At 55.7% G+C, this 531459-nt stretch overlaps 189 protein-coding genes across 194 annotated transcripts in view; 101 read left to right on the forward strand and 88 right to left on the reverse strand.

The window, feature by feature from the left end:
• Positions 1 to 56, forward strand: part of KRP23_4396 (Serine-threonine kinase receptor-associated protein) — a gene marked incomplete at both ends in the record, with an annotated part of 1085 nt that extends 1029 nt beyond the window's left edge. Inside the window, one exon of the mRNA XM_067889349.1 lies at positions 1 to 56. This exon is cut by the window's left edge and continues 280 nt beyond it. Within this exon, the coding sequence (XP_067748516.1) occupies positions 1 to 56 (56 nt within the window).
• A 910-nt stretch (positions 57 to 966) lies between these two features.
• Positions 967 to 1371, reverse strand: KRP23_4397 (uncharacterized protein; the record flags this gene model as incomplete). Its single annotated transcript, XM_067889350.1, has 1 exon — positions 967 to 1371. One exon carries the CDS (start codon positions 1369 to 1371, stop codon positions 967 to 969), a length of 405 nt encoding a protein of 134 aa, XP_067748517.1.
• Positions 1372 to 1446: 75 nt separating this feature from the next.
• On the reverse strand, positions 1447 to 6842 carry KRP23_4398 (Chaperone protein DnaJ; the record flags this gene model as incomplete). 2 transcript variants are annotated; one of them, XM_067889352.1, is made up of 2 exons in its annotated part: positions 1447 to 5765; positions 5849 to 6842. In XM_067889352.1, 2 exons carry the CDS (start codon positions 6840 to 6842, stop codon positions 1447 to 1449), a joined length of 5313 nt encoding a protein of 1770 aa, XP_067748519.1. The 2 variants fall into 2 exon arrangements, with proteins under 2 accessions (XP_067748519.1, XP_067748518.1); XM_067889351.1 differs by lacking the exon at positions 5849 to 6842 and having other exon boundaries at positions 1447 to 4470.
• A 190-nt stretch (positions 6843 to 7032) lies between these two features.
• On the forward strand, positions 7033 to 8382 carry KRP23_4399 (Diphosphomevalonate decarboxylase; the record flags this gene model as incomplete). Its single annotated transcript, XM_067889353.1, has 1 exon — positions 7033 to 8382. One exon carries the CDS (start codon positions 7033 to 7035, stop codon positions 8380 to 8382), a length of 1350 nt encoding a protein of 449 aa, XP_067748520.1.
• Positions 8383 to 8463: 81 nt separating this feature from the next.
• On the reverse strand, positions 8464 to 8937 carry KRP23_4400 (uncharacterized protein; the record flags this gene model as incomplete). Its single annotated transcript, XM_067889354.1, has 1 exon — positions 8464 to 8937. The coding sequence occupies one exon, from the start codon at positions 8935 to 8937 to the stop codon at positions 8464 to 8466; it is 474 nt and encodes a 157-aa protein (XP_067748521.1).
• Positions 8938 to 10364: 1427 nt separating this feature from the next.
• Positions 10365 to 10805, forward strand: KRP23_4401 (uncharacterized protein; the record flags this gene model as incomplete). Its single annotated transcript, XM_067889355.1, has 1 exon — positions 10365 to 10805. The coding sequence occupies one exon, from the start codon at positions 10365 to 10367 to the stop codon at positions 10803 to 10805; it is 441 nt and encodes a 146-aa protein (XP_067748522.1).
• Positions 10806 to 12233: 1428 nt separating this feature from the next.
• Positions 12234 to 12977, forward strand: KRP23_4402 (uncharacterized protein; the record flags this gene model as incomplete). The annotated part of the gene is made up of 3 exons (XM_067889357.1): positions 12234 to 12370; positions 12472 to 12862; positions 12936 to 12977. 3 exons carry the CDS (start codon positions 12234 to 12236, stop codon positions 12975 to 12977), a joined length of 570 nt encoding a protein of 189 aa, XP_067748523.1.
• A 14837-nt stretch (positions 12978 to 27814) lies between these two features.
• KRP23_4403 (Serine/threonine-protein kinase Chk1) lies at positions 27815 to 28654 on the reverse strand (the record flags this gene model as incomplete). The annotated part of the gene is made up of 1 exon (XM_067889358.1): positions 27815 to 28654. One exon carries the CDS (start codon positions 28652 to 28654, stop codon positions 27815 to 27817), a length of 840 nt encoding a protein of 279 aa, XP_067748524.1.
• Positions 28655 to 33025: 4371 nt separating this feature from the next.
• On the forward strand, positions 33026 to 33865 carry KRP23_4404 (Serine/threonine-protein kinase Chk1; the record flags this gene model as incomplete). Its single annotated transcript, XM_067889359.1, has 1 exon — positions 33026 to 33865. One exon carries the CDS (start codon positions 33026 to 33028, stop codon positions 33863 to 33865), a length of 840 nt encoding a protein of 279 aa, XP_067748525.1.
• Positions 33866 to 36109: 2244 nt separating this feature from the next.
• On the forward strand, positions 36110 to 37910 carry KRP23_4405 (Cobalt/magnesium transport protein CorA; the record flags this gene model as incomplete). Its single annotated transcript, XM_067889360.1, has 2 exons — positions 36110 to 36488; positions 36556 to 37910. 2 exons carry the CDS (start codon positions 36110 to 36112, stop codon positions 37908 to 37910), a joined length of 1734 nt encoding a protein of 577 aa, XP_067748526.1.
• A 1033-nt stretch (positions 37911 to 38943) lies between these two features.
• On the forward strand, positions 38944 to 40518 carry KRP23_4406 (uncharacterized protein; the record flags this gene model as incomplete). The annotated part of the gene is made up of 1 exon (XM_067889361.1): positions 38944 to 40518. The coding sequence occupies one exon, from the start codon at positions 38944 to 38946 to the stop codon at positions 40516 to 40518; it is 1575 nt and encodes a 524-aa protein (XP_067748527.1).
• Positions 40519 to 40612: 94 nt separating this feature from the next.
• Positions 40613 to 41575, forward strand: KRP23_4407 (uncharacterized protein; the record flags this gene model as incomplete). The annotated part of the gene is made up of 1 exon (XM_067889362.1): positions 40613 to 41575. The coding sequence occupies one exon, from the start codon at positions 40613 to 40615 to the stop codon at positions 41573 to 41575; it is 963 nt and encodes a 320-aa protein (XP_067748528.1).
• Positions 41576 to 41634: 59 nt separating this feature from the next.
• KRP23_4408 (Heat shock 70 kDa protein 17) lies at positions 41635 to 44289 on the reverse strand (the record flags this gene model as incomplete). The annotated part of the gene is made up of 1 exon (XM_067889363.1): positions 41635 to 44289. The coding sequence occupies one exon, from the start codon at positions 44287 to 44289 to the stop codon at positions 41635 to 41637; it is 2655 nt and encodes an 884-aa protein (XP_067748529.1).
• A 183-nt stretch (positions 44290 to 44472) lies between these two features.
• KRP23_4409 (uncharacterized protein) lies at positions 44473 to 45597 on the reverse strand (the record flags this gene model as incomplete). Its single annotated transcript, XM_067889364.1, has 1 exon — positions 44473 to 45597. The coding sequence occupies one exon, from the start codon at positions 45595 to 45597 to the stop codon at positions 44473 to 44475; it is 1125 nt and encodes a 374-aa protein (XP_067748530.1).
• A 1420-nt stretch (positions 45598 to 47017) lies between these two features.
• On the reverse strand, positions 47018 to 49264 carry KRP23_4410 (Protein DA1-related 1; the record flags this gene model as incomplete). Its single annotated transcript, XM_067889365.1, has 10 exons — positions 47018 to 47263; positions 47326 to 47457; positions 47522 to 47719; positions 47797 to 47859; positions 47947 to 48039; positions 48104 to 48181; positions 48275 to 48335; positions 48424 to 48576; positions 48666 to 49079; positions 49149 to 49264. The coding sequence occupies 10 exons, from the start codon at positions 49262 to 49264 to the stop codon at positions 47018 to 47020; spliced, it is 1554 nt and encodes a 517-aa protein (XP_067748531.1).
• Positions 49265 to 49414: 150 nt separating this feature from the next.
• On the forward strand, positions 49415 to 50205 carry KRP23_4411 (Heat shock factor-binding protein 1; the record flags this gene model as incomplete). The annotated part of the gene is made up of 6 exons (XM_067889366.1): positions 49415 to 49417; positions 49552 to 49644; positions 49724 to 49747; positions 49831 to 49873; positions 49995 to 50056; positions 50122 to 50205. 6 exons carry the CDS (start codon positions 49415 to 49417, stop codon positions 50203 to 50205), a joined length of 309 nt encoding a protein of 102 aa, XP_067748532.1.
• Positions 50206 to 50453: 248 nt separating this feature from the next.
• Positions 50454 to 52409, reverse strand: KRP23_4412 (Chaperone protein DnaK; the record flags this gene model as incomplete). The annotated part of the gene is made up of 1 exon (XM_067889368.1): positions 50454 to 52409. One exon carries the CDS (start codon positions 52407 to 52409, stop codon positions 50454 to 50456), a length of 1956 nt encoding a protein of 651 aa, XP_067748533.1.
• Positions 52410 to 53029: 620 nt separating this feature from the next.
• Positions 53030 to 53421, forward strand: KRP23_4413 (uncharacterized protein; the record flags this gene model as incomplete). Its single annotated transcript, XM_067889369.1, has 2 exons — positions 53030 to 53228; positions 53327 to 53421. The coding sequence occupies 2 exons, from the start codon at positions 53030 to 53032 to the stop codon at positions 53419 to 53421; spliced, it is 294 nt and encodes a 97-aa protein (XP_067748534.1).
• A 224-nt stretch (positions 53422 to 53645) lies between these two features.
• KRP23_4414 (DNA methyltransferase 1-associated protein 1) lies at positions 53646 to 55430 on the forward strand (the record flags this gene model as incomplete). The annotated part of the gene is made up of 4 exons (XM_067889370.1): positions 53646 to 54184; positions 54243 to 55096; positions 55160 to 55237; positions 55324 to 55430. The coding sequence occupies 4 exons, from the start codon at positions 53646 to 53648 to the stop codon at positions 55428 to 55430; spliced, it is 1578 nt and encodes a 525-aa protein (XP_067748535.1).
• Positions 55431 to 55893: 463 nt separating this feature from the next.
• KRP23_4415 (Polyadenylate-binding protein 2) lies at positions 55894 to 56559 on the reverse strand (the record flags this gene model as incomplete). The annotated part of the gene is made up of 1 exon (XM_067889371.1): positions 55894 to 56559. One exon carries the CDS (start codon positions 56557 to 56559, stop codon positions 55894 to 55896), a length of 666 nt encoding a protein of 221 aa, XP_067748536.1.
• A 150-nt stretch (positions 56560 to 56709) lies between these two features.
• On the forward strand, positions 56710 to 58132 carry KRP23_4416 (Nuclear-interacting partner of ALK; the record flags this gene model as incomplete). Its single annotated transcript, XM_067889372.1, has 4 exons — positions 56710 to 57044; positions 57114 to 57264; positions 57336 to 57920; positions 58004 to 58132. 4 exons carry the CDS (start codon positions 56710 to 56712, stop codon positions 58130 to 58132), a joined length of 1200 nt encoding a protein of 399 aa, XP_067748537.1.
• Positions 58133 to 58454: 322 nt separating this feature from the next.
• KRP23_4417 (NADPH-dependent alkenal/one oxidoreductase, chloroplastic) lies at positions 58455 to 59510 on the reverse strand (the record flags this gene model as incomplete). The annotated part of the gene is made up of 1 exon (XM_067889373.1): positions 58455 to 59510. One exon carries the CDS (start codon positions 59508 to 59510, stop codon positions 58455 to 58457), a length of 1056 nt encoding a protein of 351 aa, XP_067748538.1.
• A 349-nt stretch (positions 59511 to 59859) lies between these two features.
• KRP23_4418 (Beta-glucosidase 4) lies at positions 59860 to 61287 on the reverse strand (the record flags this gene model as incomplete). The annotated part of the gene is made up of 1 exon (XM_067889374.1): positions 59860 to 61287. One exon carries the CDS (start codon positions 61285 to 61287, stop codon positions 59860 to 59862), a length of 1428 nt encoding a protein of 475 aa, XP_067748539.1.
• Positions 61288 to 61681: 394 nt separating this feature from the next.
• Positions 61682 to 63109, reverse strand: KRP23_4419 (Beta-glucosidase 4; the record flags this gene model as incomplete). Its single annotated transcript, XM_067889375.1, has 1 exon — positions 61682 to 63109. One exon carries the CDS (start codon positions 63107 to 63109, stop codon positions 61682 to 61684), a length of 1428 nt encoding a protein of 475 aa, XP_067748540.1.
• Positions 63110 to 66191: 3082 nt separating this feature from the next.
• Positions 66192 to 67061, reverse strand: KRP23_4420 (Crinkler effector protein 1; the record flags this gene model as incomplete). Its single annotated transcript, XM_067895814.1, has 1 exon — positions 66192 to 67061. The coding sequence occupies one exon, from the start codon at positions 67059 to 67061 to the stop codon at positions 66192 to 66194; it is 870 nt and encodes a 289-aa protein (XP_067748541.1).
• Positions 67062 to 67824: 763 nt separating this feature from the next.
• Positions 67825 to 69207, reverse strand: KRP23_4421 (uncharacterized protein; the record flags this gene model as incomplete). Its single annotated transcript, XM_067889376.1, has 3 exons — positions 67825 to 67950; positions 68009 to 68791; positions 68866 to 69207. The coding sequence occupies 3 exons, from the start codon at positions 69205 to 69207 to the stop codon at positions 67825 to 67827; spliced, it is 1251 nt and encodes a 416-aa protein (XP_067748542.1).
• Positions 69208 to 69427: 220 nt separating this feature from the next.
• KRP23_4422 (60S ribosomal protein L4-1) lies at positions 69428 to 70591 on the forward strand (the record flags this gene model as incomplete). The annotated part of the gene is made up of 1 exon (XM_067889377.1): positions 69428 to 70591. The coding sequence occupies one exon, from the start codon at positions 69428 to 69430 to the stop codon at positions 70589 to 70591; it is 1164 nt and encodes a 387-aa protein (XP_067748543.1).
• A 2076-nt stretch (positions 70592 to 72667) lies between these two features.
• Positions 72668 to 73090, reverse strand: KRP23_4423 (uncharacterized protein; the record flags this gene model as incomplete). The annotated part of the gene is made up of 1 exon (XM_067889379.1): positions 72668 to 73090. One exon carries the CDS (start codon positions 73088 to 73090, stop codon positions 72668 to 72670), a length of 423 nt encoding a protein of 140 aa, XP_067748544.1.
• Positions 73091 to 75281: 2191 nt separating this feature from the next.
• On the forward strand, positions 75282 to 75704 carry KRP23_4424 (uncharacterized protein; the record flags this gene model as incomplete). Its single annotated transcript, XM_067889380.1, has 1 exon — positions 75282 to 75704. The coding sequence occupies one exon, from the start codon at positions 75282 to 75284 to the stop codon at positions 75702 to 75704; it is 423 nt and encodes a 140-aa protein (XP_067748545.1).
• Positions 75705 to 76261: 557 nt separating this feature from the next.
• Positions 76262 to 76803, reverse strand: KRP23_4425 (uncharacterized protein; the record flags this gene model as incomplete). The annotated part of the gene is made up of 3 exons (XM_067889381.1): positions 76262 to 76325; positions 76396 to 76686; positions 76748 to 76803. The coding sequence occupies 3 exons, from the start codon at positions 76801 to 76803 to the stop codon at positions 76262 to 76264; spliced, it is 411 nt and encodes a 136-aa protein (XP_067748546.1).
• A 2242-nt stretch (positions 76804 to 79045) lies between these two features.
• KRP23_4426 (Mitochondrial import inner membrane translocase subunit Tim21) lies at positions 79046 to 79954 on the forward strand (the record flags this gene model as incomplete). Its single annotated transcript, XM_067889382.1, has 4 exons — positions 79046 to 79186; positions 79266 to 79426; positions 79490 to 79550; positions 79625 to 79954. The coding sequence occupies 4 exons, from the start codon at positions 79046 to 79048 to the stop codon at positions 79952 to 79954; spliced, it is 693 nt and encodes a 230-aa protein (XP_067748547.1).
• Positions 79955 to 80204: 250 nt separating this feature from the next.
• Positions 80205 to 81635, reverse strand: KRP23_4427 (Interferon-related developmental regulator 1; the record flags this gene model as incomplete). The annotated part of the gene is made up of 1 exon (XM_067889383.1): positions 80205 to 81635. The coding sequence occupies one exon, from the start codon at positions 81633 to 81635 to the stop codon at positions 80205 to 80207; it is 1431 nt and encodes a 476-aa protein (XP_067748548.1).
• A 139-nt stretch (positions 81636 to 81774) lies between these two features.
• On the forward strand, positions 81775 to 82758 carry KRP23_4428 (Replication factor C subunit 2; the record flags this gene model as incomplete). The annotated part of the gene is made up of 1 exon (XM_067889384.1): positions 81775 to 82758. The coding sequence occupies one exon, from the start codon at positions 81775 to 81777 to the stop codon at positions 82756 to 82758; it is 984 nt and encodes a 327-aa protein (XP_067748549.1).
• A 68-nt stretch (positions 82759 to 82826) lies between these two features.
• KRP23_4429 (UPF0602 protein C4orf47-like protein) lies at positions 82827 to 83840 on the reverse strand (the record flags this gene model as incomplete). The annotated part of the gene is made up of 1 exon (XM_067889385.1): positions 82827 to 83840. The coding sequence occupies one exon, from the start codon at positions 83838 to 83840 to the stop codon at positions 82827 to 82829; it is 1014 nt and encodes a 337-aa protein (XP_067748550.1).
• Positions 83841 to 84008: 168 nt separating this feature from the next.
• Positions 84009 to 85463, reverse strand: KRP23_4430 (Beta-glucosidase 7; the record flags this gene model as incomplete). The annotated part of the gene is made up of 1 exon (XM_067889386.1): positions 84009 to 85463. One exon carries the CDS (start codon positions 85461 to 85463, stop codon positions 84009 to 84011), a length of 1455 nt encoding a protein of 484 aa, XP_067748551.1.
• Positions 85464 to 86386: 923 nt separating this feature from the next.
• KRP23_4431 (uncharacterized protein) lies at positions 86387 to 87283 on the reverse strand (the record flags this gene model as incomplete). The annotated part of the gene is made up of 1 exon (XM_067889387.1): positions 86387 to 87283. One exon carries the CDS (start codon positions 87281 to 87283, stop codon positions 86387 to 86389), a length of 897 nt encoding a protein of 298 aa, XP_067748552.1.
• Positions 87284 to 87459: 176 nt separating this feature from the next.
• KRP23_4432 (uncharacterized protein) lies at positions 87460 to 88404 on the reverse strand (the record flags this gene model as incomplete). Its single annotated transcript, XM_067889388.1, has 1 exon — positions 87460 to 88404. The coding sequence occupies one exon, from the start codon at positions 88402 to 88404 to the stop codon at positions 87460 to 87462; it is 945 nt and encodes a 314-aa protein (XP_067748553.1).
• A 147-nt stretch (positions 88405 to 88551) lies between these two features.
• On the forward strand, positions 88552 to 88818 carry KRP23_4433 (uncharacterized protein; the record flags this gene model as incomplete). The annotated part of the gene is made up of 1 exon (XM_067889390.1): positions 88552 to 88818. The coding sequence occupies one exon, from the start codon at positions 88552 to 88554 to the stop codon at positions 88816 to 88818; it is 267 nt and encodes an 88-aa protein (XP_067748554.1).
• Positions 88819 to 88950: 132 nt separating this feature from the next.
• On the reverse strand, positions 88951 to 89496 carry KRP23_4434 (Vesicle transport protein SFT2B; the record flags this gene model as incomplete). The annotated part of the gene is made up of 1 exon (XM_067889391.1): positions 88951 to 89496. The coding sequence occupies one exon, from the start codon at positions 89494 to 89496 to the stop codon at positions 88951 to 88953; it is 546 nt and encodes a 181-aa protein (XP_067748555.1).
• Positions 89497 to 89649: 153 nt separating this feature from the next.
• KRP23_4435 (Nuclear pore complex protein Nup160) lies at positions 89650 to 94513 on the forward strand (the record flags this gene model as incomplete). Its single annotated transcript, XM_067889392.1, has 2 exons — positions 89650 to 89779; positions 89847 to 94513. 2 exons carry the CDS (start codon positions 89650 to 89652, stop codon positions 94511 to 94513), a joined length of 4797 nt encoding a protein of 1598 aa, XP_067748556.1.
• A 163-nt stretch (positions 94514 to 94676) lies between these two features.
• Positions 94677 to 97535, reverse strand: KRP23_4436 (CCAAT/enhancer-binding protein zeta; the record flags this gene model as incomplete). The annotated part of the gene is made up of 1 exon (XM_067889393.1): positions 94677 to 97535. One exon carries the CDS (start codon positions 97533 to 97535, stop codon positions 94677 to 94679), a length of 2859 nt encoding a protein of 952 aa, XP_067748557.1.
• A 335-nt stretch (positions 97536 to 97870) lies between these two features.
• Positions 97871 to 98749, forward strand: KRP23_4437 (uncharacterized protein; the record flags this gene model as incomplete). Its single annotated transcript, XM_067889394.1, has 1 exon — positions 97871 to 98749. One exon carries the CDS (start codon positions 97871 to 97873, stop codon positions 98747 to 98749), a length of 879 nt encoding a protein of 292 aa, XP_067748558.1.
• Positions 98750 to 99177: 428 nt separating this feature from the next.
• KRP23_4438 (uncharacterized protein) lies at positions 99178 to 99514 on the forward strand (the record flags this gene model as incomplete). Its single annotated transcript, XM_067889395.1, has 2 exons — positions 99178 to 99321; positions 99383 to 99514. The coding sequence occupies 2 exons, from the start codon at positions 99178 to 99180 to the stop codon at positions 99512 to 99514; spliced, it is 276 nt and encodes a 91-aa protein (XP_067748559.1).
• Positions 99515 to 99788: 274 nt separating this feature from the next.
• On the reverse strand, positions 99789 to 101084 carry KRP23_4439 (Acetate kinase; the record flags this gene model as incomplete). The annotated part of the gene is made up of 1 exon (XM_067889396.1): positions 99789 to 101084. The coding sequence occupies one exon, from the start codon at positions 101082 to 101084 to the stop codon at positions 99789 to 99791; it is 1296 nt and encodes a 431-aa protein (XP_067748560.1).
• Positions 101085 to 102481: 1397 nt separating this feature from the next.
• On the reverse strand, positions 102482 to 105094 carry KRP23_4440 (uncharacterized protein; the record flags this gene model as incomplete). Its single annotated transcript, XM_067889397.1, has 2 exons — positions 102482 to 103819; positions 103889 to 105094. The coding sequence occupies 2 exons, from the start codon at positions 105092 to 105094 to the stop codon at positions 102482 to 102484; spliced, it is 2544 nt and encodes an 847-aa protein (XP_067748561.1).
• A 159-nt stretch (positions 105095 to 105253) lies between these two features.
• On the reverse strand, positions 105254 to 106210 carry KRP23_4441 (uncharacterized protein; the record flags this gene model as incomplete). Its single annotated transcript, XM_067889398.1, has 1 exon — positions 105254 to 106210. The coding sequence occupies one exon, from the start codon at positions 106208 to 106210 to the stop codon at positions 105254 to 105256; it is 957 nt and encodes a 318-aa protein (XP_067748562.1).
• Positions 106211 to 106335: 125 nt separating this feature from the next.
• On the forward strand, positions 106336 to 107689 carry KRP23_4442 (Peptide chain release factor 1; the record flags this gene model as incomplete). Its single annotated transcript, XM_067889399.1, has 2 exons — positions 106336 to 106562; positions 106663 to 107689. 2 exons carry the CDS (start codon positions 106336 to 106338, stop codon positions 107687 to 107689), a joined length of 1254 nt encoding a protein of 417 aa, XP_067748563.1.
• Positions 107690 to 108021: 332 nt separating this feature from the next.
• On the reverse strand, positions 108022 to 108687 carry KRP23_4443 (uncharacterized protein; the record flags this gene model as incomplete). The annotated part of the gene is made up of 1 exon (XM_067889401.1): positions 108022 to 108687. One exon carries the CDS (start codon positions 108685 to 108687, stop codon positions 108022 to 108024), a length of 666 nt encoding a protein of 221 aa, XP_067748564.1.
• Positions 108688 to 110047: 1360 nt separating this feature from the next.
• On the forward strand, positions 110048 to 111429 carry KRP23_4444 (uncharacterized protein; the record flags this gene model as incomplete). Its single annotated transcript, XM_067889402.1, has 3 exons — positions 110048 to 110539; positions 110625 to 111038; positions 111109 to 111429. The coding sequence occupies 3 exons, from the start codon at positions 110048 to 110050 to the stop codon at positions 111427 to 111429; spliced, it is 1227 nt and encodes a 408-aa protein (XP_067748565.1).
• A 9-nt stretch (positions 111430 to 111438) lies between these two features.
• Positions 111439 to 115491, reverse strand: KRP23_4445 (Coiled-coil domain-containing protein 87; the record flags this gene model as incomplete). The annotated part of the gene is made up of 1 exon (XM_067889403.1): positions 111439 to 115491. The coding sequence occupies one exon, from the start codon at positions 115489 to 115491 to the stop codon at positions 111439 to 111441; it is 4053 nt and encodes a 1350-aa protein (XP_067748566.1).
• Positions 115492 to 115720: 229 nt separating this feature from the next.
• Positions 115721 to 117556, forward strand: KRP23_4446 (uncharacterized protein; the record flags this gene model as incomplete). The annotated part of the gene is made up of 2 exons (XM_067889404.1): positions 115721 to 116608; positions 117071 to 117556. The coding sequence occupies 2 exons, from the start codon at positions 115721 to 115723 to the stop codon at positions 117554 to 117556; spliced, it is 1374 nt and encodes a 457-aa protein (XP_067748567.1).
• A 264-nt stretch (positions 117557 to 117820) lies between these two features.
• On the forward strand, positions 117821 to 119566 carry KRP23_4447 (uncharacterized protein; the record flags this gene model as incomplete). Its single annotated transcript, XM_067889405.1, has 2 exons — positions 117821 to 118759; positions 119321 to 119566. 2 exons carry the CDS (start codon positions 117821 to 117823, stop codon positions 119564 to 119566), a joined length of 1185 nt encoding a protein of 394 aa, XP_067748568.1.
• A 5582-nt stretch (positions 119567 to 125148) lies between these two features.
• KRP23_4448 (uncharacterized protein) lies at positions 125149 to 125664 on the forward strand (the record flags this gene model as incomplete). The annotated part of the gene is made up of 1 exon (XM_067889406.1): positions 125149 to 125664. The coding sequence occupies one exon, from the start codon at positions 125149 to 125151 to the stop codon at positions 125662 to 125664; it is 516 nt and encodes a 171-aa protein (XP_067748569.1).
• Positions 125665 to 125979: 315 nt separating this feature from the next.
• KRP23_4449 (uncharacterized protein) lies at positions 125980 to 127641 on the reverse strand (the record flags this gene model as incomplete). The annotated part of the gene is made up of 2 exons (XM_067889407.1): positions 125980 to 126336; positions 126766 to 127641. The coding sequence occupies 2 exons, from the start codon at positions 127639 to 127641 to the stop codon at positions 125980 to 125982; spliced, it is 1233 nt and encodes a 410-aa protein (XP_067748570.1).
• A 6644-nt stretch (positions 127642 to 134285) lies between these two features.
• On the forward strand, positions 134286 to 135767 carry KRP23_4450 (uncharacterized protein; the record flags this gene model as incomplete). Its single annotated transcript, XM_067889408.1, has 2 exons — positions 134286 to 134580; positions 135556 to 135767. The coding sequence occupies 2 exons, from the start codon at positions 134286 to 134288 to the stop codon at positions 135765 to 135767; spliced, it is 507 nt and encodes a 168-aa protein (XP_067748571.1).
• A 3825-nt stretch (positions 135768 to 139592) lies between these two features.
• KRP23_4451 (uncharacterized protein) lies at positions 139593 to 139940 on the forward strand (the record flags this gene model as incomplete). Its single annotated transcript, XM_067889409.1, has 1 exon — positions 139593 to 139940. The coding sequence occupies one exon, from the start codon at positions 139593 to 139595 to the stop codon at positions 139938 to 139940; it is 348 nt and encodes a 115-aa protein (XP_067748572.1).
• Positions 139941 to 140167: 227 nt separating this feature from the next.
• KRP23_4452 (uncharacterized protein) lies at positions 140168 to 141958 on the forward strand (the record flags this gene model as incomplete). The annotated part of the gene is made up of 2 exons (XM_067889410.1): positions 140168 to 140374; positions 141335 to 141958. 2 exons carry the CDS (start codon positions 140168 to 140170, stop codon positions 141956 to 141958), a joined length of 831 nt encoding a protein of 276 aa, XP_067748573.1.
• A 44-nt stretch (positions 141959 to 142002) lies between these two features.
• KRP23_4453 (uncharacterized protein) lies at positions 142003 to 142476 on the reverse strand (the record flags this gene model as incomplete). The annotated part of the gene is made up of 1 exon (XM_067889412.1): positions 142003 to 142476. The coding sequence occupies one exon, from the start codon at positions 142474 to 142476 to the stop codon at positions 142003 to 142005; it is 474 nt and encodes a 157-aa protein (XP_067748574.1).
• A 2106-nt stretch (positions 142477 to 144582) lies between these two features.
• Positions 144583 to 146418, reverse strand: KRP23_4454 (uncharacterized protein; the record flags this gene model as incomplete). The annotated part of the gene is made up of 2 exons (XM_067889413.1): positions 144583 to 145046; positions 146064 to 146418. 2 exons carry the CDS (start codon positions 146416 to 146418, stop codon positions 144583 to 144585), a joined length of 819 nt encoding a protein of 272 aa, XP_067748575.1.
• A 159-nt stretch (positions 146419 to 146577) lies between these two features.
• KRP23_4455 (uncharacterized protein) lies at positions 146578 to 147057 on the reverse strand (the record flags this gene model as incomplete). The annotated part of the gene is made up of 1 exon (XM_067889414.1): positions 146578 to 147057. One exon carries the CDS (start codon positions 147055 to 147057, stop codon positions 146578 to 146580), a length of 480 nt encoding a protein of 159 aa, XP_067748576.1.
• A 13030-nt stretch (positions 147058 to 160087) lies between these two features.
• Positions 160088 to 163372, forward strand: KRP23_4456 (Serine protease/ABC transporter B family protein tagD; the record flags this gene model as incomplete). The annotated part of the gene is made up of 1 exon (XM_067889415.1): positions 160088 to 163372. One exon carries the CDS (start codon positions 160088 to 160090, stop codon positions 163370 to 163372), a length of 3285 nt encoding a protein of 1094 aa, XP_067748577.1.
• A 1671-nt stretch (positions 163373 to 165043) lies between these two features.
• Positions 165044 to 165460, forward strand: KRP23_4457 (uncharacterized protein; the record flags this gene model as incomplete). Its single annotated transcript, XM_067889416.1, has 1 exon — positions 165044 to 165460. One exon carries the CDS (start codon positions 165044 to 165046, stop codon positions 165458 to 165460), a length of 417 nt encoding a protein of 138 aa, XP_067748578.1.
• A 615-nt stretch (positions 165461 to 166075) lies between these two features.
• Positions 166076 to 168316, forward strand: KRP23_4458 (uncharacterized protein; the record flags this gene model as incomplete). The annotated part of the gene is made up of 2 exons (XM_067889417.1): positions 166076 to 166912; positions 167873 to 168316. 2 exons carry the CDS (start codon positions 166076 to 166078, stop codon positions 168314 to 168316), a joined length of 1281 nt encoding a protein of 426 aa, XP_067748579.1.
• A 259-nt stretch (positions 168317 to 168575) lies between these two features.
• Positions 168576 to 170534, forward strand: KRP23_4459 (uncharacterized protein; the record flags this gene model as incomplete). The annotated part of the gene is made up of 2 exons (XM_067889418.1): positions 168576 to 168992; positions 169977 to 170534. 2 exons carry the CDS (start codon positions 168576 to 168578, stop codon positions 170532 to 170534), a joined length of 975 nt encoding a protein of 324 aa, XP_067748580.1.
• Positions 170535 to 170843: 309 nt separating this feature from the next.
• Positions 170844 to 172857, forward strand: KRP23_4460 (uncharacterized protein; the record flags this gene model as incomplete). The annotated part of the gene is made up of 2 exons (XM_067889419.1): positions 170844 to 171368; positions 172363 to 172857. The coding sequence occupies 2 exons, from the start codon at positions 170844 to 170846 to the stop codon at positions 172855 to 172857; spliced, it is 1020 nt and encodes a 339-aa protein (XP_067748581.1).
• A 410-nt stretch (positions 172858 to 173267) lies between these two features.
• Positions 173268 to 174365, reverse strand: KRP23_4461 (uncharacterized protein; the record flags this gene model as incomplete). The annotated part of the gene is made up of 1 exon (XM_067889420.1): positions 173268 to 174365. The coding sequence occupies one exon, from the start codon at positions 174363 to 174365 to the stop codon at positions 173268 to 173270; it is 1098 nt and encodes a 365-aa protein (XP_067748582.1).
• A 155-nt stretch (positions 174366 to 174520) lies between these two features.
• On the reverse strand, positions 174521 to 177166 carry KRP23_4462 (uncharacterized protein; the record flags this gene model as incomplete). The annotated part of the gene is made up of 2 exons (XM_067889421.1): positions 174521 to 175030; positions 175982 to 177166. 2 exons carry the CDS (start codon positions 177164 to 177166, stop codon positions 174521 to 174523), a joined length of 1695 nt encoding a protein of 564 aa, XP_067748583.1.
• A 633-nt stretch (positions 177167 to 177799) lies between these two features.
• KRP23_4463 (uncharacterized protein) lies at positions 177800 to 178921 on the forward strand (the record flags this gene model as incomplete). The annotated part of the gene is made up of 2 exons (XM_067889423.1): positions 177800 to 177896; positions 178203 to 178921. The coding sequence occupies 2 exons, from the start codon at positions 177800 to 177802 to the stop codon at positions 178919 to 178921; spliced, it is 816 nt and encodes a 271-aa protein (XP_067748584.1).
• A 1851-nt stretch (positions 178922 to 180772) lies between these two features.
• Positions 180773 to 181822, reverse strand: KRP23_4464 (uncharacterized protein; the record flags this gene model as incomplete). Its single annotated transcript, XM_067889424.1, has 1 exon — positions 180773 to 181822. The coding sequence occupies one exon, from the start codon at positions 181820 to 181822 to the stop codon at positions 180773 to 180775; it is 1050 nt and encodes a 349-aa protein (XP_067748585.1).
• A 209-nt stretch (positions 181823 to 182031) lies between these two features.
• Positions 182032 to 183285, reverse strand: KRP23_4465 (uncharacterized protein; the record flags this gene model as incomplete). Its single annotated transcript, XM_067889425.1, has 1 exon — positions 182032 to 183285. The coding sequence occupies one exon, from the start codon at positions 183283 to 183285 to the stop codon at positions 182032 to 182034; it is 1254 nt and encodes a 417-aa protein (XP_067748586.1).
• A 432-nt stretch (positions 183286 to 183717) lies between these two features.
• Positions 183718 to 185850, forward strand: KRP23_4466 (putative serine/threonine-protein kinase/receptor R826; the record flags this gene model as incomplete). The annotated part of the gene is made up of 3 exons (XM_067889426.1): positions 183718 to 185382; positions 185463 to 185575; positions 185643 to 185850. 3 exons carry the CDS (start codon positions 183718 to 183720, stop codon positions 185848 to 185850), a joined length of 1986 nt encoding a protein of 661 aa, XP_067748587.1.
• Positions 185851 to 185977: 127 nt separating this feature from the next.
• On the reverse strand, positions 185978 to 187009 carry KRP23_4467 (uncharacterized protein; the record flags this gene model as incomplete). The annotated part of the gene is made up of 1 exon (XM_067889427.1): positions 185978 to 187009. One exon carries the CDS (start codon positions 187007 to 187009, stop codon positions 185978 to 185980), a length of 1032 nt encoding a protein of 343 aa, XP_067748588.1.
• A 654-nt stretch (positions 187010 to 187663) lies between these two features.
• On the reverse strand, positions 187664 to 188764 carry KRP23_4468 (uncharacterized protein; the record flags this gene model as incomplete). Its single annotated transcript, XM_067889428.1, has 1 exon — positions 187664 to 188764. One exon carries the CDS (start codon positions 188762 to 188764, stop codon positions 187664 to 187666), a length of 1101 nt encoding a protein of 366 aa, XP_067748589.1.
• Positions 188765 to 189433: 669 nt separating this feature from the next.
• KRP23_4469 (Protein kinase 3) lies at positions 189434 to 190669 on the reverse strand (the record flags this gene model as incomplete). The annotated part of the gene is made up of 1 exon (XM_067889429.1): positions 189434 to 190669. The coding sequence occupies one exon, from the start codon at positions 190667 to 190669 to the stop codon at positions 189434 to 189436; it is 1236 nt and encodes a 411-aa protein (XP_067748590.1).
• Positions 190670 to 191065: 396 nt separating this feature from the next.
• On the forward strand, positions 191066 to 192244 carry KRP23_4470 (uncharacterized protein; the record flags this gene model as incomplete). The annotated part of the gene is made up of 1 exon (XM_067889430.1): positions 191066 to 192244. One exon carries the CDS (start codon positions 191066 to 191068, stop codon positions 192242 to 192244), a length of 1179 nt encoding a protein of 392 aa, XP_067748591.1.
• A 1038-nt stretch (positions 192245 to 193282) lies between these two features.
• KRP23_4471 (uncharacterized protein) lies at positions 193283 to 194452 on the forward strand (the record flags this gene model as incomplete). Its single annotated transcript, XM_067889431.1, has 1 exon — positions 193283 to 194452. The coding sequence occupies one exon, from the start codon at positions 193283 to 193285 to the stop codon at positions 194450 to 194452; it is 1170 nt and encodes a 389-aa protein (XP_067748592.1).
• A 212-nt stretch (positions 194453 to 194664) lies between these two features.
• KRP23_4472 (uncharacterized protein) lies at positions 194665 to 195735 on the forward strand (the record flags this gene model as incomplete). Its single annotated transcript, XM_067889432.1, has 1 exon — positions 194665 to 195735. The coding sequence occupies one exon, from the start codon at positions 194665 to 194667 to the stop codon at positions 195733 to 195735; it is 1071 nt and encodes a 356-aa protein (XP_067748593.1).
• Positions 195736 to 196136: 401 nt separating this feature from the next.
• Positions 196137 to 197339, forward strand: KRP23_4473 (uncharacterized protein; the record flags this gene model as incomplete). Its single annotated transcript, XM_067889434.1, has 1 exon — positions 196137 to 197339. The coding sequence occupies one exon, from the start codon at positions 196137 to 196139 to the stop codon at positions 197337 to 197339; it is 1203 nt and encodes a 400-aa protein (XP_067748594.1).
• A 107-nt stretch (positions 197340 to 197446) lies between these two features.
• KRP23_4474 (uncharacterized protein) lies at positions 197447 to 198826 on the reverse strand (the record flags this gene model as incomplete). Its single annotated transcript, XM_067889435.1, has 1 exon — positions 197447 to 198826. The coding sequence occupies one exon, from the start codon at positions 198824 to 198826 to the stop codon at positions 197447 to 197449; it is 1380 nt and encodes a 459-aa protein (XP_067748595.1).
• Positions 198827 to 199963: 1137 nt separating this feature from the next.
• Positions 199964 to 201283, reverse strand: KRP23_4475 (uncharacterized protein; the record flags this gene model as incomplete). The annotated part of the gene is made up of 1 exon (XM_067889436.1): positions 199964 to 201283. The coding sequence occupies one exon, from the start codon at positions 201281 to 201283 to the stop codon at positions 199964 to 199966; it is 1320 nt and encodes a 439-aa protein (XP_067748596.1).
• A 2613-nt stretch (positions 201284 to 203896) lies between these two features.
• Positions 203897 to 205018, reverse strand: KRP23_4476 (uncharacterized protein; the record flags this gene model as incomplete). The annotated part of the gene is made up of 2 exons (XM_067889437.1): positions 203897 to 204615; positions 204922 to 205018. The coding sequence occupies 2 exons, from the start codon at positions 205016 to 205018 to the stop codon at positions 203897 to 203899; spliced, it is 816 nt and encodes a 271-aa protein (XP_067748597.1).
• Positions 205019 to 214242: 9224 nt separating this feature from the next.
• KRP23_4477 (uncharacterized protein) lies at positions 214243 to 215619 on the forward strand (the record flags this gene model as incomplete). Its single annotated transcript, XM_067889438.1, has 1 exon — positions 214243 to 215619. The coding sequence occupies one exon, from the start codon at positions 214243 to 214245 to the stop codon at positions 215617 to 215619; it is 1377 nt and encodes a 458-aa protein (XP_067748598.1).
• Positions 215620 to 217566: 1947 nt separating this feature from the next.
• Positions 217567 to 218865, forward strand: KRP23_4478 (uncharacterized protein; the record flags this gene model as incomplete). The annotated part of the gene is made up of 1 exon (XM_067889439.1): positions 217567 to 218865. The coding sequence occupies one exon, from the start codon at positions 217567 to 217569 to the stop codon at positions 218863 to 218865; it is 1299 nt and encodes a 432-aa protein (XP_067748599.1).
• Positions 218866 to 218959: 94 nt separating this feature from the next.
• On the reverse strand, positions 218960 to 220717 carry KRP23_4479 (uncharacterized protein; the record flags this gene model as incomplete). The annotated part of the gene is made up of 3 exons (XM_067889440.1): positions 218960 to 219204; positions 219271 to 219341; positions 220296 to 220717. 3 exons carry the CDS (start codon positions 220715 to 220717, stop codon positions 218960 to 218962), a joined length of 738 nt encoding a protein of 245 aa, XP_067748600.1.
• Positions 220718 to 221629: 912 nt separating this feature from the next.
• Positions 221630 to 223543, reverse strand: KRP23_4480 (uncharacterized protein; the record flags this gene model as incomplete). The annotated part of the gene is made up of 1 exon (XM_067889441.1): positions 221630 to 223543. One exon carries the CDS (start codon positions 223541 to 223543, stop codon positions 221630 to 221632), a length of 1914 nt encoding a protein of 637 aa, XP_067748601.1.
• Positions 223544 to 225128: 1585 nt separating this feature from the next.
• On the forward strand, positions 225129 to 226272 carry KRP23_4481 (Enoyl-CoA delta isomerase 2; the record flags this gene model as incomplete). The annotated part of the gene is made up of 2 exons (XM_067889442.1): positions 225129 to 225463; positions 225522 to 226272. 2 exons carry the CDS (start codon positions 225129 to 225131, stop codon positions 226270 to 226272), a joined length of 1086 nt encoding a protein of 361 aa, XP_067748602.1.
• Positions 226273 to 226449: 177 nt separating this feature from the next.
• On the reverse strand, positions 226450 to 228337 carry KRP23_4482 (Metallophosphoesterase domain-containing protein 1; the record flags this gene model as incomplete). Its single annotated transcript, XM_067889443.1, has 3 exons — positions 226450 to 227872; positions 227938 to 228022; positions 228085 to 228337. The coding sequence occupies 3 exons, from the start codon at positions 228335 to 228337 to the stop codon at positions 226450 to 226452; spliced, it is 1761 nt and encodes a 586-aa protein (XP_067748603.1).
• A 123-nt stretch (positions 228338 to 228460) lies between these two features.
• KRP23_4483 (uncharacterized protein) lies at positions 228461 to 229255 on the forward strand (the record flags this gene model as incomplete). The annotated part of the gene is made up of 1 exon (XM_067889445.1): positions 228461 to 229255. The coding sequence occupies one exon, from the start codon at positions 228461 to 228463 to the stop codon at positions 229253 to 229255; it is 795 nt and encodes a 264-aa protein (XP_067748604.1).
• Positions 229256 to 229306: 51 nt separating this feature from the next.
• Positions 229307 to 229888, reverse strand: KRP23_4484 (uncharacterized protein; the record flags this gene model as incomplete). The annotated part of the gene is made up of 1 exon (XM_067889446.1): positions 229307 to 229888. One exon carries the CDS (start codon positions 229886 to 229888, stop codon positions 229307 to 229309), a length of 582 nt encoding a protein of 193 aa, XP_067748605.1.
• A 181-nt stretch (positions 229889 to 230069) lies between these two features.
• On the forward strand, positions 230070 to 231530 carry KRP23_4485 (Calcium/calmodulin-dependent protein kinase type IV; the record flags this gene model as incomplete). Its single annotated transcript, XM_067889447.1, has 4 exons — positions 230070 to 230323; positions 230408 to 230722; positions 230786 to 231332; positions 231444 to 231530. The coding sequence occupies 4 exons, from the start codon at positions 230070 to 230072 to the stop codon at positions 231528 to 231530; spliced, it is 1203 nt and encodes a 400-aa protein (XP_067748606.1).
• A 2601-nt stretch (positions 231531 to 234131) lies between these two features.
• KRP23_4486 (uncharacterized protein) lies at positions 234132 to 234653 on the forward strand (the record flags this gene model as incomplete). The annotated part of the gene is made up of 1 exon (XM_067895851.1): positions 234132 to 234653. One exon carries the CDS (start codon positions 234132 to 234134, stop codon positions 234651 to 234653), a length of 522 nt encoding a protein of 173 aa, XP_067748607.1.
• A 3541-nt stretch (positions 234654 to 238194) lies between these two features.
• KRP23_4487 (uncharacterized protein) lies at positions 238195 to 239487 on the reverse strand (the record flags this gene model as incomplete). The annotated part of the gene is made up of 3 exons (XM_067889448.1): positions 238195 to 238229; positions 238306 to 238896; positions 238986 to 239487. The coding sequence occupies 3 exons, from the start codon at positions 239485 to 239487 to the stop codon at positions 238195 to 238197; spliced, it is 1128 nt and encodes a 375-aa protein (XP_067748608.1).
• A 230-nt stretch (positions 239488 to 239717) lies between these two features.
• On the forward strand, positions 239718 to 240149 carry KRP23_4488 (uncharacterized protein; the record flags this gene model as incomplete). Its single annotated transcript, XM_067889449.1, has 1 exon — positions 239718 to 240149. One exon carries the CDS (start codon positions 239718 to 239720, stop codon positions 240147 to 240149), a length of 432 nt encoding a protein of 143 aa, XP_067748609.1.
• A 9462-nt stretch (positions 240150 to 249611) lies between these two features.
• On the reverse strand, positions 249612 to 250028 carry KRP23_4489 (uncharacterized protein; the record flags this gene model as incomplete). The annotated part of the gene is made up of 1 exon (XM_067889450.1): positions 249612 to 250028. The coding sequence occupies one exon, from the start codon at positions 250026 to 250028 to the stop codon at positions 249612 to 249614; it is 417 nt and encodes a 138-aa protein (XP_067748610.1).
• Positions 250029 to 251905: 1877 nt separating this feature from the next.
• KRP23_4490 (Neutral amino acid transporter B(0)) lies at positions 251906 to 253888 on the reverse strand (the record flags this gene model as incomplete). The annotated part of the gene is made up of 1 exon (XM_067889451.1): positions 251906 to 253888. One exon carries the CDS (start codon positions 253886 to 253888, stop codon positions 251906 to 251908), a length of 1983 nt encoding a protein of 660 aa, XP_067748611.1.
• A 970-nt stretch (positions 253889 to 254858) lies between these two features.
• Positions 254859 to 255239, forward strand: KRP23_4491 (uncharacterized protein; the record flags this gene model as incomplete). The annotated part of the gene is made up of 1 exon (XM_067889452.1): positions 254859 to 255239. One exon carries the CDS (start codon positions 254859 to 254861, stop codon positions 255237 to 255239), a length of 381 nt encoding a protein of 126 aa, XP_067748612.1.
• Positions 255240 to 256004: 765 nt separating this feature from the next.
• On the forward strand, positions 256005 to 257365 carry KRP23_4492 (Protein EARLY FLOWERING 5; the record flags this gene model as incomplete). The annotated part of the gene is made up of 4 exons (XM_067889453.1): positions 256005 to 256253; positions 256326 to 256379; positions 256448 to 256498; positions 256562 to 257365. 4 exons carry the CDS (start codon positions 256005 to 256007, stop codon positions 257363 to 257365), a joined length of 1158 nt encoding a protein of 385 aa, XP_067748613.1.
• Positions 257366 to 257429: 64 nt separating this feature from the next.
• Positions 257430 to 260196, forward strand: KRP23_4493 (DNA helicase MCM9; the record flags this gene model as incomplete). Its single annotated transcript, XM_067889454.1, has 3 exons — positions 257430 to 257897; positions 257961 to 258068; positions 258139 to 260196. The coding sequence occupies 3 exons, from the start codon at positions 257430 to 257432 to the stop codon at positions 260194 to 260196; spliced, it is 2634 nt and encodes an 877-aa protein (XP_067748614.1).
• A 91-nt stretch (positions 260197 to 260287) lies between these two features.
• Positions 260288 to 261032, reverse strand: KRP23_4494 (RNA polymerase II subunit A C-terminal domain phosphatase ssu72; the record flags this gene model as incomplete). Its single annotated transcript, XM_067889457.1, has 3 exons — positions 260288 to 260389; positions 260450 to 260738; positions 260806 to 261032. The coding sequence occupies 3 exons, from the start codon at positions 261030 to 261032 to the stop codon at positions 260288 to 260290; spliced, it is 618 nt and encodes a 205-aa protein (XP_067748615.1).
• A 2219-nt stretch (positions 261033 to 263251) lies between these two features.
• KRP23_4495 (putative WRKY transcription factor 19) lies at positions 263252 to 264645 on the forward strand (the record flags this gene model as incomplete). Its single annotated transcript, XM_067889458.1, has 5 exons — positions 263252 to 263585; positions 263679 to 263929; positions 264074 to 264143; positions 264231 to 264380; positions 264461 to 264645. 5 exons carry the CDS (start codon positions 263252 to 263254, stop codon positions 264643 to 264645), a joined length of 990 nt encoding a protein of 329 aa, XP_067748616.1.
• Positions 264646 to 267042: 2397 nt separating this feature from the next.
• Positions 267043 to 267396, reverse strand: KRP23_4496 (uncharacterized protein; the record flags this gene model as incomplete). The annotated part of the gene is made up of 1 exon (XM_067889459.1): positions 267043 to 267396. The coding sequence occupies one exon, from the start codon at positions 267394 to 267396 to the stop codon at positions 267043 to 267045; it is 354 nt and encodes a 117-aa protein (XP_067748617.1).
• A 10233-nt stretch (positions 267397 to 277629) lies between these two features.
• KRP23_4497 (uncharacterized protein) lies at positions 277630 to 278057 on the forward strand (the record flags this gene model as incomplete). Its single annotated transcript, XM_067889460.1, has 2 exons — positions 277630 to 277693; positions 277768 to 278057. The coding sequence occupies 2 exons, from the start codon at positions 277630 to 277632 to the stop codon at positions 278055 to 278057; spliced, it is 354 nt and encodes a 117-aa protein (XP_067748618.1).
• Positions 278058 to 279213: 1156 nt separating this feature from the next.
• Positions 279214 to 280077, reverse strand: KRP23_4498 (uncharacterized protein; the record flags this gene model as incomplete). The annotated part of the gene is made up of 1 exon (XM_067889461.1): positions 279214 to 280077. One exon carries the CDS (start codon positions 280075 to 280077, stop codon positions 279214 to 279216), a length of 864 nt encoding a protein of 287 aa, XP_067748619.1.
• Positions 280078 to 280845: 768 nt separating this feature from the next.
• On the reverse strand, positions 280846 to 281843 carry KRP23_4499 (uncharacterized protein; the record flags this gene model as incomplete). Its single annotated transcript, XM_067889462.1, has 2 exons — positions 280846 to 281225; positions 281489 to 281843. The coding sequence occupies 2 exons, from the start codon at positions 281841 to 281843 to the stop codon at positions 280846 to 280848; spliced, it is 735 nt and encodes a 244-aa protein (XP_067748620.1).
• Positions 281844 to 282455: 612 nt separating this feature from the next.
• On the reverse strand, positions 282456 to 283457 carry KRP23_4500 (uncharacterized protein; the record flags this gene model as incomplete). Its single annotated transcript, XM_067889463.1, has 1 exon — positions 282456 to 283457. One exon carries the CDS (start codon positions 283455 to 283457, stop codon positions 282456 to 282458), a length of 1002 nt encoding a protein of 333 aa, XP_067748621.1.
• A 482-nt stretch (positions 283458 to 283939) lies between these two features.
• KRP23_4501 (uncharacterized protein) lies at positions 283940 to 284920 on the reverse strand (the record flags this gene model as incomplete). The annotated part of the gene is made up of 1 exon (XM_067889464.1): positions 283940 to 284920. One exon carries the CDS (start codon positions 284918 to 284920, stop codon positions 283940 to 283942), a length of 981 nt encoding a protein of 326 aa, XP_067748622.1.
• A 4161-nt stretch (positions 284921 to 289081) lies between these two features.
• On the forward strand, positions 289082 to 290026 carry KRP23_4502 (uncharacterized protein; the record flags this gene model as incomplete). The annotated part of the gene is made up of 3 exons (XM_067889465.1): positions 289082 to 289384; positions 289458 to 289662; positions 289737 to 290026. 3 exons carry the CDS (start codon positions 289082 to 289084, stop codon positions 290024 to 290026), a joined length of 798 nt encoding a protein of 265 aa, XP_067748623.1.
• Positions 290027 to 291008: 982 nt separating this feature from the next.
• Positions 291009 to 291404, forward strand: KRP23_4503 (uncharacterized protein; the record flags this gene model as incomplete). Its single annotated transcript, XM_067889466.1, has 1 exon — positions 291009 to 291404. The coding sequence occupies one exon, from the start codon at positions 291009 to 291011 to the stop codon at positions 291402 to 291404; it is 396 nt and encodes a 131-aa protein (XP_067748624.1).
• Positions 291405 to 291785: 381 nt separating this feature from the next.
• KRP23_4504 (uncharacterized protein) lies at positions 291786 to 292325 on the forward strand (the record flags this gene model as incomplete). Its single annotated transcript, XM_067889468.1, has 1 exon — positions 291786 to 292325. One exon carries the CDS (start codon positions 291786 to 291788, stop codon positions 292323 to 292325), a length of 540 nt encoding a protein of 179 aa, XP_067748625.1.
• A 323-nt stretch (positions 292326 to 292648) lies between these two features.
• Positions 292649 to 294136, reverse strand: KRP23_4505 (Sucrose transport protein SUT5; the record flags this gene model as incomplete). The annotated part of the gene is made up of 1 exon (XM_067889469.1): positions 292649 to 294136. One exon carries the CDS (start codon positions 294134 to 294136, stop codon positions 292649 to 292651), a length of 1488 nt encoding a protein of 495 aa, XP_067748626.1.
• Positions 294137 to 295296: 1160 nt separating this feature from the next.
• Positions 295297 to 296880, reverse strand: KRP23_4506 (uncharacterized protein; the record flags this gene model as incomplete). Its single annotated transcript, XM_067889470.1, has 1 exon — positions 295297 to 296880. One exon carries the CDS (start codon positions 296878 to 296880, stop codon positions 295297 to 295299), a length of 1584 nt encoding a protein of 527 aa, XP_067748627.1.
• Positions 296881 to 298900: 2020 nt separating this feature from the next.
• On the forward strand, positions 298901 to 301756 carry KRP23_4507 (Nuclear fragile X mental retardation-interacting protein 1; the record flags this gene model as incomplete). The annotated part of the gene is made up of 1 exon (XM_067889471.1): positions 298901 to 301756. One exon carries the CDS (start codon positions 298901 to 298903, stop codon positions 301754 to 301756), a length of 2856 nt encoding a protein of 951 aa, XP_067748628.1.
• A 165-nt stretch (positions 301757 to 301921) lies between these two features.
• KRP23_4508 (AP-2 complex subunit sigma) lies at positions 301922 to 302508 on the reverse strand (the record flags this gene model as incomplete). Its single annotated transcript, XM_067889472.1, has 3 exons — positions 301922 to 302023; positions 302099 to 302425; positions 302506 to 302508. The coding sequence occupies 3 exons, from the start codon at positions 302506 to 302508 to the stop codon at positions 301922 to 301924; spliced, it is 432 nt and encodes a 143-aa protein (XP_067748629.1).
• An 8449-nt stretch (positions 302509 to 310957) lies between these two features.
• On the forward strand, positions 310958 to 314380 carry KRP23_4509 (Coatomer subunit beta'-2; the record flags this gene model as incomplete). Its single annotated transcript, XM_067889473.1, has 2 exons — positions 310958 to 310960; positions 311084 to 314380. The coding sequence occupies 2 exons, from the start codon at positions 310958 to 310960 to the stop codon at positions 314378 to 314380; spliced, it is 3300 nt and encodes a 1099-aa protein (XP_067748630.1).
• A 594-nt stretch (positions 314381 to 314974) lies between these two features.
• KRP23_4510 (uncharacterized protein) lies at positions 314975 to 315780 on the reverse strand (the record flags this gene model as incomplete). The annotated part of the gene is made up of 4 exons (XM_067889474.1): positions 314975 to 314991; positions 315082 to 315263; positions 315347 to 315430; positions 315518 to 315780. 4 exons carry the CDS (start codon positions 315778 to 315780, stop codon positions 314975 to 314977), a joined length of 546 nt encoding a protein of 181 aa, XP_067748631.1.
• A 1743-nt stretch (positions 315781 to 317523) lies between these two features.
• On the forward strand, positions 317524 to 317937 carry KRP23_4511 (uncharacterized protein; the record flags this gene model as incomplete). The annotated part of the gene is made up of 1 exon (XM_067895853.1): positions 317524 to 317937. The coding sequence occupies one exon, from the start codon at positions 317524 to 317526 to the stop codon at positions 317935 to 317937; it is 414 nt and encodes a 137-aa protein (XP_067748632.1).
• A 1442-nt stretch (positions 317938 to 319379) lies between these two features.
• Positions 319380 to 321398, forward strand: KRP23_4512 (uncharacterized protein; the record flags this gene model as incomplete). Its single annotated transcript, XM_067889475.1, has 1 exon — positions 319380 to 321398. The coding sequence occupies one exon, from the start codon at positions 319380 to 319382 to the stop codon at positions 321396 to 321398; it is 2019 nt and encodes a 672-aa protein (XP_067748633.1).
• A 143-nt stretch (positions 321399 to 321541) lies between these two features.
• KRP23_4513 (uncharacterized protein) lies at positions 321542 to 322018 on the reverse strand (the record flags this gene model as incomplete). The annotated part of the gene is made up of 1 exon (XM_067889476.1): positions 321542 to 322018. One exon carries the CDS (start codon positions 322016 to 322018, stop codon positions 321542 to 321544), a length of 477 nt encoding a protein of 158 aa, XP_067748634.1.
• Positions 322019 to 322040: 22 nt separating this feature from the next.
• Positions 322041 to 322385, reverse strand: KRP23_4514 (uncharacterized protein; the record flags this gene model as incomplete). Its single annotated transcript, XM_067889477.1, has 1 exon — positions 322041 to 322385. The coding sequence occupies one exon, from the start codon at positions 322383 to 322385 to the stop codon at positions 322041 to 322043; it is 345 nt and encodes a 114-aa protein (XP_067748635.1).
• A 985-nt stretch (positions 322386 to 323370) lies between these two features.
• On the forward strand, positions 323371 to 325179 carry KRP23_4515 (Manganese lipoxygenase; the record flags this gene model as incomplete). Its single annotated transcript, XM_067889479.1, has 1 exon — positions 323371 to 325179. The coding sequence occupies one exon, from the start codon at positions 323371 to 323373 to the stop codon at positions 325177 to 325179; it is 1809 nt and encodes a 602-aa protein (XP_067748636.1).
• Positions 325180 to 325332: 153 nt separating this feature from the next.
• KRP23_4516 (uncharacterized protein) lies at positions 325333 to 328897 on the reverse strand (the record flags this gene model as incomplete). Its single annotated transcript, XM_067889480.1, has 3 exons — positions 325333 to 328230; positions 328415 to 328653; positions 328729 to 328897. 3 exons carry the CDS (start codon positions 328895 to 328897, stop codon positions 325333 to 325335), a joined length of 3306 nt encoding a protein of 1101 aa, XP_067748637.1.
• Positions 328898 to 329882: 985 nt separating this feature from the next.
• Positions 329883 to 333338, reverse strand: KRP23_4517 (Toll-like receptor 10; the record flags this gene model as incomplete). Its single annotated transcript, XM_067889481.1, has 6 exons — positions 329883 to 332274; positions 332338 to 332406; positions 332477 to 332614; positions 332674 to 332886; positions 332948 to 333013; positions 333079 to 333338. The coding sequence occupies 6 exons, from the start codon at positions 333336 to 333338 to the stop codon at positions 329883 to 329885; spliced, it is 3138 nt and encodes a 1045-aa protein (XP_067748638.1).
• A 1111-nt stretch (positions 333339 to 334449) lies between these two features.
• KRP23_4518 (uncharacterized protein) lies at positions 334450 to 334869 on the forward strand (the record flags this gene model as incomplete). Its single annotated transcript, XM_067889482.1, has 1 exon — positions 334450 to 334869. One exon carries the CDS (start codon positions 334450 to 334452, stop codon positions 334867 to 334869), a length of 420 nt encoding a protein of 139 aa, XP_067748639.1.
• A 2026-nt stretch (positions 334870 to 336895) lies between these two features.
• On the forward strand, positions 336896 to 338334 carry KRP23_4519 (Prolyl 4-hydroxylase 1; the record flags this gene model as incomplete). Its single annotated transcript, XM_067889483.1, has 3 exons — positions 336896 to 337203; positions 337280 to 337554; positions 337634 to 338334. The coding sequence occupies 3 exons, from the start codon at positions 336896 to 336898 to the stop codon at positions 338332 to 338334; spliced, it is 1284 nt and encodes a 427-aa protein (XP_067748640.1).
• An 80-nt stretch (positions 338335 to 338414) lies between these two features.
• On the reverse strand, positions 338415 to 339479 carry KRP23_4520 (uncharacterized protein; the record flags this gene model as incomplete). The annotated part of the gene is made up of 1 exon (XM_067889484.1): positions 338415 to 339479. The coding sequence occupies one exon, from the start codon at positions 339477 to 339479 to the stop codon at positions 338415 to 338417; it is 1065 nt and encodes a 354-aa protein (XP_067748641.1).
• Positions 339480 to 339769: 290 nt separating this feature from the next.
• Positions 339770 to 341518, reverse strand: KRP23_4521 (Cathepsin E; the record flags this gene model as incomplete). The annotated part of the gene is made up of 1 exon (XM_067889485.1): positions 339770 to 341518. One exon carries the CDS (start codon positions 341516 to 341518, stop codon positions 339770 to 339772), a length of 1749 nt encoding a protein of 582 aa, XP_067748642.1.
• An 857-nt stretch (positions 341519 to 342375) lies between these two features.
• On the reverse strand, positions 342376 to 344634 carry KRP23_4522 (uncharacterized protein; the record flags this gene model as incomplete). Of its 2 annotated transcripts, XM_067889487.1 has the most annotated exons (2): positions 343736 to 343757; positions 343820 to 344634. In XM_067889487.1, 2 exons carry the CDS (start codon positions 344632 to 344634, stop codon positions 343736 to 343738), a joined length of 837 nt encoding a protein of 278 aa, XP_067748644.1. The 2 variants fall into 2 exon arrangements, with proteins under 2 accessions (XP_067748643.1, XP_067748644.1); XM_067889486.1 differs by having other exon boundaries at positions 342376 to 344634.
• A 1809-nt stretch (positions 344635 to 346443) lies between these two features.
• KRP23_4523 (Staphylocoagulase) lies at positions 346444 to 349923 on the forward strand (the record flags this gene model as incomplete). Its single annotated transcript, XM_067889488.1, has 2 exons — positions 346444 to 348508; positions 348698 to 349923. 2 exons carry the CDS (start codon positions 346444 to 346446, stop codon positions 349921 to 349923), a joined length of 3291 nt encoding a protein of 1096 aa, XP_067748645.1.
• A 335-nt stretch (positions 349924 to 350258) lies between these two features.
• On the forward strand, positions 350259 to 350837 carry KRP23_4524 (uncharacterized protein; the record flags this gene model as incomplete). Its single annotated transcript, XM_067889489.1, has 1 exon — positions 350259 to 350837. One exon carries the CDS (start codon positions 350259 to 350261, stop codon positions 350835 to 350837), a length of 579 nt encoding a protein of 192 aa, XP_067748646.1.
• A 76-nt stretch (positions 350838 to 350913) lies between these two features.
• On the forward strand, positions 350914 to 352371 carry KRP23_4525 (uncharacterized protein; the record flags this gene model as incomplete). The annotated part of the gene is made up of 2 exons (XM_067889491.1): positions 350914 to 351211; positions 352211 to 352371. The coding sequence occupies 2 exons, from the start codon at positions 350914 to 350916 to the stop codon at positions 352369 to 352371; spliced, it is 459 nt and encodes a 152-aa protein (XP_067748647.1).
• Positions 352372 to 354816: 2445 nt separating this feature from the next.
• On the reverse strand, positions 354817 to 356409 carry KRP23_4526 (Fumonisin B1 esterase; the record flags this gene model as incomplete). Its single annotated transcript, XM_067889492.1, has 1 exon — positions 354817 to 356409. One exon carries the CDS (start codon positions 356407 to 356409, stop codon positions 354817 to 354819), a length of 1593 nt encoding a protein of 530 aa, XP_067748648.1.
• A 1455-nt stretch (positions 356410 to 357864) lies between these two features.
• On the forward strand, positions 357865 to 358507 carry KRP23_4527 (uncharacterized protein; the record flags this gene model as incomplete). The annotated part of the gene is made up of 2 exons (XM_067889493.1): positions 357865 to 358267; positions 358329 to 358507. The coding sequence occupies 2 exons, from the start codon at positions 357865 to 357867 to the stop codon at positions 358505 to 358507; spliced, it is 582 nt and encodes a 193-aa protein (XP_067748649.1).
• Positions 358508 to 360151: 1644 nt separating this feature from the next.
• On the forward strand, positions 360152 to 362500 carry KRP23_4528 (uncharacterized protein; the record flags this gene model as incomplete). The annotated part of the gene is made up of 1 exon (XM_067889494.1): positions 360152 to 362500. The coding sequence occupies one exon, from the start codon at positions 360152 to 360154 to the stop codon at positions 362498 to 362500; it is 2349 nt and encodes a 782-aa protein (XP_067748650.1).
• A 136-nt stretch (positions 362501 to 362636) lies between these two features.
• KRP23_4529 (uncharacterized protein) lies at positions 362637 to 365006 on the reverse strand (the record flags this gene model as incomplete). Its single annotated transcript, XM_067889495.1, has 1 exon — positions 362637 to 365006. The coding sequence occupies one exon, from the start codon at positions 365004 to 365006 to the stop codon at positions 362637 to 362639; it is 2370 nt and encodes a 789-aa protein (XP_067748651.1).
• Positions 365007 to 366162: 1156 nt separating this feature from the next.
• Positions 366163 to 368352, forward strand: KRP23_4530 (uncharacterized protein; the record flags this gene model as incomplete). The annotated part of the gene is made up of 1 exon (XM_067889496.1): positions 366163 to 368352. The coding sequence occupies one exon, from the start codon at positions 366163 to 366165 to the stop codon at positions 368350 to 368352; it is 2190 nt and encodes a 729-aa protein (XP_067748652.1).
• A 42-nt stretch (positions 368353 to 368394) lies between these two features.
• Positions 368395 to 368745, forward strand: KRP23_4531 (uncharacterized protein; the record flags this gene model as incomplete). Its single annotated transcript, XM_067889497.1, has 1 exon — positions 368395 to 368745. One exon carries the CDS (start codon positions 368395 to 368397, stop codon positions 368743 to 368745), a length of 351 nt encoding a protein of 116 aa, XP_067748653.1.
• An 88-nt stretch (positions 368746 to 368833) lies between these two features.
• KRP23_4532 (putative D-xylulose reductase A) lies at positions 368834 to 369975 on the reverse strand (the record flags this gene model as incomplete). Its single annotated transcript, XM_067889498.1, has 2 exons — positions 368834 to 369889; positions 369964 to 369975. 2 exons carry the CDS (start codon positions 369973 to 369975, stop codon positions 368834 to 368836), a joined length of 1068 nt encoding a protein of 355 aa, XP_067748654.1.
• Positions 369976 to 371301: 1326 nt separating this feature from the next.
• KRP23_4533 (Bidirectional sugar transporter SWEET12) lies at positions 371302 to 372000 on the forward strand (the record flags this gene model as incomplete). Its single annotated transcript, XM_067889499.1, has 1 exon — positions 371302 to 372000. One exon carries the CDS (start codon positions 371302 to 371304, stop codon positions 371998 to 372000), a length of 699 nt encoding a protein of 232 aa, XP_067748655.1.
• A 448-nt stretch (positions 372001 to 372448) lies between these two features.
• KRP23_4534 (uncharacterized protein) lies at positions 372449 to 374641 on the forward strand (the record flags this gene model as incomplete). The annotated part of the gene is made up of 1 exon (XM_067889500.1): positions 372449 to 374641. The coding sequence occupies one exon, from the start codon at positions 372449 to 372451 to the stop codon at positions 374639 to 374641; it is 2193 nt and encodes a 730-aa protein (XP_067748656.1).
• Positions 374642 to 375127: 486 nt separating this feature from the next.
• KRP23_4535 (Glycerol-3-phosphate dehydrogenase [NAD(+)], cytoplasmic) lies at positions 375128 to 375415 on the reverse strand (the record flags this gene model as incomplete). Its single annotated transcript, XM_067889502.1, has 1 exon — positions 375128 to 375415. The coding sequence occupies one exon, from the start codon at positions 375413 to 375415 to the stop codon at positions 375128 to 375130; it is 288 nt and encodes a 95-aa protein (XP_067748657.1).
• Positions 375416 to 375520: 105 nt separating this feature from the next.
• KRP23_4536 (Glycerol-3-phosphate dehydrogenase 1-like protein) lies at positions 375521 to 375893 on the reverse strand (the record flags this gene model as incomplete). The annotated part of the gene is made up of 2 exons (XM_067889503.1): positions 375521 to 375724; positions 375825 to 375893. The coding sequence occupies 2 exons, from the start codon at positions 375891 to 375893 to the stop codon at positions 375521 to 375523; spliced, it is 273 nt and encodes a 90-aa protein (XP_067748658.1).
• Positions 375894 to 376850: 957 nt separating this feature from the next.
• On the forward strand, positions 376851 to 377992 carry KRP23_4537 (putative D-xylulose reductase A; the record flags this gene model as incomplete). Its single annotated transcript, XM_067889504.1, has 2 exons — positions 376851 to 376862; positions 376937 to 377992. The coding sequence occupies 2 exons, from the start codon at positions 376851 to 376853 to the stop codon at positions 377990 to 377992; spliced, it is 1068 nt and encodes a 355-aa protein (XP_067748659.1).
• An 88-nt stretch (positions 377993 to 378080) lies between these two features.
• Positions 378081 to 380930, reverse strand: KRP23_4538 (PHD finger-containing protein; the record flags this gene model as incomplete). Its single annotated transcript, XM_067889505.1, has 1 exon — positions 378081 to 380930. The coding sequence occupies one exon, from the start codon at positions 380928 to 380930 to the stop codon at positions 378081 to 378083; it is 2850 nt and encodes a 949-aa protein (XP_067748660.1).
• A 132-nt stretch (positions 380931 to 381062) lies between these two features.
• KRP23_4539 (Arginine--tRNA ligase, chloroplastic/mitochondrial) lies at positions 381063 to 382979 on the forward strand (the record flags this gene model as incomplete). The annotated part of the gene is made up of 1 exon (XM_067889506.1): positions 381063 to 382979. The coding sequence occupies one exon, from the start codon at positions 381063 to 381065 to the stop codon at positions 382977 to 382979; it is 1917 nt and encodes a 638-aa protein (XP_067748661.1).
• A 2554-nt stretch (positions 382980 to 385533) lies between these two features.
• KRP23_4540 (Bidirectional sugar transporter SWEET14) lies at positions 385534 to 387733 on the forward strand (the record flags this gene model as incomplete). Its single annotated transcript, XM_067889507.1, has 3 exons — positions 385534 to 385536; positions 386016 to 386242; positions 387313 to 387733. 3 exons carry the CDS (start codon positions 385534 to 385536, stop codon positions 387731 to 387733), a joined length of 651 nt encoding a protein of 216 aa, XP_067748662.1.
• Positions 387734 to 388083: 350 nt separating this feature from the next.
• KRP23_4541 (Serine/threonine-protein phosphatase 6 regulatory ankyrin repeat subunit B) lies at positions 388084 to 390330 on the reverse strand (the record flags this gene model as incomplete). 2 transcript variants are annotated; one of them, XM_067889508.1, is made up of 11 exons in its annotated part: positions 388084 to 388170; positions 388239 to 388343; positions 388422 to 388520; positions 388593 to 388709; positions 388783 to 389094; positions 389174 to 389275; positions 389375 to 389572; positions 389654 to 389767; positions 389844 to 389951; positions 390035 to 390139; positions 390211 to 390330. In XM_067889508.1, 11 exons carry the CDS (start codon positions 390328 to 390330, stop codon positions 388084 to 388086), a joined length of 1467 nt encoding a protein of 488 aa, XP_067748663.1. The 2 variants fall into 2 exon arrangements, with proteins under 2 accessions (XP_067748663.1, XP_067748664.1); XM_067889509.1 differs by having other exon boundaries at positions 388239 to 388346.
• Positions 390331 to 392324: 1994 nt separating this feature from the next.
• Positions 392325 to 394569, forward strand: KRP23_4542 (Serine/threonine-protein phosphatase 6 regulatory ankyrin repeat subunit B; the record flags this gene model as incomplete). Of its 2 annotated transcripts, none has more annotated exons than XM_067889511.1 (11): positions 392325 to 392444; positions 392516 to 392620; positions 392704 to 392811; positions 392888 to 393001; positions 393083 to 393280; positions 393380 to 393481; positions 393561 to 393872; positions 393946 to 394062; positions 394135 to 394233; positions 394307 to 394414; positions 394483 to 394569. In XM_067889511.1, the coding sequence occupies 11 exons, from the start codon at positions 392325 to 392327 to the stop codon at positions 394567 to 394569; spliced, it is 1470 nt and encodes a 489-aa protein (XP_067748666.1). The 2 variants fall into 2 exon arrangements, with proteins under 2 accessions (XP_067748666.1, XP_067748665.1); XM_067889510.1 differs by having other exon boundaries at positions 394310 to 394414.
• A 350-nt stretch (positions 394570 to 394919) lies between these two features.
• KRP23_4543 (Bidirectional sugar transporter SWEET14) lies at positions 394920 to 396655 on the reverse strand (the record flags this gene model as incomplete). Its single annotated transcript, XM_067889512.1, has 2 exons — positions 394920 to 395340; positions 396411 to 396655. 2 exons carry the CDS (start codon positions 396653 to 396655, stop codon positions 394920 to 394922), a joined length of 666 nt encoding a protein of 221 aa, XP_067748667.1.
• A 1937-nt stretch (positions 396656 to 398592) lies between these two features.
• KRP23_4544 (Bidirectional sugar transporter SWEET17) lies at positions 398593 to 399150 on the forward strand (the record flags this gene model as incomplete). The annotated part of the gene is made up of 1 exon (XM_067889513.1): positions 398593 to 399150. One exon carries the CDS (start codon positions 398593 to 398595, stop codon positions 399148 to 399150), a length of 558 nt encoding a protein of 185 aa, XP_067748668.1.
• A 3807-nt stretch (positions 399151 to 402957) lies between these two features.
• KRP23_4545 (uncharacterized protein) lies at positions 402958 to 403275 on the forward strand (the record flags this gene model as incomplete). The annotated part of the gene is made up of 1 exon (XM_067889515.1): positions 402958 to 403275. One exon carries the CDS (start codon positions 402958 to 402960, stop codon positions 403273 to 403275), a length of 318 nt encoding a protein of 105 aa, XP_067748669.1.
• A 298-nt stretch (positions 403276 to 403573) lies between these two features.
• Positions 403574 to 406371, reverse strand: KRP23_4546 (the record flags this gene model as incomplete). Of its 2 annotated transcripts, none has more annotated exons than XM_067889516.1 (2): positions 403574 to 405301; positions 405385 to 406371. In XM_067889516.1, 2 exons carry the CDS (start codon positions 406369 to 406371, stop codon positions 403574 to 403576), a joined length of 2715 nt encoding a protein of 904 aa, XP_067748670.1. The 2 variants fall into 2 exon arrangements, with proteins under 2 accessions (XP_067748670.1, XP_067748671.1); XM_067889517.1 differs by having other exon boundaries at positions 404487 to 404489; positions 404575 to 406371.
• An 871-nt stretch (positions 406372 to 407242) lies between these two features.
• KRP23_4547 (Mucin-1) lies at positions 407243 to 408982 on the reverse strand (the record flags this gene model as incomplete). The annotated part of the gene is made up of 1 exon (XM_067889518.1): positions 407243 to 408982. The coding sequence occupies one exon, from the start codon at positions 408980 to 408982 to the stop codon at positions 407243 to 407245; it is 1740 nt and encodes a 579-aa protein (XP_067748672.1).
• A 790-nt stretch (positions 408983 to 409772) lies between these two features.
• On the forward strand, positions 409773 to 411071 carry KRP23_4548 (Pepsin A; the record flags this gene model as incomplete). The annotated part of the gene is made up of 1 exon (XM_067889519.1): positions 409773 to 411071. The coding sequence occupies one exon, from the start codon at positions 409773 to 409775 to the stop codon at positions 411069 to 411071; it is 1299 nt and encodes a 432-aa protein (XP_067748673.1).
• Positions 411072 to 411201: 130 nt separating this feature from the next.
• Positions 411202 to 413043, reverse strand: KRP23_4549 (uncharacterized protein; the record flags this gene model as incomplete). Its single annotated transcript, XM_067889520.1, has 1 exon — positions 411202 to 413043. One exon carries the CDS (start codon positions 413041 to 413043, stop codon positions 411202 to 411204), a length of 1842 nt encoding a protein of 613 aa, XP_067748674.1.
• Positions 413044 to 413188: 145 nt separating this feature from the next.
• Positions 413189 to 413945, forward strand: KRP23_4550 (U2 small nuclear ribonucleoprotein B''; the record flags this gene model as incomplete). Its single annotated transcript, XM_067889521.1, has 2 exons — positions 413189 to 413734; positions 413802 to 413945. 2 exons carry the CDS (start codon positions 413189 to 413191, stop codon positions 413943 to 413945), a joined length of 690 nt encoding a protein of 229 aa, XP_067748675.1.
• Positions 413946 to 414144: 199 nt separating this feature from the next.
• On the forward strand, positions 414145 to 416151 carry KRP23_4551 (putative glutamine--tRNA ligase; the record flags this gene model as incomplete). The annotated part of the gene is made up of 1 exon (XM_067889522.1): positions 414145 to 416151. The coding sequence occupies one exon, from the start codon at positions 414145 to 414147 to the stop codon at positions 416149 to 416151; it is 2007 nt and encodes a 668-aa protein (XP_067748676.1).
• A 143-nt stretch (positions 416152 to 416294) lies between these two features.
• On the forward strand, positions 416295 to 416795 carry KRP23_4552 (uncharacterized protein; the record flags this gene model as incomplete). The annotated part of the gene is made up of 1 exon (XM_067889523.1): positions 416295 to 416795. One exon carries the CDS (start codon positions 416295 to 416297, stop codon positions 416793 to 416795), a length of 501 nt encoding a protein of 166 aa, XP_067748677.1.
• Positions 416796 to 417193: 398 nt separating this feature from the next.
• KRP23_4553 (50S ribosomal protein L34) lies at positions 417194 to 417737 on the forward strand (the record flags this gene model as incomplete). Its single annotated transcript, XM_067889524.1, has 3 exons — positions 417194 to 417344; positions 417406 to 417519; positions 417589 to 417737. 3 exons carry the CDS (start codon positions 417194 to 417196, stop codon positions 417735 to 417737), a joined length of 414 nt encoding a protein of 137 aa, XP_067748678.1.
• Positions 417738 to 417928: 191 nt separating this feature from the next.
• Positions 417929 to 418628, reverse strand: KRP23_4554 (uncharacterized protein; the record flags this gene model as incomplete). Its single annotated transcript, XM_067889525.1, has 2 exons — positions 417929 to 418435; positions 418494 to 418628. The coding sequence occupies 2 exons, from the start codon at positions 418626 to 418628 to the stop codon at positions 417929 to 417931; spliced, it is 642 nt and encodes a 213-aa protein (XP_067748679.1).
• Positions 418629 to 421356: 2728 nt separating this feature from the next.
• Positions 421357 to 423064, forward strand: KRP23_4555 (Endoglucanase E1; the record flags this gene model as incomplete). Its single annotated transcript, XM_067889527.1, has 2 exons — positions 421357 to 421500; positions 421580 to 423064. The coding sequence occupies 2 exons, from the start codon at positions 421357 to 421359 to the stop codon at positions 423062 to 423064; spliced, it is 1629 nt and encodes a 542-aa protein (XP_067748680.1).
• Positions 423065 to 423314: 250 nt separating this feature from the next.
• KRP23_4556 (uncharacterized protein) lies at positions 423315 to 424879 on the reverse strand (the record flags this gene model as incomplete). Its single annotated transcript, XM_067889528.1, has 3 exons — positions 423315 to 424431; positions 424492 to 424771; positions 424834 to 424879. 3 exons carry the CDS (start codon positions 424877 to 424879, stop codon positions 423315 to 423317), a joined length of 1443 nt encoding a protein of 480 aa, XP_067748681.1.
• A 3618-nt stretch (positions 424880 to 428497) lies between these two features.
• Positions 428498 to 429193, forward strand: KRP23_4557 (Zinc finger protein 410; the record flags this gene model as incomplete). The annotated part of the gene is made up of 1 exon (XM_067889529.1): positions 428498 to 429193. The coding sequence occupies one exon, from the start codon at positions 428498 to 428500 to the stop codon at positions 429191 to 429193; it is 696 nt and encodes a 231-aa protein (XP_067748682.1).
• A 431-nt stretch (positions 429194 to 429624) lies between these two features.
• On the reverse strand, positions 429625 to 431908 carry KRP23_4558 (uncharacterized protein; the record flags this gene model as incomplete). The annotated part of the gene is made up of 2 exons (XM_067889530.1): positions 429625 to 430005; positions 430076 to 431908. The coding sequence occupies 2 exons, from the start codon at positions 431906 to 431908 to the stop codon at positions 429625 to 429627; spliced, it is 2214 nt and encodes a 737-aa protein (XP_067748683.1).
• Positions 431909 to 434734: 2826 nt separating this feature from the next.
• KRP23_4559 (Ras and Rab interactor 3) lies at positions 434735 to 437467 on the reverse strand (the record flags this gene model as incomplete). Its single annotated transcript, XM_067889531.1, has 1 exon — positions 434735 to 437467. One exon carries the CDS (start codon positions 437465 to 437467, stop codon positions 434735 to 434737), a length of 2733 nt encoding a protein of 910 aa, XP_067748684.1.
• A 156-nt stretch (positions 437468 to 437623) lies between these two features.
• Positions 437624 to 438685, forward strand: KRP23_4560 (uncharacterized protein; the record flags this gene model as incomplete). The annotated part of the gene is made up of 1 exon (XM_067889532.1): positions 437624 to 438685. One exon carries the CDS (start codon positions 437624 to 437626, stop codon positions 438683 to 438685), a length of 1062 nt encoding a protein of 353 aa, XP_067748685.1.
• Positions 438686 to 438862: 177 nt separating this feature from the next.
• Positions 438863 to 441184, reverse strand: KRP23_4561 (uncharacterized protein; the record flags this gene model as incomplete). Its single annotated transcript, XM_067889533.1, has 1 exon — positions 438863 to 441184. One exon carries the CDS (start codon positions 441182 to 441184, stop codon positions 438863 to 438865), a length of 2322 nt encoding a protein of 773 aa, XP_067748686.1.
• A 560-nt stretch (positions 441185 to 441744) lies between these two features.
• On the reverse strand, positions 441745 to 445410 carry KRP23_4562 (Condensin complex subunit 3; the record flags this gene model as incomplete). Its single annotated transcript, XM_067889534.1, has 4 exons — positions 441745 to 443912; positions 443997 to 444664; positions 444733 to 444900; positions 444962 to 445410. 4 exons carry the CDS (start codon positions 445408 to 445410, stop codon positions 441745 to 441747), a joined length of 3453 nt encoding a protein of 1150 aa, XP_067748687.1.
• Positions 445411 to 445577: 167 nt separating this feature from the next.
• Positions 445578 to 449621, forward strand: KRP23_4563 (TBC1 domain family member 12; the record flags this gene model as incomplete). Its single annotated transcript, XM_067889535.1, has 1 exon — positions 445578 to 449621. The coding sequence occupies one exon, from the start codon at positions 445578 to 445580 to the stop codon at positions 449619 to 449621; it is 4044 nt and encodes a 1347-aa protein (XP_067748688.1).
• A 2403-nt stretch (positions 449622 to 452024) lies between these two features.
• On the forward strand, positions 452025 to 453152 carry KRP23_4564 (putative WRKY transcription factor 19; the record flags this gene model as incomplete). The annotated part of the gene is made up of 1 exon (XM_067889536.1): positions 452025 to 453152. One exon carries the CDS (start codon positions 452025 to 452027, stop codon positions 453150 to 453152), a length of 1128 nt encoding a protein of 375 aa, XP_067748689.1.
• A 1921-nt stretch (positions 453153 to 455073) lies between these two features.
• On the forward strand, positions 455074 to 456077 carry KRP23_4565 (E3 ubiquitin-protein ligase CHIP; the record flags this gene model as incomplete). Its single annotated transcript, XM_067889538.1, has 3 exons — positions 455074 to 455175; positions 455261 to 455847; positions 455918 to 456077. 3 exons carry the CDS (start codon positions 455074 to 455076, stop codon positions 456075 to 456077), a joined length of 849 nt encoding a protein of 282 aa, XP_067748690.1.
• A 520-nt stretch (positions 456078 to 456597) lies between these two features.
• KRP23_4566 (Acid phosphatase PHO1) lies at positions 456598 to 458037 on the reverse strand (the record flags this gene model as incomplete). The annotated part of the gene is made up of 2 exons (XM_067889539.1): positions 456598 to 457779; positions 457855 to 458037. 2 exons carry the CDS (start codon positions 458035 to 458037, stop codon positions 456598 to 456600), a joined length of 1365 nt encoding a protein of 454 aa, XP_067748691.1.
• A 611-nt stretch (positions 458038 to 458648) lies between these two features.
• On the forward strand, positions 458649 to 460386 carry KRP23_4567 (Protein GPR107; the record flags this gene model as incomplete). Its single annotated transcript, XM_067889540.1, has 4 exons — positions 458649 to 458867; positions 458939 to 459099; positions 459156 to 459288; positions 459367 to 460386. The coding sequence occupies 4 exons, from the start codon at positions 458649 to 458651 to the stop codon at positions 460384 to 460386; spliced, it is 1533 nt and encodes a 510-aa protein (XP_067748692.1).
• Positions 460387 to 460498: 112 nt separating this feature from the next.
• Positions 460499 to 461169, reverse strand: KRP23_4568 (uncharacterized protein; the record flags this gene model as incomplete). Its single annotated transcript, XM_067889541.1, has 2 exons — positions 460499 to 460591; positions 460660 to 461169. The coding sequence occupies 2 exons, from the start codon at positions 461167 to 461169 to the stop codon at positions 460499 to 460501; spliced, it is 603 nt and encodes a 200-aa protein (XP_067748693.1).
• An 839-nt stretch (positions 461170 to 462008) lies between these two features.
• On the forward strand, positions 462009 to 462817 carry KRP23_4569 (Bidirectional sugar transporter SWEET12; the record flags this gene model as incomplete). Its single annotated transcript, XM_067889542.1, has 2 exons — positions 462009 to 462139; positions 462199 to 462817. The coding sequence occupies 2 exons, from the start codon at positions 462009 to 462011 to the stop codon at positions 462815 to 462817; spliced, it is 750 nt and encodes a 249-aa protein (XP_067748694.1).
• Positions 462818 to 465073: 2256 nt separating this feature from the next.
• KRP23_4570 (Bidirectional sugar transporter SWEET15) lies at positions 465074 to 465979 on the forward strand (the record flags this gene model as incomplete). Its single annotated transcript, XM_067889543.1, has 2 exons — positions 465074 to 465234; positions 465301 to 465979. The coding sequence occupies 2 exons, from the start codon at positions 465074 to 465076 to the stop codon at positions 465977 to 465979; spliced, it is 840 nt and encodes a 279-aa protein (XP_067748695.1).
• A 333-nt stretch (positions 465980 to 466312) lies between these two features.
• KRP23_4571 (uncharacterized protein) lies at positions 466313 to 467188 on the forward strand (the record flags this gene model as incomplete). The annotated part of the gene is made up of 3 exons (XM_067889544.1): positions 466313 to 466479; positions 466549 to 466594; positions 467000 to 467188. The coding sequence occupies 3 exons, from the start codon at positions 466313 to 466315 to the stop codon at positions 467186 to 467188; spliced, it is 402 nt and encodes a 133-aa protein (XP_067748696.1).
• A 201-nt stretch (positions 467189 to 467389) lies between these two features.
• Positions 467390 to 468221, forward strand: KRP23_4572 (Bidirectional sugar transporter SWEET5; the record flags this gene model as incomplete). The annotated part of the gene is made up of 2 exons (XM_067889545.1): positions 467390 to 467556; positions 467624 to 468221. 2 exons carry the CDS (start codon positions 467390 to 467392, stop codon positions 468219 to 468221), a joined length of 765 nt encoding a protein of 254 aa, XP_067748697.1.
• Positions 468222 to 469087: 866 nt separating this feature from the next.
• KRP23_4573 (Bidirectional sugar transporter SWEET11) lies at positions 469088 to 469915 on the forward strand (the record flags this gene model as incomplete). The annotated part of the gene is made up of 1 exon (XM_067889546.1): positions 469088 to 469915. The coding sequence occupies one exon, from the start codon at positions 469088 to 469090 to the stop codon at positions 469913 to 469915; it is 828 nt and encodes a 275-aa protein (XP_067748698.1).
• A 186-nt stretch (positions 469916 to 470101) lies between these two features.
• On the forward strand, positions 470102 to 470902 carry KRP23_4574 (Sugar transporter SWEET1; the record flags this gene model as incomplete). Its single annotated transcript, XM_067889547.1, has 1 exon — positions 470102 to 470902. The coding sequence occupies one exon, from the start codon at positions 470102 to 470104 to the stop codon at positions 470900 to 470902; it is 801 nt and encodes a 266-aa protein (XP_067748699.1).
• A 754-nt stretch (positions 470903 to 471656) lies between these two features.
• Positions 471657 to 472466, forward strand: KRP23_4575 (Sugar transporter SWEET1; the record flags this gene model as incomplete). Its single annotated transcript, XM_067889549.1, has 1 exon — positions 471657 to 472466. The coding sequence occupies one exon, from the start codon at positions 471657 to 471659 to the stop codon at positions 472464 to 472466; it is 810 nt and encodes a 269-aa protein (XP_067748700.1).
• A 288-nt stretch (positions 472467 to 472754) lies between these two features.
• On the forward strand, positions 472755 to 473564 carry KRP23_4576 (Bidirectional sugar transporter SWEET3b; the record flags this gene model as incomplete). Its single annotated transcript, XM_067889550.1, has 1 exon — positions 472755 to 473564. The coding sequence occupies one exon, from the start codon at positions 472755 to 472757 to the stop codon at positions 473562 to 473564; it is 810 nt and encodes a 269-aa protein (XP_067748701.1).
• Positions 473565 to 474206: 642 nt separating this feature from the next.
• KRP23_4577 (uncharacterized protein) lies at positions 474207 to 474569 on the forward strand (the record flags this gene model as incomplete). The annotated part of the gene is made up of 1 exon (XM_067889551.1): positions 474207 to 474569. One exon carries the CDS (start codon positions 474207 to 474209, stop codon positions 474567 to 474569), a length of 363 nt encoding a protein of 120 aa, XP_067748702.1.
• A 157-nt stretch (positions 474570 to 474726) lies between these two features.
• KRP23_4578 (Bidirectional sugar transporter SWEET8) lies at positions 474727 to 475512 on the forward strand (the record flags this gene model as incomplete). The annotated part of the gene is made up of 1 exon (XM_067889552.1): positions 474727 to 475512. The coding sequence occupies one exon, from the start codon at positions 474727 to 474729 to the stop codon at positions 475510 to 475512; it is 786 nt and encodes a 261-aa protein (XP_067748703.1).
• A 329-nt stretch (positions 475513 to 475841) lies between these two features.
• KRP23_4579 (Bidirectional sugar transporter SWEET7b) lies at positions 475842 to 476731 on the forward strand (the record flags this gene model as incomplete). Its single annotated transcript, XM_067889553.1, has 2 exons — positions 475842 to 476002; positions 476083 to 476731. 2 exons carry the CDS (start codon positions 475842 to 475844, stop codon positions 476729 to 476731), a joined length of 810 nt encoding a protein of 269 aa, XP_067748704.1.
• Positions 476732 to 476863: 132 nt separating this feature from the next.
• Positions 476864 to 477274, reverse strand: KRP23_4580 (Bidirectional sugar transporter SWEET3b; the record flags this gene model as incomplete). The annotated part of the gene is made up of 1 exon (XM_067889554.1): positions 476864 to 477274. One exon carries the CDS (start codon positions 477272 to 477274, stop codon positions 476864 to 476866), a length of 411 nt encoding a protein of 136 aa, XP_067748705.1.
• Positions 477275 to 477993: 719 nt separating this feature from the next.
• On the reverse strand, positions 477994 to 478434 carry KRP23_4581 (uncharacterized protein; the record flags this gene model as incomplete). Its single annotated transcript, XM_067889555.1, has 1 exon — positions 477994 to 478434. One exon carries the CDS (start codon positions 478432 to 478434, stop codon positions 477994 to 477996), a length of 441 nt encoding a protein of 146 aa, XP_067748706.1.
• A 10597-nt stretch (positions 478435 to 489031) lies between these two features.
• On the forward strand, positions 489032 to 489304 carry KRP23_4582 (uncharacterized protein; the record flags this gene model as incomplete). The annotated part of the gene is made up of 1 exon (XM_067895854.1): positions 489032 to 489304. One exon carries the CDS (start codon positions 489032 to 489034, stop codon positions 489302 to 489304), a length of 273 nt encoding a protein of 90 aa, XP_067748707.1.
• Positions 489305 to 520329: 31025 nt separating this feature from the next.
• KRP23_4583 (uncharacterized protein) lies at positions 520330 to 520740 on the reverse strand (the record flags this gene model as incomplete). Its single annotated transcript, XM_067889556.1, has 1 exon — positions 520330 to 520740. One exon carries the CDS (start codon positions 520738 to 520740, stop codon positions 520330 to 520332), a length of 411 nt encoding a protein of 136 aa, XP_067748708.1.
• Positions 520741 to 521628: 888 nt separating this feature from the next.
• On the forward strand, positions 521629 to 522027 carry KRP23_4584 (uncharacterized protein; the record flags this gene model as incomplete). Its single annotated transcript, XM_067889557.1, has 1 exon — positions 521629 to 522027. One exon carries the CDS (start codon positions 521629 to 521631, stop codon positions 522025 to 522027), a length of 399 nt encoding a protein of 132 aa, XP_067748709.1.
• Positions 522028 to 531459: the final 9432 nt, after the last annotated feature.

Raw genomic sequence — 531459 nt, forward strand, 5'->3', positions numbered from 1 at the left:
ATTCCAAGTCGGCCGCTGCGACTTCCGTCGCGGATACGGCCAGTTCTACGAGTTGAAAAGCCACGCCGACGTCTGGTACTGCGCGCTCGTGCGACTACAGCCGGAGCCAGATCGTGAACGGAAGCGACTTAGAGAAGGATGGCAGCAGCAGTAACGAATGCGACCAGAAAAATAAAGTGTGAAAATGACTTCGACATGCTGCGTTAGTCCTCTGGTGGTTTGCCTGTATCTCGCCAAGCTGTTGTCTGCTGCTTTTTCTTGCTGTGCTTTGAGGAGTTCTATAATATAGTTTTTTAAGAAGACCTAACGCTCAAACTCGGTAATGATGCCGAAGATCTTGTCACAGTCCTGTTGATTTTCGTATCAATTTGCAGCAACGATGTCCAGCATCACAAAGTTCTCAGCTTGGACTCCGTCAAAGTGACCTCAACGAGTATGATCTTGCATTCTCCACGCTCGATCACGGAATCTGCAACTCCCGCCACTCGCACAGACTCTGGCACTTCACATGGCGAAGTACTGCGAGGACGGACTTCTCCGCTCCTTTGGTGCGCCGATGTCGAAAATGATTGAACATCAATTCTTGAAAATGCCTGTCGGGTCTTTCGCCGTTGTAAAATCCCTTGGCATTTCCCCACGACAGCGAGCTGCACGGAACAGCTCCACATGCTCCATTGGCATCAACGTCGTCACCGGCGTAGCTCTGAAGTTATTATCCCGTGGGTATTTAAGCGACCTCTTGAACGCCCATACGTGACGTCCTTAGCCTTTGGGAGTGCTTTAGAGATGAGAACAACAGGCAATCAACTACCACAAAACACGACCAGAAGAGTGAAAACTGCGAACAAGGCGACAGGTAGACGTGCATGATATGAATGGGCACGTGGCGGAATCACATTTCGGCAATAATGTCCAGCAGCATCCTAGCTCCTCCAGCTCCTCATTCTTCCTCCAACGACGTCGCGTCTACCGCTGCTGGTACCACTGGATTATGTCGTGCAGCTCGATGAAGCCCGTGTTGTCCGGGTCCAGCTCCATCACGAGGTCTTCCAATAGCTCAGCAGGGCTGCCATCCTCGTATCCGTCCATCCCGAGGTCTTCTCCTAGGAACTTGCCGAGGTCCTTCGCCTCCATGCGGCCTTGGCCGTCCACATCGTAGCTCTCGAACAGTTGCCGCATACGACGGATCTGGTTCTCCGCAGCCTTGCGTTGCGACGCCTGGGCCGCCTTGTCCTGGAACCACTGCTGCGAGAACGCCAGCAAGTCGGTGGGGCTCTCTCGGATCACGGCCTTCGTCCAGTCCTTCAGTACGTGCGGGAGGTCCGGCGGCACCGCAATCTGCTCAGCCGAGAAGATGCGATTCACATCCATGTCGTCGCTGTCTTGAGTCTGCCTCCTAAAACCTGGAATGGCATGAAACGACCGTCCATTGATGCCTCTTCACGCCTACCCGAGCCCGTTCATAGCGTCCGCGTCTCCCAGCAGAATTTTGTACGAGTGCGTAGCTGCCACGAACGCATCCACGCGTTTACCAGCTCCGACGTTCCTGCCGGTTTGGGCGACGGTGGACTCCAGCGAGGCCGAAGTGTCGGACGCTTTGTCGGGGTGAAGCTTGAGCGCAAGCTTACGGTATTGGCGCTTGATCTGCTGAGTAGAGGCGTCTCGCGGTAGTCCCAGCACGCCGTGGAAGTCACGGCGCTCCCACATCATGCGGATCCGCTCTGGTTGCCACAACTGTTCGCCGTCCAGACAACCTGACCCAGCCGCCAGCGCCGGGCTTTTCGCGAATACCGAGCGAACCAGCTTCATGCGAACGCGAGCGGCTCGGAATAAATCTTCCTGCTCATTCTTGTCGGACGGCGCCGGACGCCACGTGCGACACTGCGCATGCTGATCCATCGGGCCAAAGCCGAAGGCGCCTTCGATACCGTAGTCGAACGTCGGCAGTGGACCGCGAGCGCCATGCGCTGTGCGCGTCTGGAACGGAGGTGGTCCACCATGTGCTTGGTCTGCGGTGGGCATTCCTTCTTCATCTTCAGACGTCGATAGGTTGGGGCCACGGCGCTGAGCTGCCACGGGGTTGATCTTAAAGCGTCGTTCTCTCCGTTGTGGCGCCGACGGAGCTGCGCCTCTCAAAGCCGCGTTCAATGATGCTATAAACCCTGACGAATCTGTGGAGTTGGGATCTGCTGTGACCGTGCCACCAGCGCGAGGCAGCGTTGTTGAATTTGTCAATAGACACGGGCAGTGGTCTTCGCAGCAATGACACTGCTGGCAGAAGAACTGCATCCCACACTGGTGTCCGTGATTCCCTGCTGACGCGTTGCTCGCCCACTTGCAGGCCTCCTTGGACTCGATCAGATCCAGCATGTGTGCCATCGATTTTTGCACAGCCGAAAGACGTGAGGAGCAGCACATCCGGCAGCCACAACTTACACACACGCAATGAAGGCAGCAGCCAGAGCAACCCGTACAACGGCGACGCACGTCCCGACACCCAGAGCACCCCATGCGCAGTGGTGAGGTCCCATCGGAGCGCTGGCTGCGGCTACTGCCCATACTTCGCACTGACATCGCTCTCGACGAAGAGGTTCTTGAACCAGACGACCGCGTAATGGGCAACAACAGGGCGGCATTCGTGGCTGCAAGCGCCTTGGCAACGCGAATCGACTCGCTTCGCCGATTCCTGTGGCCTGGGATGCTCTTTGACGAATGCGAAGACGTTTTCTTGGAGGGATGCGAGTGCCGACGATCCGATGAAGACCTGGTAGCTCTGTCCCCTTTAGCAGGTGTAGAGTCGCGCTTCTCAGCTCGAGTCGATTTCGCAGCAGGGCGTGGGTTCCTCGGGGCGGGTTTCTGCGCTGTAGTCGTGACTGAGTCCTCCGTTCCCTCCATCCCCAAGAATTTCCCCAGTGCTTGCATACAAGAAGCAGCAAGCCCTTTGCATTCTTCGACGAGTGCCTTTTGGTCGGCATTCAAAGACGTTGAGCGTAGCGTTACACCAGACCCATTCTTGCTGCCTCCACTGATGTCCCGCAGCAGTTGGTCCTTCGCCAACGTGATTTCATGTCGAAGCTTCTTCATCTCAACTACGTCCGGGGCGTCCTTCTCAGGATCGAACACACCGGTCCAGTCAATTGCCATGGCAGTCGCATGGCCGACATTCTCCGAGGTGGGTTCACCTTGCGGCTGCGTTTCTGTCGTGTCGACTGCAGCCTTATCTTCTCCCTCCAGGTCCGAGTCACCCTCCTGCACCCGCGGAGACGCAAATTCTTGATACTTTGTGTAGTACCGCGCCCACTGGTGCTTTACGAGCTTCTTCTGGATCGCTACTTGCTTAGCCAGCTCACGTTTCAAAGTATTGGAATGCTTCACATGTGCGCGCCACGGCCCAGCGTGGCCCAGCTCGTCCATCAAATCTCGCGTAATTGCTAATGATCCTTCTAGCTGAGTGCGCGCTTTTTCGACCTTCAGCGGCGTCATGATGCATTTCCTCGCTTCCTCTCTAGTGAATGGCCTGTTTTGCACCTCGTCACGCATGCTCGCAGGGGTCAGGCGAAGCAGCGCAGTCACCTCCTCCTCGCGTGGCATCGGTCCACGGTTCGAGTCTCGCGATCCGGTGCTGTGTTTCGACGTTCCGGATGCGCGGGCACGAGTGTTGTATCCACTGTCAAGTGCTTCCTCTTCACCCTGATCAAGTGGGAATTCCTCCAATCGCTCGGAGTCCGCGAAGTCGTCCTTGCTTGAGTACAAAAGCGCCTCGCTGTGCCAAATGTACAAAGCGTCTTGAAGGCACGTAAATTTGTCGTATGACCTATCGTCCATTTCATCCACGTCATCGGGATCAAACCACGCACATGAGTTCTCGGCGAAGAGTATCCACCACTTGTGCAACTGAAGCTTCGTGTTTTCCACAATCACATTGGTCGTCACAGACTTCAAGCGATTAACGTGCTGGACAATGCGTTGTCGACGTACACTAACGTGATTAACGTTATCCTTGTGGTTGGCAGGACGCTTTTCTTTCAGGGTGACCGCCAGTTCTTTCATACCAGCATCCAAGTCGCGCATACGCGCTGTCAGCCTCACTAGCAAAGTCCGTAAAAAGTAGCTACTGCTGGGGTGCATGTGCTGCACCGCCGTTTGTGCAGCAGCAGCCACACCACTGATTGGGGTTTCACATGGATCGACCTCGCGCAGATATTCAGGTACATCCTCCTTGCCTTTCCATTGCAGCACGTGATTGACGACCTCGGGGCACTGTTCAATAGTTTCGCGTACGAGTGAGATGGGCAGAGAGTCAAATAGGCTGGACTCGATGGCAGAGGACCGGATAGGACGCAAAATATATGTGAACAGATCGGACTGCAGTGTACCCTCATCCAAAAGGTCATCATGTGGGGTGCTGGTGTGGGCTGCATCTCGTTTACTTCCAACAAGATGCCTAGCTAGATAGTGCTTCCCCAGCATGTGCGCCACCAAGGCTATCGAGTGTAACATCACAATTTTGTCTTGCACCTCGCTCCACTCTTTGTGCCTTGACGACTCAAAAACGCCCAATTCGGCAGCGAGCGTCGCCACCGTACCCACAGTGGAAGAGGGAAGAGGAGGCGCTAAGTTTCCGAGTGCACGCAAGCGTTCGGCACATAGCACAAGTCCTTTTCCAAAGTCAGCGCGCTCCAACAGGTAGCGATACAAAATCTGGAGATCGTGAGCTGTGAGAAGCCACCTCTCGGTATCGAGAGTGCACGAGGAGCTATTGGCCGCCAGGGTCTCTAGATAGAAATATTGACGCTCCCCTGCCAGAAAGCGAAGTAGCTTACAATCCGTTTCCGATGAATAATCCTGGATCAAATTGAGATCGCGTGTCAGACCAGGGATCTCCCACGTCGAGCGGAACGATTCACGACGAGGATTACTCTTTTCCTCAGATCCACCATCGTTATCCATATCCATGGGGACGTCAGCTACATTTCCATCATCATTTGTCATATCCATACTAACATCCACTTCTTCGCTTTGAAAGTCAAAAGTGTCAGCTGTATTGTCGCCAGGCTCTGCATCATGTTGCACACTTGCGTTTTCCACAGGTGGAGGCTCTACTGAGCCCGAAGTGATCCACTTCCCAAAAGCTCGGGATCTTTTCATCAAACGGATCAAATCATCATCCTCTGCCGAACGACTTTCCGTCAGCTGAAGCCCGGGCAACCTCGACTTATTGGCATGTGCGAACGCAGCCTTATAAGCATGAGCGCGCAAATTAGGAGCAAGTACGCGGCTAGCCGGCGGTGGGCATGCATCACACGCGGTACTAAGGTGCTCAATCTCCAGGAGGCGCTGTTTTTTCGAGCTTGGTGACGATATCGATAATGCTGAGGTCATCGCGCTACACTGCTGCTTCACAACAAGTTCAGCAACCTTTTTGCGGTGCGCCATCTCCTCGTACGTGCGACGCAAGCGAAAATACTTGTCACGCTCCAGTAGCTGCTGAGCACGAGCGCGTGTGGCCGCGGCTTTCAAGCGCCGAGAGATCATTGCGGTACGCGCCAGTCGTATCCGAAATGCCTCTCTCTCATCGCGTAGATGTCGTTCCTCTTCTGCTCTTACTGCTGCCTCAGCTGCAACAGCTTCTCTGTCCTGTATGTGTCCTCCCTCATCGGTTTTAGCAGCAAGGCGGGACGATTGATGGGATTGGCTGTCGTCTACGTCACTACTTCTCCCACGTTTTGACGCAGCACTTGTGGTATTACTTCCCTCACGACGGCCTACAAAATGCATCACCAGAACATGCAGTGCACACTAGAAGTTAGAGAGGATTGGTCAAGAAATGTTCGTTCCGCCAACTTACGTTTGGGATGCCGCTGCTGTTGTTGTGTTGTCGCCTCCTCTCGTGTGGCACTCCGACTCCGGCTTCTCGCGTTTGTCGTCGGCTGTTCGCTAACTTGTTGTGTTGGTGTCTCCGTAATTTCCACCTGCTGTGTCCGCGTCGGCGTCTGCCGCTCGTCCACCGAATGCCGCTCTGACTCCTCCTCGTGCTGCACCTCCTCACTATTCGCCGCCGCAGTGCCAGCATCGACCTCCACCGACACTTCCTGTACGCCATTCTCTCTCTGTTCCCTCTCCATTTCCAGTTGCACCTGTTCGCAGCTTTTCCCGCTGCGCTCATACTTGCGGAGTTGCTGCTCTGTGCTTTCCACCACCGCCTGCAGCAGCTGCACGCCGTCGTCCACCCTCTTGGCCGTCGTGGCCGAGATCATGAAGGCCATAGAGAACGCACCCGCCTTCTCTTGAACGTTGCCAGCCCCTCCTTCCTGCGACGGTGTCTTGCGGTAGCTGATGCTGCATCGCGCGCGCGACATGATGTTGTTGAGCTTGCCGCCGTTCACGCCGATCACGTGCGGCGCGAGGCGCTGCGGGTCCATTGACGTGCGCACTTGCACCATGCGGCCGACGGGCTTCTTGCCGTTGATGACCATACTCACGGACGGCGTGACGCTGGCTGCCGCGCTCTTGGCGGCCGCGGACTCGCGCGGATTGGGGCTGGGACTGCGGCGCGCGACCGTCGTGGGAACCGCGGGCGCAGTGGCTGCTGTAGACGACACCGCGCGCTCATTTCTGGCTGCGGTGCCACGTTTCTTGCCGTTGGACGCGCCCGCGCCGGCCACACGCTTGCGCGACGCCTTTTTGCGGCTGTTGGAGGTGCCAGAGGACGCGGATCCCGCGCCCGAGACTGCAGCAGATCGGCGCGTGGAAGAACTAGCTGCCGCGGTGGCTGCGGCGGCCGGCGCGCTCGCACGGGCTTCGCGTACGCCCAGCGACGCGCCGACAGAGATGACGCCCATGACGCTTGGAAGTGTCGGTCTGGTGAGAAATGTATGGAGATGACAATTCGTATCTATAAGGGAATCTACAGTATATATCGTGTCGGTCGTTGCGGTGGTACCTCCGCGTACGTGGCGTCCTCGATCATTTGTGCTTCAGCTGTGGACTACGCAAGTGTATCTGATATCTAGTCGCCGATCTTTCCATACCATGAAGGTCGCGACGTGCTCAGCGCCCACGAACATTGCGGTGATCAAGTACTGGGGCAAGGATGACGTGGCGCTCAACACGCCCGTGAACTCGTCTGTGAGCGTCACGCTGCACCAGGACCAGCTGCGCACCAAGACGTCGGTGGCTGGGGGCGTGACTCTGCAGCGGACGCGGCTGTGGCTCAATGGTCAAGAGCAGCCCATCAACAAGCGCGTGGCTACTGTGCTGCGCGAGATGCAGCAATGGGGGCGTCGCGTCCACGGAGAGAGGGCGCCGCAGACGCAGCATTTGCACATCGTGTCCACCAACTCGTTCCCGACGGCTGCGGGGCTCGCGTCCTCCGCTGCGGGCTACGCGTGTCTCGTGGCGGCGTTGGCCGAGTTCTATGGACTCTCAAAGACCGACGAGGAGTTCCCTGGCCAGTTGTCGGCTATTGCGCGTCAAGGCTCTGGATCCGCCTGTAGGAGCTTGGACGGAGGCTTCGTGGCCTGGCAGAAGGGAGAACGACCTGATGGACAAGACTCCATCGCTGTTCAGGTTGCGAACAATCTGCACTGGCCGGGTCTGTGCGCCGTGGTGTGTGTGGTGAACGACGCCCAGAAAGACACGAGTAGTACGACCGGCATGCAGACCACCAAGGCCACAAGTCCGCTATTGACCTACCGCGCCGAACACTTAGTGCCGGAACGGATGAAGACCATGGAGAGGGCGATCCTCGCTCGGGACTTCAAGGCGTTCGGCACGCTCACCATGCAAGACAGCAACCAGTTTCATGCCACGTGTCTCGACACGACGCCTCCGATCTTCTACCTGAACGACATTTCTCGTCAGATCATCCGTCTCGTGCACCGCTACAACGAGCAGGCTGGTTGTGTGCAAGCTGCATACACCTTCGATGCCGGTCCGAACGCGGTGCTGTTCGTCGAGGAGCAGCACGTGCAGGAACTTGCATCGCTTGTGTACCACTGCTTCCCCACGTCGTCGGAGATGGTCATCGAGTCGTCGATACTCCTCGATCGTACTCCGTCTAATGCACTTCTTACCAGGATGGAGGCGAAGCCCGACATCGGCAAAGCTTTCCAGCTGCCGCACATCCCCGACAGCGTGAAGATGATGTACGTATCTCGCGTTGGCGGCGGCACTCGTGTGCTATCAGCAGACGAAGCGCTGGTCGATGCAGCTACAGGAAAGCCCCTGCCGTACCAAAAGGACTTCTCGACCTCTGCTGAAGCACGCGCCTGCCCGCTCTTCAAACCCAGCTTCTGGCTGCCGGAGGGGCCTGCTCTGCGTTATTTTGCCACTGCCGTCACAGCCGCCGCAGTGACCAGCGCCTTGATGCTTCGCAAGTAAATTTCAGTCCTCACTTCATTTCAAAATACAGCGCGCCAACATGGGACCAGGTATAGAAGGATTTCCAGCAATAAATCTCTGTTACGTCGACTTGTCCTTTAGTCCCAGCTGCTTCTGCACCAGGGCCACGAGCTCGTCGTCCGTCAGATTGGCAGCTGCCGCCCACGGGGGCGAGCGCAGCTTCACCTGCTGCATGCTCTGCATGATGGTCCGTCGTTTGTCCTCCTCCAGCCCCCCAACGTCCTTCTGTTGGGTGGACGCTTCTTGCTTCTTTGTCTCGCTTTGTGGACGTTCTTCAGCATCCTTTTCACGGTTTACAGCGTCCTCGTTGTCCGCAGTCATCTCGTCATCACTGTTGCAAGGGGACGAAGGCAGCAGTGCGTAGCTCTCGAACCCTCCGACCGCTGCGCCCTCCTCGTCGTCGCTTTCGCTGCCGGCAGATTCCGCGTCGCTTGTGGGTTGAGAGGAGCACGCAGAGGCTGCGATTGTTCTTGTCTGAGCCAGGACGACCGCGTACTCGGCCTCCAGGGCCGCCAGGGGGTCGGCTTGCTCCATTTTTGCTTGACGTATATCCTCAAGTAAAATACATTCTTTTGTTTACGTAAGTTATATATGGGGTATTCCGTCAAAACGTCGTGCTAACATGGCTGATGGGAAATCGCAGGACGTTGCAGTGGAAGTGAAGGCAATCCGCGACGCATGCATCTCTAACGAGACTCGAAAAAAGTACACTGGCAGCATCAAGAACATCAAGAAGTGGATAAGAGGCGCGTATGCGCTGACACTGGCTGACGACGACACAACAACGTTTTTTGGCAAGATGACGAGCTTAATATGAACGAGTTCACACTGTAGTTGGACAGCGAGTCACCGGCTCAGGAACGGCCTGGACGAGCAGCGGCTGGCGGAGACGGTTACGATTGACTTGACGAGTGACTAGTGGGCGAAGGAACGGTGGCGGAAAATGGCGACGAGGGCGAGTCGGTGGCAGCGGCAAGACAGTAAGCTCCGGGCACCGATTGCCCGAGGTATCGGGTAGCTTGAAGTTGCTGAATGGCGACGATAGAAGATCGCGAGGAGGGCGACATGGGACGAATATCGACGGAGTAGTATGGACGGCGGCGAGACGACGGCGAGATGAGTGGCGTGCGGCCAGGAGGCCAGGGGACAGCACCCGAATTGAGCAACAATAGAAGGAGGGGGCAGCTCTATAGTTAGATCTAGTCTAGAGACTTCGAGGATATGAGGGGCACCGAGGGCGCGGTCTGCGGCTCGACCCGCAGTCAAGATTTGGCAGCGAAGTGCTAAGTTGAGACTAACACGAGTAGTAAGCGACAGACGAGGTAGTTGGTCTGAAGACGAAGCCAGACCGACGCAAAATACGTAAGGTAAGCTGAGCAGCCAGGGAGAGTACGGGGACGGCTGAGTCAGTAGGCTGAAGAGGACCGCGGAGAAAGACCGTGGGGGCTGCGGTGCCTATTGATGGCGCCTTGGCCGAGGGGCGCATGCGCGAAGGCACCGTGCAGTCTAGTGGCTCGCGCGGGGCGTCGTCCATGTGTCCGTTGCACATTTCATACGGGATTGGCGGAGAGCAAACCGTGGTTTTCCCGAACCGCGGTCGCCAAACCGCTCTCTCCTCGACGTTCCTACCCCAAGATACCTCAAGGGTTGAGGGCCAGATTAGGCTGGTGACAACGCTCAGCCTCGCTCCTGGACAGTTACCCAGTGTTTTCTAGCGTCTGTAGGCTGAACCTCGTGAATTGACAGTGAAAGTTTGTCGAACCTAACCGGGGAGATAAATACATGGTGGTCATGACAAGCGCATTCCGGGCAGAACCAACGAGGGGTTTCTGCGGGCTTGGCGTTGTGACAACCCAACGAAGGGGGTTTGGGCGGCAAGGCCGTACCGCAGCAAAATTAAAAGGGACGAACAATGACTGACGAGGCGGTCTTTTGTGTACGGTTACAGAATGACGGAAGCTATGAGAACCCGTAGCTCGACGCGTACGGCGTCGAGCGAAAGAACGGCTCCAGTAGCGGCTGAAGCAGCGAAGAGACAAGCAACGTTGACGCTGGAGACGGACGATGATGGCACGATGATGCTAGACTCGGCAGAGATCGGCAGCTCATCAGGCCAGACGCCATTAGCAGCTATGACGGTGACGTCATTAGCGGATGACGGGCACGACGGCTACGGCGGTGGGGCCGCAGGCGGAAATGGAGATGCACCACGAGGTCAGGACACGACTGGTGGAGGTGGTAGTGGGCCACGCGATGGCTGGACGCCGGACAGCGGCAGAGGCGCTGACGCGGCAGGACGAGGCACGGAGGCACCGGGCGCTGGAAATGCCGGGGGACTTGGCAGTGCAGGTAGAGGTCGGTTCCCTCCCGTCCAGGCGCCGAATGTTGAAGAACGACGCTAGCGAGAGCCAGCACGGCAGATCGTCGTGTGGGAGAAAGCGAAGTCGCTGAAGCTCACGAAGTTTAAGGGGCTGGATGACAACATGCCCGTGTCGATGTGGATTAAGACGGTCCGGGCAGAAGTTCGCCGGCAGGCCGTGACGCGAGGCATCGCTTGGGAAGACAAGCAGCTGTACCATGAAGTGGCGGCACACTTCGAGGGCGAGGCGCAACGCTGGTTCGCGACGGTGATGGAGACTGTCCCCGAATCCGAAGAGAACATCGGAACGCTAGCGACGATGCTACGCGCGAAGTACATGACGCGGCGCACAGGGCCGGAGCTGGTGGATATGTTGAACAGCAGACGCCAGATGCGAGGCGAGCGGCTCGTCGAATACGCTCAGAGCTTGCGGGAAATAGCGGAGCAAGGTGACGTCGGGGAAGACTGGTTGGTGAGCGCCTTCCTGAAGGGCATGAGCAGCGTTGGCGGTGCGACGCACGTACGCGCTAACAGGCCGAGAACGCTGGACGACGCCGTCAACCTGGCCACGCCGATCATCGGGAAATACGGTGAAGGTTACGGGTTTGGACTTAACGATGTCATGGCAGCCTGGGACAAGCGCGAAGCCACGAGCGAGCGCGGGCCTCTGGCGGCGACCACGGCGACGATGGTTGACCAGGAGCAGTCTGGACTCGGCAGCAACTTGGGAACTGTGGTCTCGGGCCATGGACCAGTATGGGGCACATCAGAGAAGCCCCCTAGATACGATACTGAGGGGCGCCCGGTCAGAAACGGAAAGACCGGTATGAGTGAGTGGTGGAAGGCGATACCGCCAGGGTACCGGTTAGTACCGACGAGCGACGGTGCAGGAAGTTCGAAAATTCAAACGGCCGGAACTGGCCATAACCCAACAGGCGGTTGGCGGAGCAAGCGCTAAAGCGGGAATGACCAGTACGCGCGGCGCGGCGGCAAGGCTCTCAAGGTGGAAGCACACGACGGGGGTCACGGATACGGCGGCGACACGAATGCGCATGACCCGGCGTACGCGACGCGAGAAGGGCGGCTGCGTCGGCACCAAGAGTACATGGCGAGACGAGTGTCGAAGTCGTCTTATCGGTCCCGGCCAGGCGAGGTCTGCTTCTGGTGCGGCAAGGATGGCCCCTATTCGCGTGACTATGAAGCACGCAAGACGGATCTGGCGGTCACTAACGGCCAGAACGCAACGGCGTCGGAGAAAGGAGCGGGAAACGGGCAGCGAGCGTAGGGGCTCCGGCCCTACTGCTCGCGAGTCCTGATCCGGGCCGGTGCAAGGTGCGCGAGGACGAGCATCGTCACTCGCAGAAAAGGGGTACGCACGACGAGAGGAGTAGACGCCGACGTGCAGAACGACCCAAGAGGAAAGGGCGACGGAAGGCACGCTTTCAGCAGCGTGCAGAGTGGCAAACTGGGGATGGCGGCGCACACGAGGAACGTGCGAGGGGCCAACAAGAAGATGATGTACGCGGGACTGGGGATGGCGCGTTGCGACGAGCGACAGTATCGGCCAGCGGTACGCGTGAAGATGGAGGACCAGTGGCGCCCAAGCGGGTGCGGTTCGAAGAAGCGGCAGCGTCGAGCAGGGATACGCCGACAAAGCGAGACTCATGGGTCACAAAGGACCTCGCGACGGTAAATGAGGTGTGTCCTAGCAAAGCCGGCCACGCGACGGTAAAGGGGTCTGTCGAGGGTGCCGTGGAGAAGAAGTTATCGAAGGCACTGGCAGAATACGAGGGCTCGTCGACCGACGAAGCGACACCGGAGGAATTGAGCGCGGCTGTGGTAGAAGAGCTGTCGAGGCGTGACATGACGATGGCCAAGACACTACTAGTAAAATCCAGAAGGGTCAAGGCTGAAGCTACACTGGTGAAGGAGCGTGAACGATGGCGACGCAAGCGCCAGAAGCGCCTCGACGATGCGCAGGAGCGACGAGAACGACGCAAGGAGCGTGAAGAACTCGCTACTGCCATGGCGAGCGACGGAACGATGAGCACAGTGATGTCAATGAGTGGGAAAGGCGGCCACGCGGAGACATCGAACACGGTCGGCGAGCATGCGGGGATGCCAGAGCCGAGCATGGAGTTCCGAGACGCTCTCATGTGGGGCGCGCGGGCAGGACGTGCTCCGAACGAGACTGACGCGCAGCAGGGGGTACTGAAGGACGGTTATCTGAAGCTGGTGCGAGCTGAGGCTGGTCGGCAGGAAGACTGTGAGGCTGCGGCTGGCGGAGGCGACGTCGCTACTGAGAAGGGGGTCGCTCACCAGCTAGTGATGGCTGCTGCAGGCCTTGATGCGACTGGAAAGAGTGATTGGACGGACGCAGGCGGATCGACGTTGCAGAAGCCGAGGACGCGCCGGCGCTATGAGAAGAGAATGCGCAAGGCGAAGGCGAAGGAGCGTCGGGAAGTCCGAGCGACGCTGGGCAGGTCCATGAATATGGAAGAGGCGTATTACGCGCTCGAGGAGCTCCACCGGCAGAAGGAGACTCCGAGAGTATTGACGCCCCAGGAAGCGAAAGTAATTGGGTTTGTGCCGCCAAGCGCAACGGCAGTCCTGCAAGGACGAGGAAGGCGGCGACGAGTCAAGCGCTACCAATATCACAGTGGAGGCGTATACGCGCTTCCGGAAGTACAGCAGATCGGTGAAGAGGGTGCGCTGATGCGGGTGGCCAAGATGAGGGCAGTGCAAGCTCCTGTTGTGGACACACTACCTACGGTCAGAGTGAATGTGCGCGGCGAGGAGAAGTCGATCAAGCTCGACACAGGGGCCCAGTATAGTGTGACCGGAGAGTCTTGGATGGCGTGGGGCAGACGGCTAGAGGCCCGCCCGCCTGTCGACTACGTGGAAGGCTTCACGGGGGCCGTGTCGAAGGTGCTAGGAGTGTGGCGGTTCCGGTTCACTACGCAGTACGACCAAGTGATGACGGTCGATGCACTGATTGTTGAAGGCACTACAGAGGAGTTCCTGCTCGGAGAAGAATGGATGCTCAAGAATGGGGTAAAGATAGACTTCGTGGCGTGCGAGATGAAATGGTACGAAGCTGAAACGAAAAGGTAGTGCCGTTCGTGTGCTCACGCAACGGGCAACATGATGATCGGCCAGTGCGAGTGAGGTTGGTGCAGCGCGCACGAGTGCTGACGCAGACCTGCAGGAACGTGGAGTTAGCAGTGGCCGCGCCAGAAGGCATCGTCGGCATGTTCATGCCCGGCGAAATGGTGAGTAAACGCGTTCTGCTGGCACCGACATTGACCAAGGTGCAGGGCGGTAAAGTGACGGTGCCTATCTTGAACTTGGTGGGAATCTCCACAAAGCTACCAACTCGCGAAGCATTGGGCACGTGGACGCCCACCGGAGAAGACTGGGAAGTAATGGACTTGACTAGCGAATTGACACCGGAGTGGGTGCAGGCGTGGTTGAATGAGGTGTACGCAGAAGAAGAGCCGTTGGTGAACGAGAACGACTTAACGATGGGGGACATGAGTCCGGATAGCAAGGCGCTACTCCTGCGGTTGCTGCGGTGCTTTCCGAGATTGCTGGAACCGTGTACAGGGTGCCCGCCGATGACGACCTTGGACGTGGAGCATGCGATCCACACGGGCGAAGAGCCGCCCATCAAGGTGCGTCCACGTCGACACGCACACAGCGAACAACAAGTTATTGATGGAGAAGTCGCGAAAATGCTACAAGGCGGAGTTATTGAAAAGGGCAGTGGGGCCTGGGGCTTCCCCGTGGTGCTCGTCAAGAAGTAGGATGGGTCAGTGAGGTTTTGTATTGATTATAGAATGCTCAACGCGATCATCAAACGTGACGTCTACCCCATACCAAGGATAGACGACACGCTGGATCACTTACATGGCGCTCGGCGGTTCACGAGTCTCGACCTACATGCGGGATATTGGCAGGTGCCCGTGGTGAAGGAAGACCGAGATAAGACGGCCTTCGTTACGCGGCAGGGGTTGTTTCGTTTCGTCAGGATGCCGTTTGGCTTGGCAAATGCTCCGGGGACATTCCAGAGGATGATGGACGCAGTGCTACGGGGTTTGACGTGGCAGACGTGCCTCGTGTACCTGGACGACGTAATAGTGTTCACGAAGGGGGACATGGCGCGCCACGTGGTAGAGTTAGCCATGGTTCTCGAGCGACTTGACCAGGCGGGGCTGTCGCTTAAGGCGAGTAAGTGTTCTTTCGCAGCAGAGAAGTTAGAGTACCTGGGCCATGAACTGGATGAAAACGGTGTGCAACCGATGACGAGTATAGTGGAAAGCGTACGTGCCTTTCCGACGCCACGCGATACGACCGAAGTGAAGAGGTTTGTGCACATGGCAGGCTATTATCGGCGATTTGTAGCGAGGTTTGCCAGTGTGGCGGCGCCACTTACGAAGTTGCTCAGGAAGGGTGTTGTCTGGCAATGGACGGAGTTGGAGCAGGAAGCTTTTGAGAAGTTGAAGAAGGCGCTGACGGAGCGACCAATCCTGGCATATCCGGATTTCACGAAGCCGTTCCGCCTGGTGACGGACGCCTCACAGATGGGCCTTGGGGCGACACTGACACAAGACCAAGGGCAAGGAGAGCAACCCGTGGCATATGCATCTAAAGTGAACTCCGATACGGTGGCCAGGTACTGCATCACTGATCTAGAGTGTGCGGCAGTTGTATGGGCTGTGAAACTGTTTCGGCCATACTTGTACGGAAGGAAGTTTGAGCTGGTGACGGATCATACGGCCTTGAAATGGCTGATGACTTCTAAGGATCTGACGGGGCGATTGCATCGGTGGGCGTTGCAGCTCCAAGAGTATGATTTCGGAGTAGTCTACCGGCCTGGGTCGACCAACGTGGTGGCCGACGCGTTGTCAAGGGCGCCCGTACACGCGGTGATCGGACGAGAGCCCGAGGGTGGCCTGGCCGGCGGCGAAGGGCAGCTGACGGACGCAGAAATCGCTGAGCACCAGGCCAGCGACAAGACAGTACGGAAGCTCAGACAAGAAGGACGACACGGCAGAAAGGCGATTGAGGTACAAGATGGACTAGTGTACATTCGCGAAAGTGACGGCAGCAGGCGCGTGGTGCTTCCGGCAGTGTTGTGGGCGAAAGTTTTGAGAGAGAATCACGATTCCATCTTCGCGGGTCATCTGCGAACACCACAAACGTACGCGCGTATCGCAGCGAACTACTGGTGGCCAGATATGCGAGCCCACGTGAGGAAATGGGTGCAGGCATGCAGGGACTGTGGCACAAGGAAGACCCAAGCGAAGGAGGTGATCCCTCCACTACGTAGTCAAGGAATTGGAAATGCAGGATATCGGTGGGCACTCGACGTTGCGGGGCCACTGCCAGTAACGGAGAACGGCAGTCGTTATGTGGTTGCAGCCGTTGACTACGCTACGAGATACGCCGTGGTAGCGGCGGTGCCAAGCCACACGGCCAAGGATATTGCCAGGTTCATTGCGGAAAAGCTAGTGTTGATCTACGGGCCGATGCGGGAGATCGTAATGGATGGAGCCCCGGAGTTGAATGGAGCCGTCGTGGACGAGCTAGTGCGGTTATTTCAGGCGAAGCAATTGACGCCGGTGCCGTACAGACCGGCGTTGCTGGGGCTCGTTGAACGATTCCACCGGACGTGGAAGGACATGGTAGCGATGTACGTCTCGGAGACGCAAAACGATTGGGACAAGTGGATTCCGTGTGCAGCATACGCATACAATGGCGCTCGGCACTCGGGCACAGGATACAGTCCGAACGAGTTAATGATGGGAAGGCGACTGCGGCCCCGAACGAACTACTCAGGGCCAGCGGAATAACGCAGGTCGGCGTGTTTGCGGACTACCATCGGGCGCTGGTAGCGCAAATGGCACGGGCGACGGAGGTAGCTCAGACGGCTTTATTGAAGGATCAGAGGCGTAGGGCGAAGTATTACGACAGGCAGGTGCGGCGGCATAGTGAATTCGCCGTCGGTGACCGAGTGTGGGTACTGAAGCCACCCCGAGGTAAGGGTATCACGAAGTTGGCCCACCAGTGGGTTGGACCAGCCCGTATCGCGGAAGACGCGGGTTTCGACAATTGGAGGGTGGTGCGCGAAGATAACGGCGAGGAGTCCGTGGTGCATTGCAGCTTCATCGTGTCAGGGAGTTGCACAGAGGACTCGCTCGGTAGCGTGGCCGACAGGATAATTCGAGAATTGGCTGAGGAAGAGGAGGCGACAGAGGAGGCCCACGTCAATGAGAAAGACGACGTCCGCCAAGACGAGGGCGTGGTGGCATCCACGGAAGATAGTGCGAGCCCAGAGACCGGGGTGAGTTCCACAGTAGGGCGTACGGTTGAAACGAGTGGAGAAACTGTTGGAATCACGCCACCAGCGCAAAGTCAGCCAGAAATAGCAGTCGGAGATGAGGCGCGAGATGGCGAGAGGCAGCCACCACTGCCACTTCAGCGAAGGAAGCGAAGAACGCCTAATTCAGCAACGGCGGATGAGGTTATCCGGAAGCAACAACGGCGTGCTGAAGCTGACGCCTCTCGAGAAGCGCGTGCTGCGAGACGGCGTTCCCAGCGCGACTACGCAGCCTCCGAGGCGAAGGGAGACGTGGGTGCAGACAGCGATAGTGGGGTTCGTGGCAGTCCGTATGCCAAGGAATGCGAGCGAGGCGCGGCGGTTGAACGGCGAACACACGATGGAGACTACCATACCGGACGAAGTGGTGACGGTGGAACTACAACGAGACAGCACGTTGACGGAGGTGGTGGAGGCAGTCAAGGCGGCATTGCTGCACGAAGCGGAGTTGGCAGTGCCGGGGGCGAAACGGGCGAAGTACACGGGGAGTCTAGCGCGAACAGGACGGCGACAGCTGAGATGCTACGAGGCCAAGGACGACCAAGGCGACCGGACCCAATGCCGCAACTCCTGCAAGTGGCGACGGCTGGCTACATCGTTGAGCGGGCACGCCGACGCGCGCGGAATCGAGCAGGGCGCTATGTCATCGAGCACGAAGTCGAGTACGGCACGGCACCAGGACGACCGACGAACCTAAGATGGCTCACAGCAACGGAGTTCGAGAAGCTGCTCGACGCGGGAAAGATCGAGGACGATCTCAATGCCGGGGATGGCGTGTAGTTGGACAGCGAGTCACCGGCTCAGGAACGGCCTGGACGAGCAGCGGCTGGCGGAGACGGTTACGATTGACTTGACGAGTGACTAGTGGGCGAAGGAACGGTGGCGGAAAATGGCGACGAGGGCGAGTCGGTGGCAGCGGCAAGACAGTAAGCTCCGGGCACCGATTGCCCGAGGTATCGGGTAGCTTGAAGTTGCTGAATGGCGACGATAGAAGATCGCGAGGAGGGCGACATGGGACGAATATCGACGGAGTAGTATGGACGGCGGCGAGACGACGGCGAGATGAGTGGCGTGCGGCCAGGAGGCCAGGGGACAGCACCCGAATTGAGCAACAATAGAAGGAGGGGGCAGCTCTATAGTTAGATCTAGTCTAGAGACTTCGAGGATATGAGGGGCACCGAGGGCGCGGTCTGCGGCTCGACCCGCAGTCAAGATTTGGCAGCGAAGTGCTAAGTTGAGACTAACACGAGTAGTAAGCGACAGACGAGGTAGTTGGTCTGAAGACGAAGCCAGACCGACGCAAAATACGTAAGGTAAGCTGAGCAGCCAGGGAGAGTACGGGGACGGCTGAGTCAGTAGGCTGAAGAGGACCGCGGAGAAAGACCGTGGGGGCTGCGGTGCCTATTGATGGCGCCTTGGCCGAGGGGCGCATGCGCGAAGGCACCGTGCAGTCTAGTGGCTCGCGCGGGGCGTCGTCCATGTGTCCGTTGCACATTTCATACGGGATTGGCGGAGAGCAAACCGTGGTTTTCCCGAACCGCGGTCGCCAAACCGCTCTCTCCTCGACGTTCCTACCCCAAGATACCTCAAGGGTTGAGGGCCAGATTAGGCTGGTGACAACGCTCAGCCTCGCTCCTGGACAGTTACCCAGTGTTTTCTAGCGTCTGTAGGCTGAACCTCGTGAATTGACAGTGAAAGTTTGTCGAACCTAACCGGGGAGATAACTACAACACCATCGATATTTGTGGAGTTTTTAGCCTTCAAATGCAAAACGACTAAGACAGCAACCCTGAGTGGATATCGCAGCGCGATAAAGGCACTTTACCGCTTGAAAAAGCTAGCACTGCCAAGCTTCCAAAAGACTTTGAATTTCCTAGTATCGATCTTCTTGGTGCGTGGTTATTGAGGTGGTTCGGTGATGCCAGACGTGGCTATCCTCCGTTGAAAAAGCTATTTCTTCTGACGACCTAGACACACCAAGAAGAAGGCAACACTGCCTGAGTGGTCTATCATGATGAGGCACATCAGCAACGCAGCCGAGGCGCAAACAAACGAGCCGCTACCTGAAATCCGCGACAAAGCTCACGCTATAGAGCTGTTTAACATCGGATTCGAGACACTGCAGTTAAAACCGAGCAAACGTAAGCGCAGAACGAGCCAACTCAAACTTACCACAGCGCTGAGGTTAATCCAGCAAGGCGAAGGCATATGCCGCACGCGCTCGATTCCGTGTAAGTGGCGAAAGCGTCAAGGTTCCGCGGGAAGTAGTGTGGCTTTGGGTTTTGGAGCCGAACTGTCAAGGTCCGACGGACGTTGCACCTATCAGTGAAAGGCGACAGGGTGTCTTGACTGGCTGGTCTCATTTCCCGCGCTATAGTGACCTAGGAACAATAGTGACCGAGGTCTCGGCTGGGTCTAATAAAACCCCGGCCGAGGTTAAAAGCCTCATTTGTACACATCTGGTATCGTACCCTCGGCTGTGTAGAGCCTGTAATGGGGCCACACTGGCCTACACCTTTGCCGAGCAAAAGAACTTGTGAAAGGGGGAGACCCATTGTTCTTCGGTGTGATTCACACTGGTCACCTTAAGTACAAGTACGTACTTCACACGAGTTGGTGTGTGGTACTCGGCAGCACGTTAAGTACGATGGTGTACATAACACTAGGTACGGAGTCGGACTTACCGTAACGGATCAAATGGGGACCACCCATTTGGAAGATCGTCAGTTTAGACAGGAGTTCAGTATGCAGATAGTTTACAGTAGTTAGAACCTTACAAGTGAGATTAATACAGACAGTTTAACTCTAACCTGGAAGTTCGCAAGTCGTTTGGTACTCGGTACCCGGAAACGACTGGAAGTCAAACTTACAACAGAGACGCCAGGCGTCTGTTGTGGTTAGCGCGTTAACGCTTCCTCTAAGGCTAAGGTGCGTGTGACCCCCGTCACAGAGCCGGCTATACGATTTCCCATAGAGATCTGTTTACAATTGATATTTGTAAATTGATACATGTGTAGGACTAGCTAAATGATGACCTACAGAGGCTCTCAGAGCTGTAGGTAAAGATAAATAAATCAGCAGTCTTCCCCCCAAGCCACCAAGGGTCAATTCCGTCTTCAGTAAATCTAGCTAGCTAGTCTTAGAGTCTGGATACGCTCGGCTGCGTGGGATGCCTGTCAGCGAACTTGAGGTACATTGAGCCGAGAGTTTGTTGCTGGTCAGTCTAAGAGATACATGTAGGAGTGGCCGAGAGTTAGGGACGACGGAGAGTGTCGGTCCCTATATATTGGAGGAACCCGAGTGTTCCCGAGTGTATTCCACTATTACCCTCGGCAAACCCGTATTAGGTGTGACTGCCGGTACCCTTTCTTCTGAGGGACTGCGGAGGTTCGCGCGAAAGCGCAATACTGCACTCTAGCCCTCGCTCGTGGCTAGTAGTGCAGGTTTTAAGGTTGACCGAACTCAACCTTGGTATACAGAGGTGCTTGCAACCAACCCGGTGTAAGGGATCGTTCCTGGTCTTCAGGTGTTGATCCAACGTTCGCTAATCTTTCGCAAGAATTTGAATTTGAAGTGAGGTACATTAGTGTCAATTAACTAACAAAAGCTAACGCCACCTAATGCCCATTCTCAGCCGATGCCAATAGTGCTATCTGCGAGTCGTCATCCTCCATCGCCGTCCAGTTGCCTGCAGCAAGGAGGGTCCCCCTAAAGGTTACACCGTTCCCGCTACGGTCACCGAGGTGTCCGATTTTTCATGAGTCTGAAGCCATTGCTTCACGTCCTCCTGCATGAGACCTGTGATACCCGCCCAGCGAGTTCCTGCCCCTGGCATTTCCGCCGCGTTCCACTCCAAGTTGTGGTCAGTCGCCTTTGCCATTGGTGCCAGCTCTTGGGCTGTTCTGTTCTGCTCACGTAGTTGGGTTGACCAACTGAGGACCTCCGCCGTGTCTGCCGCCCGCCGAGTCTTCCAATAGTCGCCCTTGAGGTGTATGGCCCTCGGTGGTGTCCTTGATGTCAACCGTCGCAGGACGTCTGCGTTGTCCCCCCTGACATGGATCGACGCCCACCTGTAGGCGCGGCATCTGCGCAGTCCGCGTAAGAGCCCCAGTCGGACCGCTCGATAGGACGTCATTCGCCCGCCTCCATACGTGGCGCTACTCGCGTACTGGAGGACGTATGCGCCCGTAGCCGGGTACACCTTCACCACTAGCGTGCCGCTGCAGCATCTTGTGGCATCGTCGCCCTTGATCCCCGCTGTCGCTACTAGGAAGCAGTGACCCTGTCGCGGCAAACGGCCGTCTTGTCCGGTCCACTCGTTCCCAAGCACCGCACAGATAGCCTCGCATATCTTGTTACTGATGGGCAGCGGTATCGCGGCCTCGAAATCTCTTGTCACGTCCCTATGACCATTGCGGATCCTAGTCGTCAGGCTTGCGGTGTGGTGCGCTTCTGAAACATCGTTATGATTGTCAAAATGCGCAATCCTCCACCTCCACACCGCCAGAAAGTACAGTGCTGCCCCCAGAGTCCAGCAGTTGGCCACCATCCTCTCCACTGTGGCACCAATCGCCTCCCCCAGCTCATCATTCAGGTCCGCTATGATCGCCCCCGTTGCCGTCACTAAGCCTCGTGGTAACATAGGGAGCTCCAGCCCAAAGATGGCCTTCTCATACGTCTCCTGTTTCAGCCCTGCAGATTCCCATCTAGTCACCAGTATCTGCCTCAGCTTCGTCGCCGCTGGGCATTCCCAAAAAATATGGTACAGGTCTACCTTTCCACCTCGTGCACACCCGGCGTGTGGGCAGTATAGTCCCGTCGTGACCGGGTTGTAGGCCGAGACGGCGTTTAGTTTGACCCTCAGGAGCAGCTGCTCTCCCCAAGGGTTCAGCCCCACCACTCGTCTGATTCTTGTCCACGTCAGCGCCTCGAGTCCTTTAACCACTTCATCGTTCAGCAGCTTCCATCGCCCCTGGCGTGCGTCTCGAAGCTGTCGTCCTTTGGTCACGTTCGCCGCCCCAATGAGAGACTTGTACGTCCTCCTCGATGTCTTCCATTGCCGACGGTCCGCCCAGAGGCATACCATCCGAGCCAGCCTTGGGTGCGGATGTACATTGCTGATCAACACCTTGGTACCCACCTCCTGGCGCATGGCCGTGACCAGCTCTGTATGAGAGTGTATCTCCGCCGCCCCGTGGTGCTCCTGTCCTTCCCGTGACCTCTGAATGAGCCGTCGATCTGAAGTAAGCTGCCTCCGGACTGGCACATGTCCCTCGGCCTTGGTCTGGTATCTAATCGTGCCGCAGTGGTCCCCCGGGTGCATGAGCTGTGGATAATTCAAAACTATCAGCTGCATGAGGTACTCGACCTGGTGTTGGGTCCCAGAGGTAACCGTGGCGAGAAGGACAGTAACAAGCAAGCCTCCTGCCTTCTTCCACTTCCAGTGGACCACCTCCTTCAGTTGTCGTCCGCGAACGCAGAGTTTTCTGAGGCGCGTGTTGGAGTTGCTTCAACCTCCGGAAAACAGCACACGCAGTTACCCTCGACACCAGTCGCGACAAACTTTTCCCAGAAAGCTTGCGCTCGAAGGACTGCACGAAGGCAAAACCACGCACAGATACGACAGCACAGGTTCACTACACAATATATACGAGGATAACAGCGTCCGCTTACGATCTTGTCCAAAGACCACAGACTACCGGTAACACGAGCACTCTAGTGCTGCCAGCTCCTGCCAGTTTGTAGCTAATATTAGCCAATAGGAGCGCGCCCGTGAATCGTCGCCATGCGGGACTTACGTTTTCCCAAGTCAATACTTTTCTTATTACTTACCTAACCCTTGCTTTTCGTAAGTCAACATGAACGGTTCTAGCGTCCTAGAAAGGCATCAAGGCCGGATGATCAGCCACGTCACCCACCGTCAAACGAGTCGCAGGGTTGACCGTTAGCATCCTAACGAGCAGGTGCACCGTCGCGAGGGACACAAGACCGCCCATGCGCCACGACTCGAGAATCCGACCGACACCGAATTTCATGAGCGCGACAAACTCTTTCTCCTCCTCTGACGCGAGCGGCGTGAGCGGTGAACCGGTCAGCATCACAAACAAGATGATACCAAGCGACCACACGTCGGCAGCCAAAGGATCGTAGGGGACCCCCGCGACGACTTCAGGCGCCATGTAGTAGGCCTTTCCCACGCGCTCGTGGCAGACGCGAGCAGCGTTGGTGCTCAACCCGAAGTCGCAGATCTTGGCGGTGCCAAAAGGACGACCACCAGCGCCGCCATTACGGCTCAGCAGCACGTTTTCGAGAGATAGGTCCCGATGCGCGATGCCGTTGTCGTGCAGCAGGTGCACGCCTCGAACGATCTGCGAGAAGAGCGGTAGAGCCTGGATCTCGGGCAGGCGGCTGTGTGGTAGGCGCTCCAGTGTCTGCCACAGGTCGCCGCCTTCGCAGTACTCCATGACCACAAACCACGAATCGTCCTGCTGGAAATGCTGGTAGGTTTGCAGCACGTTATCGTGCGGTCCCAGCATGAGAAGCGTATCGAGTGTACGGCGTTCGTCCCATGGGCTGTCGAGCACGAGGCCGTGGGCGAGCGCTTGTCTGGCGAGGTCGAGGCGGACTTGTTTCACCGCGACGAGTTGGTTGTCGTTCTGCAGGTCGCGGCAAATCCAGATGTCGCCGAACAGCGTGGCGTGAAGCTGCGCTTGGATCACAAACTGGCTGCGAATCACGATTTGGGCTGCCATGAGTGCCGCGCAGTGGTTGACTGGTTATAGTCGTGCGTCCTACCTCGGGGATGGCGAAGTGGCCGGTAGGCTTCGTTTGAGGAGGGCTTGTTCTTCTGCGGTATCTTCGTAGAAAGTCTAGGGTCGTTGCGGACCCACGCACAAACTCCAGCAGTGCGTGGGGTCAACGGTGGACAAGGGGTTTGGATCGGTGAAGCACGACGCATCCGTGCACGACCATCTCCGCCCACTAAGACTCGATTAACAGAGGTATCCATAGTGCTGGTTGGTTGTCCTCCTGGTAAAAGTGTTCGACCAAGTGCGAGCGCAATAGGCCACCACCCGGGCATATCGGAACTCGTTCACACGCCTCATCGACCTCACCCGTAACGCGGCCCCGACGCGTGGACCCGCGGCCATCACAGCGGCGGCACTTATTAATATCATCGCCTTCGAGGCTGCTCACAGATATGCGTCGGCAACGGCCACGACATACGGATCGCACAGGTGGAACGCATCCTTCCGCACTGGTCGCTTCAGGTACAAGTGAGCTGAGCATCGATGTATTCCGGCAAACTTTCCGCATTAATCTGTTCCATCGCCCACTATGGAGAAGATCTGCTCGACGGCTCAAGCTGCTGCGCACAGACCTGGTGGCGACTCGCCGAGACCCCTGCAGGCTCACGGGTAACCCAGCACCAAGACGCCAAATGACAACATACGATTAAAATTAAGATTAGCGGATATGGCAGAGGATACAATTATTGCACAAACTGAACCATGGCCTGACACTAGCTTCAGTGCAGTAGTAGCGGATGAGAGAGCACTTCAGACGTGGTCAGGCGCTGGCTCGGGTCACGCTTGAGTAGGGCCGACACGAGAACGCACACCGCCTCGGAAATAAACGAGGACATCTTCCACGCATCGACAACGCGGCGGACACCCAGCCGCAGGAAGTCATCAAAGTCGTTTTCGTTCTCGGACGCGCATTGCACCAGCGGCGACCCCGTGAGCATGATGAATAGTGCAATACCTAGAGACCACATGTCGGCGCACATGGGTGAGTATTGTTGGCCCTCCACCACCTCGGGGGCCATGTAGTACGCCTTGCCCACCACCTCGAAGCACGTGCGATCTGCGTCGGTTGCGAGGCCAAAGTCCGAGATCTTACACACGCCGCCACGCAGTAGCACGTTCTCCAGCGACACATCTCGGTGTGCGATGCCGTTCGTGTGCAGGAAGTGGAGGCCGAGTGTCACCTCGCGAAAGAGACGCAATGCTTCTTGCTCCGGCACTCGGCCGTTCGGCGAGCGCTGAACTCGGTCCCAGAGGTCTCCCTCGGAGCAATGTTCCATGACGACGAACCACGACTCGTTGTGCAGGAAATCTTGCCGGAAGTGCACGATGTGTGGGTGTGGCGGCAGCGCCAGCAGTTTGGTGATGGCTCGTCGCTCCTGCCACGGGTTGTCGGCGTTTGGGTGTGCCTCGAGCAGTCCCGCGGCTAGCTCGAGCGAGACCTGTTTGATGGCCACGAGCTCGTTGTTGTTGTGCGTGTCCTCGCAGGCGCACACGGCGCCGTAGAGGGCGTCGCCAATCTTGTGCTTGAGGCGGTAGCGCTGACGGATCATGACTTTCTTGATAGATGAGCAGTTTTGAACGCTTTGAACGACACCTCTGGACGGTGCCGCGCCAAATGGAGAATGAGCAGAGCGCAATTCTACGGGCCTGCGATAAAAACTGCGCCAGCAAAGTTCAGCGGGAGGGTTTTACTTGACGCCTCGAGAATAAAATTTCTAGTGACGCCGCCGTGAGTCATGCGAGAAGGCAAGGCCACTTGATTGTTGCTGCTTTAAAGCAGCTCGTGTCGGCAACGTTCAGATCGCTACCAGGCTTGGTCTCTATCCTGAAAGAGAGCTTGGCGGACACGTCTAGTGCTGTCCTCAAAGGAGAGTACCGTTTGTAAATCGTCAAAAGCATGCGATTGTGTAAAATGGCGGGACGCTGTAGACATTCGATTGTGCTCCACTTTATGGAGCGTGAGGCTCTCCGTGGCCACCGCTGAGATCGCCAGACGTACCCATGAGGCCGACCGCTGACAATCCCGATGCCAGTGGCAATGCCTAGAGTGGATGATAACCACTGCCCCCTATCGCTATGCCACCAAGCTACGGCCGACTCGAGTGTAGCCGGCATGCAGCTATAATAGGACAGTGCTCGGTGTCATTGCCGCCCAGTCATGCTTCCTCTTGAATTTCCTCTTGAAGAGCATCGACGTGTCGCGCAACATAGCAACTTCAACATCTTGCGTTGCTCGATTAGAAAGATTTTGTAGACGCACAGTTCGGCGCTCGAGGAACGCTAGTTGCTGGCGCCGGCGTCCGTTGTTCAGCATTGCAGCCTCGATTGTCTAGCAGTTCTTGGTTGCCTGGAGCGCAGTCTGGCTGCGATCTCGTCTTGTTGTGCGCTGATCGAATACTCGGTGTTCGGCAGGTTGTATTTTAGGCAAGCTCGGTTAAACGGAGTTACACCGACCGCGCTTGGAGTCCCCAACGGGACCAAAGACGGTCGCTCTTGCTTATTGAACGAGTGTGCTGCTGTGTGTGTGTAAAGCCGGAATGTGAGTCCAGGTATTCCTTTACCTGGGGGAACTGGGTAAGCAAGGCAGAGTCTGAGCTCCAGCTGTACTTGGTTTCGCTTTCGGATTGAGCAATGGAGGAGGCTGGGTTCTGGTGCTTCTTTTCATTTCATGAAACGCAGCTCCACTCGGGGGTTGAACAAGTCGTAGCGTTTAGCCAGACCCAAGGAGAGAGTGCTCGCCGTCGACAGACATCTCTTCTTGAGGCAAAACGGTAACGAAGGTGGCCTCCAAGTCGTCCGCCTTCGAATTGGTGACAAAAGCTTCGGACGACTCGGTCTTGAACTCTCTGGTGCCGCCGTATCGCTGGGCTAGTTTGGTAGGCGAGAGGTGGAGGCGAGAGCGAGTTGCTTGGTGCCTAGCAGCTGCTAGTAGACTGCTAGCTGAACCAGCAGTTTACCAGACGAGGCATGAAAACAGCAGACGAAGATCGTTGACGGATCCAAGCAAGAGTTTCGGTCGTTGGCTCTGGTCTGCTTTCCTTCAGTTTGATGCTGCTCGGGGTTTGCCAGCCAGCCGCGAGCACGAGCAAAAGCTCAGGCACGACCTTGGTCACAAAGCCTGCTATGACTTCGAAAGGAAAGACAGCGGCAGCGAATGCGAGAGAAGCATCAACTCGAGCGTTGGTGTCAGCTCGCACAGCTCATTCCGTTGGTAATACCAGCTTGGTATTGAATATCGAGGCAGGCATCAATCCAGCGCGCTCTATGCTGGTAATACTTTTGTGGGGGTTTGGCGCTGGTCGTTGTGGCCTGGAAGGAGACCTGCCTGTTGGCAGGCCTCCACTGTGGTGAGAGATTTCTACCGGACAGCAGCTTGCTGTACTGCTACTGCAGGGAGAGATGGGTGCATTTTTGCCAAAGCAGGCGCTGTATGAATAGGTCTGCGAGCAACCAAGCCAGATGCGACTCGGGCTCAGCCCAACGGCAGGTGATGCAGGCGAATGGTTCCGAAGGGTTTGCCGCGAACCTCAGCAAGCGTTTGTCTTCGTCACCTGCCACCAAGTCTTAGCCGGTTACTCGCGTCACATGCTGCTACATGTATATATATCCACTCGAGTTGCCGCATCAGCCTGTCGACAGTTTCAGTGCGCGGCGCAGCTCGTGCGAAACCCTTTTGTGATGGCCGTGATTGACAGCGTCGCTGTTGAAGTCCTTGCCGATGCACAGCTAGCTATGAGTACTGTGTCAATCCTTATACTGTATCACCATTATTGCGCGCACTGCGTGCTACTTACAACTTTATATACGACTCCGTCCGTCGTGTTCCTAACGCACTATGACTCCATCTAGTTGGGTACATGTCTACACTGCCGTGGGCTCCATCTCCAGGAGCTCCACCAGCCCCTCCGCTGTGGGTCTTCGCTCTGGGCTCACATTCAGCAGCTTGTCCAGCAGCGCGACCGTGGGGCGTGAGATCACGTCCGAGAGCCCCCATGAGTCGACGACCTTGGCCACGCCCAGCTCGCAGAAGGCGCAGAAGGCCTTGTTGCCTCTGGACGCGTTGGACGTGAGCGGCGAGCCCGTGAGCATGATGAAGAGCATGATGCCGAGCGACCACATGTCGGCAGCCAGCGCGTCGTACGGCTGCTGGTCCACGACCTCGGGCGCCATGTAGTAGGCCTTGCCCACGGCCTCGCCTTTGCCTCGCTGCGGCGCGTCCGTGCTGAGCCCAAAGTCTCCGATTTTGCACACGCCGCGGCAGTAGAAGACGTTCTCGAGCGACAGGTCGCGGTGCGCGATGCCATGCGCGTGCAGGAAGCGCAGGCCGCGCGCACACTGGCGGAAGAGCTGCAGCGCGTCCAACTCGGACAGGCGGTTCTTGGGCGCGCGCTCCAGCAGGTCCCACAGGTCGCCGCCCGGGCAGAAGTCCATGATGACGCACCACGTGTCCTGGCCCTGCAGGAACTCGCCGCGGAAGCGCACCACGTTGGCGTGCGGCGGCAGCGCCATGAGGCGCGACACCACGCGGTGCTCGCTCCAGGGGTTGTCCATGTTGGGGTTGCGGCGCAGGGCCGCCACGGCGCGCGCGAGCGAGACCTGTTTGATGGCCACGAGCTCGTCGCCGTCCTCGTAGAGCGCCACGGGTCCGTACAGCGCGTCGCTGAGCGGGCGGCGCAGGCGGAAGCGGTCGGCGAAGAGCATCGTCGTGGCGTGAGGGGAGTTGAGTTGAGTGGCTTGCGTCTGCGACGGCCGATTCGGTTGTGGGCGTTCGTGGCCGCGGCGCGCAACTTCTCGCGGCGGGTTTTTAACTGGGCAGACGGCGCGCGTCCCTAATAACGGCGCAGGAATTGCTATTGCACGCGCCGGAAGGAAATGGCGCGGCAGACGCGCCGGCGCTGCGGCAACGTTGGCTGCTTCGGCAACTTAAGGTCAGACTTCGCGTGATGACTCCAGCAATAGCCGCGCGCTTTTCGGCTGCAAACCTCAGCAAACTGCTCAGCAGTAGGACCAGTGAAGCTTGGTCTCCGGATCTGCCGCCGCCTGCTGCAGAGTGTTAATGCGCCTCATACTCGACGGCGGCGGCTGAAATTCCCGGGCCTGACCAAGCGGCGCACTTCACGGACGTGGGACAATGCTTACAATTCGACTCCGAAGCATTCCGAACGAATGGGAGACGGTGGACAGCCATGGACGTAAGCGCACTTACGAACGGGGCCGGCACTTGCTGAACCCGGGCCTGGAAGTATGGCTGGGACGTTAGTAACCGAGCAAGCCTTGATGGCGGCCAAAACTGAAGCTCGGCCCAGGGAACGCCTGCTGATTCTGCTGATTCTGCTGCAGCTCTATCCATGTCGTACGAGTCGCCGCCACACATCGTGCAGCCACACTACGTCGATTTGATTCTACGTTGGAAGCCCGAACGGCGAACTCGCTGTGCGCTGTCTCCGAGGCTGCCTTTTTGTCACCGGAAACGACTGCCCAGGGAGTCAGGGAGCTCGATCATGGTATCGACCCACGCTGCTGCAGTCCGCTGCTGGACGCGCTTCTAGCACTAACGCCCTTGCCTGAAGTATGCTAACACTGCGCCCGGCCGCCAAAGCGCACGCCCAGCGTTTGTTTGGCGACTGCAATCGAATTGAGACCCTGCTTGACATGATGAACAGCCAGTTTTTTTGCTTCAAGACCCTGATGAACGGCCTTTTTTTGCCACGCTTGATAGAGCTTCAACGACTGATTCCTTCGATCTTTTCTCAGCGTGTGGCATGGCTCGAACAATACCGGTAAGCGCCGCCTGCTTATGTTGCCCGATGCGATCGCTCAACATAGCACGAGTCGCTACACTGTACAAAATTACGTGGTCTTTCTAGTCGAGCGACATACGATGCTTCAATTTGAAGCCCTTATGTTGCTCAACTTACCAAATCGTCTGGTTGAAAACGCCCAAGGATGTGCCACATGTACCAGCAGTGCTCGAATGGAAAGTGTGTGTACATTAGTAAAATGTCACGGGTCCATGCCATTGGGGCTGCAGGAGAGAGCGGGGTGTATTCAAGTTACCGACCTTGCGCTGACATTAGCTCTGTTTGCGGACTGTAGTTGGTCATTGCAAGCAGAAATATTTGTAATGGTGATAGGATCATGTATACTGTATGCTATAAAATGCGATGAATCCCACGAGCCAGAGGACTCCTCGATAAAATAGTCAAAAGTGCCAGCGAGAAAAGGAACATCTTCAGGAAAGCTTATATCCTGGTATTCCTTTCATTTGAAAGTTTTCAAAACCCAGCAGTGCTACTGAAGCAATGGATGAGCGAGTACTTCAGACGTGTTCAGGCGCCGACTCGGGTCACGCTTTAGTAGGGCCGACACGAGAACGCACACCGCCTCAGAAATAAACGAGGACATCTTCCACGCATCGACAACGCGGCGGACACCCAGCCGCAGGAAGTCATCAAAGTCGTTTTCGTTCTCGGACGCGCATTGCACCAGCGGCGACCCCGTGAGCATGATGAATAGTGCAATACCTAGAGACCACATATCGGCGCACATGGGTGAGTATTGTTGGCCCTCCACCACCTCGGGGGCCATGTAGTACGCCTTGCCCACCACCTCGAAGCACGTGCGATCTGCGTCGGTTGCGAGGCCAAAGTCCGAGATCTTACACACGCCGCCACGCAGTAGCACGTTCTCCAGCGACACATCTCGGTGTGCGATGCCGTTCGTGTGCAGGAAGTGGAGGCCGAGTGTCACCTCGCGAAAGAGACGCAATGCTTCTTGCTCCGGCACTCGGCCGTTCGGCGAGCGCTGAACTCGGTCCCAGAGGTCTCCCTCGGAGCAATGTTCCATGACGACGAACCACGACTCGTTGTGCAGGAAATCTTGCCGGAAGTGCACGATGTGTGGGTGTGGCGGCAGCGCCAGCAGTTTGGTGATGGCTCGTCGCTCCTGCCACGGGTTGTCGGCGTTTGGGTGTGCCTCGAGCAGTCCCGCGGCTAGCTCGAGCGAGACCTGTTTGATGGCCACGAGCTCGTTGTTGTTGTGCGTGTCCTCGCAGGCGCACACGGCGCCGTAGAGGGCGTCGCCAATCTTGTGCTTGAGGCGGTAGCGCTGACGGATCATGACTTTCTTGATAGATGAGCAGTTTTGAACGCTTTGAACGACACCTCTGGACGGTGCCGCGCCAAATTGAAAATGAATGAGACTCTGCCTCGGCAGCATACATGCATCATGGCGGGGCTAAGGATGCTCGGAAGGTCTGCACTTTGGGCGATAACAGCTCTGAAATCTCTTCAGTCAGGACGACTTGATTGTTTAAGCTCTACAACGAATAGTGCTGACAAGTTTGCTGGTGTTAAAGTATGCATCTCCGACGTACTCTTTGTCATAGTACTACTGAAGTACTCAAGTAGTACTAGGGATTTGTATCCCGTGCAATATAGACCAGTCAAGGTACGACAGATAAGGGGTTATTATCACCGCCGAGAGCTTCCAGTCCTCACTTCTCAACTTCTCATCTTCCCCTCCAATACACAAGCCATCTTCCAGGCCGGCTTCCTCCTCAAGAACCCTCTCTTACTTTACTCTTCGCACTATCCTCCGCTGTCCTAATCCTCTGCAAATCATTATTTTAACAGCTGGAAAAGCTTCATGGTCCTGCGTTGACCACTGCCTGGTACACCGACCACTGCAAACAGAGCTAATGTCAGCGCAAGGTCGGTAACTTGAATACACCCCGCTCTCTCCTGCAGCCCCAATGGCATGGACCCGTGACATTTTACTAATGTACACACACTTTCCATTCGAGCACTGCTGGTACATGTGGCACATCCTTGGGCGTTTTCAACCAGACGATTTGGTAAGTTGAGCAACATAAGGGCTTCAAATTGAAGCATCGTATGTCGCTCGACTAGAAAGACCACGTAATTTTGTACAGTGTAGCGACTCGTGCTTTGTTGAGCGATCGCATCGGGCAACATAAGCAGGCGGCGCTTACCGGTATTGTTCGAGCCATGCCACACGCTGAGAAAAGATCGAAGGAATCAGTCGTTGAAGCTCTATCAAGCGTGGCAAAAAAAGGCCGTTCATCAGGGTCTTGAAGCAAAAAAACTGGCTGTTCATCATGTCAAGCAGGGTCTCAATTCGATTGCAGTCGCCAAACAAACGCTGGGCGTGCGCTTTGGCGGCCGGGCGCAGTGTTAGCATACTTCAGGCAAGGGCGTTAGTGCTAGAAGCGCGTCCAGCAGCGGACTGCAGCAGCGTGGGTCGATACCATGATCGAGCTCCCTGACTCCCTGGGCAGTCGTTTCCGGTGACAAAAAGGCAGCCTCGGAGACAGCGCACAGCGAGTTCGCCGTTCGGGCTTCCAACGTAGAATCAAATCGACGTAGTGTGGCTGCACGATGTGTGGCGGCGACTCGTACGACATGGATAGAGCTGCAGCAGAATCAGCAGAATCAGCAGGCGTTCCCTGGGCCGAGCTTCAGTTTTGGCCGCCATCAAGGCTTGCTCGGTTACTAACGTCCCAGCCATACTTCCAGGCCCGGGTTCAGCAAGTGCCGGCCCCGTTCGTAAGTGCGCTTACGTCCATGGCTGTCCACCGTCTCCCATTCGTTCGGAATGCTTCGGAGTCGAATTGTAAGCATTGTCCCACGTCCGTGAAGTGCGCCGCTTGGTCAGGCCCGGGAATTTCAGCCGCCGCCGTCGAGTATGAGGCGCATTAACACTCTGCAGCAGGCGGCGGCAGATCCGGAGACCAAGCTTCACTGGTCCTACTGCTGAGCAGTTTGCTGAGGTTTGCAGCCGAAAAGCGCGCGGCTATTGCTGGAGTCATCACGCGAAGTCTGACCTTAAGTTGCCGAAGCAGCCAACGTTGCCGCAGCGCCGGCGCGTCTGCCGCGCCATTTCCTTCCGGCGCGTGCAATAGCAATTCCTGCGCCGTTATTAGGGACGCGCGCCGTCTGCCCAGTTAAAAACCCGCCGCGAGAAGTTGCGCGCCGCGGCCACGAACGCCCACAACCGAATCGGCCGTCGCAGACGCAAGCCACTCAACTCAACTCCCCTCACGCCACGACGATGCTCTTCGCCGACCGCTTCCGCCTGCGCCGCCCGCTCAGCGACGCGCTGTACGGACCCGTGGCGCTCTACGAGGACGGCGACGAGCTCGTGGCCATCAAACAGGTCTCGCTCGCGCGCGCCGTGGCGGCCCTGCGCCGCAACCCCAACATGGACAACCCCTGGAGCGAGCACCGCGTGGTGTCGCGCCTCATGGCGCTGCCGCCGCACGCCAACGTGGTGCGCTTCCGCGGCGAGTTCCTGCAGGGCCAGGACACGTGGTGCGTCATCATGGACTTCTGCCCGGGCGGCGACCTGTGGGACCTGCTGGAGCGCGCGCCCAAGAACCGCCTGTCCGAGTTGGACGCGCTGCAGCTCTTCCGCCAGTGTGCGCGCGGCCTGCGCTTCCTGCACGCGCATGGCATCGCGCACCGCGACCTGTCGCTCGAGAACGTCTTCTACTGCCGCGGCGTGTGCAAAATCGGAGACTTTGGGCTCAGCACGGACGCGCCGCAGCGAGGCAAAGGCGAGGCCGTGGGCAAGGCCTACTACATGGCGCCCGAGGTCGTGGACCAGCAGCCGTACGACGCGCTGGCTGCCGACATGTGGTCGCTCGGCATCATGCTCTTCATCATGCTCACGGGCTCGCCGCTCACGTCCAACGCGTCCAGAGGCAACAAGGCCTTCTGCGCCTTCTGCGAGCTGGGCGTGGCCAAGGTCGTCGACTCATGGGGGCTCTCGGACGTGATCTCACGCCCCACGGTCGCGCTGCTGGACAAGCTGCTGAATGTGGGCCCAGAGCGAAGACCCACAGCGGAGGGGCTGGTGGAGCTCCTGGAGATGGAGCCCACGGCAGTGTAGACATGTACCCAACTAGATGGAGTCATAGTGCGTTAGGAACACGACGGACGGAGTCGTATATAAAGTTGTAAGTAGCACGCAGTGCGCGCAATAATGGTGATACAGTATAAGGATTGACACAGTACTCATAGCTAGCTGTGCATCGGCAAGGACTTCAACAGCGACGCTGTCAATCACGGCCATCACAAAAGGGTTTCGCACGAGCTGCGCCGCGCACTGAAACTGTCGACAGGCTGATGCGGCAACTCGAGTGGATATATATACATGTAGCAGCATGTGACGCGAGTAACCGGCTAAGACTTGGTGGCAGGTGACGAAGACAAACGCTTGCTGAGGTTCGCGGCAAACCCTTCGGAACCATTCGCCTGCATCACCTGCCGTTGGGCTGAGCCCGAGTCGCATCTGGCTTGGTTGCTCGCAGACCTATTCATACAGCGCCTGCTTTGGCAAAAATGCACCCATCTCTCCCTGCAGTAGCAGTACAGCAAGCTGCTGTCCGGTAGAAATCTCTCACCACAGTGGAGGCCTGCCAACAGGCAGGTCTCCTTCCAGGCCACAACGACCAGCGCCAAACCCCCACAAAAGTATTACCAGCATAGAGCGCGCTGGATTGATGCCTGCCTCGATATTCAATACCAAGCTGGTATTACCAACGGAATGAGCTGTGCGAGCTGACACCAACGCTCGAGTTGATGCTTCTCTCGCATTCGCTGCCGCTGTCTTTCCTTTCGAAGTCATAGCAGGCTTTGTGACCAAGGTCGTGCCTGAGCTTTTGCTCGTGCTCGCGGCTGGCTGGCAAACCCCGAGCAGCATCAAACTGAAGGAAAGCAGACCAGAGCCAACGACCGAAACTCTTGCTTGGATCCGTCAACGATCTTCGTCTGCTGTTTTCATGCCTCGTCTGGTAAACTGCTGGTTCAGCTAGCAGTCTACTAGCAGCTGCTAGGCACCAAGCAACTCGCTCTCGCCTCCACCTCTCGCCTACCAAACTAGCCCAGCGATACGGCGGCACCAGAGAGTTCAAGACCGAGTCGTCCGAAGCTTTTGTCACCAATTCGAAGGCGGACGACTTGGAGGCCACCTTCGTTACCGTTTTGCCTCAAGAAGAGATGTCTGTCGACGGCGAGCACTCTCTCCTTGGGTCTGGCTAAACGCTACGACTTGTTCAACCCCCGAGTGGAGCTGCGTTTCATGAAATGAAAAGAAGCACCAGAACCCAGCCTCCTCCATTGCTCAATCCGAAAGCGAAACCAAGTACAGCTGGAGCTCAGACTCTGCCTTGCTTACCCAGTTCCCCCAGGTAAAGGAATACCTGGACTCACATTCCGGCTTTACACACACACAGCAGCACACTCGTTCAATAAGCAAGAGCGACCGTCTTTGGTCCCGTTGGGGACTCCAAGCGCGGTCGGTGTAACTCCGTTTAACCGAGCTTGCCTAAAATACAACCTGCCGAACACCGAGTATTCGATCAGCGCACAACAAGACGAGATCGCAGCCAGACTGCGCTCCAGGCAACCAAGAACTGCTAGACAATCGAGGCTGCAATGCTGAACAACGGACGCCGGCGCCAGCAACTAGCGTTCCTCGAGCGCCGAACTGTGCGTCTACAAAATCTTTCTAATCGAGCAACGCAAGATGTTGAAGTTGCTATGTTGCGCGACACGTCGATGCTCTTCAAGAGGAAATTCAAGAGGAAGCATGACTGGGCGGCAATGACACCGAGCACTGTCCTATTATAGCTGCATGCCGGCTACACTCGAGTCGGCCGTAGCTTGGTGGCATAGCGATAGGGGGCAGTGGTTATCATCCACTCTAGGCATTGCCACTGGCATCGGGATTGTCAGCGGTCGACCTCATGGGTACGTCTGGCGATCTCAGCGGTGGCCACGGAGAGCCTCGCGCTACCTTTCTACAGCGCCTCTCCATTTACACTTCCACACACGGAAGGGCACAAGTTTTTAGCGAGGTATAAATGTTTACCAAAGGAGACTGTGTTGTACGTGTCCATCAACACGAAGCTCTCTTCCGGAGAGCGTACTGCCGCGCTCGTGCCCGCCTGGTAGCGATCTCGAATTTGCCGACACGAGTTGCTGCAGAGCACCAACAGTCTACACCGCACCAAAGTGCTAGGAAAAATGAGCAGCAAAATGTGGCTCCATCGACGGCTTTGGTTCACGCTGACAAATTGTGCGTATCTGCTAGTCTGAAAAAGTCATTATTGTCATTGAAGATACTGGGTTGATGCTGCTGCTCCGCCGCGCGTGCGTGCGCTCCCCCGCTGTCTCCGCGCGCCTCTTTCATCACTCCTTGTCCTCTTTCCATTCGCTCTCCCCCCTCCCCGTGCGGACGCAACGATCGCTCTCCACTCGCCCCTTTGCAGCCTTCGGAACATGTCGCTCGCTCACCTCGTTGACGCCCGAGAAGCCGAACCCTGAGCTGCCGACGCTGCACGGCATGAACCTGCTGAGCCTCGTATCCCGCGCGCGAGACTCGCACCCTTTGGACTGGTCAGAAGGCGCGGGCGTCGCGGAGGAGACGAACCAATTGGACCTCATGGACCCACACTACGACCTCACAAACGCCAAGCTCACCAAGCTCTTCTCACTCTTCCAGCCTAATGGTGAGACGGTTTGCAGTGCTTTCCTGCTAGTTTCGACACTAATTTTCAAGTTTTGCTGCGGTGACAGGGGCCGGGATGGTGTCGTACGACGGCTTCCGACGGGGGCTGCAGGCCATGGGCATCTCCTGCGAGGACGAGGAGCAATTCAAGGCCTTCATCGGACAAGTGGACGACGACAAGAGCGGCGGCATCACGTACGAGGAGTTTCTGTACGCTATCCAGGAGATTAAACTGGCGCAGCTCTTCAGTCCCGAGTTCGTGAGGGCGCTGAGTCGGGAGTACGCCAAGATGTACGGCGGAGTTGCGCCCGTGGCGAGCTTGGGCTCGATCGAGTACTCGCCCGACCGGATCCGAAGCGCATACCCGATCGAAGGAGTGGAGAAGTTCATGTACTCGAGACGTCCGAATTGGGCCAGTGTCCGGTGGATCAACGCGGAAGGAACGGACCCGCTGATGATGCGGCGGTTGGCTGTGCGCTACCGTCTGCATCCGCTTGCGGTGGAGGACACGCTGGATGCGGATCTCGAGCGGCCCAAATACGAGCACTACGATGAACACTCGTCTCTGGTCCTTCAAACGGTTCACGCCCGTGATTTGAAAAAAGCGCTGGAGTACCAGAGCATGTATCGCGCGTCGTTGTATGTCCGAGACAACGGCGTGTCGCCTTTTGAGAGCATGGGGAAGGCGGAGCTGGAAAGCAGGCTTGATGAACTCGCCATGGGGCGCATCATGGCACCGCCTGAACAGCTCAGTCTGTATATCATGGACAATGTCGTCATCAGTGTTCAGGAATCGCCGAGTACCTTGTGGCCGACACTGAAGCAGCGGCTAGACACCTCGTACTCGAAGGTTCGGCAGAGCGGCACTGCGTTCCTGGTTTATTCGATCGTGGACGTGTGTGTAGACGAACTATCGCCTATTGCACACACGTTTGGGGCCAAGGTAGCGATGCTGTCTCGCCTCCTCCGTCACGACCCACGAAACTTTGACGTCGACCGCCTCGCGAAGTGCTCGAAGGAAATCAAGGGGCTCAAGCTGTTGTGCAAACCACTGCGCGAAATGACCACGCAGCTCATGGAATCTGACGACTTTGAGGGCGAGACACTGAGGTATTTTCGTGACGTTCAGGACCACGTGACGGTCGTCGATGAGACTTGCGATCGCCTCCTGGACCGCTGCCGCAGCCTAGTAGACGACTTTCACAACGCCCGACATGCCCAGCAGAGTGAAGTGAGCTACACGCTGACACTCGTGGCCACCGTGTTCCTTCCGGCGCAGTTCCTCACTGGCCTCTATGGTATGAATTTCGTGAACATGCCTGAGCTGCAGTACGAGCACGGGTACATGATCTGGTGGGGTGTCGTGTCGACCATCGCTACCGGGACCATTTCGTACTTCAAGTTCTACAAGAAGTGGATCTAATAGATCGAGTAAGCGCGCGCCATCCATTTATCTACAACCGATTGGACGAGTGCGTAATTGAACGTTTGAAATGGAGACAAGTGCTTTCGTGGAAAAGCTGAGCTCTCTGAGCGGCCATCCATTTCGATGCAAATGTGCTGTTCCTGACTATTGCTTGTTCTTGAAGATGACCAGGGGGCCGCCTCGGGGGCGAATCTGTCGGTAGGCCTACGACTATCATCGGTTGATCAAAGTGTGTTTTGTATGCCTAGGGCATGCACGAGGGCCACTTTAGGCTTCAGTCGAGTCTCGGAGGCAATCACTCTGCTGAACTTACTACTGAGTCAGATAGTACTGCAGGCTAAGTCTCTACCTGCTCGTGCCAGGACAGGCAAAGCACTTTGCCATGAATATTCGCTGGACACTTCAGCTGCAAGCGTGAGTCCTGATATCGGCTCATGAGTTGGCGGCAAAGCATCCACAGAGACAACAGATTACTTCCGCCGTCGAATGTGTAACATCAAGCGCGCTCCACGACCTCAGCTTCACCGCAATTCCGTCCAACGAAGACCTTTGGGCGCCGCTTGTGCCTCAAGAATGTTAGCGCGCGTTACGTTACTCCTTCAGCTCGACTGAACTCGACACATTGAAGCGTGTGGCCAAGGCTGTTTTTCACCAAATTCAAGACTGCGTTTAGCGCTGGAAGATCGGAGATCATACCTCGTTGCGTGCCCCAACTCCTGTGGGAAGGTGCAGGTAATGTCGGCCTCAAAACTGCAAGTGGTCTCTGCGCTAACTGCTACCACGACTGGCCGTTCTCGGCGGTTATTACCGAATTCGCCACCTTGACGACAGAGAGAACCGCACGATGCCGTTGCCCGACTTCCGGGTACGATCGACGAGTCGATTTGCTTCTGTTGGTCCTAGCGGGCTGAATAGCGCGATTCGAAGCGTTGCATCGGGGCCGATTTCCAGCAGCAAATATTTGCATCGGCTTCATAGCAGCAAGGCATCGACGACCAGTCGGGAGAGCAGAAGAGTGGTGCGCAAAGCAATGGTATGCGCTGGAAGTCTTCGTGTGCGCACGTGCAAGCTACTCTGGAAGTCAGCGGCACTGCAGCTGATGGTCACCACCACTACCAGCTTAAGCGAGGACGAGTCGCACTTCGACGACTGTGAAGATGACTCGGACGAGTCGGGAGAAGATGATGACATCGAGAAGCTAACCACGATGGCTCGGCCTAACAAGACGCACCACTACTCGCTGGTATGTTGTCACCGGTCGCTAATGGGCCATGCACGCCGAGAACGAATCGAGTTAGACGACCCTCGCGATCCGGTTGAGTTCGTTTGGGGCGAAGATGGCTTGCTGAGCACCCGATTCGAGTTCAGCATCTTCTACGGCAGTGTTCGGGCGGCTGGACGGCGCCGGACCCTCACTTGCCGCGCGAGAGATGCCAAGGAGTATCTGCAATGGACGGAGGCTCTCCGCACGGCAATGGAGTGTCAAGGCAAGAACAAGGGCGATATGAAGCTTAACAGGTCCACCCACGCTCGCACGGTAGCATCATCCAAGGCTGCCTCGAACTCTGGGTCTTTTTTTGACGCGGATGTTGTCGAAGAACAGCAACAACTTCTGCAGCAGCAGCAGCGAGTCGAGCAAGACTCAGCGTGGAAAAGGATAGCAAAGACCCCCACTTCTCCTACAGCAGCAACAGCATCCGCAGCCATCGCACCTCCAAAAGTCGAGATCGCAGAGGAGTCGGCACTCAAGCCTATTCCAGCTGACATCGCTGCGGGGTATGGAGTTGGTCGTAGGCGACAAGCCAGCGCTGTGGTGATCCCACCATCGCGCCCAGTAGGCACTCGCCTTCAACGCCGAAAGCCATCAGTGCCTGCATCAGGTGTGATGCGACCAAGCGGTATCGCTCCCTTGCGTCGCAGCAGTATCACTTCCAAATCTACTGCTAGCGGGATCCAAAACGTGACAGTTGAGCAGGTCAAGCCGGATCGCCCGATAGTGACCGTATTTCGACCCGTTCCAGCAGGCCAGCGACGCCGAAGGACCAGCAGTGCAGCCAGACGTCTCAGCTCCACACGAACGCGAAAGATCAGTCTCTCAGACGGTCGTATCGATACCATATCAGGCGCGTGGAGGCCACACATTCCCGACACCAACGGCAGCTCCAAGAGAGGTCGACCACGTGTGTCTCCAACGTCCGAGCCGGAGGAGAAGCGTCCGCGTATGCCGAGCTCCCCGCTCGCATTGGTTCCAGTTCTCGGAGCGCTGCCGATGTTGCAGTCTCCGTCGTCCCTCGTGGACTCGCCGTTCGACTTCATCGACGCACCGACCATCGACAGCCCGCGCACGACTGAGTTGGTCAGCTCGCTCGTGAAAATCGCCAAGCAGCGACAGAAGCTGCTAAAGTCTCGTCCGAGCAGCTACCGGTACGGGCCCCCGCTGCTGGCGCGCCAGTCCGAGGAGGACGCGTGGGTCATGTCGCGCCGCACCTCCCGCCTCAACCTGGACATGTGCGACGTGGAGGAGGCCACGTCCACACGCTCCAACAGGCATAAGAACGGACAGTCCTGGGCGGCGTACCTGAAGGCGATGGAGTGCGAATTGTAGTGCAGCCGTGTTCAGTAAATTATTGTCTTCAACATCTTGGACAAAATTCCGTATTCTGTTTAATTATGTCGCGACACTTATTTCGAGAAAAAAGATGAAGCTCAACGTGTACGTCGCGGCCAGCGGCGGTGCCGCTCGTCGGATCTGCTGGTACGAGGGCACGTCGGACGCACAGGTGGAGAAGGCTATCCGCATGCAGCTGCGTCTGCCTCGAGATGCTCAGTTCCTGCTTAGCGACGTGGACGGAGACGTGGTACCCGTGTCCTCCACGATGCCCAACGGTCAGCACTACACGCTGGCACTGCACGAAGAGGACGAAGAAGTCGAAGTGGGCACGTCTGTGGACGTGTCGCCCGATATGAATACACTGGTCACGTCAGAGGTGACGTCGCCATTGATAACGCCGAGACCAGTGACGCCAGCGTCCAAGCGAAGGAGACTCGAAGCAGGCAGCACTAGCAGTACAGCATCCCCCGTGACTGAGGCGGAGGAGGCTGGTACACCTCCAACTATGGCTATTACCGTTGTCAGACACCCATCTTCGCCGCCACAACGATTTGCTACTGTCATTGCGCAGTTTGTCGACACGTTCACGCGGCCGATTGCCAACGATGACAACGTCAACTTCATCCCGAACGCAGGTCGCTTTGCGCTCTACTCGCTCTATAGCGAGTTGGTGCGAGACACGAGGTTCCACCCGAAGCGGGAAGATGTTTTCTACAAAATGACGTCCATGCACGGCAAAGTGGACCGACAACGAGTGAATCGCTACTATCGGTGCCCGGCGCAGAGCGGCGAAGGAGATGAGTTTGTGCAGTGTAAACCGCAGGGTAAAGGCGTCTTGCTACGACGATATCGCAAGGTGGAAAGCTTCGAGGAGCTCGAGGACGTGGTCAAGTCGGCGCCGTTCGTGGCGTGGCTGCAGCTGGACCCGACGGATGTGGTGGCGCTGTACGTGCGCTTCGTTGATGGCTTCACACCGATCCCCAAGAGCGGCTACCTAGCGCAGGACAAGACAAGTGATGCTATCGTACAGAACGACGCGTTCATAGCGTAAGGGGTGCAAGGCATACGTTTCTTTAGTTTGATAAGTCCTTGCGACTGCGTGTGTTTTTTCTACAATTCGTCCTTCTCGTCGACAGGCTTCTCCTCCTCTTCAGTCTCCTTCTCGGCCTCGGCCTTCTCGCTGTCGGCTTCCTTAGAGGTCTCTTCCTCGGTATTGGATCCGTCCTTCTCGGTGTCGTTCTTGTCGGTCTTCTCCGGCTGCGGCTTCGGTCGCTTCGCGAGGATGGCGACGAACTTCTTGACACCCTGAACCTTCTTGGCAACATCCGTAGATGCAACCACGGGCTTCTCGTGTTTGGGCGCGGCCTTTTGCGACTCCGCCGACTCTGTCAACCACGCCTCCAGCTCGTCGAGCTTCTCAGCGACGTCACTGCGCTCCTCTTCCGTCACCTGCGGCTTGCTCGTGCTCCATTCGTTCATGAGCTCGCGCGTGCTAAAGGCGTACTCCTGGGCAGTGTTGATAGCGATAGGCAGTTCCTTCATCTCCGCCACGCGGAAGAGGATGGCACTGAGGTCTGAGTCCAGTGTGTCCATCTTCTTCTTGTACTCAGCAGCATCCACCTTTTCGCCGTCCTCGTACAGCCACTCCTCAGTCTCCTCCAGCTTTGACTGGAGAGATTCGACCTGCTCCGGCACTGTCACCTGCTTAATCTGGCTTTCCTGAGCGGACAGAGCGTCATGCGCCTTGTAAATGAAGGTCTCGAGACTGTTCTTGGCCTCCAAGTTAGCACTGCGCTTGTTGTCGGCCTTTTCCATCTCGGTCAGCATGCGCATCGAATCCTTCTTGATCGTTTCACTCATAGGCAGCACACTCATGCCCTCTTCGGGTTCGTGCGTCTCGTATGCACGCACCACTGTCAGCTTCTCGCGGTGCGTCTTCGTCTGCATCTCCTTTCTGGTCTCCTTCACGGGCTTTTCTTCCTCCTCGACCTCCTCGTCGCCAGCCTTGCTGCTGTCAGCACTGCCGTCTTCCTTCTTAGACTTCTTGCTCTTCTTCTCCTTTTTCACTTCCACCTCGACTTCGACCTCCTCTTCCAGCGTAGCCTCAGCCTTGGCAATCTGAGCAATACCGTTGCTGTCCAGCTCGAATGAAAGAGTGACCTTAGGCTCGCCAAGGTTCTTGTCCGCCATGCGGGCGACAAACTTCTCGACACCAGTAATGTTGAACTTGCCAATCTGCACGCTCACGCCGGCGGGCAGCATCGACGGCTTGTCGTAGCGGAATGTGCAAGACACATCGTTCGAGTGCGAGAAAGACACTGACTTGCGCAGACCGAGACGGTGCGACTCTGAGAAGAGCGCCGCACGCTTCATCCACTGCTTCGTCTCCACCTCGTCGTCGTTGTTGTCGTTATCCTTGGGCTCGGAAGCAGACAAATCCACAAGACGCACGCCAACCGGGTACGACGCGATGTCAGTCATGCCCACCTGGCGAACACGGAACGAGTTGCTCAGGTTGGCGGCACGGAACGCGGCACCAAGAGCCATAGCTTCGTCACCGTTCAGGTGCACGCTCAAGTCCTTGCCTTCGAAAAACTCCGAGAGCTGCTGCTGGATCCTAGGCATACGCACGCCGCCACCAATCAGCTCGATTTCATCAATGTCAGCGACCGTCAGGCCAGCCTTCTCCAGAGCCACCTCCACAGGCTTGATAGTACGCTCGAACAGGTCAGCCGAGAGCTCCTCGAGCTTGGAACGCGTCATGGACGTGAAAAAGTCAATGTCGTTGTACAGACTCTGCATGACCACGGGGATCTCCTCGTTGGCAGACAGCACCGTCTTGGTCTTTTTGGCCTGTGCACGAATCTTTGCCATCGGGCGGGCCACCTTGCGGATATCCTCTCCGATCTTCTCACTGAACTCGGTAGCCAAGTATTCCGCAAGACGCAAGTCGAACTTGGCGCCTCCGAGCGACTCATCCCAGGCGTTGCTGATCGTCTCGAACGTCGAGATGGTCTTGTTCTTCTTGAACCCGTCCGGCACCACCTGACTGGAAAATTCGGCGATACTCACCTGCAGCGACGTGGATCCCAAGTTATAGAACAGAATCTTCTTGGGCTTGTCCTCCGGGTCGTAACTCGCGTGCACAGCCAGCTGCAGTGCCGCGGCCGTGTTCTCGTTAATCAGCGAGAGCACGCGCACGCCTGAGATCTCCGCCGCATCCAGCAGCGCCTGACGCTGCGCCTGGGAGAAGAACGTGGGCACTGTGAGCACCCAGTCTTTCACAGGCGCCTCCGCGAACGTGTTTGTGATCTGTCTCGCGTGGGCAAACACCATGGCCACGAGCTCCTCTGCCTGGAAAGCCTGGTCCTTCCCGTGCTTGAGGGAGATAGTCCCTCCGCGCGACGCGTTCTGCACGAGATCGTACGGAAAATGCTCCTCGTCCAGCAGCGCTGAGACCTGCGGGTCGCTCAGCGTCGTGCCCAGCAGCCTGCGGATCTGCGAGTAGGCCGTCTGCGGCCTGCGCACGCCCACGGTAGCAGCGTCCGCGCCGTAGAGGCGCTCGTCGCCGTCAAAAGCCACCATCGTCTCGGTCTTGCGCTTGCTGTGCACGTTCGTGACGATCTCGAAGGGCGTGCCTGGCTTGACGAGCGCGATCTTGAAGAACTCGCCGCCGAAGTCCACGCCGGCCACGATGGCCTCCACCATGGAGGCGGCCAGCAGCCCAGAGGCCAGCAGCGCGAGCAGCATGCGAACGGTCTTCATGTCTGCACGCAAGAGTGATGGTCTTGTGTCCTCTCGACGCGGAATGCGGAATGGATACCGGTCGGACGGCCAAAGGGCAATGAACGACACGTGGCTGCAGGGAAATACTGAAAGCAAGTGACCATATTTTGACCAATGAAGAGAACGCATTTTGGATTTGCTGACGTGGCGGGATGGCTACATTTATGTCACTGCAAGTTGCCTTTTTTGGTGCAGCAACGCGTCGAGGACGGAGGCCTGCGCGTGCAGCTCCGCGCCGTGGAGGGCACGGACGCGACGTAGCTCATTGCGAAGTTGACGGAGTTGGTCTTGGAGTTCAGGACACTTGGTGCAGACTGGGGTGTAGATAGGAGACTCTGGCTCGGTGGTTTTGGCTGAAGCGACGCAATGGCTGTAGCATTTGCTCTTTTGATTGCCATCTTCGTCGTCGCTGCTGTCGCTTAGATGCAGCAGTAGCTCGATAGGGATTTGCTGCTCCAGTCGTCGACGTCGGGTTGGAATTGTTGCAGGACGTACCATCCGACGCCTCTTCTCTTCTTGGAGCGTGCGCAGCTTGGCCTTGCACGCAGCCACGTCGTTACGAAGCGTGGCTTCGGTGCGGTGTGCTTTGCGCAGTAGAGATTCGAGTGTCCGCACTTCATTCACGCGTCGCTGGATAGTATCATTTGCAGATGACATCTCGTGCTTGTAGTGCTTGAGCTGATCCTCCATCTTCGCGACGGAGGAGTCTGCTGCTCGCCGCTTCTTGGTCGCCTTCTCCGCTCTCTCTTTTGCGTTACGCAGTTCTTTCCTCTCTTTAACTTTCCACTCAGCTTCAAGTTTGTTGTTTTCGCGCTCGAAGCGTTGCAACGCACTTGTCATCCGGCTTTTCCATTCTAACTTCTCGTACCCGTGTGTGGTTTTGAGCTCGTTCATGTCGGACTCCATTTTGATCGCCTTCTCACTTTGCTGCTGTAATGCTGCCACTTTGCGCCTCAGTTGCTGTGTGCACTCTCGCAGTTGCTGGGTCAGCTTGCTGTTTTGAGCTTCTAGAGCCAGGTTTCGCGTTTGAAGCACATGTGATCGAGCTTTGAGTTGCGTCAAGACCATCTGCGTTTGTACCGATTGCGCTTGAGTTTCATCGACCTGCGACGTTTCCTCTAGTAGCTCAGCCTGTAGTCGTGGTAGCTTGGCGGCATACAACTCGTTCTCGGTCTTCAGTTTAGCCATTTCGGTGTTAGCACGTTGCAGATCAGCAGTTGCCACCGAGAGCTGATTCTTCAACCGAGCATTTCGTTGTGACAGTTTTTTATTGTCAGTCTCAGTCATCGATAGCTGCAGCTTGAACGAGCGAGCAGTATTTGCCAGTGCACTGTGAGCTGCATCAAGTTGGGATTGGAGGACTGCGAGTCGTGAAGCGGGGCTCCTTCCGTTTTGTTGTTTTCTTCGCTCCCGGCCTGACTTTTGAACATCCACTGAGGTATTTAACAGCGACACAACTTGAGTACTTTGGCATTGTGTGGTTGGCGATGGCTCCCTTTCATAGACAACAGGAAATAGCGACGCGACTGTGTACCCCGGGATACTAGCTGGAGTTTTCAAGAGACCAGGAGATGGAGTCTTGACAATGTCAGTCTGCCGCTCCTGACTCTGGCGTGGGGATAGTTTGGCAGATGTGTCTACACACTCGAGTGGTGTGGTAATTGCTTCTGTAGCGAGTGGCCTGGGCTCGGAGGACACACGGGTCAGTTGATCGAGTTCTGTGTGTATTGGTGTTTGTGCTAAAAACCGCGCCGAACTCTGCTCGGTATCTTCGTTGGAATTATCGATTGCCGTTTGCTTATCTGCTTGGTAGTCGGGGCTTGATGCGCAATCGTGATCAATGTTGTGTTCATTGTCATGCATGGGCTCTTTTTCATCCACGCTGTCTTGCTGAGCAACAGGCTCAGATGTCCTAGGACTCTCGCATCGCGGTATTGCCGCTGGGAGCTGATTCATCACGACACCTTCTCCTCTATTGGCATTATTCTCGCTTTCTGAAACTTCGTCACCGCTCCTGCAAAATGGAGCAGCTCTTTGCCCCGCAAGGACAGAATCGTTGGCTTCAACAAGCGCCGAAATATCCTCTTGGTGGTCAGGCTCCTGGTCTTCAAGTTCATCAACTATTTGCATCGGCTGTATCATGGAACTCTCGACTCCTTCATTCGAGTCAAATCCGCCATCTTCGCTTTGGTCCGTCTCGCTGCCTAAATGGTCATCTCCGTCATAGTTTTCTGGTGGCAAAGGTGATCTGACGTACGACGAATTCATGGACAATGACGGCAAGTCCATTGATTGCTCGACTTCGAAGCCTTGGTCTTCAGGTCCGCTTTCGAACAGGTCGGCCCCATCGTCGTCGCTCAATGCTCGCTCATCGTCGCTCATTTTTCACCGGTGGGGTGCGTGAAAAGCAATGAAGTTCGCAGCGATGCGCATATCAATAGAGCAGGGGGTGCTCGTTACGACAGCTTCTCATGGGTATTTTGCTTGTCGCTCACGCGCACGTCAAGCTATATTTGTTATGGCGTGCCGAGCCCTTGGTCATCAAGCAAATTGTAATCAATGTCGATCGTGCACTCATAATTTCAAAACGACACCATAAAGAGTTGGAAGTGCAATCGTGTTTTGTTATCCATGATGGGACTTAGAGTTTCGCTCGAAGAGGCTTCTATCGTTGGATACAGTTCTCTCGACATCAAGTACTCGCAGACTATGGAAATGACGCGTGGTGCCGAATTGCGTCAAACATCACCTGCAGCGAGTTGACTCGCTTGTAGGCTTCGTACGCTTCGCGGAAGCCGTCGCCATACACCGGGGATACGTCATTCTTGAGCTGTTGCGTGTAAAACTTTCGCAGCTGTCCCTGATACGTGCGCTTCTTGGAGTCTTTGCGCTCCATCATGTGCTTGTACTTCAAAAACAAGTAACTCATCAACTGGCACATACCTTCTTCGACCTGCACGCAAGCAAATTCAATGTCAGACAGCGGAGAGTGCACCACAGAGAAGCATGCCATACTTTGGAAGGGATATTGTCAGGGAAGTTGTCACTGAGCTTGATGAAAGCATGGGTGGCTTCATGAGCCAGAACTGAAGCTGTAAGGTCGCGCGGAAGTCCATGGAGCACCAAGATGGCGTTCACCGAGCGAGTCTGGACATGAGACAAATAATTAGTCACGAGGTCAACTACAAAAGATCATCGCACTGCAGTACACCTTTTGGATGGAGGCCACGCGAGGAACGGCATGCTTGCCATTGCGAACCATATGCTGAATTTGGGAGACCTCTGATAGGCAAAGACCACGAGTCACGTGGCCCTTCACGGGCTTGTTTCCATTCATCAACGTGTCAGTTTTCTTGTGAGCATTGCATTGCTCGTTTAGCACGGGTGATTCCACGAGATAAACGGGAATCTGGGAAGTAGACGCCATGATATGCGTCAGTACAAACACACATAGCCGCCAGGTGTGAAGTCTTAAAGCCGACGAACCTCAGGAAGGTTGATGCCGATGCCACTCATGTACTCCCACACCTCCTTTACCACACCCTTGGCCTGTATCGCACAGTCGTAACGGTATTTTTTTATCAGACCACCGAAAACAAAAATCGTCAATAGATTTCTGTCTTCGCCATTAAATACCTCATTCGAATCGAGCACCAGGTACTGGCAGCAATCATGGCAGACCTTTCGTCCATCACTGAGGCTGTGGAATTGTCGTCCTGGAATAGTTGGCTGTTGCGCAGGACCGAGTGTCAATATACGTGACTGCACTTCACGAACAACAACTCGTACGAACCTCAACACGCTGGCAACTGCAGCAGCGGTCACAATTTTCATGCTCCGCGCAATATTTCAGGTCCCAAAAAGGCATCACCTGCATATGAAAAATCAAAATGACGACTCAGCAAATCGGAACTTCTCGGGCCAGCCAAGCTACATCTTCGAAAGAAAGCAACGAATCTCGCACCTTATAGCTGATTTTTTGCGTACCCGGCTGATACGGAATGAAGTCTTCGCATACATCGCATCTGTCATTTCCGGAGATCGCGCGTGTCAGAACCAAAACGGACAAGTATCTCTCTCATCAGGACAATGCACGAATTGAAAGCTGCCTACCGCGGATGGTAGAGTTGCTTGTAGCACTCGTGGTGGTAGTACTCGCCGTCCTTCACCTGGAACTTGCTCGTCGCAAACTTTCCCTGGCATGCAGCACAACGGAAGCAGTCCGGGTGGTACGCCTTGCCATTCACATTGACACGTCCTCCAAATCTACATTCACGAAAAACCAATGTAAGCTCTCAAACAACCTCCAGGACAAAAACTTACGACCACCAAAATTCAATCCAAGGACAACTGACTTGATCTCTTTGTTGCAACCTGGGCACTGCATGATACGGATCTCATTGCAAGCTTCACAGGTCGGGGACGCATCATTTGCGTTGAAAAATGTGCAGGTGGGGCAGTTCCACCCCGCACCATTGGCAGATCCATTACTGCTGGCTTTAACGTTGGCCTTGCTGCTGCGGTTCTCGCTTTCCACCGGCTGGTCACCGTTAGAGACTCTAGTCGTTGTCGTGGCCGGCTTCCCGCCGCCCGACATTGTCGTCGTCGTTGTCGTCTTGGTGGTTGTCTTGGGCTTGGGTGTACATTCTGGATGGTAGTTGCCGCCGTTCACCACCTGGAAGCGACTGGGCAGCGGACGCTTGCAGCCCGTGCAGCAGAAGCAGTCAGGATGGTAGGTCTTGCCATTCACATTGAGGCGCTTGCCATATCTGCAGCAATAAGGTATCAATTCACCCATTAGATGATGAGAAATGCACAAGAGACAGAGGGCAACGCACTTGATCTCGCCCTTGCACGTGGGGCACTGCAGCACGCGGATGGCATTGCAGGCCCCGCAATTGGCGGCCGAGTCGTTGGCGTTATGGAGCGTGCATTGCACGCAAGTCCAGCCCATAGCGACGAAGCTTCTTCCGAGCTGTGGCGAATTCGGAACTGACCTTGGCTGATTTGCCTGAACTTCACAGTGGGATCAGATCTGAGACGTTCTTGATGTGCATGCGCCACACCACATTTCCAGAGTGCAATCGACAAGATCGAGCAGAAAATGGTGCGTCTTCCGGCGGCTCGCACGCAGCAACCACGGCCTCCTACGAGGCTGCAGGGGCTTCAAACGGGTGGTGGTGATATTGAGGTGTTCTTACGCGTTAATTTCTACGTATAAACTGAAATTTGGCCGCATAGAGCTCCTCGGACGCATCCAAGAACGCCAACGCCAGCTCCGCGTCCAGCGCCCCTGCTGGCGGCCCCACGGACGCTCAGGATCTCACGGTTTTCGTACGTGTCTGGCTCACTATGACTGTTATGTATTGCATTGTTGCTGAGTTCTTGCGCTGTGACGGCGTTGCTGCAACAGGTCCAAAGTCTGCTGGAGCAAATGGTACGTGGCCAATAGGCTGCAGTCTTCATATTGGATTGGAGCTGTACGCAGGCGTGCTGATATTTTTATTGTATTTTGTGCAGCAATCTCGGTTTGCGCAGATGTCAGACGCCATCATCGGAAGAAATATCCTTTTCAATTTTGTTGATCACCTGCATGTTGCTCTATATGAGCTGGCAAATGGGATTTTGTGTTGGGTTTCCTTGACCGTTTTGGTGTGCGATTTGCTGCTGTGGCGGAAGTGCACTCGATGAAATGGGCTCGCGCATCGATGAGCTCGAGAAGTCCATCTCAGACCTCATGGAGCAGGTGAGAGAATGGCGGCAAATTGGTACTGCTGGAAGGTCTCACCTGCTTGTTGCTCTTGTCGACAGACGAACGAAGACGGCAGCGACAAGAACCAGCAGCCGGCTGCGAGCGAGCCATCTTCAGCCAAGGACAAGGGCGAGAGCGTTTGATTCCGACGTCGACCAAGCTATCAACGCAAGTTTCCTATGCTAAGCAAGACACGCATTTGAAATTGCTTTGCATCTTCATTTCTCGTTGCAAACAGTAAATTACTTGTCGGCATCTTCCTACATGTGTCCATCTAATAGAGAAATCAAGACGAAAGCAGCAAAATACTAAGGCCAATGAGGACACACGCCGTCGTCTAAAGGTCGCTTGCCATCCGTCCGGCTAGCTGCGCTCGCTCTGGGACAGACGCTTAATCCTTCTTGTCCTTGAACTCGGCGTCGTGCACGTTCTCGTCCTTGTTGTCGTCGCTGGCAGCGCCCTCGCCCTGCTGCGACTTGTAGACGGCCTCGCCGATCTTCATGGACATCTTCTGCACCTCCTCCAGAGCGGCCTTGATCTCCTCCGTGTTGTCGGTCTCCGACTTGGTCCGCAGGTCAGCCAGAGCGGCCTTGACCTTCTCGAGGGTCTCGGCGTCGATCTTGTCCTCGTGCTCCTTCAGGGTCTTCTCCGTCGTGTACAGGGTCGAGTCGGCGTCGTTCTTGGCCTCGATCAGCTCCTTGCGCTCCAGGTCAGCGGCGGCGTTGGCCTCAGCGTCGGCAACCATCTTCTCGATCTCCGACTCCGACAGACCGCCACTCGACTGGATCACAATGTTCTGCTCCTTGCCCGTGGCCTTGTCGCGGGCGCCCACGTTCACGATTCCGTTGGCGTCAATGTCGAAGCTCACCTCAATCTGAGGCACGCCACGCGGGGCAGGCGGGATGCCCACCAGGTCGAAGTTGCCCAGCAGCTTGTTGTCAGTAGCCATCTCACGCTCGCCCTGCAGCACCTTGATGCCCACCTGCGTCTGCGAGTCAGCAGCCGTCGAGAACACCTGCGACTTCTTCGTGGGGATCGTCGTGTTACGCGGGATCAGCTTGGTGAACACACCGCCCAGGGTCTCAATACCCAGGGACAGCGGGGTCACATCCAGCAGCAGAATGTCCTTCACGTCACCGCGCAGCACACCACCCTGGATGGCAGCGCCCATGGCCACGACCTCATCGGGGTTGACACCCTTCGAGGGCTTCTTGCCGAAGAACTCCTCCACGGTCGTCTGCACCTTGGGCATACGCGACATACCGCCAACAAGGATGACCTCGTTGATCTCACTCTTGTCCAGGCCAGCGTCCTTGACGCACTTCTTGCACGGGCCCATGGTGCGCTCGATCAGCTTGCCGACCAGCTGCTCGAAGGTGGCGCGCGTGATCTTCATGTTCAAGTGCTTGGGGCCGGTGGCGTCGGCCGTGATGAAGGGCAGGCTGATGTCAGTCTGGGCCAGACCGTCGAGCTCGCGCTTGGCCTTCTCCGCGGCCTCACGCAGACGCTGCATGGCGAGGTTGTCGCCCGACAGGTCGATGCTGGACTCCTTCTTGAACTCGTCCACGAGGTAACGCAGGAGCTCCTCGTCGAAGTCCTCGCCGCCGAGCAGCGTGTCGCCGTTGGTGGACTTGACCTCGAACACGCCGCCCGAGATCTCCAGGATCGACACATCGAAGGTACCGCCACCCAGGTCGAAGACGGCGATGACCTTGCCGTCGGCCTTGTCCATGCCGTAGGCCAGGGCAGCGGCCGTGGGCTCATTGATGATACGGAGCACGTCCAGACCGGCGATCTTGCCGGCGTCCTTGGTGGCCTGACGCTGCGAGTCGTTGAAGTAGGCCGGCACGGTGACGACGGCCTGGGTGATGGGCTTGCCCAGGAAGCCGTCGGCGGTCTCCTTCATCTTGGTGAGTACCATGGAGCCGATCTGCGAGGGCGAGTACTTCTTGCCCTTGGCCTCGACCCACGCGTCCTTGCCGTTGTTGCCCTTGACGATCTTGTACGAGACCACCTTGGACACCTCCTGCGTCTCCTTGTCCTCGAACTTGCGGCCAATCAGGCGCTTGACGGCGTAGAACGTGTTCTCCGGGTTCGTCACGGCCTGGCGCTTAGCGGGCATACCCACGAGGCGCTCGTCGTTGTCCAGAATGGCCACGACCGACGGCGTCGTGCGCGCGCCCTCTGAGTTCTCGATCACACGCGCGGCTTTGCCCTCCATGACGGCCACGCACGAGTTGGTCGTGCCCAGGTCGATGCCGATGACCTCGGAGCCGGCGGCGGCCGAGAACATGCGCTTGGCAGCCGCCGTGGGGGCGGGAGAGCGGGCGGCGGCGAGACGCAACATGGCTGTGCTAGGCGGGGTCTGCGGCGATCGAACTGCGGGGAAATGCGCAAATTCAGGATTGAAGCCCCGTCAAACCCTTGTCAGAGGCCCTCGTGAGCCACTCGCTGCTGGACCACACGTACTTGCACTTGAAATCTGCGCTACCGTGGCGCATCGTAATCTTTGCTATTTGGAAATCATTCTAGAACTCCGGTTAATGGAAGTATAGAGGTACTGATGGTAGTGAAGGTTCAAGTCTATATGCAACACAGTAGTTTATCGGGTATTACAGCCCAAGTACTTTGATGGGTATGGCGGACTTTTTCTTGTGGACGGTCTGTCCGATCTCACCGGAAACCAAGGCTCCCAATGTTCGAGAACCGGCAAAGGGTGGAGGAGGCCGTAAGCATGATGGTGTCTTTCGGCGATGCAAGGCAGAGAAGGCGGCGTGGGAATCGCTATCGAGCAAGATACGAAGCGGCGATGACCCATTTCCGGGCGTTTAACCTTTTTTGGATCCTTCCAGAAGGTCAACGAAGGAATGTTGATCATTCGCATTTAAAGCGGATGTCACGGTACAATCAAAACTGCGTCAGCGCACTCGGGCCAAGCAAGGAGCGCTCAAAGACACGGCGAAGTCGATGGTGTCGCTGTTCAACAAGAAGAAGGACGGAAGGACGCTGCGCCCGCGCGTGCGACGTACTACGCCTCTGATGGACGTGGGTCTCGCGGTCGTCCTGGGCGCCGTCACGGGCGTCTACATCTTCAAGGACACGCTGCAGCGCTGGCAGGTCACCGAAGGGGAGTACGTGGCCGCCGAGGTCAGCAAGGCCACACAAGGTGCGCAGAATTCCCAGGCTTCCAGCACGCAAGACGAAGCTGGACATTAGAGCGGCCAGATTGCGAACTGCAGGTAGGAAACGCACTGTGTCATCCAGTTCAGCTGTTGGTGGAGGAGTGGCGGGCAGCTTCGCTACGACTCATGAGGCAAGCGATTGCACTGAGTGTGCTGGGAGTATCGAAGCCAGGCTAAGCATAAATGTATTGGAGATTGGCAGGGCAATGGCGCTCGAATGTGCCGGTGCTTCGCAGTCATGGCAAGTTGCCATTGCATTGGCAACCACATGCATTCATACGAGTTGGGTTCCGTACACAACTATGGTGTATCATACACCACCTCCCACGCTACTAGAAATAAGCCACTTTTGTCCAATCAACCCGCTGCATGCTATAAGAAGCCTGGAAGGTGCGGACGACATGAGCGACGTGGCGCAGATCCTGGGGCTCGCGGGGCCCAAGTCCGGCACGAATGGGGCGGCGGCGAGTGACCTGGGCCAGCTGAAGCCTTCGGGCGTTAAACAGAGCGGCGGGAGCGGCGCCAGCAAGCAGAAGAAGCTCACGGGCATGCAGCGCGAGGTGCTGGAGCTGCTGGAGAGCAACCACCGCGCCAGCCACGCGCTGTACCAGGGATTCGGCAAGACGAGCCTCAAGCAGAAGTGGCAGGAGCGCCAGAAATCGCCGGCTGTCAAGTGGCTGCGCAAGTCCTTCCGAAATCCTGCGCGTGCGGCGCTGGTGGGCGAGAGCGGGGACGAGGGACTAGTGCTCTCGCATTGGGGGAAGGCCCACCTGGAGCAACCTGACTACGTGTTCGCCAGGTTTAATGTCCAGAGTGACACGACTAGCTACACGGACGAGGAGTTTGAGGCGATACTGGCCCACCACCTCGACCCGATGATGAAGTGGACCAAGGAGGAGACGGATCTGCTGCTGAAGCTGTGCCAACGCTTGGACCTGCGGTGAGATGGTGTTCCTAGTGTGGTTATTGAGTATTTTCTTACATGTTTTGCTGCGTAGATGGGTTGTGGTCTCGGACAAGTTCAACTCGAACCCGATTGCGAAAAGCGCGCCGAGGTCTATGGAGGATATTAAGTACCGCTACTACGAGGTGACTCGACTACTAGCTGAGTACAGAGACAAAAAGACAAGAGGTGCATTGGAGAATACCCCAGCTACCTCCGGATCAGCAGCGAGTACTCCCAGTGATACCGCTATGCTTCCTGCAGGGGAGGCTACGCCCACTCCAGCAGGAGCAATGCCTCCATCTGCTGGTGTCGCTGTTAAGGTCGAGCCTGGCGCTGCAACCAGTGCTCCATCAACGCCGGTTCCTTCCGGTCCTGCTGCCTCTACGTCGGAGCGGCACTACAGATTTAACATCGCATACGAAAAGCAGCGCAAGAGACAATTGGACCTCACGTTCTCTCGAACGGTTGAAGAAGAAAACGAGATTCGCCGCCTCAACGACGAGCTGCGTGGTGTGGAACAGCAGCTCAAGAAAGTGGCTGTCAGAGTGGATTCCAAGAAGAGGAAGGAGCTTGCAGATGTGCCGTACGAGATCAAACGGCCGTTGCCTACAGGTGTGATCTTGCGAAGTTCGTTGCTGGCACTTCCTCAGCAGAAGCACGCGCTGAGTGCGAAGCTGTTGAAAAAGTTGCAGCTTCTGCTAGACGAGATGGGTGTGCCAGCGCGTCCTATGCCTACAAAGCCTGTGTGCGAAACATTCGATCAGCTGCGCCAGGACGCGGTGGGGCTGCTTTCGCTGCGGAAACACCTCAAAAGTAAACAAAACGAAGTCCAGGCACTACGCGAGCGTTATCATGCACTTACTGGCAAGGAGTACAAGCCGATCACGACCCCTGTCACGCTATCCGGTAAGATTGGTTTTAATTCGTTTTTCGATCCGCGCCATGCTAATGTATTACCTGTTCATGCAGAACGACCGGGTGATGCAGCTGTAGCTGATAACTCAGCGGCTTCTGCTGCGAACCACACGCAGAACACCATCAGCAAGGGTGCGTTCAGTGCTCGATTCCTTGATTGGTATGTTCGAATTTGGTAGACTAATCCGCTTATCTCGACTACATTTACGTAATTGCAGGCAAGACGCCAAAGCACTCGGAAAAAGCGATTCGCGCAGCCAAACGACGCAGTAGTAGCGGTCACCCAGCTCTTCCTGCCAAGCGCAACAAGAAAGTGCCGCATTAACTTTCAATTTGCAAAAAATGCTGCTCCAATCATTGTTGTCCTCGCTTCTGCATGTACAGTACCATTATGAACACTTTTAACAACCTGCCCCAATCTATCTAATGTACATGGCAAAACCCACTACTCGCTGTCTGCTGTCACGGACAACGTCGATGCCCATGGATGGGGGTGGGAGACCTCTTTTGACTTTTTTTTCATGTTTTTTTTTTTTTCCTTTGGGGTAATTCCTCCTCTTTTATCTTTTCATGAGCACTCGCTCTTGCTCATGTTCACCCCATCCTACCTGTAGTTCTTGCTGTCGGCAGCAGCACAACGAGGATTTAGCCCCCTCCCCGCTTCGTCTTCCCCACTCTCTTCAATCTATCATCCTTGCGTTCCCACTCAGCAGCGAAGTGGTCACACGGAGGGGTTGTGCTCGAAAAGCAGACAGCGAGCCCGTTGTCTCTGACACGACTGTACCAGGCTAGAAGTACGGATGGAAACCGCGTCCCCGGCCTCCACGGAATCCGCCACGGGGCGGGCCACGGCCTCGGCCTCTTCCCCTTCCACGGCCGCGTCCTCCCCGTCCCCCACGGGTCATGTTGAAGCCGCGCACGTTCTGTCGCTTGGGCGTGACCTTGAGCTGACGGCCGCGGAACATGGTGTCGTTCAGCAGGAGCGCGCTCTCCACGGCGTCGCGGGACGCGAACTCGATGTACGCGTAGCCCTTGGGCTGGCCTGTGAACTTGTCGCACAGGATCGTGACGCGGTTGATGGTGCCGCACGACTGGAAGAGCGCCTGGAGCTCCTCGGGCGTGCTGCCGTAGTCCACCTGGCCAATGTAGATGGATGTGTCGTCCATCGACGAGGGCTGCGCACCGGCCGCCGCTCCACCGCCCATCTCGTTGAGTGTCGTGGCCGTGTTCTTGCCCATCTGGGACTCCACCTCCGACTGCATCTCGCTGAGCTTGGCGGCCTCCTCCTCCATCTCCTTCACACGTCGCTTCATGTCCTCGATCTCGGCGTCCACGGCCTCCGCAGACTCCTCCGGGACATCGGGGGCAGCCTCGCCCTTGGGGGCCTCCGCCCCACCCGCGAGACTCGCCGCCTCTGCCTCCAGCTTACTCACGTCCACCGCTTCGTCCGCCATCTCAACTTGTCTTGCTATTTGTATGTGGACACGATCGTAAACTGCCATAAAACTGTCACATCAAATGTACACAATATACTCATCTATAGGCATATTCACGGTATGCTGTATATAAGGAGGTATGTGTACATAATGCTCACTCACTATACGATGCCGGCGCTGGGGTCGCAGATGGAGGCGCTGCTAGCCGCTTGGGACGACGCCACGGCGCCCCTAGACGCGCGAGTTAGGGAGGATCCGCTGCTGTTCGCATCGCAGTTGGAGATCACCGCGTCGTCTCGCGTCAAGAGGCTGACAGGGCTTGAATCCGACGAATCCGACGAGTCTGCGGACGTCTGTCACCCCTGGGACCACGCAGAGTTCCTGGCTCGCGTCAGCAGCTTCTCCATCGCCTCGTGGTTCGCCAAACTAGATGCGATTAGCGCATTTGAGTGCGCTCGTCACGGGTGGAAGAACTCAGCGCCAGATCAACTGCATTGCAACTGGTAAAGAGTCTGAAGAAAGGGAGGCGCAGGCTGCTGGCTGCTGACACTGTTGCTTGTGCTTTGCTGCAGTTGCAAACAGTTTCTGTGCTTCAAGATCGACGATAGGTTGAGTGGAGCAGGAGCATTGAAAGTGGCCGAGACGTTCGCTGGGCAGCTGGTCACGGGCCACACACAGCTCTGTCCGTGGCGGGGCAACCCGTCGCCGGAAGCTTTCACGACGGTGAGGATGGTGGGCTTGAGAGAAGGCACGCAGGCGTCTGATTTATTGTTGCTGTTGTGTGTTGGCTGCAGCTCCCTATTGCGACAAAGCGCCAGGTGTACGAGTCGTTTATGGATCGGCTGCAGGACGAGGTGACACGAATGTACGAGGACGCTGACTTCCAGAAACGTTTGAGCAGTCTAAAAGTTGCAGACAGAGTGACTGCTAAGATACTGCAAGAAGCAGGTGACAGTGCGGATTCAGTACTCCTACTGAATACTGCAAAGGTGGCGTCGAAGCTATTGGCAAGGTGCTCTCAACCTGCAGATTCATCAGTGAGCTCTGAGGCGCTCGTCAACGCAGCGTTCCTGGCTGTGTGTGGGTGGCAATTTGATGAAAAAGGTTCTGACCAAGTAAACATGATGTGGTGCGGGTCCTGCAATCGACGGTGGCAAGTGGTCCAGGAGTCTACCAGCAAGTGCGGCGACGAACAAAGCGAACCCCCCGCGAAGCGCCGAAAGGTTGATGCTGTGCGGGCTGTTGACCTGCTTTCACAGCACCGACACTTCTGTCCGTGGGTTGCCGGACGCAGCTCTACTGGTGTTGATGACTACGGTGAGACTGATCCTAAGCTGTGGGAATTTGTCAAGCTGCCGGGGTGGAAGCAGTACGCTCAGGTAAGAAGAATTGCTACTGTTCGATAGCGTGAGTATGCATGTCCATGTATCTGACTAACGTGCAAACTCTTAATCGTTAATAGGCACTGGCTCTCCTTGGTAACCCGGAGCAGCAAGCGATCGTAGCTGTGGGCTCTAGCGATGCCGTAGGCAATAGAGCGAGCGATCCAGTGCAAGCCCTGGAATCTATACGGGCTGTGCTAGGAATTTAACGCCGTTGAGAAACCAATTTCAGGTTTGTTTATCTTCTTTCCCTGTGTTCATCTTCTGGCAACTGTTGCATCGAACTGCTAACAAAGATTCGTCTCGTCGCCTTACTTTTGCTGCAGGGATTATGTGTGTATTAGTACGGTAATTTGCTCTGGATTAATCAAAGCGAAGAGGGAGTTGATTTAAGTTGTGTTATGAATGCAGTCCTAGCTGCTGGCGACTGCCTCGAGTGACGTGGGACGTTGGGCGGTTGTCGGAGCTGTCCAGCTTGGTAGAAAGCGCGGACTCGCAACATTTCTTGCGGCTTGCAGCTCCTTGGGCTCCCTATTCCTCATTGTCAAGCACCTTCAGCACGACCTTACCACGAGCATGGTTCGACTTCTGCACCTTCAACGCGTCCAGCAACTTCTCGAAGGCATGGATCGAATCGATCGGCACCACGAGCTGGCCACTTTCGAACAGCGCAGTGAGTGCTGCCATGCGCTCCGAAGTGGGCTGAGTGGCTACATCTGGAAGTCGAGTGGCTCCGATTGGAGATTCAATGATCTCCGGGTTCCTCGCCCCGGTTTGCAGTGTAACGTAGCGGCCCGTGTTAGGCTTGAGCACCTTCTGGGCACCTTCATTCCATGCTTGAGGCTCCGAGACGCAGTCGCAAATCAAATCGATCGAGTGCGCTTCGACCACATCGGACCATTTTTCGGCCGTGTAGTCAAGTGTCTGATCAGCACCCAGAGACTTCACTAGCTCGAAATTGCGAGAGCTGGTTGTCGCAATCACAGCCGAGGCACCACCAATTTTGGCGAGCTGGACAGCAAAGACGCCGGTGCCGCCACTTCCACCAAGTACAAGAACGCGCTCTCCGGGTTGAAGTTTACCAGTCTCCACAACAGCGTTGTAGCTTGTCTGTGCTGCGATAGACGCACCTGCTGCCTCCGCGAAGCTCAACTTCGTGGGTTTCACAGCAAGGTACTTGGCCTCGATGTTGACGAACTCGGCAAACGTTCCACAGCCACCGACGTAGTTCGCAAAGCCCCCGCTGCCTCCGAAGGGTGCCTGGCCGTACACAGCGTCACCGACACGGAGGCTTTCGACCTCAGCGCCGATTCCTACAACGGTACCAGACACGTCAAAGCCAATGCGGAACGGGTGCTCAGCGGACGGCGAGGTGGGCAGGAACGTTTTACCGAACTCCACAAACTTCCAGTCGACGGGGTTTACTCCAGCGCTGTGCACACGCACGCACACCTCCGAGGGGTTCAGTGGAAGCTGCTGCGTTGTGCCAAGCTTGATCACTTCTAGCGACTCGCCGTACTCCTCGAATTGGTAAGCGCGGAAAGTGTCGGGAAGACTCGAGTCGGTCGTTGTCGGGTTGGAGGCCATGGTCAGAGTGGAGGTGGTGGTGATTCAGAGCAAATTGAAATGTGAGCAGTGCGAAAGCAGCCCTCGAATCATTCGACCGAGGTACATGCATTGTTATTCACGTAAGCTTACTCCTTGCCATCAACAAGCCGCAATTTACTTTCGATAAACAGCAACTTCGACATCGCGCCGTCAACAAACACAATATAATCAATGATCACGACGAAAATCAGCTCACATGTTATCCGTAATCTTGGCACCTCCACATGCGCAGCCCACTCGAAACTCGCACCACACAACACACGTAAAACGACAGGATTGCTACGTTTCCTTGGTTTGGATTGAAAATACAGCACCATGGCCGACTGCTTTAGACGGTGAATCCGTTGTTCTCGATGGCCTGCTTGTACCAGTACGACGACTTCTTCGGCACGCGCTCTTGCGTCTTGTAGTCCACCCAGACCATTCCGAAACGGATGCCGTAGCCCATAGACCACTCGTAGTTGTCGAAGAAGGACCACGCAAAGTATCCACGCACATCGGCCCCCTCAGTGATAGCCTCGTGGACGTTCGCAATGTACTGACGGTAGCAGTCTTCTCGCTGAGTGTCCTGCTGCGCCTCCTCCTTGGTCACATCGGGCCAGGCCGAGCCGTTCTCGGTGATGTAAATGCCGTTCTTCGGGTGATACTTCTCGTGAATGTACACACAGAGCTTTTTCAGTCCCCACGGCGTGACGTAGTTCCACGGGGCTCCGGTTTGCACCCAGGACGGGTCATGGTATCCCGTGACACCCTCGTCGGCCTCCAGACCACCGGTGTTATCATTCGGAGGCGGAATACCTGCCTCGAACTCGGGCGACGGCTTGACGAAGTTCGAGCTGTAGTTGTTGAGACCAAAGAAGTCGGAGCTGCCCTTCAGCAGCTTCTTCTGCTCCTCAGTGAACTTCGGTAGGCGATCACCGCAGCGGTCCTTCATGATCTGCGGGTAGTCGCCGTAGTACACGGGCTCCGCAAACCACCCGAAGCTCCACGCCATGGCGCGCTCCGCCGCCGCAATGTTCTTCTTCTCTTGCTCCGGGTCGTCCGTAGGCCCAGGCTCCTTCCACTCGGCACTGAGGGTAATTCCAATTTGACCGCCTTGCGTCTCCTGGAACTCCTTGCGGTACACCTCCACCGCGCGAGCGTGCGCCAGCAGCATGTTGTGACCAGCAAGGTACGGCTCAAAGTGCTTGTTGTGCTTGCGTCCGGGAGCCAGCATACCCGTGCCAAAACCCATGTAGTTGGCCACCCACGGCTCGTTCATCGTGATCCAGTTCTTGACCCGGTCGCCGAACTTCTCGAAGCACACACGCGCGTACTGGGCAAAATGGTCGTGGATCTGCTCGCCGAGGAACCCGTCGAACTCGGTCTGCAGCGCCAACGGGAGGTCCCAATGGTACAGCGTCGCCATGGGCTCAATTCCGTTGGCCAACAGCTCGTTAATGAGGTTGTTGTAGAACTGCACACCCTCCTCGTTCACTTGGCCCACACCGGCCGGAATGATGCGCGGCCAGGCAATGGAGAAGCGATAGGCCTTGAGTCCCATGCTCTTCATGAGTTGCACGTCCTCCTTGTAGCGGTGGTAATGGTCGATGGCCACATCTCCGGTGTCGCCGTTCACGGTCTTGCCAGGAGTGTGCGAGAACGCGTCCCAGATACTTGCACCGCGGCCGCCTTCGTTCACGGCGCCTTCGACTTGGTACGAGGCCGTGGCGGCGCCCCACAGGAATCCATCAGGGAATCGGATCTCCTTGGTCATGGCGAGTCGATGTATGCAGTACTGGTGAATTTGACTAATGAGCTTTTCCTGGGCGCTGACGTCACTGATCGTTGTCAAGGTGGTCGCACCACCAATGCCATCTCTGCTGCAGAGAATACTAAAGCTACAAGATAACGAAGGGGGGTCACGCCTAATGTGAACTGGGGCACAATCTTGGATGCATTTTCAGCGTGGTTGAAGCATTTCATGCAGCTGTTGAAGTTTGCTCCGTTACGTCAATTGCGTAAATGGCGGCTAGGTATCATCTTCCTTAGTTTGCATGGGGAGGTACAGAGGGATAGGGAGCTTTCCCGCTCCTACGCTAGAAATCCGAACCTTGGGCTCGATCTCGTCCTGCTTCTCAATCCCGACATGTACTTGCCCATCGGTCTATCTAGGCAGTAAAACCGTTGTTGCGCACGACATCACCGTACCAAAGAGCCGACTTCTTGGGCGTGCGCTCCATAGTCTCGTAGTTGACCCAGTGCAGCCCAAAGCGCTTGGTGTAGCCCTCAGCCCACTCGTAGTTGTCAACGAAGGACCAAGCGAAGTATCCGCGAACATCCGCGCCTTCCGCGATAGCATTGTGCAGACCCGCGAGGTACTCCTTGTAGAAATCCACTCGGAAGTCGTCGTTCTGCGCCTCCTCCTTGGTGCGGTCGGGCCACGCGCACCCGTTCTCCGTGACCAGGATGCCGGTCGGCACTTGGTAGCGCTTCTGGATCCAGACCAGCAACTTCTGGAACCCCCAGCCGACGGCGTTCCAGCCCATGTCCGTGCGTCTCCAGGAATCATCCGACGTTAGCTTCGTGCCTTCATCTGGGCCATAGCCGCCGGTGTTGTCGTCCGGCGGCGGGATCTTGGCCTCGTACTCGGGCGATGGCTCCACGTAGTTGGTTCCGTAGTGGTTGAGTCCGAAGAAGTCGGAGCTGCCCTTCAGCAGCCTCTTCTCCTCTTCAGTGAACTTGGGCAGCCGAAGCCCGCAGCGGTCCTTCATCACTTGCGGGTAGTCGCCCTTGTACACCGGGTCGGCGAACCAGCCTAGGGCAAAGAGCAGCGCGCGCTCGGCAGCCTCCTCATTCTTCTTCTTCTGCACGGGATCGCTCGTCCGAGCGGGCTCACGCCAGTCGCAATTGAGCGTGATGCCAATCCGACCCTTCTGCACAGCCTGGAACTCATTACGGTACGCCTCCACCGCGTGCGCGTGGGCCAGCAGCAAGTTGTGGGCCGAAAGGTACACCTCCGTCTGCGGCTTGCACTTGCGTCCCGGGGCGTGAATGCCAATGCCGTAGCCCAAGAAAGCCGAGCACCACGGCTCATTCAGCGTTAACCAGTTCTTCACGCGGTCTCCGAAGCGCTGGAAACACACGCGCGCGTACTGCGTGAAGGCGTCTTGGATAAACTTGCCGCCCAACCAGCCGTCGTACTCGGTCTGCAGTGCCAACGGGAGGTCCCAATGGTACAGCGTCACGAGCGGCGTGATGTCGTTGGCCAGCAGCTCGTTGATGAGGTTGTTGTAGAACTGGACGCCCTCCTCGTTCACCTTGCCAACTCCAGCAGGGATGATACGCGGCCAGGCGATGGAGAGACGATAAGCATTGAGCCCCATCTTCTTCATGAGCTGGACGTCCTCCTTGTAGCGGTGGAAATGGTCCACCGCCTTCGCTCCGGTGTCCCCGTTCACGATCTTGCCGGGCGTGCGAGAGAAGGCGTCCCAGATGCAGTCGCCGCGCCCGCCTTCGTTCACGGCGCCCTCCACTTGGTACGAGGCCGTGGCCGTGCCCCACATGAAACCTTCGGGGAATTTTAGCTCCTTGGACATGGTGCTTGCAATAGGGTGGAGTGTCTTGGATCGAGCAGAAGCAGGAATGAGACTTTGGTATCTTCGGGCTTGAAGCGATAGCATCTTATCCGCTACGATTGGGCGATCGGGAGCACATGCGCAGGTTTGACAGTTGAACGCTTTTCTACCAAATTACTATATTATATCACTATTAGTGACTTTTAAGCTTTAAAAGCTACTAGTATACTAGTACTAGTAGTTTCTCACAGATAGAGAGCGAAAGCAGTAGTACTTTGATAGTTGCTATTACTAGTCGACCACAGAAAAGCGCGAGACCCGTTAAATGTGATTCTGGCTGCCGGTGCTGCCAGCCTCCATCCGCTGGATCTTCTTCCAGTTGTGCTTCAACACAACCTGCATCTCAGCGCGATGATTGTCGGTACGCGTGCGCAGGCTGCTCATGAAAATCCCGCCAGTTGAGAAGACGCGCTTTTAAAACGCGTTGGAAGGATCTCGCCCCAACCAAACGCACGCAAGTGTAGTGATAGACGAAAATAGTGCGGTACCAGACTCGCGGAAATAGCGCAATAGCGGTGCTCGCTGCATATAGAACTTCCCTTTGCGTCCTGCACCGCGCAGGCTGCGCGACGAAGTGCTCGTTCGTGCGACCATTGCCTGCGAATGTCGTGCTGTGCATCAAGTACACGCTCAACGCAAGCCTTCTTGATTTATAGACGTAGTTTAGCCCTGCAGGGCCCGTCTTCAGTGCCATGGAACCAGAAAATGCGTTGTCCAAAAGAGGAGATCGCCAGTTTCGCGCTCGATTCCTTTCTAATAATCAGATAGTATTGAATATTACTATTTGTACCGGTATGAAAATAATATCTACTATACAAGTAGCAGTTTCCGTCCCGCGCCGATATACTAGCTCCTATAGTATTTCTCTATTACATAGTACCAAAGTAGTATCATTTGCTCAAACTACTGTCAATCCCTGGTGACGCTATGAATCTGCAGATCTCGACCCCCGACGCGCTCCATCGTTTGGAATGAGCAATACGCTGGGTAGCAAGCTGCGCGCAGCGCTACAACCACCTACAATCCCTGCACACGAGTAGTGGGTCGCAGTTTTATTTTCGTTTTTTCTTATGATAATTTAACAAGGAGAATAGGTCTAGGCGTTTATATTGAACAGGGGGTGTCACAAAAGACGCGACTGCTCGACCAGCTGAGGGAACGTTTGTCGCTTCAGCAGCAAGTTCGAATCATCTCAACCAGCGAGAGCTCTAAGAGTGGAATTAACACGGACCCATTTCAACAAATCTACCTACAATCGAGTTAAAAAAAATATCATTCAATTAGCTAATCAACTCATCGATAGAGGAACGGAGCGTTGGTGCCTTCTCAGTTGCAAACTTGGAACAAACGTAGCCACAGCAAATATGGTTCGTCTATAGCAAAAACTTGTTTTACTGACCTACCCTTGTACTTACCAAAATTAAGCAGATACGATTCGTCATCGGATCCATTTGCGAACTTGCACGCAAAGAATTTAACAATTTCAGAATCAGAATCACCAATCAGCATTTTCTGAATGTGAAACCAGCGGCAGTAGTCGGGATCCTTTTTGAATACATCCTGGATAGTGAAGCCTTTGTGCTTGTCGAACGAAAGAGTTGTTAACATGATATCTATATAGTTATCAAAGACAATAAATCAACTTTTCAATTAAATCCATTTTTTCTCTTAAGCTGTGCTATAATCTAGAACCTCTCCAGTTTGTCTATCGAAGCTTAGTTCCTGATCACTAATTACAAGGACGATCAAATTGACTCCCTGGCAACCAGCATTGACTCCCTGGCAACCAGCATTGACTCCCTGGGTCTGGATCGATTGCGGTACATCATGCTCGGTCAGGCGACTATTGTCTGTCACGAGGACACGGTCAACCTTGTAGTCAGATGACACGTGCGTCTTCAGTCTATCGATAGAAACCTTATATTACTTAACTACAAGTTCGCGGTTTCTAGGATGGGAAATATTGCTTACGTATACCATCTTACCAGTTCTACCACAAACCTTGACTCGGTAGCTACTCCCCCATTTGATAGTTTGGATATGTAATCTCTTTCGTCCTTCAAACTCGTAGGCAAAAACATTCTTTCTATATATTATCGGTTTATATTTTTCCTTGTGGGGTCGTCATTATATTATTGACTTTTCGTCCAGGATCGTCTTTATATTTTAGTCCTATAAAAAATACTCTGAAATTAATTAATTCAGGTATCTGGCGTATGGCTTGTTGGAGGTTTTAAGCAGTTATAATATCCAATAAAAGTGGTTGGAATTGAAAAGGAGGCAAAAACGTTTGCAAACAAGTATCTTGAGTTGGTATACTATAGTTTAGCGAGGTGGCTCACGAAAGGGTTAAGCGTGGTGTTATCAGTGCCAGTCATTGGGTATATTGGACTCGACTTTTTATCTGAGAATTTTTTTATTTAATTAATTAAGTTCGTTTTTGGCTAAAAAATAAATAAAGTCACCTTACTTGGTTCAACGTCCTGGAGTTGACAAGTGCCACTGCGACTGTGGTGCGCGTTCTGTTGATCTCTCCATTCTTAGTTTCACCTTAAGCGACGGTAGCTTGACTTTCTTGTTGTCACGTTTGAGGGGATTACTCTAGATGCTCTTAGGTGCGATGGTTGAGCGGACGGAAGGCAATCTCTTGATACCCTTAGATGCCATGATTAAAAGGAGATGAGTGCATGGAAGATATAGAAAATAAACGAAAGGAATGAACATGTTCTCAACAATTGCAACACTTGGATGATCATATGGAAGATATTTATTGCTCATTCGAGCATCCTGTAAATCTTCCCGACGATTTCTTTCAATCCTTCAAACGACGGTATGGTATTGATGGTACGAAGAGAATGCTCATGCTTTCGGACCTTCATGTCTTCTTATGATCAAGAACCTTCACTCGATAAAATTGGTCACGATGCCATACGCCACAGTAGGATCTTTTACATCAGCCAGCGCTTCCAGCCCCGTCACATTCTGAACCACTCCTTGCAGTATATCTTCACGTTTTGCTTGGACAATTGAGATTCTCTTGGTGTCACGCTTGAGCACGAACTCGAATCGACCTTTTAGGAGCACATTCTTCCCAACCACGTCTTCTTCGACTAATAGGGACGTTCCCGAGCATACGACTGACTGTCTCAAGGATCGGGGCGATAAAAAACAATCTCTTGGCTTCATTCCCATCGGAGATTTGTCCATAGAGGTCCCGCAATTCAACAATACGAGCGAGGAGTAGCTCGATGTCAGCATCAGGAATATCGCTTGGTTGAAGGTCGTAAGAATCGTCGAAGTTGTAAATAGGTTTGATATCTTCCCAACAAAGACTCGAATAGCCCACAGTCTTGTCGATATCGTGTTTTTTCCGCTTTTTGTTTGTGTGCTTGACGTCCCCACTCGTCGTCTTCTGGTTCGCCTCTTGATTCTTCTGACGAATCATTGCATTGATCGCAGCCCATCGTTTGAAACGTTCGGGGTGACGGTGTATTGTAGTTGGTGGCAAAGAGGGTCCCACGCCGAGAGCCATGGCTGGGAAGCGATTGTTTTCTTGCTTCGGAACCTCCACCAGCACGTTTACAGGGCCTTTTCCTTCTACTTCTTTTTCTTCACCCACTCCGCCGACATCATTATCCGACAATCCCACACACCGTAGCCTCGCTTGCACCGCATCCAACAGCTTCAGGCCAGTGGTGTCACTTACGCCTTGCTTGACCTCTTCCTCCGTCAGCCACGCACCACGGCCCTCGCCCTTCTTCGCCAGGAAGAGCTGCAGTCCATCCGCCGGAAACTGATACATCTCCTTCTCCTTGATTGCCTTCTTCAAGTGGCCTACCGACTTTTTATCGTCGATGTCGACAGGGAACGCTCTTCCGGCGACACCAACGACGACACAGTAGAGAGTGACCATCTTTCCTCGAGGCGGCGGATTCTGGAATGATGAAGAAGGGAGGGAGAATTTCTGGGCGTATTTAAGCGGAAATGAAGGCAATGGTGATTCCTTGCGGAACAGCAATAACCTGCCGGAGTAATGCACTGAGAGGCATGGTTTTTCCCTCTAGAATGAAGCCCTCTTTGCATGCAATCCCAATGCTACTTTGTGTGGTGCTTGGAGATGTGGAGGAGACCGCCTTCGCACCAGATGCTACTCAGCGGTGACGTTGTCACTTTCAACAGGTGGTGTTCAGGAAGCTCTAAACCTCCTCTCGTTGGTACGTAACTTACGGTAAGTAAAAATAACTGCCGGCGTAGTACTATTATTATAATACTACTTGGCACCGAAGATATCCCACCGCTGCTCTCATTCCAGTGCCTGCACTGGTTTACAATCGCTGACTTGTGTTTTGATTAGGATGCTACAATTGTGTCGCTGCACAAATGGCAATCGCGTGTGTGCTATGACATCACCGATGCGTAGAAGTATCTCTGCCTTCCCCTGAGCTAACGATAAAGGGCTTGCCAACTTTTATGACGCGGAGCTACATGTACAACTGAAATTGTTTGCATCTGATTCTGTGCGACGGACTATTCATCGCCTCATGCCTCGTGTCGCGTGTACGACTGCATTCTCGCTGCATACCTCTCTAACCTCGCCACTGGTAGACGCTGGGCTACCAGTGTCAGCTCTTGTAGTGCGCCACCGTAAGACGAAGTGACCATGCGTAGGTTGCCCTTCAGGCACCGCCGTCGCCGAGAATCAAGCGTAGGAAACGACTCGAGTACGCCAGGTAACCAATTGAGCTGTATGGCTCGCAGATCACCATGCTCTGGGACTTGCCGCGCTCCGTGGTGCAATGCCACTGCGTAGAAGTAAAGACTGGATCGCCTTGCAAAGGGTGCATCGTTCGTACCTCGTACCTCGAGCCACACATAGCCTGGGTCGCTCGGCAGAGCAACCTTGATGCTGCGTCCAAAGCTGCTGTCAGCTCGGCACGTGGCAACCTCGAACTTTTCAACCCCAGTACGCTGTGTCAGTCGATTTGGCACGGTATCTCTGAGTTCGTCGCCCAAGGTTCCATCCTCACCTCTATCTGGCCGCTCAACTGTAATATACCCCGGTGCACAGCAACCAGCAACAAAATCCCCCGCCATGGACCGAAACGCGATTGAAATGTTGCATAGTTCACGCTGCGCTGGCTCTGGCAGCGAACGAATTGGCCTGAGCGAGTGGAAATGCAGTTGAAGAAGCTCTTGCATGTGAATCGAGATCGCAGCTTGCTTCACCAAGTAGTAGTCCGTCTGTGCATCGGTACCCGAAGGCACGTCCAATTCCAGAACTGCACTGCCATCTTGTGAGCACAGGTCGAACCGACCTCGACGGCTTCCGATGCTTGCGGCCGCCAGCATTCGCTTCTCCGGCAACGTGGGCGTCTTCCACTCCCCGAACTCCTTCAGATACGAGTAACGGCGGAGAACCAATCCGCCCCCATCGCCACTCTCATTATCCTCAGCATCACTGCCAGACTGCAGCAGCTTGATACTCACCATTGTGTAGATCCGACGGTTCCTCTGCACCACATTCGTGAGCATCGGCCGCCTCTTTGCAGCGTCGTCGACGTCACCTACAAAGCGAGCAGTGACGCCGTCCTTATGCACACTTGGCAGCTCCACAGGTTGCAACGTCACCGATCCATCAGCCACCTACACAGCATATACACACCAACAGCTTTTAGCCACAATGTTCCAGTGATCCCACGTCGCAGATATCAGCGTACCTGGCCTCTCTCCGTCCAAATGGACACCACACGGGGCGGCACTCGCGGGTCACTCGACCGCGGGATGTTTCGTGTCTCTAGCTCTTGGTAATATGCTTGAAACTCCACCCGGAGACGAGAGAAACACAGCGAAGCCAGTGCCAGTCGAGCGCGTGCCGTGTGGAAGCTGTGGACGAGCTTGCGGACGCTCGTGCAGCTGCGTTTTTCCACTTGCAGCAGCCGTGTGAGACTTACAGCATCCAGGAACGCCAGCACACAGGTGAACATTTCCATGCCGGCTGGAAGCGTCTCCATCGCGCGCCATAGCGTCGGCACGCCGGAACTCGCCATCCTCGCCGTCATTCTCAATATCCACCATCAAGTCACTCAAGTGGATCCATTTAGTCACTCTTATGAAAATATCAATCCCCGTGTGAGTGCCTCCAATCCCCGTGTGAGTGCCCGTCCTCAACGACTGGCTCCGCTGCGTTCGCTCCCTCGGCCAGCAACATCAGGGGCCTCAGTATTGGAATTGTCGCCGTAACCTCAGCGTTCGCCTACCCTTCCTGCAACCTCTTTCGCCATGGCTTCTGTCGCTGCCAACCGCCCCGTCGTGTCCGTCCTCTCTGTGGAGGGCGAGACCGCCACCGTCATCTCGCAGGTGGTGCTGCCGGCCGTGTTCACGGCTCCCATCCGTCCGGACGTGGTCAACTTCGTGCACACGAACATGGCTAAGAACCGTCGCCAGGCGTACGGTGTCTCTCGCGAGGCCGGCCACCAGCACTCGGCCGAGTCGTGGGGCACGGGCCGTGCCGTGTCGCGTATCCCGCGTATTCAGGGCGGTGGTAACCAGAGCTCGGGCCAGGCCGCTTTCGGCAACATGTGCCGCGGCGGTCGCATGTTCGCGCCCACGCGCATCTGGCGCAAGTGGCACCGCAAAATCAACGTCAACCAGCGCCGCTTCGCCGTGGCTTCGGCTCTCGCTGCTTCGGCTGTGCCCGCTCTGGTGACCGCCCGTGGTCACCGCATCGAGAAGGTGCCTGAGGTGCCTCTTGTTCTGGACGACTCTGTGGAGGCCACCCAGAAGACCACGCAGGCTCTCAAGATCCTGGCTAAGATCGGCGCTGACGTCGAGGTGGAGAAGGTCAAGGCCTCCAAGAAGATCACCACTGGCCGTGGCAAGTCGCGCAACCGTCGCTACACGACGCGTCGCGGCCCGCTTATCGTCTTCGCCAACGCCAACGGCGCCGAGAAGGCCTTCCGCAACATCCCTGGTGTGGAGCTCGCCAACGTGGAGCGCCTGAACCTGCTGCAGCTGGCCCCTGGTGGCCACCTCGGCCGCTTCATCATCTGGACCAAGTCGGCCTTCCAGAAGCTTGACTCCCTGTACGGAACGTACTCGAAGAAGTCGACGGCCAAGACCGGCTACCAGCTGCCGCGCCACCAGATGAACAACGCCAACCTGGGCCGTCTGATTAACTCCGACGAGATCCAGTCCGTTGTGCGCGCTGGCAAGTACCAGAAGCACCGCCGCTTCCAGAAGAAGAACCCGCTCAAGAACCTGGGCGCCATGGTCAAGCTCAACCCGTACACGCTGGTGGCCCGCCGCGCCGAGCTGCGCGCGGAGGCCCTGCGTGCCGAGAAGAAGAAGGCTGTGGTCGGCAAGAACCGCAAGAACACGTGCGAGACGGACCCCAAGCGCAAGACCCAGTCGCGCGCTCTGTTCGCCAAGAACTCGTCGGACTAAGTTTCTTGCTCACAGTTGCGGTAGCACTCTGCTGCAGAGTGCCGTCTTTGCTTGGAAGAAGCTGTGCAATCGCTGTGCATTGCTGGTACTGCTAGGAAAGTAGAGAGATTGAGTAACTTCGGATGAGCGAGGGCAATCAATGAAAGAACGCCATGAAAGAGGCAAACGTTTCTCGCTTTGTGTTGTTTACGTGTTAGGACAGAGTAGAAGTCTTGAACGAGTGATCATGCTCAATTTCCAACCAGAGCTTGTTTTCTTGGTGATCGACTGCAACGTTCAAATGTAGTGATGGCCAACGAGCTAGAGACAAGTTGTGACGCTGCCATATTGGAACAGGTATTGCATTTGTTGCGAGCTGAATTGACATGTGAGAGGAACGACGAGGCCTCCATCGCATGAATCATGCACAGGAAAGAAGCTCACGAAGTGGAAACGACTGGCCTTGTGGGCACGCGACTGCTAGCGGAAGGACAAATAAAATCGTGTGCTGCGAGGGGAAGCGAAAACTTCTGACATGTTCGAGATGGTGGTCCACTGGTGAATCGAGTTACTCGCACCATGACTTTCGACTGTTATAACGAATGATATTCATATTGAATACTTCTCTGTCCGGCCAATTTATACGAATTTGGACTCTCCGCCTCTCAGTCAGTTAATTTTTGGAGTTAAACGCGAGGAAGTAGCTTAAACGAACGAGCAGATCACGAGTTTTGTTTTGATATTTTTGTTTGTCAGTTAACGCAATCGATATGCTAAATAACGTTGCAAACGTGAGCTGGGTTTAAAGACATAATAACTTTTTTTTCGTAATCCGGCTATAAATTAGAGATATTAGCCCAAAAAATGCTACATCATCGTCATCGTTTTGCGATTATCCTCGTAATAGCTCAATCTATGAAACCTCCAGCCTGGCTGAAGAATTGCAGTTTTACAAACGAGGTTTTATTCGATGTTATCATCATGATACCTATTCTGCCCTAACCTAAGCGCTTTTTCATCCAATCATAATCAGGTACACAGAGGTTAGCAGGAAGAGAGCGACAGCAACGCGCTTGTGCGGAGGGGGGTCCTTCTTCGTTGGGGTCTTGGGCATGATGATCGGGAGGGGAGAAGCCTGGATGCAGGAAGCTCAAATGAGCTGAAGGCGGTGCCAAATTACTGATCGCTGCCAGTCATTTAGCTGAGTCAAATTTTGACCAATAAAATTCATGTAACATTTTGTGTGGCAAACAAAAAAACCAAACTCGTATAAATTGGAAGTACTCCCTCCGTTTCACAATAGTTGGCCAGCTTTAGTAACAGTACCCCACAGCAAGAGATTTAACTTTAACTCCCAACAATGGTGACATGAAAATAACACACGAGGCATTTCCAACAGTCATAGTGGTAATCTGGCCGGCTCAGCATCTTGAAGGTGAAAAGGTGTAGAAGCTGAACGTAGTCCTGTGAAGACTGTTGCTCGAAAGTACGGTGTGCAGCCCTTTCAAATAAGACGCTGGGCGAAAAATCAAGCTACCGTCGAAGCCACTGTGATGAGAAATCCTCGGACCAAGACGTTAAATGCAGGTCGACCTCGACAAGAGACTGAGCTTGAAGAGGAGGTAGCTTCGTGGGTCATTGAACGGCGATCGCATGATTTAGCGTGATCACTCTTGTTGTCGAAATGTCAAAAATGAGGTACGAATGTGAGCCGGGGGGTACAGCTTTTAGGGGAGTCCCCTCAAGAGTTGCCTATCACTTTGTATGGCAAACCCGACAGGGTACAACTCATTGAGGAATTTGGTAGGCGATTCGCCTGAAGATGGTACTACAATTTTTTAATATTTGTGAGTCAAAATTTGTAACAGCGCAAGGAGTAAAGGATCCCACAACCGGGTGCCGTCGATGACCTCGGAACCGGTAAATCTCAACAGGCGATAACACAAGCAACGGAAAACACTTTGAACATGCAGGTGGCGAAGTCGTTTATTGGAGTGTCTTTCCTATCAACGAGTCGGTGGATGCATGGTCCTTGACGCTCCTTGTCGAACGCAATATCAGTGCCCGTCACCAGTGTCTACGGTCTACCGGTACGATTTAGTACAAGGTAATACCAAGGTACTTGCGATACTTGCGCAAAATCGTGGGGTCCGTCACGTGCTTCGTGATATCGTTGTAAGCGCGTCCGGCTTGGTCCCACTCAGCGAAAGTGCTACGACGGAAGGACTTGCTCGACAACATGTTCCGCACAGTGTCCGCGGAGACGGAGAACCCCCTCTCTTCGTCATCGTCATCGTCATCGTCGTCATTATCGTCATCTGGGCGTGTGGCGCGCGCAGCTCTCAGGCGACGGTTGCTCGGGACGGCGTTTGCAGCGACATTAGCCGCCTGCAGCACGTCCGACGCGGAGATGTGCGAGATCTTGGTTTGGCCCGCCGTATCGGTGACCACGGCCGTGGTCGTCTCGCAGCTTGCAAGTAGAATGGCCGCAGCCGACAGCAGGACGTAACTCAGACGCATAGTTGCTTGATTTGTCGAGGGGGCAGGTCGAAGTGGGTTGGCCGAGGTGGAGGCTGGAGCGTGTGAGAGCTCGGGGGTGAGTTGTGGAGTGAGAATTGATGCAGGCGAGGAGCAGCCATCACGTACAGCTCAGCGCGTCGAGAATACCGTCGCGCGGAGACAGCAAAAGGTACTGGTTGCTGTCTTAACACTGTACGTTTGCGTCCGACTGGAGATGATGCGAGCCCGAGCGCGTTAAGTTTGACATAAAGCGACGCAGGACCACCTCCCGGATGGGAACCGGCGAGCTTCCAGCCAGCGATCTCCGCCGGAGCAGGTGGTCGTTTTCGCTTTCAAAGATAAATCAGCCGATGGGGTTTTGGATCACTACATATGCAAGAAGCTTCATGCATTTTAATACTCAGTAATCGTGACGATAGACAACTACATGTATTGTACCTGTAGCTGCATCGTACAGTAGTCGTACCAACGCGGATTACGATGGAGCAGAATAATCATCGGTGGTAAGCAGCTGCTGCATACTTCAAGTAAAATGATCCTCTAGGTCGGTCACTGATGACGAGTCGTGATTCACGACTCGGTTCTCTTCGATGTCCAGGCTTCGTCAATGTAGGCATTTTGTGTGTATATGACGTTTTGCGCGCTGCAAAGTAGATTGCGAAGTGAGTTCATTAAGTACAGACGTCCCCGCCACATTTGCAAAGGTCGGACTAATAAAGACTGCGAGGTTGCAAGATTCGCACAGGTGCCATATAGATGCAAAAGTACTAAGTTAACCTGAATTTATTGTTTTCTTATGCTAGAAGCTTCCCGCATCGCAACATGTTCCCTCCACGTTGCATCTACCTCAGTACATCCCATCTCAAATCCCATGCGTATCTGTACTACCTGTGCGAGGTAAATTGCTGCTTGCAGTTGCACATTAGGCGGGGACATCTGTAGTTAGACAAAGCTCCCTAACTATAGTACATCCAGCTCCGCAGCACCAACCACTGGTGCTGATTATGCAGTGCCGCCGTTGATGCGGCGGCGATTATGCAGATGTAGTGTTGTCATGGTCCGCGCGTCCTGTTGTCGGTCAAGCTGTCAGTGTCGGTCGGGCTGCAGTGTTGGCATCGTCGGCGTCGTCCTTGGTCTGATGTGTTCGTCCAGCTCCGCAGCACCAACCACTGGTGCTGATTATGCAGTGCCGCCGTTGATGCGGCGGCGATTATGCAGATGTAGTGTTGTCACGGTCCGCGCGTCCTGTTGTCGGTCAAGCTGTCAGTGTCGGTCGGGCTGCAGTGTTGGCATCGTCGGCGTCGTCCTTGGTCTGACGTGTTCGTTGTCTGGTCAAATATTCCACAGTGTAGACCGGCGCTGATGTCGTTGGGATGTACTGTACAGTGGAGCGGCCAACGGAAAGGATGCTAGCGTGCAGTCGTCATACTGTAAGTTTGGTCTCTAGACGACTACAAACCGATCCCTGGTGAATGTGCGCATATCGAACCGAAGGTTTGCCGATAACGGCGACTGTTCTTTCGACAATGTGTGGGGCCCGCATGGTGCAGTACGTTAAGGTGCTGACAGGTGGCATCTTTAGCAAACCAACAGATAAAAAACTGGTGTATCTGATGATGATCCTCTCAGTAGTCATCAGTGACCAACCTAGAGGATCATTTTACTTGAAGTATGCAGCAGCTGCTTACCACCGATGATTATTCTGCTCCATCGTAATCCGCGTTGGTACGACTACTGTACGATGCAGCTACAGGTACAATACATGTAGTTGTCTATCGTCACGATTACTGAGTATTAAAATGCATGAAGCTTCTTGCATATGTAGTGATCCAAAACCCCATCGGCTGATTTATCTTTGAAAGCGAAAACGACCACCTGCTCCGGCGGAGATCGCTGGCTGGAAGCTCGCCGGTTCCCATCCGGGAGGTGGTCCTGCGTCGCTTTATGTCAAACTTAACGCGCTCGGGCTCGCATCATCTCCAGTCGGACGCAAACGTACAGTGTTAAGACAGCAACCAGTACCTTTTGCTGTCTCCGCGCGACGGTATTCTCGACGCGCTGAGCTGTACGTGATGGCTGCTCCTCGCCTGCATCAATTCTCACTCCACAACTCACCCCCGAGCTCTCACACGCTCCAGCCTCCACCTCGGCCAACCCACTTCGACCTGCCCCCTCGACAAATCAAGCAACTATGCGTCTGAGTTACGTCCTGCTGTCGGCTGCGGCCATTCTACTTGCAAGCTGCGAGACGACCACGGCCGTGGTCACCGATACGGCGGGCCAAACCAAGATCTCGCACATCTCCGCGTCGGACGTGCTGCAGGCGGCTAATGTCGCTGCAAACGCCGTCCCGAGCAACCGTCGCCTGAGAGCTGCGCGCGCCACACGCCCAGATGACGATAATGACGACGATGACGATGACGATGACGAAGAGAGGGGGTTCTCCGTCTCCGCGGACACTGTGCGGAACATGTTGTCGAGCAAGTCCTTCCGTCGTAGCACTTTCGCTGAGTGGGACCAAGCCGGACGCGCTTACAACGATATCACGAAGCACGTGACGGACCCCACGATTTTGCGCAAGTATCGCAAGTACCTTGGTATTACCTTGTACTAAATCGTACCGGTAGACCGTAGACACTGGTGACGGGCACTGATATTGCGTTCGACAAGGAGCGTCAAGGACCATGCATCCACCGACTCGTTGATAGGAAAGACACTCCAATAAACGACTTCGCCACCTGCATGTTCAAAGTGTTTTCCGTTGCTTGTGTTATCGCCTGCTAAGACCTGCCGGCTCTAGAGTCATATTCAATGATATACACGAGTGTGCGATCGTATCGATGCACGAAGTATGAACTTGGTGGAGCGAGTGGTGCGGTACAGTATATCTTTACAACGAACCTCTATGTGCTGGCGAGAGAACTCTTGGTCGTCAACGACGATTATTATAGCTGTTAATGCCTTCATGGTGAGTACTACAGTCTTCGCTTGTTTTCTTTGGTTGGAGAGGAAGAGAAGGTGATATAATAGGAGACCATTAGAGCAACTACTTGTAGAACTGAGTGCTCATTGTACAATCTGACCTCAGACTATGCGTTGCCGTACCAGCTACTGTTCGAGCTTTTCCTAGCCGTATAGCTGCCTGCTAGCAACTACAGCCGTCCGAGTCGCTTAGTCTTCATGACGCTGCGCCTTGATCAGCTGCTTCTTCATGGCGTGGAAGCGCAGCAGCATCCTACAACCACAACAACATCCTTTCAGTGAACTTTATCCTCTCAAGACCATGTGTCGCCTCTCCGTCCTACCAGTAGATGGTGAAGGAGAGCGCGCTGATCCACCAGTTCCTCTCAGAGCGCCACCGCGAGGCTTTCTTCTGCAGATCGGCCGAGTAATGCGCCTCAATGTGCGGGTCCGCGTGGAGAGCGTAGCGTTTCTGCAGGTCGTAGGTCTGCGCCGCCAGCACCACGAAGGACACGAAGGTGATGACGGAGAAGACGCTGAGCGTCCCGATGCGGATGCTGAACACCAGATCCCCGAACTTGACGATGCCGCGGTTGAGCACCAGGCCCGGGAATGGGATGGTCATGAGCAGCAGCCTGCGGGTTTTGTTAGTATCTCGACGGGGAGGAGTGGGATAGAGGAGCGAGTTGCACGTACAGAACCACCGCCGGGGGGAGCAGTACGTAGGTGAAGGACGACCACATGGACGCCATATTGATGCAAGGAGAAGCAGGGAAAGCGAGCTTCTTCCTCTTCTTGAGCTTTTTGCGAAGTGAGGATCTTATTGGACGCGCTTCTGACTCAGTATGCGAATAGAGGGGGGAATATGCAGGCATGAGGGGGAGAGGAATGACGGTGGACGGACTGGATTTTGGCTACAACTTGCCTGCAGCATGCGCACTACGAACGATCTCTTGGTCGTTATTAGAGCAAAGCGCCGTAGTGATCTGCCCGTGTTAGAATGCATACGGGTGGTCTGCGGTGGATATCGCTTTCTACCATGTTAAATGGGACGAGGCTTTTGATGTGGTCAAAGGGAGAGAACGTTTAAACTAAGCAGCTCGTAGTGTACTGGATCGTGGCGGCATGGATACTGCGCGTGGCCTGCAGCGGCTGGAGCGGCTTTCGTACGTGCGCTCAGTCGATGAAGGAGTGACAGAAAGACAGTCGACCGTTAGCGTCACTCCGTCGTGGAAGGCCGACGAGGATGAGGACGGACTGGGGACGCAACTTCGATCCGGTGACGTCCCGAATCTTTACCATTGGCAACACATTGGTCTGCTGGTTCAGTACGCAGTCGTGGGCTTGTTGTTTGGCGGACTGCCGCGCACCGTGTACCCATTCTTGAATAATTATCTGCACTTGAACGGCTATCAAACGCTGTCTGCGCGCGTACTGCTCTCGCTGCCATGGTCGTTCAAAGTCATCATCGGCGTCGTGTCGGACTGCTTCCCGATTTTCCGTTCTCGCCGCCGTGCGTATATGGTTTTGGGGTGGCTGGTCTGCTCGATCATGCTGCTGCTGCTTGTTTTCGTGAACCAAGAGCCTCCGTTCTACATGGACTCAACACTACGTGGCAAAGACCTCTCGAAGCTGTCTCCTAGTGAACTTAGTGGCCGCGTGAACTGGCAGGCTCCAAACTCGGGCTCTCTTTATATCGTGCTGATGATGTTGGCTAGCATGGGTTACATGATCGCTGACGTGGCGTCCGACGGACTCGTGGTGGAGTTCGCGCAGCGCGAGCCCGAAAGGGTTCGTGGCAACATCCAGTCGACCGTGTATTTGGTCCGCAGTGTGGCGATGATCCTAGCGGCGTTGCTCGTTGGGTTTGGTCTGAACGGTGAAGATTATGGAGGGTCGTTCTCGTGGTCGTTCTCAATGAGCCAGCTCATGCTGGTCTTCTCACTGTTGAGTCTTGTCGCGATCCCTGCAGCAGTGTGGCTGGTGCAAGAGCCCCCGATCGGTGACCGTGTGCCGCAGTTTCATGAATACATGTGCAGTCTGTGGGTGCTACTTCAGAACTCCGCTATGGTGCAGATCTTGGCCTACCGATTCTTCAGCGGCATTTTCGACGGCTTCACGATTACTGCGAGTGACCCGATTCAGCGGTACTGGGCCCGTGTGCACCCGCTCAACGAGAGCTTGTTCTCCGTGCTTGGCCTCGTCGTGTTCAGTGCGGCGCTGTACATGGCGAAGCGAGTTGGGTTGGGGTGGAATTGGCGCCACGTGATTGCTTGGACGACCGTGACGGTGATAGCTTTGGACGCCATTGTCGGGATGCTCACCGTTTGGGACGTCCTTCGCAGCCAGTGGTTCTGGTTGGGCACTCCTATCCTGGAAGAGCTCCCGCAAGCCATGAACTTCCTCGTGTCCACGTTTGTCGTGGTGGAGCTGGCCGAGCTCGGCAACGAAGCTGCTGTGTACGGCCTGCTCACAACCGTAAGTAACCTCTCAAGCCCGTTCGCCTCCTGCATCTCCAAGAACGTCAATGCGCTCTTTGACGTGGGTGTGACCGACATCATTCACGACTCCAAGCACGTGCGCTGGCAAGTCACTTGGACGTTCGTCATCGCGTATGTCATGAAGCTGCTGTCGCTCGCGTGGCTGCCTCTGCTTCCGCCTCAAAAGCGCGAAACCCAAGAACTCAAGCGACGAGCTCGGTCGTGGTTCTGGGGCGGCGTGGCTACCGTCGCCATCTTCACTTTTGCTCTAGTATGGTCTGTCGCCACCAATCTCCTCTCCGTCTTCCCCAACACCGCCTGCCTCGTGCTCGCCGGCGGTTCCGGGTGCAAGTAGCCTGCCTTGCTGCGACCATGTTGAATACTTTTATGAGCCACGCGTTCACTTATTTTTATGTCAGACGGTAGCACTCAATAATCGCTTTTCAACCAATCGCGACCATCTATCGCACACACCATCAGAACCGACCGATCCACATCGAGCAGCTCCGCCAAGATGCTGCGCTTCCTGTCCGCCCCCGCCGTAATGAAGTCGGCGTTGCAGAGCCGCACGCGTGCGCTGCAGGTCGTGGCTCGCCGTCCGGCCGCCTCCTCGCGCAGCTTCACGTCCACGCGCTCTCGTCTGAACCCGGAAAAGGTGACGGATGTGGCATTTTCGAGTATTTCAATGCAATTATTACGTTCTAATGCGGAATTATTGCGGTGGTGAATTGCAGCCGGCTGCGCAGGCGACCAAGGAGGGACATAAAGCACCGGACGCACTGGTGCTCACACCGTACGAGAAGGTGACGGCTACGGCCACCGGCGGCTTCTGGCTCGGCCTTATCGGTCTCGGAGCGGTGGGCGTCTACTTTGTCGCCCGTGAACTGCTGCCCAAGTACGTGGTTGAAGGTGGTAAAAGTGAGGAGAGTTCTGACGGATGATTCTGGTTGTTGTGCAGCCGTATGAGCCCCAACGGCCTCTTCAGCGAGTCGCTAGACTTCCTCTCGGAGAACACGGATGTACGTGAATGGAAGATGCTGTGGTGGGGCTATAGGAGCTGTAGACTGATGGGGTTATTGGGTCTTTGCTGCAGGTGACGTCACGTCTGGGCCTGCCCATTCACGGCTACGGCCACGACCACGGTGGCCACCGTGAGGGTCGTCGTAACCGCATCGAACACGTAAACCTCCAGGGTAAGGATGGCTCCCCGCGTCTTCGCATCAAGTACAACATCAAGGGCCCCACGGGTCACGCCTACGTGTTTGCTGAGGTAAACCAGAACATGAAGAAGAACGAGTACGCGTACCTCATCGTCCAGGTGACCAAGACCGGCGAGCTGCTCAAGATTATTGACAACCGACAGATCCTCGCTGCAGACTCCAAGGAGGAGCAGGACGCTCTGCGCCAATTGCTCGGCAAGTAAATGACCACTCATTTTTGCGTGAGCGGGACCCCAAGCTTCCTCAGGTGCGGGATATTCTTTGCTTCGAACCGAAGCGAAACTTAAACAAAGGAACCCTCCTCTTTCCATTGGAGTGGATGTCTGTAGCCTGCGGACGGTGCACGTGTTCTGTCTTGGATCATCCTCTTATAACTCGGCGGTGTCTACTCGTTGAAGCTTGCTATTGCGTGCTAGTAATAACCTTCTCTACATGTAGCAGCGTACAGGTGCACTACTCGTCATAAAGGAAGGCATTCTGAGCTTGGTCTTTGCGGGACATGTCATTCCGTTTGTTCACAGCCTTCGCCTTGAGGTCAGCACGACGCTTTACCGTGGAGCCCAAGCTGATCTTCGCATTAACATTCTCTGTGACTTCGAACACGTCGCGCAGCACCTCGTTCTCCACGAGGTGGGTCTGGAAACCAGACCGTAGCGCACGACGGAATACGTGGGCCTGGAAGAAGCGGCTCCAAGTAGACACTGCCAGTGTCTCGCCATCAGCCTGCAACTCCTTGTAGGGGCCCTCTCCTGTCTGCAGTGTCTCCAGCACTTCCTTCAACATCGATCGCTGGGCCTTCCTGTTCTTCTTACCGATACTCTTACCTGACTCGCGCAAGTACGCCTCGATGCGTGAATCCAAGCCGCCGATAGGACTCCCTGCTGACTCGTGCGAATAGGTCCACCCATTCTCGGCCGCGGTGAGATACTTAAACTGCACGAGCAGGGCCAGCACCTCGCACGCCGAGGCTCGTACTGACGCATTTGTGCCGCCTCGAACAAACGCTGCGAAAGCAGCCACGTGACCATGCACGATAGACTGTGCATTGTACAGCTTGCTAATCATGACAGCCGGAGTGAAGAAACTGACAAGGAAAGCCCAGCACTCCATCACAGCGATGGTCAGCGCCTCTGGGAACTCTTTTTCATCATGTCCGTCGTCTTCCGCATCCTTCGCCGCCACAAGGAAGCTGCCAAGCACCTCCAGTAGCTCCCACTTGGCCTCGTGGTCTGGAGAGCACACGAATGCAGCAATACTCAGTGCATACACCGCCTCCACCCGCAGCACACTATCTCCTCTGTCCGTAAAGATCCTCTGCAGAGGCGACATAATATCATTATAAAAGGCCTGCTCATCTGCGCCAAGGGTGATCGCCGCCATGCCCAGCACGCGCAGCGCCAAGCTGCTGGACTCCTTAGCTCTCTTCTTCAGACAACCCAGAGTATGCGACGTGAGCGTCACCTTGAATATCTGCACCCTGTCGCTCATCACTTCGGCTCGTAGCATGGCCAGGATCTTCTCCAGGGCCGCGATCTTCGTGCTGTCCCTTTTCTCCGTGAGCTGCTCCATGGCGCCTTCCAGGTCGTCATCGTCCACGTCCGCTGCATCTTCATCCTCATCCTTCCTCTTCTTGTTGCGACCCTTGCGTCCTCCCGAAGCAGACGCTTGTTGCTGCTGCGCCTCCCACTGTAGCGCGCCCTCGAGCTCCGATTCCACCGACGAGTCGTCGCGATTCGTGATGACGCTGAAGTCCACCGATCCGTCCTCGCCCTCGCTGCCCGCCATGAGCGCGCTCCGCAGCAGCCGCTTGCCCTCCTCCGACAGCCGGCGGCGTTGGTGCGGCTGCAGCTGCTTGGCGCGAGACCCCTTGCCGGCACGAGCCATCACTAACGATCTCTCACAGTCCTTGTCCGTTTCTGAGAATCTGAGAACACAACTTCAAAGTTAAACATGGTGTATATTACACAATTTAATGTGAACCACTTCGCTCCACTTCCACTGGACAATTTGCATTGGATTAGCAATGTCGGACGACTTCGAGGCGCCGTGGGTGGAGAAGTACCGGCCGCGCATGCTGGCGGACGTGGTGGGCAACCGCGACACGATCGCGAGTCTGCAGGCCATGGCGCAAGCGGGCAACATGACGAACCTCATCCTGTCGGGCCCGCCGGGAACGGGGAAGACCACCAGCATCCTGTGTTTGGCGCGCGAACTGCTAGGCACCAGCGTCAAACAGGCCGTGCTGGAGCTCAACGCGTCCGATGACCGCGGCATCGACACGGTGCGCACGAAGATCAAGATGTTTGCGCAGCAAAAAGTGACGCTGCCCCCGGGCCGCCACAAGATTGTGATCCTGGACGAAGCCGACTCGATGACAGCCGCGGCCCAACAGGCGCTGCGCCGCACCATGGAGATCTTCTCGGCCACCACGAGGTTCGCGCTGGCCTGCAACAACTCGACTAAGATCATCGAGCCCATCCAGAGCCGCTGCGCCATCCTCCGCTTCACGCGCCTACCCGACGAGATGCTGCTACGCCGCCTGCTCACGGTCTGCCAGGAGGAGAACGTGGGCTACAAGGAGGAAGGCCTGGCTGCGCTCATCTTCACGGCCGAGGGCGACATGCGCAATGCGCTCAACAACCTGCAGGCCACGGCCAGCGGATTCAACTTTGTGAGCGACGAAAACGTGTTCAAAGTGTGCGACCAGCCCCACCCCGCCGTGGTGAGGGAGATCCTGAACCAGTGCGCGAAGGGCGAACTGGACGGAGCCGAGAAACAGGCTGTCGAGCTCTGGAAGAGCGGGTACTCGTCGCTGGACATCATTGGCACCGTCTTCAGAGTGTGCAAGGCGCTGCCGATGGACGACGAGAAGCTCAAGCTCGAGTTCATCAAGCTCATTGGCGCCACGCACATGTGCATCGCCGATGGTGTGTCGACGCTGTTGCAGATTCATGGCCTTGTGGCCCGACTGTGCTCGGTGGCACTGGCTGCGAAGACACAGGGCTGAGCGCAGAGTTGTGGAGAACGAGGTAACGAATAGATATGACTGCGAGGTTGAAAAGGGGATTGAGGAACTTAAAGGTGGTGCTTGGAGATGCCTATCAGACAGGTGCTACGTGTGAGCTTGCTTTTCGGTCCGTTGCCGGGCTTAAAGGCTCTGCGCTCACGTAACGCCTCGGGGAGGTCTTTGGTGGCTAACTTCACAGGGTTGCGTCGATTCGGCAGCATGGCACGGTTCACCATGGCTTCGTCGTATGGCTCCGGCAATCTCTCTGGGAACTTCTCAAACGTTCCTTCCTCGCCGTCCTTGATGGGGTGATTGGGCCTCCACGGCTTGTACGTTGGAGCTCGTGCGGCTGCGCGTTCTTTGGGGTTCATGAGCTCCTGTGCTCCTGGTGGCTTGGCGAGACACTCGTCGTCCCAGCCCATGACGCGCGAAGCAGCGACGTGCTCGTGACTGTCGAAGAAGTCAACCCCCTCAGTGGTGGCCTTGAATGGCTTGCGGTCGCCTATCGCTGCCTTGTGCTTCGCCTCAATAATCCGTGCCGCTCGCCGTTCGGACTCGAACTCGGCATCCATGGCTGTCATATTCCCACCGATCAAGGTGCCTGCGTACCCGAAGGTGCCGCGACGTCCAGGGTTCGTCAGCACGTTCTTCTTCTCGAACTGCTTGCTTTTCGGGTTGGGTTTTGGGACCGCATTTTCCTGCTTCGCTTTCTTGATGTCGTCTTCATCGCGCTCAAACTTGCCGAACGCTCCGTAGTAGTCGCCCGAACCTGTGTGATTCTGGGCTGGGTTTGAGAACGTGAAGCCGTTGGGCTTGACGAACTGTTTGGTGTTCTCGAGTCGACGGCGCGCATCAAGTTTGTACTGCTCAGCATATTCCCCGCCCAGCGGATCAAACTTGGGGAAGCCCGGACCAAACGTAGCAGCTAGCTGGCCCTTCTTGGGTGGGCATGTGAGGAACGGCTTCAGGTCACCACCAAGACCTCGCTCCTTGGCCTTCTTCTGGCTATACGGGTCGCCGACCGATATAAAACTCGGGTCACTGAAGCCGCCATCGCGAGATGCCTTTGGCTCCGTTGCCATGGCTGCTACTCCTCGATGTAGAGTGCTGCTTTCGGTCTCAAGAGATCACACACAAATGCAGATAAGCCAGTGGCAGGAGAACAGCTATTTTCAAGCTGGAAGTGCTGGACGACAAGAATGGATGACATTAAAATAGCGGTGCTCACTTCAAACAAGGACAGCACGCAGCTACGGGCTTGCAGCACTGATGTTGGAGTACTTGGACGTGAAGCCGTTCTTGATGATCGTGTCGTGGTACCACGCAGCGGAGTCCTTGGGCGTGCGCTCGAGAGTGTCGTAGTCCACCCAGACAATTCCAAAACGGATGCTGAAGCCGGCAGCCCACTCGTAATTGTCAAAGAGCGACCAGGTGAAGTACCCGCGAACGTCAGCGCCCTCCGCAACGGCTTCGTGCACCCCACCGAGGTACTGCTCGAAGAAATCGATACGCTTGACGTCCGTGACACCTTCGTCCTTGGATTGGTCGGGCCATGACGAACCATTCTCCGTAATGATGATGCCGTTCTTGGGCTGGTACGTCTTGCTGATGTGCAGACACAGTTTCTTGAGCCCCCACGGAGTCACGAAGTTCCACGGAGCGGCGGTGGGGTCCCATGATGGGTCTTCGTAGGCAGTCACGCCTTCATCCTCGAAGAACGAGCCACCTGCAGGTACTTCTCCAAATTTGTACGAGTCGGACGGCTTCGCAAATGACGAGCTGTAGTTGTTGAGTCCGAAGAAGTCCGAGCTTCCTTTCAGGAGCTTCTTCTGCTCCTCCGTGAACTTGGGCAGGCGGTCTCCCAGTCTGTCCTTCATGATCTGCGGGTAGTCACCCTTGTAGATCGGGTCGGCAAACCACCCGAGGTGGAACGCGATCGAGCGCTCAGCCGCTGCAATGTTTTTCTCCATCTGCATGGGGTCGTCCGTTGGGCCAGGCAGGCGCCAGTCGGCGCTCAACGTGATTCCGATCTGTCCGCCGTGCAGTTCCTGGAACTCCTTGCGGTACACGTCCACGGCCCGTGAGTGCGCAATGAGGAGGCTGTGGCCGCACTTGTACGGCTCCGAGTCGCCATTGTGTTTGCGACCAGGAGCGTGCACTCCCAACGCAAAGCCCATGACGCTGTGCACCCAAGGCTCGTTGAGCGTGATCCAGTTCTTCACGCGGTCTCCAAAGCGCTGGAAACACACGCGCGCATAGGCTGCAAAGGCCTCGTGCAGCTGGGAACCAGCGCCCAGCCAGCCGTCAAACTCTGTTTGCAGAGCCAGCGGTAGGTCCCAGTGATACAGCGTCACATACGGCGTGATCCCGTTAGCCAGCAGCTCATTGATGAGGTTGTTGTAGAAGTCGACGCCCTCCTCGTTCACTTCGCCCACTCCGGCCGGGATGATCCGGGACCAGGAGATGGAGAACCGGTATCCCTTGAGTCCCATTTGCTTCATGAGCGCCACGTCGTCCTTGTAGCGGTGGAAGTGATCGATTGCAACGTCACCTGTCTGGCCCTTGCGGGTCTTGCCCGGGGTGTGTGAGAACGCGTCCCAGATGCTCGCACCTCGTCCACCTTCTTGAGCACCGCCTTCGATCTGGTACGCGGCCGTGGCGGCGCCCCACATGAAACCATCAGGGAATTGGCGTTCATGAGCCATCGTGGAAGGGGTCGGAAGAGCTGATGGGGACTAGTCGTCGACGCTGCAAATTCGGAAGTGAATAACAACCCGGGAACGTAGCAGTTGACAAGCAAACTACTGTTTTTGACGGCGAGTGGATCTGCAAGCATAAACGCGACCGAAATGATGAGAGGAAGACCGCCACGCAGTATCGGTAGCACTGCAACCAGGTCACCAAGGCGCTCCAACTGCCGTTCTCTTGGTTTCACTATGTGTAGAAAAACAACAACAGTAGTATTTCGCTAGGATCCACAGCATAAACTTCAACGAATGGTCTTTTGCTTGTGCCAGTGTTGTTGCGTCAACCGTCTACCGGTGGCATGAACCTTTGGCATATCCGCGCTTCCGATCGATGTCACGAGATTGCCAACTGATGAAGAAAGTAACGGCAGTGTTTCGAGGTAAAGAATACAAGTGTGGAAGGGTGAAGCAGCATAGACGAAGACAAACACGACCGTTCGTCAAACAAGCATCACGCGACGTTAGTTCAAAACAACCACTCGGATTCCATCAACTTAAACATCATTGCACCATAACGCCTCAGGTTTTGATAAAATCTTTTCAACTTCTTTTTCGTAATCCTATTCTTACGTAGATACTTCTCGGTGACAGCTAACTGTCATCAGAATTGGTGTCCAACATGCTGAGAAACCCAATCGGATGAAGCTAGATAGACCTGCTCTAGGCCGACCTAATCGAGGCTGTGCATGTAGTTGCCGATGCTAACCTACAGTCGCACTTTGGCGCTGAAGCACTTTGATGACACTTTTAATGTTTCTGTGTGTTTTACCCGCAGAACATGGTTGGAATCGAATGAAAAAAATGCATTGATTCAATGCAAGTTCTACGCAGTTACATGAAGGTTGGCTGAGCCATCGGCATGGTAACAAACGAAGGTGAAATCACTTCGACACGATGACCCAGCGCATGCCGTTGTCGTGGCGCAACGGGAAGCCGTGACGACCTTGCTTACTCTCATTCTCCAGACGCTTCTTGGTCTTCTTGCCTCCTTCCAAGATGCGCTTCTTCTCGAAAAAGATGTAGGCCGTGCGGTACACGACATTCGCAGCGCCAGACCCAGCGCCGCGTTTCAGGTTCATGAAGCAGCGCAGACTGTTGCTGTTCACGTTGCCCAGCGCTCGCAAGAACGCAGCTTTCGTCACGGTCTTCTCACCCAGGAAGAAGTTGATCTTCTTGCGGACCTCGTCGCAGTCGTCGTACACTGGCACGTTGCCTTCGTCGTCCATATCCGGGAGCTGAACTTGCTCGATCTTCTCGAGTGTGTCCTCCCCCGTCTTGGACTTCTTGGCCTTCTGCTCTTTTACCTCCGTGGCCTTGCGCTTCCTGTCTTTAGGCTTCATAGCCTTGAGTTTCTCCTTCTCCTCCTTCGCCTTTTTCTCTCGTCGGTAGAAGAAGATGGCCGCACCTTCGTACGTTTGGTTCTCAGAGCCTCCGTACGGGCCCTTGAGGTTCATGAACCGATAGTACGAGTTGGAGTTGATGTCGCAGAGCTTGAGGAACGCCGTCTGCGTCATCTCCTTGGTGCCCAGGAAGTTGCGGATCTTGGTGCGGATCTGGTTGCAGTTCCACTTGGCCCACTCGGGGTTGTCTTCATCGAACTCTTCTTCGCTGTTGTCCTCCCCCTCCCTGATAACTGGCAACGCTTCTGGCGGTGGATTGGCGATTGCCTGCGCGATGTACGCGGCTTTGAAGGAAGAGGCGATGTACGAGGAATTCGAACCAAACGAGAAGGTCGGAGGCGCATAACTCGGCGCCAAGAAGCTGCTGGGAGTCGGCATTGCGGTGGTAGATGTAGAAAACGGTGGGTTATCTGATGGTGCAATGGTTGGCGAGGTGCAGGCCTTGATGGCGTTGCTAGCTACAGTCTCGTTCATCTTGGTGCGAAAATTCAGAATGGTTGTAGAGCAACTTTAGGCCCACTTCAGATGCTTCCCACTTGAGACGAACAAGCGCCTTACGAGTCGTTCCTTCTTCCTTTACTACCATGCAGTTCGATGTACCGATCAATGACATACAGGTTCGTGCCGCCGTGCACAGGGAAACCACCCGGACCTTGTATGTCCTCGTTTCTCAGACACTCCTTCGTCTTCTCCTTGCCGCCAAGAATGCGCTTCTTCTCGAAAAAGACGTAGGCTGTACGGTACACCACGTTCCTCACGCCGCTCTGACGTGTCAGACTCATGAAGTTCCGCAGACTGTTGGAGTTCACGTTACCCAACGCACGCAGGAAAGCTGCTTTGCTCACCAGTCCCTCGTTCAGGAAGAAATTGATCTTCCTACGAATCCCATCGCAGTCATCGTACACTGGCGCGCTGCCATTTTCGTCCATGTCCGGCAGTTTCACCTCTTCGATTCTCCTGATCAGATCCTCTCCAGCATTTGACCTTTTTGCCATTTTGGCCTTTCCTTCTCTCTGCTCGGCAGCTTTGCGCTTCCTGGCTTTCGGATCCATAGTTTTCATCTTCTCCATATCTTGTTTCGCCTTCTTCTCCTTCATATGGAAGAAGATGGATGCCCCGTCGTACGTGAAGTTGTCCTCGCCAGCGCGTGGTCCACTCATGCCCATGAACTTGCGGAACGACTTCGAGTCGATGTCAAGGAGATCAAGGAACGCCGCCTGCGTCAACTCTTTGGTGCCAAGAAACTTGCAAATTTTGGCTCGGATCTGGTTGCAGTTCCATTTGCTCCACTCTTCGGCGTTAGGCGTGTCATTCGAACCTGATGTGGACGTCAGACGCTCGTAACTCGGCACGAAGAAGCTCTCGGGGGCTCGGATTTCAGTGAAAGGCGCATAAGATGACGGACCCTCTGGAGGTGCAATGATTGGTGAGGCTGCAGTGTCGCCGACGTCGCTAGTCGCTTCCTCCGACGTCTCGTTCAGCAGCAGTGAGACGTCCATGGCGCCAAGAATGCAAGTGGGTGATACGCTACTTCAACGGTACTTTACAATAAGACCTTTCAGGTAGCATACAGAAACCTTTTTAATCGCATTGAGCATCTTTGCTGGCCAAGGCAATCAAAGCGCCACCACCTTCGCCTGTTACTCATGCTCCAGAACGTGCTGCGGCCTGGCAGCCGCGAGTTCGTGGTCGCGCTGAACGCGGTGCTGGCGCTGCTGTTCTTTGTGATGCTGGCGGTCGTCTACACGGAGCTAGAAGACTCGTACCACGTGTTCGTGCTGCTCTTCCTCGTCGTGGGGCTCACAGTCTCTATCAACTGGTTCATCATCGAGGCCAACAACCTCAAGCACACGCAGGTTACCGAGGGCGCAAATCAGAAGCAAGATCCCAACACAAGAGCCAAGACGGACTGAGCCACAGACATTGCAACGCAAGCGACAGACACTTCAAGATACCAGAAGAACAATCTCATAAGCTCCTTTGTTGCCACCCCCTTTTCAATTACAACTACTCTCAAGGCGATCTCAACACACTCCCTCTCTCATTCACACGTCATCGTCTGTGGCCAGCCCGCAGGTGCGTTTGCAGCAGCTCAGAGCGATGCTGCGGCCGTAGGGCACGTAGGACAGCGTGTACCAGATGAGCGCCATGAACTGCACGAGCACCGAGAGCAGCACGAAGAGCATGCGGTGGTGGATGTGCGGCGAGAAGCACAACAGCAGCGTCACGAAGATGAAGACCACGTAGACGGCGGCAGAGTAGCGGCGCTTGGAGTGGAACATCGTCTGGAGCTGCTTCCAGGGCCCCACGAAGAACGTGGTGCAACCGATCGACAGAATGTTGCCAATCGTGTACGCGATGGCGAACGGTGCCGGATTGCCGTGCACGAGCTTGGCCAGGCGGAACGTCGAGCCCAGTGACAGCAGGAAGCCCAGCAGGAAGCACGTGACGCAGCCGATGACCCGCTCCTGGTACGAAAGACTCGGGCACAGCCAGAAGTTGCTGCCATTGGAGCCTGGGGACCCCTCTGTAGGCTGGCCGCTCTCCGGGTCCAGCAGCTTCTGCTTCTGTGCGCGCAACGCGTCCATCATGATGGCTTCAGTAAGCAGCTCCGACAGTGAAGGCCAAGGATCCGCTTGAAGGGGCACGACGCAAATTCTGTGCACACAACACAAACACCAATTTTAAAAACCGCACTTAGTAGGAATCATATCACGGTCGCCATACAAACTGCCATTTGTGTCATGCGTCCGCTGCTGCAGGAGGCGCAGTTCGCGAGCTTCGAGGACGCCGAGGGCGATGCCTCTGCGCTGCCGAGCTTCGTGATCCCCAGCCCGTCCGTACGCTCGCAGCCGCCCAAGAGCTTCGCACGCGGTGTGTCCACATTTTGAGCGGCTTATTTGTGTATTTGTGCTTACGTATTTTTGGGCTATTTTTACAGTGCGCGCGCTGGAATGCAGCGGTTCCGGCAGCTTTTACTTCCAGAACGAGCGATTACGCGATCGATTCGTGTGCTGGCGCGTGCTGAAAAACGTGGTTTTACTGCGCGAATGGAGTTTAAACTCGACGTTACGGCAGAACGGCCTGCGCCTCGAGTTCCCCGCGCCAGTGCTGAGTACGGGCGTGTTCGCCGTCGAGAGTTGGGAAGACGACGCCGTGACTATCAGCGTGGTGACGCATGCCGGCACCGTGCACCGCTTCACGTACGCGGTGCCGAGCGACAGCAGTTTCAGCGTTTTTTCACAGTCGGACGTAAAAGCATTTCCGGAGCCGAAACCCGCCACGCGCAGTCGCTGCGACGTGCTGCAGAGTTTGAGCAGCGACGAGATCCTGACAGTGGCCCTGTGGGTGAACGAGTACAATCTTGTGCTGGGGACAGATGCAGGACGGGTGCTGGGCGTGAACTTCGGCCTGCCGAGTGATGCTAAAAAACTGCAGGAATTTGTGTTTTCCGACGAGTCGATGGTGTCGTGGATCTGGCACGGACTGCTGAAAAGCACGGCTGCTAAGCTCAAGGGCAGCGCGGAGGACGCAGAGAGGAGAAATGTCGGCGCGGCGGTTGTGGCCATGACGTCGTTCCAGATTGACGGAGACGAAGACGACGAAGGCGGTGACAAGGACGTCTGTATCGTCACGGTCTCGGCCGATTGCGTCCTGAGGGCGTGGAGTTTCCGCAGTCAGTCGTGCCTGGGACGCCAGCAGCTACGGACGCTCGTGACTCCGCAGACTGAGGACGACGCTGACGATGCTGCAGGGTGGGAAGATGAGGATCTGGATGGAGACGATGGATCTAGCAGCATTGGGGTGTATGCTACCCATGCCAAGGTGGTGGCACTGACGGCGACGGAATCGGACAATTGCAGACTGCTGGTGCATCTGGACACGACGGCGGCGCATTTGTCCGAGATCTATTTGCTGCGTGGTGACGTGCAACCGTCGGCTGCATCGGGTGCGGGAGCAGGTGGCGAGGATCTTGCGCTGGATACTGCTCGGGTGTTTACTGTACACTCACCGGAGCCGAAGAGAGGGCTGAAGATGGTGGATTTCGCGGTGGACAAGAATTTTCTCTTTTCGTCCTGGCGCTCGCTGGACGGCGATGAGGTGTACATCCACCCGAATCCGATGGCGCTCACCGGCCCCAAGCGTATCCAGGGACAGCTTGTCAGCAGCCTCGACGTCCAGATGCAGAAATACGAGGCCGAGGACAGCGAGTGGCTTTTCGACCTGAAGGAGGAGGGCGTGATGTCACTCATTGATGACTTTTTCGCTGAGCGGATACTTCTGCCTGGCCGCTTCTCACGCCAAAACCTGGTGAACGCTATCGTCGAAGCACAAGCCAGTGCGCTTGGTGGCGTTAACTCCCAATCTCCATTTACTCACCGACTGCCTAAGCACAAGGACGTGCTGGTACGTCTGGTGTCGAGCCGATGCGTTGATGCGGCTGGGGCTGCTGCTGTCCGCAGTGGCACAGCACCCAGCGTGCTGCGCATTAGAGTGTGGAAGGAGCTGATTGCGCTCTGCACTAAGCACTGGCGTTGCGAAAACGTGCCTATCGGCTTTGCAACGACGACAAACGCGCTACTTCCTGGCGCGCCCGTGCTGCTGCGCCGTAACCGCGTGTCTTTATTGTTCCCATCTGCCCCATCGATCACTGCTGCATTCGTCCCGCAAGCGGAGCAAGGTTCTACTAGTGGCGAGTGCGTGGCTGACCTGGTGTCTGAAGTCCTCCCGGTCTTCGACGCGTTCCCTAGCCAGAGTTTCCAGTCGTTCGTTCACCGCGAGGTTGCCGATGTGGCTTCTGACTGGAAGGTGGAGTCTTTCGTGGCGTTAGCACGCCACTGTGTTCGTCTTGGCTTGAATCCGGATTTCGTAGTAAGTGCATCTGCTACTGGACAAACTATCAGCGCGGAGCTGGCTCTTACTCGGTCAATCCTACGTCTCAGCAAGATGCTGGGCGGTGATGCCGCCTTCCAGGACCAGGTTTTCCACGACCTGGTTGAGCACTTGTTCCCGTTCGAACTATGGCGTGGTTCAGGAGCATACCAATCTTTGTCGTCTAGACGAGGAGGTGGCAGTTCCAGTGACGAGAATGCGAGTACGACGAACGGAGAGGGAGATTTTGTGATGGCAGACGCCGCGCCGACCGATTACTACTCGACGACTCGCCGTACGTTTTTCGCCGGTCACGAGATGTGCTTTGCGTTCGACCAGGTTGTCTCGCGCACAATCGACGAAATGTGCAACCAGTCGCTTCGCGTGGTGCTCTTCCTTGCATATCTGGTGGACACTCGGCCAGCCTTCCTGAGCTCTTCGACCCTGGGCAAAATCGTGCGGGTATACCTTCCCAAGTCGATTACTGTATATCAGCGCTGGCGGCTCAGCCGGTGGGTTGCCAGCCAAGGCATCACGCAGCCGATCGCGGACACGGACCCTGCTATTACCTCGTCAGCCACGCTCATGCCGCCGCTATTGCAGATGTTCCTTCTCGACGTGAACCGGAAGCTCAATCGCTCAGACAAGTTCAAGCGAGCGCTTTCGGTGCTTCAGCTCGCGAGTGCGAGCAACAACGTGCGTAGCGAAGAGGCACACGGTGTTTTGGCAACATACACTCGTGAAATCCTGCAGTACGTTTCTCAGCCAAATGACGCGCTGGTGCGATTCCTACAGAAGCGACAGCAGTTCCGTCTGCTGCGCGCCATGTTCTGCTGCAACCTCAGCGACATCAGTCTACACGGATCTAGCAAGGGCGAGGCTGCCAACTCGCACCAGACCGAACAAGTGCACCAGTATGTGCGTTCGATTGGCGAGTGCCTAGCCTGCGAAGGCCAGGAGGCAGCTGCGCGCTCCCATTCTGACGAAGACGCGCGTGTCCACGCGCGCTGGTGCTTCCAGCAGGCCATTCGCTGCTTCAGCACCTGCCTTTCGAACTTTTTCACGGAGCGCAGCCACCGATCCTCGCTGTCGGAGAAAGCTTTGGAGCAGTTTATCTACGAGGTGGTGGGCTTACTGAAGGAGACGGTGCCGCGCGGGTTTTTCGACCAATTGCTCGGCTTTCTCTGGACTGTGGTCACGCAAGCAATTAGCCACTTGGCCCACCACGACGGTGGCGAGCACAGCTTCGCGCTACAGTCCTTTATCTGGGTGAATGTGTTCAAGTACTCGGTGGAAGAGCGACTGTTCCGCGACGCACACCTTGCTCTCATGCACACAGCGGAGCTTTCAGCCGCCTTGGGTGGATCTGAGACCGCTGTGGACGCTGAGGGTACGGCTAGTGAGTGCGTGAACTATCTAGTGAAGGAGCTGTACCGCTACGGCCACCTGGACCTTATCTGCGAACTGCAGTGGGGTTCACTCGAGTCACACGTCGAGAAGTACATTCTCTGGCAAGCGGCGAACGCCACTGTCGTCCAAGGCGAGGGACTGGATGCCGGTGCTGTTCGCTACTACAACCTGCTGTTCACCTTCTATATGCGCAAGCAACAGCCAGCCAACGCGGCATCGTCGCTGTATGCTCTCGCGCTGCGACTGCGACTCGCAGTATCTACGTCGAAGGCTGCACTCGAGGCGCAGTGCAATGCTCTGAATGCTGCTTGCAACGCGCTACGGGCGCTGCCGGCTGCGAACCGGTGGATTGTGCGCAAGCTGCACACCGAGGAGCTCACACGCCCTGTGCACGATGTTTCAGAACGCAGCAGCGCGACGTCATCCCTGAGCGTGGTCACGTTGGAGGATATGCGGCGCGAGCTGGCGGTGTTAGACGGCAAGCTGCGACTGCTAGCATTAGGCCACTCGGAAAGCGTGCTGCTAAGCACGATGGATGGCGACGAAGTGACCGCGCTGCTGGTCGACGCCGTGCACAGTAGTTGCCGCAACACGGGGAACATGACGCTGGCAGAGCGACGGAGAGCGTGTGTGCTTTCTATTGAGATGGCGGCTGACATTGCCGGTAGAAGTCCGGCGACTTCGTTGTCGAACCTGACCAAGTCGTTGGCGCGCTACTGCGTGGCCAGTGAGCACCCTGCCGTATCTTCATCCATTTCGCGGTCCGACAGCGACTTGCTGTGGGAACTCCTGGAGATGCTACTGACCAATGTTGCATCGCTCGAGCAGTACGAGGTCACTGCCGAGACCGTGTTAGACTTCTGGCAGCAACAGGGGCGCAAGCTTACGTTGCCTGCCTGGTTGAACGAGCGATTGTCAAGCCCCACATCTGGAAACCCAGCCAAGCTGCTGAGACTCTACTTGAAGCATGGGCTGCTGCTCGAGGCGTTGCAGCTCGTGGAGGGACTGCTGCCAGACGCTGCCTCTATGCGTGGAGGAAATGCGAAGTCCGTCTTCAGCTTTCAGTCTCAACTGGAGCCCAACGCTGGCCCGCCAGAGCTCCCATGGATACCGTACAACCTCATTGACGTGCTGCTGGACTCGACGGCTGCCGTGCTGAACCAAGGCGCGAGTGGAGATGTTTCTGCTGCCGCTATCACGCGACTGCGCAAGCAAGATCACAACCTCCGGCAGCAGCTGACACGCTACTTCCAGTCGGCCAATGCTCTTCAGCAAGCACAAGAAGCGGCGAGTCTCGCACGCAGCAGCATTGATTTGGACTTGTAGACGAGTACAGTCACGCATGGTGGCAACATAGGTTAATCGTTCAATTCAGGTGGCATCGTGGACACTGCAGCTGAATGGCTTTCAACAACAGCCTTGGGCATGAAATGAACGTCTCTAATTTGGTTTGATGCAGCCTCCTATCCTTCACTGTACGCTAGCTTGTCTACGATCGCCGCGACTTCTTTGACTTCTTGCCGCGCGTCTGCTTGGGATCCTTCGACTGGCTCGCCATCGCTTTCTTCACAATCTCGTCGTAGTCGTCAGCGCTAGTGAACAACGACTTCCGCTTGTCACCAGCCTTGGGTGGTGTCTGTTTCTTCCTCTTAGCCTCCAGTTGCTCCAGTTCCTCCTGGAGAACTTCGTCGTCCTCATCCATGCCGCCCATGACCGAGAAGTCAAAAGCATCCTCATCATTCTCCCCGTCTTCGTCGTCCTCTTCCTGCTGCTCGTCGGAATCGGGGTCATCCTCGCCGTCGTCCTCTTCGACGTCACTTTCGTCAACTTCGGGCTCGGCCTCCTCCATCTCTTCGTCCTCGCCTTCCAGCGTAGGCTCTTCCTCGTCATCGGAGTCGCCCCAGCCGGCCGTGTCAGGGTCTTCCTCGTCCAAGTTGCCATCTTCCATGATGCCCTCGGCAAGCTCCTGTGCGTATGCCTCCAGCTCTTCGTCGTCCTCGTCATTCTCCATGTCCGAGAACGCGTCCGCATCGTGATCGTCTTTGACCTTCTTCGCGCGGCGGTTGTTAGGGTGAGCAGCATCTCGCGTGGCGCGCTCCTTGAAGAACTTGTAGAAAAATTGGTCACTAGCGTCCACGTTGGCCTCACTCTCATGCAGCACGGCCTCTGTGTTAATGGGGGCGAACGTCCAGTTCTTTGCCTTTGCACCGCTGTTGCCGCTGGCCTCGGTCACCTTGTGGCGTGGCTTCTTGTTCACGAACTTCTCGAAAAACGCGTGCATCGTGAAGTCCACCAGCGGGTCGCCGGCGTACTGGATGCCCACCTCCTTGTTCTCTAGCAACTGCTTCGTGAAGCTTTGCACAGACGGGTGGTAGTGGTGAGCCAGCATCTGAATCTCCCACGCACACGTCGTCTCGGCACCAGCGTACAGAGGGTTACGCTTGGCAGCATCGTAGCCGCTTTCCTCCTTCTCCTCGCTCTTCTTACCAGTAGAGTTCTTGGCGGGTTCGTCGTCAAAGCTCACAACAGCAGCCTGCTTGGACTTCTTCGACTCCTTTTCAGGCTTGCCAAACATCTGCGCGAGGACCTTAGCCGAACGCTCCGCATCTGTCATACCATCGTTGAGCTTCTGGGATCCAGCCTCTTCTTGTGTAGTGCCGTCGTCGTCATCGGATTCCTCCTTCTCGAGCTCGAACTCTGGGGTATCCTCGTCCGTCTTAGCATCTTCGAAGTGCTCATCATCAGCGGCACTGCCATTAGCCGAGCCAGCCTCAGGCTGGTCAAGCAGTGTACGGAGCTGGGGCTTCACCTTGACCAGCTCAGACAGCACGAACAGCACCGCACAGGTGAAAGCCGGCGGCATCACGCTGGCAAGCTGCAACAAACGCTTGGTAAACGCACCCGCGCGTGCAGGCGACACATCGGCCTTCATGGCGCGGAAGATCAGGTTGAGGAAGAGCGTGTGCTTTGACGTCTCGCGGACCTTGGGGTCAATGAGCTTCCCGTACAGCGCAGTGTAGAAACGGTCAGAAACCGAGTTCGTGCTGCTCATGACCTGGAACAACAGCATAAGCGCCTGCACGCTCGTGCTGTGGTGGGCGCGGTGCACAACCTGGAACAGCGAGTCAATCTCCTCGGTGAAGTTTGCCGACGTGGCATTCGCGTACGGGAACGCACGGTTGACGCCAACCAGCAGCGCACTCAGCAACTTGCGGTCCATAGCTTCCTCCGACGTCGGGCCTGCCGATTTTTTCTTCTTGCCCTTCTTGGCCTTCTTGGCCTCCTTCGCGTTCTTCTTGCTCTTCTCCTTCTCCTCGTCGTGATGGTGCACCTCCTTCGAGAACAGACCAAAGTACACGGAGATCAAGTGGCCGGCCAAGTCGGCATCCACGCCATCGCCCTCGAGGTAGATCTGGTTGAGGAACAGCACGGCGTTGTACTTGGCGCGGTCCGAGACCTTGGGCCGGGTCAGCAGACGTTCCACTTCGTCCACCACGACGCGCTTCATGGCCGGGTGTTCACGCAGCAGATCCTGCAGCATGCGGTGCAAGTAGGCCGCGATCTTGCGGTCCGGGTCGCCGAGCTTGTTGACCAGCATGGCCAGCAGCACGGCCTCCTGCTCGGGCTTGGCCCGCAGCAGCGCGTTGGACGCGCGCAGACACGCGCGCTTGTGGCTGTCCACGGCGTCGTCCATACCCGCGGCCAGCACACCTGTGAGTTGGGTGTAAGCCGTCTTCAAGCAGTGCTCGAAGAACCAGAGCACCAAGTGGGCGGGCGATGCCTGGGCCGCCTGCAGGGGGTGCTGGTGGAAAAAGCGCAGCTTGGCCGCGTCTGGCAGCAGGTTGTTCAGGAACAAATCCTTGAGCGAGTCCACGGCCATGAGGCTCTCGCGACGGGCCTTCTTGCTGGCCATGGTGATGAGCTGACCGACCCGCAGTAGCGAGTGCAGCGGCGAACTCTGCGACGTGAGCGTGAGCGCGGCCACTCGATCGGACAGTGTACCGGATTTCATCATGGTGGCCAGGTACTTGTCGTCGCTCGACATCTTGCCGCTCTTGTGCGCGTCAAAGCGAGCCACCTCGGCCTCCAACAGCTGCTGCGCCTGCTTCTTGAGCGTCAGCACCAGCTCGTCCGCGGCCTTGAGCGGCTCGCTGTCGGACGATTTCTTGACCTTGGGCTTGAGCTTGGGCTCGGCGTCGTACCAGGCCACGCCCTCAGCCAACAGGGCCACTAGCTGGCCCAGGTTGCCCGCCTCCGGGACCGCTTTCTCGGTGCGAGCCGCATCCTTGGTCCATGTCTTGGCGCTGTGGCCGGCGCGCGCCTTGCTCGTCTTGCCGTCCTTGGCCATATTGGCAACTGCAACGCCGTAGCGACCTTGGGCCAATCAACCAGACCCCGTCGCACATCATATATATTCCGCGGCATAGGTTCATAATTACAGCGATGAACAGTTTATTCATCTGGAAATACTATATTAATACATGGAGGGTAGATATATTACACAGTCTTTTTAGACGTCAAACAGAAAATCATAAGATCTATTATACCAGTTTATCAACTTCAACGGGTGCTCGAAAATTGAGTAGCACAACGGTACATTTATTTTGCGGTCTATGAGAGCAGCTTATCAAACTCAAATTCGCGTCATTACCGCCTATTACCCGAGCTTCGGACATCAACCGCATGATGGAAATGGCCAAGCTGCTGAGCGAGACGGCCAGTGATGTAGTCGCGACCGCAACGCCGTCGGCCGTCGGGCCGGCGTACAATCCGATGCCTATCTCCTTCATTGCGCCCCCCATCGAGATCTCGACAGAAATCGCTGTGGAAGAGAGCGAAGAAGAGTTCGATGAAGACAACCCCGAGTGGGCCAAGTGGAACTGCAACCAGATCCGCACCAAGATCCGCAACTTCCTGGGCACCAAGGAGATGACGCAGACGGCGTTCCTCAAGCTCTGCGACATCAACTCCAACTCGTACTATCGGTTCATGAACCTCAAGGGCCCGTACGGAGGCTCTGAGAACCAAACGTACGAAGGTGCGGCCATCTTCTTCTACCGACGAGAGAAAAAGGCGAAGGAGGAGAAGGAGAAACTCAAGGCTATGAAGCCTAAAGACAGGAAGCGCAAGGCCACGGAGGTAAAAGAGCAGAAGGCCAAGAAGTCCAAGACGGGGGAGGACACACTCGAGAAGATCGAGCAAGTTCAGCTCCCGGATATGGACGACGAAGGCAACGTGCCAGTGTACGACGACTGCGACGAGGTCCGCAAGAAGATCAACTTCTTCCTGGGTGAGAAGACCGTGACGAAAGCTGCGTTCTTGCGAGCACTGGGCAACGTGAACAGCAACAGTCTGCGCTGTTTCATGAACCTGAAACGCGGCGCTGGGTCTGGCGCTGCGAATGTTGTGTACCGCACGGCCTACATCTTTTTCGAGAAGAAGCGCATCTTGGAAGGAGGCAAGAAGACCAAGAAGCGTCTGGAGAATGAGAGTAAGCAAGGTCGTCACGGCTTCCCGTTGCGCCACGACAACGGCATGCGCTGGGTCATCGTGTCGAAGTGATTTCACCTTCGTTTGTTACCACGCCGATGGCTCAGCCAACCTTCATGTAACTGCGTAGAACTTGCATTGAATCAATGCATTTATTTCCTTTCATTCGAATTCAACCAGTAGTTAACACTCATAAACCAATGCGGGCTGCGAGTAAAAAAAAAAAAAAGCGCGGGAACATTTCAAAGTGCAAATCGCAGTTCACTCAAGTCGCTTCCCGTCGACAAAATACTCAACGAGACAGTGGCGGCGATGCATTCTGCTCCCACTGCCGCCCCGACACCATCGTCTACTTCACCTGTCAACGTCACTACCTTCTCAGTGCCTTCTCCCACCGCAATCGCCGACGAGGAGGAGGAGTACAGCGACGACAGCTTCGACTCGCAGCACCCTGTAACCAGCTCCGAAACCAAATCCGCAAGTTCCTGGGCACGAAGGAGATGACGCTGGCGGTGTTCCTCAAGGAATGCAAAGTCAATCCTGGGTCTTACTACGGGTTCATGAACCTCAAGGGCGCAGACAACGGCTGCGCCAACAATCTCTACTATGGGGCATCGCTCTTCTTCTACCGCCGTGAGCGGAGGGTGAGATAGATCACCTTCTTCTTAAGCGAAAAGCTCGTGCCGCAAACCACTTTTTCTTAAGGCACTGAGCAACGTGAGCGCCAACAGTTTGCGCAGCTTTATGAATTTGAAACGCGGTGCCGGATCCGGTGCAGCGAACGTTGCGTACCGGAAGAGTTACGTTTTCTTTGAGAAGAAGCGCCGAGACAATTAAGCCAACCAAGGTCCCGATGGCTTTGAACCCCGCTATACAAACGCTATCACCTCGTGAGTGAACTTTTTGGTGAAGATTGGGCGCGTGCTTCATGGCTGCTTAGACAATGCCAACACTGCGTGAGGAACAAGCATACTTTATATTTCCATCTCTTTCTTTCTCTCACCCTTGTCGTTCGCTGTTTTGTGTCATTCCGAAAGCAGAGGGCGATGACGACAAAAGTAGTGAAGCGAGGAATGATTGCCGACAAAATACGCCAGCGTCTGATGGCAGCTCAGTGCTTGAGCGCGATCTCGTACGTCTGCTCAGCGATGCTGCGCTCCTCGTCCGTGTTGACCACCATGACCTTGGTCTTGGCGTTGTCCGCCTGGATCTCGACCGGGCCCGAGCCCATCATGGACACGGCGTTCTTCTCCTCGTTGAGTTCGATGCCGAGGAAGCCCAGGTTGCGGCACACGCGCTCACGGATCATAGCCGAGCTCTCGCCGATGCCGGCCGTAAAGATGACAGCATCAAGGTCACCACCCAGCTCCAGGATGTAGGCGCCGAGGTACTTGCGCACACGGTGGGCGAACACGTCGAGCGCCAGGGAGGCAGCCGGGTCGTCGCCAGCACGCACACGGTCCTGGATGACGCGGATGTCGCTCTCGTCGCAGATGCCGAGCAGGCCGCTCTTCTTGTTGAGCATGGTGTCCACCTCCTGGATGCTCATGTCAAGCTCCTTGCAGAGGAACGCGTGGATGGCCGGGTCGATGTCACCGCTACGCGTGCCCATGACGAGTCCCTCGAGCGGGGTCATACCCATGCTAGTGTCAATGCAGCGACCCTTGCTGATGGCGGCAATGCTGGATCCGTTGCCCAGGTGGCACGTGACGAAGTTGCACTCGTCCACGGGCTTGCCGAGCATGGCGGCGGCCTTCTGGGCCACGAACTGGTGACTGGTACCGTGGAAGCCGTAGCGACGCACGCCAAAGTCCTCGTACAGCTTGTGCGGCAGGCCGTACGTGAAGGCTTTGGCCGGCATGGTGGCGTGGAAGGCTGTGTCGAACACCACGACCTGCGGGCACGGGCCAAAGACCTCGGTGGCCACCTCAATGCCCAGCAGGTTGCCGGGGTTGTGCAGCGGGGCCAGCTTGACGTTGGCCTTGATGGCCTCAATGACCTGGCTGTCCACGACCGAGGCCTTGCTGAAGGCCTCTCCGCCGTGCACGACGCGGTGGCCCACGGCCTTGATGCCGTCGAGGTCCGAGCCGAAGAACTTGCCCACGGCCGTCTCGAGCGCCGTGCGGTGCGTGTCCAGGGGCAGCTCGATCTGCTCCTTCTTGCCCGTGGCCAGTGTCTTGTGCGTGATGCGACCGTTCTTGCTGCTGGGCGTGGACAGCTCCACGAGGCCCGTGAACACGGCGGCGCCCACGCCCTCAGGCTGCAGGTCGAACAGCGAGTACTTGAGCGACGAGCTGCCGGCGTTGATCACCAGCAGGTGAGAGTCGGCCACGGACGCCGAGAAGGTGCGCGCCGCCAGCTTCTGGAGTGGCAGCTTGGCCGAGAGGGACGAGAACGAGCGCAGCATGGCGGACAAAGGACGAGACGTGTGCGCTGCCGGGCGAAAATGTTGGAATGATCAACTCTTGTTGGATGTCGGGGACACGCCACCTACCCTGTGTAGTTTATGAAAATTGTACCAGATGTTTGGTACGGTGTTATGATGGACATGGCGACGGAAAAGCAGGAGACGCAAGCTCGAGCGGCAGCTTCAAGACAGGTGTCGTCGGTGATTGCTGGATTAGCAGTGTGGGGGTGTCGGCTGATTGCGCCGAGTGGTGCGAATGCATCGCGCAAGACGCAAGGTTTGTCACCGCTTGATCCGGACTAAGGCAAGTTCGTGTTGGAAACGACAAGTCATTTCAAATCGTGAATGAAGCATAGATACGATGCACTTAGTTACAAAAAGCAAGAATACGCCTGCATACTGAACTATCCTGAGTCAGTTGTCACAACGGACAGTGCACTCATCCCGAAGTACGTGGCCAGGCTCGACTGTCAGTGTGCAAATCGCCACACCCGACATCGACTGGAGCGGCGGCGCCGACAACACGCTCCGAGCGCGCGGTTGCAGCCTTTTGCCTCGGCTCTGGGCCAGGATGGGGATCACACATCGCGTATTTCTGCTTGGAGCGCAGTGTCGGATCCGGCTCACGGCTCACCGAATTGGTGGCCGATTCCGGTTTTAGGAGACGTCGCTGCATGTTTTGAGATCGACAGCGTCGCAGGCAATGCGATGACGACACGCAGCGGGCTGCGAGCTGATGGTTGTCGGTGGTGGTGCTGAATGACATTGAATCTTCGCCTCGTCCGTGGTCACCAAGGGCTCGTTTGTGAACAGTTTGTCCGACGATACGAAGAACCAAGCAGAAAAATCGAGGCCCTGGTCGCGATTTGCTCGGCTCGCAGCGCTCGGAGGAAATCTGCGGCTGTCATGGGCAAGAGGTAACAAGCTCTGGGGGCCCGCTTCGCTCTTGGACATTGAGCAAATCTCGCCGTTCGAGTTTGAATTTGTTGGCTTGCCGGATGGTGCTGTGAAGAACCCGCTTGAAGATTCTTTCAGGGTTCTCCACTTGCTTGCTATCATCCATTCACTTGTCGTGCTGTCTTCGTTCTTAGAAGCTATAGACTTTATTGTCTTCTACTGGGATTTGCTTGCCGCTGCTGCTGAAGACCTTTGCTCACTCACGACGTATGGGTAATAGTGCTAGCTACTGTTGGGGCGGGTTCAACGCTGTCGGGACCTCGTTATTGACGCGACTTTTTTGGTCCCAGCATAGGCGAGAGCTTAGCTTTGATTGCTTTTTCGGCATTGAGCTTCGCAGGACAGTATTTTGTGCTAACGTTAGGTGCGTGAGCGAGAGCGAGTTGCTCTGAGCAACAATGAAGTTGTTGTATTCCCAGTAAATTATATTGCTATGCATGTCAACAAAGCAGGTCGTCGAAGGCAGATGCCCCCCCTGGTGTGACTGAAACATCATCGCCAGCGCCGTGCAACGAACTCGCTGTGGCTGCTTTTTCCGAGTCCTTGGAAATCGACGGTGGCGAATCTCTTGCCGCGTGCTTTCGTTTCAGCGTTTCCCAGTTAACCTCGGGGTCCGGCTCGCGACGCTCTCTTTGAATACCTAGTGGCGATGCCGCGTGCTTGATCTGGCGAACTAGCGTGAGGATCCCCTGTGTCGACCGCATGGGGTGACGAGGCGTAGTGCGCTGGGAGGCAAATAAGGAGAGGTCATCCACAGTGTCGATGGACGTGAATGACGCAGAGTCCCACATTTCATGCGCCCCCAACGTAGCTTCATCTGTGGCCAGCGTGGTTTCATTAGCGAATGCTGGTGCCTTGTCGTCTAGCGATAGACTGTTGAGTGAGGCGCGTGAAGAGCCAAGAAGGGCTCGAGCCAGCGCTCTGCTCTTTCCACTCACGCGTGGCCGAAAATTGCTGTCGCTATGGATACTGCTGCTACGACTTGAGCTGAGGTCATGCCGACCAACAAGAACGCTCCTGGTCGAAATACCATCATCCGAGTGGCAAGATTCGCACTGACGACTCGATGATAAGGAACGTGGCGTATCCTCAAATTTCTTGTCTAGCAGTTTCTCCAGCGCTCGACATCGACGAGAAAGCTCTTCGACTTGTTCTTGCGCCTGGTTGTCACCTCCCACTTGAGCATTTGTCGTTTCACTTTCGTTGGCGGTTGGACGATCTGTTTGTGTTGCGACCGCACAAGCACTTGAGGGCTCCACAAGTTTCACTTCATCGAGCTGTGCTTCTAGTTGTGATAGTTGGCGCTTGTGTTCGGCCGTCATTGCGCTAATAGCTTCCTCATGTCGTTTTTCCAGATTGGCCATCTTCTCGGGGAGAAGTTCGCACAGCATCTGCTGCTCGATATCACTCCGTACCTGTGCTTCAATCTTCTGTGCCTCTGCTTGTTGCAATGTCTTTATCTTTTCGATTGTTCCTGCCAACGCTTGCTTCTCCTTGCAGTGCTGTGTCTCCATTTCGTCATTGCTATCCCGAAGCTGCCGAATGGTGTCGTGAAGGATGCGCAGCTCTCGGTCATGGAGCTCCTTCGTACGCTCTTGCTGCTTCTTCAGCGCCTGGCACTGCCTTTCTAGGGCTTCAGCCCCCTCCTTTGCCTGTGATATGACCTCTTGTGTATCCCTGTGCTGGCTAACGACCTGCTTCCGCTCAGCACGCAACGTTTTGAGTTGGTTGTTCAACTGCGCCACGGCGTCCTCGTAGCGTCGGCAAGCGTGGTCATGCTACAGATAGAAAATGGAGTCAGTCAAGAAACTACCCCCTTCCACTACAGTAGGTACAAGCTGTAGCACCTGCTCCTTTGCTGAGGAAAGTTGAAATTCCAAGGTTTCTTGGTCCAGCTTTTTCCGGTGCTCCGCATCTGTCGCCGTCCGTTTCCACTGTTCGACTTCTTTGTTAGCAGCGCGCAGTTCGTCCTCGAGCTGAGCCTCTTTCTTCTTGTACCTCCCTCTCACAAGCTTCAATTCTGCAAGTGACTCGTTCACCACTCGCTGCATTCGCTCGTGGTGATACCCTTGCACCTGCTGGACTGCACGGTCAAAGTTCGTCATCTGCCGGCGCTCATGCTGCTCCACTGCTCCGTTCATGCATGCAATAGCTTGCTCCAGCTCCAGAAACTGTTCAGCAATCTCCAAAGAAACTGCGTTTTTCAGCCCACGGCCTACATGCCACGAAGAAAGCGACGAGATATCGTCTTCCCCTCCACCGTCATTATTCGACGGGCCTTCCGAAGTATCTTTGGCGTCTTTCTTTGAACTGTCAAGGCCTCCAAGATGAACCATCGCTGCCTGGAATTGTAGCGTCGGTTCATGTGAGTACTTCCTCGTCAACGCCTCCAACTTGTGCGTAAGTAACTGCAGCCACTGCTTCACAGCATCTTCCCTTTCACCCCTCTCAGTCTGAGCTGCCACCGTCTCCCCTACCGGTGTACGTCCTCTCACTGGAGCAGGAGATGACCACGAACTGGCCACCGTCGGAGCTCCTGAGCTCTGCATCTCGCCATCTGCTCGTCCTTCCGCCGCCTTCCTCCACTTGTCCTGGAAGTCACTCAGCTGTCTCCTCACAGCCTGCAACTCTGTGCTGATCTCACTCTGCTGAGCCAAGAGTTCACTCTCCACTTGCTTCTCTTTCGACCCTGGCGGTGGCTCCTGAACGCGTGGAGAGACGCAAGGCGCCGGTTGGAACCAGTTGGCGCTGCTGCGGACGCTCGGAGCACCTTGGGAGCTCTCCTCCAGCCGCCGACGTGTATACAGCGAGTGGGTCCCCCCTAGGCCGCGCTGTTTCTCGTCCGAAAATCCTCCTCTGGCCCGCTGTATACGGTATACACGCTGGTGCTCGGTGCTGGCCACGCTGCTGGCCGTGTCCAGGCTCACGTCGGCCTCCACGTCGCTCCAGTCGCCCGCGAAGATGCTGCTGGCGACCTCGCTGTACTCCTCCCAGTCTGGGAGCGCCCATGTGTCGCCTCTGGCGCCCTCAACGTCGGTCTCGAACGCTGCCATCGACGTCGGCGTCGCTTTGAATGAGCTCGTGGGAATTTGAATTTGGAGTCGCTGTGATTGGACGAAAATAAAAAATGGCACTTCAACGTGGTGCCATTTTTTAGTTTGCTAAAGTTCGCACCGGCAATATACAGAGCGAGTTTGGACACATTTGGACAGTCAGTCGTCGAACTGCAAGAACTGGCTGGAGGACGTTTTGAGGCGCTTCCGGCGCACGGCTGTAGGGGTGCTGTTGTTGCTGCTGCTGCCGGCTGTGGTGATGCTGGTGGGCGAGGACAATGAGGCTGCGTCAGCGTTGACGGCGCGGTGCGTACCTGGAGGACAGAGACGCTCGTCCTGCGCGTCCATCCAGTGTACCTCGTCGTCGACCTGGAGCTGCACGAGCAGCGACTTGACCGTGGACAGCACCTTGGCGTCGCGCCACAGTATCCGCTTCTTGCCAGGGCGCGTCTCGCCCACCTGCACCTCATCATCCACCCGAAAGCGACGCCAATCGCGCACTTTAGAGTGCAGCGGCATGAGCCTGGGCGACGTTCGGGCGAGCCACTCATCCCACTTGATGCTCCAGCCGCGATAGTGCACCTTGGCCTGGTTGTCCGTGATGTTCACGATCCTCGCTTCGTACCACTTGCTGTCCGTGTCCAGGGCGTCCACCATTTGCCCAGTTTCGAGCTCCGATCTCCACTGCTCCAGAGCTTTGGGCGATAAGGCTTCGTCTCTGTTTGGAGAGGTCGGAGGCGACACTGGAGCGTCAATTGACGCCGGCGTCGAGATGTGCCCGTGCCCCGTGGCCCGTTCCTCCAGTCCGGCAGGATACACGTCCACACCCAGTCGTCTACCCATTGTCACCACCTCCCGACGTACAGCCCAGTCGTAGCCGAACTCCATGGACAGCGCACCCCACACGCGCTCTGCCACGAGTCGGAAGTCCACATCCTCCATCAAATTCGGCTTGAGGATCGAGCGACTGCAGCAGCGGCAACTGCGACTGGCGTCCACGATGTCGCCATTGCGGATGCGCGTGTCACTTGGCGTCTCGCCGCGCTCCACGACGCGCTGCCACCAGCTGCAGGACACAACGTACCAAGCGTCTCCAAGGTGATAGCCGCGAGCCATCTTCGAAGGATTTGAAATGGATACCGGCACAGTTCAGTGATGTTCAGGTTATTAACGTACACAAAATCGACAACAGAACGGATAAAGGTAAATACGTTCCAATCCTGGGCCACACAGCGACGATAATGCTAGGCAGCGGACTGCAGTGGCTGCGGCGCCAGCGGCGTGTGCTGGCGCTGGCGGACGGTGCGCTCCAACCGCAGCAGCTTGTGCGACCTCGAGTACCTTCCGCTGTGAAACTGTGGCAACACAATGCACTGCAAACGCGCGGTTTTGCAATGCCTGCAGCGATTCTGAGCCAGATGGACCTGCTGGGGCGCCGCTATGATGAATTGGCACACGAATTATCGCAGTACGTGGCTACTCTGTGGTTATTAAATAGTTTATGACTTGACGATGCTGTGTGGAGGTGGTCGAGTGTGTTTTACTAACGTGGTTATGGTGTTTAATAGCAACGACGGCAGCTTCTCTTCTGACAAGATCACGAACCTGTCCATTGAGATGGCGGAGCTGGAGCCCAAGGTGACGGCTGTGCGCGAGCTGCAGACTCAGCAGAAGTCTGTGGAGGAGCTGGACGAGATGATCACCGAGCAGGCAGACAGCGACGACGCCGACGCGGTCGAGCTACGTCGCATGGCCGAGGACGAGCGTCGAGAGCTGCTGGAGGCCATCAACAAGCTAGAGAGCGAGGTGGTGCGTCTCATGCTGCCGCGCGATGAAGCGGACGAAAAGAGCTCAATCTTGGAGATTCGCGCTGGTACGGGAGGCGACGAGGCTTGTCTGTTCGCTGCTGACATCCTCAAGATGTACCAGAAGGTGGCGCTGGTCAAGGGCTGGAAGTTCGAGATCATGAGTATCTCGGAAACGGACCTGGGTGGCTGCAAGGAGTGCGTGTGCTCTCTAACGGGCCGCGGTGCCTACGGTCGCATGAAGTTCGAGAGCGGTGTGCACCGCGTGCAGCGTGTGCCGGTGAACGATGTGCGCGTGCACACCAGCGCCGTATCGGTGGTGGTTCTGCCGGAAGCCGAGGAGGTGGAAGTGGAGATCGACACGAAAGACCTTCGTATCGATGTCTACCGTGCATCGGGCGCTGGTGGTCAGCACGTCAACACCACGGAGAGTGCTGTACGCATTACGCACCTACCCACTGGCATCGTCGCGGCCGTGCAGGACGAGCGATCGCAGCACCAGAACAAGGCCAAGGCGCTGAAGATTTTACGTGCGCGTGTGTTCGACGGCATCCGTCGGAGACGCGACGCCGAGCGCCAGACGATGCGTAACTCGCAGGTGGGCTCTGGAGACCGCTCCGAGCGCGTGCGGACGTACAACTTCCCGCAGAGCCGCGTGAGCGACCACCGCGTGAACGTGACGGTGTTCGGCATCGAGCGCATGCTGAACGGCGAGCTGCTGGACGACATCGTGGACGCGCTCGTGGTGGACGAGCAGAACCACCTGCTGCAGCAGCTTGAGACACCGTAGATCGTAGCAATATACACCCAGAACGTATACAACACATTGCATCGTCGTGCCAGCACCATGTCCAATGCTACTGCGACACTGTAGTTAGTGACTTGAAGGCGAGGCAGTTGGTTTGGCGCTTTCAGTATGCTTTATTGCTCCGAGTCGCACGCTAGTACCCGGTGTGTCTCCGATCCAGATGCACAAAATCCAGCGAGACGCTGCACAGGAAGCCAAGCTGAAGACGCATGAATATGGGGCGCTATATATTAGCTAAATAGTGGACTGCCTGCACGGGCGGGTTCTAGGGAGCATCTAGCCTGCAATAAAATAACGGCGTATCCGTACGCCACTTACTGCGCCAGAGCGGCTACAGCGGAATGCCGATCCTGGAAGCCGAAGGAGAAGCGGCGGGCGATGCCCACTCCCATGCTGACGCTGATGCTGCCGCGCCGCTTCTTGGTGAATTGCTGGTTGTGGCGATGCGTCTCGGGCTGCATGGAGATGCTGCGCTGGAAGCCCATGGCGGCGCGGGTCTTGGCCTGCTCGGCGTCGACCTCGAAGAAGCCCGCGATGAGCGCGAGCAGCGGGCAGCCGCGCAGGTGGCACCTCTGCAGCTCGTGTGGCTTGCACAGGTTGAGGCGCATGGCCAGCTTGAGGAAGAACTGGTCGAGCTCGCTGGCGCGCGCCTCGAGCTTGTGCTGCGTGAGCAGCAGGTGCTTCTTGGGGAACTTGTCCTGTTCCAGGCCGGCGAGGAAGTGGCAGCGCTCGGTGCAGGTCGCGTGAGCGTCGCTGTCAGCCAGCGCCTTGCCGAGATCGAGCCACAGCTCGCGGATCTCGCTGTAGCGCTTGGGCACCGTCCAACGCGCGCGGCCGCAGGCGACATGCAGCACGTAGAGCCACGTGCCGTCGGCTGTGAGGCACAGCTCGCCCACTTTGACTTGGAGCGTGGACAGGTCGGCGGTCGACGCGGCGGAGACGTCCATGGACATGCACTTGGATCGGGGCACGGCCACCATGACGGAGTTAGGTTGCGGGCAGTCGTGGAAGAGTGCGCTGCAGCGGGTGAAATGGGGAATGAGGCATCGCGTCCGCTCGCCAGCCGAGCGCAAGCGGTGCGATACAGTAGGTTCAAGTTAGTCACCACTACAAAAAGACAGAAAGAGGGACAGAAACGCGGCGGATGGGCGGGATTGGTCAAAAACCGGCTGGTAGTCTCAGCTGTGGGATGCGTCCGCGTCGACGGCGGGTAATAGTGGAGCCAAGTGAAAACTCAAAGGGAAGCAGCATGGGAACCCGGTTGCTGCTGTCGCTTTGCCTCGCCTTGCAGATGAAACATGCGACCACGACGACGTATTAGTCTCCGGTCAACCACCTCCAGCATTCGCTGCACCGGATTCCGGCCCTGGCCATTTCGGGGCTGTCCCAGTCCAAAACAGAAATAGCGGCAAGACCACTTTCGTTCGAAGCATGCTGGATACTCTGGCACTGGAGCGTGACATGGCAGAGGGACAATACCATGGTAGGATGGTGGCCACTGGCCAGCAAGCCTTCCGCCGAGCACACCTCTGGCAAACGCACGTGCTGGCCATCGCAATGGTCTCCGCAATGTAGAGGCGCTAGCAGCACCAAACGCGAGTCGGTCAGCAGACAGGCATGCCACTGATACCGCCGTGGCCAACGTGGCGCGTTCATTTATCTGCTGTACAGAGGTCCTTCTCAATAAGCGCACCTCGCAATTTCGATATCCCGGTATTTCTGATCATTGATACAAAAATTCCAATATAGATCCGCTTACATATCTCTAATCCCTCCAAAATCGATTTGGTGACCCCTTGCTCTTATTGAGAGAGACCTCTGTACCAGGATCGTAGTTCTCTATACGCATCTGACCTCAATCTGAGCTCAGGTGCTACCACGTAGCTCGAGCATCATGGACCCCATGGGGGTTGCTTCGCTCCATTCCATGCTGCATTTTGATTTCACTCCGCGGTGGTGCCTATGCACATGAGCTTCTCCCGCCAGTGTGATGGCCATCAAGCCGCTGGCCCAAGCAGTCCAACGCGACATCCGCCTGCTGGCTCAGGACGTCGTGAGCGATAGCGGACAATCTTCCACGATTGGGATTACAGTGCTCTATCAGCTGGGGGCTAGGTAGTGCTCGTAATCGCCGTTTATTTCCATCGTTCCCTGCTGTTTGGACCAGACCGCGCCACAAAACACTTGGCCAGCCAGCTGCAGGGCAACTGCAACATGTAGCCTTCTCATGAGGTAGCCATGATCCATACAAATCTTCAGAAAACCATTTTAACAATGTAGCCATGTTCTATACAAATCTTCAGAAAAACGAAATCTTCCACGGTCGCGGCAGACCGATCGATGGCCGCCTCCTTCGTCGCGCTGCAGGTCGCCGACCTCTTCGACGCCCACGCCGCGGAGGCGCCAATCCACCGTCTCGTGTCGGTCCTCAACGCGCAGGCCGCGCAGATCCGTGAGTTGCAGGAAAACCTCCGACTGGTGCAGGCCTCGCAGCGCCAGACGCTCGCCGACTGCAAAATTCTCCGCGCCGCCGTCTCGATGCTCGAGCACCGCGTGCAAAAGGCGGAGAGTGAGGGCGCCACAATGAAGAAAAGTGCAATTGCAATGCGAGCGCAATTGGAGACGATCGACTGCCAGCTCCGCGTCAAAGCAGACCGCCAGGAGGTCGACGATGTGGAAATCCGAGCGAAAACGGCCTCCGGGGAGCTCGGAAAAGAGCTCCGCTGTGAACTCGCTAGCTTGCAGTTGGTGCAATGCCTGCAGACTGAGCAAACTGAACTGCATGAGAGAATGGAGGCGGTGGATAGAAGATTGATCACCAAAATGGACAAGGTCGGGAAGATGTGTTCACGCTTAGAGAGCAGTGTTTGTAACCTTGGCTAACTCGCTGTGCTCATGTGTTCTTGCTTGCTTCCAGTCTGAGTCTGCGCGGTTGGATGGAGTACTGGTGCAGATTCATAGCTTTCGCCCCATGGTTACGCAGCTGTCGAAGCAAGTAGAGACTGTGCAACTACAGCAGAAGCAGACTCAGCGCTTCGTTGCTCGTCTTGACTCGGAGCATGAAGCGCATAAAATCGGCCAGGAAGAGGCCTGGCACCACGCGGACAAGCTTCGGCAGATGCTAGATGCTTTCGAGCATCGCCACCATCAAGCTGTCGCGCCGCAGATCCAACGGCTGGACAGCATGACGGATCAACTGCAACTTGCTCTGGATGAGCTCAAAACGGCTGCGGCCACCAGCGAAGCCACACTGCGCGCGCTTTCTGCCAAGTTTCACTCTAGTGGTGGTGCTTTTGCGACGCAGCTTCAGCAACAGTATCAGCACTTTGAGGTTGGTACAGGTATTCAACGCCTTTGTTGAGAATTGCCCAGCTGACTGCTATCCCTGCTATCCTTTGAAGCAAAATCTTCAGGAGAAGGCCCCACGACAGGAGATAGAAGCCCAGTTGGCCGATTTGAGTCGTCAAATTGCTGCAAAGGCTCCCGATTCAGCCCACAGAGCTCTCTCCTCGAGCTTGGAAGACTTACGAACACGTTGTGAAAAGCTGCAGGAGCACGTAGAATTGAGCACACGATTTTTGGACTGGTTTGCGAGTCGCGGAGAGGCATATGAGCACAACCTGGAACTTGTGGAAACTCAATTGGGACGCTTAGCTCTCGATTCACGCCCTCACGAACGTGACCCGTTTGAAGGCCGTGTTCGCTTTCCGAGGTCTCCTTAACGAGTCCATCTAGCTCTTAGAGCGGGAGATAAATTGCTGAAACAATTCTCGGAGAGAAGCGCGCTCTTCTTGCTGCTTCATTCGCGACTCTGATTTCTTTGCATCTTTTGTCGGGACAGTGTAAGTTTTCTCTGGTGGTCGCGTCGCTTGCGTTGCTGGTGCTACTCCCGTGGGGGTAGCAGTACGGAACGGAGCAGATTCTTTCTCCTCTGCCTCGAGTTGTTTGCTCAGTGCAGCGAGTTCTGTCTGGCGCTGCTTTTGGACTTGTACCGTAACTCGAGATGCTCGCCTAATCTGGTTCTCCGGTTCTTGCTTGCTGTTCAGCGAGCTAACAGGGGCGTAAATGGACTCACGTGGTGTAGCAAGTTGGTAGCGAGCGCTTGTCGGGCCAGCATTTGTGCCATCGACGGCAAATTCGGGGGTGTGAGTATCAGTCTCGGTCTCCTGCTCTTGGTTGTCACGAAGGCTGGGGTTCAATTCAACTTTGCCTTCCAGTGGATTGTTAGCAGCAGAACTTCGAGGCGAAAAGTTGCTGTCCTTCGTATTTAACGGGCGACGTGGAGCAAGGGAAGATGAAATTGCACCTGCAGACGGAACCCGTATGTTGATGAGAGTTCGTCCGGATGACGGACAACCAGGCAAGGTTTCGGTCTCTTCTCGCGCTGGTTGAGTCTCGTCGTCAAATTCATCGATCGCTGGTGCTACATGCGGCCGTACGCCGTTGTAAATGATGCGCAGTCGCTCCTGCTCCACCTCGTACAGAAGCTCTACGTAGTCCTTCTTCATCTTTTCGCAATACGGTCGATCACCCAGACACACGATGTCGCCGCAACACCGCAAGAGGTCATCCAGTGCGTCGCTACAAGTCTTCGACGCATGGTTGAGCTGTGAAAAGAGTGCGTCGCGCTCCTTTTCTTCGCGTAGTCGATGCGTGGAAATGGAGCGGAAGTGACGGCGTGGATCGCTTGCCAACAGTTCAAACTCCCACAAAGACTTCATCACGCGCTCCCGCGAAGCTACTGCTCCATTCACTCGCTCCCAGAGCTGAACAGCCATCGGGAACTGGTCGTAGTGGTCTGCGTGCGTGTACTTGAGTACCAGATCCAGCTTCGTTTTGGGTGGCAGTTGCAGCTCATTGAGCACGGAATCCATACGCCGCTGGAGATCTGCACGAAGAGGAAGCGGGGCATGACTGTGGCTTTGGTGCAGTTCTGAAACACCAAGCCCAGCGGATTGAGGTCGCCCCGATTGCGGACGACTCCCACCTGATGATGTTCCGCCCAGACGTGACGTATCTGCAAAATGCTTCTGGATGAGGACATGCTGTGCCGTCTCTGCGTCTAACAACTTGCTGTGTCTCGCCATGGTAGTTGTCGACTGCCTGGTTAGCATGATATTCAAAGCGGACTTGCGTGCCCGCATGGATGCTGCTGCTCGGTCATCTTCAGTCTGGTTCTTCGACCTGGACACCGGTGAAGTTTCCCCATCGTATGCATTTGTTTCTGGAGCACCTGACTCCACCTTACTTGTAAGCCACACGACGTCACTGTCTTCACTAGAGGTTCCTCCTGCGTTATTTCCCTGCTGGGACCAACGCGACGGTAAAGCGGCATCAGATTTTAGCGGCGATTTCAGTGGTGAAGGCAGCTCCTCTTTAGACGGTGAGGGTGCTGCTGAGGAGTTACCCAATTGAGATGAGAAGGGAGGACTCAGAAGACGGCTGAGGAGCGGCGAGCAAATGCCAGAAGCACTGCCAAAAGTGTCATCCCGCAGCATTCCGACAGCGTCTTCAATCCGATTTCCAGCCTCTTCCTGTTCATCCCACCACGCTGTCTCTGAAACAGGGGCGGTGTTTTCAGTTGCAGTGGTAGTGGCGCCAGCGCTGCTACGTCTTCTTTCGTAAAATTGTTGAGTCATTTGATCCGAAGTCGTGCTAGAAGCAAGTCGTGCTCTCATGACAGAACGCCGAGCATTTAACGTCCGGTAGAACCCTCGCAACTGATCTGCAAACTCGGTGGATGAATCTTTGCGGACTGTAGCCTCAGTCGCCGTTAAGGGATAGCGATTCGGTTGCAGCCCGTCGGAAGACTCGTGAAGTTCATGCGATTCCACTACCTCTTCTTGAGATTCGTCGACCTCTGGGTTGGTCATCAAACTCGATCCCGGATTGAAGTTCGGGTAATATTCGTGACGAGACCATGTACCTTTACGTGGAGATAGCACAGAGGTTGAATGCTGTGAGAACTCTGTATCGTCTTCTTCGGCAGATGCAGATGACAATTCCGCCATCGCTCTCTGTAGTGCGTCCAGCGCTGCTGCTCGTTGCTCGGCTTCTAGTCCAGCACGATAGTCGCGAAGTTTTTCGTCGCGTACTTCATGCCATCGTGCGATGTTGGCCTCCATCGCTACCGTCGGCGCGGCTGTAGATGGTCGACGTCCCGACACCGAGCTCCGAAAAGATCGAGCAAGACGCCTTGCAATCACCGCCGGAGACGACGATGGCCGTCGTGGTTGTAAAGCATTTGCAGGCCCAGTGAGGGCAGGTGGTATTGCCTTTCCGCCGTTGAAAAACCTGTGCAATAGTGCCTCGAAGGCCAGCTTGGGCAGCGTTAAGGCCTTTACGCCTCCTTCAGACTGAGCTGTCAGTGTATGTGGCCAGCGCTCCGAAGAACGAACCACGCCAAGCTCTCCCAAACAGACTGGAGCTGAAATGGCCACACTTGTGGCTGGGAGCGGACTGGACGCGCCCGATGTGGGGTCTGTGGGAGTTGATGAGACGAGCGATCCGTCCATGACGACGACGAGAGCGTCAATCTCGGTATTGCGAGTGCATAGTGTGTCTCCAGGAGCCAAGATTTGCCATCTTGCAGCCCTGGCCACCTCAAGTAGTTGGTCGATGCTTAAACCTTGCAGCAACGGTGTCGTCAGAAGAGTGGCCACCAACGAAGACAAGTGTCGGGCGGTCTCTTCCCTGGACAATGGCGGGTCGCTCCAAAGAGGGTAATTTTCGCGGCTTCGGTGATACAGGAATGTTGTCACGCGCTCTTGTATTTGAGATAAAGTCTCGTCGGATAATTTCGGGGGACTCACTGGTACTGCCTGAAGCGAGCGCGTGCTTACAGACTTACTACCTTGCCATATGTTGGCTAGAAGTCGCTCCAGCGCCTGCAACTTGAAGGCATGAACCGTTTTGATCTTGTCGGGTGGTGAACCAGTCTCTGTAACTTGTTGGTTTTGAGATCCACGCCCTACTGCGTCAAAAGGAGCACTAGCTGCTCGAGTAGATAGCGCTGCAACCAGCTCGCCAGGCCCACCACTTGTGACACCAGCACTCTTTACTTGTCTTCGAAGTAGAGGATGCTTGTTTGGTCCCTTTTTAATACAGAACCCTGGCTTGGAGTCGCCCTGATTGTTTGCGGAAGGCGCACAAACGCCGCTGTCTGCCTGGTGAATACACTCAACCACTGCGCTGATGGTAACGTGTCGCCGAAGCTCGAGCTTATACAACGATAACAAGCGGGTTGCCTGGGCATCCTGGGGTAGGACGCCATTGGTTTCGCTACGCCGTACAAACGCTCGCACCATGTAAAAGATTTCTTCGCCCAACGCCATGGCAGCTCGGCGTAGGCGACGGTAGGCACTCCGAGAGTCCACGAAGCCTCGCGACAAGCCCGGGTTCACGACGCAATCCGCATTGGTCTCTGCTGATGCCATCAAGAGCAGCTGTCGGAATTGTTGCGGTTGGGCTCGCATTTGCTGCATCAATCGAGCCACGTGATGCTCCAGTTGCTGGCGCCACGGCGCCTTCGGATCCGCCGCCTCGACTGGTTCCTTCTCCCTCACGCCTCGTTCTTGCAGAATCTTCGCGACCTTCGCTTGAATGCTGGCCGGCATCTCTGCAGGAAGAAGCGGGTGGTCGCATTTGCGCTGGTCGCGCACACTTGTGGCCATCCACGCTCCTGCGCCAGCCAATGCGCGCTGCAGCGCCAAGCTCGCCTTCTTGCCTGCATACTCCTCTCGATCAGCCTCCGACGGGTCCACGATAGCATCTGGCACCTCCATGGTGAACTGGTCGTCGAGGCAATTACGGACGATGACATCGTGAAAGCGACCAAAATATACTTCGAGCACCGAAAAGCACCGTCAGCAGGTAAAGCGCGGAGTGATGGTTAAGATGTTGCCTTTGTGTAGTCGACACTAAAACCGCACTTCATTTGGCACCTTCGTGGTGAACACTTACGGGGCCCGCAACAGAGACAGCCCGCTGGCCACTTTGCATTTGGGCTCCTGGATGGCACCTCCATCTGTGCACACCCGGCACGGCAAGCGCTTGGCCGTGACGCGCACGCCGCCGCCTTCGCCTCGAAATGCCCCTCGCGTAGGAATATTGGCGCTTTTCTCGGTCATTGGTCTGTACGCGGTGGGCTTCGTGGTGTGGGGCGTGTGTCTGGGCGACGTGGCCTCGTCCTCGGACTCTGCCAATGGCGGCGACGTGCGGCTCAGTCCGCTGCTGATGCGGCAATTAAGACGACACCAGAGAGTGGAAGCGGCCGGCAGCAACGATAATTTGTCAATGGGCAAGCGGTGGACGGAGCAGCTCCTGGACACCGGCAGTAGACCACCGGACTTGCGCTGCATCGGCTGGAAACAAACCGAGAGTTGCGACCTGCAGAGCACCCAAACGCCCACCAAGAATCGAGGATGCGACCAGTTTGTACGAGGAGGAGTGGCCGGATATTGCCTCATGCAGGACGAAGCTACCGGCCAGCAGCTCCAAGTGATGCACACGTCGTGCGATACACTGCACCCGAGCGTCATGTTGAGTTGCCGCCATGCTGGAGACTTTGTGGACTTCCAGTGGGAAGTGGCCAAGTTGGCAGCGGAAGTTGAACGAGAGGAGAGTGCAGCTGAGGACAAGGAGGTGACAGATGCTACCCCTACAGAGGGGATTGTGATGGTGATTTACCCCAAGCTACTGGTGAGCGCCTTCGCGTCGATTCGAGCTTTACGCGCGGTAAATTGCACGCTTCCGGTGGAATTGTGGTACATTGAGTCGGAAATGGACAGCAAGGACGGGGTTTCACTGCTGGGGGGCATTCCCAAGCGACTGCAACAAGAGTATGGCCCGTTGACACTGCACCCTATTGCAGACCCAAGAGTAGCCGGCTTCAACTCAAAGGTATACGCAATTACGCACACAACGTTCGAACATGTCATGTTCCTGGACGCGGACAACGTCCCGGTGAAAGACCCGAGCTATTTGTTCAAGACGCCCGAGTTCGTGCAAATGGGTGCCGTCTTTTGGCCGGACTTTTGGCATCCCGCGCACACGATCTTCAATATCAACGACGAATCCTTGCTATGGGAGCTGCTGGGTATGGACTACGTGGACATGTTTGAGCAGGAGAGCGGCCAGCTCGTGATTGACAAATCGCGTAGTGCAGCGGCACTGCGGATGCTGTCGTTGTTCGCCTTCCACGACCCCAACCTCTTCTCGCGCTACAAGTTGGCGCACGGCGATAAAGACCTTTTCCGTCTCGCGTGGCTGAAAACCAAGACGCCATTTCACATGGTCGCGAACCCGCCGGGCATCGCTGGTACCGTGCGTGAGGCCAAGTTCTGTGGCATGTCGATGGCGCAGTTCGACATGGATGGAGACGTGCTCTTCCTGCACCGCAACGCCAAGAAGTTGTCAGGGGGTCTCGGCGCGAATCGAAAGCCGGACGAGCTGATTTGGACGCATCTGCAGCGCTTCCGGTATCGCGCTGCGTCGCCTCACGCGGCGGAGGTCGAAGCCGCTTTCGAGGCCTCCAAACCGACACTGCCGCCGAACGCCAAGATCGGTAGCCCGCGCGTGCCCGTGGGCAACCTGAACATGTCCTACAGTCTGCTGCGGCAGAAGTACTCGGTCGAGATTTTCAACGGCGCGCCCGAGTTCGAGGAAACCCAGTGGTGCTACGGCCAGGCTGCGCTCACGGCGCCCAGGTACAAGACCATTGCGTGGCAGGACACGGCGTTCTCGAATGTGGAGCGAGACCTGCTGCAATATGCCAGTGAGGCTGTAGCCATGCTGCCTGCCGCCGCAGTGGAGCTGATCGTGCAAAGTGACCGACAAGAGGCAAGTTGAAGTTAACAGCGTTTTAGCGTAAAGCGTAGATGTTTAGCGTAAACTGTAGTTATTTATTTTGCTCCCCTCGTCTCACTGTTTCATTTCGGTGCTAGAACCCTCTATAAACTAGTCTCGTTATCGTGCTCCGAACCATTTTGACTTGTAGTTTGTAAGAAAATCACCTGCCAAACGCCAACCCCTATCATATCAGATGCAAACGGTATGGTGCCTCCACTATCTCAACAACCTAGGCATTGCTTTCTCAGCGTAGGACTCCATTCGATGCGTCATTATCCCGCGGCCTCGGACCTCCGCCTCGCCGCTCAGTCCCCAGTCATGCGGCGCGCATCAACCTCATCGCCGCGCTCTGCGTGCGTGAAGCCAGCGGCCATGTACACGGGCATCGCGCTTTATACTGGCTGCCTGCTGTTCTGGTGGCTCTTCGTGCGCGGAGACGCTAACCGCGTGGCCATCTCTCGCTGGCGCAGCGCCGTTCTACCCGAGACAAAGGCTGCAATGGACGCAGAACTGTACGCAGACAACATCCTCATGGCCAGTGGCGCAGACGCGACGGCGGACGCGCTACTCGAGACTTTCGCGCGGGGCATCGGAGCGCCAACGCCGGAGCTGCTGTCGCTGCACAAGCGCCACAACATCCCGCACTTGAAGTGTGTGGGCTGGAGACAGACGGGCAATTGCTCGCCCGACGGACCGAGAGAACCGGACAGCGACAAAAGCTGTGGAGGCATCATCACGGCTGGAGCGTCCGGGTATTGTCTGCTGAGAGATGAGGCGACGGGGCAGGAAGTCAAGGCCATGGAGTTGAGCTGCACGTCGTTGAGGGACAAAACGACCTTCAAATGCAGTCAGGCGGTGGACTTTGTGCGGGTGGCACCACAGGTCGACGCCATTATCGCGTCTAAGGCGAGCGAGTTGGCTGAACAGGAGACGCAGCGGAGGAGTGAGAGGAATGGGACGGCTGAGCTAAAGAGAGGGATCGTCATGGTCGTGTACCCGAAGCTGCTGCAGAGTGTTCATGCGACGATCAGGTTGTTGCGGTCGTACGGCTGCAAACTGCCACTGGAGTTGTGGTATCTGGAGAGTGAAATGGGAGCTGTACCGTTGGATTATTCACACGTGCTGCAGTCGCTGGTGAAAGACTACGGACTGGTGACTCTGCATGGAATTACAGACGATTTGGTGGTTGGATTTACGTCCAAGGTGTACGCGCTGGCGCATTCAGGGCTGGATCAGCTGCTGTTCTTGGATGCAGACAACGCGCCTGTGAAGGACCCGACGTATTTGTTTGACACCCCGGAGTTTTTGACGACGGGCACAATTTTCTGGCCGGACTTTTGGACACCAGCCAACACCATTTTCAACATTAAAGCGAAGTCACTCATCTGGGAACTGGTTGGCACTCCGTTTGTGGATATGTTCGAGCAGGAGAGCGGCCAGCTTCTGCTCGACCGACGCCTTACAGCCGTTGCTCTACATGTGACGCAGTTTCTTGCGATGCGCGAGCCGCGCCACTTGGAAAGACTTCGCCTGTCTTATGGCGATAAAGACCTTTTCCGGTTGGCCTGGCTCAAGACGAACACGCCGTTCCACATGATCCTCACGCCACCAGCGGCAGCGGGCATGGTCAGAGCCAAGCAGTACTGTGGTATGACTATGGTGCAGCACGATACGCGCGGCGAGGTGCTTTTTCTTCATCGAAACGGCAAGAAATTATCGGGGGAAGAGGACTTCAAGCGAGACCATACGTGGGGACAATTGCAGACCTTTGTGTTCCCAGAGCGGTTGGCGTCTGTGGATGCCGATCCCGACAAGCGATACGCGTTTGTCAAGAAACACTATAACGTGACGATCTTCCAGGGTGGAAGACAGTTCGTGAAAACGCGCATGTGTTATGGTGACCGCTACATGAAGTCGGAGCACTTCCGACTTACGCCGTGGGAAGACCTTCCGTGGCACAACATCGAGGACACGCTGCTGGACTACGCGCGCGATGCCAGCCAGCTTTGATAGTTTTGAGTCGATAGTCATTGTCAGCAAAAGTGTACATGTAGATGTAAGATATTCGTGCACGGCAATTAGCGTTTGAGTCTTGTCTTGCAGGCCCCGATAAGATTAAGTCCTCGAACGATGAAAAGGATGAAATTCAATCGATGGGTGCGTCCTGCGAGCGTGCGGAGCATTTTGAACGTTGCGTGGGGCTAGATTCGACTGTCCGTGGATTTTTTTTACTAACAATCCAAACTGTCATGGCAGGCAAGTCGACAGTACTACATGTCGACCTGTACCAGACAAGGTAATATGGCACACCGGATGTTTTGAGGTGTGGATGAATTTGGCGTGTACCTACAACGGGTAGCGTTCGTAATCGTTTAGAAACGCATGTGCAGTTTTCTCCAATTTGCGCTCATGATCGTCAACATCGCTGCCTTCAGAAGGTAGCGAGGGCCTTCAGAATAAAAGTACCTTCGCCATCCCACAGATTTGAAAATACCAATTACACGAGCAATAAGATACACTATTATTGGAGACACCTATGCCAACGTTATACCTAGAATCAAATCATGTTTGTCTGGACAGAGAGCTGCGGTAGGGTCCAGGTGCCGGCGTATGACTCAGAACCGATGGTGCAAGTCCCAGTTTGCAGATTTCGAGGATATAACAACAGGCGTTACAGGGTGCGCCCTCGTCTCAGAGCTACAATCGAATAAAGACTACCACACACACTTTTTCCAGCAAGAGCGCAAGATGGGCCTCGCACGTGTATCTCACTGGAGGGTGCCAAGTCGGAAGCATTTCATCCTCGGCATACTGCTGCTCACCAATTTGCTGTACGTTGGGATGATCATTGCACGGTCTTCCACGATCCGCAGCTCACTACGGCAACAACACGACGAAAGAAAGGTGACTGTGAATATGGTGTCGCTGTCATCCCCAACGCCAGCAACAGCACAACCATCACCCCCCTCACAGCCGACAACTGAAGCATTACCAGATGAAGTTGCTGATTTACCACTGGATACGTCGAGAGTACGCCGCTTTAAGTGTCTTGGATGGAGAGCTACAAGAGGATGCGACCCAAACGGAGCTCGGATGCCGCAAAAAGACCAAGGTTGCAGCAGTACAATCCCCTACGGAACAGCAGGCTACTGTGAGGTCGAAGATGAGGATTCCCACGAAAAGTTTCGTGTCATGAAGCGGACGTGTACGAGAGGCAAGCAGGCGGCCATTTTCCAGTGCTCCGATGCTCCGGGATTCGCGAATTTCCACGTTGAAGCTGAATATGCCGTTGACAAAGTCCTCGCTCCGGAGTTCGCTCTTCCCAACGTGAATAGCAGTCAGGGCTACCCGCGACAAGGAATTGCCATGGTGGTGTATCCCCAGCTAGTGGCTAGTGCGTATGCCACCATTCGAGCACTTCGAGAGGTCTTGAACTGCCAGCTACCGATTGAAATTTGGTTCCGTCCAGATGAAATGCGCAAATCTCCTGAAGGACTCGACCCACTCAAGAGTTTGACCAGTGACGGTATTGTGGGAAACTTGACTTTCGAAAAGATTGACGACCCTCGAGCAGTGCGGTTCAACGCCAAAATCTACGCTATCTACCACAGCAAATTCGATCAAGTGCTGTTCCTGGACGCAGACAATGTACCCGTAAGAGATCCAAGCTACCTTTTCGAGACGCCCGAGTTCGTAGAGACCGGTGCAGTGTTTTGGCCTGACTACTGGCACCCGGGCAACACGATCTTTTTCGTCAACGCGAAATCGCTGGTTTGGCAGCTGCTCGGTACAGACTTTGTGGACATGTTCGAGCAAGAATCCGGTCAAGTTCTTGTAGACCGACAGCGGCACGCGGCACCGCTCGAACTCGTAAGATTTTACGCTTATCACCGACCGAACTACTTCAATCGGCTAAAGCTCGCGTGGGGCGACAAAGATCTTTTTCGCTTTGCGTGGCTAAAGCTTGGAGCTCCCTTCCACATGATCGAGGCACCACCTGCGGTAGCCGGCAAGATGTTTGGCAAGTCGTTCTGCGGCATGACGATGGTACAGCACGACACCACAGGAGAAGTTCTCTTCCTGCACCGAAATCAACAGAAATTGTCTGGGAAGCCTAGTACTGACCAAGTCGATGGGTCCCAGAAACCTTCGGCAGATACTGAACAAGACGTTTATCCGGATCCCGTGATGTGGACGCACTTGCTGTCGTTCCGCAATACGTCTGCACGCTCGGAGTATGTGATCCAAGGGCACTGGGAAAACCAGTTTTCGAACCACCGACGATGTTTCGGCCGGCGCATGCTGAGAAGCAATCCGCACTTCTACCTGCGGGAGTTCACCGAATTCAGTTTTGCTGGACTCGAAACCGACCTGCGGAAGTTTGCCATGGAGGCAGTGACGCCATCAGGTAAGAACAAAGGTGAGCCTCAGACGTAGCTACAAAGTGCCGTATCTATCGTAGCTATTGCATTAAGTGTACTCAATTCCAATTTATTCAATACGTCTATGTCGTTTAGTGTCGGCGTTGTGGCTAGCAGGGAGCAGACCAACGGCTTCAAATGCAAACCGACGCACATTGTTCTCCAAACCAGAGAAGCTTAAAGTGCTGAATTCTTGGGCAACAAAATGCAGATCCTTCTCCAGTTTGCGCTTCCCAAAGCAGCTCTGCGACTTCGGAAAAGCTGGTTCACCTCTGTATGTGTCGATAACGTAGTGCTCGAGGGCATACGTGCTGTTGAACGAAAGCAGGTGCGTCCAGATGACTGGATCCGGCAGTCCGTCAACCTCAGGCGCCTCTCTTTTTTTGAGACCTGCAAGTTTTCCTGTTAGCTTGAACTGGTTCCGATGGAGAAAGAGAGCGCCACCCACTACATCGTGCTGAACCATTGTCATGCCACAAAACGTGTCGTCAATGACCTTGCCAGCTACGGCAGGCGGAACCTGAACCATATGAAAGGAGGCTTCGAGCTTGAGCCAAGCAAACCGGAAGAGATCTTTGTCACCGTGAGCCACCTTGAGGTTGTCGAAGAAATTGGGCCGATGAAACATGTAGAAGAACGCCAACTTCAAAGGAGCTGCGTGCTTTCGTCGGTCAACAAGTAGCTGACCGCTCTCTTGCTCAAACATGTCTGGGTACGGCATGTCGAGCAGCTCCCAGAGCATCGATTTCTCGTGGATATTGAAAATGGTATTCTTCGGATGCCAGTAATCCGGCCAAAATATAGCACCCGTGTTTTCAAATTCTGCAGCCCGAAACAGAAAAGTTGGATCTCGAACTGGAAAGTTATCTGCATCAAGAAACAGCACGCGATCCAGCGAGCTGTGATAGATGGAAAATACTTTTGCTCCGAAGCCCATCGCACGAGTATCATCGATCTTTTGGAAACGGATCGTGGGATCGGAATCAACCAAGTGCTTCAGCGGCGCAAGAGGGCCGGGAAAGCTGTAGAGTTCTTGGGGGCAGTACCAAAGTTCAATTGGCAGCTTGCAGCCCAAAACATCGCGAAGTGTTCGAATCAGCGCGTAGGCACTTGCCACAAGTTTCGGGTACACCACAATCACGATGCCATCGGTCGGTTGATCATTTGCGTTTGTCACCACATTCGGCAATGAGAACCCAGGAACGAGAGCCTTCTCAACTGCTTTGCGCGCCTTCACTCGAAAATCCACAAACGCCAACGCATCCTGACAGCGAAACCGAGCAGCTCGGAAGAGACTAGTGCAGTGCCGCCTCATAACCTGGAACCGTTCTCCCGACTGCGTGTCCTCCACTTCGCAGTAGCCTGCGGGTGAATTGTGCACTGTCCTGCTGCAAGGCTGGTCTCGTGTCGGGTCTCGAGGACCGAACGGTGTACAGTCCTGCGTGGCATGCCAGCCAATACAGCGAAAACTTCTCTGCTTCTTGTCGCCCACTGGCAGCGCCTTCACTTCGTCCAATTGCAGCAATTGCGAGTCATTACCGCCAGCAACCGGAGAGCGAATGGAGCTGCGAGTCACTGGGGAGAGCGAGTCACTGGACCAGATCAGCAGCAGCGACGTGTATGAGAGGGAGCTCAGCAGCAGTATACACAAGAGCCAGCGACCCGTAGAGGAACGGGGCAGCCAGCTCTTAGTTGCGACTGGAGGTTGAGACGATCCCATTGTGTCGACTATCGAGGCCCCAAACTGAAGCAAGAGCCTGGATCAAACACTACATTTGGATTGGCTGAAACATCGACTAAGATGATAGAACCTGTCTAAGATGATACGGTATAATCATTCTTGAGTCAGCAATGCTGAGAGCTACTGCTCCGGCCGCCGCGTCCGCCTCCGCGTCGTCGCTTCTGCCTCGCCACAGTCGTTCTACTGGTCGTTCCAGTCGCTGGCCGCGTCTGCTTCTCTGCTGTGGTGTGCTCTACGTCTGCGGTCTCCTGACCTTCATCCTGTACACTCGCCCCTCGTCCTCCGCCAATGAGGAACTCTCCGCTGATCAGGGAACCGTCGCGTCCCAGGTACCCTCCAATCGCCAATCGGATGCAGTTGCAATCGCAAAGGCTGAAGAGCACGCGCGCAACGTCAAGATGTTGCCGCAGAACCAGCAGAAGCCGCGCTCGCTGCACTGCGTCGGCTGGCGAGCCACAGACGACTGCAGTCCGCACGGCCCGAGGCTGCCGCACCTGGACAAACCATGCCACATGATGGTGCAGCACACGCGGTCCGGGTACTGCGAGGTGGAGGACCGAGACACCAAGGAGCGGTTCCGCGTCATGCGACGCTATTGTCGAAGTGTGCGTCCTGAAGCACAGTTCCGGTGCTTCGATGCCGAAGATTTCGTGAATTTCCCGCTGAAAGCAAAGGAAGCGGTGAGTAAAGCGTTGCTACCAGGTGTTACTTTGCCGCGTGTGCAAGGGGATGGGAAGGGCACGAAGGGGATCGTCATGGTGGTGTATCCGAAGATGGTTCCGAGTGCCTACGCGTCGATTCGAGCGTTGAGAGAAGTTTTGCGCTGTGAACTGCCTATTGAGCTGTGGTATCGACCGAAAGAGATGCTGGGGGCGCCCGGGTCAATGGCGCCGTTGCAACAATTGGCTGCCATGGCAGATGGCAGAATTTCGTTTCAGGAGATTGACGACAAGAAAGCGACGGGATTCAGCGCTAAGGTGTTTGCGATTTATCACAGTTTCTTCGATCAAATGCTGTTTCTGGACTCCGACAATGTACCAGTGAGAGATCCGAACTTCTTGTTCGAGACGATCGAGTATTTGGAGACTGGTGCAGTTTTCTGGCCGGATTTTTGGCATCCGAGACACACGATATTCAACATTCACGGCCAGTCCCTGGTGTGGGAACTCCTGGATCAGCCTTTTGTGAATATGTTCGAGCAGGAAAGTGGCCAGCTGGTGATAGATCGACGACGGCATGCTGCGGCATTGGAGCTTGTGAAGTTCTACACTTTCCACACGCCCAACCACCTCAAAACGTTTGAGCTGGTGCACGGCGACAAGGATCTTTTTCGCCTGGCGTGGCTCAAGCTCAAGTCGCCGTTCCACATGATTGATACACCACCCGCAGTCGCTGGCAAGGCTTTGAACAATTCCTTTTGTGGAATGACGATGGTGCAGCACGATGCAAACGGCGAGGTGCTCTTCTTGCACCGTAACACGCGCAAGCTCGTTGGCGAGCCCAAGCGCCAGAATGTCAATCTGAAGACCGCTGCTGCGCTTCGTGTGAAGAAAAAGTTGCTGCTTACTCAGCCTGGCAGGCGCACGAAGCCCACACTCAAAGAGATCGAGGAGGAACTTCGAAATGGTGTCGTGACACCTCTGCCGACACTGGATCCGCCCGAAGCTGACGGATACCCCGACGCCGCGTACTGGACGCACCTCCTATCCTTCCGGAATACCTCCAGACGCATATACTACAAGATCGATGTGCACCCTACTCTGGATGGATTCACCAAGGGCCAGACATGCTACGGTGTGACGGATATGCTGGAGCAGAACGAGCACTTTTACTTCCAAGCCTTCGCGAACTTTAGTTTCGGTGGTTTCGAAGATCAATTGCGCAGGTTTGCTATGGAAGCCGCTCAGGTTGTTCGCCTCCATCAGAACGACACTGTTCGACACTAACTTATTGAATGCAACGGCTTGTAAATTCGCTATTGTCCAAGCCAGCTTGCTTCCAGAACAAAGTCGTGAGGTTGATCCTCGGCGCGAGGCGATAGTGATTCCCGTGGAGCTCAGGAAGTGTGTTACTCGCGCCATACATTTCAAAAAGATACTGCAAGCTCTCAGCAGCGTCTGCACTCACGGAAGCAAGGCTCTCGGGAAGAACGAACGACTGAAGTCGTATTTGTACATGTAGACACGTCCTTCAGACACAAATGTGCGTGACCAGTACCTCTCTACTCTACAAAGTGCGTTGAATAAATTAATATGGTTAGTCTACTGATTTTCGCTTGATCTCTCAAGAGCGCCTGCTTCCTGGGCGAAGTCGTGTAGTCGGTCTTCGAGGTCGCGGTACGGAAGATCATCCCATGAAGTAGTACGATAGAATTCGGACTTCATCTTGTTGTCTCCGTAGCACATCGGGAAGCCTCGGAATATGCCACCTCCGAAGATCCGCACGTGGTAGTTGGTCGTCATATACTCATATCGCTCCGTGGCGTTCGAGTTGAGCGAAGCGAGGGTGTCCGGGAATACGAACGACTGAAGGTGCGTCCAGACACGAGTTTTCTCCTCGTCGCTAATCAGTTTCTTGCCGTTGTGGTGCAGGAAGAGCACTTCACCCTGCGGGTCGTGCTGCACCATCGTCATCCCGCAGAACTGCTTCCCCTTGACCATACCTGCAGCTGCGGCAGGTGTCTGGATCATGTGGAAAGACGTGTTCGTCTTCAGCCACGCCAAGCGAAAGAGGTCTTTGTCCCCGTGAAGGAGTTTGAATCGCTCAAAGTGGTCAGGCTTGCGCAGCGCCAAGAACTGCACGATCTCCAGCGCCACGGTGGCTCTGCGTCGATCAATGAGCAGCTGGCCGCTCTCCTGCTCGAACATGTCCACAAACGGCGTGCCGACCAGCTCCCACAGCAAGCTCTGCTTGTTGACGTTGAAGATGGTGTTCATCGGGTGCCAGAAGTCCGGCCAGAAGATGGCGCCGCTTTGTACAAACTCGGGCGCTGTGAACAGGTACGTCGGGTCTTTCACCGGCGAATTGTCAGCGTCGAGAAACAGCACCTGGTCGAGTTCCGAGTGGGCCAGCGCGTAGACCTTCGAGTTGAACCCGTCAACGTCTCCTTCAGCAATTCCACGCAGCGAAATGGGTCCATACTCGTTCACTAGCGACTGCAGCAAGTGCGAGTCATTCAGCGGGTTCGCACCCATTTCTTTCTCGAGATACCACAGCTCCACTGGCAGCGAACAGTTGGAAGAGCGCAGCAACCTGACGGTAGAGTAGACGCTGGAGAGCAGCTCCGGGTACATGACCATCAACACGCCGTTCTTAGGCTCCATGGCCACCTCCTCCTGCTTCGGGGTCTCCTCCTGTCGCGTGGCGGACATCAATGCGTCCACCTGCGGTGCGACACGCGCAAAGTCCGCCGCTTGACGACAGTTGAAGCGTACTTCGTCCCTCAGTGACGAGCAGTTGACGCGCATGGCCTGCACGTCCTCCCCCGTGTCCTCGTTGCGCAGCAGACAGTAGCCGGACGCGCCGGCCTTGATGTTGGTGCTGCAGCTGGCGTCGTTGTCGGGCTCCCGCGGTCCGTCGGGGCTGCAGTCGCCCGTTTGGCGCCACCCGAGGCACGAGAACGTGGGGATGCCCAAGGTGGACGGTCCGTCGCTGTCTAGGAAGGTCCTCATCATTGTCGCGGAGGACACTTGTGTCGCTGTGTTCGACGTAACAGACGTGTTATGCTGCGAAGAGTTGGACCCATCGTCCGCATCGAGGTCGCTTCTAACCAGCTGGACATGTTGTTGCGTGTCCTCCGTGGTCCCCTGAGCTGGGTACTGCGTGTCGGACCACACGGCCAGCAGCAGCAGCGCGTAGAGCGAGATGCTGAGGACCAAAACCCGCGCGAGCCAGCGGCCGGCGATGCGCGAACTCGACTGCATGCCCCAAGTCGGCGAGAAACGGAATGAGACCCAGGAGCGGTCGCCGGATTTATGACTCACCTTGTCCAGCTTGAAATTCAACCTAATGTGTCGCACACGATAGCTTGCGCACCCTGTTTATAAATATATTATTGCATTGATCCGTGTTTCTATTTACATATCTACATGCTGTAATGTATCTCGAATAAATGATAAATCGGGTATCCAGCCGTTACAGAACCTCGTCTCAACCACGTCAGTGCTTCAGCTCTCCCGCTGCAACAGTCCATTGATGTGCTCGCCGCTCTCCCAATGGCCCCGCGACGGAGGAAATGGTTGCCGCTCGCGCTGTTCTTCGTGGGAGTCGTGTACGGGTGTCTGCTGCTGCGGTGGTACAATGCGCGCTTGGCGTCGACGTCGCAGTCGTCCGTGAGTCGAACGTTCCGACCGAAATTCGGCGAGCAGGAGGTGGTGCCAGTAGTAGGAAGCCGCTGCCTGCACGCAAGAAGCAGCTTCCGAGACTCATTTTGTCGCCGCAGGGACGCGCTGCCATCCGCAGAGAGCAACTGGCCAAAGTACCGGAGCCCGTGAACGGGAGGGAGACCCCAACGGAGACCGAAGACCCGAGGCTGGTAGCTGCAAGACTGGCCAGGGACAAGCAGCAGGAGGCGGAGGCACATGCCGAGACGGTGAGGAACTTCCCTAGAGGGGAAGCCGAGCCACGGACTCTACGGTGCGTCGGCTGGAGGGCCACAAGTGACTGCAGTCCGAACGGCCCTCGACTTCCAGACAGAGACCACTCGTGCATGACGCGAGTGCTGGCTGGAGCTTCGGGCTATTGCGAAGTGGAGGATGAGGTCACTGGCGAGAGCTTTCGAGTGGGGAGAAGGTACTGCAATAGTATCAAAGAGGAGGCAGTCTTCCGGTGCTCGGACGCGGTCGGGTTCGCGAATTTCCCAGCGGTGGCGCGTCAAGCTGTTGCCAAGACGCTCGAGCCAGGGTTTGCGTTGCCGAATGTGGCTGAGAGCATGTCGAGCCCTAGAGACGGCATCGTGATGGTGATATACCCGAGATTGCTGGCTAGTGCGTACGCCTCCATCCGCGTCCTCCGGGAGTTGGGCTGTAAACTGCCGATTGAGATTTGGTACGTTCCTCGCGAGATGGAGAAACGTCCCGCCGCTCTGGAGACGCTGCAGCAACTGGCTGGTGCCGATGGTATGGGCGACATTTCCCTTCACAAGGTCGTCGACTTTTTCGCGACTGGATTTCGAGTCAAGGTGCATGCCATTTACAACAGTTTCTTCGAGCGCGTGCTGTTCCTGGATGCCGACAACGTCCCGGTGCGCGACCCAAGCTTCCTGTTTGATCTGCACGAATTCAAGGCAACGGGTGCGGTGTTCTGGCCGGATTTCTGGCATCCGACGAACTCGATTTTCAATATTCACAGCCAGTCCCTCATCTGGGAGCTGCTGGATATCCCGTTTGCGAACATGTTTGAGCAGGAAAGCGGCCAGCTGCTGGTGGACAGACGGGTGCATGCTGCTAGACTGGAGCTCGTGCGCCATTACGCCTTCCAACGCTCGGACTTCTTTGACCGGATGAAGTTGGTGCACGGAGACAAGGATTTATTTCGCCTTGCGTGGCTCAAACAGCTCTCGCCCTTCTTTATGATCAAGTCGCCGCCCGCTGTGGCAGGAAAGGTGATCAATGGGAGTTTCTGCGGGATGACGATGGTGCAGCATGACACGGAAGGTAACGTGCTCTTTCTTCACCGCAACTCGAACAAGCTAACCGGAGTGGCTCCGTCCCGAACCAGCGCAAATATGGAGGAAGCAGTTCGCCGAGCGAGGGAAAAGTTGGCTAGCAAAAATCCTGACGGCCGCAAAACCCCCAAGTTCAAGGAAGTTCAGGACGAGCTGAAGGTAATAGAAGCCGCGCCGGGGAAGACGCTGGCGCCAGTAGCGCCTGACGGGTATCCTGACCCAGTCATTTGGACCCACCTACTTTCCTTCCGCAACTCGTCTCGGCGCGCGAAGTATGTTGTTGAAACATACAATGCCATCCCAGAGTTTTCGGAGAAGCAAAACTGCTACGGGCGGCGATCGTGGGCAAATGATCCGGATTTTTACGTTCAGCAGTTTGCAAATTTTACTTTTTCAGGATTGGAAACAAAGTTACGGCGCTACGCAATGGAGGCGGCAGATCTTCATCAGCGCAAGTTAGATGAACCGTGAAGATAGAGTTCCGAGTGCTGTATCTAGCGCGCACTACTTTGTGACTAGGAAGTGGCGGATTCACTCGGTACTATGTGACCAATGTGTACATCAATCTACCAGCGGGTACAGTGAATTATGCATGTTATTCTCACATATCAAACTCAAGGCATAACAAAGAAGTAGCGATTAAGCAAATAATAATTTCAAATTGGTTGGTGCTACTACGCAGTGTATGGCGACAAGGATCTCTTTCGCCTCAAGCTCAGATAGTTCAGTGGAGCCCGATGAATAGCCGTTTCGACACACCTGCGTGACAAGATAGTTTTCTCGGACAGATTTAGGTCGAGTGTGCACAATTGAAACCTGAAACTCCTCGATGCATGTTGCATGGCTTTGAGAAACTGCTCTGCTCAATTGCAAACTGTCATGCTGCCATTGAGCAATTCAGCACATTTGTTTTTCAATTTCTCATGACATTCCCGCGCGGTTTCCAGAGATCTCCGTTGTGTTTGCAACGATGGCTGACGCGATTGTTTGTGCTTAGTGCCATGGTGTATGGGTCGTTGCTCTTTACGTTCTGGACCAGTAGACGGGATTATTCTCCAGCTCCTCACACTGTCGTTCGCCACCAAGCGCTGAAGGGAATGTTAAATCGGCAAGGTGATGACGTTGAGGCCATAGCTCTGGTTCAAATGACCACAGACGGAGATGGTGCTACCAGTCCGAAAATGAAGAAAGCATCAACTATCAATTGGAAAGACCTCGCGCTTGAAACGCTTCCCGATGTCGGATCACCGGCCGGCTTGGATGCGTCGGACAGAACCGCAATTTCTGGTATGTTGGACGAGAAAGAAGGTAGCTATACATCAAGGGCTGGTTCCTCTGCTGTTAGTACCGAAGAGAAAGGTCAAATTACCAGCTCACTGCCGAACGGGAGCGTCGTCGCTCCACCAAAACTCGATTATTTGGAGTTGTTGCAAGCAAATTCCGAGGAACATGCTCGATCTGTGAAATTGCTGCCGTCGGGTGAGGCACGAACGCGCACTCTCAAGTGCATCGGCTGGCGAAACACGGCCAATTGCGATCCTGATGGGCCGCGAGAGTCTCAGAGAGATATGCCGTGCTCTGACCTCGTACCAAACAGTGCGTCGGGGTACTGTGAAGTGGAGGATACCAAGTCTGGTGAGCGTTTTCGAGTCATGCGTCGCGCTTGCAATATCCTGCGAAATCGGGTCCCGTTTCGCTGTGCCAATGCCCCCGCCTTCGCTAAATTTCGCGTTCAGGCTGCCGCAGCTATGAAAAATACTTCAACTCGGAAGTACTCACCTGCAGCTTCTGCTATCCAGCCGCGCGATGGCATTGTCATGGTGGTCTATCCGAAACTGGTTCCAAGTGCTTTCGCCACCATTCGAACTCTCCGGGAGGCTTTAGGTTGTTCACTGCCCATTGAGATCTGGTTCCGACCGGACGAGATGGGAGATGCCCTTGAGGCACTCGTTCCTCTCAAGCAATTGGCGAATGATACTTCAATCGGACAGATATCCTTCCATGAGATTATCGACCCCGTTGCAAAGCGCTTTGTCGCCAAGATCCACGCTATCTACCATAGCTCCTTCGATCGCGTGCTGTTCCTCGACGCAGACAATGTTCCTGTGCGCGATCCAAGCTTCCTGTTCGACTCGCCCGAGTTTGTCAAGACCGGAGCGCTCTTCTGGCCTGACTTCTGGCACCCAACCTCCACCATGTTCGGTCTCCACAACAAGTCCTTGCTCTGGGAGCTGCTCGACGTGAACTTTGTCGACATGTTCGAGCAAGAAAGCGGTCAGCTCGTAGTTGACCGTAGAAGGCACGCTGCTCCCCTCGAGCTCGTCCTCTTCTACGCCACTCACGAGCCGAACTTCTTCGTTCACTACAAACTCGCGTGGGGCGACAAGGATCTCTTCCGTTTGGCTTGGCTGAAGCTCAATTCGACATTCCACATGATCGAGACACCGCCCGCCATGGCTGGTATGGTGACTAACACTTCAGCATTTTGTGGGATGACGATGGTGCAACATGACGCAAAGGGGGAAGTGCTTTTCCTCCACCGTAACAAGAACAAACTCACAGGACTAGCGCTCTCGGATCCTGACAGCGTGGCAGGATCTGAACCGGAAAAAGGAGTAGACAACGGAGATCTACAACTCCCCGGCATCGACTCGTACCCGGATCCAGCCATCTGGATGCACTTGCTCTCCTTTAACAGCAGCTTCAGTCGCGAGCACTACGTTGTCCAGCCCTTCACGACATCGTTGGGATTCAACAACAAGCAGAAATGCTTCGGGCGGCGCTCACTGCGTCATAGTCCCCAGTTCAGTATCCAATCGTTCGCCAGTCTCACCTTTGCTGGATTCGAGACGGACTTACGGCACTTTGCCAAAGAAGCACGAGACCTAGCACCATAGGTAACAATAAATACACAAACTTGTCAAATTATGGCTGTCGTCCATGCCTAGTTTTGACTGTGTACCCTTCGACGTGTACCCTGCATGCGAAGGGTGTTTCCACCTTACATCAATCATGACTCGTCGCCATGCAGCAACGGCCGCTTCCGTCCGTTATCTCGGAATACCGCACTTCCTCGCCATGGCTCTCTCCAGCCACCGCAGCGCGCGCTTGCGGGTTCTTCTAGCGAGCATCGCTGGGATTTTCCTCACGACAGCCTACATCAACACGAGACTTGTGGGTAATCCCGCCATCGGCCTCAGCGACAGCTTCGACGCGTTCCGATCCAGGACGTACAATCTCCGAGCTCAAACAGGGAGCAGCGTCGCACTTGCAGCATCTGCGAGCAGCATCACAGTGGCAGGACATCCCGCCTCATCGTTTTACCAACGTGGTGACAATTTTGACGTTCGCGTGGGTCGCGATCGCGGGATCATGGTTTGCATGCACGACGGGGTGCTCGACATGGGTCTGTCGCTCATTCGTGAGCTACGCTGCCTCGGGAACCAAGAACTCGTGCAGGTGTATCACTGTGGAGAAGAAGAGCTGTCGGAGCGATCGAGGAAGCTGCTCTTCAGTCTTGACGACCGACTGGAACTCGTGGACGTGTGCTCTGATCTCTCGTCTCGCGATGTGCTCTCCACGGAGTTGGCATCCAAGTTCCGAAGCTGGTGGATCAAACCGCTTGCGATGTACCACACGGATATCCGCCACGTGATGCTGGTGGATGTAGACGACGTGATCATGAAAGACCCGGCGATTTTGCGCGATCTCGAGGGGTACGTGCGGACTGGCACCACCTTCTTCTACGATCGCGTCGTCCAGAAGAAGAAATTCCTGAACGGAAATGACAACGGCAGGTTTTATTTGCGACGGCTGCTTCGAGAGTTTGACTACAATAGCTTCAATGTGTCCGAGGGCTTTGCAGCTTCAGAGCATGTGCTGAACTCGTTCGCCTACAAGGGTCGGTCATGCCACGAAATGGACTCGTCGATGGTGCTGATTGACAAGGAACGCGCTGGACAGACTGTCATGGACGTTATGCTCTGGTTCATCACGGAAGAACGCTTTCGTTTCCAGTATTCGTGGGGCGATAAGGAGACCTTTTGGCTGGCTTATGAACTGGCGCATGTGCCGTATTTCTTTTCTCCGTGGGGGGTTAGTGTCGTGTCGTCAATGCCGAACGATGACATGAATCGCCACCCGGACTCGCTCTGCGGAAGCATCCTACAATATCTACCTGTTGATGACAACGAAGCTGGCCAGGAGGCTCAGGTACTGTACGTGAATGGCAAGGCGCTGATTGATCCGTACCCCCAGGGAGTCGCGTATATCCGCAAGGCAAAGCAAAACAACTTGTTCAATACCCTTCCGAGTCATATGACACCTCGTCAGCGCAGAAGAGAAGTGAACATGACGATACACGCGTCCGAGAAATTCAACATCGAATGTCTGGTCGGGATGGGCTCAACTCCACTGCCGGATTCGTTTTCCCACCAACTCTTACGTCGCCGACTACATTTTCTGGGCGTCGCTATGGGTGTTATTGGTTCACTGCAGCACTGTGAGACGTACGATCAAGAAACAGTTCTCAGCTCTCGATAAAGGCATTCAGCATGAATAAATGCATTCCTCTCAATATCATGTTAGCATACCGAGTCAGCCTCCTCCTTAGATGCTAGGTCAGCAAACTTTGCACGAAGAAGTTGTGATTCCTGACCAGGCCGTCGTGCTTGTGGACACTTGCGAAGGAACACACACAAAACCTGGTCAGCTACTTGAGCCTTGGCCAAACATGGCAGCACCACATGGCATTGCCAACCACTTCGGCTCACCACCAGGTCCCATTTCCATGTGGGTGTTCTCCCCATTGGTGGGCCCCCACATGGTGAGTCACCATCCTCGGACTCCTAGCGAGGAATAATCCGCTCGTAATCCCGCTCTCACTTCTACAAGCACGTCGGCATGGATCAAGCAAGTTCCGAGACGCACAAGGCACCAAGCCCCGAGACCCCTCCCATGAAGTTCTCCTTCCGCACCGAGGTGCGCGTGCCGCTGCTGTTTCTAGTGACTGTGGGGTGCATCCTCGCCACCTCAATCTACGTCAACACCAGACTCGCCAGTAGCGCCGTCATCGGCCGCAGCAACAGCTTGGGAGCTTCAGGCTACAACAACGCGCAGCTCGACTGGAAGATGGACACTGCCGCCTTTGAAAACACTGCCGCGATGCCCGCCCACCCGACGTCTCCGTACTACAGGCGTCCAAACACTTTTGACAGGAGCGTGAGCCGAGAGCGCGGCGTTATGGTCTGCATACACGACGCGATGCTGAACATGGGTCTGTCGCTCCTCCGAGAGCTGCGATGTCTGGGAAACCACGAGCTCATTCAAGTGTATCACTGTGGCGAGCAAGAGCTGTCCGCCCAATCCGTGGAGCTACTCTTTAGTCTCGACAACCGTCTGGAACTCGTGGATGTGTGCTCCGACCTATCGTCTCGGGGCGTCATTTCTGCGGACATGGCATCCAAGTTCCGGAGTTGGTGGATCAAACCACTTGCAATGTACCACACCGACGTGCGTCATGTGATGCTGCTGGATGTGGACGATGTCGTTATGAAGAACCCCGCAGTGTTGCGCGAGCTCGAGGGATACTCCACGACGGGCACCACCTTCTTCTACGATCGAGTGATCACCGGTATGAAGTTCCTGACTGGCAACGATACGGGGAAAATATACGTTCACAAGCTACTGCACGGATTCGACTACGCGAGGTTCAACGTGTCGAAGGCTTTCGCGCCGTCACAGCACATGTTCAGCACGTTTGCCTTCAAGGGTAAGTCCATTCACGAGATGGATTCCTCGATGGTGCTAATTGACAAGCAGCGCGCAGGAAAGACCGTCATGGACATCATGTTTTGGTTCATTACGGAGGAGCGGTTCCGCTTCACGTATTCGTGGGGCGACAAGGAAACTTTCTGGCTAGCGTTTGAGCTGGCGCATGTGCCGTATTTCTTTTCGCCGTGGGGTGTCAGTGTCGTGTCTTCGATGCCAAATGAAGACTTGAAGAGCCACCCGGACACGCTCTGTGGGAGTATTCTCCAGTACCTGCCTGTCAAAGACAGCGGTAACGAGACGGCAGAAGTTTTGTACACGAACGGCAAGGCGCTGATTGACCCGTACCCGCAAGGCATCGGGTTCATTCGTAAGGCCAAGCAGAACAACTTATTCAACACAGTTCCGACGCACATGACGCCTCGTCAACAACGTCGGGCGGTGGACATGACGGCGCACCAGGGCGAGAAGTTCAACACTGAATGCCTTGTCGGTATGGGCGCTACTCCCTTGCCTGACTACTTCTCTCAAAATCTGCTGCGTCGCCGACTTCACTTTCTGGGTATCGCCATGGGTGTGCTTGGTTCGGTCCAGAATTGCGAGACCTACGAGTAAACTGCAATAGTAATTTTGGACAAATACGCACATTAATTAACTTACGATGCTTAACTTCTTTTGTTGTTGGATGTGCGCTGCTTCTCGTGCAAAGTGGCGCAGATACGTCTCGAGTCCAGAGAAACTATACTCCCCAAACTCACGCGCATAAAAGTTTGGGTTTTCATGCAACGCGCGTCCGCCGAAACATCGCTGCATACCCGTAAACTTGTTCATCGTCGCATGCTTCTGGATAATATACTCGGAACGAGGTGCTCCCTTGCGGAAAGACACCAAGTGAGTCCAAATTGCTGGATCTGGGTACTCGTTGTCGTCCACGGTATCGAATATTGTGCCACCGCGTGCGTTTGCAAGCGCCTTTTTCAGGCGAGGATCGAAATTGTGGACCTTGGACTCTCCTGTCAGCTTGAGCTGGTTACGATGCAAGAAGATGACGTCTCCGTTGGGGTCATGCTGCCCCATGGTCATTCCGCAAAAGGATGTCCCGACCATCTCGCCAGCTACAGCAGGAAGCGTTGCGATCATGTGGAACCGCGCACCAAGCTTCAGCCATGCGAAGCGGAAAAGGTCCTTATCGCCCCATGCAAGCTTTAGCTGGTAGAAATAGTTGGGCATGTGAAACGCGTAGAATGTCACGAGCGAGAGCGGAGCTGCGTGTCGTTTTCGGTCGATGAGTAGCTGGCCGCTTTCCTGTTCGAACATGTCGACGAACGGTGTGTCGAGTAGCTGCCAGACGAGAGACGTCTGGTTGATGGCGAAGATAGTCTGCTGAGGGTGCCAGTAGTCGGGCCAAAAGAGAGCGCCCGTATCTACGAACTCTCGCGTCTTGAACAGGTAGCTGGGATCTCTCACGGGAACGTTGTCGGCGTCCAAGAAGAGCACTTGGTCAAACTTGCTGTTGTAGATGGCGTACACTTTGGCATTGAAAAGAACTGCGTGAGAGTGGCGTATCGCCTGGAACGTCATCTCTCCGGCGGACTTGTTTCGGGCCAGATCCTTCAGTGGGTCGAGAGCGCCAGGCTCCTTGTCCATTTCATCGGGTCGTAGCCAAATCTCGATTGGTAGTCGACAACCTTGCACCTCTCGAAGTGCGCGAACTGTAGCATAGGCACTAGCCACCAGTTTGGGGTACACAACCATGGCGATTCCTTGCGAAAGACTGCGATCGCTGTTGTCCGTGTTGGGCAGCGCGTAACCCGGAGCAAGAGCCTTTTCCACAACAAGCTGCGCTTTTGCTCGGAAGTTCGCGAAGCCTGGGGCATCGACGCATCGAAAGACCGTCTTCTTGTACCCCTTGTGGCAAGTGCGCTTCATGACCATGAATCTCTCGTGAGAATCCACGTCTTCCACCTCACAGTAGCCGGCTGTGCCGTCTGGTATTGTGCTGTTGCAGTCTTGGTCATTTTGGGGCTGGCGGTCTCCATTCGGGCTGCATTCGGCCGTAGCTCTCCACCCGAGACACTTTAAACGCCGTGTACGCGAGGAATTCGAGGGTAAATCCACAACGTTGTGAGGGTTGCCACTGACTGCTGACATGGTCGTGGAAGTCGGTTCTCGTCCCTTTTGTCGGAGCAGCTTGTCCGGGTTACTGTTGTTTGTCACCTCTGCCATTGTTGTTTGCAGTGAATGCTCCCTGTGCTGGAATATACGTCCACTGAAGCTGTCCTGCTCCACGTCCGAGTTTCGCAACGTCCACGTGACTATTAGTCCAGCATAGAGCAGGCTGCTGAGCAACAGCACGCCCAGCAGGACGTTCCTCCAGCGTAGCACCCTCGGCGTATTTGACTCGCGACGTGACCTCATCGCAGTGTGCCTTTGAGTGAGGATGATGTTTCAGCTATGGCCGTGAGTGGCGTGTGACCCAAATGTTTTGCGATTGCCTCAAAGCCTGCGCTAGGATAAATTGAGGAGATTGGGTGAGTTGCAGCGAGAGTCCACCCAAACAACCGAGGAGCATGGCCTTCCGCGCATGACATGGAGTCGATCCGTACGCCGCGTACGGTAGTGCACATGCAGTCGGCGTCGTGTTCAACGTGTTCGCATGCGCGTGTTGAATGGGCAAAAGCTACTGTATTTCAATGAAAGGTCTCGATGTGTCCCCAGCAGGTTCCTGTCCCATCCAACGCAGCAAGCGACGGACAGGAAGCGCGGACAGCTCTTTTGCAGCGTGGCATGGAATTCGTGCGCTCGTTTCCGTACACAGGCGGACTCGCCAACACATTGTTTAGAAAACAGTAGCCGCAGTGCGCGTACTGCCAGATCTATGTAGGTCTGCAAAGGCAAACGCAAAGTGCTGTTCGAAGGACACAAATGATCATGCATGAGCCATTCCGGATAAAAAGGATTAGACGAGCTGAAGCTGAAAGTGCCATAGGTGAGGCCGAGCGTGTGATAACGGCATTGAGGCGATATGAGCCGGGGAGAATTCCTAACGCAAACGATTTTAACGTTATCCGTTCCAGCACCCTCCGTCCACAAACAATAGCGCGCTCAACAGGATTGTGCGGCACAACTTGTGCCATCGATATACAGCGCTCCACTGCAATATTAGCCGCGACCATCGCTTGGGCTAGACCGCCAAGCGAAATGGCGACACGAAGGCGCCTACAATCCAGCATCTGCAGCATGATCTTCCTCGTATCATCAATACTCGCCTTGCCCATTGCCAACGCAAGCGTGGAAATTGACGACCTACTGCTAGACAACACCACCACACTATCAAGTGACCCGGGGCCGTTGCCGTCTGCGGAAACGGCACATCGACGTCTCCGGTGCGTTGGCTGGCGTGCTACGCACAGCTGCACCCCGACCGGCGCACGACAACCTCAAAGTGACAAGACCTGCAGCGAGGTCATCACTGGAGGCAGCTCCGGTTATTGTGAAGTCGAAGATCTGGACTCCGGGGAGCACTTCCAAGTCATGCGCGCGCACTGCACTGGGTTACGCCATGATGTTTTTTTTCGCTGTTTGGAATCCCCATATTTTGCCGAGTTTCGAGCAGACACCAATGCAGTTATTAAGAAGGCTCCTGTTCCTGGCTTCTCCCTGCCCCATGTTGGTGACAGCGAACGAACCCCGCGCGACGGCATCGTCATGGTAGTCTACCCGAAGCTACTCGCGAGTGCGTACGCAACCACCCGCGTCCTCCGCGAAGTCTTGAGCTGCCGCCTGCCGATTGAAATCTGGTTTCATGTCGACGAGATCGGAGAGAACTATGCGCTGCTGGCCCCTCTACAGCAGCTAGCTATCGTCGTGGGCGATGTCTCGTTTCACCCCATGTACAACCCGCGCGCGAAGAGCTTCCTCTCCAAAGTGTTCGCCATCTACAACAGCCACTTCGACCGGGTGTTGTTTCTGGATGCAGACAATGTACCAGTGCGCGACCCAGCTTTCCTGTTTGAGTCGTCCCAGTTTGAGACAGATGGAGCTGTGTTCTGGCCAGACTTCTGGCATCCTCGGCGCACCCTGTTCAACCTACACGCTCGATCAATGCTCTGGGAGCTGGTGGATACCCCTTACGTGGACATGTTCGAGCAGGAGAGCGGCCAGTTGCTAGTGGACCGCTCTCGACACGCTGCACCGCTCGAGCTGGTCTACTTCTACGCGTTTCATGCGCCGAACTTCTTTGCAAAGCTGGAGGTTGTCTACGGCGACAAGGATCTGTTCCGGTTAGCATGGATGAAGCTCGGGGCTCCGTTCCACATGATCGAGACTGTGCCTGCGATGGCGGGGCGAGCCATCAACGGGTCCTTCTGCGGGATGACGATGGTGCAACATGACGCAGACGGTGAAGTGCTTTTCCTGCATCGGAACCAGCACAAACTCATGGACAAGCCTGACGAGCGGCTGGAGAAGGCAGAGAAGGACCAAATGACCGTGGGTAGCATGGTCATTCCGCCGCCAGAGGAGGAGGAAGCCCCGCAGTCGGAGGGATACCCGGACCCGATCATCTGGACGCACGTGATGTCGTTCCTCAAGAATGCCAGTACAACACTGTACTGGATCGACACCTATCGAGCTGCACCGCAGTTTCCACCTTGGCAGCCGTGCTACGGACGTCGATTCGTCGACAAGCTCCAGTTCTTCGAGTTGCAAGAGGTCGCGGACCAGAGTTTCGCTGGGATCGAGTCGGATCTGCGCTACTACGCGTTGGAGGCGAGAAAGTGGCAGTAGGACTCAGCATGACAGCAACTAATTTATCTACGCAGCTACGTGCAACACTGTCATTTGTTCATGGCATTCATGCCGCCTTCACCTGCTGAGAGCACTGCCCCAGTATACATTGTGTATACACATTGTACGCACACGTATACGTCGTCTGCTTGTCAGAGTGTGACTCGATTGTACCGGCACGAGCTCAGCTCTTCCGTGCACTCGACTATCCGCAACACGTCGACGCAATGCCGGACTCGGCCATCTCGTTGCCGTCCACGCCGCCCAAATGCCGCCCAGGGTTACTGCGTCTCATGCTCGTGGGCAGCATCCTCTACTCGCTGTTGGTGCTGCTGTGGGTCGCGACCAGCGTGCACGAAAGCTCGCCCGAAAGCCTCCCAATGTCCATCGTCCACCTCTTCACCCACCACCAGCACGTTGCAACGCCCGAGGAGGTGCAGGCGGAGGCCCACGCACGGACCGTCAAGAACCTGCCGAGTGGGGAGACCGAGGAGCGTCAGTTCCGATGCATTGGCTGGCGAGCGACGACCGACTGCAGTCCGGACGGAGCGCGCGACTTGGCCAACGACAAACCGTGCAACCGACGCGTGGAGGACGGCGTGGCGGGCTACTGCGAGGTCCAAGATGTTGCAACGGGCGACAGGTTTCGCGTCATGCGACGCACCTGCAGCACCGGCAAAAAGGGAGCCAAGTTCTTCTGCGCGGACGCCCCGGATTTCGCCAATTTCCACGTCAAAGGGCGTCGTGCAGTGGAGCGGGCGATTGCACCTACGTTTGCTCTGCCTAATGTCAAGACTAGCGAGGAGCCGAGAGCGGGGATCGTTATGGTGGTGTACCCGAATCTGTTGGCGAGTGCATTCGCCTCGATCCGGACGTTGAGAGAAGTGCTGAATTGTCGACTTCCGATTGAGATTTGGTACCGCTCGGATGAGCTACGTAGAGTACCGGGGGCACTGGAGCCACTGCAGGAACTGGCGAAGAAGGAGGTGGCGGGTGCGATCACGTTTCGAGAGATTAGGGACCGACGAGCGCTGCGGTTTGCAGCGAAAGTGCATGCGGTGTACAACAGCAACTTTGACCACGTCTTGTTCCTGGACGCAGACAACGTCCCCGTGCGTGACCCGGCCTTCTTGTTTCAGTCTGAGGGGTTTGTGCGGACTGGGGCGGTGTTCTGGCCGGACTTCTGGCACCCGCAACACACGATTTTCCACATCATGGGCGACTCGCTGCTGTGGCAACTGCTTGACATGGACTATGTCAACATGTTTGAGCAAGAAAGCGGTCAATTGCTGATCGACCGACGCCGGCATGCAGCTACGATGGAGCTGGTTAACTTCTACACGTTTCACAGTCCGAACCACTTCGACAAACTCATGCTGGTGTACGGCGACAAGGACCTGTTCCGCTACGCGTGGATCAAGCTGGACGTGCCCTTTTCCATGATTCAGACGCCGCCTGCGGTGGCCGGGAAGGTCGTGAACGACTCTTTCTGCGGCATGACGATGGTCCAGCACGATGCCAACGGGGACGTGCTCTTCCTTCACCGCAATTCCAACAAGTTGACTGGACAACTCAAGCGCGAAGACATTAACTATGCCGCTGAAGCTCGGAAGCAGGCTCGGTTGAAGCTGCTCCATCGAGGACTCCCTCCCGTACTCACCGACGCAGCAGTTCAAGCCGAGCTTGACCTTTTAATGCGGACGCCTCCACCTACGCTGGAGCCTCCTGAACCGGACAACCTACCGGATCCCGCCATGTGGACGCACTTGTGGTCTTTCCGCAACAGCTCGCAGCGAATTGACTATCGGATCCGGTCGTACAAGGCTGAACCGGACTTCCCCAAGTGGCAGCGGTGCTACGGCCAACGCTACCTCAGTGACAACGACCACTTCTACGCCCAGAAAATTGCAGACACGAGTTTCTCCGGACTGGAGACGCACCTGCGGCGCTTTGCGATGGAAGGCGCGCAACTGCTAGAACAACGCCAAGCTTCCACGAAGCACAGGAAGCTACGATAGAGTGTGCAAACGCGAATGTAAGCATACTAAATTATCCTGAATATCTATAGTGAACCGTGTTCGGCAGCAAGTTCATCCCTCGTGGTGTTACTCGGGTGAGCTCCTACCCAAGCGATGGCCTGCGCGTGTCGAAGGCGTGCGGCCTCCATGGCAAACCGACGAATGTCCGTCTCAATCCCGGAAAAGCTCAGATTCGCAAACTCCTGCAGCTCAAACAGTCTCTGGTTCTCGACGTATCGACGCCCGTAGCACGGCTGCCACTGCGGGAACTCAGGTGCAGCGCGATACGCATCGATCGTGTACATCTTGTGACTCGCATCCTTGCGGAACGACAGCAAATGCGTCCAAATGACAGGATCGGGGAATCCGTCGGGCTGCGGAGCGCCTAGTGCCTCCTCTGGTGGGACCGCCGTATTCTTCAACGCAGCCGTCTCCAGCTTTGCATCGCGTTCGCCTGTGAGTTTGTGCTGGTTCCGATGCAGGAAAAGCACTTCACCGTCTGCGTCATGCTGCACCATCGTCATCCCGCAGAAGGACCCGTTGATGGCTCGCCCCGCCATCGCAGGCACAGTCTCAATCATGTGGAACGGAGCCTCGAGCTTCATCCATGCTAACCGGAACAGATCCTTGTCGCCGTAGACAACCTCCAGCTTTGCAAAGAAGTTCGGCGCATGAAACGCGTAGAAGTAGACCAGCTCGAGCGGTGCAGCGTGTCGAGAGCGGTCCACTAGCAACTGGCCGCTCTCCTGCTCGAACATGTCCACGTAAGGGGTATCCACCAGCTCCCAGAGCATTGATCGAGCGTGTAGGTTGAACAGGGTGCGCCGAGGATGCCAGAAGTCTGGCCAGAACACAGCTCCATCTGTCTCAAACTGGGACGACTCAAACAGGAAAGCTGGGTCGCGGACTGGTACATTGTCTGCGTCCAGAAACAACACCCGGTCGAAGTGGCTGTTGTAGATGGCGAACACTTTGGAGAGGAAGCTCTTCGCGCGCGGGTTGTACATGGGGTGAAACGAGACATCGCCCACGACGATAGCTAGCTGCTGTAGTGGCGCAAGCGAAGCGTAGTCATCTCCGATCTCGTCGACGTGGAACCAGATTTCAATCGGCAGGCGGCAGCTCAAGACTTCGCGGAGGGCTCGGATGGTTGCGTACGCACTCGCGAGTAGCTTCGGGTAGACTACCATGACGATCCCGTCCTGCGGGGCGTCGCCTCTGTCAGCTACGTGCGGCAACGAAAACCCAGGAGCGAGAGCCTTCTGGACTGCTGCATGGCCTTCCACGCGATAATTGGCGAAAGCTGGAGCGTCCGAACAGCGAAACCTGATGTTCCCCTTCAAGCTGTTGCAGTGACGACGCATAACCTGGAAGCGCTCGCCCGTGTCGATGTCTTCGACCTCGCAATATCCGGACATTCCGCTGGAGATAACATTCGAGCAGTTCTTGTCGTTCTGGGGTTCGCGGGGACCATTGGGTCTGCACTTGCCAGTGGCACGCCAGGCGACGCACTGAAAGCGACGAGCTGTCACTCCCCCCGATGGCAGCGGCTTCGTTGGAATCGCTGACTCTGCTTGCGCCGCGGAGGCCTTGAGGCTGTCGACTGTCTTGTCCGAGTTGGCAGAGGCCCAGACAACCAGCACCGACACGTAGACCAAGGCGCCCAGGATAAGCAAAGCTCGCGGCCACCGATGCACGCACTTTACCGCCCGTGCAGACAGCGCGCGGATGGGGCTCATAGGAGCGTCAATCAGAGGCTCCGTTTCGAGCGTTTGCCACTGCGGTTGACTGTGGGGTTGAGCCATCGAAATGGTGCTCGAGCCTCGAAATTCTCAAGTGACCTCCGGGCACGCGACCGCTTGGGACCACCCAGGACGAGCCCTCGCTATGCGTCTTCCGTGTGGATTTTCTTCCATCAGGGACGCCATTCTGGCGAGGCTTTCAGGCTGAAAGCCTCGACCGATGTCCACGTTAGCAACAGCATCCGCGACAAGCAGTGCAGAGTCTGAACCACGTTGCAGTCGTGAGTATACCTGAGATTGTACCTACAACATAAACAGGAAGGACAGCAGTGTCTTGGGCACAACTTCGGCCAACGGTTGCGGTACATGTACATGCCATACGATGTATGTACCATGGTACATGTATCACTCCGCCTGGAGTTACCACGGCTGTGCCCGGCTCAGCAGCATTTTCATCCCTCGCCTCACAGTCTTGTGCCTGCCTCCCGTCCTGCAATGCCAACTTGACGCTCTGCAGCCCCGCACCGTTCGTCGTCAACCGTAGGCGGTGATGATGAGACGGCCGGCGACGTACCTGGTAAACGCTGCAACCATCCCACAATCGTAGATCATGTGCTGTGCAAAGAGTGCCGGACAGAAAAATCCGATCAGGTCGAGAGGGTGTGTGCAACTTGATCAACACATGCAACGCCTTATTCAGGGTATGCGCTGGCCGTTGGTGAGCCAGTGTCATACACCACAGCAGTGGCGTGGCCGAAGTGAACTTTGCACGACCAATTGCGGTGTGTTTGTCTGCAGACGCCGAGTAATATCCAACTCGGGCGCCTCAATCCACGAAACGGGTTGGACAGCATATAAAATAGTGTACGGACTCTTGTGTTGTTAATACCCGTGGCGGAGGTGCGCTGCTTCCATGGCAAACCGTCGAACATGCGTCTCCAGGCCCGAAAAGCGCAGCTCGGCGACGCTCTGCATGTCAAACAACTTGCTTGTGGCGAATTCTCGCTCCCCGTAGCACCTCTGCGTCTCTGGGAAATCGGGTGCTGCCTTGTACGACTTGACCTTGTACTGGGCAGGAGGCGCGTCTTTGCGGAACGACAGCATGTGCGTCCAAACAGCTTGGTCGGCGATCCCGTCCGGCTCGGGAGGTTCGAGTGGCGGCGGCATCGTCTTCTTCAGCATCTTCAGTTCTTCTACCACTTCCTCCTCGCTTGGGACCCTGTAAATGCCCTGCTTGATCCACCTCGACCGGATACGCCTCCTTGCTTGGATGTGGTAGTTCACTGGCTTATACAGAACCTCACCCGTGAGCTTCTTGGCGTTGCGGTGCAGGAACAGAACCTCGCCTTGAGCATCGTGCTGCACCATCGTCATCCCACAGAACGAGGTGCCGTTCACTTTACCAGCGACAGCGGGCGGCGTCTGGACCATGAAGAACGGCACGTCCAGCTTGATCCAGGCAAAGCGAAAGAGGTCCTTGTCGCCCCACAGCAGTTTGAGTTGCTCAATCGGATTCGGCTGGTGGAAAGTGAAGAAACGCACGAGCTCCAGCGGCGCGGCATGTCGTCTCCGGTCAATGAGTAGCTGGCCGCTCTCCTGCTCGAACATGTCGACGTACGGGATGCTGAGAAGCTCCCACAGGAGCGAGTCTCCATGGAGGTGGAAGATCGTGTAGTGCGGATGCCAATAGTCTGGCCAGAAGACGGCGCCCGTCCTCTCGAACTCAGCAGACTTGAACAGGTACGCCGGGTCTCGCACCGGGACGTTGTCGGCGTCCAGGAAGAGGATCCGATCGAAGCCGCTGTTATACAGCGCGAACACCTTGGCTCCAAAGCTAACAGCCCGTGAATCGTTGATCTCACGGAAGATTATGGCGCGGAGAGTATCGTTTCCCGCAAGTTGTTGGAGAGGAAGCAGCGACCTCGGGACTCTATCGATCTCGTCCTGCCGGAACCAAATCTCGATGGGTAGCCGACAGCCCAATACATCGCGCAAGGTGCGAATGGTGGCATACGCGCTCGCGACCATCTTGGGGTACACCACCATGACAATTCCATCTCGACCGTGCTCCTTCCCTGCTACGTTGGGCAGCGCGAAGCCCGGTTCCAGCGCGGCCTTCACAGCGTCGAGGGCTTCAATATGGTAGTTGACGAACTGTTGGGCATCCGAGCACCGGAAAACCTGCGACTTCTTGTTGCTTGCGCACGTTCTTCTCATGACACGAAACAATTCGCCCGAGTGCACATCTTGCACCTCGCAGTATCCAGAGCTGCCAACCTCAACTGCTTGATCACAAGGCAGATCTTTGGCCAGGTCACGCGGCCCGTCAGGCTTGCAGTCGCTCGTCGCTCGCCACCCGATACACGTGAGATTCCTCCACTGCAGCTCCCCACTCGGCAGATCTGGGACGGAGCGTGCATGTTCCTCAGCCTCCAGCTCTTGCGGCGACGGCGTGCGCTGTATCTCTTCCACCGTATCCTTCACCTGCTGAAGAGCGTTCGCCATCGGACGATGAACGCGCTCCAAGACCGCAGCGAAGTCCATCGACGGCGACTCCCCCCGACTCCCAGACAAGTGGACGTTGCGAGCTGACCAGCACAGCACCAGCACCGCGTACAACACACTGCCGAGCAGCAGCGTCCGCAGGAAGCGAGGCCCCCACCGCCTCGAACAGCGTGCAGCCTCCATGGACGTGTGGTCAGCTTTCGCCGGCTGCATGCGAGCAAGACGGCAACTGGATCGCCCGTGCTCACTGTAGACACGAAAGTGGCCACGACGCGACGGACGTCCGGCCTTGTGCCACGCCCGTGCGGTCTCTATACCGACTTTCCCAGCTGAATATGGGACGTCGACCCGTCCGGCTTTGCAGGATCCTAATCATCCTCCGTGGTCATCCGGTGTCTCTTCGCCCTGCAGTCGGAACGGCTTGCGCTGCAGCTGTTGCGCCTCGGCGATCGCGTCCACTTTCGCCTGGTGGAGCTGGCCTGCCTCCATGGCGAACCGGCGGAGGTGCGTCTCCAGTCCCGAGAAGCTCAGGACTGCAAACTCCTGCGCGTAAAAGTTGTCGTTTTCGCCCAAGCGGCGCTGGCCGTAGCAGACCTGGTCCTTGGAGAACTCGGGCTCGGCGTGGTAGGTCTCGATTTGGTACTTGGAGCGAGGAGAGGAGCTGCGGAACGAGAGCAAGTGCGTCCAGATTGCAGCGTCGGGGAGGCCATCGGGCCCGTTGTCAACGGGGGCCTCGTTCTCGCGAATGGCCTTCAGCTTTTGGTCGGCTGGGTTGCGACTTCGACCTCCTGTCAGTTTGTGCGAGTTGCGGTGAAGGAACAGGACGTGGCCGTCACCATCGTGCTGCACCATGGTCATGCCGCAAAATGACGAGCCATTCACCTTCCCAGCTACGGCCGGAGGGCTCTGGATCATGTGGAATGGGACCTCCAGCTTCAGCCACGCCAACCGGAACAAATCCTTGTCTCCCCACACGAGCTTGAGCTGCGCAAACGGATTCGGTCGGTGGAAGGCGAAGAAGCGCACGAGCTCAATAGGAGCAGCATGCCGCCGTCTGTCGATGAGTAGCTGGCCGCTCTCCTGCTCGAACATGTCGACGAACGGCATGTCGAGCAGTTCCCACAACAGCGAGTCTTCGCCGAGGTAGAACAGAGTGTGCTGCGGGTGCCAGAAGTCCGGCCAAAAGACAGCACCAGTAGTCACGAACTCGGGCGTCTGGAACAGGAAGGTGGGGTCTCGCACTGGCACGTTGTCCGAGTCTAGGAACAGCACGCGAGCGAAAGCACTGTTGTAAACAGCGAACACTTTGGTCGCGAACTCGACAGCCAGCGGATCGTCGATCTCGCGAAACGAGATGCCACCGATAGAATCATTCGCTGCTATCTGGTGGAGGGGGTCGATGGACGCTGTCACCTTGCGCATCTCGTCGGGGCGGAACCAGATCTCGATCGGGAGTCGACATCGCAGCACCTCTCTCAACACGCGAATAGTGGCGTAGGCACTCGGCACCATCTTCGGATACACCACCATGACGATGCCATCCTTCGGCACGTGGTCGCTACTCCCGGCGTTCGGCAGCGCGAACCCAGGATCGAGTGCTCGTTGCGCTGCCTCACGTGCCAAAGCGTGAAAGTTGGCGAACCTCGGGGCCTCTAGACACCTGAAGAGCGCCGCCTTGCCCACCACATCTGCACACGTCCGCCGTGCGACGCGAAACAGCTCTCCGCTGTCTTCGTCCTGCAATTCGCAGTAGCCGGACTGGCCGTGGGGGATAGTTTTCGTGCACGGTCGGTCGAGCGCAGGCAGTCGAGGACCACTCGGTCTGCACCCCCCCGTCGCTCTCCAGCCAATACACTTGAAGTGCCGTTCCATCGTCTCTCCAGACGGGAGCAATCCCACTTGGAACGCATGGTTGTCCGCTTGTTGCTGCTCTGCGGTTCGCCTCACGTGCCCAAACGTAGTTTGCACCGATTCGAAGACTCCGCTCAGGCGAACGGACGGCAGTAGGGACGTCGAGTGGACACTGAATAGCGAGTAACTAAGCACTGCCAATGCGTAGAGAAGACTTCCGAGCAGCAGCAAGTGCAAGAGCCCATGCCGACGAGGTGCAGAGCTCGCCATGGCCCAACAATGGCACGCCACGCACTTGCCATTATTTTGCCTTCATCGGATTGGCTGATATTATTGACATACTTTCATAAATCGAAAGAGCTCTGGTACCGTAAATCACGGGAGGAACTTCCAAAAGACAGTAGATCTGTTCTGATTGTACCACTAGGCAAATACTTACCATCGTCTGGGCGCTTCTTCAGTACATTGGTGTGCTTGATCGGTAAGTTCGCCTGCAGGACTAACCAGCAGTACCTTGATAAGTGCGCGACAGTTTTGCGTGCAAGGCAAAATCCAGAGGCACGCGGGGAGTTTCCAGGGCCTCCGAAATTTACATTTACCATAACATTATTTTCTCAACACTTTAGTAAATTATTTATTTCCTTGACTCCGGCATGATCACGTTTTCAAAGACAGGTAATATCACATAATTTATTGCAGTATCTTCTTATTACTATTTTCTCTCTCAACCAGCCATTCTCGAACAACTGCTCACTTCACCGAACCTTCCGCGCCTCCATTTTAGTTTACCACTTTCAATTTCAAGCCCTACGCCTCAACTACTCTTTGTCCCACCATGGTTCGCGCCAACGGCCCCGACCGCACGTTCACCAACGCCTAGATTTCGGGCTTCTACTTCAGACCGTGCCGTGACGAGTACGACGAGGTGATCCTCGAGTTGTTTTACTGTCGTTGCGGCACGGTCCGAAAGCAAACCAATCGAAACGGGTACTCTAACTTGATGCAGCACGTGTTGCAACAGCATCCCGACCAGGAGGCAGTCATGCTTAACGCTACAACGGCAGATATAGGGTTCTTGATAAGCTTCGTGCGGCACTCGTCCCAGAACCTCTACGCCTGGTTGGAGAGGGTTGTTGCATCCAATCCCCCCTGTCTTTCTGCGAGGATCGAGTTGCAAGACGGTGAGGTCCAAGTGTTATATTCTCCTTAGTTCTGATTCTAATCCTAATTCTGAATTTAAATGTTGCTGGGTTTACTCAGATACACGAACTTGGAACCAATATCGACTGAGTCGTTGTGTGCGGGAATGGAAGGCGTGATGCAAGCAGTTGAGCGCAAGATCGTCGCTGAACTGCCCTACCGCTTTGGTATCATATTTGACGGGTGGTCACTTGCATCGGAGCACTATGTTGCATGGTTCGGCTGCTACGAGATCAACGGCGTGCTCGTCACGTCGTTGTTGAGCATGGCCCCACTCATGAATGAGCTTGACGACGATCTGTCCGCTCGAACTAACCTCGAGTTTCTGGCTTTAATGCTACCAAGAGACTACAGGGTGCAGATCGACCAGTGCCATTTTCTGGTCGGGGATAACTGCTCGGTCAACCACTTGTTTGTGACTGTTTTGGGGTGCCCTTGTGGGATGTGCAAGCCACCGGTTGAACCAAGCAGTTCAACAAGAAATGGCGCAGCATGAAGAAGATCTGGGTGCGGTGTAAGCACTGATGATCAAGTTGCGGACACTCACCCAATCAGCAAAGCTTCGGTACGAAAGGTGTACAGTTTGTGGTTCGATGTCAAAATGTTGGGAAAGCTAACTTAATATTTTATGCTCTGAATTCTATTGCCAAAGTTTGAAAACCGAGCTTCGACCAGTCATTCGACAGGATACTCGCTGGAGCTCCATATTCACTATGGTGCAGCGGTATCTGAAACTACTGAAGTTCTTGGATTTGGAAGACGACGATATCATGGAGGTGATGCCGACTCCAGCTGCGATAAAACGACTCCGAACTCTTTTCAAGGACCTCAAGGACATTGAGTCTGTATCGAAGTCTCTCCAGGGTAGCGACGTCGATCTTCTAGATGTGCGTCAGTGGTTTGACGAGCTCATTGCCGTCAAGCCACACTACAACGCATACCTTGGTACGTTATGGTGAGAAATTTTTATATATCACATTGCTAACTATTTTTTTTATTTCAAGGCCTCGAGCGAATATTGTCCACAGTTCCGACTTCGAGGCTGGGTGCGTGCGCGTTCTGCGTGGTCGGCAGGACCGCCTGATACGAGCGGAGAAGGCTGCACTGTTGCCGTTTGCTAAGGCGGTCGGCAACGAAGACAGCACCGATGACGAAGGGCTCTCTTTCGTCGAACGGATTCGGAAGCGCCGCCGCTTGGAGCAGTCCAAGGTGACGTACGAGCAGTTGAAGTCAATTCCGCCCACATCAAATGTGGTTGAGCGTTTTTTTTAGTGCGGCTCGCGTCACGCTTGGGCAGCAGCGGCATAGGCTCCTTCCATCGACACTAGAGATGATTTTGTTTCTTCGAGAGAATCGTAGCTACTGGGATGCGAGCACGGTCGATAGCCTGAATTAAGCTGGAATAGACTGGAGCATTGATGCATTGTACGCGTAGTGATCTACATTATTTATTTGTTGCTGTTGTGCAATGCCTTAATTTATGTTCTCCGATGTAGAGTACCCAGCGCATAATTTATTTTACTGCTCTGTGTCTACTAAATAAAAATGCCATATTTGGAGGCCCTGGGCGTTTCTGTAATGAGTAGAGCGCACTTAACGGCAAATTAGAAAGTGGTGTTCATTATTTAGTTCCTAGTCGACTTGACTGTAGCAGCAACTTGCAATTGCTACTGTTTTATCCCGCACACTGCGCCTAGGTGCTCTATTCGAATATTCGAGTTTAGAGAATCAAAGAAAAAAGTTTGATTATAGCGCTCGTCAAAATAAAACGTTTTGAACTATTCATCTTAAGTTCGATTCTTGTGGTAATGGCAACCAGTGCTTTGGCTTGCACCAATCGAGCTTGCAATGCCCATGCCATCACCACCCATCGAGCTTGCAATGCCCATGTCATCACCACTCATCGAACCAAAGCGGGCTATCCCGCTGCTATAGCTCTCATTCTCAATTCTACAGCGATGGCCACAGCAAAACGTAAGATGAAACGCCGTAGCTACACCATCAAGTACAAACTCGCCATCACTGCCGAGTATGAAGAGGGTATCACCGGTAGTGGCTTCCACGCCCTCGGCATCAAGCACGATATCGCCCCTGGAAAGCTGCGAGGATGGTAGAACAATCTCCAAAAGCTACTGGAGTCCTCCAAGAATCGGCAGGCCCCAACACGATCGGTGCGGCGTTTAGGAGGTGGAGGCCGCGGCCCTAAGTACAGGAGCAACTCCACACTTGCGTGCTCGAAATAAGTACTAAGGGGCTACGGGTGCAGGACAGTTACATACGACTACAAGCTCGTGTGCAGCTGTTGTTGAAGACCCTGAAAAAGTGGTGGCGCTTGTGTGCAGTGGTCCATTCTTCGCTGTCAAGGTAGATGGCTACTTGCTTTAGATAATACGTAAATCCCGCAATACTTACGTACATTTTTAGCTTAAAAAGAAATTATTATGGTTATCTTCGCAATTATGAAAAGCAATATGGCGAATCCTGCAAAACCTCCATGTCCAACACAACCACCCCGAGAAAATAACGACCCTTACATTACACACTCGTTGTGAACTACACGCATGCGGGCATGAATTTCAGCCAGTCGCGCAGGGGGTCAGGCCTTCACAACTGAGCCAGATTTAGTACCCGATTTGGAATTCTTCAAACATTGTATAACTATTCGATACATAACACCTAGGCGCTCTATTTGAATATTTATATTGCGTATTGGAATCCGTAGTATAGCGCCTAGGCGCAGTGTGCGGGGTAAGGCGGTAGTTGCAGTTGAATTTTCAAGTTCAACTTCCAACTTCCAAATCTATAGATAACTTATAATGAATCTCGTTGAGCACCAGACTAAGTTGACTTTTGGACATGCACCCGATGACGTTGCATACTTCGCAGCTTCCTTGGAAAGCAGTAAAATAGATGAAGGTGCCTCACGTTCCACTTGTGTTTGAACAGCTGCTGTCATTGCTATTAGAAACGATTGAGTGTATTGAGTAGCTACACGATCGCATGAAGCCTATTTTTCGTTATTTTAGATTTCCAATAGAAACGTGAAACCAATGCTTCCATTTTTTTTTATAAATATCATCTACAGACTGGTTTCGAACAGCACAACCGCTCTTCTCTTCCTATAACGACTGCTTCATTTTGGAAATGGCAGCTCCTGTGACATTTCTGCACGACAAATTCGGCAAGGGAAAGTTTCAAGTGGACCAGTCCAACCTTTAGGCAGCTCGGGAACTCAGGCTACTTTGTGAAGAGGTTTAAGTGTATTTAAATATTCTGCGCGTCCTAACATCGGGTTTTGGTACGATCATCAAGCTAACATCGCAACCGAAGAGTTTTTATCTCAAAAGGCATGTGCAAGGAGCTCACCATCAAGTGCGGGTTCCTGGTATTCGTGAAGCAGAGCAGTTTCAAGCCAAACAACTTCGGAAATGCGAAATACCAGTGCAAGAAACGTAATGGCGTGCAATTTTTCGATGCTGAGGCGCCTGTTGACAAGCTGCAGTGTCCGTTTTTCGTCAACGTCTTCGGAGCAGAGGGGAAATGGAAGATTACTAAGGCCAACTTTGCGCACAACCACAAGAAAAGCGTTGGCTTCACCCACGTTCCGTGTGTGGAGGGTCGCTTTCTCGCCCAGCTCGTGCCAGATGCAATACGACTCAAGAAAGCGAGAGGCTGACTCTACTGGTCATGAAAAAGATGCTGCCGTCGCACAACCGCTCCTTTGACACCCTGGCAGAGAAAGCAATCAATAACTTTCTGGTTTCCAAGGGTTGTCACCTGGGGAGGAGTGCAATATCCAGAATACGCCAGGATATTGACGATAGGCTTCACGGACATCTGGTTGAAAGCTACCAAAAGTTGAGCTTGTACTTGGAGCTGGTAGTCGGCCACAATCCCCGGTCGGTAGGGAGAATGGATCACGCTTCGGAAAATGTGATGAAAAACGAGGTGTTTTCTTGTGGCAACGACAAAGGACTACAACAAGCACGTGATCTTGGTTGCGTTTGCGTGAGTCCTAGTCGAGAATTTCGATCACTGGCTCTGCTTCATGGAGTATGTGAAATTTGCAACTCACATTGAGCGCTTCACAGCACTCTCAGATCGCCAAAACGGATTTCTCTCAGGCATGGCCCAAGCGTTCCCGCAGGCTGGCCATCGGTTCTGTCTTTGCCACCTCATGGAGAACGTGGGTCGGAGCTGGGCCAAGCTCCCAAATGAAGACAGACGTCTTATCTGCCAGCTAGCTACGAGCAACCGTGAAAATGACCTCAAATTGTACTTCAGCGAGCTAACCGCTTCAAACGTTATGGCGGTAGGCTATATGAGCTGTGATCAGCAAAAGCACTGGGCCAAGTTCAAGTTTCGTGTTTGGCTTGCGAACGTTCGACGAGATTACTTCGAATCTCTCAGAGCAAGCCAACAATTGGCTGGGTACCGATCTGCACAGTTCCAAGCCACTTGGTACTTTCAACACGTACTTCATGAAGTTGAGCACGCTGACATCAGAGCAAAGCCAAATGGTTGCAAATTGGGCCAGCTCTGGGGGAGGCACTGAATTGATTCCTGTCCTTCACAAGCAACTTCAAGACCGAACGGTAGCAGCCAATATGTTCGCTCACGTCCCACGGATGGATGGGATTTATTCCGTTTAGCACCTTGGGTCGCAGTCTTGTCATGGATATACCCACATTTGGCGCCTTGTGAATCTACCAGACTCTGAGTGCACGTGCAGTGGTTGGCAAGACGAGTCCTTCCCATATATTCACGCCATCTCTGCAGCTATTCATGACGGAAGACGCCTTGAAGATCTATACGACGCCAAAAGCGTGTCGGTCGACCATTTCCACGAGTCGTATACCTTTGCCTTTCACCCATGGCCGACTGACGAGACACTCGCGATCGATGCGACTTTGAAGATTCCCGAGCTCGATGCTGAATCAGCTCGAGTGGGTAAGTGAGATGTCAAGCCTGATCCTAAACCGAAGCACAAGCGTAAGCAGGCTAAAAATGAGTTATATCTGTGAGTATCCCTATCATTTTCACGATACTGTGGAACTAACTCACTACTTAAATCAATGCACTTTTCGATTCGAGTTGATGAATTTATTAACCAAATATAGGGAATTTGATCCCATTATAACGTAGTGACGTATTCAAGGGCCATGTTCTCCGAAGAATAACATGAAACGTAAAATATTGACGAAGGAGATAGATCTCTACCAGACTAGGTGGTAGCTACCATTCAAAAACCGAAGTTTCTAAAGACCGAAATTTTACTTCTGTGGTAGAATCAAAACGTTACGTCTCCGCGGCGTTATTTTTAAAACGTTGGAGTTGACACTATTTCCAGAAACTGCGAAGTCTTGGAAATCGGCGAACTAAGCTGAAGTTCATTCTCCAATTTCTAGATGCCTCCTCTCAACAAACGACGAAAACACACACGCAACTTTACACGTCAGTCTGATGGCTCATTCTGGAGGCTCAAGAAAAATCAATGTATTCCGCCCACCGAACCCCATGAAGAACGAGAAGACACCCCAGTAGAGCGCGGCACAAGAGCTCGTCGGGGCCACGCCGAACAAACGTACGAGGTTGAGCGTTTGTACGCAAAGCGATGGATACACAAGCTCGATTTCTATCTCGTTCAGTGGTTGGCTACCGAGACCTCACTTGGGAACCCGCAAGAAACATACCCTGGGGGTCAAAGTCGACTATGAGATCGAGACAATCGACTTCGTATGGCTGTACCAGCCAACTCAAGGTCGAGGTCGGAGAGTCAAGGCCCCGATCCGGTGCATCTGGCGCATCTCACTAGGTAGCCGGGTTATTACTAAGTTCGAGCTGCGAACTTATACATACTGAATCAGTAGTCCCCTTTCATCTTTCGGTCAGGGGCAATTCAGTACATATATACTGCATTAAGGAAATTCCTCTAAATCACGGTAGACATGCGACATCGTAAAAAGAAGAGCGCACTATTGAAATGGATAGAAACTGAACCATAATACATAGACTTACGGTGAGGTGCCTGTTCAAATCGTCCCATCGTTATTGCTCGAGATCGGGTTGAAGGTCTCGTGAATGCCATGGTTCAAGAATCCAGCTTTAGCTGGCCGCTCAGCATTGGTGTGCGATTGTATCATTGGTGCTGCCTGCGCGTTGCAAGGATGGGTGTATGCATATGAATCTCGTTTGCTCTGTCTACTTACTAACGACCTCAAGTACGTCTTGCGTGTAGCCTGGCGAAGGGTCTTGGATTGCGGTAGTCTAGAACAGCCGTTGATGACGTTGGATCTCTGCGTTCAGAGCTCCAGCGGTATGGGGCGTGTGGTGGTGTTTGAGCACGGCGCTGGACCCTCGCGATTTGATGTTGTGTTTGCCCAGATAAGTCATTGCCCCTTCCTCCGCCCGCTTCCCAAGCTCGAGCATCTGGTTGCGATAGCCGTCACCGGCGGGGTCCAGCACGAAGCCGTCGGTCAAGAACAGCTTCATGAAGGCCACCAGCAGCTTGGCCTTCGACCGCTGGCGCTTCGGCTCAGCTGCCTGCCAGCGTCGGTCGTGTGCGTACCACGAGAACCACAGCATGAAGGTGAGTGACTGCGGCCGGCGTTGTTTCTTCTTTGGAATGCTGATGTCTTGTTCTTCTTGTGTAGCTTCTGGATGATCGCGTTTGGTTGTAGTCACTTGGTCGTTATTCTGCTTGGCTTCTAGTGCGTCCATCCGCGTCTCCTGTCGCTTGGATAGCGCGATTAAGGGCTCAATCACTGTCGCATGGTGATCGATGATCTGTTCTTCCTTAGTTCGTTCTGACGGGTTCTTGGATGCTCTTTGTCCGTTGTTGACTTGGTGTTCTTGGATATAGCAGGTGGATGCGCAAGATGTGAAAACCACGCGAGAAGACCAGCCCGTTGACTACCATTGTGGACGATCGTGCTTTTAACACGCTTGACGACTGGACCCTCAGAATTCAGAGCTCTTAGAAGCGGGAAGTGGCGGGTGATTGCGACCGTTAGTACATCCAGCACTTATTGGTTGACGTTGAAGCTGGTGGTATCGATCTTCGTGCAGGCTGTGAACAAGACGCGCTGCACGCACATAATCAGCCCAAGCCTCTGCGAATCCAAGCCTCTCAGGTTCTGCAGATCCACTTCAACCTTCGGTTTGAATCCTGCGAGGACTTTGGCAACCTTGTGATCTTTCTTGCTCGTGTTGAAGATGTAATTAAATCCCTTGTTTGTCGTACTCATGTTCCAGGACCCTCTGTCGAAGATCCAGCGCTCGGTCAGCTTGTCGCAGCCGTTGGCATGTTGGGCCCCGCCGCGCCTGAAAGAAAGGAGCTCAGTGCTCCCGTCACACCTGCTGCTGGAGCGAGACGGCTCAGAATTCGATTGACATGAGCGTAGACTGTCGATGCCGTGTCAGCTCCTTTTGTTGCAGGGCCTGTGAGTGGTGTGGAGATGGGGGGGGGGGGGGGTTAAGTTGTGCAATATTTGCAGTACGTCAGCAGTCAGCGTGGTTATTGTCTGGGCTACTTGTTGCGGAAGGTTACCGATCAAGTCGATGCTCGGAGCAGACTGGACGACCAAGGCGATCACGATGGCCAGCACTGGGCAGGTACTGAAGTCGGTGTCTGCGAAGAGCGACAGCCCCTATTCTTCGGAAGTCTTCGGTCGGACCAAGCGCCAGAAGAGTACACCACCCGCATCAACGTTGATGTTGCGCTTGTGGAGCATTGAGAGGTCCGAGACACGCTCAAACAGGTACCACAGAAGGCAGAGGAGTGCTGCATCTTGGTAGTCAGTCTCACAACATGCATTGCTAGACAAAAAATTCAAGTTGGCCTTTGTACAAGGAGGCGCTTTGTAACAAATCCGCCACCATCTCGCTTCATACAGAAGTTGTCGAGTGTTTCCCCCCTTTTTAGCAAACGAGCTTCTAAAGAAGATCGATGCTGAGGAAATTTCTTTAACAGTCAAAGCTTGGCTTGGCGATAGTACCGCATAGCAGTGTTTCTAGCTAACGCTTTACCTTTTTTTTACCTTCATTAAACGCAAGGTACATACCAAACGTATCCATCACAGACACAAAACTCTTTCCACTCTCATCACTCTCAATGCATTTTGTTACATGCTTCTCTGCAACTTCCTATATCTTCAGGAGTTTCTTGAACGTTGCGACAGCCGTCACCTTGGCTCGCAAAGTGTTGCCGGGTTGGAGTTCTTTCAAACCCATTTCAGCAGTCAGAGAAAACGAAAATATGTCAGCGATACATCCGTCACTTGATGCTTGACATGGCACACATATTCTACAGACCACTCGGACCCAATATGTCCGATCAAATGGTTTACATTACTTACCTAACCCTACGCCAACTATTGGTCAAATTTTCGCATGTACTTGAAATCTATTGGACAAAATTTCACATAATGATGTGATTGGGAGTTTTGAGAATATACAAATAAATAGTGTGGTCCGATAGTTTACCATATTCATCCATACCGCCCGCGTACAGTACGCGCCGAAATTATAGCCGCACCGGACAAGCGGAGCTCTTGCGCCGGGAACTGAGAACTTCCTGCAAACTGAGGGCCCCGAGGCCGTCGTAAAGGAATAGAAAACTTATACAGCAAGCGAAGTTGAAAAAGATCAAGATGGCTTGGAGCCAGGAGGCAAAATCTGGTTTCAGGTCGGGTCAGAAGTATAGCCGCACTTGGAGGCTCTACATGCTAACGGCTCTAGTAACCTGTCTTGGCTCCTTTTAACAGCCGCGTCGCTTCCAGACGCTTCGGGATGCTTCGCACTAACTTCTTAACATACGCAGGATCAATGCGAGACCATTCCAACTTGATCTGTCTGATCAAGTCGGCAGGCTTGTCAAATTGGCGCCCGTTGGCGTGCACCCGGCCAGCCAGGAGCCCCCACACGTTCTCTATGATGTTCAGATCGGGGCTCTTGGCAGGCCACGGCAGCATTTCGATGTTATGGGTGGCTAGGAAGCCCTTGGTGAGCCTCGAGGCATGTATGGACGCGTTATCCTGCTGGAAAATTGGGGTCAAATTGCCCAATTTTGACCCCAGTTCTCGAAGGCAAGGAAGCATGCTGGAGGTCAGCGTCTCGGTGTACTTGACAGAGTTCTGCTTCCCCTTCAGGAAGACCAGCTCGGTGTTGCCATGCCAGCTCACCCCCGCCCAAATCATGACGCTTCCGCCACCGTTGACCCGCTTCGACATGAGTTTGGGTGCTGCTCGCAAGTCGTGCCAGTAGAATCTAAACCCATCCGGGCCATCTAAGTTGAACTTCTTCTCATCCGTGAACAGCACGCGTCTCCAAAAGACCCTTTTACCGGCGTAACGCTCCGCAAAAGCGACCCTAGCCTTCTTATGATGCGGCTTGATGGCAGGGGTGAGTTTTCTCTTCGCGTACGTGACGTAGCGGTTGCTACGCAGTACGCGGAGTACCGTAGACTTGCTTGGTTTCGATGGTAGCAGTCCTGCGATCTCTTGGGCGGACAGGTTTTGGACAATTGCAAGTCGAATGACGCGCCTGGCCTCCCGGCCAACTATTTTCGGCCTTCTTCCTGTCCTCTTCGTCACCGACGACGCCTTCCCGCGCTTCAAGTAGTTCCTTATAGCCTTCTCGTCGCGCCCGATGAGCCTCCCGATCTCTCGGTTGCTTTTGCCGCCTCTCAAGTGTGCGTTTATCTTCATGCACTCCTCCTCGGTTAGCTGCTTGCCTCGTGGCATCGTTTCCAGCTTCCTCGCGAATCCAAGAACAGATTCTAAAAGGTCTTTCACAAAGCTGTCCACCGGTCTCATTTATTACGTTTAATAGCCCTTCAATTTTGTTTATTACTCCACTGAACTTTATAATACCAAGTGCGGCTATAGTTCTGACCCGACCTGAAACCAGATTTTGCCTCCTGGCTCCAAGCCATCTTGGTCTTTTTCAACTTCGCTTGCTGTATAAGTTTTCTATTCCTTTACGACGGCCTCGGAGCCCTCAGTTTGCAGGAAGTTCTCAGTTCCCGGCGCAAGAGCTCCGCTTGTCCGGTGCGGCTATAATTTCGGCGCGTACTGTAGCAGGCGCTAGTTGACAATGAAACCGAGACAGCAGTTCCAGTGTAAGCTTAGTTCCAGTTCTGAGCCAACCGGTGATGGTGATGGTGATGCTGTAGTCAATTGACGGAGTTGATCGACGTCCCAACAAAGCTACGGCGAGCCGTTCACGGCACCATCGAACCAGCCCAGTTTCCCCAATTGTGCATCCAGGTCGGAGGAGCGGACAACATTTGGTCCCATGCATATGGCGTCCAACACCAACATTGGGGGCGGTGCATCTCGGCTCTGCAGCCACCACTTTCAGTGGCATTGGTGAACTCAACACCAAAGACGGCAGCACTGATAGATTATGCCGATGAGTTCGCTTTCATTGCCGTGACCGTGCTCGAGTCGAGTCTCGACAGCGCTCAGATCCCGTAGGTAACGGGCGGCGAGGAGTAACGGGCTGGTCGCCTGAAACCAAACTGTGCCGGAAGCTTCATTTCGAGGCCGATCGGAGCTCCATCGAGCAAGGGAGGATCGAGTCGGAAGCAGGAGCCGTCGCACGTCGTAACGGCAGGAAGGTTGTTAGCGCAGAGGTGGCAAGGTCTGGATCTCGAATGCGGGGCTTTGCTCGTCGTTGACGCGCATGGCCCGTTATGTACCCCTCTTACTCTTATTATGATAGTACAGTAACTGCACAACGCAGCACGATTGCATTTTCTATTTTCTGTTCGACGAAGACAACTGTCACAATACAAGTTGCCGGGGCGTTCGAACCCACCGGGCCGCCCATGCGCTTTCTCCGGGGGCTGCTGCTCTCTCTGGCGCTGGTCCGCCGCCGCTGCTCTGCCTCGCTACAGGACGCGCAGGGACTCGAATTCACAGACGCCGCCGCCTTCTGCGCCTTCCACTGTTCGCCCGCACTCCTTTCCCAGACGTCGCAGTGCTCACCGACGCTCTGCGGGGCCCAGCGAGCGCTGGAGGCCACAGACCAGCAGATTGACGTGTTGTCATGCAACGACGTGGAGCAGAACGCATCCACGCTCGCGTTCTCGCTGACGCTGTCGACCGAGGACAGCTCGCGGGTGTTCCGGGGCTTCCACGACGCCTTCTTCCAGGCGTACGACGCCATGCTGGGGGGCGACAGCGTTACGGCCGACGCTTGTCAGCTGGCCTTTTTACAGGACAAACTGCTGCCAAGCGTGCGGGACGACGACTCGGAGCAGGAGGAGAGGGCCGAGCGTAAACCCAGATTAGTGAAACTGCTGACGGGACAGGAGGAAGACCAGGACAGAACGTGCATCGTGGCTATTCAGAAACTCTGGGGACAAGGTGAGCAGAATGATACGCCGCTGCTGACGAGGAGAGGGGACAGTCTCGGAGAGAACACGGTACTGCTGGTGCACGCTAACGAGTCCGTCGCAGAGCAGATTCGGGCACTGGAGTGCGTGGATGTCGTGCTGGACTTGCCGGAGATTCTCAAACTCATGCCATTCGCACGAAGCGCTGCACAACTGAGCGACAAAATGGAGCAGAGTGCGAAGGGAAACACGTCCGTTGCGGCAGCACCTGCTATGGAGATAAGGCTGGTGTCGGGGGCTGACCTGAATTCGACGATGAGCTCATTTGAGCAGCGTGCGAGTGAGCTCTTTGGACTGACGAATGTATTCGAAACGAGCGAATACCAGCCAAAATCAATCTTTACGAAGCCACTGCAGGACTTGAGGACGTGGACAAATATTTTGGCGCTAGCTGTGGTGGAGAGTTCAGTCGAGTGGCTGGATGAACGCCACGAGCTCACCCAGAACGTGTTGCGCGGCGAGGAACAGGAGCGATGGACACAAATGCAGAGTCATCGACGACTTGATACATACGTCCCGAGTCTCGTCGGTGTCGACTCAGCTAGAGAGGCTGGCATTCGTGGTAACGACGTTGTTGTGGGAATCACAGACACAGGGCTATACCTGTACCACGACCAGTTCGACCAAACTGACCGCGACATTTTCTCTGGCATGATACTGTCGGCTCGCAAAGTGGTCATGTACAATGGGTGGGCAAATAAGGAGGATGAAGCGGAGACCATCACTTGTGGCCATGGTACCCATGTTGCTGGGCTCCTAGCGGGCAGCTCGTTTAGTGGAAAGCACGCAAACCTGGGCATTGCTGACAAATCACGGATAGCATTTATGGATATTGGAACGCAGGATAAGAGCTGCGCCGGTAAGCTGAACTGTGCTGTGACGCTTGCCACACCGGCAGATGCCAGCGCTCTACTGGAAAGTCAAATTGATGCAGGCGCCAAAATATTTTCGTTCTCATGGGGAACACCTGGATCAGACTACAGTTCACAGGCCAGAGATTTGGACGCCTTTATTTATGAAAATCCGGATGTGTTGGTGGTTGTGGCGGCTGGCAACAGTGGCGAATCCTCGAACACTGGTCAACAAACCATTTCATCACCGTCCGGTGCCAAAAATGTTATTTCAGTTGGTGCGTCACTCAACTCAGCAGCATCTTTTACGGACTTTGGATGCCCCGACATTTTTAATGAGCACACAGTAGCGTCGTTCTCATCTGCAGGGCCGACGACGGATGGCAGACTCAAGCCTGATGTCGTGGCACCGGGTATGAGCCTCACCTCAAGTCAATCTGAGGCCCCTGGATCTACGAAAGATAGTTCGGCCACATGCTCCCTGCAGGGTACGTCTCAGGCCACACCAGTGGTCACTGGCGTGGCAGTTCTTCTCTACGAGTGGCTTCGTGATGGCTGGTGGAAAGATGGTACGAAAAATGCATCGTACGGCATGAGCTCTGTCCCTGCTTCGCTGCTGAAGGCGCTAATTATTCACAGTGGAGACACCCTACAACAACGGATGGCTAGCTTGCCCGCGAGTGGTGTTGTTTCTTGTGCGAACTTAGCTGCGGACGCTACCGAGGTGACGTATCCTGATGTCTACCAGGGCTATGGTAAACCGAATCTAACCAATATTGTCGACTTCACCGGGAGTGGGAACAGCAGCGTCAACGGCAGCACCGACAGCTTACCGACCCTGTACTTCTTGCCAAACTCGACTGAAAACAGCGAACCTTCTGTCGAGCATGGAGGCGAAGTGGTGATTTTGTTTACGGTGGCGCGTGACGTGGATCTGCGTGCTACGCTTGTATGGACAGATCCGCCAGGGTCGACGCAGGCGTCGTCGCAGCTACAGCACGACCTGGACCTTGCTGTACGCGTCCGCAATAGCACGAAGACGTTTGGCCCCTTAACCGCAGACTCGAGCACAGGAAGGGATTCCAAGAACAATGTCGAGATGGTGCATATCTCCTACACGGATCTTTTTGCTGCTGCCGGTGGCAGCAACTCAAGCAGCAGCGGTAGCAGCAATAGTAACGGAACCGACAGCTCCGCTCTCGGAGACGACGGAGAGATTGTGGTGGAGGCAGTTATCTACGGACGCAGTGTATTGCTAGCGGACCGACAGACGTTTGCGTTCGTCGCGTCGTCCAGCGCCATCGGCTCCACGTCGGGGACATCGGCTACTACAAGTGACGGCGGCTCATTCTGGTCTGCTTGGGCGGTCGCCATCATTGTGGGCTGTGTGATCATTCTGCTGATAATTATCGCCTCATGCACCCGCTGGTTCCACCGCCGAAGCAAACGAGCGCCAAGATCAAGATCTGGGCGGGAGCAGTACCCCGCGCAGGCTGGAATCGCTAGCGCTTCGTACCATCCGACCTACGCCGCGGCGATTACATCGACTAATGCGGATCGGTGTCCCTACTGTCCGTTTGCGACTCCAGATGCTGTGGCAATGGTCGCTCACGTTGAAGGCGCCCATGCGAATGCGACCAACGAGAACAACAACGAGGACGTGGCGATCGCCGTGCTGGGAGGCAGCCGGATATTTGGCTTGGAGCCGACGGTGCCGGTAGTCACGACCACGCCCAGCCCCATGCAAGAGGCGCAGGGCCCCGCACACGACGAGAAACAGCAATGTCCCCACTGTCGCTTCGTCGCGCCCGACGCCGTCATCCTGGTGAACCACGTCCAGCACATTCACGGGCAGGCACATTGAAGTTGAAGTTATTGCGATGTGCACCACATAAATTACGTTAAGCACACAATACTCCTATCCCGCTCTATTCATCATCCGTGTCAATGCATTTCAACTAACCCCAGCACGATGGTCGCCGAGCTGCGTCCGCGGGCCGCAAGCCTCCACCGCGACGCATTAGTGCCGGAGGTTCCTCTTCTGCCTCGATACAGAGGGACGCTGCCATCACAGTTGCCGTCCCATCCGCCTCTGCGTCGATGGAAGCGTCTGCTGCTGCTGAGCTGCCTGCTATACACGTCGCTGTTGGTCTTTTGGTTCATTTCCACTGGTAGAAGGAGAGACGATGGAGGTGCTGGAGGGGTTGTGGGAAACTTCATATCGACTGCAAATTTGGACGAGGCCAAACTGGAATATTTGCAAGCGCACGAGGACCGCGAACTGCTCGTGGAGATCCCCTTCGCAGAGCTGGAGATGAAGTTCTTGCACCAGAATAACGCGTCAATGGAGAGAGATGAGCAGGCAATTGCAGAGGCGGAAGCGCATACGAAGACACTCAAGACGTTTCCAGTGTTGGAGGCAAAGCCCAGGAGACTGCGATGCATCGGCTGGAGAGCGACGGATGACTGCAGTCCAAATGGGCCGAGAATGCCGAATCTCGACGAGCCCTGCAACAAAGTGATTCCTTTTGGTGCCTCCGGTTACTGTGAAGTGCAGGACAAAGACACTGGAGAGAGTTTCCGCGTCATGAATCGATATTGCTCCAGTGTGCGCGACACGGCGAGGTTTCGATGCTCCGAGTCCTGGGACTTTGCGGTTTTCCCGCAGAAAGCTCGCGAGGCGGCGAGGAAAGCGCAAAATCGCAACTTCGTGCTGCCCAATATTGCTGCCAAACCCTCTGACCAGCAGGAGCCACGTGATGGTATTGTCATGGTTGTGTACCCGAAGCTACTGGCTAGCGCCTACGCTACTATCCGGACATTACGAGAGCTCCTGGACTGCCACTTGCCGATTGAGCTTTGGTTTCGACCGCAAGAAATGAAGTTTTTCCCAGAAGCGTTCGCACAGCTGCAACAATGGTCAAGTGAAGGCAGTGGTAGCATCACGTTCCGAAAAATTGATGCGCCGTCCGTGACGGGCTTTGCTACCAAGGTTTTCGCCATTTACCACAGCTTCTTCGAGCGCGTATTGTTTCTTGATGCTGACAACGTCCCCGTTCGGAATCCAAACTTCCTGTTTGAGTCGCCTGAATTTGAGGAAACCGGCGCAGTGTTTTGGCCGGACTTCTGGCATCCGGGCAAGACTATCTTCAACATCCAGCCGCATTCGCTTGTGTGGGAGCTGCTGGATTTGCCATTCGTCAGCATGTTTGAGCAGGAGAGTGGCCAGTTGCTCGTCGACCGACGGCGGCATGCTGCGCCGCTGGAGCTCGTAAAGTTCTACACGTTCCACCGACCGAATCACTTCGACAAGATGAAGTTGGCGCACGGCGACAAAGACCTCTTTCGATTCGCATGGCTCAAGCTAGGCGCAAGTTTCCACATGATTCAGTCGCCGCCTGCCGTCGCTGGCAAGGTCGTGAACGACAGCTTTTGCGGCATGACGATGGTGCAATACGACGCACAGGGCGCCGTGCTGTTCCTGCACCGCAACTCTCACAAACTCATGGGCGTGCCTCGACGGAAGGCAACCAACATGAAGGCAGCAGCTATCCGACGCGCGCGCAACAAGCGGCTGCGTATGCAGATGGGGGAGGCAGATCGTGTAACTACTGACGGCAACGACACCGAAAGAGCTGAGCTGGAAATTACCCCGTCGCCGACCCTGGATGCGCCCGAACGCGATGGGTACCCAGACATGGCGATATGGACGCACCTGATATCGCTCCGAAACACGTCGCGCCGATCCGAGTACCGCATCGGGACGTACAACGCAGACCCGGACTTCGAGAAGGGCCAGAACTGCTACGGGCGCCGCTATCTGAACCGAAGCCAGCACTTCATCACACAAGAATTTGCCAACCTCAGCTACGCCAGGCTCGAGACGGAGCTTCGCCGCTTCGCCATGGAGGGAGCACACTTCTACGAGCAGGCCGGGATTACGGGGCGATAATGGCAGCGTGATCGGTGTCCGTGACCGAGTCTTCGACCTTGAGAAATGGGCATTCGCCGACTGCACCGCAGTCCAAGGCCACCCACGGCGCTTCAGCTTGCACGCCCGGCTCAAAAGAGGTTCAAGTTGCACTGAGCTCGTGTGCTTCACAAGTTGTGATCCCAGCTGACGATGATGACGGCACACCGCTACAAAAAATCGTGGGCGCTCGAGCGTGTCGGAACTTCCGACTCGGAAGGAAGGTGGCTAATAGTCGAGCCGCAGCCACACATATCCGGAAGAGTCAAACGCTTTGCACTTCTTGCACGAAATCTGCTGCGATTCCGTGTTGTTTTGGGTGGGGGTCATTGCGATGCCTTGCAAGGAGTAGCGTGCAGCACCGCATGACGAGGCTCATCTTGTCAGGCAGGACTCGAGGACAGGCCAAGCCACTTGCACTACGCTTTAGCAAATGTCAGAGCAACATCCTAAACCTTTACGATAATTATTGATGTGCCCGACAAATCCCTTGTAAAAATCCCCTGTTGTCCACGTGCGTCACAACAACCGGTCCCCCATGCCGCCGCCGCACCAGAGCGGCACAAGACAATCGTCGACGTCGTTGTGCTGTCAACAATGGAGCAGCTGCTGCGCCCGCGCGCCAACACGGTGAGCGTCCCGGCGGAGGACACGGAGACGCCGGAAGCTGCGCTGCTGCCTCGTCACGGAGGAGCGCCAGCGTCCCACACGCCGTCCAGCGGCCGGTCGTGGCTGCCGCGACTGCTGCTGCTGGGCGGCGCAGTGTACGCGGTGCTGATGCTCGCCTGGACGTCGCAGAACTTGAGCGTGTTGCAAACGGGCTCAGACTCTGCTGCGTCCAAGTCCAACATGGCTGTGCTTGGAGTAGAGTCTGCGTCCAAGGACAGGGAAGGCGAGCAGGATGAGCCCATGGACTTGGCGTCGATTCTGAAGGCGGCCAACCACCCGCAGACGGATGCAGAGCGAGAGTTTGCCAGGAGTCACGTACATGAGAAGCTCACGGTGCAACAGGACCAAGAGGCGGAGGGAGAGGAAGATCAGAAGACCAAGGAGAGGGAGGAAGAGATCACGCACGTTGCCATTCCCGTGCTTACGCAGGCCGCGATCGATATTCCCATGGAGGCTTCTCAGGTGCGTGAGGCGCTGCGTCTAGCTCGCGATGCAGTGGTGGCCAGGATGGAGGAGGAAGGCTCTACAAGCTCCGAGCCTGCAGCTTCTGGCTCTCAACTGGCTGACGAGGAGAAAAGACGCCAAGAAGCAGAGGAGCAGGCACGAGATGTGCTTTTGTTGCCCAAGAATGAAACGCAGCCACGAAACCTCAAGTGCTTGGGGTGGAGGTCGACGGGAGGCTGCAGTCCGTTCGGCCCACGCAAGCCTGAAAACGACTTCACGTGCATGAAGCTCGTCCCGTTCGGCCACTCGGGCTACTGCGAGGTGGGAGATATGGACACGGGCGAGCGATTTCGCGTTATGCGCCGCTACTGCAGCAGTTCCAAGTGGGACACGAGTTTCCGCTGCTCCGATGCCGCGAACTTCGTCAACTTCCACTACAAGGCGCGCGACGCCGCGGACGAAGCTCTTGCGCCGGGATTTGCGCTGCCCAATGTAGACGCGAACGCCTCAGATGAGCAAGACCCGAAGCGGCGCGACGGCATTGTGATGGTCGTGTACCCGAAGCTGATCCCGAGCGCCTACGCGACGATCAAGACGCTGCGTGACGTGCTGGGCTGTCGACTTCCGATCGAGATCTGGTTCCGGCGCGCAGAGATCAACGCCTTTCCCGATGCGATGAAACCCTTGATGGCGCTGGCTGCGGATAACGAGACGTCAGTTATCAGCTTCCACGAGATCACGGACTGGCACGCAGCAGGCTACGGAACCAAAGTGTTCGCGATTTACAACAGCTACTTCGAGCGGATCCTGTTCCTGGATGCGGACAACGTGCCCAGCAGAGACCCGACGTTCCTCTTCGCCTCGCCCGAGTTTGTGGAGAAGGGGGCAGTGTTCTGGCCCGACTTCTGGCACCCTGGCCGCACCATTTTCAACATCCACGGCCAATCGCTCCTCTGGGAACTGCTGGACATGCCGTTCAGGAACATGTTGGAGCAGGAAAGCGGCCAGGTTCTGATCGATCGGCGGCGTCACGCGGAAGCGCTGGAGCTCGTCAAGTTCTACACGTTCCACCGCCCGTCGCATTTCGACAACATGAAGCTCGTCCACGGCGACAAGGATCTCTTCCGTCTCGCCTGGCTCAAGCTCGGCAAGCCCTTCCACATGATCCAGGCCTATCCGGCCTTGGCCGGCAAGGTTATTAACGAGAGCTTTTGCGGCCTGACCATGGTACAGCACGACGCACAAGGCGAGGTCCTCTTCTTGCACCGCAACTCGCACAAGCTCACGGGCGAGCCGCTTCGAGAGCAAGTCGACTACAGGTCGCGAGCCATTGCGCGGTCGAGAAAGAAAGCAGAGATCCGACAGCGATACCGGGCCGAAGGCAAGGAGATCCCGCCCTGGTCGGAGCTGGACGGTCTGGTCCAAGCGGAAGAGACGCCCGCGCCGACGCTGGAGCCTGCGGAGCCTGACGGATACCCCGACTCGGCCGTGTGGACGCACCTGCTGTCGTTCAACAAGGCTTCCAGGCAGGAGAACTACTACATCGAGACGTTCAACGCCGACCCGGAGTTCCCCAAGTCGCAGAATTGCTACGGCCAGCGCAACGTGAGCAAGAACGAGCACTTCTACGCGCAGGAGGTGGCCGACCTGCCCTTCGCGGGGCTCGAGACGGACCTGCGCCGCTTTGCCGCAGAGGCTGTGGAGATCAAGCAGGCCCAATCGTAGCTAGGTAGACTATAACTTAACACAGGCGGCGAGATACGTTGACGCGTTGGCGTTCGTCTACCGTCGGCCAGCTGTGTCTTACGCAGCGACCTTGTTCAAAGCGCGCAGTCTCTGAAACTGGTGCAGTCTCCGTGCACTGCCTGCCTATCACCGGACCAGATGGGCTCCAGTATGGCGCAGTGCAAACCTCTCCGCTAGCGATCCCAGAGACGCTGTCGACCCGCTGGTCCATCGGCCACTTCGACTTTCCCCGTTCGAGATGGACCAGAAGCTGCTGCGGCCGAGGGCGGCGAGCCAGTCGCCGCTGCTCCCGCGTCATGAGAAGGTTGTGGCTCCACCCGCTGCTCGACGCCGTTGGCGGCTGTGGCTATTGCGGCTTCTACTGCTGGCGGGGGCGTTGTACGTTGCGTTGCTGGTCTGCTGGAGCGCCAGTCGCCTGGGGTCCTCTCACAAGGTCGACAACCTCGTTGCCAGCGTCTCCGAGCCTGAAGTGGGACCCACATCCGATCCATCCTCAAGCGGGACCAACGCTCCACCTGAACTGCTGCAACCTCCACCAGTGGGCCAAGTATCGGCTCGGGAAGTGTCCATACGAGCAGCTTTGGCGGTGGCTCGCGCTCAGGAGGCGGAGCTGAAGGCGAAGATGACACCGACGGACAAACGGGAGAAGAAAAAGGTGGACGCGCGCTTGAGGTGCCGAGGGTGGAAGGCCACCAGCGACTGCAACCCGGACGGCTCGCGACTGCCAGAGCTGGATCTGACCTGCGGCAAGGTTGTGCCTGTCTCCCAGTCCGGCTACTGCGAGCTCGAGGACAAGGACACGGGCGAGGTGTTCCACGTCTTGAAGCGCAACTGCGACAGCGTCACAAAGGACGCCAAGTTCCGCTGCCTCGATGCGGCCGAGTTCGTCAAGTTCCCCATCAGAGCGAACGAGGTGGCCAAGAAGGCGCTGGCTCCGGGCTTTTCGCTGCCTCACGTGGTCCCTGTCGTGGCTGGTGTGAATGCCAACCAGTCGGGGGGTCGAGATGGAATCGTCATGGTCGTGTATCCTAGACTCTTGGCAAGCGCCTACGCTACAGTGCGGACTCTACGACACGTGCTGGGCTGCCAGCTACCTATCGAGATCTGGTACCGTCCCGACGAGATGAGATCGACGCGCAAGGGGCTGGCACCGCTGAAGAAACTGGCCGGCTCGGACACTACAGGCGGCATCTCATTCCACGAGATCAACGACGCACGCGCATTCGGCTACGGCACCAAAGTGTTTGCTATCTACCACAGCTTCTTTGAGCGCGTGCTGTTCCTGGACGCTGACAATGTGCCTGTGCGAGACCCGAGCTTCCTGTTCCAGTCGCCAGAGTTCGTAGAAACCGGAGCCGTCTTCTGGCCGGACTTTTGGCATCCCGAGAGTACCATTTTCAACATCCACCGTGAATCGCTCGTGTGGCAGCTCCTGGGCCTTCCGTTTGCAGACACGTTCGAGCAGGAGAGCGGCCAGCTGCTCATCGACCGTCGGCGCCACCCAGCAGCCATGGAAGTGCTCTCCTTTTACGCGTTTCATCGCCCGAACCTCTTCGACGCCTTCAAACTCGCGCACGGCGACAAAGACCTCTTCCGCTTTGCGTGGATGCACCAAAATGCGTCGTTCCACATGATCCAGTCCCCTCCGGCGGTTGCTGGCAAGGTGGTCGATGGCAGCTTTTGCGGCATGACCATGGTCCAACACGACGCCCAGGGCGAGGTGCTCTTCCTGCACCGAAACTCGCACAAGCTCACGGGCTTGCCGAAACGCGAAGAGGCGAACGTCCGAGCACAAGCGTTTGCGAAGGCCAGGGAGAAGCTGGCGGCGGAGAAAGCGAAGAACGGGTACGGCCGCATGACTCCCAAGTGGAGCGAGGTGGAGGCGGAGATCGCAGCGATGGAACCGGCACAGACCCTGGAGGCACCTGAGGCCGACGGATACCCGGACGAGATCATATGGACGCACTTGCTATCCTTTAACAGCACCGCCCAGCGTGCGGACTACGTGATCGAAGCCTATAACGCGGACCCGCAGTTTCCGAAGGACCAACACTGCTACGGCCAGCGCCACCTCGGCTCGAACCCAAACTTCTACGCACAGGAGATCGCTGGCCTGAGCTTCGCCGAGTTGGAGACGCACTTGCGGCGGTTTGCCCAGGAAGCAGCACAGCAGGCGACACAAGACGCCAGGAGTTGAGAACCCTACCAGTGTCTGTACAACTAATTTATCAGAGATGTTGCTTATTAGTCTTCGGATGGCCCTTGCCCGTGTGCCATCAAGCTCACAGACGCTCCATGTGCTTGCCCAACGCAGCATTGACTCAGGTCTCCGCGTGAAGGCGTCCGACAGCGCTGATCGTCATGATGCCGAAAGAAAACGAGTGTATGGATCGCAGCCGTGGATTGTTTATCCCAGATCGCATGGTGCATCCTAAAGGTAAAGTGGACACGGCTCCAAAGTCTCCGATAGCGCATGAATTAGCCAGCAGACCCAATCTTGTCAGCCATGACGCAGGTGGAGACGGAGCGTCTACTGCGGCCGCGGGCAACAAGCCAAGCTGCTCCGATTCCTGTGGTGGTTAGTGACCCAGCAGCGACGGCTCCTCTGCTGCCTGGAGCGTCACCTGCTTCTGCCCCTGCAACGACACCAAGACGGCGCCTTCTGAAGTGTCTACTGCTAGGCGGTGCTCTCTACGCTTCGCTCTTGTTGTTCTGGTCTACATCTCGCATGGGACTATTGAACGCCGCCAACGGATCAGGAGCTCCCAGCACCTTCCGCTCTGCAGTGACCGCTGTTGTACGCGAGGCCAAAGAACTGCAGCTCATGCGCATGGAGTTTCTACTGACCACGACGGGGAGTGTGGACGAACCGGAGGCTCGGATATCGACACTTGTCCCTCCTGTGCGTGAGGAAAAACCAACAGAGCAAGCTTCGACAACGAACCCGAAAGAAGCGATCGCTCGGGCCGAAGAGCACGCTCGCTCGGTTAAAATGCTGCCAGATGAGAAGAAGAAGCGCCGGTTAAAATGCGTGGGCTGGCGCGCCACTGGCAGCTGCACGCCGCACGGGCCTCGGGAGCCCGAGAACGACAAGGGCTGCTATATCGTGGTCCCAAACTCCGTGCGAAGTGGAAGACCAAGACACGGGAGAACTCTTCCGTGTGCTGAAGCGCTACTGCTCGAGTCTGCGGTACGACGCCACTTTCCGCTGCAACGAGGCGCCGGGCTTCGTCAATTACCAGGTGGAGTCTGTCGAGGCTGCCGACAAGGCTCTCGCTCCAGGCTTTGCTCTTCCCAATGTAGTCGAGGCGACGAGCAAGCCCCGCGACGGAATTGTCATGGTGGTCTACCCCAAGCTGATCGCCAGTGCCTACGCCACCATCCGTGCGCTTCGAACCGTTCTGCAGTGCCAGCTACCTATCGAGGTCTGGTATCGACAGCAAGAAATACGTGCTGGTTCCGAGGCACTTGCACCATTGCTGGAGCTAGCCAACACAAGCGAAGCTGGGGAGATCTCTTTCCACAAGATCAACGATCTCTGGGCCACTGGCTTCGGAGCGAAGGTGTTTGCCATTTACAACAGCTTCTTTGACCGTGTACTGTTCCTCGACGCTGACAATGTCCCCGCACGAGACCCAAGCTTCCTGTTCGACTCACCAGAGTTCGTCGACACTGGCGCTGTGTTCTGGCCAGACTTTTGGTATCCAGGCTACACGATCTTCAACATCCACGGCCAATCGCTCGTTTGGGAGGTACTGGGCACAACATTCGTGAACTCGTTCGAGCAAGAAAGCGGTCAACTACTCATTGACCGAAGACGACACGCTGCACCGCTGGCTCTCGTGAAGTTTTACACTTTCCAGCGACCCAATCCCTTCACGCGACTCAAGTTGGCGTACGGCGACAAGGACTTGTTCCGCTTTGCGTGGATGAAGCTCAATACCCCGTTCTACATGATTCAGACGCCCCCTGCGGTGGCTGGCAAGGTCATCAACGGGACCTTTTGCGGCATGACGATGGTGCAGCACGATGCAAATGGCAGCGTATTGTTCCTCCACCGCAATTCTAACAAGCTCACCGGAGAGGTGAAGCGCAAGACGATGTACCACCGGACCCAAGCTGTGAAAAATCTCCGTGAGAAGCTGCTCAAGGAAGGTATCAACGGCGCTCCTGATCAACAAGCAATTGACGATGAAGTAGCCAGGCTCAGTTTGACGCCTGCACCGACGCTGGAGCCTCTAGAGCCGGACGGACTGCCAGATCCAGCGATGTGGACACACTTGCTGTCATTCAACACCACTTCACGCCGAGGCTTTTACAAGATCCAGCCTTACCGAGCTACGCCACAGTTCCCGGATTGGCAACGTTGTTATGGCCAGCGCGAGCTGGACAAGAACCAGCATTTCTACGCCCAAGAATTCGCGGACCTGCCCTTCTCCGGGTTGGAGACGCACATCCGCAAGTTCGCTCAGGAGGCTGAGCAGACTCGACAGCGCAGAGTGGAGCTCTCTGCAAGGTGAAGTAGACCAAACTAGCCCAAACTAATGTACAAGTAGTTATCCTGTTGAATCTTTGCAGTTGGCTTAGCGTGTGAAGGTCGGAGACTCGGACACTACGCAGTATCACGCACTAGCACCAACACTGGGTGCCAGGGCCTGATGGACACCCCGAACGCCGCAATCTTTGCTGTCTTTTACCGACACTCCCAGTCTCATTACCTTCATCAACGAAGCTTCCCAAGTGCTACGAGCAATGGAAAATAGGTTCCAACCCGCACTTCCCCGTTCAAGAGCTGCAACCAATTTCCTACGAAAACTTGGCCCAGGCGTACGAAGCATAGTACATCAAAATCCTCAAATTCGCATTGCTTCATTCAGTGTTATAAATTTGCACACATCCTCAGCAACTTCGCTGGAAGCAAACCTGCTTTTTACTTTCGGTATCTTCTCTTTTTCCGTTTGTTGCTGCTACTGCTGCTGGCGCCACTGCTGCGGCGATGAATTGCTCCGTGCTCAAGCCGTTTTGCTGTGCCCTCTTGATTCCAGCGCTTTGCTCGTATTAATACCAATAGCAAACCAGGGACTGCGAGAAAGGCAACCGCTCCTGCTGTCACCATCTGGGGCAATCCTCCAGCAGCCTCCAAATCGCTGTCTTTGGCGTCGCCAGCCTCGCCTTCATCGTAGCCCTGCATCTCGCACATTTGGCGCCACTCGCGCGACTTTTTAAACTTCTCGTAGCTCGCATCGCTGCCATCGCTTTCGGGTGGAAACACCGCCACCGCGTCTGTTAATCGACCCACAAACGCTTGGGGCGTGAATTCCTCCATCGTGCCCTCCGAGCGGGTCCACTGCTGCATCAAGAACTCGCGCCAGTTGTTGTTGGACGAACCTGACCCATTGTCGCTCCCATCGAGCGGAGAGTGGCTCGCAGTAACTTTGTATAGGAAGAGAAACACAGAGTTCGTACAGTCAAAGACACGACTGGCTTGGCTCTCCACGTACTGCTGGAACTGCGCGCGCTTGCCGTTGAGCGGGTCCAGGAACACGTCCAGCACCGGCAGCGCCGCGTCATCCAGTGCCTGGACATTGTCCAGCACAAAGAGGCTGCGCTCGGGGCAGGTTCGTAGTGGCGTGGCCAGGGCAGATCGCAGTCTCTGCTTGATGTCGTAGTTGGAAACTCGCGAGGGCTCGAGTAGCGCCTGGAAGTCGACGCTTTGCACTGTGTGGGGCGAGCGACTAGCACCAAAGAGCGAGGAGGCTACGGATCCTGCAGTAGCGTGCAGTAGGTCACTGGAGTTGGAGAACAGCACGAGCGCCAGCGGCTGACGGCGGTCAAACTCGTTGGCGACGAAGCGCTCGGTCAGCGTCGAGAGGGCGGAGGCCGAGGCGCTGGGACCCAGACACTGGGAGACGCGCGACTCGAGGCGAGAGAGCAGGTCGTCGTGGGAGAAGTGGGCGCACTGCTGTCCCGAGACGAGAGGCAGCAGCAGCAGCAGCGGGAGGAGCCGGCGTAGCAGTATCGACGCCATGTTACCAAGTACCGATTTCCAAAACGACCGGATAATATCGTACTTAGTACAGGATGTGGTAAAATATTGCAATTTGCAAACAAAGGGCATTTATTAGTAAATAACGTCTTGAAACACTTCTATGGTTGATGGATGCCCCGAGGTTAATGCGGGAGCTAGAGCACTACGCCCATGCGGCCTTGCGCCTGCGCCATCAAGATAGCGGCTTGGTGAGCATAGTCGATCAGCTCCTGCTCCAGATTGGCAAAAGGCAGATCCTCGAACTTGGTCAAGTTGAAGTTGGTGACGAAATTGGACTCTGCACCGTAGCACGACTCGAACTCCTTGAAGAGCACACCGCTGGCCTGGATGCCGATCTGGTACTTCTTCTTGACGTCCTCGTAGCTCATCATGCGCTGCACAGCGGTGCGGTTCGCTGGGAACACGACGTCTTCGCCGTCGCCCACTGAAACCTCTTGCTCCCAGTTGAACGTCTGCAGATGCGTCCAGTACTTCGGGTCGAGCTTGTCCACCTTGCCGTCGAGCTTCTTGGCGTTGCGGTGCAGGAACAGCACGTTGCCGTCCACATCAAACTGGACCATCGTCATGCCGCAGAACTGCTTCTTGTACGTGCCGCGCTCCGTACCCGCCGACGCAGGGGGAAACGGCATCATGTAGTACGGCGTCTGCGTTTTCATCCAGGCCAGCCGGAAGAGATCCTTGTCGCCATGGGCCAACACCAGTCGCTCGAAGTGGCTCGGTCTATGGTACGCGAAAAACATGAGGACCTCGAGCGCGATCGCGGCCCGCTTCCGGTTAATAAGAACCTGGCCACTCTCCTGCTCGAACATGTCCACGAACGGCAGATCCACCAGCTCCCACAGCAGCGACTCGCGCTGAATGTTGAAAATGGTCTTTTCAGGGTGCCAAAAGTCCGGCCAGAAAATCGCGCCGTGGTTCTGGAACTCCTGACTCTCGAACAGGAAGGTTGGATCACGCACCGGGACATTGTCGGCGTCGAGAAACAGCACGTTCTCGAATTTGCTGTGCTGGACAGCGTGGATCTTGGTGGAGAAACCGGCGATGGTCGGGTCCACGATAGTCTCCACGGTCACGTTGGAAAACCTCTGCTGCAACATATCCAGCGTCGTTCTCATGCTCGGTGTGCGCACCACTTCAGGCTGCGAGATCCACAGCTCGATGGGCAGAGTGCAGTTGTAAGAGCGCAGGACACTGATCGACGCAAACACGCTCGTCAGCAGCTTCGGATACACAACCATGACAATACCGTTGCCTGCGCCCGTGTTGCCCAGCAACTGTAAAGGATCCGACCCGTTTTGCGCCAAAGCTTTTTCGTACACATTATTCGCCATGAGCCCGAAATTGGCAAAGTCGGTGGCCTCCGCGCAGGAAAACACCACGTGCTCGCGCACACTCGAGCAATTGAGCTGCATGACGCGGAACAATTCGCCCGTGTCCTCATCCAGCACCTCGCAGTACCCAGAAACGCCACCCTGCGCAATTTTGTTGCATGCAAGGTCCGAGCTCGGCTCGCGCTTGCCGAACGGGTTGCACTGCCCGGTTTGGCGCCAGCCCATGCACTTCAAATGGTTGCGAATCTTTCGCGGTTGATGCACCCGGATGTCCAGCGTGCTGGCGGCGCGCTTGTCTTCCAGCCGATCTTTCTCTTCGGCGATAAGCTTATCTGTTGCGCTGCTAAGCAGCTTCAATCGCTCCGTTTCTTCCTTTACCTCCTGTTTGATCCCTTCGAGGCGATCCAGTTCGTGTTGGTGTCCCTCTACAGTCCATGAGTCGCGATTCGACGCAGTGTTGCGAAGTCCAGACACGATTGCAGAATCATCTCCAGGCGAGTTCTTGCTCACAGGGAAAACGTGGAAGTACGGGTTCGGGGGCTTCGTCTCGGGGAGATGCACGAGGTCGACGGCTTTACGAAACTCGTCTGAGCGGCGCACAGGCGGCTGCGTCTCGTCGCTCGAGTGTGTCGCCGTCGGAGCAGGTGGTTCAGTCGCCTCATTTTTGGCGGCTTCCTTGATCTCCCACTTTTCTTGCGGGGCTTGCATCTCGGCCTCCGCCTCGTTCGGGTCCTTCACTGATTCGCCATTCTTTGCATCAGTGTCGCTCACAACCTTTATGTCATCGGACACGGAAGTCGCCTCCTCTCGCTTAACTTCTTCCTCTGGACTCGTAGCTAGCATCACTACGTCTTGTTGGCGCGTTGGAATCCCGACGTCCTTATTCGGGGCAGTTTGCTTCTGTACGGCAGTCGTCGTAGGACTCAGCGTCGTAGGCGCTGTTGTCGTTGGAGCTGTAGTTGCCGGCGACTCTGTGCTTCCAATCGGCACCGCAACTTGCTCTGGAATTGCAGCAGCGTGCTCATCTTCGCCAATCTCCGGAGCACCCCCCAGTACTTGCTGCTCTAATCCTCGAGCTTCCTCTGCTTCCTGTGGTTCTTTTTCCTCCGGCTCCTGAACAGGCCAGCCCTCCTCGGGCTCGTTCTCGTCCTTGGCTGTAGTCTCGACCTTGATGGGGCCAGCTACCACCACCTTCTGCTGCTGTAACAACACTTGCGGACGGTCTTGCAGCACCTGCTGTTGCTGAGCAGGCGGAGCAGGCGCCCAGCCCAACACGAAGCCGCCGAGCACTGCGAGCGCGTAGAACCCTAGCACTGCGTAGAAGAACAGCCACCAGTGCGCGCGCGAGGGTCCTGCAGGCGCAGCGTCGGGGAACGTCGGCGCGGAGTCCGCGGCTTGCTGACCGCCGGGCGCGTAGGACGGAAGAGCGGACGATGCGGCGCGGCGCATGGACCTGGCTGATCAAATGGCGCAGTGACTGCATACGTGGAACACGTATTGTGCTTTTCTGTCGTTTTGCCTCTGCTTGGGAGGTAGTTACGCAAGCAGTTGCCCATCTCAAAGGATCTGCCTAATTTGTCAGTCTCTCTGCTAAAACCGGCCCTAATTGTCGGCACTCTGGTTGGCTAATATTATCGACTGGACAACGGGTGGTCTTCACTCGCAAACTCGCCGGCCCAAGACGAAGCTCGTCGGATCAAGCTAGCATCACCTCGCAGCCCAAGTGCTGCACGGCACGCACACGCCAAACCAGCGTAGCTTATCGGCAGAGTCCCGCTCGCGGGGGGTGGAGGTTCGATTCCTCCCGTTGGTATCTCTTGGTGTGCGTGCGTGTGGCGTATGGTGAAGCTGGGGCCAGCTGCCAAAGCTAGAAGACAAGCCAGCTGCGACGGCAAGAAGGCGAAGACGGTTAGCAGAACCACGGAGGCAAGAAGACGAAGGCGATTAGCAGTGCTGCGACGTGATGGCAGATAGACTGCGCAGGTACTGTAGGCTTGTGTGTGTGGCACATCTATCTAACAGCACTTCATGCGTACTACAGCTTTGTGGCGTTGGAGCACAAGCGCAGCTCAGTGGCCAAGGATGAACGTGTGTGTATATGCTATGCAGCAGGCTCATGACGGCTACGTATTTGCGGTGCAGTGTGCGAGTAGCCCCAAGCGAGAGGAGCAATATCACGGTGCGCTGTGGTGCTGAGGAGATCGAGCTGCTGTATGAGGCAACAGATGTCGAGAGGCAGAGGCAGCCCTGCCTGAGCGAGAATTTTGGTCGGCACTGACGAGATTATGGCCGCCGAGATCGCAAGAGCGCGAGTATTCTTTAAAGTGCTTGGTGCGTGAACAGTGTTGTGTCAGCATAGTGATGGATTCAGCAATCCCGTTGCCCGCCTCACTAACTTGCCGGTTAAGCATTAAGAATGGACAACCATTTGAAGCTTGCCGTGATAAAGTGCCCCCCTCTCCATCGTTCGTGTTTGACGTCGCAGATGGCCACCGAGTACTAAGAGCGAAGGTAGAGGAGCATTTTTCAAGCAAGTTACCAGGCCAATGGAATAGCAACTTCGACATCTACCTCAAGCCGGCCAACAACGCAAAGCAGAAGCACTTCGAAGTGCTGTGCCAAGAAAATGCGGCGCTGCTTGCGCAGCTAGAAAACGTGTGGCATAGGGCAAGACTGCGGCGCAACGGCCAAGCTGGGTTTGAGCTGGAGCTCTTCGTTTACGTACCCAAACCAGAAGTGCAGGCAACGTCATTGCGGCGTGCTACTGCTGCGCGCATTCAAGAACAAATGCCACGCGTCGCAGCCTTTGTCCGCGAGCGACAGATCGAAGCGGGTGAAGCTTCGCAACGATACATGGCGGTCACGCAAGCTCGTCTTCCAGACGGAGCCCCATTGACCGTGCCCGACAGCACGACATTTCGACAGCTGCAGCACATTGACGCCCAGCAAGCTGTTATAGATAGAGCGACGGATGCAGAGCAGCAGCGGGCTGACAGCGAGTATTGCATGGTGCGTGTGAAGCTTCACGGCGTCCCGGTGCCTCTGGAGGTGAACGTAGTCGATCTCCGAGCTGCCCTCGGACTTCCAAGCTACAGTTTGCGGCCGCCGTTTCGCCCGCCTACCGATATCGAGACTCCGGGTCCAGCTATGGACATTCCAGACGAGGAGCATACTGACGAGCGCGCAGAAGCAATGGAAAATTAGGAGAAATTCTTGTGAGTGAGACTCTATTCTGATTTTGAGCTAGATATTGATAGCTAATTCATTTGCCTTGTACCCGCAGTGACTGTAGAGGTTCTCCGCAACTTCTTCTTTTTCCCTCGTGCACTTGAACATTGCCACCTGTAGGACTGCTAGCGGATCCTCTCGAAACGCCATATTTGCGTGACGTTGAATCCAGCGTTTAAGCAGCGAGAATCCAACTTCTATTGGGTTTAAATCCGGGGAATAAGGCGGCAAGAAGAAGAGCAACGCTCCAGTTGCGTGAATAAGCTCTTGAAGCTCTTCATACATGTGGATCTTAGCATTGTCCAAGATCACAATCGATCGTGGCAGAGGCCATGGGTTGAGGAATGGAAGAACTTTTTGCTTAAACACATTGTGAAACCCCACACGCGTGAAAGTTCCTTCCACATCACCCCACCCAAAAAAGCCCTGCACGTCCATAGCTGCCAGAATAGATACGCGTTTTCCTCGGCTGAACGGAACGGACACCTGCGCTGGGGTGTTTCTTTCCGACCAACCGTATCGACGTAGTACAGATCTAACAGAAAAGCAGTTTGCGGTGCGTTAGACATTTAGGAACCCGCAATAAAAAATAAAGCCAAGTGCCTTACCTTCCATCTTTTGACGTCTCGTCAATAAAAACTAGTTGATCTGGGCCGCTGTAAAAGGGCAGAAGCCTCCCGACGTACTCTCGGCGCTCTCTCGGAACGCTTTCTCGCGCCCTCTTTGTTAGAACCTTCCTCGTCAAATTTAGGTCGAATCGTAGCGCGCGACATATAGTTGAGTCCGAAACGTTAATTGTGTCCTTGTAGATAGCTCGAAGCTTATACCGTAGCTCCTCAAAGTAGAAGCAGGGGTGGTTTGCTACGTATTGGCGCACGAATGCGCACACCTCACTTGGCCAGCGCGAAGTCCTGGCACGTGGCTGGTTCTTCAAAACGTTTCCGGTAGCGCGAAACCTTGTATACCAGCGACTTAAACTACGAACAGATACTCCTAAAACACTAGCTACAGTTGCGTTGTCAACAGAGTACACATACATTAGCACGATGCCCCTCCAACGCAAGTCTATCGAATAGGTCATTCTAAACTCTGCTCCAGTTGCTAAGTGCTCGATGGCTGGGTAAATCTCAGCCATTCGGACTTTTTCAAGTCGGAGGTACCTTCGTAAGCACTTTCGTAGGAGTTTGGTAGGAGTTGGGTTGGTACGATCTGATTGGATAAAAATGTAACCACAATGAATAAATTGCTCTTGCACACCATAAAAATGCTTCATAAACCTAACCATCTATGCGAAGGAGGCACTTTTTGAAGCCCGATTTGCCAAAAGGGCTGAAAGGCACAATACACCAGTGCAGTCAAGCACCAGGCTGTGCTAGCCACATCATGGGGAAAGTGCGAGAGAGGACCAACGGCCGATCATTTGTCGAAATCCATTTGTAATTGGAATTTCGGCCACTGAACACGAGCCCTAGCCGCTTTCTGAGCCACGGCTGGTGCTTGGGATTTGGACGGCGTCCGATTGTACAACGTGTCCACATGCCAACGTGTTCAACCTCTCCAAGGCATCGCCGTCTTCGGCCTTCATCCTCCTTACGTCGGACACGTACACACGGTCACCGGAAACAGCTTGGATGCACAGCCAAGTGCACGAGTTTGCGACTATTATAACGCGCATTCGACAATCTCCGCACAGTGTCATGCATAAGTCAAGCCTGCAGGCTGATCTCTGCCAGACGAGCTGGCACTAAAATCATCAAGGCTGCCTCAAAATCAGCGCAGGTTGCCTCTCACTGCTTCATTTGCGTCCAATGCATCTAGTTTGTTCAGTTAAATATCCGAAGTGTGCTCGGTCAGCTTCTCCTCAGTCTGCGTCGTCTCAGCGGGCTGCTCATCGTCGACGGGCTCGCGTGGCTTCCGATCCCGACCGACCTGCCGCTCCAGGTTGCCATTCACGTCACTCGGAACGTGCTGCGTTTTGCCTCGCGCGGGGCTTGCAGCGGGAATTGCGTCCACGTCACCCTCTTTCTCTGGATGCCGTAGTGGAGCAGTGGGGTGCGGTTGACCCCCTGCAGTGTGCTTCTTTGGGGATGATGTGACGTTCGATGGCTCCTGCTGCTGCTTTGGAGTTTCGAGGTGAACTTCGCTCGACGCAACAGGTCCCGTCGGTGCCGTTGTCATCTTCTCCTTGGGCTTGACGGCCTCGCTATTACGAAGTTTGTCGTCCTCGACTGGATCAGTTGGAGCGTCTTCGCCCTGGTCATCGGGGTGCACGGCATCTCCTGGCTCGTCGTCTTGTGCTCTTTGTGCATCTTGGTGCATAGTCTTCCCCTCCGTCTCTGGCTGTTCGAGCGGCTCCGTCGCTAGTGCCTCTTCAGTTTTGACTCCTTCAGCCTCAGGCGACATGGTTTCAACCTCGGGCACTTCCGACAACGGATCATCCTGCTGCTGCTCTTCCGTGCCATCTTCGACCGCCTCTGTACTAATCGTCGGTACCGTCGTCGCCTCCACCTTCTTGGCGTCTACTGCTCTGCCCACCCGCATGTGGCTTCTGCCACGCGGTCGCAACGAGTGCACGAAGAAGCTCTGACTGTTCTGCTCGGAGCCCACAACCCGCCCGAGGCTAGCGATGTCGTCCGCGAAGTAGATGGCACCGAAGTACAACAGGACGCACAGCGCGAAGCACGCGCGTAACTGCAGCGAGCTGATCTTGCGCGAGCGGTCGCTCGGAGCGTAGCGCTTGGCGTAGACTCGCTGGGCGTGCAGGTGCGTCTCGTGCAGCGAGTAGCCTACCGTCTGGCCGCTAGCGCGCGACGCCGGGATGCGCACGTACTGCGGGGCTGCGTCCATCATACCGCGCTGCTTGCGGTGAAGCGCCATGGCCACCGAGTGATGGAGTCGTGAACTGAACTACTCGCCTGATTTTCGGCCTTTTTCCGGAGTCCTTCCAGGAATAGTTCACGTAACCAGAATATTACATTACCTGATGAAATATTTTGTCTTTTCGCTGTGCGAACCTCACTGTCGCACAACGGCGGGATCAGTTGGCACATGTATGAATGAATACGTCTATGGCTTTACCACTCCATCTACTGGTTCTCAACATCCACAGTCACATTTGCAGTAGCGTTGGTCGCGCCTTGCCCCAGCCAGGTAGAGAGCACATCGCCGAGCAGCGTGCCGTCCATGCTTGTGGCGGTCGCATATCCCGGCGACGCGAGCCACACGTGCTGTTCACTGTCGATGTTGAACCGCGTCACGCTCGTCAGTTGCGCGTGCGAGTCCAGGATCTGCGTCAGGTTGCCGTAGAACTCGCCGGCATCCAGCAGCGTCGTGAACGGGTAACCCGAGATGCCCAGCCGCACGAGCTCATAAAACTTGCGCTGTGTGCGATCTGCGTTGCTGTCGATGAAGAGCCACTCGCTCTTGGGGGCTTGTTTTATGAGAGCGTCAACCAGTCCGGTGGCTGTCGCTGTGCTCGCCTTGCACTCTGCAACTGTGGAGTCCGGGAAGCTGAGATCCACGTCGCAGCCGCCATAGTAGTTGACGAGCGAACTTGCAGGCGTCTTGTGCTCCGGGAAGACGCCGACGTAGCTGTCCGCCAGCACCTGGAACTTGGTCGACTTTTGCTCGACCTGCCACATCTCGGCTACGCGAGCTGACCACAGCTGCGCGCCGAGCGAGCCCGCACTGTAGCCACCAATGACAAGTTGCTCCGGGCTGGGGAAGTTCTCAAGAGCCCAATCCAGCACCGCCTTCGCGTTGTTGTAGCCATTCAGGTGCATGCTGCGGTTCTGGCCAAGGCACTGCTTGTTGTCGAGGGCTTGGTTGTACGGGCTCTCAAAGGGCTCCAGGTGCTGGTTACCAACGAAGAGATCTCCTGTGCAGTACGGGAGGAACACAATGTTCCAGTCGTTGAAAGGGTTGCCCTCGGCGCCGCGATCCATGATGCCGCTGTTGTCGACCTTGGCGGTCGTCGTAATGAGAGGATTCGCCCCAAGTTGACACTGTAGTGCGAAGTTGCACGTGTACTTGTCGACGCAGGCGCCTCCCCCCTGGAAGTAGAGAAGGACCTTAGACTTGTCTTGCTGTTCATTCGGGAACACTTGAAAGAAGTACGTCGAACTGGATTCGAACGACGTGGTGTTGTCCGAGTAGTCGTCATACGCACAGCGCGTGTCGCCTCCGGGGTAAATGAGAGCGCTGCCGTCTTCGTGCGACGCGGTGAGCGAGTCGACGGCGCACTTTTCCGAAGGGCCAAATGTGCAGCTGTTGCTTTCAGCCGCATCGGTAAGAAGAGCTGGAAGCGCCAAAAGCGACAGCGCAAACTTGGAGACGAACATTCCTGTCAGTTCTCAAGCAATGCGAGACAGAGCAATTTTTAGAATGAGGACAGCCTCACCAGACAAATTGCAATGCTGCAATTTGCAATGCCTGCCGCTTCATCATCATGTTGTACCTGCAACTTCCACAAGTTGTGAGCGCCTCGAGATGGGAAGTGGCTCCTCTCTGTTGGTTCTGGTTTCGCCGAACTATCGGAAACGTTACTTCACCAAATCGAGCTGCTGTCTCTCTCAATCAATGGCACCGACGCAGTAACGTTGAAAAGTGCCCTGAACATCCTCATCGACTCGATGACAACTTTTTAAATGTTTCACATTTTAGCAAGTTTCTACTTAAATATACAGGTACTTCTCAAACCTATTCATCCGTTTCTACAGGGTATCACACCTGAAGTCCAGATGGATACACCGGCTTCAACGAGAAAGTCTCCGATGGCGTCGCTGAGTCAAGTGCTGGTCCCTCGTCTGCAGGTCCCTCTCGCCGTTGCGCTCTCCAGTGCCGAGCGTCTGGTCCAGTCCATGGCGGAGGCCAAGGCTCTGTGCTCTCACGTGAGTCAGCGTCTCCTGGACCTGTACGAGTCGTTGCAGCGCGTGGACGCTGTGCCCGTGTCCATCCTGGACAAATTCCTTTGGCAAAGCTTCCGCTTCCACGACTTTGTAAGCAAATTCAGCAATAAGAAGCTCGTCACGCGGCTCGTGTGCAGCCGCAAGATCCTGGAGCAGACACGCAGTCTCCATCGGGAGTTGGACGTCGTCGCGGACGCTCTTCGCGGCGTTTGCGACCTTGATCTGTCCGCTGGGGACTGGGAGAGTCAATGGGAGCACGACCGTAGAGTTCTACGCCAAGGGTGGGGGTCTCTACGTGAAGACCGCACTCGGCTGACTGCAGAGCTGCTGGACACGGCGTCCCAAGTGGAGGCCATGGTGCTGCTCAAGTGCGAGAAGGAGACGTACTTCGCCAAGTACGCGCCCGACGACCTGGAGCTGCTGAACGCCGTCTTTGGCTACGCAGCGAGCTTGTCGCACGCGGAGGTGCCCCATGTGCCGCGCTGGTTCATCCCCCCACATGAAGTGGACTTCGTCGAGCTGCCGTTCAGTAAGGGGGCGTTCGGGTCGGTGCATCACGGGACGTGGTTGGACGCTCGAGTGGTGGTCAAGCGGATGCTCAACCCCGTGGACAACGAGCTGGAGCGCAGCCTCTTCATGAACGAGATCCGTATCTGGTACTATCTCAATTACCCTCACGTAGTGAAGCTCCACGGTGCTTGCCACGTCGGCCGGCCATTTTTCGTGTGCGAGTTCGCGTCGAACGGCATCCTCACGGACTTTATCGTGAGGCAGGAGCGAGAGGGGCATCATGTGCTCTGGCAGAAGCTCTACGAGGCTGCGCTGGGTCTCCATTTCCTGCACGAACGCAGCGTCACGCATGGAGACCTCAAGGGGAACAACATTCTCGTCGGCGCGGACGGCACAGCAAAGCTCACGGATTTTGGCTTGAGTTGTATGCTCACCAGCTCGGCCGAGCCGACACCGATAGTGGGGACGATCGGCGCGTTGCGGTGGAAGGCGCCAGAGGTGTTGAATGGAGCAAGTGGCGCGTCGTACGCTGCAGACATCTACTCTTTCGGGATGAGCATTGTTGAAGCGGCCACGCATGCTTTGCCTTGGGGAAATCAAATGCCCGACAGTGCTGTACGTTATCACGTCGTCAAGTTGAAAGCGTTGCCGAGCAGACCCGAGCGGCTGACGGACGAGCAGTGGGAGCTCGTTGAGAAGATGTGTGCGTTCGAGCCGACTCAGAGACCGGAGATCGCTGTGGTAGTGGAAAAGCTTAAACACTTTGCGGAGAAGGAGACCAACGACAAGTTCGACCACGGCACTGAAAGCTGGAGCGTCTACGCAAGCAGCGGCAGCGAGGCGTCGACAAACTCCCGAATGGCGACCAACACGAGCGCTGCGGCAGGACAGAGCCATAGCGCGCTACTGAGCTCGGCGGCAGCATCTTCGCAAAGCAGTGGCCGAACTTTCTCGTCGAGTGCTTGCAGCATTGCTACGCTGGCTGGCGAGGAATCCAGCCCGATGCTGGATCTGGACGAGGTAAGACGAAGGTGCCATGATTTCTCAAGTCCCAGTGGGGGTTTTGACGCTTGTTTCCTCTTTGGTTTCCTACTCGGCAGTATTTGAGTCTGCTTGCAACTTTAGTGGATGCCCAGTGCGAGGCTATCGACGAAATCTGCAAGGAAGCGAAGGACTTGCAGCTGCCAGAGCCCGAAAACTACATCACCCAAAGGTAAAGTGAAGTTACCCACTTTCAGAAGAATTGTCATAGTACACTCACAATTACTTTGGTTGCTCAGATATGACGATCGCATGCTCGACCTTCGCTCCGAGTGGATGGCGAAGAATCGTGTAGCCCAGGATACACTCACAACTTGCATGCTCATCTACGACGGTGAAGTCGAACTCAAGACTACCAGGGTTGCTCTGCAGCAGAAGCTTTTGCAGCATGCGACGGAGGCTGTGCAAGTTTTCGACGGGATGGTTGATCCTGCGAGAGCATTTTGAAGATAACAACGGTAACCTGAGTTTCAAGACATCGAGTTACATTCATTTGGGCACTGACTTCGTGCCAATGAGACTGACTCACTTTACAGGAGAACACTTATCTGATCCGCTGAAGTAAAGATTTCACTTACTGGCGAAGACGCTGGCGGTCATCGTCGTTGTCATCGTCACCATCGGACTTCTTGTCACTCTCATCCTCGTCAGATTTCTTGTCACTTTCATCCTCGTCGGACTTCTTCGATTCCTCCGAGTTCGACGAAGGCGCCTCCGTCGATTGCTCGCCAAAGCTGTACGAAGTCGTCGCCTGGGAAGACTCGGACGTCGAGGACTCAGGGGCACTCGTCGACTCTTGCTCGGACGTCGAGGACTCGGGAGCACTCGTCGACTCTTGCTCGGATGTCGAGGACTCGGGGGCACTCGTCGACTCCTGCTGACCCGTACCAGAGGAAGTTGTGGTTGTCGAGGAAGATTCGGTGGTGGAGGACTCGTTGGTGGTGCTGGAAGACTCCGTCGTCGTTGATCCTGTCGAAGTCGAGGACGTGGTTGTGGAGGTGCCGCCAGCAGGGCCGGTGAGAGGCACGCAGTTCTTGTACACCTGCCACACCATGGAGCTGTCGACGCCCTGGAAGGCCAGCCAGTAGAACCGCAGCATGCAGCCACTCGACGAGCAGGACGAATAGTCCACCGGCGTGAAGACGGACGCCGTGTCCTGCGTACCATCACCGTACGCGGCCAAGCAGTTGTCGTTGGACAGCACCTTCGTGTCGTCCAGCCAGATCTCACAGGGGCCAACGTGTACCATGCCTCGGGAGAAGGTGGCGTCGCCGGTAGTCGGCGGGTCTTTGGCAGTGGCGTCTGGGTTGGTGAAGCCGCAGTCGGCGCCGTAGAGCGACGTGTCGCTGTCGAGCAGCGTGCGGATGTCGCTGTAGCCGTTCGAGGACTTCAGAGACGAGTACAGCGTGGTGAGGCAGTCACTGTCGTCGCTGCTGCACGAGTCCCAGTCTCCCGACCATTGCGGCTCGATCTGCACGACCCACGCAGAGGTCTCCGAGTCCGTGAACTCAGCCAACGGGATGTACATGTAGCCGTGAGCGTTCACTTGGCCCACGAGTGCAACGAGCGCAGCGGCGACGGAGACGATGGACGACGAGAGCACCATGTCCGGTACTGTAGTTGGTCGAGCGGAGCTTGGAAGGTTGTGGGGTGGGCGATCGGCGTCGAATTTGAAAGTGAGGTGAAGTGAGGCGAGGGCATTCATGCTCGACCTCATGGCCCACAGATACCGCCGGCAAACTATCGTTAGTCGACTGTAGAGACTGCTGATGCGGGTAATTTGGATTCCTTTGGCACGATAATGTAAAGACCGCCGGGTGCGGAACCCAACAGCTTTTCCGGTGCGTTTTAATAGTCGAGACCTGGTTTTGATCCCGGCTAATTTACAATCGCTGAACGGCTGGCAAAGCAGCACAACCAAGATATGCTTTGAAGCGTAGAGGTGGCGTCTTTCATCGCTGTCGTTTCGATAGCTGTACTAGTCTACATGAACAAAGATGATTTATCCGAGATCACTCGAAAGCCGCTTCATATGAACTTAGTACATGTGCCCTCCGGGATACGTGTTGCAACAATACTCTACAGACCAGTCGAACAACGTGTAACCACGCAAAGGAATTGGAAAGAGGACGCTTCATTCATTTAAAGTCTCACTCCTAGCGAGGCGCTAGACGCTACAGACACCAACTCTTGTCTCCTCGACTGCAGGAGCACATGGACGACGCACTCCTTTTTGGGGGGATCAACGCCAAAGGGCTGCTTACTTGCGCATGCCGCCTCCCATTCCGCCGAAGCCACCAGTCCAGCCGTTGCCATTGCTCTGCGTGTTCGACCCAGAGCCCCACGCCGTCGCGGACGAGCCCCCAGAAGTCAAAGAGTTGCCGTTGCCAGTGCCGGTAGTGGAGCTGGTAGAAGTCCACGAGTTCCCACTAGTCCATGAGTTGCCTCCATTGGTGGCGGAGCTCTCAGTCGTCCAAGAGCTGCTCTCAGTCGTAGAGCTCCCCGTGGTTGATGCTCCCGTCGTGGCAGAAGGTGTCGTGGTGGTAGACGATCCCGTTGCCGCAGAAGACGTGGTGGTGGTGGACGTTTCCGTTGCAGCGGAGGAGTCGGCTGTGGACGCTCCTGTCGTGGTCGAAGGTGTCGTAGTGGCACTCGACGTAGTGGAAGACGTGTCAGCTTCATCGCCAGTGGTCGAGGACGTCGTGGTAGTGTCACTAGTGGAAGATGAGGTTGTGGTCGTCGCGGAGCTGGAGGTGCCGCTAGCAGGACCGGTGAGAGGCACGCAGTCCTTGTACACCTGCCACACGATCTCGCTATCGACGCCCTGGAAGGCCAGCCAGTAGAACCGCAGCATGCAGCCGCTCGTCGAGCAGGACGAATAGTCCACCGGCGTGAAGACGGACGCCGTGTCCTGCGTGCCATCACCGTACGCGGTCATGCAGTCATCGTTGGACAGCACCATCGTGTCGTCCAGCCAGATCTCACAGGGGCCAACGTGTACCATGCCTCGGGAGAAGGTGGCGTCTCCAGTAGTCGGTGGGTCTTTGGCAGTGGCGTCTGGGTTGGTGTAGCCGCAGTCGGCACCGTAGAGCGACGTGTCGCTGTCGAGCAGCGTGCGGATGTCGCTGTAGCCGTTCGAGGACTTGAGACCCGTGTAGACCGAGGTCAGACAATCGCTGTCGTCGCTGCTGCAAGTGTCCCAGTCTCCCGACCACTGCGGGCTGATCTGGACGACCCAGGCGGACGTGACCGAGTCCGTGAACTCAGCCAACGGGATGTACATGTAGCCGTGCGCGTTCACATTCTGGAAGGCCACTGCCAGTGAGACGACTGCAGAGAAGATGCTTCTGGAGGACACCATGTCAGACGAGAAGATAAGCGTCAGGAAGGACTCGAACTGGAAGCACCGAAGCAAATTCACGAATGAGGTCGGAGACAACGAGCTCTCGGACCACCAAGACGTGAACCTACAACGTAGAAGGCATGCGATCTGTCATGATGAAGGTCTCCTCCGGCTACCAGTCAGCTACATGCACTAAGCGCTTATTAGTTTCGAAGGAGTGCGCTATCGATCGTCTACGAGCGTCTCCAAAACCAAATGGAGCACCTGACCCGGTGTCGAAACCTCTACGAAAGGCGCTTGAGTGGATCCGTTGCAGCCGTCTGGCGAGACGACTTTCGATGGAGAAGACCGTCAGAACACCGCGGGCCTATACATCCCATGAGATCGGCACTTTTTTGCGTTTTCACTCGACATCGTCGTGACCCGCTAGGGGCGAACCCTTTACATGTACATGGGCTCCGAAGCTGAATCCGCTATACCATAATATTTGTGTCACGAGGCTCTCAGTTTGTGGGCCTTTACTCGTGAAAGTCCCACCGAGATGGAGCGCGGATCCATGGCGGTACCACATCGGATACACGTTGACCAAAGTCTTTCGTCTTCCTCGCACTGGAGCCGCCAATGCACGCAATAATAAAGCAAAACGTCTTCAAAAATCATTAATTCAATGCTACAGTGGCTTTGCTCCTATCCCAAACGTTTCACACGCTTGTTGCTGCGAGGACTGCTCCGGGACCATGCCTTATCGCTCTGGTTGGACTCACCCGACAAGTTCTGCGGCTCTTGATTCTCTCCGTCTTCTTCCTCCTCCGGCTCGGCACCGGGCCGCTTTTCTCCGTGGGCGACCCACCGAGGCGTTTTCCGCGTCGTTGCTGGTTGTTGCTGGACTTCGGTCGTTCCTAGCAGCCACTCGTGCGCACACACCTCGTCAGCTGTCGGTCTTTCACGAGGGTCCACTCGAAGCATCCAGTCCAGCAGTGCGCTGAGCTCCTGCGGCAGTCGGTTTTCCTGGCTCCACGCCCGAAGCAGTTCACGAATGGAGCCACCAGGCTTCGACACGAGGCGGAATCGAGCGTCCGCGTCGCTCGCCGTCTCAAACGGCGGGATCCCCGTCACCAAAACGAACAAAATCACGCCAAGAGACCACACATCTGCCTGCAGACCATGGTAGCAGCCGAGCTTGTCAACATTCTCGCTGCTAGCGGCTGCGTCTGCTCGATAGGGTGGGCGAGAGAAAACTTCAGGCGCCATGTACAAAATCTTGCCTACTCGCGCACCGGAGCAACGCGGCCCAGACGCACTGGCAAGTCCAAAATCGCCGAGTCGACAGCGCCGAAAGCTATCCAGCAGCACGTTCTCCAGCGACAGGTCGCGGTGCGCTACGTTCCGTGCGTGCAGGAAGCGAACGGCGCTCGCGATCTGCACGAAATAGGACCGCGCAATCTCCAAGGGAAATCCGCCCCCCGACTGGGCAGCTACATGGAAGAACAAGTCTCCGTACGGACAGTAGTCGAACAGCATACACCTCGAGTTCGTTGTGCTATCAACAAAGTCCTGGTGCAGCGTCAGCAAGTACTGCTCGTCCCCTACGTTGGAGCGGGTGTCGTCCTCGACCGCGTTGCTCCAGACGGGGCTCACACTCCAGCTCTCGGGTCGAGACTCTTGCTCTTGGTTGGCTCGACTGTTCTCGTCCGCACACAGACCCGACGAGTACACCAAGTTGCGTCCGAGCTTCCGCAGGATCTGCAGCTCCATCTCGCCGTCTTCTTGCACGAACGGACCCGTCACAGCGCGACGCGCGCGCATGTGCGGCAGACTCATGACTTTCAGCGCGTAGTACCGACCGGACGTGCGGTGGCGAACCAGCACCACGCGGCCGTAGATGGCGTTGGCCAGCGGACGAACGAGGCTCAGCGAGTCCATAGCAACGAGCAGATTGAGAAGTGGGGAGTATTCCGAGCCACCAGAGTCTCTCAGACGCGACCACTCGACCTAAAACGAGCGCTACCAGGATATTTCCGAGCCCTTCTGCGGCCAAACATGGCCGACGTGGCTCTGAGCCGCAGCCTTCAAGTTGCCTCGAACTTCGGGGAATGGGGCGAGCACGTCGAAATAGCTCGGCGATCTCTTCATCGGGGCTTCCTTTCGTCTTATTATGACGCCTCGGTGGGGCGGAGACCGTGGTGTCGCCAATGATGACTCTGCCTTGCACAATTGACGAAGCGTCAGGAGCTGGCTCCCGATGGGGAGCTCCGACCCCGTCTACCAATACGCTGGAGACCACAACGGGACAATTCGAGAGCAAGCGGAACTCCAGCGATGGCGTCTCGTAGCGGCGGCCCCGCTCAAGCGGTTGAGCTGACGGACGAGGAAGAGCAGCAGAGCTACGACCGCGCCGCTCAACTGCTCGATCGGACGCTGCACAGCTTCGACGAGCGCGACGCCCAGGGCGAAGATGGCCGCCTGCACCACTCCAAACTAGACAGCGCGCGTTGGAAGCTGATCAAGACTCAAGCGAACGCTTCGCTTTACGTAGAGCGCAGCAGCAGCGACCATCGCGACGACAGCCTCCTCCTCGACGAGTGGCAGAACCCGGTGGTGGTTCTAACAGTAGGGACGATCCGAGGCGACCTCGACGAAATCATGCTCGGGGTGAAGGCGCTGGACGCGAACAGCATACGAGCTCGAACCGAGCTGCTCACCAACCACCCTGTAGGCTGCACCGTGTTGGCTGAGCTGTTGGGCCCTACGGACGTCGACCCATTCCGGTTCCTTGGCGTAACGTGGCTGATGTACGAACAGAGCTGGCCTCTCAAGTCGGTGGTGCGGCCGCGAGACCTCTTGACGCTCACATCTACGGGCACCATGACGCGTTCAAATGGCGACCGCATCGGCTACGAAGTGGTGCAGCCGGCGAGACTTCACAACTATTCTCCAATGCCCGGGAAGATTCTGCACGGCAAAGTCATGTACGCCGCGATCTTCAAACAACAGGAGCCTGGGGTCGTGGAAGTTTATATTCCCACATGCATCGAGACGCAAAGTGCCTTTCTGGACAAAATGGTCGTAAGTATCACGTGGAAGGCGACGGTCGGCTTCTGGGACGCCCCCCAACTTGCCGAGATGAAGAAACTGCAGTGGTGCATCGCCAACCGCAAGTCGGACGGCCAGCACAAGGAGAAGCAGCAGCAGCAGCGATCGTCTTCGTCTTCTGGAAAGGTCTGCAAACAGTGTTTGGAAAAGCCAAGTATGATGGAGCGATTGGGTCATGTCGAACGGAGTCCCTGCGTCTTGTGCGAGTCGCCGTTGTGCTCCAAATGCCGCGTGGAACGGACGCTCAAGGCGCCAGACGAGAAAAGCGGGAGACTGAAGGACCACCGAGTCTCTGTATGTCAGCCATGCTTGATGTCCGTGCAGCAGCTCCGGCCCGCAGACATCGCCATGAAGAGCCGCAAGCAGCGAGCAAGACACAGCCTCAATAACGACCAAATTGACTGAAGTTCGCCATGGATGCATAGCGATCGTAGTACATACTCGTATAATCTTACAAGCATTCAGCTGCAGAATTCAATCCCTCAGAGTGGCCAACGTCAGGCAGACTGCCGATTCAACTGGACGAGTCGAGCAGCTGAAGCACTCTGTTCACGGCAGCCACCGATCAAACGACGCGTAATTCGCGTGATACAAATCAACAGGAATTTGACACTCGCTACGAATGCTCGATGAACTCTTGATCGTCGACAAGGCTCTGTTACACTTTGCCACGTGATCGTACACTTCAATACTCGGATCGGAGACTGCGCTCTCACTATCACTAAGCACACCAGCGTTTGCCGACGACGGCCAGGGCGAGGATGGTTGGTCGAGAGCTCGACTGCACCACTCTGTAAGCTGGCGCCACTGCAAGTGACCAAATACGGTCGGCCCCGGTCAGCCTACGATCCGAACATGTACTAACAATATGCACACTTGGGCAGTAACTCACACATGACGTCGAACATGTACTGTAACATCTGCTCTTGCTATTGACGCTTCGACCGGCAGAAATCTTGCCGAGCCACGCGTCCAGAACTTTGTCATGAAGGCTACGCAGGTTGACCATCGAGTCGACTAAAAGAGTGCACCATGCGGGACAAGAAGGAAGTCGACCATTGCGTCGTGGACCCACCCGCAGCTGAGGAAGAAGGACCGAAGCGAATGCTCAATCAACTGCCGGCTGAGGCTTTGCGGCAGCGTGCAGTTGAAGTCGCGGTCATCCCCTGATTAGACCTGGATCGGCAAACGTCACTGAGCGCCCCCATCATAGCGGAGCGGAGACCATGGTCTTGCCAATCAAGACTGCGCATTTCACCATCGATCACGCTCGAAGCTGCCCTCAATTCCACTCGGGAAGACCGCCATCATCATAGCCGCGTCCAATCGTCCTGTCTTCGCCGGCATTCGATTCACGCCATCGCTGAGATGAACACTCTCTCGATGGTCTCGCCCTCTTGGACGAAGCACCACAATTGAATCCTCAGAAGCGCTTGACCATCGATGCTTTCCCGAGGTGGCCCCTTTCAGGCCCTGACGCTGACGAACGAGCAGCAGCAGCACTGCCACGACTGTACTGTTCAGCTACTCGACCGGACGCTACGCAGCTATGACGAGCGAGACGGCCAGGGCGAAGACGGTCGGCCCACGACTCCACTTCGCCACGCCAATCTCGACAGCTCCCGCTGGAAGCTGCTCAAAACGCGGTCGGACGCGTCGCTCTACACGGAGCGCAACAACAGCGTTCGCCGAGACCTCAACCTCCTCGGTGGCGAGTGGGAGAACCCGCTGGTTGTCCTCATGGCGGGGACAATTCGTGGCAACCTGGACGAGATTATGTTCGGCTTGGAGACCCCAGACACGGCCAGCTTTTGTATTCGAAACGAGCTGTTTACCAAGCAGCCTGTCGACTGCGCTGTCTTGGCCGAGGTGTCAGGTCCAACCGAATCCGATCCGTTCCGATTCCTTGGTGTCACGTGGATGATGTACGAGCACAAATGGCCGCTCAAGACGGTGGTGAGACCACGAGACTTCGTGGAGATAATGTCGACTGGGACCATGACGCGCGCGAACGGCGACCGCATCGGCTACGAAGTGGTGCAACCAGTGAAGCTTGCGAGGTGTCCCCCATTGCCGGGGCCTGTGCTGCGAAGCAAAGTGATGTACGGTGCGGTTTTCAAGCAGCAGGAGCCTGGCGTCGTCGACGTCTTCGTCCACACGTACGTGGAGACTCAAGGTATGATCATAGACAAGTTGGTGGTGAGCATCACGTGGAAGGCGGCGATCGCGTATTGGGACGCCCCGCACCTCGCCGAGCTGAAGAAACTCCAATGGTGTATGGACCACTGCAGGTCGGAGCGTCAAAAGGAGCAGCAACGAGCGTCTTCGGCCGCTTTGGGCGTCTGCAACCAGTGTTTCGCGAGACGCAGTATGATGAAGCGCCGCGACAGCGTGGATGAGGACGAGAGGAGCAACTGCATCTTGTGTGCATCTCCCACGTGCTGGAAGTGCCGCATGGAGCGATCCCTAAAAGTACCGGACGAGAACAACGAGAGACTGAAGGACCAACTTGTAGTGCTGTGCCAGCCGTGCTTGATGTTCGTTCAGCGGCTTGGAGCCGCTGACATCGCGCGGCTCAACCACAAGCAGCGACTGCAGCAACAGCCAAGGTGACCGCGTTCGCCGTTCGAATGGTTGAATCTGTTCGGGTGCTGCGTGGTTCTTCCGGCGCTAGTGCCACGATACCGGAGACCATGTTGAAGTCCCTTCCGATAGTTGACCGCAGGTGTTTGAAGTTGGAAGCAGGTCTCGGATCGAGCTACTAGTCCTGCATTTACATCGCAGTCCCGACGTCGCCGGGATCGTTTTGCTGTTAGTCGTTGGAGATGAAACTCTTGCTGCTGCTCGCTGTCACTCTCAGCTGCTTGTTCGCTGCCGACGAAGCAGAAGAGATCACCACCGCGCCCATTGCTACGACAACAGCGGCGACATCTCCTAGTGCCACCACGGCGGCATCCACTGGTTTGACGTGTGGCACTCAGCTCAAGAACATTTACTACCACGGCTTGAACCTCCAGACATTGACTGCGAGCGACGCTGCGGCGTGCTGCGACCTCTGTTCTGCATACGACGGATGCGTGTTGTACACGTACTTCCACTCGTCCAGCACGGGTCAGAGTCTCTGCTATCTCAAGAGCGGGGCTGGAGAGAAGACCAACTACGCCGACAGTTCGAGTGTCACGGCCGTGTCGGCCTTCATGGTCTCCACTACCTCAGCTCCAACCCCCACCACGACCAACCCGACGACTGCGACCCCATTAGTATGTAGCGAGAAGCTAGACGGTGTGTTCTACAGCGACTACACCATCTACGAGTTCTCCACCGACTCGGCCGACCAGTGCTGCGAGTACTGCTCGCAACTAGCTGGCAAAGGCTGCGTACTCTACACGCTCTACGTGTCCAAGAGCGACGGCGTGCAGCGCTGCCTGCTGAAGAGTGCGGCGGGCGCAACCACCAACTACACGAACTCGGACGACCTGACTGTCGTCTCGGCCTTCCTCCCAGCATCGGAGATACCCACGCCCACACCGACAACAGAGTGCACCGTAGCCGAGGGCCAGTACTGCGGGAACGCCCAGGGAACGACATGCTGCGAGTCGGACAGCTACTGCCAGCCCTGGAACACGAACTACTACCAGTGCATCGGTCTTCCCGACGGCTGTGGCGATCTGGAGACCGACGTCGACTACTTCGGCAACGATCTGAGCAGCGCCTTGACGCTGTATCCGTGGCTCTGTTGCTCACTGTGTCAGGAGACCGAAGGCTGCAACGCCTACACGTTCGTCAACTTGGACCCCGCAGGACCGACGTGCTACATGAAGACGAGCGCAGCCGGTCGCGTGGTCAACGTCGGATCACTCTCTGGTGTGCCGCTGAACAAAGCGACGTCGACCTGAGCCTTTGGTGGAGTGCAACACCGCACCTGTACATGTAACTCAACTGGAAAAGCTGCAATGGTACGGTGGACAAGGTTTGTCGTGACTCACTGCCTGTGAGCTAACAGTAAATAGCCGACGGAAGCGTTCCACTTGATTCACAAGCGCGAAGTTGAGCAAATGAGTCAGACTTGTATGTTTACGATTAGAACGTGACTGCTGCGATGGCGTCGGCGTCTCCCGATCTCGACGGATTGGTCTCCAGAGCTCTCTCACCAATCAAGGGGATCCCTGAGCATGTTCGCCATCACCAAAGCCAGGCGATATCTCCTCGTCCTGTCTGGTGCTCCACACATGGCTCGCTTCCAGCGGAGCTCCAGGCTGGAGTCCAGCTGCTTACTCTCTACTTCACACCAGTTCTTATGCCAGCTGTGGAGCTTCCTGTCACGGACGCTCACAACCGAACTGGACAGCTCGACAAGAGGAACGTCATGGCCCCCAAAGGTGCTCCGTTCCAGGCGCTAAATCTCACGCTCGATGAGGAGCAGCACTGCAGAGACCGATCGTTCCAGTTACTGGACCGGACGCTGCGCAGCTACGACGAGCGCGACGGCCAGGAAGACAATGGCCAACCTTCAGTTCCGCTTCACCACTCCAACCTGGACAGCACCCGCTGGAAGCAGCTCAAGACGCAAACTAGCGCGTCACTATACGTCGAACGCAGCAGCAGCGTCCATCGAGACGATAACATCCTCGGCGGTGACTGGAAAAACCCAATGGTGTTCCTCATGGTAGGGACCATCCACGGCAACCTGGACGAGGTGATGCTGGGCGTGGAGACCCCCATCATCGCCAGCCTTCGAGACCGGAAGGAGGTGCTGGCCATGCAGCCTGTGGACTGCGCCGTCTTGGCCGAACTAGCGGGTCCGACTGAAGCAGACCCTTTCCAGTACAGAGGCATCCAATGGATGTTCTTCCAGCACGGCTGGCCGCTCAAAGCAGTGTCGTCGCCCCGGGACTTCGTGACGCTGGCATCGAAAGGCACGATGACGCGCGCCAACGGCGACCGCATCGGCTACCAAGTGGTGCAGCCGGCCAAACTCCCGCAATGTCCTCCCTTGCCCGGGTCCATACGCACGAACCTCATGTACGCCGCCATCTTCAAGCAGCAGGCGCCTGGCATCGTCGACGTCTTCGTGCAGACGTACATTGAGACACTGAGCACTCTACTGAACAAGGTGGTGGTGTCGGCCACGTGGAAGTCCACGTTGGATCTGTGGCTCGCCCCGCAGTTCGCCGAGATGAAGAAGCTGCAGTGGTGCCTCGCCAACTGCAAGGCGCAGCGTCGGCAGCTGCAGCGACAAGCGTCGCCGTCCGCGAAAAATGTCTGCAAGCAGTGCATGGAGAAGCGGAAGATGCGCGGCAGTGACGTGGAGGACAAAACGTCGTGCGTTCTGTGTGTGTCCCCCACGTGCTCCACCTGCCGCGTGGAGCGGACACTCGAGGCGATAGACGAACGCCGGCTCAAGATGACCGACCAGGTTGTCATTGTGTGTCAGGCTTGCATGGTGTTCGTTCAGCATATGCGACCGGTGGATATTGTACGACAGAGCCTCGCGCCATAATAACTAACTACATGTACACAAATATTTTAACGAAGATTTGCTGGCTAACATTTACTTGGATCCCGCGAACAATTCATTCTGTCTGGTGGGAAATCTGCTTACAATCCTCAATGTAGTGGGTCTGTCTTGCGCCGTACCGCTCGCGGCGCTGCGTACACTTGCTTGATGCCTATATCCGAGAGGGAGTTCATCAATCGGACCAGGTCGGACACTGAAATCGACGGGTATCTCTTCCTCGTGTCCGGAGAGAAAGTTGGCACTCCCCACTCGCAGTCGTACGTAAACCGACGCCTGGAGCTCTTGCTTGTGTTGCGTTCCTCTCTCTGCATCTTGTTGAGTAGGGAAATCTCGACGGGTTGCTGCTGCTGTACGAACCACAAGCAGGCTGGGCACAAGACAACGTGCAAATCGAGCAGCTTCCCGCCGTGCTCGCCTGGCACTTTGAGCGTTCGTTTCACTCGGCAGCTCCAACACACTTGAGCGGTACAAAGTGCACACGTCTTGTGGTTGCTAAGGTGGGCACTGCTGTGTCGCGAGAGTGCATTCCTCGCGTTCAAGCACGTACGGCAGTGTTTCGCCTTGGCGGGGTTACGTTTGTGTGCCAGCTCCAACGCTTTCTGCCAACGCGCATCGCTTTTGTTGTCCATGCACCACTGCAGCTTCTTGTCCTCGGACAACCGTGGTGCATCCCAGAACCCCAAGGCCGAGTCCCAGATTGTAGCCACGGAAAGCTTGTCGAATAGGTGGCATTGCGTCTCCAGGTACATCTGAATGTACACATCCACGCCACCCTGCTCCCGTTCCTTGAAAATGGTGGCATACATGAGCTTGCCGCGCACCGTCGGCTTCGGAGGCAGTGGACACTGAGGCAAATCGATGGACTGAACTACTTCGTACCCGATGCGCTCGCCGTTGGCACGAGTCATGATGTCAGTCGCCGACACGGCCACGAAGTCTCGAGGGTGCACTATCAAGTTGAGAGGCCAGCTCCGTTCCCCAACCACCCAGACGACGCCCATGGATCGGAACGGGTTAACGTTTGTAGGACCTTCGAGCTGCGCCAACACTGCGCCATGCAGCGGATGTCTGGCGAGAGCTTCAGACCGGACTTGCATGGCAGGGAAGTCAGGAGCCTCCAGCCCAAACATGACTTCCTCAAGAGTTCCGTCGATGGTTCCTGCAGCCATCAAGACGGATGGTTTGACCCGATTATCGCTTGGGGCATTGAGGTCGCACCACGTGCTGCACGTTCTCTCCACGTACAGCGAGGCGTCCGCCTGAGTCTTTAGCTGCTTCCAGCGGCCGCTCTCGAGGTCAGCGTGAAGTTTCGGTGCGCCTGAATGGCTGTCGACGCTATCCTCGCGCTCGTCGTAGTTGCGCAACGTGCGATCCAGCAACTGGAACGTGAGGTCTTGGCACTGTTGCTGTTGGTCTCTTGTCAGACGTAGCGGCTCGAAAGGAACACCTCTGTGGCCGTCGAAAGGCATCCTTGGCGCGATACAGAGCAGTTGTGCTTCAGCTGGTCGATTGGGTTGTGCTGAGACCACGAGCGGAGCTGCCGGTCGGTCGATTCTAAACGGCCCGTCCGCAATCCTTCTTCCGCCGTCATCGAGCCGCACCGAAGTTGACTCGTCTGAAGATCGTGGTCCTGCACATGTAGCACATGACAGGGCCACCGAAAAGGCAGAGCTGCCTGCCTGATTGTACATGTACGCACCTGGAGACACCGACCTGTCTGCGCGTCGATCGTAGCCACAGACTTAGCGACTTAACGCAGAGCGACTTCAACCGGACTAAGACTCGGAGGCGAGCAAATCTCGTGTTCGGTGCAGGCAGATGCCGACAGTCGTGATCCGCGGGACTTTGAACCAGTTTCGTCAAGCCATGATGACTGCTATCGCATCGGCACAAATGCTGATTGCGGACGCGTATCGCCAACTTACCGTATACGCCCAGCCCCGCAAGGTGTTCAATCTGCGGTGAGAGAGCTGTGTTCTTGGCGCGGACTGCGTGCTCTAGAGCAAACAGTCCACATCACTCGACGAACACTGCTGACCTCTGCAATCCATGGCTCCTCGATATCGCACGCAGTCCCCGGACGATTTCTAGCTTCCGTCTCATTCTTGACACTCCCGTGGCGTGACTGACTGTACATGGGCACGAACGTTGGGCTAACGTCCTCGGCCGTCTGACTGGGTTTAAAGCTTGCTTCCTTGAGGAAGCGGGAGGCATGTATTCACCGAAACTTCCGTGCCGGTTTTGTGGCTGAGAGAATGGCTTAGGTCTGCACACTTGCAAACAGGGTCGTAAATCTGTTGTCTGTTGTACGATCAGCTTTCCTGTTGGGAAAGTCGCAAGGCACCAGCGACGACACGAATCGCTACATGTAAACGATTTCAAACCGATCTACTGCTGTTGACGCAGCAGCCAAAGCAACATCGAAGATCTTCGTCGAATCATTTAGCTCCTACGGGGTTGACATGAGGCAGTACGGAGATGTTAGCAAGGCCTCGAGCCGAGGTCTAACAAACGAACGTAGGTGAGCCAACTAAACCATGACAGTGGACATCCCGCGTACTGTACAAGCAATGACTATACTTTCTTGCATTAACTGGCATGCCCTCTCAATGCAGTGGATACGTCTTGCGTCGCTCTGAGTCTGATGTGTCCGAACCTGCGACCAGCTTCACCATTTTCGAAATCGACGGATATTTTCTGACGGACCCAAGTGATGTAGTTGCAGGTTGGTCCAGTACGCTTTCCAGCGTCACGCGCCGACTACTTCTCCTGCTACCCTCATCTGCTTCTTGCCGCTGCTTGTGGTTTTGCATGGCAATTGCACTTGGTGACAGTTCCAACACAAAACGCATACATGCCGGGCATACCACAACGTGAAGATCGAGCAGCTTACCGCTGTGCTCACTTGGCATCTTGAGCGTCCGCTTCACCCTGCAGCTTGAACACACCGGTGTTGTGCATAATATGCACGTGTTGTGGGCACTAAGGTGGGCACTCCGGCGCCATGAGCTCGCCCTGCTCTTCTTCAAGCAACTATTGCATTGTGTGGCCTCAGTGTTGCAGCCGTTGCTCGATGCTTGCTCTTTCCACCACTGCAGCTTCTTCAACTCCGACAAGCGTGGCGCTCTCCAGAAACCCAAGGCCGATTCCCACATTGCAGTGGCAACAATCTTGTCCAGAATGCGACCGTGAGTCTCCGCGTACATTTGAATGTACACGTCAACGGTGCCGACTTGTTGCTCTTTGTAGATAGCGCCGTGCATGAGTTTGCCACGAATCATAGGCTTCAGAAGCTCTGGGCACTGCGGCAGATCGATGGACTGCACCACCTCGTACCCGATGCGTTCACCGTTTGAACGGGTGATGACACCTGTGGCAAAAACGATCACGAAGTCACGAGGACGCACGACTATATTGAGTGGCCAGCTCTGCTCCCCCACTAACCACAAAACCCCCATGAACTGGAATGGATCGGCCTCCGTTGGACCTGCGAGTTGTGCCAATACAGCGCCGTCCACGGACTGGTTGGCCAGTACCTCGGACCGAACGCGCATTGCGGCGAAGTCGGGTGCCGCCAGTCCAAACATCACCTCATCCAGGGTACTGTCAATGGTACCCGCTGCTAGGAGAACGCAGGGGTTGCCCATGTTGTCATCGGCAAAAGCTAAATCGCGCCACGAGCCACTTGAACGTTCAGCATAGAGCGACGCGTTTGCCTGCGTCTTGAGCCGCCTCCAGCGTCGGTTGTCGAGGCTCGCATGATGTCTCGGCAATCCAGTGTTGGAATCTCGGTAGCTGTTCCGTTCATCGTAGCTGTGCAGTGTGCGACCCAGCAATTGAAATGTGAGATCTTGGCAATGCTGGTGCTGAGCTTCCGTCAGTTCTAGCGGTGCGAAAGAATCCCCTTTCTGACCGTTGATACTCATCTCGCAGTTGCACTCGTGGTGGTCGATTTAGTTGTGAGAATGGACTTACAACGAGCTGACCTGTCGGACCAAGTGCTCCGTTCGTAATGTACAGTACGCTGACCGGCCGGCTACACGTAAAGCTGTTTGGGTGGAGCTATCCATACGCTCCATGCACACCTCAATTTTTGAGTCAAAAGCATTAGCCCTGGTCGTCTTCACGCGAGGAAGAGACACTTGCGCCATCGATTTGGGGCCATGCCTGGTTTCTTGGCGAGCATTGCTTGCAGCGGGCAATGCAGAAGACAGCAGATCTCGTGTTCGGTTCGAGCAGGTGTCGACAATTGTGCGGGAGGAAAACCTCCTCTGCAGTGCAAGCCTGCGATGCAATCATCTTTAACTACGTCATGTATTTCAAGCACGGTGCGATTCCTGCTCTTAATACATATCGGCGAATACAGGGCACTGCATCTGTCCGGATAAATCTCAATTCGTTCTGTGAAACACTCCGCTCCGAAGGCTGCACAAAATATGTATACCGAAGTATTTTACTGTATCCTCATGAACTAACCATCTCGTCGACAATGTACCTGTATTATACTTGTAAACCATATTGGTATCCTGCATGTAATACATGCCAAGCGTCCGAATTGATTTCGCGGGGGGAGCAGCCGTAAACTTGCTGGCCGTTCTGCCCCGTAGACTGGAAAGACGAAAAACGCCGCCACACTATACATTAAAGAGTTGAAGAACAATCATACCTGTCGAACAGGCACTTTTCGTTATTTCCTGGCTGTGCTAGGCAGGCTACGTTGGAGAACCTACTGCATCACTCAGTAGTTAGATGTATTACTTCACGTTTTAAAGTATTATGTTATATTACTGTACTAGTATTACTGACACTAGTACTGGATCATAGGACCATTAAACCAAGTTGAGCGAAGCGCATGGAAATCTTCGCATTGATATGCATCTTCCAAAACGACTACGACATGGCGTACGTGCGCTGGCTCTGGTGTGTCTACATTGCCATTAAAATATTCTACGAATGTACTTGTTTTGCCTCATAAATTTCGCGATACTTTTCGCACCCATACAGCGACTTGAATTAAGAGCCTGAAGCCACAAAGCACATGCCTCGACGTGTATTTGCTTCTTGAACTTCTTAAAATATTTTGTCACTAACCTTTTTATTTTATTCTGCAAATGACACCGGTCCTTCGGTCCGGGCCCAATTTGTCTCCCAAGTTAATGTAGTACATGTATTGTGCCTTTCAGCCCTTTTGGCAAATCGGGCTTCGAAAAGTGCCTCCTTCGCATAGATGGCTAGGTTTATAAAGCATTTTTATGGTGTGTGCAACAGCAATTTATTCATTGTGGTTACATTTTTATCCAATCAGATCGTACCAACCCAACTCCTACCAAACTCCTACGAAAGCGCTTACGAAGGTACCTCCGACTTGAAAAAGTCCGAATGGCTGAGATTTACCCAGCCATCGAGCACTTAGCAACTGGAGCAGAGTTTAGAATGACCTATTCGATAGACTTGCGTTGGAGGGGCATCGTGCTAATGTATGTGTACTCTGTTGACAACGCAACTGTAGCTTGCGTTTTAGGAGTATCAGTTCGTAGTTTAAGTCGCTGGTATACAAGGTTTCGCGCTACCGGAAACGTTTTGAAGAACCAGCCACGTGCCAAGACTTCGCGCTGGCCAAGTGAGGTGTGCGCATTCGTGCGCCAATACGTAGCAAACCACCCCTGCTTCTACTTTGAGGAGCTACGGTATAAGCTTCGAGCTATCTACAAGGACGCAATTAACGTTTCGGACTCAACTATATGTCGCGCGCTACGATTCGACCTAAATTTGACGAGGAAGGTTCTAACAAAGAGGGCTCGAGAAAGCGTTCCGAGAGAGCGCCGAGAGTACGTCGGGAGGCTTCTGCCCTTTTACAGCGGCCCAGATCAACTAGTTTTTATTGACGAGACGTCAAAAGATGGAAGGTAAGGCACTTGGCTTTATTTTTTATTGCGGGTTCCTAAATGTCTAACGCACCGCAAACTGCTTTTCTGTTAGATCTGTACTACGTCGATACGGTTGGTCGGAAAGAAACACCCCAGCGCAGGTGTCCGTTCCGTTCAGCCGAGGAAAACGCGTATCTATTCTGGCAGCTATGGACGTGCAGGGCTTTTTTTGGGTGGGGCGATGTGGAAGGAACTTTCACGCGTGTGGGGTTTCACAATGTGTTTAAGCAAAAAGTTCTTCCATTCCTCAACCCATGGCCTCTGCGACGATCGATTGTGATCTTGGACAATGCTAAGATCCACATGTATGAAGAGCTTCAAGAGCTTATTCACGCAACTGGAGCGTTGCTCTTCTTCTTGCCGCCTTATTCCCCGGATTTAAACCCAATAGAAGTTGGATTCTCGCTGCTTAAACGCTGGATTCAACGTCACGCAAATATGGCGTTTCGAGAGGATCCGCTAGCAGTCCTACAGGTGGCAATGTTCAAGTGCACGAGGGAAAAAGAAGAAGTTGCGGAGAACCTCTACAGTCACTGCGGGTACAAGGCAAATGAATTAGCTATCAATATCTAGCTCAAAATCAGAATAGAGTCTCACCCACAAGAATTTCTCCTAATTTTCCATTGCTTCTGCGCGCTCGTCAGTATGCTCCTCGTCTGGAATGTCCATAGCTGGACCCGGAGTCTCGATATCGGTAGGCGGGCGAAACGGCAGCCGCAAACTGTAGCTTGGAAGTCCGAGGGCAGCTCGGAGATCGACAACGTTCACCTCCAGAGGCACCGGGACGCCGTGAAGCTTCACACGCACCATGCAATACTCGCTGTCAGCTCGCTGCTGATCTGCATCCGTCGCTCTATCTATAACAGCTTGCTGGGAGTCAATGTGCTGCAGCTGTCGAAATGTGGTGCTGTCGGGCACGGCCAATTGGGCTCCGTCTGGAAGACGAGCTTGCGTGGCCGCCATGTATCGTTGCGAAGCTTCACCCGCTTCGATCTGTCGCTCGCGGACAAAGGCTGCGACGCGTGGCATTTGTTCTTGAATGCGCGCAGCAGTAGCACGCCGCAATGACGTTGCCTGCACTTCTGGTTTGGGTACGTAAACGAAGAGCTCCAGCTCAAACCCAGCTTGGCCGTTGCGCCGCAGTCTTGCCCTATGCCACACGTTTTCTAGCTGCGCAAGCAGCGCCGCATTTTCTTGGCACAGCACTTCGAAGTGCTTCTGCTTTGCGTTGTTGGCCGGCTTGAGGTAGATGTCGAAGTTGCTATTCCATTGGCCTGGTAACTTGCTTGAAAAATGCTCCTCCACCTTCGCTCTTAGTACTCGGTGGCCATCTGCGACGTCAAACACGAACGATGGAGAGGGGGGCACTTTGTCACGGCAAGCTTCAAATGGTTGTCCATTCTTAATGCTTAACCGGCAAGTTAGTGAGGCGGGCAACGGGATTGCTGAATCCATCACTATGCTGACACAACACTGTTCACGCACCAAGCACTTTAAAGAATACTCGCGCTCTTGCGATCTCGGCGGCCATAATCTCGTCAGTGCCGACCGAAATTCTCGCTCAGGCAGGGCTGCCTCTGCCTCTTGACATCTGTTGCCTCATACAGCAGCTCGATCTCCTCAGCACCACAGCGCACCGTGATATTGCTCCTCTCGCTTGGGGCTACTCGCACACTGCACCGCAAATACGTAGCCGCCATGAGCCTGCTGCATAGCATATACACACACGTTCATCCTTGGCCACTGAGCTGCGCTTGTGCTCCAACGCCACAAAGCTGTAGTACGCATGAAGTGCTGTTAGATAGATGTGCCACACACACAAGCCTACAGTACCTGCGCGGTCTATCTGCCATCACGTCGCAGCACTGCTAATCGCCTTCGTCTTCTTGCCGCCGTGGTTCTGCTAACCGTCTTCGCCTTCTTGCCGTCGCAGCTGGCTTGTCTTCTAGCTTTGGCAGCTGGCCCCAGCTTCACCATACGCCACACGCACGCACACCAAGAGATACCAACGGGAGGAATCGAACCTCCACCCCCCGCGAGCGGGACTCTGCCGATAAGCTACGCTGGTTTGGTGTGTGCGTGCCGTGCAGCACTTGGGTTGCGAGGTGATGCTAGCTTGATCCGACGAGCTTCGTCTTGAGCCGGCGAGTTTGCGAGTGAAGACCACCCGTTGTCCAGTCGATAATATTAGCCAACCAGAGTGCCGACAATTAGGGCCGGTTTTAGCAGAGAGACTGACAAATTAGGTAGATCCTTTGAGATGGGCAACTGCTTGCGTAACTACCTCCCAAGCAGAGGCAAAACGACAGAAAAGCACAATACATAAAGTAATTTAAGTAATGTCTTGGTACCAGGACACATAATATATTACTTAGTAGTTCAAAGCAAGGGTATTTTCAATGTACTGAGTTCTTAGTTATACTATAATACTTTATTACTACTCCAATAGTACTAATTTCAAAGTGCGGGCAAGCAGGCAAAAAATACCTATATATGTACCTAATTAGCACCAACGCCATCACCAATGCCTTTTAAACGACGAGGAGTGTGCTAGAGTATACATGATTATTGAGCTGATCATACAAACATCAATCTGAACTATAATTACATGTATCTCGACATACGTCGCTATAAAAAGAAGTTGCCAATATATATATACTTATTCAACCGTAGCATACAATTGAAACTCCCACGGTAGTTTGCATCTGGATGGAACAGCACTGCCCGATTTGGAGCCAGCATGGGGGAATGGATAGATGGATCCACGTTGGCATCCGAGGAAGCATTTGAGGCTTACAGAGAGACGTCGATGTGTTGCTCCATAAGGTTCACATTGACTCATGCAACACATGCGTCGAACTTCACGCAATGACTGGGCGTCGTTTGTACTCTATCAGTAAAATTTGCTTAAAGTAAGGTAAGTGTGGTATTATCTGGAAGATACATCACTGTAGTTTACAAGGCAAGTGATTCGTCAAAGTCAACGACAGCCGTACACGCGTGAGGCTCTACCGTGTGATGTCACCACCTTCACCACCTAGTGTCACGAAGTCTATGAAAGTATTCACTACCCAGCAGGATGACTGTGGCATTCATCCTCAACTAATCACCTCCATGATCATGAGCTTTGATCTCTTTTAAGATCGACCCTTAGCTGACTAGTTAGTGATAACACACACACACATGTGTGTGTGTGTGTGTGTGTGTGTGGGGGGGGGGGGGGTAGCTACAACCGTATTGTCACTATAACCTGACCTAATCGTACAGTCATTTTTGGCAGGGTGGACCATACCGTCAACATTCCAACAGATTCTGACCAGTTCCACCTTCTACCAGTAAACAACCGACATCAATTTTATGACATTCAGCTCCCTTTTGTGACACTGCACAACCACCAATCACTTGCCATGTGCTCTGCTGGCATTCAGCATTTGGAGCCTCCCCAGCAAGACAAGAAGTGACCGTGGAGCCCGTGCGCCTCCAACGCCGGCAGTAGATGTCTGTCAACACTGCGCCGAGCCCAAGAACCCGCGCATTGGTCAAGGAAACAAGGTGGCAAGCAAAGCGCGAGGACGTGGGCCCGGGCAAGGCTGCTGAAGGAGATTGTGAGTGTGCCACAGCTGCTCTCGCTGCGTGTGTACGCCTCCGCGCCTGCTTTCTTTGATGCCTGTCGCTTTGCTGCTGCTCGTGGTGCAGGAGTACCATTGTGCTTACCCCGTGATGGTGTATTCGGGTGGAGGAGCAGCTTTTGCTGTGGACCAGTTCAAACCCAGCCATCGTCTTCATTTAGCTATGTTTGATCATATTATGCATTATTGTATGCAGACTATAAATTTGGCATCAGGCGATTGAAGGCAGGAAGCGCAGAAAGGAGTTGGGTCAACTATGTCCCCGTCGACAATGCGCCAGTGAAATTGGGCGATCAAAGCATCGACTTTTCCTACCTTCTGGAGTTTGCGTAGGGCCTTCCATGCGGTACCAGCTGCAAGCGCTGACGACCCATTTCTTTTAAGATGGTGAGCGTGATTTATTCTGCCCGCTGCGCAACGTTGAGCGCCTCGCTTTTAAACGCAGTGGACGTTTCATCAAACTCAAACCTCATCGGTAAGAACAGCATCATGTATCCTACGACGTGTCTAAACTCGTACAGCGTTGTCTGTTTCACAGATCGCGAGGCGTATGCTCACGGCTCAGCCGTAAATCACTCGTACCAGACTGCTGATAATGGCTGCGAGCCCGTCTTCTTCTTCGAGCGTACAGTTTCCTGGACCTGCTGGGCTGTCGGCGTGACTGTTGGTTGGGTGACGCAAGGTCGCTCGCTGGTGACTGGGATATGTAACTGTGTGCGCAGCTCCCCATCAAGTGCCAACTGCCGATCTTCTAGCCGTTTGTTCTATAGGATGAATACTTCAATCAGCTTGGACTGACGTTTAACGAGCTGTAGCATCACGGAGGAATCACAATTGCAATCACGAGGACTAGAAGACTCTGGAGGGTAAATGAAGGCGAACCAAATGGTGGCGCTCCAGGCCAGCACCTCTTCTTCCCCGATCGCCCACGCCGCCATGGCCTCGCGCATCCTGCCTACAAGCGGGCTACTCCCCGCGACCAGCAGAACGTCAGGGTAGTGCATGACTAGCCTCGCTGTTAAGTTCTCCGTCACCGTCTAGTCCAGATTGATGGCTGTATCAGCGAACGCGATGGTGTTCGCGAACAGGAGCGCTTGCAGAGCTTGGACACGGTCACGAATTGGGGTAAGCGCGTGGAGAGACGGAAGGCGGGCTCCTTTTTCGGGCTCCACCTGCTCAAGATCAGGGCTACCCGCTAGTCGGCCTGCGTCGCACCCACCATATACCCGAAAGCTTTGTTGATACGGTCCAACTGCCACCCACTGCGCTCAATGATCCAGTTCTCAGCCAAACTACTGTCGTTGGCATGCATGGTCGCACCACGACGGAAGGAGTGCGAGGCAAGTCCCGAGGTAAGCCTTATCTGTCATTTTGCGCTGTTTGCTTGGCTCTATCTAACAAGCAATTGGTTCACATACGCTTGCGCACTAGGCACCGCGCGCTTAGCTGAAGACTGCGGCACCCCATGCAAAGGCACCGGACTATCGTTTGCCTCGAGCAGCCCCACGAGGCTCAGTTCTTCTACATCACTTGCGTTTGTAGCGCTTCGCCTAGTGGTAAAAAACTGAGGGAAGTAGCGTTTGCTAGGAGCCATTTGCATAGTGAGGGCAGCGGCTAAGGTAAAACGCGGGCAGGTTAAGAAGCATGTTGGGTCCTTGAACAACGAGATGCCCTGTAATAAAGCTGATTTTACCCGCTTGAATCGGAGGAAGAGTACTCCACCTAATTGGACAACAACAAATCAACCTGATAGGACTCGGCATCGAGTAATAATGTAACGGGGTTACACGTACCCGTTAGTGTACGGTACACGAATAGTGTGCATTACACAAATGGTGTGCACACCGAAGTTGGTGTGTGTACACGAGACTTAGGTTGGTGGCCTCACAGCCACCCGTCATGCATATTACTAGACTCTACTATGGTAGATAGTGAGTGTTATACATTTACCCCACCGGCGGCCTTGCCGCGAATAACAAAAATAAAAATCAGTTCACGTTTTGAAATCTAGTGTCTATTAGCCTTATTTAAGGTATTAATAACTCTAGGAGTCTGTAGATCGCATATCTACAGACTGTACTTGGTTCTGGTATAGAACCTAGGTTTACAACCGAACTAAGACTCTGAGAGTCTACGTCTTCCTCTGACGCAAGCTACGGCAGCCCCGCTGCAAATAACATTGAAATGTTGTACCAGGTGGTACCGAGAGCTGCTGTTGCTCGAGTTGCTCTACGTCCGAACTTCGTCCGTACAGATACCACGTCATCACTACTAGGGAGGCATCCAGATAGACGCTGTTCGCAGAGGGAGAGGTATAAAACAATCCAACGATATTTTCCAAGTCTTGCTTGGAGCACGGGAGTGCTTTCTTTTCAAGGGTCGTGATGTGTGGGCTGATTTTGCTTGTGACAAGTACTTCACGGCGGGAAATACGACGACAAACAGAATTGAGTTGAACTAGATTCAAGTGAAGATGTTGCTAGGCATAAGACAAAAATCGATAAAACCTTCTGCAACACCAAATGACGATTACTCAGCAGATTGTTTCAACTAACGCTCAGCAGCACACAACCTGTAGCGGGGCTACACAGTCGGTTCACCTCCTACCTTAGTGCAACGCGCACTAATGCATACATTCAGGTTGACCACTCCACAGGGTGGTCCACATTCATAGCAGAGGCATATGACTGGTAGAAAGCAACATTTTTCTACCAATGAGAGTCATTCATTAGATAGTGATTCTGCCATCCATCCAATGGCAGAACCTCTCATTATAAATATCAGTTTTAGGAGGAAACCCAGTTAACAATCAATACAGTTCTAATTTACCACCAAAGCTATCGTTCGGTCCCTTTATCTAAGTTTAAGTATACTTGCGGATACAAGTATACTGAACCTAAATTAAATACTCCTACGCTTCCTCATACACGTGCGCACACGTGTAAGCTAAAGTAGTGGGTCTAAGCAGACCCATTACACAACCTCCCGAATACCAAAGACTACCCCCGAATTTTGGGGAGCTTTAGCACGACGATTGTCTACACAATGGGAGCGATAAGTCAATCTTATTAGTCAAGCAACATGCCAACTAGCGGGTCCTAGTATTTCTCGATGTAAGGTTCATTGCTTTAACGAACGTTTCACGTGTGATGACCTGGAATGGACGTCTTCCTGTCTTTTCTACAAAAGAAATCACTTTCCTTGTCGTCATCTGAAGAATTTGGCGAGCGAAGGGCACGGCTTTGAAGTCCTCCCTGCTATGGCTATATAAAACCGGTCCGACAGTTGGATATTATCAATGTTCCAAGGCCGAAAAGTCGAGGGAGATCGAGATTGATGCCTAAGCAGTTGCGTCAGCCAAGACTTTCAGTGCGACCGGATCGACTCGAGGTGCACAAATCCCCGAGTCAACTCACTGTATCGTTAGATCAACTGTTGGTGTGGGAGCGAAACATTCTATATGTAAATACTATGATGGACATGCTGGGGAAATACCCTATTCAGCTCGAGGTTGCGTACTTGAGGGCGCGTGCAACTACGTGTCACTGGGAACTCGTGCGGCCGCTGGACTACATGCACAACTTTGTCATTCCACCGGATATCATACAGTCAATGCAAGTTGCAGTGACAAATACCAGGAGAGGGAGGCACAAACGGGGTGACCTCACAGACGCAGTGAAGATGCAAGGCTTGGTCCTTGATGTCGTTGCCTCCATCGACCCAAAACTGTGGAAGCTCAGCGGGTACGGTTGCTTTATCAGAGTTGCTTTATTTAGATTGTCTTAACGTTTTCACTTAGTTCTAGCCAATTCGTTGGTACCTTGACAGGGTTCTATGTTATTAAGGCCAAGGGCTAGTCGTGGTTGCAAGACAGAAAGTGACTGGAGCAAGATTGGAGAACGCTTGAATCGGACGTGGGTCTTTTTGTTCTATTGACGAAAACGACTGAACTATCTCCAGATACCGTCCGCTGTTGCCACCAGGCAATTGCCAACGAGGTGATTGTAAAGTTCGCATCTAGCCGCTTGCGCATGGAGTTTCTGACTCATTCTGACAGAGGGATGTTTAACTTTGAGAACATTGTGGGTGACCTTTGTCGAGGGTGGCTGAATGATAGCCCAATCGACTTTTGCCTAGACACAATTGGTGCTGCCATGGGGGGGGTTGCTTTGGGTTGTCATCATTCTAGGATGACCAAAACCACCGAAGTCACGCCTTGCAGTCATCAAGTTCATCTATCATCCGGTCAACCTCGAAGCGAACAACTCGTGCGTCATTATCGCTCGACTGCTGTACGATGGAAATCAGCAGAAGCTACGGGTCCACGTTTACATGTATCAGCCCCTTATCGACGATGATTATCACGAAGAAATGAAGAAAATCTGGAAGGGAATAGCAAATGTTGAAGGTGATCAAGAAAGCAAAGAACGAGAAGGCCTCCGTGATTTTGTTGAGCGATGGCACAAAGAATCTATGCCTGAGATCTTGCTTGGTATGGATACAATCGAGTGGGTTATGGCACCACAACAACCTAACGTCGCCAGCTGTGGTGTCATGGTCGTAGCTCGAGTGTACAATTATCTCATTTATAACATTCAGTGGTAGCAGCACCGTGACCAAAAACGACGTGAATGTATTGTGCTTGCGAATGCTGTGGATCATCATGTGCTATTCACAAGAGCGGGTAACATCTGATTCGGATGCCGCAAGCACTAGAAAAAGTTCACACGAAGCTACTTGAACAACTCTGACTCTGACATCCGACGCAAGTAGTATTAAGATCCTTAATACATAATGCAATCATTAGCTTCAACGTTTTAGTCTGTTCACCACCATTTCCAGCAGCACACCAAAGGTTAATTACCCTTCCAGACCAATGCCAACGCCATCATCACTCAGCACTTCTGTCAGTTCGTAGCCGTGCTCTTTGCTGTCTTCAAGCAGGGCCTGAAGCGCCATCTGTGCACGCAGCATCTTTTCCAAGCTTTTGTTCATCTTCTCCAACGCATTTGTCACGACTGCAACTTCAGCAAGGCGTGCGCGCACCAGCTCGCGCACCAACGTTCTCTCGTTCATTATCCAGCCGAAGTGAAGAGCATAATCTTGGTGAAAATCGACAAGTCGGTAATGTAGGTGGTACACACGCGGACTAGTAGTGCACACAATACTGCGTGGTGTACAAGCGTTATGGGATACACGCCATCTCTAAATATAGAGAAACAGCGGCGGTCGCATGGCTGTGTAAGCTATTATTTCGAAGTGTAAATTGCCGTCATTTGGGGTCGCTTTTGGTTTATGGTCGACATAATTCCTGTCGTAAATGGTCGATTTTAAGGTCGTAGTAACGCCATTCTTATTTTGTATCGATGATCATGGATCAGCATGATCGAAGAAACCCAGTGGACTCCTCTGTGGCACACCACACTAGCAGAGTGTGATGGTACCCGTAAAAATCTTATCAAAAGGCAACCCTTGCAGGCGACAGCCCTAAAAAATCAACCTATCATATCGCTCTATTTTGGTCATCTATCATGTCATGTCAAAAGCCACCCCGAATAAATTACCACCAGTCAATTCGTTACGCCACGAGCGTGGCCATTCATCGGTACCTCATTCCTCAAGCGCACGGGCAGTAACGCATGCCGCGAGAAGGCCGCCCCCGCGTCAAAGCGAATTACTTTTACATTACATATATTTCGTGCTAATGTAAATTACGAACATTGTGACTGTAATTTATTTGTAGATGACTTTTCCCATGGCGCGGTCATCCCTGGTGCTGCAAGGAGCAATTTCCACAAATCAGCAATTACTACTGAGATCACGTGAATAGATGTGCAATTAGTATTTTCGAGTCGTGCATTCAGTAGTTTAAATATAGTACTATTCACTATGTGCATACTAGTTGCAGCACTTTTGGTTTGACGGACACTAATATGATGTTGCGATCCTAGTCTGTGCATATCCAGTATAAAACGAGTAGGGAGTGCCCAAACCGAATCCCACATGCCCACCTTGTCTAACTCGCGCTTGATAGAGTTGACCTTGCTGTAGAATCGGTTTGCCTCATTGCGCTTCGACTATTGAAGAGCGATAGCCTTCGCCCCCCCCCCCCCCCCCTCATGCGTTTGAGGTGGATCTTCAGCTTGATTGACGAGCTGAAGGTGGTCTTGCACGACGGGCAAGTGCGGGGCAGACGCATTTTAGGGCGGCCGAGCTTCTTCTTTAACGGGTTGCGGAGTTTTCAAGATGAAATGCAAAGCATAAGTGGGCATGTAAGGTAGCTAAGACAAATGTATTTGATGGCTAGGATATGCTGCGATATGGAGTTGGTGGCAACGACGAAAGAACACAGCGAGCTACTACGCGGAACTAATACTACAGTACTATCACTTGAGGCAACTACTCATCAGTACTTTACACCTCACACAACTCTCAGTAGTAAGTACTGATTTATGGAAATTGCTTGGCTGCAAGAGGTGCCTTTCGATAAGATTCTTACGGTACTATTAACAGAATCTTCTTTGTCTCTTTCGCCTATCCGAGGTTTGGGGATCCCCTACCCTTTGGCAAAGGGCCTTTGCCAAAGTCGCCCCATCGCGGAAGTTTAGCCAAGTCAAAGTCAGGCAAGGAGGAATTAACTTATCCTAGTGATTGGGGACTCCCCAAGCCAGGGAATCTACTCACTTTTCATTACAGGCTTACTATATAAACTTACCGGTAGTGGCCGTAGGGCGAGGTCGAGCATCACTCTGTGCATTCACTGATTGTCAACACCTGCCGATTAAGCGGGTGTTGACAAGGCGAGCACTGCAACGAGTTTTTTATCAGGTACCGCGCCTGGGCGAGTCGAGGACTCAGAGGCCGTGCAGCGGCGCCCTTCCAATGTTCGCTAACGTGGTGGGGGAAAATGTATTTCATTTCAACGCATGCTCGGGGTGTGGAGTGGTGGGTCGAGATCGGGGAGAAATGAGGAACGAGCTCTGCCGTGCAGACCTTGGCTCTCTAAGCTATTTCTACCTAGCTGTTACTTCCCACTTCTGCGACCAGAAAACAACGGCTTCCTCCTGAGCTGGTGTTACCTTCGGCATCTTGGCTGGAGGAAACCGACCACCCCCTGAATTCATAATAAACTCACTTTTGAAAGTAGGTTGACAGTTTGGCTCTCTGGGGACAGCCGAGTGTTTATCTACTGGGATAAGGTAGTTCCTCCCAGGCAAATGATTCTTGAGATGGACTGGCGGTGCATGAATATGTTGTGCAACAGCCGATTATATTTTGCGGCTCAGAGTTCGTCACTTGCCAATTTGCACAGCAGACGTGTTGAATTCCATGGAGCACCCTGCTGGCGTTTATCCTCCAGTGCCGCTAACCCTGCGTGCCGAAGACGAGAAAGCGGTCGAAGCGTTGGCCGATCGACTAGTAGCGGAGACTCTGCACGCCAGCGAGAACTTCGCCTCGCAAGGTCATGTGGCTGACCCCAGTTGCTGGAAGGTCATCAAGGAGAAAGACAGCATCGTCGCGTACCTGGACATCTCGAACGCACGTCCGTTAAGACGAGACAGATTCTGGAGTGAGGACACCGTCGTGGTTACTGCCTCTCCACAGAATCCGACACTGTACCCGACAAGCGGCAGGTCTTTCGAGGCCTTTCAGGGACAAGGACTCGCCGCGCTAGATGACGATTCCGAAGAAGAGCAAAGCTATCACCATGACGACTTCGTCAAGCTGGGAGCAAAAGGTGGCTTTGAAACGAGTGTGCTGGAGAAGTTTCGCCCCGAGAACGTGCCAGTTGTTTTCTCGTCAGGAGTTTTCCCCGGTCAAGTGGAGGACATGGCGCTCGGGTTTTTGGCCGACACGGAAGCTCGCACTCGGATGCGGAACAATACCAACAAGGAAGTGATTGTCGAGGACACGCGGATTCTAGCGAAGATCCACGGTCCGACGCGAGATGACCCGTTCCGATTCCTGGGAGTGAAATGGAGTTCCCATTCGCCGAGTCGTACCGTGGCGCTGGTTGTGAAGCCCCGAGACTACCTGGTAATCGAGTCGACTGGTATAGCGCTGGATTCGAATGGCCAACGCTTCTGCTACATGCTCAATCACTCGATTCAGATGGACGAGGTGCCCGCGTTCCGGGAGTTAGGGCAGGTTCGAATGTTTTTTTCCACCTGCCACCTCATGCGCTCCTGTGAAGATGGCGAATCGGTCCAAGCTTATTCTCGAGGCTTTTTGGATATTGGAGGAAGCTTTAGCGTTCGTCTTGGTGCTGTTCAGTTCGCTGAAGGCCTCGTGGCAGTTCCTAAGGTTTTGGAGGAATCCTACCTCAAGAAGCTGGCGTGGATGATGCGTGATCAGTTGAGCTTGAGCACTACCAGTAGCGCAAGTGACAGCAACAGCAACAGCAACAGCTTTAGCAGCAGTGGCAGCTCAAAGTTCGGTACCGACACGTCCAACAGTTGCTCGTGCTGTCAAGGAAAACTTTCTTCGAGATTTGGAGGCTTGATGGAGAAGAAAGCCGTCTGCAACCTCTGTCGACAAACGGTGTGCCATAAATGCACTGTGAGAAAGTTGTTGCCTCTCAAATCTTCACGCGGTCGGCATATGAAAAAGAAGGACATGGAGTTCTGCCTAAACTGCTACCTGACGGCGAAGAGACTGCCGGCGTGGCATGTTGCAGTGGCCACACTGTCCAACGATTCAGCATAACTTAAGAGTATAGACGATTGATTCCTGAAATCGATCGACGAGCAAAGTAAATATGTTTGCTAGGCTATGAAGTGAAAGTCGCGTATAAAATTCAAGGTGACATCGATTTGAAGTCTTGGCTGTCACCAAACAAGCAGTCCCGACGGGTTGCTATCGAGTGAACTTCATTACATTGTTTGAGCAAGTCATTGGCATGATCACGTTCAAGTGAAGCTTTGAGCTTTCCAGTCTCGAGTTGAGACCATTATTTTAATACGAGATGGTTCATGTCATGATGATGTTTGTTGCGGTGAGCTTAAAAAGTACTAAAACCGATCTGGTGTACTAAAATCGATCTGTTGGGGCTATTTGTCGAACTAGAGTAAGTGGTAGACGAGTGTCTGCCTACGGCTTGCAGTGTTGCCACCCCGACTTTCCATGCCAAAAGTTTCTTCGCCTTGAGGTAGCAGTTTAAGAGCCGATTGTCTAGCGTCTCGGTTTGGATTTGTTTGACCATGAAGTCGGCCGTCTCTAGTCCGACCATGACTTCGTCCAAAGCATCGTCGAAGGTTCCCGCTGCCAGAAAACACTCGGGTTCTCCCAGTTGTCTCCAGGTGCAAATCACGCAGCGTGTTGCTCATTCGCTCGGCACTCAGAGAGGGGTTCGCCTGCGTCCTGAGTGAACGCTGTCGAGGTTGCGGTGTCTGGGTGAGCCCTGACGGGTTGTCTCCGCTCGTCACCTCGCCCGTCGTAGCTGCGCAGAGTCCGATCCAGCAATCGGAACGTCGGGCCCTGCCAACGCTGCCGCTGCTCGATCGTCAAGCCTAGAGGCGCGAAAGGCACGATGTTATCGTTGCAGACACTTGCTCTCTTAATTGGTCGGTTGAATTTTGAGACCGTGTGTACTTCGCATTCGTGGCACGTCCTTTTCCGCCGTCATCAGGGCGGGCGACTCATTTAAGTAATCGCGCCGGGGACTTGACAAGTTCGTCGACAGTGGTGGTGGGTATGACGCATTGACTTGATTGCATCGTTGCCGTTGACACGGGACACCTGGTCAACTACGCTTGAGCCTTACATGTACACTTCAATCTGTAGACGCGAGGGAATGGAACAAATCGGGTGCTCGGTTCTTGCAGATGCCTTCGTCGCGTTCATTCGCGGCGGCGGCAGCGCTGCAATCATCGTCGCACTTTGGTGCATGCAATTGACGCCCAGACGACGTACATTTGCTAAGACCGTGTGTGAGCCACCTCAGCGACAGCAACGTCCACAGTCGATGCTGTTGCTGTCGATGTCCGTGCTGTCGAGTTCAAACCACAGCTACGAAGTACAAGCGCGTTGCCGACTCTGCCGATCGATTTGTCGGGCCAGCGGGATGCATGTATCGACCAGAGGTTCCACACGGGCGATGCCGACCAAATGTCATCGCACGACTGAGACAGCAATGATACCAAGACAACAAGGTCTGACTGATAGCGAGCAGAGCGGTGTCCGACACGCGACTTCAACGCTTGATAAGGGAGCAGCAGTCGCCACAACGCGTCTGCAGAGGCCACCAATTTGGAGCAAGCCTTGACACTTATTACTAACCAATTGAAGGTCCTTGACACTGATCAGGGGGACATCCCACACGGGCGCATCTTCAAAACTAGAGTCATCATTCTAATATCTAATAACCTGCGTTTACTTTTCAGTGATAACAATCGTTTTCTACTAAATTCTACAGGTCTTCATTGCGCTCACTAAATACAAACTCATCCCTCTGCAACCTGATCCCCGCCATTGAACGTACCCAGACCTGCGCCATCATTTTCGCCCGTAACATCGCTTCCTGGCGCCACGAGGTACGCCGCCTTCCGCGCTAGAGGCCCCGAAGCTCTCTGCTCGACGCCGTTCCGCTGGCGCGTACGAGTCGATGGCCGCCTTCAGAGTCGAATTTGCACGGATAGAAGCCGAGATCGAGCCATGGTGGCGATTCCAGTGCAACCGCCGCACCAGGGAGCCAACCTGTCCGAGGAAGACCAGCTCAAGTTCCAGGAGATGGCCATGCAGCTGCTGGACCGGACGCTACGGGACATGGACGACCACGACGTGGAGCCCCGGCCCCACGACAAGCAGGACCCGCGACTGTGGAAGAAGATCCACCGCAAGGACCACTTCACCACCTACACGCGCTGCGACGACGCGCCCGAAGCCGCATACGTGGCCGCCGACGGAGGCCGCAGCACCACGTCGCGGCCATCCAAGGACGTGGTGCTGGGCATGGGCTTCGTGCAGTGTCCGCTCAGCGAGCTCATGTACGGTGTCTTCATGGGCAACAGCCAGGCCATGGCGCTCAAGCAGGCTGTCGTGGACAAGAACATAGGTAACGGAGCCGTGCTCGTGCAGCTCATGGGTCCGACCGAGGAGGACCCGTTTCGCTTCCTCGCGCTCAAGTGGATCGAGGTGCGGCCCCCGCGCGGGGTCTCTGGTAAGCTTGTGGCCCCCAGAGAAGTCATGTTCCTGGGCGGCACGGGTACCATGAGACGCCGCGATACAGGCGAGTTCATCGGCTATGAGGTGCATCACTCCATCGACCACCCGGCGTTCCCCCCCGTGGACGGACTGCGCCGCACGCGCATCGTCATCGGCTCCATCTACCGCGAGCGACCCAACGGAACGGTCGACTTGTTCATCAAGAGCTACAGCATGGAGGCCGACATGGGCAGCATCCTCGGCCCCTTGGCCATGGCCCACGCCGCCAAGTGCATCGAGCAGGTCTGGACCGTGCCGGACTTCGCCTACGCCAAGAAGCTGCGGTGGTGCATCGACCACCGCGTGCACAGCAACAACACCAAGGCCTTCCACGCCAAGCTGGCCAAGCGCTGCGCCACGTGTAGCAGGAGCGTGGCCAAGATCTGGAAGGCACGAGCGGCGCTCAAAGTCTGCGGCCTGTGCAAGGCGCCGCTCTGCTCCAACTGCAGCGTCAAGAAGGACCTGTACGAGATCGACCCGTACTACCGCGCGCGCAAGTTCCCAGTGCGGATCTGTCCGCCCTGCCGCGAGTTCGTGAGGCTGCTGGACGCCAAGGAGATCCAGAGGCAGGAGATGCTGCGTCCACAGCGAGTTGAGGTGTTTAACCCGCTCACGCCCAGCACGCTGGAGGTTCTGGCGCGCAACTTCTCGCTGGAAAACAGTTTCTGCACGGCCTCGGTGGAGAGTTTGTGTCTGCTGGACTCGCCTCGCGCACGCTCCAACAGCGTCATGACCGACCTGTTGAATTGAGGGAGGATGCAGCTTTGTATCGTGTTCGTTCAGATTGTAATGCATTGCGTTCATACCGCTTACCCTCTACACTTTACAATGATGTCTGGGCCGCTCACCGATAGAGCGGAGGTGTCCGTTGTGGGGTGGCGTTCAGCGACTCGGTGGTCTCGAGCGTGAGCTTGTAGATGGACTTGGCTACCATGCGCAGCTCCACCATTTGCGACCAGATCTGCTCGCGTCTCTCGCGATCGGAGAGCACCACCTTCTCCACCTTGTCGTCGTCTTCCTCGTGCTCCGGGATGTCCTCATGTGTCTTTGTACCGGGATCGATGCCGCGAAACGAGTCCATGGGCTGGTCTGCACTCGGTGACAGCACAGAGAGTGAGTACTCCTCCTCTGTGGGCAGCGTCAGAATGCTCGCACCTGTATCGGTGGTCACGCCAGTGCTAGCAAAGCTCGCCATGCCAGCGAAAGAACTGTCGCCTTTGCTTTCCCTGGAGCAACAATCAACCTGAACTTCAGCACGCGCGACGTCCACCGCGGCGAGGTGATCCACTCGAAGAACGCAGCGCTTGCAGATCAGCACTTCCTCTTGGCGAAGCCACAGATCATTGTTCGCCTCCTTTAGCGTTCGGGAGACTCTGCAACGCGTGCAAGTGTCCTGGGAGCAAAGCCCACAGGAGATGGCCCCATTCACTAGCTTACCGAGACGCTTAGTGCACGTGCCACAGCTAGACGGGGACTCCTGGCTGAGAGACTCCGGCCCGCGAGGGGATCGATAGACGCTGGCATCCAGGTTGTCGTGGTGGCTCCTGCTGGGGCAGCTGACGCTACTGCTCGCATGTGAGCGTCGACTGGATCGTCGTGCTTTGTGTGTGTGTCGACGCTTGTCTCGGCCTCTGTCTGGAAGCTGACGGAAGCACCACATGAGCTTCTTAAGGTTAGCACACTCGACTGTATTCCAGGAGCTCATGAAGCCTGTAGAAGCAGCCGTGAGAGCCACCGAGTCGAGCAACTTGCCGTGGGCCTCCACGTACCCTTTCACGTACACGTCAACCTTGGAGTGTCTGCTGCCAAGCCCCGCGGGCATCTCTCGGAAGATGGAGCAGCTCGAAATGCGGCCGCGGGTGACGTCCATTCCAGACCGCGGCATCATGTCACGATACTGCGGCGGGTCCACGGAGTGAAGGAGCTGGTACCCGACGCGTTCTCCGTTCGGTCGAGTCGTGATTCCTGTGGCTTCGATGAACACTAAGTCTCGAGGTCTGACAATGCCGTGGAGGGCAGTAGGCGGCCCTTTGACGAACCACTTGACACCAAGGAATCGGAACGGGTCAGCACTGCACGGAGCGTCGATGCAAGCCAGCACTGCGCCATTGATCAGCGTGTTCTTCACTACCGTAGCCTTCACCAACATACTCTGCGCGTCAGGCGAGGCGACGCCGTACATGACGTCGTCCAGTGTGCCTTCGATCCAGCCAGTAGCCACAAGCAGCTTGGGCTCCGTCCACTCGTTGCTCTTAAATGCCATTGACACTCGGTCCGCGAAACTGGCACGACTCGTTCGTGACGGCTGACCGACTAAACGGTTTGAAGAACCAAGCGGGCTGGGCGTCGGGTAGCGTTCCTTGTAGACGGTGATGTGGTCTCTTGTCTTCACGGGCTTCCACCGCCGACGACTCATGCGTCTTTGTCTCGGGTCGGCCGAGTAGATGTCGTAGTCGCGTAAGGTGTTGGAGAGCAGTTGCGTCGCTAGCACTCGATACTTTTCACGCTGCTCCGTCGTCAGCTCGACGGGTGGCAGGACGTTGGTCGTCCAGGACGTGGGGCTGTACCCTGCCGCCGCAGCGTCGCTCTGTCGTCGCTCCATCGGGTTCGCCTTGTGTCTTGTGCAGCAAAATGAAAACTGACAGAGCTCTGACCAGTACACCGCGCCACTGAGGTTACAGGCCGCCTTGTGGCCGCCCTAAGCGTGACTACGGTTGACCAGTGCAAGACGAGACTTGAACCGTTCCACTGACCGACTCTCACTCGTCTGAATTCTGAGTTCTGGCGCGCTGCTTTCGTTCGAGTATTATAGCGGGGCATTGGCATGGGCTGTGTCCATAGGATAGCGATAACGTATTTCGCGGTGGTGAAGGTGGGTACTCGTTCTGATACGATACGCACGGGTACTTTTCGGTGCACTGCAAAATCGCAGTTCAGATCCATCTTTTCGGACACTATGGAGCTGACCCGTTCTGGAGTGCGGCTACTCCCGTTCTTTAGCGGCAGGGATACTTCTGAACTTTGGGCCAGCTCCTGTCAGGTTTTGAAGCCGCCACTCGCCACCAACGGCGACCTCGCACCCGCGCGGCCTTGACACTGAAGGCGGTCTCGTTCGGGCGACCCTTCTTCACTTATCTTCTTCGACAATCGATCAAGTGGTTTGGCTTCCGGCACGACTTCCGCAACGTTCCGTCTTGACGCATGCAGCTGAGGCATGTGGACAACTTGGACATGGCAGCAGTGCCTCGACGAAGGGCCTGATACTCAATCGACTACGCCACCTCGACTTGCGTGTTGACGCGGCTGCGATGAACTAGCCCCTCCACCGTGGAGTGCACGAGACTTGAGAGATGTCGACGCTCGGACTTGCCCTGTCGGCACCCGGGCTTACCGTGAAAGCTACTCACGCTGACGGCTCAACAACGCATCGTGACAACATTTTCATTTTAATGGTTTTGTATATATATATTTTCATATGCTCAGGGTACCCGACACAAACCTGTTTACCTCTGGTTCAGTACATTTTCCCCAGTGGACTGAAGCTGGGGCTGCAGCACGAGTCCGTCGTGTGCTTGGCGATCTGGTACGTGTTCTCCACCGCAAGACGCAGCTCTGTCATTTGATGCCAAAGCTGCCGACGTTCTTGCTGGTGATCCGTGAACTCGGGCGTCTTAGTCCAGTCCTCTTCGTCGGCTTCCTCCACGCGAGCTCGGCAGTCGCTTTCCTGGCCGGTTGAGGCCCAGCTGTACGTGAGCGGGTTAATCGGCGACGTAGTGCTCACCGAGTCCACCACTGTCGAGCACTGCGACAACGTGCCGGTCTGACAGTCGCTGAGTGTCGTAGACTCCCCAAACATCACCGGCCTTGGCTCTGCACTGTGCTGCTCACTCTTTTTGTGGCGTCTGAACCAGCGAGGCACAAGACGAGCGCTTGAACCCTCAGCTTGGGCCTGCTGCTGTTGTTGTTGAAGCTGGTGCAGTCGTTGGCGACTCAACAAGCCTGCTACTGCGCCCGAGGCGCTTGCGTTTGAGCGCGTGCTCGAACTCGAGTCGCTAAAGTGGAAGTGTGAGCCTGAACTTTGAGTCTGCTTCGAGCGAAGCGAACGACTTGAAGGAGAGCGCGCCACTGGCGTCCTGACTGAAGCTTCGATGGGTTGCGCTCGCGGATGATCACTACTGGGATGCCGGCCGTAGCGACCTTGGCGGATTTCCTGCTGCGCAATACGTCGCACGGGCTCGAGGCGAACTTTCGCCACACACGAGCGGCAGATGGTGCTTTCTCGTCGCTTAAGCTTGAGCTCGCAGGTTGCGTAGGCCAGCTTCTTGGTGACACGACACTTGGAGCACATGGGCACTTGGCACAACGAGCAAAGTCCGACGCTGTTGACTTTCTTGAGCTTGCGGCCACAGGTGCCGCCACAGCGGTCGTTCGGACTGGCCAAACTGAGGTTGCGTAAGTGGAAACCACTCGGACCATCGAAGCTGCTGGCGTTCAAACGCACTGGCGCCCGTGCAACAGGGCTTCGAGCGCGCGCAACAGCGTCTTCCTTCCAGCCCACGAGCTGTGGGTTCTCAACGAACCACATCAACTTCTTCACGTGGCCGCACTCGACGGCGTTCCAAGAGCTGAGAAACCCCGTTGACGCCGCCTTGAGAGCCACCGAGTCAAGCAGCTTCCCATGCTGCTCCACGTAGCCGCGAACGTACACGTCCACTCGTCGTCCGCCTTGGGTCTCCTTGAAGATCGTGCAGCTTGAGATCCTCCCGCGCGTCAACGAGCGCTCCGGCAGCGCTCCATAGCCGTCAATATCCACTGAGTGCAGCAACTGGTACCCGATGCGGTCGCCATTGGCTTGCGTCAAGGTGCCCGTCGACTCGACGAACACCAAGTCTCGAGGCTGCACCAGTCTCCGCAGTGTCGCCGGAGGTCCCTTGACGAACCACTTGACCCCTAGAAAACGGTAGGGTTCCTCAGGTGTAGGCCCATCGATCTGTGCCAGCACCGCGCCGTCCACCAGGGAGCTACGCACAATGGAGGCTTTGAGCAGCATGGCTCGGGCGTCAGGTGTCACGACCCCGTACATGACGTCGTCGAGCGAGCCGACAATGGACCCGACCCCGACCAGCAGCTTGGGCATCTGCCACTCATCCTCCGCCAGTCGCTGGTGCTCGGGCGTGTCGAAACTCGTGCCCGTGATGGTCTTGGGCGGGTCGCGCTCCTTGAAAACCGTAAAATTGTCGCGGGTCTTGACCGCCTTCCACCGCTTCTGCTTCCGAAAATCCTTCTTGGCGTCGGACAAGTTGTCGAACGCGTTGAAGTGCGACAGCGTCTCGCGCACTAAGCCGCGCGCCAAGTGGCGGAACTGCGACTGCTGCTCGGCCGAGAGCGTCAATGTGGGGAACACGTTCTTGCTCCAGGACCCCTTCATGACCGAGGCGGAGGCTGTGCTATAGTCGCTTTTGTTGGCGGATATCTCACCGGAAGCGCAATTTGAATAATGAGCGCTGATGAGCTAGGAACCATGTCGAAGGCGAGGGCAGAGCGAGGTCGAAGGCATGTTGTGGCAAGTGGCTGCCGTGTCCAGCAGACCACTTTGCCAATCACGCGTTTTGCCATAAATTTATCACTGCCCGCTGTAACTGATAGTACGATCAACACCGGATTAGAAAGGTAACTATGAATCAAAGTCATGTTTGTATGGATCGTCTGAACCCAATATTAAAGCAATAAGCCTTATTACAACAATATCCAAATTACCGGTCAATTGGGGCTTGTCAGATGTGGCGATCCTAAGTTCAGAGTGCGTTCCGCACGAGTCAGGGCGTCTTAGACTCGCCTTCCTGTCGCCTTGGACAGACACGGGATCTCTACAAAATCCGGAGTCGAGCTGCAAGCGGTGGCACTACTCGGCGGTGCAAAATGCGACGCAAAGTCGTCTCGATTTCCTCGTCTACCGGTAGCCTACGGGCGGTTCTTGCCAGCTTGCTTGCTGCGGTCAGCTCCCATTCCTTGCAGCGGAGACTTGCATTGGTAATTGCCACGTGCTGTGCTCAGCTCGGTGCTGGCTGTAGCGTGCCTGGTTGCTCATTGAACGGGGTCATGCCATCAGCTTACCGGTAACCAAGATCGTGCGACCGCATCAAGGACGCAACGCGGTCAGTCACTCCGTCAATGCGCTGACCAGCGGACTAAGACTGCAGGAAGCGCACGTGCCAAGGTGTCCAGCGAAGGCGGCGGCAGTTCCGTTCATGATCGCTGTCATGATCGCTCTCGGCTCGGTTGGATAGGCGGGCAACACTCTTATTCCGGCTTTGAGCCACACAGTTGCATGACGATCACAAGTTGCGGATCCCAACTTCCTGCATTTTGTTGAGGTTTATGGGCAACCAGTGATGGCTGGTCAACCGAGCCAGTGTAAATCTTGACAAGGCGACACCAGTTGTCATGCGACTGCTAATGTCATGGTCCCGCGGCACGAGTGGATTCGTCCTCGCTCAAGACCCCAACATTCTCCGAAGGCCAGCAGCACTTTATCCACTTGGGTGCCGAAATGCGGATGCTGTATCTTCCAGGTGACGGCGGTGTTCGGCATTCCATCCTGGATAGTGCCCACAACCCACAAGTCAGGCCTCAATGCCACCCTTTGGTTGTTGGTGAGAAAGGTTCTGCTAAAAAACAGCAGCTCGTCCTTCAAAGCTCGCGGGGATCAATTGAATGCCTTCATCATTATAAGACCCATACTATGATGTGTTTGAACTGCACCAAGCGTCAGACTCTCCATCGCCCCACCGAAAGGCAACTTCATCTGGGTCCACCTGCTGAAACGCATATGTCGGACGATAGGTTCACACCATTGACCGTCATATGCGTGTCAGCAGGTGACCTCACGTCGGTATCCACGTCGGGCTCATCATTTTCCACCTTGAAGGTACTTTAGCACAGCAATGCTGTCACTCACTCGACGTCTCAGTGGTCGTCACACTAACCGACTGTTCCTCGCCCCTGTGCAGCTCATGTCGTCCGACGCGCTCTCCGATCGCTTTCAGCGCAGCCTCGCACTGGGCAAGACGCTGCCGCCGCTGTCGGACAACGCGGCCAAGCTTGAGCTGTACGCGCTCTTCAAGCAGGCGCACGCGGGCCAGAACGCCACTAGTCGCCCAGGTCTGCTGGACTTTGTGGGCCGCGCCAAGTGGGACGCGTGGAAAAGGCTGGGCGACATGTCACAAGACGACGCCCAGCGCAAGTACATCGCCATCATCGACGAGCTGGCGGCTCAGCACGGGGCTCAGGACGCGGAGGCGGCGGAATCCACTGCCGCAGCAGGCTCCGAAGATCTGCGAGTCGACATGTAGGAGAAGATTTTGAGGTTGGAGAACGTTCTTATTCTTACTTGTGTTGGTGGGCAGAGAATCGGGACTGCTGACGATCCAATTGAACCGGCCCACGAAGTTCAACGCCATTAACATTGGTATGTACGAAGGCTTGACCCAGGCGCTCGAGAGTTCCAGGACGCAGAGCAACGTCAAGGCGGTGCTGCTCAAGAGCACGGGCGAGTACTTCTCCAGCGGCAACGACCTAAGCATGTTCACGTCCAACCCGGACGGACTCTCGCTGGAAGCCATGGCGGACAAAGGTGCAGTACTGTTGGAGAACGTGGTGGACACCTTCATCACGTACCCGAAACCGATCGTGGCGGCGGTGCAGGGACCTGCGGTGGGCATTGCCACCACCATTTTGGGACTGTGCGACTTGGTATACGTCAAGGAGACGGCCACGTTCCACACGCCGTTTACGTCGCTGGGCCAGTCGCCGGAGGCCTGCTCATCGCTGTTGTTCCCACGCATCATGGGACCTGCGCGGGCCAACGCCTTGCTGCTGCTGGGCGAGAAGCTGAGTGCGAAGGACGCAGTGGACACGGGTCTGGCCACTGCGGTGTTTGGCGCTGCGGACTTTGATGCGCACGTTCAAGCCAAGGTGGACTTGCTGCTCTCGCGCTACCCGCAGTCGATGCAGCGCTCCAAGGCGCTGATCCGCTCGCCTGATGTTGTCAAGGAACTGAAGGAGGCGAACCACCGCGAGTGTGAGACCCTCAAGAAACTTTGGCTCGGACCTGAATGCATAGACGCCGTTATGAAGTTCCAGTCTCGCAAACAGTAGATGACGACCGCAAGGTTGAAGCGTGATGAACCTTTGTGGACGGCAGTCGAAATGCAGACGTATTTGAAGTCGAATCTGTGGTAATTTGGCGAGTAGGAAACACCCAAGTGTTGCAGGGTGTCTGGAACTCGTAGTGTATGTGAGCAGTACCTGGATGTATCTATCAAAAGCTGGACCTTAAAACCAGGATGACAATCGCTTGGGCGGTGGGTTGTCTCCCCTGGACCGCTGTCCACTCGGCTTTTGCTCTTCCAATTTCTCCTCCTTTGTGTCCACCTTTGGCATCTCGACTGGAGCTGGTGGAGGAGTAGCCTGAGCTCCGGGGTGAACGTGACCAGGGACCTTGTACTTGCACAAAACGCACTCAACCACGGGCGGGGCCACGACGATGGCCTCAGTGACAGCAGCGACTTTACTTGCCTTGTCTTCTTCCGTAGGTTGCTTCTTGGCCGTCCTAGTACTATTTTCCTCCCCTTCACTAGGCTCTTCGGTGAGTGAAGCGAGCATCGGCACCGCTGACCGGCGCTGCAGCGTTTTGTTGCGGCGAGGACGATGGGATCGAGCATCTCCACCGGCTGCCTCTGAAGAGGGATCTTTACCAAGGGCAGCAGCAGCAACGCGAGCGTGCTGTACGTGCTCCCGGTCACGGTCATCCATTCCCTTTTTGTCCTCGTCGATGCCGTCCAGCACCGCCACCGTCACACGGCGAGAAATGCCGTACTTCCGCCGTTCTCTCGCAGGTTTACCGGCTTCGCTGTCAACCTCCATACTTTCTGTTGTCGTTTCCGTGACTATTTCGTTCTCCGTTGCCATCACGTCTGTTACGGAAGCCTCCGCCTTGTAATTCTCCGAGTTGCTGCTGAAGCCCTGGGAGAAGAGATACCGCAGCGCACGCTTCTGCACATTCGTGACAGGGCGCAGCTTCAGCGTGCTCTCAAAAAGCAGCCCAGACGTCGTACCATCCACGCGGAACTCACGCAATTTGTGTTTGTCCTTGCCGTTGACTTGGACGATCTTCTTCTCAATGAAAGCAGGTTTGTGAGAGCATAACCGCAGCCACTCGTGCAGCATGAGCGCGTAGTCCCGCAGCTCCGCTTCCGCTGGCAGGCCCGTGTCCATGTCAACATCTTCATCTTCCGTCGTCGACAAACTGCTGATGCTGCTGACATCGTTCGTGCTGAAACTGCGACGAATGCCCAGCCCACCGGAGGGCGCGTTCGTTGGCAAGGTGTGCTTGGGCCACCCTCGCTTGGGCGGCCCTGTCAGCTCAAACACGAACGGCGCGTTCACCGGGTCGTAGTTGTGCGTGCAGACAGACGCGTTGAAGTAGGTGATTGCTCCGTCCGGACTGGCACTGCGTCCGTAGCCTTCGTGCACGTGCCCGAAGACGTGCAGCTTGGGTCGCACTCGCTGCTCCACCTCACGCAGCAATTCCGCGCAGCCCACGTGCTGGTAGCCGACCTGGTCTCCATGACCCATGGGCGGCGTGTGGGTGATGAGCACGTCCGTGTCCGTCGGGATGTGGCGCCACCGCCTTAGCAGCGCGTCTCCTCGGGGCAAGTTGAAGGCCCAGTTGCAGAACTCTGGCTGCCACGGCGTGCTGCACGACACAAGAGCATCGGTGAGTGAGCGTTGCCTTGGGTGCACCTCTGCTGCTGCAGTTACCCGTAGAAGACGTAACCCTCGATCAGCACCGCCTGGTCCTCCAGATACAGCGCGTTAGTGAGCAGCGCACGCACCTCCTGCGGGTCTATTACAACAGCAACATAGTCAGATCAGCTTGCTCCACAACTGCAGCCCCTGCGTCCCTACCGTATTGCTGCGTGTGGCCGTACTGGTGCCAGTAGCGCGAGTAGAACTGGCGGTCGAATGTCGACTCATGGTTGCCCGCGATCACGACCTTGTAGCGGTGCGGCAGCCGCCCCAGGAACTCGTTGAACGCCAGCACCTCGGAGCGCTCGCCCGTGTCCGTGAAGTCGCCTGCGTGCACAAACACGTCGCCGTCGGGCACCTGCAGCGCGTCCTCGTGCAACCCGTGAGTGTCCGAGACGCACACCACCTTCATCGTCAAGTGCAAAATCGGTTAGTAGCGATCATAACATGTTATGGGTTACTCACACGCATACCGTAACGGTTATGTAACGTTTTGACTAGCGGCCAACCAAAAGTCAGTCAATAAGTCGTTGTCATGGCCGAGGAAGTGCTGTCCGAGGAGCGCAAGCTGATCCTGCAGAACCGGCGCGAGCTGCGTAAGGCGAAGAAGGCCAAGGCCAAGCAGTTCAAGCAGGAGAAGCAGCAGGCGCGCCGCGAGAAGAAGGCGGAGATCGTGGCCAAGATTCGCGCCAAGCGCGAGGAGGCGCAGTACGGCGCCGACAACTCGCAGTCCCAGGACGGCTGTTGGCTCTGCGGCGAGACGTCGCACCGCAAGCAGGACTGCCCCAACCGCGCGGCCGGAGATGTCAACAAGACGTGCTTCCAGTGCCGGCGCCGCGGCCACACGTCGCACAACTGTCCGCAGAACGGCGGCGGCGGGTTCGGCCAGCAGCAGCAGGCCGCCGTGTGCTTCAACTGCGGCGCTAATGATCACGCGCTGCGTGACTGCCAACGACCCATGGAGAACGGCGGTGCCACGTACGCCACGTGCTTTGTGTGCGGCCAGCAGGGGCATCTCAGCGGCAAGTGCCCCCAGAACACCATGGGCGTGTACCCCAAGGGCGGCTGCTGCAAGCTCTGTAAGAGCGTCGAGCACCTGGCGCGCGACTGTCCGGTGGGCAACATCTCGGTAGATGGCAGTAGTGGCGCCAAGCAGAACAAGAAGTTGACGTTCGCAGACGACGACGAGAACTACGTGCCCGAAGACACTGGAGACAGCGGAGGCGACGCGCTCGACTCGTTCCAGCTTGGTCTAGAAGGAGAGGAGGACGACGACGAGCCCACGGCCAACACGAGCAATAGGAAGCGCTCGAAAAAGGTCAAATTCTAGAACTCAAGCACGTTTTTCATGAATCCATGTATGGCATTTACCACTGAGTCTCTACTCGGTCTTCTTCTGGCTCTTGAAGTCGTCTGGGTTGATGTTGTGCTGTCGCAGTAGCTCGTTGAACTCTTCGTCGTACTTGTCCGTCTCGGGGTCGGCTACGCGCGGGCCGTGGTCCGGGTACTTGTCCTTGTAGCGCCGGAGCATGCTAGTGTGCAACTCGTTCCAGCTCACGCTGTCGTCCTCTGTCTCCTTGTCCTTCTTGTCCTGCAGCTCCTTCTCCACCTTGCGCAGGCCGTCGAACAGCTCCTGGGTCGGGTTCGCGCTCTTCTTCTTGGACTGTTTGGCGCCCAGAGGCACGAGGCGGTCCCCGTCCGTTACGAGCTCCTCCATCTGCTCCTCTTCCTCCTCGGACGAACTGTCGCGGATCAGCTCCGTGGACAACGTCGGCCGCTGCGTCTCCAGCTCCTGCGCTTCCGCCTCGTTGTCGATCTGCCGGTTGAGCCAGCGCGCTCCCAGGAACAGGACCAGCAACGCCACATAGTACTTGAACACGGGCGCAAGGACGCTGGCAAAATCCCACAGCGAGCGCGGCGCTGACGGCAGCTCCAGCTTGTCTACAACTTCGTACTCGTCCATCGCAGCAGATACTGAACTTGTCCAACACGTCATCAAAAGTGTAGCCATGTAGAAATGATGTTCCATACACAAACCCTCTCTATCTAGCTACTACGAAATGGCGGATGGTGTACAGACTGTACTACAGTCCACCAACCCCTCTCTATCCAGATACTCGACGCCATTTCTACAGTCTCGAAGGATGGGTAACCAGCCGTCGACCCAAGACGCCGCGGCGCGGCCGATGCTGCACGACGGCCGCAACGCGCGCGTGCTGGACCTGCCGCCGGAGGTAAATACCGCAGATTCGAGCAATTCCGGCACTGAACGGGTGACAGAAACCCCAGTAGCGTCCAATTCCATTGACCAAGCGACGTCGGTGCCTGCTACCAGCCCTGCAGCGCCCCGCCGTCGCGTGGAGGAGCTCTACGACGTCCAGAGCGAGCTGTTAGGACGGTAAGTGCAAGTTTCTGTGTCTTTTGCATCATTTTGCGGTCTCTAGAAGCCCCGCAACGCTGATTTTTGCTTCTGTTGATACAGTGGCCATTACGCGAGTGTCTGTCGCGGCCGCTGCCGATGCACAGGCAGAGCAGTGGCTATCAAAAGGATCAAGAGGTTCCTCACAGACCCCAAACGGCTGCGGGCTGAGATCGCGGTGCTGCGCCGCGTCAAGCAGCACCCGAACATCGTGGAGCTTATCGATGTGTTCGAGACGACGCGAGAGGTGCACCTCGTGCTGGAGCTCTGCACCGGCGGCGAGCTGTTCGAGAGACTGGCCGAGAAAGGAGCCTACTCGGAGGCGGATTGTGTTCGCCATGTGAGGGACATGGCGAAGGCCGTGGAGTACCTCCACGAGTACGTGAACGCACATTAGGAGGAGACGGTCAGATGCTAACCACTGTGTGCTGCAACTTGCAGGTGCGGTATCGTGCATCGTGACCTCAAACCCGAGAACATTCTGCTGTCGACACCGGACGACCAGGAGGCCGTCGTTAAGGTGGCGGACTTTGGACTGGCGAAGGTGTTCACAGGCACGAGTTTGAAGACCAAGTGCGGCACGTGGGGGTACTCCGCACCGGAGATGATCTCAGGCTCGGGCTCGACGTTTGGATATGATGACAAGGTGGACTCATGGAGTCTCGGCACTATCCTGTACATTTTGTTGTGCGGCTACCACCCATTTGACCCCGAAGGTGAACGCTCGGACAACGAGATGATTGCGAGCATCAAAGCTTGCAGCTTCGATTTCGACGACGACGGCTGGACTACGATCAGCGACGGGGCCAAGGACCTGGTGAAGCATCTGTTGGTGCTTGACCCAGATGACCGCTTCAGCATGGAACAGGTACTCGAGCATCCGTGGATCACGGGGTCTTCTTTAGCAGCTCTCTGCGCGTCGGAGCTGCCGCTTTCACCAACTATTCACCATGAGCTAGCGAAGTACCGAGAACACACCAAGCAAAAGGTACGCATTTTGTCGCAACTTGGTTCTTATTTTGGACTTATTGTTGGAAGTCGTGGGGTCTAACGTATCTTGAGATTATGCATTTTGGTCTGGGTGGCCTTGTTTCGCTAGTTGGGTTTTGGTTCGTACGAAGATCGCGACGATAACGATGACGATGACGAGAGTTGTAGTTCAACAGCAGTGGGACAGCACAAGTAAATCTCCGTCGGTTGACTGCAGTTATGGGTTCCACCTCACTGTCGACACCGACACTTCTGTTCAAGTACTCCGACGTAACTACAGCAGGAAAATAAACACAAATCAACTATTTAATTGTGCCATCACGTGAAAAGTGTTTTCAGATGCACTACGGCCGAAGTCAACCAAAACCTTTCGCAATGATTTACGGCTCCGAGAAATTGTATTTGCTTGATGAGAAAGCTATTGTGGAAGTTACCTCCAGGTACGCTGGTACTTTGCGTTTTTTGTGCAAATACTATGAGGAATCGATTGCTGCCCTCCAACGCCGTAGCTTTTTAAGACTCAGTCAATTTGATCTTTACGCTGTTCTTCGTATTAGGATACTTTGAGTTATTATTTGGCTAAGACCTGTATTTCCTCTCCGTAGATTTTACTTTTCGCTCCTTATTCACAATGGCCAACCAATGTTATTCCTTAGTGTTCACCACTGACTTTATGATTGCTTGTGAAATCTACTACACACTAACTAAATGTAATTCTCCGGAATACACCAGATGAAGGTGTCCATATTGTCAGGCTGAACGCAGAGCTCGATGATTATTATAGTTGACGTTAGAAGAGGGAAGTCATGGCGTCGCGAATTTTTGATAACTTGTGAACTTTGCAACTGACTTGCAACTTACTCCATTTTGTCTTTGAACTTGCAGGTGCTATAGTGTCGTCAATGCTCTCACACGTGACGGAAACACCGGTGTTTTTAAATAAGTGCTGCAGTAGAAAGCCTGGTAAACTATACTACGTACTGCATAGAGCAGTACGATAAACCCCAGCCTGACGCTAAAGAGGGGAAATGGCGCCAACACAGCAAGAAGGGTTGACCCGACTAGATGGGAGACGCTTGTGCCGGATAGTTGGAAGGGGGCCATGGGGCGAGCAGCTTATGCAGCGACTTAAACTGCATGCTTTTTCCACTTATGACGCCCTGATCAGCAAGGTAGGATGCCCACGTGTAGTAGGTCTCGCTTGAAGACACGCTGGGGGAGCTGGCACTCCCTAAACGATTATGCCGAGTCTATTGTCAAAGCAAAAGTAAAAGTGGTTACTCCTAGCACATAGTTCCTGGGATGGCGCTACTGTATCATCCCAGAAGCTCCCCCCAACTGTAGAGTTACGTGAGGCTTTCATGCCAACAACCTACTACACCACGTTCGGGCTGCGTGCACATGACGGACGTAAGGTTACACCACGGCTTTTGTGAATGCGAGGCCGCCGCACACTTATCGATACGTCGACATATGCTACAACCATGGCGACGTCTCGTTGTGTGAGACGTGGTAATGGAGCAAGCGATTTTCGGGCTACAGCTACAGGGACCACCCGAGGGCATATGGGCCGTTATGGATGAAGTACGAACGGCGTCCGACGATCCTCAGCCGCAGCTGACAGACATAGCCTCCACTATGAGTGAATGCTGTTGGCGTTTGGGAGCTGCGATATGTCTACAATCGGTGTGGCGATGGAGGGTCAGCACAACAACGTCACAAGAGGGTACCACACTACAATGATGCTGACCAAATCGAAGCACGGTTACAGCACTGTGTAAATATTCAGCAAGGTGGCTACAACACCTCGTGTTGGAGAAGTGGCGGCGACTATTATGCGTTGAGCATTACGGGGGCCTACCATGGAACTCACTCCTCAATTGGCGATATCTCAGGGTAGGGAATATCTGCTACTCTGTGGCATCTTTTACCCCTATAGACACTGGAACACCAAACTGGGAGCTGCGACTCCCAACAACGATCAACGTGTATTGCTCGCTGGGTTGCTTATTATGAACTGAACTAAATCAATGAATGCTTCACGCCCCTACCTGCCATTGCTGGCAGCCTAGGAAGGCCGTAAGCCTACTTCTAATCCCATTGCCGATCACACAGGTCCAAATTCAAGCACGCCACTTGATGATGATGCTCGACTTGAGCCACCACACACTGGATGCAGCAGTGCCTAGTTAAGCTTCCATAGAGGAAGGTCGTAGGTACTACCGACCGTCACAGCGAGTACGGTGATAACACTAGCGGTGGGTGGGTGGGTGGGGGGTTGGCCCCTTGGGCAGCTCCACCAACGTGGATATATCCGACGAAAATGAACACGAGGGCGACGAGCCAGTCGATGTCATTAAGACGTTATAGCGTCAGACGAACCTTCAACAGATGACATGCACAGCTACATACCTGGATGGTTAGCATCCAGGTAGCTGTGCATGTCATAAACATTGATGATTGGGCTATCCGACTCGGGAAAACATTTTATGATGGGACCTCGGCTACAGGCCTACCGGGCATTTTACGGTGAATGTACAGTAGTTGAGAGGCTGTCAGACAGCCACGCGCCAGCCAGTTCTCCCCTCCCTATAACTTTTTACAATACAGTAAATGACGAGAACCGTTATTTTGATACAAAGTAGTGTGCAAATCGAGGAATCCAGCAATCATTGCCATGTATTAATATGAACTTCGAAGTACAATGCCTCGTTTTTGCAGATGTTTCCCAACTTTAGGAAGTACGGTACAGAACTGCTTCACAGTACATGTAGTGCGCTTGTAAGCTTGCCCAAGGATGTGTCACTGTTCAAGCGATGTCCCAGCCACCGTTCGTTGCTCTCATTCCGCAACTCGCCGCCCAGACCTCAAGCCCGCAATTTCCGAAGCGCCAAGAAGATCAATGCGTGCATCCTACCTCCTTTTCGTGACTAGTGCGGCTATCATTCTGTCAATCGGCAAAGTAGTCGCTTTGGTCACGAGTGCTGAACAATCTGAAGTGTCAACTGTGACATCATTAGACCAAGTTCACCTTGTTGACGCCGTCCAGAACAGTGGGGATACAAAGCGGTTTCTGAGAATCCACAAACCGAACAAGGCGACGGACGAAGAAAGAGGTTTCAACGCGAAAAAGTTCGATCGAATGATGAATGACCAAACCTATCGTAACCGCAGATTTGACAACTGGATCGCCAAGAAGTATACCGACAGCGCCATTTACGACAAGTTGCTGGTGAGGTCGAACCCATTGTATAGTCGTATCTTCAACGCCTATCAGAGCTACATCAAGCAATTCGCCAAGAATCTCGTTAGCAAGTAAGGGTACAGGTGGTGGATGAGGGGGTTAAGCTTGAAAATGAAGGAGTCGCAAGCGACCCCATTGGCGGGAAGGTCAGCACGTATCAATCGACGATATCAAACACGTACAAGATAAGCCCACGCTGAGAATTGGAGTAACTTGGGGTGTTGGGTCTTTACGGAGGTTACTTTTACGACTTCAGGAGTACGTAGTGAGAGAAAATGGAAGAGAGCAGGAAAAGCTAACCGGTAATTTGCTGAGGATGCAGTTGCAGGACAGTTGATACCAGTATTCAGTGGTGTAGAAATACAGATTGTGTATTGATTATAGTCCTCAGTCCTAAACCACGGATACTGGTTATCCCGTCTCGAAAGTGTCCAAACCCATCCAATTTGTCCAAACGTTAACCCATAATTAGCACCACTGAAAGATTATTTAGCAGCGGTGGCGCGATAGCGCCTGACAAACCTAATATTGTCCCGGAGCGCGTTCCCGCAGAGTCACAGCGAGGGCAGGGGCAGAGACCGCAAGTATTTTCCTCGCGGTCTGAGGTTATATCTCCATATCGTCACGACTCCGACCGTTAGTACAACTCCGACCAGCATCCGACGTATCGCAAAACTTTATATTGCACCATGTTGTGGAGGTTTCGTAAAAATACATCCTCTCAAATGATTGGCTTATTGATAGGTGGCAGACGTAATTACGCCTCGTAAATGAGTGGCGTACGTGCAATTTTGCTGCGTCATTTTGCCATGCGAGCTCAGTGCTCGATTGACCACACGGCGCGGTGAATTGAGGGGGGTGTACCGAGCATCGGTCACATTAGAAGGTTGTCGCGGCCACGAAGAACTGTGGATCACCGTTAATTCCCCGTCGAGCACTCCAGACGAGTACCCCTGCGATGTTGTTGTCTAACCCCCACCGATGTAGTTCAATGGAAGAGCTCCCGAAAGGGAAGAAGGTGGTTCGATTCCACCCATCGGTAAGGTTTATATGGTCGAATGACTGCTGCAGACCTAACATCAATGCAAGCACCGACTACAAGGACGCGAGAAAGGGAATCGTATTGCGTTACGGGAGCAGCTTGAGTGTGCCTTGTTGATGGATAGGTGCAGGGTCTACAATTCTGTCGCTGACAAGACGCTGATGATAGGCGTTGATGAGGTCGTTGAGGCTTCCCTCGCGATGCAGCTGCCGAAGCGCCTTGAGTACAGCGTTGGATCCCTTTGACAGTACGCCTCGCGCGCCTAGGTACGCAGTGACTTTGGTTGACACTAACTCCCCGAGATGACGGACGTTATCCTTGTAGCTGGGCGATGACTCGTCGAGCGCGTATCCGTCTTCGATGAAGAGCTTCATGAAGTCAACAAGCTGCTTGGCGTCTGATTTCTTGTGCTTGTTCGTGGTTAGCCATCCGCGCGGAACGGCAGTGTACCATACGAATCAGATGTCTATAAGTGGTATCGTCTTCGAGCGGCGTCGGCGCTTCACAGGTACGCTTTCATCTTCATCTCTTGGTCGCTTGGTTTGACCATCATGTACTGATGTTTTTGCTTCAGTGTTGGTGCTTGCAGCTTCTAGCGAGTTGACTCGAGTCTCGTGGCTACGGTTGACCTCGACTAACCATTCAATCAAAGCAGTCTGATGATCGAACGCAACTTTGGCCTTCACGTTTCCTTCCATCAGGTCTTCTGCGGTGGTGTTGGCTTGAGGTTTTGACCTCGTGAATTGCTGTGACCAGGCAAGCAGGCTCGTCGTCGTAACACCAGAGGCTACAGCACAGCGGTGGATCGTCTTCATTGCAGGCGCCTGCGCGTTGGCCTTCATCAACGACGGGTAGTGGAGGAAGATAGTTGCTGTCAGCACATCTCTTACAGCGGCGCAGACACTGAAGGCCTTGTTACCCAGCGCATGACTTGCATTGAAGAGCTTGCGGCTAACCTCTCGAATATCCTCTTGTGTAGCCGAGTCGAAGACATCCAGCGACGGAAGAACAGAGGCTTGCTTTGGTGCCATCCCGCTCAGCACCTTGGCTACTTGATGATCTTCTTTTGGAGTATTGAAGACGTATGCGAAAACTTTGTTGGTTGTGGTCAAGTTCCAGGCTCCGCGGTCGAATATCCACTGCGCCGTCAATTCTGAGCTCGCGTTCGCATGCTGCGCACCGCCACGTCGGAACGAATGAGAGGTCAGCGGCTCTTCGACTCCAGCTGGACCAACAACACGATCGAGCAAGCGGTTGACAAGAGTGTCGACCCCGACTGTCGGTGTCGTGTGGACGGCGGTGCTTCTCTTCGACGTCTGAGAAGAATCTAGGGCGCCGCTGTCTTCAAGCAGGTCAGCAATGGGATCGAGTCGGTCAGCTCAACAGGGACGTCCTTCGACTGCACTGACCCAGCGTTGCGAACGGCGACTCCTTCGTGATCAAGGCCAGAGCGAGTGCCAGCAGCGGGCAAGTCATGAAGACTTCGTCGGGAAAGAGCGACAGCGTCTGCTCGTCTGACGTCTTCACGCGGATGAAGCGGATAAAGAACACCCCACCAGCACCGATGGTGAGCTGCTGCTTCCGGACGAAGGCCAGGTCCGAAGCGCGCCCGAAGTGATACCACAAGAGACACAGCAGTGCTGCATCTTGGTAGTCCGATGCACAACAGGCCGTTGAATACAGATAGCTTGTCATCTTCTTAAGATCATCCTTCGTGCATGCAACCTCTTTCTTGACGAACCCACCGCTCTCGCGTTTGATGCAGTGGTGTTCAAGGGTACGCCCCAAGCTGAGCAGCTGCCGGGCCACAGCTCCACCTTGAACAGGGTACTCGTCGAGGAGCCAGCACTTCGCTTGGCGGAAATATTGAGCGATGGAGTGGCGCGACAAGTGCAGCCCCCTTGCTCCTGCATGGAATGCCAGGTACACACCAAACATGTCCATCAGAGTCACTAGAATGCCCCCCGCGCGGCTTGGGTCCGCAACGATTAAAGCCTTGACATGCTCCATGCTCGTGCTCTCGGCAGAGAGGAAGCGATTGAGCGCCTTCATGGCCGTTGCGCGCGCGCGCTTGGTGTTTGCGGGCTTCAAGTCGTTCAGGCTCATTGTTCTTGGTCGGAGAGGCGGCAAATATGCGAGTGATACGTGGCACACCTCTCGCTTGTATCACGATACACATATCTGGGCGTCAGCTCCGACCAGATATGTCGGAATCGCTCAGCTTCCGACTGCAACGTACAATTGTGTTTTTATTGGATAAAATATAATTGGTAACGTGATTTAATTCGTCAAAAACTATAGACATGGTTTTGATTTGCCAAAACGAATTAAAGAACAGTCTCTTTGGCTAATATGCACCATACTAAAATGAAGTTTGGTCGGAGAGACATTGTTATTCATCCATATCGCGAGCGAAGAGAACTGCGGGGGCGGCGTCCTTAGCGTGACTGGTCTTTGATCGTTATTTATCCTAGGTTTTGCTAAAAATATTCAGTTTTAGCGTTTCGAGGGTACTGTATAATATTTGTAAAAGCGGACACACCAGCTTATCATACAAACAGATAGCTCCATACGTCAGGGAAATCCTGATTTGAAGCAGTATACAAAAGCTGAAAACATATGGATGAATCTCGTTTGTGACCGTCTGTGTCCACTCAGTGCCAGAAGGACCAGCATCCAAAATACCTCCATCTTCTCTGGCGTCTTGACTTCCTGGATTCACTCCTTGGACTGGCACTCCGGATTCCTCCACAGCATCCTGCATTCGGGGTAGCTCCTCTGGATACTCACTCATCTTCACACCAAAGTCGGCGTTCTGGGTGAGGTACGCACGTTCAAAGCGCTTGGGGCGAGGGCGTCCTGGATTCGGAAGATTTCCAGCGTGGAAGTCACGATTCCTGGACGTAACAGCATCACGCTCGTTCTGGGTCCCCACCTCTTCATCCTGCTCCAAAGCATACTCCAAGTCAGAAATACTCTTGAAACGTTGGCCTTGCAGGGACGTCTTCAGGCGTGTCTCCTTCAGCTTGGTGATGAACCGGCGGATGTGCTTCTCCAGACGCTTGGTTGACCTCCTGAAATCAATGTCAGCCTTGCCTGCAGCAGAATTCAGACGATAGAAGAAATCTAGGGCACTTTCAGAAGATCGCATCTCCATCGTGTAGCACCGTTCAGAATACGATGCGCGGGCCTTGCAATACTTCTTCCGGAATGCCGTCGCCAGCTCCTTCCAGTCGCGCTGCGTGTGTTTCGGCAGTTGGTTGAACCAATCACGCGCTGCTCCAGACAGCATCAGCTTGAGTTCCTGGATTCGCATCTTGTTCGACCAGGCACCTTGGGCAGCCAGGTTAGTAAACTGCTCCCACCAGTGCACACGACGGCCTTAGTGTCGAACTCGCTCAACGTGTGCGAGTTGATGTACGGCCGGAATGTCAGCAACGTAGTCCCTTCTGGTGTCTTCGCCGCAGTCATGTTACCATCCGCATCTTGTCCGAAGTCGTAGTCGGACTCGCTTGAGCTGGAATCCTCGCTGCTCGAGTCCCCGCTTGGGTCTGAATCCTCTGACGGGCTTGAGTCCTGACGCTTCTCCTTCTTGGGCGGCTTTCTCTTGTCGTCGGAGCGCCTGGAGCCAGAATGCGGAGTTTGCTCTGCATTGGGTGCACCTTGCGCCCTGGATATGCCCTGTGTCCTGGATGCGGACTGCGCCCTGGATACGGACGTCCTTGTCGTCGCCCCTTGCGCCGCCTGGACACTTTGTGCCGCCGTAGCGTCCTCAGCACCATTCTCCTTCTTCACATGCTTCTCATGGTTCTGCGGAAATGACCGCTGGACAGTCGCAAGTAATTGTGCGGCTGCGACTTCGGTCATGTTCTTTGAACCCAGATTTTCATCTCCCTGATCTGCGACATTTGCGATATGTCTGATGACGACACTGGTTTCTGGATACATGGTTGCTGAATCAGGGGGAGGAGACCCTTCAATCTTGACTTGAGTTGCTGAATGAGGGGACGAAACGCTTGAACTTGGGCTAATGTTGCACGAAGGTCGCGCAACTACCCAGCTTGAAACTTCTGCATATTTTTGGAAGTCTCACGTTCATGTCCCAGTGCAGCCTCTGCATCCTGGACTTTCTGCCTCAAGCTCTCCATTTCCGATATTTGCTCCCGCTGCATACCTTTATCCCAGCGCACACGTTCCGCGTCAATCTCCGCTTGCATGCGCTCAACGTAGGCAGCACCCAGACGTTCCTGTTCCAGGACATCAGCTCGCGCTGCATCCTGGGCGGATTCCTGAGCTTGTCGTTCATCCTGGGTCTGGCGCGCTTCCAGGTCCTGCGCACGGCGTTCGGCTTCAAGGCGAGCAGTCTCAGCACGTACAAGTCGGTCCGTGAGTTCTTGGACATAGCGGCGTGCGTCCAGATCGCGTTGGTCTCTACGTCGCTCTCGCTCCATGGCATCCAAGCGTTCTCTGGCGAGAAATTCCTTCTGCTCGTTCTCCATGCGGGCCTTGCAGGTGTCGCAGTACGTTAAACTCGATTTGGGCTGGCCCAGAGCTGACGGACGACGCTGATCTGGAAGGTCGAGGTGATTTCCTGGAGGAACGACTGGATACAGACGGTAACTTGGATCTCGACGAGTGTCGTGAATGTGTGTCACCTTTCGAGTTCCGATGTCTATTTCGCCGATCACTGTCAGGGCCTTCTGCAGCAGGATTCACTGCCGCGACCCTGGATGTCACTGATGGTATCCTGGATTCAACGTGCGGCTTGCACATGGCAGGCTGGATAGCTTGCTCAGGTTCAGCCATCACGGCGTCATCCTGGTTAACAAGAGCGGGACGTGGTGGAAGCACTGTTCTTGTTACGTAAAACCCCATCGAAGCGTCAGCAGCGGCGACGCCGCCTCCACTTTGGGCTACAAGTGCTAAAGCATCTCCAGCGTACGGCATACGCTCCAACCAGTCAACAACATTGATGAAGACGATGAACTACCTCGTGAAGTCTGCGCCCCTGACGTTACACTCTCATCCGAAGATCTTGAGGTGCCAATGACACTAGGTAGCGTGCCAGAGACTGTGTCCATGGCCTCAGCATTCTGACTCTTGGCGTCCTGGGTTACAACATCCTGGACACTCGAATCCTGACGCGATTGACTCGTCGAAGACTGGTACACTGGCAATAAAGACAGCGACGGAGTGGACATTGCGGACGGAGTCGAAGGCACCAGCGGACGCGGTGGTCGATGCTGAGAGCGCTTCAACCGAGGTTCGCTGTCGCTTGATCCATGAGGACTCCTGGTTACCCTGAGTCCGGTTGGCCTGAATCTCAAGACAAACTCTCGTCCAAGCACATCTGTGTCGTAGTCAGTCATCAATAGATCGCCTTGTGCATCTTGAGTGTGATACTCCAGTCTTGGCGATTGCTATTGAGTCCTGGGTGCAGGTTTCTCCTCAAGAAAGGGAATCACCTTGAAGCGCACTCCAGTGATAACTTGCCTCCATTCCATGAGTTCAACAGCAAGGCACGCCTGAATTTCACTCGTCATACTGCGTACCAAGTCATCCGGAATTCTGGACACATGCGTCTTGGGCCATTCAGGAACCAAGTTGGAGAACTCGAAACCAGCTTCATAGAGCAGTGTCTGTAGGACAACGACACATTCGCGTGACGTCACCATCGTCGGCGGGATCTGGATCGCGGTGAGATCTTGGGCCGTGCCAACACCCCAGCGGACAGGATTCACTTCGGAGATCCAGGCGTCATCTTGACTTTCCATCGAAGAACGCCACTTGAAGTAGTCTCCCGTCGCGAACGCCGCCTCGAAGAACGGTTGACATCCGGCCTCGGTGTCAGCCACGCAAAAGCCACATTCGGAGGTGCAATTCGTCCAGACTGCAACTCTTCCCAACGCCGAACTTCCCGGCGAACGTACATCACTGCACGCTCGCCATCCAGCACCACATCTTCTGCCACAGCCGCCAGAGCTCCAGAACTGACATCTTGAGCATCCGTCCGCGACTCCAACTTGGGCAAGACGTCAGGATTTGGCGCAGAAACTCTCGATGCGAGTGGTGGCGAGTCAGGATATACAGCTGCATTCTGGGTCTTCTCCTCCTCCTTCACGCGTACGGACTCCCGCTTCACTCCCACGACATCATCCGAAGCTGACGACTCAGAAACCAAGTCGACCACCTCCGGGGGCTCAACCAATTCGACGCCTCCCTCAGACGTCTGAGCACCATGTGCTCCTCCGGGACGCCAGGCATCCCCAATCCTCGACTCACGTTTGTCGAACCTCGCATCCTGGACGAATCTTGGTCATCCTGGGTTTGCGGTTCAGCAACCGGTTGATCTTGAACTGGATACACCGCAGCGTCCCCACCTTTCGTTGCCTCGCTCTCGCGAGCAGCCTTCCGCGCAGCCCGAGCCTCTCTGGAAATGGTGTCCAGATCCTTGTGCTCCTCAACCGGCAATCCTTGCACACGACGCGACTGGCGTAACGCCTCACCGCGTCCGCTACCTCCGCGTCCAGCCTTCTTCGGCCCTCGTCCTTCCGGCATTCTGAATGAATCCAGACGTTGACGGGCACTCAGCAGTTCTTCAACACGTGGGCTCGATGAAATCCTCGACAATCACATCCGGCACGCACACCAGCTGTGGTGAGGTCGATGAAACCTTTACCACCCAGGGGGGTTCGTATAGCGCATTCCAGGAATTTCCCCTCCAGAATTGAAAGGGGAAGACTTGTAGGAGTCAACAAGTATCCAAGATCTCACGGCGAAGTGAAACCTTGGGTTCTTGGTGGCGTGGATACCTTGTGGAATCCCTGTCGGCTCGTTTGTCTTTGACGAACGGCACTTCACCGATCTAGTGGTCTTGAAGTTGTGCCGAGCGTACGTCCACTTCAGGATGCACTCTCAACGACAGAATGGCAGAGTGTAGTCTGGATTTCACACCCAGAGTATCGGAAATTCAGGATGTACCTTTACCCAGGATGCACCCCAAACACCAATAGCCGACAAATACAGAGTTATATACAATACAAATAGCCGTCATTTATTCTTATCGACCCTTGGACGGTGGGTCACTCGCTAGGCTCACTCGAGTCTTACAATTCAGACACCTAGTCAGTCTGAACACTCGTATAACGCGCGCAACCACTCTCAATTAAGAGATAAACTATCAATTACTATACACACAGCAGTTAAACAATCAATTCGGGGGACAACTGCTAGTCAGTCACCTCGAATAGCAAGGGAATATGAAATGGGCAAACACCAGCACGCTAGCGACCCAACTAGAACATGAAATAGGTGGGTCAACCCAGGGTGCCGGAGCGCCTCTGGTCACCACCTAACTGGACTTGATGTTATGAGGTGGAGATGCCACGGACGACCCGTCCTTAATGGTCGCAGCGCCCCTTGTTGTATCGCGGTCGTAGTCTCGGGTCCTCCGGATTTCCGTCGGCAGGCTTGGCCGAATTCACTTGCGCGGTACGGGGTAAAACAAACTCTGTTGTTGGCTGTAAGCCTTAAACTATCAATTCTTTCTAGATCTCGGCTCTGGGTGATTTATCTTGATTTCACTATGGCTTGGGTCGAATTGTCTTCGCTTCAGTATGGTCTGGGTACATTGTCTTCGTAGCTTCAAAAGTGTCGACTCGACAGTTCTGTTGGGTTCGTTGGCGGTAGTTCAATTGCGTTTCACTTGATGACGTACCACTGTCTTCGAAGTCAAATAGTCAGTGGTCAACCGTCAAGATTCTGGTATTCTGGAGTCAGGATTTTGGAGTCAGGATTCAGGATTCAGGGTGTACTTGACATCCAGACTCTTTGGGCTTCCAGCGCACGACTTGGGTGTTGGTAGTGGATGATCTTGGTTCAGTATCTTTAGTAGTCACTCTGACCACAGCAAGATGAGGTACAATATGAGATACGTTCTCAACTGCACTTTCCGCCAGGTTTTAGGCACTCATCGTAAGGGAAAGTCCGGGGGCTGGACATAATGCGGGTTTACAATGTGGATTTGTACACATCCAGGATACGCACTTCCAGCCAGTTGGGCCCATCTGTGGTTAGGTGTAACATCTTTCCATAAATAAGTCGCACTCCATACGTCACCCGTGTCGCACGGGTACAGCCGAGTCACATTCTCCATTTCATCCAATAGTATCCGTACTCGAAATTTTAGACCAGAATCGCGACGGCGGTGCGTCACAGAAAACCAGGAACACTTCGTGTCAAAATACTCTCGAGGCTGCAATTGCGCTCGCAATGCAAGAAGAGTTTAGCCTGCGGCAGGTTAAACGGCACGTGAACGCCCCGCGGCTGATGCCACGACCGGTGGTGAGGCCGTCGGGAGGTCCCGAACCAATGGACCTCTCGAGTGCGACCGCTGCTGGTTCTCAGCAGCGTCGTGGATCAACGAATGTGCGTTGTTTCCGCTGCGGACACATCGGTCACTACGCCTGCGAGTGCACAGCACCTGTGCACGCGGCGAAGAGCCATCGTGGCGATACTGGGTATCGTCACGGGCAATACAAAAACTAGAGCGACTAGTAGGGCGCGGGGCGCCCTGCTGGTGATACGGTCGAGCGTGTCGACATTGGACACGCTGCAATGAAGATCGCTGCCCCCAGTGAGAGTCACTATCACTGCAAGAAGCAAGATGATAAGCCGAACCTTGTCATCCTGAAGGTAAGCTCGAAGAGAGAGAAGTCTCTTCGTGCTCTAGTGGACTGTGGAGCGTCGAACAACTTTGTTCGACTGCAGAGCCTTCCAAGGCTTGACTTCGAGGAGGTGAAACACCTCGAAGTCTATTGGAAGTGAGGCTAGCAACGGGTGTCGTTGTTAGAACCGAGAAGCGTATCGTACGCGTCCGCTTATCATATCAAGAGAAGGAGTTCGTCGACGAGCTTATCGTCCTCGAACTGGACGATAAGTTCGATATCATCCGGTGATCGACTGGACGAAGCGCACGATCGTGCACTTCGGGAGCAGCAGCAGCGCGACAGAGAGCGATGGCCCTGTCGGCGCAGCACATGCACCACGTGGTGCATACGGCTCTCCACTAGAGACAGCGCGGAATGCGGCTGTCTCCGATCACCCCAAGCGAACGTCAACGACTGCGAGAGTCGTTGGAAGGAAATGTAAATCGAATCAGCAGGGCCTGATTCGATCGGATTCGAGAGGGTCTTGAAGCGTCCGGAGCGACGCGGTCGTGTCGACACACAATTTGTCGAAAGACACTCCGCCGTTAGGCGTAGTGGTAAAGAAGGTGCGTCGGCTCTGGGAGCCGACGCTGCAAGTAGTACGGACAGTTGCAAACGTCCCGCACCGGAAATGCTTGCGAGCTCGCGTGCAGCCGGGCTGCACGACGAAGCGGTGCGCGATCAAGCCAGGCTTGAACGCGTACGCCCGAGGCTAAAACCCGTCGGCGAATACAAGGAACAACTGTCCACGGACGGGCCTGGACAAGAAGAAACTGGCGGAGCCGGGCTCCACACGAGAAGTGAACGGCGCAAGCAATCAAAGCTGCGCAAGTCTCGGTCAGGGACCGAAACGCTACAAGCAGTGTCTGCCGGGCAGACACAGGAGTTGGAGACGACCGTCGAGACACTGAGGGTCTTGACGCGTACGAGTATTGGTCTCCAATACAAGAAGATGAGACTGGAGAATCCTCCGACGTCAGCGTCGGAGTTGATGTCGCTCCCAGTCACGAGCTGGAAGCGTTTCGCTTGCGACCTGCACTATGGACGCATCGAGCAGATCTGCATCCTCTCGGACGTCGAGAGGGTAGCGTGTGAAGTGGAAGAGCTGAATCATCTCATCTCTGAGGGCGCGGACGCCCTCAGCGCGAAGTCGAAGAAGGAACGCTTCGACGAGCAAGGCTGGGACTCGCTCAAGACGAGCCCCTTTTACAAGGTCTTGCGTGAGTACAAGGATGTACTCCCGGACGACATTCCTGCGGAGTTACCGCAGGACAAGGGTGTTCAGCACGAGATTGATCTCGTGCCGGGAACGAAGTATTGCGTCACGCAGCAGTGGCCACTGTCGCGTGAGCAAGTCAAGGCAATCGACGACTTCTTTGAAAGTCGTCGCAAAGCAGGACAAGTGCGGGAATCGAAGTCCCCGAACAGCTCGCCTACGTTCTGTGTCAAGAAGCCACAGGGCGGGTGGCGCAGACGCCGATACCTCGAAAAGATGTGATCATCGATTCGATGACCTCGAGTACTATCTTCAGTACTCTTGATCTGAGAGACGGGTTCTATCAGATGCTCATGCGTGAGAGCGATATCCCTCTCACAGCGGTAAGCACTCCGAGCGGCATGCTCTGGGAGTGGCTCGTGATGCCGCAGGGGCTGAAGAACGCCCCAGCGACGTTCAACAGGTGCGTCACGCACTTGTTGCGCTCGGTGCGCGACTTCGCACCGAGCTATTTAGACGATGTGTTCATTCACAGCCGGGCTGTGAATTGGAGGTCGGATGTGGAGATGCATACAGAGCATCTCCGCAAGCTGCTTGAGCTCATGCGAAAGCACAAGCTCTATGCAAACCTGAAGAAGTGTATCTTCGGGGCGACCGAGATACCCGTACTTGGGTGTCTCGTGGGGAAGAACGGCGTACGCCCTGACCCAGGAAAGGTCAGAGTGATCAATGAATGGCCTACGCCTTCAAATGTAAAGGAACTGCGGCAGTTCCTTGGACTCGCCACGTACTTGTGCAAGTACGTGAGCAACTACGCGGACAAGATTCGCCCGCTGTCGCAGCTCTTAAAGAAAGAGGCTGCATGGGAATGGACTGCTGATTGTCAGCAGGCCTTCGAAGCAGTCAAGCAGGGCTTGACTGAGGCGCCGATCTTGGCGGTGGCCGACCAAGATCGCCCATTCCACGTTGTGTGTGATGCATCCGATTTCGCGATCGGATGCGCACTGATGCAACTCGATCACGAAGGTCGTGATCGCGTGGTTTACTACCAATCGCGTCAGCTGAAGCCAGCTGAGCGCAATTACCCGGTACATGACAAGGAACTCCTTGCCATGAAGTATGCACTCGCAAAGTTTCGAGTGTATCTACTTGGGAGTAGACCATTCGTGGTCTACACCGACCACGCATCGTTGCGTACGGCGATCAAGTCGCCGCGCATATCCCAAAGAATGGCACGGTGGCTGCCATTTTTTGCGGAATACAACTTCCAGGTTGAGTACAAACCTGGAAGGTTGAATGTCGTGGCCGACGCGCTTTCGCGTCGACCAGATTATGCGGTGCAAGAGGCCGACGACTACACCCTCGTCGTCCTTGTTGGACGACGTGAAGGCCGCATACGCACATGATGCGGATGCGAAGCAGTTGTTGGAGTACCTCTCCACACCTTCTGACAAGTCTCGTCAGAAGCTGGCCAAACACCTTCGTGCTCGTGTACACCGTTATCGTGTACACAATGGTCTGCTGCTTTACAGCGCAGTCGACGACAACGCAGATCGCATTGTCGTGCCGGATGATCATGAGCTGAAGCTCAAGATCACGTACGAGTACCACGATGCCCCGACATCGGGACATCCTGGCCGCGAGAAGACATACTTGCTTCTCACGCGTGACTTCTACTGGAGTCACCAGTACAAATGGGTACGCAAGTACGTTCGTGCTCGCGAGGTATGTCAGCGCGTGAAGCCTGCGCCCAACTCGCAGGCTCCGCTTCAATCACTACCGACTCCGTCGGAGTGCTGGCAGTCCATTTCAATGGACTTTGTTTTTGGTCTTCCGCAAGACAACAAGCGGAGGACTGGTATTGTGGTCTTTGTTGACCGCTTCAGCAAGATGGTGCATCTTGCTGCAGTACCAGCCGAGGTGACAGCCAAACAGACGGCATGTCTGTTTGTTGACCTGGTGTTTAGACACCACGGTATGCCCATCGACATCGCGTCGGATCGGGATCCGCGCTTTACAGCGCAATTCTCACAAGATGTGTAAACACTTCTTGGGACGCAGTTGTCCATGTCGACTGCGGATCACCCTCATACCGACGGACAAACCGAACGTGTCAACCGCGTGTTGGTTGATACCATGAAGAGCTAAGCGCACTCGTTCCATCAATGGAGCGACTGCTTGCCGATGGTGGAGTTCACGATCACAGAAGCATGCGGCTAGCGCGTGCTGTGTTGTCATTATCTGATTGGTTGAAACTGTGAACATTACAGCCAATCAGAAGTTGAACTGTATTTGGGTGGCTTACATGAGGCCGGAACCCCTGGTCTCGAACCTAATAGAAATCAGAGTTACTTATGGGACATATGGCCGAGGAAATCCTAGAATCCCTGCAAGGTCGCATCATTATTTCGTCTCCCTCCACTAGTATCTTATCACATAGTTTGTCTGCCTTCTCCAATTCCGTGCCGATTTACTGTTTCATGAACCTAACCCATTTCAATAATTTCAACAACCAAAACCACTACCAATCCAACTCTAGTTTATATGATGTGCGAGCGTACAGTGAATACCATTCAAAGTATAGACCTTACGTACGAGTAAATGTCTTAAATACGTACAACTACCTTAAGTGCGATTATGGCGAATAAGTACGATATTATAGTTATAGTAATATATAGTAATATCGAATGTACTAGTATATGTTTAGGTTCATAATACGCGTCACAACAACTAATAATTATTAGTTGTTGTGGCCCACCATAATATACATACGATCCGTGATCGCTTTCAAAGCATTGGGAGCCAGCATTTTATTACTGAATGGAGGCATTACAATCAAGAGTGTATTAAATAGTAGGTATTAATACATTCTATTTTGGCGGTGGTCACTTAGGTTCATTTCTAAAATCTTAACACAACGCTTATATAGCGTAGTGCCAACAAGTGCCAACCGCTTTGGTGCAAACAGTATCTCCTCATTTAACAGCGCCGCTATCGAATGTATGTGACTAACTTTTTGTTAGGGTCGAAGCAATGGAGTACTGCGTGTGATGGCTAGTTAGAACAAAAACAGTAAATTTCAATAGCTAAACACCTTTGATTAATAATACAGTATTCCAGCTTTCTCCTTTGACGAGAGCGTAGATGCATGTTTGACTTGACTTTGTATAGCGTCAGTCCTTGGAAACAGCTTCCGTATCCGTCTGTGGAGTGTCAGGATATCACGACCTATCAATAGTAGATCGTCTGTATCACTAATCATTTTCGTTTACCCGCAATAGTGATGTACTAGTAGTGATGTTGTTTTTTACCTACAATGACATCACTTAGTGTGTAGTAACCAGGGTTTGATAGTAGTGGGGTTTTCTTGAGTTTAGTATTAGTACTAATACTAGTTTGGGCTCAGTATTTATGTTTTGATAATATGACCCTGTAGAACGGCCGGTGTTCTTTTGCGTGAGACTACTCCATGATTTTGCTCGTGATGGACACGGCTGAAAGACGAGTCTGGGCTCCGAAGGTAGCTCATAGCCGCTGTTTTAATCCAGGAGAAGAGAACGCTGGAGAACATTCTTGCTCGTGCCCTGTCGTAGGGGGTTTGAGTGTCTATAGGGGTTTCTCTGAAATTAGCAGAGAAGTTAGTACTAATATTTCAAATTCCAGACGACTAAGCCTGTTCTCACTACTAAGTCGCTGACTTGGAAGAAAACGCTGAGTCATAGTATCAGTATAAGTCATATTAGTAATAACGGCTACTAATTGGCACACTACTATCAAACCCTAGTAGTAGCATTCACAAGCGTGACCGGTTACTCTCACGACTCGTGATGCTTAAATGTCAAGAGATAAATTACCCATTTACATTCTCTCCCACGGCAGGTACACTAGCAGAATCCTGCAGTTTTATCATTAAAACAACCGCGCACAGGTCCAACACCCTAAATTGATTCACGTTCAGTCACCAGCTTAGTTAAAACCTTGGACATGCACGAAGTACTACAATACCACAGTACAACATTTTCGATCGCAAAACGTCAAATGATATTTTTCAACCTCACCCTATGCCCTTACTTGCTGATGAGAGTCTTGGCGTTAGCGCTGAGGTAGTTCTGATAGTACTTTAAGATACGACGGTACGACGGGTGTGACCTCACCTGCAACTTGTCGTAAATGGCGCTGTCGGTATACTTCCTCCTGATCCAGTTGTTGAATTTCTGGTTACGATAGTCTTGTTCATTCATCATTCGATCGAACTTGTTCGCGTTGAAACCTCTTTCTTCGTCCACCGCCTTGTTCGGTTTGTGGATTCGCAGAAACCGCTTGGTATCCTCGCTGCTCTCGATGGCGTCAACAAAGTGAACTTGGTCTAAAGATGCCACAGTCGACACTTCAGATTGCTCGGCACTCGTGACCAAAGCGACTACTTCGCCGATTGACAGAATGATAGCCGCACTAGTCACGAAAAGGAGGTAGGATGCACGCATTGACCTTCTTGGCGCTTCGGAAATTGCGGGCTTGAGGTCTGGGCGGCGAGTTGCGGAATGAGAGCTGCAAAAGGACTGATTCAGCGTTACTGGCTGGGACTGAGAGGGCATCGCTGAGCAGAACACACATCATTGAACAGTGCAGAACGAAGTGTTGGTGACACATCTCTGGGCAAATCTTACAAACGCACTACTGCGGTCAGTGAAGCATACTCTACTATAATATACTGTGTAATACACGTGTTAGTATTACGGACATGCAAATCTGGAGCAATTCCCGTGTACAGAAACTCTCTATTATAATGAGTATATGTACATGTATACTTGGATTACGGGACATACAAATCTGGAGTAAATCCCGTGTATGTTAAGGTACGGCACTTCCCAAAACAGACGAGTACAGTACTACTACTTTGGGAAAGACGTATTTCCACTATACCGAGGAAGTAGGACATATCTCAATTAGTGTTGGTCAAAATTTTACCGAGTTATTATCAATTTACCGCTACTACCTTTTCAATACTTACTATTAATACATGTAGTACCAGTTAATACCGTAAAATCCGGTCACAAAAGGACACAGGGGTTACAAGGTCAAACAGACGTGATTTGACATTTGTAAACAAAAATGTATTTTACGATCATAAAAACTAAAATTATTATCACATTTTGAGTATTTTTATACAGCTACTGAGCCAATTAAAACTGGTAATAATACACGTATTGTACATTTCCGCTTTTTTGTCCGCCTGATTGTAATCGGACCTGTGGTCTCTGTGTGGTTTCTTCGAACAACACGCAAAAAAAAACTCTTCGGGTATTCACAGTGAGCAGAAAGCATAAGCAATCGACTCACTTTCACGAAAGCCATCGGGAGAGGGCAAGCATCACGATGTATTCACTGATTGCCAACGCCCGCCGATTATGCGAGCGAGCAATGTGAGCTCTGCAACTAGTCTACCCCCCCTCCGACCGCAGCAAAAGAGTGGCAGACCCACGGCTGTATGTCCGCAGGCGAGAGCCTGTCCTCCCCCCATCCCCGAGAGTATAACAGTAGTAAGCCAATTACTATATGCTAGTACTACTAGTGTAGTACTAAGACTGGAGTATTAGTATAAAGCGTACCGTTCCGAGCATTCTAATTGCTAGACGCTAGTACTACTCTAAGTTTCAGGCATTTTGGTACAGCCTAGCCATTTTGGTACAGCCTAGCCATTTCATGTCGAGTTGTTGGACCAAGCGTGACGAATTAAGAAATTCGCTAATCACAAGTGTTTCTACAATGACTCAAGACGAATTGGCCCTTTCGATAGCGAGATGCATTTTTATTCAAAGCGATATTTGTTCGATAAATAGAGGGTTCACAATACGTGAACGTACAATAATATATCTTATTACTAAGTCAGAGGATATTCTTCCCGGATAGCAGTTTAGTAGTACTAATAAGTGTTGTTGTCTGTAATTTGTCCATCTTGATTCTCCTACTGATGGCATCAAGTGGGCCTCGTGGGGTACATTTAGTAGTCTTAGTAATAACGCCGAATTCGCAGTTGAGTTGAACTAAGACTAATTTTATTTAGAGACCAGGCAGATATTAGTATCACTAGTAAACCAAAAAATCCCTCACTTCTATAATATCTAACCTAGTCTGAAATACACCGGTATCGAAATTTGTGCGCAAAAGTAAATACAGAGCTGTTCCATGCGAAGTCGCGGCTTGACAGGTACCGGTATCAAATTTACACCATGCTACCAGTCGTTGGATCGCTTGGTCTCATGTATCATTTACATGTTCGTACAGGTTAATCTGTAATTGAGTTTAAGGTATGAATCAAGCATGCTATTTTTTCACGAAACTACTACGTAGTAATAAAGAATTAATTGCGCTGGCCGAGGTGGTCGCCCGCCACGGTCTCATCCGTGTTCTCAGCAATGACCTTGAGAGCCATAATGTCGTCGTTTACGTTGCAAATGGTCGACAGTCGGTCAGCAAAGAAATCCATGGCGACGTAGAGCGCCCACGTGGACGGCAACGCACTAACGCCAAAGACGGTCTTGTACATGGTGGACATGAGCACCATGCCGCCGTTGGGCACGGGTGGGGTGCCAGCACACGCCACGATAGTGAGGAAAAAGATGGCCACAAGACGCAGAAACGTTATCTCGTCGCCATTGCCCGATGACTCGGCCAGGAAGATAATACCGATGGGGTAGTACCATCCAGAACCCGACATGTTCGTCACGACACCGATAGAGACGACAAACGTGGCGATGGACTGAGAGCACACGCGAGCCTTCTGGACACAGCCGAGAGTAACAGGAGCAGTAGCCAGCGATGACGAAGAGCCGAAAGCGAAGATATAGGACCGGATCATGTGGTGCATGTGTGCGTACGGGTTGCAGCGAGCGAGCAGGAAGATCACGAACGGGTACACGACCAAGATTTGGAGCGCCGTGGCTGAGATGCAGGCCACCAGGAACATGTAGACCTTCGGCAGCTCACTAACAGCGGCCTGGTTAGAAGCAAAAGCGCCAGAAATGGTGGAGACGACCGCGACAGGAGTGATCCAGATCACCCACTCCATGGCCAAAAAGAAGGTGTTGCGCAGCTGCAGCAACACGAGGTAGAGATAATTGACGCGACGGGTCTTGGAGAAGTAACTTCGGCCAGCAATCGATCCCAAAACCATGGCGAAGGTGATGATCGCCAACAGGTCGCCGTCTGCCAATGACGCGAAGATGTTGTCCGGTACCACGGACTGCAGCGTTGAGATCAGCTGCGTGCTCAGTGTCAAATCGGTGATCACAGCGTCGCTGTTCGTCTCAAATACCTTGTTTACGTCGTCAAGCACAAAGGCGGTCTCCACAACTAGATCTGTCGCGTTGGAGGAGCAGGTCACGCTGCTGTTACTCAGCATTTCCAGCATTAAACCGTTCGGACACGTCAAGCCCACAGCATTGGCATCAGGACTCGCGTAGTTGTTTTCCAGTCGGAAAAGAGGGCGGAATGCAAAAGCCACGCTGATCCCCAGCAGCGTCGAGACCACCCAGCCCGTGGCAAAAATCTTCAACGTCTGCAGCCCCACGATCGAGACTTTTCCTACAAACACAATGTCGCCCACAGCTACTGCCACAGAGCAGAACACGTAAGGCACGACCAGCGAGCTCACCGCTCTCAGGAACAGGTCACCTGGTAGCGAGATCCACTGGGCCGCAATGTCGGACACGCCGACCTGTGCGAACACAATACCGAGAGCGAGTCCCACCACGGCGCCAATGATCATGTACCGCACTGACAGCTTCAAGTTGCTGCCGTTGCCTCGGAAGCCTTTGGTCGGGTCCGGTCGTTCGTCATGTTGAGGAGGGTCCGTGCTGGACACGAACGGCAGCGCCGTGGGTTCCACGTTGGCGTAGTCGGTCGGAGCCGACAGGGAGTCGTCGCTCTCTCGGTTAGGGGCATTGGCGTTCACGAAGTCGGCCACGGGGTTGGCTTTCTGGCGGTTGGTCGTGAAGTTGGTGCGGATGCCGTCGCCACCAAGTTCGCGCGTCTTCGGCGTGGCGGGGGTGTTCGAGGTGGTCTGCCGGCGACCAGTGGTGAAGTCAGTTCGTAGGTAGTTGGTCGTGGGCGGCGGCGGCGCCTGCGCTGGGATATGATGAGGAATGGGCAGCATCGGGGGCGTCGTGGGCACGAACAACCCGCTGCTGGTAGACCCGTCCCGAGGTCGTGACTGCTGCGTTTCGTCCGGCTCCGTCGGTTGGTGCTGGCCGTCACGCAGAATCCGCTGCTGCTCCTCGTCCAGTAGCATGATGGGCGCGGGCGGCCGCGCGCCGATGGCGTTAATGTACATGTCCACGGGCATGACTGCAGCAGGAAGGAGAAAGGCGACTGTCGAGACAAATGCAGTGGAGGAAGAGCTCCTAAGCAAGGTCTCTGGTATTTTGGGTCAGGTGCATACAGCCGGCTGGCGAACTCTATTCCTAGGGCTCAATGATAACGACTCGAGATTGGCACCTCTGCGGGGACGGCACATTGACTGAAGGGCAAAGAGAGTCGGTGCGCTCATGGCGAAGTTGACATGGGAGCTTGGACTGCATTGCACTCGGTCTTGCTGCAGTTCCTGAACCGTCATGCGTTTTTCAAACTGGGACTTGTGTGAGTTGTGATCGGATGACGATCATTTGACTTACACCCGCTCGGAGGTTTAAGTTCGGTACGAGCGACTTCCTTTTGACGATCGTTCGGTTGATGCAACTCGCTTTCAGCTCGACACATTGACCGCGTCGACGCACCGAAACACAAGAATCGGGTGCTGCTGGTTGGGTGCTTCCACCTTGAACGTAGAGAAAGCAAGTGCATTCGCCAGAGAGTCGCTCGAATACTTCGTCTTTCTGGTGGCTTGCGTTGTGCATCTCGCAGACCACGACAGGACTGTCAATCGACTGTACGGCCACTGGTGGCCGCAGCACCGTTCTCTTACGGTTTGTTTGACTCGATATTACACTCGACGTTGATGTTGAAGGCCTCGAACATTCGGGTGTCAGATGCCGCACTCGAAGGTGCAAGTAACATGCATCTGTGGAGCGTTTGGATGGATATTCAAGCCCCAGCTGCTTGGTGCGGTGGCAAAGCGCGTCGTGGCCCACAAACTTGTCGTTCTGCACCGAACCGCCGAATCTTTCGATGTGATTGAGAGCCTCAAGCTCCACATGACCCGAACTCAGGAGTACAGACCCAGTCAAACTGCAGCTCGCACGTTTCTTCCTTCAGATCCCAATCGCGTGTGCACTGTCACATTGCAATTCTTGCCCAACCAGTCAAGACACTCGACGATGGGCCTCAACCTCGTGAGCTCGCTGCAGGAGAAGACGCGGTGGGTGGCATCCAAATTGTCGCTCCGAAAGCTGCGGTCCAGGAAGCGATCACAGAAGGCAATGGAGGCCACCGAGCTCCGTCCAGTGGCACTCGCAGGCGCCAGCAAAGGCTTCACAGGTGCTTCGCAGCAGTGCAACCACTTTGCCCGGACACCTTCAGGAGCACAGCATGAGCAGTGGACAGACAGTTCGGGCGGCGGCTGCGTCGTGGACAGCAAGTGGAAGGTCTGTCGGATGTGCGAGCGCAAGTTCTCGCCTATGAGCCTGAGTCGGCAGTACGCGGACTGCTGCTCGCTCGACTGCAAGTCGGCCCTCATGTTCGGCCGCCACGTCGTGTAATCAGTCTCTCGTAGGCATCGGAACCTACGACTGTATTGACGTCGAAGTATTGATCTCGTTAACCTTATAAGAATAATGTGTTCGTCCAGATTTGAGCTCGCGTCAAATGCGTGAATCGATAATAAACAGAAGCGAAGTCTAGCAACTCAAACGCCAGCGAACGACTCATTCTCATAGCTCCGCCACAAAACGTCGGCGGCGGTGCTGCAGATGGTGGAGCCGCCGAGCAATGAGCAGAACTTTAGACGTCACCTACTTGTTCCATGAGATATGGCTTGTGAGGATAGTACTCGTCCAGCTCCTCCAGAACATGACCCACGTCGATGCCAGGAACGTGTGTGTATGGTGGTTTATCCAGGGCTCACGGACGGAGTGCGAGCTATCCTCTGGTTGCTTCACCGCCGCGCAGGATTTGGTGGAGATATAACACCGCAGACAAACAAACACATTACGACGGCATTCCCTTGACGACAGATATGAAAACGGCAGCCGCGCTGTTTGCAGTACGTCTTCCGTCTTGAGCCCTCTCACTTCGATTTCGGCGCCTGGAAACTCAAGCCAGAACTTAAGCCTTACGACTAGACTCGGAGAAATCCTCTAAAAGGTGTGAGGACCAGCAGGAACCATTGGATCTGTTCGACTGCAACCGTGCATTTCAACACACAGAAATGGCTACTCTATATCGATGGTCGTATTTCCATACGTCACTCTTCTCCCCTCCTGTCACTCTTCCGCAGCCCATTGTCGCTTTGGCTGTCCGTCACCATGGCCAAGTCGCTGAACCCGATGGAGGCGTATCGGCGCGAACAGAAGAAGAAGGAGCTCAAGAAGCACCGGGTGGAGCGGCAGAAGGACAAACAGTCAAAGCTGAGCTCTATGGACCCGACAGAACTTCGTGAGCAACTCAAGGCGCTCGAGCGGCAGGTGACCGGGAATCCGTCGGACGGCCCCACGCGCAAGCGCAAACAGGAGCTGGAGGAGACGCTGCGGGCGGTGGTGAAGCGGCAGAAGGAGGTGCGCCACGCTGTCTGAAAGCTGCGGGGGTTGGAGACGTAGCGACTGACGAGTTGTTGACTGTTGATGCAGATGCAGGACGAGGAGCTCAAGAAACAGAAGGAGGCGCCACCGCCACCGCCAATGGTGAGTTGTTTAATAAGTGCAGGAACATGGAGGTGATGGGTAGAGTGGTTGATGCTGTTGTTGTGTAGAGTGCCACGGAGCTGAAGGAGGCCAACAGGGACAAGTTCCAGAATCCAGAGGTAGAGTTGGTAGGCTTGGAAGGTGGAGGTGGAAACTGACTGTTGTTTCGTTGCGGGCTGCAGAACTCGATCTACTACCATCCAACGTTGAATCCGTTTGGTGCACCACCTCCTGGGATGCCGCAGAGGTATCGCGGAATGCCGCCTCCAGGTGTTGGGCCGCCGAGAGGAGGATACCAAGGACAGCAGAAGCATCGTGGACCACCGCCACCGCCGAGAGGACCGCCGCAATTCGGAGGAAGGGAGCCTCCTCCTGTGTCCATGCAGCAGCCGCGTGCGATGGCTAGACGGCCTGGTAAGCGGCCACCGTTGCCGCTGGGACCTCCACCTCCAGGCACGATCCAAGTGCCTCCGAGGCCGCCACTACCCAGTGGAGGGATCCCATTGCGGCCACCTCCGCCACCTCCTATGCACGCTCAAACGGCAGCAGGAGTGGTGCCACAACAGCCACGCGACATGGTGCCGCCGCCTCCACCTTATCCGACGACAGCCGCAGATGCAGAGGAGACGGAGGGTGATCAAGACGCGGAGGAGGACGGCGTCGTAGCTCCATACCCGACCACGGACGAGCCCAACGTCGCCGAAGAAGACCCAGCAATGAACGAAGAAGCTGCTGAACGCGCTGCTGAACTCCGCTCGCTCGTTCCCGTTGCCCTCCGCGTCCAGCGTCAAGCCCCAGCTCCGAGCTCCAGCGTTTTAGCACCTCCAGCTCCCGCTCCACGCCGTCCAGTTCCAGCGCCTCGACCTGCAGTACCGTCAATTGCCGTCGCTCCTCCACGGCCACCCACATCAGCACCTAACTCCACCAGCAATTCGGTGTCCAAAGAGCTCGACGCGTTCATGGAGGAGATGAAGGAGCTGCTGTAGTTGAAGCCGTAAAATGTAGCCATGTTTCTTCCATACAACCTCCAAGTGATTTTCGTGTCAGCCAATGCCTGAGGCCAACGAGGACGAGGCCACGGGCGCGCGCTTCGAGCGCCTAGCGCCCGAGTACCAGGCGGCGTTCGGCCGCTTCCTGCGCCGCTACTACAGCGCAGACATGCAGCAATTGCATCAGCGTCTGTGCGTGCCGACCGCGGCCTTGTGTGCGCAGCCAGAGCCGAGCCTCCTGGCCTTCAGCCAGCGCGTGTGCGCGCAGCGACTGCTGGACTTCAACGCGCAGCTCGGGACGCTGCTGTTCCGCCACCCGGAGCAGCTGCTGCCGCTATTCCACCAGGCGTTGGCCACAGAGGCCGTGGGGCTGCCGCTCGTCCCGCTCAAGGCGCGGCGTAAGCTCAAAGTGCGCGTGGAGAACCTGCCGCCTGTGCCGCCGCTGCGCAAAGCCGCCATCAGCGCAATCCGGTCGAACGACGTCAAGCAGCTGATTCAGATTGCAGGCACGGTGGTCCGCACGGGGATGGTGCGTTGGCTGTGGGTGGAGAGACGAGAGATTTTGAGACTGAATGGGGCGTTTGTGCTGTAGATCAAGATGCAGGAGACGGAGAGAGAGTACCAGTGCTGCAACACTCGGTGCGGACACCGGTTCCTGGTCAAGTCGGACCCCGAACAGGGAAACGTGCTGGAGCTCCCGGTGGGTAGAGGCTAAAGGTGCTGCTGTGGAGAGATTTCTGTGCTGATACAGTGGTGCGTTTTGGCTGTAGAAAGCCTGTCCGTCCGATAGCACGGGCGATACGAGCAGTGGAGGCAAGAAGCCGTGCAAGTCGACGCAGTTCATGCCCGTGGGGGGAGCGGACAGTAGCGTGGTGTCGGACCACCAAGTGATTAAGATCCAGGAGCAGGCGTCCAAGCTGGGCGTTGGGTCCATTCCGCGGTCCATTTTGGTGGTGCTGGAGGACGACCTCGTGGACTCGGTGAAGGCTGGAGATCAGGTGGTGGTGGTGGGAATCCTCATGCGCACCTGGAAGCCGTGTGTGAGAGGAGTGCGCTGTGACCTGGAGACGACAATTAAGGCAAATAGCATCCGCATCAAGAACGCGTCAACTTCGCAGGTGCTCGTCACTGAAGAGCTACGAGCCGAGTTCGCTCAGTTCTGGGCAAAGCACAAACGAAATCCAATGAGAGCACGCAACGAGATCGTCGCCAGCATTTGCCCGAAAGTCTACGGGTTATTTATCGTCAAGCTTGCGGTGGCGCTTACCGTCATCGGAGGCGTCTCGTACGTTGACGAGACGGGCATGAAGACGCGTGGCGAGCCCCACATGCTTCTCATTGGCGACCCAGGCACAGGAAAATCGCAGTTCCTTCGCTTCACTGCCGAGCTGAGCCCGCGTTCGGTGCTCACGACAGGAATCGGTACGACAAGCGCCGGACTGACCTGCACAGCCGTCAAGGATGGCGGCGAGTGGATGCTGGAGGCTGGTGCGTTGGTATTAGCTGACCGCGGTGTGTGCTGTATTGACGAATTCAGCAGCATCCGCAGTAATGACCGCACGTCGATTCATGAAGCCATGGAGCAGCAGACACTAAGTGTAGCGAAGGCTGGGTTGGTGTGCAAGTTGAACGCGCGTACCACCATTTTTGCCGTGACGAACCCCAAGGGCCGGTATGACCCGACAACCGACGTGTCTGTGAACACCAGCATCGCCAGCCCGCTGCTGAGTCGTTTTGACCTGATCCTCGTGCTGCTGGACCGCATGAACTCGCGCTGGGACCAAGTTGTCTCCTCCTTCATCCTCAAGCAGTCCGTTGGCACGAATACGAGTCTCAAGGAAGAGGCCGAACGAGATGAAGACGAACCATCATTCGGTGGAGTGGGCTCTGACTGGCAGGATTCACGGACCTCAGCGTCAAAAGATGACTCGTTGCATTGGAGTATCCCGAAGCTGCAGGCTTACATTTGCCATGTGAAGGACAAGTACCAACCTCAACTGACTCGAGGTGCGATGTCAATTCTCCAGCGTTACTATCAGCGGCAACGCGCATCCGACAGTCGGAGTGCTGCTCGCACAACGATCCGCCTACTTGAGAGTCTCACGCGGATTGCGCAGGCCCACGCACGGTTAATGTGCCACTCAGAAGTGGAGATCATGGACGCAGTAGTTGCCGTCTTTGTCATGGAAGTGAGCAAGTCCACGGACAATTGTTCAGACATGCTAGAGGGAGGGGCGGAGTCCGTTTTGCACTCCAACTTCTCTGAGAACCCAGAAGAGGAGTACGCGCTGCAGGAGAAGCTCGTTCTCGACTACCTCATGCTGCAGGAGCTCAGCACGGCAAACAGCAGCCAGTCCCAGCCCAGTGGACCCCCTTCCCAGCGAAGACCTGCCCCTGTCAGCTATCCTGTGGCTGCCGATGAATATGACGAGGCCGACACTAACGGGGAGTTCGCTGGAGATCTCTACATTCCTGGGACACAAGAGCGGCAAGTACCCCCAGTCAAGCGACCATGGCCCGGAAGCCAGCCGCGCACAGGCGGAGAAGACGAAGACTACTCCCAACCTCAGCGTAGACAGCGCCGTGAGGATCCTCCGTCTCAGAGCGTGCCGTGGAGTCAGCGACGCAAATCTAGCTCATCTGCGCCACCCTCGCAGAACCAAGTAGATGATGCGGACCTTGACATCATGGACGACTATCGCCGAGGTCTGCAGAGCCAGCACGCAGAAGAACAACCCCGTGCTCCTCCACGCCCGCGCTTCAATTTTGGCCGCTGGAGTCAGCAGGCTGAGGCCAGTCACTCGATCATCAGCAAGTGGAAAAAATAAAGTTGCGAGCCACGACACGAGCGACTCTATAAGCGCGTGACCAAGAGAAGTCCGTCATCATCCATTACAGTACCAGCCTCTTCCACCGACGCTACACGTGCATCAGCGAGTACAGCAGATGCACGTTCCTCCGACCCTCGAAGTCCTGAATGGCATCGATGATGCCGTCGTCCACACTGTTGAGCACGTCGATCTGCCACACAAATAGTCAGTCGCTATTTCAACTTGACCCTCCACACCACCATCAACCTACCGCTTGGCAAAGCTCCAGCGCCAGCGATCCGCCCACTTTGGCGTGCTCGGGCGTGTCCTTGGTGTCCAGACACAGCAGGTGCAGCGGCCTCCAGGCCGTCGTGGGCTCGCTGCCTGGAGCTCCGCGCAGCTGCAGGTCCTCCAGCACGATCTCGAAGATGCGGTCGTCGAAGCACAGCACCACGTCCAGAGCCTGCAGCTCCTTGCTGCTGAGGTCTTGCCACCGCTGCGGACACTTCTTGGTGAGCATGTCTCGCTCCAGCATGGACAGCACGCCGTTGCGCTTGAACCTTGAAATAGTACCAGCTGTTGTCAATTATCCATCCAATAGTACCAACAAGTGGCAATAGCACGTACAACTCGGCGTTCTCGGCCTTGAGCTCCCTGTACATGGTCTCGTAGGGCGTGAAGAACTCGTAGATGCGCGGGTCGTCGCGCGACGGACCCGGGAAGCGCACGCGGTTGCCGGCTCCGAAGGAGCACACGCGCAGCCCCGCGGCGTGCAGGTGGTCGTGCGCCTCCGTGCTGCGGTTCACGTTGTTGGCGCACAGCATGGCGAACATGGGGCGCCCGCTCTCGGCCATTGTGGCGGGTGGTGAATTGACGCGAACATATGAAGGAAAGGACGGATCTCCTAAGATGCATAGTGAAGATAGGTTTAAATGTAGACAGACTTAGGAGATGAAGAAGGCGGTACACATAATTGCTGGTGATGGCGCCTGCACAGAAACTCCGCTTCAACATTGCCGATAGCGGCCTTTAGGAGCGGGTTGGCTTCTTCTCGACCCTTTGCGAGTCAAAAGTAAAATGTCGAAACGGAGGTCTCCGCGATGAAGCATTCCCCAGTTCGACATGCTGTGCGCCAACAACGTGAACCGCAGCACGGAGGCGCACGACCATCTTGGTCTTCACAGCTATCGAATTGGATACTTGTTGCTTCAACGTGGATGTCGCTTGACATGTGGTTCACCCAACATGAATGTCGTCCGAACGAAGCGGCTCGCGGCATGCGAAAATGAGTCAGGGGGCGGAAGATTGCCAGACATCGGAAAGCCGGAGCTGCATAGGCGACATGCCTGCGCCTACAGCGAGTGCTGCCGAGTCTCTCGCTGCCAGCGTGGCGCGCGGCTACCGAAAATCGCCGACTCATCGAAAGAGCGGAATGAATTAATTTGTTTGCCACAATGGTGGTCGCGATGATCCTCCCCGTAATTACATGTCCCGTCAAATGCTTGATTGAGTGACGAGCACGTCCGCAAGAAGCAGCCACCAACCAGCCATGAGTTCGGCGGTACCACTACGCCGCCTGAAAGCCTGAAAACCACCGTGCCAGATACGTCTTCGGCTGTCTGACGGGGCTTGGTGCCGAGGTTTGACGGCTCCAGTCTACAGGTCGAGGTCGGACCGCGCACGTTTTTGCTAGCTAACGACGCAGATACACCGAAACGAAATCAGCGTGTCGAGGCTCGCTGTCGAGACGCCGAAATCCGGCCCCAAGAGCGCGGTACCCTCACGGACGCAGGCGTGGTGGCGAAATCACCCTTCTGTACGCACACATGGCATAAGAGGAACAAGACCAAAGCGAGAATGGGCCATGCCACTGGATTTCTGTTGCGGCACGCTTTACCCAGTCGCCAGCGCGCGACGATGCTAAGGTGCGAGTCTACTCAGCTTGAGCACAGTCGCCTCCGAGCTCGAGCTCCTGCTGCTGTCGCGCGGGGCATCTGGTTCGGACGGCCGTCAATTCGCTTTTCGCACAGCCGTCAATTCGCTTTTCGCACAGCCGTCGCTCCATAGGTGTAGCGCGAGAAGAAATCGCTGTTTGGGCTGGCAGTAATATGCGCTCGTAAACGGTTTACTGCGCGAAAATGGTGCTCGTCGAGAGTATCTCGAAGCGCTTCGACGCAATTGCGCGCAGCTTCATCGCGACGCTGTGCTTTACTTTTTTTTAACGCTTTTCTTGTTGAAACAGCCGCGCTGCTGGCCACACGTCCGGCCTCACGCTCGCTACCTTTCCACAAAAATCTTCGCAAACTATGGTGCCACCGTATAGTTTGCGAAGATCTCGCCGAAATACAACAGCGAGCCGCAAGTACAGCCAGCAAGAGCACATCGCTTTGGCAAGCGCGTTCACTTGCGTTCCGTATCGGCATTCTCTCGAATAAGAAGCTCTTGAAAGCGAAGAGCCTGCGCAACCGTCTGCAGAAAAGCTTGTCATACTGTAGCGTCTTGTTGTCGCGAGGTCCCATCGGGTCCACTCATCGCTTGTTGGTCAGCATTGGAGACGTGGGCCACTTTGCATTGTGCCGCGCGGGACTCGCCTCAGCGTAGCAGTTTTAGGTCTCTGGTGAGTAACCAAAAAGCAATTCGGCGGCGGGGGAGTCAGCGGCTCAAGTGCAGCGAACCTGGGTGGAACATCGCCCCACTCTCTCGTTCGGTCGCGACCAAGTGAAGCTACAGCAGCAGACAAAGAAAAGGGCGGCGACTCCGGCGAGGAGGACGACGCCTCGACGTGCATAACAAGTCGCCGGAAGCTCGCGAGAAGCTCCACTTACGACAACAGCACCATCCGCCCTCGTGAGCCCGCGGTCCTTTACCTGAAGCGTGAGTGGGGCTCTGTGGGCTGGGGCTTCTTCCAGCTGGCTGGCTGGCTGTTCCATCCGCACTGCAAGCGCAACACCTTCTGACGTAAGTCACCGACTTGCGTGTGGTTTGGTCGTGGTTGAAATCCTCAAGAGCACGCGCGTGCGCTCGCGGTGCTTGTGACGTCGTCACATCATCTTTAAGCCTTCAGCGAGCTCACATGGAGCGCCGAGAACAGGAAGCGGCGGCAGATACAGGGGAACAGGGCGCGGCGACGAGTGCTCGCGGCATGAAACGCGAGTCTGGAGCCGCAGAACAACAGGCCGCCGAGGAGAACTGGAGCGCACTCAGCAACCTTCGCGTCGCCGAGAGCGGCGAGGAGGCCTCTCCGCAGACGCCAGCGCAGGGACGACTGAGACCCGACAGCAATAGGCATAAGGTTAGACGCACGAGCAGCTACGCGCAGCCGACAACGCCGCAAGACGACGCAGGTTCGTTCAGCAAGTCATCACTAAGCTTCATTCTGGACGACCAGGCGGCGTCAGCGGCTGCCGGTACGGACTACGATAGATTGGCCGTCGCCTTAGCTGGTCTGTAAGTTGGCATTGCGCGCGCTAAGTGACTATGCTTCGTCTGTTGTTTCACAGGCGATGCCTTCACGTCAGGAGGCAAACGGGCTGCGGCGTTAATTACCAGGAGCAGGAGCACTGGCGATTTAACTGGCGAGGCAGGACTCGCGGATGCTGTAGCAACGCAGGCTAGGAACAGCGCTCGCGGCGGTCGCAGTAAGCAAGGCGCCGATGGGAAGCGCCGCGCGCGGAGACCGCCCAGCCGCATCTGCAAGCACGAAGGCTGCGAGCAGTACGTGGTGGATCAAGGGCTTTGCGTTCGACATGGAGTGCGTACTATCCATTTCGTTATTTTTCGTCAACTTCTCAGCGACTCATAAACCGGCACGTCGTTTGGCGTCGGCGGCCTGGGCAACGCTAAAGTGTGTGTTGGATGGACTTAACTGATCACTGTGTACGTTGCAACTGAACAGGGTGGCAAGCGATGCCTTGAACCAGGTTGTACCAGTCGAGCAAAACACCAAGGGCGTTGCTGGAAGCACGGTGGGCGGTTGATCTGAACGTTTCACGCTAGCCTGTTTGGTTATCAGCTAATAATGGCGCTGTTGGTCCTATTCCGTTCGAGAGCAGGTGGTTCGACGGAGTGCAAAGTCCCAAGCTGCATCAACCGCGCCAAATCGCGCGGCTTTTGCTGGTCACACGGCGGTGGCACCAAGTGCAAGACCGAAAACTGCGAGAAGATCGCTATTTCCAACGGCCTGTGTTGGGCTCATGGCGGAGGTACGTTATTATTCGCACCACCAAAATTGGCGTGCAAAGCTTTGATATTTGTGAGCTGTTTGTGTCTCGCTTACTCACAGGCAAGCGGTGCGAGGTGGCAGGCTGCAAGCGCCAGGCATATGAGCGCACCGACAATCTCTGCAACAATCATTACCAGGAGCGCCAGCACGGAACGGCGGTCGTAGTGGAAGGCGAGGTGAGCGAGGGAACTACCACGTCGAGTTGGCACCCAGACGAGGAAGAAAAGCCGCCGGCGGACCAGTAAATGTTCAAATCCCGTGCCGTCGTGCAGGAGCTCAAGTAAGGATGCAAGTCGGCCAAGTCCTGCGAAGAGCGACACACACTTGGGAAACACGTTGAAGTAAACCACAATAGAGTCTGGAGCGTCGCGTCTGCAAAACGAAGATTAATGGCACGATGAGCAACAACTGCAAATCGCAGTTCCGACCTTCAAGTCGAAGTTCGGACGAGGTGACGATCTCCGTTCGTAAGCGCGTTTATCGTGCTGTCCTGCGTTTACTCCTCTTTACAGACCACACAATCGAGCGTCCACGTCGAAGTGTCGTGTCCACGAAGGGACAGAAGGCGGGCGAACGCTGAGTCATCTACCCGGCGTTCGGGATTTGCTCGGTCCACATCGACAAAAAGACAGCGCCCACGAACCCCATAGCGCTCACGAACCCCACACAAGTCGCGACGTACAGGAGGAAAGCGCGGCGCGCTCATGAAAAATGACCTGTGTTACTGAGGCAGCCCGTCAAATGCGCAGCAGTAGCTTTGGGGGTGGTAAGTGACCACTATTTGATTTTATAGGCTACGTCGGGGTAGTTTTGGGAAGATCAGCGGACATGTCTGCAACACAGAAGTCCGAAGTGTGGGTTACTACTACTACTAGTATGATACATGTTCCAATTGTTATTGATACCAGCATCAATAAAAATATGAGCGATGTTCTGCGGTGGCAGCAGTATAAGCCAAATTTTCGGTGGTCGACAGCCATTCAACCCAAATTTGTGTCTGACACACTACGTAACACGCAAAATCCTTTTCAACTTTTCTGCCACACTATTGCCAGATACAACGCGAACGCGCTGGTATAGGTCGTCAAAGGCTGGGCAAAGACAGCGAGATCGGTTTAGAAAACGTAGCTTGTGAAATCGATCCGTACGGCGAGCAGTCGATGTGTTTTGCTCGACTCGGGGATGCAGTTGTGACGAGACATTGCGGAAGGAATCGTGACCTCGACACTTGCGATCATCGGTATGGAATTCCTGCTTGCACGCGCTGAAAATGGTCGTGTAGATGAAGGTCAATCGGCCGGTGAATTCGTGGAGGGAGGCTGTGATTGATAGTAACACGCCGCTCGAGGACGAAAACTGTAACATGGGTACACGTCAGTGTACCCATGTTACATAAAGAGTGACGGATATGTCCCTCTTTAGTGTCCATGGTACGTGGTACCAGTTGGCGGTGAGCCAACCATTGGGCACTTGTTTAGCTTTTACTATAGTTGACTTAGAGTTTGTAAGGATCAAGCTTGGCTCACCTAGAAACTATATTCAGTCTTTTAACCTACCGTCCAAGTCGTAGTCGTTCCCTAAGGCCGGGAACCATGAGCTTGTTGTTCACCGAGAGCTTACGCTCCTTAGCACTTTCTATGTGCAAGGTGCTGTGTGACTTCCGTCATACTTGGTAGCACTTGTAGTCAATCTCGCGCCTACGCGGGTAGATTGAACTATCTGAATCTTCTGTGGTCTCAAAGCCTGAGCCACTATGGAATGAAGTGAGTTTCCTCACTTGAACGACTCGCAGTTCGAGTCCGTTCGAAAGATGGGAAGCATCTTTGGAAGGGATGCCCTCCGAGGCCTGGCGTTGGTGACGCTAGCCGAGCAAGTCGATGGTGTGAATGCGTTAGACACGTATGAGCGTGAGCTTATCGCTCACGTGCAGGGAAACCTGCAGACCTCTGCGGTCGATCCGAAGCCGGTTCAGCCGAAGCGTTTGCGGCTGGCTGTGCCTGGATTCGAAGGGAAGGAAGGTAAAAACCTTCACTTCTGGATCCGAGAAGTTGAGATCGACATGAGGGCGGGTCTCATCTCGGATCAGGGACTTCGCGTTGCGTTCGCGTTGTCTAATCTAGGCGGTCGTGCCAAGAATTGGGCGTACGCACTGGAGACGAGCGGCTTCGCGCTGCTTTTCTTCCGGCGAACGATGCGTTCCGCCAGCGCTCACGCTTCCTCGCCTCCAAGCAAGGGAAGCGCAAGCTGTACGAGTACGTACAAGAGATGCGCACGTTGGCATCATCGTTGGTGGGGAACCCCTGCCCGAAGACGTCAAGACGATGGTCTTTATGACGGTCTGAAGGTCAGTCCCACACGCACGAAGTTATTCCACATACATGTATCCACAATAGAGTAGGCGATTAATCTCGCCCTCCCGGATGAGTACAGCCATAAACAGGCTGGTACTCCAGTTGTTGCGCAACTTGTCGTTGCGACAACACCCCAGAGCTTATGGACTTGAGCTCTGCTGAACTGGGCTCGATCCGCTGCTATAAATGCGGCGGGCTAGGACACTTACAACGTGCATATCATTCGACTGGGTGGTTATGAATCCATCCCTGAAACCTCGAGGGTCTAACAGTCGCTGGCGCATGTCGCAGTCAGGTGGCCGAGGGAATCTTCGGGTCAGCGTCCGGGTCGGAGTATCCACAGTCAGCGCCGTACAAATTCGCATCACTGTCCAAGAGCTTCCGGACGTCGCTCTCGTAGCCACTCTCCTTGGCCTTGTCAGCATACAACGCGATGAGTGCAGTGTCGTCGTAGATCGAGTTCCAGTCAGCTTCGAGCTGAGGGTCGATCTGGACAATCCACGACGATACTTGCTTGCCTTTCTTGTACTTTGCCAGTGGGACCGCAAGCGGGAGGTACATGTAGCCGTGGGCTTGGACTTGGCTCGTAAGACAGCCAACCGCAGCAACAGCAGTAGCAACGAGGAGGGGTATGCTTGACACCATGACTGATCGGTAGGTCGACTCGGAGGACACCAAAGTAGGACTGGCGTTGGAGAAGATTGTTTGTTTGCAATGCACATGCGAGCGATCTCAGGCTCCCCTTTAACGTGTATTCCGATATCGCGTTGTGCCCATCTTCAAGTTCATGCTGCGTTTCCTGTTACAGACAACGACAGTGAAATCCGCGCCCCCCCCTAGAAATCCGCCCCCCCTGAAGTCGGACTCACAACGGCAAGTATAAAACAAAAATAAGGCATCCAATCTAAAGCATATTAATCCAATCAATGGGCTAGATAATTAATGGACAGCACGTCGATGTGTTCCCCCACTCGTGCATTTCACCTTTACGGGGCGAGTCACCATAGCTCGCTCTTGACCGAGATTGCATCATCTCTGCAAAGGCCTGGAACACCTCGCTCATGAAGCGAGGGTCTCGGTCATGTCGGATTAGAGTTGGTGCTCCGAATCTTCGGTACACGCATTCCTCGAAAGCCTGTGCGACCTTCAGAGCGGTAGTGTCTGACATAGCTTTACCCATGACGAATCCTGTGAACGCGCACTGGAACAGTAGTAGAGCTGAGTTGCCTCGACGAGACTTCGGTAACGGTATGACGAAATCCATCGACACCATCTGGAACGGTCGCTCTGCCAAGACGTTTCCTGGCGAATAGCCTCGGAACTGTGGTCGACTTTTGCTCGAACTACAGTCGGGGTAGGACTTGACGTGTCGTTCGGCGTCTGCATACAGTCCAATCCAAAAATAGTCTGATTTGACTCGGTGGTAAGTTCGACCGATACCTTGGTGGCTACCTTCCAACGAGTCATGGCAACTTCGTAGTACATCCTGAATCATCGTTGTGGGTACCACTAGACGCATCGTTGTCTCCTCTCGGCGTTCGTTGCCCCACCGACGGTTCGTTCCAAGAAAATACAGTACACCATCCTCGCTAAGCACGAACTTGTCGGCCATCTTCCAAGCGTCTCTGGCTGCTCTGTAGCTTAGGTCTGTTTCCTCGCCTCGGAGGACCGCTTTTAGGTTCGACCATCTCAGCTCTTCATCCTGGGCGGCGGAGATTCGTCTCCGGCGCTCTTCCTGTATAACCACAGGGTCAACGTCTTCTGCGTTTGGAGCGCCAGGGTCAACCTCGTTGCTCGATTGCTCGGCTCTCAGCTCACTCTGAGCTTCGGTGGTCACACCATTCGCTTCGTCTCGCTCAGCCGTACCATTCGGCTCTATCACCGACGTTTCATCTGCAAACTGGACTCGTTTCTTCCTCGCTTTTGCTTGGTGTCTGGTTGTTGCAGTTAGGTATTCGGGTTCGTCCCGCACAAAGTCGAAAAAAGATCTGTCGCGGGAGATTCCACGGGCTACTTGGGCTCGGGCGAAGCTGACTGTCGGTTTCTCTTCGGCCGTGGTCTGTACTGAGGGTTCATAGATGACCTCTCCGATCCGGTTCAGCTCGACCAATTCTAATTTCCTAGCCTCGGTCGAAGCTACGCTGGATTCTTTGCTGCTGAGAGCCTCGCCTGCCAACGAATCTGCTGCAGCGTTGAACTCTCGGACCACGTGCAAATACTTCACTGACCGCAGCTTGGTCGTGAGCTCTCGGTGACGATTCAGTTGTACCATCAGAGACTCCTTTCGACATGCCATCACCCCTAGGGACTGCTGGATTGCGAGTCTCGAGTCTCCCACGATGACTAAATCCTCGGCTCCATGTTCGAGCGCAGCTGAGACGCCGTTGTTCATTCCAGCATACTCAGCGAGGTTTACCGTGGTGGTCTCGAGATAAGCACTCGCAGCCGTCACTACAGTCCATTCTGGTAATTTCCACAAAATCCACGAGCAACTGCCATATCCACCGTTCTTTTCGGTCTTGGCCGAACCATCGAACGACATCACCAATCCGGTATAGGACCTCGGTAGGCAGGCATAAAGCAAGTGGGGGTCCATACGAGCAGTAGGTGACCCTTTCGTCGGCGGTGTAACCGGGGCTAACGAGTCTTCCAATTCCACGAAGCTTGTGAGGCAAGCTTGGAGAAGCTGAGCAAACGTGCAATCGCGTTCCTTGACTCGGTTGACCACCAGGTGCCACGGGGACAACATAACCGCAAAGTGGGTCGCTCGACCGAACAGTGTCTTAGATTTGTGCACCCATTCGAGCGTCGAAAAACGCGTATAGACGTGGATGGTCCGACCCACCAACTGGGAGTAGCACACTTTCAACACCAGCAGTAGCGCTAAGACCTCCTTCTCGGCCAGGTGGTAGTTCATCTCGGCTTCCTTGAGGACTCGGCCACAAAATCGAGCTGGGTGCAACTTGTCATCATGGTATTGCATCAGAGTGGAGCTCAATGCCCACTCATTCGCGAATAACGTGATACGCACCTCCTTGTCTCGGTCAAAGTGCCGGAGGATCGGTGCTTTTGCAACCTTCTGTTGGAGCGCCGCGAAGCTTCGTTTGGCCGCCGAGAGGCTGCCACTAGGCGTGAAGTCTTCGTCCTTCAACTGGTACAAAGCTGCTCCATACACTGCGAAGTCCTGGATGAATCGACTGTAATAATTCAGCGCACCGAGGAAAGACTGCATCCCTTTTTTCGAAGCAGGGAATGGCAGCTCGGTCACTGCTTTCATCTTCTTGGTGTCGGCTCGAATACCTTCTGCAGAGACTTCGTGTGACAGGAAATCCACCTTTGGCTGGACGAAGATACTCTTCGTAAAGCTCACACTAATGCGACATTCGGTGAACCGTTGGAGCAGTCGGTCTAGCGTCTCCAGGCACGCGTCGAAAGTCTCGGACCCAAAACAGATGTCATCGACAAACGACCGTCGGTCGAACACTGGCACCAACGAGGATTCATCCGGTTCTCCGGTGGAGAACATGTCGGCAACAGGGCTGTTCACTAACCCATTCACTGCGTCAAGCGTGACCGAGGATTCGCGGTCGGCCTCGAATTTGGTCAGCCGAGTTGTTGACTCCTCGAGTCGTCGCGATGAAGGGTCGGTCACCCCTGTCCGCGCAACCTCGGCGTGGGCTTCGGCCGTTCGCATAAGCTCCGAGAAGTGGAGCCAGCCGCCTTTGGGTTGGACGAAACCCCACAGAGCATTGTCAATCATTCGTTGGTAAATCATCGGTGCATTCTTCAATCCAAACGGCATACGAAGCCATTCGAAATGTCCGAGTGCACAGACGAATGCCGAGACCTTGCGGGCCCGCATCGTCATCATAATAGCCCAGAATCCACTGGCCGCATCAAGCGAGCAGAACCATAAGTAGGCTTCCAGGTCGGTCAACAAGTCGTCGACTAACGGCATGGCGTACTCCATAATCGCCGTCACTGCATTCACCAGCTTGTAGTCGATGCACAACCGAATATCAACTCCATTCTTCTTGAGCACGATCACGATGGGCGACGCCCATGGGCTGTCCGAAAATGCCACTAGACGAGCTTTCAGCAAGCCTTTCAGAAGCTCGTACAGCTTCCGAAGGTGTCGGAGCGGTGTTCTCCGAGCTCTCTGTTTGATGGGTGGATGCCCCTGTACGTCAATATCGCACACCACACCGTAGGCCGGTGGTGGCAGAGCATTCCCACTCGCAATCATGATCTTCTCGTGTCGTTTCAGCACCGCAACGAGACTTTCTTGTTGACGGGCCGTCGCACTCGGGTTCAGAACATTCGGTCCTGAATAATCCAGTACCGTTTCCGAGGCTTCGGTCAAGTCCGGTAAGAACGCCAACTCGTGTGCATAGTCCGTCACCTCGATCTCATTCGCCAAATGTTCGGACGTATTGGTATCGGTGTTCTCACTACCTGAACCGTCCCCCGTGGTAATCTCATGCATCATTGCTACGAAGGCAGAGTCCAATCGGGTCTCCGGGTCATCACCGAGGACTGGGGTGGAGTCCTCTTCACTCGTATACGTGGTATCCGCGCCATCAGAGGTGTCGGTCGCCACCGAGTCGTCATCTTCGTCGACCCATCTATCTCCAACGGGTTCGTCAGAGGGTCGCACCGAAGTCGTCAACGGATTCGGTCTCGTTCTGTCGGTTCATCAGTGCTCCTATTCGCGAACGTTATCTGGCCCTCGTCTAGGCCTCCCAAGTCGTCGGATGGTCGAGGTAGGATGCCGCTAGGTGTCGGATAGTCTCGTCGTTCTACAGCTGGTGGCTGATCTGCCAACCATCGTTCGTAGAGTTTGCGTTCCCGCGCGAAGAAAGTCTCGTCTCGACACTCCGCGTACGCCAGGACTTGCCACTCCTCATACTTAGCGGAGTTCAAACGAATGTATCCATCTCCTTGCGGCAGGTCACCCTTTTTCACCCACAGCAGTACCGATTCGTGTCTCGCGCAGTGAGCAATCTTCGGTGACACGTTCGTTAGTCGCACCATCGTCGGCTGCCCTCGTCGAGACCTCGTTACAGTGGGCACCAGGTTTCCAATCCGGCGTGCCCACACGTCGTGAGTAGTCAGAGGCGGCCGTCGTCGTGGTAACCTGAATTCTCGCCAGGGACCGACAAATCTTCGGTCGGGCGTCCAGTCACTTGCATGCTGTACGGCTCGGCCTCTGCTGGGTTCTGCGACTTCACCAGGGGCACCATTACCTCGTCCGGTAGTCTCGCAGTACCGTGGAACAGATCCAACCAGACTCCGGCTGGAATCATGAAGTCTGTTCCCAGGACCACGTCTACTCCTGCACTGTGGTCCATAACCCATACTTCAAATTCGTACACGCGCTCCCAGCCTAGCGTGACTTTAACGAGTGCTCGTCTGCGGGTCTCCATCACCCCTGGGTTAATTCCTCGCACCTCCAGACTCCTACCGTGATCTGGAACTTCGCGCAAGCGCAACCGTTTCGCGTATGACGCGGAAATCACACTGACATTCGCTCCAGTGTCCAGCAGAATCCTCGTTCGCGAGTCGTTTACAGCCCCATTGACGAGGGCTCGCAATCGCTTCCTCTTGTCATAGCGCTGGGATGACCACCACCCCATTCTCTCGCCAGATAACAGTTTAATCGTCTGGCCGAGGTCTCGGGATGGATGGTCGATTTTGGCCATGCTGAGGATCGAAGCATCGGTTAGCTCCACTCCGTCTCCGTCCACACGTCGTCCATTCACTTCACTCTCACCGAGGCTTACGCCTCTCTCCTTTACATTTTCCGTCGTTTTCACATATTCCATATTCAAGTCATCAGGCCGTTTGCTCACACCTGCGAATACGAACATATAGTCCGCATCCAGCGCAGGTTTGGCTAACTGTGGCAGCCCGATTGGGACCAACCCAGTTTCAGTTGGCGGGCTGCCTAGTTTAAATGACTCCCATAAACGAGTTCCTGCAATTCCGGCGAGAGGTCCTTCTTCTCGACCTTAGCTCGGAGGAGATTCGTGAGTTCCTGGAAGGCTTCACACTTCCCGGCATCATGAACCTGCTTGCACATCTTGCATCGCTTAAAGCAGTAGTGAGCCGAATGGGTGAGTCCTCCGCAGGCGGCGCATGGACCATATTGGCGTCGACCGTCGCGTCCGGTGGAGTTTCGGCGCTGGTCGTCTCGGTCATACGGGCGTTGGCCGTTACTTGCCCTCGGCCGACGGTTGTCGGCGCGAGCGAACGTTCCTTCAGCCGCATTGCGACGTTCAGAGTCGCTTGCAGCAGCCACGTGGCCTCGGTCCTCGGTCGACGCGTATCCGTCGTCCGAGTACCCTTCGGAGTATCGGTCGTCATCGCCAGAGTGAGACTCCGGCCCATACTCCTCGGTGTCATCATATCCGTCGTTGTACGCTTCCGGGTATCCTCCACGCGCGTCCGCCGAGCGTCCCGCATTCAGTGCTGTCACTATGTTGGTCAGTGCGTCAGTGAGAGTGACCCTCGGTCGATATTGTTGGTCATCCCGGCGACGGTTATCGTCTCGGTAACGGTCTTCTCAACGACGGTCGTCCTCTCGGTGACGTCGGTCTCGGCGATAGCCTTCCCGCGGATCCTCGGAGCGTCCACCATCGCGTCGGCGTGCTACCTCTTGCCCTAGAGGGCGGCGGACCGAGGACTCGCGTCCAGATTTTCGCTCCCTGCGACGAAGGATATCATTGATCATATCCTCGAGGTTGTGAATGTTCTTAACTCGGACATGGCACAGACGCTCTTCTAGACCTCGGTCTTCACACGAATCCAAGAAGTGCTCGACGTGGTCCTTTGCATCACGACCGCCATGCTCGAACTGCACTCCGGCGTTGCGAGCATAGCCGTTAAGTCGGTTGAGGTAGTCGCAGACATGCTCCTTCTCCTCTCGCTTGGCCGAGTAGTACCGAGCCTTCGCAGACTGGTTGAACCTCGAACAGTAGTACTTAATGAACGCATCGCTCAACAATTTCCACGTGCGTCTCGTTTTGCGGGGCAGCTGTCGGTACCAATGCAGAGCACCATCTTGGAGGCTCAATTCAAACGCCATGCACCATTCGTTGGGCGGCGTGTGCGTCCCTTTCATCTCGTATATGAACGCTCGGAGCCACTGCATGGACTTTTCGCTCTTATCGCGGAGTCCCAAGTACGGCTTGATGTTTCCGAGTGGGAGGTACGTGGCGATCTCTAGCCTCGGTGTCGCACTGTCATTCTCCACCGCGCTCAACTCACGAATTTGGCGTGCCCATTCTCCCGTCAAGTCACCCCCGGTGTCTCCGACGTCGAACGAATCTTCGTCAGATGAGTCGTCGCGGAGGTCGTAACGTCGGCTGGGCGTCCGACTTGCGCTTCGTCCAGCAGTCGGAGCGGTTCGATATCCCTCGGCCTCTCTCGCCAGCCGTTCTGTACGACTGACCGACCTTGGCGTCACCATGTGAGAGTCTTGGAAATACGTCGACGTCGCACCTTGGGCCGAAAATATTCCGGCCTCGGTCGACCCTCTGGGGCGTCTCCCAGGGGTCGAGGGCAATGGAATCATGGACGGGTCGACCGGATTCGATGCGTGGCGGACGTTCGGTGGACGGCTAACTCCCGCCTCGGCCACCCCGAAGGCCGACCGAAGCTTCTGCTTCCACTTGCGAAGCGCCGTAGCGGCGTCCTCGGGTGCCCATGCTCGGAGGTCTGCTTCCGACGGGAACACTTGGGGTTCACATCCCATAGCGCGTAGGAGTTGCACCGTGTCCTCGGCCACCTGCCGAGTATTCCACGACTCCACGGGCACAGTTAACTCGCCACCGAGCTCCATCCAGATGGCTTGGCGAACAACCTCTGGAGCGAAGGATCGCATCCAGTTGATCTTCACCTTCATGAGTTCTAGGTATCGACCCAGAACTCGATTGGCGGCCGGGGTGTCTCCGTTAAGAGGAGGCCGGCCGCCATTCGGCCGAGAATTCGCATCCTCGGCCATCGCCGACGATCGGTGATCGTCGGACTCATCTTCGTCGTAACCGTTGGCTGGTTCGGGACCAGCCACTTCGTTCAACTCTTCGGTGAGGTTTCGCGCAAGCGACCTCACCCCTCCGCTGCGTCCTGCAGATACTGCAGCGGCTTCCGAAAGCTCGGGCATAGCTGCCTTCTCTTCCAGGTCATCTTCTTCGTCATCTTCCTTGGCGTCAGAATATCATCAAAACTGTCCGAACGCTCGTTGATCGACGCCAACGTACTCGGCGTCGCGAACGACGAACCGGAACGCCCCGAACCCTCGGTACGCGTTCCACTTGACCTCGCCGGCGTTGCTGGTACCGCTGACTTCGCTTCTTTCGCCATCTTCTTTCTTCTTCTCTTCTTTCTTCTCTCGAATGCTCGTTAAGGTAAGAACCTATGTGCAACCAAGACACACAGAAGGTCACACCAATCCCGGGTCGCGGCACCAGTTGTCGTGTAGGAACACGCAGAAAATCTCAATACCGAACGGTATGAGTCCCACCAACAACACACGCTTCCCTCGCGAGAGGTCAGCGAACGTTGGATCTACACCTGAAGACCAGGAACGATCCCTTACACCGGGTTGATTGTAAGCGCCTCTGTATACCAAGGTTGAGTTCGGTCAACCTTAAAACCTGCACTACTAGCCACGAGCGAGGGCTAGAATGCAATATTGCGCTTTCGCGCGAACCCCCGCAGTCCCTCAGAAGTAAGGGTACCGGCAGTCACGCCTAATACGGGTTTGCCGAGGGTAACCTCGGCGGGTAGTGAAATACACTTGGGAACACTCGGGTTCCACCAATATATAGGGACCGACACTCTCCGTCGTCCCTAACTCTCGGCCACTCCTATCTCTTGGACTGACCAGCAACAAACTCTCGGTTCAATGTACCTCAAGCTCGCTGACAGGCATCCCACGCAGCCGAGCGTATCCAGACCCTAAGACAAGCTAGCTAGACTTACCGAAGACGGACTTGACCCTTGGTGGCTTGTGGGGAAGACTGCTGATTTATTTCTCTTATCCTACAGCTCTGGGAGCCTCTGTAGGTCATCATTTGGCTAGTCCTATATCTCTATACAAATATCAAGTGTAAACAGATCTCTGTGGGAAATCGTATAGCCGGCTCTACACAGCCGAGGGTACGATACGAAATGGGTACAAACGAGGCTTTTAACCTCGGCCGGGGTTTTATTAGACCCAGCCGAGACCTCGGTCACTATTGTTCCTAGGTCACTATAGCGCGGGAAATGAGACCCGCCAATCAAGACGCTCTGTCGCCGTTCACTGAAAGGTGCAACGTCAGCCAAACCGTGACAATTCGGCACCAAAACCCAACGCCACATATGTCGCTAACCTCTACTACTCTCTCATCAGGCAATACTTGCCCCGTCATGATTGCTGCCTCATCCACAGGAAACCCTATGAATGGAGTATTTCCAGCTACTGCTAATGGTTTTAGCATCGCCTGGGGCGCTGTAGTCAATTCGCTAGAATCTACACTTGATGATACCTATATGCCTTTCACGACATCTCGTCTATATGTACCACTCGTTCATCTCGAGAATCCTCAAGCCATTATTTCGAAACCTGTCAAGAAGGTGCGCTACAATGATGTATATGCCCAGCGATTTGATCAGCGCGCTGGCATTGGTAAGCAGTCGAGGCAGTTCAACGCTTCCTTTGACCTACAGCTTTCGGCGAGTGTTAAGAACGCTAAGTATATTGTGGTCCTCCCGTTTGCCGAACAAACTAATAATTTTGCAACGGCAGCTGTGCAGGAGTATCAGAGTCCATTCGATAGCGTCCCATGGACGGTACAGCCGGGTTCATCGATTCATAACTTCAACGTACGTATCGGATCGCAGCAAGTCTTTGACATCAGTCACGACTATGACTTCCATCATTTCACTAATGAGGTCGCCAAGATTGGTGCTATCAACGGTGACCTGTCTCCTGAGCTTGTGAATGGTCTTCTTGATTATCAGACTTGGTCGCTTACCAACCGCGTTCTCGTGGCAGACGTTAGCCGTCTGACAGAGCGTGATGTACCTCAATCGATCCAGAACCAGGGAGTCAACGCGGGTTGCCAGGGAGTCAATTTGATCGTGCTTGTCATTAGTGAACAGGAACTAAGCTTCGATAGACTAACTGGGGAGGTATTGGAATACACCACAGCTTAAGAAACAAAATATGGATTTAATTAAAATTTTGATTTATTGTCTTGGTAACTATATAGATACCATGTCAACAACACTTTCGTTCGGCAAGCACAAAGGCTTCACTATCCAGGAAGTATTCGAAAAAGATCCCAGCTACTGCCGCTGGCTTCGTAATCAGAAAATGCTAATTGGAGATTCTGATTCTGAAATTGTTAAATTTCTTGCGAGCAAGTTCGCAAATGGATCCAATGACGAATCGTATCTGCTTAATTTCGGTAAGTACAGTGAGCGTACAATCAATCAAGTATTTGCTGTTGACGAACCATATTTGATGTGGCTACGTTGTTCAAAATTTGCCACTGAAAAGGCACCAAAGCTGTGTGCCTCTATTGACGAGTTGTTTAACTGATTGAATGGATTTTTTTTTAACTCGATTGTTGGTAGAGTTGATGATAAAAAAACAAATATCGCTACTAGACAAGTTTTCTTAGAGCTCTCACTGGTCGAGATGATTCGAACCTGCTGTTGAAGCGTTGGATGTTTCTCGCGCTCTCAGGTGGTCGAGAGGTCGCGTCTTTTGCAACGCCCCAGTTTAATAGACACGCCTAAACCTATTCTGCTTATTAAATTAGCGAAAGAAAAGGCGGAAATAAAAAAACCACTTCGTTATGTGCTAGATATTACTACTGTGGTTGCATGCTACGCTTCTACTGGTTGGCTTTCCAGGGAAGCAACGACGGATACGTCTGGCAGATCTACAGTAAGACTCGAGTCCGATGACTTGTATAGCGTGGCCCATCGTTAATCAGCTGTACATTGTGTTTTATTCTACAGAGCACTGCGTGCCGCTCACTGGTCCGGCTGAAGGGCAAACCAGTACAGCTACCACAAGTTCAGCCTCGACTTCTTCGAATACCACCCAAACGACGACTACGGAAGACCCCGCTTCGGAGCCTTCCACCACTACCGCTCCCTCTACGACCACTGACGCACCAGTCACCGAGACAATGCAAGCTCCGACAGCAGATGAGGTTACAGTGGTGGAATCTTCAGCGACCACGACGGAATCGCCGGGTACTACGCCTTCGACGACGGAGAAGTGCAACGCTCGAAAGCGCGTCTAGACTGGCAGTTCCGTTCGCGTGTTCGCTAGTCAGTGGTAATACATGTAGCAACGAGTGATGTCTCCTAGGTGTTGTATCTGTAGTTGTGGAAGAGGGGCGCTTGAGCTTATCATGCTTTTCGGTGTTGCTGCGAAGTACAGACTTGTGCTATCACTTGTGCTATCATTTGTGCCATTACTTGTGCTATCATAGCACTGCTATGTTCTCATTCTCCTTGTAGTGAATTGTTTGATAATATAGTATCGATTTGTGAAAGCAATTCTCCAATTGTACGACTACGTAATAGTATATTCGGATGGTCTGTTGCTGTTATTTATTCTGATGTATTTGATACTATAATGTATTCGGATTACTACTATCTTTTATTCGGAAGCATGATACTATAGCATATTCGGTAAACATACTACTATTCGTTTGTTATGGTTTGCTACTACTAAGTACTTCGAGATATTTTTTATTTGGAAGACATGAATGATACTATATTTTTTCGGAAGCCCAATACGATTTTCAAGCAAAATACTGCATGTACGCGTCTTCTTGCTCTGTTCGGCACCGTCAATAAAAAGGAGCTCCAATATTTGCATTTGCGATCGGTGATTGAAATGCGTTAGGACGCACGCATTTCCTGATTACACCTTGAGGTGATCCCCATTTTACAGAGCAGTACGTCCAGATTGACGCTACTGCCGTTGTGTCTGAATCTCCAACCAGTCTTTACTTGACCACAGACAAAGTACCGAACACCAAAAGCTACCGACCTCATATTTGCTTTCCGCGAACAAGAAATGCGTTATCCGCGCCCCAGGACGTTGAATCTCACAATCCTTCTCACGCTCACTTTTACGTCGAAGTACTCCGCAGTCACCTGCTGCCTTGCTGTCCTGTATCCTCGGTGGACCCGAATGAAACGAGCATTCGCCGTACCGCTCAGTTTCCAACTTGCAGCCTTCCACCTTGGTCGACAAACATTCGAGTTGGCCATGGTCTCGACCGCGTCCCTCTTCGCAGCTGCAGTTGCCACGCTCGGCTGTCTGACAACCCACGTCCAAGCTCACGGATACCAGGTATATACACACTGAACATCACATTGAGTTTTTGCCTACGAGTCCACATCGTCCACTACGCATAAATCGTTTCCAATCCAGCACGGGACGATTTACTGGCGCTTACGGGCATTGCACTTCTCCGATGGGGAAGGCGTCGAGGCCGGCGCATCCGTCGTGGTCTCCGTGGAGGTTTCAGTTGCCGTCGGTGTCGCTGTCGTGGCCTCCGGGGCATCCGTGCTGGAAGATTCAGTCGTCGTTGAAGCTTCCGTCGACGTGCCGCTGCTGCTCGAAACCGAGGTCTCCTGGGTCGAAGAGCTGTCCGTTGTGGAGGAGCTTTCGGTCGTTGAAGATGTCGAGTTGGTCGACGTGCTGGTGGTTCCCGCAGCGGGGCCCGTCAGCGGCACGCAGTCCTTGTACACCTGCCACACAGTCTTGCTGTCCACACCCTGGAAGGCCAACCAGTAGAACCGGAGCATGCAGCCACTCGATGAACACGATGAGTAGTCCACAGGCGTGAACACCGATGCCTTCTCCTGGCTGCCATCACCGTAGGCCGTTTGGCAGTCGTCGTTGCTCAGCACCAGCGTGTCGTCCAGCCAGATCTCGCACGGACCGGCGTGCACCATGCCGCGAGAGAAGGTGGCGTCACCAGTAGTCGGTGGGTCCTTGGCAGTGGCGTCCGGATTGGTGAAGCCGCAGTTGGCGCCGTACAGAGTGGTGTCGCTGTCGAGCAGCGTGCGGATGTCGCTGTACCCGTTCGACTTCTTCAACGACGAGTACAGCGTCGTCAAGCAGTCGTCGTCGCTGCTGCTGCAGCTGTCCCAGTCCCCGGTCCACTGCGGCTCGATCTGCACGACCCACGCAGAAGTCTCCGAGTCGACGAACTCGGCCAGCGGGATGTACATGTAGCCGTGGGCGCTGACCTGCGAGAGCATGGCTGCCACGACGGACAAGATGGCAGTAGTGGAGACCATTGCTTGCGGAATTTTCTGTCGCGCTGCGAAGGAGAAGGGAAGACGGTGAGGTGCTGCGATCGCTGCAAAATCGAAAGTGAGAGACTGCAGAGACGGTCGAGTCGATCAGTCGATTGAGATGGTCCTCTTGCTGCGACCACCACAAGAGGTCCTCGAAGTGCCGGAATCTAATCGACTAGGAAGATCGGACGGGAGTTTTTCAATCATCTCGCGCTGGAAACAGCCGACAGATAGCGTCGGCACTTTGCAGGCCTCTACAGCCTGTAGAGGATGGCAAAGTCCTGGTATGAAATACTGTAGTACAGCACCTTACAGGTGAGTCTGGCGATGCATCACGGACTGACGTAATAGCTTATGAGTCCTAGCGAGAAATTCACCGAAAGCTCAGCGAAAGCATGAAAAACTCACATGTCAATTGGACACATCTTCTTTATCTGTTTTCCATCGTAGCTCATAGTGATCTTGTCAGGTGTGGGGGCCACGCTCGTCAGAGCGGGAAGAGTGTATTATCGCCGACGGCCACTGCGGAGAGCAGTGGCTAGCCCCGTGGTGGGTTGTGGTGGGTTACGCGGCAAATTGAACAATGGCTATCCTACACTTGTTGCCTCACGACCACCAATTTCTCTCGCTGGAAAACCCGTTTTCCACGCGTCAATGCGTCCAGAAAACATACCTTTTTTTTTCCTGCTGTTTGAACGTTGAAGGCACTTTCTTTCAGCTTTTACAACACTCAGGCTCAACCTCTGTGGTCGAGATTGCTACGGATACTCACGTACACATCTTCCTCTTGGAGTTTAGTGGCGCGCCCGGCGAATGGAGCACTTGCCTGAAGCCGGCGTTTCGACGGACGGGGTCTCCGGAGCGGGAGTAGTCTCCGATGATTCGGAGCTGCCGCTGGAAGGGGAGTCCGATGTACCGCTGGAAGGAGAGTCCGATGTACCGCTGGAAGGAGAGTCCGATGTACCACTGGAAGGAGAGTCCGAAGCGCCACTGGAAGGAGAGTCCGATGTACCGCTGGAAGGAGAGTCCGATGTACCGCTGGAAGGAGAGTCCGATGTACCGCTGGAAGGAGAGTCCGATGTACCACTGGAAGGAGAGTCCGAAGCACCACTGGAGGGGGAGTCCGACGCACCACTGGAAGGAGACGTCTGCGAGGCGCCTCCACCGGCGGGACCAGACAGCGGAACGCAGTTCTTGTACACCTGCCACCAGGTCTTGCTGTCGCGGCGCTGCAGCGCCAACCAGAAGAATCGGAACATGCAACCTCCCGCCGGACAGGAGGAGTAGTCAATGGGCTTGAAAACCGATAGGGTTGCCTTGGTGCCGTCACCGTATGCGCTCTGACAGTCGTCATTCTGCAGCACCATCTCGTCGTCCAGCCAGACCTCGCACGGACCAGCGTGCACCATACCACGAGAGAAGGTAGCATCGCCGGTGCTCGGCGGGTCCTTCGGGGTGGCCTTGGGGTCCGTGAAGCCACAGTCAGCACCATAGAGCTTGGTGTCGCTGTCGATCATCGTGCGAATGTCCTTGATGTTGTTGGACGCCTTAAGCTCCTTGTAGAGGGCCACAAGACCCTCATCGCCCTTAGCCTCGTCCCAGTTACCCTTCCACTGGGGTTCGAGCTCAACGACCCATGCCGAAGGCGATTCCGTGCCCTCCTTGAACTCGGCTAGAGGCTTCTCCATGTAGCCGTGCGCTTGCACGTAGTCGGCGGACATGGCAACCACCGCGGCTGCGGCGAAGAACGATGTTGACGACACCATTTGATGTTCGAAAGCAGTGGAGAAGGGCTGAGGTGGCGCGGTTGCTGCTGCAAATTCGAGAATGAATTCTCTGGCCAAGCGGACGGCCAGACAAACAAGGACAAACGATGCGATGCTTACGTCAATCGCAGGCAGAGCAGATCGCCGAAAACTAGCATATTAATTTTTAACCATCGATTATTAGTCCGTCTGCATTGAAGCGGAGCTTTGCAGAGACTTTCACGGTGCGAACAGCGTGAAAAGACTCCAGGAGTCGATTCTTGCTGACGAGACATCCGGCGGTGTTAGCAACGGGCTGTGCAAGTCTCGCAGGAGAGCAAGTCGTTCCGACGGGCGGTTCTGCGCGTGTACATGTAAAAGCGGTCTGTCGTTGGATCGACGGATGCCCGCCAGTTGGTTGCCAGCAAGGAGGTTGAGCGCAGATGACCGGGTGTGCCGCCAACGCTAAAGTCGTACGGAGGCCACCACAATGTCCGTACATCCTTCCACGTGGGTTGACACCATGCACCCCCAACATGCCTCGCGTGGGCGTGCAGCCACCGCCTCACTGCAACGGTCACGCGGCGTGAAACCCGAGAATGCTAAGTTGCATCTGGAAACACACGCATCATCTTAGCTAAGCATGAGCAAGCTCTGAGAATCCATTGATAGGAACACGTTACCTCTCTGTCTCCTACTACTTGATCGTGATTCGTACGACACACGGATCATACACAAACGATCGCTACGGACATCCACACGCACACATCGTGTTGGGCTGAGCGCCCTCCTTCCTTTCTGACTCGAGTCGCGCTTTCGGCCGTTGCATTTGCTGCTTGGGGCCGGCGTCACCGCCGGTGTGTCCACAGTCGGGGTTTCCGGAGCAGGGGTCGACTCGGGTGACGCAGAGCTGCCGCTCGTCGGGGCAGTCGTGGTCGAAGGAGTCGTCTGCGAAGTGCTCGAGCCGTCGGACGACGGTGGAGTCTGCGAGGTACTCGAGCCATCCCCAGTGGAAGGGGTCGTCTGCGAGGCGCCTCCACCAGCGGGACCCGAAAGCGGGATGCAGTTCTTGTACACCTGCCACCAGGTCTTGCCATCGAGACGCTGCAGCGCCAACCAGTAGAAGCGGAACATGCAGCCACCGGACGCGCAGGACGAGTAGTCCACAGGCTTGAAGACGGAGATGGTCTCCTGGGTACCGTCGCCGTACACACTCTGACAGTCGTCGTTTTGCAGCACCATCTTGTCATCCAGCCAGATTTCACAAGGACCCGCGTGCACGATACCACGCGAGAAGGTCGCGTCGCCGGTGCTCGGTGGGTCCTTCGGTGACGCATCCGGGTTGGTGTAGCCACAGTTGGCGCCGTACAGCGTGGTGTCGCTGTCGAGCAGCGTCCGGATGTCCTTGGCGTTGTTGGACGCCTTCAGCTCCTTGTACAGGGCAACGAGACCGTCATCACCGCTAGCGTTGTCCCAGTCCCCCTTCCACTGAGGGTCAATCTGCACGACCCATTCCGAGGTTTTCTTGTCCTTGAACTCGGACAGCGGGTTCTCCACGTAGCCGTGGGCCTGCACGTTCTCGGCGGCCATGGCAAAAGCCGTAGCTGCGGCCAGAATGATCGACGAGGACACCATCGTCGCTGTTGTTGGAGTCGAGAATTGGTGAAGGTGCCGTGGAAAAATCGGAAATGAAATCGCTGCGCTGCGGCAAAGCAGTCGAGGCCAGAACAGATCCCCAAAAGCTAGCAAATTAACACCACTGTTAGTACAGTTGTACACTGGGTACAACCTGCTGATTAAGCAGGTGCACCGTTCGGACAGCGCAAAGGTAAAGGCGAGATTTGTGTCCACCGCTCCTTGATGACACCTGTACAGCGATCGAAGCCTAGCAACAAATTCGTGAAAACTTGTAAGAAAGCATGAAAATATGTTGACACTCAATTGATAGGAAAACTTCCATTCTCCTAGCGGTTTTGTTCTGCTGCATGAACACCCTGGGGCCCTCTCAGCTCGTACGACACACAGGTCTCAACCTCTATAGCCAAGGTTGGTTGCACCCGAACGGATAGTCACGTACACTTTGTCGCGCTTGGCGTCCTCCTTTCGTTCGGAGTCTTCTAGTCACGGCGGCGGCGGCGGCCGTTGCACTTGCTGCTCGGAGCAGGTGTCATTTCCGGCGTGTCGGCAGAAGGAGCCTGCGTCCACGTGGTCGGGGACTCCGGGGCAGGGGTAGTCTCCGTGGAAGGAGAGTTCGAGTCTCCGCTCGACGGAGAATTTGAGTCGCCCGAGGACGGAGAGTTCTGGTCTTCTGAGGACGGAGTGTCCGACTTCTTGCTAGAGTCAGTGGAAGGAGAGTCCGACTTCTTGCTGGAGTCCCCAGTGGAAGGAGTGTCCGACTTCTGGCTGGCATCGCCGGTGGAAGGAGTGTCAGACTCGCCACTCGAAGGCTGCGTCTGCGAGACGTTCGAGCCATCGCCAGTGGACGGCGCCGTCTGCGAGGCACCTCCGCCAGCGGGGCCCGTGAGAGGGATGCAGTTCTTGTACGACTGCCACACCGCCTTACCATCGAGACGCTGCAGGGCGAGCCAGTAGAATCGCAGCAGACAGCCACCCGCAGCACATCCCGAGTAGTCCACGGGCTTGAAGACAGAAATGGTCTCCTGGGTGCCGTCGCCGTAGGCGCTCTGGCAATCGTCGTTCTGAAGGACCATCTTGTCGTCAAGCCAGATCTCGCACGGGCCGGCGTGCACAATACCACGTGAGAAGGTGGCCGTGCCGTCCGTGGGCGGGTCCGAGGGCGTGCCGTTCGGGTCCGTGAAGCCGCAGTCCTCGCCGAACTCAGGGCCGTCCATCAAAGTCTTGAGGTCCTTGTAGTTGTTCGTGGCGCTGAGCTCCTTGAACACAGCCAGGATGCCGTCATCGCCCTTGGATTCGTCCCAACCTCCCTTCCACAGAGGCGCGATCTCGACAACCCAATCGTTGGTCTCCTCTTTCTTCCATGTCGGCGCAGGGTTCGCAATGTAGCCGTGGGCCTGCACGTAGTCGACGGTGGTGGCAGCAGCCGCAACCATGGCCAGGATGGACGTCGTGGACACCATTCTTGTTCAGTAGCTTTAGCGTGTCTCGAGAGGTGGTGGAGATGCTGCTGCAAATTGAGGAATGAATTTAACCCCTGGTGAGCGACATCGACGAACGGTGAAAGAGCAGGCCAACCCGCGACAAGCCCCAAGATCGCAAAGACCTTGCAGATTAACTCTCGATCGTTAGTCTTCACTGATTAAGAAGGTGCAATTCCAGCTTCGGACAGAACAAATGCCATGTAAAAGTCGCTCCAGATCAGCTGGTATAATAAAATACCTGCATGTAGTGTATTATACAGTACAACCGCAACCTTGCAGTTATCCGGGGTGTAAAACTCTGAGCATTTCATACAAATTCACCGGACAACACCCGTGTTGCCAACATTTCGATTGCAGCTGTGCGTGTGCAAGAAGCGTCTCTGTCCGTGGCCACCGCCGGCTCTTACAGTGTTTAATCGACAGGCCAACCAGCCGACCCCTTGATGGTCGCGTGCCTCCTGTCAAGCCTCAACCTCATGGTGACCTCGATCCAAACATGGAAACCACCATCTCCCCCAGCAAATACATGTTCAATAATTTCGTGCTTGAACGTGTTGCATCTTCAGAATCCGCCGGTAGTGTTTCGCGTGGGCGTGCAGCCGCCGCGCCGGTGTTTGAGTTCGACGCCTCCAGCGCGCTCGACGACCGCTTCCTATCCTTTTTTGAGATCGCACCGGTCGCCGTCCACACGTTCAAGCGCAGTAAAGCAACGAATCGTGGGGTTGTGGCGCCAGTCGACACCAAGTCTCCATTGCGACAGGATGGACCGGCAGGCGTCCACATCTCCACATCTTCCGCCGTCTCGGCTGGGTTGCCGACAACACGATTGTTGCGGCCGGCTCTTTACGATACCTAGTTGCCAATCTGCTGTTGCTTGTGTGAGCAACTTCCATCTCCAGGTCAGTCATGCTACCGGTAGCGGAAAAAAAATGTGGAGCGCTGGACCGGCCATCCCATCCCTGGAGAGGGTGTCTCGCCGGCTGGCTGGATGAAAAGAACCGGTGTCGTCACGACAGTGTCGTGTCTTTTTTTTTTTTTTTTTTTTTTTTTTTTTTTTTTTGTATTATACGGATTATTGTGTTACATGCTTTCGCAGAACTCTAATAACCATGCGCGACTGGCCATTCCTTCCTGTCACGTGCATCACCTCTTCACACTCCGTCGCCTCTCCTCCTTCTTATAGCCCTCTGTTTATTGTTTGTGCCTCATCGCACCATCTTCTTCCTGTCTGGTCCCACCAGAAGCCGATGTCGTTTCCTTGTCTGCTATCCGCCCCAACGTACAGCTCATGTGTTCTGTATTCCGTCGAGGCTCGCACTGTGATGCTCTGTTGTCTGTCCATGGCGTAATTGGCGATCCAATCCGCCGTCTTGTTGTGCTGCCTGTAGTGGTGACTCCAAGTTGCGACCCCGCATATAGCCGCCAACCGTTTAGTGACTCGATACCAATGCTTCATCTTCTTCGATTTTGGTCTGTGCGTGTTCTTCATCCAACCGATGATAAGCGCACTATCACCAACCACATGTAAGTTGCTCCATTTCATTTCGACCGCTTCTGCTAGGAGCCTTTGTAGCCCGACAAATTCTGCCACGTTATTAGTCATCGTTTGACCTCCCAACGCCGTCGCTGCTGCCCACAACAGTGTTCCTGTCACCTGTCCATTCGAGACTGCATCCCTAGTCAGCTCCACGACCACGCTACCACTTCCCCCGGGCCCTGGATTGACAGTGTCGTGTCCCGCGAGGTGCTCGCAATCACCGCCATTGTGAATTGTTTTACTCACGGCTCACCGCACTTCAGCCGCTGAAGTGGATCGTGCATCACCAGTAGAAGCGGAGCAGAGCGAAGCGCACAGCCGTGACCACTGCACGACAAGCCTCTCCATTGCAGCCCGCCGCAACTTCGTCGGCGCTGTCTGTCCGGTCCGATTTCAAGGTGTACGCGTCTTTCCTTTGTGTTAGCGCGCGTTCATCACGATGTACTCGACACGACCGCTGTCAGAGATTTCCATCCATGTAAGGGGTGACTCCGTGCCATGCGTCGACGCCTGCGCTCTTGAAAACTGCCGTTCATGTACCCCATTCATTCACCCTTCCAGTCTTGTGCAACGGACGTCCGACGATTACGGGCGTGTTGGCCACTGAGCGAAGTAAAACTCATCGTTGTTTCTCCACTCGCGGTCGACTAACTGCCAGCATGAGAGAACGCGAGCCCCGAGTCTTCGCCGCGGGCCACGCCAATACGTCCTCTGGCCTGGTCTCAGACCAACGATTTCACACCCCGTCAATGCAGCAGGGTCGAGAGGCTGCCATCTTTCCATCGAGAGAAGCACGCAGCAGTCTCCTTCGCGAGCCTGTAGTCACCATCACGAAGCCTCAGTGCTTGGCCCTCTCCCGAAGCATGTTAGCTCCGGCCGGCAAGTTTCCGAATGGGCCCCTCACTGCCGATCGTCTCGCGGTGGCATGAGCCACTGGCATCCTTGAAGCCATGCACTGGCCATCTCGATATCGTCACGTTTCATTGTTGACAGGACAAGAGAATTTGTTTAGAGTGCAAGGGCAGCACAACAGCGATCGTTTCGGTGCTTCGCAGTTGAACCAGATCGGATTAGAGCACCGACAGCTGGAGTATCGCGATCCTGCAGTGCAGGCTGCACAGCTCTCAAACACAGCTCGCTGATCGTCCTCTTCTTTCGGGGAAGGAGGGGCGCCAGACTCGAGCACTGCAATTTGCGACTCGAAACGACCTCGTAGTTTTTCTGTTTGCCCCTGAGTAGCGGCTTAACGAAGATTGCCAAGTACGGCCGCTTTCAAGATGCTGTCGCTCACTGCTGTAGTGGTCTGCGATAAAGTTTATAAAGGACTTTGCTGCTATACTTCTTGTACCATGACTGCGCGTTGACGGCACATGAGCTTCGACAGCAAGCCCCCACCCACATACCCACCCACACCTCAAATCCTGTAATACGTGTCGTCGTGCTGAGCTCTCTTTTTGCATTACTATCTGTTAACGAGAGGGCAGGGCTCGGCGTCCACGGCCAAGATGTCGACAACGATGCAGTCGAAAGAGGAAGGCTTCTTTTTCGCGAGAAGGTACTAGAATTTTAGGCTAAGTTTAGTGAGAGCTCGGCCGAGCTCAGTTTCTCTTTTACTCGGTTCTCGACCCAGTACTCCACACAAGAGATGCTCAGAATGAAGTTCATAACATAATGTAAGCCCACATGAAAAATTTGAGTTTGTACGCCGGTCATTGGAAACAGCCTCCGTATCCGTCTGTGGAGTGAACCATAATTCAGGTTGTGTTGACTTCGAAGGGCAGTTGGAAGAGGAGAGCAAGGATTACTACCAAGCTGCTTAAGTACCAAGGCACGGAGGGCATGGTGACCCCTCCTGTGATCAAGATTTCCCACCACATCCAGCACCAAACCACTGAGAACGTGGTGACCCTCAAGTGTTCAAGTCTGCCCACCAAAACGCGGAGGCCTTGGTGGAGCCTTCGTGTTGCACGATTATCGTGATCCACTGTGGCGGGAGGTTTTGGTGACCCTCCTGCTTCCGTAAAGTTCATCTGCCGTTCACCACGGCCTCGATACATCAACATTGGGTTAAAGTCCCACAGAGATATTGGGATTCGACGCCCCAGCGAGTTTCAGGGCTCTATAGTTTCTAGGTAAACACAAATAGAGGACCTCATTAAAACCGAACCATAATTCAGGATATCACGACCTAGACGATCGTCTGTATGCAGTTTACGGCCGCGATATGTATCGTGAATCACGATTCGTGGCACCTACTGTATCACGTTTGATCACAGCATTCCGTTATCGGACGATACGTTATAATGTACTTCGAAGTACTAGGTCAAGACAGATCTTGCATCTATCTCGGTGGCTCTATTAGCGGGAAACGCAGCATGAACTTGAAGATGGGCACAACGCGATATCGGAATACACGTTAAAGGGGAGCCTGAGATCGCTCGCTTGTGCATTGCAAACAAACAACCTTCTCCAACGCCAGTCCTACTTTGGTGTCCTCCGAGTCGACCTACCGATCAGTCATGGTGTCAAGCACACCCCTCCTCGTTGCTACTGCTGTTGCTGCGGTTGGCTGTCTTACGAGCCAAGTCCAAGCCCACGGCTACATGTACCTCCCGCTTGCGGTCCCACTGGCGAAGTACAAGAAGGGCAAGCAAATATCGTCGTGGATTGTCCAGATCGACCCTCAGCTCGAAGCTGACTGGAATTCGATCTCCGACGACACTGCACTCATCGCGTTGTATGCTGACAAGGCCAAGGAGAGTGGCTACGAGAACGACGTCCGGAAGCTCTTGGACAGTGATGCGAATTTGTACGGCGCTGACTGTGGATACTCCGACCCGGACGCTGACCCGAAGGACCCACCGACGGATGGCACAGCCACGTTCTCCCGAGGAATTGCTCACCACGTATGTCATGGAGCATGGTACTAAGTATTGTGGAGAATCTAACGTTATAGTCGCATTTTTCTTCTGCCGACAGGGTCCTTGTGAGATCTGGCTGGACGACACGATGGTGCTGCACGACGACGACTGCGCGAAGACGTTCGGCACCGCTGACTACGCCACCATGAAATCCGTGCTCAAACCGATCGACTACTCATCGTGCTCGGCGAGTGGTTGCATGCTACGCTTCTACTGGTTGGCTTTCCAGGGAAGCAACGACGGATACGTCTGGCAGATCTACAGTAAGACTCGAGTCCGGTGACTTGTATAGCGTGGCTCATCGTTAATCAACTGTACATTGTGTTTTATTCTACAGAGCACTGCGTGCCGCTCACTGGTCCGGCTGAAGGGCAAACCAGTACAGCTACCACAAGTTCAGCCTCGACTTCTTCGAATACCACCCAAACGACGACTACGGAAGACCCCGCTTCGGAGCCTTCCACCACTACCGCTCCCTCTACGACCACTGACGCACCAGTCACCGAGACAATGCAAGCTCCGACAGCAGATGAGGTTACAGTGGTGGAATCTTCAGCGACCACGACGGAATCGCCGGGTACTACGCCTTCGACGACGGAGAAGTGCAACGCTCGAAAGCGCGTCTAGACTGGCAGTTCCGTTCGCGTGTTCGCTAGTCAGTGGTAATACATGTAGCAACGAGTGATGTCTCCTAGGTGTTGTATCTGTAGTTGTGGAAGAGGGGCGCTTGAGCTTATCATGCTTTTCGGTGTTGCTGCGAAGTACAGACTTGTGCTATCACTTGTGCTATCATTTGTGCCATTACTTGTGCTATCATAGCACTGCTATGTTCTCATTCTCCTTGTAGTGAATTGTTTGATAATATAGTATCGATTTGTGAAAGCAATTCTCCAATTGTACGACTACGTAATAGTATATATTCGGATGGTCTGTTGCTGTTATTTATTCTGATGTATTTGATACTATAATGTATTCGGATTACTACTATCTTTTATTCGGAAGCATGATACTATAGCATATTCGGTAAACATACTACTATTCGTTTGTTATGGTTTGCTACTACTAAGTACTTCGAGATATTTTTTATTTGGAAGACATGAATGATACTATATTTTTTCGGAAGCCCAATACGATTTTCAAGCAAAATACTGCATGTACGCGTCTTCTTGCTCTGTTCGGCACCGTCAATAAAAAGGAGCTCCAATATTTGCATTTGCGATCGGTGATTGAAATGCGTTAGGACGCACGCATTTCCTGATTACACCTTGAGGTGATCCCCATTTTACAGAGCAGTACGTCCAGATTGACGCTACTGCCGTTGTGTCTGAATCTCCAACCAGTCTTTACTTGACCACAGACAAAGTACCGAACACCAAAAGCTACCGACCTCATATTTGCTTTCCGCGAACAAGAAATGCGTTATCCGCGCCCCAGGACGTTGAATCTCACAATCCTTCTCACGCTCACTTTTACGTCGAAGTACTCCGCAGTCACCTGCTGCCTTGCTGTCCTGTATCCTCGGTGGACCCGAATGAAACGAGCATTCGCCGTACCGCTCAGTTTCCAACTTGCAGCCTTCCACCTTGGTCAACAAACATTCGAGTTGGCCATGGTCTCGACCGCGTCCCTCTTCGCAGCTGCAGTTGCCACGCTCGGCTGTCTGACAACCCACGTCCAAGCTCACGGATATATGCTGATTCCGCAGACTGAATTCAAGGGCACAGCTACTGGAGCGTGGAGCGTGGAGATCGCCCCGCAATTCCAGGCCAACTGGGAGTCCGTTGCAGATGACACGGAACTGATCGCGTTGTATGCGGAGAAAGCTACAGAAGCCGGCTACGCCAACAATATTCGGAAGCTGCTGGACAGCGACACGAGTCTGTATGGAGCTGACTGCGGCTTCTCCGACCCGAACGCCAAAGCCAAGGACCCACCAAGCGACGGCACAGCTACGTTTGAGCGAGGACTAGCTCACCATGTACGGCGGAATGACTTTGACTTCTAAACAAATCGGGGTTCTAATCTTTTGTTCAGGGTCCGTGCGAGATCTGGCTGGATGACACCATGGTGCTGCACAACGACGATTGTGCCAAGGCCTTCAGTGTTGAGGACTACATGAGCATCAAGTCCGTCTTCAAACCGATTGACTACTCGTCGTGCTCATCGAGTGGCTGTATGTTCCGGTTCTACTGGCTGGCGTTCCAAGGAAGTACCAGTGGCAAATACGTCTGGCAGATCTACAGTGCGTCATGAGTCCCCTTCCTTGATATCCCTACAACTACAAGCTGTTCTAACTTCTGCTGTCTGGTACGTGCCAACCACAGAGGACTGTATCCCTCTGACAGGCCCGGGTGCAGGTCAAACCAGTACAGCCACTGCCAGCTCGATGTCCAATACAACCCAGACATCCGATACCCCTCCAACGAACACTGCCTCGACAGAGGCTCCGACGACTGGAGATCAGACAGCAACCACCATGACCCCCACGTTTACCCAATCACCCACGACCATGACCCCCACGTCTACCGAAGCGCTCGCGACCATGACTCCTACGTCTACCCAAGCTCCTGCTTCCATGAACCAAGTGACGCCGGCGCCTCAGACTGGGAATAGTGGTGCTTCCGCTACTCAATCCCCAATGGCACCGACGACATGGGGGAACAGCGCAGGTGCTACTGAAGCCCCATCGACGACGCAAGCCCCCGCTGCCACGGAGGCGGCAGTGTGGCAGAACACACCCACACCCGAGTCTCCGGCTACGGTCGCGCCAATTGTTCAGACGCAGACAACGCAAGCTCCAGCCTCTGCTCAATCGTTCCCGGCGACGAACACCCCAAACAGTTATTCGTTCAGCACTGGCGCACCAGCATCAAACGTAGCGGGCGAGGCGGACGTGCCGACGGCAGCACCTTCGTTCACGTTCTAGGGGTCATGCCGTAGTCGCGTGAGAAGTGGTTCTCTGAATGTTGCCAATGACCCCCGAAGCCGATACACACCTCACATCCTTTCTCAAGGAAGTGACCAAGAGATTGAATCTATGGTCAAATCGTTTTTCATTTTCGATGAATGTTCGCTTTACTACCTCCATGGCATTTTGATGTGGAAGCTTGACGGCGAACAGAAATTGTAAGCGAACAGAGAAAGAGATATGATATTCGTTGTGCTTCATACAAAGCGGCTCGAGAGTGCGCTATCTTACATCAAAAGCTCAGCTTCAAGTCGTGAGCTGTGTTAATACGACGGACGCCCTTACATCGAGTGCATCTTCACCTTGAAGAGGAAAGCGCCGACGAGGAAGCCCAGGAAGCTCATCGCGCCTCCCAGGAACACGGGCAACTTGTATCCCAGTGACGTCTGCACGACAGCCGTGCCGATAGCAAAGTTGAGCAGTTGGCCGAAGCAGTTGGCCGAGTTGAGAGCGCCGACGTACATACCAATGTCCACATCACTGCGGCCGCCGAAGACGTGGATGATCGTGGGCACCATCAGCGCAAAGGCACTCCCCTGCGCGACGGACAAGATGGCGACGATGAAGATGTCAAAGCCCACGTTGGAGCAGAAGGCCATGGCCATGAGCAGCGCCTGGGCCAGCATCGAGCCGGACAGCACCCAGCGAGCTCCGAACTGACGCACCAGGAACGGCAGCACCCACGAGTACACGTAGCCCACGATGTTGAAGAGCAGGTCGCCGAGTCCGCTGGCCTTGCTCACCCCGTGGTTGTACGCAATCTGCTCGGTCGAGCACGGGTTGCACGAGTCCGCATTGTCGGCACTCCCGCCGTACACCTCGAGGCCAAAGAACTGGCCCTTGTTGCCATTGTAGGCCGAGTAGCCGTAAAGCACAAAGAACATAATGGCCGCGTAGACGGTGAGCATGGGCGGCATGGTCCTCACTCCGTTGAAAATGGTCACGAACGAGTCCCGCACGCTCTGGCACGTACTAACATCGTCCGTTTTCCGCAGTGGGGTCTCTTTACCGAAAACGACAGCGACCGCCACACTGATGAACATGACGACGCAGAGCAAACCCATGAACCAGTGCAGCGTCAGGTACGCCGCGCCCCAGATCTGGATGTAGACTGCAGGAATAATGGCGCCCATGGTGGCCCAGCCGAGGCCGAGTGCGGCGCCGAGCGTCTGTCGGTCGCCGGCGAAGTCGGCCACCATGAGCATCGTGGGCGTCTGGCTGCAGGTCACAGTGATGTCCATCCAGAGGTAGAAAATGAGCGTGAAGACGGCCGTCCACTTCCGGTCCGTCTTCTCGCCTGCTGCGCCGCTGCCGACGTCGCCCAGCGCCTCGCCGATCTCGCTGGTGTAGCCCATGAGGATCCAGCAGACGATGCTGAGGATGCCCATGCCGACGAGAATGGGTCGACGTCGGCCAAAGCGGGACGTGCTGCGGTCGCTCAGCACGCCGATCACGGGGCCGAAGATGATCCCGACCACCGGCCCGATGACCGACGTGAGCTGCACGGCGTAGTTGGGCAGCATGGTGCTGAGGTACGGGCCAAGCGCGGCCCACTGCGCCGCCCAGGCCATGTTGACGGCCATGCGAGGCATCGAGACCGCCAGCAGGATCCAGAATGACGCGCCCTGGGGCTCCCTGGCGTCCCCCGCTTCCAAGTCAGGACGCTTGGCTGTGCTGCTGCCGCGCATGACGGGCGACATGAGGTTCTCGTAGTCGACCGCCGTGCCAGGCGCGTGCGACGCCACCTCCTTGAGCAGGAAATTGGCCATGACTGCAGCGGCGGTGGAGTGGGTGTGGATAACGCACGGCAGGCGTACGCGGCACGGCGCAAAAGCAGGAATGACCGGTCTCTTCGCGAGTCCCGCCTGCTGGAACAGAGGCGGGTGGGCAGAGTGGGACCCGCTTGCAGCGGCACGTTGCCTACACCAGCATGGCGGCTCTGCTTGACTGCTGAAAGGAGACCAACAACCAAGTGCAACGATGCTGCATCGACATTGTGTAACCGTCAACTTCAACGTGGTAAATCCCACTATTTTTCATACAAAACCGAAGTGTAAATCTATCTAGTCGAGAGGATGTTTCAACCGCTTATGCCGAGTGTTAAAGCGAGCAGCACAATCCGTGGCAGATGCAGACACACATCCCCATTGCGACCCGGCGCCGATCGATCGGCTCGCTCGCTTGCGTTAATGCACGATGAGAAAGAGCTCTGCGCGCTTCGAAGTCACAGCCCTTTTAGAGTGCCTCGAGAGCTTAAGCCTAGCTAACGTGGATGACGCGTTAGTTCTTTAAAGCTGCGCACTGCATTCACACAATCGAGTATGCTGTCGTTTAACTGCTGCTCTGCTGTACCCGCTTACGCTTGACGTTACCTACTCGGCAACATCAGTCGGCCTGATCTTGCTGCTAGCCCGCCGGAAACGTGCCAGAGAGCCTACATGTCCTCCAGGCTCAAGATCAAAAATCGCCGCTACGGAGCAAGAGAGTAACTTCAGACATCGAAGGAAATACAACCTCACTTCACTTCAGCAAGAGAGTTGAGCTCAATTGCGAGCAAATCAGAATGTTCAAAACGAGTTCAACCACGGCTCGCCACTGCTGCAACCATTTATGCTTGGCATGATGCGTTAAACAAAATCGTGCTGACAACTGTGGCTGCACTTCGAAACGTTCCTCCATCATCGACATATGTCACGAGATCAATGGTGGTGCTCGCAGATTCTGTGAGCTGAGCACATGCTTACGTTTCCATCGTGATCATAAGCCGAGGCACAACATGTTCAACCCGCGAGGTCGCACAACTGTGGGTCTACAATCGCTTGCGGCATTAGACTGCGACCCACTGCATGCATTTGCTGCAAGTCTCAAACTTCAACGTGGTCATCCTTTAGTATCCGAGGGGAATGCGTTATGAGGGACATGTTGTGCATCACTTCGCTTCCGATTTCGCACTTGCGGATGATCCTCCATCCTTCTCGTTTTGTACGGTGGTCGGTGTACTGCTAGTTGCGCTTGCTGACGCAGCGTTCTTAGCCTTGGCTGCAATCGCACCAACCGCGGCAGCGTGTGCAAGAAGAGCGGCGCTAGGACCCGAACTTTGAGTTGCAGCAGGAGCGGGGGTCTTGGTCGCAATTGCTGGTACTGGCTTTGATGCAGAAGCGGTTGCTGGTGCCAATGTCGGCTTCGGTTTAATACTGTTGGCACCCATTGCCTTCTGCCAGATGCGCACGCGTACAACCTCTCGATTGAACCGCTCCACGTCGTGTGCAGCCGACACTTGGCACTCATGCCGAATTTCGGCAGATGCCTCTCCAAATCGACGCTGGATATCTGCCGCGGACAACTCGAATGTACTCTCTGGTGTCTTCTTTGCCAGCTCTCCCCGCAGGCGGGCCTCGAAGAACTCGAGTTCCGAGCGAGCGCGCTTGGCGGCAGGAGGGGGGGTCGACGACGGAGTAAACACGCGTGGAGGTGTCGACACCGAAGCCACCTTCTGCTTCTTGCTCGCTACAGCACTGACTGCTGGTGCTGTTTGCTTCCGCTTCAAATCTGCCGGCGCTCCCGCTGTTGTTGTCGATTTCGCATACATGAAATGCATTGGTGGAGGGTTCGCCTTCCTCCTCAGAAACCTGGACGCCACAAACGTCAGCGGCAGCGTGTCTTTCGGGCCGAATGGTCGATACCAGGCATCCGGGGCTCCTGTAGGCAGCGAGTACGTCGGATACAACCGAACCGACGACTCGTTCTCCTCCGTCTGCGTCCCCGCTGCGTGTCCGTTATCCTGTCCCGCATCCTGCTTCTCTGTATCTTCACTACTCTTTCGTGCTTCAGCAGCCGTAACCTGTCCCTCGGTTGTCTCTGCCAACTGGGCGTTGATCTCCTTGGGTGTCTTGTGGAACTCCTCCGAGTCCGAGTCCGGCAGCAATTCGTCCGTCTGCACTGTCGAGGGTGTCTGTCCGTAGGCCAGGAACTTCCACAGCAGTTGGCAGTCTCGGGGCGCAACCCGCACTTTGTGCGTCGTCTCCAATTTCTTGGCTACTGCACCCCACCGGATAAAGGCCGGGGACTTGTCCTGCTCCAGCACCGTAGGTGCCAGCGTCTGTGTCTTCAGCTGACTCATGATAACCTCGCACAGCAGCGCGCAGTCCCGACTTGAGTACCTGCCCAGCACCTTACCGTCGTCGTGTACCCCCTGAATTACGCTCGAGTTGGCGCCCGAATGGGCCGCCGCGCGCAGCCGTCGCCGCTGTCCGTTGGGCCCCACAGCGTCCACGACGACGGCCACGAGGTCAGAGGACGCGGGTGACGCCGTCACGCCCCGCACAGGCGACGAGTTACGCGTGGACGCGGGGGTGGACGCCGGAGAGGCGGAGCGGGTTACGCGGCGTCGTTGAGAGCGCCGGGCGGAGCTGGTGGCAACTGCAGCTGTGGACGGGTAGAGCGAGGCCGCCGCCTTGGCGCTCGGCTGGTGCTCGCGCTTGGAGCGCCGTAGCGCATGCTCTGACGAGTCCATCGCGACCTGGGGTACGTTTGAGAATGACTAAAGCGTAACCCTATGGGTACATGAAGTACTGTGATGTGTCAAATGAAGACCAACTTCATCTTGCAACTGGGTTATGTATTTTCACTTTGCAGGCTGTTTACGCTAAGTCGCGCTGAATTACCTGTAACTTGTACAGCACTTGAGCTGCAGTCGGCCGATCCTTCGGGTTCACTGACACACATTCGTTCCCCAGCTCCACCATTGAGTGCATCGCATCAGGAGAGAACTGCACGCGTAGTTTACCCATGGCCATGCGCTGGAGGATGGCCAAGTCGCGCATTCGATGCCCCGATCCGTCGCTCTCCGTCGCGTGAGAATACGGGAGCACGTGCAAGTCTAGCTCCGACAGCACCACCCCGAACGAGAAAATGTCGGCCTTGTCGTCGTACCGCTCTCCCATGAGCACTTCCGGCGCCATCCACAGCGAGGTGCCTACTCCAGCTGTCATAGTGTGGTCTGCACGCTCCCGAGACACGCCAAAGTCCGTCAGCTTCGCGTCCAGGTCGGAAGTCAGCAAAATGTTCCTGGACTTTAGGTCGCGGTGGATCACGACGGGTTCCAACGAGTGCATGTATGTCAGCGCGTGTGCAGTGTGCAGTGCGATCTTGACCTTATTGTAGTCGAAGCCGGTGGGGTAGTGCTGGTCATCGTACGAAGCAAGAAGCCCTCTCAAGTCCCCACCTTCCATGTACTCCATCACAGCACATATATCGCTTAGCGCATTCCACGCTACGCCCACGAATTGTACGATGCACGGATGATCCAGTGACGCCATGAGCTTGACTTCGGCCAAAAAGTTGTTGACGTGGGGGACGCTTTTGCGGTTTGCCGGTAGCATTTTCTTGACAGCAACGATGAGGCCATTGAAGGCCCCCTTGTAAACCTCGCCGTATCCACCTTGGCTGATCAGCTCGCCGACCTCGATTTTTTCTCTCGGGATGCGCGCTGTAGTGATGGCATCGTCAGTCCAGAGACCCACTTTACTTCGTGGGCGATTGTGTCCTCCTTGAGGCGCAGGTGTGTGGTGGCGTTCGTACCCTCCATCTTCCTGGCCGAGTCTGCTCTCTTCCATCCATGCTAGATTTTCACATTTGTCGAGAGTTGTCTTTGTTGATTGCCTCCAACAACTGAAAATGGCGATTCCAAGCTCAAGAACTGAGACCCCGAAGGCTGTGGCGCTAGCAGCAACGATCGGTGTGTTGATATCCAGGCTAAAATCGTAGTAGATGCTTTCGGCAACGCGAGGGTAGTCACCTGGACTGAATTCGCGAATTGCAAACACGCCCGTGGCAATGGAGAACGACGTGAGCACGACAATGGCAGCAATTCCGATACTTCTACTCTTCACACGAAATATCAGGATACGGCTGGTGATGGAAGCAAGTAGGGACCCGCCAACTAGAAAGCAGAGCACGTTGCTTCGAAGAGCTGGCAGGAGCACGCCCAGCACAGCGAGCGCTGCACAGCCGAGAGCCAGAGATATGCAGCTGACAATCGTGATCGTGACATCCAGCCTGCTCACGTGGATAGTTGGCATCTTGTTGTGGCCCTGGCCAATACGGTAACTTCTTCTTGCGCTGTTGTTGCTGCTTCGGCTTTAATTCGAAAGTGCGTTCGACCTGGCACCGCGTTTTGCGAAGGGTTCGCAGGCCAGCTTCGAGGCCACATAACTTACCCGATAGCTACGCACCCATCGGAACGCTGGAACTCGGCAAGTGCAATACCGTTTATACTGGTGCTTTCTGGACTGGTCCATTCACTTTGCCCTCAGAAATCAAATCGGAAGGTGGCATTGGATGGCAAAGAGCACACGAGGTTGCAAAGCGTTTCAAGGATCCGTAAGCAGAGCTCTAGAAATCCACTTCAACGACTCAACTATGGTTGGTGATGATTGGCTGACCGACAAATACAAATTCCAAGTGACTCGGTCTTCGCCAGTCATTTTAGTCGCGCGGAGTCGAAGCCACCAGTAAAAATAGATCAGAGACGAATGGAGCGCTTCTCGTCGGGCGGCGGCTCCTTCCGCGGTGGGCGCGGACGCGGCGGCTTCGGACGTGGACGCGGAGGACGCGGAGGTCGAGGCAGAGGACGTGGACGAGGCGGCGGCCGCGGGGGGAGAGGAAACTTCCAGCAGCGACGCCACGATGATGCGGGGTACACCGAGGGTTACGCTCCGCCTCAGGCGCCGTACCCGCAACAGTTTGGAGACTTTGGACAAGGGTACCCTCCTCCGCAGCAGGGGTATGCTCCTCCTCCGCCACCGCAACAGGGATACGCTCCTCCCCCGCAGCAGTTCCCTCCGCAACAGGAACAGTTCCAGTCCCAGTATCAGCAGTACCCACCTCCTCCACAGGACCAGTACCAGCCTCCGCAGTATCAACAACAGGGTTACGCGGACGACAGTCGAGGGGGATACAATGGTAACCCTCCCCCGGTGGCGGACAGGTACCAGCCCATGGACAACTTCCAGAACCAGCCACCACCGTCGGCCTACCAGCAGTACCAGCAACTTCCTCCTCAGCAGTATCAGCCGCCACCGCCTCAGCAACAGTTCCAGCAGTTCCAGGACGAGAGTCCAAGGTATGCGGCCAATCCGCCGCTTCCTCCTCAGCCTCCAGTGGACTACGCAGATGCTGCACGGGCGAGACAACAAGCTTATGCACCAATTCAGTCGGAGGATAACACCCCGGAGGATCCGCTTCCTCCGTACCAACAGTCGAGTCAGCCACCTCCGCCGTCGTACCAACAGCAACCTCCACCGCCGCTGCCTCCAACTCCGCAGAGCCAACGCGGGGACTGGAACTACGTGCCGCCACCTCAGGAGCAGCAGTGGGAGCAACAGCTCCAGCAGCCGCAGTTTGGTGGGCCACCTCCAGCGTACTCGCCACAGGGGACAAACACCGGACCGCCGATGGATCAACAACGTCACTTCCAAAGAGACCAGAACCCGAGGTTTCAGGACCGCCGGCAGGATCGGCATGACCGGCAGCAGCACAAGCCGCACCGCCCGCCTCCGCCGACGTATGTTTGTCACAATTGCAACCAGCCGGGTCATTGGAAGCAGCATTGCCCGCTCTTCGCGAACGAGAATGAAAATCGAGCTGGCCCACGACAGGATGATCAGTTTCCGCAGCGCTACGGTCCTGGACCAGGGCCAGACCGACAGTGGGGCTCTGCTCCGCCTGCTCCCGGAATCAAACCGCAAGACCCTAGAAGGAACGGTGGATCATATCATATCGTTTCCCCTGAAGACGTGGAAGACTCGGGACTTGCAATGAAAAATGAGCCTCGCGGCCAACCGCCTTTGCCTGGTGGTCCAGCACCTCCGCTGCCGCCCGATTCACAGCCTCCACTTCCGTACGGTAATGATGGGTACGCTCAGCAGCAGTCTCAGCCTCAGCCAGGAGAGCAGGTGTGGAAATGTGATACCTGTGTGAAGAGCTTCGTTATCGTGTCTCAATATGAAGCCCACATAGGCACTCACGTAACGTGCTCGGACTGCGATTTCTCGGCTTCGAAGCGCGTTGTTACTGCGCATTATCAGACGGCGCACGGACAATACGCTGGGCAGGGACTCAAGGAGATTGACGTGGAAGGCCAGAAGTTTATGGTGCTTGTGGGCAACTCAGTGGAGGATATTACCAAATGGCGTGAAGAGCGCCGCAAGAGATGGCTTGCAATGTCGAGTCAGCCGAAGCCACCAGCGGCAACGCCAGCACCTGTGGCGGGAAAGCGAAAGCTTTCCGTGTCGTCTGAAGAAGACCTGGAGGAGGGCGAGATTGAAGAAGACGAAGAAGCTAAGGCTCAGATTGCGTTGAAGACTGCAGCTAGGAAGCTTGCTACTTCTGACGCTGGAGCCTCAGAAACGTCTGGGACGGGCACGCATGAACCACCCGCGAAAAAGCAGCGCAAAACGATGCTGTGCAAGTGGTTTTCCCGTGGCCACTGCCGCTTTGATGAAGGGCACTGCAAGTACAGCCATGACCGCTCGGCATTCGGGTGCCGCGCCATGATGTACAAGGGCTCGTGCTCGAAGGGTATGTATTGCCCATTCTCTCACGATACCGCGGTGTTGTCGGGACAGCGTGAGCGATCGCAGAAGGCATCGAAGGAACGTGCTACTGAACAACAGTGGCATGGTGAGCAGAAATCCCTTCTGCGCAAGCTACTGGCGAAGGATGTGCGTGTGGAGCAGCTTAAGATGCTGCAGATTGTGCATTTTCTGGTGGCGAACGATTTTTTGCGTTCGCCCGATGGTGAAAAGGCTGATGAGAGTACATCGGAGTCAGCCATGAAGATTGAGGTGCTAAAAAGTGCTGAACCGAGCACGGCTGCTACAGCAGAAGCCAGTGAACCCATTGAATCGGTGTCGGAAGACATTGTAATGGAGGAGGCTTCTGACGAAATGGAGCAAGTGAGCACTGGAGAAGCCCAAGGTGCTGTGCCTCCTCAGGCCATGGAGGCTGATAAGGTCGTGGCAGGGAATGGAAATGTTGTGCCTGTTGTAGAAGCAACTGCGTGTGGACAGGAATCTCAGGGAGTTTCCGAGTCGCCAATTACAGAGGAAACGGAGGTGGTGGCGCCTTCGCGTGATGATGAATCGGAGGTGGTGGTGGAAGCAAGTCAAGGAGAAACAATGAAGGATGCATCTTCAAGTGCCCAGGACCCTCAGTGTCATGCCGAGGGGGCGATCACTGAGGAAGTCGTTGTGGCTGTGCCTTCGAAGGACACGGAGCTTGCTCAGTCTGTTGCACCAGCTAGTGGTGAGGAGCCTGCTAAGGATGTACCTAGCGGCCAGGCCAGTACGTTAGAAGCTAGTGCGGGCGAGACAAACGGAGAAAGCTGAAGCTACGCCTTCGTCCGCGTTGGTACAGCTGCTCATTTTTGCATGGGCTGACTCGTTGAATAGATCATCCAGGTTAGGAACAAAACAAACTCGAAGATGCAGTGGGAAGCATATTATCGATCTCAGGCTTTGAGATGAAAGAAAGAAGCAGGACTCGCAGGAGTTCTACTCGAGTTTCTCGAGCTCGCGGATGCGGTCCAACATCTCGCGCTTGGAAGTCTCTTGCACTTCGCCGCCGAGGATATACTCGTCCAGCATCGAGTAGACCTAGACCGACAGACATAAAGGTACCAGTCAGCTTCTTGGGTGGGTAAGACAGGTAGTTGCAGGACCGATGCAGACCTTGTTGAAGTTGAAGACGATGTCGAGCTCGCAGACGTTGGCGAACTGCTGGTCCAGCAGCTCCACAAATAAGTGGATGGTCTCGAGTCCCAGCAGCTCGTTGGCCGCGAGGTCCACACCCAGGATGAAGAAGAGTCCGGCGTAGCGACGGTAGATGAGTTTGTAGTTGCGGAACTCGATGAAGTTGGTGTGCTTGGCGTCGCGCGCCACCACGAGGCGGTGGATCTCGGCCTCCAGGCGTGCCTTCTCCTGGTCCTCGGGCGGCGGCACGTACCACTTGGACAGCCGCGTCTTACCCTGACGGTTCTGCAGTAGGAAGAAGCGGATCTGCCCACGCGACAATGAGTCTACATTAGCGCTATCAAGCCTCATGGAGCTCGAGACAGCAAAAACACAGCACTCTTTACCATATTGCTTGGCTCCGGTGAACTTGCACAATGTGAACGAAGAGGCGGGTCAATCTTGAACGGGCGCAATCTCGAGGAGTTTCAGTTTTGCAACAGAATACGAAGCGATATGTTATACTGGGACTCCGTTGGCCGAACACCTTTTATTTCAGCGACCGGAAGCCCCCCCCCCCCACACACACAGGTTTAACTGGTGAATGTCGCCTGAGTCCATAGTCCATCGATGCGTACTAAACTTAAATGTACATGTACATGTATTGTGCATTTCAGTTAATTTGGCTAAACAGTCCAAAAAAATATGGGTCAATCAGAGGGGTAGGTTGCAGTTGTGGTAGACCACACTATTTATTTGTATACTCTCAGTACCCCAAACATATCATTATGTCCAATAGATTTCAAGTACAGACGGAATTTTGACCAATAGTTGGAGTAGGGCTAGGTAAGCCTTCAATAGGACATACATAATGTACTCTCATTTCCGACACCATATGTTTTGCATTTTTTACGTTCAAAATTATCTGTTGGAGGGTCTACAGTTGGATTGAAGCCACCTTCATCATCAAATCAACTACATCTTCGTCTTCGTCAGTTCCGCAGCGTTCTTCGTCCTCCTCTAGGCCACGGAGAGAAACAGTGAGCCCAGTCTTTTGCCAGCAGTGCGCAATTGTTGTTGCTGGCGTCGTGTTCCACAGCTCCTGGCTCTCATTCATTGTCTGGAGCTGGTCGATTTTGTAAACAGAGCGTCCATCGATAATTTCGCGGCGTCAAACCGCTCAATCGCTCTGTCAATCTGCAGCGACCGAAATCTGGCCTTGAAAAACGCAATAATACCCGCATCTAGGGGTTGTAGGTAGGCTGTGGTGTTGGGCGGCAGGTTACATTTGTCAGCGTAACGTTCCCCGTCCCATGCGAAGAAACATTATCAACCAGGAAGAGAATATTCCGCCCCGCCGCTCGCATCTCCTTGTTGAGGTCGAGCAGCCATCGCTGATACACGCCCGAGTTCATCCACGCCTTGTTTGTCTTCCTATAGAGGAAGCCATGCTCTTCCCCGGTCTTCTTGTCAAAGCATCGTGGCTTGACAGCTCGCCCGATGAAGAGCGCAGACAACGTGTCCGTGCCGTCGACATTGGTTATAAGGGCCAACGTGATCCGTGTCTTATCTTCCTTGACGCCACGAGTCCGGGCCGAGCACATGCTGCGTGATGGTGCCGCTTTGTAGTTTAGGCCCGTCTCGTCCATATTGTACGTGTCCTTGGGCTCATACAGGTCCGTCAGCTCTTGCAGCGCAGCTCGTCCTTCACACACTATATCGCGCTCAGCGAAACCGGCCTCCCCATACCTCGCACGAAAGCGCAATTTGTGCCTCTTCATGAAAACTGAGAGCCATCCTACCGATAAGCCCACGTTTAGCGCGGGGCCACCAACTTTGTACCGCAGCTTTTGTGCCTTTCTAGTTAGAACCTTACGATTACCCCCCCCCCCCCCCCCCCCCTTCTCCTCCGCCTTCTCCACCCACTCAGCCAGCTTTGATTCGAGAGCAGAAGCAGTTACCTTGAGTGGCTTTCGCCTCTTGCCCTTGCCGTACCCCTCTTTCATTACGGCGCTGTGATTCTTGAGGATGTCCGACACAGTGTTGCGAGCCGGTGCCTTCTGCAGACGAAACGTTTGCTGCGTCCACTCTGCCAGCTGTGTCTGCGTTAATCCAGGGCCTTCTAAGCTCTTCTTATGAGGTCGCGCTTGTTGTCGATGCTCATCCACTTGCCCGTGCTTCCGCGTGTCAAGAGCGAGTCTTGTTTCAAAACTCCCGCGCGCGCGAAAATACCTATTTAATATGATATCTCCTTGCTCAGGATTTACACTAGTTTTAAAAACTAATTTTATTAAAAGAACAAAATTACAAGGGCTCTTTGTTTTGCACGGTGTCGGAAGTCAGAGTACATTCTGTATTGGGTCCAAGTGGTATATAGAATGTCTATGCCCTGCCAAACATCAAGTGATAGATGTATCACTGGCATCTAAGTTATTCAGTATATTGCAACGAGATGGCAACCTGTATTTTGTAGCCATGCTTAGCATGTAAAGCTAAGCATAGATAGCCTTCGAGACCGTTGCAGTTCACCAGAAACGGCGGTTAACCTTGAGAAACAACAGCATCTCTAGTCGAATCGGGTGAATCCCGTGACGGTGAAGCGACAGCACATGGCGCGTCTTGTTGAAAAGCCGCTCGACTGCATTCGACGTCGCTGAAATAAACCGCACTCCATCGTAAGCGTGACATTCTCGTCGCTCTGGAGATTCTTCGACGCCGACTTGAAGACACGCAAGTCATCATGCACGGTCCGTAGCTTGTTGTCCTCGTGGCGCGTGGGCATCAGCTCAGCCAGCTCATCATCCCACGTATCGACAAAGTCCTTAATGGCAAAAAAATCGCTTTACCATTTTGTAGGTTTAGTCCCAGCGCGTGATTTGGCGCAGTACAGGTCTCAAAGAAGTGCTTTTTCTGAGGGGGGGGGGGGGGTATAAATTTCGTGAATACTACAATAAGATCACCAGAGCCAGTCAAAATACAGTATAACTTACCGACGTTTCACCGAATGGTTGAGGGACCGCGGATAGTATTTGCGTGCACAAAGGAGGCTTTCCACGTGCAGACAGTTTCTGCATGTTTTGGCGGGTGCATCGAGTGCAGTGGACAGCAGTCGCGTAGGCCCGCTCTGTGACAACATCGATTTCTCTAGTTGATCGTTTGTCAGACTATAAAATCTGTCATGGGGGAGACGAAGTTCGTGCAGTCAAACCTACCTGCTTGGAAAAAACAACTAACGTGCGTTCGAGTGGTATAGTTGAGAGCGCTGTGACGCATTGAAATTGATGACAATTAGGTGAATACGTGTTGGCAAACTTGTCGGAGCCTGGTTCACTGGATAGCTACCTACAGTCCTAAAATTTACATGCAGAATAAAATTACGCTGACCTTTCTCCTACGCCGAAGAGGGTTAATGGTCTACAATTTATGCCGTGCTAGCGACTTGCTCTTCGCCGTCCTCCTCCACGTTACTGTCATCTTCGCTATCGCTCGTTCCTTCATTTCCCGCAGCCGTCGCACAGCGTGACACATCGAGGCCAGCTTTTCTTGAGTCGACGATCGATTGGACCTGCTCGTGACACTCGAACAACATTTTGGTTTTGTTCTTGAACACAACCAACCACTTGTATCTGCCTCCACTTCCAGAGTATCCTTCGACACTACCGACAATCTCCATATCCACCAGCATCTCATTGACTTCGATGAGGAACTCCTTTGTAATCTTCCATCCATGCGGGTAATGTGGCTTCCGAAGCAGTTATCGTTCCAGGTCCGGCACCGAGAACGTTCTTGACTTGGGTGCGTCGACAAACAACGCACCTGGAATTCTTCTTTGGCCGCCGTTCAGCTTTGTCGTTGGGATGTATTGTCTCGCTATCGATATGTCGAACTTGTTCAGTATCGACATCGTCGCTATGATGTGTGAACACGCTCACCCGGTCGACCAGTACCTTTTGCAATCGCAACAGAAGAGTGCTCGGATTTCTTTAATCTTCATTTAAAAAAGCAATAGTGAGATAAGCAAAATAGTGAGAATGCTTTTCAGAAAGTTTCCTTGTCCAGTTTGATCACAGGTGCAACATCGAATTGGAATTGCTGTATTCACTCACTATGATCAAGGAATTCAACTTCGTGGAGTCTCAGATACTGAAGATTAATATCCTCAACGGTATCGTACTCGTCAAGAATCCCCTGCTTAGAATTCATGTACCTATAAACGTAGGAATCTTGTCAGCGTTTCAAATATTCATTCCATAGGCTTTCAACTCAAATACGCACCTCTCCACCTTTTCGCGAGTGACTTTACACGCAGGACCTGCAGCTGTGTCCATGCATGCGGTGGAGTTGAAGAACATTGAACGAACGACCTTCTTCCGGCTAATGAACTTGTACTTCTTGTAGAGCCCCACCGACTGGATGTGACGCGCTGCGTTGTGGACAATTTTACTGGGTAGTGGACCTGTAGCATAGCATGTCAACGGACGTATTACAATTGTCGACACGATACCTCCACTGTAATGGCCAAACGGGGTCTTGGGGGGATCAACACTTGTGATAGCAAATACGCCCGGAATTGAATTGTTGAGAACAACACCGGTTTTGGCCCGCTTACATGTCACTCCACAGATTTTAATCGCTCCATTGTGAGCCTCCAAAGGGATTTGAGAGGGAAGAACGCCAGGTGCGCCGCTCGTGGTGTACCAGTTCGTCCAAGTAACTGCCAAGTACACCTTTGCAAACCAGTCCGCATAATCATCTTGGCCATCGTCCCGCCACCTTTGTAAGCACAGATGAGGGATTGCTGCGAACTGCTTCTGCGATCTAGCGCTGTGCATTTGCTTGATGTTCACCTATACGTTATCGCGATAGTATGCTTCCGACAGCTCTCAAGGCTGTAACAGAGCTCACCTCTCGCGGCATTTGCGGGACAAATGTGGGTAACAATTCAGCAGCGTGATATGAAGCCACTCCTCCGTATATGCATTGTCAGTACACGAGGCGTGATCAAGGCTCCTAAATGCAACTGTTAGATCCACAGAGAGAAAACTGCTAGCGCAGCTCACCACCGTTTTGAGAAGCTGCGTGTACGCATACGTGTGCTCGGTTCTTACGTCCATGATATAATGACTTTCTGTACGTTTTCTCTAACGAGAAGTACGACGCGTAAGTGCCAAACGCCACCAATACCCACCCTCCTGCGAACACCAAAATACATATGATAGTTTAGTCGTTATCCTTTGTGCAAGTTGGCAGAATACGTACCATAATGAAGCTTGTATGTATCGTCTGCTGAAGCAAACACGCCGTCAGAGTTATGTCCGTGCATAGCGTAGAGAACGTAGCGAAATAAATGGCGTGTAGTCATCACGAGCCCGTACGATTCTTTGGCAATGCCGTCTTCTTTAAATGAGTGCCGGAAGCAATGCAAGACCAGTGTACAATTATGAAACTCAGCGCTCTTCGCGGAGAAAACTGGCTCATCCGTCTCCGAAACAAAACCACCAGCTCCGAAAAACGCTTCAGAAGTTTTGCATTCTCTGATGCCCGCCCACTCATTTAAATCTGTAAAACTGCCAATCTTGGTCTGCTTGGCAAACACGCTCACCAACGTCGCTTTTCGACTCTTAATCTGGCTCAATTTGGGTAAAAGAGCTAGAAGATCATCTCGACTTGCATATTGCCGAGTTAGAGTGCACAAAACTTTCTTTGATCCTGCATTGTTCATAACAACAATGTCCACTTCTGGCTTCAAGACGGGATGAATTCCCTTCCGCTTACGAGATGTGTGAGCATTTGAGTGATCTCCACGTGCTTCAAGAGCATAAACACCAGTTTCATTGGCGTCTGTGTTAAATGGGAGAAGCGTCCACAAGTACGATGGTCGACACAACGGTACACCTTTGCCTGAAATCGGATTTCGGTGTTGTAGAAGTACACGTAGTTGTGTTCGTCATACAACTGCATACGAGTTTGTGCATTTCGAAGAGTCTCGCGGGTAGAGATCCTTTCAAAACGCTCCCTCGTCGCCGGGGATGGCACTGCCAACAGCACATCTGGTGGCATTTCTAAAACCAAGCAAGACGACGGTTAGGCGACCAATATGTTTCGTGTTACCAAATAATGTTTCATACCAGGAAGCTGAGAAGAGTCGGTGTGAGGACCACGGACTCCAATTGAAAAGTGAACATGTTAAGTCTACAACATGCTCGCCCTGGACCAGAGACGCATTTTACCTCATATGGTTCAGGTGAGTGGCGACTTGAACAGCCATCAAATATGCCTCACTGTAAGTTACGAGCTGAGCAACGACACTCTTCAATGTGCAATGTGAAAACCCTGCATGCACGCTATCGAACATCCGATTCAGGTAAAGTGCACTCGTCAAGCCACCGTTTTTGCCACACAAAAAATGCGGGCACTCGGTTTCCTCCAACATGCACTCAAAAACAAGCCCGGTCCTGGTTGAAGTTGCGTAATTTACGCATCAGGGCCTGGATCATGCCCAATTAGGATTCATAGGCGGCCATGAACACGTGATCAGCAAGATTGAGGCGGTGCGATGCGCAACCGATGAGAGGAATCGCTAAAAGGTCCGCTAGCTTGGTGTTAACTGCACAGTTGTCGCCAACGAGATAGATGACATCGGCGATGTCACGGTCGTAAAATGGGAGGATCCCCTCGAGAAACTTGACATGGCTAGCTGACGAGTGGTCGGTGACGTCATCGTCAATTAGAGGTGCAAAAGCGAGGAGCACCTTGTCAGGACTCGAAAACCGCGAAAACTGCGATATAGTGCTCCGATTGATAGGGCTGCCCGTCGGATATGATACCAACTTTAGCAGAGAGTGCCAAACCGATATCAATCTTGACCTGCCGCACGACCAATCTGGCGTACTTGAGAAATGTTTCCGTCAAAATGTGCTCCGAGTTCGTGTATTTTGATACAATAGGGCGAAAATGGAAGACTGTAGGAAGTCAGACTTTTGATTGATGAATATGACGAGCGTGGTAGTATTGGTGCCGCTGGACATCATGGTCGCCACAAAATCCGGGTGTCGCTTGAGGATGTAGTCAAACAGGTTGTGGTAGCCAGTTCTAGGGGCTTGATTTCGAACGACCGAGCACTGACAGCGAAAGAATGCAGTTGGCTCACCTTGAGCATCCTGGACGACATTAAAAACGTAGTTGCAGACTTGGCGCGTGCTGAACGGGTTATTTGTTGCCATCGTGACCCGAAAACGAGGTTTAGAGCTGTAAAGCGCCAACTTTAGTTTGTTAGATAGTTCACTATAGAGAGACCTTCACAACCAGTGCTTTCATGGGGTCTGGAAATGCAGTTGCAGCACAGAAATGCAACAAATAATTACCTGGAAAAGCGCCTTTTGTATCGGTAAAAATACATTATAAAAAGTGAAACTGTAAGTTATTTCGTTTTTTCGGTCCGCGTGAAATAAATTATTCCGTACTAATATTTCCGTATATTTGTAGTACAATCTATTATTCGGAGGGCCTGGCCACCACCAGCATTCTTCGCAGCATCGTGAGAACCGTAAGGGTCAACCCTGCAAACCAGCCACTGTCTGACAAGACCTTGGAGCTCTATGCCAAGTTCAAGCATACCATCCAGCTGAAGGCGAAGAGGGCAGACGACGCGCTAGTGAGGAGCGAAAACCTTGGTTTCTTCCACTGGGTTCCGCAGTTGCTGTACCAGTTAACACACTCTTTCAAAATAATCTTGTTGCATTATAGGCCGTCCTCCGCGACAACTCGAACTTGATTTCGGGAACAGAGCAAAGCAATTTGCTACTGGTATTGTTTAAATATGCAGTAAGCTCTGTCCTTCACTTGTTGTGTCTTCCGTGCCTTTACTCACTGCCACTTCGTTACGGTGTCCACGTCGCGTCACTCCCTAGCTAGAGGGCGGTGTTCGGTGGTTGCAACTACTGCTGTCCTAAAATGCACCTACCCTAAGCTATGCACGAATGACGAACAATAGCGCGGTCCTTGGTCGCGCAAGCCGTAAAGAGATTCACATCCTGAGATCTCCCATTTGCTTAGTGCAGGACGCCGGAGGCTCCGAGTACTGGGGGCTCCTAATACCCTCTCTTTAGCTGCCAGACACTGTTCGAGATGCATATGCCGACAACTACGTGGGGCTGCAGATACCCGCCTCTCTAACACTCAGGGGATCCTCCGATCGAACTTGGTAGCTGCTTTCACTTGACTCTTGGACACTCTACTGGTAAATGTTGCTAATGTTGTATTTGTCTGCCGTTAACACACCAGACTGGCACGTCGACTTCGTCTGATTCGGACACTTGCTCGTTTCGCTGCATTTCTTATACTGACTGCCGCTATCCTATTCATGCACTTCGCCCTTGGGTCAGCCGTCGCCGTCCTGATCCAGCAACGGCGACTCCATGCCGGAAGATCGCATGCTTGTTGTGGCTTCAACTTGACCCGTTCTATAGATATAGAAAAGGCTGCTCGTTCAGGGTCCGCTGTCTCTTGCGATCCTCTGCCGTTCTTGATGCTCTGCTCTGCCGCTGCCTGGTCCTCCGCCTGCTTGTTCGTATGCCCGGGGGAGGAGACATTCCAAAGAGATTTCATTCTCATACTATGCCTTTTTGAAATTGCAGTTGTTTACTAGCGCTAAGCTGCTCGAGTAGCAGTATGCAAGTAGGTATTAATACATGTATAATAACAACTTTGAGGTGGCTTCACCTGACACCAAATGTACACCAAATCTCAATTTCAGCCAATCGCTTTCTGCCAGCAAGTGCTTCCCAAGTCACTTGCGCCCAGTATCCGATCCAAAGGATCGTCAGTCCGGAAGTCGAAGGGGAAAAAGCTCAAGTGACCATGGTGCGTCTTCTAGCGCTGTCTGTATCTGCGTCTGTAGCGTTCTCCCAGCGCTGCGCGCACCCTCATTCGACAGCTATGTGCCTCCTCTTTCCACTCATCTAACTCTCGTGTGTCTTCTCGCAGCCGCTCCGTCTGGACATCAAACGCAAGCTCAGCTCGCGCTCCGAGCGCGTCAAGAGCGTGGACCTGCACCCCACGGAGCCGTGGGTGCTCTCGGCGCTCTACTCGGGCAGCCTCATGATCTGGAACTACGCCACGCAGTCGCTGGTCAAGACGCTGGAGGTGTCGTCCCTCCCCGTGCGCAACGCCAAGTTCGTGGCGCGTAAGCAGTGGATCGTGGCCAGTTCGGACGACATGCAGGTGCGCGTGTTCAACTACAACACGATGGAGAAGGTCACGAGTTTCGAGGCCCACAGCGACTACATCCGCCACATTGAGGTGCACCCGACGCTGCCCTGCTTCCTCACATGCGCGGACGACATGACGATCAAGCTCTGGGACTGGGACAAGAACTTCACGTGCACGCAGGTGTTCGAGGGCCACGGCCACTACGTCATGATGGTCAAGTTCAACCCCAAGGACGCGCACTCTTTTGCCAGCGCCTGTCTGGACAGGACGGTGCGTGTCTGGGGGCTCGGCTCGAGCCACGCGCACTTTTCCCTGGAAGGCCACGAGCGCGGCGTCAACTGTGTGGGCTACTACCCAGGCGGAGACAAACCCTACTTGCTCTCGGGCAGTGACGACCGCACTGTGAAGGTCTGGGACTACCAGACGAAAGCCATTGTCCACACGCTGGACGGACACGGCAACAACCTCACGTCCGTCCTGTACCACCCGAGACTGCCGCTGATCATCTCGGCCTGTGAAGACGGCGCCGTGCGCATGTGGCACTCGACCACGTACCGCGCCGAGACGACGCTCAACTACGGCATGGAACGCAGTTGGTCGCTCGCGGCGCTGTCCTCCGCCAACACGCTGGCGATTGGGTACGACGAAGGCACCATTGTGCTCCGGTTGGGACACGACACCCCCGTCGTGAGCATGGACGCTGGTGGCAGCGGGAAACTCATCTGGACGACCAACAACGACGTCCATACGGCCGGTGTCAAGGGCGTGGTGGCCGAGATGGCGCTGCAGGACGGCGAAAAGCTGCCGCTCGTCTCGAGGGACCTCGGAAGCTGCGAAGTGTACCCTCAGAAGGTGCAGCACAACAGCAACGGCCGCTATGTGGTGGTCTGCGGCGACGGCGAGTACATCATCTACACGGCGCAGCAGCTGCGTAACAAGGCTTTCGGTGCCGCGCTGGACTTCTGCTGGTCGCCGACGGGCACGGGCGACTACGTCGTGCGTGAGAGCATCTCGAAGCTCACGCTGTTCCGTAACTTCAAGGAAGTCAAGAGCGAGAAGCCGCGCGTGCTGTCCGCCGAGGGTCTCTTCGGAGGCGCCGGTGCTATCGGTGTCAAGGGCAACGATGCGATTGCTATGTTCGACTGGGAGGAGATGCGTCTGATCCGCAAGATTGACGTGGCCGTCAAGAACGTTTTCTGGTCCGAGAACGGCAGCCTTGTTGTTCTGGCGTGCGAGTCCAGCTTCTTCGTGTTGCGCTACAACAAGGAGTTGGTGGCGCAGGCCTTTGCTGCAGGTACGAACTCGCCTGAGGAAGGCGTGGATGGAGCCTTTGACCTACTGCATGAAATCTCGGAGAAAGTGAGCACGGGTACTTGGGTCGGAGACTGCTTCCTGTACACCAACGCTGGTGGCAGACTCAACTACTACGTGGGCGGAGAAGTCATGACGCTCGCCCACCTGGAGCAGAAGATGTACTTGCTCGGCTATCTGCCTCGCGAGAACCTGGTGTTCCTCATGGACAAGATGAAGAACGTGGTGAGCTACACGGTGTCGCTGGTTATGCTCGAATACCAAACTGCTGTGGTTCGTCGTGACTTTGAGAGTGCGAATGCCATTCTGCCAAAGATTCCGGCAGATCAGATGGACTACGTGGCCCGGTTCCTCGAGTCCCAGGGCTTTAAGGAAGAGGCTCTTGCTCTGAGCACCGACCCTGACCAGAAGTTCGACCTCGCTGTGCAGCTTGCCAAGCTGGATGTGGCGCGTGACATTATGCTGCAGGAGATCGACAAGGGTGACAAGGGCAAGGACATGGACATTGAGACTCAGCACAAGTGGAAGCAGCTGGGTGATCTTGCCCTTAACGACTGCCAACTTGCTCTGGCTGAGGACTGTGCGCTTCGTGCCGATGACTTCAGTCTGTTGCTCATCCTGTACACTAGTCGTGGAGACAAGGATGGCCTTGTGCGTCTCGCTGGACTTGCTCGCGAGAAACGCCGCTACAACATTGCGTTCATCTGCTGGCTCTTGCTGGGCAAGACCACCGAGTGCGTTGAGATGCTGAAGGAGACGAAGCGCTTCCCCGAGGCCGCGTTCTTTGCGCGTAGTTATTGCCCGTCCAAGATGCAGCTGGTCATGGACAAGTGGCGTGAAGATTTGGCCGCAGTTAGCTCCCGTGCTGCCAAGGCATTGGCCGACCCCACGCGCAACGCCGAGCTCTTTGAGAACCTGGAGCCGTCCATGCAGGCTGAGGCCATGCTTCTCGCGCAGAACGGTGGTGAAGAAACTAGCGCTCCTGCTTCGTCTTACTTCGCGAAGAAGGAGTTACTGGAGAGTGAGAACATTCTCGAATTGATTCTGAGCGGTGGCGCTGCTGCAGTCTTTAGTGAAGCTGTGCCCAGTGAGGCTTTCCACGATAGTGTGGCTTCGAATGCAGAAGTCGAGGCCCAGGCGCAAGCCCTGGCACTAGCACAAGCTGAGGCACAGGCTGCTGCAGAGGCTGAAGCGTACGCTCAGGAGCAAGCTGCCGCGCAAGCACAAGCGGAAGCAGAGGCTGCTGCGGCTGCCCAGTTAGCATATGAACGTGCACAAGCTCAAGCCGCTGCAGAAGCCCATGCCGCTGCGGAGACACAAGCGGCAGCTGAGGCTCAAGCACGAACGCAGGAAGAAGCCAGGCAGCGCGCCGAGGCTGAAGCTCATGCCCGTATCGTGGAGGAGGAAGCTGCACGCGTGCAAGCCGAACACGAGGCGGCTGTCGCCGCTGCAGCAGCTGCGCAAGCCCAGGCTGAAGCAGAGAACGAGCTTCAGCGGCAGCAGCAGGCTGCAGTTATGAGCAGCAGTATTGGCAGCGGCGATAATGGCTTCGGCTTTGCCTCCTCGGGCTCCAATGAGTTCGGTTTCAGCAGTCAGGATGCGTTCTCTTCGTCGCAGAATTCTGGCTTTGGTGCGACAACTACAACTACGACCACGACAACGACCACGACTAGCACGACTGGCGACCTGTTGGACTTCGAGCTGGATAATGCCGACATTCAGTTTGAGGACGACGACGATGCTGACTGGGGCGAGATGTAGCTTCGGCTCTCAAGGCCTTCAGTTTCGGCCTTAGACTCGGAGTTGATGCTGCCTCAGTGTTGGTGTCGTCCATTAAAATCTATCGGTAGTTCTTCTGCAGTTGCATTCGCTTTGGTTCGTGTAGTATGGTGCTCATGAAGCCGTCGGCCTTCACATCAAGCTCATCCCGGCATCGCCTGCTTGCAGATCACTCACTCATCAACAACCTTCTTCTGCCATGAAAGATGGCACGCGCTTCAGTCCATATTCAGACGACAAAGAAAGTCAAGATCATCATCCTGCACGTCGTGCAGCACGACGATCAAGTGCCCAAAAGGAATGGCAACTCTTACCAGGTATTCAAGAAGTAGGCGGGCAAGAAGTACTCGCCGTTCAAAGTCAGCGTGAGGATGCTCCAGGCCATTAATTGGCAATGTAACCATTGCCCGTCAGTAAAATCACAGCTCACCATGCAAAATCCATTTTTCGTATTAATCTAACCAAATGTAGTTGTAGTAGCAACGCCCCCTGCAACAATCTTGACATCGTAGCTCAGCACAAAACACCATTGCTTGCCCAACGCTGCAGTTTCTTGTCGTTGTTCAATTTCCATCATCAGCTGAGGTTCGCCACTGCAGCAACAACAACCCATACCAAAACCCCAAAACACAATGTCAATCTCCAAAACATGTCGCTTCAGCCCCTCAATTCTCCCAACTCACGCTGCGTCTCGCAAAACTCCTTGAGCTGCGGAACGGCACGTGCCGACAGCGTCGGGTACACGTAAGTGATGAGGCAGAAGAGTGTGCGGCCGCTCTTCTGCGCCACCTTGCACACCGCAATGCCCTCTCCCTCCTCAAGCGAGGGGTCTCCACGTCGGCCGTACACGAGCGGCGGGTGGAATCTGAAAAAAATACAACAAGAAAAAAGGCAATAGCAGCAAGTCAGCTTCAACTTGCTGTAACTTTCTCCAAAAATTCGCCGTACCGGTGCACGTCGTACTGCTCGTTCAGCAGCACAATTCCCGACGCCATCGTGTCCTCCCGCTTGTCGAAGAGCTTGAGAAATCCCCTGCAAAAAGTATCCAAAAAGTATCCATGGTAAACATCCCGATATTTCTATAAAAAAAATTCCGAGTAAGAATACTATAACACGTACGTCACTTCTCCATCCAGGGGTTTGGTGTTGCTCAGCAGCACCTTGCTGTCCCCGTCAAAGACGATATGCTTGGCCCATTCCTTGTATGCCTTGACGGCCTCCTGCAGCCCCGCGAGTGTCACGGGCGCGTCCCTGTCCGCGGCCCCAGCGCTGTTCGCATCGTCCGTTGACAACACGTTGCTGCTGCTGTGCGTGCTGGGCAGGGAACCCGAGCTGGAGGCGGAAGCGGCTGTGCCCCCCAAGCTGCTCTTGGTCGCGTCCATATTGCGCAGAAAATGCCAGTACGAAAGCGCCACGTGGTAAGCGTTGTGTGTGGAACATGAGATAGGATCTATCATTAAAGGACATTGATTGCATACTGAAATGAAGACGACTGGAGTTAAATGATGAGGTCATAAAAGGCAAGTTGAAGTGGGATCCTGCAGCATGCGAGCGTTTTCTGTTTAACAAATTCCTCGGATAAAATTTGTACATCAGGTGTTTTATGCATTCGCCTTCGAATTGTCTCGTCATTTCTTACTTAAAAATACACATTCTGTTTAAATATACCCTCAATTATTATACTAGTTTCCAATTCGCATGCAGGTGCCATCCTAAACAATCATCCCCCTCGGGCGATTTCTTCTGCTGCATTCCCTGCGTTTCGCCTTGTTGTGAATATGTTGGATACATCTCTGTCGTAGAGCGACTTCGCTGAAGGAATTATTAATAGTCACGTGCATCACAATGGAAAGTTGCTCGTGGAAAGTACCACCAAAGTCACCTAAGAACTCACCTTGTTGGTATAATACATGTACCGGTAGCTAACTTATTTGTTGTTGTTGGCGAAGGACCTCAACTAGCGCTGTTCATGTCCGAAAACGAGAAGATTCCAATCTATAGGAAATAGCATAAACATCAAATAGATGGCCGCTTAACACTGAAAACGAGAAGATTCAGTTAGCCGATGTTAAGCTTTGGGAAAGTCTATGTCGACGTGGCCGGCGTCACATCACATCGCTGCAAGCACTTGCATACATGTTTGCAGCTGTGGGTGGTGCTGTTGGCTACCATTGGTTGGATTATAGCCTACAACTTGGATGAGTAATGCGACACTGCATGCTCTTTCGTCCCATTGCCCTCCGGCTATCGACCTCATGCGCTTATTTTGTTCTCTTCATGAGCCTGCAGCTATTAATGAGGCCCCGCGTGATCATGGCCTTCACTTCAGTGAATCACTGAAGGCCCTTCTGAAGCTCAGTCGACTTCGAGAGTGTAAACTAAAGATTGGCATGAGCGGCCTTCAGATGGGAGGCGAGGTCCAGTCCTCGCTAATTAAAGGACTGGCGTCAAAAGGTGTATGAGTTTGGGAAACATTTGTCAAAAGCAGTGAACACACATTCTGGCACAGGTTTTGATGGTATGTGGTGAGAGCTACGCCGTTGAGCAAGCATAAACCTTCGCGAAGGCGAGCTACTCGGGCCGTCGATCCCGCGAATAGGAAAAGGAAGCCGACACCCCGACATTAATTTGCTGGCCATGTTGAAGAGCGCCCCATGAAGCAAATGTTGTCGGAATATACGTCACTGTCGCCTGAAAGTGCGTGAATTTGGCATAGGGAGAATCCCTCTCAACTCCAGCTTTCGCCAAAAGCGCGCCAGCAGGAGCAGTTTATACTTCGAAGTATATTTAACCTGTGAAACGCATAGTGACGTCACCGAACTCGGATCCTCATGTGTTGTGCGCAAGTTACCCCTCTAAACGCTGTCGATATTGACAAACCCTACATAATGTACACAAGTTAGATGTGGCAAAACGTTTCAGACTGCATAATGTACACCTTTTGACGTGCTCCCAAGTTTACGATCCCGATATCGTGACGCTTAACAAATCCGGCTCACTTCCCCACATGGCCCTCCGTGGATGTGCTTCGATTAGAGTCGGGCAGATTCGTTTCCTAGTTCGGTGGTTTGTAGGTTCTCACTTCGCAAACTGCTTCCCAGCTCTCACGCCCTCGAGCACTACGGATGCAACCCAGTATGCGTTTCAACTTCATCCTGTTGTTCATTTCTCTCGCTCTCCTCGCAAGTTGCGGTGCAGCCTTCGAGGAAGTGACCACTTCGGACCTTACGCAGTCCGTTGGTGTGGCGGCTAGCGACAACCGAAGCCTGAGGACCGCTGGGGTTGATGATGTGGACGTGGATGACGAAGAGCGAGGCCTGATAAACAAGATTCCCAGTGCTCATGTAGCGAAGCTGGTGCGGGGGGAAAAACTTCGGACACTTGCCTTTCAGGACTGGATGAAGGCGAATATCGGCATTACGGACCTCAGAGGTGCTTTGACGTTTAAGCAGAGTCGATTCAAGTGGCTCGCGGACCTGAAAAACGCCAACAACAAAAAGTTGTTGAACCAGTATAAGGTTTTTCTGGCGACTTCCTAACGATAGAGTCTAGGCCTTTTGACGCAACAAGCTAAGTTGCTTCCAGTGACCCTATTAATACTGCTGCTTGCTTTGAAGGTTATGTACGGGTACATGTATTTCAGTAGCAATCTGCTACACGCACCATCCGTAGTAGTAAATCCTTCAAGTGTTTAACACTCGATTCACCGATGTCAGAGGGTACGACAAGTCCGGAATCCAGAGGCGACACGTGAATGTCGGCTATTGTTTGATGAACTTTCGTATGTTTCACAGTGTAGGAAAGTGTAAAGCACTAGCGATGGGAGCCGCTAGCCTGCTGGGCAGTCCAGACATGGGAAGGTCTACCCGTGCAGCTCTCTCAGTCTAACCGAAAGGTCTGCACTACAGGTCATGTTGTACACCACCTACGCAATTGCCTCCCAGCTCAAATCGCATTGCTGGCCTCACGCATTGTCCTGCCGCCTGTACACACTTCAGCATTGTTCTCGTGAACCCAGCATCCGCAGCCAATTCGAAGGCGTTGTTGTTGGGTACGCCTGAGAGTTCCCTGGCAGCGCTTTGCTGCTCCAGCAAGCGCACTCGTCCAGTCTCCAAGCTCCAGCGTCGCGCAAGCACTCGATTGTCTCTTGCGCTGGGAATACAAGTACATTTTTATATAGATTGCTGATCTCACAAATTCCAGCGCCTCTTTAGAAACTTCGGCATAAGAAGATGGATGCATGGACAAATTAGCTGCTGCTAATGCATCGGCACTCAGAATAAATTGGTTCTTGCATGGAGACCTACCGCTGGAGATGCCCTTAACGTTAGCGAGAACACCAAACTACGACTGATAACTGCGCCACTGAGTGCGCCGAGGAGCTGTTCAGAGGCCCATCCAGAATCAGGATCTCCGGTGATGTTGCCAAACCCCTGGGGGGGGGGGGGTTGGAGGGTTGAATGTTGCACGTTGATGGTCCAGGTTACCTATGTGTGGCAGACATGTCTTGGGTCACTTTTCAATTGTCCTATTGTTTGTATGGTACCGCTATTGGGTTATGCAGTACCGTGAAATTAATCCTATTAGTGACTCAATGGGTACGCCTCTACATTATCATTGACGATTTCTTCCTCTCGTGGCCACAATTTGTTCGTGGTGCTACATCGGCTGAGCTGAGTCTGCAGGACGCTTCAGTGATGTTGCAAACGCGTGAATACGCAGGCCAGCACCACAGAGTATACATGTAATAAGCTGTGAACCTCTGCCGGTTGTTTACTTTCACGTACCGCGCGGGCTCTCGTCATCTTTGGCACATACATCATGTTGAAGTGTCCTTCCTGCTGTTAAGGGCTCCCCTGGGGCAGGGTAAAAGACGTTCTTACCTGGGCCAAGTCTCTGTTACTACTCTCCCTCCTCGCACCGCTTGTGGTTAGAACTGAGCACTTTATTTTCCAGTGCTAAGGTGATAGTTTCCGTCGGAATGAAAGGCGCGACCCCGTTTGCCTCCATCCACTTGACGCCGGATCAAGCGCGTCGCTACGAGCGTCAAGCCCGCCAACTGCTGGACGACACACTTCGCGAATACGACGCGCAAGTTTCTGCCTGCAAGAGTGGCAAGAACCCGCTGCACGACAAGTGGCAATGGAAGCCGCTCAAGACCCACGAGGGGCTCAGCGTGTACAAGGAACGTCAGCCGACGCACCCGGGGCTATGCCCCCAAGCAAGTCGTACCACGAGGACTTCCGCTGGGTCATCGTCTACCGACTCATCGATAACGGAGCGACCTGCGAAGCCGACGAAAGCCGTGGCGATGGCAGCCTACACGCCCGAGATGGCGCTCGCCACGTCGTCTGCAGCAGTCACTGGGTCGTCTCCCATTGCCTCAGCTCTGGTCTCAGGCCACATTAACGGTAGTCTTCACGACGTCATGTACGGCCTCATGGCGACTGACTCGGCAGAATTGCAACTTCGGTTGCGCTACATGATGGACGCGGAGGTGCTTGACACGGCGATGATCAGCATCGTTCAGACTCCCAGTACAACGGAACCGTTCAACTTTCTCGGGCTGCAGTGGGTCGTTCGAGGAGAAGCGTCTCGTGTCAAGTCCAAGTCTCGTCGACCTCGTGACTTCGTGCTTTTGGTTGCCTCCGGTGTTGTGAAGCACAAGGTCCTGGGGGCTGCTGAAGCTCAGGACGTCGGCTATTACTTGTGTCGGTCAGTGGAGATGCAGGAGTGCGGGGAGCTGGAGTCGCAAGGACTCACTCGAGGGTGGCTCTCGACCTGCTCGCTTTTCACCCCGGCGAAAGCGAACTCGGCTCAGCTCGACGTCTTCGCCCGAGGGTTTGTGGACTTCAAGGGCAAGATGCAGGACTACCAGGCAGCCAACATGATCACGACGATCCTGCTTGCTGGAGTCACGGAAGCCGCTCTATGCGGCCAAAGCAAGAAACTTAGCTGGCTGCTCAACTTCAAGGGCGCCGCGGCGGAGTTCCGACGCATGCAGCCCGAGTCCAAGGCCGCTTCAAACCGCTGCGGCATCTGTGAGCGCAAGTTCGGCGTCTTGAACAGCGTGGCGACGTGCAACCTCTGCCAGGTCAAAATGTGCTCGCGCTGCCGAGTTAGTCGAGACCTGAGCTTTGTCAAGCGGCGAGATGCAGCCATGAGTCTCACCCAGAGCAGGAGTTGGGATGAGGGCCATCAAGCTAGCGGACAGGTGCGCTGTCTGACCGCCGTCCTCTGCAAAAACTGCAAGATGAACGCCAGTCACATGGACGCTCGTGTCATGGCGCGCCGCGAAGTCGAGGCTGGCTACGGTATCAACGACTTGGCACGCACAGCCCCTGTAGGCGGCACTGAAACTCCTGTGCAGCACGCTCGAACCTCATTCTCATGCGGCTCGCAGTCCGGGTCGGAACGCAGCTTCACCGACAGCTCTTCCTCCCAAATGCGCTTCTGGACTCCCGGAAACGACACAGCCACGCTGCGAGGTCGTGACGGTGAACAGCGAACCGCTGTGGCGTGGACACCAGGTACCGACACGTCCGCTCTACGCGGAAACCGCGACGACAAGCAACACGATGAAGGGGTCAAACCAAAGGTGATGATCGGCCGGATGGATAACGCCAAGTCTACTTTTTCGGACTCTGCAGCGCGTTCCAAGCTGGAATCGTCAGTTAGTTCATTTGCCTCGACATTGCCATCTCCGCGAGATCAAGAGAGCAGCCAAGAGGAATCTAGCTTCGAATTGACTCCGTATCAGTCCCGACAGCACCAGCCTCAGTACGCAGGAGAAGACCCGGAGATCACATACACCTACGCTCCTCAGCGAGCAGCAAACGTGGGAAGTTCTCAGGCAGACTTTGTACGGAGGATGCAGGAGTTGCAGATGAATGCTGATTCCGTCTACCAATTCACGAGCAAGATGAACGCCAAGACGCGCTACCGCCACCAGCAGTTCCCGTCCTCAAACTCCAGCACGTCCATCTCAGAGCTGGATTGAAGCGTCGTCCTGCCGATGACAGAACCGAACGAAGGTCTCAAGGCGTTTGGTATTATAGATGTAATTGCCGCGACGTAGCGGGTAAAGAGTGTCTGTATGAGTTTACAAGAGCGGATCTAAGTGTGGCTGCATGTTTACAACTTCTACCACATGTCCTTGCCCTGGACTTTGTCCCTGATCTGCTTGTACTTCTCGTAGAGTTTGTCACTGACGGGCTGACGCACAACGTTGGTCTTGACGATGCCGAGCCAGCCGAACTTGTTCTGCAGCACCCTTGACGACTGCGAACGGGCTTCGTCTTGGGTTTGTTCGCCGCGAAGACGCCGAACAGGCTTCAAACTTGCAGCGCTCACGTCGATCGTCAGCAACGCGAGTAGAGCGAGGATCTTGAGAAAGCTGGAAGTAGGCATTGCGAGGTCGAAGGCGAGTTCTGGAATGGGGTAAACCCTGCGATGACCAGAGCTGGCGAACGACAAAGAACTCGACTTGGCGTCGGACAAATATTTCTGCGTGTTACGCGCAACATCGCCACTCAAATCTTGGGAAGGCATCACGTTGGTGGGTACTGGTGGTTGGTTGTCAAGAGCTTCAGCCTCCAGACATGCAGAGATCATCATCATTCTGACTGGTGGCCCTTACGAATTACTTGGCGTTGTCCATTTTCTCTTTGATGCGTTTAAGCTGCTCGTACAGTCTGTCCTCGATTGGTAGATGCGCGAGGTTCGTCTTGATGACAGCGAGCCACACGCCCCATTTGCTCTGGAGTCGCCTTCTCGTCTCTCCTCCAGCCTCGTCGACGCGGAGTCGTCGGGTTGCCTCCGAGTTGGCAGCGCTCACGTCGAGTGCTAGCAACGCGAGCAATGCAAAACCCTTGAGGAAACTGGAGAAGGCCATGACGGTGAAGTGCGTCGTACTGGAGTATTCACTGGAGTGGTCACTGAGGAATGAAAATGAATTCTGAGGGGGAACCTCGCTTTGCATGCACATGTTAAAAAATCTCTGACCGTCCAATCTCAAAGGCACCTCGGCCTCCGGCTTTCGGGAACGGCAGTGCTCATCCTCACTATGATACGGACGCTGCATCATCCTGGTACAGTCATTACAGCAATTAGTCTGTGTTCAAAATTAGTCTAGGACAGACTAATTCCTGTCAATGAAAACTCCCAAGGTTCATAACTAGTCTGTCAACAAAACTTCAAAAATAGTCTGTCAAGGAAGTCAACGCGAAGCGCGACCACAACGGGATAAACTACGCGCAGAAAGCTATGATGCGGTGTGACCTATCAGGTGTATGACGCAGTTGTTCCCGCACTTACAGGGAATCACAAAGAAGTACCCTGAGGAGTTTGCCGGAAAATCCCCGACTACAGACACCGTGGCCAGAAGCGTTCATGAGGCTCACGAGGAAACGAAATGGTGATTCCAGTGGTGATTAATGGTGCAGGCAACGAGGCGCTAGTGTAGTTAAACTGGGAAGATGGATGCTTTTTCGTTCCCTGTTCACAATTAGTCTTGAGTTCAAAAGTAGTCTGTGTTCAAAATTAGTCTGTACATTGTGATGACAGACTATTTAGTGTAAGTTGATCTGGGAGCAGCTCACAAAAATTAGTCTAGGACAGACTAATTACTGTAATGACTGTACACTTGGGAGTGGTGAGGCCATCAAGCCATCTCAGTGTTCTACAGCGGCAACCTGCTTTATAATACCTCGTGGCGATGCATGGATGAAAACCGCAAACGAACTTGACATCCAGTTGCAACTATCCTAACGTTAGTACAGCGTTCCAAGCTGCCTTTCAACGTGGTATCCGCAATGACACAAGCATGAGGCCCATGGAAATGGACAACCACCGCCGATGCTACCAGTTTGCAGTTGCTTCTTGTCCATGCCTCCTTTTCGTCCGCTCCACTTCACTCTCCAATCTGCTGACCAGGACGCACTCGAAACCCCATCGACACCTCCACCCGCGTCATGAAATTCTTCCTCGGGGCGGTGGGCGTGGCTGCCACGCTCACTCAGAGCTGGATCTACCTCGAGTTCCTGTACAAATCGACGTCCTCAGTCCTGCCGACGGAAGAGCTGGTCGACGTCTGCTCTTCAACCTACAATGAGTCTTCCTCCTTCCCTCTCAGCATCGTCCACACGGCCGACCGAGCTGCTGAGATCCGGTACATGGCCAACAACCTGCACAATGAAGAGCGCGTGTGGCCCATCGACGGGCTCGACCTCCCAGTCTACATGGGGCCCGTGGTTCGCCCAGGCTCCGTGGCAGAGAGACTGCAACGCCAAGACCTGGTGGAGCTCAGCGCCTTGAAGCCAGACACACCCGAGCTCATGGCAGCGCTGGCCATGCGCTGGCTGCCGCAACTCAACTCGACGGACGCGTACACACGCTTCTACGAGCTGTTCCACCCCATTGTGGACGCCCCAATGGACTCTGTGGACCACGGAGACGCAGGCTTTGGGGCGTCCAGACTGAGTGTAAGAGGCTTCAACTTGAAAGTCTTGAGAGACTCGGACGACGACCCACAGGACGAGACGTTGACTCTAGACAACGTTGCACGCATCTGTGGTGCTGGAGCGTCCATCCAGTCGCTACGTGCAGACAAGAAGCTGTTTGTGGTGGACTTGGCCACCATCGGACAATGGGGAGACATCTCTGTGTCTCGAGTGGAGTCGGAGGCCGAGCACAAGCCGCTCAAGTATCTGCCCTCGGTCATAGGCTACTTCTGCTTCAACGAGCAGCTCCTGCCCTTGGCCATCAAGCTCATAGACTCTGGCCTCACGTACACACCGTTCGACTCGCCTGGAGAGTGGCAACTGGCCAAGACGGCGCTGAACGCGGCCGAGGTCACGTTCCAGCAAATGCAGCACTTCTCCGAGAGCCACACACTGTCGATCCCCATCCGCGTGGAGCTCTACCGAGCGCTCGCCGAGAAGCACCCGGTGCGCGCCTTGCTCCTGCGCCACTTCGCGCTGGATTTTGGCCTGGAGCAGCAGGCGGGCGTCGTGCTCTTCAACACGTCCACGCCGCTGGACAAGACCTTCGGCATTGGCGCCGCGGGGTGCGTCCGCCTGTTGGAAGACGCACGTACGCGCATCTCGCTGCTGGACGACGTCTACAGCGACGTGAAGGGGCGAGGCATCCACCACCTGCCGCACAAGTACGCGCTGTACGGGAAGCTACACGCGGACGCCATCTCCCGGTTCGTCGGCAGTTTCCTCGACGTCTACTACCGAGACGACGCAGCGGTGCTGACGGACGTGGAGCTGCAGCAGTGGGCGGGAGCGTGCGCGAAAGTTCCGCACCTGCACGACTTTCCCGCGAACTTTGACGGCAAGAAGAGACTGCACCAGCTCCTGACGCGTCTGATCTTCCAGAGCGCCGTCAAGCACCACGCCATGAACGGGGAAGTGACGTGGACGACGGTGGCGATGCCCTTCAGCGCGGCGGCGCTCTGGAAGCCGCTGCCGAGCCGCAAGGAGCGCGACGGCCACGCTAAGATCGACGTGTTCAGCTACTTGCAGCCGCGCGAGCTCTTCCCTGCCATGGTCTTCCTCAGCGCCTTGTTCAACCGCCCACGGCCAGAGGAGACGACGCTCAAGTCCGTGTACCATTCTGCTCCCTTCACCGACGACCCGAGGCTGCAGCCGGCGATTCGAGCGTACGACGAAGAGCTGGAAGTCATCGACGACTTTATCGTGGCCAACGAGGAGCACGAGGCGCAGCCATACCACATCCTCCGCCCAGGGAGCCTCCCACACAACACGTGGATCTAAGATCAGATCATGAGCACGATTTTAATGAAAAAGGTAACTTCAAGTCTGAACTTTCGATTAACATGAGACGGGGCTTACGAGTTGACGTTGGTGCGTTCGAGGCACCCAGATTCTTTCTTTCACGACAATAATTAAGGGGTGAGCGCCAGCTCCTCAGAAGAGCTGCGGGCCATTGCTTGGAGTCCGACGCAGACGCGGCGTGGGGGTCGTGTCGTCGTTGCTGCGTTGGCTGGAGGCGGAGGCCTTGCGGTTGCGGAAGTCCAGCTTGGTGGGGCGCTTGAACGCCACGCCGCTGGGCGACCCGCCTACACTGTCGTCGTCGCTGTTCTGGGTAGAAAAGTTCTTCATTAGCTGCGCCACCTTGTTGCTTGTCACGCCAGGCGTTGAGCCGCTCGGCGTGTGGGAAGCGCTGGACGCCACTGCGCTAGCGTAGCGGTCAGTAATCTTGCTGGTCTGGACCGGAGCTGGGGGCGACACACGTCGAAGCATCGACAACGGGGACTTGTCCATTTCGTCGGTCTCAGGGATCGATGGCGTGCGGTGGTTGCGAGCTCCAGCAGGAAGCTTCACGTCCTTGCCCAGCAGCGACATCTCCGTCACCATTTGCTGCACAATGACCTCAAGCTGGTCGCGCTCACGGATGGCGACAGTCACGCGGTCTCCCAACTTCTCCAGCCGCTTGGCCTGCTCGTCGTTGCGTTGGCACAGGCGCACAATCTCGTTCTCGAAGCGCTTCACCTTGTCAGCGACGTCCTCGATGTTGCCAGAACTGCTAGACTCTCCACCTTGGCCACCCATTCCACCACGAAGGTTCTTTAGCTCATGTTCAGCCATCATGAGCTGAGCGGACTTCTGGTCCAGCTCGCGCTGCATGTCCGTAAGCATCGCTGAGCTCTTGGCGTCAAGCGAAGGAGCAGTGAAGCTGCTGTTGTCACTGTTGATGGTGCGGCTTCGCTGCTCGAACAACTGGCCTTCCAGGGCTGTCAACTTGACCTCCAGCGTGCGCTTCTCCTTCAGTGCGTCCTCCAAACGTTCGTGAACGCTTTCAAGCTGGTTGCTACGGAAGCGGAGCTGCATCACCTCCTGCTTCGACAGCTTCAACTTCTTCTGTACATCCGCCAGCTCCTCGTTGTGCCCTGCTGCGTCGCTTGCAGCCGAGTAGTGCGACACGAACGACGAGGACGTCGTCGCGGGGGCCGCACTGGAAGACATCGTAGCCAACTGATTCTCGAGTTGAGTCGTTTCCTCCTGCGCCATCTTCAAAGTCAGACGCACGCCTGCAAGCTCATTTTCCAGCTCGGCCTTGGCACGTTCGCCTGCGCGGGCTCGCGCTTCAGCACTCTGGAGCTGCATTTTGGTCTGAGCAAGTTCGGTCTCGTTCGATCTCAGCTCCGCCTCACGCGCCTCCAGCAATCGTTCAAGCTCCGCAATGTGCTCGTCCATCTCTGCCGTGCTTGCTTGCTGCTGACTGTCGCCCTTCTGCTTCTGAAGGTCCTCGATCTCGTTGCGAAGACGAGCGTTTTCCTCGGTAGTACTTGCCAGCATGTCGTCGAGCTGCTTCACACGGTCCTCCAGCACCAGCTTTGCCTTGCCGACATCAGCATAGATCTTGTCCAGGAAGCCCGGAGCCCGCGCGGGTTCTTTGTCTTCGTGGATCGCGCTCTCGTTCTGGACAACTTCAAGCTGGTCCTTGAGCTTCTCGATCTCGCACTTTGCCTTGTCCAGCTCCGACTCGAGCGCGGCAGAGCGACCAGCTTCAAACTCGTGCTGCTCACGAATGCGGGTAAGCAGCGCCGCGTCCTCGTTCTCAGGCTCCTCAAAGTCGTCTCGACTGGATGTACTCGTTGTCTCCGAGACCTCTGCAGTCAGAGAGAAACCTGTGGTCAGGCCAGATGGGAAGCCGCCCGAGTGCTTCTTGAGCGCGCTGGCAGCATTCGCCAGCGCACCCTCGAGCTCCGCCCGCAGCTTGAAGTTCTCGCGTTCAAGGTTGTTGAGCTGCTGCGTCATGGTGAGCGCCACTGGTCGGGCTTCGCAGTCAACAGTGACGCTACCGCTACGCGCTGACGAGATGGTGGTGCCAGAGGTGTCAGTGGCTGCACGATTCCTCCGTGAACTGTCCTCGACATTCTCGCTGTCGTAGTCCATCGACCGACCCAAGAACTCGAGCTGCTGCTGCAGTCGCTGGTTGCGCTGCAACGCCGCCTCCGTCTCGGCGCGGAAGTCGAAGGCGCTGCTCGATGATCCCTGAGACGGACGAGAGGTCTCCGAGTGGCCATGCAGCGGGTCAACCACCTCGTGGAACTTCTTGACACGTTCGATCAGCTCCACCTGCGGCAGCAACGTCGTGTCCTGGACCTGCATCTGGTTGTTGCACAGCTGCACTGCAGTCTCCAGTTCCTGCAGCAGACGCAAGCTCAGCGCTCGCTGTTGAGCGGCGTTGCGCGTCTCGGCCTTTTCACGAAGAACCAGCTCCTCGTTCTCAGTGGCCACCGCGTCGATGCGCTTCTGCGATTCCTTCAAGAACGACTCGAGCTGCAGCACTTGCACCTCCTTGCGGTCGAGTCTGCGCTTGGCAGACCTGCAGTTGGTGCAGTTGGACGCTGAAAGCTCCTCCAGAAGCTCGCGCTCGCTGCCCTGCGAGCTCATACTCGTAGTGGTGCGGCGCGTCGACACTGACGACGTGTCATTCGTAGCCCGTCGAGACTTGTTGACGTCGCGAGACCGCGGCGTCTGAACCTTAGGCGTCTGCGCCTTGGCAGCGTGCGAGCTCTTGCCCAGCAGCGTGGACGACGGAGGCAGACCCGCCAACGTGGGCGCGTGTGGGTTACTGGTAGGGTGCAGCAGCATGCTGGCAGCGGGCTGGGTGGTCTGCGCGTTGCCAGTCGCGTGCACCAAGTCCCACGTGATGTCAAACTCGAGTGTGGCCGCCAGGTCCCGGCACTTGAGAGGCGAGATGCGGAAGGACTTGTGTCGCTCCTGTGGACTGGCGTTGAGGTGCACGAGCGTGGCGAAATCCAGCGAGAAGAGCGCGACGGCGGAGTGGCTGGGCAGCTAGTACATAGGTGAAAACGCAAGACAGGGTCAGAAGAGCTCGTGGGAGCCGCAGGTTCCTCTCCGCAGAACTAGGGCTGCACACCGCATGGACCAACTGTCGCCAGTCACAACATGTCCACGAGGCAGATGGCCCACGTCATGGTAGAGGAGACCTGGTCTCCAGTAAGGAGGCAGAACGTACCGCCACGAGGACGATCTCGTACTCCTTCTTGAGGAAGTCGTTGGTGGCTCCGCTCTGCGGCTTCTTGTGTCGCAGCAGCGACGTCTGGATGCCCAGGTGCTGGTTCCACGCGGCGCAGTGGTCGGCGCTCCAGCGTGCGGGCTCGGACGTGACCTCCTTGCTGTTGCGTCGGAAGAGCACGATCAGGTCCTCGTCGTTGGGGCTGATGTCGCGTCCGATGTTGGCGCGGTGGATGAGCACTGCATATAGGCAAAATAGACACAGTCAGTAAGCGAGACCGAGTCCGGCGTGGCGCGCGCGTGGCGGTGACTGACCGTCGAGATTGACGAGGACGGTGCCTGTGGCCGCGGACCCGGAGCGCTGCGAGCGCGGCGTGGTGGCCGCCGACCTCTGCGAGCGAGGCGTGGTGGCTCCGCTCGTGGGCGTCTTGTACGTGGGGCGGGGCGCCGCGCTGTCGTGCGGGGTCGGAGCTCCGCGCCGCATACCGCGCGACGTGTGGGAGGCTTTGGGCGCCTCCACCGAGCGGAGTAGCGTCTGGAAAATGGTGATCGGCGCGCGGGGGTGGCCCGCGACGGACGTGGTTAGCTCGAGACTGGTTGGGGGATAAGACTAGAGAGAGCGAGGACCATTTGCGACTGCTCTACACTGCGCGCTTGTATGAGAGCAGAGACCGTGTGGGGGTGACAGCAGCGCCAGCTGGCGTCGCTTCTCGCTGCGTTGTCAAGATGAACCGGAACGTGGCGCCTTTCAGCGCGGCATTTTCCAGTTCCCTGCTGGACGTCTGAGCATTTTTCATGGGTCGAATGTTAGCGGTGCAGTGCAGGAAGTCGCTCCACCTAAAGTTTGGCGGCCGACACCTTCGGTGACTTGCGGTGGTCGAGCTCATCATGGCCGTGCCCGTTGCTGTGCTTCCGCCGTGACAGCTTGGCTAACATGAGATTCTGGTCTCAGGAGCGGCTTTCCCAGCCTTGCAGTCCCAAACGCTTGCAAATCGCGATACGCATGCAGGTTACCCGTGGCCAGCTGACAGCTTCGACTTGCCTCGAGGTGTCCGTACGTCGCTTCATGGATGACGACCATCTCTTGGCTCGACCATGTTGCTAAACAAGAGCTGCACTCGGAAGCGTTGACGCCAGAGCGGCGCTGTCGTCGATCGGGTCGCATAGCCAGCATGGTTACATGTACTTGCAGTTGAAGACGCTCACTGTATTGTTGCTTTATAAAGTTTTTCTATGCTGGCACTCGCAGCCTCCATCCCTTCCGATCGGGGACGAAGCCGCAAGCGTTGGGCATTGCAATTGCAAATACTCGGGACGCGAATACCGCGTTGCCCGAGTGGCGATCCGGTTCACACACGAAGACACACTGGAACTTGATGACAAAATTGTGCTTCTACGCTGTTGCGAAGCGAATAAATACACCCACAGCGCTGGCGCTCTGGTGTCTTGGGGACGGACGATGCGCCCGCTTACAGATCGGCCACCGACACAGCCATCACGGAGCACGAGCTCGGCAGCGACGACATGTTGGACGACAGCTCGGAGCTCGACAGACTGCTGAGGGCGCTCGAAGAGCTCAGGTAGCTCGGCCGCGCCCAGTTGGCCGGCATCGGGCCGCTCGTGGTCAGACGGCCTTCCAGCACTCGCACGAGCTCTTCCTGCACGTCGATGGCGTCCGGGCGCTGGCTCGGGACCTCGCTCCAGCACTGGCGAGCCAACTCCTGCAACTCCAGCGGACAGTCCGTCGAGAACTTGAGCAGGTGCGGGTTGCCTCCAGCGCTGGCAGGAATCCTCGAGCTAGCCAGGTCCTCCTCCACCGCAATCATCGTGTCTAGCTCCCACAGGAACGTGCCGAACGCGTACACGTCGTCCCGCTGAGCCGCTACCGTGGCCGATCCGATGCCGCTCGACTTGAGCGAGTTCTCGTCGAACTCGTCGGACTCTTCATCGAACGCAGGGTTGTCGCCGGTCTGGCTGTTGTCGTCAAGGGTAACGCTGCTCACCCCACTCACTCCACTGACATCGCTCTCTCCGCTGTTGTTCTCAAAGCGGCTGCGGCCCAGGTGACCTCCAGACGCCTGTCGCTTAGGAGCGCGAGACGCACGCGTTGGGCGTAGACCCGCGATCTTCTGCATTGTCCACAGCGCGCTGTCCCTCAGCGACCCGCGGAAATCGTCCGTCATTCTGTGGGCATCGTCGTCTTTGCTCGGCACGAATTCGGTAGGCAGCATTATGTCCATCGCGCTGAGCTTGGCCTCCCCCTGCTCGTTCACCAACACCTTACGCGCGCAAACGCGGCCGTGCGCGTAGTTGTTAGCGTGGAGGTAGACGAGACCCATGGCGACATCAAGAGCGATCGACAGCTTGCACCGCCAGTCGGCGTTCGGGTTGGCGTTCACGCTCGCGCTCGAGTTCGCGAACACCGGGTACCAGCTGAAAATGTTGCCGTTGCCGCTGCCGATGGCCGCCGCAATGCTGCTGTTCGGGTAGAAGCCCTTGCCTTCACGTCGGTGACGCTCTGCCTCGAACATCGTAGCGAGAGATCCGTGCTGCATGTACTCGAACACGACGCCCAGGTTCCACGATGGTGCGCCCATGTTCGTGTAGCGGCTCTTGGTTGTGCTGCGGGCCAAGCTGTCGCCCATGCTGTTGGTCGGCCCGTTGCTGGTCGGTCCGTAGCTAGCGTACGGGGGCTGTGGAGACGCGGCACTGCTGCCACGCCGACGACTTGCCGTGGTGCTGCATCCGGTGGTGACGCCAATGAAGTGCACGATAGACGCGTGGTCCAGCGACGCAGCAAGGCGGATCTGCTCCACGAAGCGCTTTTCAAGGCGCTTCTTCGAGCGCATGAGCGCCTGAATCGCAACCTTGTAGCCCTGGTACTCGGCCAGGAACAGCGCGTGGTCCACCTTCTTTTGGGCGCTGCCAAGGCCAACACTGCTGAAACCGAGCGCGGCCTTGCTGTTCTTCTTGGACGAGGACATGTGGAGCGCCCGGCGCATCTGGATTTCTTCAGGTGGGATCTCGTACACAAGCAGGTCGTCCAGGTCGATCTTGAGCTTGAGCTTGCTGCGCGCCTGGAGTGAAGCCGTGCTAGCGCCGAGAAAGCTCTTGTCCTTGGGACTTGGCTCCAGTAGAGCCACCGGGTTGTACTTGTCCAGAGGGCTCTCGTAAATGCCCCACGCGGCTTCGCCAGGGGTGTTCCCGCCACTGTCTGCGAAAGTGCTGCCGTTGTCGTTCTTGCTGTCCGTGTCGCGGTATTCATCGTTCCCATTCGCCCGACTGATGCGCCCGCTAGCCGTGAACACCATGAAGTTCCCGCCGCTGCTCCCTAGGCGACGGTCACGGCTCACCTTCAAGGCAGCACGTCGTGTGCGGTCATCGCTATTGCTGTTCCTCCGCTTATTCCAGATGAAGCCGAACACCAACGCACTAAGCAGGATGCCGACAAGGAAGAACGTGCTGCCGATGATGCCGATCGACTCTGCCGAGAAAATGGACGACGACTCTGAACTGGTACTCGCCTCCGATGAGGCCGCATCACTGGAGCTCGAGATGTCGTTGATGTTAGCCTGAACCAAGCTGCCCGATTCCGAGCCAGTTATGGACGATATGACGCAGTCGTCATCGTCGAGCACGCAGAAAGAGACGCCCTTGATTTCCTCCGCTGTTGCCAACGAGTTCGAGCACGTGCTGGAGACAGAAGACGGCGCTGTAAACTCTGCGAGGCTCTGGAATACACTCACGTCGGAGCGGCAAATCTCAATGGTGGACAACGGGTTGTCCGCCAGGTACACTTTTCGGAGCGTCGACGCGAAGGTCACACCGCTAACCTTCTTGATGCCGTTCGACTCGAGGTTCCTGCATAAGCAACTTAGTTAGCTGTCTATATGGAGTCAAGGGAGTGTAGCAAATGGGACGTACAGCTCCACGAGCGTAGTCAGAGACGACACGACGGTGGGGAATGTCGTGAGCAAGTTGGAGCTCAGGTCCCTGCACATCCAAAAGAAAAGAGCAGGTCAGCTATCTGTTTCCTTTCCTCGTCACAGTGATCTGCACGCACAGGTATTGCAGGGCCGTGGGCAGGGTGGAAAAGTTGGTCGACGCGCTCGTGAACGAGTTTTTGGTCGCGTTGAGCGTGCGCAGCGACACCGGCAGCATGAGGTCGTCCAGGTTGGAGATGCCCGTGCTCGATAGCGACCTGTAGCACCAGCCAGTGTCAGTATACAATCTATTGCAGCTCTCCTTTCACCGACGTACAGAGATTGCAGCGCCACGAGTTTCGTGAACGTGTCGACGCCCACCGAGTCGAGCGAGTTGCCGTGGAGCAGTAGCGTCTGCAGCTCACCCGACTCGGGCCAGGGGGTGGACGACGACAGCGTGGAGATCGAATTGGAGCTCAGGTCCAAGTAGTTGAGTCGTCGGGGGAAGTTGAAGCTCGTCAGGTCCGACACGAAGTTGCCCGCCAGCTCCCTACATCAACAAGTCAGCTCGTGCTTAAACCTAAGAGCCTCTCCCCTGTAAGGCCACGTACAGGTCCTCCATGTCGTTATCCGCCTCGGAAGGCGCGAAAGTCTCGAGCTCATTGTTGTTCAGCAGCCTATCAACACAAAATTGCCACGTGAGTCTGCAGTCGTCTGGAAAGTATCGCGTAGCAGTTCCTACAGTTGATATACGCGCGGGTAGCTGCGGACCTGCACCACGTCGAGGTTCGAGAGGTTGAGACTGCGCTCCACCGTGGAGCTCACGACCACCTGGAAGGTTCTGGCGTTGCAGCTGCTGTCGTACACAACCGCCTCCGAGTCCAAGTCGCCCGCCACGAGGGTACTGGCGTTGCTGCAGGTTTCGGCCGCGACCTGCGACATCATCAGGACGCTCAGCAGCAGCAGCAGCGACGTCCTGAGCCTCGCGGACGAGCCATTCATGGCCGAGAGGGGGGAAGTCTGAATGGGGCGCGGGCGGTGTGGGACCCTTACAACGCGACGCGGATGTGGCTATCCTCGATGCTGCTCAATAGAGCGGGGCGTGGGAAGGACGGAACAAGTCCAACGATGCAATTTCGAGGATAGGCTAGCAAAAGCCGGGCTGAACCTGGCGATTGTGATGACAGATGGTAGTGTGTTGGCGAGGGTATTCAATAATAAAGGGGGTTAGTTTAGCGAAAACAAGTAAAGGAGGAAATAATAGTATTACTTATGCAGAGGTTTTTCTGACTTCATTTTTTCGAGTCGGCATAGCTTTTGAGCGTTTGGGAATGACCCGAACGCTAGAAGAGCGGCGCTGATAGGCGGGTGCTGCGTGGCGGATTGCGAGTGTTCGTGGCTGACAGAGAAGCCCATGGTAAAGTCTCGAGCTCTGTGCCTCGGCTCAAAGACGAGCCGTCGGTCTGTCAAAAGCGGTGAGGCCGCTGCGACGCGCAAGACGGCGGTGGGAACTTTGCCCGCAATGCAAGCTACTCGATCTGCAGTGCGTCTGGCTCCCTCCGTGATGGAGCAAGACGCACCGCCGAAAGACAAATTTCATGAAACGTTGGCGCTGGAGGCTTTCGTGGCGCCGCTATCCTGTGGGCTTTTGACGCACGCTTGCGGCTGGGCTCATTGCCCCGTAGGTACGGCAGTAATGGTGTCTTGCGTTGCTGCTTGGGCTAGGGGCAGGGGGTTGTGAGAACGCCAAGTTAATCGTTCGCACAAGAGCTTTTTTGTAATAGTTGACGTTTGGTGCTGCCAGTGCACACAGCGGAGTATTTATACATATCAGAGCGAGAATGGTCTGAGCTGGTTGCATCCTAGTCGAGAGTCTTGCCATGGGCACGTTGGTACAGCAACTCGGCGCTGGAGACGTTCGCAACTCATTCCTCATTTCACCATTTGCTGCGCTCAACTTCATCTCCTGCTCTACCTGCTTTCCATGGTCTGCACTCAGGCGCTACTTCAGGTGCTCGCGCTCTGTGCGCTCAACGCGAGTCATCTCGGCGGTGCGTGTGCTCAAGTTGCCCTTATCCTGCCTGAAGACCCCTCCTGCAGAGCGACACCGGAAATGGTTCACGATGGGGTCATGGCAATCACCGACCCGACCTGCCTCGAGGAAAACGACCAACCTGGCTGCAACCTTTTCGGACTCCCAGACTGCCGCGCCTGTGCTCTCGTGACTGAGGCGGTTGCAGATAATGTGCCGCCTTGTGAATTGCTGGACTTGGAGAGCGAGGCATTCGGGGACGTACCAGTGAAGGAAGGCGACTGCATTGACTGCGAGCCGCTGGTTCCGCCACCTCTCCAGCCTAGAGAGTCTGCGCACCCACCGGAATCGAGTGAGGAGGAGGACTACGTCCCCATCGTAATCGTGCTCCCCACCGACATCTTCATCGAGACCGAATCGTCAGACTGGAGTGACAGCGAAGAATCAGACAACGGGGAGGGCACCGCCGCTGCCACCAGGCGCCTTCGCACGCAGCTGTAGCTGTATTATGGTCGCCTCGCTTTCGAATTGGGGCTGATCGTTGCTTTCTTCTGGGCTAGCTATCAAAAGAACGTTTACCTATCTTATCAACAAGTATTATAATGGCGATGACAAAATGCATTTTTTTATTTGTATGCTTGCTGTGCTGGCAGCGTTCCAATCTCTTGCTCATGAGCCGAAGCACTCGCAACTGTCGGAACCAGGACGATGATGCCAAGTAGCGTGCTATCCCGCATATGACAAGCCGTACACCTCTATCCCAACGACAGTGAAGTCAACCAGAAAGCTTTATCTGGCAAGGACTTTGATGACCCAGTGGCGTTACTTGTTCCCCTAAAGCTCGTGCTACATACGATCGTCGTACGGTCCGCCACTTACAAACTGATGAGCGTAGGCCCAGATGCTTTGGCTCCCCCAACTGGTCACGGAAGTCGATTTCGTGCTGCCCAGCCGTCCATCCATAATGCCAACACTTTCAGCCACTGCATTAGGCGGCAAGTGTAGCCGTGGCTGCCTTTTGATGGAGCCTGACGATGCGTTGACTTGGCTTCATTCAACCTTTTACTGAGAACTTGAGAATTGTAGCTATGAATTGCCATGCTCAATAGCCTTGGCCGCTCGGTGTCGATACCCATGCGGATTTGAGTCGGTTTTCTCTTCGTTGTTCTTGGATACTGCATGGAGGTGCCATTGATGCATTGCAAATACGGCTCGACAGAGAGATCCTTGTAGATTGCTATCCTTATCGTACTGAGAGACTGCAAAACGACAAACGTGTACGCTCCCTTCTCCTTTACGTGTTCTGAGATCCAATCATAGAGAACGCAGCAAAAAAATAATCACGCCAACTATTATTAATAGCGCCATCTCGCACTGCGTCGCTCGTCCTTCAACCCTCGCTCTTCGACAATTTTCTGTTCCCAAAGGCGTTAGTAAACATATAGCAGAATTCGTGCAGGATTTTCCTGTACGACAGGCAGCGCCGCGATACAAAACGCCAGCGGAGCAATAATGAGAGCTGTAACTATAGGATACCCAGTTCTCACCCTCTTCCGACAAAATGTGGTTGATCTGTAAACTCACGATGAAGATGAACAGCGTGAACGTAAGAGTGGCCACCGACGAAATGCATGGCAGCATCAGCAAGTTCCAAAAGTCAAGACGCCAAAGCGCCTTCTCTTTGAACGGCAGCTCGTCGACAGAAAGAAATCAGTCAGCGGGTTGTACACAGCGATCCACATCTTCTTGGTAGCTTGTTTGACCTTCGGCTGCTTGGTGATCGCTGGCGCATCTCCGACAGGAGGAGCTCCAGCAACGGCGGGGACGTCGTCGGTCTCCTGGATTTCAACGACCACTTCAGCGTCACTTTCTGGCTGAACGCTGGCAAGCATAGCTTCGCAATGTGAACTTGGACCCGGCCGCTGGAACACTGTCTTGGACTTGCTGAGGCGCTGGCGGTGAAAACTCGACTGGCGGTGGCGTGGCCTCTGTAGTGCGTCCTCTAGAGCAGTTGTCCCCACAGAGGCCCACTGAAACTTAGCGGTTGTGAAACCCACACGAGCTAACTGGAAATCTCAGAGGGTATCGTTGTGGACCGTTAGTTGAGGACTCAGCAAAATCATCAAGAGGCAGCAGCGGTTCCAGGTCGACGGTGCCCGTGAGGCCCTCGGACTTGGAGGCGCTCACCATCAAGTCCAATCTGCCAAGTCGGACGCGCGGTTGCAGCGCTTCTCCTTGTACGTCAACCACTTGCCATGGGCGAATCAATCGCAGGTGGCACCACCTCCCAGTCATACACACAGTCGGTAGCTTCGAGCCATTGGGGGGATCAACGCACTCCTCGGGCAGCAGCATTCGTACCATCACGCCGGAAGAACGACGTGTCGATTGTGCAGCCCGATTAATGACAGACAATCACGCCAGCTGTCATCGCGGTCATCTCCATGACTGTCGGTCCTGAACATCTCGTGATGGCCAGGGCACGTGCGTGCGCCGCCGCTCACCCCCACAAGCCTTTTCACTCACGATGGCGTCTCGCTCGCGGTCATCGCCCAAGGCTCGCAAGGTCTCAACCGCTTCGTTGTTGCATCTCCACGGCAGCTCGTGGCTGCTTGTGGCGCTGCTGGCTATCACTGCGGCGACGTTCGTGCGTGACCCGGCGGCTCTGCAGCTCGCAGTGCGTCGCGTTCTACTGAGGACCAACTGGACGTCCGCATTCCACCAACAGGATGCAGACGCTGCAGTGAACTGTGCGGATGCGCACCAATATCTGACGGATATCATGGCTGTCAAGGGATTCCACGTGCTGTGTGTCGAGACGACGGCGACCGAGGTGTACGTTCAATGGGTAACGTTAGCTGGGTCTTTGGAAGGCTGAGAGGATGATGCTGTTCTTGCATTGGGTTTACAGGCTCAAGGTGACGGGGTTCAAGGACGGGATGCATACGAACAGCTCCGTGGAGACGACGACGGATCTGGAGGCTTTTACGCATGCGGTAGAAGACGAGATGCTGCAGATTGCAAAGCCAAGTGACGAGCACGCGCGAGAGTTCAAGCAACCGCCGGCGTATTTCACTCCGGATGGCGAGAGGCTGGAGAAGAGCATCGCAGTGTTTCAGAATCGGATCATGTTCCTGTTCGAGGGCGGGCAATTCATCTGGCCAGGCGTTCGTATCGGCCACAAGAGTGAGTGAACCTTTGTTCTGCTTTAGCTCTGATGGCATTGCCAGGTTCGCCCATCTAATGATTGCCACTGCTGCTGCAGCGATCGTGAAGGACACCTTCGGTCAGGGAGATTTGATGATGGAGACCATCAGCATGACCCCGCTCGTCTTCAGCGTGGAAGAGTTCCTGCGGGACGACGAGATCGACATCATCTTGCAGCTGTCGATGCCACACCTCGCACCGTCCGGGGTGACGCTGCAGGATGGCCACGAGGACCGACCAGCAACAGATTGGCGCACGAGCACGACCTACTGGCTGGACTCCTCAAGCCACCCCGTGGTGCAAGACATTGACAAGCGCACGGCCGACCTCGTGAAGGTGCCCATCAGCCACCAGGAGTCCGTGCAAGTGCTGCGTTACGAGCCCACGCAGCACTACGACCAACACCTCGACTACTTCTCGGCCGAGCACCATCGCCACTCGCCAGACGTCCTCAAGATGATCGAGTACGGCCACAAGAACCGCATGATCACAGTCTTCTGGTACATGTCGGACGTGGCCGCAGGCGGGCACACCAACTTCGCTCGCGCGGGTGGCCTGCCGCCGCCGCGTTCCAACAAAGACTGCACGCAGGGCACCAGCGTGGCTCCGAAGAAGCGCAAGGTGGTCGTGTTCTACAGCATGCTGCCGAATGGCGAGGGCGACCCCATGAGTCTGCACGCGGGCTGTGCTGTCGAAGGAGGCATCAAGCTCTCAGGGAACAAGTGGGTCTGGAACAAGCCGCGCAGTGAGAGCGACTGAGAGTGAAGATTTCATGTTGTAGGTTCCCGTCTTGCGTCGTCAATCAAACGTCTATTGCACACAAGATCAAAGTAATAAAGTTAGATGTGCAGCTCCTGGCCCCGGAACTGCGGCAGGTCGTGCGAGAGTCGGCGCAGCTCCTGCATCAGCGGCGTGTGCTCGTCCGCTTTGGTGACGCCCCACGCGGGCGGCGGCGGCTGGTGCTGCCGCTTGACGTTCATCATGTAGATGACGAGTGCCCCGGGGATGAGCTCTGGGATGGCGTAGAACAGCCACGGGTTGGCCACGTGCGGATCGAACACGTCGATGGCCGGCATGGAGAAAAGCAGCAGCAGGCTGCGGTACAAGAAGAGCAGCGACGCCACGGCGCCGATGAGCGACAGCCGCGCAGCGATGGTGGCGGCCAGCGGCGAGAACTCGATCTTGAGCAGCACGGCGCGCAACTGCAGCGCGCACCTGGCCAGCATAACAGCCAGCAGGAAGAAGCACAGTGCCACGAAGCCGTACTCCATCTCGAAGAGCACCATCTTCTCCCCTGGGAAGAGCGTCTTGAGCACGAGCAGCGCGCACTCAACCAGGTAGATCCACACATTGGCCACGAGGAAGAGTTTCCTGGACCGACCAGAGCGTTGCGCGCCGGCGCCGCGTGTATACTCGGCGATGACCGACTGGCTGGCGGCCACGCGGGCCAGGGGCTGCTCGGCACGCAGCGCCTGCGCGCGCACATCCTCCCAGAAGCGCAGCAGCAGCGTGAAGGCCGAGAAGTAGAGCAGCGTGGCCAGCTTGCCGAAGGACGTGACGCCCAGCACGTAAATGTCGATGTCCGTGGGCAGCAGCGGCGTGATGAACACCATGTGCTCGTAGCGGTCGCCCTCCACCCACTGGAACATGTGCATGTTGCTGAGCACGAGCCACGCGATGCGCGAGAAGTAGGCGAAGCTCAGGAACGTCGGGAACCAGCGCATCCGCTTGACCGGCAGCAGGTGCGTCGCGTGGCCGTGCTCGCCCAGCCGCCCGCGCTGGATGCTGACGGACAGCGTGTAGGCCAACACCGCCGCGTAGCAGTAGGCCGCGCCCGCCGCCGCCGACTGCGTGTAGAAGCAGTGGCGCGCGCCGAACAGGCAGATCTTGTTGAGCAGCTCCATGTATCACGGCGACTGGAGACCGAGGAGGAAGGAGCTCTCTGCCGACACGCGAATGTATAATGTAATAGCCTGTAGCATTAGATTCTGGTAAGTGTCCTAAACGAGCAAAATAAACTGTGATATTTAATTTACCTTATACATTTGATATTTTTGATGTACGTTTGACTTGGCGGTGGACCACCAGAGTCAATTGGGGACGAGATGAAGCGAGTAAAAGTCTAATGTCTACATATATTGTCTTCCCAGCTAGGTGTACAATGCTTTCTACCATATCGATCTAATATACATCTCTACACGTCGTAGCACACGCTCTTCCGGCGTGATGGCGCTGTTGCTGCTGCAGGCTCCGAGTCGGGCTCCTCTGAAGCTTCGTGGGCATTGCTGCAGTCACGATTGTCGCTTGATATGCCGCTCTCCAGCGCTTGGGGCGTCCCATGACAGCCCGAACTCGCCTTGGAATCCAACGGAGGCTGCTGCTGCCGTCTTCGACTCTTGCTGCTCGGGCCGCACAACCAGTCCAGCACCTTCTCCACCTCGGACGACGGCACCACCAGGATGAGCCACAGCAGAGCGAACGCCACCAGCAGCAGCAGCACGCCAACGCCCAAGTACACTCGAGACCAAAAGACCCAGCCAGCTCGCCACGCCGACGCCTCCGCGTCCGAGAAGTGCGTCGAGTGAAACTGGAGCTTGGGTGCCCAACCTCCGGAACACACGCCACTCTCCCCACTTAACAAGGACGGCTCCACACACGCGAACCCCACCATCTTCCGCGCCGAGTCGAATTGCACGTAGTACGCACGCAGGAACGTCACGCCCAGCACCACAACCTCCTCGTGCTCCTTCCCTTGCGGAACGTTGGTCGTCATGGCCGACGTGGCAGGCGTGTGAACCTGCTTGCTCTTCTTGGACGTGAACAGCGCGTGCACGTCCAGCTGCGGCGCGCAGATCAAGTCGTCGCACCGTGCGTAGTCCGTGCCCTGTAGCACCAGCGTCTGCGTCTTCGGCGGTGAGCCACCCGACGCTTCTTCCATCACGAAACTAAACCTCAACGCCGGGAACATCTCCGGCGTGCAATCTGCGCAGGCATACCCACTCACGACGTGCGGGTTGGCGCGGAGCTCTCGGTCGTGCTCAACGCGTATGTGCTGCTGAATCTCCGCGATGGTCGCGTCGAACGCTCTTCGCGGCAGCAGTAGCAGCGACGTGCCAGAGTCCACGATGGCCACAGCCGCCGAGACCGCCACGATCCCCTCCCCACTACCAGAAAGCTGCTTCGATCCTGTGTCCGATCTTGACTTGAAGCTTCCGACTGTGAGTCGATGGAGACGAATAGCCCAGAAGCCGTGTGCGCGACGACTGGACGGGTACCTCACGACTGGGAAATGATGCCAGGCCACCTGCGATTGATTCGCATGCGGTAAGTGTGCAACAGGCAGTGAGTCGTCCACTCCGCCGAAGATCAGCTGTGCAGGCGGCAACGCGCCAGGCAGCGGATTGATGTAGAAGGAGAAGCGCTGCAGCCGAGGGTCCGACTTGAGCAGGCTGGGCTTGGTGATGAGCGCCAGCGCCTCGAGTCCGAGACCCACGATGCCGTCGGCCTGGAACCGCTGCAGCCTTTTAGTGGTCTTGCTGGCACTGCCCATGTGAACTCCCGCGAGCGTCAGCGTGTCTTGCTGTGCGTCGCCTCCGAACAGCGAGATCTGTTCGCGCACGATACTGCCGGAGGCGTTCCCGCTGCCGTACTCGAGGCGGAAGGGCTCGTCCAGCGCCTCGTGCGAGCGCGAGACGGCCGCGTGGTAGCGTCTGGAGCCAGCGCAGTCCGCGCACTTGGTCTCGGGCAGCCAAATGTCACTGGAGCCTGTGTCGAAGATGACCTGGAAGCGCTGCGGAGGCGACCCCACGCCGATGGAGCCGAAGAACTGCATCTGGTCGTAGTTCTCTAGCGGGATGCGCAGCAGCTCAGCAGCCGAGGGGGAGGACGCGCAGGCAGCGAGCGACAGCGCCACGGCCGCGCAACGGAGGCGGCGACGCGCCATAGCGACTCGCTTTGATGGAAATGGAGATTAACAGAGCTGCTGACTCCTCGCGAAGAGACAGATCTCGGGGGATGGGCAACGCAGAAGTGACTAATGGCTTCCGAAGTTTGATGCCGGGCATCAACAAGCCATCTAGTTAAGGTTTTTATAGTAGTAAAACGACGTATAATTACATATCTTGTATTATCGACTACTATATTCTTTTACATAGGGGAGCCACTTCAAACAGAAAAAACGGTGCAGTCGGTAGCAGCAGAAACTCTCGCGCCACCGACACAGTTGCCTTCCTCGCGACATCACAACGATTGGCTTGAACTTGCCGCGAGTTCATGTCAACCACTGTGGCAGCAACCACAGAGGCATTGATTTCAAGAGCTCCAAGTGAGACTCGTTGGTCCGACTAATATCGATACAGAGGTCGAGCTGTCTGCACCGTGACTTGCCGATGAGAACTCGGCCGCTCCAAGCAGAATGCTCTAGCGTCATAAGGCAGTAGAGCCAAGCTGCAGGAACCTTCCTCGTGACTCGATGCACAACACAACGAAAACCCAAGTGGTTGCTTGACTCCGTCCTTGTGACGAAAACTACTAAAGCTAACGGTGCGGCATTCATTGTGAATTGACTTCGAGTGCCATCATGTAAAACTCTGCCCCACGAGGTCCTGGATTGTACCCCTACGAAGACCAAAGCAATTTTGCTACATGTATTGTACGAGCCACGTACTGATGCGCTACGCTAAGTTCTACTAGTGAACTTTGTTCTTCGGATCTAAGCTTACTGTACATCTCAAGATGAAAAGCAGTCTCATGATTCAACTACAGTAGCGTGTCGATCGCTTCATTGTATGACTGATCCGTCTACATGGCGAAATGGTGCGCGTACATGCGTCCCTCGTCCGTGCTAGCGGCCATGCGCACCAGCATGAGGTTGGTGGCCGTGTTGGTGACGGCCTGCAGTCGATTGATGAGCAGCATGACGCCGCCGAAAGCAAGCGGTGTTGGCGGCAGATCTTCCGTGCTACAGAAGCCCTGCCACACGGTGAGGAAATACACAATGTGCGACTGTGGCAGCGCGACGTCCCCGAAGCTCGCGACCACCGAGTAACCAAAGAGAAACGCACTGTTGCTGAAGTCGAGCGGTAGCCCGCAGTCGGTGTAGCTAACCACCCAAAGCAGAATCATCGGAAGTCCGACTGCCTGAGCGAGGCGGTTGCACGCCGACAGCACCGGGAACAGGGCGCCGAAGACAGCGGGGGGTACCTCACGCGAGCGCAGCACGGTCTTGGTGGCGATTGCGAGTGGCAGCACGGGAGACTGCAGCAGCACACTGTAAAGCAGTGCCGGCATGACCTTGAGCAGCCACCCAAACGGCTGCCGTCGCGTGACACAGAAGAAGAGGAGCGGGCACACCACGAGGCTCTGGATGGCGCTCACGAGCAACATGCCGAGGCACCACCGACCGGCAAACGACGACAGCTGCGTGTTTGCTGGGTCTACGAGCACCGAGCCGATGGTGAGTGGCAGGATGGCAACGAGCGCCAGAGACTGCAGCCAGTCGAGGATCATGAAGAGCGCAGCGTACAAATGCACGAATAGTCTGAGCAGTGGGTTGCGCCTTGCGTCGCCACGGTCACGACCCACGCCGCCGCCGCGAAAGCTTCGCGTGACGGCCACGCCCAGAACCGTAGCAATGACCATGGAGCTCGTGTAGTAGTCGGCGCTCAGTGCCTCGATGACATTGTTTGGGACATAGAGTTCGCCAAGTAAGAAGACGTACTCCGTGAAGCTCAGCTGCGGGATGGACTCCGGCAGGCCTAGCATGGAGTTGACATCCACGAAGCTCGGAAACACTGCGGCGGTGCTGTTTGCCTCGTCAAATTCCTCGGAGTTGCAAGCAAGCGACGTGCCGTTCAGCTCGAGGAACTTGGAGTTGCTGCATTGAAAGCCAAACCGGGCGCTGGAAGACTCGAAGGCGAGATCTCCTGTCTGCTTTAGAGATGAGCGGACAGCGCTAGCCATAATGATTGCCATCATGATAGAAAGCAGGCAGACCACCAAGTAGAAGCCCAACGTCTTCAACCACAGTCGCCATAGTGCTCCTCGCGTGGTCAGGGTGGACACGGAGAAGACCACTTGGCAAATACCCATGGGCACAGCAGTGCAGTTGACGAGGCGAATGTAGAGCGTGCCTGCTTCGTTGAGCCAGTAGCCGTAAGCTTCAGGCGGGTCGGCAGATAGAACTGCAAACCCGATGCCAAAGCCCAACGCCATGAGCACAAGGAGTACAAACGAGTTCATGGACCGAGGCGGGTGCTGAAGTGCCTGGGAGTGGATCTCGTCGAACGGCGTCGAGGTTCTATTCGGCTCCGACGGTGGACGTGAAGGACGCGAGCTCGGAGGGTCTCCTGGAGGTGTGCCTAGTATGTCATATGAATCGACGGGAGTACCGAGTGGCACGTCCTGCGCTGCAGCACTCGTGAAATTGGTCCGGGTGATTGACTCATGGGCCATCAGAGGTCTCGATGGACGGCCGTAAGGCGGACTCGCAGTGTATCCCGTGTTTTCTGTCATCTCGGCTTCACTACCGAAAACACTGCCGCCCCCGCCGTGTAGCGCAAGGCTGCCGCGAAGATACTGGTAGAACGAGGTTGACGAGATGCTGGCAGCCTCGTAGGCACGAGGGAACCGCTGCTGTTGCTCCTCGATCTGCTCTTGTTGCTGTCTTTGGAGGGTTTGCAGCCTCTGGTTCTGTTGGTGAAGTTGCTGCAGGTGGAGCTGTGGACCCCGAGGAGGCTCATATTCCGACGTTGACGTATCGACGCTAACGAAGCTGTTGAATGCTGCTCGATTGCGGAAGGACTGGAACGTGACCTCCTCGTCGGCGTTTTCGTGCAAGCCATCCGGGTCCGATAAGATTGACTCCAAGCCGTCACTGCCTAGCGAGATGCGGTAGCTGGTTCGCTCGACGTCCAGGACCTCGTCAGTGTCGTAGAGGCTGAGATCGAGCTCGCTGTGAGTATCGCTGTCGTCGATCTCGCTGCCTTCGTAAATGACGTGGCGTGGTTTGCTCCTGCGCAGACTACTAATGCTGTCGAGACTGCCGGGGCCGATGCTCATGTCGGACTCGGACTCGGACACGCTTCTCGGCGGGACGAGGTGCTTCGCCCGCTCATTGTTGCGCCAGTGGTGTGCACGCCCAGCTCTGGCCGCGGTCACAACGCTTGTTTGGTGAGTGCCTCGACACCACCAAGCCAAGTCGCAGGCAAGGGGCGCTTTTAGACGCCAACAGCGACGAGGATGGAGGTGCTGCGTAACGGACGCCCAAGGTTAAGTTGAAGTGGTCAACATGGCTACACTCGATCGGTGTTTGGATACCTAGCTCTCGACTCGACGATCGCTATCAGCACGCGCGGCGAAAGCGACCGCACGGCACGAAGGCATGTGAGCTGAGCCATAGGGACCATGCCGCTCACCGTTGTCGCGGATTGTCGTGGTAGGCAGGCAAAGATACGCTGGAGAAGACAGCGCCCAGCTCAGCAGCGCACTCGCCGTTCGAAGCGGTTGTGGATATAATAACAAGGGCCCGGCCTGAAGGGGACGGTGAGAACTTCAACCCGTTCCAGTTGGCTCTTCCGTTCGCGTCAGCGAGTCATCACGCGGATTTTCGGCCGCCATGAGGCCTCTTGCTCTACACGTAGACAGTGGCTCCTCGCCTGCGGAGAAGCTGCTCGCTAGAAGCTGTTCGCCATCGTGCAGAGGTGCTAGCACCACCCGACATTGCTGTAGCCTGCGCCGTAGGGGGCTTGCGAGTGGATCTTTACAGAGAGCATTGACGTTACCTACATGTACACGCACGAGTCTCCGCTCGCTCGTTGTTCGTCCGCCCTGCCCTATCCAGACGAAGCCAGCCAGCAAAGCCTGGCAGCGAGGCGGTTAAACACCGAGAGCAATTTTCTGTGCGACAGCGATCGCAGCACGCTCGACACCGGACGATTTCGTCGCTGCAAGATGGTCACGGCACACACACAGCCGCTGACTAGCTCAGGTAGTCGGAGCGGACTGGTCAACTGTAGTCGAGCTTCATTTTTGCAATCGCGTGCGAGGCCTTGTCGTTCGCGTGCGTGGGGTCGTCGCGTGTGGATCCTCGCTCGCCTCGACGCAGATGGCGGCGGCATGTCAGCCACAAGGACGTGTTCGCAAGGGCCTGCAGCTACGGCGGAACGTTCCCAGGCCTGGGTTAATAGTGAGCTAATCGACCGTCGAGCAATACATGTAGTGCTAGCAATAGCAACAGTGCCAGCGTCCTGTCCTGATTCGGCGACGGTTTCTGAGCTTCTAGCGGCGAGATGAGATCGTGTCAACCTTGACACGCATTAGACCTTAGTCCGTAGATGCAAGATGCGATCTTGTCAGCCAAAGTCTCTGATGCATTTTTCGCCCTTGCACTTCGCTGCAAACGGACGTCAAAAACGCGGGGTGCTCGTCGTCGTCGTCGGGACCGGTGCGAGCCCGGCCTGGATAGCAGAGCCACAAGACAGCGGCATCTGTCGGCGCCAGGTGCTGCTCTTGTGGTACAGCGATGCGACGACGCGCCAGCAGGTTGAGAAAATCACTTGCCTGAAGTAGCGGAGACCAAGCCCCGCAGCAGGACAAGAGTCAGTGGCGGGGCTCGTCCATACCAAGGGATTTCCCTGCAGGATAAGCACGTGAGCGGGTGAGGCATGCGAGAGAGTGCAGCGCCGTGCCTCTGCCTCTCGGGATCGTCGGCTCGCCGCGCAAAATGCGCGTCGTCGAGCCTCTCCGCCGGCACAGTTCTGGGTCATTCCCCAATTTCCCTCCGAGACCGAACATCAGCCCTTCGTCCCCGGTTGGAGATTCCCGTCCAACAGAGTTTTTAACCGTCCCCTGTTACAGTAAACCACAATCATGAAGGTGTACACGACCATTGTGCTCGCGGCCATGGCCATGCAGGTCGTGCTGGGCGGCGGCGGCGGCGGCATCACGTTTGACAACGCCGGTAGCTACTCGCCGGGCAACGCTGAAGGCTCGTCCGACACGTACACGCAAAACGGCGGCAAGACCGGCGTGAACACGCCGGTGCCGGCCACGACGACAGCCACTCCGGTTGCCACCCCGGCCACCCCCGTGTCGACCCCGGCCACCCCCGTGTCCACTCCGGCCACGCCCGTGTCGACCCCGGCCACCCCTGTGTCCACTCCGGCTGGCACCACGGCCACGCCTGTGTCCACCCCGGCTTCCACGACGGCCACCCCAGTTTCGACTCCGGCCGCTACGACTGCCACGCCTGAATCGACTCCGGCCTCCACCACTGTTGTGCCTGGCACGGATGCTCCGACGGCCACGCCGGCGGCTACGACGCCGACTTCCGAGCAGGGATCCGGCTCGACCGAGCAGAGCACTCCGACATCCACGCCGGCAGCCACGACTCCCGTGTACGGCTCTGGCTCCGGATCGTCCCCGGAGCAGCAGGTGCCTTCGACGACGCCTGCCGCCACGACGCCGACGACGGAGCTGGGATCTGGCTCAGGCTCTTCGCCTAGTCAGCAGACTCCCGTGTCCACCCCGGCTGCCACGACGCCTACCTCAGAGCTTGGCTCCTCAGACGAGGACACTCCGTGTCCGACTTTGGAGTACAACTACCCGAGCACGACGCCGGCTGCCACGACGCCTACGACCGAGCAGGGAAGCGGCGAGGAGGACACCCCGTGCCCGACTCTGCAGTACAACTACCCGTCCACTACGCCTGCGGCCTCGACGCCGAGTACGGGTTCTGGCGAGGAGGACACTCCGTGCCCTACGCTCCAGTACAACTACCCCCCCGCGACTCCGGCTGCTTCGACGCCGACAACGGGCTCTGGTGAGGAGGACACCCCGTGCCCGACTCTGCAGTACAACTACCCTACCACGACGCCTGCCGCCACGACTCCCACCACGGAGAACGGCTCGGGCTCGTCGCCTAGCCAGGAGACCCCCTCGACTACCCCTGCCGCCACGACTCCCACCACGGAGAACGGCTCGGGCTCGTCGCCTAGCCAGGAGACCCCCTCGACTACCCCTGCCGCCACGACACCCACCACGGAGAACGGCTCGGGCTCGTCGCCTAGCCAGGAGACTCCCTCGACTACCCCTGCCGCCACGACTCCCACCACGGAGAACGGCTCGGGCTCGTCGCCTAGCCAGGAGACCCCCTCGACTACCCCTGCCGCCACGACTCCCACCACGGAGAACGGCTCGGGCTCGTCGCCTAGCCAGGAGACTCCCTCGACTACCCCTGCTGCTACGACGCCAACGTCGGAGCAAGGCTCTGGTGAGGAGGACACTCCGTGCCCGACTCTGCAGTACAACTACCCCCCAGCGACCCCGGCGGCATCGACGCCAACAACGGGCTCTGGTGAGGAGGACACCCCGTGCCCGACCCTGCAGTACAACTACCCTACCACAACGCCTGCTGCCACGACGCCTACCACTGGCTCCGGATCGACCCCTGGACAAGATGTCCCCGCTCCGACCCCTGGTGCCACGACGCCTACCACGGGCTCCGGCTCGACCCCATGCCAGGACGTCCCCGCTCCGACCCCGGGTGCCACGACGCCTACCACGGGCTCCGGCTCGACCCCAGGCCAGGACGTCCCCGCTCCGACCCCGGGTGCCACGACGCCTACCACGGGCTCCGGCTCGACCCCAGGCCAGGACGTCCCCGCTCCGACCCCTGGTGCCACGACGCCTACCACTGGCTCCGGTTTGACCCCAGGCCAGGACGTCCCCGCTCCGACCCCTGGTGCCACGACGCCTACCACGGGCTCCGGCTCGACCCCAGGCCAAGACGTCCCTGCTCCGACCCCAGCTGGTTCAACTCCGACGTCGGAGGAAGGCTCTGGTTCATCCCCCGCTCAGTCTAGTTCGGGCTCCAAGCCTGAGCAGCAGACGCCTGTGAGCACCCCCGCTGTTACCACACCCACGTCGGAGGAAGGTTCGTCGTCGACTGAGTCCTCGGGCTCGTCGCCTAACCAGGAAACCCCGTCGACCACGCCGGCCGCTACGACTCCCACGCCCGTCCAGGGCTCTGGCTCCGCTCCTGCTGAGTCCGGATCTGGCTCATCGCCGGAGCAGCAGACGCCAGTGAGCACCCCCGCTGTTACCACACCCACTTCGGAGGAAGGTTCGTCGTCGACTGAGTCCTCGGGCTCGTCGCCTAACCAGGAGACCCCGTCGACCACGCCGGCTGCTACGACTCCCACGCCCGTCCAGGGCTCTGGCTCCGCTCCTGCTGAGTCCGGATCTGGCTCATCGCCGGAGCAACAGACGCCTGTGAGCACCCCCGCTGTTACCACGCCTACGTCGGAGGAGGGCTCATCGTCGACAGAGACGCCTGCCACCACCCCGTGTGCCAACGAGAGCGGCTCTGGCTCGCACCCTGAGCAGCAGACGCCTGAGACTACTCCTGCCGCCTCGACGCCTACGCCCGTGCAGGGCTCTGGCTCGTCCCCCGCTTCCGGCTCGGGCTCGCACCCCGAGCAGCAGACGCCTACCTCCACCCCGGCCATCACTACGCCTACCTCGGAGGAAGGTTCGTCTTCGGGATCGCACCCTGAGCAGCAGACGCCTGTGAGCACCCCCGCTGTTACCACGCCTACGTCGGAGGAGGGCTCATCGTCGACAGAGACGCCTGCCACCACCCCGTGTGCCAACGAGAGCGGCTCTGGCTCGCACCCTGAGCAGCAGACGCCTGAGACTACTCCTGCCGCCTCGACGCCTACGCCCGTGCAGGGCTCCGGCTCATCCCCCGCTTCCGGCTCCGGCTCGTCCCCCGCTTCCGGCTCGGGCTCGCACCCCGAGCAGCAGACGCCTACCTCCACCCCGGCCATCACTACGCCTACCTCGGAGGAGGGCTCGTCATCGACTGAGTCTTCGGGCTCGCACCCGGAGCAGGAGTCTACGCCAGCCCCCACTACGCCCACGCCTGAGCAGGGATCTGGCTCGTCGCCCGTTGAGTCGAGCTCTGGTTCGTCCCCTGCTTCCGGCTCGGGCTCGCACCCGGAGCAACAGACGCCTACCTCCACCCCGGCCATCACCACGCCTACCTCGGAGGAGGGCTCCAGCTCGTCTCCTGCCTCTGGCTCGGGCTCGTACCCTTCCACCCCCGTGACTGAGACCCCTGTGCCCGAGACGCCGTCCACGACGACGCCTGCCACCACGACCCCGGCCACCACGACGCCTGCTACGACGACTCCGGCCACCACGACACCTGCTACGACTACCCCGGCCACGACCGCGCCGACTAAGTCTGGCAAGACCGGCGCCGGCCAGAGCACTCCGTCCGCGGAGAGCCCTGACGACGACTACACGCAGTCTGCCCAGCAGCAGTCGCGTTTCCTCCGTGCTTAAGTCTCGACCGAGCACTGGAGACTTTCGACGTCAACGGAAGCAAGTTGATTCGAAGTTTTGATACGGGAACAACTTGTTGTATCTTTGGTTCATGTCTGGTCGAGCGGCGCGCTTCGTCGTAGTAACACAGCGAATACAGCGACGCTACTTGACCTCATCAATACATTGTAGACTTCTTCACTTCCGTTTCGCCTTGTTTATAGTTTGTGTTCGAATTCACGCAGGGCTTAAGAAACTGATGGTTAATCTTTTTGGTCTGATATTTGAGACCGATTTCTCGTTCCTTTTTGATTAGCAAAATCCAGCCAAAGTGTCCGAAAGGCTCACAAAGCGCAATGAGCCCGCCCAAGGCCGAGAAGACCGTCCATGGAGAGCTGCCGACGCCCGCGGGTCTGGACGCCAACGGTATCACCATGGGCCAATGGTCCAGCCCCGTGATCCCCGAGGAGCCCGAGTCCTTCGTGTCGTCCAATTGCAGCATCGAGGCGTGTTGCCCGTGCGTCCCCTTGGCGCAGGTCGAGGTGCGTCTCGGCCTTACGTCCTACGCCGCGGCCCTGAGCTGGTACGCGGCGGCCTTCGGGATGCTAGTCGCGGCCGTCTCGACCGTCTGGGTCTTCGTGGCCCTGTGGGTCTATTCGCAGGCCTACCGCGACGGCACCAGCGTCGTCGTCCGCGTCCTGTGCATCCTGGGGCCGCTCGCGCTGGCGGCGCTGCCGTCGCTGCTGCTTGTACGCCGCATCTCGAAGCTGCGTGGTGAGGTGCGCGAACGGTTTGACATCCCCGGCTCCGAGCGTGAGGACCGCACGGCCGCGTGGCAGGAGACCGCGCGTGCCATCCGCCAGATGCGGCGACACCTCAAGATCGACCAGGCCAAGTGCGGCGCCGTGAGCGCGCTGCCAGCCTATGTAGTGTAGTGGAGAGAGTATAAGCTGCTGCTCAATGCATGGATTGATTTAGGTTGTCCGTTTCTCCTTCTGCAGGCCTCGGTGAATGACGCAGCAGGACGCTCGACGACTGGATGGCGTACTGCCGACGGCGCTGGAAGGGCTTCAGCAGCGGCGAGAGACCATCAAGAACCTCCGCGAGATCGACAAGTTGCTTCGAGACGACCTGGACGAATCTCTGGCGACCACTTCGAGGCCTTCGAGCACACGAGGCTGCAGCTTTGGGTCGGCTCGGAATCCCGCAAGGAACCCTCGCTACTGGCTGGCCAAGTCTTCGTCAGCCCCCGGACCGGGCGCGTACGTTGCTTCGAAGGCCGACGGTCTCATTAAGCCGAAGGTTGGAGGTGGAGGAGCGCTAGGACTTCGCAGCGGGGTTTGTTGTCGTTTCCAGCCTTGCGAGTGCAAGAAGTCGAAATTTGAAGCTGTGGAAGCTCTTGCAAGCGAGTCAGATGCAAAGTATCAGGATACCAAGCAGCCTCGGCGCGCCAGCCCACAGTTCGTGGCATACGCACGACCTTCTTCAACGGAGCCAGACTTTCAAACTCGTGAGCAGCAACGACGCGTCGCTGCAGTGCAAGCAGCGAAGCAGCGATGGACGCACTTGGGCTTGAATACTGCGCCGAACCATCGATGGACTGAGCGCCGAGTAGGTGCAGGAGGAGTTCTTCCGATGGGTAAAAGTACCAGTCGGGACGGCGCAGGAAACTCAGCGGCCAAGGCAAGACTGCGACAACTGTTTGTAGCTGATCGGAAGGCCCAAAAATGTGCAACGGGGGCCTTGCGCGCTGTAAAAGCGACAGCAGTAGCGTCGATCAATTCAAAAGGTACTTCAGGTCCCGCTGTGAACATGATGAAGCTACCTGGCCGCGATAGTGTACGTTGCCAGCGCAAAAACCAGCGGGTTGTCACTGCTTTTGGCAAGTAAGAGGTGCTGTCAATGTGTTGGCATGGAATTCACGTGATGGTTCCGCCGCAAAGCTTTGCATCGAGCTCAACGGCTTCTCAGCAGCAATTTTTCTCGCTGTGGATATCTCAGTCGAAGCAGAACTGACTTTGAAGCACGAACTTTGAACGTACATTCGAGAGAGAAATGCTGGAGCAAGCGCTGACTTATCACCTCTCGATCCTACCTTCATGGCTGCAGCGCTTTCTCAAAAATATGGCTAACGAGGAGGAATTATTTTCATGTGCTTTAGCGATTCATTTGCTCAGTGGCAAACTCGGTGGAGCAAGATAAAACTCGTACAGCAATGCCTGAGCTTGATGGAAACTGCCAGGAGCGTGCTTGCTTCGCCTGACGTTTTCCGTTCGTGACTTCCTATCGGCTGTGGCTGCTGCAACAGATCCCGATTTTGGCAGAATGCAGCGTGAATACCAACCTAGAGAGCTCGTGGCCAAGTGTGCAGTCATTGAATCCAATGCGCCGGATTTAAGCGCGATGACCCTACTCAAGACCGAGAAGGCCGTCCACGGAGAGATGCTATATGGAATAACCCCCAACTAGGACACACGGACTCAAACACGGTTGATTTATCCAGGCAGTCATAATGGTTTACTCCGGAGTCAGCGGTAAGTACTCAGCGTTAAGGCCACGCCCTCGATTTTCTCCTTGAGTTCGTCGGTCTGCTTTTAATGAACTTGCTGAAGAACCTCTTCGCCTTTCCTAAACCGAGCACTATTTCTTCATCCGTCTCGGTAGTTTGTTCGTCCCCCTTCAGGTAGCGGTGGCCTTCGTTGGTGAGTTCCTGGTGTAGTGGATCCATCGCCAGGTTCTTGATCTGGACGTAGCTCTCAGCAGTCGCAAGGGTACCCCAGGAGACAACACTATTGCTACTGTGTCCACAACCAGATAATTGAGCCAAGCCAACACCGAGGTCTCCAAGGTATCTTCATTGAGCGCTGAGCCCACGGTCCGCTCGCTCTCTGATGGCGACACCCGTAAAAAATCGTTGCGGGGCAAGGATGAATCGGAAGATGTGGAAGACGAAAACGAGGAGGAGAGAGCAGGCGGTACGGAAATTGCCATGTGGGCCCATGGCCTCGCAAGGGAAGACGCCAAGATTGTGCGCCAGATCGCGAAACAAAACTCCCCGGAACATATTCTCCGTAAGATCGGCGCCCCCTTCGAGATCGTCAATGGGCACAAGGTTTTTTCGATACACGACCCAAAGTACCAAAAGTACCTGCAGTGGCTCATACGCTATCGCGACGATCCTCTAACCTTTTCTTAGTAAGGTTAGTTTGACACACATCGCGAGACAAGGTCAATTGTGCGAGCACTACTACATGTAGCCCATTCAGGATTTCGAAAAACCGTGCCATGAACAGCAATTGAGCTAAGAAACCTGTCTTTGATTTCACTATCTAAATTATTGGCGTCGTGGTTGTTTCAGGTTACGCCATTTCCAGAGCCACCGACTTACATGGTCATCAATCCCTAGCTTATAGACGTCAATCAAGTCGAGTTGAGGTTAAGATTTCCCCTGCTGAGATAGATGAAAGCATACAAAGGTTCTTGGATCAAAGAGATATTGATCTTTCGAAACTCCGCGCTGGAATTGGTAAATGGGCGTTCTTGGAACCTTGGCTGTTCGCGCTGAGGCACAGTCTGCTGAAAGAGGACCCCGACTCATGAGGGTCGTGCTGCACACATTTGCTGGAGCTCCCAAAGAATGAATTGAATCACCGAGACCGAAGGCAATCGCAGCGCCTCCTAGAAGCAGTGTAGCTTTTTACGCTCCTTGCCATCGTTGGCAGCAACAATTCACGAAAATTCTTCTCGTTAAGAGATCCCACTTCTTGTTCGTAGGAAAGCGTCGGATCAACCACCCCGAGTGGGATTTTCTTCTTCTTCGAACGCTTTCGTCTCAAGACCCCCTTGCAATGCAGTCGTCAGGTCGTGCGCAACTCTGCTTTGATTTTTACGTGACCTGTGGAAGCATAGTTATAGTTGTTTACGCCAAAGAAAACCATAAACCTGATTGCTTTTGAAAAAACTACAGGCCAGGGATTGATAGTAAAATACAAATAGTACTATATAATAAATTATACATTATTTAATACTACTATCATATTGCCGTACAATCGGCGATATTACTTGTATAGTAGCGAATTATTTACGATATTAGTACTATTTCAAATGCATATTTCCAATTTACGATTGTTTGAAATGAAAATCCTGCGATCGCAATAAAAGCGCTGTTTTTTTTCTTATAGAGCGTCTCGGAGTAGTCAGGGACAAAACATCATTTTCAGAGCGCTTGTCCGGATGGGAACCAAGCAAGGCCTTCATGTTTCAACTCTACAGTCTCGGGCGGATGAAGCGCTTCAGGATTGGCATGCTTTCGCAATTAATTTAGTTCCGGAAGGAGCTCATCAACTACTTTCCAGGAGCGCGTTCCCCAGTGGTTCGACCGTCATGATTAATTAAGAACTCGAGCAGAGAATCTCCGAGCCGAGAAGCAATTGCTTCTTAAACACAACAAAACCGAGATCATGAAGATGGAGGGAGGCTATCGAGGAAAAGGAGGACGCTAGAGCACTGAATATGCATATTCATTGCTCGTATATGCATAGGGAACTTGGTAGCGGGTAGTAGACCTACGTACTAATCGTACGTATAATACTAATCGTTGCTTTTGCTTGACCACGTTTTGGATCTTAGCCTCGGAATTTCCGAGTCGGAACCAAATCTCTGTGTGGGAAAACGAAAATGTCCCTATGGTACGGAAGAATCCGTTTGTCCGATTGTGCTACGTATGTAGTGTATGCTGCAGCCATTGAGATACAAACACTTCTGTTGTGACGTTTACTCGAAGCTACAGTTGGTGGTGGTCAGTTTTCGATTTTGCAGTCGTTGGTCCTTCGCGTAAATCGAGCACTGTGTCTCGGCCTCACATCCTACGCCGCAGCCTTCGTGCTGCTGGTCGTGTGGGGCCTATCGCAACGCCTAAAATGGTGTCTGCGTCGCGAAGAACTCCTCGAACAGCTCGAGTTGCTCCGGCGTACTCGCGACAGGCAACTCACCCCAGCCGTCGCCAACGTGGTGCGTCACATTGAGTTGCGCACTAGACACCGGCCAGTTGACCAACGTGTTGCTGCCCTTGTAACTGCTGCCTTCGTTCGGGTTTCCCGTTTTCACGAAGTTGGCCCAGTACGCGTTCATCTTGGCCGCGATCTCATAGTCTTCCTCCTCCCACGGCGAGTCCGTCAGGTACAGGTTGTTCAGCACGTAGTTGATCTCGGACTCGTGATACGCGCCTTGGTCCTGTCCGGGCGGGGCGTGGTCCCAGTAGTACGTGTAAAATGACGAGGCCTCGTACTGCTGCCAAGTGTTGGCAAACAGCCACGACGATACGCGGGACGTATCGGTGTAGTGAGCGTTGTAAGCGGCGCTAGCGGAGGCAGTGTCATTGGCAGGGTAGAGCTGGAAGAACTTGTCAGCGTATTCCTCGCCGTACTGGGTCACGAGCGCTTCCTTGTACTCGGCGACCGTGAGATTCGTGGATGTAGAGGCCCCCGACTCGTCCTTGGTGTTGCCAGTGATAACAGGCACGTCGTTAGCAGGTCCGTTAACTAGCGACTCAATGTATGTGTTGGGCAGCGCGTATCCATCCAGCACAACATGCCAAGATGCGGTATTCGATGCCAGCGTGTCCATATCGACACTGCGAAACTCCTCAACAGAGCTCACGTTGTAGCTCGCCATGGCGGACTCGCCAGTGGCCTGCGCCACCTCAAGCGTGATGTAATTCTCTGCGAGCGTCGAGCACAGCGGATCGTACGGGTACCGGAGCCCCGACTCGATGATCGCATGCTTGATCAGGCCCTTCACCAGCGGACCGTTCACCATGTGATATGTGGCAGCGGAGCCGGCCGATTGACCCGCAACCGTGATCTGGCTCGGGTCGCCACCGAACGCCTCGATGTTCTCGTGCACCCACTTGAGCGCCGCGAACTGGTCCAGCACTCCCCACGTGCCCGAAGCGTTGACGCCGACGTCGGCCAGCATTTCCTCACCGAGCTCGGAGTGGGCCAGGTACCCGAAGATTCCGTCGCGGCGGTTGTAGTTGACGTACACGATGTCCTGTCCAGCCATGCCACCGCCATCGAAGAGAGAGTCACGGGCCGTTGCGTACGCCGGCGTGGACCAGAGCATGACGGGTAGCTTGGCGTCCGACGAGTTGGCAGGCGACCAAATGTTCAGGTTCAGACAGTCCTCGGATACGGTGAAGTTGCCCGTGCTAGACCGAACGCCGGGGCACATCGGACCATAATCTTCAGCGTCGCGTGTGCCCTTCCAGGAGGTTGGTGTTTGTGGTGGGCGCCAGCGGTTGCTTCCACTTGTGTCGGCAGCGTATGGGACGTTCTTCCACGTCGTGATGCTTGCCCAATTGGAAATGTTACCGGTAGGCTCCGAATCAAAGGCCGGATAGCCCTGAATCGCACCGTACGTGGTCGTTACAGGTGCATCGTAGAGCACGGCAGAAGCGAAGGACGCGCGAGCGAGCAGCAGCAGCCCCAGCTCACTGGGAAGATGCATGGCTTGACTTGGATTTCCGTTGAGTCTTTGAGTTGTAACTGGCAAAATGAAGAATGGGGAACTTCGTGTAAGCTCGCTCGTTTCGTCAGCGCTTTGCCGACAAAGTCCTAGCGTCGGGAGTGAAGAAGAAAAAATCTCGCGAGGGTAAAGCGTGTGACTGTACTTTCTGTCGATTTGCACCATTATGAGTAAGATCCTATCCATGAGGTAAGATGGCGCCCAGTAGCACGTTTGCATTTTGCGTTCGTTTTCGATCTTAGCGGTGCAAGTATCCACAATTCTGCAGGGTCGAGTCATCACCAAAGCGTGCGGATGATGCCGAATGATACGATATGCACGGTCCGGCGCGATGGCTGGTCCAATTGTCCCGTCGGCGACTGCGCACTAGTTTTGTGCGTGCTCGGTGTACAGAACATGCGGCTGGAGAAAAGGAGACCTGCCACCAGCAATAAAGTTCGTACTGCTCATAAGTTTTGCCAAGCTTACATGTATTAATACACATTGGCTCTCAAAGGTGCCATTATGCTGGAGCAAATGGATTGTCCTGTCAAGGAGGAGTGCCTGGTCCAAACGAGAACAGACCAGTTGACATGCGAGACAGGTGAGGACAAAGGGTTTGTACTGCTTACAGCTTGCACCTCTTTTGAATTTTACGGGAGATTTGGGGCACTTCGTATGTGGCAAAGTCGGATTGAGCGCGGCGGATATGGGCGATCGTATCTACACTGAGTCGAGACCCAGCGACTTGGGGAAATTCGGCGAAGTGGTTTGCAGATTCCACATGCCGTTCAAGGATTCTACTCCTAAGCAAGTCCTCGAGCTCGCAGAGGATAGGTTGCTGTTTTACCTTTGGCTCTCGTTTCCACTTCGGAAAAATGACAAGCTCTACCAAGAGCTGTCGCTGTTGCATCTGTGGCGTGTTAGCCACAAGTTTGGGAGATGGAACTCCCGGCGAAGACCAACGTGTAGTGCTGATCAAGCAAGTTATAAAGTGAGGTATCTACTCTAGTTTGTGGGCGCTGGTCCGCAGCGCTCCCTTCTGCCATCGCGGCAGTCCAGGGGAGCCGTTCCTGTTGCTTGTGCACTTGCCGTAAACAGAACTCAACACATTAGTCCGAGCGAGTCCTGGTAGTTGAGATCTGCATCACTATGGTTGTGCAGAGTTTACACCAGCCATGGCGGTTGTGAGTTTGGACAAGCTGCTTGAAGATGAATCCATGCCATCATCACAGCATCCGAATCATTTTGGCTTGGTGCAAGAGTGTCTCTCTACCAACTCGTCGATGAATTCAAGAATTATCTTTTGGGCCCATTTACTGACAAGGCGAGTTTTTGTTCGACGCCATCATAGCACAACTAACTTTGCGGACGACTTCGTGGGGTGTCACTCGACTCAGCATGAGCCGTTTCTCCGCCTTGACGATCCGTTGCCCCACATTTTGCTTTGCGAGCCAAATGAGTGGAGGACCGGCCGACATCTTCTATTCGGCGGCCTATCGACATTTGTATTTTTATAAGCGATCGAACGTGTCCACTGACAGAAGTGAGCTGCCGCCGGAGAAACCCCACGGCGATCCGTCCGCCATTGCTGCCAGAGTGTGGGCTATTTGGCGGTGCGCGCCGCCTGTCGCCATTGACGTCACCTTGGCTGGCGTGTGCCGACGTATGAGCAAGGATGACAAGCCAGTCGTCCGATACCAGACGTTAGTCGCCAAGTGGCCAAAGGTCAAGGAGATTTTGGACGCTGTCCCTCGCATCCGCTTCTGCGATCCCAGCAGCGAGGACATGGCGGAGGTTCTGCGTAACCTCGAGAATGTGGAGCGGGACGCGATTGCACGCATCGACACGTACGCTAGATGTAACGATTCGAGTGCTTTCCGACTGGAGTTGGTGTTGGGGCTGTGCCATGGCGCTCGAAGCCTTGATCGAACTGTTTGGCGCCGGCATCAACATGAGACATAAGCGCACCATTATGGTCCACATGAAGCCCGTATGCGTGGGTTCCAGCTACTGCTTTAGTGGCAGTGCAAGTGTCCGGTTTGACGCTATTGACGATAAACTGGAGCTGCCGACGCTTGGCTCGTGTGCGCTACGATGACTTTCGACCTGGGGGTCGCAACAACTTTCCTGTTCATGCTAAGACACCGGCCAGAGCCACCCGCTGGGTGTGGACACGAAATACGTCACCGACAACCGCGTGATCTGCTCTGCTAGTGCCAAGGGCCGAGCTCAATTGCACGCCGGGTGCCTGCTGTTTGCGCACGACTTCGAGGGAACTTACCACGCGCGAGTTGCAGGGGACAACAGCGTTCGGCTTTGGACCATTCCAGGGAGCCGCGGATGGTAGCGGTTTGCTGCTCGTGGCACGACTACCTCTTGCTCCGAGCTCGCTGCGTGTTTGGCTGAAGATGATTGATAACTCCCAATTGCTTTACGCGGCGACGACATCAACTCGAAGCAGCACCGTGTCGAATGGGACTTTGGCACAGGATTTATCAGTCAATGAGCCAGAACGTCGAGACGCAAACGATCGTGCAGTCCTTTCCAATGCCAACACGAATTCGCTCTTCTCAAGGCCACTGGAGGGGCAAAGATGGCCTGCGTGGACCCAACGGACACGCTGACCACGCTCAAAACGCCGCTGTTAGCCCTGGGAGGAGCTTATGCTGGAACCACACCGACAACGCAAGGAGATGACTCTGTAGTATGCACCTACGGGCGTACATACACTGTACGGTTCCCTCAAGCAGTTGTTGTTCCTGCTGGAGCTTACAGTGTTGCGGAAAACGAGGCCGTGGCGACACTTGTACTGGGACTCTGGCGATCAAACATGCTCGAATCCTGCCCCAGCGTCGGTGAATGCGCAGTGTGCAGCGTATGGCCCTGGTCTCGACGAAAAGCGTGGGCAAGGACGCATTTGTGTTGATACTAACAACGTTGTTATCACCAGCGAATGCTTCGTGAAGAAGGTCGTCTTGATAACTCGACAAACGTTGCGATTGCAGTCGTCAACGCTCTGAAGTCGGATATCTTGAACTTGTCAGCCACGAGCGGTGTCTTCGAAGAGTTGTGAGTCGTGCGCTCAGAAATTGAGGGCCGGGGGCGTGCTGACAGTCTGGACGACACTAGCGAGCGTGCTGAACAAGGATGACTACTTCGTCGTAACTCGACATCGTCGACCTAACGGATCCCACGTGTGAACTTCCTGCGACGTACGAAGCGAAGGCGTGGCGAATCTCGCGCTTCGAGCTTCGCGGCGCAGGCCTGGCGTTTGGGCGAGAATACGGCGATTCCACGCTTGGTGAGGGCCCTGCAGTTGCACCCACCGTCGCTGCGTAGACTGCTTGTGTGAAGCATGTCCTGTGCAAAAGTGATACATTCAAGGTCATTCCCAAGGCTGCCATCAACTAGCACACGCTTCATTCAACGGAAAGGGGCGTCGCCTGAATCATGTCCAACAATGAGGTATTTTTGCAGCTACGGACAGAAGGCTGACGCAACACGAACCGAGAACACGAAACTACAGCACTGTCTACAGGCAAGCCCCGTTTTGGCGAGAAACTGCCATTCGTTTACACAGAAGCGTGACCCGATTTGAACAAATGGGATGCTGCTCGAGACAGAGGAACACCTGAAACCCCCCATCGCCGCAAATAGCGGGGCTTCAATTGCCCTTATCGGCAGCTCCGGCGCCCCGTTCAATTGCGATTTGACTCCGATTTGCACTCGGCAAGCAGCGACCATGACGCAGTTCAATGAACAACCCAATCCAACACCCGATCGTTCCACGGCGACATGGTCGGCCCGCTACTTCGAGCAGCAGCAGGAACTCCGAGGGAAGCAGAAACTGGCCAACAAAATGCGACCCGCAGCTATCGGTGCCGCCCTCGCTGTGTTTGGGCGGATTGTAGTCATGCCAGTGATGCTTCTGACGGTCTTCGGCGTCACGGGTTACCTCTCCACCGGCACGTTCCTCATTGAGTACAAGAACAGCTACTTGGCGTACAGTCAAATGGATTTGGTCATGTCGGGAGGGTGCACGCCTTGCCACACGCTGTGCAAGCGGGTGATGCACCAGTTCTACACGTTCAAACACGAGGCGCTCATGAGCAAACCCACGTTCGAGGACCTGTACACGGTGACGTCGTGGGACTACAGCGTCTTGACGGACGACGAACTCGCTCTGGCTGAACGATTGGAAGCGAGTGGCGCCATTTGCTCGGGTGGCGTGGACGAGTGGGGCTCACCGCTCTCGATCATCACTGGGACAGCAGCAGAAGTGGTTGAGATCATTGGGATGATGAACTTGTCCGTGACGCCACTGGAGCTCGCAGAGGCTAAGAAAGGAATCGAGACCAAGGACGAATGCGTCACGAGGTGGGCGGTTGAGGCTCATTTGAGGCTGTTCATGTTCCAAGCGGTCAAGAACAGCATCGACTACTCGTCCATCCCAGCGGCAGATTTCAACGTCTACCCTGAATACGCTGACTGCAGACCAGCAGTGGCCAGCCAAGGCCTCATCAGCGAGAAGCAGGCGCTTTCCACCGCGGGAGAAGACTTGGTAGCTGTCGTGCCCGACATTTTGAAGCTCTTCCCGTACAGCTTCAGCAGTAGTTTACCTGTGGTCTCGCGGACGCTGGCGACGACCAGCCCTACCATCTACAACGTGAAAGCCGTCAATCAGTCACTGTTCCGGGGCTACTATGGAGGTTGTCGCGTTACCACCGTCAACACTACAGGAGTGTTCATTGAAGACACGTGCCCAGTCGTCAAGCATTGGGCAAACTACGGACTCATGCTACAGGCCCCCGACGATATCCCCGTTTGCACAACCGGTAGTGACAGTATCTGCATCCACAATTACTACAACTCGCTCTGGGAATGGGTCACCGGTACCGACAGCACTCCAGGCCGTGCACTGATGAAGATTAGTGTCTTTCGGAATCGATACGCGGACACGGTGGCGCTTAGCGTGTTGCCAGGGATGGTGGTGTTGCAAATGCTGCTCATGGGGATCATTAGTCTGTACCAGATCATGTCCCACAAACAATCAGTGCTGCTGACCCAGATCTGGGCGTATCGCTGCCAGAACGGCCGCATGCAGGTGGTTTATCTCGCTCAAATCACCTACCACCTCATCTACAACTCGGATCTGTACTACGTGGGGCTCGTCACGGGGACGCTCACGGTGGAGTCGGTGGCCAACCTCACGTTCAGCTTCTTCGTCTTCTCGTACTCGTTCATCAACCTGGCCAAGGCGCGGTCGGGGGAACAGCAACTTGATCGGTACTTTCGCCTGACCTGGGAGACCATGCAGATCATCATTACCACGTCGGTCGCAGCGGTGCTCTACTCGGTGCGATCCAAGTCGCTGAGCTGGATCGTCGACTACAATGGCCAACTGCTGCGGAAGACGACGACGCTCGGCAAGAAGTACTGCGGTCTGCACGACTCGTGCTTCCTCATGAATATCAATCTGGCTGTCGTCGTGGCTGTCATCTCCACGGTGCTGGGGCTCGTGGCGCTGTCCGCTTCTTTCTTCGTACAGAAGCGCTACGGGAAGAAACTAGGCGACAAACAAGCCAAAACCGCCTCCAACTCGTCCACGAAAGTGGCGATCCAAGCCAAAGGAGCGAATCGGTACATTGTGCACAACAGCAAGTCCGCAAGCCTCACCAAACTTTTCGACAAGAAGAACGAGACGAAGGAATTGACCGGCGAAGACAAGACGACCCCCTCGCCCCTAACAACCTTCGAGGAGCACTGTCTCGGGTCCCCATTCACCAGGTTGTTCAAGGATTGTGACGACTTTGCCTGCGTCCAGTACATGGGCAAAACCTGCACAAGCGTGGAAGCGCTGCTGCTCACGGGCTATTTGTTTTACGGCCAGCACGTGTACCAGGCCGGGTCCGTGGTGCTCCTGCTTCTAGCCCGACTCATTCCTCGTAAACTGCTGCGCACGTTCAACGTGCTGCTCATTCGATGGTACATGGACCCGGAACACGGCACGCTCACCCACGCACTGTCCTGCACCTGGTTCGCCGCCAGTGCTGAAAACTACAAGATCTCGGAGGCCACCCCAGTAGCTTAGCCGTAACAGCAGCTTTGTCAACGAATCTACTTCCACTTTCCGACGGGGTCTAGCTACATGTAGTGAGTTTAATGTTCATGGAGGCGTGTAGTTCATGTCTGTATTCTATGCACTCATTCTCCTTGGACGCTTTCGTTCACGACACTGGCGTGGCTTCTGACAGTTTGTAGTTTTCGTTGCTGGCATGGTACCACGTGCAGGAGAGCGCGTGTGTGAGTGAACCATCCTCCGGGTCCATGTGCCACCGAATGAGCAACATGTTGAACGTGCGCAGCACCTTGCGAGGAATGAGTCGGGCCAACAGCAACAACACCACCGACCCAGCCTGATAAATATTCTGTCCGTAGAACAGGTACCCGGTCAGAAGCAAGGCCTCAACGGTAGTGCACCGCTTGCCCATGAACGTCATGTAGGCGAAATCGTCGCAGTCCTTGAAGAGTTTTGTGAATGGACAGCCGAGACAGTGCTGCTCGAACGTTGTAAGCCCCTGCAAGGGCTTGACGGGCTCCTTCCCATCATGTGCACCGGTCGCAACGGTGGGGATTACAACCACACCCGAACCACGTCGGTTGCCAACGCGAACAACATAAAGGGAGGAAGAGCGTCGAGACACGGAGGAGGCGAAACTTTGGAGGTTTTCCCAGTGCTTACTGCGCTTCTGGATGACGAACGAAGCCGCAAACGCCACAAGACCTAGCAGCGTGGACGCAGTCAGCACGACAATCGCCAAGTTCACTTTCATGAGGATGCACGAGTCGTTCAGCTTGCAGTATTTCGCGCCGCGTGCCGTCGTCTTGCGCAGCAGCTCGCCGTTCCAGTCAACTACGAACGACAGCGACGTCTGTCGTACTGACAGCAGCAACGTGGCAATGCAAGGCGTGATGATGATTTGCATGGTCTCCCACGTGAGTCGGAAGTGGCGATCCAATTGCTGCTCTCCCGACCGAGCCTTGAGCAGGTTGATGTACGTGTAAGAGAAGACGAAGAAGCTGAAGGTGAGGTTGGCCACCGACTCCACCGTGAGCGTCCCCGTCGCGAGCCCCAGATAATACAAGTCGGAGGTGAATGCCAAGTGGTACGTCACCTGAGCAAGGTACACGACCTGCATCCTGCCGTTCTGGCAGCGATACGCCCAGATCTGCGTCAGCAGCACCGATCTCTTGTGCGACATAATCTGGTACAGACTGATGACCCCCATGAGCATCATCTGTAGCATGACCATGCCTGGCAGCACGCTGAGGGCGATGGTGTCTGCGTAGCGATTGCGGAAGACGTTGATATACTCTGCGATTCGGCCCTCGACACTGGCGTCGATCTCGCTGATCCACTCCCAGAGCGAGTTGTAGTAGTTGTGGACGCACGCGTTGGTGGTGCTGCACACTGGGATGTCATCGGGGGACTGGATCATGAGGCCGTACGTTTCCCAGCGCTTGATCACAGTGCACGTCTCCTCGACGTACACCCCAGTAGTGTTTACTTCCCGGACGCGACAACCTGCGTAGTAAGCTCGAAACAGGGCCTGGATGACTGTAGTGGCAGGGTACTTGGTGTTAGACGCCGCCATCTCACGGGACACGGAGGGTAAACTGCTGGCGAAGCCGTACGGGAACTGCTTCAACAGATCTGGCACCACAGCGAGCAGATCTTCGCCATTGGTGCTCAGCGCCAGCTTGGAGCCGATGATGTTGTCGTTCGACACAACCGGCCGACACTCGGTGAACTCGGGGAAGACGTTGAAGTCTGCGGCAGGAATCGCCGAGTAGTCTGCGCTGTTCTTGACGGTCTGGAACTGGAAGAGGTGAATCAGCGCGATGATCGCCCACTGGGTCACGCATTCGTCCTTCAACTCGATCCCTTTCGTGAGCTCTGCGATCATCTGCGGCGCGACCGAAAGCTCCAGCACCGTGATGACCTGCAGCAGTTCTTGTGCGGAGGTGGTGACCACAGTGTTGGGAGACCCCCACTCGTTCACGCCTCCCGTACAGATGGCTCCATTGCTGTCGAGTGCATCGCCTAACGCTAGGGCCTCAGCACTCAGAAGCGAGTAGTCCCACGACGTCGCCGTGTACAGGTCCTCGAACATGGGTTTGCTCTTCAGAGCCTCGTGGTTAAAGGTGTTGAGCAGGAACATCGCCCTCCGACACGGAATGTGGCAGCCCGTACACCCGCCCGTCATGACCAGGTCCTTCTCATTGAACGCAAAGTAGCTGTCTTTGGACTGGATGAAGAACGTCGCGCCATTGAGGTAATTCGTAGTCGTGAAGATCAACAGAAGCAGCAGCGGAGCGACCACAATTCGACCAGCGACTGCCAACGATGCACCAATTACTGCCGGCCCGATACTTCTGCCTTGGTGGTGTTTGGCTCGATGTCGTTTGCGTTGGTTGAAGTACGCAGTGGCCCACGCCGAAGCCTTTTCCTCCGTTTGGGCTGTAGTTTTGTAGTCTGTAGCAGCTTCCGTGGTGGCTACAGTGGGTGCCGCCAGGGATTGATCGGTGCCTCCCATGATGACAACTTGTTGAAAAGAACAGCTTCGAGATGAGAAAGTGAGAGGCTTTCAGGCCGATTAGCTCCATCCTTGAGCAAGTGCCGTCCAAGGTGCTTGTCCTTCAGCACTATCTTTGCCAAGTTACAAGGAACCAGCACCCCGCACTTGTGCGTACCACGAGAATAGTATGCCCTGTTGCAAGCTTCACCTACTAAGAGCTCTTATCAACGGATCAGTTGTGCATCGGGAAACCCCGTCGCGTACTGGGCAGCGTCCTCCTCGAAAATAACCCGATGGAGCTGTAAGTCTCATGGGTTGGTTCCTTGAGAATAAGGTCGTCCAATTTGCGGTCTTCAAAGCGTTTTCGATCGTTGATCGATGGACCTCCACCTCTTAAGATACCTCACCTAGCTGAACAACTCCGAAATTATCATGCTTATCTGTGATTTTGAGCGTCAGACATTCCTACTTTTTGATCTGGGTTTTGCTCTCGTCCAGTACAAGCTCCCACCGTCGCCCTTACAGCAACATCAAATGTTATTCGCGTTTCAGACGCCCTCTAAAATACCTGCGTTCGCTCGTTCCCTATTTATCTTCCTCTTAGCACCCTCGTTCCCACTTGAGCTCTCGGCGGGGGGCCGCGCAGAGATCAATGGCCACATGGCCACAGCCAGCCACGAAAACTTGGGAGGCATCGCCTCGAAAACTGCGAAATTCGTTCTTCCGGAGTCCCACGTTGGCCTCGTTCAAGACTACAAATTCGACTTGTCCTACCCCGTTTCTGAAAAGCTCTCCATCGTTGCTCGCCACGGAAGCTCCGCTCCGAGAGTACTCTTTCCTACGCGATTCGTTCTCCAGGAACCCAACGTCTGCCTCTCTCAAAAGTGAAAATGCCTCCAGACGCAACACGTTTCTGGGAAGTTCTTCATCTTCACCCGATATTGAAAGGCAGCCACGCAAGCAGTCGTTTGTGGTGGAATCGTTCACGAAGGCCAAGGAATGGCGACGAGCGAGCTCAATCCATCCGCAACGGACAGATTCCTTGTGGACATTGACGTACTACGAGCAAGAGCGAGAGAGGAAGAGGAGGAGTAGACGGTGCTATCGTGAACTTCGGCCAGCTTCTGTCGGCGCTTGTCTCGCTATTTGGGGGCGAATTTTCGTGGCCCCATTGATGATGCTGTTCGTCTTTGTCTTCACAAATTACCTTACGACGGGCACCTTCTTGATCGAGGCCAAGGACAGCTACTTTGGCTTCAGCGAAATGGACCTCGTCATGTCTGGCGGGTGCACGCCGTGTCATATCGAATGCAAGAAGGTGCTGCATCAAATGGCGACGTTTAAGCACGAAGCTCTCATGAGCAAGCCGACGTTCGAGGACCTGTACACTGCGACAACATGGGACTACAGTATCTTGAGTGCAGAGGCTATAGCACTAGCTGCGAGGCTCGAAGCGAGTGGCGCGATTTGCTCTGGCGGCGTGGATGAGTGGGGGTCACCCCTCTCAATCATCACTGGCGAGGCCGAAGAGGTCGTAGAGATCATCGAGACTCTACAACTCTCAGTAGCGCCACAGCAGATCATGGAAGCGAAGAAAGGTATCGAGCTCAAGGACCAATGTATCACCAAATGGGCCGTCGAGGGCCACCTGCGCCTGTTCAAATTCCAAGCGGTGAAGAACAGCGTGGACTATTCCTCCATCCCCGCAGCAGATTTCAATGTCTTCCCCGAGTACACGGAGTGTCGGCCTGAGGTACCTAACGAAGGCGTCGTGGGTGAGAAGTTAGCTCTAGCGACTGGAGGGGAAGACCCCGTGCGCGTCGTGCCAGATCTGCTCAAGTTGTTTCCTTACGGGTTTGACAGCAGCATCCCAGTCGTCTCTCGAGTGATTGCCACGTCCAGCCCAACGGTTTATCCGGCAAAAAGTGTCACTCAGTCTTTGTTTCGAGCGTACTACAGCGGGTGTCGAGTACGCACAGTGAACACTACTGGCATTTACGTTGAAGATACTTGTACATTGTCCAAGCGGTGGCAAAGCTATGGACTCATGTTACAGGCCCCCGACGATATCCCCGTTTGCACAACCGGTAGTGACAGTATCTGCATCCACAATTACTACAACTCGCTCTGGGAATGGGTCACCGGTACCGACAGCACTCCAGGCCGTGCACTGATGAAGATTAGTGTCTTTCGGAATCGATACGCGGACACGGTGGCGCTTAGCGTGTTGCCAGGGATGGTGGTGCTGCAAATGCTGCTCATGGGGATCATTAGCCTGTACCAGATCATGTCCCACAAGCGATCGGTGCTGTTAACGCAGATCTGGGCGTATCGCTGCCAGAACGGCCGCATGCAAGTGCTTTATCTCGCTCAAGTGACGTACCATTTGGCTCGCAACTCAGACACGTATTACCTGGGACTCGTCACGGGGACGCTCACGGTGGAGTCGATTGCCAACCTCACGTTCAGCTTCTTCGCGTTCTCGTACTCGTTCATCAACCTGCTGAAAGCGCGCTCCGGAGTGCAGAAGCTGGATCGGCACTTCCGCCTCACGTGGGAGATCATGCAGGTGCTCATTACGACCGGCGTCGCGTCGCTTTTGTATTCGTCCTACCTCACATCGTTGCCGTGGATTGTCGACTACAATGGGGAGCTACTGCGCAAAACGACAGTCGAAGGAGCCAAGTACTGCGGTCTGCACGACTCGTGCATCGTCATGAGACTCAACTTGGCGATAGTTGCAGCAATCGCGTCCGCAATGCTGGGGCTTGTCGCCTTGACCACGTCGTTAGTGGTGCAGAAGCACAGCAGTCCGTGGATCCACATCAGTGAGTCGATTTCCCGGATCCGTTTACGCAGTCACGTAGGGCGTCCTTCAGTTGGTCCATCCACTGCTCTCGAAAAAGTAGCAAGAGGCAAAGCCCCGCACATCTCGGTGATGCCGCGAGCTCGGTTCGCTATCCTCCGAGGAAAACATCGGCGGGTGGGCCAGGCAGATCACGAGGTCAATACGACACTCACGACTTTCGAGGAATATTGTCTCGGCTCGACGTTCACGAAGCTTTTCATGGACTGCGACGATTTCGCCTACGTGACGTTCATGAACAAACGCTGTACGAGCGTCGAGGCGCTTTTGCTCACGGGCTACTTGTTTTACGGCAAGCACGTGTACCAGGCCCCGTCCGTGGTGTTGCTCTTGTTGGCAAGACTGTTCCCGCCCAAGTTCCTGCGTACGTTCAACATCTTGTTGCTGCGATGGTGGGTGCATCCGGAACATGGTTCGCTTACGCACGCGCTGTCCTGTACTTGGTATACGGCAAGCGAAGAGAACTACTGGATCTCGGAGGCCACGCCGATTTCCTAGATGACGAGTGAGAAGACGATGAGTTTGCACGAGTTGGAGTCAATGGTGCGTACACGGCTGGTCCAAGCTCTAGGCAAACGCACGCAGTACACGAGTCAGCATTTCGGCATGGATGCGCACCAAGTGCAGCGTTGGCTGGAGCAGCAGCGTCGCAGGAAGGTTGGCGAGCAGCCTCCCATTTCTCTGTGGTATTGCGCCGCCGACGGCGTCCGGCGCCACCTGGAGCTGAGCGAGTCGTCGTCCAAACCGACCGCGAAGGAGATGCAGGCGTGGCTGTGCTTCTGTGCAAACGTGTGCCATCTTTCTGTGGTGATTGCAGTGCCGAACCGGGAGCATTCGACGTCGACGGCGATTGCAGCTCAACCGGTTGCAGTGGCCGGCACCGCGAAGTAAGTGGCAAGAGCGAGTAGTGAAGAAGGACGATGAATGCATTCAACAGTAAAGGGTTCAAAGCAACAACGATACGCCGAGCATCCGTGGCCTAGTTCTTGGGTCCTTCGATGAGCCACTTGATGCCGTTACCGAGCTTGACGTTGTCGAAGGCCTCCTTGGCTTGTTCGAACGGCACCGTCTTGGAGATCAGCTCCTTGACACTGAGCTTGCCGCTAGCGATCATGTCGAGCGCGAGCTGGTAGTCGCCGGCCGAGTAGCGGAAGCTGCCGGTCACGTGGAGCTCCTTGCCGCACAAGACGCCGATGGGGAACACGATGTCCGTCTTGCCCATGCCGCCCTGCGTGAACGAGCCGCCATTGCGCGCGACGTGCACAGCCGCCTGGATACACGGCTCAGCTCCACTGGCTTCGAGGACGACGTCCGCGCCCTCGCCGAGTCCGCACTGGGCGATGATCTCCTCGGCCATTTGCTGCGGCGTAGTCCCCGCCTTGCTCTTGAAGACGTGCGTGGCTCCGTGCTGCTTGGCGAACTCGAGGCGCGCGTCGTTGACGTCCACGCCGACGACGGTCGTGGCTCCGAACACGTAGCGCGCCACCTTACAGGCCAACATCCCCACGGGCCCAACACCAAAGACCACGACGCTGTTGCCAGGCTGCACCTTGGCCATGCGACAGAAGTGCACGGCCACGGCGGTGGGCTCGAGCATGGCGCCTTCCTGCATGCTCACGTTGGCCGGCAGCTTGTAGCAAAAGTCCTCGGGCATGACGTAGAACTTGGCCAGCGTACCGTCGTACGGCGGCGTGGCAGCGAAGGCCATGTCCGGACACAGGTTGTAGTTGCCCTCGAGACAGCGGACGCAGCGGCGGCACGGCACGCCCGGCTCCATGGCCACCTGGTCGCCCGGCTTGAGAGACTTGACGGCGGCGCCAACGGCATGCACCACGCCGGCCGACTCGTGGCCCAGCACCATGGGATTCTCCACCACGTACTTGCCGATGCTGCCGTGCGTGTAGTAGTGCACGTCACTGCCGCAGATGCCCGTGTAGCGCACGTTCACGATGACATCGTGCGGGTCCTTGATCTCCGGCACGGGGCGATCCTCGTACTTGACTACGTCCACTTTCTCGAGCACGAAGGAGAGGTTCTGCGGCCACAAGTGCGTCAGGCAACCAGACCGTTAGATGGTGCGAATGGGAGGAGAAAGGAGGAGGCACGTACCTGGGGAGCCATTGTCGATGGAGTCTTGGTTGGTGGCTTTCGTTGGTTGGTGAGGAATTGGAAAATGAGCTCTGGGATGAGGCGGCCTGTTAGGATCGTCTCGGAGAGGTTCAACCACCACCAGAGCGAGTCGCGGATTAAGCATCACGGCTGGTTTGAGGTTTGTCGAGGATTCGTTATCGTCGTGTAGTGTATTGAAGGGGGGATAACCTCAGACTGCAGTGGGCAATGCTTGCCCACCTACCTCAAGTGATCTTCAGATTGACAATACTATTTACCAAGCCCTGGTAAACACCGACGACCCCGATGGGGCCGTAAACGCTTACGACCACGTCGAGGTGGGAGATGTTTACCAACGCTCGACGAACTTCAACATCATGTTAACTGGGAAAGTGTAGCAAAGGGGTATTTTGTACGTTGAAGGTTGGATAACCTCAGACTGCAGTCCAAGGTTATCTTCAGAATATGAAATAGCATTTTAGCAACTCTGACATTACCAACCATCCGAGTGGGGTTTGCTGGTTCGAGCTGGTAAACATACGTGACCCCGGTGTGGGCGTAAGCGTATACGCCCACCCGCCCTGGCTTGTTAACTGGGTCAATTTCTAGTCCAATTTTTTCCCAGGCTGTTTAGTTGGCTATGACTAACAAAATTTTACCCCATGTTTCGTTGGCAATGACTGACGATAGCCAACTTGGTTGACCTCAATTCGTAGTGAAGCATAATACATGAAGCATAGAGGTTTCATAAGTTTTGGGATTGTTGCGATACTCGTTGTGGTGGCAAAGTCTCCAATACTGGTTTTGGGCGAAATACAAACATACAAAATTCGAGTTTTTTTGTTGGTTTTCCTGCTTCAATCTACCATAGGCCGAGTCGTAGAGACATCAGCGAGGTGGAATATTGACGCTGCTGACAAAGACTCTGGCAAAGTTCATATCGTCAAACCATCAGAGTATTCCTCAATGTGGTGACCAAGTGATTTCTCTTCTACAACAATATCGCGAGGAGGTTGCATTTTGCTTGGTTGCCGTGGAATTCTCGTAAACACGAGGAACACGGCGCATTTCTCTTGCCACACTGTTGGGAATTACAATAATGTACGTTCGGCTTGGAGGTCTACGACGCGTGCACAACTAAAAATTTGAACACCTCCCTCCTGAAAACTTCAACTTCAGGATGCTTTTCCAGCTCTATCCTGACGTTTGACCGTCGACCAGTCTCAAATCCGCGAGACTTTCTGCTGCTTAGGAGACCAGGACTCGATCTTCAGCCTTTCAAGTTCACTTTCGTTTTCTCCAACAACGTGTCAAGTTCCTCCTCTCCACCACAAGAAAATGGCGTCCGACGCAGCTGAAACCGCTATCAACATCCTCTCCACGATCGCAACGGCGTGCATTTTCCTGAGCATGGTCCCAGGGATGTGGGTTGCCCACAAGAAGCAAAGCACCGCGGGCGTCAACTACTATCCGCTCGCCATGATGTACGCGCAGTCAATGGGGTGGGTCATCTACTCGTGGGCAGACCACTCCTTCTTCCCCGTAGGCGCCGTCAATTGCCTTGGTGCTGTCCTAGGAGCCATCTTCTCGGGCGTCTGCATTGCCTACGAGCGAGAGCTCCGCGGGCGCTACATCACCTTCTTTGCCTTTGTCTTCGCGATCACGATCGCCTTGATCCTGTACCGATTTCTGAGCTCGCAAGACGACGACTCCATCGCAAAGGTCCTCGGCTACTTCGCAGACGTCATGGCCGTCATCATGTTCGGCGCGCCGCTCATGCTGCTCGGGGACGTCGTCAAGACGAAAAATTCCGAGGTCATCGCGGCGCCCATGGCCATCTCCGGCTTTATCAACGGCGTCCTCTGGTCGGTGTACGGCATCATGCAGACGAACTACTACGTCCTCGTTCCGAACGCCATCGGCGGCGTGCTCTGCTTTGTGCAAGTGGTCCTCATTGTCATTTTCCCACGGAAGCAAAGTGACAAGGCCGAGAAACTGCTGGAAGAGGGATCCACCGCTCACGCGCAGGCGGCGTAGGATAAAGGCGACAATGTTTCCAATCCTGTCGTTTCTCACAAGTTGGCCGATTGTCATCACTTTTCGTCTATTTCAGCTAGCACAAGAGCGAAAAAGCTCAAAAAAGCTAAAAAAAAAAAGAAGAAGCTCAATATAGGTTTGGCATTGTCAGTTTTGTGTGTTTGCCGTGCATGGCGTCGCCAATTACTTGATGAGCTCGTCATCCCGACTTGCTGAGCCCGGAGATACCAAAGTCCAAGCTTTTGGCACTCTCTGGACCGTTGTTTCCTGGTTTCGACCCTGGCCTCACCACTCTGTCGAATCCAAACGCTCGAGTTGGTCCACGCTCTACTTCGAGGAGCAGAAGGCCTTGAGTGAAAGGCAAAGCTGGCTGACCAAGTCGAGACCAGCCGTGATCTGGGCCAGTCTGGCTGTCGTGGGGCGGATTGTGGTGGCACCGATCACCTTGATGTTGGTTTTTGTACGCACGAACTACCTCACGACGGGCACCTTTTTCATCGAGGCGAAAGACAGCTACTTCGCATTCAGCGAGATGGACTTGGTCATGACAGGCGGCTGCGGACCGTGCCACGTGCCGTGCCAACGATCGTTGTTCCAGGCAAACACCTTCAACCACGAGGCTCTCAAGAGCAAACCCATGTTTCAAAGCTTGTTCACGGCCACGTCGTGGGACTACAGCGTACTGAGCGACGAGGCTTTGAAGCTTGGCGAAGCACTCGACGCTAGCGGTGCGATTTGCACAGGCGGGGTGAATGAATGGGGGTCTCCGAACATTGTCATCACCGCAACAGCACAAGAAATCCTGCAAGTGATCACTGTGCTCAAGCTTTCAGTCGCACCCCAGATGCTTGCAGAACTCGAGAAAGGGATCGAGCAAAAGGGCGAATGCGAGACCAAGTGGGCCATCATGGCGCTCATTCACCTCTTCCAGTTCCAAACGGTTAAGGACAGCCTCGACTACTCTTCGATTCCTGCCGCGGACTTCAATGTTTTCCCCGAGTACACCGAGTGTCGACCTCTTGTCTCTACTGACAACTTTATCAGCATCAAACTTGCCTTAGCAACCGGAGGTGAGGATCTACTTGCAGTTGTACCGGAGCTCCTGCGGCAGTTCCCATACGAGTTCGAAAGCAGTCTACCTTCGGTACCTCGATCGATGCCAGCTCAAAACACGGTCCACAAGGCCACTACAGTAATCCAATCGTTGTTTCATGCCTACTACGCTGGCTGCCGTGTCCGAGAAGTCAACACCACGGGGGTGTACATCGAGGAAACGTGCAGTACGATCAAGCGCTGGGAGTCGTACGGGCTCATGATTCAGTCCCCGGACGACATTCCCGTTTGCACGACAAGCAACATTTGCGTCCACAACTACTACAACTCGCTCTGGGAATGGGTGAGCAAGATCGATCCTAGCGTGGAAGGACGAATCGCCGAGTACATTAACGTTTTTCGCAATCGGTACGCAGATACTGTGGAACTCAGCGTGTTACCAGGGATGGTGGTGCTGCAAATGCTGCTTATGGGGATCATTAGCTTGTACCAGATCATGTCCCACAAGAGATCGGTGCTGCTAACACAGACCTGGGCGTATCGCTGCCAGAATGGGCGCATGCAAGTGCTTTATCTCGCTCAAGTCACGTACCACCTCGCATACAACTCGGATTTGTACTACCTGGGGCTTGCTACCGGGACGCTAACGCCAGAGTCGTTGGTAAATCTGACGCTTAGCTTCTTTGCGTTCTCGTACTCGTTCATTAATTTAGTCAAGGCGCGCTCAGGAGAGCAGAAACTGGATCGATACTTCCGCTTGACGTGGGAGACGATGCAAGTGATCATCACGACCTGTGTTGCACTGCTCTTGTATTCCGTTCGTGTGACGTCCTTGGGTTTCGTTGTGGGTTGGAATGGCGAATTGCTACGGAAAACTACGGAGCGCGGTGCCAAATATTGCGGACTGAACGACTCGTGCATTCTCATGAAAGCAAACTTGGCCATTGCGATCGCTTCGATCTCCACCGGCTTGGGTTTGGTTGCAGCTACCACCTCGTTCCTTGTTCAGAAGGGCTTCTGCCAGCCCCAACGACTTTCAGGCTACGTGACACGACTAAGCCTAAGCCACGGTATACGGGATCGTAACGGGGTGTCTACAAGACGAACCTCATCAGTACTTTCGCTCATAGTGTCACCCCACACGGCAGTCATTTGGCCAGAAACGACTGCTGCACAGCCTCGCTCTAGAAGATTTGCTACGTCGACATCCAGCGTGGTTCCGTATGACCACGGATTTCCAGTAACAACTTTTGAGCAGCACTGCCTCGGGTCGCCCTTTTCCAAGCTGTTCAAAGATTGCGGCGACTTCGCCTACACGAACTACCGAGGCAAACACTGCACCAGCGTCGAGGCGTTGCTGCTTACGGGGTACGTGTTCTATGGGAAGCACATTTATCAGGCCTCCTCGGTCGTATTACTCCTCCTGGCCAGGTTGCTGCCTCGAAAACTTTTGAGAACATTCAACGTGCTAATTATCCGCTGGTTTGTCGACCCAAACAAAGGCACAGTCTCGTTCGCGCAGTCCTGTACATGGTATCGCGCGAGCGAGGAGAACTACTGGTTAAAAGAAGCAACTCCCATTGCTTAATTATCGCCTTGGAGATGGTTTCAACTATGTGTCCTTGGGAAAATAATGTAATGTGTATACCACCTCTTCTGGGTTTCTTCCGAGATGCTGTAGTTCTCCAGGCTGGCACCGTATCAAGTGCAGGACAGTGCTTGAGTCAGTGTTCCTTCCTGTGGATGCATTAATTGATACCACCGAATGAGCAGCACGTTGAAAATGCGACCGACCCAGCCTGATACACGTGCTGGCTGTAGAACTTCGACGCTAGATCTTACATCATGGCGAGCGGATAGTAGTTGTCGCCCGCAGTGCTTCGCTTCTTGTGGCAACCCACATCCCTGGGACCATGCTTGAATTTTTCAGTAGGGAAGTGTTCAATTTGTTGTTGTACACGCGTTGTAGGTCATCCTCGAACGTAATTCTCGGCTCATGTTTGCGAGAACTCCACACCGTGGTTACATGTTTTCTTGTTGTTACCAGTACGTGTTCTAGTGAGTGGGGGATATATTAGTCAAAACCTGTACGCTTACTGCGTAAAGTCGAGCTGGGTGATGGTCTTGGGGTCGGCACCCTCGAAGGCGATGCGGTAGATGGCCGCGAAGAGCGGGAACTGGTCGATCGCATTGTGCTCCTTGAGGATGTGTCCTCCTTGACGCCGTCGAAGTACTTGAACCAGAACTTCTTCATCTCGCTCAGCCTGATGCGGATGATGGCCGCCTTGGTGTTGCCGCCGTACTTGGGGCCGTCGCGGAAGCTGGCGCCCAGGGCAACCACATTCTTGAGCGCGCCGCACATCTCGACACCGTGCGGGTCCAGCGCCACGTCCACGCGGAACGTTGGCGCGTTGAACAGCTCGCGCAGCAACGCGCCGTGGCGCAGATCGGCGCAACCGAGCGTCGACTAGCAGAAATCGCCGGCCGCGACGTTGTTGGCTACGTTGGCGCCCATGAGCACGCTGCAGTCGACGTCGAGGCCCTCGTGGATGAGGTCGGACACGAGCACGACGCCCCGGTCGTCGAAGTTGATGCCCTTGATGAGGGACACGGCCATGGCGCCTTCCTTGAGGCCCTGCTGCTTGATGGAGACGAGCACGCGCCCCAGGAACTGGTGCGGCACGCAAAAAATGAGGATGTCGGCGTCGCGCACGGCGTCCAGCAGGTCCGGTACGGCGATGACGTTCTCCGGCAGCGGGCAGGTACTTGACGTTCTCGTGCTGCGAGTTGATGATCTCCGTGAGCTTGCGGCCGTCCACCTGCTCCTCGATGACCCACATGTTGATGTCACGCTCGAATGTCTTGGGCAGCTTCTGCGTGTTCTCGCCGATGATGCGGGGCGATGGCCGAGCCCCAGTTGCTGGAGCTCACGAGACAGACTTTCTGCGGCATTATTATTTTAGCTTGAAAGACGGGGAGGAAGGAGGAATGTGCAGTAGCCGGCAAGTTTAGGAATGGCTGAAGACCTCGATATAAAGAGTAAATCACTTGGTCATCACATTGAGGTCGCTCGGTCTTGCCTGCTTCAGGCTGCAGAGCCAATATCCACACTGTACGCCTACGGCCACTCTGTGGCAGCTTGCAGCAGTTAAATGGCCCAAACCGACATCATCTTTGCAAGAAAAGTAGACACTTTACCACCACAAGACTCAAGAAATTCAGTTAAAATACTGCAATAAAACTTGGAGCCTCAACTTTTTTAATAAAAGTATTATTGCTTCGTGTATTAAGCGAATTGAGATCTTCCAACCAAGTTGGCATCGTCAAAGAAACACGTGATAAAAATTGTTAGGCATTGCCAACTGAACAGACTGGGAAACTATTCGCCTTGAAGTTGGCCAGTAACATTGCCGTGAAGGCGTATACGCTGACATCCACACCGAGGTTTTCCAGATTGAGCCAACAACACCCACTCGGATGGTTGGTAGTGTCAGGGCTGCTAAAATGCTATTTCATATTCTGAGGATAACCTTGGACTGCAGTCTGAGGTTATCCTCCCTTCAACACACTACACGACGATAACGAATCCTCGACAACCCCCAAACCAGCCGTGATACTTGATCCGCGACTCACTCTGGTGGTGGTTGAACCTCTCCGCGACGCTTGAAGGAGTCGATCTTAACATGACGTCCAGTGCCGCCTCATCCCAGAGCTCTAGGTTTGTCCAGCGGCGCCTCGGGAGGATTTTCCCATTCCCCACCAACCAACGAAAGCCACCAACCAAGACTCCATCGACAATGGCTCCCCAGGTACGTGCCTCCTCCTTTCTCCTCCCATTCGCACCATCTAACGGTCTGGTTGCCTGACGCACTTGTGGCCGCAGAACCTCTCCTTCGTGCTCGAGAAAGTGGACGTAGTCAAGTACGAGGATCGCCCCGTGCCGGAGATCAAGGACCCGCACGATGTCATCGTGAACGTGCGCTACACGGGCATCTGCGGCAGTGACGTGCACTACTACACGCACGGCAGCATCGGCAAGTACGTGGTGGAGAATCCCATGGTGCTGGGCCACGAGTCGGCCGGCGTGGTGCATGCCGTTGGCGCCGCCGTCAAGTCTCTCAAGCCGGGCGACCAGGTGGCCATGGAGCCGGGCGTGCCGTGCCGCCGCTGCGTCCGCTGTCTCGAGGGCAACTACAACCTGTGTCCGGACATGGCCTTCGCTGCCACGCCGCCGTACGACGGTACGCTGGCCAAGTTCTACGTCATGCCCGAGGACTTTTGCTACAAGCTGCCGGCCAACGTGAGCATGCAGGAAGGCGCCATGCTCGAGCCCACCGCCGTGGCCGTGCACTTCTGTCGCATGGCCAAGGTGCAGCCTGGCAACAGCGTCGTGGTCTTTGGTGTTGGGCCCGTGGGGATGTTGGCCTGTAAGGTGGCGCGCTACGTGTTCGGAGCCACGACCGTCGTCGGCGTGGACGTCAACGACGCGCGCCTCGAGTTCGCCAAGCAGCACGGAGCCACGCACGTCTTCAAGAGCAAGGCGGGGACTACGCCGCAGCAAATGGCCGAGGAGATCATCGCCCAGTGCGGACTCGGCGAGGGCGCGGACGTCGTCCTCGAAGCCAGTGGAGCTGAGCCGTGTATCCAGGCGGCTGTGCACGTCGCGCGCAATGGCGGCTCGTTCACGCAGGGCGGCATGGGCAAGACGGACATCGTGTTCCCCATCGGCGTCTTGTGCGGCAAGGAGCTCCACGTGACCGGCAGCTTCCGCTACTCGGCCGGCGACTACCAGCTCGCGCTCGACATGATCGCTAGCGGCAAGCTCAGTGTCAAGGAGCTGATCTCCAAGACGGTGCCGTTCGAACAAGCCAAGGAGGCCTTCGACAACGTCAAGCTCGGTAACGGCATCAAGTGGCTCATCGAAGGACCCAAGAACTAGGCCACGGATGCTCGGCGTATCGTTGTTGCTTTGAACCCTTTACTGTTGAATGCATTCATCGTCCTTCTTCACTACTCGCTCTTGCCACTTACTTCGCGGTGCCGGCCACTGCAACCGGTTGAGCTGCAATCGCCGTCGACGTCGAATGCTCCCGGTTCGGCACTGCAATCACCACAGAAAGATGGCACACGTTTGCACAGAAGCACAGCCACGCCTGCACCTCCTTCGCGGTCGGTTTGGACGACGACTCGCTCAGCTCCAGGTGGCGCCGGACGCCGTCGGCGGCGCAATACCACAGAGAAATGGGAGGCTGCTCGCCAACCTTCCTGCGACGCTGCTGCTCCAGCCAACGCTGCACTTGGTGCGCATCCATGCCGAAATGCTGACTCGTGTACTGCGTGCGTTTGCCTAGAGCTTGGACCAGCCGTGTACGCACCACCGACTCCAACTCGTGAACGCTGCGCAAACTCATCAAGTCCAAGAACACAAAAGCTGGCGACGCCGACGAAGTGCTTCGGTTTTTGCTGAGATGATCACATTGCGTAGCCACCTTCCCAGTCGCGGCATCGACAGTCTGGACAAAGCACTTGATGCTACGCTTGTCCTGGCTCACCAGCAAACGACTGATAGCATCCACTCCAGGACGACGCAGACCACTGTGGCCTAGCATCACAGTGGGTCTGTAGAACGCTGGGCGGAACTTCGTAGCTCGAGCAGCCCACGGGAATGCATCAGCGTCTGCAGGAAGTGGTGTCCGCTTTGGGTTCGATTCATCGGCTTCCTCCAAGTATCGCAGCGCCTCACGCTCGAGCTCTTCTAATAGCATCGGCGGCATGTCTGCGAGCACTTTTTGCTTTCGGGTCAGTTGCTTTCGCTTCTGGGGAAGCATCGTTCGCACGCTTCCGGACATGGGCGAGATATGCAGTGTGGCAGACGCAGCACTGAGAGAAGCTCCAGGAAATAGTCTACGGAGAGTGGTAGGCGTGAACGCCGCAGTCCTCCAGCCCCCTGGCGTCTCGGTATTGATCTTTTGACGCTTGGCAGCCTCGCTAGCTCCTTCAGCCGGTCGTTTGTTGCTGCTATTCACGTCGGAGGCCAAACCACTTGGGGCCTCACTGTTGGCGTTAATGCGCAGCGGAATAGCCGGCGAATTTTGTGAAACTGTGGTGACATCAACCGTCGGGGACGAACTCGTAGACGTTGCCTGTGACCACGATTCCTGCTGTGTGTCTTGAGTGTTAGTCATGACTGTGTCTTGCGTGCTGGTTTGGGATTGATGCAGAGGATTTTCTTGACTGGCTGGTGCCGATTGAATCGGATTCTTGTCCAAAGGCATCTCATTCACGTTGTCAACCGACTCGTCACCGGTTTTCTCACCAGTAGGGCTTGATGGGTCCCCATTGGGACCCGCCGAAGCTGCACCAGCAGATCCATTAGCACCACCACTATCCGTGTCAGCGTCGGTCATCGACACATCTCCATCTGCATCCACCGTGGCTTCGGAAGTCTTCGCTTTGGTCGCGGTTGGCTGTCCAGGACGAGATCCGCGGGTGTCCAGGTACAGATAACAGGGCGCGGAATCACCAAGGCCGTCGTAGTGGCGTGGTTCCGGCAGTGCGAGAAACGAACGCCAGCGCGCAAGGCCCAGCTCTGCATCCTCCCTTGCTTGGGCTTCTGTCATACCCAGCCCCTCTAGTCGCGCAGCAAAGGCTGCGTTACTGGCACGAAGAATGCGCTTCGCTTCAGCGTCGTCCACGTTGCCCGCCATCTGGCGCAGTTGCAGCTCGACCATAGCATGACGCTGCAAGCAGTGACGGATGAGGTCTACAGGCCGCGCAAAGTCCGACACGCTCGCAACGCGCACCACGTACTGGTTGGGCACAACGAGCACATTGTCGTCCGCGAACATCCGCACACTTAGCAGCTGGTTGCCGTGTCCGAGCGGCTCCGTCTCCTCGGCGGAGGTCACGACTCCCCAGTGGTTGGCCGCGTCAGGGGCCGCCGTTTTGGCACTCGGCGGCAGCAGCGCGTTGTTGAACTCGAGGATGAGCACCACGTCGCCGGCTGTGAGTCGCCAACACAGCGAGTTGCTCGCGTCCGCGCTGCTGGTTGGGGACGTCATCGTCTCTGCGTCGTGTCTGGGACACACGAACAAGTTGGTCGGGTCGAGTCCTCCGATCGCCGTCTGTCCGGCCGCGCCGCGCGGGCAGCGCAGATGGGTCATGTGGTAGCACACCTGGCAGCTCTTACATCGGCGCATATCCGTCTCCTGGGCGCCGCACGTGGCGCACGAGTGTCTGGGGCACACAAAGCCCGCGTGGACTGTCTCCTGCTCCGCATCGGGTACGCATTGGTTGTGGAAGAAGAAGCCGCAGTCCAACACGCTGCACTTGTTCAAGGCATGGCCCAGGAAGCCGCAGCCTTGGCAGCGGTGCAGACCGCGCACGCACTGCGCGCACCGCCAGTCGTCGGCCGCCTGCTTCCGTTCAGCCACGGACAGCGGTTGGCCAGTGGCCGCGGCCTGCAGCTTCTCCACGCAGTTCTGGTGGGCGGCGCGCGCGCAGCTTCCGCCGCAGTGGAGCAGGCCGCGCCCGCCACTGCCGCACAGAAAGCAGCTGGACGGGAAGAGCGATACGCGCGGCGCGGCGGCCGCACCCGTGCCGTTGCGCGGACGCTTGGGCTTGCGCGCGTCTTCTGCGGTATCCGCGGCCTCGTCCGGAAGCTCGTTGACGCGCGCGCACTCGTGTTCGTGGAAGGTAATTTCGTGGGGCAGCGCGCCAGCCTGGTACACGTGCAGACAGCGCGTACAGTGGGCGGACGCTGAGGGAGAAGAAGGCGGAGACGGGGACGCGCAGGTGCAGGACGCCACGTGCCGCGCGAAGGCTGCGCCCGGAGAGAAGCCCTCGAAGCACACGGGGCACTCCAGCGAGTCCGCCATGATCGTGTAAGGTCTCACCTGTGAAGTGAAAGGTGAGAGTGCATGGGTGGGAATGATGGTACCATAGTGGGGTGGTATACACATGTGGTGCATGCGTTGTGTCAGTTTGAAGCGTGTGTGGCTGGGACGAAGATGGCGGTGACCCGCTCGACGCTCTCGTGCACGTGGCACGTGCAGCGGTTGCTGCGTCGCTCACTGCGGTCGTCGCTGCCGTCGGTGGACGTAGCTGCACTTCCCGCGGCCTCGCTAGGTGTGCGTCGGTCCGCACAGAGCGACGCGGACTACCAGACGAGTCTGGCATTACAACTGGGGAGCCGTCCGTCCAAGAAGAAGAAGCAGGAGACATTTGGTGTTACACCGGAAGAGCTCGCTAACTCCATTGTGGACAATCTTCCTACCGTTGAACATCAAAAGTGTCCACTTCTGAAGGATGCGTTCGTGACCAACGGAGGCTTTGTGAACCTCGTCCTGCACGACGAGTGGGTCGCCCGCCAGGCGTTGGCCATGGCCACGGACGGTATCAAGCCCACGCAGCTCCCCGAGGACCAGCAGAAGGACATTATTGTGGACTTTGCAGCGCCGAACATGGGCAAGAAGCTGCACGTGGGACACCTGCGCTCGTCTGTGCTAGGCGACACCATCTGCAACCTCTTGGAGTTCCGCGGCCACCGCGTGGCGCGCGTGAGCCACACGGGTGATGTCGGGTCCGCCCTGGCCACCCTCATCGTGGAGATTATGGAGCAGCAGGTGCCGCTCGAGACGCTCACGGACGCTCAGCTGGGCGCGTGCTACGAGGCGGGAAAGCGCAAACTCGGAGGACAGATAGACACTGCCTTCAAGCACAAAGTAGACAATGTGGTGCTGCAGCTGCAACAGCTCGGTTCGGACGACGCAGTGGACCCCAAGGTCCGCGAGACGTGGACGCGTGCGTGCCAAGTGAGTCGAGAGGCCTACCAGCGCATCTTCGACCGGCTTCGTGTGAACGTTACGGAGCGCGGAGAGTCCACGTACATGCCGCTGGTGCCCGCAGCTGTGGCCAAGATGGAGGAGAGCGGCTTGGCGGTGACATCCCAAGGTGCGCTGGGTATTTTCCTGGACGGGCCGGACAAACCTCCGATGCTCATTCGCAAGAGCGACGGAGGGTTCCTGTATGCCACGGTGGACTTGGCGTGCCTACACTCGCGCATCCACGGCTTCCCTGGCGTGGACTCCACGCAATACGATGAGGTCGTGTACGTCACAGACCAGAGCCAGCAGCTGCATTTTCAACACTTGTTTGCTGCCGCGCGGAAAGCTGGCTGGACAAATCGACCGGGTAAAGAGGACGTGAAGCTGACCCATGCGCCGTTCGGTCTGGTGCTGGGTCACGACGGCACTAAGCTCAGCTCGCGTAATGGTGCTTTCGACTACCTGGAGGATTTGCTGGACGGTGCGGCCGCGGAATGTTCACGCCAAGCCTTGGCATCGGCTACGACCGGGGTCGTTGTCAACGAGCTCAGCTTGACACAAAAGCAGGTGGACGCTCAGAATCGTGTTGTTGGGGACGCTGCTGTGCGCTACTTTGAACTGGCCCAACAGCGCGAGCGTAACTACAAGTTCATCATGAGCAACGTGCTTAACCTGAAGGGCAACACTGGGGTGTACCTCATGTACGCGTCAGCAAGACTCCAAGGTATTCTCCGCAAGGCTAGTGGATTAAATGGAGACCAGACCTCCTGGGACGCCTTACTTGGTCTTTCAAGCGACAGCAGTGCAGCTCAGGACGTGTTGGCGCTCGCTTCGGCTGATTGGCATCCGTCCGAGCGTGCGTTGGCGTTGCTTCTGGCCCAGTTCGATGATGAGGTGGCTGCCACTTTAGCACATCTGTACCCTCACTACCTGTGCGACTACCTATTCCGTGTTGCTGGCCACTTCCACGGATTCTACGAGAACTGTCGTGTGCTTCATGATCCTCGTCAAGATAGTCGTCTTCTGCTGTGCGCCGCAACCAACGCTGTCTTACGACGTGGGCTGCAGCTGGTCGGCGTTGAAGCCGTGGATCGCATGTGAGGCAAGCCAAATAGAATCGTTGGGTTCTGCCACGACTGCGTCATTTTCTAGCTACCGAGCTCGCATAACATTTTGTCGTCCCCTGTACAGAGCACCCACGAGGGCTTTGCAACAGAGTCCAGCATGGTGTGCGGTTATTGTCAAGATCAATGGCGTCCAGGATAAGAATGAAAGCCCGGACTCAACATGACTTCAGAGCGCTATTCATCGCGAGATGAGCGTTCATCAGAGCGGAATATCTGTGACAAAGACATGTTCGTCTATTGCAGTCCGAGAGGAGTTGGCTCGTATTCTGATGTGACACCGGAATCGGCCAACCTTGCAGGGTATGAAAACCGCCCCGTTGTGACGAGATAACAGTGCCGTTGCGAAACCACCTTCATGGTCGACACATTGGTGGTTCATGGTCTTCAGTACTGTTGGGCACTATCTCGTGAGTATCGTCAGAAGATGGAAAGAGCGCTGGTCTATAGATCTGAAGTGTATCTTGGCCTTGGACCAGTACACTGTTGAAGTTCGCATGGAGAACCACGTCAGCATCGAGCACCAAAAAGACCGCAGGGTGCGAGTGAGAAAGCTCACCGCCAACAATAGCGATCGGAAGTTGCGTGCGATCGATGGCCCTCATTTCTTTACGCGTCCGAGAAAATAGCTTGGGTCGGATGAAGGTGTCGACGATGCCACCTTGGCCTAGCTTGGGTTTCCACCATGAGATGGAGTTTGCCGATCAACGCGTGTGGGTCGAACACCAGCAAAAATAGTGCTCTCGGGCGGTGAAACCATTGCCCTGAAATTTGCCACGAGGTGCCTCACCCTGCGACTTCCACCTGCTTCTTCAAAACTCAACCTTCCACTTCCTGCTCAAGCAACTCTGTCAACACCAGCAGAGTCACCGTCTACTTGCTCAATAAAGACCAACCTAACGAGCAGCATGTCGGCAGAGCGCGACAAAGTTCTCACTCCCGAGGAGGTAAAGCCTAGTGTGCCAGGTGACCATCCTGCAAAGGAGGCCCCTCTTACTGCCACCGAAGATGTGAATAAAGACCAGTCGATCAAGGGTGTTTCAACGCGCAATTTGCCCCGCCACTACTCGAAGGCAGCACTTGTCCAACCAAAATGGGTCCTGTACACGAGCGTGCTACTTGGAGTCATGATTTCGATGCAGTACGGATGGTCGACGTCCCAGCTCAACTACTCCAAGTTCAACAAGGAGAAAGACTGCAACGCTCGCCCCGTCGCCAATGGCACGTGCACCATGTTCCCTGGACACTCTAAGGCGGAGTGGACGGTCGTTGTCAATGCCTGGGTGTTTGGTGGAATGATCGGGGCTCTCTTGGTCGGCAAGATTTCGGATCAAGTAGGACGCAAGCGAGCGCTGATGTACAACTGCGGCTTCATCATCGCTGGCGCTACGATCCAGGCAGCGGTGTCCAACATTTGGGCGTTCGCGTTCGGTCGTCTCTTAGCTGGGATTGCGTCGGGAGCTAGCACCGGATGCGTGGGGACCTACATCAACGAGATTGCGCCTCCTCACCTTCGCTCGAAGCTCGGCATCGGCCTTCAGGGTGGAATCAACCTCGGCATCGTGCTGGTCGACACCACGCACTTCTACCTGGGCTTTGACCAAGGCTGGCGGATTATCGCCGGCTTCCCCATCGTGTTAGGAACGCTGTTTTTGGCTCTGTCCCATTTCGTCATGGTCGAGTCTCCAGTGTGGCTGCTGCTCCACGGACACCGCAAGGAGGGCGAGCAGGTGCTCGTTCGGCTCTACGGTGAAGAGAACGTCAACACCGCACTGTCCTGGATCAAGCCGGAGAAGAAAGCGGTGGATGTGGAGAAGCAGACCCCGTGCTGGAGTGAGGTTGGTCACGAGACTGTGATCAAGGGCAAAGGTCTCACCTGGGGCGAGCTGTTTGCAGTCGAGATGCGCAGACCGCTGGTGGTCGGCATGGGGCTCGCGTGCATGCAGAAGCTCACGGGTATCAACTCCATCTTCTACTACTCGTCCAGCCTGTTCGGCGGCGTTGGTGTCGCGGACGGCCGTGTCTGCAACATCATCGTGGCTATCGTCAACCTCATCCCGACGCTGTGCTCGGGTATGATCTCGGCCAAGTTCGGCAACCGCCCGATGATCCTCTTCAGTACGGTCGGCATGTGCGTCAGTGCCGTCGGGATCACGCTGTCCCTCGCGTTCGACGCTCCGCAAGCGACGGTCGCTCTTGCTGCTGCCTTCGTCTTCTCGTTCGCTATCTGCCTCGGCCCAATCATGTTCGTGGTCGTCGCTGCCGTCGTCCCGGATCACGCTCGCGGCTCGGTCGTGTCCATTGGCATTTTCGTTGCCTGGGCCGCCAACCTGCTCGTCGGCATCGGCTACCCTTACATGGCCACGGCGCTGGACACGTACAAGTATGTCCCGTTCGCGGTCATCTCCGCACTCTCGACCGTCTTCGTGTACTACCTGGTCCCGGAGACGTCGAACTTGACGACTGCCGAGATCCAGGACGTGTTCAAGAAGATCCGCGGCAATGGCCGCTTCTAGAGCAAGAGCAGCATCATGGTGAGCATGATATATCCCCACCAGCACTATAATACACGGACGGAACTTGTCGTCCCCTTATAAACCCAATACATAATACCAATTTCATGTCGTGAAGCCTGGTTTGCGTTGAGGTTGTTAATACCAGGGGGATCGCATTCCAATAGTCAAGCGAACCTTCCCGGATTTAACAATGCTCATCAATAGTGACTACCTACAGATAACCACTCTTGGTCTTCCTAAAGCACCACTCGCATCTTACACCATGACATTAGCTGATCAACCATTCTCAGTTTGTGCTGCGCGAGCAACGGCTACAGTCAATAACTACACCAGTCACTAAAAAGAGGTGACGGAATATGTCCCGTCCCATACCCTCTGATTAAGGACATCATCGATAACGCGAGGAGGCATTATACGGTAAGACGACAACATTTTTATCATAAACGAATACCTTGCTCTGGCGTCATCAAACTGAATGCGGCGCGAGCATCCTGCAGGTGGCGCTCTACGTCGCGTACCCGCCGCCGCCCGAGACGGAGCTGGGACACGAGCGCGCGCGGCCGCTGCCGGTCCTCACGTCCGCGTCCAAGGCCGACGAGCTGAGCATCAAGATGGCCATGCAAGGACCCGAGTTCCTCCCGCAGTCGACCTCCCTCACGCCGCTCGTGCGCGGGGAAGCCAGGCCGCTGCTGGCCCAGAGCTACGGCGTCAAGGTCACATCCGCGTGAGTTGGCTTGGACCAGTTCTCGAGAGAAGAGCAGGCAGCCTAGTAACACCAAACGAGAGATTCCGTCCTGCGTCAACCTCTTGGCCTCGTACCAGTCCAAGTTCAAGACCGCAGACGACTAGACGAGATGCTGGTCAGAGTCGCCGGTTGCACAATTGGACTCAGGAGTTGCGCCCTTGGCTGAAAAATCTACCAGCTCGCCACCTTCCGGACGCCGAGTGCAAGTGCGCAGGGGCCCGAAGACGTGACTAAGCTGAAGGGTGAATCCGAAGCACATCGACGACCTGCTCCTGCACGTGTATCGCGTTGTCGCGACTCAACTTCAAGCGATACATGTACAGTCGAGTCTCGCAAGCACACTCAACCGCTTCCGGCTGTCCTCATCGTCCCAGACGCCAACGTCACTCACGCGCCAAAGTTTGCTCGACGGAGATGGTTTCACCGATGCTCGCGTCACCCTCCACGCACGACTGATGTCCGGGCCCCAGCCAGGCCAATCGGGAAGCTGGCGAGACAGCGAAGGCCGTTGCCGCCTGCAGCCAGCGCTGTAGGCGATAGTAGCGTCACGAGCCGAGGAGAGTCGCCAGAGAGATGAGCGAACCACTGGCCCTGGCCCGCTCGCGATACTCGGCGACGTCGCTTCGAGGCTGCAGCAAGTGATCGCCGTCCTGCTGCAGCCTCAGAGCATTTTCCGCGTCCTTCCTCGCAGCCGCCGCCACGATGCTGGCGCTCGACGTCGTCAACATCGCGGCCACCGTCACGACCATCGTCCTGCTCTTCTCGCCCTCCCCGGACTTCCGGCGGATCCGCGCGCAGAAGTCCACGGGCGAAGTCCGCATCCTGCCCGTGCTCATGCTCGGCGTCAACTGCTACACGTGGGCCGTCTACGGCTTCCTCAACGAAACCTACTTCCCCGTCATGTCCATCAACGCGCTCGGCGCAGTCACGTCGCTGGGCTTTTCCGTGGTCTTCTACCGCTGGAGCTCCGACCGCGCCTCGCTGCACAAGACGGGGGCGGCCGTCGCCCTGTGGGTCGCTCTCGTGCTGCTCTTTGTGGTGCTCTGCAGGACGGACGTCATCTCGCTCGCGGCCGACGTCCAGGAGAAGGTCGTGGGCTACGTGGCCGTGGCCATCAACGTGTGCCTCTACGCGTCGCCCCTGCAGACCATGACACTCGTCCTGCGCACCAAGTCGGCGGCCTCGCTCCCGGCCACCATGTGCTGCGTCAACCTCGTGAACGGCTCGCTCTGGGTGCTCTACGGCATCCTGGCCGACGACATGTTCGTGCTGAGCCCCAACGCCTTGGGCGTGGCGCTGAGCGCCGTCCAAGTGGCGCTGTGCGTCAAGTTCCGGCACAGCGGCCGCGTGGAGGCGCAGGACGACGTCGTGGACACCAAGTGCGAGGCTCTCATCTTGTCGCCGGTGGATGGCGTGGCCCTCGACGTGGTCAAGTCCCCAGTCTATGAGCCCGTGCGGTCCCCGGTTTGAACCCATCTTTGACCGTCGACAAGAATCCACAACCGAAGCCAATGACTGGTAGCGTCGAGATGACCGACCGTGTACCAGAGAGGAAGACCATCCAGTGCGCTCCTCCCCAAACGGGTAAACTGCAAGGAGAGAGAGAGGGACCAGCTGCAGAGCTAAAAGCTGTAGCTGTCGCCCCAAAACAAGCCTTACCTGTAATACAAGCTTCTACCTCAACGTTACCAAGACAAGACACTTCCAGGTAAGAAGATGTAGATTATGCTGGTGCCTTAACCTCCCTACGTACGTTGTTCTTTGTCCGCCTTCTTCACGTGAAGCACCAAGGGCGTTATACATACAGGCAGAGCTGCCATTCACAAATTCAGCGAGTCCGTGAGCAGCTTCTGCGTCACCAGGTTGACCTCGCATCGCAGCATCCACGGCTTGAAGACGGCTAGGGCCTGCACAAGTGATGAGGCACAGGTTATCTGAAGTCGGCCAGACACTGCGGAGATTAGTTGGGCCGTACCTGCTCCACGTCCACTGCCTGCGGAGAGAAGAGGACGAGCAACGCTAGCAGAAGCGCCTCGTGTGTGTATCCCTGCCACGTGAGGGGTAGGATGACATGGCAGAGCTGCTACATCACACGGCCAAGGCCGCCACGTTCATTCAGAGAGAGAGCAATTCCAGACCAGCAAGCACAACGTCGCACCTTGTGACGGATAGACCCCGAGTTCGCAAGGTCCACGATCAGCTTGGACGCGTCAGAAGGCGCCACGCGCAGTAGCCAAGACGCCAACAGGGGTGCGATCTGAAGGTAGGCATTCAATAAATGTTAGGTTGACGTTGAGGCGAACGCAGAGAGCAGATCTGTAGCTCGTACCGAGTCGCGGCTTTGCTGAGAGGGGAAGTCGAACTTGGCGCTGTGGCGAATCAGCACCTCCATGATCTCCAAATTCGCTGGCATTTTCACATCGACGAATACTGGGAAGCGAGAGCTCTAGGCAGGGAGCGCAGCACTGTCAGTGAGAACAGATCACTCCTTTTCATCCACAGCACAGCATAAAGCGCACCTGGTCTCCTTGCAGAAAGCTGAAGCTGTTGTTGCAATTCTGGAGGACGTCCATCTTGATGCAGGGATGTGTCAGCGTGGCAGCGTCATCCGAAGCCTCGCTGGCATCCACGCTCTCGCTCTCGCCCTCGCTTGGACTGCTCTGGCCGAGCAGCATTTCCAGGATCTCAGGTCGACCACGGGCGCAGGCCACTTGCACAGCCGTTTTGCCTTCCGGGTCCGTCCAGTCCGTCGGAATGCCGCGCTTGAGGAGAAAGAGGGCACACGACGGAGCGTCGTACTCGGTAGCGATGTGAAGTAGACGGCCTCCGAGCTAATCGACTCGCAATAAACAACACCAACGGAAGGAAAGTTAGCTTGCACCGCACCGCAGTGCCACCCGCGGGTCATACCTCCGCGCCGTCAGCATCGGTCATCTTGTCTTGCACGCGGTCGTACAGCGTCTCGAGTATCCCCGAATACTCGTGTCGCACTGCCATGACAAGGGTTTTGTCCTGCTCAAAATCACCAGCACAACGTCAGGGCGATTTCCACTGCTCCCCTCCGCAACTTCCCCAAAGGATCCGTCGAGGAAATGAGAACGATGACTCTACCCCGACAGTGTTCACTAGACCCGGACAATTCTCCACCAGCACGTTGACGATGTCCACGAACCCGTGCTCGCCAGCGATGTCCATGGCGCTGCGTCCGTTGCTGTCCTGGGCGTTGGCGTCTGCGCCGTGGGCCAGCAGCTTCTCCACGTGCTTGGTGAGGCCGTACTCTGCGGCGTTGAGCAGCGCCGTGTCTCCGGACTGCGACATCAACATCCACAACCAGAGGTTAGAGCCGTAGGATGTGGAGGGTACTGGTGACGCCTTCAGCCAATACGACACCTCGTTGGGCTGGTCCACGCAGGCGTTGTGGTCCAGCAGCAGGTCCAGCACACTGGTGTCGATGTCGCGATACGTGGATCGGTCGCGGACCTGTCGGCGCGTGGCGATGGCCATCTATGATCAGAGCAGCAGCAGCAGCAGATTGAGACGAACCCTGTGGCAGTACGTCTGTATAGCGGCAGCAGCCTACCGCGACAGGCGACTGGGCGTCGATGCAGCGCGAACGCAGCAGCAGCGTCGGCCTCATTTTCTGCAGACAGACGCGCATGACGTCGATCTGCAGCGCCGTCATGCCCGTCTGAGTGCATTGGACAAGCACCAAGTGGTATACCGACGTTAGAGAGGCCTCGGGTCTCCACTGAGGTCCCTCTCTACCCCTACCTGATCCTGCATCTCAATTTCCGCACCGTGGTCGATGAGGAACTCGACGGCTGCGCGGTGGCCTCTCCAGACGGCCAAGTGCAGCGCTGTGGACTCCTTGAACGTCTTTTGCAACGACAGACACGTCGTTAGTCTCCACTGGCGTGCAGCCAACTAGCCCCCCTCGCTATCCGAACCTGGTGGGGGAGTCGCGTATTGAGCAGAGACGCGTCGGCTGCCAGCAGCGACTGCAGCGCGTGGACGTCGCCCGCTTCCGCCGCATCCATCCACGCCTGCTGCTCGGGCGAGTTCTGCATGGCGTCCGTCGCTGGCGACTCGTTACGTTACGTTGCGAAAGTTCGCGAATGACGAAAGTGCGGCGGCCACCCAGAGGAGTCGAGGGAGGGAAGAAGCCATCGAAGACCGAGCGCCGACCGTCCATCTCCGCCGGCGACCGTGCGCAAATGTGGAAAAGTGCGTGTCGAATGGGCTGCTGCTGCTGCTGCTGCTGCTTGGTCCTCGCGGCGCTGCTCGATGTCGGGGCTGGAGAACAGAGTTGTCGCTGTCACTTTGCTCTTGATCACCGTAGGACCACCGCTACAGAGTTCGTTCGGGTTAAGGGCGACTGGTAGGATCCATAAGTAAATCCGAGGCTAAAATGAGTTTTGTACGACGAAGTGCAAGGTATGGCGTATAAAATACTGACTGCTGGACTGCTGCAGTTCTAACTTGCCATATGCATCCGATGATGAACGGCCCGATCACGAAACAGAAACGACCATCTTTGGCGAGCCTACTTCTGCTGGGAAGGTAGACTGCCAGTGAGAGTGTGTGAGAGGCTTCTTGCACCCTCAGCTACAAGCAGCTCAAGCAGAGTTCGGCGCACGTTGAAGTTGTAAACCTGCGCTATGACTCGTTAGTCATAAAAGAGAAATGCAGTGGATGGACGATTACGACCACCTTTTCTACTTCACTCCACTTCAAGCAAGAAGATCCGGTATATTATGTAATAGTTTTGTGAAAGTATTTGGGGGCGGGGTAGCATGCCGTTCCTGGCGCGGAGGGCGCCGAGCACGCCAGCGCCGAGATCTCGGGATTAGCTGGGCACCAGTCACCTTGTGGGCAATGGCAAAACCGAAAGCGAGGAGTTCAGCGCGTGTGACTTCTGCTTATGGCGGGGATGAAGACGTTTCCTTGTTGGAGTAGAGTCTTGTTGGAGATAGGCCCTCCGGCACGCGGCCGCTGAGGTTGCAAGCAAGCAGCTAGTGCGAGATGCTGCAATGGCCAACGACCACTGACTCAGGCGGCCTAAACCTCGTTTTTCTGAGCCTCGGGCCCGACTTGTATGTCCTCGCAATGTCCTCGTGGCCAAAACGCCGTATCGGGACTGCTACGAGGTTGGACTGCACTTACTACGGCACTGGGGGCCGTTACAGTGGCCCGCCCCGGCTTGGCTCAAGCGTTGAGAGAGTCAATGCAGCTCGAGGGTATATGCATGGGTATTTAGCGCAGCTGGCGGGGTCTCGCTCTGACCACACACACAGGGGACAGGAAGCAAGATCCTCTTTGCTGCTTTGAATCATCGACGTGCGGATCTTCTACAGATATTGTAGCCAGGTGGTCGTAAGCTTCCAGCGCCTCCCTGAGACTCTCAGATCCACCTTTAGTCACAGACTCTCGTTGAATTCCCCACCGTTGAACGGCTCGTTGAGGATCATGTCGAATATGCTCAAGTCGCAGGCGTCTTGGCAGCTACATGTATAGGCAGTGATTATAGTATCTAATAAAGCCTCTCACACACTCTCACTGGCAGTCTACCTTCCCAGCAGAAGTAGGCTCGCCAAAGATGGTCGTTTCTGTTTCGTGATCGGGCCGTTCATCATCGGATGCATATGGCAAGTTAGAACTGCAGCAGTCCAGCAGTCAGTATTTTATACGCCATACCTTGCACTTCGTCGTACAAAACTCATTTTAGCCTCGGATTTACTTATGGATCCTACCAGTCGCCCTTAACCCGAACGAACTCTGTAGCGGTGGTCCTACGGTGATCAAGAGCAAAGTGACAGCGACAACTCTGTTCTCCAGCCCCGACATCGAGCAGCGCCGCGAGGACCAAGCAGCAGCAGCAGCAGCAGCAGCCCATTCGACACGCACTTTTCCACATTTGCGCACGGTCGCCGGCGGAGATGGACGGTCGGCGCTCGGTCTTCGATGGCTTCTTCCCTCCCTCGACTCCTCTGGGTGGCCGCCGCACTTTCGTCATTCGCGAACTTTCGCAACGTAACGTAACGAGTCGCCAGCGACGGACGCCATGCAGAACTCGCCCGAGCAGCAGGCGTGGATGGATGCGGCGGAAGCGGGCGACGTCCACGCGCTGCAGTCGCTGCTGGCAGCCGACGCGTCTCTGCTCAATACGCGACTCCCCCACCAGGTTCGGATAGCGAGGGGGGCTAGTTGGCTGCACGCCAGTGGAGACTAACGACGTGTCTGTCGTTGCAAAAGACGTTCAAGGAGTCCACAGCGCTGCACTTGGCCGTCTGGAGAGGCCACCGCGCAGCCGTCGAGTTCCTCATCGACCACGGTGCGGAAATTGAGATGCAGGATCAGGTAGGGGTAGAGAGGGACCTCAGTGGAGACCCGAGGCCTCTCTAACGTCGGTATACCACTTGGTGCTTGTCCAATGCACTCAGACGGGCATGACGGCGCTGCAGATCGACGTCATGCGCGTCTGTCTGCAGAAAATGAGGCCGACGCTGCTGCTGCGTTCGCGCTGCATCGACGCCCAGTCGCCTGTCGCGGTAGGCTGCTGCCGCTATACAGACGTACTGCCACAGGGTTCGTCTCAATCTGCTGCTGCTGCTGCTCTGATCATAGATGGCCATCGCCACGCGCCGACAGGTCCGCGACCGATCCACGTATCGCGACATCGACACCAGTGTGCTGGACCTGCTGCTGGACCACAACGCCTGCGTGGACCAGCCCAACGAGGTGTCGTATTGGCTGAAGGCGTCACCAGTACCCTCCACATCCTACGGCTCTAACCTCTGGTTGTGGATGTTGATGTCGCAGTCCGGAGACACGGCGCTGCTCAACGCCGCAGAGTACGGCCTCACCAAGCACGTGGAGAAGCTGCTGGCCCACGGCGCAGACGCCAACGCCCAGGACAGCAACGGACGCAGCGCCATGGACATCGCTGGCGAGCACGGGTTCGTGGACATCGTCAACGTGCTGGTGGAGAATTGTCCGGGTCTAGTGAACACTGTCGGGGTAGAGTCATCGTTCTCATTTCCTCGACGGATCCTTTGGGGAAGTTGCGGAGGGGAGCAGTGGAAATCGCCCTGACGTTGTGCTGGTGATTTTGAGCAGGACAAAACCCTTGTCATGGCAGTGCGACACGAGTATTCGGGGATACTCGAGACGCTGTACGACCGCGTGCAAGACAAGATGACCGATGCTGACGGCGCGGAGGTATGACCCGCGGGTGGCACTGCGGTGCGGTGCAAGCTAACTTTCCTTCCGTTGGTGTTGTTTATTGCGAGTCGATTAGCTCGGAGGCCGTCTACTTCACATCGCTACCGAGTACGACGCTCCGTCGTGTGCCCTCTTTCTCCTCAAGCGCGGCATTCCGACGGACTGGACGGACCCGGAAGGCAAAACGGCTGTGCAAGTGGCCTGCGCCCGTGGTCGACCTGAGATCCTGGAAATGCTGCTCGGCCAGAGCAGTCCAAGCGAGGGCGAGAGCGAGAGCGTGGATGCCAGCGAGGCTTCGGATGACGCTGCCACGCTGACACATCCCTGCATCAAGATGGACGTCCTCCAGAATTGCAACAACAGCTTCAGCTTTCTGCAAGGAGACCAGGTGCGCTTTATGCTGTGCTGTGGATGAAAAGGAGTGATCTGTTCTCACTGACAGTGCTGCGCTCCCTGCCTAGAGCTCTCGCTTCCCAGTATTCGTCGATGTGAAAATGCCAGCGAATTTGGAGATCATGGAGGTGCTGATTCGCCACAGCGCCAAGTTCGACTTCCCCTCTCAGCAAAGCCGCGACTCGGTACGAGCTACAGATCTGCTCTCTGCGTTCGCCTCAACGTCAACCTAACATTTATTGAATGCCTACCTTCAGATCGCACCCCTGTTGGCGTCTTGGCTACTGCGCGTGGCGCCTTCTGACGCGTCCAAGCTGATCGTGGACCTTGCGAACTCGGGGTCTATCCGTCACAAGGTGCGACGTTGTGCTTGCTGGTCTGGAATTGCTCTCTCTGAATGAACGTGGCGGCCTTGGCCGTGTGATGTAGCAGCTCTGCCATGTCATCCTACCCCTCACGTGGCAGGGATACACACACGAGGCGCTTCTGCTAGCGTTGCTCGTCCTCTTCTCTCCGCAGGCAGTGGACGTGGAGCAGGTACGGCCCAACTAATCTCCGCAGTGTCTGGCCGACTTCAGATAACCTGTGCCTCATCACTTGTGCAGGCCCTAGCCGTCTTCAAGCCGTGGATGCTGCGATGCGAGGTCAACCTGGTGACGCAGAAGCTGCTCACGGACTCGCTGAATTTGTGAATGGCAGCTCTGCCTGTATGTATAACGCCCTTGGTGCTTCACGTGAAGAAGGCGGACAAAGAACAACGTACGTAGGGAGGTTAAGGCACCAGCATAATCTACATCTTCTTACCTGGAAGTGTCTTGTCTTGGTAACGTTGAGGTAGAAGCTTGTATTACAGGTAAGGCTTGTTTTGGGGCGACAGCTACAGCTTTTAGCTCTGCAGCTGGTCCCTCTCTCTCTCCTTGCAGTTTACCCGTTTGGGGAGGAGCGCACTGGATGGTCTTCCTCTCTGGTACACGGTCGGTCATCTCGACGTTACCAGTCATTGGCTTCGGTTGTGGATTCTTGTCGACGGTCAAAGATGGGTTCAAACCGGGGACCGCACGGGCTCATAGACTGGGGACTTGACCACGTCGAGGGCCACGCCATCCACCGGCGACAAGATGAGAGCCTCGCACTTGGTGTCCACGACGTCGTCCTGCGCCTCCACGCGGCCGCTGTGTCGGAACTTGACGCACAGCGCCACTTGGACGGCGCTTAGCGCCACGCCCAAGGCGTTGGGGCTCAGCACGAACATGTCGTCGGCCAGGATGCCGTAGAGCACCCAGAGCGAGCCGTTCACGAGGTTGACGCAGCACATGGTGGCCGGGAGCGAGGCCGCCGACTTGGTGCGCAGGACGAGTGTCATGGTCTGCAGGGGCGACGCGTAGAGGCACACGTTGATGGCCACGGCCACGTAGCCCACGATCTTCTCCTGGACGTCGGCCGCGAGCGAGATGACGTCCGTCCTGCAGAGCACCACAAAGAGCAGCACGAGAGCGACCCACAGGGCGACGGCCGCCCCCGTCTTGTGCAGCGAGGCGCGGTCGGAGCTCCAGCGGTAGAAGACCACGGAAAAGCCCAGCGACGTGACTGCGCCGAGCGCGTTGATGGACATGACGGGGAAGTAGGTTTCGTTGAGGAAGCCGTAGACGGCCCACGTGTAGCAGTTGACGCCGAGCATGAGCACGGGCAGGATGCGGACTTCGCCCGTGGACTTCTGCGCGCGGATCCGCCGGAAGTCCGGGGAGGGCGAGAAGAGCAGGACGATGGTCGTGACGGTGGCCGCGATGTTGACGACGTCGAGCGCCAGCATCGTGGCGGCGGCTGCGAGGAAGGACGCGGAAAATGCTCTGAGGCTGCAGCAGGACGGCGATCACTTGCTGCAGCCTCGAAGCGACGTCGCCGAGTATCGCGAGCGGGCCAGGGCCAGTGGTTCGCTCATCTCTCTGGCGACTCTCCTCGGCTCGTGACGCTACTATCGCCTACAGCGCTGGCTGCAGGCGGCAACGGCCTTCGCTGTCTCGCCAGCTTCCCGATTGGCCTGGCTGGGGCCCGGACATCAGTCGTGCGTGGAGGGTGACGCGAGCATCGGTGAAACCATCTCCGTCGAGCAAACTTTGGCGCGTGAGTGACGTTGGCGTCTGGGACGATGAGGACAGCCGGAAGCGGTTGAGTGTGCTTGCGAGACTCGACTGTACATGTATCGCTTGAAGTTGAGTCGCGACAACGCGATACACGTGCAGGAGCAGGTCGTCGATGTGCTTCGGATTCACCCTTCAGCTTAGTCACGTCTTCGGGCCCCTGCGCACTTGCACTCGGCGTCCGGAAGGTGGCGAGCTGGTAGATTTTTCAGCCAAGGGCGCAACTCCTGAGTCCAATTGTGCAACCGGCGACTCTGACCAGCATCTCGTCTAGTCGTCTGCGGTCTTGAACTTGGACTGGTACGAGGCCAAGAGGTTGACGCAGGACGGAATCTCTCGTTTGGTGTTACTAGGCTGCCTGCTCTTCTCTCGAGAACTGGTCCAAGCCAACTCACGCGGATGTGACCTTGACGCCGTAGCTCTGGGCCAGCAGCGGCCTGGCTTCCCCGCGCACGAGCGGCGTGAGGGAGGTCGCCTGCGGGAGGAACTCGGGTCCTTGCATGGCCATCTTGATGCTCAGCTCGTCGGCCTTGGACGCGGACGTGAGGACCGGCAGCGGCCGCGCGCGCTCGTGTCCCAGTTCCGTCTCGGGCGGCGGCGGGTACGCGACGTAGAGCGCCACCTGCAGGATGCTCAGCATGGTGCCTAGCGCGTTGGGGGCAAGCACGAACATGTCGCGCTGGGCGATGGCCAGCGTGGACCAGAGCGCGCCCGACACGAGGTTGGCCACGCATAGCGCGATGGGCAGCGAGGCCGCCGACTTGGAGCGGACGACCTGGCCCATGGTCTCCAGCGGAGACGCGAACAGGCAGAGGTTGGCCGTTACGCACACGAAGCCGAGCGTGGCGGCCACGTCGGCTGGCTGCTGGCCAGTGGCGCCGTACACGCCGACAACGGCGTAGGCGGTGGCCAGCAACAGGGCCGAGCCGGCGCCGAGCCAGAGCTGACGCGCGTACTGCCGTTGCTGCTCGTCGCTCCAGCGGATGTAAACGGCTGAGAAAACGAGGCTCGCGACGACTCCGAAGGCGTTGACCACCACGAGCGGGAAGATGCTGTCTGCCACGCAGCCGTAGACGCTCCACATGAAGGCGTTGCAGAAGAGCATGACCACAGGCAGCAGCGAGACATCCCCCGGCGAGCGGCGGCGATGGATGCGGCGGAACTCTGGCCACGGAGACACGTACAGCACCACGGACGAGCACGTGGCCAGCACACGCAGCAGGTCGAAGGCCAGCGTCATGGCGGACGGAAGATGCAGGAATGGCCAGGAGGACGGATTCGTCCGACGTCGTCCAGCCGTTACATTTGTAACGGACCGCTGCATATCCCTCAGAGGACCGTAGCGGAGCATTCCTAAAATGTTGGCATATTATAACACCAAAACATATGCGTTTCACTATGTACCGGTACACTTCTGGCCAAATTGATCCGGCCCTCACACACTTTTGCGCGCAACTCAATGGGAAAAACCTGAGTGCGTGTTTGGCATTGCAGGCAAGGTGACGTACAACGTCAACGACATGCAGCAGATGTTACCCCGCCCGGAAACATTTCTTTGATGACGAGTAGGCCGAAAGTGGACCTTTGACAGAGGATGCAGGAGAGCAAAACACAGCTTTCAATCTCGCATAGTTGTTCACTTGGCGGGTTGCTTCACCTTGAAACCGCGATCTCTTGAAAATAATTTCGCCGTTGCCAGCCGAAATAGCTAGTCGATCCGAAAAAATGTTTTCACTGCGCGTGCTTCGTTCCAGCCTTGCACTGGAGCTTGGCTCTGGTTGTCATCATCCATCGCTATATCATGTGTGCCTGTCCGCAGCGAAATTTTGCATTACCAACACCACTTCAGCCACGATTCGACCACCCGAAGATAACTTCCACCCCCGCCTTTCACATCTTTGTGTTCGGCTTGCACGGTCTCATGCGCTCGACTGGCTGCGGTGGTGTGTACACGGGATCAGCATCGATGCGACCGTGCATCCGTTTCGGGAAGTGAAAGCATCGCTTTCTAATCCAGACAAACAAAACTTGACTGCAGCCAGGTGAATGCTTTCCATCCCTCAAGCATGCAAGCATCGGAACGGGACGGTGCAGTACGCCAAGTTGTCCGCTGATCACATCGTCTCAACGCGTCCAAAAGCGTTGCGAGGTAATTCAGCCTCCAGGGAAAGCCATCAGAGCCGAAGCAGGTTGACCACCAACAAGCCTGCACACCTCCTCTCTCTCGGAGCACTTCCCATCCCGACTGCGAATAGCCAACTGCTGCACAGCCCGCAGACGGACAGCTAAATGCTCGCCCTCTCCATCGTCAATGTCCTCGCGACGATGTCGGCTGTAGCGCTGTGTCTGTCTCCATATCCAGACTTCCGACGGATTCACGCACAGAAAAACACTGGCGAGGTCCGCATTTTGCCTGTTCTCATGCTCTGCTGCAACTGTATGCTGTGGGGGCTCTACGGCTTCATCAGCGGCAGCTACTTCCCCGTCATGTCCATCAACATTTTCGGCACCATCACGACAGTCACCTTCTCCTCGATTTTCTACCGCTGGTCAACAGATCGACCCACGTTGAACAAGATGGCGGCGTGTACTGGCCTGGGGCTTCTGGTAGTGGTAACTTTCACAGTTCTCGCCAAGTCAGCAGCCATCCCGGTATCGACGTCTCAGTTGCAGGAAATCCTCGGCTATTGTGCAGTTGCAGTGAATATCTGCCTGTACGCAGCCCCACTGCAGACCATGAAGCTGGTGATCCGTACGAAATCGTCGGCTTCGCTACCGATGACAATGTGCGTCGTCAATCTCTTCAACGGAGCGTTGTGGTGCATCTACGCGATCCTCAGCCACGATATGTTCGTGTTGACCCCCAACTCGCTGGGCGTGGCAATGTGCGTCGTCCAAGTGAGCTTGGGGATGAAGTACCGGCCCAAGAAGCAAGAGATCGACGAGGCGGACATGATCGAGGTGGTCGCAGAGGTGCAGACGCCCGAAATGGTCCAAGATATCGTCAAGATGGACCCTCTTTCGAGAGCCAAGAGCGAGATGGTACTAGCGGCCACTACTTGCGCTGACGCTGTGGCCATCGAGTTCGCGCGCTCCAAATCCTACAGAGCCGTAGCAACGCCCCAAACAGCTTAGAGCTGCCATTGTAATAGACTTACCACGAACCGCATTTCATCTTACGCGCTGCCGTTAGACGAGAGATCTCAGTCGTCCATGATTAAAAACGTTCGTTTTGTCCAGGATGGCTGCTTCATTGCCACTCACAGCGTGCGATAAGAACCTGGTGTGTGTTCGTTCCTGAATTTGGCTGTCGTCTTCGTCCACGACCCACCACTGCATCCGAACGGCAAACGCAGATCAGGAAAAGTTTCGCTGGTCAACGGAATCTTGCCATGGCCAAAATAAGCATGCCGTATATTTCGAGCTTCGTCTTACCTCGGCGTCTGGGCCATCCTTCGCTTTGATCGGAATGCAGTCCTCGTCATTTCCAGTATTGCTGGCTGTCCGACACAACTCTTGCCAACTCTCTGGCTCTACATTGACGACAACTCAAGTCTCGACTTTGCTGCAAGATGGCAGCCATCCTCGGTGCACTGCGAGTGCTCACGACCGTCGCAGCTCTCATGGTGGGGATCTCGCCGCTGCCGGATTTCTGGCGGATCCACAAGACGCACTCTACCGGCGAAGTGTCGATCCTGCCGATCACGCTGCTCTTCTGCAACAGCTTCATGTGGGCAATCTACGGCTACTCGACCAACAACATCTTCCCCGTCTTGATCTGCAACATGTACGGGATGGCTACGTCCATCGTCTTCAGCTCCATTTACTACCGCTGGAGCGCCGACCGACCGTCCATCCACACGCTCTGGACCCGTGCAGCGTGCGTTCTCGCAGCCGGCACTCTTTACTTGATCCTCGGGAGCTACGGGGCGACGAACCAGACCCACGATCAAGTGGCCTCCACATTCGGCTTCATCGCTGTGACCATCAACATCGCGTTGTATGCGTCGCCGCTCGCGGGCATGAAGAAGGTGATTCAGACCAAGGACGCGTCCTCGTTGCCCATTGCTATCAGCGTCGTTTTCCTCGGAAACGCCGCTCTATGGGTGATCTACGCCATCACCGTCGGCGACGTGTTCGTGATGGTGCCAAACTTGCTTGGTATGCTCCTCTGCTCGGCTCAGGTGGCGCTGTACATCAAGTATCGCCCGACTCGCTGCGAGACTGCAGACGAGTCGACTCATTTCACGAAAAGCAAGCTGTCGGAAGGACCGCAAACGTTCAGGGACCACCTTGTGCGCTGGTTCAAGAACCCGCTGGACTACGAACTTCTGAGTGCGCCGGTGGCCCCTCTTCCGAGATAACTTTGTCGTACTGATCACTGAACAAGCTTTCGCCATCACGCGAGCTTTTGGGCATATTTACCGCTATCCACTATGACTAATAAAAAAAACTAGAATGCACGATTCGACTGCCTGTCGGACATCGCAGCGAGGCGAGCTTTTTTCGGCGTCCAAGAATGAAGTGCATGTAGACAGCAGTTCACTTGCCTTCTGCTCTGCATTTGATGTCCGAGCCAGCTTCTCTGTTGCTGCTTCAACCACGCTGAATTAGATCACGAGTAGATGAGCGTTAGTCATCGAGAACGGATGGCGCGGCAGCAGGAAGCCGACCTTGTTTGTGTGTTCGCCCCACTCCCGCTTGAAGCAGTTTGGGATTAAAGCCGCGGGCTAAACGCTTTAGTGGATTGCCGAAGACACGGACTTCTAGGCTGCGGTGGACTTGTGCACATATTTGCGGCTTTCAGACTTGGCAACCGATTCATAGAGATGGCTGTGCGCTTCGAGCCATTCGTTTGTGATTAACCGAGCGAGTTGAAGTGCTCGGCGCAAAGGCGGCGCAGAGTTGCAGTATGGTCGGTCGAAGCCGCTTGACCGATGCTCCGGCAACCAGCTCGCGTGCCTTCCCGTCTTCTGGTGCAAACGGGCATAGCCTAACGAAGATCAAATGAATCGTGTGCAGTCGTTGGCTTGCGAGACCCTCGTGCGGTTCGCCGCACTTCCGACCGGAGTGTCTTTTACTTCACTTGTGAACGTACCACAGACTCGCTACGAAGGGTGCTGCGCCTACTCAGTGCAGCCATGTCGACGCTCCTGCTCGTGCTCCGCGTGCTCACCACCACTACCGCTATACTGGTGGGCATCGCCCCGCTCCCCGATTTCTGGCGCATCCACAAGAACCGCCACACGGGCGAAGTCTCGGTCCTGCCGGTCGTCATGCTGTTCGCAAACTGCTACATGTGGGTTCTGTACTCGTACCTGGTGAACAACATCTTCCCGCTCTTCGCGGTGACTGTCTTCGGCATCACCACGTCGAGCGTCTTCATCTCCATCTACTTCCGCTGGACGAAGGACCGACTGTACGTCGTTAAGGTCTGCGCCATCGCATTTGCCTTGCTAGCGACCAGCACGCTCTACTACATCATTGCTACGAACGGCGTCACCGATCAGTCGGAGGCGGCCGTAGAGAAGACGCTCGGATTCATCGCCATCGCCTTCAATTTGGTGCTCTACGCCTCGCCGCTGGAAACGATGAAGAGGGTGGTGCAGACCAAGAATGCGTCGTCGATGCCCATTTCGATCAGTGGCGTCTTCCTCGTGAACGCCGTGCTATGGGTCATCTTCGCCGTGGTGGTGGACGACATGTTTGTGCTCGTCCCGAACGCGATCGGGACTTTACTTTGCGGCATCCAAGTGGTGCTATATCTCGTCTACCGTCCAGGACGTGTTGGGGCGCCGACGCAGCACGAGGGTTCGCCCGATGCCGCCAAAGGCGAGCACTCAGCCGACGTACGCGATGACGTCTCCATTCCTGTAGAGATGAGCCTCGAGTACGAGGCTCTGAGCTCGCCCGCGACGGCCGCGCTCCCAAAGTGAACAAGTAGATCATAGACAGAGTGGATTAATCCTAGTAAATACATCTCGATTGCACAGATAGCATCGACCTGCTGCCCATGAACTCTTGCTCGCGCCATGCAGGCGCCCGGTGCTACACTTGTGTTCAACCGCCTCCACGCATCAAAAAGCGCGACAGCAACTGCAACCACGCGAGCAACTTCGACATGCGGCGCGAATGCATCGGCGGCGTCTTCGACTCGCTCCAAATGCGGCACTAGCCGCCAGCCCTGCGCTGGAGATTCATCCGTTACGCTCGCCACGTACTTGCCCAACTGTCGACTGGTGGGAAATTTCGCGACTGTAGATACCTTCCTCTCCTCGCCAGCAAAGCCTGCAACGAGTCTCTCCTTGCAAAGCACCGTCTCTGCCTTACCAAAGTCTCCATTGCTCGACGCATCGCGGCTGCCGAAAACCGTTGCCTGGTCCCGATTTGCTCAGTTTCGATCTCGCCGTCGCCTTCCCACGCCACTTCCTGCCCGCCATGACGGTCCTGCTCGAGTCCCTGCGGGTGCTCACCACGTGCTCGTCCGTGCTGCTCAACGTATCGCCGTGGCCGGAATTCGCGCGCATCAATCGCCAGCGCACGCCGGGTCCTCTCACGGTGCTGCCGGTCGTCATGCTCTTCTGCAACTCGTTCCTCTGGACCATGTACGGCTTCCTCGTGGGGCAGCTCTTCCCGCTGTTCGCCACGTGCTCCATGGGCCAATGCACGTGCGCGGGCTTCATCGCCGTCTACTACCGGTGGAGTCCGGACCGACCAGCGGTGCGGCGCCTCCTGGTCAAGGCAGGCTCCGTCATGGCGCTCTGCATGCTCTACGTGATCGTGGGCGTCCACGGGCTCACGAACCAGTCGCGAGAGCAGGTAGTCACCACCTTGGCGCTCATGTGCATCTCGGTTAACATTTGCCTCTACGCGTCGCCTCTGGACACGATGAAACGGGTGGTGCAGACCAAGTCCGCAGCGTCGCTGCCGATCTCGCTGTGCATGGTGAACCTCATCAACGGACTGCTGTGGGTGGCCTTCGGCGTCACAGAAGAAGACTACTACGTGCTCACGCCCAATGCCATCGGGTCCGTGCTCAGCGCCGCGCAGGTGGCGCTCTATTTTACCTACTGCAACACCGACGAGTCTCGTCAAGAGGAGGCGCAGATCCAGGCGGCGGCGGCTGCGCTGGAAAACGCCACCAAGGTCATGGGTTCTGCGGGCTCGTACGGCAGCCTCAACTCGTTCGTCCCGCACACGTACCACTCGGTCGTCGACGTGCACGAGAAGAACCCACTGCCGGTGGCTGCTGCCAACTAGATAAAGATAATGATCAAAATGGACGCTTCATTGTTTGTCAGCCGCTAGACTACGAATTGATAATGGTTACTTGCCTAGACACAAACTCGTGCTCGAGTCCCACGAGCACGACAAGAACATAGCGTTACAGAAGAACTTGCTCTCGAACCTGCTGCAGAACGGGTTGCTGGCGGAAGTGGACGTCGGCGTAGGAGTTGGAGTTGCAGGGGTTGCAGGGGTTGGCGCCAATGTCGGAGCTGTCGTCGCAGGGGACGCTGTAGTCACTGCCGGAGTCTTTGTGGCTGGCGCATCAGTTGTGTCAGGAAGCGAAGTCACCGGGCATGGTGTCGTCACAGCAGGCATCGAGGTAGGCGCGTCGGTCGTGTCGGGAAGCGCAGTCACCGGACAAGGAGTGGTCGTCACTGGAGCCGTGGTGTCCGGCAGGGAGGTCACAGGGCAAGGCGTCGTTACTGCCGGAGCCGTGGTGTCCGGCAGGGAGGTCACAGGGCAAGGAGTGGTCGTCGCCGGAGCCGTGGTATCCGGAAGCGAAGTCACCGGACAAGGAGTGGTCGTCACTGGAGCCGTGGTGTCCGGCAGGGAGGTCACAGGGCAAGGCGTCGTTACTGCCGGAGCCGTGGTGTCCGGCAGGGAGGTCACAGGGCAAGGCGTCGTTACTGCCGGAGCCGTGGTGTCCGGAAGAGAAGTCACCGGACAAGGAGTGGTCGTCGCCGGAGCCGTGGTGTCCGGAAGCGAAGTCACCGGACAAGGAGTGGTCGTCGCCGGAGCCGTGGTGTCCGGCAGGGAGGTCACAGGGCAAGGCGTCGTTACTGCCGGAGCCGTGGTGTCCGGAAGTGAAGTCACCGGACAAGGAGTGGTCGTCGCCGGAGCCGTGGTGTCCGGCAGGGAGGTCACAGGGCAAGGCGTCGTTACTGCCGGAGCCGTGGTGTCCGGAAGTGAAGTCACCGGACAAGGAGTGGTCGTCGCCGGAGCCGTGGTGTCCGGAAGTGAAGTCACCGGACAAGGAGTGGTCGTCGCCGGAGCCGTGGTGTCCGGCAGGGAGGTCACGGGACAAGGAGTGGTCGTCGCAGGAGCCGTGGTGTCCGGCAGGGAGGTCACCGGACAAGGAGTGGTCGTCACTGGAGCCGTGGTGTCCGGCAGGGAGGTCACAGGGCAAGGCGTCGTTACTGCCGGAGCCGTGGTGTCCGGCAGGGAGGTCACAGGGCAAGGCGTCGTTACTGCCGGAGCCGTGGTGTCCGGAAGAGAAGTCACCGGACAAGGAGTGGTCGTCGCCGGAGCCGTGGTGTCCGGCAGGGAGGTCACCGGACAAGGAGTGGTCGTCGCTGGAGCCGTGGTGTCCGGCAGGGAGGTCACAGGGCAAGGAGTGGTCGTCGCCGGAGCCGTGGTATCCGGAAGCGAAGTCACCGGACAAGGAGTGGTCGTCGCCGGAGCCGTGGTGTCCGGCAGGGAGGTCACAGGGCAAGGCGTCGTTACTGCCGGAGCCGTGGTGTCCGGAAGTGAAGTCACCGGACAAGGAGTGGTCGTCGCCGGAGCCGTGGTGTCCGGCAGGGAGGTCACCGGACAAGGAGTGGTCGTCGCCGGAGCCGTGTTGTCCGGAAGAGAAGTCACCGGACAAGGAGTGGTCGTCGCCGGAGCCGTGGTGTCCGGCAGGGAGGTCACAGGGCACGGCGTCGTTGCAACCGGCGTCGGGATAGGCGCGTCGGTCGTGTCGGGAAGCGAAGTCACCGGGCATGGCGTCGTAGACGAAGGCGTCGAGGTAGGTGCGTCGGTCGTGTCGGGAAGCGAAGTCACCGGGCATGGCGTCGTAGACGAAGGCGTCGAGGTAGGTGCGTCGGTCGTGTCGGGAAGCGAAGTCACCGGGCAAGGAGTCGTCGCTGACCTCTCCGAAGCGCCTGTATCCGGCAACGACGTCACCGGGCATGGCGTCGTCACAGCAGGTGTCGAGGTAGGCGCGTCGGTCGTGTCGGGAAGCGAAGTCACCGGGCATGGCGTCGTCGCAACTGGCGTCGATGTCGTGGGAGCGTCCGTACTGTCAGGGAGCGAAGTGACTGGGCACGGTGTGGCAGCCGTAGTCGACGTAGGGGCGTCAGTGGTGTCCGGCAAAGAAGTCACAGGGCACGGGGTCGTTGACGTGGTTGAAGCAGGAGCATCGGTCGTTTCCGGGAGTGAGGTAACAGGGCACGGCGTCGTGGTCGCAGTGTCCGGTAACGAGGTCACCGGGCATGGCGTAGCCGTCGATTCCGTTGATCCGGCCGTAGATGCCACCGTGTCGGGGAGCGAAGTTACCGGGCAAGGAGTCGTCGCTGACCTCTCCGAAGCACCTGTATCCGGCAACGACGTCACTGGGCATGGCGTCGTGGTTTCCGTGTCTGGAAGCGACGTGACCGGGCAAGGCGTTGTCGTCTCGGTGTCCGGCAGGGATGTCACTGGACACGGAGTCGTCGTCTCGGTGTCCGGGAGCGACGTAACAGGGCACGGCGTCGTGGCTTCAGCGTCAGGGAGTGAGGTGACCGGGCAAGGAGTACTGGTCTCTGTGTCCGGAAGAGAAGTCACTGGGCAAGGAGTACTGGTCTCTGTGTCCGGGAGCGACGTAACAGGGCATGGAGTCGTCGTCTCGGTGTCCGGCAGGGAAGTCACCGGACACGGAGTCGTCGTCTCCGTGTCAGGGAGCGACGTAACAGGACACGGGGTCGTCGTCTCGTTCGTGTCGGGCAGGCTGGTGACCGGGCATGGGGTGGTCGCGTTGGTGTCCGGCAGACTCGTCACGGGACACGGTGTCGAAGAGCTACCGGTGCAGCCCACGGACGGGAACACGCAGCCCCACGTGTCGCCGTTCACGATGGTGCACTCGGCGTCCTCTTGCGCTGTGCACTGCGATCCGTCATACGACGGCAGGTATGAGTGGCAGTCGGCCGTGGCCACGTCGCCCTTGAGCGGGCAGGAGGTGCCGGCAGGGGCGCTGCCTGCTCCTGAGCAAATGGCGCCGCGTGAGTCCGCGATCGTGTAGGTGGCGTCCCTACATACCGAGACGTCTGTGTCGGCCGAGGCGACGGCCGCAACGGCCAATGCCGCGGCCAGGAGCGTCCTGCTCACCTTCATCCGGTACCTGTCAAGCTGTCGGTCCAAGCTCTCTCCGACGGAGGAAAATGGGAAGTGTCCTCTGCAATAGGCAACCCCGATGGCAGACGCCGTGCAGCACTGCACTGCGTTGCCGCGCCCCAAGCACGCTCCATGGCGGATACAGCGGATCCATGCTGGTCCAGGTGAAGTTCGCCTGAATTGGTCGATCTCTTCAACAGAGACCAGGCGGGCCGGCTTCAGGGGTGCAGAGGCGCTGCGAGCGCCGAAGCAGACGCGGACGGCGGCGCTGCTCAGCGCGGCGAGATCAGGTTGAGACAGGTGTGAGTGACGGCTTCACGGGGCAACTCTCCTGACAGGCCTGCATTGCTGCGATCGCTCGGAATCTCTCGCAATGCAATGGCGGCGCTGTCGTAGCGAGCGAAATGCATGAGACGACGGGTAATACACCGCAACTCGCTCGCTCTCGTTAACTATCTCTCTCAACTGTACACAGCATTCCTCGTGGCATCAGTGCTCCCTATGGCATCCCCTGCATCGATGAGCTTGTCGCCGCTGTCGGGTGCGCTTCGAACAGAAAGAAGCGGGCGGCGGCATTGCAATTGTGCCGGAAATGGCGCCTGCGATTGTCTGCTACACCGGCAATCTCCGCATGTCACTCACAGTGGATCAACGCGAGGATACCGAGTGGGACTTTGCTCAGTCAGCGATGAGTCATGCGGCAAGACAAAACAAACAAGTAATCCCCCGCCCCCACCACCATGAGTGTAAGTCGAGAATGGAAAACTGCACGGATTCAATTTCCGGAGTTACTAAATGAAAGTCCAACAATCATAGCTCCCAAGCCAGCGCTCCGGCCCGAGCGCTAGCCAATGCTATGGATACATGTACCTCACTGGGACTGCTGCTGATCCTGGTCAGGCAGCGACGTCACGGGGCACGGAGTGGTGGTGGCGGGGGTCGTCGTTGTGTCAGGCAGCGAGGTCACAGGGCAAGGCGTAGTGGCTGCCGGGGTACTCGTCGGGGCATCCGTGCTGTCCGGAAGAGAGGTCACCGGGCATGGCGTCGTCACAGCAGGCGTCGAAGTAGGCGCGTCGGTCGTGTCGGGAAGCGAAGTCACCGGGCATGGCGTCGTAGACGAAGGCGTCGAGGTAGGCGCGTCGGTCGTGTCGGGAAGCGAAGTCACCGGGCATGGCGTCGTAGACGAAGGCGTCGAGGTAGGCGCGTCGGTCGTGTCGGGAAGCGAAGTCACCGGGCATGGCGTCGTAGACGAAGGCGTCGAGGTAGGTGCGTCGGTCGTGTCGGGAAGCGAAGTCACCGGGCATGGCGTCGTAGACGAAGGCGTCGAGGTAGGTGCGTCGGTCGTGTCGGGAAGCGAAGTCACCGGGCAAGGAGTCGTCGCTGACCTCTCCGAAGCGCCTGTATCCGGCAACGACGTCACCGGGCATGGCGTCGTCACAGCAGGTGTCGAGGTAGGCGCGTCGGTCGTGTCGGGAAGCGAAGTCACCGGGCATGGCGTCGTCGCAACTGGCGTCGATGTCGTGGGAGCGTCCGTACTGTCAGGGAGCGAAGTGACTGGGCACGGTGTGGCAGCCGTAGTCGACGTAGGGGCGTCAGTGGTGTCCGGCAAAGAAGTCACAGGGCACGGGGTCGTTGACGTGGTTGAAGCAGGAGCATCGGTCGTTTCCGGGAGTGAGGTAACAGGGCACGGCGTCGTGGTCGCAGTGTCCGGTAACGAGGTCACCGGGCATGGCGTAGCCGTCGATTCCGTTGATCCGGCCGTAGATGCCACCGTGTCGGGGAGCGAAGTTACCGGGCAAGGAGTCGTCGCTGACCTCTCCGAAGCACCTGTATCCGGCAACGACGTCACTGGGCATGGCGTCGTGGTTTCCGTGTCTGGAAGCGACGTGACCGGGCAAGGCGTTGTCGTCTCGGTGTCCGGCAGGGATGTCACTGGACACGGAGTCGTCGTCTCGGTGTCCGGGAGCGACGTAACAGGGCACGGCGTCGTGGCTTCAGCGTCAGGGAGTGAGGTGACCGGGCAAGGAGTACTGGTCTCTGTGTCCGGAAGAGAAGTCACTGGGCAAGGAGTACTGGTCTCTGTGTCCGGGAGCGACGTAACAGGGCATGGAGTCGTCGTCTCGGTGTCCGGCAGGGAAGTCACCGGACACGGAGTCGTCGTCTCCGTGTCAGGGAGCGACGTAACAGGACACGGGGTCGTCGTCTCGTTCGTGTCGGGCAGGCTGGTGACCGGGCATGGGGTGGTCGCGTTGGTGTCCGGCAGACTCGTCACGGGACACGGTGTCGAAGAGCTACCGGTGCAGCCCACGGACGGGAACACGCAGCCCCACGTGTCGCCGTTCACGATGGTGCACTCGGCGTCCTCTTGCGCTGTGCACTGCGATCCGTCATACGACGGCAGGTATGAGTGGCAGTCGGCCGTGGCCGCGTCGCCCTTGAGCGGGCAGGAGGTGCCGGCAGGGGCGCTGCCTGCTCCTGAGCAAATGGCGCCGCGCGAGTCCGCGATCGTGTAGGTAGCGTCTCTGCAGACGGAGACGTCCGTGTCGGCCGAGGCCGCCACGACGGCCAGCGCTGCGGCCAGGAGCGTCCTGGTGGTGGCAACGACCTTCATGGGGTGTAGAAGCTGTGGGTTTGGTACAGGAGTCTGCGATTTCCTGTGAGCGCAACGCCGGAGAATTGGGAAGTGCCCTGCAGGATAGAGGCAAAGGCAGGCGATGGTCAAAGCACGGGATTCACTCACACAGTTGCAGTTGCTACGAAAAGGACATGTGGCAGGATGACTCGCTCTCAGTATGGGAAGTGCGTGCGGAGACCGTCTTTATCGTCCGCTTGGGCAGATTCCTGTGACAAAAGGCGAGTGAATCCGTGCGTAACTCGAGCGCTCAGCAGTTTCTGCGCGGCGCTGATCACCTCGGAGGTGACCTCGGCCGGATGAACGCGTCGGTCACTTCGCTCGGCCGTGCCCCAGCACTCGGCCATGCGATCGGTCGGGAGCGGAGTCTGCCCCATGAGATCGATCGCTCCGGCGCTCAAACTTTGAGTGCCGAGTTCGTGAGAGGTAGGCATCTATTGTAGCGCAGTCTTTGCCCGGGGCCTGGAGCGAGGATGATCGAGATGAAAAGGCTCGCTCCTGTTTCGGTGAGCTCCTGCTTGCCGCCACCTTCGTGCGAGAATGCCAGCTGAAAAAATGGTTTGATTCAAGCAGGGCAGGGCTGGCTCGCAATTGTTGAATAAGAGGATTTGCTGGGTATTGGACTCCTCACCTCGCTCGCCCGAGCAGCGTCCGCTCAAGTTCATCGCAGTCCGCTTCTAACGCCAAGCTGGTATTGTAGTGATGTAAATGTGCATGTGGTCTCGCCTTGACGTTACATCTTCGAAAGCCCAAGAGACACACACGCAGCATGGCGAGGCAACTGTACTGCTGGTTGGTGTTAGTGCACGCTATCGCTGCTACCAGCCTCGTCCGCATTCCATTGGAAAGCGAGGACCACCTGAGCTTCACTGGAGCTGTGCACGTGGGCTCACCGCCCCAACGCGCACGCGTAGTCTTCGACACGGGCTCCAGCGATGCGTGGGTGACCAGCGCCTTCGCTTTTGCTGTCAGTGGGCTATCAGCTGGAGAGACCATCACGATCGGCTACGGTGGCGGCCTCGTGGCAGGACTGGCGGGTCGGGCAGACCTACGACTACTTGGGTCGGACGAGAACGAATTGCTCCTTCATGACGTGCACGTCGGCTGCGTCGACGACCAGACGTCAGTGCTCCTAGGGGTAGACGCTCAGGGCGTCGTCGGCTTCGGAATGGAAACGTTGGCGCAGATCCACAGCAACTCGAGCTTTCTTGGAACGTTGGCTAGTCCCGTGGCTTTCTCGCTCTACATCAGCAGCTCGTCTGGGGCACAGCCATCATCACAACTCTCGTTTGGAGGCGACGACCCAGCACTGACGAGCCCCAGCACAAAGTGGTTCACCTTTCCCGTTGCCTCGAACGACGCGCTTCGAGGCGCGCATCCTTCTTCTTCATCAACCAAAGGCACCTTTGGCTTCTGGGCGCTGCCAGTCCAGAGTGTGTCCTTTGACAAGATACTGCTGCCAAGTGGGGGCCCAGACAAGCACCACATCATCGCTCTGTTCGACTCTGGGACATCCATGCTGCTACTGCCTCCGCGCGTCTTCGATTCTGTTGTCCAGGCGCTTGTCGTACGGTTCGGCACGCGTTTTCTGCCTCCAACCAAGCACCAATCGCTCCCAGCTTGCCGACTTTGCCGCGTCAATGAGTTTCCACCACTTGCTGTTGAATTCTTGCTGGACGATGGCCACAGTCCAGACGCCAAGAGTCAACGCTTCGTACTGCAGGGCAGCGACTACGTTCGCTGTGACCAGCACCGCCGCGAATGCACCGCAATGATCGACTTCATTCACCCTTCCGAACTCAGTAGTGACGTTGACGTCGTGGTTCTTGGCACAGTCTTCTTCCGAGCGTATTACGCGCGCTTCGACTACACCCACAAGCAGGTGGGGCTCGCGTGCACCGTAGACGATAACGGCGTATGTCCTGGTGGTGTCCAGCCGGCATTAGACTATCGTGGCCGACCGTACGAGTCATTCGAAGACAGGAGACAGTCAAGTCCAAGTTTTGTCGGACTCTGCGCTGCAGCTACCGCGCTCGCCTTGCTCGCCGGTCTTCAGATGGTGCTGTAGCTCTCCACAAAACCTACACTGTCCCATTGAGCAGCAAAAAACGACACTCAGTTCACAAAGATATTCGTTAGTATATGTATTTCTCCACGCGGCAACTCACTTCAAACGTGCACTCGCTCCAGACCACCAGCTAGCCTAGCGAGGTTCCGCTTGCTGTGGCTCCGGTGGGCGCAACGTTGGCCGTGGGGGCATCCTTCACCCAGATTCGCAAGGTATCCAGCTCGTCTGGAGCTCCTTCTCCACGCATAGCAGGAGTCCCAGGACCGAGAGTTCCGTGTTGAGCACCTGCAGACGGCTCCCACTCCGTTTTGAGCTCAATGTCCGGCCGATAGCGCGTCAGAAGCTCGCGCAGTAGCCGCGCGAACTCGCTGCGGACAGTCGGGGGGATATGGGCGATCTCCAGCGCCCGTGCACGCAAATCCGTCGTGCGGCCGCACTGCAGCAGGTCAGCGATCCACGTGAGGCAGAAGCTAAACTTCTTCAGATTGGCCTTGCAGATACCGACGCGCAGCAGATGCAGCAGCTCCGTCTCGCTCGCAAGGCGTGGGCACTTCCGCACGACGATAGCCTCGACACGCGCAAACAAGGCGTCCTCGTGCTCCTTGCCGTGCAAGCCTTGGCCATAGCACTTGTCGCACAGCTCGTACTCTTCACCTGCCAGTAGACGGCACGTCCGACACACCCACTTGACGCCTGAGAGCGGCCCGCGTCCACAGCCATCGCAAATCGATTCATCCTCGTCGCCAGCAGCATCGGAGCCAGCCGTCAATGGCACAGGCGACGCATGCGACGAGGAGCTTGTTGTCGAGTTGGACCCCATCGATTGCAGGGACTTGTGCCGACTCAGTCGGTCAAAGACGCTTCCCACGATCTTCTTGATCTTGCCGTCCTTGCCCTCTTTCTCGCGTGGAGGCATCGGTATGGCCTCGCCATCCGAACCCAAAGGGAGCACCCCCATCGACGACGGAGACTGCGCTGGAGACGGCAATGCGCCCATAGTCATTGTATGTGTGCGGGTCGTCTCCACTGCGAAGGTCGGGCCTGTGCGCTTGGGGGTCAGCGTGTAGCGACGCGAGGCCTTGTCCTGCGCCTTGTCCCCGAGTTTATCCAGCGGCGGGATGACTGCCCGCGCCGCAGTGGAGCCGCTGTGAGGGCGAGAGACGAACATGGCCTTGGTCGCGTGCAGCTCGCGTGGTCCATGGGGCACGGAACTTCGTCCAGCTCCACGTCGATCCAGCTCCACCCAGTCGAACAAGTGCGGGGCCTCGCTCTCCTCTACCTCTGGTAGGTCCACTGCAACTGACACCTCTCCACCAGCATCGACTGATACAACACCGGACGGCGACTTGTCCGCTGCTGTTGCTGTGTCGCCTTCTGCAGCCTCCACCACGACTCGAAAGTCCATCGTCTGCTTGCGATACGTGCGACTGAAGCACTGCAGTTGCTGTGCGCCGTCCACCGCGTCCACCAGCGCCGGCAGCAGATGCAGCAGCAGGACGCGACTGAGCTCCTCGGACACGTCGGCGAACACGAGGTCCCCCAGGTCCCCACCTCTTTCTTGTCCACTCTGCTCGATGGCCGCCAGCAGCGGCTGCAGCTTGTTCCTGTCCGCCTGCGAGAGCTTCTCGAGCTTGGACGAGGCTTGGGCCAGCGCTTTGGCTCGGGAGGTCGTCCCGGGCTTGCACTTCCACGGTGTCCACTTGGCGTCCTCCAATCTGTCCACCTGGCCTATCTCCCCGCTCGTGGCGTGCTGGGCGTTCACCTGCTGCAGCCAGCGGTCCTTCCACTGGGCCACGGCACCTTCCAGCTCCTCCAGACGCCGCTGCATCACGCGGAACTGCTGGTCCTTCAGCTGGATGTAGTTCTCCTTGAGGCACAGGTCGCGGCTCAGCGCGCTGTTCTCCTGCTGCAACGTCCCCAGCTGCGACTGCAGCGCCGCCAAGTTATGCTGCAGCGTCGCCGTCGCCAGCATTTCGCTTCGTACAAATAAGGTGTTCACTTGAATTCACTAAAGCATACCACGACCCCTCTAATTCGATCTACTGCAGCCATATCGGGTTTGACGGAATCTGTTGCGATAGCAACAAAAGGTTCGATCAGCAGACCACCAAGCACCGATGACCGACGCTGCCGCGCCTCCCGCCGCGGCCCTGACGGCGGACGTGCCGCCGAACCAGTCGCTGTATCTAAACAACCTGAACGACAAGATCAAGGCCGACCGCATGAAGGCCACGCTCTACGCGACGCTGTCGCAGCACGGCAAGATCCTCGAGATCGTCATGGGCCGCGCGCGGCGGCTGCGCGGCCAGGCGTGGGTCACGTTCGATGACGTCCCGAGCGCTTCAAACGCGCTGCGTGCCGTGGGAGGCTCCGTGCTGTTCGACAAGCCCGTGGTGGCGCACTTCGCCAAGGAGAAGGCCGACGTCATCGCGCGCCGCGAAGGCTCGTTCGTGCCCCGCGAGAAGCGCAAGCGCGAGCCCAAGCCGGCAGCACCGCAGCAGCAGCAGACGAACAAGAAGCAGGCGGGAGAGAATAGCAGCGTCGCCGCGCGGCCACCGCCGGCGCAGAACGTGCCCAACAAGATTTTGTTCCTCCAGGACCTGCCTGAGTCTTGCAACAAGGAGATGCTGAGTGTGCTGTTCAAGCAGTACCAAGGCTTCAAGGTGCGGTGGCCTGCTTGTTGTTGCGCTTAATTCTACGTTCTGACTGTGTGTGTGTTGTGTCTATTAGGAGGTGCGCATGGTGCCGGGCAAGAAGGGGCTGGCGTTTGTCGAGTTCGGCGACGAGGCGCAGGCCGCCATCGCGCTGCAAGGCCTCTTTGGCTTCAAGCTCACGCCCACGGACGCGCTCAAGGTCTCCTTCGCCAAGAAGTAGCGTAGCAACTGGCGGGCGAGACAGAGTAGCAGCCATTTCTTGCCACAACGAAGAGCAATACAGCATTCTCCGTTGCCAGGGCATTTTCCTGTGGCGTCCGTCAGACTTGCTTTTTGTATGGGATATCCGCGAGCCAAATCCGATTGGCTCACAATAGCATTCGCAGTCAAGCAGCAAGGCAGCACCTTCCCCTCAAACGATGGCGACGACCGCGACCGGCCTGGAGGCGCGCGACATGGCGCTGGCCAAGAACTCGCCGCAGCAGCTGGCCGACCACCAGCGCGTGACGCAGGGCAAGGTGCGCACGCGCTTCCCACCCGAGCCCAACGGCTACCTGCACGTGGGCCACGCCAAGTCGATGAACATGAACTTCTTCGAGGCCTTCGAGAAGCTGGGCGTAGCTCCGGACCAGCGCGAGACGTACTTCCGCTACGATGACACGAACCCCGAGGCCGAGAGCAACGAGTACATCGACGCCATCGCCAACAACGTGCACTGGTTGGGCTACACGCCCACCAAGGTCACGTACAGCAGCCAGTACTTCCAGGAGCTGTACGATCTGGCGCTCAAGCTCATCCGCAAGGGCCGCGCCTACGTGTGCCACCAGAGCAAGGCCGAGATCGAGGCCTCGCGCATCGTGCTGCAGCAGTTCCACGCCACGCCCGGCGCAAAGGACGAGAAGGACGTGTCCGAGGCCGGCAAGTCGCCCTTCCGCTCGCGCTCAGTCGCCGAAAATCTGGCCGAGTTCGAGAAGATGCGACTCGGCCTGTATGGCGAAGGTGAGGCGTGTCTGCGCATGAAGATGAACCTCGGCAGTCCCAACCCCAACATGTGGGACCACGTGGCCTACCGCATCAAGTTCGTGGCGCACCCGCACATCGGCGACAAGTGGTGCATCTACCCCACGTACGACTACACGCACTGCATCGTGGACGCGCTGGAGCACATCGACTACTCCATCTGCACGCTCGAGTTCGAGACGCGTCGCGAGTCGTACTACTGGCTGCTGCATGAGCTGGACCTGTTCAAGCCCAACGTCTACGAGTTCGCGCGGCTGTCCATGACGTACACGGTGCTGAGCAAGCGCAAACTGCTCAAGCTCGTGACGTCCAAGACGGTGCGTGGCTGGGACGACCCGCGCATGGGCACGCTCAACGGCCTCCGTCGGCGCGGCTTCACGCCCGAGATCATCAAGCAGTTCTGCAAGGAGATCGGTGTCACGCGCGTGCAATCGACGATCCAGATCGAGCGGCTATACTCGGTGGCGCGCAACACCCTGGGCGAGTCCTCAAAGCGTGTGATGGCTGTGCTCGACCCCGTGGAGCTCGTCATCGAGAACTTTGGCGACGCGCCCGACAAGAGCGCGCTGGCACTGCGGGTACCAGACTATCCGCAGGATGTGGACCGCGACGGCGGCAATGCGTACCACCAGGTGCAGCTCACACAGAAGCTGTTCCTCGACCGCAGCGACGTGCACGCGGTGGACTCCAAGGACTTTTACGGCGTGGCGCCGAACAAGCAGGTGCGTCTGAAATACGCCTTCCCGTTCACGTGCACGAAGCTAGAGACGGACGCCAGCGGGCGTGTGACGAAGGTGCTGGGCCAGATGGACTGGACGAACGCCGCCAAGCCCAAGGGCGTGCTCTCGTGGGTGCCCGCGAACAGCCCGAAGGTGGAGGTGCGCGTGTACTCGCATCTCTTCACGGTGCCGGAGCTGCCGAGCGACGTGAAGGACTGGGAGTCGTTCGTGGACTCGAAGAACTCGGAGCGCGTGTACGCGTCGGCGCGCGTGGACGCCGAGTCGTTCGCCAAGAACCTGGGCTCGATCGTGCAGTTCGAGCGCATCGGCTACTTTGTGCTGGACCAGGACTCGACCAAGGACAAGAAGGTGCTGAACCAGATCGTGGCGCTGCGCGAGGGCGGCGGCGAGACGGCCAGCGGAGCAGCAGGTGCGTCGGGTGCGAACGCCAGCCGCAAGGACGCGCAGATGCAGCAACTGGCGCTCAAGCTGGAGAAGATGAAGCTGTCACCGGCCGACATGTTCAAGAAGCAGCCGGAGCTGTACGCGCAGTTCGACGCCGAGGGGCTGCCCACACACAGCGCGGCCGGCGAGGAGCTGACCAAGAACCAGCGCAAGAAGCTCAAGAAGGAGCAGGACAAGCAGAAGAAGCTGCACGACGCCTACCTGGCCAAGGAGAAGGCGTAGACAGCAAGTAACGTTAGTAGGGGATGATAAAGCTGTCAATGATGACGTCGCCTGCCACGTCGCGTTTTTCTTGTGGTTTACTCAGACTCAGATCGGAATCAGGTCAGGTCCCGCCATTCTGAATCAATCGAGCGGTAGCGGAGATGGTGGCCGCCGATGCGCAGCGCGTGGAGCCGCCCGGCGACGGCGAGACCAGCTCGTTGTCGCCGCTGGTAGTGAGCGTGAGCAGGTCCAAGGTGGCGACGGCGCGGAACGAGCGCACGCCGCTGATGCCCAAGCCCGAGGAAGAAGTCTACCCGTTGCCGTGGTTCCGCAGTCCCGAGTGGACGAGGCGCCCGCTGCCGCCCACCAGCAACCCTGGACGACGTCGGCAAGGCGGTACGGTTAACAGAACCTCCTCGGCGTGTCCGTCGGTGCTGCTGTGCTGCTACAACTCGTCCGTATCGGACGCTGGCTCCGAGTCGGACGCGGAGCTGGGCTACCTCGTGCGAAGACCCGCGGGCGCGGCGAGTGAGGTCGACGATGAGGCGGACAGCTTCAAGCAGTGCATCCAGTTCCTCGTGGGGCTCATTGTGATCATGGCCATGGCGCTCATCCTGCTGATCATCTTCCAACCAAAACCCAACGACGACAGTTCGCGTTGAGCGACTTGAGAGAGGAGGAGATGAGCGAGAGAGAGAGAAACCAAGCGAGCGAGCGAGGTAGGGGACGCCACCACGCCACCAAGAAACAAGATGTACATTATCCCCCGCCTTCGCAGTCGCCAGCGAGTGGAGTCCAAGCAATGGCTTCAGCAAGCCCTAATAACAAAGCTACCGTCTGTGTGTTTGTCAACCCCCTGTGCCAGCAACGCCCAAGCGTCTATCTTCTCGCGTATCTCGGCACCTCGAGTGCATCAGTTGTAGCCATTTCCCAGTCAGTGTAGCCATTATGCCAGACAAAACTACTCACCGTCATACAGTCAACCCATCACAGCGCATTGTCGTCGCTGGCCTTTCATACAGCCAAGACAAACAAGCGGCCAGCAGCGACTGAGGCAACGATGGCGGCCATGCTCGTGAAGAACGCGCTGCAGCTGAGTCTGCGCGCGCGCGTAGGCGTATCGAGCGTGCGCGCACTGTCCAGCATCTCAAGCGGCAGCTTCTCCGTGACGAAACCGGCTGTGCTGCTGATGTCGCCCGCCGTCCACATGAGTGCGTCCCTCCCTGTCGCCTCTGCCTGTGCTTGCTCTCACTTGGTTTGTGTATGCTACAGACGCGCTGGTGCACAACCCGCTGGTCTTCGAGACGGGCATCAGCCGCAACGTGCAGATCGGCGACCTCCTGCCGCAGATCGGAGAGCTCGAGTGCCCCACCGAGAGCCTCAACGGTAAGGTCCCAGGCCGCCGCTGCTGTTGTTTAGAAAGGCAACTGACGTAAGCTTTATTGTGTGTTGTAGAGCCCCTGCAGGCCATCAAGCGCACGTACCAGCCCAGTGTACTGCGTCGTAAACGCAAGCACGGCTTCCGCACGCGTCGCGTGTCCATCTCGGGCCGCAAGCTGCTCAAGCGCCGATTCAACAAGGGCCGGTGGCGTATGTCGCTCTAAGCGTCAACCGACGTAGTGAGCACGAGTGGGACGCAGGCGATGCAGACACGAGACAGGTGAAGACGATGCGTGAACGACCTTTTTGACCGGACTCACGTGTCTCCGTACCGTGAAGCGGGTCTGCGTAAAGCAAGAGGCTGCAATAGACTCTCCAAGTGAACATTAGCTAGCAGATAAAGAGTCTATTTCGTCTATTGCAGCACCTTGCCCATGTACTTCTCCAGCGCCGGCGAGAAGACCTCGTAGATGAAGGTAACAGGTCGTCCGCCGTTCCAGAAGAGGTAGGAGCGACCCCAGAATGGCCCCGGCGCGCCGAATGCCTGCTCCAGCTCGGTCGAGTTGCCGCAGAAGACGCTCTTCATGTCCCGATACAGCTCGGTCTTGTGCTGCAGGATGTTCTTGCCAATGGGGATCTTGGTGTCCTTGAAGACGGCGCCCACGTCCGCCACGTTAATCCACGACGCGGCGTAACCGAGGCGCTCGCCACGTGCGTTGCGCAGCCAGACTTGACGTCTGCAGCGAGGCGCCACGATGGCCTCGATCTCAACCGGCGCATTGTCCGGGTCGTTCCCCACCGGCAGCATCCCGAGCACGTCCACCTCGGTGGGGGACCCCGTGAGCAGCCCCAGGTGGTGCGTGGGCGACCCGTTGCCGAAGAGGAACAGCCTCCACGCCGCGTTCATCTCTGCGTGTCCAAGCTAATAAGTTGTCAGTGGCTTTGCATCCAACCCCGCGTTAGACAGCCAATGCGCCTACCAGCATGGCGTCGGGGGATGCCTGGAACGTCACCACTAGCTTGTGCCAGCCGCCTTCTTCGTTGGCCTCTCCATTGGCAGCTGCAGTCGAGGCGGTGAGTGTCGTGATGGTCTCCTTGGATGCAGTCGCGGCCATGGCGACTTGGACTTGGCACTGATGTGCGGTGCTCCGAGCTCGGGTCCTGGTTGGTTTCTATCGGGTCAAAAACAGGTGAAGATGAAATACGAATTTTGATGGGCGTAGTGGTGGCGTCCAGCTCCCCCGCGGTTACAGTACATGCACTAGCAGGCGACTACGTGTGGCAACTCGCAAGCGTTGCTAGTACTCCGAAGTAGCAATGCTTGCAGCTCAATCTTCGTAGTGTGGTTTATCGACATCCCGTGATTAATTTCTACCGAGCATTGCACTCCACAGAGATGAGGCGAGTCATCGTTCCTGTGAAATTCATAGACCACTTTGATCGAGCTGTGGTGGAAGCCAAGTACCTGCGGCATTAGACGAGCAACAACAGCAGTGGCAGATTTCAATAGGAAGCTCCACGGCAACGTCATTTATCGGCAACAGAGTACCATAATGGCTCCAGTTCGGCGCTTTGCAGCAAAGTGCTTCAGCAAGTTATCCCCCCAAACCAATGACTTCAAACGTGCTGGCGCCCAATCTGATGAACTCACCAGGCACACTAGCCTAGATGTTACGATGTCTTGGCCGCACACGTAGCCGCAGTGCGGGCACCTGAAGACCTTCTGCCACGTTAACCCACGGTTGATTCTCCCGCAGAGCGAGCAGGTCTAGCTAGTGAACGGCTCCGTGCACACAATCCGTCGGCCTCCGGTCCTGGCCATCTTCTCCTCCACCATTTTTCTGACCTTGTACGGCGACCAAGTCAGCCCGTATTCCTGGTGATGGCGCGAGGACGGCCATCGGAGCGATTTCGGCGTCGTATCATCTCCGACACTCGGAACTCAGGCAGCAGCACCTCGTGGTAAGTGAGGGATAACCACTTGGTGACCTTTTGGTGCGTAGCGTAAATGGTCTTGTTCATCCGCTGCCGCTTGCGCTTGTTTCTCTCGCGAGTCTTGAGGGACTGAAGGCGGTCGATGGAGGCGAAGCACCTTTCGATCTGCTTCTCCGCGTCATACACGGCCACAGCGAATCCGTCCGGGTCATAGATGGAGATAAAGTCTCGTACTCCAGGATCAATGGCACAGACGCGAGAGCTACCCGAAAGCTCGAAATGTCGGTGTCTCGGACGCACAGATAGAATTTGCCGATGCGCAGATACTGTAGACGTACGGATCCAGTCAGCTGTGGGAAATTCTCTTTGGTGCCGATGCCCTCTTCGGTGTTGTTGTGGAAGCCGAAGTATCGAGGATAAAAGCGAGCTCGCTTCCCCACACCCGTCCAGAGAAAACCGGTTGCTTAGATCTCGATGGACGTCGAATTGTCCTTCCTTGTCTTCCGACGGAGATTGCCCGGTAGTTGCAGCCGTTGAAGTGCACGGTAGGAGTGAATGAGTGGTTTTTTTAAGGCTAGGAAGCAGCACTTTCAAGCTCACTTCGTGAGGTACAGATTGGCCAGTACCGACGTGACCCCTCAGCCAGAAATAGTCCTCACTCGGTCGCGTCACGACCTCGTTTCAGACGGCTCGGTACGTGCCGAACATCTTCTTCAGGAGCTCGCGCTGTTGAGGAGTGGGGTCGAACTCAATCTTGATGCAGTTGTTGATGGCGTTGTCGTGGAGCATCGGGTCGTCGAAGGCGATATCGCGCATCTCCGTCCATTTCAGGACGGACTGCTTGGCAACCAGTGGTTGCTGGGGTTTATCAGTCCGAAGAAGGACGTGCCCATCAGCGGAAGGGCAATAACGCTCCTGGGCTCGCCGCTCCGCTCCGAGAAGTCCTCGGCAACGGGTAGCCACACCTCCTCGGCGAGCCTTTCGGCGTCTTCGTCCCACCAGACCGGTCGGTCCATCGCTTGAGCTTCTTGTGTCAAATTGCGGAATGAGCCCCGTCCGGCAGTCGGTCTGCATGCATGAGACTCGATTGTCTTCGGGTACGCGCCCATGAAGCCACCGCTACAACGTGAAGACGCCGCTAAAACTTTCGAGTGTCTTCGCGCCCATGACCCCGACTCGAACTTCTCCAGTACGTGAATCAGGTGCTTCCGAAATTGCTATCCTTTCACGGGAACACCGTCACGGCAAGCTTTCCCATGCACAACACAACATCTCAGCGACAATATTTACTATTGATCGCCGAGCATCGGTGCCCGTAAAACTTAAGTAGCGCGAAGATAAACACCCCAGTCCGCTTCCATTCTCGAGCTCCCTGGCGCCAGTACATTTCTAGTGATCGGTTTTACTCGACAGCCTTCCTCGGTCCGACATGCCACAGGCTCAGCAAGTCAAAGGTACTATCGTACTTAGACGGAATCTCGAGCTGAAATTTTGAGGGGTCGTCAAGTGGGTTCGGCTGGAATATCACTATCCAGCTGTGCTTGATACATTTTGCCAAAGCACAGCCAAACTACCCCACCGCTACAGCGAATGCAGCAATGCTGACCAACAACACAGAGAGCGCGCTCCATGCTATCAGAGCCGACCTGGAAGCCCCATACAGGGCCTATACAATACAAAGAATAGAGCCAAAGGCGGGCGGTTTCTCATGTGGCGTACACCAGCCCCACCCCTAGTCAACATAACTTGCTTCTTGTATGTCGCACAAAAAGCAAGTCAACTCCCTCTCTTCCGTTTCTTCGCAAGAGTCGGCACAGTCTCCAACCTTCAGTGCGAAAGCGAGGACGAGCTCGGACGTCAGACCTTCTTCACGACAGCAACGTACAGCACACAGCAGCAGCCATCAGCATGAGCACGTCCGGACGCCCCAGCGGCGTGGGCCGAGGCTCCTTCTCCGCCGGCCGCAGCTCCGAAGTCGAGCGCATCATCGCCGCCGCCGACGTGGACACAACTTTCGCCGGCAAGAAGGCGCGCTACCGTGGCCGTCGCTCGGTACGTTACTGCAAATGGCGCCTCTATCTACGTATCAGGCGGGGCGTTATTCTCTGACCGCTTCCTTTTGTATTATTAGACGTGGCCTGGAGCGCTCGCACTGCTTCTACTGGCTGTGGTCTCCGTCGCGGGCCTCACGTACTACGGCATCCAGACGCACGACGACGTGAACGAGACGGTGGCCAGCAGCGAGGCGTCGGATGAGGCCAAGTACTCGGACGGCGTGCAGGTCGATGACGGCAGCCCCACGGACCCGGCCTCGGACCTGACGGTGACGAACCCCAAGTCGTACACGGACAAAGGCTGCGAGCAGCCCAACTACATCAGCAAGAACGGCCGCATCTTTGCGCAGCTGGCGGACGGCACGAGTACGCAGATCGACATCAAGGGCATCAACTGGAAGGGCATGGAGGACAGCAAGGGCGTGCCCAAGGGTCTGTGGGACAACACGGTGGACGGCGACTCGCTCTACCGCTACGCCTACTTCCTGCACTACAACAAGTTCAACGTCGTGCGCTTCCCGCTCTCCATCGACGCCGTCATGCGCAACACGGACATCGACTCGAACCTCATCAACACGAACTCGAACCGCGCGCTGGCCACGGCCTCGCGCTACAACACGCTGCTGGGGCTCATGGTGCAGGGCCTGGGCCAGTTCAACATTGGCGTCGTGCTCGACTTCCACGTGCTGTCCACGTCGGACGACGACAGCTCGGGCCTGTGGTACGGCTCGTCCATCAAGCTGGCCGACATCAAGACGGCCATCACGACGCTGGCCGAGGCCATGTGTGACTCGACGCACTTCAACATCATCGGCATTGACCTCAAGGATAGTCTGAGCACGGACGCGACGTGGGGCGACGGCTCGGACACGGACTGGGCCGTGGCGGCCACTGAACTGGCCAACCACATGCTGACCAAGTGCCCCAAGTGGCTGGCCTTCGTGCAAGGCGTGCAGGGCGAGAGCCACAAGGACACGTACGGCGACCGTTCCATCAAGAACACTTTCCTGCCGGGATCGGACCTCACGGGTGTGAGCGACGCCCCCATCAAGCTGGACACGGCCAACAAGGTTGTGTACGCACCCAAGTACTACTCGAGCTCGTACCTGCCGCGACTCTTCTTCTTTGAGGACGGCACGACGAGCGGCGATCTGCTTGACGACTACGTGGAGTACAGCGACGAGGACCTGCTGGCCAACGTGAAGCTCAACATGAACTACTCGTTCGGCGCGGCTTTCGACACGGGCATGGCCGTGGTACTGTCGTCTTTCGGTGGTCTCGTGGGAGACCTTGATGGCACGGACAAGCAGACGAGTACGCGTATTGTCAAGGACGTGATTGCTCAAATGGCGGGCTCAACGGAGCCGTACCTGGCTGGCGGCTTCTGGTGGACGCTTAACCCGGACACGACGTGGCCGTACCCGGCTCCCGATGACTCGAACTCTACGGCGCAGGGCGTGGTAGACGATACGTGGCGCACTGCGAACATGGACGTGCTGGATCTGCTGGCAAATATGAGCACGACCATGAGCAGCGTCAAGTTCATCCCGTGCTCTACGTAAGCTGGCCAGCGAGGGATACACTCAGCCAAGTGAGTCTTGGTGCTTTCATTGCTACACTTCATTTGCGGTTCGCTTGTTTTCTCTTTTCTAGCTTGAAGAGGGAAGGGAGACGGTAAGATATTAGTACACTCTTCTCTTTTCTCCATGAACGTGTATCTCAAGAGAGTCGCGTTGTGCTTGGATATTAATTTCCTCTTTGCCTGCTTGCTGGACGCTGTCAATCAGCGTGTGTTTCCTCCGCCCTTGTACTCTACATCCGCTTCTTCGTTGGGCGGCCACTGCGCTTGTTGCCGGCTGTGCTGTCAGCGGTGGCGGGCGGGAGGAACGACGAAGTGATGCTGCCAAACCCACCTGTGGATACTGTGGGCGCCGTGAAGCCTCCCGCTGCAGGCGCTGCTGTCGTGGACAGTGGTGCGGCCGTGATGCTCGTCATTGCATTGGGAGGCGCCACGGAGGTGGCCGTGCTACTTGCGAGATTGAATGACACCGTCTTGGCCGGGGCAGCAGAGGCGCCGAAACTGAAGCCGCTAGTAGAAGCTGGAGCAGGAGCTGCCGCTCCGAATCCAAACGCCGATGTGGCGGCAGCAGGAGCAGCACCCGCCGGCTGTGAAGGAGTCACGATCGAGGGGGCCACGCTGGTTCGGAACCGAATCTTGTCGATGGCCTGGCGTTTGTCTGCCTCGCTGCTCTTCTTGCGCTTGTCGAAGGGGTTCTGGAAGGCCGCCGGGTTCTTCTCGCCGTGCCGAGCCAGGTCCTCCTGCATCTTTGCCAGGAACAGTTGCCGCATCTCCTCCGCCTTCTCATGGACTTCTGCGACGCGTGCGGCGGCCTGCATGAGCGCTGCATTCTGCGCGAGCAAAATCTGTTGGAGCTGGGCCGGTGCAGGCGCTGTACCGCCGCTGCGTCCATCGTAGAGCGGCTTGAACTGCGCCTCCACATCTTGGATCTCCGCCTTAATCGCCGCCATTTTTTGCTCGTAGTGGCTCAGCAGCTCCCAGTAGTAGGGCGACGGCATCTCCACGCGTCGCATCACGTGGTACATGTTGGGCGCGCCGCCATTGCTGCTGCTCTCGAGACTGCGGCGACTCAGCGTCGCAGCGTCTACCTGGTGCAGCAGTTGCCGCACGTCCTGCCGCACGTGCTGCACGGCGGCAGCTTGGCGGTCCTGGCGGTTGCGTCTCGCCAGCACTTGCTGCTCCAGGCGAGCCATGTTGTCCCTCAGCAGCTCCATCTGGCGAGGCGAGACCGTCTTGAGGAAGGCGTCCGACTGGTCCTGCTCCTTGAGGAAGGCGTGGAACTGCGTCATGTTCTTCTTCACGTCGTCTGGCAGCGCCTCAAACGCCGTCTCCAGCGTGATAGGGGGCCCTCTGAGCACACAAAAACAGTCAGATACGAAGTCGCACCAATTGCAGTCAATAGCCACGTACGTCGGCTGTGCTGGGGCCGCAGCGGCACCAAAGCCGAAGCCTCCGGGGGCTGCTGGCTGCTGTTGTGTGGAGCTGAGGCCTCCGAAACCCGGCGTAGCATTGCCAAAAAGACTAGGGGTGGAGGTACTTGGTGCAGCACCGAAACTGAAGCCGCTGGAGGCGGCGGCGGCAGGTTTCGCGCCAAAGCTAAAGCCGCTGGAGGCCGCAGGAGCCGCTGAGTTTCCTCCGAAGCTGAAGCTGCTGGGGGCCGCTGGCGCTGGCGCTGCGCCAAAACTGAAGCCTGTGGATGAAGATAGGGTTAGTGTTGGCGCATGGGAGGTGATGGCGGAGGGGGAGGCGTACCGGAGGAAGCGGGCGCCGCCGCGGTGGCGCCGAACGAGAAGGCCATTACTTGTGGACTGGATGGGCGGGTTTGGAAATTGTACGTGTACGGTTACATAAGATTGGTGTTGCATACGTAACATTTCCCTGATAATGAATTACAGTATTAGCTTAGTCCGAGAAGCTACAAGGGAACATGGTGTCAAAAGTAAAAGGAACTCAAGCTCGGGCCAGCAGAAGCAGCCGGCTCCCATGGCGGCTGACGACTTCCTGCCCATTTTCATCTTTGTCCTGGCGCGTTGCCGCTTGCGCAGCGTGATTGTGGCTCGACATTTGATCAGCGAGACAATGATCACAGCTTTAATGATTGGCGAGACTGGGTATTACGCGACAATGCTGGAGGCAGCGATAGGATATATCGCGGCGTTTGATGGAGCTGTCAAGGCTGGTGGGTGTGCCAGCCGCAACAGCGGCAGTGGCAGTACAGCTATCAGCGGCAGTGGCAGTACAGCTATCAGCGGCTGCTAGTGCAACAGTGAGATTGACTTTTTACTAGGTTGCAAGGACTACAGTTCACGTCTGTACGTCTGATGACAAACCCTTCACAGTGGCGATATCCTGTTCTCGAAAAGGAAAACACAAATGGTGAAATTGTGACAGCTAAGCTTACAAAGCTGCTGCAGCAAAACCCGTGACGGCGCAGCAGCATCGCCAGTGAATTTGCCGCTGCGAGTCGTAGCTTGAGAATGTGAGAGTGTAGACGCCAGTTAGGGGTGTGTTCAGAGCAACATGTTTCTCGAATTGGCTAAGGATAAGCAACAAGTGGGGTTGCATCCGATGCAGACTCGATAAACGCTACCTGTGCTCTGAAGGACCACTGCGTATTATTGCAAGCGGGACGACGTTGTTGCCCTTAAGCCTGATGCCGGACACGGTAAAGACGCCATTGGCCGATTGTGACAATCAATTGCACACAGCCATGCTACCTAGTGGCAAATATTATACTTTTCACTTGCACGCAGCACTCAGCATTGAGCTCAGCTTGCTTTTCCTCAGCTAGAGCAGCCGTAAAGAGAAGGGGACCCTCGTAGAATTCGAAATGGCTTGTCGATATTCGTAGAGGACACACTCTCTTCACTACAGCACTCGACTGCACATTGCTTGTTTGCTTTGTGTCCGTCGGCAACGACAATCTGTCCCTCGAGTTTAGCAACCAGAGCCTCAGCTGCAACCACGTCGAAGATCTTCGGCCAGATTCGTCTCGCCGTCGAGCGCTTGCTCATTGATGATACAGGCTCGACTAATGTGCGTGTTCCGTGCTCAAGAAGGATGCGCGACCCGAATCGATCGTAGCTTGGTCAACGGGAAGATCATAGTCGCTACAGAAGCAGGCCACGAGCAAAAGGTAGATCGAGCGCCTCAAGCCACTAGCCGCTAGATATTCAGCGGAGCCCAGTCGCAGACGGCACACCACTTTCGCATCGCATCGCCGGTGGATAGGCCGAGGGGTATCCAGGCAGCCAACCTCGAATTTGGCATCTCATAGCTGGCGGTCTGCTTGCTCGGACACCGGTCCAATCTCACTCTACGAGTGTCCTCCGCTTGCGCTGCATAACCACGCGCCGTCGATCTTTGGAGGACGCTTCGGCCCGTCTCTGATCCCCGATAGACGCCATACAATATGACAACCACCAAACCGTCACATGGCTACATCCCTTTTGCACCGAGACTGGAGCTCGGCCTTTTGCCGCACAAGACTCGGCCGGGCCCAGCTGCTGCCTCTCTCGGATCACGCTGTCTCGACTAGCGTTGCTTGGCAGTCAGCAGCAGCAGGCACGACTGCTGCTGATGTCGGGCACCGCCTGGCGCGCGCCATTGAAGTGCACCGCAGATGGCTCGCTCAGCGTGACAACCCCCTCCCCCGCCTTTGTGTACCTTTCACTATGGTGTGTAAACCCGCTGTGCAGATTCCGGGACCCGACGCAATTTGCACTGCCACTTTTGCAGACCCGGTGCCAAACCAGAGAAGGACCCCGCAGTAAACGGCGATGAGCACATTCCAGGACCCGACGTCCTACGACTGCCACTTTCGCCGCTCCCGACGCGTCTCCCTCGCACCACCGGCCCAGCGACGACGTCGTGTGCCAGATACACGCGCCAGCATCGCTTTCTCCAATGTGGAGCGCTTACAAGACGATGGCCCCACGCACGAAGCACGCAAACAATGCGGGGTCGGTCTCTGGTGCTCTGTGCAGCTCGCTGCTGGAGGTTATGGCCGCACCTGATTATGAGGCCATGTGTGGGGTGCCAGAGTATTCCACTGCCCGGCCCAGGCTGGGCCCCGCTGCCGGTCAGGTCAGCAGCAAACTCCAGCCGCAGAGACCGAGGACAAGGAAACTCAATTGGCGGCAAGTGCTCCACACAGACCAATTGTCGAGGCCATCTCCGTCTCGGGTTCCGCTCGCTTGCTTGCTCGGTTTTCCTTCTTCGCCGCCGAATCCCGACGTCGACGAGTCTTTCTTTGCGAATGCCGACGCGCAGAGCCAATGCACACGGCCGCAATCTCGCCTATTAGCGGGGCCCGCTTCAAGATGCGAGCCATCCGCGGCACGCACGACTGACGACCGGGCCTGCGGCGCCCAAGGCTGTTAGTGCGGCAGCTGGAAGGGGGAGTGGAATCCACTCCACTGGGGAGTGCGCTGATACGAGCGAAAACGTAGGACAGGGACCAATTTTTCCGCTCTCTCTACAAGTACATCCGGCAGCACGAAGCCTAACAGGCCGCTTGCAGAGCTGGCCGTTTGGTGGATGGTCGTAATCGCCGAGCATATTTCATGCGCTGCAGACTGTAGCCAGCAGATTACGGGCGCGTTGAGGTTCTCGGCGCGAAACCTGCTGGCAGTTCATGTAACATGCCCATATCCAAGCTGTATCCTACGATAACTTTACCATTGCCATGCGGCAGTGCTAGTGTTGTACAGCATCCGGTAGGCAACACGCAGTAAACACAGCTTTGCCTGACTTGACCTAGCCAAAATTTCGCATAGGCCTGCTTGTCTGCGACTTTTTTCGAGCAGCACCACATGCATTGAGCTCGTTTCCGAGCGTTCGAGGTGAGACCGAGCTGGCCCTTGACACTGGAGATGTCCCGCAGGACTCGACAGAAGATCGCAGGGGGAGGAGCGCCTCGGTGGGTTCCTGCGTCGTGTTGTTGCCGTTGATGACGCGTTGGTGGAAGGATAGTTGGACGGATGCCGCGACACTAGTGTGTCAAAAGGAGGTTCTTCCGCTTGGGAAGTACTGCATGTACATGTAGTAGCGTGCAAGGATTTAAGCTTTTTAGCGTCGCTGTTATTTGGCGCCTAGGCGCATTGCAGAACCGGATTGCGGGCAGGTCCATCGAGGCGCGCTCTAGTCGCGCCGAGGTCGTGTTCGCGCGCCGACACGCGAAGCCGATCGCCATCAGCGTATTGCTCGCTTTTGATGTGTCCTCAGCTCTGTTACACGAACACATGGAGGACGAGAGCCGGGCCAGTGAGATGGGCTGACGCGTGCTTTTTTCTTGCACTCCCAGTCTGGGGACCCTCTGTATGTCTGCGAGCTCAGGTATCGCACTCGCCTCAACTCACTTTTCGATTTGGAGCCCACTTGTCGAAACGCCTCGTCCCCGCTGCACTGCACCGCCATGTCCGCTAGCACCGCCGTCCGCCCCAACATGATGAGCCAGCCGCGCTTCCGCGACTCGCAGCAGGATCGGCCGTTCGCATGTCCCGTGCCGCTCTGCGGCGGCCGCTTCCACCGCAAGTTCACGCTGCACGAGCACCTCAAGACGCACACGGGCGAGCAGCCGCACCAGTGCCCCATCAAGTCCTGCGGCAAGCGCTTCAGCACGTCCGGCAACCTGGCGCGCCACAAGCGCCTGCACTCGCTGGACAAGATGGAGTGCCCCGTGCCCGGCTGCACGCGCATCTTCACGAGCAAGGACATGCTGGCCAAGCACCAGAAGGTGCACAACGGCAGCTCGATCCACACGTGCGTTGTCGTCGGCTGCGGCAAAACCTTCAGCACCGCTGGCAACCTCACACGGCATATGAAGACGCAGCACCGCTCGGTGCCGCTGCCGGCGAACTCGCGCAGCTCGCGGCAGCAGCAGCACCGCCGGCAGATCCAGCAGCAGCAACAGGCCGCCAAGGTGGTGTCCCCCGTTCTCACGTCGCAGTCTCCGTGCGACGAATTCCCCGTCGAGGACTTCGTGGACATGTTGACGTTCCTGCCCCCCGTCGAGGAGCAGCTCCAGCAGTTTTCGTTCCTCAACGCACCAGCGGACCCAGAAGCTCTCTCTGACGAGGACCTCAAGGACCTGCTGGAGTGTCTGTTCTAAGTCGTCGCTAGCGTTGCGAGGGGTAGAGCAGCCTGTGTGGATATGTAGAGTTTATTTAATGCGAATATGCAAGCAGTGCCTCCCTCTCGATTCGGTCAACAATTGCAGCGGTGCCAGCCCACCAAGCTAGAGCAGTCCACTTCGCCTGGCACCCGTTTCATTTAGCTGCACAGTGGGAGCCGCGAGCGGTACCGAGCATCATCAGCTGCACGTGGTTGCCGTGGGAGGTCGCTTAGGTGGTAAGGTGGCTGCCACGAAGTCTCGGTGGCTGCGGCAGAGCCAGAGCCTCGCCATGCCACGCTTCAAGTCATCCACCCAAGCTGCCTGAGGTGATGTTGATTCCGCCGTCACCAGGACAGTTGGGTCATGAAATAGAATGCGGACTGGTTTTGGACAGGGGTGGACAAAATGGCTACAATTTGTAGACGACTCTAGTCTAGCTTGGACGACGCACGGCCACTTACGTGGGCTATTGCAGAGCCCGACGAAAGCGCGGCCAACATCGCCTTGACGGTCTGCCGCAGCTTGTTCCGAAGCGCCGTAAACTGCAGCGCCTCCGCCTGGCCGCGGTCTTCCTCCTTCCTCTCCTTCTTCTCGTTGTCACTATCCGCTGCATCACGGCCCAGCGCTTGCTGCTCGAACTGCTGTTGCTGACGAGCGGCATCCGCGGCTGCGAACGTCGGGTACTCGAACGACCGCGCGAAGCCGGCGTAGATCTGCTTCAGACTGCGCTGCAGCTCCTGTTGCATCGCGGGTCTCAAAGCCGGGAGAACCTTCTCCAAACAGTCCAGCACGAACACAGCATCTTGCAGCTACATGAGCAACACACAACAACAATGTCAGAGCAGCTCCACTTGATCACCCGCAATAAAAGTCGCCCACCTTCTTCATCGCATCGAGATACGACTCGCACTGCTGCGGGAACACCGAGTCTGATGTAAAGATCTCCCAAATGTCAACCGTTGCCACCGAGACGCGGGTCTGCACCTCGTGCTGGTGGAACGCGAGTGCGAGAAGGACATCCTCGGCCACGAGTCGCTCTCGCAAGGTTGGAACGAGCCCAACGAACTTAGGGACACGTACGATGTACGCAGCAAAGCCCGGGTGCCATAGCGCACACTCACCAAGGAGACGAAGCAACGCGGGAAACCAGCGCTTCTCCAAATGCTGCGTGTGTTGCTCGCTATCTGTGCTGCTAGACGGTGCTGCTGGCAGAAGTGAGAGTAGTGTTCGCAACATGCCGCTCTGGTGGAGCTTCTCGGTGGTTGTGCGTGGATTGGACGATGCAAAGAGCATGAAGTGCAGGAGCTGCAGAAACACCACGGCTAGCTCGTCATCTCCATCGTCATCACCAGCACCCTCCGCGGGGTCGTTTCCGTCCTCTGTTGTGGTCATTTGCTGCTGGTGGCTAGTAGCTCCTGGGGCTGCAGCAAGCTGGTGAATTTCTTGCGCGATGAGCGGCAGCAATTCCTGAATGGCCAGCGCCAACCCTTGTTGTGCGCGCTGCGCCGCACCTTGATGGAACTCGCGCGCAATGGCTAGCTCAGCCAGCACGCGATACACTAGGTGTTGCGGTAGCTGAACTCGATGCTGCGAGTCCTTCGTTGCAGTGGTTACTGTCTGTCGCTTCTGGAGAAACTCAACAAGCTCCTTCAGCCGCCATAACGCATTGCGACTAGAGCCAGGAAAACGCAACACTCGATCTCGTAACACGTACAAATATCTGCTCCACTCGCCGCGTGACCCGTAGAGAGAGGTCGATGCAGCCTTGTGCCCAGTTCCCCCCGCCTCGTGCAGCTCAGCGCGCTCAGGGGGGTGATCTACTAGTAGACGCATAATTGCAACGAGCTCGTCATCCAGGCGCCACTGCTCCCACTTCTCCATGGAGACTGTTTCAAACGACGATGAGAACGTGTGGGACGACAAATACCTCAATTTCTCGACAAGTGACACCGTCGAGGAAGACGCTGTCTGTTGGGTCCACATGGGTATGGTATGAGGGCGAAGCTCTGGCAAGTGGCCCTCGTAGATCTCGCTCAGGTCGTCCGGGTCTTCCTGAGCTGCAAATTTCTCCACAAAAATGTCCTCTTCCCCCTTTTCCTGAGCGGTGACATTCTTGTCCACCAAACGCTCATCTCTCTTGTCCAGCTGCCTCACTACCAGCGACGACAGCAGCGCATCCACTCGTGGGTCTTCTGGCGTCTCCAAGCACGAGCGGAACACCAGCAGCAGCAGCGACGCCGCGAGCAACCCACTGGCCTCGCAGCATCTTAATCTCTGTACTTCAGTAGATCCAAAGGACGACCCCTGGTCGTTCAGGAACGCCACGCCATCCAGTAGCGTGGCAGTGATGGACACCTCAGCAGCTTCTAGACCAGTCGATTTGTCAGCAGCCACGCGTCGGTAGAGCTCAGCGAGAGCCTCAATCGACGCGTCTTGTACCTGCGGGAAGTCAAACTGCAGTTGCACGTACGCATCTCGCGCCAGTCGCTCGTTATCGCCGCTGGGAGCCAAGAACGTGCCGGGGAGGAAAAGCCCGGTGAGCTCCTGGGGTGATTTATCGACTTCTACGGCGCTCTCGGAGCTGGAATCGCCCTCTGAGGCATCTCGAGACGGTGGAGGAGATGGTGGTGAGAATGAAGCAACGCTACCGACAACCGACGAGTTCTCTTGGAGCGCCTCCACGAGCTGCTGGATGAAGAGCTCTCGGTCCATCCTGGTCAGGTGACGTATGCCATACAATGGGGGAATAGTATGACGTCGAAGAGGTTTACATGTAGCCATCTGCGGAGCGCTTTGGCACTATCGGTAATTCGTCCAACTCTTTTCTTCAGCAACAACTCAACATCCTCAAGCTGGCAGGAACCCACCGAGGCGCTCCTCCCCCTGCGATCTTCTGTCGAGTCCTGCGGGACATCTCCAGTGTCAAGGGCCAGCTCGGTCTCACTCAGTCTCACCTCGAACGCTCGGAAACGAGCTCAATGCATGTGGTGCTGCTCGAAAAAAGTCGCAGACAAGCAGGCCTATGCGAAATTTTGGCTAGGTCAAGTCAGGCAAAGCTGTGTTTACTGCGTGTTGCCTACCGGATGCTGTACAACACTAGCACTGCCGCATGGCAATGGTAAAGTTATCGTAGGATACAGCTTGGATATGGGCATGTTACATGAACTGCCAGCAGGTTTCGCGCCGAGAACCTCAACGCGCCCGTAATCTGCTGGCTACAGTCTGCAGCGCATGAAATATGCTCGGCGATTACGACCATCCACCAAACGGCCAGCTCTGCAAGCGGCCTGTTAGGCTTCGTGCTGCCGGATGTACTTGTAGAGAGAGCGGAAAAATTGGTCCCTGTCCTACGTTTTCGCTCGTATCAGCGCACTCCCCAGTGGAGTGGATTCCACTCCCCCTTCCAGCTGCCGCACTAGCAGCCTTGGGCGCCGCAGGCCCGGTCGTCAGTCGTGCGTGCCGCGGATGGCTCGCATCTTGAAGCGGGCCCCGCTAATAGGCGAGATTGCGGCCGTGTGCATTGGCTCTGCGCGTCGGCATTCGCAAAGAAAGACTCGTCGACGTCGGGATTCGGCGGCGAAGAAGGAAAACCGAGCAAGCAAGCGAGCGGAACCCGAGACGGAGATGGCCTCGACAATTGGTCTGTGTGGAGCACTTGCCGCCAATTGAGTTTCCTTGTCCTCGGTCTCTGCGGCTGGAGTTTGCTGCTGACCTGACCGGCAGCGGGGCCCAGCCTGGGCCGGGCAGTGGAATACTCTGGCACCCCACACATGGCCTCATAATCAGGTGCGGCCATAACCTCCAGCAGCGAGCTGCACAGAGCACCAGAGACCGACCCCGCATTGTTTGCGTGCTTCGTGCGTGGGGCCATCGTCTTGTAAGCGCTCCACATTGGAGAAAGCGATGCTGGCGCGTGTATCTGGCACACGACGTCGTCGCTGGGCCGGTGGTGCGAGGGAGACGCGTCGGGAGCGGCAAAAGTGGCAGTCGTAGGACGTCGGGTCCTGGAATGTGCTCATCGCCGTTTACTGCGGGGTCCTTCTCTGGTTTGGCACCGGGTCTGCAAAAGTGGCAGTGCAAATTGCGTCGGGTCCCGGAATCTGCACAGCGGGTTTACACACCATAGTGAAAGGTACACAAAGGCGGGGGAGGGGGTTGTCACGCTGAGCGAGCCATCTGCGGTGCACTTCAATGGCGCGCGCCAGGCGGTGCCCGACATCAGCAGCAGTCGTGCCTGCTGCTGCTGACTGCCAAGCAACGCTAGTCGAGACAGCGTGATCCGAGAGAGGCAGCAGCTGGGCCCGGCCGAGTCTTGTGCGGCAAAAGGCCGAGCTCCAGTCTCGGTGCAAAAGGGATGTAGCCATGTGACGGTTTGGTGGTTGTCATATTGTATGGCGTCTATCGGGGATCAGAGACGGGCCGAAGCGTCCTCCAAAGATCGACGGCGCGTGGTTATGCAGCGCAAGCGGAGGACACTCGTAGAGTGAGATTGGACCGGTGTCCGAGCAAGCAGACCGCCAGCTATGAGATGCCAAATTCGAGGTTGGCTGCCTGGATACCCCTCGGCCTATCCACCGGCGATGCGATGCGAAAGTGGTGTGCCGTCTGCGACTGGGCTCCGCTGAATATCTAGCGGCTAGTGGCTTGAGGCGCTCGATCTACCTTTTGCTCGTGGCCTGCTTCTGTAGCGACTATGATCTTCCCGTTGACCAAGCTACGATCGATTCGGGTCGCGCATCCTTCTTGAGCACGGAACACGCACATTAGTCGAGCCTGTATCATCAATGAGCAAGCGCTCGACGGCGAGACGAATCTGGCCGAAGATCTTCGACGTGGTTGCAGCTGAGGCTCTGGTTGCTAAACTCGAGGGACAGATTGTCGTTGCCGACGGACACAAAGCAAACAAGCAATGTGCAGTCGAGTGCTGTAGTGAAGAGAGTGTGTCCTCTACGAATATCGACAAGCCATTTCGAATTCTACGAGGGTCCCCTTCTCTTTACGGCTGCTCTAGCTGAGGAAAAGCAAGCTGAGCTCAATGCTGAGTGCTGCGTGCAAGTGAAAAGTATAATATTTGCCACTAGGTAGCATGGCTGTGTGCAATTGATTGTCACAATCGGCCAATGGCGTCTTCACCGTGTCCGGCATCAGGCTTAAGGGCAACAACGTCGTCCCGCTTGCAATAATACGCAGTGGTCCTTCAGAGCACAGGTAGCGTTTATCGAGTCTGCATCGGACGCAACCCCACTTGTTGCTTATCCTTAGCCAATTCGAGAAACATGTTGCTCTGAACACACCTCTAACTTGCGTCTACACTCTCACATTCTCAAGCTACGACTCGCAGCGGCAAATTCACTGGCGATGCTGCTGCGCCGTCACGGGTTTGCTGCAGCAGCTTTGTAAGCTTAGCTGTCACAATTTCACCATTTGTGTTTTCCTTTTCGAGAACAGGATATCGCCACTGTGAAGGGTTTGTCATCAGACGTACAGACGTGAACTGTAGTCCTTGCAACCTAGTAAAAAGTCAATCTCACTGTTGCACTAGCAGCCGCTGATAGCTGTACTGCCACTGCCGCTGTTGCGGCTGGCACACCCACCAGCCTTGACAGCTCCATCAAACGCCGCGATATATCCTATCGCTGCCTCCAGCATTGTCGCGTAATATCCAGTCTCGCCAATCATTAAAGCTGTGATCATTGTCTCGCTGATCAAATGTCGAGCCACAATCACGCTGCGCAAGCGGCAACGCGCCAGGACAAAGATGAAAATGGGCAGGAAGTCGTCAGCCGCCATGGGAGCCGGTTGCTTCTGCTGGCCCGAGCTCGAGTTCTTTTTACTTTTGACACCATGTTCCCTTGCGTGGGTTTCATAAATACAGCGCGCCACCTCCACCAATACAGCAGCCTTCTCGGACGGCAGCGAGTAGTTGTCCATCGAGTTTAGCAAAGCGATCGCCGACTTCCAATCGGACGGCGACTGATGTGATGGCTGAATCTCCAGAAAGCTCTGCGGTTGGGCAGCTACCATCGCACGAAGTCGCTCAAAACGCTCCTCTTCGTCCTGCCTTTGGCGCCCAGGCCCGATTCCAGCCCCTAGTAGCTGGTAGATAATCTCTTGCAGAGGGATGAACGTCCGCCGCTCCAGTTTGTATAGCGCGGCACGACGAGCCAGAGCCCACTCGTCATCCGTAGGTGCACGTTTTCCGTTGAGTGCAGCGTCTCCGAGCTCTCTCGGTGTGCTCGGGTTTGCAACCTTGGACAGATGCTCCATGATGAGCTCCAGCGACCGCTCCAAAAAGAAGCGATAGTTCTTTAGGGCTAGCAAGCTGCGGGCGTCCTGCAGAGTCGTAACATTCTGAAGCTCCTGAGGAGTTGCAGCTAAAGAGCCTTCTCGAAGCTCTTGATCACTGTCCGACTCGTTTCCTCCAGCTCCGACCGGTGTCCAGGGTTCTGAGAGGCGTGTCCAAGCTGACGTACCCATGGTCGTCACTGACGAGGCTACCGGGTGCTCATATTTCTGGCGAAACACGACTAAGAAGCCAGCAATGTGCTGCCGCATAGTGAGACTTGCAAGAAACTGATCGCATGCCCGTAGAAGAGAGCGCAACGTAGGTGACGCGGAACTCACGGCGCTTAGTACACCACCAGGCTTGGCATGCAGCGAGGCCCAGAGCCGAAGCACATCACTACCGTTGCTGTCACTACCACCGTGGTGGCTACTCCTTCTCTGCCTGTGCGACGAAGAAGATTCGCTCCGGTCATCGTATTCCTCTTCATCACTGAGTTCATCACTGACTGCACCTCCGTGCGCGTGGCTAATCCCACCCAAATTGTCCTGGAAGGAGCTCCCGTCAAGTGCCATCGCCTCTGCACTCAGCAGTCTTCGTTGCGCCACGCTCTCACGCAAATCAAAGTATGGACCTGGTCCGCTAGTCATCCCCTGGGGGTGATACGAGTCCCGGCATAGCAGCGCGTCTTCGATGCAGTACATCCAGTTTTCACGGTCGCGAAGTTGTGCAGCCTGCAGCAATAACGTGTACTCCGGGCCTACTTGAATAGCGAAGCTCGCGTCACGCCCACCCGCCACATGCACGTCCACATAGTGCACACGAGTCTGCGGGTGAAAGAGTAACACCTCTCCCTTGAGTTTCGCGCACGAGGGGTCCGTGTAGTAGCGGAGCACCGACTTTTCCAACACAAAGTAGCGCGCCTTCCAGTTCTTGCGCACGTGGCCTCTCTTGCGAAGCCAGCCGCTCATAGAGTCCAGGAAAGCATCGTCAAAGGCGCTGGAAGACGTTCCACTCGACAGACTGCTGCGCCCCGAGCGCAGACGTCGATAGCGCACCCACTTCCGTCGCCGAACGCGCAGTCGCTTACCTGAGGCGCTCGCGGGCGACGAGGACGGCATGTCTCCACCTGCCTGGGACGACTGGCTCAGCGAGTCAATGGATCTGCCGCGAGAGCGGAGCGACGGCCGCGGGGTGAAATGCGAAAAGCCGGACGCGTACTGCCACCCGTCCACCGCCTCACTGGGGCTGTCAACCAGCACTTCAAGGTGCCACGGACTCGCCCACTCCCACCTGGGCCCCACCAACGAACTCCCTGACACGGACGTCGCAGTCTGGGGCGCAGGATGCCTAGTAGCTGTGGACCCCGCACTCGTCGCTGACCGACTGCGTTGCTTCAAAGTGTTGGCACCTGTTTTCTCTGCTTCTGGCAGTAGGATGGTCGGGAACGTCGAGGACGGGAACCACTCGAGCAGGACGCCGTCGTCCTGAGCTCTGCGTCGTCTGCGTCTCTGCATGGAATGGCGCACGACGCGCATGTATTTGTCCGGGTCTAGTGGCAGTAAATGGCCCTTGGAGCCCCAGCCTAGCACCATCTGATACCTCTGATGCTCGTACACTTCTTCAACCACCACTACAGGCTTCTTACTGTCTGTGGCATGACTGTGCTTTCTGTTACGTCCTCTAGTGGCCTCCGGCCGTGTGGGGGCGAAGAAGGTGCTGTCGTAGAGCGAAGGAGGCGGCGCAGGGACCGAATCGGACGCTGGAGGCGGCTCCAAGAGGCTCTTGTTGCTGCTGTAGACATCCAGGAAGCTGCTGCCGCGGAAGAGGAAGCTGCTGGCGTCCAGACTGCGCGTGGACGAGGACATGGACGAGCTACTGACGGCGCCCGAGCGGGACGACGGCGGCGCCGAGGCCACCGCCAGCCAGTAGGACGCGTCGCGCGCGCTCACGGGCGGCAGCGAGTCGGCGTGCTCAAGGGAAGCCATCTTTCAAACTGCGATCGAGTTTGACAGGTACAACATTTTCGACCAATGGGAAGAGACGCCTGGAAGGCAAGTTGAAGTGAACTGCAACTTGTTTGTTAAAATAGTTTCAGTCTTGGCGGTATTGTGAGCGCATGCAACTGAAGCACTTGCGCTAACATGACACGAGCAGGCTGGAGCTCGTGCAATCGCGTGCTGGACGACCGGTGGCGCGAATCGCAGTGGCAAGCGCATCGCGACCGCGTCGAGTTCATCCAGTCCGCCAGCGCGGTGTCTACACGGGCCCTTTCGTCCGCCCTCGCGGCCTCTGCGCACCCTCATCGCATCCACACAAGTCAAGCGAACTGGAATGCCTCAAGCTCCGTCAAACTCGTGGCGCGGTCCAAGTCCCCGGCAGCGAAATCGCGCCAAAAGCAGATCGACCGCGACAACCTCCTTCTGATCAAGAAGCTCGTCGCGCTGGACAACGCCAAAGCCGCGACCCCATGCAGTGGAGTGAAAAAGAAGCGAGGTGCGCCACAACGACGCTCGAAAGTCGCAGTGTGCGCCACAGCGCGAAACTATGACAGGAATACGATCGTGGTGCCTGAGCCAGCGCATTCCAGTCACGAATGCTTGCAGCCCCTCCCAGAGGTCCCGCAGTCGGCAGCAAGCCACGTTCTCTATGCGCGTGGCTCAGCTACTATGAAGAACAACTTTGTCGAGTACAACGCACCAACGATGTTGCATGCGTCCAACGCGACGTCTGCTGCAGCTCGCGTCCGATCACGAGCGCAGTCGAAAATCCTGGACGAGAACAAGAAGATACTGCGTCGCATTCTCACTGCACGGACGACATTCGATCGGTCTGCTTTGCGGCAGCATGAAGAGCAGCACAACAAACTGCTCACGATCATGTCGCGACACCACTCGGCCTCCAGGCTACCGCAACAACAGTGCCAGCCTCGATCGTTACGGACCTCACGCAGTCAAAGCAGTGTGGTGGCTGGAGGCGCCGAGTTATTTCACTCAGACGCAGACGCTGTCGACTCGGCTATCCGCGTTGACCCGACGAGCCACCTTGCTCAGCAACACAAGCGCCGTCCTCGTTCTGCCTCTCAAGCTTCGGCAAGAACTCGGACGGCAGCAGCGTGTCCGCCACCGCTCCACACGGCACGGAGAAGTGTAAGCAGCGAGTCGTTAGTTTCGAGGATACGGAAGATGACTATCGACAGTCACTGAGAAGATTGTACAAAGAAGTCGGGAACTCCGCAGACGGATGCAGCCAGGAACGCCATGCAGTCGACAGTCAGCTAACACGCACCGAAGCAAAAATTATCAACGTTGCATTTTTCTCCTTTATTGTCGTCTTGCACTTCCACTTCATCGCCAGAACGCGTGTTTACTTTGGCACACGCCTCACAGCTCTACGCCTCCTTCCCAATCGCTAGGGTACATTCGCTGGAACGTGAGCTTGATTGGGGTCTGCCCCGTCAGCCTCGCAAAGAACTTGGTCAGCACCGTGCCGGATCCCTCGAGCCCAAGGTCCGAGACGTAGCTGTCGCCCACCCGAATGAGCACGTCGCCCAAGCGAACATCGTGGAAACTCCTGCACGTACTGCGCTCCGTGTTGAGCAGCATGCGCAAAAACAACTGCGGCTCTTGGTTCCGGTCGTCGAACTCGTACTCGTTCTCCTCCGTGTAGACTCGCTGCACTGAGAAAGCGAACTCGCCTGTCTTCCACGTCACCTGGTAGAAGCTGGATGGGTCCATCACGAAGGTCGAGGACCCACTCGACAACCCGGAGAGTACGCCAATTGATGGCGGCAACTGATTCTTCAAATCCATGGGCGCTCTAGTGCGTGAGCGAGGAACGTAGTTCGACATTGACGATGAAGGTGGCGGCACTCTTCTACTACGGGTGTGACCGGTCGTCGCAGGAACCGGCGGCCGTCCTAGTGAGCGGGATGGAGGGAATGCAGATGACGCTGGTGTGTACGACATGGGCACCATGCTGCTCCGTGGGGACTCCTTACCATTCGCGGACGAGACTGGCGAACCGAGGTCTGAAAGTGAGCAACTGCTGGCACGGCCCAAAGCCATGAACGCAAGGTCTCTCGCTGTGACTCCTCTTGACACAGGTTGAGGCACTTCGTCTTCCTCTTCCTTCACAGTGGATAGCTCGGAGGCTGGAGGGGATGGTACACTGTTGTTCCCTTCAGGTTCAGGGGCCTGGTTACCGACGTTGGGCTCGTCAGTCGGGGAATCGCTATCGTCTGAATCTGTAGCATCTTCGTACACGACTTGGTGTTCTGGGACCGCCAGGGTGTCAAAAATCGAGTAGCCCGTCGATAATTCGGCTTCAGAGTCCGAGTACATGATGTAGCTGTCGTCGGACTCAAATCCAGACGTGTCGCCACTGTCTTCTTCGTCGGAACTGCTGAAATTGTCGTGCTCCGGTACCACCGACGCTGGTGGTGATTTCACTGCAGGGGACGGCGGCTCAATGGGCTGCTGGTTATCGGACTCGGACGGTCGCTCCTGGTCAGCGTCAGTGTCACCTGCAGCAGGCTCAGGAGTAGCCACAGCTTCGTCTTCAACAGCGTCAGCCGGCTGCGATGGCTCGGGAGGGTTGTCCTGACCAGCGGAAGTACGACGTCGCGGAACGAGGTCGTCAAAAGCAGACACTTTGATGTCCGATTTGGGCGGGGGGTTGCTGATGGAGCTGCGTCGCGGACGCCCCACGGGGGACGTCGGGATGGCCTGCGCAATGTCTTCGTACGCTGACAGCTTGATGGCCGAGTTCGGTGGCTTCTCCACCGACGCCGAGCGTCGACCGCGAGTAGCAGCTGCGATCGGCGACGAAGGTCCCGACCCCTTGGCACGCGCGTTGACGTTCTTGAGCTCCTGCTCGCGGCGGCGCTGGTGACGCGCCTCACGCTCTTTTCTCTGCTGGTGAAGGCGTTTCCGCTCCGCTTCACTGTCGCGCTCGAACTTTTCGATCGATTCGCGCAGCTCCGTCTCGTGTCCTTCGAAGCGGACGCGCGAACTTGGCGGCTTGGCGACTCCCGAGCGCATGGCCGACGGGGGCCCGTTCAGCTGCACTCGGTGCCTCACTTTCTCCTCCTTGTGCTTCTGCTCCGTCGGTGATCGACTGCTCTTGCTATGGTGCGAGCCCGTCATGGGCGGCCTCGAGCTGGAATAGACCAGGTAGGGTGTGGACATGGGGGGAGGCCCGCCATTGAGCGGGTCCGAGTCTTCCCCCTTGGAGTACTTGGACCTGCTCTTATACTGCTGATTGGCGTATCTCGAGTCGTACTTGGACGACGGCGGTCGGCGACTGGAAGGGGGTGGCGCGTACCTGGAAGACGGAGGGGGCATACCTGCGTACCTAGAAGACGGAGGAGGAGGCATTCCAGCGTACTTAGAAGACGGTGGGGGTCTCGTCCTGGTCGAAGGGGGAGGAGCTCTGGAGCTGTAGTGCTTGGAGGCTGTGGCTGGCATGTCTTCCATCAAGACGCTCGTGACTGGAGGCTTGTGCATGGCGCTGTTGTACTCGGACGACGGGATGTACCTGCTGCTGCTGCTGCTGCTGGGGGCGGTGTGGGCCAGTCGCCGCTGCGCGCGCTCGAGCTTGGAGCGAATCTGGTCCATCATGGCGCGCTCGGCCGTGAGCGGCGCGTCCCCTGAGGACGAGGCATGGCGCGGGAACGGACTCCTGCTGCTGGGCGGCGGGTACATGGCGACTCCAGTTCGTGATTGTCTGGCAGCCGGCGGGGAAATGAGCGAGTGCGGCGTCGTTCTCTCTGCCGGTTAGGGCAGCAGCCATATGAGGTTTCGCCCTCTGCCATCGATCGGGGTCGGTTTTGAAGCTTGAAAAGCGGTTGATTTGTATGGGAATCGACATGACGCGCAATTCTCAAGATGGTAGGCACGGATTTTTGAGAGGTTACAGCAGTGCTCGCTTATCGAGCGTCGGGGTTTGCCTAGCAGTAATGAAGCAGTTGGTCCGCCCCAGTTCCCCAGTGCAACGGAAACCGTTGCAAACAGGTTTCGACACGCGCGCACGTGCGTCGATTCCTGGGACAGCAGTGAAGCAAAGTTTGACCGACGTGTCAATCAGCGCGTGGAGGTGTCACAAGCTGTCGCATCGGACGGACACTTGGAGCCCACGAACTACAGCCCGTGGTGAGCTATTCTTCAGGGCAACGAAATGACTCGACACGTGAGCAGCGCTGTAGACTCACCGTTGCATCAGCGCAACTCGACACTCTTTCTTGGTGCCATCAAAAACTGCAGACCTACTCGTCGTCCTCTTCAGCCGCCGACTCGTCCTCCTCGTCGGCCGCCGACTCTTCTTCCTCGTCCGATCCGCTCTCGCTGTCCTCCTCCTCGTATTCATCTTCGGACTCGCCCTCGTCCGCGTCGTCGTCCTGCAGCGCCTGCTTTATCTTCGCCTCGAACTCGCCCTCCTTCTCGTGCATGCGGCTCACAGCCGCAGTCTTGCTCCGGCGAGAGGAGAGCTCACGACGTGCCGGTGCGGCGGCCGGTTCGTCATTGTCCTCGTCGCTCTCACTGTCGCTCGAGTCGGACGAGCCCGACGACACGTACCGCGCTGTCCGCCGTCGCTGGGCTCTCTTCTGCTTCTCCTCCTGCTTGAGCCGCTGCTCGTGCTTCTCGCTCGCCGTCAGCAGCACCTTGTGCAACACCTCCTCGCGCTCCTTCACGAGACCGAGGGCCCACGTTTGGTCTTGCTCCAGGGCGGACGCCTGCTGGCCATCATCGCTATCGCCTTGGTTCGTGCTTTGCTCCGAGAAGCTCGTCGACGCGCGCTTGAACACAGCTTCAGCACTGCGAAGCAGACCGCGCTGCGTGTTGAAGCACGTAGAAGTGATCTCTTTCAGCAAGTACTTGAACAGAGCAGCAGACCGTTGCTCATCAAGCGTGACTTCCACCCACGCAATCATTTTCAGAAGGGCCTTCTGTCGCGAGATAATAACCTCCTGGTGAATGGACGGCGTCGCCGTCACCTTTTCCAGCGCCAGCATTTCCAGGCAAATCGTGATACCAATCCGGTTGTGGTGTGCACAGCGGCGTCTCTCAGGCTTTTTCGCACGCTTCTTCCGCGATGCCCTCACGGCCTCCGCTGCCGCCTCTTCCTCTTGTTCGTTGTGGCCCAGCAGATGCGTAACGTATTTGGCGCACGCGCCAAGGTCGAGCATGGAATCACTCTCCATTTCAAGCTGCTCCATGGATTTCTGGATCAAGTGCGTGGCGGCTTCCTCCAGCAGCATGCAGTTTGCCGCTGTCGCCATGACGAATGCCGGGAAAAAGATGCTCAGGAGCTGCAGAGAACGCGACTGAAAGCCGTGTTCACCGAGCTGCTGCACCTTCTGAAGCGTCGGGCTGAAGTAAGTCTCCAGCAAAATGGCGAGCACAGTGATATTGTCGATCCGATTCATCATGAAAAGTCGGCAGAAGCCTTCCACAATTGTACTTTGCAGCTCCAAGTCATCGACGGTGATCAGCTGTCCCAGGCCGATGAAAATAGTGTCCAGATCAAGCTTCTCGGGGACCGCCACTGGCTCAGCCTCGTCGCTCTTCTCCATGTCTTTGTTTTCATTTGTGTCTTCATTCTTGTCTTCATCCCTGCTTCCATCTTGAGCATCAATCTCATGAGCAGCACCTTCACCTTCTCCAGTAGCAGCAGCAGCAGCAGCAGCATCTCCAGCCTGTTTTACACCGAAAATATGCGGCTGTAGGTTAGTGAAGCTAAACGCCATGTCGAGGATGGCCTGCACGCATGTGTGCTTCACTTCGCTTTCTTCTTCTGGGTTATTTAACGCCCGCCAAAACACGATCAAATATCGCTCAGCGAGACGCTTGTCAAGAAGGCAGAACAACCCGAGATTCTCCAAGCCGGCTTCACGCAAGGCTGGCACATCACTGTCGATAGCAGGCAGGATGTACCGACCCATTCCTTCCACTATTGGATCGCTCAGATTGTGTGACGTAAGTTTCAGCAATTGAGCCACAATTTCCAGGCATCGGAGCCAGCTGAGCACTCGTGGGTCCTGCAGAAGCGTCTCCAATTGCAACATTTCCGCCTGGACCTCGTTGTACTCTTCAGAGTCAAAATCAAGCGACTCAAGACGTTTTTCCAGCTCTTCGAATTTGTCTTCAGCTGCTTCGCGCTCTTCCTCACTCAATTTGTGCAATCGAGGACCGAAGTTGACAGCTGAGCTCTCCTTTTCAGTCTGCTGCTGCGACAGTGACATATCGGAGTCTTCTTGCTGCGATAACGAGATATCTTGGCTGGCTGCCTCAACTGGGTCATACATGTCGGAGACTATTTCCGCCACGACCTGGATGAACTCTTGCTCCGAACTTCCCGAGTACGCAAAGGCCATCAACTCCATAATGCCTTTAATCAGTTGCCTGTCAGTTTCCAGCTCTTGCAGCAATTTCTCTGCATGTCATTGCACACCAAAGCATCGTAAGTATTAGCATGATCATTCCACAACACACAAAATAACGAGAGGGAAGTGCTTACGCAGCGAGTCCAGCAAATTGCGGCGTCCAAACTCATCCTGATAATCCAGCAAGTGCCCCAGCTCTAGCAACTGCTGCGCAATGAAGAGGACATCGCCCTCGGCCTTGCACGTAGTCACGAGCAGGTTGGTGAAATCCGACATGTTCGGAACAAGTGCAGTCGTCTTGTCCGGGTCATTGTCGATCTTCTGGTAGTAGTAGCACTGCTCTCTCCAGAAGAAAATGCTTTCCGCGTTGAATGCCTCGCTGTTTTCCGACATGAGCTCCAGCGCGTTGAACTCAACGACGCCTTCCTTCTCCAGCATCGCTCGTGGTTGCTCCGAGAAATGCTTCAGAAGCAGTCGTGAGACCTTGGATCCGATTGCAGGATATTGCTCAATATCCAACGCCTTCAGCAGCAGCACCGGCGAGGCATCGCATTCTGGGAACCACTTCTTCAGCACCATTTGCTCGCACGCCCTTCTCACACGTGCCGCTCGGTCTTGAAGCCCTTGGTCCAGCAGATGCGCGCGGTCATTGATCGGAATGTCCGTCAGCGACATCGCATTGCCAATCGTCCGGAACGCCGCATACCGCACATCGTCATTCGCGTCGCGGATGCGGACCAACAGGTCCTGGTACATCGTCTCGGTCACCGCCAAGTTCATCAGCGCCGCTTTGCGGACGTCCCTACACCAACAAACACCATCTATCAGCAAACCATACAGCAAAGCCCTCTCAAAGGGCCTGCAACTCACTTGGACGGGTCGGACACCAGCAGTTTCCTCAGTTCACGGGTCACCTCCTCGTCTTCACTGGATCCCTGCAGGTTCTTGAGCCCGTACACGCTCTGGATCCGCACGGCCGTGAGCTTGTCGTCCAGTCGTCGTAGCATGGTCTCCCTCAGCTGCGTCTTCAACTCGTCCCTGCATTATTGAGCCCTCAATTAGTTTCTTGTCCTTCCCTCTGTCCTCTTCCCTCTCTTACTCGATAACCTGGAGGCAGTTCGTCACGATCTGCAGCATGTGGCAGGCGCGCAGCCTCGCGACGCGGTCCTCGGCCTTGGTGGCGTCCATGAGCCTCTGCAGCAGCTCAGCACGCAGTTCGTCCTTGCCCTTCCCCTTGCCTTTACCGCACAGGAACTCGCCCACGAAGCTGCTCACCGCCAGCAGCACCACGTCGGCTACTTTGGGCGCCAGCAGCACGCGCGCCACAGCCAGCCACATCTCCTCCAGGAACAGGGCGAAGGCCTCCTCCACCACGCCCCGGCGGCCGTCCCGCACCTCGTCCGCGAACAGCGCGTTGAGTCGCCGCACCGCCGGCACGAGCGTCCGCTGGTGGACCGCGCCCGACGGGTTGCGCAGGAAGCCGCTGGCCTCCACGGCCTGCAGCTGCACGTCCTGGAAGACCTGGCGCAGCGTCTGCGTCCACTCCATATTCGAATGGGTTCAAACTGGGGCGCGATACGGCACTCATCTATAGAGCAGTTATGAATACCAAGCGTCGGTGGATAAGAAAGGGACACAAAAACTGATGATGAAGTGTACTTCAACGCTGTTAAAGTGTAACTTTTCTCAGTCGCGAATCCTTTCAGCATTTCAGTATGGGCGGCTTGGGCTTCGGGCTGCTCACGGACGTGCAGATGCTGGGCTTCTACCAAGCGCAGCACACGCAGGACCGCAAGCCGTTTCTGGCCTACGTGCTGCAGGTGGCCACGCAGCATGCTCACTTCCTGGTGTACCGGCGCTACTCGCAGGTGGCGGCGCTGGCCTCCAAGCTACACTTCCACCCGCCCGTGGGACTGCCGCCCAAGTACGCGCTGCAGGTGTTCCCGCTCTCGGACGCGCAGCTGCAGCAGCGCTTCGACGGACTGCAGGCCTTCCTGCGGGAGGTAGGCGCCCATCTGGCGGCGCAGCACGCGGCGGGGCTGCACCACGACACAAGCTCGAGCGCCGGCCTGGACATGCAGATCTTCTGCGACTTTGTGGCGCATCACCGCAATCGACCACCGAAACCGATCAAGGGCGAGCTGCCAGACTGGGCCAAGCCGGCGGCGGAGGCCACCGCGTGGGCGGATGCCGACAGCGTCACGGACAGCGAGGACGTGGGACTGCTGGAGAGCGACGCAGACTCGGAGCAGGAGCAGGACGCAGAGCCCAGCAGCGACGCGTCCACGCAGTTCCGGAACGAGGTGCTGCAGGCCGAGGGGAACCTCAGTGCGCTGTGGCATTGTGTACGCGCCTACATGCAGGCGACGACGGCGTGGTGGGGAGCCACGGGAGCTGTATTGGATGAGTACAAGAGGGTGGCGGACATGTCGCTGTTTGCAGACGCACAGAATGGAGAGACGAGAGAGGAAGACGGAGGCAGCACTCATGCTGCGCGGCTCGTGAAAGCGCTGACGCACGTGCTGGAGTCGGTGCAGCCGGAATTTGAGAAGAAGTGTGACGACGCGGTGCTGGGTCCGCTGGAGGCGCTGAGTCACGGGGTGTTGCCGGAGATTAAGCACACGTACTGGACGCGACACAGCAGCATGGGCTATGAAGGTGCTGCGAGAGATGGAAACATCCGCCGCTTGCAGCAGGAACGTGAGACCTTGCACGCCAAGCTGCGTACTGATGTTCAGAGCAGCATGACGGCTTTGGTGGCGCTACAGAATGAGATGCTGGCTGCCGTGCATGACCAACTGCATGGCTTTGAGCGCGTGCAACGTATGCCCCGGCAACGCAGCCAGTCACAGCCAGTGCTGAACCGAAGAAATAGTCGCCAAAGTCGTCGGAGTCCGCGCGCGGTGGGCATTTCACTTGCAGATACTATGCAGTCAAGCTCTTTTCGGGTAGATGAAGGTACTGTGCCGACGGGCAATGGGCTACATGGTGAGGGTGACAGCCAGGAACTCCAAACAGCTGCAGGAACAGGTGCCGCTAGCGATACCGATGCTATGGATACCAACAATAGCAGTGAAAGTGTAGAGGGCGAGGATGGAAATGAAAGTGACGATGAAGAAGGAACGGCGGAAGATGAAACCGAGGTGGACAAATCGAGACAGCTCGAAGTGGAGAGGGATTCAGCAGAGGATGAGGAGCCAAGCTCTCAGATGTATGTGTGGGGACGACCGCCTAGCCTAGAAGGTGGGACCCCGCTAGTGCTTCGCCCGAAGCAGGTATCTCTGCTCAATGGTCAGCCGATTATTCAAGTAGCGTGTGGTGGTGAGCACCTGCTTTACCTGACATCTACGGGAGATGTCTACAGCTACGGTGACAATGAAGACAAAAAGGCTGCAGCTGTCACGATTGCAGTCAACACCACTTCCACCGACAGTGAACCGACGCGGAGCAGCATGAATACATCGTCATTCTTGGCACCGAATCTGGTCGAGGAACTCGCGCTAGAAAAGGCTCTCCATCGCACAGCGATTGCCATGATAGCGTGTGGCGCCCAGCATTCGCTAGCCATCACAGATGCCGGAGAGCTTTATACGTGGGGAAGTGGCGAGGACGGGCGTCTCGGCCATGGTGACATGCGTGACCGCGCTGTGCCGCGCAAGGTCATGAGTCTTCTGCGAGAAAGTGTCGTGGGCGCAAGCTGCGGTGGAGCACACACTGCTGTGCTTACTTCGAAGGGAAAGGTGTTCACGTTTGGACGGGGGCGAAATGGTCGCCTTGGACTGGGCGACAACAAGTGGCGTGACACGCCGCATCAGATCGTGGGTTTTCCTCAGGGAACGCGTATCTCACATGTAGTGTGTGGTTGGAACTTCACGGCAGCGCTAGACCGACAGGGTAACATTTTCACTTGGGGCAAGACAGGTGAGGGTCAATGTGGACTAGGATACGTGGACAAGGATCAAGTCATTCCACGTTGCGTGGAGAAGCTCCGTGAGGTATCAGGAGGCTCACCAGTGGTCGAAGTTGCTTGCGGATATACTCACACGGTTGTGCTGACGGAAAGTGGCGATCTGTATTCGTGGGGATTAGGCGAGTATGGGCAGCTTGGCACTGGGGATGTATATCAACCGTTACCTGCGCGCGTACAGCTACCCCAAGACGCGCTTTGTGCCCCTGATCAATTGGTGCGAGTGTATTGTGGCGCCTTCCACTCCATTGCGACGACAGAAAAGCGTGTCATGTTTGCCTGGGGGCTTAACTCTTACGGGGCCTGCGGTCTTGGTCACACTGCGAACAAGGACAAACCCGAACGCATCGACTGCTTCTCCTCCCAAACCGAGCTGGTAGTAGCTTGTGGTCACAAGTACACTATTGCCCTTGAGGTTCATCCGACACTATATGGGCAGTCATCTGCCGCATCACAGGCGATGCTTCAGGCAGGAGCAGCAGTGAACGCGCTGGAAATGCCTAGGACACTAAGGCAGCTCTCAGGTGGCAGCGAGGCGAGCGAAGATGACCCGCATCTTGGCCGAGTCTCACCAGGGCGGGCTACGACCCCACCAGTCGGAACTCGCCGTCATCGACGAGGATCCCCTCCGACCTTGGCTGTGGAGTTTGGCGATGTCCCTCGCGAGGCCATCCACGAGAAGGAAGAAGAGTTGCGGCGAGTGAAGAAGCTTTGGCGAACACGCATTCTCCGCGATTGGGAAGAAAACAAGGATACACCATTGGCGCACTCGTTATGGCGTCAGGGGATTCCACCATCTATCCGCGCTCGCGTATGGCCCATGGCGATCGGGAACAAACTGAAGGTGACACCGGAGATGTTTAAGATCTATCGCCGACGGGCAGCGGCATATAAGAAGGATCAAGCAGCAAAAGAGAACAATGGTGCTGTGGATGGTGGTCGTGAGCATACTCTGGCATTGATTGATACGGATCTGCCGCGCACTTTCCCGTCGCTGAAGCTATTCGACTCGAGCGGACCGTACTACGCATTTTTGCTCGAAGTGCTGGAGACGTACGCGTGCTATCGACCAGACTTGGGCTACATTCAAGGCATGTCATACCTGGCGGCCATGCTGTGTCTGCACATGCCACAAGATCGCTACCTGGCCTTCCAATGCTTGGCCAACCTCATGGTGAACGAGCACCTCTTCACGTTTTACTTGCTGGACGCCGATCTTGCGAGTGTGTACTACACCCTCTTTGATACCTTTTTGAACTCGCGGCTTCCCCACCTGCACGCCCATTTGCGAGAGATCGGCGTGTTTTCCTGCTCGATGTACTTGATGAACTGGCTGCAGACTCTGTTCCTGCAAGTGCTACCGCTCGAGTCGGCGGCACGAGTGTTCGACAACTTTTTGCTGGACGGCACGGTGTTTCTTTTCCGCACCGCCATGGCTATTCACGAGCTATTGGCGCCGCAGTTACTGGCTGCTGAAATGGACATCGCGCTCCCGCTGCTGCAGCGCAACGTGATTCACCAAGATGTCTGGAATGCACGTGTCTCGGAGCAGTCGCTCTTCGACACTGTGGCGACCATTGCTGTTCCAAGCCACATTTACTCTGCATTGGACCGCGTCGTGAACGATGTCTTCTTTTACGAAAAGCGCGGAGACCCGGACAGTGTGGGCGGGAAGAAGATGATGGCCTTCGCCAGTGGTGGCCAGAGCGTCGGTATCGGGCATGTCAAGCACGAGCGGCGTCGCATGTACGCCATCAGCGACGCCCTGAACGGCGTACTGGGCGGCTTTTGAGTCCTGTCCGTGTGTAAGTGTGTGTCGATGAATGCTACTCAAGTCTTCAGCTGAGCACAGATCCCGCTGGGTTGTATACGCCCGGTCAAGGGCTGTCAAAATCCATGGAGTCGTGTTCCGGTCGAAGCTGAGATACTGTTGCGTTTGGAGGCTCAGTACGGCGACTGGTCGTTTGAGAGGATGGCCAGACCATTCTGCTGCATGCCATTCTAGGCGGCCTGCAGCCAACAGAACCTATCCGAGAACATCGATACATTGACGGCAAGTATGGCAAGTAACTCGAAGGTGCTAGCAGTCGACGACGCTAGGTCAAGTCAGCAATGGCAGCTTCAAGTACGGTACAGTAGGTGTAGTAGTAGGTGTATGTGCAAGTTGAAGGTGTTGTTTCGATCAACTAAATGGTGGCGTGTCAAGCTGAATCCAGAGTCAGCAGAGACTGCTTTGTTCGAACCGAGGGTGATGTCAATGCTCTGCTTGTGCCGCCGCAGATGTCAAGCTGTAATGGCTCAGTGTCAAGCAGTAGAGGTCCACACGCTGAGTCCGGCGTGACATCCCCTGGATGGCCAGCGCTGCAACAGCTCAGAAGAAGTCCAGACCGGGATGTCCCGTGAGCGATTCCTACCGAGACGTCCTCTCTACCCTGTTGGCAACCACCATCACTCGACGCACATCATGCATGCCATGCTTGACTGGGTTCCAGGCATTCCGGACATTGAAGTTGGCACTACTGCGAACGAATGCAGGTCTGTGCCATTGCTAGGACAATGCGACGACCCGCCGGTTGGCCAGGCAGGGCGATTGAGGAGGTTTTCCCTCCTTGCTTTCTCGTCCGGTGGTCGCGCTCCTTCTCCTGTTGGCAACACGTTGGCCCATGCGCGTGAGTGCAGCTCGAGTTTGTGGTGGCGCCGGCGCTCACCCTTGGCCTTCGCTGACTGCTTCGACTCCACTTTTTTCGTTCCCGTCCTTGGCGTTATGCGGTGCTGACTATTGCAAAGCGCCCACTGGCAGCGCATAGCCTTCGTCTACGGTTGATTTTCTTCCAGGCTTCGGCTGTGGGAAGTTTGCCCCCGCGATGGCGATGGCACCGACATCGGATGGGACACGGGACTTGTCAATGTCTTGTGCAGTCCGCCACCTCATTTACGGAAACGCTCGAGTGCTTGGCAGCGCCCGCTCGAGGATAAATGTGCTGTCGCCACCGGATCACGCCGGGCGTTCGCTGGACCGCTGAGATGCAGGCATCACAAGGTATGATTCACGACACTCGCTCGGCGGCGACCGCCGTCGGATCAATAGCGCGCCGATTTCGAATGTGTGCTCTCGTTTCGCTCGTAACTGCTACTCAACTGGTGCCCGTTGGGCGAAACGGTCGAGCTTAGTCTAGAAACGTAAATGATAGGTATCTTCTCGCGCTGGGCCGCGATTGGCCACCCAAGCGGCGCGTAACTTCAACGTGCTCTTTCGCCCCGGTTCTGCACCGGATCGCCCCTGTGATTGGCCGCCGAGGAGCCGTCGTCGCATTGCAAGTCGGCGTCGCGGTGCGAGCCCCGAGCGTTTGGTGGCGTCGCCGGTTGCTGCTGCCACCCCCTCTTGCGACCTCGGTGGGGGAGATACGCATGTATGCGCTAAGACTAAGATGAGCGCCGTCGCAAGCTGGTTTTGGTGCGGCGTTTGGCAGACGCTGCTACATCGCTGCAAGGAGAGACCGACGCTGCAACGGAGACTTGCACCGGTGCACGTAGACATTCCAAGCCTCTGCTCCTTTGCACGGTGCACTGCTCTGATCGATGGAGAACAGCAGACATGCGTGGCACAGCAGTCCAGTGGGGCTTCTACTAAGCCAGAAAAGAGGGTTCTGCGTGCTTTCGAAGAACCCAGCGGTCGAGCCCGGTGTGCTTCGAGTGCCCAGGGCCCTATAAGGCTCCGTTACCGCGGCATGATTCTTCCTGCATTACGTGCGCTGTAGTCAGTTGTTGGGAGTAATGGAACATTTGGAGCTCAAGCACATGCGAGTCACTTGGACTGCTGATCCTTATTCGCGGCGATGACATGCTGCCGGGCCTCGCACATGCCCCGCTTGTATCACCCTCGTGCTCCGCCGGGCGACCGCAACCATAGCGTATCGCCAGCATGCTCCGGGCCGAGACTCGGCCGGAGCGCACGGGCCATTTGTGTGGCTCCCGGTTGCGAAATCTGCAATCATTTCAGCGCGTCGGTGCTACTCAGTGCTTCGCCCGGGTGAGCTTACAACCCCGCTGAACAGCAACTTTGATCTCCTTCGTCTCTTTTGCAGCCCCAGTCAAACGAGACTTCTACGGGGCCGGCGTGGCCGTTATGGAGATAACCGCCGCAACAAATCGAAGAACTGCGGCCTCGCTCAAAGGACTCGCCCCTCTGGCATCGATGGGCGCCCCAAGTTGGTCACTTCCGATTCAACTGTCCCAGCCCAACGTCAAGCACAGCGTAGCCCAGCAGCAGCAGCGGCCGATGTCGCACACCATGACGCCCGACTGGCGATCCAGCGCGCCCGAAGAGGACGAGTACACGTTCATGCTCTTCCACTCGGACGCACAGACCCACTACCACCCAGCGCAGACTCAGTACGCCGCCCCCGCGAACGCAGCTCTGTGCAGCACACTGAACCAGGCGCTCAGCGACGACGACATGCTGGACGAGATCTTCCAGGAGATCATGTCCCCCGGCCCGCAAGACCAGGAGCTGCCGGCCAGCAAGGGATTCGAAGTGGCCAGCGCTCGCACGCTGTTCAGCTCCGTACTCACACCCACGGCCCTTGCAGCTTCCTCAGATTCAGCCCCCTCCACACCACAGCTCACCAGTACCCTGCGTCGCGGCAGCATCCCTTCTGCGTCGCTAGGATCCATCTCGCCCAACATGGCAGCAGCTCTGCGCGTGCCAACGTTCCCCATGAACCAAACAGGAGCCGCCCGCAACACTGCGTTCTTCCCCATGCTGAACGACCCCAAGGCCCGCATCAACACCGGCCTCGGCGCCTTCAGTGCCCACCACACCTCGGTCTTCTTCACGTCGCCGACTGCTGCGAGTCGCCGCGGCTACCGACGCTCGAACCGACCCTCCCGTCTGCAGAAGAAAAAACCGGCCTCGCGCATCTGTCGCATGGCTGGCTGCACCAAGGGCATCCGCTCTCGTGGCCTGTGCAAGGCCCACGGCGGCGGGCGGCGCTGTACGACACCCGGCTGCGAGATCAGTGACCAGGGCGGAGGCCACTGCATCGCGCACGGCGGCGGCCGCCGCTGCTCGGTCACTGGCTGCCAGAAGTCGGCCCAGTCCAAGGGCCTGTGCAAGCTGCACGGCGGCGCTCGGTTGTGCCGCCTGCCGGACTGCAACAAGAACGGCCAGATCAAGGGGCTCTGCCGGCTCCACTACAGCCTCACCATGGCAGCAAAGAACTCCGCGGCGAAAGCCGCTTCCGCAGTGCCGACCATGTCCGTAGCCGTGAAGCTCGAGACCCAGATGAGTCGCAGCCCGTGCGACTTCGAGCTGCGGGTCTAAGAGCTCGGCCATGCCTGGCTGCGGCCAGCATACCCGTGTACATGTAGTAGAATTCCAGGCACATGAATTGCCCCTGAACATAGCTGTAAATACTCCCAGCCAAATAAACTCATAGATGCCATTGAAAGCAGCGCCGACATCTGTTGCAGTCGCTCGAGAACGTCTACGAAGAGCAACGAAGGAGAATCGATCGACGAATACGTGAGGACACCTCGCGCGGTGCACCGCGGTCTAAGACGTTGAAGCCGTCAGGTGGTACCTGTCAGAGCCATGCAAAGCACTGCTGCCGAAACACTTGCTCTTCATCGGTCGATGCTTCGCGGGATAGCACCTGTAGGTCTCAGCTGAGTCAGATTGACCAATTCTATGGGCCTGCAGGCTCCTGAAAAGGTCGAGCTACCTTAGTCACAGCTTGACGTCAAGGGAGATACTCTAGGGGAGGAAGAAGCACGGTGAATGTTTCGAGTAGAGCGAATGCTACTCGGAGTGGGTGAGCATAAAGGTTCTAACAAGAAGCTGAAAGTTTCGTCGCTCGGCAGCGCTCAAGACAAGAGCAAGGTGTTGACCATGCAAGAGCTTCGGCTTCCTGGTTGTGATGCCAGCTCAAGCACAGGAAATGCGGCCACATGAGCATTGAAGCCGGAGCTGTCAGTATCCTCCAGCACCGGCGCAAGCCTCCGCTGCGTCATCGGACTCACCTTGCAGCGATGGAGCAGCGATCCAGCTCGGGCAAACGCCGCACCAAAATTCGCATGCGACAGCGAACGCGCTCATCTTAGTCTTAGCGCATACATGCGTATCTCCCCCGCCGAGAACGCGAGAGGGCTGGCGACGGCAACCGGCAACGCCACCAAACGCTCGGGGCTCGCCCGCTTCGGCAGGTCGTTCATAACTTGCAATGAGACGACCCTAGGCGGCCAATCACAAGCGTCGAATGGATGCAGAAACGGTACGTTGAAGTTGCGCGCCGCTTGAGCGGATCATTTACGTTTCCAATCGCAGCAACAAGCTTACCCACAGCCGAAGCCTGGAAGAAAATCAACCGTAGACGAAGGCTACGCGCTGCCAGTGGGCGCTCTGCAATAGTCAGCACCGCATAACGCCAAGGACGGGAACGGAAAAAGTGGAGTCGAAGCAGTCAGCGAAGGCCAAGGGTGAGCGCCGGCGCCACCACAAACTCGAGCTGCACTCACGCGCATGGGCCAACGTGTTGCCAACAGGAGAAGGAGCGCGACCACCGGACGAGAAAGAAAGGAGGGAAAGCCTCCTCAATCGCCCTGCCTGGTCAACCGGCGGGTCGTCGCATTGTCCTAGCAATGGCACAGACCTGCATTCGTTCGCAGTAGTGCCAACTTCAATGTCCGGAATGCCTGGAACCCAGTCAAGCATGGCATGCATGATGTGCGTCGAGTGATGGTGGTTGCCAACAGGGTAGAGAGGACGTCTCGGTAGGAATCGCTCACGGGACATCCCGGTCTGGACTTCTTCTGAGCTGTTGCAGCGCTGGCCATCCAGGGGATGTCACGCCGGACTCAGCGTGTGGACCTCTACTGCTTGACACTGAGCCATTACAGCTCGACATCTGCGGCGGCACAAGCAGAGCATTGACATCACCCTCGGTTCGAACAAAGCAGTCTCTGCTGACTCTGGATTCAGCTTGACACGCCACCATTTAGTTGATCGAAACAACACCTTCGACTTGCACATACACTCGCTACTTTTGCCACGCCTTATGAATAGCGCTATACTTGCCATCGGTGTGTTGGCAGGCTCTGTTCAATCAGTCAGTCGCCGTAGTGAGCCTCCAAAAGTGCCTTATGGCTCCTATAGACACAATCGTCCGCTTTGATTGGTCATATATGTTTCTTACTCCTGGAGTATATTTTTGGCAATCAAGCAAAGTCATCGAGAAGTTTGCGCCATGGCGACCGCGGACCGCGCCGAACAGCTCAAGCTGCAGGGCAACCAGTGCTTCCAGAAGGGCAAGTTCCACGCCGCCATCGACATGTACACGGAGGCCATCGTACGTGGCGTTCCTTTGCCCGTAACCCCCCCCCCCCCCCCCCCCCCACACACACACACGTAACCCCTTTTAATTCACTCTGTAGGTCTTGGCCCCAGGCCGCTCGACGTATTATTCCAACCGCGCGCTGTGCCAGTCCAAGCTCGAGCGGTGGGAGAAGTGCCGAGACGACTGTGAGGATGCACTTAAGTACGACGCACTCAACGCCAAGGCCAGCTACATGCTGGGCACGAGTCTCCTGCACCTGCTGGCGTTCGACGCGGCCGTGGAGGCGCTGCAGACGGCACTGCACAGTGCTGAAAAGACGAAAAAGGCCAAGTCCTTCCAGGAGGACATCACCACGGAGCTGCGCAGGGCCAAGAAGCGCCAGTGGCTCCAGATGCAGAAGCAGCGGATCGCTCGGCACGAGAAAGTGAAGGACCAATTGCAACGGCTGTTTGGAGCGAGACACACGGCCGAGCTGTTCGAGACGCAGGCAAGACAGGATAATTCTATGTCGAATGGACCCACACGCCCAGGTGCAGACGAAGCCGATGCGCTCATGGCGTACGTGGAGCACATGGCGGCGTGCTTCGAGAAGGACATGTACCCCGGAGAAGTGCCCGACTATTTCATGTGCCCCATCAGCATGGAGGTCATGCACGACCCGGTGACGACCCCCAACGGCGTCTCGTACGTGAATTTTGTAAAGGGTCCAACTTTCATGTTGCGCACTGACTGAATTTGTTGTTTTCTGGTGCAGATATGAGCGCCGTTGTCTGGAGGAGCATCTGCGGCGCAATGGAGCGATTGACCCGCTGACGCGCAAGCGCCTGACGCTGGACATGCTGCGGCCCAATACGTCTCTGCGCTCTGCGATTCAGGATTACCTAGAGAAGAACTCGTGGGCGTTCGAGTATTAGTGCAGAATTTGTGCCGTCTTGCGAACACACCTCAGGAACGTATCACTATCGCTAATAATCCTGCCATTGTACCGCTTGCGTGTCTTACAGCCGCAGCACTGGAGTGTTGTTTTCAAGGGATTGAACTGCTATTGATTCTCCTTCCCTGGAAATATGATTCAGCATCTGCAACAGCACAACTAGAATACCGTCTGGGACGCTGTCATATTCCGACGTCTGGGGAATTGTTGTCGACGTTGACATGCTGGTCGAAAGTATTCTAGAAGTGGAAGCTGCGCCAGAGCTCAGAATGGTGTGTTGACGTGACAAGACGGAGGAGAATCCGTCTCGCCACTCAGTCATCATTGTACGCATATTTTAAGAGAAGAGACCTTTTTGGTGTAACGTTAAACTGAAGATTTGGTTGTCCTGCACGAACTACGTTGGCCACCCAGACAAGTCTCATTGAGGACATCGATATATGAAAGTTAACGGCACGACTGATGCCCTATCGCCGCAGCAAACATCAATACTCTTTTGCTTAGCAGGAGGTCACGGTGCACTGGTTCAGGACGGGGGTTTCAAACCACGTAAACTCGGACGATCCGCCGGTCGAGGCGCACTCTGTCACAAAGTCGCCCACCTCGGACTTGCGAGCCTCCATGTACTTGACGAACTCGCTCATCGGGCACGTGAGGCCAGGGCCGCTGTGGCAACCGGGCAGAGGAACAACCTGCTCGTTGATGTTGAAGCGGACGTAGCTCTCGCCGTCGCACGTGATGCGCTCGGTGACCAAGCGAGAGCCCATAGCAACCACTCGCGACGAGCGGAAGTTGCGGGTGGCGTTGATGGCGTCCGTCGGGTACGTCTCGTCGTAGTTGAGTCCGAAGCCCGAGTACATGGCGTTCAGCTGGGTGTCCTGGCTGAAAGACACGAAGATCTTCTGGCAGTACGTGGTCTCCGTCTCGTTCAAAAGCTTCGTCACCGCCTCGGCGTACGGGTAGCCGACGGTAGGCGCGAGAGCCACACCGTAGCCCGAGCCGTAGTAGTAGCCCAGGTCCTTGTTGTAGCCGTAGTGTTCCCACTCGTCATCCGTGAAAAGCTGGCAGAACTCGAGGTGGTCCTTGCCCAGGTAGTTGCGTTGGTACATGCACAAGTCCATGACCGTGAGCGCCACGCCGGTCGAGAACCCGAAGCCAGGCCAGAGCGACTCGAGACGCTCCGCTAGTGCGTCCTGCCAGCCCGTAGCCTCGGCAAACACCGTTTGGCCCGAGCTCTCGTCGCCGTCAAAGTTGGGGCACGTGTCGATCGGCGTCAACGTGTTGCCGCCCAGTGTCTCGTCGGTGTTGCTCACCTGGATGAGCAGATCGGCGTTCCAGTCCTCCCCGTGGAAGCCCTTCATGAAGCTCTGTGCAGTGCGGACCACGCGCTCCTTGGCGTTGGTCCACACGGTCTCCTTGGAGTTGTACAGGTCGGCGTACTTGGTACGAATAGCAGAGCCGACATCGTACGCCTCCTGCAGTCCGAGCGCGGTGATGTTGTCCACCTCGATGTCCGGGTACGGGATCAGCTCCGACAGGTTCCACGTCTTGAGGAACTGCAGCTCGTCGGCCATGGAGTCTGACATGTTGGCCCAGCTCAGGTACTCGGCGACAGTCTCAGCGAAGCTCTCGATGGCGCTGTAGCTGCCAGACGAAGGGTAGCGCGTGCCATGGCGCATGAGCTGCAGCAGCAGAAAAGTACAATCGTGAGTAAGGGGGCTCACCTCAATTTACACGGATGTCTGTGAGCCCTGTACCATGTGCACTTGGTCCACGACGCAGGTATCGTCCAGCGCGACGTCTTCGGTCGCGAGGTCGCTGGCAGCTTGGTGGTAGAAGTTGAGTTGGCTTGTGTGGTCCGTGAGGTCGAAGCCCTCACTGTAGGCCTGGACGCTGTGGGCGAACGCCATGATCGGCAAGAGAGCGAAGACGGTCTTCATGCTCGGTACGTAGGTCGATCGATACGTGGGGGTCACTTGGTGAAATGGGAAGTGAGCTTTCGGGTCAAGTGCATTCGGCTGTCCCTCGAGGCGGTGATCGACTTGACGTCTTGAGATTCACGCGGCAGGTGACCGCGTGAATCTCTTCATGAGCGCCATATGACTATCACCAGGGCATTGCCGGGTCGAAAGGCCGACCTCGTCTGCATCAAAGCATGCGCCGACTTGGGAGTTTGTCAAGGCTCAAAGGAATCTTTGAGGGACTTTGATGGCATTACTACAGTTGTTGCACCATGGAGATTAAGAGCGTGTAGTGTCGGCCGCGATGGTGCGGATACCTACTACTAACAACGTTGACCGCCGCGAACTTGTGAAACAAGACCGTGCTGATGCGTCGGCCTGAAGTCGATGTTATCGATATGTATATCAGTTAACAACCAAATTATCCAGATAAAAACTTCCCTGTGAGACTTGATGAGGTCGACAAAATTGAGAGCGAAAGTTTGCCAAACCTGTGAAAATATATGCCAATAAAATATTTTTTTTCACAGGTTTGTCAAAATAGCGGATATTTCATGAATCTGCATCGCCAATTTCAGGATAAAATAAAAATGAAGGCCACGCACTTGGCGCTGCTGCTGTTGGCGGGCGCATATGACGCCTCGGCCATGAAGCAGTCGTGGTCCTTCGAGGGCGAGGACCGCGCACACTTCCTCATCGAGCGCTTCGGCTTCGGCCCCGCCGGGCGGATGGACGTGCGCGTGTCGGGCGTGGACATCAGCGCCCCCGACGACGCCGAGAACGTCCAGGCAGGCCTTCTCTTCGTGCATGTGCGTTTGGTTGTGTATTCGATGGCACCAAAATATGATATGAGGGACTTATAACACTCATATAACAATAGCAAGACGAACTCTGGGACACTGTGGCGATGCTGGACGACGCAGTGGGCAGCGACGACTTTAATGACCCCATGACGACCCAGACCAGTGAAGAAGGGGACAAGTGCGTGCTGGAGCTCCGCCAGGACAGTCGCTGGATCGACCTCACGGACGCTCACACCTGGTATGAGAGTCATATTTTTTTTATGTCATATCTGACTCAAGTTGTGATCAAAATAGGAACGTGAGTCGGGGCATGGAGCAAGTGGAGCTTAATGGACGAGAAGGAGGAGGCCACAACGGACCTCTAAGCATCGGGTTCTACTATATTTTCTACGCTCAGTGCACGCCGGGCGTCGAGATCTCTTTCCACGTGAGGATGGATGCTATCCCGATTAGTTTTTGGCTGTGATTCAGTTACTGACGGGGTTTCTTGTCTTGCTTGTGGCAGATGGAAGCGATGTTTAAGAACGGAGCCAAGGACTTTCTGTCGGCGGGAGACGCTCCGTTGCCGGTGGTTTACTTGACCACGAGTTTGCTGTTCTTGGCTGCGGCGGGGGCTTGGGGTCGGTGTCTAGTGGTGCATCGAGAGTACGTGCAACGCGTGCACTGGCTGATGGCGTTGCTGGTGGGGGTGAAGGCCGTGGCGCTCTTTGCGGAAGCCATGCGCTCGTACTACATGAAGCACAATGGTGACACGCTCACGGCCTGGACGGCAGTGACGTACACGTTCATGAGCCTGAAAGGTCTGCTGCTGTTCTCCGTGTTGATGCTCATCGGCACGGGATGGTCGCTGCTGAAGCCTCATCTGTCGCAGAGGGACAAGTCCGTGCTGTCACTTGTGCTGGTGCTGCAGGTCGTGAGCAACACCGCCCAGATTTTGGAAGCGGAGACTGCAGTAGGCACACGAGCCTGGGTGGGCTGGCGAGACCTCCTGCTCTTCGCAGACGTGGCTTGCTGCGCTGCTGTACTGCTGCCGATTGTGTGGTCGATTCGTCAGCTCCGAGTTGCTGCTGCCACGGACGGCAAGGCGTTTGCCAACCTCCAGAAGCTCACCCAATTCCGGTCATTCTACCTACTGGTCATCTGCTACATTTACGTGACTCGACTGGTGCTGCAGCTTTTGCAGGCCAGCTTGCCCTACGACGCTACCTGGGTCGCTGTGGCGGTCAGCGAACTAGCAGCGCTGAGCTTCTTCACTGTCACTGGCTACCGTTTCCGTCCGCTGCCGGTGAACCCGTATTTGGAAGTGCCCATGCACGAGGACGACCTGGAAGAGTTCGCACTGGATGACGATGAAGACGACCTCGATTTCCGCAGCATCCAGCGCGCCGATATCCGGAAGTTTGCGTACGGCGCGCCAGTTAAAAGCAAGGCGAGCTACGCGGTCAAGAGCAACGCGACCAACAAGTCTCCAGAGCGCACCAGCTACGCCAAGAAGCGAAGTGGAAGCTTCAACAGCGACCTGTAGGGCGTAGGCGAGCGCGCGATAGATGCCCCGGAAAGCGCGCGTGACTACATGCACCAACCTGAATAGAAACCCGCTGAGCTCTTCCAGCCCAGCTGCCTTGGCTTCCCGTGGCTTATTGTTCAGGTGGACCAAGCGACGGCGCTCCGATGGCGGTGGCTAGCTGCTGTTGGAGCGTGTCGAAGCGTGACTCCGAGATCACGTTAATCTGCAGACACAGTACACAGTGAGTAGGCGATGAGGAAGTCACAAGACCCACAGGTACCGAGAACTCACGTATCCGTTGCCAATCTGGACACGTTGCCACTGCGCTTCATCAGGTGTTTGCCCCAGTAGCTCCGTGGGGTACGCGACGTCAACTAACGACGCATCCCGTGCAGGAAGCACCTTCACAACGATACCCACCAGTGTGGGCACCTCCACAGCGCTCAATTCCTCGTCGGTGCGTCGAGATGCGATGAGCCGAACGAGAGTTTGGTCCATTACGAGCAGTTGGACGCGATTTCCTACGGCCGGCAGCGAACCGATGCCTGTGAGCGCTGTGGGCAGAACGTGGAGTAACTGCAGGGGTGGAGTGCCTGCTGCAGTGGTGCCGTCGCGGTGAACCGTCATCCACTTGTCCTTCGTGGCGGGCTCGCCGTGTACATGAACCCACAATTCTGCATCGCCTGGGTCTCCCCGCTCCGCCTCACGAGTTTCTTCGACTCTTGCCAGATACCAAACTCGTCGCCATGGCAGCCACACGAAGCATTCGGCAGGGAAAGGTATCGACAGGTTGTCCATCATGCCGTGCAGTGTGGAGGTATGTGGGAGTCTCTCTTGCTGTTTTGGACGCAGGAATAGCTGGCGGACAAGAACCACAAAATGAATTGGCTAAGCTTAGCTGCGAATGACGATGAAAACAGCGATAGATCTCAGCATCACTGTTGGTGGTTGCCACGGCCGCTGCGTTGACATGGTGTCACGCACGTTCAAGAGCTCCGCTGTCCACTCGATCCCTCACGTATACGTGGGCCAAGTACATTAGGCTTCAAGGCCGCGATCAGCTCGACGCAACGGACAAGCTGGCGCTAAACCGCAACCGGCAACTCGACCAATTTTTTCTCGTGGCCTGGGGGCCTCGAGCGGGCGTACGCACGCGAGTTGCCTTCCCACCTCTGCTATATTGAGATAGCGTTTCGCAGACAGCAAGCAAAGGCAAAGGTGGTGCCGAGATTCGTCTACAGCTCCTGCACCAGAATTTTGGTGCTTCGTCGCATATAGACGAGTCGAGCATTGCCCGCGAAACGGCACGATCGGTCAACGCTTACCTGACCAAAGCAAAGCTTGTTGTCAGTCACTTGCTGCCCCGCTTCCTATCACGGCGATTGAAGCCCGGGGTGTGTGTGCCAAACTTGTGTCTTCGCCGTGCCGTCCAGCGCTCAACTCGCCCCGCTCGATAGATTCTCGGATGTCGAGCCACGAGCGATGCGACCACAGCCTCCTGCAGTTCTCCTTGCCGGTCCGAGGCAAGCCAACCAGACCATTTCCAATTCGGACCCCTTCAGCCAACCTTGATACGCACAGCTTCGTCTCCACTACGTCTTGCTTCCACGATGAGCGTCGCATTGACTGTTCTCCAAGCGATGGCGTCGTCCTGCACGGTAGCCATGATCCTCAGCTCGGTGCCGTCCGTGTACCGCATCCATAAGAACCGCGACACTGGCGTCATATCACTCTTCCCCCTCGTTGGACTCTGGATCAGCTGCCATCTCGTGTACGTCTCGATGGGCACGCTATATAGTCTTCGGGGGTAACTCACTGTTGTATCTGCAGAATGTTGTATGGCTGGGCTACAGGCTCCTACTTCCCCCTCTTCGCCATCTACCTCTTCGGGGAGCTCACCGCGATCGTCTACGTGAGCGTCTACTTCCGATGGACGAAGGCCCGCTCGTACGCGACCAAGACGATCGCTGCAACCATCTTCGTCATCGTGCTGCTAACAACCTACGCCGTGCTGGGAATGACCGGCGTGACTGGCCAGACGACCGACCAAGTGGGAGACACCGTGGGCTACATGATGATGGTGGGCTGCTTGCTGCCGTACATTGCACCGCTTGAGACCGTCAAGACCGTAGTGAAGACGCGATCGAGCGCGTCGATCCCGCTGGGTATGTGTCTTGCCGGCGCCATTTCGAATGCGCTCTGGGTGCTCGAGGGATACCTCGACAACGACATCTTCGTGCTCGTCCTTAGCGCCGTCTGCTCCGTCATGGGCTTCAGCCAGGTCGCGCTCTATGTCATGTACCGGCCAGGCCGATACCCGGCGCCTGTGGACCTCGAGTTCGCGAACCTCAACTGTGTGCTACCCGTGACGGCAACGATGACTGTGAAGAGCGACACGACCGTCGAGAGCCTGCCCTCGCCCAATTTCATGGCGATCTGCTCGCCCTGAGCAGCCTGCCACCCTTTCGAATAGACTCATAGATGCAAAATAGCAAAATACAAACTGTTGTAGACCCCTTCCGTCGGCATTTTCGTGTGCCTGTCGAAGGCGCTTGGCTTCAGCGCCGGTGTTTGGACGATCTCCCCAATCCTTGGCGTGCTCTCACGCGTGAGCGAATGGAATTCAGCCCCGAGGCGGACGCACAGACGAGCGATGCGCTGTCACCAGCTTCAGTTTCAGCTTCTGGAAGGGGGGATGCGCTCGAGTCACCGCACCGGCAAGGTCTCTCTGCAGACCAGTCGTTGCTCGACCAAATCTGAAGCAAGTCGCCGCACGTCGGAAGATCGGACAATAGACGCGGCGCTGGCGGCGCTACACACGCCTGCAACAGGATGTTCTCGTGCTCGCGGACAATCACTCTCCGCCTCACTTCCAATCGATTGATACGACGCTCGTCCTGTGCGTGCTTAAGTCGGCAGCCTCGTTGCCACCAGCTCTTTGCTCGGTGCTGATGCGAGTGCCGACGCCAGTGGAGGGGTATGGACCAAGAGACAAGAGGGACAGCAGCAATAGCGCGCCACACTTGCTCATTTCTGAATTGGACTCGCTCCGCCAACCTCGACAGCGACGAAGATGAGCGTAGGACTTACGATCATCCAGGTGCTGGCGTCCGTCTGTTCGGTCGCCATGATCCTCAGCTCGGTGCCCGCCATGTACCGCATCCACAAGCGCCAAGACACCGGAGAGGTGGCGCTCTTCCCCCTTGTGGGACTCTGGATTAACTGCCACGTGCTGTAAGTCGCTTGCCCATCACGTTGCCCTTGTAGATGAACGCACGTTACTCACATCCTTTGCTGTGCTGCACACAGTATGTTGTACGGGTGGGCAACCGCAGACTACTTCCCGCTCTTCGCTACCTACTTGTTCGGCGACATCATGGCGGTCCTGTACATCGGCGTGTACTTCCGATGGACCAAGGAGCGCTCGTACGCGCTGAAGGCCACCGGCGCGTCCTTCCTCGTCGTGGCGATCACTGCGCTCTACACGATCCTAGGCTTGACCGGTGTGACGGGCCAGTCAACCGACCAAGTCGGCAACGTCACGGGCTACATGATGGCGGTGGGCAGCGTGCTGCTCTACATTTCTCCGTTCGAGACCATCAAGTCGGTGCTGAAGACCCGGTCGGGCGCGTCGATCCCGTTCGGCATGTGCCTGGCTGGCGCTACGTCTAACGTCCTCTGGATGATCAACGGCCTGCTCACCAGCGACATCTTCATCTTCCTCCTCGGAACGGTGTGCGCAGCGTTGGGGCTGGTGCAGGTAGTGCTGTACCTCATCTACCGTCCAGGACGAATGCAGGATGGCATGGACGACGTTGTCTTCGAGCAGCCCCAGCCAGGAAAGAAGTTCGTTCCCCCGGTGACGGTCTCTGCCTCACCGCAGAGCGATGGCACCACGGGCACGCTTCCGTCGCCTGTCTTCATCGCTGTGCACTCCCCTTAGAAGCGAACGCTGCACTGGCACAGCACAAACCTTATAGAGTAGGCTAGAATGTAATGGTGATGATAATATACCACCTAGTTAATCTTCTACCCCGTAGGTAGCACGCCCTGACAAAAGCCATCTAGACTACGAAGTAGAACCGCCACCAATGCTGTTGGTTCCGTCGTCGGGTTGATGCGTGGGGAGTGAATACGGGCAAAGGTAAATACATGCAGCTGGAGCTGCCCCGAGCCGACAAATAGATCCCTGCGTTTTGTACTAAGTTAGCACCGGCGTTAGTGGCATCGTCTAACGGTCTCCCGCATGGGATGAAGCAGGCAACACGTGACGTGTGTTTTTAGGGTTTAGACCTGCGAATCTCGCCTGAAGCAAGGCATTCGTCTACAGACCATACTGACCAGTGCGCCGCGACCAGTCGTTTACGTCAGTTTTCCGATTCGGCTTCGGCTTCGAACACCGGACAATAGACGAGGTGAAACGTCTCGATCCGCTTCCAATCCGCAGTGATACGACGCAGCATCGTGGCTGCCGGTTTAAATAAGCTCGTTGCAGCAGCACAAACTTTGATGGCGCTCAGCCTCGCGAACGACTCAGAACTGGCGCACGGAGCCATGCATCCAACGGCTTCATCAAAAGGAGTACTGCAGTCGTCTTTGATTCAACTCCAGCCCACTCCTCTTGCTCAGTTCTCGACTGGACAAGTTCGATTGACGGCGCTGTCAGCTGTGAGGAAACTCAGCTCAGACAGGACACGCAGTCAGGATGAGTGCGGGACTAACAGTACTGAAGGCGATGGCGTCAATCTGCTCCGTGGCCATGATCCTCAGCTCTGCGCCAGCACTGTACGACATCCACAAGCGCCACGACACGGGGGAGGTGGCTCTCTTCCCTCTCGTTGGGCTGTGGCTCAACTGCTGTATGGTGTACGTCCAGTTGCTTCCTATTGAACGAGTCTGAACGGGCGCTCTGACTGACCGATACTTTTGTAGGATGCTTTACGGTTGGGCTTCCGGGAGCTACTTTCCTCTGTTTGCCACGTACGTGTTTGGCACGATACTATCGACGGCGTATATCGTCGTATACTTCCGGTGGACAAAAGCGCGAGCGTACGCTGCCAAGACTATCGGCGCCGCCTTTATTGCCAATGTGCTCGGTTCCGTGTATGTTGTTTTGGGGATGACGGGGGTGACTGGCCAACCGGTTGACCAAGTTGGACTCATCGCAGGCAACATGATGACTGTCGCCTGCTTATTGCCCTACGTCGCGCCATTCGAGACGATCAAGACGGTGCTGAAGACGCGATCGGGCGCCTCGATCCCCTTCACTATGTGTCTGGCTGGCGCCTCCTCCAACTTGATCTGGACGGTCGAAGGACTGTTTACCAACGACATGTTCATTCTCCTCCTTAGCGCAGCGTGCTCAACACTCGGGTTCGTCCAAGTGGCGCTGTACCTCATCTTTCGCCCTGCAAAGAAATCTCTAGGCGTCGTAGCTGTGGATAAATCGGCGTCTGTAGACAGCAAAAGCGACCTACCCGTCACAGTGCAGGGAACCAAGCTGGACAACGCTGCTACCACTTTTCCTATGGTGGCTCTAATCGCCTCCAGGTGCGGCGATAAACTTGACAGCATCTCGTCTCCTGATCTCGTGCCTGTGTGCATCTCGTAGCAGCCCTTAAAGCAAAATAATAATAAAAAACAAGGTGTTTGTCCGACTACAGGAAACCGACCTCAACATGTCTTAGTCTCCACAAGAGTAACTTCGCTCAGCACGGGCTTCTAATCCGTTTGATCGGACGCAAGCCTGCTCATTTAAACCGGAGGCAAAGGCACGCTGTGGCAGGTGCCGTGCCAACACTAAAACCCTTATACAGGAATAAAAAGCGTAACTCTATCACTACCGAGAGGTTTGGCTGATTACACTCATCGATGATCACTCTCCTTTTTTTCGTGTGCTGCAACTCGCTCACAATTGGTTTGGACCGTCGAGTGAAGAGGCGAAATGGCGAGCGACGGGCTGCTTCTCACTCTGCGCGTCCTGACGTTCGTGACGGCGCTCGCTGTCGGGCTTAGTCCGTACCCGGAAATCCGCCGCGTCCACAAGCAGCGAGACGCCAGTGAGGTGTCCATTTTTCCAGTCGTCACGCTCTTCGGCAATTCCTACCTATGGTACAGTACGAGCAGTTTGCTGACGACACGAGGCAGTGACTCGCTATGGTCGTGCTGAATGCCTTACAGGATGATCTACTCGTACCTCATCGGGAACTTCTTCCCGCTCTTCTCGGTGTGCGCCTTCCAGACAGTCTCGGCCATCGTCTTCGGCGCCGTCTACTGGTGGTGGTGCACCTCGCGCGGAAGGTTCTACATGCTCTGGGGCGCCACCGTCGTCGCCATGGCCCTCGCCTCAGTCTACGCCGCCATCGCTGTCGCTGGCGTCACGCACCAGTCCCAGCACCAAGTCGAGAAGATTTTAGGCTACCTGTGCGTGGTCATGAACGTGTGTCTGAAGGTGGCGCCGCTGGAGACGCTGAAGCGCATCATCCGCACGAAGAACGCGTCGTCAATGCCCGTGACCATGTCCATCGTCGCCTTCATCAACGGCTTGCTCTGGGTCTGGACCAGTGCGCTCCAAGACGACATGTACGTGCTTTCGACGAACGCCGTGGGCACAGCGCTGGGGGGAGTCCAGATCATCGTGTACGTCATCTACCGACCAGGCAAAATCGAAGACGCAGCGCTCAGACCGACGACTGGGCGCGTCGACAGCGACCACCCGCGTCCGAAGAGCGAGCAGGCCATCGTGTACGCCCTGGAGGCAGACACCAAGAACGAGCGGTCCAAGAGCGCCGTGTTCGTCGAGGTGAAGTCGCCCCTTTGATAGTTTGACAAGTAATAGCCACGAAACACGGAGTGCATCAAGCCGAGACCTTGTGACAACGCTTCTCCCCATTCTCTGGTCGTGGACTTCTGAGAGGGGACCATCTCACTGCTTCAACCGTAGTGTCCACTCATCAAAGAGTGCTCTCGCTATTTCGCACTGCAGCGCCACTCACTAGCGGCCCCACCTCCGTCTTGAAGCATGGCGAGCGAGGCGCTGCTCACGACGCTGCGAGTGCTGACGTTTGTCACCGCCATCGCCGTGGGGTTGAGTCCGTTCCCTGAAATTCGCCATGTCTACAAGCACCGAGCTGTCGGAGATGTGTCCATCTTCCCCATCGTCGCGCTCTTCGGGAACTCCTATCTGTGGTGAGTGCTCAGAATCCAAGCGCTGGGTCGCGCTGTAGCTGCGGAGCTAACGTGATACGCTGTCCAGGATGATCTACTCGTACCTCATTGGGAACTTCTTCCCGCTCTTCTCCGTCACAGCTTTTGCTGCAGTCACATCCATCGCTTTCTCGGCAGCGTATTGGTGGTACAGTACAGAGCAACACACGACTCGCAGGTTCTATAGGCTGTGGGGGAGCACGGTTGTGCTGCTTGTCATCATCACGGCGTACGCGGCGATCGCTGTCGCTGGAGTGACGCACCAGTCCAAAGACCAGGTGGTGAGCGTCCTGGGCTACATGTGCGTCGCCATGAACTTGTTGCTCAAATTTGCCCCGCTAGAGACCATCAAGCGAATCGTCAGTACCAAGAACGCGTCCTCTATGCCCGTGACGATGTCCGTAGTGGCGTTTGTGAACGGCTGTCTGTGGGTCTGGACCAGCGCCATCCTCGAGGACTACTTCGTGCTCACACCAAACGCCGCAGGAGCAGCTCTTGGCGGGATTCAGGTCGCCGTGTACGTCATGTATCGGCCGGGGAAGGCAATAGCAGAACACGATTTACCTCACGACGCACCGTCGACAAGCGACTTCGGCGATGGGGGGACGAAGAGAGCCGCCTTCGTCGAGCTCCGATCTCCTGCGTAGTACCTCTCCTCGTTCGTAGTTTATCTTTATTTCCTACAAGATCACTCTCTCAAGTTTTCTACCCTGTCAAACATCTAACGCTACTGGTGATCCTCTAACTAATCTAAGCTTAAGGGCGATTGACAACTACGTGAGAATTCCCTACTAAGGAACTTCTTCTCGTTCTGTGTGCTCCGCTGCATTGGACAACGAACGACACGTAGATTCTACCAACTACAGGACACGGGGAGGCACTCTGTTGGTGTTGTTAGGGAGGCGTGACTGTTACAGGCTGCATGTGCCTCGCCAAGAACCTGCGCACGAAGCCCGCGCTCAAGCGTATCCTCCTCCACATTATTAAGCTCATTTTTTCGCCGAGGACAGCTTGCAACACCGGTACATGCCTCTAGACACGCGAAGCAATTGCTGGAGCACAGGAGTTGGCCTCGACTTGACGTCCAGCAATTCGTCGACGAGCATCCTCGCTCGCCGAGGTGAGGTGTCTGGACGCGGACACAGTAGGAAAGGAGAGCAGGCAGCTTCATGGCGGCAGTTCGCACATTTTGCCGCAGAGCTGTGACTTCAGCGCTCAAATGGCAGTCCTCTTTGAGCCGAGCTGCCGTTTGCTGACAGCAGTGCCGCTTCTTCGACAACAATCTGAACTTTCGCTGCTCTGGGCTCCGGTCACCATCGGTGGGCTGCATCCAATCCCCGGGATGTGATGAAGTGCAAAATGGCGAGGTTGAGACAGACCCTGTCAAGCGCGCCTTTGCTGGTCGCCGCAGCGCATTGTCTTCTACTGTAGAAAGCCTCACTTTGTAATTTGCCTTCAAGCACTCGCGTGCTTCCGCCGTTCAAGACACAACCAAGACTCAGCAACACACACGATGGTCGACAGCACGGTTCTCCTCGTCGTCCGGATCCTCGCCGCCTTTGGCGCGTTGGCGCTGATCTGCAGCCCTTCCATCCTCCTGCGCCAGATCCACAAGCAGAAGCACGTGGGCGTCGCGTCCGTGATCCCGCTCGTTATGCTCGTGATCAACTCGCACGTCTGGATGATGTACGGCTACATGGGCGAAAACTACTTCCCCATCTTCAGCTGCTACGTATTCGGAGACCTGGCTGCCTTGGCCTACGTTGCGGTCTACTGGCGGTACACCACTGAGAAGCACTACGTGGCTCGAGTACTTGCCGTGGCAACGACAATAGTCGTCATTCTCTCAATCTACGCCATCGTTGGGGGCCTCGGCGGCTCCGGCCAGACGAGAGCTGAGGTCGGTCGAACGCTGGGCTACATTGGCGATGCGACGGCCATTTGCTTGTACGCGGCGCCCATGGAGAAGCTCTTCCAGGTGCTCAAGTACAAGTCGGCAGTCTTCATCAACGCGCACATGGTGATGGCGAGTCTCACCAACAACGTCATGTGGTTCACGTACGGCGTGCTCACAGGCAACTGGATCATTATCGCGCCCAACATCCTGTTCGTCACGCTCAACTCGTCCACGCTCGTGTTGTGCATGGTGTACAACCCCAAGACGCACCCACTGCACGAGAGCTTCTTCGCCGCCAGCGACGACGACAACGCCCCAATCCAAGTCTCGGTTGAGCTCTCACCCAAGGCTGCAGCCAGCAAGGTGCCAAGCCTCCCGAGCCCGGAGTACCAGGCCATGCAGTCTCCTCTCGAGCCTCTTCGCCTACAACTAGACAGAAACTAAAGAACTAAGTTATGAAGCCGTACCCGATCAGCTTGTGACAGTGAAATGCCATGAGAGGGGCCCATGGTAAGCGTTTATGTAAGCTCTGCCGATTGCATGACCCTTTGCTCGATGAGTGCTACGCTGGGCTCACTTCACAACCGACCGCCAAAGCGACACGTTGAGCCCAAGCTCGTAGTTTCCAGCATGGCCGACAGCGCCGGCGTCATGGTGGTGCGCGTCTGGGTCGCGTGCTCAACGCTCGCGATGGCCTACTTGCCGTCGTTGTTCGTGCGGCGGATCTACAAGGAGCGCGACACTGGCGCCGCCTCCATCGTCCCTCTGCTCTCGCTGCTGGTCAACTCGCACGTCTGGATGATGTATGGCTACCTGGGCGAGACGTGGTTCCCGAGCTTCCCGGTCTTCCTCACGGGGGACGTCGCCGCCCTGAGCTACCTCTTCACCTACTGGCGGTTTTCGTTGGAGCAGCGCCGTGTTGCTCGAACGATCGGTGTTGCCCTGGCAGTCTTGGTGCTGCCTTCCATTTACGTCATCGTCGGTGGCTTGGGCTACACAGGCCAGACGCGGGCGGAGGTGGGCGAGAGCGAGGGGTATATTTGCGATCTCGCAGTGATGACACTGCACCTCGTTATGCTGAGGAGCCTCATCAATGTGCTCCAGACGAGATCCGCGGCGTCACTCGACCTGCGAACGCTGGCTGTGGGCACGGTGAACACGTACGGCTGGTTCACGTACGGCTTGGTCACTTCAAACTGGATCATTAGCGGTCCGCACGTCTTCGTCATGGTACTCCACACGACTGCACTGATCCTGTATGTTGTGCTGCGGCCGAACGCAGCTACTGAAGAGGCAACCATCGTCTCGGAGGATGGTGGCCCCGTCGTGGCCGTCGAGCTCTCGCCAAAGATTTCTCTCGATTCTAGAACGAAGACTGCTAGCCCAGGGTACCATACGCTGTGGTCGCCGATGACGCCATTGCGCCACTAGAGCCCAATGTACACTAGTATTGCACACTGATACACGGAAATGAAACCTGTTGTGCGTCTGCGCTTCAAGTGTAAACAAAGGGTAAAGCTAATCGACCTCCGATCAGGAACGTGACCACGCATCGAGAACTATTAGCTCCGAATAACCAAGTGCACCATCCATCAACTCGGTGATTTAATGACACATTGTCCGCTTCCCCGCGGCAGTCTAGCGGTGCCAAATGCAGCAAAGCGGCATCGATGCAGCCCGACGTCCTTAGTCCTACCATTTCTCCCCTTGCGCTGCGAACAATTCCCTTGCCGTGCAACCGTTTTAGACCCGTTGTGAGCAGCACAGCAGCCACCGAGGAGGAGGAAGACGACGACGAATCGCCGCAAAGCCCTTTTGCTGTGAAGCTCTTGCTGCCAGTTCCTGGCGACCGCGGCCAGAAGTTCCGGTGCGTGGGTATTTGGCCGATTCGGATTGGTGTCTGGTAGTGTCCATAAAATGGTCCTGCTGTATTGAGTCATCGTTAATTACAGCAATTACAGTGATGCCTCTGTACTTCATCAGTCTCTATTATATTCAATGTACAAGGTTATATTATCTAAAAGGTCGTTTTGACCGCATCTTAGTTTCTTGCAGATTCAATTATACAAGGTTATCTCTATCCAGAAAATAAAACACTTATACCAGCCGGCCGCAATCAACATCTGAAGAGCTCACTGTCGCATTTGCGAGTTCCTCGGCAACTGCCTCCCCAGCCCTCAGCAACATGGTCGACAGCGACGTCGTCATGGCCGTGCGCGTCTGGATCTGGTGCAGCACGCTGTCCATGGTCTACATGCCGTCGCTCTTCGTGCGCCGCATCTACCGAGAACGAGCTGTCGGCTCCGCCTCCATCGTCCCCATCTTGCTGGTGCTCGCCAACTCGCACGTCTGGATGCTCTACGGCTACCTGGGCGAGACGTGGTTCCCGAGCTTCCCGGTCTTCCTCATCGGCGACGTCGTGTCGCTCGGCTACCTGTTCGTCTACTGGCGGTTCGCCGCCGACCGGCGCCAAGTCGCCAAGACCATTGGCCTCATGTTCGCGTTGCTGGCAGTGCCGACGTTCTACGTCATCGTTGCCAGCGCGGGCTTGACGGGGCAGACGCGGACCGAGATCTGGAGGACCCAGGGCTTGTGCTTCTGCGACGTGACGGTGGTTTCCATCCACGTGCTCATGCTCCAGAAGCTCCTCCGCGCGTTCGAGCAAAAGTCCGTCGCCACGCTCGCCCCGCGCGCTCTGGCCGTGGGGACTTTCAACACGCTCGGCTGGTTCACATTCGGCCGAGTGACTTCCAACTGGATCATCGCCGGGCCGCAAGTGTTTGTCATCGTGCTGCACTTGGCTGCGTGGACCATGTACGTCGTGTTCACTCACAGAACGAAACCAGAGACCACCGACATCGAGGAAGGCTCCGCTGTCGCGTCCATGGACTTATCTCCCAAGACGGACTTTAACGTTAGTGTAAAGGGACCCCCAGCTCCTAGCAGCCCAGAGTACCAGGCCATGAGGTCTCCACTGGTGCCTTTGCACCGCTAGATCAAATACATGTAGTAAATTATGCCCAGCACGCTGTGGATACTGTGATCAATCATCTGCTTCGCCTCAGACTCGTGTCATCGTCACAGCCACGAGAAAAAGTGCGGGAAGCCCAAGCCACAATCACCATCGCCCCACCTTCCTCGACTTCGTTAAACGAGCGCGATGCCCGCCTGGCACAGGCGACACAGTCATCGAAAACCGTGACGCTGCTGAACTCCAACGGCATCTCACGGCTGAAGCGGAGACCGTCGTTCAGTTTCCCTTTTGCCGAAGTTCTGCATCGCGATGGTCGACAACGCCGTCTTCTGGGTGATCAAAATCCTGGCGGCGCTGACTTCGCTGGGAATGATCTGCAGCCCTGCGCTCTCCACCGCCCGAATCCACAACAAGAGAGACGTCGGCGTCGCGTCAGTCATCCCGCTCGCCTCGCTGCTCGCCAACGCACACAACTGGGTCCTGTACGGCTACATGGTCAAGAACTGGTTCCCGATCTTCTGGGTCTTCGTCTTCGGCGACCTGGCGGCGTCGTCTTACATTGCAGTCTACTGGCGGCACACGACCGAGCGCCGCTATGTCATGCGCGTTCTGGCGGTCGTGGCTGCGTTTCTGCTGGCCACCACAACCTACGCAGTCGTGGGCGGGCTCGGCTATCTTGGCCAAAGTCGAGGCCAGGTCGGTTCGACGCTCGGCATCATCTGCGACGTCGTCGCGGTCTGCCTGTACGGCGCTCCGATGGAGAAGCTCTTGTACGTGCTCAAGTACAAGTCCGCGGCCTTCATCAACGTGCACATGGTGATCGCTGGACTCTGCAACAACGTCATGTGGATCATTTACGGCGCCGTGACGGACAACTGGTACATCACTTCGCCCAACCTGCTCCACATCACAGTCAACTCGTCCACGCTGGTGCTCTACCTCGTGTTCAACCTCAAGACTCACCCGCTCCCCGAGAGCTTCCATACAGGAAGCGCCGACGAAGGTGCCGTGTCCATCGAAATCACTCCCAAAGCGAGCCTTAGCCGTAAACCCGGTAGCGAACTCCCTAGTCCCGCGTTCCAGGCGCTGTCGTCACCACCGGAAACGCTGCCAATCTAGACTTGCGATACGCTACACCACAAATGCATCACCAGCCTTGACCATGCCTCCTCGCGCCGTTCTCGTGGTCTCAAGCCGAGGCCCAACTTCAATAGCGACGCATCGCCGCTAACGTCGACTGTGGTCGACAGCCCTCCACCACTTCGCCCCTCTCCTCTTCCTGCACAACCAAACCTTCTTCGCAAAACTCTAGCGATGGTCTCCAGTTCGGTCCTTTGGGCGATCAAAGTGCTGGCGGCGACAACGTCGCTCATGATGATCTGCAGCCCGTCGATCTCCGTGTACCGGATCCACAAGAAGCAGGACGTGGGCGTGGCGTCTGTCATCCCGCTCGCCTCGCTGCTCGCGAACGGCCACATGTGGATGCTGTACGGCTACTTGGTGGAGAACTGGTTCCCGATCTTCTGGATCTTCGTGGTCGGCGACGTGGCCGCATTGTCCTTCCTCGCCATCTACTGGCGGTACACGACCGAGCGCCGCTACGTCGGGCGCGTTCTGGCGACTGTGCTTTCCGTCTTGACAGTCGTGAGTATCTACGCGATCGTCGGTGGGCTCGGGTACACTGGCCAGAGTCGACACCAGGTCGGCTCTGCACTAGGCTTCATCTGCGACGTGGTGGCGGTCTGTCTGTACGGGGCCCCCATGGAGAAGCTCTTCCACGTGCTCAAGTACAAGTCGGCAGTCTTCATCAACGTGCACATGGTGATCGCTGGCCTCTCGAACAACTGCACGTGGATCACGTACGGCATCCTCAGCAGCAACTGGTTCATCATCTCGCCTAACATCCTCTTCATCTCGCTCAACTCGTTCACGCTCGTGCTCTACACGGTGTTCAACCCCAAGACACACCCGCTCCCCGACAATTTCCACCATGACGCGGCCGAATCCGTCATCTCCATCGAGCTCACGCCCAAAGGAAGCTTCAGTCGCAAAGTGGGCAGTGACCTCCCAAGCCCAGCAGCGTTCGAGGCCATGTCGTCCCCACTGGAGACGCTGCCGTGGTAGACACGCACCAACATAATCGATTTGCATCGCTAACGTGGGTCGATGCACTAAACACCATCAAAAGACATCAACAGGCGAGTGCGTCGGCCGCTGGTCTCCACTCAAGCTCATTTCCCAATCCTCTTCCCTTCGTCCACACCGTCGTAGCGTCGGAATAATGGTGAGCAGCGCCTCCATGCGCGTGGTCGAGGTCTTGTCGGCCTTGACGTCACTCGCGCTCATCTGCAGCCCAGCCATCGCCACCGCCCGCATCTTCCGTAGCAAGCGCGTGGGCGTGGCGTCCGTGATCCCGCTGGCCACGCTGCTGGCCAACGCGCACATGTGGATGCTCTACGGCTACATGATCGAGAACTGGTTCCCCGTCTTCTGGGTCTTCCTCTTCGGCGACGCCGCCGGCCTCAGCTACCTCGCCGTTTACTGGCGGTTCACGCCCGAGCGCCGCCAGGTAGCGCGCGTGCTGGCAGTGACGTTCGTGGTGCTGTTCGTTGCTACGCTCTACGCGGTTGTGGGCGGCTTCGGCTACACAGGACAGACGAGAGGCCAGGTGGGCTCCACCGTCGGCGTGCTGTGCGACATCGTGGCCGTGTGTCTGTACGGCGCGCCCATGGAGAAGCTCTTCCAGGTGCTCAAGTACAGGTCGGCCGCCTTCATCAACGCGCACATGGTGGTGGCCAGCCTCGCCAACAACGTCATGTGGTTCACGTACGGCGTGCTCACGGACAACTGGTACATCATTTCGCCCAACATCGTGTTCGTCACGTTGAACTCGTCCACGCTGGTGCTTTACCTGGTCTTCTACCCGAAGTCGCACCCGCTGCCGGCCGACTTTAATCAGTCTACAGCCGAAGACTCGCCCAAGACCAGTGTCAGCTGCAAGGCGGGTGTGGACGCCCCCAGTCCAGCGTTCGAGGCGCTGCAGTCTCCCCCAGAGACGCTGGTGTAAGCGCAGCAGTAGAGTAATTTATGCAACAAGATGGCCATTTCGCTGATCGCACGCCGTGCTGTAGGTGGCTGGTTATCGCTGTGTCCACATCTTGCAGTGCGAGGTGCATGTAGAAGTCCTTCCAGAGTCGCCCCGAGATTTGGTTCGCGTGTGTCTGCCAGCGATTGGCGTCTGCCGATCTCGACGCATGCGCGTCTGCCAATCCTCGCCAGCATTGCTCGCCATTGCGGTCCGGATGTCTCGCCGTCCATCCTCGCGGTCATGTCGAAGTGGACGAGGGAGTCTCTCGCGTCGGAGACCGTCACTTTGACTTTTGCTACGTGCCTACGATGGGCGTGTGGCTGGTGGTGCTCAAGGCGGCCACGTCCATCGCGGCCATGACCATGTGCTTGAGTCCGATCCCGTCCATCCACCGCATCTACAGGACGAAGGACACGGGCGAAGTGGCGGTGCTGCCTCTCGTGGCGCTCTGGATCAGCTGCCACCTCTGGTCCGTCCTAACAGCCTCAGCTACGTCCATCGCTGTGCTCACTGACATGCGGTTGCTGCATTGCTCTCTCTCGTTACCAGGATGATCTACGGCTACGTCACGAACGATGTCTTCCCACTGCTTGTGACCTACCTCGTCGGTGAAGTGCTGGCGGCCTGCTACGTGGGCGTTTATTTCCGCTACACCAAGCACCGCAGCTACACGCTCAAGGCCGTCGCGTTCGCGCTGGCATTCACAGCCATCGGCACGACGTATGCCGTGCTGGGACGCGAGGGCGTGACCGACCAGAGCCTGAGCACTGTGGGCAACATCATGGGCTGGATCACGGCCGGTGGCAGCTTCCTGCTGTACACGTCGCCCTTCGAGACCATCAAGCGCGTGCTGCGGACCAAGTCGGGCGCCTCCATCCCCATCGCGCTGTGCTGCGCCGGCTTCGTCAGCAACGCGCTCTGGATCCTCTACGGTCTCGTGGAGAGCGACATGTTCGTCTTCGGCCTCGGCATCTTCTGCACGACGATGCCGCTGGTTCAGATCACCCTGTACTTCCTGTTCACCCCCAAGCAGCAGCAACCGTGCTCTCCTGACGCCGTCGACGCCAGCAAAGACCACAACACCCCAGAGAGCAGGGAGCTCGCGGAAATCGTCGTCACTCCTAGCCCTGGAGCACATGCAGCGTTCTCCAGCGATGCAGCCAACTTCCACGCAGCGCCATCGCCTGTGCTAGCGTGAGGATTAGTTTCGGTCTCGACATAATGTACGTCGATATTACTACTACACAGCTCTTGAGTGTTGGTTTCTTCGCTGGTCTTCGTCGCTGTCTGCTACGCTTGAACGGGCTGCAGACCCACAGAGCTCCTCCTTTTACTTCGACACTTGAATGGATTCTAGAGGCGAGCGCATGGCTCCGAACGCTGGACTGGGGGGCGTCAGACTCGCCTTGGAAGGTCGCTCGAAGGCGGCTTCGCTCTCACTGTGTCCGCGCACGTGGAAGTCGTCCGGGAGCGGGTGCGACTTCGGGTTGAACACGACGCACAGCACGAGCGTGAACGAGTTGAGCGAGATGAAGAGGATGTTGGGCGAGATGATGAACCAGTTGTCCGTAAGGAGGCCGTACGTGAACCACAGGCAGTTGTTGGTGAGGCCAGCGATCACCATGTGCGCGTTGATGAAGACTGCCGACTTGTACTTGAGCACCTGGAAGAGCTTCTCCATGGGGGCAGCGTACAGGCAGATAGCAGACACATCGGCGAAGAAGCCCATGACGGAGCCCATGTTGTCCCGCGACTGGCTCGTGTAGCCCAGTCCCCCGACGACCGCGTAGATGGTGACGACCGCTAAGATGGAGGCCATGATGAGCAGCGCTCGATTCGTGTAGCGTCTCTGGTTGGTGTATCGCCAGTAGACGGAGAGGAAGACGAGAGCAACGGCATCTCCGAAGAGGTAGATCCAGAAAATGGGGAACCAGTTCTCGATCATGTAGCCGTAGACGGCCCAGACGTGGCAATTGGCAAACAGCGTGACGAGCGGAATCACGGACGCCACGCCGACGTCCTGCTTCTTGAAGACCTGGTAGATCAGCAGCGCCGGGCTACAGATCATGACCGCGCCCGAGCAGGCGGCCATCGTCTTGATCACGAGGACGGCGGTGCCCGTCATTTCTCACCAGTCGCCGAGTCTTGCGTGGCACGCGGCAGATTGAAGAATGAAGGGACACGAGGGTCCTTCAAGCGACTTGTTGTCGCCACTAGGCTTCGTATCGCTTCGTAATCGCTCAGATGGGAAGAACGGGCGACTGACCTGGCTGCAATCCCGCGCTGTGTCTCGCTACGACGTGATGGGAGAGCTATGCAAGACGACGACAACCATGGACAGATAACAGAGACCTTGCATTAGTTGTGCAGTCCCTCTTTTGTTTTTAGCAGTCGTAGGACTACTTCGGATCCGTTGGCTGCTATTGTTTTTCACGTCACTAAGACCCCTGGCTGCAGTGTTTAGGCTGCAATCGGCGTCATGATCAGCGGCTGCATCTCGAGGTCTCCGCCTTCGTTGGCAATGTGCGAGTAGTGCAGTGCGCCGGGCGTGGGGAACGGAGAGAGCTCACCAAACGGACGCGGGCTCTTCTCAGTGCCCGAGAACGACGGCATGGCATTGCTCCCGACCGTGAGTGGGGTCCCTTCCGCGCGCTGGTAGTTGAAGCTCGTGAAGCGAGCAATGCGAGACGGACGCACGGTGCGGTACGTCGTGGGCAGAGCGCTTCCAGCGTCGAGCTCGTGCTTGACGCTGTCGAAGGTCTTGGTGGCCGAGGTGCCGTAGCCTTCTTCCAGCTGGGCATCCAGGTCCACGTAGGGGTTCGTCGAACGGTAGATGAAGTAGAGCGGGAGCTGCACGCCGCTGAACACGAGACCGAGGACGCTCGGGATCAACACGAACATGTCGTTGTCCACGATGGACGTGGCCACCCACATGCAGCAGTTGAGGAAGATCATACTGCACAAGTTGATGGGCATCGACGCCGACGACTTGGTCTCCAGCACGACCTTGACGGTGGCCAGCGGCGACGCGTACATACAGATGTTGATGGTGGCGCCGACGTAGCCCAGGGACTGCACCACTTGGTCGTAGCTTTGGCCCGTTCTACCAGCAACGCCCAGCAGCACGTACAGTGTGACTAGCGCCATGCCAACGGCGCCCGCGGAGCAGGTCCGACGCGTCTCGAGCGTGTTCCGAGCCCAGCGGTAGTAGACGGCGGTGAAGATGACCCCCGCGATCTCTCCAACCAGCGCCGCCGCACACAGCGGGAAAATGCTCCCGGCCAGGAGTCCGTAGAGCAGCCAGAGGTGGTTGTTGAAGCACATGAGCACGAGTGGGAGCACTGCCATCTGCCCCGTCGTCTTGAACTGCTGCACCCGGTGCATGTCGGGCGCCGGACTCAAGTTCATGCCGATCTGGATGGCGGCCGTCGTCATGTGCAGCAGCGTCACAAGCGCGGAGGAACCCATGGCTTTCAGCCGGCGAGGCGAGAGGGTCGAGGGACTCGACGAAGGAGGCGAGCAATCGTGGCTATTGTACTGGCAAGATGAAACCCAACACCAAAGTTTGAACGACTGTACCTTTTCTTGCACCAGTCAGATTCTGTCACGAAAAACACCATCGAAAAGCTCAGCATCTGGTCTTTAAAGTTAACGCTTCAGCTCGTCTCTATAGTGTGTCTGTCGAAAGCAATACCTAAACGAAAAATGTGCACATCGCGAAAACTGAAAAAAATCGAGGCTATGTTCCAACCGGCTGCTGAGCAGAGGCCTGCGCAACGAAATCTTTCCAAACTCTGACTTAGGATATTTTTCTAATCTAATATCCTACGTTTATGCATATCTACAAGCTGATCACAACTCCATCGTATTCAGCAAGGGCTTCTCCTACAGCCAACGATGCCAGTTCCTCACGAGTAGGCGCAGGTATGATTTCTGATGGCGGCCTGTTATCCAAGTAATCTTGCTCTTGCTTTTGTACTTTCTTGTATGCTCCCAGCCACTCCTTTCTTCCGATTGCATTCAGCCCAGCAGAGATCTTCTCGCCCAAGTCTTCGAGCGAAGTTGCAGGGTCCATAGCGATCCGATTTTTAAGTGCACCCCATATCATTTCTATCGGCTGTAATTCTGGGTGATAGGGCGGAGTGAACAACACTTCGTGCCCATGCTTACGTGCCTCTGTCACTGACTTGTACGTAGTTGGTGGTTTCGCCTAGGTAGAAGCAGCATAACGTTAGTCTTTGATTCAAAGCACTGCAGCCATTGTCCGTACCTGAGGAATTAGTTTGTATAGCTGCTTTTTTGTGTAGTCATCAACTGAAACTGTGACTCTACGAGAATGCAAGTACTCAACCATTTTAGCCTTGAGAGCTGAGCTCACCGGAGCGCGATACTCGATGACCTTGTGATAAGAGGCGCCATCCATGTGGATTCGGCACTTCCCGTAGTACTGCACAAGTAGGATACACAAACGTTCAAACCATTTCTCAAAGATTTCACCTGTAAAGTTCCCATGGTAGTCGGTGTCTTCGCCTTCCTTTAAATGAGACGGCCAGCAACGAATAGAGCCCTGAACCCATTCCGCGTGCAGCTTGCCGTTTTTCCGTAGCACCGCACCAGCTCCAACAATGCAATATCTTAGACCAGCTCCACTTGCCATGTAACGAGGTGCATTCTTCAGCACCCATGACGCTCCAGCAACGTGATTAACGTTGCAGTAGCTTTCGTCGAGATAAATCTCAGTCAACTTAGGGTATAAGCGCGCGTTGAGATTTGACACTTTCTTCTTTAAGTACTCCAAGCGAAAAGCGACGTTGACTTCCGAGTCGGCTCTTGGGTCTCTCTTGCGGCCTCGAACGTAGCTCACGTCCATCGATGCCAACTCGCTTCTCACAGTACGGCCTGGAATGGCTACACCTGTCAGACTTAGTAGTTCGGCGCAGATGTGCCTCGATGTCGTTGGCAGCTTCGATAAATTACGGTCTCGTATTATATCGGTGATATAACCGTGCATGTCCTGAACATGGGAGCGTGGAGGGCAACCTCGCTTCGCCGGAGGTGCCGCGAAGTCGGTCTCGCCGTGTTTGTTGTAGTCGGCAACTACGCGCGCAACCATGTCCTCTGAAACCGCAAGACACGCAGCTACACGTTGCCGTACGGGTCGGCCTAAAGGGTCCAGCCGTTGCTGAGCTTCCGCGAGAAAATAGCGGTGAGCCTGCACAATGAGCAGTTTTTCTTCACGAGTTCGATGGACCATGGCGTCTTGAATAATGAAGCGGTGTGGTTGCAAACAGGAAATATATGTTCGACAAGAGCCAACCATTCTTTTCGTGGTCTCGGGGGCCGCAAAGCATTCGTAGCGGCGAAGTAATCGCCGAAAGTGTCGAACAGGTGTTGGGTTTCATCTTGCCAGTACAATAGCTGTCCAATTTGAAAATGAGGTAGAGCGACCGGCAGGCACGCCCCTCCGGCAGACAATTCGTCACCATGTAGAAATTGTTCGCGCACGCCTGCGATGGAAAGTCTCAGCTTGACACTGGGCACGAAGCCTAATACGTCAGGCCGAGCTCTGATTTACCGGCCTGACCAGCGACGAAAAAACATTCCGATCCGGCCTGTGCGCTTCATCCAAAAATCTGTTCGTGATGGTGAACGCCGAAACGAGAGGCGGAGCCCTGTCGTCCATTAAACCATCGAAAGCACTTGCTGTACTCGATTTTGGTGGACGACAGCGTGGATACAGCCAAATTTCAATCGCGGACTGTCCTACTGAAATCATCTCGCTTCTCGGCCGCAGTGTCACTCTGGTGACTGTAGCGTGTTGCTTCCAAATGCACAAGGTGCTCTAGCTTTCATCGCATACTGCTTTCGAGGCATAGCCAACTTCTTGAGCCACAACAAACACAGCGAGTGCATATCCATCCGTGGTGTTCTGTGGCGTGTTAGACACAAGTTTGGGAGCTGGAACTCCCGGCAAATACCAACGTGTATTGTTGATCAAGCAAGTTTGGACAAGCTGCTTGAAGATGAATCCATGCCATCATCACATGTTCACTCCAGCGACTCGCATAACGCAGATCGATTCGACCGAAAACAATTGCCTCGCCAACTTGTTACCTCGACCGCCTGTACGTTGCATTGTCGTAGTTTCGTAGCCAGTATCTACGAGTTTGTATGCAATCATAGGAAAAATCTCCGATGTTTCCCAGTTATACAAAATAGTGAGGGGCAGAGTGACCTAACGTTTGTTTGCAGGTCGTGTGAAGGCTAATAGTTTTTGTTTTGTAGCCCAAAAATCCTACACGAAAACAGCTTCCTGGGATTGGTCACAGCGTGGATCCATCAAACGGGCGCAACACAACGCCATTGTCATGCTCTCAGCCTCTCCAGGGCGAACATCAATGTGCGGAGCGCATATTGCTCGCAATAAAGACGGCTCCAATTGTGCCAAAGCACCGTGACCCGGCCCTCACAGTGTATTGGAGCCCATTCAAGACCAGTGTGTATCGATAGGTGTGCGAGGACGATTTTGCCGACTTCTGCGAGGGCGTAACTACACAGAGTACTCCCAGCGAGGAAGCTGTTCATGCGCGCTCAAAGATCCAGTCTAGGGCAGCCAGTTCCAGCCCTGTGGACATTGCTGCGTCTACGGTGATGGGCGCGCCTGATTTGGCTCCGGTGGTTGACACGGGTGACGTAGCCGATGATGTGAGGATGACAGGAGCTTCCGTGGTGGAGAGAGTGATTGTTTCAAACGAAGTGACTGCACAAGATGTGCGTGATGTGTGCATAGCTCCAAGAACACAGCATGCATACGCAGGTAACCTCAGGGCCATATCTCGCTGGATTGTATCAATTAAAAGCAATGAGGCGAGCAGCTACTTTGATAGGTGTGGACAAATTAATCTCAATTGTTTTACGGTGCGTGACTTCGAAGATGTTTTAGTGGAGGAGCGGAAGACTGTCGGGATCAGCACTCTTAATGGATATCGGAGCGCAGTTAAAGACCATTACCGACGCATGGAGATACCTCTCCCCCCGTCGTACAAGAAGAGTGTGTCGACGTTCTTGTCCGGATTAAAATGGCTCCAAGCCTCGGAACATCAAGCTGGTGCTCCTCGTGAGTCTGGCAAGGATCCACTGCGACCGACGAAAACCAAGCCGCTCTCACCTAGGCTAACGAGGCTGAGAGGGAAGGTGAAGCGTGGACGACTGCAGCAACAACTATTCATACACCAGTATATCTAAGAGGCGCTCGGACGGAAACAAACGGCTGAGGACAAGGTCCACCATGGGCAACTACGCAAAGGGACGCATCATTCAGATCTACAATAACATGAAGCAGAAGTGAAAACGACAGTGGAAGACAGGGGGGAGGAATTGCATGATGAAGACAAACATGAGAGCATGGAGGAATGCACGCTGGTCAAGATCACGCCAGCCACGGATGCGGGTGTGCCGCTGTGGAGTAGAGCCCTCGCAGAAGTCTGCAAAGTCGTCCTAGCACAAATCCTTCGCGTTTGCGTCGGGCTATTTTCCCGGTACTTGAGTAGCGTATCTCAGGGTAGGGTGCGGATCAAGGCGGGATAAAGTCTGAAGATTTTCTTACCCAGCGCGGATGGTTCTCGCTCTGCGTCGCTCTTACTTAAGTTCTCTCTCGGCAGTGACGTCCTCTCGCCTAGTCCTCGGGCGCGCGGCGTTATCAGGCCGGCATATCCTCGGTTGTGTGCGGCGTTATCAGGCCAGAACGGTTCTTCGTCTTCGGCGTCGGGTTATCGGGCGACGCCTGGACGGTACTATTTAACGTGTCCCTCCTGTTAGGCACGGGTCTTTGGGGGTGAGTACACCGATCCAGCGGGAAGACGACGGGGCTACATTATCAGTGGGTTTCACACGGTCGACGCTTAGCTGGTCCTTGGACACGAAGGAAGTCCACTTGCGTATCACAAAGAGAATTCGGGACTGAGCCTTATGTTGTCCTATCCTATTCAATCCTTCCGTGTTATCCCTACCCCTAATTATGTCGTGCTTACCCATCCCTGCCGACCTGATTCCTTCTAGATTCCAAGATCAGGGTCTGTCGAGTTGCTGGATCGGGGTCCACCGCATTGCCTGATCGGGGTCGAGAATCGGGGTCGAAGATCGGGTTCATAGACCGAGCAACGGTCGTCGCCCGGATCCGCCCCGTCTTTGTCGCGAAACTTTCTGTGCCTTGTCACTTCCCGTCGAACCGGGCCAACTGCTTCTCGTTTCAATCGCATCCGGCACCACCTCGCCGCTTTCCCTGGGCCCACTTCTCCACACTGCTAGACGTGTGGCTAGCGTTGATAGAGGGTAGGATCGTGTGTAGCGGGTCTACACAGTCGGTTCACCTCCTACCTTAGTGCAACATGCACTAATGGATTCTTTCAGGTTGACCACTCCACAGGGTGGTTCACATTCATACCAAAGAGATATGACTGGTAGAAAGCAACATCTTTCTACCAATAAGCGTCATTCATTAGATAGGGGTTCTGCCAGCCATCCAATGGCAGAACCTCTCATTAGAAATAACAGTTTTAGGAGGAAACCCCATTTACAATCTATACAGTTCTCATTTGGCACCAAAGCTATTGTTCGGTTCCTTTGTCTTAGTTTAAGTATACTTGTGGATACAAGTATACTGAACTTAAGTAAATTACTCCTACGCTTCCTCATACACGTGCGCACACGTGTAAGCTAAAGTAGTGGGTCTAAGCAGACCCATTACACCTGGTAGCACTTGTTCGTCCGTCCAACGACCGACTAAGAACACGTTCGTATGGAATACGAACGCGGGGTTGAGAACCTGCCCTCGGACAGTAACATGTCCGTGGATAGCCGAAACACGTCTGCAACGCATGTTGTGCATGCAGACTGCCCCCACCTGTCGGAACCAGAGTGGGAGGCCTGTCAACAGTCATTGGGGAAGCGGCGGTAGCAACGATGTTGCGAACGCTATCACCGACGGAGCAACACGGTGTTGCTCTGGGTTTGATCGTGAAGGAACAGCGTGAAACCACTGCTCGAACTTCGGTGTCGCCATCAGCCACACCGCGCATGGAGTCATTGAAACTCCACGTAAGCAGCTACGTTGGAAGAGAGGGCGAACCTCTCCTCCGTTGGCTTGTCGAGGTCGACACTGCCATTGCGGCTCGACGTATCGTCGACCCGTTGTCGAAGGTTGCGTTCGCCATGTCATGTCTTGGCGGACGAGCAAGGAGTTGGGCGGACGGACGCCGACTCATGGACCCTACCTGCTTTAGCACGTACGAAGAGTTCAAGGAGGAGCTCAAACTAGCGTTTGAGCCCCCGCAAAACGAGTTCCGATCGAGGGCGGAGTTCCTCGATCTGCAACAGGGCAAGCATGACGTGCATGCTTACGCCCAAAGAGCACGGTACTTGGTCTCGAACATCGTGACCAACCCGATTGACGAGGCGACAAAGGTCGTCACGTTCATGAAGGGCCTTAGAGATGGGCCTGTGAAGACATATCTCTTCCGAGAGTATCCAAATACTCTCGAGGCTGCAATTGCGCTCGCAATGCAAGAAGAGTTTAGCCTGCGGCAGGCTAAACTGCATGTGAACGCCCCGCGGCTGATACCACGACCGGTGGTACGGCCGTCGGGAGGTCCCGAACCAATGGACCTCTCGAGTGCGACGGCTGCTGGTTCCCAGCAGCGTCGTGGATCAACGAATGTGCGTTGTTTCCGCTGCGGAAACATCGGTCACTACGCTCGCAAGTGCACAGCACCTGTGCACACGGCGAAGAGCCGTCGTGGCGATACTGGGTATCGTCACGGGCAATAAAAAAACTAGAGGGATCAGCAGGTGTGGGGCGCCCTGCTGGTGATGCGGTTGAGCGTGTCGACATCGGACACGCTGCAATGAAGATCGCTGCCCCCAGCGAGAGTCAATCTCACTGCAAGAAGCAAGATGACAAGCCGAACCTTGTCATCCTGAAGGTAAGCTCGAAGAGAGAGAAGTCTCTTCGTGCTCTAGTGGACTGTGGTGCGTCGAACAACTTTGTTCGACTGCAGAGCCTTCCAAGGCTTGACTTCGAGGAGGTGAAAACACCTCGAAGTCTATTGGAAGTGAGGTTAGCAACGGGTGTCGTTGTTAGAACCGAGAAGGAGTTCGTCGACGAGCTTATCGTCCTGGAACTAGACGATAAGTTCGATATGGTGTTGGGCATGCCGTGGCTTGCACGGCATGATCCGGTGATCGACTGGACGAAGCGCACGATCGTGCACTTCGGGAGCAGCAGCAGCGCGACAGAGAGCGATGGCCCTGTCGGCGCAGCACATGCACCATGTGGTGCATGCGGCCCTCCATCAGAGACAGCGCGGGATGCGGCTGTCTCCGATCACCCCACACGAACACCAACGACTGCGAGAGTCGTTGGAAGAAACTGTGAACCGAATCAGCAGGGCCTGATTCGATCGGATTCGAGAGGGTCTCGAAGCGTCCGGAGCGACGCGGTCGTGTCGACAGATAATGTCGACACACAATTTGTCGAAAGACACTCCGCCGTTAGGCGTCGAGGTCAAGAAGGCGCGTCGGCTCTGGAAGCCGACGCTGCAAGCAGTGCGGACGGTTGCAAACGTCCCGCACCGGAAATGCTCGCGTGCAGCCGGGCTGCACGACAAAGCGGTACGCGATCAAGCCGGGCTTGAACACGTGCGCCCGCGGGTAGAACCCGCCGACGAATACAAGGAACAACTGTCCACGGCCGGGCCTGGACAAGAAGAAACTCGCGGAGTCGGGCTCCGCACGAGAAGTGAACGGCGCAAGCGAGAAAAGCTGCACAAGTCTCGGTCAGAGACCGAGACGTTACAAGCATTGTCTGCCGGGCAGACATAGGAGTTGGAGACAACCGTCGAGACATTGAGTGTCTTGACGCGTACGAGTATTTGTGGAGAAGTGACCAGAAGGTTTTGGAGATGGATTGATCGTGTCCGACCAGGTGATTGGTTGATGGGTACGGATGGATGGCTTTGGACCTGGGATGGGCGGCATCAACGGTCGGACGACCGGACGGTGAATGTGAAGACCATCATTCCGATCTTGGCAGATTTGGTCGCGGTACCACATGTTGGGTACATGAGTTCAGATCAACCGATCGGATCAACATGGGTTCCGATCGACCGATCAGTTTGACATGGGTACAAATCAGCCGATCAGATCAGCACGTACCACAAATACCGGCACATCGGAGGTCCAAGAATGTCAGCAATCATGAGATACGCAAGAGAGATGGGGGATAGGCACGTAGTTCTTAATGGATAAACAGAGAGAGATTTTCCTTGTAGCACGCAAGTGGTCTTCCGAATTCCGGGGAAGGAAATATATTGGCCTACCCGACGACCGGACAACCACCTGAAGTGACTCAAGCGAGAACGCGGAAGCCCCTGGATAGCTTGGCCAGGTGCGCTCCCCTTCTCCCTCCAACTCATCAAGATCCCGCCGTAGGAGGCGGCAAGCATCGAAAAGGACCCCGTAAAGGACACACCCCGTGATCGATCACACACGATCGTCACCCGAACCGACTGCTGCGTGAAGCATATCCGCGTGGCAGCCAACCACCCCCCATCCCTGAAGGGCCCTCAAGCCCCAGTTCTGCCCTGTTCACCACTGACTTCCCTCGCGTGATTACCGGAAGAGCGTAACCCGCCCAAGCCGTCGGGTACACAAGGTGAGCTGTAAGGTCAAGATCCGCCGGGTCAACGGAGTACCCCCTCCGACAGTCGGCAGTCCGGGCAACCGTTGGTGAGTTGCGATCGCGTCAGCAATTTCGTGATCCCTCTCCACCACATATTGGTCCCCAATACAAGAAGATGAGGCTGGAGAATCCTCCGACGTTAGCGTCGGAGTTGATGTCGCTCCCAGTCACAAGCTGGATGCGTTTTGCTCGCGACCTGCACGATGGACGCATCGAGCTGATCTGCATCCTCTCGGACGTCGAGAGGATGACGTGTGAAGCAGAAGAGCTGAATCAGCTCATCTCTGAGGGCGCGGACGCCCTCAGCGCGAAGTCGAAGAAGGAACGCTTCGACGAGCAAGGCTGGGACTCGCTCAAGGCGAGCCCCTTCTACAAGGTCTTGCGTGAGTACAAGGATGTACTCCCGGACGACATTCCTGCGGAGTTACCGCAGGACAAGGATGTTCAGCACGAGATTGATCTCGTGCCGGGAACGAAGTGTTGCGTTACGCGACAGTGGCCACTGCCGCGTGAGCAAGTCAAGGCGATCGACGACTTCTTTGAAAGTCGTCGCAAGGCAGGGCAAGTGCGGGAATCGAAGTCCCTGCACAGCGCGCCCACGTTCTGTGTCAAGAAGCCACAGGGCGGGTGGCGCATCGTTCATGCGTACAACAAGCTGAACGACGCGACGGTACCGGCGCAGACGCAGATACCTCGAAAAGATGTGATCATCGATTCGATGGCCTCGAGTACTATCTTCAGTACTCTTGATCTGAGAGACGGGTTCTATCAGATCCTCATGCATGAGAGCGATATCCCTCTCACAGCGGTAAGTACTCCGAGCGGCATGCTCTGGGAGTGGCTCATTATGCCACAGGGTCTGGAGAACGTCCCAGCGACGTTCAACAGGTGCGTCACGCACTTGTTGCGCTCGGTGCGCGACTTCGCACCGAGCTATTTCGTTGACGTGTTCATTCACAGCCGGGCTGTGAATGGGAGATCGGATGTGGAGATGCATACAGAGCATCTCCGCAAGTTGCTTGAGCTCATGCGAAAGCACAAGCTCTATGCAAACCTGAAGAAGTGTATCTTCGGGGCGACCGAGATGTAATGGGTCTGCTTAGACCCACTACTTAAGCTTACACGTGTGCGCACGTGTATGAGGAAGCGTAGGTGTAATTTACTTAAGTTCAGTATACTTGTATCCGTAAGTATACTTAAACTTAGATAAAGGAACCGAACGATAGCTTTGGTGCCAAATGAGAACTGTATTGATTGTAAATGGGGTTTCCTCCTAAAACTGATATTTTTAATGAGAGATTCTGCCATCGGATGGCTGGCAAAATCCCTATCTATTGAATGACGCTTATTGGTAAAAAGATGTTACTTTCTACCAGTCATATGCTTTTGCTATGAATGTGAACCACCCTGTGGAGTGGTCAACCTGAATGTATCCATTAGTGCATGTTACACTAAGGTAGGAGGTGAACCGAATGTGTAGCCCCGCTACACCATCCCCCCGTTAGGATTTGACGTGCCGGTCTCGACACGTCAATCCGTATTTTCTTCGGGAGAACACGTGCTCATTCCCAATGAGCACGCCAATGACGTCTTCGTCTAAGACACCAGCCACTTCGGCAACAGCTAGTGCTGTTGTCGCCTCCAAGGCGACGACGGCCGCTGCCTCAGCCACGACCGCTACTGGCATCGCCTCGACGGCGATGTCGACAAGCGCGGCAACAGGGAGTCGCCTCTCTGTTGCTGGATACCACTCGAGATGGCATGAGAAACATGCCATCCGAAACAAGACAGGCAAGATCATTGCTGTCGAAACCGGAGTGGGTATCTACTCTCCGGGTGGAGAGGGAGTTCCCCTCGACTACGGAAGCGAAGTCGAGGAGGGGGAACTCGAAGGAGACAAGGACACCTTGTCTCCGGGCCACACTGACCCCAATGTGGGTCTGCGTCGTCCACGCGAGGACGACTCGAACGCTTCGGGCTCGAAGCGCTCGCGCAGCGGCAGTGGAACACCGCTTGCTGCCGCTGGAGCCTTAACGACTCCGCGGGATGGAGATGACTTCACTCCATCCGCTGTTGTTGCGGCCTCGCGCACTGAGCCAGTGCGCGAGCCGTGGATGCCGTCTCAATTTGAGATCGGCAGCCGATTCGGTGCGACCGTGCCACCGAATCTGTACGCGCTGTATTCGTGCAACGCCATCGTTGACGATGACGTCGCGAAGGGGTTTCACTTTGATCCGATGACGAACCAAAGGCGCGACTACTACATCGGACTTTCATGAGCTCCGATGGTTTCGAGCAAGAAGACTTCTCGCAGAAACAAAGTACCCGAGTGACAGGCACTTTGTCAGAGTTGGAGTGCCTTTGTTGAGAACTTCAACAAGAACCCCGTTAGCTATCGCGACCGGATTAGCCAGGCGCGAGAGCGCTACGAGAGGTTCTCGAAGCGTGGTAAACTTGAACGACTGCACCATGGTGCAGTCCGTATTGGGCTTCCTTGCACAGTGCCTTATGACACTGCTTGTGAGTACTGCCACCCCGGAGCAGTACGCATCACCGCGCGGGACGTCAACGGGTACAAGTCCATGTGTGTACCTGACGATCTCAAGACCCTGCGCGCTAGTTATCAGGCGCAGGCGTCTTCTAGTGCTGCGGATATTCGCAGCACTTATTCGAGTGCTGTAGGCGACTACAGCGCTCGTCCAAGTTTTACGCCCTTCGGCGGAGGTGGAGGTGGCGGCCTTCGTACGCCGTCACCATTTCCGGAATTTTCTACATCAGGGCATTCCGTGATTCCCACGTATCGTGTTGGGGAGGAAATCCTCTCCAACGAATACGAAAATGAACCGGACCTCGGGTCTGGTTCCGATGACCAACAATTCGCTGGACGATCCAGCGAGTTGCCCCGCGTGCGTCTCACAACGAGGGTGGGGGCGGCGGGAAGACGCCCCGGGTTTGGTCAACCAAACCTTGAGTCTCGCTTGGAGGCTGTTGAGCGTCTCCAAGCGTCGCAGTTCGCTGCTCTGCGTCAGGAGCTGAGCTTGTTAAAGGCTCAGCTCGCGGAGGTTGTGCAGACGACCTCGAACGTAAAGGTCGAGGTCGGGACGAGGCTCTCTGCCGCCTTGAAGCGCGTCGCCGCGCTCGAGAGCGCTTTGGCGAGTCACCAGACGTAGGTGACTCGTGCTGCACGTACGGCTTCAGTCGCCCAACGTAAAACGTTGGGTGCAAGAGCATGCTGGACGGTATGTCCAGTGTGTACGCGTTGCCATGCTTCGCCAACACGGTGAATGGCCCAATGAAGCGCGGAGCAAGCTTGCTTGCTCCGAAATCGGAAACTGCATGCTTAGCTAGGTTCTGCGTAGCTAACAGAACTAATGAACCAACTTTGAATTCATTTGTGTTTCCCCTGCCGGTGTTATCGGCATTCAGCTTCTGTCGATCGACAGAAGCTGCTATCGCGTCCTGGACAAACCAAATTACGGCTTGTCGGCGCTGGACAAAGTCCATTGCATCCGAGCTGAACCCCTGGTTCAGTTCGTGCTCCTTGTTCGCAGCAGGCCCGGCCTGCGCGTGATGTTCGTTGTCGTTTAAAGTGTCTACGCCCGTCGTAGACACTGCGTTGTCGTCGCCAAGACTGCGCGCAGTACGTGCGCGAGTCGTCACAGCTGATACATTGCTCGTATCGGCATGCTTATCCGGTTGTTTTGAATTAACCGGATATCCTCCCCCACTTAAGGAAGGAGCTACCGCACCGAGTACGTTCGGTACGCGTGGGTGCCTCATGGCATTCACGTAGAACGGTGTGTGTCCTGTCGAGACATGCACCGAGTTGTTGATGGCGAACTCCGCCATCGGCAAGCAGTCGCTCCATTGATGGAACGAGTGCGCGTAGCTCTTCATGGTGTCAACCAGCACGCGGTTGACACGCTCTGTTTGTCCGTCGGTCTACGGGTGATCCGCAGTCGACATGGACAACTGCGTCCCAAGAAGTGTAAACACTTCTTGCCAGAATCGCGCTGTGAAGCGCGGATCCCGATCCGACACGATGTCGAGTGGCATACCATGGTGTCTAAACACCAGGTCAACAAACAGACATGCCGTCTGTTTGGCTGTCACCTCGGCTGGTACTGCAGCAAGATGCACCATCTTGCTGAAGCGGTCAACAAAGACCACAATACCAGTCCTCCGCTTGTTGTCTTGCGGAAGACCAAAAACAAAGTCCATTGAAATGGACTGCCAGCACTCCGACGGAGTCGGTAGTGGTTGAAGCGGAGCCTGCGAGTTGGGCGCAGACTTCACGCGCTGGCATACCTCGCAAGCACGAACGTACTTGCGTACCCATTTGTACTGGTGACTCCAGTAGAAGTCACGCGTGAAAAGCAAATATGTCTTCTCACGGCCAGGATGTCCCGATGTCGGGGCATCGTGGTACTCATACGTGATCTTGAGCTTCAGCTCATGATCATCCGGCACGACAATGCGATCTGCGTTGTCGTCGACTGCGCTGTAAAGCAGCAGACCATTGTGTACACGATAACGGTGTACACGAGCACGAAGGTGTTTCGCCAGCTTCTGACGAGACTTGTCAGAAAGTGTGGAGAAGTACTCCAACAACTGTTTCGCGTCCGCGTCGTGCGCGTATGCGGCCTTCACGTCATCCAACAAGGACGACGAGGGTGTAGTCGTCCTGACGACGCCAACTGCGTTGGCGTCGGCCTCTTGCACCGTATAATCTGGTCGACGCGAAAGCGCGTCGGCCACGACATTCAACCTTCCAGGTTTGTACTCAACCTGGAAGTTGTATTCAGCAAAGAATGACAGCCACCGTGCCATTCTTTGGGATATGTGCGGCGACTTGATCGCCGTACGTAACGATGCGTGGTCGGTGTAGACCACGAATGGTCTACTCCCAAGTAGATACACTCAAAACTTTGCGAGTGCATACTTCATGGCAAGGAGTTCCTTGTCATGTACTGGGTAGTTGCGCTCAGCTGGCTTCAGCTGACACGATTGGTAGTAGACCACCTTCGTGATCGTGTTGCATCAGTGCGCATCCGATCGAGAAATCGGATGCATCACACACAACGTGGAATGGGCGATCTTGGTCGGCCACCGCCAAGATCGGCGCCTCAGTCAAGCCCTGCTTGACTGCTTCAAAGGCCTGCTGACAATCAGCAGGTCATTCCCATGCAGCTTCTTTCTTCAAGAGCTGCGACAGCGGGCGAATCTTGCCCGCGTAGTTGCTCACGTACTTTCACAAGTACGTGGCGAGTCCAAGGAACTGCCGCAGTTCCTTTACATTTGAAGGCGTAGGCCATTCATTGATCACTCTGACCTTTCCTGGGTCAGGGCGTACGACGTTCTTCCCCACGAGACACCCAAGTACGGGTATCTCGGTCGCCCCGAAGATACACTTCTTCAGGTTTGCATAGAGCTTGTGCTTTCGCATGAGCTCAAGCAACTTGTGGAGATGCTCTGTATGCATCTCCACATCCGATCTCCCATTCATAGCCCGGCTGTGAATGAACACGTCAACGAAATAGCTCGGTGCGAAGTCGCGCACCGAGCGCAACAAGTGCGTGACGCACCTGTTGAACGTCGCTGGGATGTTCTTCAGACCCTGTGGCATAATGAGCCACTCCCAGAGCATGCCGCTCGGAGTACTTACCGCTGTGAGAGGGATATCGCTCTCACGCATGAGGATCTGATAGAACCCGTCTCTCAGATCAAGAGTACTGAAGATAGTACTCGAGGCCATCGAATCGATGATCACATCTTTTCGAGGTATCTGCGTCTGCGCCGGTACCGTCGCGTCGTTCAGCTTGTTGTACGCATGAACGATGCGCCACCCGCCCTGTGGCTTCTTGACACAGAACGTGGGCGCGCTGTGCAGGGACTTCGATTCCCGCACTTGCCCTGCCTTGCGACGACTTTCAAAGAAGTCGTCGATCGCCTTGACTTGCTCACGCGGCAGTGGCCACTGTCGCGTAACGCAACACTTCGTTCCCGGCACGAGATCAATCTCGTGCTGAACATCCTTGTCCTGCGGTAACTCCGCAGGAATGTCGTCCGGGAGTACATCCTTGTACTCACGCAAGACCTTGTAGAAGGGGCTCGCCTTGAGCGAGTCCCAGCCTTGCTCGTCGAAGCGTTCCTTCTTCGACTTCGCGCTGAGGGCGTCCGCGCCCTCAGAGATGAGCTGATTCAGCTCTTCTGCTTCACACGTCATCCTCTCGACGTCCGAGAGGATGCAGATCAGCTCGATGCGTCCATCGTGCAGGTCGCGAGCAAAACGCATCCAGCTTGTGACTGGGAGCGACATCAACTCCGACGCTAACGTCGGAGGATTCTCCAGCCTCATCTTCTTGTATTGGGGACCAATATGTGGTGGAGAGGGATCACGAAATTGCTGACGCGATCGCAACTCACCAACGGTTGCCCGGACTGCCGACTGTCGGAGGGGGTACTCCGTTGACCCGGCGGATCTTGACCTTACAGCTCACCTTGTGTACCCGACGGCTTGGGCGGGTTACGCTCTTCCGGTAATCACGCGAGGGAAGTCAGTGGTGAACAGGGCAGAACTGGGGCTTGAGGGCCCTTCAGGGATGGGGGGTGGTTGGCTGCCACGCGGATATGCTTCACGCAGCAGTCGGTTCGGGTGACGATCGTGTGTGATCGATCACGGGGTGTGTCCTTTACGGGGTCCTTTTCGATGCTTGCCGCCTCCTACGGCGGGGTCTTGATGAGTTGGAGGGAGAAGGGGAGCGCACCTGGCCAAGCTATCCAGGGGCTTCCGCGTTCTCGCTTGAGTCACTTCAGGTGGTTGTCCGGTCGTCGGGTAGGCCAATATATTTCCTTCCCCGGAATTCGGAAGACCACTTGCGTGCTACAAGGAAAATCTCTCTCTGTTTATCCATTAAGAACTACGTGCCTATCCCCCATCTCTCTTGCGTATCTCATGATTGCTGACATTCTTGGACCTCCGATGTGCCGGTATTTGTGGTACGTGCTGATCTGATCGGCTGATTTGTACCCATGTCAAACTGATCGGTCGATCGGAACCCATGTTGATCCGATCGGTTGATCTGAACTCATGTACCCAACATGTGGTACCGCGACCAAATCTGCCAAGATCGGAATGATGGTCTTCACATTCACCGTCCGGTCGTCCGACCGTTGATGCCGCCCATCCCAGGTCCAAAGCCATCCATCCGTACCCATCAACCAATCACCTGGTCGGACACGATCAATCCATCTCCAAAAACTTCTGGTCACTTCTCCACAACCGCCCCCTGTGCGGGAGGCGATTGTACAGCACTCGACTCTCGCCACAGTCTTCAACTTGCTGCCGTGCACCTACTCCTCCGACCGGGTCTGCTCGTGCGCCGTTAACGGCCATCTGCCATCTGCCTCCGCCATGTCATCCAGCGACCGATCGTCGGCAACCCCTTCGCCTTCATCCGCTTCAAGCACTTCTTCTCCTGATGTAATCGACGCCGAACCCGCGTTGCCTCCCGTCGTCCCAGACATTACACGCGCTATCCCCCAGGCATTGCGCCATGGCACGCTGCGTGGGCTCAGTGCGTATGCTGCATCGCCTCCAGCCGGTATTACACCGGCTGCGCAAGCTCCGGCAACCGCCCCCGTCCCGATGTCGATCACCACGTTGTCCCAAGCGGATCGCGACACACTGCAGGCGTCGCGCGCCACGTTGGACCGGATACTCGGCCACCTGAGCGATCAAGATGCGGTCCAAGGAATATACGCCGATTTGGCGCAAGATCACGTCGCCCTGCAGGCCCGAGCTCACGAACTGGAGCAAGAGCTGGATCGCGTGTACTCGTCGTCGACGACCTTCGTGCAGTCCGCTCAGGAGCAGTATTCGGCGCTGCTTCGCGATCATCAGGGTACACGTCTTGCGCTAGCTGACGCCCATAGTGCCCTGGCAAATCGACTGGACAACAGCCGCGCTCTCGACACGGCTCGCACGTTACTCGCCGCAGAACGTCGATTGCACGACGAGGATGTGGTATTCCTCCACGACCGGATCGGTGCTCTCGAGAGGCCGTGTGGGAGTCGTTGCACTACTTCTCCATCAGCACCAGCAGTCGTCGTGGGGACGTTTACCTGGATACTCTCGCCGCTACCCGAAAACAGCGGCAATCACGATTCGGTGCTCGCTGGAAGTTTTTTCTTCGGACGATCTTGCATGGACTGGTCGAGGGTCGGTGTGATTTGGACATCCTGCTCGATCCTTTCTTCATGCACTGACCTCGGCCGGGTGAGGAGAAGATGTGGTATCCAGGGCAGCATGGCAACTCGCAGGCGACGAATCTGATCACCGCAGTCCAAGAGGCGGACTTGGCTGAGCCCTGGCGGGTCCAATACCGCCACGACATCCGATCGCATCCCGCGCAACGTATTGCGCGTCTTCGTGGTAAATTCGTCATCCCAGCATCCCGTTAAACGTACACCTGAGTGTCAGTCTGCATGTAATTCCATTTTCACCTCTTTTTCTCCAGTTGTCTTCCTTGATCGGGTCGATCGAACCTCGTAATCGGTTCTCTTCCCCTTCACGCCACTAGTTTTTTGTACATATACCTCCTCCTTCTTTCTGAGTGCAGCCACCCTGCACCCAATTCACTCTCAACTCGCAGCGATCGCCACGAGTTGTCCTCCTTCTTCCTAAGTGCAGCCACCCTGCACCCATTTCACTCCCAACTCGCAGCGATCGCTACGAATTGTCCTCCTCTGCCTCGTGCGATTGCATCACTCCGAAGCGATTCCGTCTAGTACGCTCGCGCTCAAACTCGTGCATCAAAACCCCGCAGTTGAGGTCAGCCTCGTCGACCCAAGACGGTTCGGTGTACCCCTTCCAGAAGACCTGGAATTCCCGATGGACGCGTCCATATCTGGTCTTACGGCCCGATCGGACATCTGCGATCTGCACCACTTCAAACTCGTCATCACTCCGATCACCTTCCCAGCTGTCCTCCGGCAACAACGCCTCATCAAAATCAAATCGACCATTCTCGTCCGCTGCTAGCGTCACGTCAGGGCAATCAGAGAAAACCGTCACGGCCTTGAGCTTCGAGACGTGTACAATTGGAAAAAGACGATACTCGGTGCCGGCCACCTCTAGCCGGGCCGCGTAGGGGCCAATCATCTCACGCACCCGGAACGGTCCGTGCCACATGTGCGCCAGCTTTCGGGCATAGCCCTCCTTAACTCGATCCAAATATAACCACACTTGTGACCCGGCCTCAATCTGGTGCGGCCTTATCCCGTCGTTGTGGCGATCGGCTCTCGTTTGGATCGCCTCCTTCAGGCGCGCGTTGACCTCCTCGCGAGCTCGCTGGTACTGTTGCTGGATACGATATCTCCATCTGCGCGGCTCGCGATCGCGACGTCGCGTGCTGCCTAACGGTAGCGACGCTTCCAATGTCGATCGTGGGTCCCAGCCATGGACAAGGTAGAACGGCGTCTCTCCTCGTACTCGATCATGAGCAGTGTTGATCGCGAAAGTCAGGCGTTCCGCGTATTCGTCCCAGTCTTGTTGATTCACATCGGCGACGTACATCTTCAAAGCGCGAGTAAGCGTTTGCACCATCCGCTCAGCGGTACCGTTTGCTTGTGGTCGATAGGCCATGGTGGCTCGTTGTCGTTGCCCACTATACGGCTGAATGCGCGGAAGAAATCAGACATAAAACCGGGCTCCCGATCATGTCGGATCGCTTCACTGGCTCCGAAGCGGCGGAAAACACATTCCTCGTAGTTCTCCGCTATAGTCTGCGCTGTCCGAGACGCGCCGGCTTTAGCGATCACGTACCCTGAGAACAGATCGACCCACACGAGAAGCTCCGTGTTGCCCTTGAACGATTTTGGCAGAGATGGGATGTGGTCCATCGCGATGATTTGGAAGGGGTAGGTGGCCCGTACATTCCCAGGTGATTCTCCTTGAACCACGGGGCGCCCCTTCCCTGTCTCGCAATCCACGCATTCACCCACAAACTGCTGGACACTCTTGAACAGCCCCCGCCAGTGGAAGTGCGCTTTGATCCGTTGGTACGTCCTCCTGATTCCCTGGTGCCCTCCTTCAAGGCTGGCGTGATAATGGTGAAGGCAATCTTGGTGTAACGTTGCAGGTACCACCAGACGCGCGATCGAATCTCGGTCCTCGTCTAACCGGGTGGTGTTCACACAGTAGAACAGCAGGCCGTTTTCCCCCACTTCGTAATCTCCAGCGATCTTGGCGCACGCTTTTGCATCCCTGGTAGTTAAGGCTGCTACGTCGCCCCGTAGGTACGACTTCAGGTCCACGATCCACTTCTCTTCATCCTGAGCTTGTACTAACCTCTCACTCCTCATGCGTTGGACGATCTCTTCTTGCATAGCTGCCGGCACTTGACGGTGCCGTCGGGCTGATCGGGTCACTGCTAATATTTGAACGACGGGGTCGTCATTACTCGGGTGGAGCAACTCGCCCAGGCGGTTGATCGTGACGAGATCGCCAATTTCGCTCTCATCAGTTACGATCACGCCTGCTTCTCGTTGCAGTGCCGCACTTGCCAACCGATCGGCGCTCTGATTCCAATCGCGCTTCACATGGAGGAATTCGTGCTTCGGCCAGGCTTTCACTTGATCCATCGCTTTCTGGCGTAGTATCTGGAGACCCGGTGCCTTGCAATCGATTTCACCACGCATCTGTCGGATGATCAGATTGGAATCTCCGCAGATCACAACTCGCCCCCTGCTCTGATCGGACAGTAGCTTGAAGCCTAGCAGAAGTCCGCGATATTCGGCTTCGTTGACACTCAGGTCGTCGGCGAATTCGGATGCGGCAGATGTGATCGACCACTCCGGGAGCTTCCAGACAATTGCACTATACGCTCCGGCGCTCCGCTTGACGCGTGCTGACCCATCAAAGCTGACGACGAGCAACTCTTCATCCAGCTCTACCGTCGGCAGGGCCATCACGATCGTTCGTCTGGGCTCTTTCACCGGTGCAATCGCAATCAAGGCCTCGTCCACTTCCGCTCGGGGTGTAATGCTGGCGGCGATCGCGCCCAGGATTTCGTCCTCTCCTTTCAAGCACTTCCGGATCTCCAAGGTCCACTCGGACAGCAGAGCTGCCCATCGTCCCAATCGTCCCTGGAAGCCCGACGCATTCAGCTACCAGGCGAGTGTCGAATACCTCGACAGCACCTTGATCGATCGGTTGGTCAGGAGTGTGTAACACACGTCCAAGATCCGGAGGAGCGCCAAAACTTCCTTGTCCACTATGCCGTAATTCAATTCGTTCGACTTCAGCGTACGACTGGTGAAGATCACAGGCCAATACATGCCATCATGTTCCTGAACCAACGCAGCTGAGATAGCCCACTTGTTGGCGTAGACCACGATCACAGGCTGGCGATCAGAATCGAAGTGTCGCAAAATCGGGGTGGTCGCAAGCTTGGCCTTCAGTAGGTCGAACGCCGTCCTCGCTCTAGTCCACCGATCGTCGGGCTCCGCTGCTCGGTCCTCATGCTTCCCGTGGTGCATCTCGTAGAAGTCCACTTCTCGCAGTTCGTATAAGATCGCGGCGTAAACGGCGAAGTCTTCAATGAAGCGACTGTAATAATTCAGGCTTCCTAAGAAGGACTGCATCGATCGCAACGTCTTCGGAAACGGCAGCTTCTCCAGCGATTCCAGATCTTTCGGATTGGCTTCCAAACCATCGGCCGATACCCGATGACCCAAGTACTCTACCTTCCGATGTCCCCAGAAACTCTTGACCACGCTGATCGACAGGTTCCATCGCTCGCAAGCGTCAAGCAGCGCCTCGACCTTCTCGCAAATCGAGTCCCAGGTGTCAGCGGTGATCAGGATATCGTCGATGTACGATCGCCTGCCCAGCACCGAAGGTCCCGGGTTTGCCTCGGGTTCCCCTTTCTCGAACACGTCGGTTGGTTCCGTGTGGTCTCGATCAGGGCTTATCCGGAGGTATCCGTACAGAGCATTATCGATCAGCCTCTGGTAGATTTGTGGGGCGTTCTTCAGCCCGAAGGGCATACGCGTCCACTCGAAGAGTCCGAAAGGCGTAACGAACGCGGAGATCTTCCGTGCACGTTCCGTCATGGAGACCACCCAAAAACCACTAGCCATATCCAAAGAGCAGTACCAGAGTACTTTGTCCAAGTCCTCCAAGAGATCGTTGATCAGCGGCATGGCATATACCATCAACCTGGTCAGGCTATTCACCAAACGGTAGTCGATGCACAGCCGGATGTCGACTCCATTCTTCTTGATGATGATCACGATCGGGGATGCCCATGGTGAGGTTGATGGCTCAATCATTTTCGCGGACAACAAACTCTTGATCAGATCAGACAGTTTCTCTCGGAATTGAGGGGCCACCCTCCGCACGCGTTGGGCGATGGGAGCGGCTCCTCCAACGTCGATGTCGCACACCGCACCAATCGCAGCGGGTGGAAGGGCGTTCCCTTTACCGATCAGCAAGTGTCGTCGCCGCCAGATGATCTGGCGAAGTCGATCGATCTCCTCAGGTGTATTCGTTTCCGGATCACCTACTTGAATGTCTTCGATCGTGACTTCGTCGGTAGTGATCGGCACTTCGGGTAGGATAGCCATCTGGCTTTCAACGTCTTCCGCAAACAAGGCACCACCTTCATGGAAACACACCTCTCCGTCTTCTGGAGTCCTAGGCTCACCAATCTGCACTTCCTCAGCTGAGTCCGTACCAGCGATCGCCCCCGTTAAGGAAGACGGGATCACCGAAGCCACCACGGGTCTTGATCCTTCATGATCACGTCGCAGGATTTTAGTCGGCAGGTCATACCGAGGTCGATCCACCATTGGTCCTTCTGGCAAAGGTTCAGGTTCCTCGTCGCTGACCTGATCGGTTGTCGCTTGGAACGCTAAATTCTGCCATTCATTGTATCGACGTGAGCCGATCAGGACAAATCCTGGAATGCGAGGTACTTGACCACCAGAGAGCCACATGCCAATACGCGTATCGTCTTGGAGTATCAGCTTCTGATCGCTGACGTTCGTGACCTTCAAATAACGCGTCTTCCCTAGTCCAGCCACCAGGCTCGGCACCCAACGATCACCACGGGTGACCCAGAGTTTCCGATGGTCCGATAGAATGAGTCCCTTCCGGAGCTCGACCGATCGTCCAACTTCGATCACACTGTGTTCGCCCAGATCGATCGGTTGCACCTTCTCTCCGAAGAGTTGCCGCCGTTCAGCTAACTGGATTCGCACCTCATCCGGGAGATTGATCGATCCGTCAGCTAGGTCAAGACGAATGCCTGCTGGCACCATGAAGTCCATACCAAGTATCAAATCCTGACCACCAGTGTGTGGTCCAACCCAAACATCGAAGTAATACACCAGCGATCCCGCGAGCGTGATCTTGATTCTGGTACGTCCTTCCGCCATATAGGGATTATTGCCAACACCCTCACACTCCAACTCCTGATTGTTATCTATGTAGCACCCAACCTTACGAGCAAAGGCGGCATCCAAAATGGACACCTCGGCGTCACTGTCAAACAGCAGAGTGGCTTTTTCGTTGTTGATCTTCCCCACGGCTTTCGCCTGGCGAAACTTCTTGTCTGACACGTGATACTTCCAATATCCTCGGGATTCTCCATGCAAGAGATCCAAGGCCATCGTCACTTCCGATCGCGAATATTCGTCGACTTGATGGATGCTGGAGATCGCCACGGTACGCTTGTCATGAAGATCACATGTATTGTCAGTCGGCCGAATCAGCTTACTCACCTCTGACTTCGACTGTTTCTCGACATATGCATAGATGCAGAACTGAGAACGCTCGTCTCGTACCGGATTCAAACCCGGCGAGCGATCTAGTTTAACATCTTCTCGGCTGCTTGAGGGAGCATCCCGCCGTGCTTGTTCGGGTTATACCACTGACGGATCAAGTTGTAAAACTCTTCCATCGGGCACTCTCCGGCTCCGTGGATCTCGCCGCAGGCTTTGCAGGTGAAAAGACAGCGATCGGTCGGATGACCCTTCTTGCCACACTTCTCGCACGTCAATCGTTGCCAACAACCCAAGTCCGTATGCTTGGTCGATCCGCAGTGGGAACACGGCTTCCTCGGCAACTCTCCTTCCGGTACCCCAGTCGGCTTGTCGTGTCTGCGGCTGTTCGCATCTCGGTTCGGGCGTCGCTGATCTTGCTCCTGCGTCGATCGCACCCCTTGATCAGCCGTAGCGGCCAGGTGGATCTTGCACAGATCGCTTTCTCCATCTGATCCGCTGACTTCTGGCTCGGAATCACTCGAACTCGCTGCTTTTCTGATCGCGCGAATTGCACGAGCATTTGCAGATGGAGCGACACCAGTTGGCGCCTTCGTTTTCGGCTTGATTGATCCATATACCGCTTTTCCTTGTCGGGCTTTGGCTCTCTGTCGCGCCCGTAGCGTCAGGTGTCTGCGTCGGGAACCCTCAGCAAGGCTAGTTGGTTAGCCAAGTCGCGATCGTCGAGAGTCTCGATGAAGTGATCAACGTGTTCACGTCGAACTTCGATCGACCCATCCTTGATCGGAAGATGTGCTCTTAGACCGGCGACGTTGAGACGGTGCAGATATTCCAGCGGCGATTCTTCCGATCGCTTCCGTGCATGGTAGTATTGTCTCGCGACAGATACTCCCCTGCCACAGTATTGCGTCTGGAACGTTTGAGATAAACTCTTCCAGTCACTCCGTGTAGTCCTGCTTAGCTGTCGGTACCAGTTACGCGCTGGTCCCTTGAGCAGATCGCCGAACACCAAACACTTTTCGCTATCGGGTGCTTGGTCGCGGATGAAGGCAGACTTCATCTTGCTAAACCAACCCCTGGCGCGGTCCTCGTCATTGTCCTTTCCGGAAAACTCCTTTAGTTCAGAGATCGCCGACACTTTGATTCGAGTAGCAGAGAGCGATCCGCCACCAGAATTTTCGGCGGACGCGACCGCTGCGCGAGTAGGAGTTCCTACGCTCAGATCATCCGGATCGTATTCGCTTGGATGAGAGTGGACCACGTGGTTTGATTCCACTGATTCCATCTCGACGTCTTGAGCTCCGGGCGATTTGGTCCGATCGATAACAGGACGATCGGCCGTCTGCGGGACTGCCGGCGTCTGTTGCTCCTTCAGGAAACGCTCCATCGCTGCATTGAAAAAGGTTTGCATGCGATCGGGTGTTGCTTGGGCTTGGCCAGATCTTGGGTCAGCTGATGTCTTGACTTCCGATCTATCTTTGTGTGATCGTAACCTGGCTACTCCAACTGGCCCGAGTGTCATTCGTTGCAGTTCAACCGAGCTGTCTGACCCCGCCTCTGACGTGGCAGACGCGTATTGGGAAGATCCCGTCTGGCTGCGGACCGTAGGCAATCTTGCTTACTGGATCGGGACTACGCTGCCCATCATAGGCGTCAGTTTGGCGAGGAGAGTTAGAGTTGCTTCTCTGATCGTTTCCAGTTCCAGATCAAACAGTTCGTTCGCATCGAACGCACCAAGAACTACTCCAGCCTCCTTGAGCATTCGCATCAGGGCTTTGACTGCGTCCAACTTGTTCGACACTTCTCTGGGTGCCTTCACCGGACCTTGGAGATCGCCGATCAGCTTCAGCTGCATGATCTTCATCGTTCGATCTTCGGTCAGGAACTTGTACAGGTCTTTCCGATAGAAAACAGATTCCAACTGCTCTTCTGTCCAGCCGTCATTGTCCGTCTGGTCCTCAGCATCCGATTCTGGCGCTTTCATCTTCATGCGCGATGTCTTCGACTTCTTCTTCGGTGCCGATCGAGAGGTTGGAGGAGTAGTTGTGGATGAAAGTCCTTCGGTTTTCACCGTCGGACCTTCATCCGGCGGATCACGATTCGCATCGTGATCCGCGGGGGGCCCCCGTAGGGGCCTGGGGAGGGGGGTAAGGCTTCTCTTCTAGGCCCATTTCTGAACCCGCCTCCTTCGCATCGTCAGAGCTCCTCCCGGCACTCTGTCGATCAGATGATCCTGGCGCTTTCAGCGCCGTCGACGGCGATCCATCTTCCGTCGACGACTCCATTCCTGGTTCTATCTTGCTCTTGACATCCTCTTGAGTAGACTCACGGTGAAATCCCTGTGAGTTACCAGAAGATCCGGGCACGCGCACCATTGTGGTGGAGCGGGATCACGAAATTGCTGACGCGATTGCAACTCACCAACGGTTGCCCGGACTGCCGACTGTCGGAGGGGGTACTCCGTTGACCCGGCGGATCTTGACCTTACAGCTCACCTTGTGTACCCGACGGCTTGGGCGGGTTACGCTCTTCCGGTAATCACGCGAGGGAAGTCAGTGGTGAACAGGGCAGAACTGGGGCTTGAGGGCCCTTCAGGGATGGGGGGTGGTTGGCTGCCACGCGGATATGCTTCACGCAGCAGTCGGTTCGGGTGACGATCGTGTGTGATCGATCACGGGGTGTGTCCTTTACGGGGTCCTTTTCGATGCTTGCCGCCTCCTACGGCGGGATCTTGATGAGTTGGAGGGAGAAGGGGAGCGCACCTGGCCAAGCTATCCAGGGGCTTCCGCGTTCTCGCTTGAGTCACTTCAGGTGGTTGTCCGGTCGTCGGGTAGGCCAATATATTTCCTTCCCCGGAATTCGGAAGACCACTTGCGTGCTACAAGGAAAATCTCTCTCTGTTTATCCATTAAGAACTACGTGCCTATCCCCCATCTCTCTTGCGTATCTCATGATTGCTGACATTCTTGGACCTCCGATGTGCCGGTATTTGTGGTACGTGCTGATCTGATCGGCTGATTTGTACCCATGTCAAACTGATCAGTCGATCGGAACCCATGTTGATCCGATCGGTTGATCTGAACTCATGTACCCAACATGTGGTACCGCGACCAAATCTGCCAAGATCGGAATGATGGTCTTCACATTCACCGTCCGGTCGTCCGACCGTTGATGCCGCCCATCCCAGGTCCAAAGCCATCCATCCGTACCCATCAACCAATCACCTGGTCGGACACGATCAATCCATCTCCAAAAACTTCTGGTCACTTCTCCACAAATACTCGTACGCGTCAAGACACTCAATGTCTCGACGGTTGTCTCCAACTCCTATGTCTGCCCGGCAGACAATGCTTGTAACGTCTCGGTCTCTGACCGAGACTTGTGCAGCTTTTCTCGCTTGCGCCGTTCACTTCTCGTGCGGAGCCCGACTCCGCGAGTTTCTTCTTGTCCAGGCCCGGCCGTGGACAGTTGTTCCTTGTATTCGTCGGCGGGTTCTACCCGCGGGCGCACGTGTTCAAGCCCGGCTTGATCGCGTACCGCTTTGTCGTGCAGCCCGGCTGCACGCGAGCATTTCCGGTGCGGGACGTTTGCAACCGTCCGCACTGCTTGCAGCGTCGGCTTCCAGAGCCGACGCGCCTTCTTGACCTCGACGCCTAACGGCGGAGTGTCTTTCGACAAATTGTGTGTCGACATTATCTGTCGACACGACCGCGTCGCTCCGGACGCTTCGAGACCCTCTCGAATCCGATCGAATCAGGCCCTGCTGATTCGGTTCACAGTTTCTTCCAACGACTCTCGCAGTCGTTGGTGTTCGTGTGGGGTGATCGGAGACAGCCGCATCCCGCGCTGTCTCTGATGGAGGGCCGCATGCACCACGCGGTGCATGTGCTGCGCCGACAGGGCCATCGCTCTCTGTCGCGCTGCTGCTGCTCCCGAAGTGCACGATCGTGCGCTTCGTCCAGTCGATCACCGGATCATGCCGTGCAAGCCACGGCATGCCCAACACCATATCGAACTTATCGTCTAGTTCCAGGACGATAAGCTCGTCGACGAACTCCTTCTCGGTTCTAACAACGACACCCGTTGCTAACCTCACTTCCAATAGACTTCGAGGTGTTTTCACCTCCTCGAAGTCAAGCCTTGGAAGGCTCTGCAGTCGAACAAAGTTGTTCGACGCACCACAGTCCACTAGAGCACGAAGAGACTTCTCTCTCTTCGAGCTTACCTTCAGGATGACAAGGTTCGGCTTGTCATCTTGCTTCTTGCAGTGAGATTGACTCTCGCTGGGGGCAGCGATCTTCATTGCAGCGTGTCCGATGTCGACACGCTCAACCGCATCACCAGCAGGGCGCCCCACACCTGCTGATCCCTCTAGTTTTTTGATTGCCCGTGACGATACCCAGTATCGCCACGACGGCTCTTCGCCGTGTGCACAGGTGCTGTGCACTTGCGAGCGTAGTGACCGATGTTTCCGCAGCGGAAACAACGCACATTCGTTGATCCACGACGCTGCTGGGAACCAGCAGCCGTCGCACTCGAGAGGTCCATTGGTTCGGGACCTCCCGACGGCCGTACCACCGGTCGTGGTATCAGCCGCGGGGCGTTCACATGCAGTTTAGCCTGCCGCAGGCTAAACTCTTCTTGCATTGCGAGCGCAATTGCAGCCTCGAGAGTATTTGGATACTCTCGGAAGAGATATGTCTTCACAGGCCCATCTCTAAGGCCCTTCATGAACGTGACGACCTTTGTCGCCTCGTCAATCGGGTTGGTCACGATGTTCGAGACCAAGTACCGTGCTCTTTGGGCGTAAGCATGCACGTCATGCTTGCCCTGTTGCAGGTCGAGGAACTCCGCCCTCGATCGGAACTCGTTCTGTGGGGGCTCAAACGCTAGTTTGAGCTCCTCCTTGAACTCTTCGTACGTGCTAAAGCAGGTAGGGTCCATGAGTCGGCGTCCGTCCGCCCAACTCCTTGCTCGTCCGCCAAGACATGACATGGCGAACGCAACCTTCGACAACGGGTCGACGATACGTCGAGCCGCAATGGCAGTGTCGACCTCGACAAGCCAACGGAGGAGAGGTTCGCCCTCTCTTCCAACGTAGCTGCTTACGTGGAGTTTCAATGACTGTGGCTGATGGCGACACCGAAGTTCGAGCAGTGGTTTCACGCTGTTCCTTCACGATCAAACCCAGAGCAACACCGTGTTGCTCCGTCGGCGATAGCGTTCGCAACATCGTTGCTACCGCCGTTTCTCCAATGACCGTCGACTGTCGTTGGAGGGCCCCCCACTCTGGTTCCGACAGGTGGGGGCAGTCTGCATGCACAACATGCGTTGCAGACGTGTTTCGGCTACCCACGGACATGTTACTGTCCGAGGGCAGGTTCTCAGCCCCGCGTTCGTATTCCATACGAACGTGTTCTTAGTCGGTCGTTGGACGGACGAACAAGTGCTACCAGGTGTAATGGGTCTGCTTAGACCCACTACTTTAGCTTACACGTGTGCGCACGTGTATGAGGAAGCGTAGGAGTAATTTACTTAAGTTCAGTATACTTGTATCCACAAGTATACTTAAACTAAGACAAAGGAACCGAACAATAGCTTTGGTGCCAAATGAGAACTGTATAGATTGTAAATGGGGTTTCCTCCTAAAACTGTTATTTCTAATGAGAGGTTCTGCCATTGGATGGCTGGCAGAACCCCTATCTAATGAATGACGCTTATTGGTAGAAAGATGTTGCTTTCTACCAGTCATATCTCTTTGGTATGAATGTGGACCACTCTATGGAGTGGTCAACCTGAAAGAATCCATTAGTGCGTGTTGCACTAAGGTAGGAGGTGAACCGACTGTGTAGACCCGCTACATAGCTAACCATTACGTCGCGCAGAGAAAGCGGTCAGTCAAAGCATTGATCCCATTGCACTTCTGGGTGAGACCGGCTCACGTGAAAGCCATGGCAATGCATGCATGATAGACGTTGTATGTACAGCCAAGCAGCTGGCAAGAGTCCAAGCGTACGTCTATTGCAACGCGAGCATTTCCAAGGAGGAGGTGTGGTGCAGGGAAACTCATATTTTGGGTAGATTACCTGGTTTGGACCAGTTGGGTACGTCGTACCTAATCTCAGAAGCGGATAACTCAGCGAGCGACCGGACTCAGCAAGTGCCAAGACCCAGCGAGCGGCAGAACTCAGCCAGCGTATAACATTTGCGAGTTATTCCAAGTGGGAGAAGATAAATCAGGGGTCTGAGGGAAAGGTCGGGAGATCCATAACGACCAGACTCAGCGAAGATCAATTTGGAAGCTGAGCGAAGAGTCGCAGGGAGATCAATAACGACTCCATTTCACTAGGTATTTGTATAGGATCGATAGGAGACCAAAAGAGGGAGCCCAAAGGGACGCAGAGATAACAAAACAGAGCAGAATATTCTAAGTCCAAGAACAGCGTACACTTTCCCGGTAAGTCCCTGCGTGGGCTGGATTATGTCTGCCGTCGTTCTCCGAGAGGTATAACTTGTAGGGGAATCGACTGGTAGCGCCAAGAGATCATGGTCGGCCCGAGATGGGCACTTCTCGTACCAGCGAAGACAAACCTTGTCGAATCGACGAGTCGGTGGGTCTGCACAACCCAGGACATCGCAATCTTCTAGCTGAGCGTACTATGCGTTCGATAACCTGTAAAAGCGCTCGCTCGCCGACGTTCATCCTTTGGTGGAGGTCACAGGGTTTGAGGAATGGAAGCTGCCCCACTCACGCGAGCTTCTGGAACTGTTTGAATTGGTACTCAGCGAGAGCAGGGTCGCAACTGGACCCGGCTGGGCCGAACCGCAAAGGGAACTAACAGAACCCTGCGCAAGCCCAACAACGCCGACCTGACTCGGTGAATTGTTGTGTTGATGCGTGGAAGCCGCACTAACGACGTTTTCTGTGAATCACAATACCACATGTAGGACACTGACAGGAAAGGAGAAGAGAGCGGCTGAATGAGAGCGGCGACGTAGGGGAAAAGGTAGAGGGAGGTTCGGAGCGGAATGAGATCATGAGCAGAGAAGCAGGCGACCACGAAACACTGGATCAGGAGATATGCCAATCTGGAATGGTGTTTAGAGATCCGGACGCCGATCTAGTAACACAATACACATCACCCTAGTTAATACTATAAGAAACCTGATGCTGCAGCAATGACGACAACTCGACTTATAGGAAGCTAGATTGGAACAGGCGATTTTTAGTCTACGACTAAACGATATCCCGAGTGGATAATGGACAGTAGCGAGCGAAGTCCGAGCGGATCCCTCGATCCACTTCTCCAGCTAACGGAGGCGGTCACTGCAAAGACTGGGGACTGCTGGAGACTTGTAGCAGCAGTTCATGTCGACGATGTATAGAGATGGATGGTCAATTGTTATGACCCACTCAAAAATGTCACACAGATCGATCATCTAGCACTGATAGCTAAGAAACTGCGACAAGGGTACAACCACCTGTGACGAACCCAACCCAAATCAGACGGCAACCGTCGGAGCCTCGGTTCAGAACCAGTAAGATGCATGTTTTTAGTTCTTTCTCGAATTTAGCGCGATTACCAGGTTTCTCCGAAAATAGCGGGAACTTCAACCTAGCGATCTGGGAGAGGGCGAAGGTTCTCGAAACGTTTTAGATATTTTTCCTATTTCAGTTGTGCTAAAAGCATGTTTGCTTCCTGCTATTGCGATATTCTGCTGCCGTGTCACTGAGAGAGTGTAACGGGCCAGGTGAGTGTTCTTCACTGGTTTACACGTAGCGGTGAGGAAACCATCGCTAAGATCAGGTATTCTAAGACTAATTATTTAGTCCGGGGTAAATTCAACTCTGTTTTATTATTGGGACCGGGGCGGGTGGCCCTCGGGTCCATGTGAACCACTCAAATGCAGGTCGACACCTGATTGGTCGAAATGGTTTTGGCTCCACACTTCCAACCCACCACATGATGACAACGAGGCACACACTAGCCGCGTGCCTGTGTACCTACTTTGTAGATCTACCTACATATGTAAATGGGGGGGGGGGGGCATTACAGGAGATGCGCCGCTGCACTACCACAAATGAGGACGGTGTCATCCCCGCTTCCATACAGCCATTCAAAACTCTAGTGAGAATTGGAACAAGCATGTCTCTGTTGTCCTGGTGAAACTCGTTGCCTAAGTTATCAGGACCCATCGCCTTACCTCGTTTGCTCTTCTTGACGGCTCGCTCGACCTCGTCAGCTATGATCTCCTCATCAATATCACATAGATCCTCCGTTTTCCACCTAGCGCCAACTTCTCCACATACGTCTCAATCGAGACTATGTCCACTGCAGCTCCGCTAAAAATTGGCTCCCAACAATTGGCGAAGATGTCTGCTTTTTCGTGCGCGCTGCGGTGATAGGTGTCCGCTTTGGGCTTCAGTGTCGAGATGACATTGTCCCCAAATTTAGTACAGATTCTTCTGAAACATGCCGTGTGTTGGCCTTGGATGACCACTCATTCTTGGCAATCAGAATCCGTCTTTTCAAGGCTCTTCTTCCCTCCTGTTCCTGCTGCAGCTTCTCAAGAAGTTGTCTCCTAGTGTCATCCTCCCCCGTCTTTGTCGGATTGCATTGCCCTAGCTTTCTCTTGATACGTTGACGGAAACCATTCGTCATTCGCTTCTTTGCATGGTTCGTCAACTCTGTCATCTCAGTCTTGATCACGATCTTGACCCGGTCCCAGTTGGACCCAGTCTCCTGCGCTGTAGCTTGCTCTTGCTCGACTTTGTGCCCCACCAACCTTTGTTGTATCATACTTTCCATTGCTGTCTTCACAAATGCTGGCGGCGGGTAAATCTTCGCCCTTTTCGTGAGACGTATGGACCCATGTGGTTGGTGTAGCCCCGCCCGATGGTCTGCCCCGCATGGGGACTCCTCCGCAGTTACCCCCCCCCCCCCCCCCCCCCCCATCAATCTCTTCGTCTCTGCTCCAACATACCAACGAGCTAATCTCGAGGTTTCTTTTGCTCCACCGGCTGCCTTGTGAGTATGAGTGTGATGCCCCATGGTACCCCGCTCTCGAAGTGTGCTAGGGACATTGTAGTGACCAGTACCTACCAGCCCCCATTGTGCCACGATTTGCGCTAGTTCTTGGCCTCCAATGTCGTTTCTGTTATCTCCACCTATACTAGCCTCGTCCTGCTGCAGGACGCAATTAACGCCTCTCCACATATAATCGTCGTTGCTCCGGCAATGTAATCTTCTGTAGAGTCTGCAAAACTTTGATCCTGTCCACGCCCAAGGAGGGCACGTACACGATCACGAAGATAAATGTTTGTCCCGCTAGTTCACCACTGATCATTATGAGATGAGGTGTTATTTGCCGCACGGCTTGGAGCCCTTGAGTTCCCCATACGGGTTGACGAGTATCGTCACTCCAGCTCTTCTGTCTTCGCCCGATGATCAATAATAAAGTTGCTTGCCGTTTTGTGTTTAAAGCCCCACATGGCTGCATGTTGACTCCGTGCTGCTTCGTGCTCCTCCTCATGCCGATGAGTCTCCTATAGGAAGATGACATCTCGCTGTCCTCTTGCATGCTGTTCTTTGATACCATGTAACTTCCTCCCCAGGTGATCCAGATGTATGGCAAGTCATCTGACATTTATGGTCGTTAATCCGATGGTTCTGTTGTTCCTGTATTGTTGTGATTTGTGTGTTCTCTTGCTGTTGACGTCCTCCTATCTCCGTCGCTGCACCTCCCTCCACAGACGTCTGACCTCCACTCTCCCCCTTGTTCTCATTTCGTCCCCCGTCAGTTTTCTAAAGAAAGTTGAGATCGACTGCTGCCGTCTTCGGTCCTTACCCTCGTGACTTGATGTACTATGAGGATTACTAATCATTGATAGTCATACATTCGCCAGCGTCGCTGGCTTTCAAGTTACCGCTACGTCCGTCGTGTTGGCCAGCTCTTCCTCTCTTGCTCGGCACCTCCGTCAGCCCGTCATCTCCCTCCCTCTTTATCTCCTCCTTACGGACGTCCCCTTGTGTACCTTCGTCTGGTTCAGCTACTTCTCCATTCTCATCGTGCCTTTCCACTGTTTGCAGCAGCTGTGACGCCTCTGTCATTTCATATGACGGCTCGCCGGCAGCGACTGCTGGATCTTTTACAATCATCAGGTCGTGCAAGATGATCTCGTTCTGCAGCTTGCCTCCACTTGGACCGCCACTAGCTCCTCCTCTCTTCCATGTGCATCGCCTTCGCTGCCTACTATGCTTCCAGCACTGTTATCCGTGCTGGCTGTCCTGTTATTCCTGCCTTTTGCTGACTCTTGAGCTCTCTGACTGCCGCCGCCGCCGTAGTCTCTATCTGGTCATAGAGTCCTGCGTCAAGCTCCACTCTTCCACTTTTCACTAGGATCTCGTTTCTACGTTTCACCAACTCCTTCATTCGCTCCGTGTACGTCACATGCTTGTCTTGGTTGTAAGTCACCGCTTGAAAATATTATCGCTATCCAGCCACTTGAGCACGAGTGTGGTTGGTAAGATCCCGCTTTTTGATTATATCGCTGAATAGCTGCATTGCATCGCGCGTAGCCAAAGTCTCAACTATACCCGTTTCAATGACATCCACGTTGGGAATACTCGCGTTGCAGAATGAGTATGCTTGAACCCTCGCCATTCCACTCGGCTGAACATCTAGCACATACGGCGTCTCACGTGCATGCATCGCCATAGCTTTCAGATGGGCCGATCTCACCCAGAAGTGCAATGGGATCAACGCCTTTACTTACCTCTTTCGCTGCACAACGTAGTGGTTGGCTAGCTCGCATACTTGTTCCTTCCATATAATCCCACCTTCACCACTTGCTCTGATTGTTTCTAGCTCTACTCGTAGCTCCTCCTGATGCAGTCTGACCTCGTCCATCAGATTGGCAATCATACCATTGATTACCTGCTTTTTGAGCAGATTCGCCTCCTCGACTAGCTCCGCCGCCGGTATCATGATATCTGCTGTGCTCTTCGTGAGCGCAGCGTAAACAATAACCACCGTAGCTGCTACATCCACCATCTGTCCTTCAACCAGCGCCAACCACACGTCCAACTGTACACCCGCATCCGTTGCTGGAGTCACTTTGATGACCGTGCATTCGTCCGTGACTTCCTCCATCTCTTCATCCTGCGTGTCCTTGTCCAGTTTTCGTCCTCCATTCGCACCTCTGCTTACTTCTTCTCTGGGTCAGCTTTGGTCTCGCCCTAGCGGTTGTCCTTCTGCTACACTCCTGGCCAAATTAATACGGCCACCCACCGATTTGACTGCAGCTCAGCCAATTCTACAGATATGGCGCTGCGGTATTGATATGTGTTTTGTATAGTACAGAGAAGCACAGTGTTTGTATTAACAACTGCGATTTTGCGGTTTGTGGGGTAGCTCCCATACAATACACCGTTTTGGGCATGCGGTCCAAATTTCCGGCCACCCGAGCCCATACTAAAATGAAGATATATGTAACGAAAAGATTAAACATTTGACTTGATCTGCTGTCCAGCCGTTGAATACTAGGTCTCCACCACAGTTGCTTCATTTCCAGACTCACTGGGCGATGCCGCCTTGGCTAAGCGACGAGAAACGACGCATTCGAGGACTACACGAAGGAGGGCTCTCGTTCCGAGCTATTGCAAGAAGAGTCAAGCACTCACGCTACGCAGTTGAACGAGCCCTTGCTGCGCCACACCGGAATCGTCGCCGACCTGGAAAGAAGCCCGTTGTGTCAGAGAGGCTTGCCCGTTTGCTGCTTTTCGCAAGGCGGCCAGCGGCGATTACACGGCCGCGCAGCTGAAAGAGGAGTGCAGCTGCAAGTGTTCACCCCGCACGATACGGCGTCTCCTTGCTTGTGTAGACTGGCTAATCTGCACCAAGATGGAGAACACGCTGGCACTGACAGCCGCGCACAAGGCCCGTCGTCTCGAGTGGGCTAAACACATGGTTGTTACGTCGAAGAAGGACTGGCAGCGCATCACCTTTTCAGATGGAAAGAAGTTCAACTTGGACGGACCCAACGGCCTCCAACGCTACTGGTACGACGTGAGGCGACCGCCAAGAACAACAGTGAGGCGTCAGAACGGTGGAGGCTCTGTGATGGTGTGGGGCGGCTTCAGCGCCAAGGGCAAGACGGAGCTCGCGGTGCTGATAGGGAGGCAGACTTCGGCACAGTACATCTACACTGTATCGGAGTTCTTGCTACCCTATGCTCACCTAAACTACGGGATGGACTTTGTCTATCAACAAGACAACGCCTCCATTCACACGTCGCAGAAGACCAAGGCGTTCTTTGAAGAGCAAGGAGCGAACGTGCTCGATTGGCCTCCCGTTCACCTGACCTGAACCCCATCGAGAATCTGTGGGCGTTGCTGGCTCGCAAAGTCTACCCCAACGGACGCCAGTACACTAATGTTGGAGACTTGACAGCAGCTATATTGGCGGCGTGGAAAAACATTGATCAAGCTATCTCATAGATTCAATGCCTCGACGCTGCATTGAAGTGATTGAGAAGAAGGGTGGTAAAACGTATTACTAATACAATCTTTTCGTTACATATATCTTCATTTTAGTATGGGCTCGGGTGGCCGGAAATTTGGACCGCATGCCCAAAACGGTGTATTGTATGGGAGCTACCCCACAAACCGCAAAATCGCAGTTGTTAATACAAACACTGTGCTTCTCTGTACTATACAAAACACATATCAAAACCGCAGCGCCATATCTGTAGAATTGGCTGAGCTACAGTCAAATCGGTGGGTGGCCGTATTAATTTGGCCAGGAGTGTCGGTGTTGTCCACTGTTGCCTGGTTCCGTTTGGGCTTCTCTTGCAGATACTGCTGCATAAATAGCCGTTTATGCAATCTCCCTCTCTGCACTTTCACTCTCATGCTGTTACCAGCACTGGATCGGCCTCCTTTCGCAACTCCGAATGCTACTGCATCCGCCCTGCTCCTTCCTACTCTGCCACATGAAGTTCATTGTCCGTCTTCTTGCCTTAACTGTCGCATCGTAACTGTAGGTCCTTCTGCTCCAGCGTGGTCGGGTGTCGTTCTGGGTCATATCTATTACGTATTGGTGTTTTCTTAGACGGTTGACTCCCTTCCATTTTGCACATATGCTGCTGTCTCTTGCTTTCAACCTCACCTTTGTCTGTTCTGCAATACTTAGTCTGATGGCCTGGTGAGTAGCAGGCTTGCAGGGCCAGTTCACATGCACCGCATGCTGGTGTACTATGATCTAAGCCTCGTCCACCGCTATGAAGGAGATCAACTTGAGCTTGTCAGGGCAGGCTGCTGCTCGATCTTGACCTTCCACTGCTGATCGCCCATTCCGTAACTAGGTGTCTCATGGATTGCACTTGCAGTCCAAGCGCGTTTGCCATGACCCCGTACAGGTCCTTGGATACCACCACCCCTTTCCGTACCGCTACTGAGAACACGTAGTAGTCCAGCCGAATCAACTCGTGCGTCAACTTCGCTTTCTCATGCTTGGCCTCATAGTTCACGATCATTAGCAATTTCCCTGCCTGTGGCACCTTCCAATCAATCCACTTGCTCGTTAATTGTCTTCCTTTGAAGGTGACCTTCAGTACTCTCGTTTTCATGTCGAGTGAATTTCTCGCCAGTGCCGCCTTGAATTCCATAGTATTTTGGCTTTGAGGCATTGCCGCCTCTGTGCCTGCGTGGATTTGCGCTTGCACCAGATGCTTGGATAGATTGTCCCCAAAGCGTTGACCTGGCACCAAATGCACATATACTGGATAATCAACAGCAAGGGAAATGTCTGCAAATAGCGCTAGTTCTCTTGCTGTCATCGATTTTTCCAGAAAACTTGGTATGCGCGGCACTTCAATCTTGTGGTTGAGTATCATCAGCACGGCCATGTCCTCTTCTTTCGTTCGGTTTCTCAACTGTATCACTTCAGGGTAGTTGGTCATCACTGCTGCCTGAGCCTTGCTTGCTCTTCCGACAAGGTGCCTGGCCCCGTCGTCTACATTCCCTTGTAAACTTCTTCCTTGTAGGCGACTTGCTTTATTTCCTCTGCTCCAGTCATTCTCTTCTCCTCTAGTTGCTTCTCGAAGTTGAAGAATCTGACCCTCTTCTTCAATTCTTCTTGCTTCAGCACCTTTTGCAACACCTACTCCTTGATGAGGCCGTTGAGCCGTTGTTTATGCTTTACATCACCCTCCGTCCAATAGCAGATCATCTCCTTGTAGTTCGCTTTCACCTCGTCGCTCACTTCATCTATTCATTCCGCTCTTATGTTCTGATCTGCCTCTTGATTCACCATTGGTAGCTTGAGATTCGTCCGATACTACTTGTACCTACTTTCCCTCGCCACCTCATGTAGTCTCTTGACTGTGTGGAAGACGTATGTGTCTGGCGCTTCGTTGGTCAGATAGTTTCGCAACTGCAAAATGACCGCACTTCCTTCCCTTCGCCCCCTCGCTATTTCTTCTACCGCCGACGCTCTTGATGTCATCCATGTCTCCTCTACATATCTGGTATTTTGCCTGTGAGACCTTCCTTTCATTCTGCTTCGGCTTTCCTTTTGCTGCTCCCTTCGCTGGCTCTGTGTAACGGCCACGAGAACGCAGCCGCCGGTGATCGTCTGCTGCACATTGCGAGGAGGTGAGCGATGGGAACGTCTCCTGCGGATGCTATACCGTTCTTACACCCTAACGTTGATGTGCTGCTATGATGCGCATGTCCCTCAGCTCCGCAAGATGCCGAAGGTGAAGACCAGGAGATGTACACACCACATTCAACACTGCGGCTCACTGAAATGTCAATACCCTGGTCAGTGTAGCAACGAGAGGGTCATTAAACTCAATGTCGAACGACACTGGGTCTGTGATGAGCACCGCGACCACCAGAATGCTCACCAGCGAGATCGCTACCGCCAAACTGCCAAGGCTAAGTCGAAGAAGGAGAACACAACGCCCGCACGCTCGTCACCTCAGAAGACCAGGAAAGCCGTGCCCTCGCAAGTTTCGCTACGTGATGATCGTGGATATACTACCGACTCGTCGGCGCAAGACACCGGCCTCGATCAAGCTGCAGCTTCTACTGGCCGCCTGGGAAACAATTACACTTGCGATAGCGTTAGTGATGCTGACTCCGCAACACCGTGCATGTAATCATCAACGCCCAGCCTCTACGAGCTCAAGAAAAGTATTGGAGGCGAGGATCGCCTGACAATTCCAAGGGCTTCGTCGCATATGCAAGTGGTACCGATGGATTTAGCTCGAAAAGCTGGCCTTCGGACCCAAACTCAACTTACACAGTGTACGCACCATGCTGAAGCTACCATGCAACATCAACAGCCGACCTACATACAAATGCAAGATCATTCCGTTGGTTGCACGAGCTTTAGCCCAGGGAACTTCGTTGGGCTGTTGTGCGACTCCGCACGCTGGGTTCATCCGATGTGGTTAGAGACTGGTTATGTTGCTACTAGCGAGATGCAGATGCTAGGTCAATAGCTCATGATACAAGCTTCGCAAGGACAATATGCAGCCGCTCAGCGCTGCAGACATGTGTTGTGACCCCGGCGAGATGCTCGCAAGATGCAGTTGGAAGCTGTTCAAGCGTGTGCGTTGCCTCTCAGACAGCACCCCCAACTATTGAGATAAGCGGCGACACTACTGTATCTCTTTCACAAACGAACAAATAGTGTTTGGATGTGTCATTCAGCAGGAAAATGCTGACCTCTCCTTTTGGCATCACCCTCACCGCGTCAATACCCCCGTTCCCCAACCATGATAGTTGTGCTCCTGAATCCCTAATTGTATCCAACGGGGGGAAATGCATATGTACAAGTAGTGCAACAAAGTTGTGCCATTACTTTAAACAAAATTAAAACGTACTTCCTCCGAACGAAAATGATTGGGATAATTAGTTTTTGTAGGTGGTAGAAATGATTGGGACATTTGAGCATGGTCTGTATTAACTACTACAGGTTCTCACTTCGATAAAGGGATCGCCACCTGTAAAGTCGCAAGCTTTATCGAAGACGTCTTCGGGACATGTCAGCACTTCTGGCAGCTCACCCAAGCGGCGAAGCCTCTGCTTCCCCATGTGTGGCAGCGTGTACTCGTTGCCACCCTCAGCTCGTAGGATACATATCATGACATTCTGAAGAGTGAGAAAAATGTCATCCACCGTGGTGTAGTGCAGCTGGTCGTAGGCATCAATGACTACAGCTATCAGTGCGTCGATGCCGTAGATGGGTTTCTCGATCTGGATCGCCTGGATTGAAGCGAAAAATCCCAAGTCAAGAACATTCAAGTCAGGTGAGTTCGCAGGCTGAGAGAACAGGTGGATATTCCACCCATCGGCTGTCCCCGCCGCAACGATGTCTGGATCATCAGCAAACACGTGCGGCTTGGCGTTGTCTTGCTGGATGAGGATCGGCTTTTTACGGTCGCGCGCTGGCCATTTTGACTTGATCGCTGGAAACACTGCCTCCAGCAGAAACCGCTTGATAACCTCGCGATCGACAGAGGCGATATTTCGGGTGAGAACGGTTCCCCGGGGCCGGTTGATACTTGCTCGCTGTGCGACGTACTCCTCTGTTAGTGACCAGATACCGAGTTTGCCATCGAACATGGTCTTGCGATTGTAGTCGTATCTAGAGAGATATCGGTACGTTAGATTGCGTAGGTTACATCACATAAAATTGTAGAGGTTACCTTGGCCGTGCAATCGCTGCGAGAAACATAGTCTTAGGAATGAAGTGCTTGCTTCGACGATGTCGCTGCGGTGCTTCCTCGTCGGGAAGAAGCAGGTATGTGCGACCGTCAACGTCCTCGTTGAACCACTTCTCATCGATATGCACTACGTCGTACATTCCCTCGAATTGACAGGTGCGCTCGTCAATGAACGAGAGCGCATGACGTACGCGCTCTCTCTTCTGCTTATCGTTCAGCAGCGGCTTGATGCGCCCTGGCCGACGCGCAAGATGCCCCTCCGCAAGCAGCGTTCGCACCAGGGACCCAGAGACGCCGATACGAGCCGCCGTCGATGCTACCCGCCGCCGCTCCGTCACTGGAATTGCCGAAAATCTTCTCGCCAGCTCGGCGCGATCGTACGGCTTGCGCCCCGAGTTTCCTTTGATCTTGCTCTCGGGAGCACCTCCCACGACACCTAGCGCGTGTAGCGCTTCCATACGCGGTCGATAGTGTGCCAGTGGCAGCCATATTCCTTTGCCAAGTCTGCGTACGTGCCATGAGGCACCTTGCCATCCGTAGAGTTCCGCAGGATGTCGTTTACCTTGTAGAATCGGAAAGGTTCCCCATGTGCACTGTTTTCAGTCGCAGAAGTGTGATGCGCACCGTCAGCGGGTGATTCTAAACTGATGGTTCCCAGGCAGCCCACGCCAACTTTCATTGCTCAGTCAATTTTGCGCAAACGAACCCGAAAAAGGTATGCTAATGCAGCTCTAATCGCTTCCGAGGAACTCATCCAATCAGCAGGCGAAAATGTTCAACATTGACGGAATTATGCAAAGTGTTGGCCAATTATCCCAATCATTTTCGTTCAGAGGAAGTAGTTTGCACGCTGTTTGCTCGGGTCCGTGCGTTTTGATTCAGTAGTGCCTCGTTGCTGGTGGACAAATGTAGCGGGGATATGACTGGTAGAAAGATGTTGCTTTCGACCAATGAGAGTCATTCATTAGATAGGGGTTCTGCCAACTCATTAGAAATATCAGTTTTAGGAGGAAACCCAGTTAACAATCAGTTCACATGTCAGTTCTCATTTTACACCAAAGCTGTCGTTCAGGCCCTTTATTTAGGTTTAATTATATTTGTGGAGACAAGTATAATTAATCTAAGTTAAATACTCCTACGCTTCCTCATACACGTGCCCACACATGTAAGCTAATGTATTGGGTCTAAGCAAACACATTACAATAAACTCACGAACCTTGATGGCATCCTCGCTGTCGTATTCCACACTGCAGCCTCCACACTGCAGCGGGCGATGTCCGACGTACTCCGCCCAGCGAACAACGTACACTGCACCCGGATGGACATCGATGCTGATTTTGCCAACTATGTTGGGTTTGATGTCGTCCCACACCAATATTTGAGCATTACGCGTCTTAAATGCTAACGTTGCGAGTGTAAGCAAAACATTCGCCGCCATCTGAAATCCGGCGCGTTGCGATGCATCAACGAGGGTGACTCGAGTTCTGCGGCATCCGTCCAAACGCTCAGACGGAAGGCAGCACAGCATTGTTATGACGGTAACATTAGGGCCAGACCGTACAGCAGAGATAAAATCGCGGTAGTCAATAACACGAGAGAACAGATTGCGAGCTCCTTGCACCATTTGCCCCAATTCTTTGTTGTGTATGGCGGTCAAGAGATCCATCACGTGTTGTGCAGCTCACCAAAACAAAAGTGACCTCCTCTACTGTAGTTGAACATTCAGAAGTGGTAGGCGAAGAGTGACACCTTCAAAGACAGCAAATGTATTGAATCGTTGAATATTAAATCAAACCAAACGCCCACACTACAATCAGTACACTCGTCTGACTTTTTACGGACTTCTTATGGACGCCTCCTCGACGCTTTGCATTCAATTTAGGGAACATTTCGCCAAATCCAACTGACTACTCACTCTATTCGGATCTTGCTGCCACGAAGCGGTGAGTTCTCCCCCGAAATCTCCGCAGTAAAGCATACCTAAAGCGTCCTTTGATCATGGATTTTTTTTATGGCTGATACAAAAAATCCATTTCAAGGGGTCATAAAAGTTACCCTCACTTTAATGACTGCTAACTCATTTACCAGAGGTTACTTCCGCGCTTTCTAATTTGAATCACGAGTCATTCGATTTTTAAAGTTCCTATAAAGAGGTACATGTATATATCATTCATAACCGCACCTAGGCGGGAATCATAATGGTATCCCCTACCCGTTTACTACTCGAGCGTAAAAAGTCTTGTTAAAAAGATAAAATGAAGGGTACAAACTGTGTTGTGCGTTTCATTAAAGTTTTTTTTTTTTTACCCAAAAGGAACAATTATAATTAACAATAGCCAATCTGTTTTAGCGACGCTAAGCTGGATTAGAACTCAGAGCAGTGGTCTTCTTGTTGTGGAATAGTCTAGGCGAACGCGGATGAGCTGGTTATTGTTACGTTAGCTTTTTAACCCGGTACTACTTCCGCTATCAACATCTAGTGCAGGAGTGTCGATAATGGCCCCCGTTGAGTTGTAGGATTCCCGTCGGACCGCTAAGCAAGCTTAACGTACTTGGCGTACATAGAGGCAATCTCGTCCGCGCTGAAGCCAGAGGATTTCAAGAGTTTGGAGGTTTCCTTGCTGATGATGCTGTTCTTTTTCAGGAAACCCCGCAGCTTTTTAGCGGAGGTCCCACTCGAGAAAACGGTGATGCCCCTCTCTTCGTCGGCTTCATCGTCGGCTTCATCGTCGGCTTCGTCGTCGGCTTCGTCTTCCTTTGCGGTTCGAAGAGACCTCTTACCGCCGACCTCGCTGGAGGCACCAGCCAGCGAGCGAAAAGCGGGGACGGTGCCAGTCCCAGTCGTTGAGAGCTTGATCTGAGCGGAGTCGGCACTGGCAGAGACGACGTTGGTGCTTGCAAGAAGTGTGGCTGCAGCCACGAGCAGGATGTAGTGAAGGCGCATGTTTGGGCGGTGGTCGACGCTGGAAAGGTGAGGTGTTGCTTGGAAAGCAAATTGCGAACTGAGTGTGGATCGAGCAGGGGGGTGAGAGAGGAGCGCCAAATATGCCTGCCGCTACTGTACAGTTGTGATGTGATCTCGCTTATCTTGAAGGCCAATGGGTCATTCCCAGGCTGAATTCAGTGACGGCTGCCGGCTTTTGATCTTCCAGTGAGAGTGGCAGATTACGGTTGGCAAGTAATCACACGAATACATGTACTTTCTTGAAGGTCGAGCTAAATGAGTACATATCTCAGCCACCAAGATTACCGCCGCAACAAGCGACTCGCAAGTGCCATGATCAGATTCTTGTGATCGCCAAGTTGCAGCAGATCCCACGAAGGTCTCGCCGTGTAGTATAGTAATAGTGATGTCAACGCTGGGCGAACTGGCTGTGAACTCTATCCATTTTGATGGCCCAGAATAATTCAACCAAGCTCGTCCCAAACTCCAGTATCCTAGTTTTAGTAACACTGGCAAGACTTACAACTGCAGCACATGCATTCTAAGCCTTGGGGTTACCTGACTCGGTGTATTCTACCACGGTAATCGTCGGTACAACAATCTCCACAGCAGGTACAAGATTTGAAAAAGGTAAACTATCGACTTCGTTGTACCAGCATGCGACAAAGTCAGCCAGCGCATGATCGCACTGCAAGATCGGTCGTCAATGAATTCAGCCCTAAGGTATGACCCATTGGCCTTCAAGATAAGCGAGATCACATCACAACTGTACAGTAGCGGCAGGCATATTTGGCGCTCCTCTCTCACCCCCCTGCTCGATCCACACTCAGTTCGCAATTTGCTTTCCAAGCAACACCTCACCTTTCCAGCGTCGACCACCGCCCAAACATGCGCCTTCACTACATCCTGCTCGTGGCTGCAGCCACACTTCTTGCAAGCACCAACGTCGTCTCTGCCAGTGCCGACTCCGCTCAGATCAAGCTCTCAACGACTGGGACTGGCACCGTCCCCGCTTTTCGCTCGCTGGCTGGTGCCTCCAGCGAGGTCGGCGGTAAGAGGTCTCTTCGAACCGCAAAGGAAGACGAAGCCGACGACGAAGCCGACGATGAAGCCGACGAAGAGAGGGGCATCACCGTTTTCTCGAGTGGGACCTCCGCTAAAAAGCTGCGGGGTTTCCTGAAAAAGAACAGCATCATCAGCAAGGAAACCTCCAAACTCTTGAAATCCTCTGGCTTCAGCGCGGACGAGATTGCCTCTATGTACGCCAAGTACGTTAAGCTTGCTTAGCGGTCCGACGGGAATCCTACAACTCAACGGGGGCCATTATCGACACTCCTGCACTAGATGTTGATAGCGGAAGTAGTACCGGGTTAAAAAGCTAACGTAACAATAACCAGCTCATCCGCGTTCGCCTAGACTATTCCACAACAAGAAGACCACTGCTCTGAGTGCTACCACATTACATGTCCGAACAACCTAATATCAGTAGCAGTCTGGAACCCACTGTGTCGTACAGGGAGTTGTTTTCGTTGCGGAGTAACTTGATCAGGAGAGAACGAGCGAGGGCTTTTGCTTGTAGTCCAGCGGTGATCAGCCTTTTTGTGTCGGCGTACCTTCATGTCCCGACGAACAATCCCATTCAACGCATACGGGAGCACTTCGTCCTCACCCACGAAGTCACATGCGAAGCATGCCTATGCCCCGCCATCACATAACTCTCCTCGCCAGTAGCGGAATTCCGTGTACATGGCTTTATTCGCTGGCGTTTCGACGATGATTGTACGGGACGATACAGAACCAATTTGCGAAATGCCGTGTCGGCACTGTCGCGAGAATATACGCCCCCAAGACGTCCGTGGCACATTCCTTTATGTGACCACAGGCCCTAAGACCATCGTGGGGTCTGCTGCAACTTGGCGATCACAAGACTCCGATGGTGGCACCTGCGAGTCGCTTTAATGCCACCGCGTTAGTGGCTCAAAGATAGTCATCCATGCAGAGCAAAATGCGGAGCACTCAAGCGCCCCACAAAATACGCAACTCACGTGAGTCATGTGAGTGGCAGTGCAGCGAATCGTTGTGTTAAATTACTACCAGCGAGGTATTATACGAGAAATGACCCCGCATGCTGCAACCCGTAGTGCGAGGAAGACGAGGAAGATGGCCTCAAGTCCAGAAACTTGCAAAATGGCAAGCGACAGCGTTTTTGGTTTACTATCCATGGCAGTGGTCTAGATTGCCGATCGCCAGTGGCTTCTGGATACGGGCAGTAGCTCAACAGTACTATCCGAGCGAGAGGGCGAACTACTGGCTACTATAGTACTGTATCAGTGTAATAGAATCTCTACAAAGTACTGGCTACTATAGTTTCAGTAGCGATACTACAGTACTATTTTGTACTCGCGGCCTGCTCACATGTTTTCGCTGGGCTGCATGGAATTAAGAGCATACTTAGTCTAGCCAGATCTTTCTTCTGCTATCGAGTGTATGTATCTAGGAGGTGTAAGGTCTCGGTTTTGCAGACATTTATCATCCACGGCGAGAGTGTGTTTCCGCGATCCAGGAACTGATGTAGATGTTGTCGATGAATTCGATTTCCGCGCTGCAGAGTTCTGGACGCCTCGAAGCCAGGAGCAACGCGACATCAAAGTGGTCGCCACTTGCAGCTCCATCTAGAGCTTTAACTGAGCATCCTTCGGTTCGATGTTCGAGCAGCCACTGCACGACCTCAAGATGGCCCATAGCTGCAGCGTCATCGACTGCCTTGATTGTGCAGCCCTCGGAGGCGTTCTCGTGCAGCCACTGGGCCACAGCCAAATGACCTTCTCGCGCTGCACCGTCCATTGCAGCTGCAGAGAATTTTGCTCCAACGTGGTCGTGAAGCCACTTGATCATCTCTAAATTACCACTTGCTGCAGCGACGTCCACGACGTCCGGGGACGGTTCTACCCAGTAGTTGAGATAAAGCCACTGTAACACCTCGAGGTGGCCGCCTGCGGCTGCAAACTGAATCGCAGCAGACGTACATGCTGGCACAGTCTTCACGAGTATAGCTTGACCGGGCAGCATCTCCGTCTGGTTTACGGTCGTCGCATTTGCTGTCTCCATCACCTCTGCCATGTCGTGCAAATACTTCATCACATCGAGGTGGCCGTTCATCGCGGCGATATCCATAACCGTGGTGTTGAACTGTTGCTTTGAGCCGGTCTCGTATAAATCAACATTGGGGTAGTCTGCAAACTGAGTGTGAAGCCACTGGACCACGTGCAGGTGGCCACTGCTCGCGGCTGCACGCATTGTCCCGTGCGTGCACTTCGCAGAGCAATCACTGCGAAGGTACTGAACAATCTCCAAGTGCCCGTTGCTTGCCGCCACGTCGATGGCTTTGGATGCCAGATTCCATCCCAGGTTGTTCTCCTTCAGCCACTGCACAACCGGCAAATGGCCGTTCGCTGCCGCATCGCAGAACGCTTGCCCGTCGAGATGCACAATGCTGTCGTTCACCAGCAGCTTCACGGTCTCCAGATGACCCATTGCCGCCGCATTCTTGAGTGCCCACTGCTTGCCGACGGTAACGTGCTGGTCCAGCAACCACTGGACCATAGAGACATTGCCTCCTTCTGCTGCGAAATCGATCCGGGGAGGCTGCCATCCGCCCCCAACCAGTCGTTGCACAGCTTCCATGTCGCCATGGCGGGTCAATTGGCCCATGACTTCTTGATTGCTTTGCATGTAAAAGCCGTGGAAGACGTCTGCCGTAGACGATAGACGGTCTAAGTACATCCAAACCACCAGGTCTCCGTGTCCTCCGGTCGCAGCAGCCAGCAAGGCGTTGCTCTCCCAGAACTTGACCTGGTGCGGCTTCTTCTCCGCCATCGGCACGACGTATGCCGTGCTGGGACGCGAGGGCGTGACCGACCAGAGCCTGAGCACTGTGGGCAACATCATGGGCTGGATCACGGCCGGCGGCAGCTTCCTGCTATACACGTCGCCCTTCGAGACCATCAAGCGCGTGCTGCGGACCAAGTCGGGCGCCTCCATCCCCATCGCGCTGTGCTGCGCCGGCTGCGTCAGCAACGCGCTCTGGATCCTCTACGGTCTCGTGGAGAGCGACATGTTCGTCTTCGGCCTCGGCGTCTTCTGCACGACGATGCCGCTGGTTCAGATCACCCTGTACTTCCTGTTCACCCCCAAGTAGCAGCAATCGTGCTCTCCTGACGCCGTCGACGCCAACAAAGACCGCAACACCCCAGAGAGTAGAGAGCTCACGGAAATCGTCGTCACTCCTAGCCCTGGAGCACATGCAGCGTTCTCCAGCGATGCAACCAACTTCCACGCAGCGCCATCGCCTGTGCTAGCGTGAGGTTTAGTTTCGGTCTCGACATAATGTACGTCGATATTACTACTACACAGCTCTTGAGTGTTGGTTTCTTCGCTGGTCTTCGTCGCTGTCTGCTACGCTTGAACGGGCTGCAGACCCACAGAGCTCCTCCTTTTACTTCGACACTTGAATGGATTCTAGAGGCGAGCGCATGGCTCCGAACGCTGGACTGGGGGGCGTCAGACTCGCCTTGGAAGGTCGCTCGATGGCGGCTTCGCTCTCACTGTGTCCGCGCACGTGGAAGTCGTCCGGGAGCGGGTGCGACTTCGGGTTGAACACGACGCACAGCACGAGCGTGAACGAGTTGAGCGAGATGAAGAGGATGTTATGAATTTGAAGTTAGGTACATTAATGTCAATGAACTAACTAGAGCTAACGCCGCCTAATGTCCATGCCCTGCGATGCCAATAGTGCGATCAGAGAGTTTGCTTGCCGTCCGCTTGCCTGTGGCAGGGGGCAGCCCCCTTAGAAGGTTATACTGTAGCGTCCACGATGTGCATATCCGTCCATTTCGCGTGGTCGAGAAACCACTGCGTCACATCGTCTTTGACGAGGCAGCTCTCCCCAGCCGTCTGTAGCGCGTGTCCTTGCCAGTCCGTATCCTGGCCCGACGCGCGTGCCAAACGCGCCAGGGCGTTTGCAGCCCTGTTGTACTTTCGGTGTTGTAGTGTCCAACTACTGACACCCACCGCGTCTGCCGTCCTTCTTGCTTTCCAATAGTTGCCTTGTAAATGCCGCGCCCGTGGAGGTCGCCGTTTCGAGTGCTGTGTAACCGCATTCGGATGATCTCCCATTACGTGTGCCGGTTCCCAATGTTGGTTACAACATCGGCGAAGACCCCAGAGCATTCCCAGATGCACTGCCTGGAGTAGTGTCACGTTCACCACGGCGTAGAGCGTACTGCCCGCCTGTTGTACCCGGTAATTGCCGTTGCTTAGGTGGATCTTGACAATTATGGTGCCGTTGATGGCGTCCCACCTCGAGCTCCTGCCACCGCTATCAGATATGTGTGCGTGGACCCTAACGTCTGTTCGACATCATCCGTCCATCCTGAACCAAGTGTTCCGCATACAGACAACAACGGAAAAATACGCTCTACTTAAAAATACGCCATGCGACAATTCCTGACTTCTGGTCTGATACAAAAGAGGATTTTTATTATAGCCAATAAGATTGACCTAAACTCACTTTTTTAACCAACGACACAAATCTGCAAATTACTGGACGCAAGGACATCGCGACCAGCGAGCATTGAGAGCATTTTCAAACTCGAACAATGCGTGTCAAGCGCTCGTACAAGATGCAGTTTAAGCGCCAAGTACTTAGACGAGTAGCAGAGGTCGGTATTGTTGCCGCCATCGGCGAAAGCAATGTCCCGCGCTGGACAATGCGGGACTGGGTCAAGAACGAATACAAGATAACAAGCTTCGGCGGATCACAGAAGAGCAAGACGCTCAAAGGACTAGGGAGGAAGGAGATAATTCCATTTTCACATGCTCTTGTATTGTATATGAATCATTAGCGCCGCGACAACAACGTAATTTTGTATAATTTGTTTTTCAATCTATTCATTAACTTCATTTGACTATAGATTGTTACTACAAGAACCTATCTAATCACCAATGAGCTACCCTTTTTTTAGATCGATATTCGTCTTTTTATATAATCTCAACCTTTTTCTTGGACTCGAGTGCTACTTTTGACCAATCAGATTTATTATTTTCCGATGGCGTATTTGTTGTTGTTGTAGATATTGGCTTATTATGGAGGATACTGGTCAGTGCTGGCGTATTTTTCCGTTGTTGTCTGTATTGCGGCACTCAGACGATCACCAATCTGGGGTGGAAAATTTGCCGCTTGGTCTCGTGTTGCGTCCAGGTGGCCATAGTGCAGCCGCGTTCGCAGACCAGCAGTATGATAGGCTGTGGTGACGACGTTTAGCGCATCGAAATGCGCCACACGCCATCTCCAGACAGCCAAAAGGTAGAGCTCTGTGCCAATACTCCAGCAGCTCGCTATGATGCGATCCACGGCGTCTCCCAGGGCTGCCATTTGATCGTCCGCGATTGACGCCACTATCTTGCCCGCGACACGCAAAAGCCCTGTTGGCAGTGCCGGCAGCGTGAGTGCGAATATCGCTTCCTCATAGGAAGCCAGCCGGAGTTGTAGCGGGGCTACACATTCGGTTCACCTCCTACCTTAGTGCAACATGCACTAAGGCACACATTCAGGTGACCACCACAGGGTGGTCCACATTCATAGCAAAAGGCATATGACTGGTAGAAAGTAACACCTTTCTACCAATGAGAGTCATTCAATAGATAGGGGTTCTGCCAGCCATCCAATGGCAGAACCTCTCATTAGAAATATCAGTTTTAGGAGGAAACCCCATTTACAATCAATACAGTTCTCATTTACCACCAAAGCTTTCGTTTGGTTCTTTTATCTAGGTTTAAGTATACTTGTGGATACAAGTATACTGAACTTAAGTAAATTACTCCTACGCTTCCTCCTACACGTGCGCACACGTGTAAGCATAAGTAGTGGGTCTAAGCAGACCCATTACACCTGGTAGCACTTTGTAGTCCGTCCAACGACCGACTAACACGTTCGTATGGAATACGAACGCGGGGCTGAGAACCTGCCCTCGGACAGTAACATGTCCGTGGGTAGCCCAAACACGTCTGCAACGCATGTTGCGCGTGCAGACTGCCCCCACCTGTCGGAACCAGAGTGGGAGGCCCTCCAACGACTGTCAACAGTCATTGGGGAAGCGGCGGTAGCAACGATGTTGCGAACGCTATCACCGACGGAGCAACACGGTGTTGCTCTGGGTTTCATCGTGAAGGAACAGCGTGAAACCGCTGCTCGAACTTCGGTGTCGCCATCGGCCACACCGCGCGTGGAGTCATTGAAACTCCACGTAAGCAGCTACGTTGGAAGAGAGGGCGAGCCTCTCCTCCGTTGGCTTGTCGAGGTCGACACTGCCATTACGGCTCGACGTATCGTCGACCCGTTGTCGAAGGTTGCGTTCGCCATGTCATGTCTTGGCGGACGAGCGAGGAGTTGGGCGGACGGACGCCGACTCATGGACCCTACGTGCTTTAGCACGTACGAAGAGTTCAAGGAGGAGCTCAAACTAGCGTTTGAGCCCCCACAGAACGAGTTCCGATCGAGGGCGGAGTTCCTCGACCTGCAACAGGGCAAGCATGACGTGCATGCTTACGCCCAAAGAGCACGGTACTTGGTCTCGAATATCGTGACCAACCCGATTGACGAGGCGACAAAGGTCGTCACGTTCATGAAGGGCCTTAGAGATGGGCCTGTGAAGACCTATCTCTTCCGAGAGTATCCAAATACTCTCGAGGCTGCAATTGCGCTTGCAATGCAAGAAGAGTTTAGCCTGCGGCAGGCTAAACTGCATGTGAACGCCCCACGGCTGATGCCACGACCGGTGGCAAGGCCGTCGGGAGGTCCCGAACCAATGGACCTCTCGAGTGCGACCGCTGCTGGTTCCCAGCAGCGTCGTGGATCAACGAATGTGCGTTGTTTCCGCTGCGGAAACATCGGTCACTATGCCCGCGAGTGCACAGCACCTGTGCACGCGGCGAGGAGCCGTCGTGGCGATACTGGGTATCGCCACGGGCAATCAAAAAACTAAAGGGACCAGCAGGCGCGGGGCGCCCTGCTGGTGATGCGATCGAGCGTGTCGACATCGGACACGCTGCAATGAAGATCGCTGCCCCCAGTGAGAGTCAATTTCACTGCAAGAAGCAAGATGACAAGCCGAACCTTGTCATCCTGAAGGTAAGTTCGAAGAGAGAGAAGTCTCTTCGTGCTCTAGTGGACTGTGGAGCGTCGAACAACTTTGTTCGACTGCAGAGCCTTCCAAGGCTTGACTTCGAGGAGGTGGAAACACCTCGAAGTCTATTGGAAGTGAGACTAGCAACGGGTGTCGTTGTTAGAACCGAGAAGCGTATCGTACGCGTACGCTTCTCTTACCAAGAGAAGGAGTTCGTCGACGAGCTTATCGTCCTCGAACTGGACGATAAGTTCGATATGGTGTTGGGCATGCCGTGGCTTGCACGGCATGATCCGGTGATCGACTGGACGAAGCGCACGATCGTGCGCTTCGGGAGCAGCAGCAGCGCGACAGAGAGCGATGGCCCTGTCGGCGCAGCACATGCACCACGTGGTGCATGCGGCCCTCCACTAGAGACAGCGCGGAATGCGGCTGTCTCCGGTCACCCCAAGCGAACGCCAACGACTGCGAGAGTCGTTGGGAGAAGATGTGGACCGAATCAGCAGGGCCTGGTTCAATCCGATTCGAGAGGGTCTCGAAGCGTCCGGGGCGACGCGGTAGTGTCGACAGGTAATGTCGACACACAATTGGTCGAAAGACACTCCGCCGTTAGGCGTAGAGGTAAAGAAGACGCGTCGGCTCTGGGAGCCGACGCTGCAAGCAGTGCGGACGGTTGCAAACGTCCCGCACCGGAAATGCTTGCGAGCTCGCGTGCAGCCGGGCTGCACGACGAAGCGGTGCGCGATCAAGCCGGGCTTGAACGCGTGCGCCCGCGGGTAGAACCCGCCGGCGAATACAAGGAACAACTGTCCACGGCCGGGCCTGGACAAGAAGAAACTCGCGGAGCCGGGCTACGCACGAGAAGTGAACGGCGCAAGCGAGAAAAGCTGCGCAAGTCTCGGTCAGGGACCGAGACGCTACAAGCAGTGTCTGCCGGGCAGACACAGGAGTTGGAGACGACCGTCGAGACATTGAATGTCTTGACGCGTACGAGTATTGGTCTCCAATACAAGAAGATGAGGCTGAATAATCCTCCGACGTTAGCGTCGGAGTTGATGTCGCTCCCAGTCACAAGCTGGAAGCGTTTCGCTCGCGACCTGCACGATGGACGCATCGAGCAGATCTGCATCCTCTCGGACGTCGAGAGGATGACGTGTGAAGCAGAAGAGCTGAATCAGCTCATATCTGAGGGCGCGGACGCCCTCAGCGCGAAGTCGAAGAAGGAACGCTTCGACGAGCAAGGCTGGGACTCGCTCAAGGCGAGCCCCTTTTACAAGGTCTTGCGTGAGTACAAGGATGTACTCCCGGACGACATTCCTGCGGAGTTACCGCAGGACAAGGGTGTTCAGCACGAGATTGATCTCGTGCCGGGAACGAAGTACTGCATCACGCGACAGTGGCCACTGCCGCGTGAGCAAGTCAAGGCAATCGACGACTTCTTTGAAAGTCGTCGCAATGCAGGACAAGTGCGGGAATCGAAGTCCCCGCACAGCGCGCCTACGTTCTGTGTGAAGAAACCACAGGGCGGGTGGCGCATCGTTCATGCGTACAACAAGCTGAACGATGCGACGGTACCGGCACAGACGCCGATACCTCGAAAAGATGTGATCATCGATTCGATGACCTCGAGTACTATCTTCAGTACTCTGGATCTGAGAGACGGGTTCTATCAGATCCTCATGCGTGAGAGTGATATCCCTCTCACGGCGGTAAGCACTCCGAGCGGCATGCTCTGGGAGTGGCTCGTGATGCCGCAGGGGCTGAAGAACGCCCCAGCGACGTTCAACAGGTGCGTCACGCACTTGTTGCGCTCGGTGCGCGACTTCGCACCGAGCTATTTCGACGACGTGTTCATTCACAGCCGGGCTGTGAATGGTAAATCGGATGTGGAGATGCATACAGAGCATCTCCGCAAGTTGCTTGAGCTCATGCGAAAGCACAAGCTCTACGCGAACCTGAAGAAGTGTATCTTCGGGGCGACCGAGATACCCGTACTTGGGTGTCTCGTGGGGAAGAACGGCGTACGCCCTGACCCAGGAAAGGTCAGAGTGATCAATGAATGGCCTACGCCTTCAAATGTAAAGGAACTGCGGCAGTTCCTTGGACTCGCCACGTACTTGTGCAAGTACGTGAGCAACTACGCGGGCAAGATTCGCCCGCTGTCGCAGCTCTTAAAGAAAGAGGCTGCATGGGAATGGACTGCTGATTGTCAGCAGGCCTTCGAAGCAGTCAAGCAGGGCTTGACTGAGGCGCCGATCTTGGCGGTGGCCGACCAAGATCGCCCATTCCACGTTGTGTGCGATGCATCCGATTTCGCGATCGGATGCGCACTGATGCAACTCGATCACGAAGGTCGTGATCGTGTGGTTTACTACCAATCACGTCAGCTGAAGCCAGCTGAGCGCAATTACCCGGTACATGACAAGGAACTCCTTGCCATGAAGTATGCACTCGCAAAGTTTCGAGTGTATCTACTTGGGAGTAGACCATTCGTGGTCTACACCGACCACGCATCGTTGCGTACGGCGATCAAGTC

This window comes from Phytophthora ramorum (assembly GCF_020800215.1).
Source record: "Phytophthora ramorum isolate Pr-102 chromosome Unknown Phyram_PR-102_s0003, whole genome shotgun sequence".
NCBI lineage: Eukaryota > Oomycota > Peronosporomycetes > Peronosporales > Peronosporaceae > Phytophthora > Phytophthora ramorum.